Source organism: Oryctolagus cuniculus, chromosome 3 (genome assembly GCF_964237555.1).
Source record: "Oryctolagus cuniculus chromosome 3, mOryCun1.1, whole genome shotgun sequence".
Taxonomy (NCBI): Eukaryota; Metazoa; Chordata; class Mammalia; order Lagomorpha; family Leporidae; genus Oryctolagus; species Oryctolagus cuniculus.
Genome location: NC_091434.1, coordinates 40,452,983 through 41,029,698, shown reverse-complemented (window position 1 = coordinate 41,029,698; position 576,716 = coordinate 40,452,983). Strand labels below are relative to the sequence as shown.

The 576,716-nt window shown below is 41.0% G+C and overlaps 1 protein-coding gene, 2 long non-coding RNA genes and 1 pseudogene across 7 annotated transcripts; 2 read left to right on the top strand and 2 right to left on the bottom strand.

The window, feature by feature from the left end:
* Positions 1-75,564: 75,564 nt before the first annotated feature.
* On the bottom strand, positions 75,565-76,543 carry LOC100342702 (large ribosomal subunit protein uL10 pseudogene; annotated as a pseudogene).
* A 38,908-nt stretch (positions 76,544-115,451) lies between these two features.
* On the bottom strand, positions 115,452-314,856 carry SATB2 (SATB homeobox 2). 4 transcript variants are annotated; one of them, XM_051848330.2, is made up of 12 exons: positions 312,069-312,199; positions 311,722-311,873; positions 310,226-310,453; positions 288,490-288,666; positions 231,718-231,844; positions 230,339-230,462; positions 222,578-222,680; positions 201,933-202,405; positions 180,786-180,998; positions 176,141-176,296; positions 154,366-154,563; positions 115,452-118,636 (listed from the first exon to the last, which is right to left on the bottom strand). In XM_051848330.2, exons 3-12 carry the CDS (start codon positions 310,392-310,394, stop codon positions 118,175-118,177), a joined length of 2,202 nt encoding a protein of 733 aa, XP_051704290.1. In that variant the 5' UTR covers positions 310,395-310,453; positions 311,722-311,873; positions 312,069-312,199; the 3' UTR covers positions 115,452-118,174. The 4 variants fall into 4 exon arrangements, with proteins under 4 accessions (XP_051704290.1, XP_051704288.1, XP_051704289.1 ...); XM_051848328.2 differs by adding an exon at positions 311,100-311,350 and having other exon boundaries at positions 311,722-312,089; XM_051848329.2 differs by lacking the exons at positions 311,722-311,873; positions 312,069-312,199 and adding an exon at positions 314,790-314,856.
* Positions 117,961-131,457, top strand: LOC103348810 (uncharacterized). Its single transcript, XR_517113.4, has 3 exons — positions 117,961-118,051; positions 129,126-129,219; positions 130,366-131,457. It is a non-coding gene; the product is annotated as an uncharacterized lncRNA (long non-coding RNA).
* LOC103348809 (uncharacterized) lies at positions 312,223-346,506 on the top strand. 2 transcript variants are annotated; one of them, XR_011387170.1, is made up of 4 exons: positions 312,223-312,353; positions 339,751-339,853; positions 342,051-342,147; positions 346,008-346,506. It is a non-coding gene; the product is annotated as an uncharacterized lncRNA (long non-coding RNA). The 2 variants fall into 2 exon arrangements; XR_007920324.2 differs by lacking the exon at positions 312,223-312,353 and adding an exon at positions 339,519-339,662.
* The last annotated feature ends 230,210 nt before the right edge of the window (positions 346,507-576,716 follow it).

Here is a 576,716-nt window from a genome sequence, read left to right as displayed (position 1 = left end):
CACAAAAATAGATTCTACCATCTGGTAGTCCCTTGTTTTGAGGTCAGAAAAGACCTCATGAGTTGAACAAAACTATCAGAATTTTGAAATTAGGAGTGAGCTCTTCTGGTGAAAAGGAAGGAGTTTTATATTCCATCCAATAGAGTTTATGTGTTCCTGAGGGAAGAGGATTTGTTTTGTTCAATGTTATATCCCCATACCCAGCAGGTAGAAATCTATGCAACAGAAACAAATCCAGAGATATGGCTTGAACTTTAAACTATCACGTAAGCATATTTAATGGAAGTAATGGTTCTACTTGGAGAGTAATGAAAATGAAGCTAATTTTGTAGGGAATAGAAGTGAAGGGCCCTAAAGTACCTAAGATGGAGCTTATTATATTAAAAACACTAGCAAGAAATAATAAATAAGTCTTCTGATATGTACTAGTGTAAAATTGCCTCCTTTGAATGTCCTTAATCAGAGACACAGAACAGGAAAGCATGGTCCTATCTGAAGAATGGATCACCACTTGCGATCCTTAAACAACTGAGATGTTGAAATTATCCATTCAATCTTTACTTAATTAAGTCCACATTTATTGAATGAATAATTTGTTTAATTAATAGATCCCAAAAAGAAGTCCTGGGTGATTTTTTTTTCTTTACCTCTGGAATGATAATAACATAGCAATGGGCTATTCTGGGCCTTTCCACCCAGTACAAAAGTGATTCATCATTGTGAGCAGAAAGCTCTTAAAAGCAAAACAAACAAATAAACTCTGCTTTCAATTCCTAATCGAAGTTAGTGGGCCCAGATGGAAAGCTTCAAGGACAACTTCTGTCTGCCAGCTTGTCTGAAAATGTGGAGGTTTGAGAATGGCTAAAGGAGTGTCACTTGTAAGTTTCCCTTTTGCAAATAATAAAGTGTGTCTGTCCCTTGAGTTGATGGCTGAAAACATTCCATCCACCAGTGGGTGATTAGACACACATGTAATTAGTGGTCCACATTCCAAAAAGAAGACGAAACTCATTAATAAATCATTAGGCATTGTGAATCTTTATTTTTTCCTCTTCCTCCTACCACCCACATACTGGTGACAAAATAGTCTCTAGCTATTATTTTTAACACACTGAGTTTGGAAGATCCTGAATCTCTTTAATTAAGTAGGCATTGAGATCTCACAACTAAGGAATTATTAATAACATTAATGGTAAGGATTTGTTTTCTCCCCAAAGTGTGAGTTCTGCTAGTTTTTCAAATAACTTCTTTTAGCAGATGTATTTTTAATTTTGGCTTAGAAACTCGTGTTTTGTATGTTAAAATTAAGCAGCTCTGAACTAGAGGTGGAGCACTGTAGTTAAATTCTGTTCCTCCCACCACCCAAGTGCACTCTGGGGTAAGTGGTAAAAGATACCTAGGACATGGCTGTAGCCTTTCCTCAAATTCTCAGTCAGACCCCCAGCTGCCTGATAGTAGACAGCCAAAGGGCAGCGATGGGGTGGGGGCTCCAAGTGAACTGCCAGGTTTCTATCTGTTTCTAGCTGGTCTCCACTTCTCCTCATCTGCAGTGTGTTGGATATCATCTACTTCTTGGAACACAGATACCCCCCCCACACACACTGTTGCATAGAAACCTTTCATGTGACTTTTAACAGCAGATGTTCCTCTACACCTGTCGCATACCCCTCCATCTCTCTGTTGCACTTGAGTGAAGAGGGAAGATGTGCTACTGCCCCTTGCATCAGAACAGTGAAATTCAGAACTATAATGGATTTTACTTCTTAACTACTTACAAGGCCCAAAGTCTTTTGGCCCCTCTTCTCCAACTTTCTAGGACAACGGAATTTTTCATGGATCACTTTGATTTTTACAAGTATACCTTGGTTATCTCACATATAAAAGCATGGTTTAGAACTTACTCATGAAACTTTATTAGAATGATCAAAATTAAATTTTAACTCAATAAATTGCCATGATACATGGTATTGGAGTTCAAGAAAAGAAGTTGCGGGGCTGGTGCTGCAGCAAAGCCGATAAAGCTGCCACCTGCAATGCCGGCATCCCATATGGGTGCCGGCTTGAGTCCCAGCTGCTCCACTTCCAATACAGCTCTCTGCTATGGCCTAGGAAAGCAGTAGAAGATGGCTCAAGTCCTTGGGCCCCTGCACTCACGTGGGAGACCTGGAAGAAGCTCTGGGCTCCTGGTTTCAGATGGGCTCAGCTCCAGCCATTGTGGCCAACTGGGTGTGAACCAGTGGATGGAAGACTTCTCTTTCTTTTTCTCTCTCCATCTCTCTCTCTCTCTCTCTGCAACTCCTACTTTCAAATAAATAAATAAATAAATCTTAAGAAGAAGGTGACGACGACGACGAAGAAGAAGAAGAAGGGAAGTTGGGAGAGAAGAGGTACTACCTACTCTGAGGCTCATAGCCCATTTTTTTTAGAAAGATTTATTTATTTATTTGAAAAGCAGAGTTACAGAAAGGCATAGATAAAGAGAGAAAGAGAAAAGTCTTCCATCTGCTGGCTCACTTCCCAAATGGCCACGATGGCCAATCTGAAGCCAGGAGCCAGGAACTTCTTCCAGGCCTCCCATGTGGATGCAGGGGCCCAAGCACTTGTGCCATCTTCTACTGCTTTCCCAGGCCATAGCAGAGAGCTGGATCTGAAGTGGAGCAGCCAGGATTAAATCCAGCACCCATATGGGATGATGACACTGCAGGCGGTAGCTTTACCTGCTATGCCACAGCATCGGCCCCAGTCCATTTTAAAAGGATACTATTTTCAAAAATGTATCTAGCTCTATGTTTAATTGTTGAGGCAAAAATACACACATAATAACTCGAATGAGATTATAGTAAGGTCTAATGTGCCACCAGCATTCACCCTGGACTTTATGGTCATTGATGCTAAACAGTGCTAGAATGTTCTGGGAACATTTGGATTCATTCCATACAACTTTGCTCTCAATGCTTCCACAGCAGACTTGTGCACACTTGCCTACTAACTGCCCACATAACTGAGTTCATCAGACATCTAGAAGGAGCTTATCCTGTATATTCTTTGCATTCTCTTTTTATTTCAGGGGAACCTAAGTGTGTTTTATTCAATTGTTTCTTTTGCTTCTGAAGTCTGTCCATATCTTTCTACCTAGTATATAACTTCATATACAAAAACAACATACAATAGGTTCTGGCAAATAGAAAATACTCTACACATATTATTTCTTATTGCCTATTTTTTCTTTATCTGGCTTTGTATTACGGTACTAGCCCATGAAGTCCAGCGTTATCAAAGTAAAGATCCTAAGAGATGTCTACAATCTATGACAATGTCTTAATCTTACAACTCCAAAAGCACCATTTAAACACAAAATTCTTCTGAAAACAAAAAGGTTTTCTGTGAAGGCTGGGAAAGTGAACTTAAGAATTTGACCAAATGTGGAGTCAATTCCAAGTTAGCGGATTAACGAATGGCATACTGCACTAGGCTAGGGATGAACAGTAAAAATAGGAAAAAAAAAAGTGTAGGAAGTGCACTCTCAGGGGAGAACTGGAGAGAAAATGACATTGGAAATCCTACAAGAAGAAGAGGAACGCCATGGACCTGTGTGGAAGGTGCGGGCGTGTAGCACGAACAGAATCACAAGCACAACTGCAGCGGCCAAGAGCCAGAGAAGAAGGCAGCTTGAAGGCAGAGGTGAGACCCAATTGCAGCAACCGTAGTTATATAGCCGGAGGGAGAGTGCAGCGTGTGTTCAGACTGGAGCCTGGGGGCCAGCAGTTGTTAGTGGCTGCCTTTGGACCTCAGGGAAGTAGAGGGAGCATGTTTATCCCACCCCAACTTCCCCACAACAGCGCCTGCTGCCTGATTGAGAAAGGGCAGGTGCCAATTTGGGTTTGCACAGGAGCTGCAAAAAACTTTGCATGCATACACAGAAATTGGCTGAGATAGGATGCCATCTTCTCTGCAGTACTGGCAATAGTGGCAAGGAGACAGTAACATTCCGCCAGGGGCTCTGTGTAGGCGTATGAGCCAGAGATTCTAGCAGAGAGAGAAATCTGCAGTCCCCACTAACTTTAAGCCTGGCTGGGAGGTGGCTGGACAACAAGGTAGGATGGTGAGGTGCCCAAAGCCTCCCAGGAGCAAGACGCCTAGGCAGCTCTGTCTCAGGAAACATCTACCTCTCTATTGACTAGACAGGCTGGCAGGAGCCTTCTGTGCTGAGACCATGGGAACTTGGTGGTTCCATGAGGAGGTGCAGAGTGTAGCAGGGTCTCTGGGCAACCACTAGGTGCAGCTCTACACACTCAGAGCTCCTTAGTTGCCTATAGCAGGTCATTGCAGTGGAACTGTGCTCATAGTGAAGACTACACATATCATTTGTGTGGTTCATACTGTGATGCAGAACGCACTGGAGGCTAACCCCCCAGGCATTATGATCTACCACACCTAACTTGGATGTTATCTGAATACCCTTCCCAGCCCTGAGCACTGACCACACCTAACACATAGCTCTTGGCATTCACTGGAAGTTAGACATTCCATTAAGCCACAGAGACATAGCTCAATGATAAATGCCATCAGAAGAAATAAAAACCAACAATCAATTCCAAACCCCTTCTATGAATCCTGAATCACCTTAGTTTCTAAGCCAGAAAAAGATGCAACAGAGAAATAAAACTATAGACCAGCAGCACCCCCTGATGAACACAGATGCAAAAAATCCTCAGCAAAATATTGGTTAATTGAATCCAACAATACATCAGAATTCTCTAGATCAAGAAATATCTGGACCAAGTAGGGTTTATCCCTAGTAGGCAGGGATGTTTCAACATTTGAAAATCAGTATTTGTGATATAGTACATTAACAAACTGAAGGACAAAAGCCACATTGTTATTTCAGTGGATGCAGAGAAAGCATAGGATAAAATACAACATCTTTTCATGATGAAAACCTTAAGCAAATTGGGTATAGAAGAAACATTCCTCAATATAATCAAGGCAATTTATGGCAAACCCACAGCCAGCATCCTATTGAATGGGAAAAAGCTGAAAGCATTCCCCCTAAGATCCAGAACCAGACAAGGATGCCTACTCTCACTATTACTATTTAATATAGTATTGGAAATTTTATCCAGAGCCATTAGGCAAGAAAAATAAATCAAAGGGATACAAATTAAAAAGGAGGAAATCAAACCATTTCTATTTGCAGATGACATGATCCTATATATAGGGGATCCAAAAGACTCCACTAAGAAACTATTGGGACTCATAAAAGTTTGGTAAAGTGGCAGGATATAAAATCAATATGGAAAAATCAATAGCCTTTGTTGTCATGGCTGGGAAAGAAATTTCAAGATCAGTCCCATTCACAATAGCCCCAAAAAGAATTGAACACCTTGGAATAAATGTAACCAAGGATGTCAGAGATCTCTGCAATGAAAATTAAAAAACACTAAAGATATAGAAGATATTAAAAATGGAAAAATCATCCATGTTCATGGATTGGAAGAATCAGCATCATCCAAATGTCTATACTATCAAAAGCAATTTACAGATTCAATGCAAGCCCAATCAAAATACCAGCAACATTCTTCTCAGACTTAGAAAATATGATGCTAAAATTCATATGGAAACACAGGAAATCTTGAATAGATAAAGTCACCTTCTACAACAAAAACAAAGCTGGAGGCATCACAATATCTGATTTCAAGATATACCACAGGGCAGTTATAATCAAAATAGCCTGGTACTGGCACAAAAACTGACTTGTAGACCAATAGAACAGAATAGAAACTCCAGAAATCAATCCATGCATCTACAAGCAGCTTATCTTTGACAAAGGAGCTACAATCCATTTCTGGAGTAAGTAACAAATGGTTCTGGGGAAACCGGATCTCCAAGTGCAAAAGTATAGAACAAGACCCCTATCTTATACTTCGCACAAAAATCCACCCAAAATTGATCAAAGACCTAAATTACAACTTGATACCCTCAAATTACTAGAGAACATTGGGGAAACTCTGCAAAACATTGGCATAGGCAAAGACTTAGAAAAGACCCCAGAAGCACTGGCAATCAAAACCAAAATTGACAAGTTCAATTACATCAAGCTGAGAAGCTTCTGCACTGCAAAAGAACACTCAGGAAAGTGAAGTGACAACCAGCAGAATGGGAGACAATTTTTGCAAACTAAAAACTTTTGCCACTGATAAAGAGTTAACATCCAGAATTTATTAACCATGCAAGAAATTCAACAACAATGAGACAACTAATCCAGTTAAGAAATGGGTAAAAGAGTTGAAAAGGCATTTTTCAAGAGAGGAAATTCAAATGGCCAACAGACACATGAAAAAATATTCAGGGAAATGCAAATCAAAACCACAGAGAAGTTTCACCTCACACAGGTTAAAAGGGCTCACATACAGAAATAAACAAATGACAAATACTGGTGAGGATGTGGGGAAAATGTATCCTGGTCCACTGCTGGTGTGAATGTAAACTGTAGTAGCCACTGTGGAAGATGGTATAGAGATACCTCAGAAATCTGAATATAGACCTACCATATGATCCAGCCATCCCATTCCTGGAAATTACCTAAATCAAAAGAAATTAGCATATGAAAGAGTTATATGTACCCCCCATGTTCACTGAAGAACAATTCACAATAGCTAAGATGTGGAATCTACCCAGAGATCCACCAACTGTTGACTGGATAGAGAAATTACTGTATATATACAATATGGAGTACTACTCAGCTTTGAAAAACTAAATAAAATCTTGTCTTTTTCAATAAGATGGAAGCAACTGGAAACCATTATACCTTGAAAAATAAGCTAGTCCCAAAAAGACAGATATTGTATGTTTTTCCTGATCTGAGGTAACTTACGGAGTACCTGAAATGTAATGTATTGGAGTAAAATAACATTTCAAGATCTGATAATTGTTTACTGCCCTTGTCTCTTCCACTGAGGATCAGTGGGTTTTTTTCTTTGTTTTTTTTTGTTGTTGTTGTTGTTGTTCAAACTATTTGTTGAACTCTTTTATTAAATGTAGAGTTAACTATACAATTGCTAAGTAAAATGAAAATAGATCTTTGTAAATATTGAGTAGGAATGTGGGAGGAAGAAGGGAAGGAGAGTAGATGTGAGGGAGGGTAGGTAGGATGTGTCACTATGTTTCTAAATCTATATGTATGAAATACATGAAATGTATAAATTAACTACAATTCTAAAAAAAGAATTTGACCAAATATGAAGCTACTCACCCCAACTTTTTTCTTTTTCTTTTTGTATTAAAAAGAGTATATCCTTGTAACTTTTATTCATAAATTGTGAACAAACTTTTTTTATACTTTTCCTTTTCCCCTTCCTAGCCACTAGAAACCCAGAGAATGGGGGCTATTTAGGGACTGTCAAGCAAGGTGAGGTAATCAAGTAACTAGTTTCCCCCAAGAGAGATCTCCCAATAGCACAACATAAAGAAATAAGCAAAGTTTCCAAAAATCATATTGTAGATAAGTTACCAGCTCTGTTGTAGATAAGATACCAGCCCTGATATTTATAATTAATTTATAAATAACTTTTTCATGCAAATATATTATCAAAATCATTATGGTGCTATGGCATTCTACACATTTTCACCACACTTTTAATAGGTGTGGAAGAAAATCCACTTTTCTGGGACAGACCTGTGGCACAGCACTGAAGTCACCATTTGGGATGGATTCCCACATTCTATATTAAGTGCTTGATCGAGTCCCAGCTGTTAGGCTCCCAATTCAGCTTCCTGTTAGTGTGCATCCTGGGAAACAACAGATGATTGCTCGGTACTTGGGTCCTTGCCACCCTTTGGGGAGACCTGGATTAAGTTTCAGGCTCTTGACTGGTCTGGCTCAATCCTTGCAGTTGTGTGCATTTGAGGAGTGAATCAGTGGCTCGATGATCCTTCTCCATCTCTCTCTCGTCCTCTCCCTCCTCTTTCTCTCTCTGTCTCTCTCTCTCTCTCCATCTATCTATCTCTTTCCATGTGTTTTGGCCTTCCAAATAAACAACTGGAAAGAGAGGAGGAAGAAGTGTGGGAGTGCGGTAGGAAGAAGGGTAGGGTGAGAAGAATCACTATGTTCCTTAAGTTGTATTTATGTAATGAATGAAATTTGTATACCTTAAATAAAATATTACTGGAGAAAAAATAAAAATAAAATAAATAATAAAAATAACTAAATAAATAGATGAAAATCCATTTTATCTGAATAAAGAATCATTAAATCATCCCAAACTCTTGGTAGTAAATTGTCCAGTCTGTCTTTATAATCCATTTTAATATTCAGTATCTCTTACTGTCAGAATTTTTCCAAATATTGCATAGACCATTTGTGTTAACATAGAAACTCATTTGTAAACCTGTTGTCTGTGGGAATAAAAAAAAAATTGCCTAAAACCCTTTTGTATTTTTATTCCTTTATTGAATCATTAGTTATCTTTTTAAATTCATTATTTTCCTAGAAGTCATTACCTTTCTAATTGATCAGTTTTTAATTAATATCCCTTAGATTTTCTTCTAAGTTACTCTAAATTTTCTAATTTTTTGCTTCTCAAAGTTCAGTCTTTGGATTTTCCATAACAATTCATCTGGAACCCTGTTAGTAATGCAAACTCTCAGGCCAGCAGATAGATGAAAAACTGCACATTCACAAAGTGCTCAATGATTGTTTACATACTAAAGTTTGGAAAATTCTGCTCTAGATATTTACACAATTAGAATTAACAACTATAGCAGATTCATTGCAGAATAAAGTAGAAACCATGAAATTTCTATTGTTGCTTCTATTTTCATTGTTATCAGAGTGTGTTTGTGATATCATAAATTAAACACAGAATTTAATTTTGAGGCAAAATTTACTCCATTCTCTGTGTCCTTACCTTTATCATCCTGTATAAAAGTATAGATATGTTTTCTTAATTAGCTAGTTTTCTGCAGTTATAATTCACTCACAATTAAATGATCACATTTACCTTCATTATCACTTTTTAAATGAATTTTCTAGTACATTTGTTGGCCTATAATGAAAAAATAGAAAATTATTCATCTTTTTTTAGAGGCTTTTATTTGAGGAATGGAAGTCCAGCTTTTTGTTTTCCAGACTTTTCTCTAAGTGGGAAAGCTCTGGTGTGATGTTCAAAGCTTTTTTAAAGCCAGAATATATTGCCTTAGATATTGAGTCAAGAGCCATTTCCCTGCTTTGACCACCCACTTGTAGGTAACAGGGCCATATACAAAGCTTTTCTTTCCTAAGGCTGAGTGCCTCTTTACTTCTTGCTATCCATTTCTTCCACCCTAAATTTTTACCCCTACATATCTTTCCTACTTGTCTACACTGATAATTAACGGCATAGCCTTCATTTTTTGAGAGAATAAGGTTGTCCTCCTGATTCATACAAAAACTAACATGAATTGTTCCACATGAATTTTTTTTCTCTTTTTTTATATAGTGCCTCTGTTTGTGCCAGAATCTTAGAACCAAGACATTCCATTTGTCAACATTGCCATATTTACCTTTCAGCTTTTTGGGTCTTGAATTCACAGATTCAAAATGGTTAATCATTTTGTCAGAATGGACAAATTGTGCATAATAATCCACCAAAATGGTACATTTAGGACCCCAGGGTCTGTGTTCACTCATTTGCCTACACAAACATTAGGGTGTGTTTCCTTTAAGCTTCACTTAGCAGTAACCATTTTTCCCTTCTTTCAGCAGTGCATGTTGCTGATTTCTCCTGATGTGTGAAAATTTTCACAGCTGTATGCAAGACACATTCATCGAACTGAAGAGCTCTTGAGTCCCTAAAGGACTAATGTAAGAATAAAAAGAGAGAAACACCAGTCTTCTCTGCTCTGTTGAATAAGTCCAATCCTATTATCTTAGCTTCTGTAGCCAAAATGACCAGGTAATTTAGATGTGTGTGAGGGGCCTGCCAAAGCCAAAAGTTAAAGTTGGGAAACATTATAACACTCATAATTTGTAATTCTGATTTGTAAAATTACTAAGTTGTCCATTATGATGCCAATCAGTTGTCCTGTAAGAAGAGTAAAATATATAAAATAATATTAAAATCCCCTGATATCATTGGAGGAAAACACCCGGTAAAACCATACATTTTTACAAAATTTGATAATCATTTTTAGTAGCACTGTGTTGTAAAACATGTGACCTGTTGGGCTTTTTCATATTGAATAATTAAGTAGCCCTTAATTTCTCATAGAGGATTACTCAAACCTTCCAGAAAAATAATCACTCTCACATTTATACCATGAATAAGGGATCATGAGAAGCTAATAACAATTTCCATTTCCAAACAAAACCACAACACAAAAGAACTCTTGACATGCTCACTTGTAATTTCTCATGACCATTGCTTAGTTGTAGGTTTATGACTTTCTGTGCACTTCTAGAATGAGTCCTCTTATGATTGCTAGGTTTACTATTGCTATTTCTCAAGATCATGCAAGTAATTTATGCTTTATTGAATGGATAATCTTAATATAACAAAATGTCACTTATTTTCTACCAGGGTTAGGATGCATCACTTTTCTGGTAAGTGATAGCTTCAAACTCCTTCCTTCTTTATGAAATAAGGACGACAAAATAAAAATCCCACTACTGAAAACTGGCTTGGACAATAAGAGGAGCTTGGCCTAAATAGAACAGTGGGAAACTCTTGGCTGAGATAGAGAAAAGGAGGGTAGGAGGGAAGACACTAAAAAGAACATGTCAGTATCAATGTGATTACCACCAATGATATGTGCAGAATGATATTAGAAACTGAGAACTCACAAGTACGAGGCCTATCACTGGAACAATAAAGTTCTGCAGCAGGTTACTCTATAGATAGTTCATGAAGCTGTTAGGGGGAGCCAGAGTGTTTGCATTCTCATAAGTCAATGTATACCAATGTCATTTCATGTTTCAGCATAGATTCTACATAGGAAGAATGGAGAAATGGCAGACATACTCCTTATTCCCCCTAAGGAATTTGGCCTCCAAATTTACAGATTTAAGCCTTTTGTGATATCTTTGAGTATAAGGTAGATTGGGTGAGTGATGCTTGATTTATAGCTGGTTAATTCACAAAAGATATTAATATTCTGGTAAAGCCATTGTAATCCATAAGCTGTACTTTGGAAATTTATATTCATTAAATAAAAGTTTGAAAGCAAAAAAAAATAATAATAATAATAAGCAAGATCTCTACTTGGGCGAAAAAAATTCAAAAATGTTTATAATGAATGCTGTATGCACCCTCCAGAGACCACACTTCGAGATCAAAGTTCTCATTACCACAGCTACATGCTCCAGGTCTGCTCCCTCCCTAAGGAAAGCCTGTAGCACATCACTGGTGACGACCATGAAGGGCCACCTCAGCTCTAGAAACCTATGGGCTTAACTAAAGCATCTGTTATTAAGCATTTCAGTTTATCTTCTCTTCTGCCCTGCCTTGCCTCCCTCCCTCTCTTATAAATATGGTTCTTACAAGTACTCTCCAGTGACCCATCTATGTGCAAACCAGTGTTTGCTTCCTAAAGAGTCCAGCCTACAAAAAATTGCCTCTAAGAATGGTTCTAGAAAGCAGATTCTAACATGAAATTTGGAACTGGTTTACTTATCAATCAGTCAAACATTAAGAACCATCACTGGAGATAGGCAGAAAACTGAAAGCATACAATTGAAGCAATGCAGATAAATTTCAAAATATTTACTTGTGAATAAGAAGCAAGATGGGAAATGATATATATGGAATTATTTATTTACATAAAATTCTAGATAACAAACACTTATGTGACAGAATTCAGATCAGTGAGTGGTTAGAGGACAAGGAGTGGGTAGAACAGGAAGGAATACAAAGTATCCCAAAGAAACTTTAGGATGTGATTATCTTAATTATTTTCTTTATTTATGATTATCTTTATTGTGATGGTTTTTTCATTGTTAGGTATATGTACATGTTTAAATCTACAAAATGATACACTTTTAACAAGCACGGTTTATTCTATGTCAATTATACCTTATTAAGACTGTTAAAAATAAAGGCTGTTCCATGGCACTGATAGTAAGTGGCTTACTGATGATGCGGTTTATCACAAGAAACATGGATCCCATACTCATATACCCAACACTGCACATTCTTTATTGTAAAGTGAGTCCCTTGTTGTAATTGGACATTAGGCAGAATCTTGTGTTTTTTGTTATAATGCCAAAAGCCATTAGGTAGTGGCACTGGTTGAAGCCAGCAAGAAAGGCAAATGCATAACTGCAATATATGCCATTTTGGTTAAGATAAATCACTCTCCCTTCTAGGATGTGAGAGCTTAATTTAATCAAATTGCCACCAAGTTTCTAATTGGTCTCCTAGAGAACTGATTGCATATCGGAGACTTAGCATCACATCTGGACTCTTGGCTTCATTACTTCAACTCAAGGGTTTTTTTCATGTCTTGGGCCACGACCTGGAAACTCTCAGGCAGGAAGTTGGGAGCATCAGATGATTCATTATGTTTGTTTCATGTCTCTCAGGGATCATATTTTCCTTTGTTTTTTGACAACAGTGTTTCAAAAATGTTATTAGCCATACTTCAGTATTTTTTCATCTATGGATAGAAAGTAAACATGGTTCTCATTTCATGGTGACCAGAAGCGTAAGCTAAAATAACTTTTTTAATACATGACAGATCCTCAATCTTGGAGACAATATCCCATAAATTTGAGACACCATCCTACTGTATATACGAGATAAACCAATAGCCATGATACCTCCAATATGTAAAATAAATGGGAAATGTGTCTGTGAGTCAAAAGCAAGGTACATTATAAAAATATTAAGAAATCTTGAGTCCTGGCTTCCACCTTGTTGTTTTGAGCTCCTTATATGAACAGAGCAGCACTGAAGGAAGGTCTACATTATCCTGGTGGTGATAATTGGCTAAGATCATCAAGAGACAAGATTGTGCTTCCTATAATATAGGCAGGGAAAAACATTGCTTGGCCAACCACATAACTCACAGGGGCCACTCTTGGTATTCCTCTCCCCTGTTTTCATAGGAAAAGAATAAAGACAGTAGCCATGGCCTTTGTAGAGAAAGGTAAACCAGGACGTAAGATCCTCTGGGATGAGGACATGGGTCAGATGATTTGGTGAAAAGTTGGATACAAGGTGTGAAAAGAGAAAATTCACAAATTCCGGCAAGATTTGTGGCCTAAGCATCTATAAAAACAGAGCTGTCATTTCATGGGTTAAGAAAGGCATGGAGAGAAGAAAGTTTCAGAGAGGATCAGAAGTTCACTCTTGAACATGAAAGCTTTCAGACACCTAGTAGATATCAGATTGTATCTTTCAAACTGTAGGGAAGTGGAGATTAGCAGTGGAGTTCAGAAGATGTTTGGATGCTTCTCAAAATGTCATTACACAAAAGAAAGGGAGACTTTTCAGAGTGCTGCTGGGGCTCAGGGAGGGTGTGTCTCCCTCAAGCAGTGTGGGACATGCCAAATTTGGGAAGCCAGAGCTCATCTTCCTGGGGCATCTGCCCCTGATTTGCTACATCTGCATTCATATGTTCCCCCTCAAAACCTCTCCCTTTTCTTTCACCTCCTACCACCCTTGACTTTTCAAGGGAAATATTACAAATATTCTTTCAAGCAAGTATTCTTTGCCCATTTTGGGTGTCTAAGAAGGCCTGTGGTGATGGCTCTGGGCCAAGGAATTTTTCTAAGAAACAGAACATAGGCTTCCTTGGGCATGGTGTCATTCAGCACAGAAAGATGCTTGTTCAGAAACAAGACAGAACAAAAGAAACTGCTCAACTCCTTTCTTAGTCTGGAATACCTGGAAACTTCATTGTCATTATCACCCACTACCCTAGAGATTTAGTGGACCACTCAGAAAGTACATTGAACTACACAGAAGTTTCTGTATGAATCTGTGGTCATCAGAATACTCAGAGCCTGAGCAGGATTTTGCATCCCTGAGCCTTCTGTTTTTTCATATCTGAAAAATGAGTTTGAACTAGAATCATTTCCAAAGACCTTTCCAACTCTACAATTCTATTAACTATAAAATAATTTAAATGGGTCAAGAAATTTCAATGTTAATTTGAACCAAATGCAAAACTAGGCATAGTTTATATCAAGTTCTAATTATAATCATCTAAGAACTGGATTAGCAACCAGAAGATTCTTGGCACTGTCGGCATACGCAAACAATGACCTTTTAGCTTTGGCAAGTAACCTGAACTGTGGTCTCTAAAGAAATAAGGAAGAAAACATTTACCTTCCTCATGAGAGTCTTTTGAAGATTTTATTTGTTAATTCTTTTTAAGTGCTTTGACTCAGCAAAGCATAATAGAGCATCAGTACTAGAAGTTGTTATTTAGGTTTATGAGATGGCATTTCCATTTGATGAGCAGAATGATTTTTGCATTCTTATTGTGAAGGGCAGGGAAGAATTCCAAAGGCTTTCTGACTCCACACAGAGTTGCCTTTTTTGAAAAAGATTAGTGTTCTATAAATATCAGTCATTGAACCCATTTTTAAAAATAAACTAATTTATTCCAGTAGTGAATGGAAATTATTTGTATTAATATTAAAAGTATTCTTCTCCCATGATAATAACTGCTAATACTCTAAGAATAACATCATGTTCACTTGGTACATGGGAATGTTTGAGATTTATTAGGAGGAGTCACTGAGAAGGGCTAGAGACACCCAAGAGTAGAGTGAGAAGAGACTATTTTGAAAGGGTTATTTTCCCTTGTAGAGTGAAACTATAAATCTAAATTATGTCAGTGAAATTGGAAAATTTGGGAAAAGAAAACAAAAGCTCAAATAGATACCTTGATCATTTATCTAAGTGAACAAACTCTGGTCATTCAGTCTAACAGATCTTGTGAAAATTTATTAATTAGATAAATTTATAATCTCATACATTTAAATACGTTTTCAAATTACCACACAAACAGAAGTCACAAGTTCAAGTAGTTGCCTCAAATGAAAATTAAGAAGTTACTAGTGCCAATCATTTTGACAGTAATATGCTTACTACCTGTAAAACAATGGCAAAAGTTTTAGTCCAATGAAGGAAGGCTTGCTTTCCAGCTGGATAAACTTTTCACAAGCGTTTTTTCATACAACTCATTGATGTAGGTTAGTCTTTCTGGGGATTTTAAATACCTGGGCAGGAAGTAGAAGAGGGTAAAATAACGTGAGATAAACTACTTTTTTAAAAAAGTAATCATTGATATTTCCTGCTTGTGAGTTAGCCAAAAAAAATCAATTTAATTACATTTCTTTACAAATAAATTAAAAAGCTAGGTTCCTAACAAGAAACAGTGCTTTAAACCAAATGAGAAACTCTCTTTTGATCACATGGCTAGCCATTTATCTGTCATCTTTTGAATTTCCATTAAATAAATAGGGTGTCATTTTATTAAGAATACATGCATAGATTATTTTTATGTAGTAAGGTGTATATTTGACTGTGAAAATCAAAACAGAAGTAGCAGATGGTTCTGCTTCAACCCAAGAGACCACTCACTGAGCTAGCTCAGAATGAAAACCTCCTTTATCCAGCATAAAGATATGATATTTAGAATTCTTGCCCCAATGCTTATTTAAATACTAAAACAGAAGAAGATGAGCAAGAAGGGTTGGTGCAAATTAATATCCAATCATCAACATCCCAACCCATTGTCCATTGATTTATTCTTGCTCTAGGCCAGGAGCAATAAGATGGTTTTATATATATATACACACACACACACACATATGTGTATATATATATATATAAAACATATATATTATATATAACTGTTTCTCTGGAATATGAGTGTGTATATCTCATATTCCAGAGAAACAGTGGTGTATATTATATTATGCCAATGTATATTCACTATAATGATTCATATACACCCAAAATGCTCATTCACACTAACAAGCTGAAATCTCTTCCTTTCACACTTTCATAAAAACAGTGATGTGCCCTTTTAAGAAATATTCTACTTAAACCTTAATATGTAAGAGATATTATTTTCATATTAGAAACACAATTTTCATATAACAAAAGTGATCATTTGCATAATGTATTTGCAACATTACAATTTATCATCCCAAGTAGAAAGGCTATACCTCAGCTATCAAACTGCTTACAAAAAACCAACTTATGACAAGAGAAGTTGACTCGAAGATGTACACCTAACCGTTCCCTCCTAGCCTTATTGAAGCATTATTCTCACTCAGCAATTCACCGAGGGTTGGATGAGAGTTAGATTTTTTCTGAATAAATCCACATAGACTAGGACCATAGTTCCATGTAGCATACTCATTGAAACAAAATTTTATTACATGAGTTAACTGTAACAACAATGTAAATGGTATACAGAAAAATACATGACAAGCTTATAAATATACTCTCTCTCCTCTATAGGAGTGGTATCAATGTACACGACTCTTGTAATAAATGCTTATAAAGATGACAGTGGCAGATACTCTCCATGCTCCACCAATATCCCCCCTGATCTCTTTAGAATGTTCACACACAGCAGCTTCCAATGTGTCTTTACTGGTCACAACCAGAACCATATTGGGAGGCTTCCCTGGATGTCAGAATTCTCTTTCTATGCACAGAAAGCCAGAAGTGCCAGGATTCATGTCACCTTGGGTGCAGCTCTTAAAAATTGATGATTACAGCAGGTTAATATTCCAACTCCCTTGTTCCTAGTCAGGACACTTTAATCTGTGATCTATCCTGCTATCTGAGGTCCTCTGGGGGAACGAGTTAGTTACCCTCTTAAATATTTTGTTTGATATCATACCCTCTCTTAGCCTCTCTCCCTTCTTGGCCACATGTCTTCACTTCCTAGTTTTTCTTAGAAGCATTTCCTAATAAATCACTTTCATACACTGGCTTCAGGTTCTTACCTCTAGGAAATCCAATCTAAGACAACTGGTACTAGATGTGCTCTTGGGAAGCAGACTCTCAGGATGGGATTCTGGAGTTTTGCTATTTGGTGATCAGATGACCAAAAGAATCCCGCTGTTGGAAATAAATCCATAACAATAACCATTTGTGTGCTATAACACAACAATTGATAAGAATTTCATGTGTGAATTGGAACTGGATATTTGCTCCCCTAAGATCCACTCCCATTTCCTGGCTGTCTAATAAACCCCTGACAAGAGTTGTGTATTAGTGTGGAACAACTGGAAAAGTGCAGGAGTTGCTATAGCCCAAATGTAACTGTTCCAAATTCATTTATTGAAACCTAATCACTAGTGTGTTAGTATTAGGATGTGAAAATTAATGAAGTGGGTACATCATGATGAGGAATGGGATTAATGCTCTTATAAAAGACATCCAGAGAGCTGTCTTGTTGTCCCACTATGTCAGCATCCAGTGTGAATACGCCATTTTTTTTTTGTAAGATTTATTTATTTTGTTTGAAAGTTACAGAATTACACAGAGAGAGAAGAGAGGCAGAGAGTGAGAGGTCTTCCATCCACTGGTTCACTCCCCAGCTGGCTGCAACACTGGAGCTGCACTGATCTGAAGCCAGGAGCCAGGAGCTTCCTCCAGGTCTCCCATGCAGGAAGCACCATCTTTGAACAGAAAATGGCCCTTCACTAGACATTTAGTTGGCATCTTGATCTTGAAGTTCTTGGCCTCCAGAACTGTGCCAAGTCAACTTCTTTGCTCTATAAGCCACCCAGTCTATGGTGTTTAGTTATACAAACCCAAATAAAAGCAGAAGGGAATGAATTATTCACCAAGAGTTCAACTATATCTGTTATTGGTAGGAACAAGGAAAACATAGTCCAAGGAGGATCCTGAGGATAGTAAACTGAACAGATATGCAAAACACAAGGTCATTGCAGGAAAATTTGCTGATATGTATGCACTCTTCTCTGACTCAGGATTCAATATCTTGGAGAAGGCACCTTATGCCAATCATAACACAATGATACAATGGCTCCTAGAAGGCTGGAAAAGATATTCCATGCCAAATGAGTTGAAAATGTTAGAATTGGCATTAATATAGCTATAGAGATGGAGATCTACATGAACCCAATAGCATGGACTCTTTCTGCACAACACTGATCTTGCTACAGTTGTTGCTGAATGTCTACCTTGTCTGCAATAGAGACAAAATCTGACCCTTTAGCTATGGTGCCATCCCTTGAGGAGACCAATCAGCCTCTTGGTGGCAAACCACTACAACAGATCCCTTCTACTATGGACAAAAGTAATACAATAACTTGTCCTGCCCAGGATAGGGACTTCTTCTGGGAATACATTTGCATTTCCTACCAGAAGTTTGGCCAGCACCACTGCCTGAAGGATCTCAAAGTGTCTGATGTACACACCTGGTGTCCCATATGATATCATTTCCGATTAAGAACCCCACTTGATAGCAAGGAAGATGTTAAGAGTGAGCACTGGACCACAGGATGCAATGTTACTACCATCCACTCTCATCTTGTGGGGTATTTTTGTTTTCTAGAAACAATGGCCAGTCCTGTGTGGAAGAATCAGGGTAAATTTAATATGGCACATGAGTAGGTCTCTGTGGCAGAGGGACAGACTGAGCAGATGCCGTCTGCTATCCAGTCACATCCTTTAGAATCCCTTCACCATTTTCACGTACAATGACTTTCATGGTACTTTTACCCTAAATGCCACTGCCCATGTCTCTTGGTCTGATCACTGCCTATATGCTGTGAGAACCAAGTTAGCCTTCTAGAAAATAGAGCCGGAAGGACCTAGGAAATTGTGTCTCCCCTGGGTGGCAGCCTTATACCAACAACTGCTGGAAATGAGAATATAAAACACATCAGCTCCTCTGCTCCCATTATTTGGATGACCTGGCAAACTTCTAACCAGGGTTCCTCATATGAGCAGCAGAACTTGATTTGACATGATTTTCTAGACTCTCCCACGGATGATAGAAAATGGATACTATTCTAGGTCCACAGGAGAGAAATCTTTGTAGTATACAATGGATTCCTTTAGGAACTATGGCTGAATTCCCCCTTGAAGTTGTTGAAAAGGTTGTCTGAGGTGTGGCCTATACTGTCTCCAAACCTTATGTTAGTGGTGGAGCCAAAGCTGCTCTGTTAGGGGCTTTCTGGGATGTCATACCCTCCTTCATCCTCCTTGCCTTCCTAGATCTTCCCCACTCTTCTACCAGGTTTCCCTGGGTCACTCCTCAGTAAATCACTTCTGCACATGTGCTCACGCCAGGGTCTGCATCTGAGGAACCTAAGTTGAGATGTTAACTTGCTGAGCCTCCATCTGTTGCAAGAACAAGTGTGTACATATGGAACCCAGGAAGCAGCTTCCACGCTTAGAGATGATACAAAATTTCAGGGTGGCAGCTTAGTGGGTAGCAGGCAATGGTGAGTCAACTGATGAGTACAAAAATTAAGGTACAGGAAGGAGAAGGATGAGTGAATATTGTTTAGCATTAACAAAATCTAAATTTGCCCCAAATAAGAGTTTTCCCAAACTAGCCCCTCAATACAAATGAATCAGAAGTAAATTGGATAAAAATAAAGCAGCTAATACAACATCTGCTTTAGTTGCAGTCCAGTTAATGATTCCAATTAAAAAAATTTTCCACAAGTTGTGTAAATGCTGTTTTCAACGTTTTTGTTTCTTTTCCCATTAATACATTGAATTGTTAATTTTGCAAGTTAACACTTAATAAGAACAGATTAATAAATAACAGTGAAGTGGTACAAGAAAGAAACTTTGCTTTCTTTTAACAACTTCTATTAACTTCTGGTTTTCTCCCAGAAGACTAAAAAAATGCTAAAGGTTTACCCTTAAAGTATGTGAGTCTAAACAGCAAGGTAATGGTGATCTCTTTGTACAATGTTTTTCTTTGTAGTGCTCATACTAAAATCTGATTCTCAAAATGTCTCACATACAATATTGTGTTTTCACATACGACTTATGCCAGAGCCTGGCATCCAGACATCCTTGCTAAGCTATTGTTCAACCAATAGATAGCTAACCTAATAAGAATCAAGAGAAAAAATCTGTAGCAAATAGAAATAGAAGTTGGCTGTACAAGAAATGAGCTGTCTGTGTCTTAGTTTCTGACTCAAGCCCTCCATTCCACTAAGTTTCTGGAAATTGAATACCATTTTAATTTAGTGTTTTTCCCTCTTTGTGAGGTTATGCTAAGTCCCAAGAGTCCAAAATAGTGCCAATGTATTGATGAGAAGCAGGGAGAGAGGTGGTGCTCTGTGCCACCTGTCCACCCAGCATTTGCTGAGACAGTCATCAATGCCCATGGATTGTGTTCAATCCTTATGTCTACTCCAATGGTGGGCTCATTCCTGTCCTGCCATCTTCTCCCATGGTGAGGCACCCTTTCAATCCCAGGCCTTTCTCAGGAGATGGGGAATGGCAGCACTCTTCCAGTGCTACACTGACATCAGGACACGCTCTTGATGAAGTTGTGTTAGGCCCCATTTACCACACACCTGACAGATATTTTCCCTTGAGCCGTTTGCCACCAAGGAGTCTGAGCCAGAGAACAGAATAGGAATTGCTTGGATCCCCAGGGCTCAGTCCAGGAGCAGGCCACATTTCTCCCTACCCCTTCCCAGCTTTCTCTCTCTTCCTGTCTGTCCCCTACCCCTTCATACACACACCTCAACAAGGTTCATGGAACTTTTGTTCTGAGTATAGTTAAGCTGGCAGTGGGGCATTAGGGTTAGGGAGGGTACAATTTAGGAGACCTCTCATTGCAAGAGGTTTTTTTATATATATATTTTTTCAGATCTTTGTTTGCAAGATCTAAGGCTCTACCAGAAAATGAGACTGCTTTGTTCCTCTCTGTTAATCCATCCTTTCATTGAAACATAAGGGTAGTGTGACCTAGGTTAAGGACTGGGATGAGGAACTAGAGTAAGAAACATCAGTAATAAAGATTTGTTTATATTGTGCAAATATCACTCTTTATGTTTAAAAATTAAGCACATACAGGGCCATATCTGAAGTTTCCTTTCCTCATCCCTTCCAATCAAAGTTAACCTTGTCTCTTCATGCTACCTCTTTTGTGGCACCTACTTGTCATGTATTATGTTAAATTCTTATAGTCTTTTTCCCTCTATTATGAACTCAGAAGGCAAGCCCAAGTTTTATTCAACTTCAAGAGCCTAACACCACCTAAGATGAATGGAGCGATAAATGTATGTTGGCTAAATGAAGAAAATAATTTGTCCTTTAACTAAACCATATTGCTTATGAGAACACAGTTATTATTGCCCAAAGTATTTGAAGATAGTTAATTGTGCCTATGCTAAATGAAATGCTGGTTCTCATTCTTGATTTGTCCCTTCCTGTGTAAACTTGGCCGATTTGTTTTACTTCTTTCTGTCTCAATTTCCTTGTCTTCAATAGCAGACTTTGGAGCCAAACCACTAACTTTGAATAATGCTTCTCCCACTTTTGATCTCTGTGACCTTGATAAATTATCCATTCTTTCTGTACCTCTGATTTCTCTTCTGTACAACAGGGATGAAATTAGGACCCATCTTATAAAGTCATGATGACAATTACACTAGATTTACTAGTTTTAAAGTGTTTCAAACAGTGCCTGTTGCATAGAAAGCACTCTTTAAAATGATCGATAGATGAGTAAAATAAATAACCCATGCTATTATTGCATCTTCAATGTACACATTTGGAAATTGATTAGTTCACCAATTTGTGAGGGTAATGGGACAAGGGATACTTGCACCAATTTGGAATCTATTGTAAAAAGGAAAACAAATTTTTTAATAGATATTCCAGATGTTAAAGAATATATGTGCCAGCAACATAAACTAATGGATGGGAATATATTTTCTATCTTAGCACACTCGGCATGTATATATTTCCAACAATGGCAATTGTCTAAAATGTTTATATTACTGACAAGAAATAGCCATCAAGTATTACCTGAGCTTCACACTATTATTAAATGATAAACTCATCCACAGTCTTATACTCTGTTTTGGACCTTTTGTCATTAAGCATTCATGATGGACAATTTCCAAACTTAAAGAGCTAGCTGGAGTCTTTCAGGATTTAATCCCAGGCTATATGCATAAATCTGTATGTACAATTATGCTGGAACATTAAAAACTGGAAGAAAAATGTCAATTTTATTTTCCTTGTAGTTGGGGGAAACCACTTGGTTGCTCCCAGGGAACATGAGTAGAGTGGCATACCTCTAGAAAATGTTAACAAACCATCCAACACATAGAAAAAACATATCTACTTTCATAGAAGATAATTAGTTGTGATTAGACAGCGTCTGTTGGTAGTGATTTGGACATTTCCATAAAATCAATTAATTACCTTCATAAATAGCTGTTTAAGTCAGCCTGGCTCTATTATGGGTTCCCCTGTGTTTGGGGCCCCACAAGTCAGTACCCCTTTGACCTTTCATCTAATCTATCCCTATCTCTCAGATCCTTTGCAGTGTTCTGCACGTACTGATTTACTGATTTAAAATCTTTTCCATTGTGTAGAGGTTCCTTGAGGTTGAGTCTGTTTGACATGTCCCCAGTGGAGGAGGAAGGATTCCACCAGTGCTTGCTGACCTCAAAAGTGGTACATGACATTGATCTCTGGGAATGCTAGAAGATGATGTTAAAAGAGAAAAATAAATAGTTTCAAGAATTATTATTCTCTGGTTATGTGTGTCACTGTTGCTAGAAGTATAGTTTTGTCAAACTCTGTTTTATATCTTTGTCAAACCAATGTTATACTACTATAGTTTTAATGGTCTGTGATTACTTTAAAATTTACTGTAGATGGGTGAAATTATTATCTTTCCATTTGATTATGTTTTTATAGCCCTTGCCTATATTCTCACCGAACTAGAGTATTTCACTTGATCTTAGCCAAAAGTCCAAAAAGCAATGAACTACAGTATTTCTACTTTTTACTTGTTGAGCACTTTATTTAGTGGAACATTAAGCCCTTGACTATAATGTCAATTAAAAATATGTTCCATCAAAAATTAAAAAAGAAAGAGAAAGAAAACATCATTATGGTCTTAGAATTGTATCTGTGAACAATATTGAATGTGTTTTTGTATTAATATCACATGAACATGAAAAAATAAGTATCAAATGGTAAAAAATTAATTAACTTGTAAAAATTAATTATTTTTTTACCAGAGAGCTAACAAATTTCAACCTGAGACCACCAAAGAGAGAAATATGTGGTGAATCAGTCATCAGCCAATCAATTCATCAGTCAGTAATGGAAAGGCAGTGATTTGGACCATGTGTTAAGGAGGTCAAGGCCAAGGTCAGAGGCATGCACGGCCTAGAGTCAGAGTCTATGTTTCTAACGTACTCAGCCACCATTTCAAAATGGTGTAGAATGTCGGTTACATGGTCTTTACCTTCCAGCATTCTGATAATCTAACTGGAGGTCAATGGTGCCCACAAAAGGCCTAAAGTCAAACAAGTAGTGGGTCCCACACAAACTGTATCAAGATGACTCACACAGGTTATAGGGCATGTTTGAAGTGCTTTTATACAACAAAGAGCAGTTACAGCTGAAAAAACAAGGTAGTATGGCCCTTTAGGTGCTGATGACACCCAAGTACAATGAGCTAAGTATACCAGGTATTAAGGGAGACAAAAGAAGTTATAAGGCAAAAATTTTTTCTCTTTCTGTTAGCCTTGAATATACAAAAGGTTCAAGAGTAAACATGTAAATGTAGGAAATTTTTTTTTCATTCACTGGGCTTGTAATTCTTTCCTGCATCTCTTCCCAGAATTAGCATGGATTGTGTAATAGTTTTATTAACAATGTTCTTATTAGATTTTTGGGGTGCCCCACCCAGAATGTGTAACTGGAGTCTGTGTATCTAAACCAATGAACACAAAGAGTCAAAAAATTATGAATTTTTTAATGTAATTAATCAATATTTGAAAATGGCAAGACATTCATTAGAGAACAATTAAGCTATGATGCAAGAAGATAATTAGTAAATTGGGGACAACATGGGTTCACTCATTACTTTAAAACTTAAATAATACCATTTATCTGTTTTTTTATAACAGTGACATTTTTTAAAATTGACATTGAGATTTAAATAATTCTATGTTCTGTTTCTGTGTATGTTACGAACATGCATATGCTATGAACATGCATATGCTATATGATTCTCATTTTTTCTAGGAATTAATGTGTTTACTTTCATTTCTCCTAACCATCGAGTTTCTCCCTACACTGTTCATCAAAGGACAGAATGTTTTTCTCAGAAAACAGCACAATGCCTCACACTGGGTGGGTACAGATTAAACTGTAGTTTCTACCAATTTATTAGTATCACTACTGTTGTTGTATTTTACTTCACCAGTTTTCCTTTGCTTCAGAGAACTACATCTCATCCAGGTGGATTGTTTTCTGCTATTTTTTGACACATTTTATTTAGCTATAAAAACTATGCCCTAATTAGAAAAGGCTGGAATTTTAGAATTTCAAAGTCTAGGCCCAGTGAGAGGCATTTAGCCTGGTGGTTAAGATGCCTATGCCCCACACTTTTAGTACCTGAGTTAGATTATATTCTCTGGCTCTTGACTATAGCTTCCTATCAAAGCAGATTCTGGCAGGCATCAGTGATGGTTCAGGTAATTGGGTTCTTACCACCATGTAGGAGACTTGGTCAGAGTGTTCAGCTCTTAGTTTCAGTGAGGTCCTGACCCAGGGCCATCCCTGGTGTTGCAGGAATCAGAGGAATGAACCAGCAGATGGGGGATGCACGCACTTTCTCTTTCTCTCCCTTTCTGTCTACTTCTCAAATGGTAAAATAAAACCTTTTAGAAAGTTTTGGCCATATAGGAAAAAAAAAAAGAGAGACAATCTTGTAGATCAGTTGGCAAAATATTATGATCAGGCACTTAAAGAAGATACCCAAATGGCCATTAAAAGCAGGCAAAGGTGATCAACTTCACAAGTCAACAAAGCAATGCAATGTTACAACACACTAACCAGTAAGACTATTTAAGAAAAATAGTTCAAAGTGCTGGTGAGGATACATAGAAACTAGAATTGCTATATTGTGTGTACAGTTGTATAAATTGGTGTTACTACTTGAAAAATTGATAGGGTCTACTAAGCTGAGTATATACATTACCCTATGACCCAGAATCCCAGGGACATATGCCCCTAGAATATGAACAAATATTTTCCAAAAGGCAAAGTGTAAGAATATTAATAGCAGCAATATCTGTAATAGCCCCAGGCTGGAAACCACTCAGACATCCATTCATAATAGAACAAATACAGTAGTATAATGTAGAAAAAGGCATGCTACACAATAAGGAAAATAAACAAACTAAAACCATACACAACATGATTGTTTTAACCAACATGATTACAACAGAGAATATTCTATGTTTCCACTCATGTAAATCAACAGGCAAAACTAATCCATGGTATCAGAAGTCATTGAATTGGTTCCCTCTGAGAACAAGGGGAATGAAGGTGGCTTCTAGATATGCTAGCAAGATTCTGCCTCTTGGTTTGGGTGCTACTTACAGTGATGTGTTTACTTCATAAAAGTGACTCTCTTGTAAACTTTTGATTTATATTTCATGTGTGGACATAATTCAAGAAAATTAGATAAAAGAGTCCAAGCTTCTGTAAATAAAATTTTTACTTGTGAAAATAAAGAACATTTCCAATTCTAAAGGTATTTTCTTGGCTAATCTGCCATTTTCATCTCCTGGAATATGATGACACAGATGCTGCTGGTGTGGAGACCGCAATTTGAGAGCCACATTTGCAGATTCATCTATACTGTCTCTCACAGCCTTCCCCTTTTTCTTAACCCATATATACCACTTTAAATTCCCAATAAACCATTAAAACTATGCTCCCAAGGGTATCCATGAACCAATTTCAAAGATCTTTTTTGGTTCCTCCCCCATTGACTTCTCTGTAGAATCTGAACATAGTGAAATCTCTTTGAAACCTTCCCCCAGTCTCTGTATCGTTTTTCCTTGTTTTGTTCATACTTCTGAACCCTTGTTTGCAGATGTTTCTTTATCTATCACCCATATCACCTCCCCAGTGATCTCAGCCTTTTCCTTGATATCAATTTGTATTTGTGTGTTGATGACTCCCAAACCTTAACCTCCAACCCACAGTCGGCTGGAAGTTATGGCCCTTTATACACGATGTTTTTTGCATGTTTCTTTTTATTACCACTCACATATCTCAAACTAGTCATCTTGTTCCACAAAATCTGTTCCTCTTACATTCCCTTTTCTCACAGTTACCTGCCTACTCAGACAGATTCTTGCATATCATTCTGTTCTCTTCAATCTTTCTCACCCTCAAACCCACATGTTCTGCAATTCTCTTTGCTAAGTAGAGTTCTCACTCTCCATCCCATAGCCATAATTCAGCCTCTCTTCTCGCACTTAGACCATATCAGTAGCCTTCTCAAGTCAGCCTACCCTCCTGCAGTTCACTTCACATGGCTGCTACCCAACTCTTCCAAAAGCTAAATATAACCATCTTTATCCTTTGCTTGCAATACAATGAATCCTCCTCACCTATAGAGTAATACTTAAATTCTACTGTTTGACTCCAGCCCACTATTGCACTCTCATATTCAGGATCCTCAAAGCTTCTCCAGCATCAGACTTAATGTGAATGAAGGGGAGAGGAAAGTATTAAGATGCAGTTTCTGACTCAGTAAGTCTAGAGTAGAAGCTGAAATTCTGCACTCAAGCTCAGGATGGTACTGATGTTACTTACTGGTGAGCTCTTTTAGATCATACTAGAAATTACAAGTCTTTATGTTACCTCTTCACTCCAGCTACAATGATCTACCTACTGCTTCCCAGATACAACTTGGGGTTTCACAGCCTTTGTACTTCTCCTGTGGTCCTTTTTGCTTATCGTATCCCTCCATCCTCCAGCTTCCTAATAAAACATCAACCTTCAAGACACAGCTAAAATAAGGTCTTTTCATGAAGTCTACTTGGTATCATTTTTCCTCCAGGAAAGTACCTATCACACTTACATCCAGGCAAGCAGGTCTCATCCCAGGATCCAAGACTCAGAAGTCCTGAACTTCGCAGCGACTTATCTGAAATTTTCCAAATCACCTTCTGACACTTGGAAAGAACCAGGGCCAGCAACACCTGTTGTGTATGATGTCTTGGCCCTGAACTTGGATGAGTGTGGACTCTAGTCCTCATTGTCTTTCTTTTAGGGCAGTTTCCATCCTCTATCCGATAGGTAGGGTTGATCACATGCCCTATGAAACTCTGAGGGACCCCATGGCTGGGTTTGAGTTTTCATTGCAGGAAAGTGAACAATTGAGAAAATTGCTCTTATTGACCACTGCAATATTTCTTTCACAGCATAGCATGTGATGTGTTGTCAAGAATGCTGCTGACAAGTTGATCCAGGATGACTGTCACTCACAGAAGACCTAGGATAAAATCAGGGCTCTGAGATTCTGCCATGCCACTACCAACCCACACGCTTGAGTCCTCGCTCTGGACTCCCATGTCTTCTCTTTCTCATCGGTGGACTAACCAGAGTGCTGCCTCTGGCCTATAGCTTCTGAGTGTGAAGGAGGTGAAAGCAAGAATCTTTTAGGCCCTGCAAATTCTTCTTTCCCCAAATCTGGACCTAAGGAGGTCACTCTGCTCCCAGAGATTCATACTGCCTGTCAGATGGTCCTCCAAGAGAGGCTGACCTAGCTCCTCTGAGGGCTTTCTTCACTTTGGAGAGTAAACAGGTCTTTATTGAATATCCTTTCCTGCCACCTGCTCAAAATGTTGGCAACATGGTCTTTTGCATCCTTTTCATCTGGCTAAATAAAAAACATGCAGAATAGACAATCTCTGCACTAAGTGAATCAGTCTTCTCAGTTTGTCAATGGACCCTTCCTCCTCTTTTCCCCACTGGTGAAGGTGTACAGAAGGCATGAGTATAACCAACACTGAAAGAGGTCATATTCTGAGAATGCATGGACAGTAGCCTAAAGAGAAGTTACACCCAAAAGATGTGATATTCACTATATACACTGTACAATTCTGAACAACAAATTCCACGTGATCCGAAAGTAAGTTATCATTCACATTTACCTGCAAGCTGTGGGTAAGGCATCATGAATAAATCACGGTAACAGCCTTCGGGAAGTCAATATTCATAGGTAACAGTTGATACATCAACACAACCACTGTTGTAACTGGTATTAAGGAATGGGTGTTAGGAGACTGCCGAGGACGGTACAAGCACATCTCTGAGTCATGACATTGGGAGTAATAACAATGTAGCTGTCTTTTCCTCTTGGTGGGAATGTCAAATCGGCCAGATATGGCACCTTCGACAACAAAGAACAATATGGTGCCTGGATATTACTCAGAATCCTCAAATGCCCTACTTGGACAAAAACAAATACCAAAGTCATTCTTCTCTGCCTGTTATTCTAAGTCTTCATCAAAAAGTCAGTGTGCCTCATACATGTCCAGCTTTTTTAACTATTTCTTAAGTTGTCTGTACTGACAGGACCCCTGAAGAAGCATGCGCCTGGGCCCTGCACATGTGGAGTGGTCCTACCCAGTAGATGTGGTGCGTGATCTCCATCATCATAGACACAGCTCATCTGTCCATCCCTATCTACCAGTGACTGTGAGAGCCTTGAGAGAAGAGGCTGCCCTTTCACTTCTGTGTCTGCGGTACCTAGCACAGTGTCTGGAGCATGAGAGGTTTGCAAAGTAAAACTTGCATTTTACTGAAAAAACAAGGACTTCGGCCCCCTTTTTAAAACTGCTGATCCAGTGCTGGCGCCGCAGCTCACTAGGCTAATCCTCCGCCTACAGCGCCGGCACACCAGGTTCTAGTCCTGGTCGGGGCGCCGCCGGATTCTGTCCTGGTTGCCCCTCTTCCAGGCCAGCTCTCTGCTGTGGCCCAGGAGTGCAGTGGAGGATGGCCCAAGTGCTTGGGCCCTGCACCCCATGGGAGACCAGGAGAAGCACCTGGCTCCTGCCTTCAGATCAGCGCGGTGCGCCGGCTGCGGCAGCCATTGCAGGGTGAACCAACAGCAAAGGAAGACCTCTCTCTCTCTGTCTCTCTCTCTCACTGTCCACTCTTCCTGTCAAAAAAAAAAAAAAAAAAGTCTAAAACTGCTGATCCACAGCCACTCAATTAGATCAACATTTGCATCTTAAGCAGGGGACGCAGTAGCAAGCCTTGTGTAATTTGTACCTGGGCTGTTAGAAAGTAGAGCTAAAAAGCAGAAGAGAGAAGTCATCTGTTCTTTTTTGCATTGACTTTTTAAATGGTTCATTTTATTTATTTATTTGAAAAGCAAGACAACAAGGAGAGAGGAGTGACAGAGAGAGAAGTCTTCCATCTGCTGGTTCACTCCCCCAAATATTTGCAATGCCATGTTTGGGACCAGCTGAAGCCTGTAGCAAAGAACTCCATTCTGGTCTTCCACATGGGTGGCAGGAGTCCAAGTACTTGGGCCATCTTCCATTGCTGTCCCAGGTACATTAGCAAGAAGCAAGGTCAAAAGCAAAGAAGCTGAGACTTGAACCCATACTCCGATATGGGATGCCAGCCTCAAAAGCAGAGACTTAACTCATTGCATGACAAAGCTGTATCCCTTTTTTGTTGATTTTTACAAACACATTCATTCATCTACACATGGAATTCTGTGCAGTGAAATTTCGGACCACTACAAAAAGGTAAAAAGAGAGGTCGAGGTAAGAAATTAGAGATGAAGAGAACACATCACAATTTGTCAATATGTGGCTACTGACATCCTCCTTTTAACAGAACAAAATACTGTAAGAGGTAAAAAGTACTAGTTAGAGCAAGCTACACAAAAAGACACAAGTCCATTGATCACTTTTATCGTAAAACACACTTTGATTTCCTCATACCTTTTTTAAAGATAGGCTTCTAATACTTTTTTTCTATAAAATTCACTCTGACCACTCCAGTGCATAAAGAAACAACAACTAAAAATGAGAGATGATTCCAATGGAAACCTCACTGCCATACTTAGAGCAAAAAGAATTCGTCACATTGCACATACTCAAGAAGAGAAAATATATGGGCGACTGCTGGCCTTTAGTCCTTGGTGACTGTCCACATGTTTAATTTTCTGAGTTGATGTTCATGGCAAATTTGATTTAGTGATTTTATGTACTCTTACCCACTAAAGTAATACATATTTTAAATCAACTGTCAGTAACCTTTACAGAGTGAAGTGCATAAATGAAAAGGATTTAATGAAATGCTACAATATGTATATTACTGCCCCAAAACAACACCATTTTACAAGGTATCTGCTTTGTTTTGAATGCAGAATACAAAATTATCCTCAGTAATCAGTTTATGCATTTGCCGCTTAAGTGCTTTTGACCAAGGAGATATAAAACAAGAGCAGGCAAGAGGAAAGAGGTCTTCTCTGTTGACTTTTAAGTAAACATTTCATGTATTAAAAAGCCAAGATAGAAATATGCCTGAGAATAGTAACTGCCCTCACTTTGATTAATGTGTAAAAAGCTTCCTGAATTCACTATTGGATCAACAGGAATGTATCACACACCCCACCCTATTTTAAAAATCATTGCCTTCAGGGGCCCGCGCCATAATGCAGTAGGTTAATCCTCTGCCTGCAGCACCGACATCCCGTTTGGGCACCGGTTCTAGTCCCAGCTGCTCCTCTTCCAATCCATCTCTCTGCTATAGCCTGGGAAAGCAGTAGAAGATGGCCCAAGTGCTTGGGTTCCTGCACTGGGAGGAAGCACCTGGCTCCTGGTTTGGGTTCAGTGCAGTTCCAGCCATTGCAGCCAGGTGGGGAATGAACCAGTGGAAGGAAAATCTTTCTCTCTGTCTTTCCCTCTCACTGTCCATAACTCTACCTCTCAAATAAATAAATAAAATCTTTAAAAAAAATAATTGTCCTCAGCAGAGGGGTTCCAGCTGCACTCCACAGACTCTGCTGATTCGTCCAAGCTGCCTTCTTTAAGGTCAAAGAGAGGAATCCTTGGAGTTTAACCAAGGACTCAACAGGCATATTGAGCTCTAAGCTTCCTGTGGGCATTCCCACTCCCTACCAGTACACTCCTTGTAAGCTGTAACTAGATCATTATGCTTTGTCTTCCTTAGATACTGGGATTCCAAGTAAGATTTTCTTGATAAAGATGTTTTTGGTCCTACATATAAAATTTAGTAACTCTTCCAGTTTGGAAAGTTATACATTAAGTGATTCAACAAATAGGTACTAAATATCAACTTTGCACAAAGAACTCTGCTAATTGCTCAGAATTTAGTAAGGGAACATGTAGGCATAGTAGACAATATAGGTTAATATCCTATGGCAGGAGCCGGAGCTGTGGCATAGCAGGTAAAGCTGCCACTAGCAGCACCAACATGCCCTGCCCATTTGGGAGACCTGGAGGAAGCTCTTGGTTTCTGGCTTTGGTCTGTCCCAGCCCTGGCCGAGCGGCCATTTGGAGAGTGAAACAGCAGATGAAAGATTCTCCCTCTTGCGCGCTCTCTCTCTCTCTCTCTATTTCTCTTTCTCTTTCCTCTGCGTAACTCTGCCTTTCAAATAAATAAATAAATAAATAAATCTTCACATAAAAAAAGATCCAAAGGCAGGAGGACAATCGACTATGTGTTCAAGAGGTGCAAAGAGAGTCACACATAGAAAGCCACGTAATAATATAAGACATTAAAGAAGCAAAAGCGACAAATCAATAGTTAACAAACAAGAATATGGTAAGTCCAAGTTCAATGAAACGATCATTTATTGAGCACACAAACTGATACTCAATATGTGAAGAAGTATGTTAGATACCAGATGAAGAAATTTATTCTTTCTTCTGTAGGCAACAAGAGCCGTCTAAAGTTTTTAAGCAGGATTACTGTGGATGAGGTAGAACTGGGAGTTGAGCTGTCTCGGTGAAAAGTCTTAATCCCGTGATTACATCTGTAGACCACAGGGAACACCTTTGGTTTTGGAATGGAACACAATCAAATATAGTAGAATTTATTTAGAAAAATATCTATAGTAAAAATGTAGAAAACATAGTGGACATATGGGAGGACCTCAGTTAAGAAGCCACAACCAGTAAAAGAGAAATGCTGTTTTCAAATTTTCCTTTCATAGTAATACCAAAACTCTGATGAGGGAGCAGAGATCTAGTAAACTCAATCATTGATGGCTGATAAATTATCACAATCCTTTTGGAGGGCACATTGTAATTTATATAAAAAATCATTTTAAACTAACAATACACTTCCTGGAATTTATTCTAAGAAAATAACCTAAAAAGAATAAAAAACAGTAATGATAGCACTATTTTGTGATCTCAGTTTTTTTTTCAAAATCAGAAGATTGAATTCATGGTAAATAATTTTCATACAATGTTATTAAACGTTTTCAGTGCTTATTATAAAGAATAATCTTAAAGGCTGACAAATGTTTAAACAATATGGATGTTGAGAACCATAGATCTGGAAGTGGAAAAACTCTGGTGACCTTATCTTTAATACAGCATCTTTAGTAGGTATGAATAATATTCCAAACAAGAAAAGATTCATTAAGGACTGAGACAATGGTTGTATAGGAAGATTCAAAGGAAATTTAAAAGATAGAATGGCCATGATAAGAGACATGAGTGCAGAAATGATAATGATAAAAAAGAATCTAACAATATGAGTGGATTGATGGTACGTGCAGAAAGTTAGGGAAAAAATGAATTTCAAGTGGAGATCTGTAGCAACTGCTAGGAAATACAAGTTCAAGAAACACAGTAGGGCTGAAAGAGTTGGCATTTCAAAGCATTGGACTTCATTAAGTTATCTAGAGACATACTAGACATTTCAAATTTAAAGATTTTTTTTAAAAAAGATTTATTTATTTATTTGAAAGTCAGAGTTACACAGAGAGGAGAGGCAGAGGCAGAGAGCGAGAGCAAGAGAGGTCTTCCTTCCGATGGTTCACTTCCCAATTGGCCGCAATGGCTGGAGCTGTGCCGATCCGAAGCCAGGGGGCAGGACCTTCTTCTGAGTCTCTCACATGGGTGCAGGGACCCAAGGACCTGGGCCATTTTCTACTGCTTTTCCAGACCATAACAGAGAGCTGGATCAGAAGAGGAGCGGCCAAGACTAGAACCGGTGCTTATATAAGATACTGGCACTGCAGGCCAGTGCATTAATCTGCTGAGCCACAGCACTGGCCCCTAAAGATACTTTTAATTAAACCTGGAAATGGAAATTTAAATATCTACTGAAGAAATCCTATTAAGTTCTCTTGCTAACTCACTAATATAAATTCCTTCCTCTCTGTAGGAGGGCCAAAAAGTATAAGGAAAAATAAAAACAGGAGAGGGATCATGTAAAGCAAATTTAAAAAGAATAATGACAAAGGCATAGCTCAAAAAAGAAGAGCTGCTGGTATTAAGAAAAACTACATAGATGAAAGCCAAGACAGACAGTTGGTGGGGTAAGAAATGCAAAAAAATAAATAAATAAATAAATAATGAAAAAGAATCAAAGGGAAAAATAAGAGGGGAAATGGAAATAATTTGAGAAAATATGAAAACTTGAAAGTTCTATGGCCCTAAAGGCATGTTCTTTTCATTACAAAATACCTAAAAAGCAGACTGGTGAGTAGGACATATAGCTGCCATTTAGGATGTAGAAAGCTGAAAAGAATGTCACTCCTATTCTAACAATAGGAAAAGTTGGATAATCTTTAAAAAGCAAAATTTTTCTTAAACCCACATGAGAGCTAAGGTCTCAAAGTAACAAGTCAGCCTCATAATTAAAGAAAGACAAGTGCCTCTGAGAAGAGCCAAAGAAACAAGTGCTGGCCACCTTGAGTAGAGAATTGGAGGAAGATTGCGTGCTACATAAGGGAATAAGAAAAGCTCAGCTTATAGTTGTTGGTGGGTTACTAAAGGCTCAGTGTGAACTAACACGGAGGAATAGAAGCCCCTGGGAGTCACAGGCTTACACATGGGAGTATTTGCTCATTTATAATTTACTAATCCTTCCCTTCAACCACCGCCATGAACTAAAGAGAAAGAATAGGACAGGGTGGGAGACCCTTGGTTTGTGTTCTTGGGAGAAGGGATCAGTCTCTACTGTAGGAAAGGGGAAAAAAAAAATCAAGATCCCTTCCACTGCCTCCTTTATGGAATAAAAGCTGTAAGACCCAAAGATAAAGGGGGAATCCCTATGATTCCCATGACATGGGTGGAAAGCTCTGCTGCAAATAGAAGAAAAGCACTGAGCAAGGGGCCAGTGCTGTGGTGCAACAGGTTAAAGCCCTGGCACCATGTAGGACCTCTGTCCTTCATGTGTTGTACTGTGCAAATTAACGGTAAAACTACTACTGAAACAGTACTGTATACATTGTGTGTCTGTGTGGGTGCAGTCTGGTGAAATCTTTACTTAGTATATACTAAGCTGATCTTCTGTATATAAAGATAATGGAAAATGAATCATGATGAAGAATGGGATGGGAGAGGGAGTGGGAGATGGGATGGTTATGGGTAGAAGGGAGGTTATAAGGGGAAAAGCCACTATAATTCAAAAGCTGTACTTTGGAAATTTATATTTATTAAATAAAAGTTGAAAAAAATAAACAATATGCATCCAACTTTAAAAAAAAAAGCCCTGGCATGAAGCACTGGCATCCATATGCGTGCTGATTCTAGTCCCAGCTGCTCCTCTTCTGATCCAGCTCTCTGATATGGCCTGGGAAAGGAGTAGAAGATGGCCCACGTCGTTGGGCCTGCAGCCATGTGGGAGATCTGGAAGAAGCTCCTGTCTCCTGGCTTCAGATGGGCTCAGCTCCGGCCGTTGTGACCATCTGGGGAGTGAACCAGCAGTTGGAAGACCCTTCTCTCTGTCTCTACCTCTCTCTGTAACTCTGTCTTGCAAATAAATAAAATAAATCTTTGAAAAAAGAAAAGAAAGGCATTGAGAAAAAAGTCTCTATCCTTAGGAAGGAGGAGATAACCATGCTGCACACAGACTATTACAGATTCCCTGCTGCTGGGAAAGGGGCAGGAAATTTTCTCCCCACAAGAGTGGCTGAGTGGATACTCCATGAAGGAGGAGCAGACTCGTTTGAAAAGCTCCACTCAGGAGGATCTAGGGATGCAAGGGCTACCTAAGACTGGAACTGAAAAGAGTCAATGGAAAATACACCTTTACCTCAGCTAGCTCTGGACTAGCAAGCATCAAGTATCAAGTAAAGGCAATCTCCCACTCAAGGTGGGGCAAAAGCATATGCAAAGACCTCCTTGAAAGTAGAAGCCCACAGAGAAAGCCACAAGTTGAAGTAGAACATGATAATTCAGCAAAAGCCCTTATGATCCAGTCACCACCTTAGCTACAAGATAGCCTTGGAAGAAAACCAATCGAATCCAGCTCAAATCATCTACCCCAACAATAGAGATCTACCAAACAGGAGCCATGCCTATTTCCCAGGCAAAAAAAAAAAAAAAAAAAAAAAAAAAAACACTTACCACAGACTGCACAGTTTCATACACAATGCCAGGTATCAGTCAGCCAAATAGAATAAGACAATGACCAAAAAAGCCCACTCTTATGAAGCAAAATAATAATAATTGAACAAAATTCAGATATAAGCCAGTTGTTGGAATAACCAAAGAGTTTAAAATAACTATAATTAATGCGCTAAAGGCTCTAGTAGAAAATGAGAACAACATGCATGAACAAATGAGAAGTTTTAGCAAAAAGATAAAAACTGAAATACTCAAGTGGAAGTGCTACAAAAAAAAAATAATGGTAAGAGACCAAAAAATAAGCATCTAGAAGGATGAGAAATGGAGCCAGAATCTTCAGCTGCTCCCCAGCACTGAGGAGATACAGAGTTTTCAGAGGCCAGAAGCCAAGTCTCCACATTCAAAGTGACCTTCAAATAGTTTAGCTGTTTACTAGACCATAACATAAAGCTCTTAAGGTGAAAATCCAGACTTTCATCAACCAATCACCAAGAACACACAGAAAACAAAACAAAACAAAAAAATCACTTGATAGAGAAATATGACGTATAGTCAAGGAAAAGGTCAGTCAAAGAAGTTGTCCAACAAACAAACAAGAAAGTTCAAGTAACTATGACTAGTAGGTTAAGGAGTACATATGATATGTACACTGGATGAAATGTGAAATTGTAGAGGCTATTTGGAGAGTAAATACATATAACTGAAATAAAACGTTATTTGAGGAGACTAATAACTGAAGAGAAAAAAAGAATTCATCAATGAACTTGAAGTCAAAATAAAGCACAAAGAGAAAAAATGTAAGATGTTGAACACTGCAGCAGAAATCTAGACAAAAGTTTCAGAAAGTTCAATACATGTGACTGGAGCCAGTAAAAGAGAGGCAAGTGAGAGGTTGGGGCAGAAAAAAATGAAGAAATAATTGATGGGAATTATCCCAAATGTGATTCATGAAAAAATATTGGCATGCAGATCCCAAAAACTTAAGAAATTAAAGCAAGATAAATCTCTTAGATTGATTAATCATGAAAAAAGGCATAAAATAATGATATCAGCAATAAAAAATCCAACAAATAATAAAAGGTGAAAGATGAATATTATAAACAACTTCATGCTACTAAATTCAACAATCCAGATAAAATAGATTATTTCCTTTAAAAATAAGAAGTACAAAAACTTCTACAAGAAAACTGCAAAATTTGAAGATTTTATGACTAAGCACTTTTTTACAAAGAAAACTAGAGGCACCCACTGGTAACCTTTCTCAATGAGTTGAAGAAGCAATAATGTCAATCTTAAAATGAGAGGAAGAGGGATCAGCTTTTAAGTTATTTTTTGGAGCCACCATAATCCTCATGCTTTAACATGAAGTAGGCAAGGCGGATAGGTACCCAGCCCATCAGTGAAGGTGCCCACTTCCCATATTGGGGCACCTTGCTTCAGTACCCACCTCTGACTGTTGACTCAAGCTTCTTGCTAATGCAGACTCCGGAAATAGCAGGGATGGCTCAAGCCAATGGATCCTTGTCCTCCATAGTGGAGACTTGGATTGAGTTCCCAGGTCTTGGCTTTAGTTCCAGCCCAGTCCTAGCACTTGCAGACATTTGGGGAGTGAACCAGCGTCTCGCTCTCCCTCTCTCTCTCTCTCTCTCTCTGGCCTTTTTTTTTAAAGATTTATTTTATTGATTTCAAAGACAGAGTTACAGAGAAAGGTAGAGACAGAGAGAGAGAGGTCTTCCATCTGCTGGTTCACTCCCCAGATGGCCAGAACTGCACTGATCTGAAGCCAGGAGCCAGGAGCTTCTTCCGGGTCTCCCACATAGATGCAGGGGCCCAAGGACTTGGGCCATCTTCTACCGCTTTCCCAGGCCATAGCAGAGAGCTGGATTGGAAGAGGAGCAGCTGGGACTAGAGCCGGTGCCCATATGGGATACCGGCACTACAGGCCAGGGCATTAACCTGCTGCGCCACAGTGCAGGCCCCTCTCTGCCTTTCTAATAAATTAAAAGAAGAAAAAACAGGAAAGAGCATTAAAAGAAGTTATAAAACATTTATCAAGAAAATTGATGCAGATATCATTTTAAAATGTTAGCAAGTAAAATATCAAATAAAATATAATATATATAATATATAATATAATAAAATAAAATATCAAAAAAGTTCATGGAAAACAATAGTAACTTTTTATGTACTGTTTTCAAGGTTTATGTAAGAAAAACTATTAACCTCTTCCTTTGTAAGTTCTCTATACTAAACCACTAAATATTAACTTTTAAAAGACTACTTAAGATAAACTTTATAACTCAGCATAAGCTCCATCAAGTTCAAGACTCCTTGTTACATAGCGATATTTAGTCCATCCATAAAGAAGTGAAGGTCCTAGGAATTTCATTATGTCAATGTAGTCTATGTTGCATTATTAACTGAAGAAAAATAGGTGCCCTTTAGAGAATGCTTAAGAAATGACATCAGAAGGAGACAAATTAGGACAGTAAGATGAATACCTATTGATTTCACAGTGAAACATGGGCAGAATTGCCCTTATTTGAAGAGAGATGAGCCAGGGGCATTTCCTGGTGAAGGAGTCTGTCGTAGAGGTTTCCTCTAAAACTGTGGACAACTTTCTCACCGCATTCTTCTAATAAACAGGTATCATTCTCCGGCCCTCCAGAAACTCAATAAGCAAAATGAATTGAGCATCAAAAACAAAACTGTCCCTATGACCTTTGCTCCTGACTGGTTTATTTTCTCCTGAACCACTTCCACCTCTTAATAGCCATTACTTTGACTATGCTTTGTCTTCAGGATTATACTGGTAAAGTAGTATTTCATCACCCATTACAATTCTTAAAAAAAAAAAAAAAAAAAAAAAGGATCCCCATCTCACTTGTTGAAAATTTCCATTGAAATCTCTGCTCTTGCCTGAAGCTGATCTGGGTATAACCGTTTTGGCACCCACCAAGAGAAAATTTGCTCAACATTAGTTTTCCAGTCAGAATTGTGTAAGCTGAACCAACTGAAATGTCCATGGCATTAGCCATTGTTTCTGCTATTAATTATTGATCCTTTTCAGGTTGGACAAAAGCAGAATTAATTTTTCCTCACAAATTGATGTGATGTTCTGGCACTGCCAACTTCATCTTCAACATGATCTCATTCCTTCTTAAAAGGAGTTAGTCACTTTTCAGCTGCCGATTTCTTTGGGGCATTGCCCCCATAAACTTTTTGCAAAGCAACACTGATTTCATCATTTTTCAACCAAGTTTCACCATCAATTTAACCTTTGTTTTTCCTTCATTTTAACAGAATTGTTGTTACTCTGATATGGATTGTTTCGTAGTGATGTTTATCCTTCTTGTTTCAAACAGGGTCCTGCTCAGACATGTTATTAAAAATTATCACAAAGGGTGGGTGCTGTGGCGTAGCACGCGGTGCCGACATCCCACATGCTTGCCAATTCAAGTCCTGGCTGCTCCACTTCTGATCCTGCTCTCAGCTGTGGCATGGGAAAGCAGTGGAAGACGACCCAAGTCCTTGGACCCCTGCGCCTGTATGGGAGACCTGGAAGAAGAACCTGGCTCCTGTCTTCAAATTGGTGCAACTCTGGCCATTGCGGCCATCTGGGGAGTGAACCAGCAGGTGGAAGACCTCTCTCTCTCTGCCTCTGCCTTTCAAATCAATAAATAAATCTTAAAAAAATCTTTTTAAAAAGATTATCAGAAGTTTATTTCAAAAAGCTTTTGGAATTCATACATATATATTTTCATAATATGTATTTTCCATGAAATTTTTTCAAACATTTATTTGTTTATTGAAAGGCAGAGTTACAGAAAGAGTGAAAGAGAAAGAGAGAGATATCTTTTTTTTTTTTTTTTGGACAGGCATAGTGGACAGTGAGAGAGAAAGACAGAGAGAAAAGTCTTCCTTTTCCGTTGGTTCACCCCCTCAATGGCCGCTGCGGCCTGTGTGCTGCAGCTGGCGTATCGTGCTGATCCGAAGGCAGGAGCCAGGTGCTTCTCCTGGTCTCCCATGAGGGCGCAGGGCCCAAGGACTTGGGCCATCCTCCACTGCACTCCCGGGCCACAGCAGAGAGCTGGACTGGAAGAGAAGCAACCGGGACAGAATCCGACGCTCCAACTAGAACCCTGGGGTGCCGGAGCCTCAGGCAGATGATTAGCCTATTGAGCCGCAGCGCTGGCCAGAGATATCTTCTATCTACTGGTTCTTCCCCCAGATGGCTGTAACAGCTGAGGCGGGGTTGGGCTGGAGCCTGGAGCCAGGAGTTTCTTCTAGGTCTCCCATGTGGATACAGGGGCCCAAACACTTGGGCCATTCTGCTGCTTTTTCCAGACCATTAGCAAGGAGCTGTATGGGAAGTGAGACAAGCCAGGACATGAACCGGCATGCATATGGGATGCTAGCATTACAGGTGGCAACTTTACCCACTATGCCACAACATGAAATTTTTAAAAATCTCTCATGAAGGCTGGCGCCGCGGCTCACTAGGCTAATCCTCCGCCTTGCGGCGCCGGCACACCAGGTTCTAGTCCCGGTCGGGGCTCTGGATTCTGTCCCGGTTGCCCCTCTTCCAGGCCAGCCCTCTGCTGTGGCCAGGGAGTGCAGTGGAGGATGGCCCAAGTCCTTGGGCCCTACACCCCATGGGAGACCAGGAGAAGCACCTGGCTCCTGCCATCAGATCAGCGCGGTGCGCCGGCCGCAGCACGCTGGCCATGGCGGCCAATGGAGGGTGAACCAACATCAAAGGAAAAGACCTTTCTCTCTGTCTCTCTCTCTCACTGTCCACTCTGCCTGTCAAAAAAAAAAAAATCTCTCATGAAATTATATGGTATCTCTCAAATATGTTAAAAATAATATATCTGATTAACGAATACAAATAGTAAACTTCAGAAGCAAAATTATTATAAGAAAGTACTTCCAAGAAGTAACTTCAGTAGAAACAGATGATGCAGATATATTCAGAAAAAGAAGAAATGCGAGGATCAGTGAAACAATGACATTTCTGATCTTTCTGCAAATACTATAATTTGCTTACATTTGTCTTACACTTACATTTTTTGTGTCTATTTCATGGTTTTGGTAGTAAACATTTGTGATGCTTAATTTTGTCAGCTTGATTGTGTCAAGGGATACCTAGAGACCTGGAAAAGCATTTTTTCGGGGTTCCTGTGAAAGTATTTCCAGAGGAGGTTGGCAGGCCCGTCAGTGGACTGAGTGATCTGTCTTCAGTGTGAGCAATAGGCCCGGTTAGAATAAAAAGGCAAAGGGTAGTTTCCTTTCTCTTTTTCCTGGAGCTGGGACACTTGGACATCAAGACTCCAGGGTCTCCTACGTTTGACTCTGAGGCTCTCAACAGTGGACTCCTGGTTCCCAGGCCTTTAGCATTTGACTGAAAATTACATCCGCTTCCTTGATTATGCAGCTTTCACACTTGTACTGAGCCATACTACAGGCACTATAGGGTCTCCAGCTTTCAGATGGCTTGCTGTGGGACCTCTCAGCCTTCATAATTGTGTGAGCCATCCTCTAATACGTCTCCTATCTATCTGTCTATCTGTCTATCCATCTATCTATCATCTATCATCTATCAATCTAGCTCCTATTGGTTCACTGTCTCTGGAGAACCCTGAAACAATACTGTAAGAAATCTCACGAAAGGATATGACGCAATGATTTTAAATTTCCAGAAGAGCAGTCTGAACTCTAAATGATTTGACCAAGAGCTTACTCTTCCTGGAGTAAATTTGCTCATTCCAAAGAATTAATTAAAACCTATATTCTTGGGTGTGCATGAAGCTTGGTTTATTTGCAAATCCCCTCCCCCCCTTCAGGGAGGTAAAGGACAGGAAATGAAAAGGTTATTTTCTGCTTGGAAGGTCTTGTAAGAAGAACTTGGTAGTTTCACACAGAGGTGCCCCATTCATAATCACAACACCTAACAATGAACTGGCTGTTCAGAGTCGCTTTAAATTCAAATGAGAAGACTAATGAATATCTCCAAAGTATTCCTAACCCCCAATCTCTTTGAAAAATTAATTGTTTTCAAAACCCTTCCTTATGTTTCACTAGCAAACAGCTGTACAAGATAAACAAAGTGAACAATCATACAATATACATGCTCTATGCAGAGCCTAGATAAAGGAAGCTACAAAATTAAAGAATTCTCACAATTTCTATTACAGAATACAGGAGGTTTATAGCACAAGCTTTCCAAGCTTTGCACATCATTAGCCTCTGACTGGGATCCCAGAGTGTTCTGACTCTTGTGATACGGGCATTCCACCATGACTCAAACTATCCTTGTATTGTATGCGTCTTCTCTGTGTCTTCTTTGACTACTAATACCAGGCAAAGCACAGGAAATTGGAAAAATCTGATGGCAATTGGGCATCATTGATATATAATTTCCTAATAAACTTGAATGAAGAAATAATTCCCTGAAATATCTTTTCTTTTTAAAGCAGCAGTAACAGAAGTATAGTCCTAATACATTCTAAATGAGGCATGCTATTACAGCTTAGTTATTACCAAACGCTTCTTCTCATGTAGTCAGGCTGGTCTGAAAGAACAAGAAATCTGTGGCTTACTAATAAGTGCATGGTAATCTCATGTTTTCTGATTTTCTAGATGACTTTATGGATTATTTAATTTTAAATGTCCTCTGTAATAAAGGTGATCAAAAAGCAAATGCTGCAACAATCTTGGAATAATGCATTCTCTGGCTAACACCCTGTGGTTACTTAAAGTGGGTGTTTTGAAATAGCCAAGAAATTTAGAATACAAGAAACTTTATTGAAATGGTAACTCCTTTTGACCAAAAACAATCAGGGCACAAAACACAATGCCATCCCTGCTTTCCAGCAAAAATGTCCCATTCCGTCACCAGTCACATACCTCTTAACTTTCTTTTTGACAAGCTTTATTGCCCCATCTTCTACTTTATTTGTTTAGCCTTTGAATTTTCTCCTTATTCATTTATGCTTCAAGATTGCCTGTTAGAAAATTCTCAAGCTTCACATTCACCCTTGAGGCCATCTCGGCCAGAGAAGAGGATAAATTGGAAATGTTTTGATCTTCTGCATCTTGATTCAGTCATCCTTCCATTCAAAACCACAGCACAGGGGCTAGAGCTGGGGTTCAGTGGGTTAGAGCTGCACCCTGCAGCCTGTGCGGGCATACCATATGGGCTCCGGTTCAAGTCCCAGCTGCTCCACTTCTGATCCAGCTCCCTGCTAATGCACCTGGAAAAGCAGCAGAACATAGCCCAAGTGTTTGCTTACCTACACCCATGTAGGAGACCCAGAAGAAGCTCCTGGCTCCTGGCTCCTGGCTCCTGGCTTCAGCGTGGCCCATTTCTAGGCTATTGTAACTATTCAGAGGGTGAACTAGCAGATGGAAGATCTGTCTCTCCTGTATCTCTCTGTAATTCTGCCTTTGAAATAAATAAATCTTAAAACATACACATGCAGCACATAACAATTACATAAAATCTAATTACTTTCAGGTAAACAAAATTAGCCCTATGATGTTACCTGACTGGCAGACTCCAAGGTCCAAAATCTACCTGCTGAATTAAAATTTTCTAGACCTGGCTGTAGTTTGGCACTTCTTCTGTTGCTTAAGTCTTACTGAGGGCAATTCTCTGTTCTTTTGCTTACTGAGCCTTCTGAGACAGTAACAATGATTGCAGGGATGATCCAGTTAGTTCCTGTTTCCTCAGCCAAGTCCTGGACATGTGGACAGGAATCCATTAGGAAACAATCCCTATTTGAGTGCAGGGGCTGGTTGGGAATCAGCTTTATGCTACATTCAAATTCATTTTTGTAGGGCCTGATATCATAGAGACTTTAATGAACAGACTGAGCAACATGAGCCAATTGCTTTTCAAGACACTAGATAGAGTCTTGAGCAGCACTGGCAGCATTCACATTCTCATGGAGCTTATGTTTGAACGGAAGAGTGGAGGCAGACAATAAGTCATGAATAAGCAAGATATTGTCTTCCTAAGTGGAATCATTATTTGAATATTAAAAATAGATGATGAGGGACGGGGATTGTGGGTACTCACATTATAGATGAGGATAAGCTGCCCCTTGGGATGCCTGCATCTCATATCAGAGTGCTTGGCTTGAGTCCTGGCTCCTCTGCTTCCAATCCAGCTTCCTGTCAATGTGCCTGGGAGGCAGCAGATAACAGACAAGCATTTGAGTTCCTGGATGGAATCCCTGGTTCCTGGCTTTGGCCTGACCTAGCCCTGGCTGTTGCAGGCATTTGGGAAGTAAACTAGCAGAAGGAAAATCTCTCTGTCACTGTCTCTTCCTGTCTCTCTGCTGCTCTACTTTTGAAATAAATAAACCTTTTTTAAAAAGGAAGGGGGATCAGGCTGTGATTATAGATGGAGGTTGAAGTAGGAGGTAGAAGTAGGGGGTGCAAAGTTACTTTTGACTGATAGGCCAGGAAAGACATTTCTGGAAGAAAAAAATGTGATTTGAGAGCTGTACAAGGGTAAGTCACACGGAGATCAGGGGTGAAAACCTCCTAGGGAGTTGGAATAACTAATGCAAGAGGCCATAGGACAGGGATGTCCTTGGTGTGTGGAAGGAACAAGTAGAGGCTCTGTGTGTCAGAGCATATCCCCTGCACTGTACAGCATAAGAGCTATTTGCATAGCATCCACATTGCATTAGATACTATAAGTCATCTAGAAATGGTTTAAATGTACATGAGGATGTACCGAGGCCATACAAGGATACTACACCATTTTATAGATGGGATTTGAAGGCTTGGGTATCCTCAGAGGTCCTGGGAACAATCTCCTGCAGCTACCAAGGGCTGAGGGTGTTAGTTTTCTAGGACTGCTAGGACCAAGGATCTCAGGCTGTGTCCCTTAAACAACAGATACTTCTTTTCTCAAAAATCTGGCAACCAGACATCAGATCAAGGCATCGGTAGAGTTGGTTTGTTCTGAGACCTCCGTCTCTGACTTAGAAATAGCTGTCCACTCCCTGCGTCTTCACAGGGTCTTCCCTCTCTGCATGTGAGTCCTTATCTCTTCCTCTTATAACAACACAGTCTTGGGAACGATGCTGTGCACAGAGGTCAAATCGCTGCTTGAGACACTGACATTAGATTGCTGATTTCAGTCTTGGCTTCTCTGCTTCTGAACTAGCTTCTAGCTTCCTGCTAATGTGCTTGGGAAGGCAGCAGAAGATGGCCCAAGTGCTTAGATACCTGCCAACCATGTGGGAGACTAGGATGGAACCCCTAGCTGATGGCATTGGCCTGTCCCAGACTTGGCTGTTGCAGGTATTTAAGGTAATGAACCAGCTGATGGAAGATCTCTCTCTCTTTCGGTCTCTTTTCTCTCTGTTGTGCTGCCATTTAAATAAATAAGTAAATCTTTTTAAAAAGGAACACAATCTTATCAGACGAGGTCCCACTTTTATGACCTCATTTTAGCCTAACCACCATTTTAAAGACCATTTCTCCAAATATAGCAGGCCCCTCTTACCCATGGTTTTACTTTGCTCAGTTTAGTTACTGGCAGTCAACCATGGCTCAAAAGAATATCAAATGGAAAATTTCAGAAATAGGGAAATCATTCCATGTAACTTTTATTATGGTGTATTATTATAGTTCTCATATCTTAATATTAGCTGCTGTTGATCTCTTACTGTGCAAACAAAGGTCTGTATGTATAGGGGGAGAAAAGCGTGTATATAAGGTCCAGTGCCAACCACAGGTTCAAGCATCCATTGGAGCAATCTTGGAATGTAAGCCCCAGTGGAAGGAAGTCACCATCTGAAGTACTCGGAACAAGGACTTCAACATATGAGCTCTTAGGGTACACAATTCAGCACACAGCACCCCCTAATTTCTCCTGTCCTACGACTGCAAACCCAGAAAATTCCACTGCATTATAGCGTCCCATGCTTCCAACTCTTGATGGCTGTGCTGCTCAGGTAGGACCTCTGCTAGCAGGGATTAAAAGAGCTCCTGGCCCTCATTTTAGTCCTCTTTTCTACGTATCCTAGAAGACTGTCCCAGCATGCTTAAAATCTGCAAAATAAACAAGGTAAAACCATAGACTTTGAGAATTCATTAAGTAACTCTGTATACATTTACTCTTATTCTATGGTTTCTGAACCAGATGTTACAGGAAAAAACCAATTTTATAATTAACCATACTGTACCAAAGAAAGAGGCAATAGCTCATGCCATTCTATGCCCAGTACAGCACAGGCTTGTGCCATGATGTGGGTGTCAGTTTTAAGCAATAATATAAACAACCAAGACTACATCTAGGAAGAGTCATAAAGGATAATGGAGTAACACCAGGATGTGTGCTTGGGTGGCAGAGACTACCAGCTCCCTCCAATATCCATTCTCTTCTCCAGGAATAAAATTAACACTTTCTTCAGTGCACATGTGACTGCTCAAAGAACGACTAAACTTCAATTGTTCCTTGTGACAATCAAAGGCTCCATTGACTATAAAGCCATTATATAAAACAAAACATTGGCTAACATACCTAGTTCAACCACTACTTGTGCGGTACTATTTTAAGTGTTTTTACAGGTACTCTGTGTGTGTGTCTGTGTGTGTGTGTGTGTGTGTGAGTGTGTGTGACTTAAATACGATAGAAATGGACTTATGTCCTAACAGTATGGTGGGAGGTGACTGGAAGCTCTTGTGTAGGATTGTGCAAGGGCCTAGCCTCTTTTCATCTCATTATGCCACCTGGATGTTATTATCCCCATGCACGTATCTGCCTTTAATCATGACAGCAACCCTGGCTGAGCCCTGTTACTGTTCCATCTAGCAGGAGATAAGGTACAGAAAAGTTAAGTACATGACCCCAGTGGTAGACCCATTTCCAAACCCACATTTCCTTGCCACAGCTGCTGCCCACTCACCCCACTGCCTGGTCATCTCAAGGTTGCCTCTGCGGAACTGAATCTCACTGAAATTTATGGCTCCTTTCACTTTGGAATTAACATTTTTTAACATAACATTTGGCGATATTTTTAATAAAATGGGCTGACAGCTTCCTCAAGTCAGGCTATATGTGTGATTCATCTTTGCAATCCCACATACCTCATGTAGTGCTTAGCATACAGTGGGGACAAATATGCGTATTTAAATAAGTGGATTTACACTTGTCCTTAAGGTTTTTCATGTGACAAGCTTAGTGAAGTTTAGTGAAACGTACTAATTATTGCATTTTCTTCTTTAAGCTGTTTTATTTTTTAATTGAAAAATTTCAATTTCACCATATTGTTCCGTTGTAATTGTTTGCACTCCTTCTTTCACATCCTCTATTGACAAATTACTGCCAATATCTTGCAAAGTCTGTTGACTTTTTTTGAAAAGTCTTTTTTTTTCTTTTCACATACAAATTGAGTCTTCTGGGGTTTTTCCTTGATGCCTCTCTATTGTTCTATTTTAGTGGAGATTATATTGTTATGAGTTTTGTATATACACGTGTGTTTTTGAAGATTAGAAGCAATATGTAAATTCTTCTTTCTGGCATATATTGTAAATATTTGGAAAACTATATCCCAATTGAAATCCTCACATGAATTCAATACCACTGACCATTATAAACCCAAGAAAATCATATTGTTTCATGTGGCTGGTTGCTAGAAAGGATCTAAGAGAGCTTTAACTAAGGGGCCAGGGACATTACTATGCATTTGTCTATTTAACCTTGATTCAAGCAATAAGAGCATTGTGAGCATTTCTATGGAAGCTCAACTACCCAACATAAAGCCTAGTAAGATAATAATAAAATCCTCATCCACCTCTACAGGCCTCTTAACACCTGCCACCAGTGAAGATTCCTGTGGTACCCAACTCCCGGCTCCCTCCTCACATGCTCATTGTTGCTTATGACGAGGTCCATGAACCGTTCTAGAGATGCTGTCCACCCTTTAATATCCTGTACAACCCTAAATTGTGCACAGCTGAGCCATCGGCGGCTAAGAAAAAGGTTCAAAGAATAGCTATTCATGGTATAGCTACAAGATGCAACCATGAAGACCAAAGGGCATCAAAAGAATGAGGACTCAAAGAGCAGAATGTTAGAGCGAGGCAGAGAGGCTCTCAAGAGTAAAGGAAACTTTGCGAAGGCACTTTTACAAGGGATTGAGACAAGTGACCCTGTTTACCTACAAGGAGGATGGCTTCCTTTAATTAGTGGTCTCAGCAGGAGGAATTTGTGATGTTGAGGATATAACAAAGAGCAGGTAGTATTCTGATACATTTCTTAAGTATTTGACAACCTTGGAAGATCTAACCAGGGAAGCAACTTTCACAAAATAAAAGAAAAAAGAAAGAGAAACCTGACAGCTTTATCAGACACTGACTTTGTGAACTCCCCTGGCACGGGCACAGCTTCAGCGTATGTACGGGATACTTCATCACATCGAGTCTGTGTCTACTTCTAATTGCACATAAGACTGTATATTTGAAGAACAGCAAGTTGGTGTTTAATTATAATAGTATTGGAATCACACTCTCCTTCAAAAAATAGAGAGCAAAAACAGAAATCTTAATGAAAGACAAGAATAAATCTAAATTTTATAACTTTACATGTAGTCCATTAAAGACATAATTGATAATTCTAATGACAATAGTAGAAATCCCTTTTATTCTTATTACATTTTATAATTTCACTTTGAGGTGAGCTTTATTTATGAAATAATATTTGCAGGACTTTCACAAAATCTTACAATTATTACATCTGACCAGAGAAATATGTTTCTTATAAAAATAACATGAATAAACTTTAAGAAGATCATTAAAAGCACTTTACTATACATAAACACATATGAAGAAACCAATTTCTTTTCAGCCATTTCTTATTTTATTTATACTTTGCCTTGTTCCAGACAAGATTTAAAATGTTTTACATAAAACACAATTACAGCAAGATAAATAAGATCTGCTGAGAGTAAAGAAATGAAAATATAAGTAAAAAGGAGATTGAAATGAAACTAAATTTTAAAAAGAAAGCAGCTAGTGATGATGTTAATATCTGCCTGTCACATTTTCAGCAACTTCTTAGCAACTAATACAAGGCAATAAGATTGTTCAAATGCACAATTTACTTAGGTAGCCATGGGGAGAAAAACAAATTTATGAGCAAAGCACGTATCTTCCATATACAAGGGAACCTTGAAAAGTTTGTGGAAAACTGGAATTAAAAGATCTGTTTATCTTTTTCAAAAGATTTTGAAATTCAGCCAAAGTTTTTTCAGAATACACATTTCTATGAACTTTTTGAAGACCTTTCATATCCTTTATATGTGTAAGAGGATCCTTGGGGCCGGCACTGTGACGTAGCAGGTAAAGCCACCACCTGCAGTGCTGGCATCCCATATGGGCACCAGTTCAAGTCCCAGCTGCTCCACTTCTGATCCAGCACTCTGCTATGGTCTGGGATAGCAGTGGAGGATGACCCAAGTTCTTGGGCCCCTACACCCACGTGGGAGACCTGAAAGAAGCTCCTGGTTCCTGGCTTTGGATCGGCACAGCTCTGGCCATTGCAGCCATCTGGGAAGTGAACCAGCAAATGGAAGACTTCTCTTTCTCTCTCTCTCTCTCTCTCCTCTCTCTGCCTCTCTGTAACTCTGCCTTTCAAATAAATAAATAAATCTTTAAAAAAAGAAGATCTTTATAAAGATAGTGAAGTGACACTTACGGCATATATGACTTGAGTTTCCAAAAGCAACATTTTGGGGCTGGCGTTGTGGTGCAGAGGGTTAATGCCCTGGCCTGAAGCGCCGGCATCCCATATGGGTTCGAGACTTGGCTGCTCCACTTCCAATCCAGCTCTCAGCTGTGCCCTGGAAAAGCAGTAGAATATGGCCCAAGTCCTTGGGCCCCTGCACCCACGTGGGAGACCTGGAAGAAGCTCCTGGCTCCTGGCTTTGGATCTGCGTAGCTCCAGCCATTGCTGCCAATTGGGGAGTGAACCAATGGATGGAAGATCTCTCTCTCTCCCTCGGTCTCACCTCTCTCTGTGTAACTCTGACTTTCAAATAAATAAATCTTAAAAAAAAAATAAAAGCAATATTTTTTCATTATGCCTATGCTACAAACACATGTAAAACATGCATATATAGATATACACATACTCAAATAAATACATACATACATACACATTTAGATCACTTAATTTCACACATATGTACTTACATATATATGTATTATATATCTTAATTATACATATATGATTACTTAATGTTCCATGATATTGGGCATTTAGACACCAGTTTTTCACTATTTTAAAGAAAACTGAGATTAATATCTTTAGATATAACTATGCCTATCTACCATTATTTCTTCAGGAGTAATTTTTAGAAGAGAAAGTGAGAAGTAAAAGGCATGAATATGCTTAATTCTCTTCTACCAAATTGCCAAAATAGTTGCTAAGAAATACTGATACAGAGTTCAAAGACGGCTGAATAGGGTATAGCCCACTGACAGCTGCTCTGGGCAGCTTTGAAAAGAGCAAAAGAAGGACCAAGTGCCCAGGGGTCTGATGGTCAGAAATAGAAACCTCCTTTATTTTTGATAGAGGAGTGATAAAACCACCAAGATTCCAGGAGACAAGAGGAGCAAAGAGACCCTGCTGCAGCCTGCCATGCAGAGTCAGCTGTCAGCTGCTATCTTACCAAGTCAAGGTAGGAAGAACTTCCCATGTGTTCCATAGTGCCCTCAGTTTTAGCTGAGAGGGAATTCTACAGTCACCCATTGACTTACTCCAGCCTGGGAAGCTGATTGGGATTGAGTAACTGCTGGGCTTAGAGAAGGGAAACAGCCTTGCCACCCTCCCCTCCCTTGCCACAGCAGAGCTCCAGACGTGGCACTGAAAAGTCAAGCAATGGCCTCTTTGTGCTCCTACCAGAATCAATCAGAGTCAGAGTCAGGGCAACTTCGGTGGCAAAGCACAGATTCCTGCATCCTGCAGCTGTGGAGGTTCTTGAGTATTAGCCCCAGATGCTCACTCATTCCATATGAACCAGGGGGATTACCCTTAGCTGCCTATAAAAAAAGCCACTGCCACTCTGGGGGATCTGAGTAATGACCCCCTGTACCCTGCAATATCAGGACTGTAACAATTAGTTCTGAATTTCTTAGTCCAACTGAAATCTACCTAATGGACCTGGGGAAGAACCTACCTGCATTCCACTTCTCTGAACTCATACACACCAGAGCAGTCTCCTGTATACCTTGTAGTCACACTGCAAGATTGGAGCAGTGTTCAGTTCACATCCCCATGTCCCAGAACTTGGGCTGTTCATGTTATAAGCCACATAAGCAGTTGGACTCTCCTGGCAGGACAAGAAGAAAGGCACATCAGTATCACACAATCCTAGAACTACAACAGTTGATGTCGCAAGCCCTAGCATCACTCAGGCTTGCCAGTGGGACAAGGGGACAGCCACCTTTGTCTCCCTGAGCACCAAGAACAAGGTCTCGGCTAACACATTCTCCAGGGAAACTGATACCAAACTCTTTGTATACCAAAGATACACACCCTAGGAAACCCATATTCATCGCACTTCTATCCCTACAAATTGAAGCATATTAGACTACTGTGTCACTTATAGACACAACAGATTAAGACAAAAGAAATCACTAAGGGACTACATTCCTGGGTTCACCTAAAACTAAAGCCAAAGCAATAATCCAAGTGATACCCTGCATTCCAGCTAAACTATAAATTCTTTTCTGATAAAACCCACTCAGTAAGGAAGAAGGGATAATTAAACCAGATGCAGAGACATCTGGAGACACGAAGCAAGTTAGTATGATGCCTCTAGAAGAACACAAATATTCTCAAGAATTAGATCCAGAACTGAAAGCAATCAGTGAAATGCCAGATATAAAATTCAAAATAATGATTCTAAAGAAACTCAATATGATGCAAGAGAATGCAGATAGACAGATTTAAAAAATGAGGAAATCAATGAGTGACATGAATGAAAATACTACTAAGGAGATAGAAAGCATTAAGAAGAACCAAATAGAAATTTTGGAGATAAAATCTTCAACCAGTGAAATAAAAAAAAAAGGATTGAGAGCTTTAACAGCAGAATAGACCAAGTGGAAGAAAGAATTTCTGACCTCGAGGGCAAAATTTTTGAACTAATCGAATCAAATGAAAATAAAGAAAAAATAATTTAAAAGAATGAAGAAAATATACATGAAATATGAGATACCATTAAATGGACAAATATTAATATTATAGGTATTCCTGAAGGAGAAGAAAAGGGGAAAAAGCATTGAGAATCTGCTAACTGAAATAATAGTTGAAGAATTCCCAATTCTTGAGATATGCACATACAGATACAAGAAGCTCAAAAGACCCCAAATGGACTCAAAAAAAAAAAAGAAAAGAAAAGAAAATATATTCTCCAAGGCATGTTGTAGTCAAATTGTCAAAAGTTAAGGAGTCAAGTCGTCAAAAGTTAAGGACAAGGGGAGAATACTAAAGACAATAAGAGGAAAGTGTGAAGTCACATATATTCAAAGTCTTAAAAGAAAAAACTTCCAACCAAGAATGTGATATCTGGTAAAGCTACCCTTTAAAAGTGAAGGGGAAATAAGGTGTTTTCCAGATAAACAAAATTGAAAGAATTCACTACAACCAGACCAGCCTTACAAGAAATGTTGAAGGAGGTCATTCATTAGAAGTAAACATTATGAATCCAATTCACTATCAGAGCAGATATCATCTGTATCCAATCAACAAAATGGCGGGTGTTAGTTCTTATCTACCAATACTAATTTTGAGTATAAATTGATTAAATCCTCCAGCCAAAAGACATAGATTGGCTGAATGGATAAAAACCAAGACCCCTACAAACAAAGGTACATATAAACTGAAAGTGAAGGGCTGAAAGAAAATATATTAGGCAAATGGAAACCAAAAGCTAGCAAGTGTAGCTATCCTAATATCAAACAATATAGACTTTAAATCAAAAATTGTAAAAATATTATGTAATACACTGTAAAATTACCTTTATGAAGGATATTATATTCTGATAAAAGTAAGATTTTGCAAGAAAACATAACAATCATAAATATACATGCACCCAACGAAAGACCACCCAGAAATACATGACAAATATGAACAGACCTAAAGGGAGATTACACACTTATACAGTAATAGTGGGTGACTTCAACACCCCACTATCATCAATGGACAGATTATTCAGACAGAAAATCAATAGATACATCAAAGTTGAAACATACTTTCCAGCAAATGGGCCTAACAGACCTTTACAGGACACTTCACTCAACAGCTACAGAACACACATTCTTCTCATCAGCACACGGACCAATTTTTAAAAATCTGAATATAGACCTACCATGTGATCTAGCCCTCACACCTGGGAATTTACCCAAACCAAAAGAAAATAGCATATGAAAGAGGTATCTGTACCCCTATGTTTACATCAGCTCAGTTCACAACAGCTAAGAAATGGAATCAACCCAGATCTCCACCAACTAATGACTGCCTAAAGAAATTATCATATATATACACTATGGAGTACTACTCAGCTGTAAAAAAAAAAAATGAAATCCTGTCTTTTGCAACAAAATGAATGCAACAGGAAATCATTATACATGGTGAAATAAGCCAGTCCCAAAAAGACAGATATCATGTTTTCCCTGATCTGGAGTAACTAATAGATTACCTAAATTGTAATGTCTTGGAGAGAAATGGACATTTTGAGACTCAATGATTTTCTACAGCCCTGTCTCAACTGTTGAGGAACAGTGCTTTTTCATTCATACTATTTGTTGGACTCTCTACTTAGTGTAGGGTTAATCTTGTGAATATAAAGTGAACTAAAATAGAGCTTTGTAAAAATTAAGAGTATAAATAAGACAGAGTGGAGGACAAAAGTTTGGAGAATGGGTGGGATGGAGGGAAGGGTGGGAAGCATCACTCTGGTCCTAAATCTGTATATATGATTTAAATATATGAAATCGGTATACCTTAAATAAAATTTTAAAAATAAAGAGTAATGTTTTATATGGTAATAATGAACTTATTGAAAGAGAAATCAAGAAAGAAATCTGATTCACCATAGCCACATGAAAATTGCATACTTAGGAATAAATTTAAGGAAGTAAAAGATCTCTATGATGAAAGTTATCAAACATTGTTGAAAGAAACTGTCGACACAAAAAACGGAAAGATATTGGCAGAATCAATATCTGTAAAATGTCTGTACTGCCTAAAGCAATTTACAGATTCAATGCAATCCCTATCAAAATACCAGTGGCATTCATTACAGAGTTAGAAAAAAATCCTAAAATTAATATAGAATTACAAAAGACCCAGAATAGCTAAGGGAATCCTGAGCAAGAAAAATCAAGCTGGAGCCATCACAATACCTGACATCAAAGCATACTACAAAGCTAAAGCAATTAAAACAGCATGATACTAGCATAAAACTGACACACAGAACAGAGAGACCCAAAATTAATCCATGCACATACAAACAACTGATTTTGAGAAAAGTGCGCAGACCATACAATGGAGTAAGGATAATCTCTTCAATAAATGGTGCTGGCAAAACTGGATGGATAAATGTAGAAGAATGAAATTAGATCCATACTCTTCACCAAATATAAAAATCAACTCTAAATTTAAGACCTGAGACTATGAAGCTGCTGGAAGAAAATGTAGGGGATATACTCTTACATTGGTATATGGGATGACTTCTTGGACAAAACTCCAGACTACAGGCAACAAAAGCAAAACTAAACAAATGAGCCTATAACAAACTCAGAAGCTTTTGCACAGTGAAAGAAATGATCAACAGAACGAAGAGACATTGAACAGAATGGGGAAAAAATGTTTTCAAACCACCTATCTGGAAAAAGATTAATATTCTGAATTTATCAGCAATTTTAAAAAGTCAACAATAACAAAAAACCATCCAGTTGAAAAATGGACAAAGGAACTCAATAGACAGTTCTCAAAAGATAAAATACAAATGGATAACAAATATATGAAAAAGTGCTCACCATCACCAGCCACCATGGAAACTCATATCAAAACCACAATGACATATCACCTCACCCTTGTCAGAATGGCTAAAATCCAAAACACAAAGAGTAACAAATGCTGGCAAGGATGTGGACAAAGGGGAATACTTATACACTGTTGATGGGAATGTAAATTAATGCAGCCACTGTGGAAAACAGTATGGAGATTTCTCTAAAAATAAGAAATAGGGGCCAGGATTGTGGCATTGCAAATAAGACCACCATTATGGTGCCAGCATCCCTTTTGGGGCCACCAGTTTATGTTCTGGCTGCTCCACTTCCAATCCAGCTCCTTGCTGGTTGCCAGAAAAGCAGCAGAAGATGGTTCAAGTGTCTGGGCCTCTGCTACACACATGGAATACCAGGATTAAGCTTTGGCCTGGCTCTGCCCCAGCTGTTGTGCTCAATTTGGAGTGGGTCAGCTGATAGAAGATCTCTCTCTCTCTCTCTCTCTCTCTCTCTCTCTATCGGTGATTCTGACTTTCAAACAAACAAATAAATCTTTAAAAAAAAAAAAAAAGCTACAGATAGACTTACCATATGATCCAGCAATCCCACTACTTGGTATATACCTAAAAGACATGAACACATTCTATCAAAGAGATTCTTGCACAGTCAATGTTTACAGAAGCACTGCTCCCAAGAGCCAAAATTTGGAATCAATCAAGGTGTCCATCATCGAACGAATAGATAAATAAAATATGGTATATATACACAATGAGATATTACTGAGTTATAAAAAAGAATGAAATTCTACCTTTTGCAACAAAATGAATGCAACTTGCAGACATTATATTGAGTGAAACAAGCCAGACATGGAAAGACAAAAACCATGTGCTATCCCTTATGTGTGGGAGCTAAAATAAAAAAAGAAAGAAATGCCTGTGTGTATCAGTATTACTGCAAACATAGTTTTAAAAAATTTCATTTTATACCTTTGTTAAATCAGTGGTTAAGTATGTCATGCTACTATAGTTTTAATGATTTGTGATTACTTTGAAATTTACTGTATATGAGAGAAAAAAAGATGAAATACTATACAATGTATAATTCCATCAGTAGATAATGTGAGTATTCAACTAAATAATCTCCTCACTCTTGGCAGTTTTTAAAAATTCTGCCAAGGTAAAAATCAAAAAGAAAAGAAAAATGAATCATGGTAAATGATATAGCTTGGCATATCTTTAAAGACTTTCACAAATGTAAAGAGTAAGTTGTATTAATACTTAATTTGTGGTGTGGTTTGTGTGTTTATTTGTTTGTAGTCTGTCTTGCCCTCTTGACCTTAGCCTCTATGCGGGCAGGCAACATGCTCCTGAGAGCCAGGCCCAGGGCCAACACCCAATCAGTGGTTAAAATTATTCACTGGATGAACAAATGACTGTATTTTTACTCACACCAATTTTGGGGTATTAGCACATTTGCTTTACTTATAGTGACAGTTTGTTCTTCTTCTTGATCAAATTCCAGCCAGATTCCTGTGATCCCACTTCCTAACTAGACCTTAACTTTGAACCTATAAGAACTACAAACTCTCAACACAAATGGCTTTATGGATTGTCCTCCCCCAACATCAAAAGATTTGAACAAACACTAACATAGTTCCTAAGAGTTGAAGCTTGCATCCTAGAATGAACCATGCCTGCTTGGGGAAGTTCAAGGATGCCAAAACTATTTGCTGTTTGTTCTACCCGACACTTGGCTGTGGGTCCCTTGCCAGCCTTCCCTAAAGAGTTTATTCAAGAGGGCTTACTACATCTTTCTTTTTTTTTTTTTTTTTGATGAGTAGCATATTTTTTTTTAACATTTATTTAATGAATATAAATTTCCAAAGTACGGCTTATGGATTACAATAGCTTCCCCCCCATAACGTGCCTCCCACCCGCAACCCTCCCCTTTTCCACTCCCTCTCCCCTTCCAATCACATCAAGATTCATTTTCGATTCTCTTTATATACAGAAGATCAGTTTAGCATGCATTAAGTAAAGATTTCAACAGTTTGCTCCCACACAGAAACATAAAGTGAAAAATAATAGATGATTTTTTAAATGATGATGAAATCAGATCAGACCTATTGTCATGTTTAATCCCAGTGAGAGTCAAGTTGGGAATTGATAATTTCTTCTTCTTTTTTTTTTTTTTTTTACAGAAGATCAGTTTAGTATACATTAAGTAAAGATTTCAACAGTTTGCACCCACATAGAAACACAAAGTGAAATATACTGTTTGAGTATTCATTATAGCATTAAGTCTCAATGTACAGCACATTAAGGACAGAGATCCTACATGAGGAGTAAGTGCACAGTGACTCCTGTTGTTGACTTTACAAATTGACACTCCTGTTTATGGCATCAGTAATTTCCCTATGCTCCAGTCATGAGTTTCCAAGGCTATGGAAGCCCCTTGAGTTCTCCGACTCTTATCTTGTTTAGACAAGGTCATAGTCAAAGTGGAGGTTCTCTCCTCCCTTCAGAGAAAGGTACCTCCTTCTTTGAAGACCTGTTCTTTCCACTGGAATCTCACTCACGGAGATCTTTCATTTAGGTTTTGTTTTTTTTTGTTTTTGTTTTTTTTTGTTTTTGCCAGAGTGTCTTGGCTTTCCATGCCTGAAATACTCTCATGGGCTTTTCAGCCAGATCCGAATGCCTTTAGGGCTGATTCTGAGGCCAGAGTGCTATTTAGGACATCTGCCATTCTATGAGTCTGCTGAGTATCTTGCTTCCCATGTTGGATCACTCTCCCCTTTATTTATTCTATCGGTTAGTATTAGCAGGTACTAGACTTGTTTATGTGCTCCCTTTGACTCTTAGTCCTTTCATTATGATCAATTGTGAACTGAAATTGATCACTTGGAATAGTGGGATGGCATTGGTACATGCCACCTTGATGGGATTGAATTGGAGTCCCCTGGTATGTTTCTAACTCTACCATTTGGGGCAAGTCAGCTTGAGCATGTCCCAAATTGTACATCTCTTCCCTCTCTTATTCCCACTCTTATGTTTAACAGGGATCACATTTCAGTTAAATTTCAACACTTAAGAATAACTGTGTATTAATTACAGAATTAAACCAGTCATATTAAGTAGACCAGACAAAAAAACTACTAAGAGGGATAATGAATTAAGTTGTTCATTAACAGTCAGGGCTATGCTGATCAAGTCACCGTTTCTCATAGTGTCCATTTCACTTCAACAGGTTTCCTTTTTGGTGTTCAGTCAGTTGTCACCGATCAGGGAGAACATATGGTATTTGTCTCTTTGGGACTGGCTTATTTCACTCAGCATGATGTGTTCCAGATTCCTCCATTTTGTTGCAAATGACTGGATTTCGTTGTTCCTTACTGCGGTATAGTATTCTAAAGAGTACATATCCCATAATTTCTTTATCCAGTCTACCGTTGATGGGCATTTAGGTTGGTTCCAGGTCTTGGCTATTGTGAATTGTGCTGCAATAAACATTAGGGTGCAGACTACATCTTTCTTAAAACATCTTTCTTAAACACCAAAAAGCAATTTCTTTAAAATGTTATCATTAGGAAAGATAGGACCTTTCTCCCACAGTCTTTGTGGCAGGCTAGAATCCTACTGTGGATCAATTACCAGCTAATAGACACAGCTAGTCTAACTACATTTACGTGAACCAACCTTGTGTGATTTTTCACCTCCCTATTTCTACTGAGTTACCCCTCAACCTCCTTCTTACCCCTACATTCTCCCTTTGCCCAGTCAACCCTCTACAAGTTGAAATTGAGTTGGGCTCACTCTACACTTCCTTCCCTAATACAGTAGGATAATATTCATTAAAATCTATCTTTACTACCATATGTTTTCTCTGATCTGGAAACTAATAGAGTACTTAAAATGTATTGGAGAAAAATTGACATTTTGAGATTTGATGATTGTTTATAGCCCTTGTCTCTACTGTTGAGAAACAGTGTTTTTTTTATTTCATACTATTTGTTGAACTCTTTACTTGTGTAGGGTTAATCTTAGGAGTATAAAGTAAACTAAAAATAGCTCTTCGTAAAAATTAAGAATGGGAATAGGAAAGGGTGGAGAAAGAAGGGTTGGAGCTTGGGTGAGAAGGGAGGTGGGGTGAGAAGTATCACTATGTTCCTAAATCTGTACATATGAAATACATGAAATTTGTACACCTTATATAAATTCTTTTAAAGAAAATCTATCTTTACCACTTTACCACTTTATTGTCCTGCTTTGTTTATTTCTGACAGAAACTCACTCTTTTCCTCTTGATCTTTTCAGATAATATTGGTGAACCAAATGTTCTAACAAAACTAATTATAACTTGTTTCTCCAGATAGTTTTATGACAGTGTTACCAACCAACTGGTGTTTTCTATGAGGTTCGATACATTTTTGTTGTTGTTACTTATATCTCACTGGAAGCACTGGGCTTAGATGGTTATAATTTGAATAACACTTTGTCTAAAGTGACAACTACTTCCAAATATAAAATCCCACAGGCCATTACAAGCTATAAAATATTTTAGCATGTACCTAAAACTTTACTATCAATCTCTCAGTTTTTGCCAAAATGTAGATGGTGTATTCAGATGAAAAGTTACCTAGTTTCACAATCACCTTTTTGATGGTTTCCCATAATGTGTTCATTGTTTTCAACACCTGCATCTGTGTTTTAGTAATCTACAGGTACATAGTAATAACGACAGCTGCCAACAATGGATGTCAAAGGAGTATCAGACTCCATGTAAAGACACCCCATGCCCTTCTCCTGCAACCTTAATGATAACACATGAAATTGAGTGCCAAAGAAATTAAACAGATTTCCAAAGATCACAGAGCCCATCAATAGTGGAGTCATGAGCTGAACCATGAACTTGGATTTCAAAGTCTGTGTCCCTCCTACTACCCTTTACAACCTAGTTAGACATAGTCACACACAGAGTTTTGGCTCGTTCATGTATCTCATCCTTGATAACTAAGATGCAGTCAAAACAAAAGTGAATGTGGGGGCAATTATACTCAGAATAAATATTGTAATTATAAGAGAAAAGGGGGAAAGAAGAAAACAGTCAAATGGCAAAGCAAACTCCAAAGCAATCAAGAGGCTTCTAAAACCTCTAGTTTTCTTTAAAGGAGCTATATTTCATCCCTTTTTAAAAAAAAAAAAAAAAAAACTCTGGCTTTGGAATGAAGGTGACATACTGTGGGAAGACCAAGGAAATTAAACTTTTTTCATCTTATTGATTCCTATTTCTTTCATTCCATCTGCTTCCTTGGCATGGGGAAGAGGGTGACGATCAACGCAGAGTAAGCCGGCTCTGTCAGTCAGGAGATCGGAGCTGACAAACCAGACACAGGCTTGGGAAGGCCTTCCATGAGGGAAGGAATCGGTGCCAGATGACAGGACTCACAGAGAGTCTGACAAAATGTTGCAGACAATCAGGAAGCGTCTGATCCAGATTTCATAGATAATAAGCAGTCTCTTTCTCCTGTGCATGCACATAGATTTGAATATTTCTGATCAAGTGCCTCATTTATGCACAGAACAGGAAGTACATCACAGTAAAATATAAAATGAACCAGGACAAGGAGGACAATAAAATGAAAGGAAACAACTAAATTTAGTGGTTCAGAAAATGAGTATTTTGAGTCCATAGAATATATAACATGATGACGTGAAGGGAAATGCACTAGTAATTGATATTTCTAATAGCCCTACCGAGATACAAACACATCAGAAATACATTTCACAAAGGAGTTTGCTATAGATTTGAACATTCTTAAAAACTGTACAGCCTTCAGTTGCTATTGTACTAAAAGGAGCACATTTATAATCTCTGTAAGGTCATCTCCAACATAAACTGTAGAACAGGCATAAAATACACTTTTGCATATAAAGAATATGAAGCAGATTTTTAGACAGTTGTATGATTAAATTCTATTAGGAGATCTAAACTCTATGTGTCCTTATTAAGAGCTTCCTGCCAGGGAGGCTTCTACTCTGGCAGAGAAAAGACTAAAATGAAAAAGCAGTTGATCAAAGGAAGCTCATTTTGTTGGGAGCCAAGAGACCCATATATGGTGAGGCTGGAAAATGAATCCGTTTTACCATTTCATTGCCCCCATCACCACATTAAGCTACTATCATCAGCAAAAGGCATAATATTATCTCTTTGCTTGCTCTCTCCTGGACTTTAAAGCTCTCTCCAAAACAGACAAGAAACAAACAAAAAAATGTAATCATCTGAAAGCACAGGCTGATTTATAAAATCCACATGTGAATAATTTCATTTTAAAACACTCCTGAACATTATGGGTTGATTTGTGTACCAAAAAAGAAGAGACTTTAGAATCCTAACCCTTAGTTTCTTCCGAATGTGACCTGATTTGGAGATAGGGTTTTCTCAGAGATAATCAAGTTAAAATGAGATCATTAGGGTGAATCCTAATGCAATATGACTGGTATCATTGTTAAAAGGGGAAATTTGGCCACAGAGGGGGGTATGCGTGTAGAGAGAATGCTGTGTACAAAGACACAGGGAGAAGACAGCCATCTGTAAGCCAAGGAGAGAGGCCTGGAATGGAGACTTTCCTCATAGCCCTCAGAGGGAACCAACCTTGCCAACACCTTGACTTCACATTTCCAGCCTCCATCACTGTGAGACAATACATTTCTGTTGGTCACCCAGTCTGTGGTACTTAAATTATGGCAGCCATAGAAAATTAACAAAGATTTTGGTAACAGGGAGTGAGATGTTACTGTAATGAATATCCGGAACTGTAGAAGCAATTTTAGAATTGGGTAACGGGAAGAAAATGGAGGAATTTTGAAGTACGTGATACAGAGTGCTGATACTGCCCTGAAGAGAATGTTGCTGAAAATACGAAAGTTAGGGATGCTTTTGGTGAGATCTCAGACGGAAAACTAGGAACGCAGAACTAAAAACTAAAGCAAAGGCAGTCTTTGCCATAAAGTAATAATAAAAACTTGGCTGAATTGTATTGTGTTGGAGGGAAAGTAGAACTTAGAAGTGATGAACTTCAATATTTAGTTGAAGGGATTTCTAAGCAATGTGTTGAAGGTACACCCTTTTTTGTTCTTGCTACTTATGGTAAAATGCAAGAAAAAAAGAATAAGAAGGAACCAAAACTTGCAGATTTGGAAAATACTCAGCCTATCCATATTACAGAGAGAGAGAGAGAAAGAGAGAGAGAGAGAGAGAGAGCATGCTGTGGAGAAAACTCCAAGAGGGTGGCCGAACAATACTTAGTTTGCTAATGAGATTAGGCCATGACTCATGGATCCAATCAAGCACCTCAGCAGAAACAGTTCAGCTTAGACTGAAGGGTAGAGAAATGGATCAAGTGAAGGAAGTTGAGGCTCTACAGGCAGGAAACAAGCCAATCGAGTTTTGGCTTTGAACTGGTTTTAATCTGGAAGAAAGGGAGAAGATGATCCAGAAGGCAGTTCAAAGACTGGTAAAGCTGCCGCCCCTGCCTTTCCTGGTTCTATGGTTTCACTTCCTGTAACCCAAGTTCAAAACCTGCCATCCATGTCTCCTCTCCTTTCATTCATATTCACTTTGGCCACCTACGCTTGTTTGCTCTTCCACCCCTACAATCAGAACTGTTGCTGAGGATTGTCCTTTTAGTATTATAAAGCACTTTTCTGGGGCCGACACTGTGGCACAGCGGGTTAAAGCTCTGGCCTGAAGCGCCAGCATCCCTTATGGGCGCAGGTTCTAGTCCCAGCTGTTCCTCTTCCAATCCAGCTCTCTGCTATGGTCTGGGAAAGCAGTAAAAGATGGCCCAAGTCCTTGGGCCCCTGCACCCGTGTGAGAGACCTGGAAGAAGCTCCTGGCTCCTGACTTCAGATTGGCTCAATTCTGGCTGTTGTGGCCATCTAGGGAGTGAACCAGCGGATGGAAGACCTCTCTCTCTGTCTCTACCTATCTCTGTAACTCTGTCTTTCAAATAAATAAAATAAATCTTTAAAAAAAAAGCATTTTTCTAAATAGCTTTGTGATAGTGTGGTAAGAACTTTATGTGGTTTATCATTTTTTGATCCTTATAACAACGCAATGAGATCAATGTGCTATTCACATTCATTTTAAAGGGAAAATGAGCATGGAAGAGGTACAAACTGACTGCATTTGCACAGATCTCACGGTGATGAAGTGTCAGAGCAGAGACTCGGACCAGACTTTCCTTAGCCCTGGCCCTGTACCCCACTCGTAAGTGGCATACTACTGTCTTCTTAAAAATTTCTTTCATATGTGCGTCTTCCTATTCCACCACTGTTACAAACCTGAATATTATAATCCATTACCCTTTCATTACTTCAAAAACTCCCCTGTATTTCTCTTTAATCTCTCCTCCTCCAACCTATATTTTTTTGTCTCATCTAAAATAAATCTGTCTGTTTCTTTAGCTCAAAATCTCTCTGTGACTCCTCATTGCATATAGGATAAAGCTAAACTACCTTAGCTTGACATTTCACAAAATCCTTACTCATCACGCCACCTGTTAAAAGCATGTCCATCCGAAGCCCAGAGTGTGTTTGTGAAAACTTGTTCATCAAACTTTTACCTGAGTGCTTCACTAACAAAATGTTCTCCCTCCTTGAAATTCTGTGATCTGTAGTTTTTATCCAAGCTGGCCTCACACTCAATATGTTAACCACTAAGACTGAAATCCTTATCCTCCCTCTGAACTCCCTCTCTCAGAGTTTTGTCCATGTGCCAATCCTTCACCTAAGCTTAAAATCCTGATGCTGTTTTTGATGACTCCTCCTCTACATATGTTATCTAAATCTTATTGATCTGCTGCTAAAAGTTTCACAATGCATTCCTTCTCCACTGACATTCCTGTTCCCCTGACTGGAGAACATAAGCGAGCATTAAGAAAACACCGTTAGATTGCTTCCACTCCCAAATAAGAAAAGATTAAGAGGACAGAGGGGCCAAAGAAGGAGGGAACAAATTCAGGAGAGAGATCACCACGGCCTGCATGGGAAAACTTAAGCCTGAAAGGGAGTGAAGAAGAGACGGACTAGACTGCACATTAAATGAGGCAGAGGGATAAGACAGGGGATTGGTGATCAGAGATCCTGAACATTTGAAAATGTGGAAAACAAGGAAAGAAAAGGACAAAGGTGGCTGGGTTTGTGAACTGAACTATTTTAATTTACCTTTGGAAGACAAGCAAAATAAGGTATTCTTTTAAAAAATTGTACTCTGGCTGATGTAGCTGTCTTCTGAACCAAGGTGAGTAGTCTTCCCTAGCGATGCATTCTCTGCAACTCAACACTCAGTCATCTACTAAAATCACTGGTGTTTGGCATCAGAAGTTCTAAATCCATGGCTCCAAGCCCCACTCCTCAGCCACTCTCTCCTTCCCATCACAGTGGACCGCGGACAGCTTCCTCCCCTGTGTGCGTCTTTAGCTGGACTCTCTTCCCTCTGACTCTTCCTGTCTCCAACCCTGCCTCTCAAAATCCTCTCCATCGCTCAGGATCTACCACCTCCCTGTGTCTCTTATCTGGAAATGCTCCTGCTCCCTCCTGTGAACACAAAGAGATTTGTTTGTTTGTTAAATCTCTTTAGCCCCGTTTCTTTTCTAAACATGCTTGTCTGAAACTGAGTCACCTGTCTTGGCTTCCCCATAGTGTAGACACAAGCCTGAGGGTAAGGACTAGGGCATCTTTGTCTTGATGCACCTAACTGAATATCTAGCACAAGGCAAACACCCTGCACATAAAGCTGCTGAGCTGAGTGACATTTACCCCTATGAAGGAATGAGGTGAGTTGCCTACAAGGTTTTCTGCATGGGAAAGCATCTCATGGAAAATTTTAGCCTCTTTGTTACAGATGAAACATCAGTTAAAAAGCACAAAGTGACACAGTCTGAACCTAGAATATATCCTGGGGCCCAGACCAAAGAAAGAGACAAATTTAAAGTTGTACAAACCAACAGTGGGAGGACCATCTATACTTAGTGACTAGTCTGTCAGAGTAAAAAACCTCAAGTGGGTTGTAAATATAGGGTTGATTCTTTGGGGAATTTTTCTTCTATTTGCTGATTCAGCTCCTACAATCAAGAGATTTTGTTGTTGTTCAATTTTACTGAAGGCAGACTAAATCAACTGATTTCGTGTTTATTCCTGAGTTTTGTTTTTCTTACCTTGGCTAAACTCTATGTTTTACAAAGCCCTCTCAGTGTCAGTGATCGAGAAATACACTGTGAGTCTTTTTAAAAATGCGTCAACTTCTATGCTTGTCTTCTCAAGGAAATCCAACGAATTTGTTATAAAGTGTGGTATTTTAGAATTTTCAGGAATACCCAGGAGTCTTGCCTGTTACCATCCCGGCTGATGATGTATTTTCTTCCCAGAATTCAGGAAGACCCACTGTGAATCCATGTCTACACATGCAGCTGATTCTCTCGTTGGTACAAAACGGTTATTCTGATATCTTATATTCCCAATGTAACTCCTTTCATAAGCCTCATTTTCTAGAAACTGAAGGCTTATCTTTCAAGGACTTCTCCTTTCTTACAATCCAGTTTATTCAGTATTTACTTACTTATGATGATCTGAGGAAACTAGCAAAAACAACACTGTTCAAAGTTTCCCAAGAACTGACTGGGCAGAGGTTTTAAAAGGCTTTCTCCCATAGCTACATGTTGTAGTCATTGGGCGCTTAGATGAATAACCAGAGGATTAGACTACACAGACCAGCACCACTTCCCCAATCTACCCCTAAAGTTGTAGGCCCATAAGAGAAAAAAGAATGGAAGGAGAAGACTCCTTTTGGGCTCATGACATACTAATTGCCAGCAATATATGTTCTTCTTGAACAATGGCTGATTTTTCCCACCTACATCCTCCAGATATCCCTCCAAATAATAATCTTCCAAACCTAAGACTCTGGTTTCAACACTTCATCCCCATTGCAGAAGCTTACATATGCACACACACACACACACACACACACACTTTCATTCATATTTGGATTTACAGAGGGGTCAGAGAAAAAGGAAAGACTAAAAAAAAAAAACCTCTAGTAAGTTTGATCTAAACAAAATGGTTATTCAAATGGGTTCCCTACTAATTTCACCAAGATGCGTGATAATATCCAACATATGGCTTTAACTATGTTTTTTAATATTAGAAATTGAATGCACATTTTAAGACACAAGTTTTGCTGATATGCTGTTGATAATATAGGCGAACTAGTTTCCATTTGTTTCTCATTATCTTAAAGACAGCCTGGGGATCATTTGCTCATGGTTTAAGAGCACTCAGATAAGTCCACAGATGCGACAGGCAGGCATGTGTGTCAGCTACTGCAGAGGGGCTGCATGAGGGTGGCGTAGCCAAGACTATCCTCTTATGTCTAAAACCACCAGACACAGTTCTTAAGGTTAAACAGTGCTAAAAAATAAAACCCTTCCTTTGTCAAGACTCTTAGGATGTGGGCTCTTGGAGCCAGACTGCCTGGCACCACCATTTAACTAACTAAGTGACCTTGAGCAAGTGGTTAGCCTCTCTTTGCCTCAATGTTCTCATCTGGAAAATGGGGATGTGCCTACATCATGTGGTGATTACAAGGATTAAAGCACTTGGAATAACACCCAAAACATAAGAGCAGTTTATAACTGATATGGTCCGGCTCAACTCTGCTTTGTCTCTGCCATTCCACCCCCAGCACCTGTCCCTGAATCTTGCCAGCAAGAATTCTTCCAGTTCTTCCATCATGCTATCCCTAACCTCTCTGGCAGGTCTTCCCTCTCCTCCTCACTAACTCACAGGCCTCCTCCAGGTCTGAGTGCAGATGCAGCTCCTCCCAGTTCTTAGCCATATGCCCTCAGTTTATCAGATTTTTTTTCTATAATTGTGTTATAACATGTCATTTTAGTACTTATTGGTCTCCCCAACTGGACTCTAAGTTCTGAGTCATCGACTGGATCTGTCTTGCTTGCTATTGCAATCCCATATCGTGAAAAACTGCTTTGTACTGGAGCTAACTATGTTTTTCCTTCCAAAGCAGAAAATAATCTTTCTCCTTTAGGCTCTCCATGTAAAATATACAATAATGAGGGGAGGTAAGAAAGAATAGTTGTTTTGGGGGAAGATTTGAATTATTCCTGTGGTTTGTTGAATGCTTTCAACCTGAAAAGCCAAGTGTTCTCCAGGCTGAGTTATTCATAAACCTGTACGTACACATTCAAGTGTGCACACATATGCACACGCTTCGTTATTCGTATTTCTATTTCTTCTTTTTTCCTTCTTCAGAATTGTTATTGTTTTCTTGTAAGATCTCCTGGATTTGTCTTACTCATCTCTTATCCCATCTCTTCGCTTATGATTTTCATTTCTTTCCTTTTATATGCTTGAAATTGTTTCTTCATTTCATCTTACAGATTGCTAATTTTGTTTTTGGTGGTATGAATTCTCTTTCCTTTCTACTAATGAACCGTCATTGTCATTTTGCTGTTCTCATCATTTCCTAATGCATTGCTAAGGCATTCTCCATTCTTTCTTGGGTTTTGTTTGTTTTTCAAATTCTCTTCCATTTCTTTATATCTTCCTCCATAGATGACAGCTCAATCACTCTTATTCAAATAATTGAGACACTTTTGCTTGTTCATGTTAATTTGCATCATGAAATGGATCCCCAGTACCATGCAGCTCAGGTGACTGGGGTTTGAGGCAGTGGTGGACTGGTCAGTCATGAGAGAGAAGGTGTAAGGTTTCCTTCTTCTGGGACCAATCGCGAACTGCCAGCCAGCAGGCAGCCTACGCCTCTCTGCTGAGAGCTGAGGCCTCATCCCCCAGCTGCAGGCTCTGCTGTGTCCTCTCCAGGGTTCAAGCATCAGGCATATCTTCCCATGTCACGTGGTGCTAGACACTGGTGCTCTGCACCCGCAAAGCCTTCCTCAGGGTCCTGCACTTCTTCTTACAGAACCCACACTGCTGCGGATTGAGTGTCCCACAACCTGAGTTGGGCCTCCAGGCTTCCCTGTGGTAGAAGGCAGACAAGGGTGTTGTGTTCAGGCTGCCATTCTCCTTTTAAAAATTATTTTATAATTAGCTGAAGGGATGAGGGTAGATGAAGAATATGACAAACCCTTTTATATTAAGCAAAAGTTTTCTACTTTTAAAAAACTTGAAATGCTCAAAGTTAGAACAACCAATTAGGGGCAATTTCCAATTTTTAGGAGAAAACCATAAAATTAAAAGTTCTCTGAAGTTTAGAAGGACACCCTGTACGACACCCAAATTCATATGGGAAAAATTAGCCTCAAAGCTTGATGTATTTCTTGAAATATGTCATGACTGTCCTTGGAACAGTGACTCTAGAAGCAACATAATGATTAAGAACATACATTCTAGTCTGTATTACATAGCCTTTCCTTGCCTCGGTTTCCTTATCTGAGAAGAGCATTAATTGCAGTGCCTGCCTCAAACAGTTGTGTGAAGTTTAAATGAGTCAGTATCTGAAAACTGGGGGGAATAGTCCCTGATATATAATAAGTGCCTCCAAAACGTGCGTTAAATAAAATAAGTACAAGGCCGGCACCGTGGCTCACTAGGCTAATCCTCCACCTTGTGGCGCTGGCACACTGGGTTCTAGTCCCAGTCGGGGCACCGGATTCTGTCCCGGTTGCCCCTCTTCCAGGCCAGCTCTCTGCTGTGGCCAGGGAATGCAGTGGAGGATGGCCCAAGTGCTTGGGCCCTGCACCCCATGGGAGACCAGGAGAAGCACCTGGCTCCTGGCTTCGGATCAGCGCGGTGCGCCGGCCGCAGCAGCCATTGGAGGGTGAACCAACGGCAAAGGAAGACCTTTCTCTCTGTGTCTCTCTCTCACTGTCCACTCTGCCTGTCAAGTAAATAAATAAATAAATAAATAAATAAATAAAATAAGTACAAGACCAGTATTTAAAGCTCTGAACACTACAGGGAATTTTTGATATCCAGGATGTCATTGAATTCTTTGATTCTTTAAAAATATCTTTGCCATCAAAATGGGCTCCCTGCTGCCTTCTTGAAAGTGACTCCCTAACAGATGCTGCAACGGGACTGGAGCATAGATAGCTCTGGAATGCTAAGGATTTCCAGCAAGAGGGAAGGCAGCAATGAAGTGAGAGTGCTTACTTTAAAATATTTACTCGAGGCATATGTTTTCATTATAATCCATTTTCAACTTTATGCTGAGACAACAAAGTATTTCTATCGGTTAGATAATGTTCAAAAAATAGCCTCAAGTGTCCTGTGTTTTCAAGAACAGGACACAGCAGAGGTGTCTCCCAGTGCGCCCGTTGAGAGTCATACCGCACACTGTCTCACGCTTGCTCCTGTTACCTTCCAACAGAAATGTGTACACAAATGCACCAGCTCACTCCCCTTCTCCTACTGTGCAGTCACAAGTATGAAAGAAAGGGACAATATTAGCAGCCTCTGAACAATGACAGAAATACACAAACTTCGAGTCATTTCTTAATTGTAAACTGACAAATCACAAAAGCAAACATTCATGGAAGCCTCTGGAGAAGCACTTCATTGTGAACTATTTCGATTGGCTTGTCTGGCTCAGAAGGGTTTCCTATCTTACTTTCCTGATGAACGCCTAATTCTTCATGGTCTCTCAACTTACGGGTACCTTTTGCTTTCCTAAAGTCTAGGTAGATTTAATTTAGTTTTAATAATTTTGAGGCATCAATGACAGAGCTTTGAGATCTATACAAGAGAGGGACATTAAGCTACCCCTGCAAAATGATTGACTGTGAACCTCTGAGTGAATAAGCTTCAATCAGCTGTGTAATTCACACAAAACACTCCACTTGATCCAGGCAGGCACGGACAATGTGGGGCTTTATCCTACTTGATCCAGAATGGAAGCATTGACTCATTACACTCCTTGTCAACCTGCTATGTTACTTAATGTCGTGTAGGATTCAGCTCAAAGATAATCCTTTGGTAACCTTTTTATTCATATTTTCCCTAAGAGCAGCAGAAGCTCATGCACTGGAGAGGAAGCCAGTTTGTGTGCCACACAGGGCCGGGGAGGAGGTTGAGTCAAGCGCGAATCTGGATTTTCAAATCTACACCATTGCCCAGGTCCCGACCCTAACCTTCTGTCTCCCACTGGCAAAGAGAACTGGGATGTTTTGCCTCGCATTACACGAGAAGCCACTCTGCTGTGTGAAATCCCCCATCAATTTTGCAGAGGTTTTCTGCCATTATCACACTCCAGGTAGGCAGTTGTCAGGCAGCATTAGAGCTGAAAGAGGCTGACAGCATAACTGCGGGCGAGCTCCGGGCTCAGCCCAGCCCCGCACCTGCCGCCTGCTCAGGCAGGAGTGTCCTCTGTCAAGACACAGCCTGGCAAGAGCCTTCAGGAATCACTTTGTACCCATGCCCTTCACTGACAGCACGCTGGAGGGCAGCCTGTCTAGCAAAAGCAGGACAGAAACCTTTGCCAGCCACCTGCCTGCCCCCATATGGTGGCCATTTAAAAACCCGTCACTTTACAAAGAAATTCGCAAATTATTCATTCATCAAGTGCAGTTTTGACTGGGCCAACTGCCTCAATGCACAGTCATCTGACTCTGATTGGGAGAGCTTTGTTTTCACAGGACTTCATCTGAGTATCACTAAGGGAGAAATTGCTGAAATACAGCTGCGTGAGCAAATCCTGTGCGTTCGGACTCTCGCTGCTCCTAGGCGGGCATTCCTGGGGAGCAGGGGCACTTCCCACACAAAAGGGTTCCCTCAGCACACGAACCCTGAGCTTCTCCCACAGAACAATGGGGGTGGGGAGCATGTCTCTGGGACTTGTGATGTGACGCTTGGTTTCCCCATGTTGGAAATCCAGAGATAGGAGGTCAACAGGGGAGCGGTGGGAGAGTCTGTACAGAAACCATAACCAAAAAGAGAAAGGCACCTAAGTGTTCACCAGAGCCATCAACGGACTCCAGAAAATGTAACAAAGGCAATACACGTTTCAGAGAAATTCATTACTACTTGCACACATGTCAACATCCTATTTATAATTTTCACATTGCATTCATGAGGACAATGTAAATTTAAGGCAAGATTTGGACAGACATGCTGAAATTGTCTCTTGTTTGTTTCCATGTTTTCCATCTCCTTCCATTATCACATAAACTCTGTGAGAATGTGAGCCTTGTCACCATCCCTGTGCTCCATAAACAGTGAGTAGACAAACTGAACAAATCAGTGTAAAAAAAAAAAATGAATGAATGAATGAATGAATGAAGCTTGTGACATGGCTTCTCAAACTTGGTTCAGGGATTGTAATAGGATTCACCCCCCAAATGGCCACTACGGCTGGCGCTGCGCTGATCCGAAGCCAGGAGCCAGGTGCTTCCTCCTGGTCTCCCATGCGGGTGCAGGCCTCAAGCACTTGGGCCATCCTCCACTGCCTTCCCGGGCCACAGCAGAGAGCTGGACTGGAAGAGAAGCAACTGGGACAGAATACGGGGCCCAACCAGGACTAGAACCTGGAGTGCTGGCGCCCCAGGCAGAGGATTAGCCTAGTGAGCCGCATCACCGGCCACTGCTCCTCTTCTGATCCAGCTCTCTGGAAGATGACCCAAGTGCTTGGACCCCTGCACCCTCATGGGAGATATGGAAGAAGTTCCTGGCTCCTGGCTTTGGAGAGGCCCAGCTCCTGCCATTATGACCATTAGGGGAGTGAACCAGTGGATGGAAGACCTCTTTCTCTCTCTCTTTCTGTCTCTCCCTCTCCTGGTCTGTAGCTCTGCCTGTTGAATAAATAGATAAAATCTTTTTTAAAAAATTTAAATTTTTAAAAATTAGTTTTGGTACATTATTGTTAAAACTTTAGATTTCAAAAAAGTTGCAGTGATAAAGAAAAAAATAACCAGGCATTTGAAAGTTGGATCAAGTTTTCTACAGTGAGAACACAAGACTCATTGCATAAGCCGCAACACCCAAGAGAGTGGCATTAAGAGTGCAGGCAGGGGCCAGTATTGTAGCACAGCGGGTAAAGCTGGTGTCTCATATGCATAGGTGCTGGTTCCTGTTCCAGCTGCCCCACTTCCAATCCAGCTCCCTGCTAATGGCCTGGGAAAAGCAGCAGAAGATGGCCCAAGTGCTTGGGCCCTTGCCACCCAAGTGAGAGACCCCAATGCAGCTCCTGCCTCCTGGCTTCAGCCTAACTCAGCCCCTGGACATTGTAGCCATCTGGGGAGTGAGAGTGGATGGAAGACCTCTCTCTCTCTGTCCTTCTCTCTCTGTGGCTCTGACTTGCAAATAATAAATAAATCTTTTTTAAAAATGCATGCAAATGAGAACTTAAATCCTTCTCCTAAAACCAGCTGCTAATCACAAGGTTCTTTTTCTTTAGTCTTTTCCTGCCAATCTTGCCATCAGTTCTTTCTTCAGTTGAAACTATACTCAGATGATCTCCACCTTGAGGCTTTCTCATGAGAATGAGCTTCTTGTACCTGTCTGCTTCCAATACTTTAACTTCTTTGGATATTTGATTCATTCCCAAATGCAAGAGTCCAAAATCATGTTCCTGACCATTGTCCCACCCTAGCTGCTCATCTAATCCCCTCCAACTCAATGAAGGGCACACTATGCTTTTCATCACTTGATCCAGAAATCAGGAGACATCACAGCCTTCTTCTCAGACTCCACTGCCACATCACCTTCAGTCATGCATCAAGCCCAGGGAATTCCAAGCGCTCAGGGCCTCTCACTCCCATCCTCTCTTTCCCTTGCAGAGATTATTGCAATAATGTCTCACTTGTTGCCCTGTCTCCAGTTTTGCCTATTTGATCTTTATAAAAATGAAACATACCTGTGTCAGCCCGCCTCTCAACCAGCTTGGCTCAAAACCTATTGGTGGCTTCCTATTATCTCAAAGGATGTTGCTGGGCCTCTGCAGTGTGCCCTACAGGAGTCTTCATCATCTGCTAGTTTTCTGACATCTCAGCAAGCCCCTTCCCTGTTTGCCTTGGCTTTCACCATTTGCACTACACAGAGTTTCTCAGTGGATGATGTTGTTTCAACGGTAAGGCTTCAGTTCTCACTGATGCATCTTCCAGGACCTCAACATGCATTTCTTCCCTGACACCAGATAAGTTAGACCTTGAAAAGGAAATATACTACCCTAGAGATGAACAATTTCTTGCCATACAGTGTAGGAGTGGAAAAGGAAGTAAAGGAAAGAAATTTGGCGAATAACCAAGACAGCTTATTAAGAAACACTGCTTGGCACACTAACTCACAGAAGGGTTAATATAAGATACAACCCTTTAATTTTGATTCAAAAAAGTCTCAGTCAGATCCTCATGATTTCTTACTTGACCAGAAAATGCTTTCTGATCCATCTTAAATTCAGTCCTTTCCCTAATACACTCATCTCCCTATTGACAAATATTTTCCTGAACCTCAATTAGGCTCACATCACACCCTTTCTTAAAAGTATTCAGTTGTTCCCAGTCTTCTACCTGGCTCCTGAAAATGTCTTCAATACATCAGTGCAATGCATAGCACACTCAACAACTCCTGTGGAATGAAATTATACTAACATCTTATAGACTGATTCAACTAAATGTTTATTTGTCAAATGAGGATAGAAGGGTTTAAAACAACAGTAACATCAGCCTATCAGAGTCAGTCACTCTGGTGAAACAGGTTGGTGGCCTGTGGCTAAAGTGGAAAACCGCTTCTTCACTTCTCCTAAATTTAAGCAACAGAAAGCAACTGGAAAACTGGCTTTGAATGACACAGACCTTGATTCCACTACATAGCATCATGTACCAGTGGTTTGCTCTCTTAGTCCTCACTGTAAGTGGAGATCATAATTCTCTATCACATGAGGATTAAGTGGTAGGTGTGTCCATTTCAAAAAGACCTGGCTGGTCTTTTCTAGTAACACAATATGCCCAATCATTCTGATCAACTGCCTTGAATTTAAAATGCATAATGGGTTCCTTCTGGCTAAACCTTTTATTAAAGTGAAACAAATACACAAAAATAATAACAATGAAAAAATGTGTTGAGCCCATGACTAGAGGTAGAATTTGGAGACACTGAAGGATAGGCTGGGTCTTACTGTGCCTTTCCATCTCTTGCACAGATGTTGGATTGTGAGAGATTGCCCCAAATGAATGCTATAAAGAGATCATGTGACAGAAGGAATGAACTCTCAGGGAAGGAAAACCCTGTTTTTAATTTTTTAAAAAATCCTTAAGGTCAGCTTCAAACAGGGAGTTGGGATAACCTCGCCAAATTGGCAGTGACTAGGAAATGACCCAAGCCAAGTAGCAAATTGCTCACTAATAGACCCAAGTCACCTTTATTGCAGCCCCCAGCCGAGTTCCAGGTTTGTCTGCCTGCTACCGAGAGTATGGGAGGGAGTCTGTGCTCAGAAGGACCACCTCCTACAAAGACCCACTCCAGTTGAGGGCTTGGATGGAAGGTATTTAGATAAACTAATAATTGCACAGGGATGTGGTTTGTTCGGGAGAAGTCAAGACTGTGTTTAAATGTCTGAAATTCCTGGTGTCGCTAATAATTGTAACCTCTGCTTCAATAAAACACACAAATAATGTTACTGAAACATTTCCAATCACAAGGTATTATTTTTGGTCTAAAACAGATGCAGCCCTTGGAGCTTAAAAGGAGGATGTCTGGATGGATTTACCTCTACTTGAAGAGAAACAAAACTCCTGGAACTGGCCAAGACTCCATTTCTGGGAAGCATCTATTAGAATGACAGCAGCTTAGAAGCATGAATATGATGCTGTTCCCAGTGCTAGGGCCACACTGGGAGACTGATTCAAGATACTAGAATGAAATATAAGCCAGGAACTCAAAGGGAAATGAATTAGCATTTCTGAATACTCATTAGTTGTCAGGCTGGGCATAATATACATTATCTCATTTAAACCTCACAGTGACTCCATTTTACAGATGAAGAAAATGAAGCCTAAAAAGGTTCGATGATGGATTCAAAGGCATCCAGGCACTAAGTGTGGAATAGGAATTTGAACCCAGAGCTGTCTGGACATAAAGTCCATGCCCTCTGGATTATATCATATAGCTTTCCTAAGGAAGCATAAAGAGCTAATCCCAAAAACAAAAAGGTACCTAGAGTTAAACTGTCAGATTTTAAATCCTTGCTGCCTCATTTGCTACCTTTGTGACCAAGTACAAGGCATTTAACTACTCTGTCCTTCAGTGTTCTCATAATAACAAGCAACAGAGCCTTAGCACCTACCTAATAATGCTATTCAGTTGATTTTTGTGTCTGATGTAAGATAAAAGTCCAGTTTAATTCTCATGCAGGTAAGTATCCAATTTTCCCGACTTTATTTATTGAAGAAACTACCCTTTTCCATTGTGCATTCTTGGCACTCTTGTCAAAGAAAATTGATCTTATATGCCTGGTGTATTTCTGGGCCCTGTATTCTGTCCCATTGGTCTGTATGCCTGTTTTCATGCAGTATTATATTGTTTTGATTATTGTAACTCTGTAATTTTTTTGATAGGCAGAGTGGATAGTGAGAGAGAGACAGAGACAGAGAGAAAGGTCTTCCTTTACCATTGGTTCACCCTCCAATGGCCGCTGCAGCCAGCGCACCACACTGACCTTAAGTCCAGAGCCAGGTGCTTCTCCTGGTCTCCCATGGGGTTCAGGGCCCAAGCACTTGGGCCATCCTCCACTGCACTCCCTGGCCACAGCAGAGAGCTGGCCTGGAAGAGGGGCAACCGGGACAGAATCCGGCGCCCCAACCGGGACTAGAACCCGGTGTGCTGGCGCCACAAGGCGGAGGATTAGCCTAGTGAGCCACAGCGCCGGCCATAACTTTGTAATTTTTAAGAGAAGTAAACCTTCATTTCCTTGCTTTACAAATCAAGCTGGCTGAGGTGGGGTTTTAGTTTGGTTTGTTGGTTGGTTGGGTTTTGGGGGGTGATTGATAGAAGAGTTAAAAATCCCTTATCCCTGTCCAGCTCCTCTGACTCTTCCTTCATCTCAGTTTTGGCTGGGACTTCAAAAGCAACAGGAGCAGCAGTAGTGGCAGCACCCCAGATAGAGATGGGTCAGCCAGCAAGACCTTGACCTTTTCAGCAAATGCAAAGGCACACTCCGTTTCCACAGACAAAGCCAGAATCCGCTAGTAACCACTGATGCGAGAATGGGGTACAGATGCAACCGTTGGACAACCAATCTGCAGACTAACACTGGCAACACTGAACAGCCTGCAGAAAGTGAGAGTGCAGCATTTCCTCTGATGTCCAGCATTTCAGAGTGGTAGATGCTGCCATTGTCTAACACCGGCTGGATGATCGACCCGGAGAAGGGGGAGATGTGCAGCATGTTCCGCTTTTCCCTCCAGCCCTTATCAGCTGCACAAGCTCAGGTTTTCAGTGGTGCCTCTCTGGAGACTGTAGTGGTGATGCCCAAAAAGCCTGCAAAAAGGAGATCTTCTTGGACCCCAGACCTGTGTCCTCTCTTGGCACAGTGACATCACAAGATGAAATGGCAAGAACATGGGCAACAACTGGTACCTTGTTGACCAGTAGCACATCCTGATCTCAGTGAGGTCCTCCTTGGTAAACGCAAGGCCAACATTCTCCAGGATAGGAGGCAGGGTCTCCTCCAGGGCCGCTTTGGTTTCCATGTGCCCTCAGATGGCCTTGGGCACCATGGTGTTCTTGCCCGGCAGTACCACAGCCTTGGCATGGAGGGTCAGGTAGACCCGCTGCATCTGCTTGCCCCCACAGCGTCTGCTCCCATCATGAAGCATTTTACATAACCATTTAGAGGCTGGATGATCTTAAGGAAGTAGCTGGACTTCCAGGTTGCCCTGCCTTCCCTTGGCATCATGACAGTGCATCAGGGCTTGCCCACAGGGCTTAACAGATGATATCACTGTAAAGAAAATCTACAATGTGCTTTGAATCAGGAAGTATGGTGTTTTCCAGGTTTGTGCTTCTTGTTCAAAATGTTTTTGACTATTAAAGATCTTTTATCTTTCTATATGAATTTTAGAATTTTTTTAATAAAAATGCCTTTGAGATTTTGCTAGGAATTTCACTGAATCTGTATGGAGTTTTAACAACATTAATTCTTCTAATCCATAAACAAGAGACATTTTGCCATTTATTTGTGTGGTTTAACAAATTGTGTCACTGTCATGATTTTCAGCATATAAGTCTTTTACTATCATGCTTAAGTTTATTCCTAAATATTTTATTCTTTTTAATGCTATTGTAAATGAGATTGTTTTCATAACTTTCTTTTAGTAGTTCATCGTTAGTATACAGAAATGCAATTGACTTTTGTACATTGATTTTGCATCAAGAAACTTTACTGAATTATTTTTTACATTATTTATTTATTTGACAAGCAGAGGAGAGAGAGGGATGTAGACCATCTACTGGTTCACTCCCCAGATGCCTGCAACAGGCAGGGCAGGGCCTAAGTCAGAACCAGAAGCAGAGAACTCAATCCATTGCTCCTGTGTGGATAACAGAAACCCAATTAATCAAGCATCATCAGAAAACCAGAGTCAGGGGCCAGAAGAGGGACTTGTATCCAGTTACTCCAATATAGGATGCATGCATCTTAACTCCTAGGCTGAAGGTCTGTCCTCTAAAGTCTTTAATTAGTTTTACCAGGTATTTTTTTTAGCACAGGTGTGTGCATGTGTATGTGTATAAAATGTTTGGAGTTTTCCAAATACATGGTCATGTGTTCTGCACACAGATAATTTAACTTTTTTCCTGCTAATTTTGATTCATTTTATTCCTTATTCTTCCCCAGTTGCTTTGACTAGGACTTCCAATACTAAGTTGAATACAAATGAGGAGAGTGGATAACCTTGCCTTGTTCCAGATCTTAGAGGAAAAATTTCAATTTCTCAGCACTGAGTATGATGTTAGCTATGAGATTTTCATTCATGAACTGTGTTGGGTTGCAATGAGTTCCTTTTGTAACTAATTTGTTGAATTTTATCATGAATGGATGTTGAATTCTGTCAAGTGGTTTTTCTGAATCTTTTGAGATTATTATGTGAATTTTACCCTTCATTCTGTTGATGGCTTGCATTGTGTTAATTTGGATAGGCCCAACCTTTCTTGCATCCCAAGGTAAATCTCACTTCATCAGAGCATATAGTCCTTTTAATTTTCTGTTGAATTTGTTTACTCATACTTCACTGAGAATTTTTGTACCCAGTTTTCATCAAGGATATTTGTTTTCTTTTCTCGTGATTTCTTTGTCTGGCTTTAGCACAAGCTTTATAAAATGTTTCCCCTCTTCAGTTTTTGCAAAAAAATTTAAGGATTTGTATTATTTCATCTTGAACTTTTTGATGGAATTCATTAGTGAAGCCATTTTGTCCTAGGCTTTTGGTTGTTGGAAAGATTTGGTTACAGATTCAGTATCCTCATTCATTGTTGGTGTGTTCTGGCTTTTTGTCTCTTCTTAATTCCGTAGTTTGGTAGAATACATGCTTCTTTAATGACTTACTCTAGGTTTAGTAATTTTAATGACTTACTCTAGGTCGTTCAATTTTTTCCATATAATTGTTCACAATAATCCCTTATGACCACTATATTTCTGTGGCATCAGTTGTGTTATCTCCTCTTCCATTTCTGATTTATTTGAGTCTTCTCTCTTTTTTCCTTTAATAGAGTTAAAGGCTTACCAATTTTGTTTATCCTTCTGATTTCTTTGCTACGACGCCAAAAACACAAGCAACAAAAGCAAAAAAATAGACAAATGTGATTACATCAAACTCAGAGGCTGCTGCACAGCAAAGGAAACAATCAACAAACCAAAAAGTAATCTACACAATGAGAGAAAGCATCTGTAACTACATATTTTCAAACAAACAGAAAAATATTATCAAGTGAGGGTGAGAAAAGGAAGAATGTTTATAGGCTGGCTGTAACCAAAAAATTTTAAAACAACTAATGTGGCTGATTATATGGGAAAAAAAGAACCCTTATACATTCTTGGTGCAAATGTGAATTGGTTCAATTGCTGTGGAAAACAGTAAGGAGATTCCTCAGAAATGATTCACAATAGAATTACCATATGTTTCAGCAATCATGCTTCTGGTTATATATCCAAAGGAATTGAAGTCAGGATTTCAAGAGATATCTGCACTCCTATATTCATTGCAGCACAATTCAAAAAGCCAAGACACAGAAGCCACTGTAGAAAGATGAATGCGTAAAGAAAAATGGTGTCTGTATATGCAATGGAATACTATTCAGCCTTTAAAAGGGACGTTCTACATTTGCCACAACAAGAAGAACCTGCAGAATATGATGCCAAGAGAAATCAGGCAGTCACAAAAGAACAAATACTACATGGTCACTTACGTGGTCAATGTAAAGATAAAATAGACTCACATGGAATGGGATTTCCAAGGGGCTGGGCATAGCAGTAAATGGGGAGGTTTAGATCAAATAGTACAAAATGCCAGGGCCAGCAGTGTGGTGTAGCGGGTAAAGCGGCCACCTGCAGTGCTGGCATCCCATATGCACACCAGTTCAAGTCCCAAATGCTCCACTTTTGATCCAGCTTCCTGCTAATGTGCCTGAGAAAGCAGTGGAAGATGGCCTTCTGTACCCACATAGGAGACCCATAAGAAGCTCTGACTCCTGGCTTAAGATCAGCCAGCTCCGACTGTTGTGGCCATCTGGGGAACAAACCAGCAGATGGAAGATCTCTCTTCTTCTGCCTCTGCCTCTGCCTCTGCCTCTCTGTAACTCTGCCTTTCAAATAAATAAATCTTTTTTTAAAAAGTACAAAATTTCACTTACACAGATGAATATGTCCTAGAGACAGGTTGTCCAGCATCATTTTGTAATTAACAATAGTGTATTGCATAGTTAATAATTTACTAAAGAATGGATCTAATGTTTAATGCTCTCAGCACAAAATAATGATGATGATAACAATAATAAAGAGGGAAGTTGAAACTTCTAGAGGTAATAGATACGTTTATGGCATGGATTGTGGTAATGATCTCACAGGTACACACTTAATCTCCAAACCAATTAAGTTGTATACATTAAATATATACAGATTTTTATATGTCAATCACATTACAGTCAAACGGCTTATATAAAAACAGTGCCTTTGGGGCAAATTAAACTAGGGTATATAGAAAAAGGGCTTAGTGTTGTGCCTCGAGGTTTGTGCCCAATCCAGATGCTCAGACACCAAGCCATCAGACAAGCCAACTGGTTTCTCTCTTCAGCCCAGCCTATTGGGAGAAGTCTAGGGTTAGGCCGGAAGCCATTCTCTGAAGTTCAACCAAAGACTCAGTCTCCCATTCACAAACCAAATACCAAGCAGACAGCCATGGATCACAGCCAAATGCTTCACCCACCACAAAGCAGTAGGTCATCCCTGAATTTCACATGAAGTTGCTCACGTAAGCCTGTCCTGAGAGAACAGTCCTCAGAAGCTGCTAACTTTCAATCACTCACATTTCTTTAGTATTTTACATTGTGCTAGAGTGCACCAATAAAGATTTGCTGGGCACATATGGAAAACGTTAGTTATTATGTGGATTCAGGCAAAAGGTAGTTAGTATCCAAATAAATCACATCAATGCTTTATCTAACAACCATTAAAGCAAGATCTGAATTCAACATTTTCTGGCTGCAGATGAGGCTTAATATATAAAAACAATCATCCCAACTGGAAAGAACTAACATCTTTAGCTATGGTAGTCTTTTCTCCTTAGCCAAAAATACATGTACATCAGTGTTATAGAAGTTAATATCTTGCATGGGATATATTAAACAAAGATAAGGTACACAGCAATTGTAGGGAATTATGAAAAATTAGGCAATGGGGTAAAAGAAGTTCTTCCTTTTTCAAGTTAATCATTAACATTTCTTCAGGAAACAAACAACTGAGACTATTGTCTTATTTCCAAAGGTTGCCCAGGGGTGAGCAAAAAAGCTGATTTCATTAGATGCAATGCATAATCCAAGGGTGGTCATACAATCATTGCATGCACATGTGCCTGACCATAAAAAATACCTCAAAGTATAGGAAGCTTCAAAGTCAATGCAAAAATAGGAGACATGAGGACATTTTCACACAATGTTGAAATGTGCTTCAATAAAATGCACAAATAATGCATTCATTATTTTAAATATGGCTAATTGGCCATAATTCAATGTAGGCCAGGTGTCAGGAGAGCAGAAAGTGACTTCCCCTTCAATCCTGTTGGTGGATGCTTAGAAGAAGGAAAGAGAAATGGTGAAAACAATATATCATACAAAGCCACCCAGTGAAGCACCAAAGAAGCAAAAGTGTCAGAATATCACATTTTTAAGTAACCAAGAATTCCGAAAGAGATCTTGTTATGTTGATGCTGAAAATTAAGTAAGGCTTTTACCACTAACAGTAACTAAATTCCATTAAATTTAGCAAGTGTCAGTGTGGGGCTCTGTAATGGGAGGAAAACACTTAGTATGTATAAGAACTTGTGATTATTACTAACAATTGTCCCCATTTGCTGAAATTGATCTTAATCATGGAGTCAGTCATGTATTTTTCTATTCTCTGTGTGTTCCTTCATGGACAGTGATTGCTAAAGGAAGGCAGCTGCCCCCTTGGAACAAGGACTATAAAAAGAGGCTCAGATTGTATTAAGTCCTGAAGACAAATTTGACTCATGCATGAGGCCTTGGCCAGTTTCATTTGTTGAGTCTTCCAATATGTTGGTGGCTAGGGGGGAAGGGAGAAGGAGAAGGCAAGAAATGCCAAACAGAATTATAGAACTTACAGTGAATTACAAATGTTTACCCTTTACAAATCCACATTTATAACACAAAATTACCATGCAGCATGCCGCTCACAAAATGACAAGATTTACTTTTAAAAAACTGAAATGTTTAGTCCTGTAGTGGGAAAGACACATTTTTTTCTGATGCCTCTTACCCTGCGTCGAGTGTGAAAACTGCGTGCAGAGTCTCCGAGCCACATCCATTGTCCCCGTGTGGACCCGCGGGGCTGTGGGTTGAATGGTTCTTCCCCGAAACAGAAGGCACGTTGAAGCCCTGCCCCTCAATACCTCAAACTGATCAGATTTGGGAACAGGCATCAGAGAAGTATTTCGGTTAAATGAAGTCACCAGTGTGAGCTCTAATTTGTTAGGGTCCCCACGTGGAGAAGACACATGAAGGAACACAGAGGGAACACCTCAGTTGGCTACTCAATTAGCGCCAGAGACAGGGTGGCCAGCCAACACCTTGGCTTCACACTTCCCAGCTGGCAGAAAGCGAATGTCCACTGTTTTAAGTCACCTCGTTCGTTCATGATACTTTCTTCTAGCAGCCTTGGGAAATTAATTCATGCAGGTAGCACCATCTCCTACTCTTGTCTCCTTACTGACCCTGGGATCATCCCCTTACACGTGGGAGGCAGCATGTAAGAATTTCAGTCAGCAACCAAGCCTGGCTTCAGCAGCTAGACTGGGATTAGCAGGTTTATAATAGTTTCATTGGGTGTGCTATGCACATGAGGAAAAACAGACATCTAGTGAATGTATTTTCGTTTATTATAAAGTTCCAACAGGAAGGCAAGGAAAGGAAGCAACAATCTTCTATATTCATTTTAGTTACAGGGTTATACATTATCATTAAGTAGATCTTTGATCTCTCCATGACTATGAAACGATATAATTTTCTAAGATGACAGCACTTCTTGGTTTTAAAAAATGGCACATGCAAAATGTAATCAACATCTTTAAAGACACATGCCCACATCCCAGCCTTTGTTGTTAATTAATAAATTCCTTTGGACCTCCCCTGGCCTGCCTGGAAAGAGTCCCTGAATCTGATAATGATGATGATGGTGGTGCAGGTGGGGGTGATAACAGTGATAATGGTAAGATGTAATGGAGGCCACCTACTGTGTCAAATTTTTATATGCTTCATTTCATTTAAGTCTCTCAATTGTCTTTTGAAATTGGTATGAAGAAAAACAAAATCAGGAGTTATAAGCTATCAGCTCAAGATAAGAAGGTGAGAAAGTAGCAGGAACAGAAGCTGAGCTCCAGTTCACTTCTCAAATGCCTGCAACAGCCACAATTGGGCCAGGCTGAAACAAGAACCAGGCACTCAATCCCGTTTCCCACGTAGGTGGCAGAAACCCAAGTACTTTGGCCATCCTCCACTGCTTCCTGGGCGCATTAGCAGGAAGCTGGATCAGAAGTGTGGAGCAGCCAGGATTTGAACCAGCACTCCCATATGGAATGCAGGTGTCACAAGCAGAAGCTTAACCCACTGTGCTACAGCACAAACCCCAGAGTGCCACACTCTTAAGGGCTGGCTAACTCCCCTTCCTGCCCCTACTAGATGTTTCCATCTGACATGATGTAGATAAGAGTAGTGTTATGACAAAGATGTGTGGATGCTTCCTGCTTAGACAGCTCTCAATCTCAATGAGTCAGCTTTGAGATCTCTACAGTGACTGACCAGCCCACACAAATATAAATATGAAGGAATTTCAAAAAGTTCATGAAAATTAAAGTAAAAGATAAGTAAGCCCAGGGGCTGGCGCCGTGGCTCACTTGGTTAATCCTCAGCCTGCAGTGCTGGCATCCCATATGGGCACCAGGTTCTAGTCCCGGTTGCTTCTCTTCTAGTCCAGCTCTCTGCTGTGTCCCAGGAGGGCAGTGGAGGATGGCCCAAGTGCTTGGGTCCCTGCACCTGCATGGGAGACCTGGAAGAAGCACCTGGCTCCTGGCTTCAGATCGGCGCAGCACTGGCCGTGGTGGCCATTTGGGGAGTGAACCAACGGAAGGAAGATCTTTCTGACTCTTTCCCTCTCACTGTCTATAACTCCACCTGTCAAATAAAAAAGAGAGAGATAAGTAAGCCCAAATAAATAAACATTGTTATAGTTATTGGGTGGCTTTCATATTTTTTTCCATTGATTTGAGGTACCTCATTTTCAAACTCTCAGTGAGCCAGCAGGGGTTATTTTCAACATCATTTGATAAATCACGTATACTTAAAAGCACCCAGAGATTTGAATTTGACTTCAGGCCAGCTAGTGATATTAATCAGACTACCATTTCCTATATGATAAAAGGCCCAACATCAAACACACAACAAATGCATAGCTATACAGTGAACGTCTTACATTTTCAGGTCTCCAGTGATTCAAGACATCATGCCAAACCTGGGTGTGTGAAAGACTGTTGCACAGAAATAGTAAATCAATCGTCAGTGCAATTTCATGGGAGTCTTTACATAGGGGCAGACAATAGCACAAAAAACAGGAATTCCTGCCATTGGCTGAGTGCCTTCTCAACTAATGGGCTAGGTCCAGCACTGGGCACTCTTTACAGAACCCATCATCAACTCTTCATTTTACAGATAAAGGGATGGTCAGAGGATGATTGAACTTGCTGGTGGCCTCACAACTAGTCAAAGACGCTGTTTAGATTCCAACCAAGTCTAACTCTTAACCGCTTTTATGACCCCGACTCTTCGGCCACATTGACGGGGTATTGACCTGGAGGAGATCCATCAGCGCAGGCACAGCCAGGGTGGAGTGCCACCTCCAGCAAATCCTTCACACCATCCTCTCTGCCTTGAGATATTTTTGTCTGAAGACAAAATCAAGAGAAAATTTACCATCAGTGATGCTTATAATTCTCATTGAATAAATTTGCCCTGGAGAATCTCTAACAAACCCAGATTATCCAGAAAAAAATCACCCAATTCTCCCGACCCATCATCTTTTCCTAGCACAAAATAGAACTATCACTTGCAGGGAGCCAGCGAGGAGGGTATCTATTAACAATGACACTCCTATCAGACAAAAAGACAAGTGGGTCTCAGTGCTGTAATCACATAGTAGGTGCTCACCAGTTACTCTCAGTCAGTCTCACTTATCCCCCTACTATGCACACTACCCTGGCAAAGGTTCTAAATGTCCCTGTGCCTCAATTGGCAAGGTTACCAATTGGCAGTATTGGGAATACCAAGTGTTCCACAAATCCAAGCCCTATCACATCCTTTTCCTTTCGTAATGATTCATGATTTGTTTCCTGTGCACCATCAACTATTAGGGAATTTATTATTGTTTACTCAAACATTGCTCTCGTGTACTCTGTTCGCCCTTCAATTAAAAGAGTTCGGCACTTGTTTTGTTTTGTTCCTGAATGTATACCCTGAACTTGTCAGCAGTCAGCATGGAACCACCTATTAGGATGCCCTTTTGCTCCCCAGTCTACCTTGCTTACCTGGAGATAAATCAAGCCCATCATGGGTACATGATGTTCCAATTCCATCACTCTTGCCTTGGTAAATAACGTTACAAGGTTGGATTTTAATTTTCCATTTCTACAGTCTCTCAATTTCTTCTGCTTAACATAACTAGTAACCCGGAATTCTTTTTTTAAAAGATTTTATTTATTTATTGGAGATGTAGAGTTACAGACAGAGAGAGGGAGAAACAGAAAGGTCTTCCATCCACTGGTTCACTCCTCAGATGGCCACAACGGACAGAGCTGGGCTGATCCAAAGCCAGGAGCCAGGCGCTTCTTCTGGGTCTCCCACATGGGTGCAGGGACCCAAGCATTTGGGCCATCTTTTATCGCTTTCCCAGGCCACAAGCAGAGAGCTGGATTTGAAGAGGATTAGCCAGGACACGAAATCAGCACCCATATGGGATGCTGGCACCACTAGGCCACAGCATCAGCCTAGTATTCTTACCAAGAAGAAAAACCGATTAGTTAATGTTCTGCATTTCATTAAGTACATTTGTTTGGGTTTTTCCCAACTTTTAAAATTTTATTTTCATTTATTTGAAAGGCAGCGAGAGAGAGAGAGAGAGAGAGAGACAGAGACAGACACACAGAGACAGATCTTCCATCTTCCAGTTCACTCCCCAAATACCCTCAACAGCCAGGGCTGGGCCAGCCTGAAATCAGGGGCCAATCAGAAGTCACAAGCCAGGGCTGGGGCTGTGACCTAGCAGGTTAAGCCAAAGCAGGCATCCCATATTGGTGCTGGTTTGAGTCCTGGCTTCTCCACTTTAATCCAGCTCTCTGCTAATGAGCCTGGGAAAGCAGTAGAAGATGGCCCAATCCTTGGGCCCCTGCACCCACATGGGAGACCCGGAAGAGGTCCCTGGCTCCTGGCTTCAGATCAGCACAGTTCCAGCCATTGCAGCCATTTGGGTAATAAACCAGAGAATACAAGATCGATCTCTCTCTCTCTCTTTCTCTCTCCATAACTCTGCCTTTCAAATAAAATAAATAAATCTTAAAAAAAAAAAAAAAAAAAAGCCATAAGCCAGGAACTCAATCTGAGTTCCCTTGTGGCTGGCAGGGTCTTCACCAGCTACTTCCGAGGATGAGCACTGTTAGCAGGAAGCAAAGTCTTCATTGGGACTTGAACTACTGCTCTAACATGGGATGTGGTATTGCCAGCAGTGTCTTAACCACTGCATTAGATGCCCTCCCCTGAGCTGGTTGTTTTTAATTGATAGTGTCAAGTCTTCCAGGCCTTCTTTAACCTGTCTTCTCAGACAGAAGGGTAAGAAAAGCTATAGATCAGTTACATCCACTCATTCATCTTTTAACCAAGCAACTTAATTTGGTATTGGCAAACGGCTGCCTCCTAAGATACTCACTAAAGAGCTATTTAAAAACCTGGTTCTCAATGTTGGCTGTCCATTAGCATCAATGAGGCTTTTTATAAACTCTGCTGCTTACACCCATTCCTGAAGATTCTGATACAAATGATCATGAGTGTGGCTCCCCACAGAATTCTAAAATTTTTGAAAGCCACTGATTTCAAGCTTTTGGAAAACTAGTCTTAAGAAGATTTAGCAAGTCAAGGTAGAAAATTATAACAGCAGGGATGAAGATACCTTGATTTCTCTTTGGAAGAACACAGACTTGCCATTGCAAATCCCTGATATGCCCCAGCTCATGCTGATGCAGAGTTCAGGGGCTTATATTCTCTCTATAATCCCCCTAGTATCTCCCTTTGTTTTGAAGTTTTATTCCTTGATTTTAACTTTTATTTAGAAGTGGAGATATTTTTAAACATTATTTTTAAAGATTTATTTGTATTTATTTGAAAGGTAGAGTTACAGAAAGAAGGAGGAAAAAACAGGGAGTGAGATCCTCCATCCATTGGTTGACTCGAGATGGTTGTAATTACCTGGGCTGGACCAGACTGAAGCCAGGACGTTGGGGCTCCATCCAGGTTTCCCAAATGGGTGGCAGCTACTTTCCCAGACACATTAGCAAGGAGCTGCATCAGAATTGGAGCAGCTGGGACTCCCGACCCAGTGCTCCAATATGGGATGCCAGCATTGCAGGTGGTGGCTTAACCCTCTGCTGCCACAATGCCTGCCCCTTTTTAAAACATTCTTGAAATCCACTTCGATTTTTGTAACGCCACAACTTTTAATAGGGAAGAAGATAAACTTCCTAGCATAGTTGAAACAATCTCTTCTTTTTGAAGTGCTTGGTTAAAAAAAAAAAAAAAAAAACTTTTAAATAGCAACTTCAGCAATGAAAACAGAGTGTAACTTGAACAAGCAGGGCTGCTGTCTTCCTGAGCAGTGACTAAGTTGCTGAGTGTCAAAATGACAAGCCATGCAAACGCCAGGTGAAGAAAGAACCCTGATTGCTAACAGGCCACAGAAGTGTGGCCGAGAAGGCGAGGCAGCACGCTCCTGAATATTTGGCTTTATTCTGGAATTTCCTTCTTTGGGCACATTTCAGTCCCTACTACTAACGTCAGGCAGTTACATTTTTTGGTACGGTTATTTTCTTTTCCCTTCTGTCATTCTGTATTCAGAACTACGTGAAATGGACACCCTTCTTCACGTGGAGAATGAATTCAGCAACAACTCAAGCACATAATTCTTCTCTGCATGGAAGGAGATGCTGGGCATCTGCTCACCCCAGATCTGCAGCTCGGCGCTGTGCGTTTACATGGAGTCACTGGGGGAGGGCCACCGTGAAGACGCTCGATCTGGCGCCTCCAGAAAGACACAAACATGCAAGCTTTATCAGAGGCAAGAAGTCTATGTTATTACTTCTCTGTCTGTCCCCTAGGAAATGCAGCATCCATGAAACCACTGTATTCTGTTCACACGATTGCCTCTGAACCTAAACAATGGCTATCATATAGTAGACTTTCAATAAATATGTAATAAGTGAACAAAGGATTCCTATTGAAAATATCTGATCACGAATATGAATATAAATACAGTGCCCCCATATCTCACTGTCCCTTCAAGAGGAAAGGATTTTTTGTTGTGGTTGTTTAATGCTGGCCTCACAGGCAGTGGCTGAACCCACTGTGCTAGGAAGCCAGCCCTAAGTCCACCACTTTTTTTTTTCTCAGATTTATTTATTTGAAAGGCAGAGGTACAGAGAGAGGGGGAGAGACAGAGAACACAGAGAGAAAGATGTTCCACCTTCTGGTTCACATCCCAAATGGCCACAACTGCTGGAGCTGGGCTGGTCCAAAGCCAGGAGCTTCTTCCAGGTCTCTCACTTGGATGCAGGGGCCAAGCACTGGAGCCATCCTCCGCTGCCCTCCCAGGCATGTTAGCAGGGAGCTGGATTGGAAGTGGAACAGCTAGACTCCAGCAGGACTCGAACCAGCACCCACATGAGAAGCCAGCCTGGCAGGCAGCAGCTCCACCCACTATACCGCAGCGCCAGTCCTAAGAGAATAGGATTAAAATGAGGGTTTGTTTTTTCCCTTCTAAATGCCATAAGCGAGATTTGACATGTAGGACACATCTGATTCTGTGAATAGCTTCTGTGGTGTTCTCTCAAGCCCAGGGAAGAGGTTTCTTGGTGCAGGTGGGCTTCCATGTAGAGGCCCCAGTTTGTTCCCCTACCACTCCCAAGCCAGCCTGCTTCCAGCTATGGGTTCATTCCTGACCTCCCTTCACTGCCCAGGACAGCGGTTCTCAAGTATGCGCGTGCACCAAGGCCACCAGGGTGGGGCAGGTATTTGGCCTAGCGGTTAAGACCTCTGCATCCCATGTCAAAGTGCCTGAGTTACAGTTCTGGTTCCACTCCCAGTCCCAGGTTCCTGCAAATGCAAACCCTGGAAAGCAGCAGGTGATGGCTCAAGTATGTGGCTCCCTGTCGATCAAGTGGGAGACCTGGATGGAGTTCTAGTCTCTGCTTGAGCCTGGCCCAGTTCTGGCCATTGCACACATTTGAGGAATGATCCAATGGATGGGAATTCTCTCTCTCTCTCTCTCTCTCTCTCTGCCTCTCACAAACAATCATCTGGAGGGAATGTTAACCCAGACAACAGGATCCCAATTCCCACCACTACTGAACAAATTGAAGATTGAAGATTACTACCTAATTTCTGTAAACCTTGACTATGCACCTAGATTATAAAACCAGCTGCTGTTTTGAGCCTATGTCCTGAATCCTCACCTCAGTGATCTTTCAAGGGTCATTCTTTTGGTGGTGTATCTAAAAACCCACCAACAAACCACTGCCATCTAGATTTTCTCCTCTTATCTTTTAGCTTCATGATTTTTTTTACCCTATATTTGAGTCTATAATCCTTTTATGAGTCAATTTTTGTGAAGACATAGGGTTTGTGCCTAGATTGACTTTTTTCACATGAGATGTCCAGTTGTTCCACCATCGTTCATTGAAAATACTAGCTTTTCTCCAGTTCTTTGACTTTGGTCCTTTGTCAATGATCAGTGAGCTGTTTTGTATGGGTCTATTTTGGTTTATTTAGTTTTTTTCTTTTTTGGTTTATTTAGTTTTTTTTTTCTTTTTTGTTTTGTTTTTCCCATTGTCACACTGTCTAGAGTACTGTGGGCTTGCAGTAAGTTTGGAAGCTGAATAGTGCCATTCTCGCATGTTCTCCTCATTGATTACTGTGGTCCGTTTGTGCTCCACACTTACCATCACTTTTCTGATATCTTGAAAATAAACTGCTGGATTTTGATTTGAATTATACTTAATCTATAAACCAACTCGGAAAGACTGACATCTTAAAAATTCCAAGTCTTCCAAAAACATAAAATAGATATGAAATATCTCTCCATTTATTTGTTATTCTTTGGTTTCTTTTCTCAGAGTTTGTGATTTTTCTCATATACGTTCTACAAATGTTTTGTTAGATTTTACCCAAGAATTTTATTTTCAGGGAGCACAAATGTGAGTAGTACTTTGTTTTAATTTCCAAGTCCAATTATTTATTGATAGTATATAGCAAAACAATTAATTTTTAAACATTAACTTTGTATCCTACATCCTTATTATAATGGCTTGTTAATTCCAGGAATTGTATGCCATTTCTTTTCTACATAGACACTTGAGTCATCTGTGAACAAAGGGAGTTGTATTTCTTTATTCTCACTCTGTATACCTTTTCTCCTCTTATTGCCAGGAATTCCCTTAGGAGTTTACGTAAGAGTACTGAGAAGAGACATTTAGGCGTTCTTGCTCTTAGGACGAAAGCATCTGTATTCTTCTCATTAAATATATTAGTTATAGGTGTGGTATAGACATACCTCAAGTTGAAGAAGTTCCTGTCTAGTCCTTGTTCATTGAGAGTTTTTATTATGAATGGGCCTTGAATTTTATCAACCATTTTTTCTACAACTATTAACATGATTATATGATTTTTCTTGGATAGCCTTTCAATATGATGAATTACACTTATTGATTTCCAATAGGTAAACCAGCCTTGCATAACTAAAATGAACCTCACTTGCAAGTGGTTTACGATTCTCTCCATACACTGCTATATTTGATTTTGGTAACATTTTTTGAGTAGTTTCGCATCTATGTTCATGAGAAATATTAGTTTGTAGTTTTCCTTTCTTGCTATATCTCTATCTGGTTTTTTGTATAAGGGCAATGGCTGACTCATAGAGAACGTTAGGAAGCATTTCCTCTGTTTCTTTTCTTGAAGAGATTGCAGAAAATTCACATTATTTTCAGAAGAATTTGGGTGAAACCATCTGGACATGGTGATTTCTGCATGTTATTAGGTATGGACTCAATTTCTTTGATGGGTATAGGCTTTTCAAATTATCTATTTCTTTAAAAAAAAGATTTATTTATTTATTTGAAAGTCAGGGTTACAGAGAGGCAGAGGCAGAGACAGAGAGGTCTTTTCATCTGCTGGTTCACTCCCCAGATGGCTGCAATGGCTGGAGCTGAGTCAATCCATATCCAGGAACCAGGAGCTTCTTCTGGGTCTCCCACGCAGCTGCAGGTGCCCAAGGACTTGGGCCATCTTCTACTGCTTTCCCAGGACATAACAGAGAGCTGAATCGGAAGTGGAGCAGCCAGGACTCAAACTGGCGCCCAGATGGGATGCCAGCACTGCAGGCAGTGGCTTTACTAGCTATGCCACAGTGCCAGCACCTCTATTTCTTTTGTGTGATTTTTGTAGTTTACATGTATCAGGGAATTGGTCTATTTCATCTAATTTATCAAATTTGTGGATGTGCATAATATTCCCTTATTATACCTTTATGTCCATGGCTCAGTGATGATTGAGTCATACATTTCATCTCGGTACTAGGCACTTGCATCTTCTCTCTTTTGTCATTGTTATCAGGGCTGGAAGTTTATCAATTTTATTGATCTTTTCAAAAAACTAGCTTTTGGTTTTGTTGATTTTCTCTGTGGATTTTCAATTTCATTGCTTTCTATTCTAATTTTTGTTATTTCTCTTTTATTTTGCTTTTTTTCTGTTTATAATGTTCTTTGTCTAGTTTCCTAAAGTGGGAGCTTAGATTATTGACTAGATTTCTCTTCTTTTCCAAAATATGCACTCAATGCTATAAATTTCCCTCTAAGCACTGCTTTCTCTGCATTACACCCATTTTGATAAGTTGTATTTTCATTTCTATTTAGTTCAAATTTTAATATTTACCCTGAGACTTTGCTTTTGACCCTTTTGTTATTAGGCATATGTTGTTTAATCTCCAAATATTTTGGGAGTTCCCAACTATCTTTCTGTTGTTAATTTCTGTTGTTATGTGAGAACATATTTTGTAGGGTTTCTCTTCTTTGAATTTGTTCATGTATGTTTCATAGTCAAAAGTGTGATTTGTCTTGGTGAATGTTCCACGTAAATTTGAGAAAAATGTGTTCTGTTGCTATATGAGGTCTATAGATGCCCATTATAGCCAGTTAATTTATGGTGCTATGGAGTCTTAACTATGTCTTTCCTGATTTTTTTTTTTACCTTCTGAAGCTATCATTTGCTAACAGAGGGGTGCTGAAATCTCCAACTGTAACAGTGAATCTGTCTATTGCTCCTTGCTCTTCTGTTCATCTTTTGCCTTATCTATTTTGATGAGTTTTGCTATTCTATCAATTTTTGACTTCCAAACTGGTTTTGGTCTATTGTTACATATATATGAGATGTAAAGGAAAAATTATCTAGGAAGACATAGCAACTTTAGGTAGGTAGGTAGATAGATAGATAGATAGATAGAGAATTGTTATGTCTTCCTAGATAATTGCACCCTTTCATTGTTATGACCCTCCTTATTACTGAATATTTTCCTTGTTCTGAAGTCTGCTTTGTCTAAAATTAATACAGCTACTGTAGCTTCCTTATGATTGGTGTCAGCATGGTATATCAATCCCCATCCCACTGAATCACCTATGTCTTTATATTTAAAATAGGTTGCTTGTAGCCAACATATAATTGGATCTTATTTTTTCCTATTCACTTTGATATTGTGTCTTTTTGTTGGTGAATTTAGATCATTCATATTTAAATGAATTATCGATATATTTGGAATAATAACTACCACATTTATAACTGTTTTCTGTTTTTCTGCCCGTTTGTTTCTTTTTATATCTTCTTTTCCTATCTCATTTGTTTTTAATTGAGATTTTTATGTGATTTCACTTTCTCTCTTTTCTTAGCAGATCAATTATGCTTAATTTTTTTACATTAATGGCCTCCCTAGTGTTTGCAACTAATCTAAATCCACTTTGAAGTAATAATATATCACATCCCAGACAGTGCAGGCACCTCATCACAGAATGTTCTGGGTGCTTCCCCTTCATCCTGGGAAACAGCCTTACTGTTGTTTCCCTTAACTGTAGGCTATACTCACCCAACACATTGTAACTTATTATTTAGAGCTATAAATTAGCTATAAGTATTACAGTAATTAAGAATAACAATATTAAGAGATTTTATTTCTTCTCTAACACTATTCCATTCTTTTTGTAGCACTGAATTTCTGCTTCAAACCATTTCCTTTCTCTCTGAGGGGCTTCTTATATACAGGGTCTACAGGTGACAAATTTCTTTAGCTTTGGACTGAGAAACTCTTCACTTCCCCTTATTTTTGAATGATAATTTTACTAGATACAGAATTCTAAGCTGGTGTGTTGTGGCTTCTTTCAGCACACTATATATCTCACTTCATACTCTTTTAGTTTGCATGTTTTCTGTGAGAAGCCTGATATGATTTTTGTTATTGCTCTATAGATTTTTCTTATTCTCTAGCTTAAGAATTTCTCTTCATCTTTAGTTTTCTGCAATTTAAGTGCAACATCCTAGATGGGAGCTTTTGAGTATTTATACTTCCTGGTGTTTTCTAATTCCATGGGTCTGTAATTTATCTGTAAATATCTGTAAACTCTCAGGCATTATTACTTCAAATCGTTCCTCAGTTCTTTTCTCTATTTCTTCTCCTTTTGGTATTCCATTGTGCACAGTTATACGTTGTGTAATTATCTCACAGTGCTTGGATATTCTGCTCCTTTTTATTTTACACTATCTTTTCTCCCTGCATTTACTTTTTAAAGTTTCTGTTGACATGTTTTCAGTCTTCCTGATTTTTCCCCACCTACAGCATGTAAATCTACAAATCAGCCCAGCAAATATATTTTCCAATTCTGTTATAATTTTTTTTTATTTCTAGCATTTCTTTTTTTTTTTATACTTTTCATCTCCTTGCTCATAGATCTTATCTGCTTTTGCATGCTGTCTACTTTTTTCACAAGAACTCTTAATATAATAATTATTGGTATTTTAAAGTTCCTATCTGATCATTCTAAAATCTGTGTCATATCTGAGTCTGGTTATGAAATTTGTGTTTTTCTGAAGCCTTATGGCATGTCTTGTAATTTTTTTGTTGCAAGCTAGACATGATGTATCTGATTATAGGAATCAAGGCAAATAGGCTTTCAGTGTGGATGTTTTATGTTAATCTGGCTAGCAGGTGAGTTGTGTGTACTGTCATTTGTAGCTGCAGGTGCAAGAAACTTGGATTTCTTCTAGTTCTCTATTGTTTCCCACCCCCCCTCCTTTGTCCCTTGGGTTTCCCTTAGAACTCCTTCTTAAATAGAGTCTGTATCTTACAGCTCTCTTACTGCAGAACACTGTTATTACACTTGGGCCTCCTTGATATGGGGATGAGTTTTTAGGGAGAGAAAAAGGTCTACAATCCTGTGATTCAATCTCAGATTTTTTACTGGGCCCACATTTCTGAGCTATGATATTCAAAAGACTCTCTCAGCTTTATTTGTTTCAGAAATTATATGAGACTGGAAGGTTAGGATGGTCTGGAGTTGTCTGCCCTTCCTCAGGTCAGACGAGTCTCCAGTTGTTTTCCTTGAGTAGCAGGTCCTTGTTTCAGACATTTCTCCCAACATGTTCCAAAATGGCTACGGTCCTCTCTTGGCTGTAAGCATGAGCGCATTTTTCTACCTTCTTCACCATGAAGACCTGGTGGAGCACTTAACGGTAAAACTCACAAAAATGAGTCCCCTCGTGGACTCAAAAGGCTTCCATAGCCTTGGCAGCTCATGACAAGGGCCTTGGGTGATCAATGACATCATAAATAAGAGTGTCAATTCTTAAATCAACAATAAGAGTCTCTGTGCACTTGTTGCCCATGTAAGACCTGGGTCCTTAATGAGTTGTACTATGAGAATTAAGAGTAAAACTAGCCTTCAAACAGAATTTTAATGAAACATAAAATGGGAGAAGGAATAAGAAGTGGGAAGGGAGTAGAGGTGGGAGGGCAGGTATGAGGGGAAGAACTGCTGTATTCCAAAAGCTGTACCTATAAAATTTCTATTTATTAAATAGAAGCTTTCAAAATGAAAAAAAAAAAAAGAACCTAATGTTGAGCAGTAAGAAGGAAATCACACACACAAAAAAATGAGTCTCCTCATCCTCCAAGCTTTGTAACTCCAGCTCCATCTAAATCACCGTCTCCAGCAATTTGTCATTTACTATTGGCATGTTCCTCCCAGGGACTGGCTCCATGGCTTCCACTCCTGCTGTGATCCTCTGAATTCTCCTCTTTTTTCAGGGTTTGGGGGATGACAGTTTGCTCTATAACCTCAGTTCTCTGAAAGATCTTTTGAAAAGTCATTGATTTTTAGTTTATTTAGCTCTTGTGAGGATTGTCTGATGATTTTCAAATTTAACATTTGGAACTGAATACATCTCCTAATTCATTTGACTGTTGAGAAAATTAGATGTTTTAGCATGAGTGAAACATCCAGCATGGTGCCCATCAAGTACCAGGTAACTGTACTGGCCAATCCCTTCCACAAGTATCACATATATTAACCCAATTATTTCTCACAAAACCCTGTAGAGCATGCAGAAGTTATTATTCCCATCTTACACATGTGGAAACTGGCCTACAGAGAGCTTTTATGTTCAATAAAGGATTCTAACCTGATGCTGAGGCTGGCAGAATCACCTCTTCAGTCTCATCCCACATTTACCAATCCCTACCTTGTCCTAATCAGTTTTTCCAAGGACTGGAATCCTGTTTCCACACACACGTCAGCCCAAAGTCCTGCTGCTGCCACCAGATCCCCCTGGCACTGCATCTCTTCAATAGATGGCTCTAAAGTCTCTCAAGTACACAAAATCACTAGTCCTCATAGATTTACCAACCAGGTGTGTCAGTTCCCTGGTTTGTTTCAGGCCCCTGATTGCAGTTTAAGGTTCCCCATTCTGACATCACTCAGATTATGGACAGAAAACTTCAAGGCAGACATTTAAAATATGCAGCAAACATAAACACACACACACACACACACACACACACACACATTGACTTTTACGCGTCACTTAATCATCTACGAATGCTTCTCAGAGACAGTTCCCTACCAAGGGTGAATTATCTGAGATTTATCATTTAAAGGCTGCCTCCATGGTCTCCTTTACCAGAAACCAGGAGGAAAAGGAGCAAGCTAGGCAGCAAGAGCAATGAAAAGATAGGTGGCAGGCCAATTAATGGCTGCTTAACACAGTGATCTGCCATCAAGGAGACCCAACAGTCCAGTCCACCACAAATGGCATCGGTCTTCAATGTGGACATCCAGGGCTTCAGATGGACACAGAAGTCAGCTTTTGAAGAACCCTGGCAGCTCTGCCAGCCAAGAGCTGAGGCACTGGAAAGGGAACTGCCCTGTGGGTTGAAGGACTCCTGGGTCAGAGCCTAAGACCCTCTTGGCTCTAAGTTGAAAAAAGCCCTTCACTCAGCCCAGCTTCCAAAGTAACCACCACTGTTGAGGGGATGGCTAATTAGGGTTAGTAACATTGCAGGCAGACATAAATTTCCATTTAGAGATGCCACCTGACTTCTATTCAGGCCCACTCTCCTTCCAGGCCAGCCAGGCAATGCAAGTCAACAGGGTGCCTTCCCTAAGGAGGGTGACACCTCCCTTACACTGTCTATTCCAGCACCCCATGTGAAGAGATAGAGAGGTCTGGGCTTCATATCTGGCCAGGCATTATGGCCCACCTGATTATTATCAGGCCCCTCCTGTCAGTTTCTATTTGCCTCTCAATGGGAAAACTTCCTTGTGGTTTAGACAGCAACTTTCTTAGCTCCTCTAATAATGACTCTGTCCTTTGTTTTAGACCCCATGAATTTAGTCTGCTTGTGTTACCAGTGAACTGCTAGGGTCCTTGTCTTCGTGCAAGAAAGAATTCAGGCATGAGACAGAGAGTAAGTGGAAAGCAAATAGCAAGGTTTATTAGGGCAGGGACATCCGTAAGAACAGATGGGCACCTCTCCAGACAGGATCCGAGAGAGAGTGCCCAGTCGCTCAGACTGGGGGAGAGCAGGGTTACATGGTTGAGTGGAGAGAGTACACCTGGCCAGGCCAGGATGGTGGCTCAGCATAGGGGCAGAGGGTTGAGTGTGCAGTCTGGTTGGGGTGGGGTGGGGCGTTTAAGGGGATGGGCCTTGTCTTCCCACATCTTCTCCTCCCGGAACAAAGGACTTTTAGGATGTAAATATGAAAAATTCCTGAGAGGAAGCCTGGCTGGCTTAGAGGAAGGATGGGCAGGACCCCCTGGAAGATTGGTTGGTATTTTGAAGTGCAGATACTGGGCTGCACCTGGAAGGTTATCAGGCAGAAGGGGCAGGGACCCCCACCTGGCAGGTTATGGGGTAGAAGGGGCAGGGCAAGATGTTTCAAGATACTGGGCTGCCCCTGGAAGGTTATCAGGATGACTTTGAGATGCATATGCTGGACCTAAATGTCTCCTTAGGCCTTTGTCACACATACATAAGCTCATATCTGACTTCCTACCTAACATTTGCTAGATTCATTTTCTCTAGACTTGAAACAGTAAAGTTCTAGATGGCCCTGCACATGAACCCTCAGATGGAAGCAGTCTCTGCAAGCTGGCACTGTGTTCCCCTTGAGAAGTCACCTGCTAGAATCTGGTCTTGACTGTCCTTCCTTACTCCACTCCTACTCAGCTTGAAGAAGCCTGAGCAGTCATTGCCCCATACCCCCTAACAGAAATTAGGGTCCATTCTGTCTGGAGGAGACAGACGGGTTAACAGGCAGTCAGGGTGGTCCTGGTAGAAATTGCTTCCCCCTAAAGTTATGTTTAGCAAGATCAAAAGTGCCTGCCCTACTTCCTTTGGAATCTCCAATCTTATCATGAGAATAGCAAGGGAGTGGTGACTCCACCCTTCTGAGCCCCCAGTTTACTGTAAAACAAACCAGGTATCCCACCCATCTGATGGTTCCTGTTTTATCATGAGCAAGCCAGGCAGGGTAAAAGATTGCAAATCAAGTCTTTTGATGGGTTTTGTTCTTGCCTTGTAACTAAATGCCAACCTGATTGTTAAGTTATTTTTTCTCCAAATTGTGCTTAAAAACTCCACTACCACCAGCCCCTTTGGGTTTTGCCTCTCTTGGAGCCCCTCTTCATGCCACTCTGGCTGGAGGTCTCTGACTCTAATAAATCTTGCTTTTAAATACTTTTAAAAAATAAATATAAATGAGTGTTCAATTACAGCTTGACTGGAAGCAGAAATGATAGAACATGAATAAAAGCTAATAAGATAATGAATTTGATGTGACACTAAATTAAAGGACTCAGCGTTGCTAGTCACTTAAAGCCTGATCACCTCTCCATGATGAACTAATGAATTCAGTAAAAATGGCTTTTTCTTGTTTTCTCACTATGATGGCACATGTTTTCTGCAGAGGTTTCTTTCATGGGGACCACAGGAATGAGTGATGTAGTCAGGCATACGGGATAAAATGGAGCAGATTTGTGAGCTGCAAGACCACGCCCTGTGTGACCTCATGCCCCTACCTGGCCACACCTGTGTGCCCACCAGCCAATCAGTTTAATTAAGCACTCCTCTTTGGAAGTGGATTAAAAGCCTGGGACACGGTGTGCCCAACCCCTTTTTCTTTTCTTTGGCCTTTTGCCATTGTGGGCCCTTGCTGCCCCATGCCTGCAGGGTGCATGGCATTCAGACTGCCCACCCCATGCTTCCTGGCCTACATGCTCCTCCAAGTGGCTGGCTCCTGGTACTCAGCATGAATCCAGATTCCTCTCTCTTCTACATAGGGTCCTCACCCTCCTATGCATTTCTCCCACTGAATAAAAGCTTAAAATGTACCATGCCACCTCGTTCATTTATGCTGGTATTCAGAATTCTTCTCTGAATATTAGGCAAGAACCCACACAGGCTTATTAATATTGGGAATTTATTAATAAGCATGCAGTGATATCATATGGCACCTCATATTCTGATATCAGGAGGACCATGTTAGACTCCATTTATGCTCACTCCAAGTCTTCCTTCTGTGTCACTTCTCTCTGGTACCTGCTATTTTCAACAAGAGCCCTGAAAAAAAAAAAAAAAAAAAAAAAAAAAACAGAAGAAGAAAAAGGGAAAAAAACTTGATTTCCCATCAGTGTCTCACTCATTGATCTAACCAGCCCTTTATGAGGGATCAATTTACATCAAGAGATCAGTATTCTAGCATTGCTGTTCATTAGAATTCATTAGCAGCTAAAATCAATTTCCCATTCTGTGCCTTTTACTGCCCTGAAATCATCTGTCCAGCATAGCTTTCTAACAATTTTTGGTTCAATTTAATATTTAATATCTCACTGTTGCACTAATGAAAAAAAAAAATCAGTGTCTAACTGGTGGTGTATTGGTAAATGTTTCCCAACTGGCTTTCTTAAAAAAAAAAAATGGAGAGGGCAGGCTGATTTGTAGTATTTGGCAATTTCTATGGTATAAATACTGCCACCATGGCCAAGTTTAAGCTACTAACATGATATCACCAAATGTGGAGTGTAAAATTTATTTAATTGTAAATTCATATCATTTAACTTTTAGTAGCAGGTGTCATTTTTAGCAATTAGCTCACAGCATTCTTTAAAATCTAACCATCAGCAAGCTGGTTTGAGTAGGGTCCAGCATGCTCATGAAACGCAGCATGGTGGAGGAAGGGGACAAGCACTGTGTAACACCAGCCCTGGACAAAAGCTACGAGACTCTATCAAAGTGGCTGACTTCTCTTCTTGCTCTAGTGTCTAGAGTAGGTATTCTCATATCCAGCCTGTTCAAGGGATAGGATTCTATGATTTCAGCCTTCTACAACCACCTTAAAGAGTTTTATACTGTTCCCCTTTTCACGTTGCTCTGGTAGATTCCTTTCTAGTCAACCACAAATAAAATAAATTAATAATAATTTTCAATAACAAGAAGAGTCAATGCTTATGGAGCTTGTACCATGTCCCAGGAAGATCCTAATTCATTAAACTCTCACAACTAAATGAGCTTGATGCTATGACCATTTTCAATGATGAGCAGATGAATGTGGAGAGATGAAGGGAATTTCTGCAAGTCTTACACCCTGGCATCTGTGCATTTAGTCATGACATTCTAAATACATACACCACAACACTTCCACTATGAAGAATGAATTTTTAGGACTATTTGGAGTTATGCTTTCTGAAAGAATACTTGATAAAACAACAAGTGGGCAGCTGGGAGCAGATGAGCAAAAGATTTTTTCTTATGTTTCCAGGGTAAATCTTGTTTAATGCCTCACATTTTAAAAGGTTGGTGACCATGCTGCATGGTCCCTTCCTTTTTTTTTTTTTTTTTTTTTTAATCTAATATCTTTAGTAGTTCCTGACAAAAGAAAAAAAATTTTAATAATTTTTTAAAAAATACTCCCTTGCTATACAATGTGAAAGATGGCAGCACTCACTACCACGAACTTCCATAAACAAATTAGATATTCCCTTACCCCCCAATAAAATCTTATAAGAAACCACCAATTACTGTGAGAATTATCTTCATTTTAACCATCTGGTTCTTCTGAATAGAGAGAGTGTATGCACATGAGCCTGAGACATAAGACAGAGAACTGTTGTTATCTTGATATATTGCAACATGTGAAAATAATTGCTTTTAGTGTGGTTAATACTCATATCACACACAATACAACTTTAGGGCAAAATTCTTGTCTGTATTCCATAAAAATAATTTGACTCCAACATTCAATTTTCCTTATATGTACAAAACTGACTAGACCTTCTAGGACTGACTTAATTTTGCATAAAATTTTCCAAACTAACTCAATGCACTAGAAGAATAGGGTAGTAGATTACCATAATGAGCACAAACATGTGAGTTGAGTTTTTAAAAACAGATAAAGCTCCTGTACCCTAAGTGCTGGCTAATCTGTTAGGACTTGATGCTTCTTCCTCACCCTCCGTTGTTCTGCTCTGTGCCCAGGAGGCTCAGAGCTATGGTTTTCACCACCCAGGCCCATTCACACTCTGGCTTCAGGCTGGTTTGGACCAATGGGAGGAACTGATGGGAGCTCAGAATATGAAGAAAAGATGGAACAAAGGTTTTACACCTTTGCCAACATTCTGAGGTCATGAATCCTGTTTTGCACCTCCCTTACCTTCCCTCGCCCTCTCTCCCGGCCTTTTCAGACCTATAGTGCCACCTTCCCATTGGCCCTCATTGCATGACTACACTTCTATAAACAGGTCCTCCCTCCAACTGACTTTGGTTTAACACTTTACACATGTCATTTGTTCCTCGCTGAAATAGTCAATGAAATACCATATTTCAGAAAACTTAAGGGGAACCAGTGTTGTTGTGTAGCCAGTTAGGCTGCTGTTTACAATGCCAGCATCTCACATTAGAGAGCTGGTTCAAGTCTTGGCTGCCCTATTTCTGATCCAGCTTTCTGCTAATGTGCCTGGAAAAGCTGTGGATGAAGGTATAAGTGCTTGATCCCCTGCCACCTATGTGGGAGACCCAGATGGAATTCCTGGTTCCTGGCTTCAACCTGGCCTGTCTTCAGCTGTTGTGGCCATTTGGACAGTGATCCAGTGGATGAAGGTCTCTTTCTCTGTCTCTCTCCCTGTCTTTACTCTACCTTTTGAATAAATAAAATAAATCCTTTTAAAAATAGCTATTTTTTAAAAAAAAATTAGAGATGGGTATTTGACATGCTAGTTAAGATGTCCCTTGGGATGCCCATATCCCATATTGGAGTACTTGGATTTGAGTATCAGTTATAGTCTGAATTCCAGCTTCCTGCTAATGTGTACCTGGGAGACATTGGTGATGGCTGAAGTAGTTGGGGCGCTGGCGTGCATGTCAGAGACCTGCATTGAGTTCCTGACTCCTGGTTTCAGCCTGGGCCAGCAGCATCTATTGTAGGTACCCGATACCAACCAGGGAGGATGGAAGAGCTAGCACTTGCTTGCTCTCTCTCTCTGCTTTCTAATAAATAAAATATTTTTTTAAAAGTTAAATGTTTTATATTATTTATGATAATTTGTCATTTATATATATATATTTGTTTCCATGTATCCATACACATAGCATGTGTATTTATACCCTCTCAATATTTCTTTGATCAGAGAATAATTCCTGAAGTATTTGAGCAAAACTGACTTCTAGCAACTTTCCAGATGACTCACTTATTACATAAATCGAGGTATCCTAGAAATGCAAATTATACTTTGATGCTTAGCCTCTAACCATGATTAAATATTGAAAGCTGACAGTCCCAAAGAAAACAAGAACCATTCTTTTCCCTGTTGTAGGACTCTGATTTCATAGTTTTCCATTATCACTTCAAATTACTGTGTTGCCCTTTCTATAAATTCCTTTCTAGTCAATTTTTGATAATAATAGCAATAATAATACATATACCAAGATACATTTGTTGTCCATCTGAACTTCAAATTTATCTGTGTGACCTGCTTTTAAAATTTTTGTTTTATCTTTGCTAGGTTTGGCAACCTTGCACATGCATGAATGGCCTCCATATCAGACAGCAAAGATATAGAATAGAACATTTCCAATCTTGCAGACAATTCTAGTGAAAATCTCTGCTCTATACCATAATAAACTTATTTCCATTGCATGCTTACTGTTAATAGAAAGCAACAATCTAAAGAGCAACACATTGTGACAAAAACAGATATTTGTGTAGTTGAAGAACTAAAAATTTACATTTGCCTTATTTGTTTTCAGGTTGAAATAAATATGGACTAAGTGTTCTGGCCATTAGCTTTCTTTAATATCTTAGGAATTGTAGATCTTCACTTTGTTAATAATTAACCCTTTGAGATAGTCTTCCTTTTAATACTCCACAATGGCTTTCTTTAAAAAAAGGTATTGCAAAATGCAATTTCCAAACATAAATGTGTTTAACACATTTTTGTACAGTTTCAAAAATAATCATAAGGTTTGGCATTCTTTTGTGATAAATGGTTATTCTCATGGAATCATTCAGATTTCATCCCCGTAACATTATCTTGTTGCATCCAGAAATATCTTTTCTTATATTTTAAACTCCCCTTTTGATCAGCACCTGGTAAATATGTAGCTAGTACATTATTTAGAAACTAAAGCAATAGATTGTATTAAAGGGAGGTATTAAGAAAATTGACCCCTGTCTCTCTAATAAAAGTAGAAGAGACAGGATCCTTCCAACTCAATCAATGCCATTAATTGGTTATTGGAGTAAATGAATGATTCTCTCTACCTGTTCTCCAAGATTAGGAGTAACTAATCTGGTCAATTAACCTTCTGCATTGTGGATTTGAGGCAATTTGGAAAAATGCTATTTTTTATTTCCCTGGGCTATTCTTTTGTCCCATGTACTTTAAGAGGAGATTTTAACCAAGACATCCCAACAAATCTGAAAGGAAAAAATCTTGATTCCCCTAATGCTTGAGAAGTGAGAATCACAAGCAGGCAGTGGGCCTTTATTTCTGGAGGGAGACAGCTGGAGCTTTTTCTGAGGGACTGAGAGCATCTTGCTCTTTATTTGGCTTTTCTGATGAGGCCTTTAGTTGGGCATCAGTTTACCCATTGGTAAGTGGAGTTGAATAATATATATTTACCATTCCATAGTAAATGAATATTGAAGATCTTTGGCTAAAGAGGGCCATGAATATGCAAAAGCACTGTGAATACAAATCAAGAATTCATGACTTAGTAAAAGCTCAATATGTTGATAAATCTTGAATTTTTGCAAATGCTGAGATGTTTCACTTTTATTCAGAATATATAATGGTTGGGGATTGAGGTTTAGCCAGAGAGGCTTTATGCAAAGGACACATATGTAACTATGTACAGTAAAAAGCTGTACATCTGGCACATTGGGGGAAATTGGAGGCACCAATCAGTCAAAAGTTCTGACTAACAATTTCATTGCTTCTGGTAGTTCTCTTGTTTCTCATCTTGGCCTCCTATTGAAGCCCAGAAGGAGGTGGGGGAGGAAGGTTAGTGATTTTACTTGGACAAAGCCCCATTGTTTGCCCAAAACCCTCTGAAATAGCCTCACTGCTATGCATGGTTCAAAATAGGTAAGCAGAACACCATGTTTGCAAATAACGAGATTCACAGGTACAGCACAGTGATATCAGAGGAGAAAAGCATCCACCAGAGCCACTCCTGGTCTACTCTGCACCTTGCTATTTCGCCTAGACGAAAATAGATCCCACATGAGATCACATGATTGAAAACAGCCACATGGCTCTACTTGGACACCTGTGCTACTTGATTATCATAGGAGGTGGCCCTGCATATGAATTTGGGGGAGTTTTGGGGGGAATGTCTCTCCAGAATGATGAATTTTTCTATGTGATAAAATTTTATTGGTTTAAATTTGTTCACAACTTGCTATTAAAAGCCGTGTACTATATAAATTCATTTTTCTGGGTAATTTAAGGTTGTCACCTTTTTCCCAGTTAGAAGTACAGGATTAATTAAGTAGTGATGAATACACATCAGAGTTGACTCTGAGCTTCCTAGTAGCCATGGGAAAAAAAGACAACTCAAGAATTTCAATTGTTCTCATTATCAGACAAAGAAAATATCATTACCATTCCACTGGAGAGACAATTATCTTTTTTACTTCAGCCCTGGAAGTAAATTCCTTATGTGAAATTTGATTTGGAAGCCACCAAGAGACGTCCTATGCATAGCTACATCAATAACTTCACAGCAATTGCAGTAGGACGGTCCATGTGGCAGCACTTTCTTGGAACAAACCTTGATAACAGCATCGTGAATTCTGAAGGGCTGAGCTCATTTTATTTTAAGTGTGGAGCTGCTGGTGCCTGACTTAATCAAAGGACAGAACTTCAAGGAAAGTAAATACCCAGCTTAGTACTCAGACTAGCAGTTTCTTAAAGCCTTATGAAGCCAACTTCTGAGTAGTGCTGAGTTTTCATTGCTCCCCGGGGAAAAATAAGAGTGGGGGTGTGGAGAACAAGACATATATATTTCATAGCAAATTGATTAATTTTTTTCATTTGGACAGGATTATGCTTTATCCTCAGATTATGTTCTCCCAACTTTGGAAGGGATTTGAGGTCTTTTCTTTGATGTAATGATGGTAAAACAAGATTGTATTTTTGTTAGGTGTCTTTTTTTTTTTTTTTTAAACTGGACTTGGGCCCAAGTCTTCTTTTTCCCAAACTCACACACTTTTTTTTTTTTATTTGCCAGGTAGAGTTATAGACAGTGAGAGAGAGAGACAGAGAGAAAGGTCTTCCTTCTGTTGGTTCACTCCCCAGATGGCAGCTATGGCCGGCACTGCGCCAACCGAAGCCAGGAGCCAGGTGCGTCTTCCTGGTCTCTCATGCGGGTGCAGGCACCAAGCACTTGGGCCATCCTCCACTGCCCTTCCAGTCCACAGCAGAGAGCTGGACTGGAAGAGGAGCAACCGGGACTAGAACCCGGCGCTCAGATGGGATGCCGGCACCGCAGGCAGAGGATTAACCAAGTGAGCCACAGTGCCGGCCCCTGTTGCGTGTTTTTTTTTTTTCCAATAGGAACTTGACAAATATTTTGGTTTTTTAAGATTTTATTTTATTGATTTTATTTATTTTATTTAAGAGGCAGAGTTACAGACAGAGACACAGAGAGAAAGGTCTTCCATCTGCTGGTTTACTCCCCAAATGGTCACAATGGCTGGAGCTGAGCCAATTTGAATCCAGGAGTCTCCCAGGCAGGTGCAGGAATCCAACCTCTTGGGCCATCTTCCACTACTTTCTCAGGCCATAAGCAGAGAGCTGGACTAAAAGAGGAGTAGCAGGGATACCAGCTGGTACCCATATAGGATGCCTGTGCCTCAGGCAGAGGCTTAGTCTACTATGCCACAGTGCTGGCCCTTGAACTTGACAATTCTTTGTTGGCCTCCAAATCTAAGGATTAGCTATGGCTGGACCATGAAGTCCCAATGTCTGGCAATGACTGCAATGGACCATCTTCCCAAAATAGCATTTACCGTAACAGCAGATAGTTGGGGTCATACTTGCTGATGGGGCCTTGACATGAGCTTATACACTCTGTGATGGCACTAGAGAGCACAAAACCTCCCTGATATTCCCAGTGCATAAGAACATTGCCACCAGAATGGAGCCTCAGGGTTACATACAGGGAATAATTTTGGGTACGTGCAAGACTATAGGTATAATTGATTTAAACACATTGTTCCACTGTCTGGGTACACAGGTATTCAAAGCAGTGCTACTGGTTAATCTGTGTGATAGAGAACCCGTTCTTATGTTTTAAGGATCCTTCTGTTGTTAAGCAACCCAACTTGATGCTTGCCCACAGTGGAATTAGTTATAGAATGTATTTTCCTAGATAATCTAATGAGTTGGTCTGCCATCTGGAGATATTTAGTAGTGTCCAGCTGAATATAGAGGAATGATTGATGGAGGTGATTTACCCTTGATCAAGTTCACGCTGAGTCACTCTTACAGGACTTACAGATATCAGGACTATTTCTCATTTGAGGCCACTCTTCATTTCTGCTATTAAAGTAGGCATCAGAACTTTGAAGGACATTTGCCTTCCCATGTATAGTGGATCTGTTATTCCCCCTTGGATTTTAGTATATTTCATTCACATATTACCTACCCGCATATATTTTTTTCTCTACACAACAACTTCAAAAAAACATTTCCACATTTTAAAAAAGTGAACACTTTTTACCAAGCACCATCCTTGGTAATGAGGATACAATGACATTGCAAAAAAACCTCTTCTTTATAGTCAAGAACAATGCTTTATAAGCTTAACCACAATTCTCTCTCTCTCTCTCTCTCTCTCTCTCTCTCTCACACACACACACACACACATGCATGCAACCTTGTAAATAAAGTAGGTATTGTTTTCTTTTTTGACCATATGTGGAAACTGAGATACAGGTTAATAATGGCCCGAATTTCAGAAAACTGGAAAATAAAGTAGATTCCGGATCTTTCTGATTTCACACCAAACATTGTGTTGTTTGATAAGACATAGGGTCTTTTCAGAGTTCATGGTCTAGTGCATTTGGTGAGTTTTCGAGCCTGAGTACCTCTGACTATCCCTTCTATGTTTACAGAGTTCCCCACCAGTAAATCCATATTTCCCAAAGACAGAGACAGAAATTCACTTCCCAACCCTCCTTGCATATGACTTAAGCTCCTTCAATGGGTCGCATATGCATGACACTTTGGCTTGGAAGGAAATGGAATGAAGAGACGTGAGTCATGTGGATTCCATTCTGTTAAGGGCAGCAGCACAGCCATCCAGCCTTCGGAAGGAGAAGTTGAGATTCTATGGGTGGCATGTGGTGTCCAGGATCAGGAGCCAAGGTGCAGCAGTACATCTCCCCTGGTGTATTCTTGGACACACTGATCCTTGCCACTGACCCTGATTTTCTGACTTTCCCAGAATTTTTCTGAGTACTCTAATAACTTTTTAGCAAAGTTCTTCTTTTGCTTAACTAGCTAGAGTTAGTTCTGTTGTTGTTAACTGAAGATACTGATTTTATTTCTCCCTCACAGTGACTTCAGTAATAGAAATTTCATGAACTTCATTTGTTGGTGGACAAATGCTAAAATAATCGAATAGAATAAATTAACAGACCCTTTTTGGGACCTTTAGCATTTTTATCACTCTCTGCTGTTGCTTGAATGCCCCCTCAACTCATATTAACATTTACTTGCTATGGTGACAGTATCGAGACCAGACTGACAAGAGGTGATTAGGTCATGGGGAACCACTGTCATGAAAGAATTATGGCCATTTGCAGAGGATGAAGGAATCTAATTCCTTCCCCCAACCCCCACCCCACCCTGTGCTCTTGCGCCTTGTGATAATTTCTGCTGTGTAATGACTCAGCAAGAAAGCCCTCACTAACTATAGCCCCTCAATCTTGGGCGTTCCAGCTTCCAGAACTGTGAACCAGAACTGTTCTTTGTGAATTATCCATTTGATGGGTATTCTGTTATTGCTGAAGAAAACAAACATCCTCTATATTTTGAATATAGCTCAACCTAGCAGTATGTTCTTCCAAACAAAACATGCCATCCCGAACAGAAAACAAGTGGCAATATGGCTGGATGAGATAAGGAGTATAGGATGGTCATTCCCTTTGACATTAAGCTGCATATCTCTATTCCTGTGGTCTTGAATGACATAAACATAAATAAATAAAAGGGACCTAGAAGGCAGGTGAGGGATTAGTTTGAAATTTATTAAAGGAAGTCAGAGTAGTTCCCAGTGAGAAGGTGGGGATTCAGGGAACCCCCACTGTGGCTTTATGGGGGGTGGGGGAAGAGCTTTTGTAATAGACAGAAGGCCCTGGAGAGCCAAAGCCAGAAGGCAAGACTGGGCTGAGTGTATCCCATCACATCAAAGAGGCCAGTGTGCTAGGTACCCAGTACACAAGGTTGGGAGCGTAATAGGAAAACCGGTTGGAGAAGGGTCATGTAGGGCCTCACAGGCCATTATAGGGACTTTAGGTCCATCCTAAAGGGGTACCACAGTAAAGCAGGGGAACAATTAGTGAACCACTGCTCCAGTCCAGGGAAGAGATAAAGGTGCTTTGCCTGAACTGCCGGTAATGAGAGATTGTAAAATTAAGAGTGCATTTAGAAGATAAAACCAAAGGACTTTCCCACCAGAGTGTATGAAGTTTATTAAAGTAAAAGAATAAAAGGTAAATCCAAGGCTTTAGGTACAAGCAACTAGAAAGCTGGGCTTGCCAACAGCTTGGAAGAGCAAATTTTGGGAAGAAGAGGTCATTTGAGGACATGTTAAGTTTTCCATCCAAGTGGCAGTGTTGAATAGGCAGTAGACCTCACTACCTTGGCGATCTGGAAAAGGGCTAAGCTGCAGATAGAAAATGGAGTATTGTTGGGACGTGGATGCATCTGAGGAAGGAACATAAAAGCAGAAGAGGACCAAAGACGGAACCCTGGAAATGTGATTGAAGGTTTGGCAAGAAGAGAAAGAATCAGCAAAACACACTGAACATGAGCAGGAGGGAATTAGGAGAAAAGCAAAAGAGCACGCCATCATGAGTGTTTAAGTATCTAATTTTGAAAATTTCAAAAGGCATTACACATTTTCATTTTGTTTCTAATTAATCAAGAAGATTGTTTTATAGCTCTTGACAAAAAAGGAGGAAAAAGACAAGGGAAGAGAGGGAGAAAAAAGGGCCATGAGAAAACAAAGAGTAGAAGAGAGGAAAGAGAGACAAAAGAATACAGAGGAAGTTCATCTCTACATGACAATTTAAATACTTAATCTTGGCTGAAGTCAGGCACAAATGTTTTAAATCATGTAAAAAAATATTTAAACATCAGATTTAATCCTACCCTAAAAATCATCTGAACTATTTTTAAGTCATCTGTAACACTGGATTATGCCCTGCTTTCTTTCTCTCTGAGAAAGAAGGGAAAGAATTATCCTACAGGCAGTTACATATTCTATTTAATCATGACATAAACTTTGAGATAAACAAATCATTAGCTCTATTTTTTGGAAGAAAAAACTTGGGGTCTGAATAATAACCTAAACAGAGAAAATGTTAAGAGTAACTAACTGCCCCTTCACACAAGCAATTCAACAGGGATTGCACTTTGAAAAATTGCTCCATTACGTTTTCTGTAAAGGTGGGCTTACAGGATGGATCAGCCCAAAGTTGCTCCTGAGTTTTCCAAGACTCCTTAGTCTGTGATGTTTGTGTTTAAAACATCATCCTTCATCATGGATAGTGAATAAATAAATTAATTATTAATTAATCATTGCTCTTTAATAAATCATTCCTCAGTATTTATTACAGTGGTAATGGAATATTTTTATAATTATTTCTCCACATGTGAAGGTAGCATTTTAAACCTTTTAAAATGTCACCAAGAAGCTACTTCTAGGTTCTTCTGGGACAGTTATACTCACAGAGCTATGGTGCTTTTTCGACACAGATTTTTTTTCTTTTAGAACAAAACTTTATCAGAAATATTATACTTGGACAAGATTCTGAGAAAATCTGTGATCACCTCATATAAAGTATTATGGCCAGTATTTTGTACTCGGGTCATACAGTGATGTTGCACTGGGAAGAAAATGCAAGATCGGGAGTCATGTACACTTGGTTTTAGATCCTGGTTATATTATTTCCCAGTTGGAATGAATTTGCAAGATTCTGAATCACCTGTCCCCATTTTATGCCTTTCATTCACTTTTTGTTTCTATCTCTGACTGAATACACCCATCTGGGACATGCTCACCCAGAAGAAACCTTGTCACGTGGGTCTCCTCCACCTGCCCACCTCACTTCATCTGCCTGGCCAAATGCAGACTTCACACCTTCCCATTGCCCTTTGAAGAGTTCCCTCGCTTCCTGCTACCCTCATCCCTGCTGAGCTGTGTTCCCCAAATTGTTCTTAACTGTATCTGAAGCATTCTTCTAAGATTCAGCCTTCTCCCATGTGCTTTGGAATGATGACTGTATTCATGAAGTAAAACAAAACGTGGTCACTTTATATATTTTCACCTTTAAGTAAGACAAATAAATATCTTTAGCTTCACTCTCATGAACTAGCATCCTCTGAGGTTATAACAAAATTCTTTTATACTGTTTAATTTAAATGTATTCAGAGCTGTTTTTATTCTGCATTAAAAATCAAGGCTGGGAACAGACACATGAAAAAATGTTCAGGGTCACTACCTGTTAGGCAATTGCAAGTCAAAACCACAATGAGGTTCTACCTCACCCCAGTTAGAATGACTTTCATATAGAAATCAACAAACAACAAATGCTGGAGAGGATGTGCTGAAAAAGGTACCCTAATCCACTGTTGGTGGGAATGTAAACTGGAAAACCACTATGGAAGTCAGTTTAGAGATACCTCAGGAATCTGAATGTAGACCTATCATATGACCCAGCCATCTCACGCCTGGGAATTTACCCAAGGGAAATGAAATCAGCCTATGAAAGAGATATTTGTATTCCCATGTTTATTGCAGCTCAATTCACAATAGCTAACACATGGAATCATCCCAAATGCCCATCAACTGAAGACTAGATAGTTATTAGATATATACTCTGTGGAATACTACACAGTGGTAAAAAACAAATGAAATTTGGTCACCTGCAACAAAATGGAAGAATCTGGAAAGCATCATACTTAGTGAAATAAGTCAGTTCCAAAGGGACAAACACCATATGTTCTCCCTGATACTGAGCACCCAAAAGGAAATTTGTAGACGTGAAATTGACACTTTGAGGAGCCATGACTTGAACAGCCCTTGTCTTGACTATTGAGGAACTGTTTTGTTTTGTTTTCATAATGGAGAATGGGAATGGGAATAAGAGAGGGAGGAGGAGGTTGGTTGGGAGTGGGGGTGGGAAGGTGGGTATGGTGGAAACAATCACTATATCCCTACAATTGTACCTATGAAATTTGTACTCATTAAAGAAAAAAGAAATCAAGGCTGGGGTTGGCATTGCGGCCCAACAAGTTAAGCTGAAGCTTGGGATACCTGCATCGCATACCACAGTGCCAGTTCACATCCTGGCTACTCTGCTCCTGATTCAGCTTTCTGTGTAAGAAGGCAGTGATGTCAGCCCCAAATTCTTGTGTCCCTGCCACCCATATAGGAGCCCCATTGTAGTTCTGGGAACCCGGTTTCAGCCTGGCCAAGTCCCAGTGGTTTCAGGCTCTTGGGAAGAGAACAAGCAGATGGGAATTTTCTCTCTCTCCCCCTCTCTCCCTCTCTCTGTCACTTTGCCTTCAAAATAAATAAATCCCTTTTTAAAAAATCCAGGCCACTACTGGTGCTCAGTGAATACATTTGTAGAACAGATTATTTGTGTTGATTATGGTATGCCAATTGTCATACCATAAACCTTAATTAATTATATTTGCGATAACTACATGAAAGCTGAGATGTTGTTTCATTTCATCAGTACTCCTGAAAGTTCACCATATGGCAATGTATGATGATGATGATGATGATAATGATCACGACGATGATGAAGAAGGAGGGAGAGGAGAAGGAGAAGGAGGAGGAGGAGGGGAAGAAGAAGATGGAGAGAAAGAAGAAGGGGAAGAAGAAGGGGAAGAAGAAGAAGTCACACTTTGATATGGTTTATGATCGTCCAAGTATCTTCACACCTGTGGGTTCTCACCAGGCCTATGTCACAGAGCAGGCGTTTCTCATGCTTGAGTCTTAGATGAGGAGCATTAGCCTCAAATATGTCATTTGCCCAACCTGACACAACCAGGAAATAGCGAAGCCACTATCAGAACTCAAATATTCTGGCTCCAAATTCTCTTTGAAGCTCAAGGTTTTTCTTAAGTAGCATCATCTTCAAATTTAAGTTGTCAGAATCCTTTACATAAATGCAGGAGCTGTGTGCAATAACTGTCTGCAAACACTGCTCTATTTTTTCAATGGGTGGTAAAGACAAGTCTGAATTTAGAGGAGGAAATAACAGTTACCTGTAAACTAAGATGCTCAGGGAAACTAGATTTTAGTAACAATTTTGGCTTTTTGTGCTTTATTTCATAAGTATATTAAGAACAATCAGAATTTGGAAGAAACTGGAGTGAACACCCTAACTTCTACCTGTTTATCACATTAATTCCATTGTTTCTATCAATTTCCCAATTTTCACTACTTAGAAAGATTGAGAAATCATTAAAGATTAAGTGAACCTAAATGTATGTCGTGAATAATTGAATAGCTACATGACAAAGGAACATAAATCCACTCGGGATCTGAAGTTCAGCAGTCTCCTTTCTCCATGGTTCACTGAGAATGATTGCAAGGAGTGGCTGGGAGGGCATAAAACAACAACGGGCCTGGGAGAGGCACCACAGTATTAACTTCTCTCCTGCTCCTCTGGAGGGGCCGCCAACCTGCTCCTGTCCCACAGCCTTTCTTTTTTTAAATTAAAAAAAAAAATTTTTTTTTTTTGACAGGCAGAGTGGACAGAGAAAGAGAGACAGAGAGAAAGGTCTTCTTTTTGCCGTTGGTTCACTCTCCAATGGCCGCTGAGGCCGGTGCATCGCGCTGATCCAAAGGCAGGAGCCAGGTGCTTCTCCTGGTCTCCCATGGGGTGCAGGGCCCAAGTACTTGGGCCATCCTCCACCGCACTCCCTGGCCACAGCAGAGAGCTGGCCTGGAAGAGGGGCAACCGGGACAGAATCTGGCGCCCCGACTGGGACTAGAACCCAGTGTGCTGGCGCCACAGGCGGAGGATTAGCCTATCGAGCCGCGGCGCCAGCCCCCACAGCCCGTCTTCTTCGGTGACTATCTTTGAATACATTTTTCTCACATATTTAATAAATAACCATTTAATCAGAATATAGATTTTCGAATGCTGACTTCATGTTGGGCACTCTCCTAGTTGCTGGGTAACCCAATGACGGGGATCTATTTGCAGATGGTAAAGGCCCATGGGGAACAGACATTTAACACAGTAAGCTCTGCAATGGCGGGATTACCCTGCGAAGCATGTGAGCATTGAAGGGCCAGTTGGTAACTCACTGGTGGAGGAGACCTATACGGCCTTCTGGAAGAAATGATGCTAATGAACTCAGGCTGGGGAGGAGAAAGGGGTGGCAGAACATAGGGTGTAGCAACAGATTAGATGTGCCTCTCTAGTTCTCCTCTTCTTATCTGTTATTTTCAACACACTTCTCAATACCTTTCTGAAAGAGGCTGTTAGCTGCACATTAATTATAAACTCTCCTCTTTTCTCTGGAATAAACGGAAACAGCAGGAAATATTAACCAGCTCCTTTGCATTCAGATATGGGGCTGGAGGAAGTCTCCATCAAATAAAGGAAATTTGTCCTTATTTACTCCTTTTTCCATCCTGGTGCCTAGAAGGTGAAGGTGGTGGCGAGAGTTCTGGCAATCATCTTGGGCCGTAAGGAAGAGGGCACACAGGAACAAACACAGGGAAAAGTAGGCCTGTGAGCTGTAGGGAGTACAAGTCTCTGACCTTACCAAACAGCAGATCTCTTAAGTAGGAAACAGAATTACCTTGTGCTCTCCACTGCCCCCACCCCATCACAGGCAGCTAAACCTGCTCATCACTGGTCCACCTTCCAAGATCACTGTAGCTCACCGCTACTATTCTCTGCTCTTCAGTCATAGCGCATGCTCATGCCATCCCTTAAACAAATAAATCTCCATTTGCGACTGTGTGGCCACTCCTGGATGTACATGTGGCTTCCCAACCAGTTATGAGCTCCATGAGGGGAGGCGGCTAATTTGTCCATTTTTTGTCATCACCATTTCTAGCAAATTCTTTGGCAGACTGAACATATTTAATCAATGCTCACTGTCTGATAACACCATGACTGCATGTTAGAAAGAATGTGGAGATTTGTTAAATATTTAAATATTCTGAAGAATATTAATATTAAATAGTAAAGGAATTGTAAAGGAAAATAAGTCCTCTAGGGGAGAAAAAGGCAAAACTCATGAAGCCATGGCTCTGAGACACCTTCGAACAGGTTGTGTATAGTGAAGAAGTCTCTTACTTTCCTGGAAACTAGAAGTCAGCAGCACCAGGACCAGCTTCTAGGCAGAAGCCAATCCACCCGTGCCCAGAGCCTCCCACTTTCGAGGTGGTGCCTCTGATGAAGTTCAGCTTCGCGAATGTGGAAGGTGCTTGTGCTAAAAGTCAAATTATCTCACAAATGTTTTCCTTCCTGGTCTTTTTTCTAAATGCAGAATCCACTTCTATGTGCATGAAGCACATTTCACCCTGTGCTGTGCCTCTGGTTGTTTCTGGGAAGACTTCAGTGTGCAGTGCTTTGCAGTCATCTGCTTTTCTGTAAAATCCCAGCTTCAACCCACCAGCCCTATGAACAAATCCACAAAGCCCATGGTCTATGAACTGTCACGGAAAACAGGCAAGTGACACTGAGGAGCAAAACTCAGCCACAAGTGTACGTCAACTAAATGCAGAAAAATGAGAAAAGAGAAGAAAAGAATCAGGAAAAATATTTCCATTATCTAAAAAAAAACCCAAAATCACTTTTTAATTTACTTTCTCTTGGCCAGTCCTGAAAGTAAGCATTTGCTCTTTCCTCATTAACTTGAGTCTTTTGTGTAAATTTTTCCATTGTAAGTGCTCTCTACAAAATCATTTTCACACATTTCTCAGATACATCAATCCTTCCGGCATTCCTCTGTGCACACATTATGGTACCCCGGCTCTAAATATAAAAGACTTTTATTATGTCCATTAACCATGGACATATGTGCTCCAAAAGTTTCCTGACATGCAGTCATTTGTGGTTTTTTAATTATAAACAGAAAATATTCACTAGAAAAATAAAGAAGGGGGCCCATAAATATATCGTTATGCATTTGCGTTGTTTATATACGAACCGATGAGTAAATAAATGACTCTCTCAGTTGTCGGCTTCAGCATGCGAGCATGCATGTGTTTATACACACACATTCACTTGAGCAACGAAGCCCAGGCGTTGTCCAGAACTCAGATACTGGTAACTGTGGCTACTACCTCGGTGGTGTTTCTAAAATAAAGGAATGGATGTTCCTTCAGATCTCCCTCTACACAGACAATTAAACAGGGAAGAAGGTAATGTCCATTAAAATATTTGACAAACAAAGTCATATTTATTGAATGCGTTTTATTTTAACAACCAAAAAATTCTAACAGCCTAACAATGCACATAAGTTAAAAATTAATTATCACTTAGTGATAACAAAGATAGTTGATTTACATGGAAAAAAGAACATTTACAATATGTTAATCCTTATTCACATTGTTGATACTGCAATAAAACACAATTTGTTTTTTTTTTCATTTCACAAAAAAAAAAAAGGCGGGAAATTGTGCTTTGTCAAGAGGCACTACAAGAGAAAGTTTCTTCTTCCAAATAGATATTATATGACAGATATTGAATAAATAGACATATATGCATTGTAATTCGCAAAGATCTGGCAAGACCACAGGCTAAAATGCCCACAGATTCACTTAGAACCACTGCAAACTTGGCAGTGAAATTAAAAAATAAAAGGCAAGACTTAGCATTGAAAAATACCTAATAAATTTTTGGTTGAAGTGTAAAAGATACCAAATGCGGATGCCATCGATAGATGAGCCACCTTGTAAGAGCTTGGCAAATCAGTTTCAATTATGTGTACAGAGTGACCTTCAGCAACAGTGTCAGAAGACAATTTGGAAAGAGTAACTCGGAGATCAGGAAGCAGCAACCACGGACTTTCTGATTAAAGCTGCAGCATACTACAGAAAAAGGAAGGATGGGCCCCGGGCTTCACTGCAAACAGCCATCCTTTTGCAAAGGTATACGACACTCATGTCAAGATAATTTTTTAAACATCATTATTTGAAAAAGTACAGGAAAATGTCCCTTTAAAAACTCCAGAGGTTACTGAGCAGCTAGAATTAGCTTGTATTGCAACATGTCTTCTCCCTGTATATTGTAAGTTCTGAGTTAATATCTACACATAGAGGTTTTTTTTTAACTCCTACCTTTTATACCTTTCAAATATATAAATAGTATTAACAGTTATATTACAATGTTTGTGTAGTAAACAGAAAATAACTTTCAAAGTGATATTGCATGAGGTCTTTTACAAGGTTGCATGAGAGCACAACTCAAAAAAATAAAAATAAAAAATAAAAAAAATCCAACCATGTGGGACTGTTTAATGGCCGTTTAAAGCATGGATTCGGTTCTCTAGCCAGTCCTGAAGGTGAGGTCTCCTCTTGCAATTACTGTAAGTAGAAATGGAAAGTAATGCTACTGGTATTTCTGATAGGAAGCTGAAGGAGATTTGGAGAACTAAAGCAGATTGCAGCTTTAATGCTCATTCCACTGAACAGCCAGTTGGCATTAGTTCTGCTTTATGTAAGGTAATTGCTATGTAGGTAACTGGGGTGCTATTCCCTTTGCCGAAGAGTAGGTGCTTCTACTGCAGTCGCTTCACTTACTCTCTCGCCTGGAGCTGCACAGTGATGCCAAACCAGGTTCTTACTAGGGCTGCCATATACCAGGGGAAGTGACGGGGCTTGGGCGCTCAGGGACTGGAAATGCCTGGTTAGGTGGACGCGAAGTGTGGGCAGAAGAGGAAGTCTAAAGCGGAACAGAAGTAAGAAGCAGCATTTGGAGAGCGGAGAGGATGGAGATCTATTTGAGAGGGAGCCCCTTTAACTGGGCAGCAACTTCTTTCCTAAGTTAACGTTACAATGAACTATTTTCTAGTAAAAAAAAGCAAACAAAACAAAACCCAGCAAGAACAACATTTAAATGAGCAGGCTTATTCATTTTTAAGATTTGAAGCCACAAGCAGGTAAATAAATTTCACAATAAAATGTGGCTCATACTAGGAATTCCGTATGTCCAACATCAAAATGTCATGTTACCAAGACTGTACTAACGGACAAGTGTTCTCTGCACTGAATCTCAGCTTCACTCATTTAGAATTCCATAGAAAAGCATCTGTTCACTACAGTTACGACAAATTGAATAACGGAACGTATCAAGTCATTTTATTGAGTCATTTTAAGTGTGCATTGTGTCTTTAGCAATTTGACTTCTATCATTTTAATATGCCCTGATTTTTTTTTCACTTTACCTTCTTCTTTCTTTTTTTCTTTCTTTTTTTTTTTTGGCAGTGTTGATTTATTTTGTTAAATACATACCTCAAAAATTACCCATTAAGCTGCCAGATAGGAAGCCAGAGAATTAAAAAAAATAATAATAATAAAATCAGGGATAAACACGAAAAATAAATAGGAATTCAAAAATAGTCACCCCACCCTGAGAGCAGGCCACAGTTTATCAAAAAGCCAAAGCGACTCACCGTGAAGTGGTTTTTTTTTTTTAATACATAAACAAGTCTTTTCTTTAAGAACTCATTTCACAGTCTATTCTTTCGGATTGTAAAGTTCTCTGTCCCATGCAATTTTAATATATATATGTAAATATAGAGATATATACATATACATATACACACACTGGTAGCTTCCTTCATTGATTCCGTGGGTCTTTTCGTCCTGGAACTTGCTGATGTCTCTCCCGTAAGCGCAAGGAGAACAAAGGCGGGGTCTCCCGGGGTTCTAAGAACGGCGATCCAGTCCGCTGGGATGGTGTAACACTTCCGTGTCTTTGCCAAGGCTATGTCTGATTCAGAAATACTGAAGTTAGTCTATAGGTGTATCCTGTGCAACGAAGACATGTCAAAAAAGGTAAGAAAAACAAAACAGACATAAAAAGACACAAATAAAATAAAGCAAAAAAAATTTTTTTTAAAGGAACTAAAAGAGAAAATCCTTGGAGCGCTGTATTGCTTCGCCGGCTGGCAGTTCACATTATCTCTGGTCGATCTCGGCGGGCGGCGCCTTGCTCTTGTCGGCCGCCTCCTCCTCGGCCTCCACCTTGTACATCTCCTCCGAGCCTTCCTCGCTGTCGTTCTCCTCCGACTCGGTGAGCAGCTCCTCGTCCTTGTACTCGGCCACGTCCACCGCCGAGCCCAGGTGCTCCTTCAGCTTCCCGTGGTGCTTCACGTGGTACCGCTGGTTCTGGAAGAACTTGATGATGGTATGTTTGGGGAGATCCAGCTGGGCCGACAGAGTGTGGATGGCTTCCTGGTCGGGGTACAGGCCTACGTCGTGAATAAAGCTTTGGAGGATCCCCAGCGCTTCCAAGGAGATCTTTGTGCGAGACCGGGGCTTTTTGGCACAGCTGTCTTCGGCCGCGGGCGGCGGGGGAGGCGCTTCTTCTCTGGGAGGCGAGCTCTCCTTGGCTGGCTGAGACTGCTGTCTGTGGAGAACCTGAGAAACCAACAGAGAAGTCAGCACGTGACCACGCGGGTACCTTCAGCCACCAACCCTCTAACATCTCTCTCTGTCACTGGCAACTCATCAAGCCTGGCTTGGGCACACTTCCTCATTTCTTTTTATTCTTTTTTTTTTTTTAAATATATTTATTTATTTGAAAGGCAGAATTAGGGAGAGGAAAAGACAGAGAGAAAAATCTTCCATCTGCTGGTTCATTTCCCAAGTGGCCACAGAGGAGCCTGGAACTCCATCTGGATGGAGTCCCCTGTGGGTGGCAGGGGCCCAAGCACTTGCGCCATCTTCCACTGCTTTCCCAGGCGCATTTGCAGGGAGCTGGATGGGAAGTGGAGCACTAAGGACTTGAACCAGCACTCATATGGGATGCAGGTGATGCCGACAGGGGCGTACATCACTATGCCACAACGCAGGGCCCTCTTTTTTTATTCTTAATGTCAAGTTTTCTAGTTGGCTGTAATTGAGTAATTTCTCTTTTATCTCTTCCTATTCCCCATTTACTCTTGATCTTCATAACTGCTTTTTCAATATTATCTCTCAGCATGAAATAATTTCCTATTCTAATGTGAATTCGTTGACTCCTTCAGTCTGACTCAAGAGAGGAAGGGGGCATTTGGCTGACTGGTTAAGCCTCAAGAGTACTGGATTCAAGTCCTGGCTCTGCTCCTGCTTCCCCCTTCCTGCTAGTCCAGGTCCTGGGAGGTAGCAGGCGCTGGCTCTGGTCACATTCAACAACTACTTGTCTGTCCTTAGCGTGGGAACCAAACTGAGTTCCTAGTTCCCAGCGTGGTCCACCTCCCCCAAGCCGCTGCAGACATCTGAGGAGTGAACCACTGCATGGGAGCTCCCTCAAATAAATAAATGATGAATAAGATTTTTAAGAAGAAGAAAACAATGAGAGCTGCACTCGGGCTCTTACATTGTCTGCATGAGAAGGACTCCATGGAGAGAAGAGAGGGAGCAAGAGACTGGCCAGGAACCTCAGCCCTAACAGCTTCAGCTGCTGCTGTGAAAAGCCCCACTGAAATGCGCTCTGACGGCAAAAACCACCTCTCCTGCTCTGAGCTCCGAGCAGCACCTCTTAGATTCTCCCAAGACCTTGAAGAATGGTGAGCTCACTTTCTAGAAAAGCATGCATTTCTCCATTTACCATGAGTCCCTATTTCATGCAGTCTTCATCACCCTACAGCAACAAATAAAACACTTTCCGGAGTTCAAAGGGAAGCAGTCCAATCAATGCAGAAGAAAACGTCTAGTTACATTCGAGAACCATTTGTCCACCATCCCCACCACCAGGCACCACTTGTGTGACCCATTTTGTTAAGCTAAGAAACATCAACATCAAATCAAGGATTTAAGGAAAAATACTTCTCTGTCACTCATCCCAATCTTGGTGGCTCATGATTAGAAAAACAAAAATTTTTACCCATGTGCAAATGTTAATGTTTTTTAGACAATGTAATAAATATTATGAAAGATGAAATTGTTACCTAAGTAGGGCAACAATAAACAGAAGGGGTTTCAACTTTTCAAATAATAATCAATAATCAAAAATTAAAATCATAATCAAGAGCAAATGAGACTTTCTGTCATAATAAGCGGATGGCTGGTGGCAGACAGAAATTGAAACACAGGACTATAAAACAGTGGCACTAAAGTCCAAATAATGTTGACCAATTAAAATGAATGTTCTTAGCATTTTCTTTACCACTTTCAACTAAGAGTAAACTCGTGTGGTCTGTTGTGGTAAGCTGGCATCAGCAAAAAAGTGAGCGCTCCGTTCCTCTGGCAGCCTAATTATACCCGGCAGGGAAAGTAAAGCTGCATGGTGGGCTTGCGCTGCTCATGTCAGCTTTGATGGCAGGAAGATATCTGCTCTGAGGCCATAATCTGGGCAGCGTGAGCTCTGATACAAATAAACCCTGGTGTCCGCCGGTGAGGATTTCAGCTGAAATTACGTCCGGAATACTTATTTGAAGAACATCTACTCGAGCACGAGCACTCCTTATTAGAGCAATTGTGTTAATTGGAAAACAAAAGAGAATTAAAATGCCCCATTTTCTAAATTATGCTTGCCTTCTGTAGTAAAAGTCAGCAGAACGGTTCCATTTAATGGAATAATTAGATTGGTTCTTTAGGGGTTTTCCATTGTGCATTGGTTAGATTTAAAGAGATTTTTCCAAAACTATACTTTGAAGTTCCTATAATCTTTCTGCATGATAGCATTTGTTCCTCTCCTTAGGTCCAACCAATTGGCCTACTTCACCTCCTCCTGGTTCTTACAACTGAGCAGTAGTAATACAGATGTGCAGAGAACCAAACATGAAATAGAGAAGGAACAACAGTAACAGCTACCACTCACTGAGTGCTTATAGTCTGTGCCAACTGTTCTGAGAACTCTGCATGGATTAATTAATTGAATCCTGAGTGTCCTTCGTGAAGGTGTTTTTTGGATCGAGAATAAGCTGGAAAGATGTAGCATATCAGGAGAATTCCTCTAAGCAGGAAATCGTAAACACGAGAAGCTGTGAGAATATTTCCAGAGCACAACAACAGTGTCACTGCCCATCGCATACTAGACAGATGTTTCTCAGCGAAGTCGGAATATGAAGAAATATTATCTGCAAAGTGGAATAGCTAGTCTCTGGCCAGACAGCAGAGTGAGGTAAGCAGGGCAACATGACCACAGCTACATGGAGACGACTAAGTGGCATCTCCAGCATCTTCTAGTAGGTGAGAGTAGTCCAAATACACATGACCACTGAGCCTCTCTGAAGTTGCCAAAAGTGCTGAGCCTTTTGTGCTCCATTGCCATTTTTCTTTGTCTCTTACTCTTCTGTGATCACAATATACCTAAGGTCTGGGATGAAAAATCTCCAATGTAGCTGTTCCAACTATCTTCATTCCCCGCAAAGTGTTTTAATTACTCTAGGCAGAGAGATATTCTCTCTAGACAAGCTCTAGCATGAGGACTACATAATTTCCTCTCTAGTGCATCTCTAAGAATTTTTCTTAATATCACATAGCGCTTTTCTTCTAGTGGTGTGTAAGTTCTCTGAGCCAAAACAGAGTAGAGTTAAATATTTATAAGATGATCAGTCCTCAGCAAGACAATTAATTCAAACTCCCCTACCTAAAGGACAGAACTGAGTCAACTTTTACTTTCTCACAAATGGTCTAAATTAATGTGCCTTCTCTCAAAATGGGCTTGGGGAGGAGGAAAATCCCCGCTGTTCACACCTACCCATACCAAACATATACAAACTGCATTAACCCACAAATGAGTGCTTATATCCTCCAAAAGGCAGGTTCAAAACAGTTCTTATTTATTTATTTATTTTCATTTTATATAAAATGGGGGGAGGAAGAGGCAGAGAGAGAGAGAGAGAAAGAGAGAGATGACAGAGAAAAATCTTCCATCCAGCTGTTCAATCCTTAAGTGCCTCCAAAACCTAGGGCTAGGCCAACCTGAAGTTAGCAGCCCAGAATTCATTCCATGTCTATGTGGATGGCAGCAACCAAGTACTTGAGCCATCATCTACTTCCTCCCAGGGTATACATTAATTAGGTATTAATTAGGAAGCCGGATGGAAAGGGAAGGAGCTGAACTCCAACCCAGCACTGTGATATGCGATGTGGGTGTCCCAAGTAATATCTTCACTGCTGCACCAAGCACCTGCTCATCACAGCAGTTTTAGTCATAAAATCCCCAAATTGGAAAGGAATCAAGTGTCTATCAATTGGAGAATGCAGAAATACATTGCATAACAGAGCGGGGGGGCGGGGGGGGATGAACTACTGGTAATGTAGGTAAGCATCACAGTCTTGTTTTTGAGTGAAATAAGCCAGATGTGAAAGATGAAAAACTGCATGTTCCCATTTATGTGAAAGACATGAACAGGAAAGACTAGGAGCTACCCCAAAATAGGGGAGGCCCGCAGTGACACATGTCAGCTCTACAGATCTAAAGCATAAACCTGTGGGGTTTCCTGAGTTTAAGGGAACAGGAGCCAGCCTTGTGGGGTGTTGAAAATATTCTGTGTATTACCCTGGATGTTGGCTAAAAGAATGTGTACATGGGGTGGGCATTTGGCACAAAGGTTTGGGACCCCCACATGCCGTATTGGAGTACCTGGGTTCTAGTCCTTGCTATGCTTCCAATTCCAGCTTCCCGCTAATGTACGCTCTGGGAGACAGCAGGTGATGGCTCAAACAATTGGGTTCCTGCCACCTAGGTGGGAGGCCTAGATTGAGTTCCTGGCTCCTGGCTTTGGCCTCGTCCCATCCTGGCTGTTGTGGGCATTTGTGGAGATCTCTGTCTCTCAACTAAATGAAATTAATTTAAAAATGTGTGTACATGTCTAAAAGATTATCAAATTGTATAATTAAAATCTATACATTTTACTATATGAATATTATACCATATCTCAATTTTAAAAATTAAAAGAAAAAAAACATAGGCCTAATCATTGATCTTTATGCCTATGATACAATAGTTCTCTTGAAAGATAATTTTTCAGTTCTTTTTACTCTTGACCTTAGTGTACACTGAATCCTGCCAATTCATCCTATTATGGTTTGGACTTTTCTCCTTCACAATTGAACTAAATTAATCTGGTTATATTCATTTTTGATAATTTCTATAAAGAAAGTCCTAAAATGGTTATTACAAGCCTCTCTGATTTTTGTCACTTCTGGTTGTTGATTTCTCAATAGGACAGGGTTCATGACAGTAAAACATCAAAGTAGCTTCAATAAAAATAATAACACTAATAATAGTTATCATTCATGTAAAATAACTTTGAGTCAAACATTGACCTCAATGCTATAAATATATTTATGTTACTTAATTTTCACATTAATCCTAGAAAGAGGTATTTTTACTCCAATTTATGATAGGAAAACTGCAGTTCCATGAATATAGATAATTTGTTCAAGGTACACAGCTTGTAAGTAGCAGTACTAGGCTGCTAAAGTATATCTGTCAGGGCTGGTATGTGGGGTAGCAGGTGAAGCCACTGCCTGCAATGCTAGCATGCCATATTGGTGCTGGTTCATGTCCTAGCTGCTCCATTTCCAAGCCAGTTGTCTACTAAAGACCTGGGAAAAGCAGCAGAGGATGGCCCAAGTGATTGGACCCCTGCCACTAATGTGGGAAACCGGGATAAAGCTCCTGACTCCTGGTTTGGGTCTGGCTCAGCCCTGGCTGTTGCAGCCACTTGGGGAATGAACCAGTGGATGGAAGACCTCTCTATCTCTTTCTGTCTTTCCCTCTTTCTCTGTAACTCTTTGAAATAAGTAAATAAATGTTTAAAAATAAGTATATCTGCCTATTTTAAAGTCCTTGCCCTTAGCTTTGTGTTTTCCTGCCTTCCATGAGCAAGGTTATACAGAAAAATTGAACAATATCTCTAGAGCAGGGGTGATAGACCATAAATAAAATATCGGGAAGCAATAAATACTATGCTCAATAACAGAGCAATGTGTAAGGAGGGATATTGGGAGAAGGGAAGTTTTTTTGATACGGTGACTCAGCCAGCTCCCTAAAGAAGCTGCACCAGAGCAGAGGCCTAAAGTAGGGAGGGCTAAGCCATGAATAACTTTCCAGACGGAGAACACAGCAAGCAGAAAGGCCAGGAGGAAGGAGCATAGTTGATGTATTTGGTTGGCTATTACATTTAAATTAATTAAAACTAAAGAAGAAAAAGTTCGGTTTCTCAGTTGCATTAACCACATTTCAAGTGCCCAACGGTACACTGTGCAATGCAATACTGAACAGCACAGCATTTCCTTCATCACAGAAAGTGCACTGGCCTGTTTGATGCTGGAGAAAAACAACTGGGAGGCAGCCAGGGAGGGAGGTGTGGGACTTGGGCATTCTACTACAGGATGACAGAAAACCTTCACAATGAACTGCAGTCACAGCATCAGATCTAGCCAGACACAGAACAGAACAGAACTTGGAAGCTGCTACTATTACTAGACAGAATAGAAAATATTCACAGATCCATACCCAGTAAGGAAGACTCAGCTTGTAATATATTACTGGACTTTCATGAGAGAATCACAAATTGTAACATTATCGTAAAAACAGCCAGAAGCGTGCCCTGGCACTTCTATCCTCAAAAGAATGGCTAATTTACATTTACCTGATGGTTGCCTTCCTTAGCTGAAGTGCTTATCATATCTAAAAGGAATAATGTTTAAAACAATCAGCCTTGGGTTAACACAGCAAAAAAAAAAAAAGGCACCAATTTATCAAATATTCATGGAGTGTCTACAATAACTGAACCTATGAATTTACAAAGTTTTTAAGTAAGGAATCCTAAATCCAACAACGGAGGGTAGATGAATAAATTATGGGTAGAATGTACACAAACAGAAAGCTAAATGTCTAGCAAGTCTCTTCTCATTTATTTGCTGAAATCTCTCTGGGCTGAAATACAACTTGAATGTTTATAGATGGATGTGAGGATGGTGATTAAGAAAGAGAATATATTCAAAAGAGACACCAACTTCAAACTAAAACTCAGAAGTCCCTTACCCACTCACAAAGCACACTTTTAATATGGACACATGTTGTTTCTCTGCCTTCAAAACTGAAAACTTTGAAAACAAAAGGACCTAAGGGGACCATGACAAAATCTGACTAGCAAAGATAAAGCAGCTCTTCTTAAAGCTCTCGGTGTTCAAATAGATTTTGAAGGCCTCAATGAAAACCAGCTGGGAGCCATGTGTAAAATATAATGGTTTTTGCCTGCAGGGAAGGAAGTGAGATCTTGAATGATTAAGTTTAGGAAAGTATATAATTCACTGTATCATTATGGGGTGAACTGGATTACATATAATAAGCCAAGACTTTGTGGTCATTTTATATAGGGAAAATGAGAAATTATTAAGGAGGTGACTGTATGGGGTGGTTGATCCAGTGTGGTAATAAGTTAAAACAGTTTCCCAGGTGGCCACATTGGCTGCTCTCTGACAAGCCTTACACACAGGACTGAGCCTTGTCCAGAGCTTCAGACCCTAAAGGGCAGAAGATGAGCACACAAACAAGTGACTTTCGCCTTAAGTTTTGTTGGGTTAGTATCAGAATTATTTTGTTTAGTTTCACCTCATTGATGATGACAGAATATAAAATAGCTGATACAACAAAGGAAAGCATGCTTCTACTGAAAGTTCTGAGAAAAATATATTTTAACAATACTAGGAACAACTAGTTAAAAGTTTTTGTGTGCCACTCAATCAAAATTTGTTAAAATGATGAATGAGAGCCGGCGCCGCGGCTCACTAGGCTAATCCTCCGCCTAGCGGCGCCGGCACACCGGGTTCTAGTCCCGGTTGGGGTGCCGGATTCTGTCCCGGTTGCCCCTCTTCCAGGCCAGCCCTCTGCTGTGGCCAGGGAGTGCAGTGGAGGATGGCCCAGGTGCTTGGGCCCTGCACCCCATGGGAGACCAGGAAAAGCACCTGGCTCCTGGCTCCTGCCATCGGATCAGCGCGGTGCGCCGGCCGCAGCGCGCCAGCCGCGGCGGCCATTGGAGGGTGAACCAACGGCAAAAGGAAGACCTTTCTCTCTGTCTCTCTCTCTCACTGTCCACTCTGCCTGTCAAAAAAAAAAAAAAAAAAAAAAAAAATGATGAATGAGTATGTGTTATTTCACAAATATACTACATATCAAGTATCTAACTGAAGTTCTAACAGTCTATCTCTACCCCCCCCTTTTTTTCTCAAATCATCATTAGAGGCTAATTTTGACCCAAAAATTCAGCAGGGAAAACAGCATTAGTGATTAGTAATTCATGTAAATATAAATGTAACCATTATATATCTGTTCCACCTACTAACTGCAAGCTGTATGTTGGCACACCATATGGCTGGCACACAGTAAGTACTCAGGACGTCTCGGTTCTGCAGCACTAAATTAATTCCATATTCTCTCTTCTTTACTTTCAGCCCAGTCATTATTCTTGTTCAGCAGAACCGGTTATTATTTCTCTTGCTATTATTCCTTTTTAGCAAAACTATGTTTAAAAAGTAAAGAAACTGTCACTAATTATAGGAATTTACATTTAGTGTGTATCTGAAAGCAAGGATACAATTTTTTCTTTTTTTTAACTATTTTTATATTAAAAAAATTAGGGTATTACCTAACACATAAAATGGCTTCGTAGAACAGTTGTGAGAAATTTTGGGGTCACAAAGTTCTGGTTTCAAATCCAATTCCTATCCCAAACCACAACAGGTGATTCTCAAAGTGGAATCCATGAAAACATTACACTCATCAAAACTATTTCACAGCAAAACTAAAACCTTAATTACCTTTTTGACTTGCTGAAATGTGTACTGATGGTATATAAATAATGGTGGAGAAATCGTTGCCCTGTGACAATAAAGGCAGTAACACCAAACTATACCTATAGTTCTGTGTTCACTGCCACAAGTTCATGACAAAAAGTATACCACTTTTGTTTTTACATTTTTTTAAAGATTTATTTACATATTTGAAAGGCAGAGTTACAGACAGATAGGGAAAGATCTTCCATACATTGGTTCACTCCCCAAATGGCTGCAATGGCCGAGGATGGGCCAGGCAGAAGCCAGAATCCTTGAACTCCATCTGGTTCTCCCATGTGGGTGTAAGGGTCCAAGTACTTGGACCAACTTTTGCTGCCTTCCTGGGTGCATTAGCAGGAAGGTGGATCAGAAATGGAGCAATCAGGACTTGAACAGCTGCACAAATGGGATGCAGGTGTCACATGCAGTGGCTGAACCCACTGCACCACAATGCTGGCCACCTAATGCCACTTTCATTCAGGAATATTTTGATGAAGCAGTAAAAGTTCACTAATTACTTAGATCTCAAAGTATACCTCTTTTTAATATTCCATGAGAGAAAGTGAGACATATGCATAAAGCATTTCTATAACATGCTGAAGTAAGATGGTTATCTTGAGAAAGAGGACTAGTGTGATTGAGTTGAAAGCTGGGCTACCCACTTTTGTGTTAGATTTTTATTTTCACTTGAATGAATGACCAGACAAACCATGGTCCTTCAGATTTAGGGGTCTGGCGGGCATTTCCTTAACAATGAAATGAGTCTGTCACTTCAATAAAAGTATCTTACTAGCTTTGTTGCCAGTGATAAACTCTGACCTTACAAGCAGAAATCACAATTCTGGAAAACTTGCAGCTGTCACCATTGAGCTTAATGGTGTCTCAATACTGAATGACTTCTCTCATGATACTGGTGGTTATTTAACAAATGTTTCTAGGTTTGTTTTTTAAACATGTCATATAATGAAATATGTCAGCTTTTGAAAGAGATGCATCAGTTAGTAACCCAACATTTCCCATATGACCAATGTATGATGTTAAAAGTTATGAATGGGTAAAAGATGGATTCAAAGTGTAAGGCAGACCAATAGGTTATAAGGTGACAAAGTATAAACTATGAAAGATCAACATGGTTTCAGATTCAATTCCATCTGGCAACTAGCCTGTAAGAAGCTTCTACTTGTAAAGTTTTATCATAGGAAGATACTTCAGAAAGTTCACAGAAAGTGGAAATAAAGGATATTTACTTAATGTAAAAAGCACTGGAATCCATACATAGTTTTTTCATAGTATGCATTTCCATATCCTCTTTGAAACAGTCTTATATTATCAAAGCAGAATATCACAATTATCTCAGGAAACCTATTAAGGTACTCTTCCCTTTTCTAGTTACATGTATGAATCCTGATTTTCTTACTGACTTCAAGCAATACCAGGCATTATATGACATTAAACACAGAAGCAATTATGAGAATCCAGTTGTCTTCTATCAAACCATTCTTTTAAAATATTAGCAAAAATTTATAAAACATTGGTACCCTTCCATTATTTGTCTGAAAAAATATAATTATTTTACATTACATATATCATTTATAAATATGCATGTATAACTTTTTAACTAGTAAATATTTTAAAAATTTCCCAGAATTTCTAATATAGTAACATTAATACATATAATATGTTATTGGGTCCACAATATTAAAACTAAAAGGGGATCCTGAAACCAAAATATTTGAAAACTTAGGGACTATATGGATCATACTCTACACCCTAATAATAACTATAAGATTCAAAGTGAACCTACAATTAATGGGGTGAGTATTAAGTGTTAACAGTTAAGACACTGCTCTTGTATCGCATATCTGAGCAGCTAGGGACAAGTCCCAGTTCTAGCTTCCTGATAATGCAGACTCTAGGAGGCAACAAGTAACAGTTCAAGCAGTTCGGTCCCTGTCACCCATAGGAGAGGCCCAGACGGAGTTGTGGGTGCCTGGCTTTAGCCAGTTCTGGCTATTGTGTGTAGTTGGAGAGTGAACCAATGGATGGGAGATCTCTGACTTTCTGTCTCTCTGCCTTTCAAATAATAAAACAAATAATTAAAATTATAAACAGACAATCAAAATCCTTATTTCAGCAAAATAGGAAGACCTTAGAGAATGAGTGTCGGAGAAGCTGAGCAAGTATCATAATTTGCCTCTTGATTTCATCACTCAAAGATATTTTCACGGGTAAGACATTTTCTCTTAGATATATAACTCAGCACTATTTCTAACTTCAATGATGTACTAGAGTTGGCTCTTATGGTTGTAATTTCACATCCTAACATTATAAGACTTATTAAAAACTATGGTTTAGTTTTGTTGCTTTTTTTGGATTATACAGTATCCTAAGGTCAAAACTCAGGAAATCTGTTATTAAAAAAAAAAGTATCCATGAAGTGATGACAAATTGCAGACTACAGGTGTTAGATTACATTTTGACTCCAGGCAGGTTTAATATAAGTTGGTTTCCTTTTACAATTGCTCTTAACACATACAGCTATAGGAAAGGGATTTAAAAAGAGAGAGCGAGAGAGAATAAGGGGGGAAAAAGCAGTGTTCAATAAAAGAAGACCATGTCAAGAGAAATCAATACAAACAAGCAACATGGTAGAAACTCAGACACAGAAATACACGTTCAATTTTATCCAGACTTAGCCTGAGTTTCCTTCAGTATTGCAACTAAGACACTACTGCAACACCGTGTATGTTTTTAATGCAGTTTAATAATCGTTTCTCAAAATAAACACTTTGGTCAAAGATAAAAGCATAACAACACGGTGACATAATAATCTGTTAAAATAAACTTGGTGTTGGAGGAAGCATGGCTCTTAAAACAGCCTTTGGCTTATATCATTTCCTCTTTGGTAATAAATTGAGTATACCAACAATTTCAGTTTAGTTGGAGGTAAAAAGTAATGTGCTGCAATCATTAATCTGATTATTGGGAGTGGCCAGAATCTGCAAAAACTGAAGAAGCAGCTGAGTGAGCTGCTTCTCCAACATAAGGAGATGAGCTGATACACAGGAAATTTACCAAGGTCAGGGTGAGTGACTATCTCAATCAGACAGAGACTGAGACAGCATTGAAACAATCTTCTCCCCAGTTAGAACTTACAAGAGGAAAATCATATATATACATATATATATATACATGTGTATATATATGTATATATATATGTGTGTGTATATATACACACATACTGAGTGTGTGTATATGTGTGTATATGCACACATATATGTATATATACATACACACACACACACACACACACTCAATCTGTGCCTTTCTCTCCATGTGAATCATCTGGTAAATTGGTTTATTTGATCATTTAGGACCTAATGTGACCAAAACCATTCTACGAACACAGAAGAATCCAAGAGACTATTCAGGAAGAACAAATTCTTGAAGACAGTCCAGGCCAAGACCAGGAAGAATCCATTCCCAGCCCCCAAACCCTGTCTCCCTTGCCTAACTCCCGGGAGCATCCACTTTCCCCATTTCTGTACCATCTGCCACCCTTTACAATGTCTTCCCAGAACTCAAAATCTAGCCTACAAATTCATGAAGAGCCTCTTCTGAAGACCAGATTCTAGGCCCGGGGAATATTAAAGTGTCTTTAAAGATCTCATATTTACGTTAACATGAGTAAAGGGTAACACAGAAATCATCAGGGCTCAGGGTTACCTCTGTAATTCTGATTTTGAAATGAATGCACAACTTGTTTTCTTGGTTTAACAAAGAGAAAGAGTGTTTTTTGCACCAGCATGAATGAGAAAGGTTCCTAAGTCAAGTTAAAGATAACCAGAATAACTAAATGAGGAGAGTGAAAGGTTAGGATGATGGGGGTGCCAGGAATTCAAAATGGCATTTGAAAAGTCAACTTGGAAATTCATAATATTTCATAATGGCAAAGGGCCAAAAAAGAAAGCTGTGCAAAGGGTTCGGGTTTAAGAATGAAACATTAGAATTCTTAAACAGCTAATCCAGTTGGCTAAATAATTATCAGATGAAGTGAAAATGTGACTGAAATGAAAATAAGTTCATCAAGACCAGTGACACTTGATTTCTGAAATTTGATTTTTAAAAACAGATTCAAGGTAAGCTTAAAAGAATAGAATGCACAGACTACATCAGATGAACAAATTTCATCTAATTAGCTTAACCAGAGCAAAATTTTACTTCCTTTTAAGTGAAAGCATGTTAAGATAAATGGAGGCAGAGAATAGATTAAATTCATTGTATAAGAACAGACAGCACATAGCTAGCCAAGAATTGTCAATGAGACTTAAATAACGACTCCTAGGGTAAAGCGCCAATAACCAGAATTCAAACCACTTCCAAATCTTTAGTGTTTAGATATCCAGTGACAAAAATGTAGTTCACAAATATCTATTTGGAAAAGAATTATTTAGAAACAAAGATAGTATGAGGAAGAAAGAATTTCTATGAACATTGTCAGTCACAGGATCTCACGAAGTTAGGTAAGTTTCATTGAAGCAAAGAAATAACATTAACGATTTACAAACAGGTAATATAATGTAACTTTGTGCTCATGTGTCAAATTTCTATAATTATTTAAATTCTGTGATTAGAGTATTTTCAAATTTTTTTTGCCATCTTTTGGACTTTTCATTTCTTGAAGAAAACCCAGCAATAATCACACAATGCCAGGACTATTACATGTATTCGTCACAGGGAAAAAAGGACATGTAAAACTGCGCTCTGACCCCAAAATCACAACCCCCATGTCTAACATGTAACAAATACACCCCTTCTGCTGTTCAGCAGGTTATGGAGAAAAATATAAAAATGCATTCTGTTTCAATTTAAGTGTTGAGTTTAGTGCAAATAAGCATCTTCTAATTAAGATCAAAGAATAACGCTAAAAATGAGAGGCTATTATCCGCCATTTCAAGTTTAGGATTAAAAGTGAAGACAAAGAAGACCTGAGGAAAATCACGAATGTATTAAGGAGATGTTTCTTCCAAAATGTCAATCGTGAGTCGGTTGTAAAGGGATTTCCCCTTTTCCATCCTTTAAAGAAACCAAATACCCAATTTCATCAAAATTTGCTAACACAAAAGAGCAAGACCCTTTTCTGAACAAAATGTAGCCAAGAACCAGTTTAAGATGAAACAAAAATCCCATCATTCTGACAGTTCAGCAATATCAGAATGATGTCTTTGAGAGGAGAGGGTTTGAATTATTGAAGGAGCAAGGGTGTTTGCATTACACTCTTTACTTGGGGAGGAAAAGGCAAACGAAGGTGACCCATGTGCTGGAGGCCTCCTATGAGCCTATTTAGAATGCCACAGCAGGCCACATTTTCTGTGTAATTTTTACAGCTGGGGCACTCAGAAGTCAGAACAATCTGACAGTTATGGTTAGTGAAAATATTAGATGTCCACCAATAAAATACTACTTCAGCATATTTTTTTGCTTTCTGGACGTAACCACTTAATAACAGGACTTGAGAAAACTGCACTGTGTGAATCAAACACATAAAAGCACAAATATTCCTTTTATAGAAGGCAAAACCTAAGCAGTGCATTATAATCAACTGTTTTGGTAAAAGACAAAATACCTAGCATTACCACACCACTGACATATTCCAATCTGGGTAAACAAAGTCAAATGATCAAAGAAGGGCTTTCTCCTCAGGCCACGAGGCAGAGCCACTGATCTCTTAGGCGGGGCAGCAAAGATTCCTTGTGGCTTAGAGCTCAAAAGGTGTCAGGTGAGAGCTTAGCAAACACAGCCTGCAGTTTGAACTTCACTTAATTTCATCAGAGACTGGCTGCCTTGGTTAAATTATTTTCCCTGAAGAGAAAAACAACATGGAAAAATTAAATGAAGGGACGTAAAACTTCTCAAAGGTTAATGGGCTCTTCATTCTAGAATATTCTTTTCCATTCTAAATCACTCTTCATTCATTATGGGGAAGTTTGTGTTACCCTCCACTGATCTTACTGACTGAAACCAGGTACTTGGAGATGCTTGCTTCTAAACTTTGTGGTAGGCGCGCCTGGTGAAAGAAAGGCAAGAGGGGCCAGCGCTGTGGTGCAGTAGGTTAATCCTCCACCTGCGGCGCCGGCATCCCATATGGGCACTGGATATAGTCCCGGCTGCTCCACTTCCAATCCAGCTCTCTGCTATGTCCTGGGAAGGCAGTAGAAGATGGCCCAAGTGCTTGGGCCCCCACACCCGCATGGGAGACCAGGAAGAAGCGCCTGGGTCCTGGCTTTGGACTGGTGCAGCTCCGGCCGTTGTGGCCATTTGGGGAGTGAACCAATGGAAGAAAGACGCTTCTCTCTGTCCCTCTCATTGTCTGTAACTCTACCTCTCAAATAAATAAAAAGAAAAAAAAAAAAAAGAAAAGAAAAGAAAGGCCAAGAGCCAGGGACAAGGCCAGGCACTTTCACTGAAACTCAAGAAAACGAGTCTCCTTCTTCCTTCGTGTCAGCAAGGGTCACAGGGAAGAGAGCCCTCCACTCCTAATTCCCTGGGGCAGAATAACTGGACAGGCATTCCTTTTCCCACAGGAGAGGCTTCAGGCCCCCAGCGGCAGATGACCACTATGCTCCCATCAGGCCCGTTGTTCAGCATCCTTCTCTATTCTGATTCACAAAGCAAGTCCAATTCTGTCTCCACGCCACGACACCTTGGCTTTTCGAAGCATATTGGCTTACCCTGTGTAGGTCATCCCCAGAAACTGGAACTGTCAACTCATTATACTTTCAAATGTGAATTTGCTTAGGGATGGATTTAATTTAATAGCTTAGAACTCAGAACAAAACAAACATAGTTACAAACGACATTAGCAGGGAATTAATCATTAATGCACTCCTTGTCTCCTTTGGTATTCCAAGACTCGTCCCACAACATGCCCCAGCCAAGATCTGGGGCTCTCCACAGCTCCTCCCCTTCATCTGAAACCTCCATTCAGCCATTCCCACATGCTGTAATTATTCCTTTGAAACAGTTCTTGGAATAATTTTCCCATTCCATATATACTCCCACTGTCATAATTCAGACCCTTATAATCTCTTGCCTGAATGACTCTGACTTCCTCCCACCAGGATTCCCTGACACAGCCATCACTGCACCTTGCCAACAGCCATCAGTGGCCTGAGGATGGGTCAAGGCCTCCCTGGTATCAAGAGGACTCCATAACATGACTGTAGCTAGTGCCCCTGCCCTGAACTTGCAGGCTGGGCTCCAACAACGTGAGCTGTGGCTCCGCATGCATGCTGTTGGTCTCCTCCCATCTCTGTGCCTTTGCTCTGTTGTCCCCCTTTCTAGAAAATTCATCTGATGATGATTTCTGTGAGGGACTACTTCTGGGAAGTGTTCTGGGTCCTCCAGTTCACCAAGGGTGGGGCACACGCATGTTTTTGGTGGTTCTCATCCCATGCCCTTACAGGCTGTACTATGTGACTTGGTCTTGTACCTGTCTCTTTGCAAAGCTGTGAGCACCTAAGGCTAGATTCTGGGTTATATTCATCTCCATTTACTCAAAATTTGCTTTGGATGAATAATTGAAACTTAAATCTTAACTATAAAATGTCCAGAATACTCTGTGCTGATTGGTAATAGCCACATTAAACAGACTGAAAGACTTAACTTTCAAAACATATCTAATAGCTCTAAGAGAGAAAAAGTGGTAAGTCTATGTAGACAGTCATTAAAAATATATATCCATTACTAAAAACTAAAAAGGCTGAGTTACAATAGTTTATAATAACTTATGGCATGCATGCACACACTGTGTGTAGGCCAACAATAGCATTCAGGGACTTGTGCAGTTTTTTAATTTCCCCCAAATTATCTGATACTCAGGGTGTTCCTGTTCTCAGGAATGAAAACTGACATATTCATTAGTCTGCTTTTCTCGCCCCCTCTTTAATCTGCAGAAATATTTCTACTATCAATAGAACTCAAACGGCCCGCAGCACAGTTTCTATGACAAGAAAAGTTGCTGGAGGCAAAACAGCAAAACAACAAGTAAAATTGAGAGAATCTGTAAGTCAACAAAAGGGAGCCTTTCAGAAAAAGCAGAATTGATAAAAGCTAAAAACATTTGCTTAAAAATAGATCATCTGCCTCACAATCAAATCCAGAGATGGTAATGGCTCTCCACTAACTGAAATGTAAAGGAATATTATCTATTTACAACATGATATAGAAAACACTGGATGTCCTATTCAAAGCAAATATTAAACAGCAAAATGATTTTCTTTGGAACAGATGAAGAAAGTTAATCTATGTGAAGAACCAACAAGGACAAAAAAGAACAAAATCAATTCAAAGCATGTGTGTGTGTGTATTAACTCAAAGTGTGTGTGTGTGTGTGTGTGTGTGTGTAGTCCATACTTTGATTGAACCTCTACAGTTCCAATACCACACATTCCAAAGTGAGCAAAGCAAATGGTTTAAAATTCAACCAACAAACTGTCTTCACTTCATCTTGCCTGTCTTTGCAGCTTATTTATATCTTATCAAAAATTTTAAAAAAATATTCAACTGAAACTAAATAAATCATTTAAGTACAGAAACTCTAGAAACTAAGTATAAGCCATCAAGTATATACTTATAGATAGCAAAAAGAATTTGGCATTAAATAAAGTTTTTGTTTTTAAGGTAGAGTGTTTTTAAAGTTATTATATAATTACCCTTACCAAGTATATAATTTTTAGCTTTGTCAGGGTCTCTGTTGGAATTATAATTCTAGACTGAGCAAAGAATTCTATCAAAACTCTATTATCATATTAAAACACTTGATCATGTGTGCTTTCAAGAATCCCAACTTTCTATTTCTGAGAAGAGAACAGATTTAATGAAATATTTTTAAAGTAGAGTTGGTAAAGAGAATATTTGTGAAAAGCACCGCCAAAAAGACAATTCATATGGCAGACACAGAAAAAGCAGAATTTATCACATATAACTGGAGCAATGGGTATTAAATAATCATCTTTGAATAAACTCTACAAATCAATATGGTCCTCTCTGGTCTAAACTCAGAATGGTATTGCCTAAAGGAAATCTCTAAGGTCAACCAACAATTAACTGAAAGGTTTTGATTGAAAATGCTATTGACTGCTTTCATATCAGACAGCTTCCTGGTTATTATACTTCATGGGCTAAGTAGGTGCCAAGACATTAAACTGTCAATAATCTATTAATACTGGACTGTTACGCTCCCTCTCCCTGAATCTGCAAGCAAATGCATTCAAGCCAAGTACTTGCTTAGAGCTAATGCAAATTCCCCAGCCCTGATATGGAAATCATATCTTTATTACCTCCCAGTTTAAATGCCTAGTAGTGTTGACAGAGGATACAAAAAATATGCAGATAATAAATGTTTATTCAGATGAGTTTCACTAACATTTGTTTTTTAAGAGATTGATGAAGGGATAGAGAACACGTCCTGGAATCCGACTTCACTTCTAAGTCATATTTAACAGTTTCTAAATTGAATGTAATAAACACTTTACAAAGAGAAATGACAAGTTACTTAAAGTGAGGCTTACAGGTCTCTGCCACTCTGCATTTGGAAAGCAGTTATCCATTGGCAGGGTGGGGGAGAACTTTTAATGAATTTAATAGAGAAAAGCACTTTAATTAAATGCTGTCAAAGTGGATTGTATTAATGACTGTACACAGAGGAATTTAAAGCCAGCCAAGTTTATTTAGCAAATAGAAACTGGGCTTTCGAAGCCTGCAAGTATTTATGTTTCTGCAGTTACAGTACATCTAGGAGATGATGGTGCCAAATGAAACCGTTGAGTTATTAGATATGATTTTATTTATTGTGTATTATTAAAGTTTCAAAGGCCACAAGGGAATTAATTTCATTTTCAAAATGAAACACCACATTTGACCAGAAAGGGTTAAGGAAGTAGAATATTGTCCCTCAATTTTTTTTTCCCAAGAATTTTGATGCAAGTGAGCAGCTAGTGGATATGACCTTTTATAGGTTCAACTAGTCAAACTTCATTTCACTGGATAGTGGTGGCAAAGAAATCAATGACAGTATTTCTCCTGTGACTTTTCTCCTTTTTTTCAGTGATTTGCCACTAAATGTAATTCATTTTGTTACACACAGCAATAAGCTGAAAAAATGACCAAAGCTCTTAAAAATCTCCATGAAAATTTGGCTGCCATAACTTTCTTAATCAAAAACATGAGTAGTACAAACTTCTACAAAGGAAAAAGGTATCAAGTGTTTGACTAGGGGCAACAGGAAAAGGGAAGTCTTCCTCAGTATCTTCAATTTAGAGGTTGACCACAGAACAGACCTATTATTAATGATAATATTTTTAAAATAAACAAAGGAAATATGAGCCTTAATGCACAAAATCTGTAACAGCTTGAAGAGCTGATCTGGTTGGAAAATACTGTATGTGTGTCAACATGATTTTCTCTACCGTTTGTAAAAATGTAATTATCCATGATATGCTATTATCCATGATATGCTACAAGGGCGGGGGATTTCAAGTAAATCCACTGGAAGCTGAGGATTCGCCTTTGGTCTTCAGAGTCTGACACCACCACGTCTGTGAGATCACAAACCACTGCCATGACTTACCACATCCTTCTCGCAGTTATATACACACCCTTCCACTCTGCCTTTAGATTTTAATTCAAAACACAAGAAAGGGGAAGAAGGAAATGTGAGGATAAGAGAAAAAAACACAAAACCCAGCACCTATTTCCTTTCAAGAACAGAATAATGATCACAAGTGGAGATTTCCAACTTTCTAAATAAATAATCTCATTTGAACCTTCCCTCTCCATTCAAATTATTTATTAATATCATATGTGTGATCTCATGTCTCTGTAGTTCTGGAACATATAAGTAACTCTGTTTTTCCCATCTGTGCCAAGATGTTTCACATATTTTGAAATGCTGGAAATGCAGATGAATAGGATATAAAATAAGAACTGATTACACAGAAAACATTCTACACAGGGCAACATTCTACACAGGGCAACATAGAACACAGATGATGTTACATGTTCACATAGTGTAATGTGCTACTCAGCCTCACACATGGAAACCCAGAGATCACTGAAGTACAGAGTGCTGTCTCTAGGATATCTGTTGCAGGAACTCAAAATAAATTGGTTGATTTCCTGCAAATTAACTGCTAAGAAAACTCCTCTCCTGGTATATCAGTCATTCTAATATGAAGATACACCAAACAATCACCAAATGACAGACCATCTTGATGAACTGATTCAGTTTTTTATATTTTACAGGCCAAGAATCAATTTGCTTCTTTCTTTTCATTACTAAGGAAGTTACTATATTAGCTTGCTATGCATACTGTTTACTTTAAAGCTTCTCTCTTTGGTAAATTTTTGTTTTATATGAAATACTCACATGAGAATTCCTCTCCAAAGCATACCCCTGGGGGCTGGCGCCGTGGCTCACTTGGTTAATCCTCCACCTACAGTGCTGGCATCCTATATGGGTGCCAGATTCTAGTCCCAGTTGCTCCTCTTCCAGGCCAGCTCTCTGCTGTGGCCTGGGAAGGCAGTGGAGGATGGCCCAAGTGCTTGGGTGTCTGTACCCACATGGGAGACCAGGAAGAAGCACCTGGCTCCTGGCTTTGGATCAGTGTAGCTCCAGCCATAGCGGCCATTTAGGGGGTGAACCAATGGAAGGAAGACCTTTCTCTCTGTCTCTACCTCTCACTATCTGTTAAATAAAAAAATTTTAAAAAAAGCATACCCGTAGTGGTACATGTTGACATGAATTGCCAAAAATAAAATGAGAAAACTAATAATTAGTGAAATAATTTGAATACATAAGTTTTTTGAAAAAATTTGACAGGGAGAGCAAGTGAGCTCCCATTCACTGATTCATACTCCCAAATCCCCAGTGGCCAGGGCCAGTGCAGGGGAACTCAATCCAGGCCTCCGAGTGGTAGCAGGAACCCAACTACGTGAGCATCGCCACTGCCTCCCAGGGGCTGCATCGGCAGGAGGCTAGAATCAGGAGCCAGAGTCAGAATCAGACTCAGGTACCCTGAGGTAGGATGTCTTAACTGCTCGGCTAAATGCCTGCTCCGTTTTTAATTTTTAGAAAGCTTTCAAAAGAATAACTGACTCCTCATTTTGAGGTGTATTGAATTTATCATATCTCAGAAAGTAACTTTGTTACAATCATTTCTTCTGTCTTCCGCCTGAAGCCATCAAATCTGTTGGGTGTTTGGCACTAGGAAATCAGGTTATGGACTTAATGTTATATGATCCTGCAAAATGGATTCAATAAAATACTTAAGTGAGCTTTGTGCATTTGATACAGAAAGAAATGTACAGATAAACTTCCTTGAACATGATGAAAGAAATTAAATTGAATGAAAGTTTGCAGGACAAAGAGTAGAAACAATGCTATTTAAATGAACTATTTTTGATGTTGAGGTGATCAAGTGAGCTGTCATACCAATTAGCCATTCAGTTCTGGAAATACCTGGTTTATACATTTTCCAAAGGTTCGCTCATTAAAAAAAAAAAAAAGAGTCCATTACAGCCATAGAGGCTCAAAAATGTTAAATGAAGGTTACTCAGTGTTAGACTACTGAATATTTAGCAACTGGCTCTCTAGACTAGGAAGCTCTAACTGGACAATTTGCCGGTTTTTGTGTATGTAATCCCACTCCTGTTGGTTGCATGCTACCAAGGTGTAACAATCAGCTTTCAAAATTCTTGAAAATTTAACAACTGGTTCCTATAAGCTGGTGGAAGCTTTACTCCATCACACCACATCTGCTACCCTTGGACAAGCCACACATTGTTTGCCAGACTGACTGACTGGAATTCCTTTACCTGGTTTGACTTACCTGTCATCTTCCCAGTCCCAAAGTCATTAGGATGACCCCAGTGTGATATCTAATTCCATAAAAGATTCTGTATCAAAAGGTTCAGGGTTATATGATTTGCAGTGAACTACATCTAGAAACAACTTGTGAGAAAATTGAACTTGTGACCTTAGAACTGTCAAACCTATCTAGTTTTCTTGATCTCCCATTTCTAGGGTCAAACCGAGTAATAATAAAATAAATTAATTTCAGAACTTTGGCAGTTTTCCTTTAATTGAAAGTGTGCTTTTCTATCATTACAAGGGGAAGTTCCAGACTTCAACTTAATAAAAATCAGCAGTAGTTTTCAGCTACATTAGATTTCCACACTAAACAGAAACAGCTGAGAAGTCACAGTAGGTAGGTTTGGCTATGATAGTTTAAAACTCGGTGGCTGGCTTTCTCTTGCAATTGTCATAACTATCAGTCATAAGAAAACCAACTGGAAATCTCTGAGACCAATATAAGGTGTTCCTAATCTGTTATGCTGTTCCTAATTTGCTTTTCCAAAATGCATGTGAACCTCCCAGGAGCAATGTGTTTTTATTTTTATGCTCTCATTAAAATGCTCAAATGAGAATCAGAAATGAACGAACCAATGCACAGAATGAATGTTTCAGATAAAAAAGCATCTCTGAATTCACCTAACTTGTGGCACCATCATTTACAAAACAGTAGATATAATCGCAAAGACAGAAATGCCTCATCCGAGATCAATCCATGTCATGCACAGGGAAGTTTTTAAAAGCTGTTTTATTTTTTCTCCAAGGGGCCAAAGGTTTATTGAAAATAGGGATAGATTGGCTAGGGCTGTGGCGCAGAGCATAAAGCTGCCACCTGCAATCCCAGCATCCCATTTCAGTACTGGTTCGAGCCCCAGCTGCTCCACTTCCAATCCAGCTCCTTGCTATTGTTCCTGGGACAGAAGTGCAGGGTGGGAGACCCAGATGGAGTTCTAGGCTCCTGGCTTTGGCCTGGCCCAGCACTGGCTGTTGAGGTCATTTGAGAAATGAACCAGTGCATGGAAGATCTCTCTCTCTCTCTTTCCCTCACTCCCTCCCTTTCAAATAAATAAATCTCATAAAAGAAAGACAACAGAGATACAGAGTAATATTTATTCTTTCAAAGATGCCCTGATTCCTGGTCATTGCATAGAAATTCTCAGGGGACCATAAACGTACAGAAAAAAATTAAATATTTGGAAACTTTTTACTTTAAAAGCCATATTATGGAGCCGGCCCTGTGGTATAGTAGGTTAAGCCTCTGCCTACGGTGCCAGCATCCCATATGGGTGCCAGTTTGACCCAGCTGCTCTACTTCCAGTCCAGCTCCCTGATAATGTGACTGGGAAAGCAGTGGGAGATATCCCAAGTGTGTGGGCCCTTGCACCCCCGTGGGAAACCTGGAAGAAGCTCCTGCCTTCAAATCGGCTCAGCTCTGGCCATTTGGGAAGTGAACCAGTGGATGGAAGACCCCTCCCCCAACTTAGCCTCTCAAATAAATAAGTCTTTAAAAATAAAACCATATTACACCCAGACTTAAGCCAATCTCAACCATCAATTTCAAATATACTTAAAAAATTTGTAATCAGAAGACCATGATTTTAAAAGAAGCATTTATTTCTGTCATTACATAAGAAAGACATCAGTTTTTTAAAATGAAAATCAAATTGTTAAAATTTGTTATGAGGTTCTTAACCCTGTGGCTTTCAAACATGGAGTCAGGACTTGCTAATTGCACATCAAATAATTTGCTCCCATTGACAGCTAAAATACAAAACTGGCAAATATTTTATGTTTTGGTTTTTTTTTTTTTTTTTTTTTTTTGGTGCATTACAGCTAACACTGTATTCCTTCCACAATCACCAATTCATAGATATGTAAGTCCACTTCTGAATATATATATATATATATATTATATATGTGTCTCTGTGTGTGTGTGAGAGAGAGAGAGAGAGAGGAGAGAGAGAGAGAGAGAAAGAGAAAGAGGTAGAATTCCAGGTGGTAACATTAGGAATGGAGTAATTCACATGAAAATCACCCATTATTATTCAGTATAGAAAATCTATTCAACAGTGTCCTAAGATGTTAATGAATTCTGTGTCTTCAATCTACCTGCCATTCTATATCCTAATTTGTAAATGTCTATTCTCATTTCCCTGGCAGCATATGAGCAACACAAGACCAGAGAATATCTGTTTTCCCGTGAGTTCATCAGAAGCCCAGAGTTATGGCTGTGGTAGATGGCTAATTAATATTGGACCAAAGAGACTCAAACATAGTCCCTGTGTGGCAGCTTCACAACTTTGTGGATTGTAACGTGCTATGAAGACAGCCGAAATCCCAGAGATTGTCCAGAAGCTGAATGGATTGTTTGTTTGTATTTTTAAGAACATTTAAAACGAACATAAATCAACTTTTGTTATCCCAATGACATTTTATTATGCCCTACAGAGAGATTTTATTCAGAGTTGAGAGAAGAAATTTTCACTTACTTTTAAATAACTTGGAATGACGTTTAAAAGAGCTTATAAAGTAGAGAGGGCATATGAAACCAGACAGCTCTGAGTTCCTCCACCTGTCTTGAAACAACTGTCTAATATGCAAATAATAGAGGCCAGGCATTCTTTCATATCTGTTGGTCATAAAATTATGAATTGACACCATCCTTGATTTGTCTCTGAACTCTTGTTAATAGGAATTGTCCCCTCCCCCCCCCTTTTTTTTTATTAAATACTTGTTCATTTGTTTGAAAGTCAGAGTTACAGACACATACACACACATACACACAGAGGTGGCGGGGGAGAGATCTTCCATCTACTAGTTCACTCCCCAGATTGCTGCAATAGCCAAGACTGGGCCAGGCAGAAACCAGGAGCCAGGAGCTTTTTCCAGGTCTCCCATGTGGGTTGCAGGGCCCCAGATCATCTTCTGCAGCTTTCCCAGGCCACTAGCAGGGGCTAGGTTGGAAGTGGAGCGACCTGGACACAAACTGCTGCCCATATGGGAAGTCGGCACTGCAGTTAGTGGCTTTACCCACTATGCCACAACACCAGATCCTTCCCTTTATCCTTAAGATCAATACTAACAATGCTTAGATTGTTCTAATATTTCTCAGGTACCTTCCATGTAAGTCACAATCTCATTTAGACTGAAAATAACCCTGCAGATTTGGGATCGTTATTACTATTTCCAGAAACTTTAGGTGTCTCTGTAACATGAGAGGTCCAATTGCAGGAGTGGTCCTAGAATTCAAACTCAGAACTTGGAGATGATCCTTACCATGCCCCTCACCATGCTTCCAGCAGAGCTGCTAATTAAGTCTATCTGGGTAAGCTCTTTGACAATTTATACTAGAGAGGTTAAAAGAAATCTAATTTTCTTTTTATTTTTTTAAATGGTCAGGGAGTGATTTCTTTTTCTTTTTTTTTTTTTTTATTTATTTGACAGGTAGAGTTATAGACAGTGAAAGAGAGAGACAGAGAAAAAGGTCTTCCTTCTGTTGGTTCACTCCCCAAATGGCCGCTACGACCGGCACTGCGCTGATCCAAAGCCAGGAGCCAGGTGCTTCCTCCTGGTCTCCCACGCAGGTGCAGTGGGCCATCCTCCACTGCCCTCCAGGGCCACAGCAGAGCTAGACTGGAAGAGGAGCAAACGGGACCAGAACCTGGTGCCCATATGCGATGCCAGCACAACAGGCAGAGGATTAACCAAGTGAGCCACGGCACTGGCCTCCAAGAAATCTAATTTTCATTTGAACATTCTACTTTCTATTTAAATATTTTTAAATTGGCCAATTCAAGGTGTCTTAACCCTGGCTTTATTAGTATTTGTGGACCACATTTGTCAGTTCCAACAGGTTCCCAGCATGTAGTAAAATTTCAGAAAGACGGCTGGGCTTGAGCTTCCCCGACTACCCTCCTGCCCTGTTTCAGCTGCAGCCATCTAGATATGTGGCCTTGTCTAAGTGATTAAACCCAAAACATAGCATGTGAGGAAGCATCCTGCCCCAACCAACCAGAGTAAAACGATAGGCATTTCAACTCCCTGTGTAGGAAAGCCCTGCTCTGCAGATGTGAACTTCTGCTTCTTCTGCAAAGATGATAAATGCCCTCCAAACTGACAACTGCCTATGAATGAGAAGCACTGGCATAGAAAATTCAAAGAGAAAATGTGAAACAGCATGTGCTTTTCTGCCAAAGATAAAATAAAGTAGGAGGTTCTAGTTCACAAAGCTAACTTTGTGAGGTGGTTTGGCTGACATACTAACAATGAACTAGCTCGGATCTCAGTGCCAAGTATAAGGTTGATACTTGGAGAAGTCACTTTGGGTGGAGAGAATTAATATGATCAGGACCAAAAAACAAAACAAAAAAAAGTGTCTCTGTGTGTGATCAAGGGGAAATTAGGGTAGAGTATACATATTTACCATCCATCTATTTTCCATTTAATCTTATTTTTTAAAACATCACTTGTTCATCAGTCAAGACACAATTTTTTGAGAGGCACATAAATCAGTTTAGACTCTATAGAATAGACTCAGAAGATTTCTTTGCTTTGATACCTTAAATAGCCATGTTTTTCTAAAGTAATTTCATCTCACAATGTTTAAGAGACACTATCCAGTTCATTCTAGAAACAGTTAAAAAAAATGAAGCTAAGATATGTCACCCAAGATTAGGATCACAAGAAGAAACAGAATCTGTAGATTTCACTAAATCATAATCTGAATTTTAGATTTATCCAAGGTAGCCAGAAGTTTGTTTAATAAATGAATTTGGAATAAACTGAGGGGAGGGGGAAGCACTGCAGCAGAATGGGTTAAGCTGCCACCTGCAATGCCAGCATCCCATATGACTACCATTTTGTGTCCCAGCTGCTCTACTTCCAATCAACTTCCCTGTTAATGTGCCTGGGAAAGCAGCAGAAGATGGCACAAGTGCATCCATGTGGGAGACCTGTATGGAGTTCCAGGCTTCTATTTTTGGCCTGGTCCAGAGCTGGCCATTGCAGTCCAGAGTGAACCAGAGAATGGAAGAGTCCCCTGTCTCTCTGTAACTCTGCCTTTGAAACAAATAAAATAAATTTTTAAAAATACATTTGGAGTAAGGGGAAAACTGTTTAATATACGTGTAAAATTCTGTTTTATTTATTGTTATATATGTGGTGCCTAGAATAATACCTGGCTCACAAAAGGAGTTCACAGAATATTTGTTGAGTAAATAAGTAAAACTCTAAGAATAAAAATAGCATGGCCAGCATTCTGAACTATTCTGTAATGTGAGACCTGAGAACTGGTTTTTTGGACAGGCAGAGTAGACAGTGAGAGAGAGAGAGACAGAGAGAAAGGTCTTCCTTTTCCATTGGTTCACCCCCCAAATGGCCGCTGTGGCCGGCGCACTGTGCTGATCTGAAGCCAGGAGCCAGGTGCTTCTCCTGGTCTCCCATGCGGGTGCAGGGCCCAAGCACTTGGGCCATCCTCCACTGCACTCCCTGGCCACAGCAGAGAGCTGGCCTGGAAGAGGAGCAACTGGGACAGAATCTGGCGCCCTGACCGGGACTAGAACCCGGTGTGCCAGTGCCACAAGGCAGAGGATTAACCTATTAAGCCACAGCGCCGGCCGAGAACTGGCTTATCAATCAATTTTAATCATTTTTTTTTTCCAAACCCAGGCTAAAGAAATACAAAGGAATGTATTTTCCTCCTCTCAGATGAAATGTGATGAGGTCTTGATTAGAACAATGACACATCAATATCTACAAGAGCCTTAATTTTAGTTGCAATTTATCATTGTTGGTTTTTGTGGGTGAGAAGAGAAGGGAGGATGCATTTTAAGGCACTTTGTATCTCAGTCTCTATTTGCCTCTCTTTTTCTTATTGCTCTATGCTGCTCACATTTAATCCGTTGGCCCCTTCACGAAGTCTATTAGCCATTTACCCCTGTCCTTTCAGTCTGGAAAAGACAGTGTTTCAGATTATTGAAAACACACACACACAGAGGAGAAGGAATAAGAACACTGAGCAGATCAATGGAACAATGGTAAAAACACCTCTACCCGAATGCACCGTAATTTTTTTATAAAATAAATAAGCTTTGTGTTCAAAAGAATAATATTTAGTCTGTTTTCCCATCACAACAACAAAAGGTCAAGTTTTTATATTAAACCCATTTTCATTTAATATCACCAGAAGGGAAAGAATATGAAAACATGTAGAATGAGTATCCTACTGTCCCAAAACTTTAACAAATTAATCTTCTAAGATAGAAAGCCAACGTACAGTGATCTCAGTGGTCTCTGAGCTAATTCTGAGTGTTCCTTTTACCAATAAAGCAGCAGAGGGAAAAGAACCTTCTACTCAGTTTTAGTATCTTAAAAACAGAGTGTATAAGTAACCCAAGAGAGGTATATGAATTGTATTGCGTCTCAAAAATGCAAAATATCAAAATTATTATTTTAAAAAACGAATTACGGAAGAGCAAGCTATTCAAGAAATCAAGGTTCTCCACGTTGCCAGAGTGCAGGAAAGGAGAGGTGAAGAGGAACCTGTTGTTGGAAATTTCACTTCTAATCAATAGCTCACCCTGGATGTTTAATTTGGAAAGGTGGCATGTTAGGAAGTTTCAGCCACTTATACGGGAAGCTCTGTTTGGCAAATCTCATGAAAAAAACATCATGAAGAATGAGAAGCAAAAAACTACTCCAATCATTAAAATGGCAAGCCTAGTGAAATCTTGAACCCATTTTAAAGAAATAAATAAGCAGAACCAGAACAAACTGCTGTAAAATTTCATTTCTATTGGTATCTATAGCATAGCAACTGAATACATGGAGTTACATGAAAAATATTAGAAAAATGGGGCTAAAATAAAAAGGTATAACACTCTCAATAGATATAAAACTTAAAATCATGCTCAAGCATTGGTTTCCTACTAATTACACATCCACAACACTTTACTTTAAAAAAAAAAAAAAAGTCATATGAATCTTCATTGAAATGAGAAGTTTATGCTTCATTTATTAGCCTTACCACAAGCACCAACGCTGATAAATGCGGGGTCCTTCGGCCAGGTTTTGGTAAATAGGCCCTAATTTCCTTGCCTGATGGCAGTACATTCACAGGCTTCCTACAAATGGTCTAGAGCAACTTAGCTTTCTCCTTCCCATTCTTCTTGAGTCTATTCTAATATTTTGCCCTACAGAGCTCTTCCTTAAAATGTAGTGCCTTCCAAAGTAAGCATTCAGATTGCTTATTGTGGGGCATGAAATTTCAAGAAAAACTGCTTCCATGGGGATAAGGTAGACCAGTCCATTTCTCTTGGATGAATTTGAAGTAGTAAATGTGGAATGTCCAACAGAAACTGGGTTCTATAAAGGAGAAAGGTCGTGAGACAGAGCAGGGATCGTGGGCAGGCTAAAGTTTTAGGGGGTAGAATTAATATTCAGAGTAGTGAAGTAAACAGAAGTTACAAGGTAGACAAAGATAGATGGTAAATGCTGACTCATTTTACGGCAGGCAGAAAAGCTTAATGGTGGCAAGGAGTGACTGGGGAGGAGATGTGTTGTGTTAAGGATGGCAAAGAACTATAGTCACTGAATTACAGGTTCCAGATTCAGAGAAATACAACTATACGCTGAATCCTATCCCTAATCTTTCACGAAGTTCTATCACTTCAATTTCTTTTAGCATATCTCCAACAATTATGCAACAATTTCTATGTCCATAAAAAAAGTGGTTAAGACTCCTTAAACTAAAAAAAAAAAAAAAGTAGGCCTACTTTGCTGTAGAAAAAAAAAGCAATGCCACAATTAATATCTAATCTACAGAGACTTGTGATTCCAATGAATTTCTTTAACTTTCTGACATGTTCACTAGAGAAAAGCTCTTTAGTATATTTTAGAAGAAGGGGACCCAAGATGGAAATTTCCACCTCATAGAATAAAAAGCACTGGTTACAAAATACTTTCAAATCTCTCTATATTCCTGAATCACAAATTTAAAAATCTATACATGGTAACAAAACTTATTGGCAACACAGAAACCAAAACTGCTCTTCAACAAATACATACATGAGAACACACTAGTAGGAAAACACTCTGTGGGCCTTCACTGATGTTCCAAGACTCTCAAAGTTTCTCAAGAGAGGGCCTTCTTTTACCCAACCACTGAAACATTTCATTAAAAGTGCATCTCTCCTCACCAGAGCAGGGCTTTTAAACTTGAGAGCCTGATTCAAACAGCAGGCTTTGAACAGGAGCTTGGAATGAATCCAAGATGGAAAACATTCTGGTAACCTGGTTAGACAATATGAAAGCATGTTTAATTGATTAATTATTTGGCTTATTTATTAATTTTCCTAGAAGTTGTTCTTTTGGAACCAAATTCACAAATCAACATTTAGACAGCACATCTGGAATTAGAAAATAGGACTGAATCCTCAGTGCTGAAATGTAGATGTGAAATACCCCTAAACATCAGCAATGAGAGTCACATTCTGAAGCCATCTCAAGAATGCTAAATCAGACTGATAAAAAATGAAAATTTCAATCACACAAGTCCTTTGACATCACACCAACTGTGTTACAGACTTTGCTGCATTAAGTGCTCTATAAAAAATAAAGCTCACAAAACTAGGTCCCTTCAATAAAGTGATGAAAAATTAAACAGTTCTGTGTAATACCAGATACCTAACAATAAGTGTTCAGGGAATGTGGGCTGTTGTGAACTAGAAGTTCTTTCCAGCACACAAGTAAAAGTGAGACTCCAGAGCAGATAGATGTGAATTAAAGCTCTGACTTTGGGCATATCCCTTCTTTAAGCTGTAGTTTCCACTCAGTGAATGTACACAACCTCCTCCCCTTGGTTCTTCACAGTGATTAAAGATAAAATATACTTGCAAAAACTATCAGATTTGGAGAGCCTGGCCTCAACAGTTAAATGCTGCCAGGGGAAAAGAAGAAGAAAGAGAAGAATGGGTGAGGGGAGTAGGAGAAAGGAGGAGGAGGAGAGAGTGAAGAAATAATAATAGTGTCACTGTTATTATTACTAGATTTTGTGTAGGAAAAGCTCAGAATCAGCCCTAGACATACTCATGGTTTTTTATTTTACAGTTAGGCAATTAAGGATATATCTATACAAGGGTTTCCCAAGCTCAGTAATATCAGCATTGTAGCAAATCCATCTCTGGGGAGTTGCTCCATGCATTATGAAATACTTGGTGGCAATATACTTGGTTTCTGTCAGTAGATACCAGTAGCACCCTCAAATTATAACAGTCAAAAATGTCTCCAGACACTTCCAAATTCTCCCATTGAAAAAATGACCCAGGTGAGGAACCATTGATGAATCCCAACAAGAGGACATCTGTGGCTTAGAAGATGCTGCAAATCCCAAGTGAGCAGCCATCCAGACAAGTGAAGGAAAGTGCTGGTGTCTGGCTGTCACCAGCCAGGTCTCCCATTCCTTCTAAATGTATAGTCTGGAATTTTAAAACAAGTACTTGTCAGGAAACCACATAGCAGTAGGCTGAGAATTCCTGAACTTGGAAACACTATGGTAGAAATACAGTAAAGCAATAAAGCACAAACTGCACAGACATGAACAAGTTGGCAAACACTCCCCAGTCAACCCTGCTTGGGGACCTCGTCATAGTCCCTTTCTTTCCTGCTGCATTAAGACGGAAGTGTGGTCAGAGGAAAAGTTGGATGCCAAAAATGCCCGTGTTTTCATGCAGCTGCCAATTCTGGCTTCAGGCAAGGTTTGGCGTCTCTGCTCCAGTTTTTCCAATTGTAAAACAGAGTTTGTAATAATGAATACCCTGACCTAACTAGTTTTTGATTCTAAGCTTGGGATATCCATTCAGAATAGGGCCTCAAGTCATAATAACCACTAGGGGGGAAAATACTACAAACACAAGATATAATTTTGTCTTCAACCATTTTGAGGTAAAAAATAGAATGCATTTCTTCTTTTTCACGATCTACTTTGGTTGGCTTGGTTTGCCTTACCATGCTTCACCTCTGCTGATCTTTGCACTACCTATACACATAGACTAAAAACATCATGTAGATTAGCATTTCTCAAAATTTTCTGAAAATTATTAATCCTCCAAGAAAGCTTTTTAGGCATATTTTTCCCTAATCATCTTCCCTTTCATACAATTTTAATGCCAGAGACATCCTGAAAATCTCTTTATGTACTGTGATCCTTTGAAGGAGCATAAACCAATGTAAATTGTAGAATTTTATGGGTCCCAAGAATGAACTGACACTCCCTTGGGGCAGGAGTGTCCCCATTGGGGCTCAATGGTGTGAATAAATCTGGTTTACAAAGGGTATTTGGGGCCTGGAAAGCCAATTTCTGTCCATTGGAAACTTAGAGGGGATTATTAAAGAGACTTAGACATAGAGATTTAGAATGCTGAAAGGAAACCTGGAGAAACCAGATAGTTCAGTAAGATGTTAAAGATAACCCATTGCCTAGAGAGATCTGAGTTCCCAAGGAAGAACCACCTCACTCTTCCAGGACAGACCGCCGAAGCTGTGGGGCTGACTGCAACTCACAGAGGCCCCAGCTGCAGACTGGTCTTAAACATCACATTGCTTCCTCTCTGAAGTGAAATCCCAGCAAACATGTACTTATTGCTAAGCATGCAAAGGCTGGTGCTAGGTGTTAGAATTCTAACAATAACTGGTATGTGATGGCTACCATCGGTGAAATCAGAGCCAGGAAATGGAATCTTGTGGGTCAGGGGACTGACAGGGTAAGGTGATATGACAGGAGTGAGGCCTAAATGAATAAAATGGAAGGATGTGTGGACATGGTGACCAGAAAGTGCAGGCATGGGGGTTGGCGCAGCAGGATGGGGAGTGGGTGCTCTGTGGGAAGGGTGTTGGCTCCAGCCTTGCGCCACTGTGGACATGGTGGGTCTGGCTTTCTAGATTTTCTGTGAAATCACCTGGGTTTTCCATGTGAGCTTTTTCATTTCTTTTTTTTAAACCTTGGTGGGCTGAAAATAATACAACTGCAGGTAATACAAGACTTCATTTGTTAACTCTGCAAATAAACAGGAAGAAAATATCATCTCTGCTTTAATTTTTAAACAAGATTTATTTATCTCAAAGGCAGAATGATAGAAAAGGTGGGGTAGAGACAGAGAGATTTTTCCATCTGCTGGTTCTTTCCCCCAAATGCCTACAACAGCTAGAGCCAGTCCAGGCTGAAGGCAGGAGCCATCTGAGTTCCCCATGTGGGCAGCAGGGACCCAGGTATTTGGTTGATCTACCACTGCTTTCCCAGGTACATTAACAGGGAGCTGGATTAGAAGCAGGGTAGCTGGGGCCAGCTCTGTGCCGTAGTAGGTTAATCTGCTGATAACACTAGCATCTTTTATGGGTGCCTGTTTGAGTCCTGGCTATTCTACTTCTGATCCAGCATCCCTGCTGATGGAAAGCAGTGGAAGATGGCCCAAGTGCTTGGGCCCCTGTACCCACTTGGGAGATGTGCAAGAGTCTCCCAGTTCCTAGCTTCAGATTGGCCCTGCTCCAGTTATTGAGGCCATTTGGGGGACAGTGAACCAGCAGATGGAAGACCTCTCTCTTTATCTCTCCCTCTCTCTGTCTGTAACTCTACCTTTCAAGTAAATAAATAAAGCTTAAAAAAAAGGCAGGATAGCCAGGGCACAGAGTAGCAGCCGACTCAGATGGGCACTGCATTATGCAATACTGCCCACATGCAAGTGGCAGATTAACTTACTGTGCCACAATGCCAGCCCTAAATATCCTATATTCTGTGAGGAGAGGGGTTGTGACTTTAAGAGACTTCTCAACATTGGAGAAAGCACCAAGTGGAGTGGGGGATGGTGACAAGAGTGAGAAGGAATTAAATAGATCAATCTGGTAGGTAATTATACACAGAGATCACTGCCCAAAGCCTCATAGCCTCATCCCATATCAGAGTGCTGGTTCCTATCCAAATTCCTGCTAATGTGCCTGGGAGACAGTATTGTGTCCCTGTCATCCATGTGAGATTCAGTAAGAGTTCTTGGCTCCTTCAGCCTGGCCCTGACCTGGTTGTTTTTGTCATTTGGGGAGTGAGCCAATGGATGAATGATCTCTTTCTCACTCTTCTCTCTCATTCTGTATTTCAGAGACAGAGACAGACAGAGACAGAGAAAGAGATGGGAAGGAAGGAAGGGAGGAAGGAAGGGAGGGAGGGAGGAAGGGAGGGAGAGAGAGAGACAGAGGAAAGGGAATGGAAGGTAAGGGGAGGGAAAGAGGGGGAGAGAGAGAGAGAGAAAAGACAGGCCAGGAAGGGATGGGCATGGGCATTTATCCTAATGGTTAAGACCACACTAGAGATGTAGGCACTTGACATAGAAAGATCTGAGTTTTATAACTGCCTGGGTCTCCTGACTCCAGTTGCTAATGTACACCGTGGGAAACAGCAGGTGATGACTCAAATACTTAGGTCCCTGCCACCCCCATGTGGGAGGCCTAGATGGAGGTTCTAGCTCCTGGCTTCAGAATGGTTCAGCCCTTATGTACCTTCACAGACACAATATCAGGGAGCTCAACTGAAGCTCCAACATGGCATGCCGGCATTGCAAGCAGAGGGTGGCTTAACCCACTGTACCACAACACCGGCTCTAGGTCTCTACTTCCAAGACTTACTTCACTCAAACTCGTCAAACATAAGATAAAATACCTTGATGAACATTCTTATAGCTGCTCAAACATCGCAGCCCACAGAGATGGTAATTTTCTGTGCAAAGTGTGGAGACAAGTATGGCACAGGTAAGAAGGGCCCTAAGCGAAAAGTCTATACAGTACTGGTTTCCTGAAGTTGGTCCTTAGTCTCATGCCGGTTCATACATCAGTTCAATCAGCCAACACCAAAGTGAGGGAGAGGGGAGGGATTGTAATAGCAAGTTTTGGCTGAGTTCATAAAGGTTATATGTCTGAAGCTACTCATTTCATTAATGCGTTTGATATTCAATAAAATTTTATGAAATGATAATGACAATAAGTGGGAGCTTCTCAGAATTTTTTATAAATTTACTTTATAAAAGGCTAGAAAATCTATACTGGATCCCTATTTAATATTAAATTTCTACTAGATCTCAATGGATGAACACCGCTGCTCTATGTGGCAGTAGATTAATATAATTACCTATAGGAAGGTGTCCTGAGGTTGGGATGAGCCCCAACCACGAAAGCAGAGAACAACTTTTGAAGGCAATCCCAAGAATGAGTCACCCCAAGATCTAGTCCAGATCAGGAGAGCAGGCTCTGCCACATGACTGCAGAGTAGTCTAATCACCCACCCACTGCAGGCCCACTGTGGAGACTGCAAGAGATGTGGAGACTCCACGCACAACTAACGCTGCGGACACTCGGTGACTTTGGCCTTGGAAACCACCTGATGACAGCATGAAAGCAAGGAACGAGGTGTCTACATGTACAAGAAAAGTGACCTAACAGACATGAACTGGAGAAGAGGGGACACAGAAACCCCAGGGGAGGATATTTAGCCACGCCTTACCTTTCCTCCATCCTCATCCTCTCCAGCATTCTTCACACACTCATCCTTTCTTCCACTCTTCACACACACGCACACACACACACACACACACCCATGAGGCACACGCATGCACTCTGCCTCAACTCTTCTTGCCACACCTGAGGAGACTCAGAGAGAAACCTTAAAGGGTTCTCTTTGGTGGCAGCCAGGAGTGATGGTATTGGGCAGCAGAGAAAATCTTACAATCTCCCAAAACAACTGTAGGTAAAGCTCGAGGGGTCTAGCCTTGGAACTCCAGTTAATTTCTCTTCTTGAAGGAAACGGATTTTAGAAAGAGCTGCTAGTTGAACTCAATTACTTTCAGATATGAGTATTATTTGTTCCAATGAGAGCAATAACTAAGCCAACATGTAGCCTAAATGAAGGCAGAAAAAACCAAAGACAGGAAAAATTCATCTTAAAAATTCTAAGAATCTGCCACAATTTTTCTTGAAGATTCAATTAAGTTCAATGGTACTCCTTAGGTCATAAGCTACTTCTCATCACAAACATTCCTTGATGAATTTTGGATCAGAAACTACCTCAGAGTGTTTCTTTAAAAAACAAATGAATGGCAATGATGGGGATTTTTTTGACAGGGAGATTTACTTCTCCATGAATGTCCTGGCTTCATAATGTCACAGGTTGAAGACTTTCGGGAAAGCATCTGCTTGACCTAGAACTTGGTCATTTTTCTCTATGCAGATATACAAACAACACGTGCTCATTCTCTTTCCCTACACACAAACACACACACAGTGGCCACTCTGACAACAGGGTCCTCTGTCCCCAGGAACATGGCACGTGACTCAGTCTAATGACAGGTGGTATAGCGGGCCTCTCTGACCTGCAACTGCTGCTGCTGGCACAGAAACCACTGTGTGGGTTGGGGCGGGGGTTGCTGACCTGCACCGGCTCAGGCGGGAGCTGGACCACATGCTGCATGCGCTCACTGTGGTGATGCCGCGATTCCTCCTCGTAGATCACATCCCTCTCGTGCTGGGGGAGGTTCAGGAAGCGGCGGATGGTGCAGAGGTTCTCCCAGAGGGTGCGGTTTTCTGGGCTTGGGTTCTCCTTCCAGCGGAGCAGTTCACACAGCCAACCCTAGAGAGAGAGGGAGCCCCTTGAGTTGACTTGCAGAGTGCAGAGGAGCTGAGTCCCTTTACACAAGCGTCACCTACTTTATCCTATTTTCCCTTCAAAACTGTTCCCACCAATCTGGGATCTCAAGATACTGCAACAGTCTGACCACATAGGCAGTAACAACAATGCCTAAGAATCTCCACTCACATTAGTTATCGCTTTGCTCCTCTATAGAACATACTCTCCATTACACTTTCCTTATAAAAAAACATAATCAAGGGGCCAAGGTTGTGGCACAGTGGGCTAAGAGGCCATCTGCGATGCCGACATCTCACATGTGAGCCGGTTCAAGTCCTATTTTCAACCCAGCTCCCTGCTAATGTGCCTGGGAAAGCAGCAGCAGATCACCCAAGAACTTGGGCCCCTGCCACCCACATGGGAAACCAGATGGAGTTCCAGGCTCTGTCTTGATCCTGGAACAGCCCAGGCCATTTGGGGAATAAACTGGCAGACAGGAAATCTCTCTCCCTGTCTCTCTGTCTCTTCCTCCCTCCCTCCCTCCATCTAACTCTACCTTTCAAATAAATAAAATCAATTTTTAGAAAAACAACATAATAAAGTGAGATTACAGTTTTGAATCTCAGAAATGGTCATTAGCATTTTGTCAGACAAATGGACAATATTCTGTTATCCAATTGGATAGTATTTCATTCTGAGAAAAGAGTGATGTGAAAAGTATGTATTACAAAAAGGCAAATTCTAAAGAACAAAATTTCAATGGTAAATATCACTACCTAGGAAGGGAATATTATTACAATTGTCAATAACGCCACAAAAAATGGAAATAACTTAAGCAAGAATGAAAATAACCAACATGTGGCAATTTCTGAATGCCTTATGCTCTTGGCCCTCTTAACCATCACTGTCCCATCACAGCCACACCTGCAGGGAGGTAGGCAGTTGGTCGGGTCACACCTGCAAATGCCTACCTCCCAACTCTGGCATCCGGATGTTCTTCCCTTGCAACTGCACAAGAAGAAAATGTAATGCAAATAATGATGGATTATATGAAAATAATACAGAGGATGCTGTCAACATCACTCACTGACTCATGTCAAAATATTTTACCCAGTAGCTTCCTAACCCATCATTTCTAAGCTTCATTGCTGATTTTGAAAACAAGAACTGTCCCACATCATGCCTCTTGCAAAAGAGTAAAAATTTTTCTAAAGAGGTGCATAAACACAAATGACTTTGTGAAAAATAAACCCCAAACCTCAACAAATTCTCTATCATAACTTGCAAGCCAACGAGAGTTCCTGACATGCATTATAAAAACCCCATATAATATCATAAGCCGTTGTTTGTCTAACTCTCCACTGTGTCTTCTGCCTTTACCCAAAAAGAGGCAAGATTTGATTATCTCCGCTGCATCAGCCAAGACAGCAACACCAGCTGTTCTCATTGTGCAGCCTCTTCCTCACGGCCTCCATGTTAATAACCTGATCATTCCATTTTCTCCTTCAACTGCCGGCTGCAGCACCGCGAAGAGACAAAAACCCAGGCCCATCTGCAGCAGCTGTAGGCACTGAACTGTGAAGCCACTGGGGATTTATAAACTAATCTGTAACACAACACTGCCTTGTTTTTACAAGTGAGAGGCCACATTTGCGCAGACCTGATCTTTTCTTGCAATAAACTGGGAGCTTGGGAGAGTTAGAGGGTTAGGAAGAATGAAAACAAGATATCTTAACATTTGCTTGGAAATGTTTTTCCAAGTGTTTTCATGGATTTTTTTTCCAAATCAATTAAAAGACAAGTAATGATCGATTTTTTTCAAGGTGCAATGTATATGAAAAACGAAGACAAATTTTTTGTGCCTACCAGAAAACAAATTATATTTCTAAAAATTTCCTAGTCCCAAAGTGTTTCCTCAAGGGCTTCTTTGCACAAAGGAAAGAATTCTTGAAATGGAAAAGAAACCATCTGTGGAAAAAATAAGCTCCTATTTCTCTGTCTTTTCATAGAGCTGAATAAGTCTCCAACTGAACTCTTTCAAATGTTTCACACAGGTATGTTTAACATCTCCCAGGGGAAGCGATAGCATGGAGACCAATCATTTAACGGAAAATAAAAACAAAACCTACATCTGTTAAAAGATGAAGTCCTGAGGTACTCAGACCTTAAGGAAGACAGCACCTGCTGCTCAGCCTGAAGAGTGAATTGCATTGTGGGAAGCCACAGCTTGAAAGGAGACAGGTGACAGCTGAGTGGTATCTCCACTTACGCCACTTGGAATGTCTCACACAACATTCATTGCTGCATTTGATTTATATGCGCTGTTATAATCTGCACTCATTACAATCGCTTAGAACAACACTACAGGCCTTGTTATGGACTGTGTGCTGTCTGCCATCCGTCTTTAAGAAGTGCAGTGCTCAATTTGCCCACTGACATGCAAGGTCTTGACCTTGAAGCTATTAGGGAGCGGATTAGACACAAGTGTGATCATGTGTGCAGACATAAGCAAACCAAATTAATTTCTGGCACAGGGAGGTAGCCAACAAGACCCTGTGCTTAGGGCACCAGAGAACTTCCTCAAATCCCTCATGGAGCTGAGCTAATAGCATGTTTAAGGGAACCCGGTTTTGAAGATGAAGCACATTCATGGTATTTAGAGGGTTATTAATCTAGTTTCCCCACAAAGTGTTTGCTTGGCTGATCAGATTAAGGGATGGAGCCTTCAACAGCGCACCCCCACCACAGCAGGCCCCAAGAAATCTGTGATACTTCACAGCCTTGGACATATTGCACCATGTGTACCCAGCTGCTTCAATAATTAGCTTATGAATGTATCAGCTGGTTCTGTGATTTTTATAAATAATAACTAACCTACAGAGCAGAAAGATTGTCAGGAGCCTTACAGTAGCACAAAACCATAAGGAGCTCCTAACTCTGATTTGCTGTTCTACTAAATATCGATATTCCCTACTAAAGGAGTTCCTGCGATGCCATTTATAAATATTTATTTTGTCTCAGAAATGGCAATGTATTTTCTCGTCAGTTTTCCTCATGGCAGCCATGCTTTGCTTTCCCCTCACTCTGACTCACTTGCTCAGATTTGCAAGCTTATATCCAGGAGATCCACTCTTCCACCTCACTTCCCATCTACTCACCTTTATTTTATGCACATGATCCTTCCAGCAGCCTATTTGGAATGCTTATCCCTGTTTTCTCAATAGGATCTCTTATTAGCCTGTTAAGTATTTAGTGAATGTGTGAGAAATTATCATGCTTTTACATGAACACACATGTATGTAAATTGTCAGTTAAGCCATCACAGAACAGATAAAGGGTCCCCACATTGGGATTTTTTTCATTTATATAATTTTTGCATGCCATCCAAGAAAGTTTTGCAGTATCAGGCAAAAAAAAAAAAGTGTAAATGTCAAATAAAACAGTGACAGATGACAGTATTCTCTATTGAATAGCACTGTTTCTGTCGTGCATGTTCAATGGGAACTCATGAATTATTAATAAACAAATCTCCTTTTTCTGTTAAAAATCTCAAGTAGGTTTTTTTGTTGTTGTTCCCTATGTGTTATATGGAGCATTCCAGGAGAATTATTTTCATTTCAGAAATGCTGATACAGAAGTTCAGCTGATTTCCAGCCTTGGCTAGCTCTCTGAGTGGGCATCATCAACTGTGGAGTATACACCTCTCTATGATTTCTCCTGAGGTTAGCCGAATATTCATATAGTACATTTTTATTTTATAGTCTGACAAAACTGGGACTAAGTGAATTATAAGTGTTTGAGCACAGCTAGGAAGTACACAGAACATTACACTCAAAGCCCAGGTACTTGATTGTGAAGTTCCTGCCCTGTCATTAAATGACTGGGCAGTGTTAGACCTAAGAGCTTAACTGTAAAAAAGGAGGATTTATAAAAGATGGTCTCTAGGTCCTCTTCTAGTGCCACATTCTGTGAGTTTACTTTGCTATCTTTCAAAAATAGCCATTAGGATCAAAAATGCAAAGAAATCACCTTGAGCATATGATCAAGGTCAACAACACTAGTAAGGATATACAACACCATGAACTGTGATACGATGAACTGCAAATGATACAACTTCATATCTGAGGTACTCGTACCCAAAATGCATAATCTCAGTCAAGTCATGATATAATATTCAGACAAATTTATAGAAAGAGGTGTTTGACAAAATAAACAATCAGTCCCCTTCTAAAGTGATGTGAGCATTGGGGAAGCTTGGTGAGAAATATACAGTACAGAGCAACTATCCCTTCTATACTATCCTGGCAAATTTTCTGTGAGTCTAGAGTTAGTTCAAAACAAAAGTTTTTAAGATACAAAGAATACATGGAACATGTATAGGAAAATCCACATGGAGCCTTCAGTGTAAGGATGCCAAGAAATTCACAGTTAACATTTTCGTTTATGGTCAGTATCAGAACCCAAAGAAGAAATACAACTTCAAAAACTTCTGCCTTGCAATCAATGGTTAAAGAGTTTCCAAGCACACAGCCCATAAGCAAATAATATTTATTAACATCTCATTTTAGCCATCTCATCAGTCTCTTAAGCAAATATATTTCCCTCAGTAAAACAGAACAAAATATAAACAACTCTGACTGTCCTTTCCAACTATGCAGGTGAGGCGACACTCATACCAGTCAAGACATAGTTTGTTTATAATCCACCTGTTCTGAAAAGTTGCATGTCAATCTAAATTTACAAAACAAATCATGTTGTAAATGTATTAGGAATCCTTACTATTTGAGGAAATGTGCCATTGATTCTTTGTGGAAGATGAATAATAATCCCATAGTTTCTAAGTTGACGGTTTCATTATCATGACACAAAGATTGAGCATTAGAAGGGGCAATAATAAGAACCATAATTTGATGTTGTTTTTCCTTCATGATTTCATCCTCTTCTGCCATCATTTCCACTGTCGACCTTGTTTTCTAGCCATTGCAATTGCTCACAGTCCCTGGAGATGCCTGGAACATTCTTACTTCTGCGCTTTTGCTATGCTCCTTCCTTGGCTGGAAGGTCTCATATCCAAATCTCTGTTCCCCATGAGAAGCTGTGCTTCGAGGCTCAGTTACATGGTCTCATCTGATCGCCTGAGATAATCAGTTGCTCACTCCTGAATGACCCTAAAGCATATTGTTTCTACCCTTCAACAATTTGATTTTAACTGTTGTTAGAGCTGAGCCTATCTGTATCTCCATCAGAACAACTGACTGCTTTCAACATCTTCAGAGCAGAGAATGGTTCCTTGCACGTTAGGGGATGCTCTATAAGTGCTCATTAAATTGACCTGAAATTATTAGATTACGTAGAAATTAGCCTACAGGAATGTTTTTATAGCCACATAACCAAAGACTAACTGTTGAGGAGAAGTGCTAATACTCAGAAGCAACCTTTTCACAATGTTCTATGGCTTATTTCCTCCTTCTATTGCATGAACATGATAAGAAGAATAGAGTGATCCAATTTGTCCCATTTTGTAAACTGTGAACAATGACAGAGAGATCTTCAAACACTCAGTGTGTAATAGTCTACTGAACATTCACTTTCTGTGTGCCATGTAATGGTTTTGTACATTTCATGCATCATTTAATGATCACTGCTAATTTTCACTTAAAAGGTGAATTAAGATCACTCACAAGAAAGTGAGGAATTCTGACCATGAATCATATCAGGAAAAGTGCCACCACAGAGAATATGACATAATATGGATCTTGGGTGATATGGATGGATTTCACCAGGTGGGGAGGAGAAGAGATTAAAACCTATCCCAAGCACTGATAATGTTTTCTACAAGTGCAAACACACACAAAAATAATCACACAGAGAATCAGAAGCAACTATATGAAGCCAAAGCATCATCTAGAAAGGAAGCCAAGTGTCCAATTCTGAAGAATGTCATGCAAAGCAATATCATTTCAATCCTTGGGTCCTAGGATTTACTGAAGGCTTTTCAACTAATATGGCAAAGAATATACCTTTCTTTCTTACCCTATCCCCGCCCCTTCCTTGGGGAAAGGACTATGCTAAAGTCAGAACACTGCTTATCTTAGCCTAGATAGTGCTTTTTTTTTTTTTCATAGCAAATCATGTTCCTGGGTATTAACTAGGATCTACAATGGTTTGTTAGTGGTAAAATACATTCTTCATGAGCTCCATCCTTTAGTTGTTTTCATTCTAAAAAGAAATGGTAGGTATTATAAGCACAAAATTCCATCCATCATCTTAAAACCTGTTTTATTTTCTCTGGGTCTGCATATGTATGCATGTATGTTGTTGTTGTTCAAATGGGAGTTCTAAAATTCTCCTGAATTAATAATTAATGAGTAATAGGAATGCCTAAAATTTGTAAAGGTTTAAAAATTTCAAATAGATAATAAGTGAGTGACGTTCTCCAAGTCACATACCAAAAGCTGATGTTGTTCCAGTGGCCAGGGAGGTCATTACAGAATAATAATATGGCCAAGTATTTGAGTTTGGAGCCTATAAGATATGAAGTTGAATCCCAGCTCTTAATTTTACATTATGGCTGTGGACAGCACTTAAGGGTAGAGTTCCTGTCCATGGTACTGAAATGTCCCCATGTACAAAATTACTTGTTTTCCCTAAGCCAGGACACTGGTTAAGACTCCAATTTCTCCAAGCCCTCGTGTTTCTTTTCAAAAAAAAGTCCTATTCTTATGAGAAATCTCCCCAATTTTATAATATTTCACAATAAATACAAATCATGACGTTCTCAACATTAAACACAAGTTCACTGCCTGCTCTGACCTCCAATAAGAGAGTAAGTAACTGTTTCTGTTGAGTAAGGCTGTATATTCCTGGAAGACAGAGCCTTGTCACTGTATTCCCCTTGATGTGCCTACACAGAGGTGATGAGTGAATTCAAGCTACTAAATAGTAAGTACCCCCAACCCTTTGCCCCTCTAAAAACATTAATGAATGAATAAGTCAGCAAATGAACAGTCCTGTAGGAGAATGACTCAAGGCTTCTTGCAGCAGAAATGTAAAAGGCCATTTACTCACCCACATCTTCAATGCAGAAAATGTCAGCATATGTAACCAAAAGGAAATGTTTTCTGAGTGTCTCCAAAGAAAATTCATATTATTAACCACAGACAGTTCGCTTTCTAAATGGAAGCACATAAAGTCCCCAAACAAACTTTTGTAACTGTGAAAGGATTTCTCTTCAGCTGGTTGAGACTCTTCTGAAGTGTGAAATGAGCCAGATAATATTCAGCTCTTGTTTCTTAGTCACTGAATTCTCTTTTCATGAATCCAATAAGTGTCTATTAAAATAAATAAACCCCCTAATGATTCAAGATAACCTAATCAAGAAAACTGAAATGGATAAAAAGCTAACTACGAGGGAGACTTGTCAAGGGCTTCAATGCATTGCTGACGAGGAGGTCATCTAAACCTGAAAGAGATTTGTGCTTAGCATTTGGTTACAGTTCAAGGTTAATTATTTTATACCTTGAATGTGGCGAGTAAAAATGATCTGTTTCTTTTTTTTATTTTTCAAAATTGTATACCAAGTTCTAAACTGTATTTTCATGGGAACCAATTTTCAACTGTCTCTAGGCTACCATACACATGCCTCTCACATTTCTATGGATATGTTTGTAAAGATTAAGTCAGTAATTGGGAGTAATGAAAATTTTATTTCAGAACACCTCTTTAGCTTCTGCTATAGATGGTTTATTGCAAGGAGGGATTACCTACAATTTTGTTGCTCCCCACCTTGCCATGGATACATAGGACATGCAGAACTATACAGAACTGAGGAGGCTCAGAGCATCTTCACACATACAAATAGGAACATACAGGGGCGGGCGCTGTGGCACAGTGGGTTAAAGTCCCAATCAGCAGGGGCGGCATCCCATATGGGCGCCAGTTCATCCCAGCTGCTCCACTTATGATCCAGCTCCCACTATGGCCTGGGAAAGCAGTAGAAGATGGCCCAAGTCCTTGGGTCTACAGAGAGGCAAGCAAGCAACTAAGTGTAAAATTTAAAGAATGTGACTCTGCAAGTGTCTGCCTCCTTATCTCATCACCTGGCTGGCCTCATTCTTGTGGTGGTCCTGTGAAAAGAAGACAATTATACAGTCTCTATGATGATATGGTAGGAACTATTCATGGGCACCAGTGTTCTCCCTTGGTAAAAAACACAGTTTAACTCAATCTCTTTTTAAGAAGGATGGGGAGAGTTAAAAAAAAAATGGCTTTCCTATGGCAACCTGGTTTATATCAAAGCCCCATGCAAGTCTGGAAAAGTGCCATGTCATGAACAGGTGAAGTGATGTAACTCAAGGGTATATTCTGCAGATAAAACTGAGCTAAAATCAATGCAAGAACTTTACTGATGAGTTAAAGATACTTAACATTTTAAGAACTATATATCAACTTGTTATGGATCTTTGCTGATACCTAAATAAGTTACAGGACATGAAATACTAACATAATTAATTGTGAGGGTGGTGAAAATAAGCCAATTCCTCACAATGGAGTTCATAACAAAACTGAGATTCAGGATGGGCATTTGTCCTACTGGTTAAGATGCCTATGTCCCACATTGGAGTGCCTCAGCTTGATGCCCAGTTCCAGATTCTGATTCCAGATTCTAGCTAATGCAGACCATGGAAAGCAGTGGCACTGGCTCAAGTAATTGAGTTCCTGCCACCATATGAGAGACCTGGATTAAGTTCCCAGCTCCTGGGATCAGCCCTCAGCCCAGCCATGGGGCTGTTGTGGGCATTTGGGGAGTGAACCAACAGATAGGATCTCTCTCTCTCTCTCCCCTTCCCCTTCATCCCTCCCTCTCCTTCTCCCTCTCCATCTCCCTTTTTCTCTCTCCCTCCAAATGATTTTTTTTAAAGAACCAAGATTCTGTTACGATTTTGTCAGATAATCTTTCATCAGAGGTTAATCCCTTGAGTTTATACTGAGAGAAAAAGGAGAAACCAGAAGGCTCAACTTGATGCTCAGATATCATTCAGTTGATTGCTCATTTAGTTTAATATTTTGAAGTTTCTTCACTGGGCACAGTAACCTTTTTTGACTGCTAATTTTAGTGCAAATATATTGATTTATTTGAATTAGATTTTGGCAGACAGCCCCTAAATTGTTTTATGCATGTCATAATATCCAGGTCACAAGAATGGAAACTGACCCTAATATAATGATGACTATGCTCCTAAGAGATCAGCCCAATAAAAAGGGAAGCTACTCAGGCAAGGCCACACTCCTCATTCTAACCACCTTCCATGCTGAATGCAAATGGCAAAAGCACAACCATTAGGAGTGAGACTGATATAATCAACTCATTTTACGTGAGGCAACTTAAGGCCAGTACTTTCTGTCAATCTAAATCAGGGAAATCAAGGGGAGCTACACCTCTATTTCCAAAGCCTGAGCCATCCAAGCTCAAATAAAGTCATCCCCACGGTAGGAACTTCATAAAAGAACATCATCATCAAACATTTTTTGTACAAAGTGGCAAAGCTTAAACTTTTGTGCAATGTTCTCTAAAGGCTAAAGGACTACATAATGATACTGTGGTAATATTTTATACTTTTGTAAACTTACTCTCTTACATGAAAAGTTTGTCTTTACAAAAGAATTATCATTGCAAGCATTTGATACAGCAGTTAAGCTACCACTTGGAATACCTACATTCCATATCAGAGGGCCTAGGTTTGAGTCTGGACTCTGCTACTAATTCTAGCTTTTTACTAATATATACATTGAGAAGCAGCAGGTGATGGCTCAAATAGCTGGGTCCCTGCCACCCATATGGGAGGCCTGAATTGAGTTCCTGGCTCCTGGCTTTGGGCTGGCACAGCCCTGGCTGTTGTGAGCATTTGAGGAGTGAACAAGTAAATGAGATATCTTTCCACTTCTCTGTATCTCTGCCTTTCAATTGAATTAAATTAAATTAAATTTTAGAAGGAATTATAATATTGCTAAAATGTTCATACTACTCAAAGCAATATGCAGATTTAAGGTAATCCCCATCAAAATCCCAATGGTATTCTTTCCAGAAAGAGGAAAATAACCCTAAAATTCATATGGAACCCCTCACACACCCCTCCAATCAAAAAAAAGTAATACTGACAGGTGTAATATTGGGTTGGGCTGCTGCCTATGATGTTGACATCAATAAGGGCACTGGTTTGATTCCCAGCTGTTCCACTTCAGACCAAGCTCTCTGCTAATATGCCTGGGAAAGTAATGGAGAACATCCCAAGCACATGGGCCCCTGTACCCACATGGGAGACCCAGATGAAGCTCCTGGCTCCTAGTTTGCCTAGCCCAGCCCTGGCTGTTGCAGCCATTTGGGCAATAAACCAGCAGATGGAACATTTTTCTTTCTCTCTCTCTCTCTGTCTCTCTCTCTCTCCCTCCTTCCTTCCCTCCCTCCCTCTCTTTCTCTGTAACTCTGCCTCTCAAATAAATAAAATAAAAAGTATTGCTTTTTAAAAAAGAAATACTGAGAAAAAAAAGAACAAAGTTGGAGGTCTCACAATTCCTGATTTTACATTACAAAGCTATCTTAATCAAAACAGCACAGTACTGACATAAAACAGTGGAATGGAAAGCCTAGAAATAAACTCAAATATATATGGTCAACGAACTTTCAACAAGGGCACCAAGAGTAAAGCAAAGGGAAAGGATAGTCTCTCTAACAGATGGTGCTGAGAAAGCTTGATTTCCACACGCCTGAAATTGGGCCCTTACTTACTCTTTATACAAAAGTCAGCTCAACATAGACAAAAGACCTAAATGTAAGACCTGAAATTATAATACTAAAAGAAGAGAACAAAGGTAAAAAGCTCCTCAATATTGGCATTGGCAATGACCTTTTTCAGTATTACACCAAAAGCTCAGGACAGAAAAGGAAAAAAAATGAATAAACACGACTATATCAAACCAAAATGCCTTTTTTTTTTTTTTTTGACAGGCAGAGTGGACAGTGAGAGAAAGAGAGACAGAGAGAAAGGTCTTCCTTTGCCGTTGGTTCACCCTCCAATGGCCGCGGCGGTGCTGCACTGCAGCCGGCACATCATGCTGATCCAAAGCCAGGAGACAGGTGCTTCTCCTGGTCTCCCATGGGGTGCAGGGCCCAAGCACTTGGGCCATCCTCCACTGCACTCCTGGGCCACAGCAGAGAGCTGGCCTGGAAGAGGGGCAACCGGGACAGAATCCGGCACCCCGACCGGGACTAGAACCCAGTGTGCCGGCACCACAGGCGGAGGATTAGCCTATTGAGCCATGGCGCCAGCCCTAAACCAAAATGCTTTTGCATAGCAAAGAAAATAATCAACAAAATGAAAAAGCAACCTACACACTGAGAAAATATATTTGTAAGACACATATCTAATAAAAGAGTAATATCCAAAATATATAAAGAACTCTTATAACTCAACAGCAGAGAAAAATAGAACCAGACTTAAAAATAGGCAAAGGACCTGAGCAGACATTTCTTCAAAGAAAACATAAAAATGGCCAACAGATATAGGAAAAGGTGCTCAACTTCACTAATTATCAGGGAAACACAAATTTAAATTTAAGCCATTAAGATAGGCTATTATCAAAAAGAGAAGATAAAAAATGTTTGCAAGCATGTGGAGCCAAAGGTACACTGTTGATAAGAATGTAGATTGGTATGGTCATTATGTGAAACAATATGGAAATTTCCAGAGGAATTAATAATAGATCAACCACACAACCCAGCAATTCTTCTTTTGGGCAATTACCCAATGGAAATGAAATAACAGCCTTATAAAGATATTTGTACTCCCATGTTCACTGCAACATTATTCACAGCAAATAAGATACTGAAACAATTTAAGTGTCTCTCAATGGATGAATGAACAAACAAAATGTGTTACATTTGAGGGGTCTTCAAAAAATTCATGGAAATTACATATCATGAAAATACCATGCAAGGATGCCAATCTTTTTGTACAAAACAAATTTATTTTCTCACAGCTACTTGTAAGGCAAAATGTAAGACAGAGATAAATAGATACAGATCTTATATCCACTAACTCACTCCCTAAATGCCTATAATAACCAGGGCTGTGCCAGGCAAAGCCAGGAGCCTAGAATTCCATCCTTGTCTCTCACATGGGTGGCAAGGTCCCAGGTATTTCGGCCGTCATCTGCTGCCTCCCAGGATGCAGTAGCAGGAAGATGAATTGGAAGCAAACTAGTTGCGATTCAAAATGGCACTTGGATATGGGATGCAGGTGTCTCCACGCCAACAAGAGATGCAGGCATCCCAAGTGGCAGCTTAAACAGCTTAAACACTTGCCCCTAAATATATTTTAATATATTTATATATTTAATTTACACAAATTTTTTGATGTGTTAGTATGTGTGTGGGGGGAATATTATTAAGTCATTTAAAAAAAGGTTGTAGGGGGCTGGCATTGTGGTGTAGTGTGTGAGGCTGCTGCTGGTGATGCTGGCATCCCATATGGATGCCAGTTCATCTCCTGGCTGCTCCACTTCAAATACAGCTCACTGCTAATCTACCTGGGAAAGCAAGAGAGGATAGCTCAAGTGTTTAGGCCTCTGCACCCACATGGGACACCTGGAAGAAGTTTTTGGCTCCTGACTTTGGCTTGGCACAGCCCTCATCATTGCGGCCACTTAGGGGTGAACCAGTGGTTGGAAGCTCACGCTGTGTGTGTGTGTGTGTGTGTGTGTGTGTGTAACTCTGTGTTTCAAATAGATAAATAAATCTTGGGAAAAAGAAAAAAAAAAAGTCATGTCATTTGCGATAGCATAGATGAACATGGAGAGCATTATTGTAAGTGAAACATTCCAGATACACAAAGAAAAATGTTGCATGTTCTTCCTTTGATGTTGAATCTTAAGAAGAAAAAGTTAAGCACACAGGGAGAATAAAACATCACCACGGTTGGTGGTGATGGGAGATGTAGGTCAAAGGCTACCAAGCAGCAGTTGTGTGGGATAAAGAAGTTTCGAGTTCTCATGTACAACATGAGAACTACAGTTAATAAAATGGTGCTATTTTAGGGATTTCTGTTGAATAAGCAGGTTTTAGCTGCTCCTGTCACAAAAGTCACTATGTGAGATGACAGATATATTAATCTGATTCACTATAATAACCATTTTTCTATCTGTGTGGTTCCCATAATGCCATGTTGTAAACTTCAAATACGTACAACATTTATTTTAAAAATAAGAGCAAAGGAATTGCTTCTAAAATAGAATTACAGTTTTGACCTGTATCAGTGAGATCTTAATTAGGACATACACATATTCAGATGTATTCCTGTGCACACACATATACATGGTAAGCAGAGACTCTAAAATGCTCATTGGAACTATTTCTAGGCTGCAGGACTATGGCTGGGTGATCCATTCAATTATCTTCATATTTTTCTTCACTATCTGAATTTCCTAAATCAGGATGCCATTACTTATGTAATCATAAAAGTGATTTCTTTAAAAAAAAAATGTACAACTAAGTTGTGCCTGGGACATTTTTAAGAAGAAGTGAGAAAATAAAAATTAATACAGTAGCCCATGAATGAGTGAAGGGAATGTCAGCACATATAATTAATGTGATATAAACTGTGAGAGCAAAGAACAATGTAAGAAACAAACAAGCGTCTGGAGACAGCAAGATGGCAGAGTATGGAGGGAGCTTACCACTCTAGTCTAGGGGAAGACAGTTACAAAAAAACATGGAGAGAGTGGCACAACCTCAGGGAAGAGCTAGGGAGAAAACAGCAGAGGAAACTCCACGCACATTACAGGGACACTGTCAATCTACATGGAGGATGTGGATGCACAAAACTCAGGACCCCAGCAGCCAAGAGCTTTTGCAAGTGGTGAGACCAGACTACAGCAGCCCAAGCCACAGGTGATAAAGCTTCAGGGAGAGCCTGTCCTGAGTCCGGCTTGGAACCTTGTAGGGGACAGTATAACTGCCAACCTAGAGGAAAAAAAGGTGGGGCACGTTTCTCTCTTCCTGACCAACTGGCACCATTGTCCTCAAACTAGCTAAGAGGAACAGGCGCCATTTTGGACATACATAACAGCTGTGCTGGCTTGTGTCTGCACGCCCAGAAACCAGCCGAGAGGAGACGCCTGAGTCTGGCCGGGAGAACTGACAGGGAGCTGGGTGCTGGTGACTGTGGGAGCCTTGTGTGCTGGGACTGTGAAAACACTGTGGTTGTGTGGGAGGATGCAGGGTGTGGCTCGGTCTTTGGGTAGTCACTACGGGTGGCTCCATATGCTTGGGGCATCCTGATTCGCTGATGAGGGTCATGCTGTGGGATCCATGCTCACACGGAGGGCTGCACAGATCCTTTGTGTGGTTCTTGTGGCAGCCTGAATGAATATTATACCCACTCGGGCTAATGACCAGGCGTTGGTCTCCTTGGAGGAGAGGAAGTGAGTGTGAGACTATGCCAACAGAGCAGATTAAACCTCTACTCTGATTTTAAAAAAAAGAGAGAGAGAGAGAGAGAGATACCAGACCCAATTTGGGAGGAGTCACCTTGGACACTCCTCACTCTGGAGCATGGAACACAGCTCCCTGGACACACCTAGCACACACCTCAGTGTATTCACTGAAAGTGCAGACATTCCACTAATCTGCAGAGGCATAGTCCAAAGATAAAAGCCATCACAAGAAAAAAAAAAAAAGTAGCTCCACAAATGCCTAGAAATAAATGCAGCAATTCAAGAAACAAGAATGAAAGACAACATCAGGTCCCACAAGGAACACAACACTTCAATACTAGAATGTGAAAATGAAGAGACTGAAGAAGGACTGGGAATAGAATTCAAAAAATTGATCATAGGACTACTTAGAAGTAATCATCTCCCTCTCTCTGCTTCTCCTTCTCTCTCTGTGTAACTCTGACTTTCAAAGAAATAAATAAATCTTTAAAAAATAAAGAAGTAATCAGAAGCAAATACACAAATTAAAGAGATCCATACATGAGATGAATGAACATTTTTCCCATGAAATTGAGATTTTAAAGAGAAATCAAAATGAAATATTGGAAACGGCCGGTGCTGTGGCTCAATAGGCTAATCCTCCGCCTGTGTCGCCGGCACATGGTGTTCTAGTCCCAGTCGGGGCGCTGGATTCTGTCCCGGTTGCCCCTCTTCCAGGCCAGCTCTCTGCTGTGGCCCGGGAAGGCAGTGGAGGATGGCCCAAGTGCTTGGGCCCTGCACCCGCATGGGAGACCAGGAGAAGCACCTGGCTACTGGCTTCAGATCAGCGCGGTGCGCTGGTCACAGCGGCCACTGGGGAGTGAACCAACGGCAAAGGAAGACCTTTCTCTCTGTCTCTCTCTCTCTCTCATTGTCCACTCTGCTAGTCAAAAAAAAAAAAAGAAAAGAAAAAAAAAAGAAATATTGGAAATGAAGAATTCAATATATAAAAAATAGAGTGGAAAGCCTTAACAACAGACTTTGTGAAGCAGAAGAAAGAATATCCGAGTCAGAAAACAAATCTCTGGAAATTTTACAGTCAGACCAAAAAAAAAAAAAAAAAAAAAAAGAGGAAGAAGAAGAAATTAGAAGCCTGAAAAACAGTGTTGGACATCATTAGGATATGATCAAATGATCTAATATATGGGTCTTATGAATTCCTGAAGGCGTGGGAAGAGAGAATGGATTAGAAGGACTTTTTAGTGAAATAACTACAGAAAACTTCCCTAATTTGGATAAAGAAATGGATGTCCAAGTACAGGAAGCACACAGAATTCCTAATAGACATGACCAGAAAATATTCTCACCATGACACATTGTAGTCAAATTCTCCACAGTAAGTCATAAAGAAAAGATTCTAAAATGTACACAAGAGAAACACCAGATTACTTTCAGAAAATCTCTAACTAGACTCACAGAGGGCTTCTCATCAGAAACCCTACAGGCTAGGAGAAAATGGCAAGATATATTCCAAGTCTTAAGAGACTTAAGTCTTAAGTCAACCCAGAATACTGTATCCTGAAGAGCTCTCATTTATTAATGAAAGTGAAATGAAGACTTTCTATAAAAAACAGGAATTGAAAGAATTTGTCTCCACTTGTCTAGCCTTATAAAAGATGCTTAAGGATGTGCTACACACAGAAACATGCTTACCACTATGAAAGAAGGTGAAGGCAGAATATCACCTAGTAAAAATACAAAGGAAATCCAAAGTAAACAATAGGAATATTTACGGGAAAACAGCATGGCCAAGTTGTTACTTATCAATAGTACCCTTGGTCTCAACCCTCCAGTCAAAAGATACAGACTGGCTGAATGGATTAAAAATAAAACCCATCTATTTGCTGCTTACAAAAAACACATCTCACCACAAAAACTGTTAAAAGAGACAAAGAAGGGTACTATGCAATGATTAATGGATCACTTCAACAGGAAGATGTGACTATAATAAACATATATGCACCTAATTACAGTGTACCGGCTATTGAAAAGAAATGTTAATGGATCTAAAGGGAGATATAGATTCCAATACAATAGTAATGGGGGACTTCAACACCCCACTTTCAGCAATGGACAGATCAACCAGACAGAAAGTTAGCAAGGAAACAGCAATTAATCGACACTATACATCAAACGAACCCAACAGATATCTACAAAACTTTTCATCCTACAGTTGCAGAATACACATTCTTCTTACCAGTTCATGGAACTTTCTCTAAGACAGACCACAGGCTAGGCCATAAAGAAAGTGTCAGCAAATTCAAAAAAATCAAAATAATACTATGCATCTTCTTTGACCACAATGGAATAAAGCTGAAAAATCAACAATTCAAGAACCTCTAGAATATAAGCAAACATGGAGACTGAACATGCTCCTGAATGAACAGTGGGTCACAAAAAAAGAAGTTGAAGAACAGTTTTTTTTTTTCATACTATTTGCTGAACTCTTTACTTAGTATAGAGTTAATCTTCTGTGTATGAGGTTAATTAGAGTTCAGTAAAAAATAAGAATGGGATTAGGAGAGGGAAGAGGAAGAAGGGTAGGAGAGTTAGTGAGAGGGTGGGTACAGTGGGAACAATCACTATGTTCTTAAAGTTGTATTTATGAAATAAATGAAATTTGTATACCTTAAATAAAAGGTCTCTGAGGAAAATAAAATAAAATAAAAATGAGGGGAAAAAAAAGAAAGAAGCCTCTGGAACTTGATATCAAATCTCTACTCCAGATAATAAGACGAAACAAGCAAGAAATAAAAGTACCCCCTCTGACCATACTATGTGGGTTTTTCCAAGCACCTTTCCCAATTACACATGCTTAGCATAACTGCAATCATATTACACAAGTAAACTCACACTTTCCTCTTCATTTATAACCATAATTTTGATATCCATAATTCCTATAGGAATTACTCTTCTGAACATCTTTCTGTGGTTATTTAACTATTTCTTGATTCTTGGGCATTATGTGGCTTCTGTTTTCTGTGTTAATAAGCAGAAATATAATGTATATCTTTAACAAAAGAGAGAAGCAAACCAAAGTTAAAAAATTCATCATTTTTTTTAAAGTTGTCTTTCTTTATACTTTAAAAACAACCTGAAAGGGAGATCTATGTATTTCTTAATGTTTATTTATTTCATTTTTATCTACCTGAAGAGTGAGATAGAAGAGACAGAGAGGGAAATGTAGTGATCTTCCACCACTGGCTCACTCCCTTTGTTCCTTTCATTTTCAGTTTGGGACCGGCTTAGCTGTTTAGAATAATTCTATGTGAGAGGACTGTTTACTTTTCTTCCTGTAGAGTATTCAGATCACTGGTCATCAAAGAGTAGGATGACACTGCAGCCAGTGACGGTTCTCTGTGAAATGGGAGTGAGGGGTCCTTCACGGGAGTCATAATGCAGAGTGTACAGGACGTTGCGCACCACACTCTGATGCAGGTATTCAAAGGAATACTCAGCACACAGTCTGAGCCGCCACGAGGGCTCCTGTCTCACTCAGCAGCTTCTGGGGATCACTCTATCCCTCCTACTCCCCTTCCTTCCTAGTTGTACCGTCTCACCTGGGATCTGGGAAGGGGAGATTCCGAACAGAGAAAACACAGAGAAAATGCATGTCCGCATACACTGAGAGAGCACCCATGGCCACATTTTGATGGGATCAACTGCCCTTCATCTCAGACACAAGTCTCTCTCACTTCCTTCAGAGGGGTACTGGGCCTGGTTTCTGTTTCAGGAACGTGGGGAGAGGCAGAGCTACTTCATTCTGTTTGAATGGACAAGGGGAAAGAAATGGCCTGGATTACACTTTGGAGCGTGGTAATAAAAGGGCCAGCTCCAGGTGCTGCTGGGACAATAGACACAGGGTCATCTGGAAACAAACAGGGACACAGATTTCTCCAGTGAGATGGCTTTGGTTTGCAAAAGACTCCTGCCAATCCTGTATCTCCCTTCTCTGCCCTTGAGCTGGAGGAGCTATGAGAGTCAAAGATGGGACAGTCCTTTCTGCTCAGTGAGAGGAGAGGAGACACAAATGTGATCCTGATATAGCCAGAGAAGGTGGCTGTCTGGCCTTCAACACACAATCCAGACATCATCTTCCCCACAGAAACTGTGTTCTCCCTGGTTATTGAGTTTCAGTATGTTGTATGTTTCATGTACACTGGGATTGTACAAATGATGTATACTGACCTGTATGCCTTATCACTATGCTTCTACCTCCCAAAAAATGTATTTCAAGTTCTCAACATCAGCTTAACAAACCGTATCCCTAATGGGAGCTGCTTATGCTTTAGATGCAGTTTACAAATTTATATGTCACGAACTTTTTTTTAATCTCTCCTTCTAGGTGGGCCAATTACCTGACAGGCTACATAATTTAAAATATATAGGTGTAGGGCAGGTGTCATAGTGCAGCTGGTTAAGCTGCCACTTGGGACACCGCCATGATCAGAGTACCTGGTTCAAGAGCTAGCTACTCTGTGCTTCCAATATAGCTTCCTGATAATGCACCCAGGAAATGGTGGATGACGGTCCAAGTACTTGGGTCCCTGCCATTTACGTGGCAAACCTGGATTTAGTTCTTAGCTCCTGGCTTCAACCTGGCCCAGCCCCAGGTATTGCTGGCAGCTGGGGAGTTCGTCAGCAGATGGAAGATCTCTCTTTCTCTCTGTCACTCTGCCTTTCAAGTAAATAAAAGTGAATAAATAAACATTAAAAATAAAGAACTCTCTCTCTGCATTTCAAGTAAATAAATAAATATCTTTTCAAAAGATGTGTGCCTCTGGTAAAAAAAAAAAAAAAAAAAAAAAAAAAAAAAAGCAAAAGAATAGGAGGGAAAGGAATGCAGGAGAGGAGGAAAAAAATCGTTCTCCCAGTCTTCACAATCCAATGAAGATGCTGCCTCTCAGGCACCGTAGCTTGGAGAGGTGAAGTCTCACTGTTGATCAAATACAGATATCACTCTGCACCAACTGCAAGTTACTAAATCATGCAATTAACTTAAGTATGCTCTTGATCAAGTGAATGCTGCTACCTATAAAATGGAGTGAATATCTTATGTTAATTTGCCTTTAAAACTCTTAAGTTCTTTTGATTTGGCAGTACCTCTTTTAATTTGCCTGCCCTGTTACCTATTTACATAATGTTTCCTATTCATAAATGAGAATGAGACCATTGTTCCAATGGGAGAAAAAAAAAAAAAGAAATTTCAAAGCATCATTCTCAAACTCAATCCAAAGCTTCAGTATGTTAATTCCCAGAACTGAATTTTCCTCCAGATTCTACAAAATCAGGGCTACTGATTTCTTTGGTAGGTCTCAAAAATATGTGTCTTCCAGTTGGCAAACACAGCTTTCAATCAGCCACCTGAATTATCTTAGGAGGCTGGAGGCATCATTATTCTTCAAAAGCCACAGTGCCAAGTTCACAGAAGATTTTGGGCATATTGAATCAAGACTATGGTCTTCAGTTTTTCTTGAAAGCTGCTTATAAAAGGATTGAGTGAAAGAAACTTTGAAATGTGCATCAAGTCACGACTAAGGGGCAGGTTTGCAAAATCAATTGTGCAGCTTTTATACTCAGTGCACATTTACCACATATGTCCTTTATTACACAGTGGAAAACCATTAAATGCACAGTAGTTTTGCCAAGTGGCATTATGCATTTAACAGCTTTATTCGTTTAACAGCTCCAACTCTCATTATATTTTGCCATGTGGTACATGGGATTTTATGCATTTAACAGTTTAAGAAGGCTCTATGGTATTTTCTTTTCATGTATTTCATACTATGGTTGGACATCATGTCTCAGCAAACTGTATTTCACTGGTTTCATTGATGAGAGAGTCAAGAGAATCTGGAAAAATTACCGTGCTGAAATTGAAAAGGGAAATAAATATTTCAATTCTCTTCAAGGTTCCTTGATATTCTGCTTTCCTCTCTATTAATATCTGAAAATAACCTAAGTTGGGCAAAACTGCAGGATAAAACAATCATCTCAAAGCAACAGAATTAGTTTAAACGTGACACATGACTATCATTTCTTAAATTTCAGTTTTTACTGAAAACCTGATTGCTTAATAGAAATACAGTACTCCGCAACTTCTTTATAACACATGGCTGATCTGTTTGGAGAATGATGGGCCGCTTTACCATTTACATGTGTCGGGATGAAAACATTTGTCACGCAAGGTCACAGAGGAAATCAAGCTCAAAATCAAAGGACCCTCAGAATGTGGTTTAGCTAACTTTGGTTTCTTCCTCCTTACATTAATTGTTCATCCTATGGATAAATAAATAGCCTGTTCAAACTAACCTAGGATTCTAGGACTGGACAGTTATTCATCTGAATCATAGAATAGATCTCATCAACTGTTGCTGCTTTCAGAAATAAAAAAAAAAAAAAAACACCAAGCATCTGTCTGCTCTTTTCCCCAGAGTATTGCATTCCCCACAATCTCAGTACTCTGAAATTTTTACTGGATAAGCTTCCATGTTTTTCTGCTAAAAGATTTTAACACTTACTCTGCACTCCCCCACATGTGTTTTCTCCTGGAAAAACAACTGCATTCAGTACTTAAAAGAAACACCTGACTATCACAAGGTGTCTCTGGGGCTGTGGGAAAGTGGTTATTAGACAAAGTCAGCCTTCCCCTGGTGGGAATAAGAGGTGATGCGACCTGGCTGAAACTTGGTCTCAGGAAGGTGCTGTTATGTACAGTCTAAGTTCTGTTCAAATACCAAAAACAAATAAATAAATAAGACAGGAGGAACTACATAGCAGTGCTTAGAAGGAGAAGTCATTCAAGGCTGGCTTTTTTCGGGGGTGGTGGGGTACAGAATCTTTAAAAGTGAAAAGCTGCGTTTTGGCTTGGTCTCTATTTTGAACTCCAGTGGGAGTGAAGGCGAACCACAGAGCAGAAGGCAGAACATGACAGGTTCCCTGGGGATTATTATTGTTATTATTATTGTAGGAACAGATGTATTTTTATTAGTGGGAGGAGGAGAAAGGTCTGATTCCAGCCCTCGATTTTGCTCTTTTAAAAAGCACTCACCTGACTTTTATTTGCAGCCACTTTGGCAAACAGGGCTTGAGACACCTTGGCCCTTTTCATCTCCTGTTGGATCTCGTCATAAATGGCAGCTGTGATGTTGACGTTGGCGCCGTCCACCTTAATAGGGAGGTCTGCTGTCGGTGTCGAGGTTTTGGCCTACCAAGAGACCATGAAAATAATAATTTAAAAAGTGCTGCATTCAGCCCAGCCATCTGTGCAGAAATTATCAAAGGATTTCAGTCAGCTGATGCCAAACTGCATTAGCTACAGAGGGACACTTCCTGTCCATTATTCTAATCAGGTTAATTGTGATTGGAAATAATTGCAGGCATTCCTATAGGACACGCAGAATCCTGTCAGCCCTGGTCTTTCCCCTCCCAACATCCTGGATGGTTCACAGGTAGGATGGCTACTCTGGGCGTCAAACTGTAAGTCATCACCTAACCGCAAAACAAACGTGCAGAACATACACAGTTACTTTTTTCTTTCTAAAAGTGGCACACCTTGGAGGAAGAGCCAGTTCTTCCAGAAAAAAAAAAAAAAGGAGTAAATGGGTAGAGATCTCTAAATAATAAATTATTACTCAATTTAATGCACTCCCCTGAGTCTCTCTCATTCTTTATTAAACCTTTACGTATGTCATTCGAGTATGTATGGTTTCCCATCATTATCATCATTATGCTACCCAGACAGTCACCTAATTTCACCTAGGAAATCAGTGGAAATGAAACAAAATTTCATTTCATAAAACTAGGCTTCAGAATGCCTTTGATGTGCCGTTTTCATTTTCTTAAACTCATATTGTGGTTTTATGTATTCTGCTGTGCTCGTTTTAATTGAATGATTTCCCATCAGCTTCAGAGACAAATGAAGGACAAAATAGAAGGTTCCGAAGTTCTTGGGTAAGGATAACCCTAAAACATTTGTATCTACTTGATCTAAAAGGCTGTCACATCATCTGCTTTGTCTGGGCCCTAGAACGCTTTGCTGGTGTTTGATGGGAGGAACTAAGCAGCGTGCCTCGTCCCCCTGGCAAAATGATTCCAAGATTCTTGGGCTCGTGAGCTCTGCCGTTTGAACTGGTCTAACCTGGGCTGTTGTTGTTTTCCTTTTTGTCCTACTTCATTCTGGAATTCCAAACCAAGGAAGCTGTCCCCAAACCACAACTTTCCCTCCACCGACGCCCAGCAGGTGAACCAGTGCACAGGTCTGGAGAAAGACAGCAGGCAGCCTGCGTGGGGCACAATCCTCTTCAGTAGTGTCCTGAGGTGGACTTCATGCCCTCTGCTTCCATGGTTTGCTTCCTAAGAGCTCCCGGTGACTTTTGTCATTCCCCTTCAACCTCCCTGTCTCAAGGTGTTTTCTAATTACTGCGAAGGAATAAGTAGAATTTACGGGGTACCTCTATTAACCAGGAACTCCAGAAAGTATTTTACTGTTTGTCATTTAATTCTTTGAATAATCCCATGAGTTAGGCATTGCTATTTTCATTTTACAGATGAGGAGCTGGCTTGACTTGCTGAAAGGATACACAGCCAGTGAAGGGTCCATGACCTTAACCCACGTCCTTCAGGTCCCAAACAATGGGCTTGGGCCCATGTGCTATCTGGGTTACAAAATGCCCACGTGATCCCGGCTGCTCTTGCAAGGTGTCCTCCTCCCTGCTAGTCTGGAACCTTCCCATGATAATCTGATTCTCTCTCTCTCTCTTTTTTTTTTTTTTTTTCAAGAAATTCCTTTATCCTCTCAAAATTTTGACTTGGCTGAATGTTTTAGTAAATCATTCTGCCTTTCTCAGCTGTTTTATTGGCTCCTCTTATCTAACTGGTCAGTTCTCCAGAACTCTGCCAGCCAAAAAACAAAACAAAACAAAAAACTCCCTCAAGGAACTACATAGATGGCTGGGAGCCTAGGTTCTAGAATCAGAATAACTACAGCTGAAATGCTGGCTCTACCCCACAGTCCTGTGATCTTATACAAATTATTTAACTCATTTAAACCTCAGTTTCCTCATCCATAAATGGGGGTAGCACCCTAAGATAGTGAGGATTGACTTCATGCATCATTCTCACCCTAGCCAATACACAGTCAGAGCTGTTGAACAAGGTTATTCTTATCTTTATATTGTGGTTTTGTTGTTATTAAGTACACCAAGGAATTCTGGCCAATTGAAGAGTTACAAGGAGAGACTCTGGAGTCTTCTTAAAGTTCTAAATGCTAAATTTCAAATTCTAAATTTCTTCATTTTGTTTTTAATCAACCAGCAAAGTATGACTGGAGTCTGGAAAACAGTCTCCCCAGACCTGTGGAGGGCCACCTGTGGCTGCGGACCCACTGCCTCTGACACGAAGGCTGTCAGCAAGGTGCCCTCCAACACTGGCTCTCACAGTGAGAGCTTTTCCCTTCCAGGGGGTCCCCAGAATTGAGATATGTCTGCAAAGAACTGTGAGGAGGCAGGTGCTCACGAAGTGCGTAGAAGACCAGGACATCCCTCTTACCAATCTCTATCCAACAGAAAAAGGAAGAAAAGTCCAGAACAAATACAAGTGTATGCTCTCCTACAACTGTACTCTCAAACACACTTGAATATTGCATATTGATTTTCAAAAGAATTGCAAAATTCTGAAATTTGATAGTAACTTCTCTGTTACATTTATCCCTAAAAGGCACTCTTCTTTACCTAGGGTTTTCTAGACAGGATGAAGCTCAACAAAGGCAACACACTGCATGGCCTTGTGCGCTGTGCTGGCTCTTAGGGCTAACAACAGGTCTCTGAGAAGGTCTCAGGATATGATCCTGTAAGCAAGCTCTTGTAAAGGAGCTAGAATCAAGCACACAGAACTGTGCTCTTTCCTCACAAAAAGTGACTGTCTGAGAAGAGCTGCCTGGTTAAAAGGCCATGAAACACGGCTGGACTTTCCTATAATGGATTTAATAGGCTACAAAAGTTACCAAAATACTGATGAATTTAATAGCAGCAAATATTCGTGCAACTTAACAACTCACCCTACTTACTAGCTCAATATGTATGTCCCCAATTTTTAAAAAAATAAATAAAAATACTTGGTTACACTTGTCCAAAATAAGCAGTCAAGAGACTTATTTTGGGTTTAACAGTAACTAAAATTCATAATTTATTAAAGACTAAAGTGTAAGTAACAGAATTTGGCAATGCACGATAGAAAGTGATCTTCAATAAAAAAAAATGTATTGCAGAGTACAAAAATATAAAAAGAGTCAAAACGTGTGAAAAAATGGATGCACTTGAAAAAGCTCAAATATTTCTACTAGAATAAAATTCTAATTCTATGCATAATAAGTTCTCTGGAATTTATCATAAAACAAACTCATAAAAGCAAAACCGTGGTATCTAAGCAATATAATCTCTGGGGTTGAAGCACCCAGTTTTCAGTTTTGCACAAATATGTACCTGTTAAAGGCTGGTTTTGAGAACTATCATTCAGATGGAACTTGCAAACACTTCTATCAACAGTGAATGGAATGGCAAAAATCCATTGATTAATAAAAGGTGAGGGCCGATGGGAAGCAGGCTAGAAATGAAAGGCCTCCGATCTGAATTGGAAATGACCTCTGACTGCCTTGAGCCTTCCGTTGGGAGCTCTGAAGCAGACTGCAGTGCTGGGGACATACAGTTGCAGCAGGGCCCTAAGAACAGAATTCTGTTAAAGCATGTAGAGGGGAGAAACGGATGGCAGGGACTCCCAGGTGGAGATTGCCTTAGGGAGGAAAACAATGAAGGCCTATCCTCCACTATCACTTCTGAAGGACTCACCGAGTGACTTCCCAACTGTTCTGATCTAGCCACTATAATCACATGCTTCCACGGCACCAGGGTTTCCCCCATTTTGTCTTTTTTGAATTGCATAAAACAGAGCTTTCATTACTCTCTGTCCCCTGCCCACAACCACCCGTCCAAATAAACAATTTAAGGAAAAGTACTGTGCTGAGTATGCAAAGTTTCAACACAAATCCCTAGCCCCTTCTTTGGTGACTCAATAGTTGTAGGTGGGCCGGCGCCGTGGCTCACTTGGTTAATCCTCCGCCTGCAGCACCGCCATCCCATATGGGCGCCGGGTTCTGGTCCTGGTTGCTCCTCTTCCATTCCAGCTCTCTGCTGTGGCCCAGGAAGGCAGTGGAGGATGGCCCAAGTGCTTGGGCCCCTGCACCCGCGTGGGAGAGCAGGAGGAAGCACCTGGCTCCTGGCTTCGGATCGGCACAGCGCCGACCATAGCGGCCATTTGGGGGGTGAACCAACAGAAGGAAGACCTTTCTCTCTGTCTCTACCTCTCACTGTCTAACTCTACCTGTCAAATAAGTAAAAAAAAAAAAAAAAAAAAAAAAAAAGTTGTAGGTCGACAGTTCTAGAATTCCCCCTACTCACTCCTTACCTACTCATCACATATGGAAAAAAAATGTGGCTTCCCTAAATGACTAAAATGGTACACAGTGTAGTACACTATTATATTACTATATTGTCAGAGGTTCATATCCTTTGACCAACATATTCAGTGGATTAAGCAATCCTTGAATTATGTCTTTTAGCTTACCAGGTAAAACACAGTATTAGTGAAGGAAGAAGTTAACAGGGCAAAAAAAGGAAATGCCAGAGGAGCAAATGTCTCACCTGAGGGGTGCGGGAGGAGCTGGGACTGCTGGAGGCCGACGAGACCATGCTCACATTGGGGTTCATGCTCCGCTCTCTCTCATCCTGGTATATGCGATCTCGCTCCACTTCTGGCAGGTTGAGGAAATTCTGCATGGCCCTCAGGTTCACTAACAGAGACTGAGAGGCCGTCCGAGGGTCTTCTTCCTTACGCAGAATCTCAGACAACAACCCCTGATGAGATGGGAAGAAAAATAGGCCCAGTCATTTCTGCCCGGGTATGCATGCGGCTTCCGACTTCTGCCCTGCTCCACCCTTTATCTCTGTGGTGCAACCAGCTGACCAGTTCCTTATGGTTTTCCAGCTGAAAGACTTTGTTGGAATGTGCCTGCCTTCCTGGGCCTTGCCTGGTTTGAAGGCCGTTCTGTTCTGACACTGTATCATCGCTGTTAGCAGTCATGGGTGTACAGAGATGCCAGTGAGCAAGGTAGGCGCTAGGGAAGAATTGTGAAACTGCAATTAGCACCAGGTGCCTCCTACAAGTATTTCAGGAACTGTTAGAACTCTCTCTGCTTGAAACTGGGAGCACTTGGCAGTCCTGTTCAGCTTTACAAATCTGCCAAGTTTGGTAAATTTAGTTCCGACATTTAAACAGCATGGGAGATTTACATCTTTTTTTTTTTTTTAAAGATTGGCTGAATTTCTGTGTGACCGGCCACTGTTTTCAATATAGATGTTTCCAATGGAATGGAAAAAATTAAAAATAAAAAGGACATAAAGCAAATGACAATAGCTTGTGTTAAACCTCTGATAACTTCCCAGACCACATACAAAATAATTACCATTGTACATATACTAAAAAGTATCCAAACATTTTCATGAGATGCCCTCATGGGGCAAGCTCGAGCCCACCTCCAAAGCATGAAAAGGCAGCCTCCTCAGTGAGGGGCTGCAGCACACCTTAACTAGAGTGTGTACTGAATGCTATGATAGGCTTAGACATTTGCGGAATGTGTGACTCATCCAAATGGAAAGATTTCAATAGGAAATTAATGTTTTTACTATGTGGTCTAATGACAGAGAATTCACAAAGGGAAATGCTGCTAAGTCTAGGGAAACCCTAGTATAGGCACAAGAAGAGGGTTGGAGATCCAAGAAGGAACACTAATATTTTTGACAGATGCACTTCCATTTCCAGTGTGCACATTTGTTGGATTATCACATAGAGGCATCATTATATATTCCCAGCTAATATCCCTCCTCAGAGCAAGAGGAGATCAGAGTTTAGGATTATTCACTGTGAAGAGCTGAGATATTAATCCTGTGTCTTAGAACAGATGGGGCAACCCCAAATCATGAAAAGTCACTTGTATAGACTGTAGAAATGTGGTACAAATGACAAAGGTATTTCCACTGGAGTGGAAATTAAAGCAACTACTACCCAATTCCTGATACATGGCTTGAATATGAAAAGACACTGGATACAACAAGAATATACCATCTGTGGTTGGTCAGAAATCTGCAGGGTGAGGTAGGCAATGTTTTAAAATAAAGTAATGCATTACAACATAGTGAACCAGAAGCCACTTACTGGAACATGCATCACACAGCAATCAGCACTCCAAGAAAATTATCACCACTCAAAACACCACATAAGACAACTGACTGTAAAGAACCCACAAATAGTGTACATCTGACAGTTTTGCAACTTTGGGGTCATGGTATTTTGGTCAGAGAAATCAAAACTAATACTTGGTAGAAATGTATATATAGGGCTGACATTGTGGCACAGCAGGTTAAGCTGCTGCTTGCAACACTGGCATCTGATATGAGCCTGGGTTCAGGTCCCGCCTGCTTCACTTCTGATCCAGCTCCCTACTAATGCATCCGGGAAAACACGCAAGATGGTCCAAGTACTTGGGCCCCTGCTACCTGTATGGGAGACCCTCCTGGCTCCTGGATTTGGACTGGCCCAGCCCTGTCCGCTTTGGCCACTTAGGGAGTGAACCAAAAGATCGATCTCTCCTCCTCCCACCGCCCCCCATAACTCCACCTTTCAAATAAATTAAATAAATCTTCAAATAAAAGTGTGTATACATAAAGCACTACTGGAGAGCTGTGTGTGTGCCCCTGTGCATGTGTATGGTAAAGGAAAGGGCAAGTGAGGATGTGAAAATACTCTCCCGGTAAAATGATTTAAAGAAAATTCAGATTTCTTGCCATGCTTTTAAAGGTAACAACTGAGAGATTCACCTTCTAGAAAATGTTACACACTATAGATATTGATTTTCTTCCCGAAGTTAAAAAATGTCAGTTCTGCCTTAAGTTATCCTACTTTCCACTTGCACTAAGCAAGTGGATTTGTTTTGAAAAATACAAAAATATCTAAATTAATATGTTGAGAGGAGGAAATGGATTTAAAACCTCTGCCAATTTCCAGTACCAGTAAGACACTAAGACTGATTTTTTTAGGCTTTCTTTAATGATGAACCTTACACATAAAGGATGAGTTTGTCTTCTTTCTCATCTTTCATGTCCCCCCTAAATAACTTCAGTATTTTAATAAATCTCAAATGATTAAAATTTGAAGAAGTTTTAGAATCAACATGGATATATTCTTTATGATAGTTACGATTATATTCAAGAAATCTCAAAGTCAAATTTGAAAGTTTAGAAACTTATCCTTCCTCCAGGAAACTGTTTTCGCAACCTAAGAATAAATTATAGCAAAGATCTTTACACAAAATAGTGATACCACAAAAACTATTGCTCTAAAGGTTTAAAATTATATGCTTGCTCATTCCTAATCAATAAAAAAATCATTCAAAGGTATTTTCATTTGTGTCTTGTTTGGGTTTTCTTTTTTACCCCCACCTTGTACATTTTTTACATTTGGATACCTTATCTGGAAATTAATCCATCCCTAAGGAAAATGAGGACAAAGCATCCTTGAGAATAACTGCTCATCACCATCCTCTCTGAGGCAAAAGACCTGTACTATTTGTATTTAAAGGGGCTTTTAGAATATACTGCTGCCTCTGTTTCTTTGCCAACTTGCAGATAAAGTCCTAAACAAACAAGATGGTCAGTGCAACCTCTCTATATTACCTCCAGAGGATAAGAACCAATCCTGTTCCAACGATTTACTCAAGCTCTCATCTAGGTAGCAAAGGTCCCAGGGAAGACTCTTTTTACCCCAGACATTTTTAGTAACAAGTGGCTACCTAGTTGGTACCAGAAATGAAGTTTTAGTTGTCTTGTTCAGTCTTTCATTTTGGCTATTTGTGTGCTTTTAACTATTTTAAATCGGGGTTTTTAAAGATTAAAGTCTAAATTCTGCAGGCTCAGGTATACTAAGCTCAGATAGTGAGCTGAAAACCATCAGTGGGAAGAAAATATACAGAAAATCTTATGACTACCACAAATCACCCTGTCTAATTAGCAAGGTAAGTAAATGTTTGTCATATTGAAATTGTCTTGAAGAGAACATAAATTAATAATTTATCTCACATAAATATTTCTAAAGCCCTTGCCACTATGTCATCTGGCATTTTAATTATCAACCAGCCAGGCAGGAGGTGTCACTTGGACATTCCCATTATGCAGCCTGAGATATAGAAAATGTGGCATGGCACCTGGGCACCAGGAAGAAAAAAAAAAAAGATGTACTTTTATGAATAGAAAGGTCATGAATATTGACAATGTGCAAATGGAGAGAAATTAATAAATTAACTAGGATATTGCTTATTAAACTTTCATATTAGTAATCATATTAAAACACATTGCAAGTATTGAGTAAAGTGGTCATTAAATATTTTCCTCATGGTAAGCAACAGAGCCTTCTCCAGGGAGATATCATAGCAATTTCCTCCATGCTAGCCAAGGTTATGTAAAACTAGGAAACAAGTTGACTGCAAAGGAGTAGAATGACCATCTACACAAGGTAGAGCAATGCCATCCCAAATAGTTCTTCCATTACAAATCACTGGAACAAGAAGGAGTCAGGCAAAGAGAACCTCAAATTCACCTTACCACTAGCCTACTAATGGAGGATTTCACAAGCTTCATATAATTTCCAGCACCAGCAAAGAACATATGAGTTTGGCAGAAAATTTATTCAAAGCAAAATAAAGTACAAAACGAGAAATAACATAGCTTGCTTGCTAATTTGAGTGTAGACTATCTCCACACATAAAACAAAGAATTGGGCTGATTTTTAAAAAGAGAAATTTTTGTCCTTATTTTTTTCTGGTATTTTAAAATAATATCTCTTTGTAACAAATGACATGACTGTGTTTTCCATTGATGAGCTTTTGATTTCCACACTTCTTCAAGACTTGATACATTTTCTCCCAAATTGTTAGTGTGTATGATACATGCAGTTCGAGAAGTTTGGGAAACATTACCAAGACTCTACAAAATGTACTTCCAAGTAACTGCCTTTGATGGACCTTTAATCCCACAAGACAGCAGCAGTAAGAGAAGGCACACACATAGTGAGGGCAGGTGTTAGTGACATGAAGTCTGAGCCCCTCAGAGACACGTGGGCCCACCGCAGGGCTGACAGCCCCTAATTATCAACCAGATTTCAACAGATATCTTTCCTTCATGCAGCTCAGACCTTTAGAGACTCCCTGAGATAGGATATACCCTCCAAAGATTATCCAGAGAGCCCCTAAATCCAGTATCTACCATTGGTTACCCAGGGAATCCTCAAATTCCACATCCCTGGTTTCAAAGAATGACAAATGTGTCCATTAATTCATTATTACTTATGACTTGACACAAAGCTCACAAAGGCAAAAAACATCAATAACAAATTCTGCTCCCAAGGAGTATACTATATGATGGGAGAAAGGTTACTAGTACAATGTAAAAGATGACCAGTGTCACAAATGCATGTTAGAGCTGGTGCCTGATTCAAAGGAGGGAGAAAGCATTCCCAAATGTAGGACACAGGGAAAACTTTTTCCAAAAAGGTGAGACTTAGCTGGGACTTTAAACCTAAGCATAGGTAGTGTATGGGCATGGTGATAATGGTGAGACCAGGCAAAGAAAGAGGGGATGGAACGGGCACTATTAGAACATTTAAAGAAAAAGGAAGAGCATGCCTACTTCAGAATCCAAGGGGGAGTTTCTGTTTCTTTAAAAGCTAAAAAAAAAAGGGGGGGGGGTAACAACAGACACTGATAAACTGATAGAAGACATTCTGAAGTGAAAATAATACAGTCCACATTAATACAATTCTGAACTACTGGAGTATACACAAGCTAACAAGCAAACATTACCCCCCAAAATGAAGTGATATTAGATAATCTGTTCAGCCTTTTTGTCACCTGCAACAAATTAGGCTTTCAATATGCAAAACATCTTCCTTCCAGAAAAACAAATGATCATGATTCCATTTAATTGTAATTTAATGAGGCATAATTTATTTTTTAAAGTGATATACACCAGGTGTGTACTGAGGAAAGAGGCCCAGCCAAACCCCAGTGCTTTCCTTTGTAAAAAGCCTCAAACTAGCTGGAGACCGCTTTCATTTCTGTAAATTATGTTTCAGTTTGTGGCAGTTGGAGTGGAAGGTAGAAAGGGTAACTTGAAATGTTCACCTATTTATTACAAGCTGTATTATACATACAGCTTGAAAGTCACTCAATCCAAAAACTACTCATTTATCATATAAAGTGCTATGTTCCAATCTAAACAAATGTAGATATTAGAATGTTATATAAACTTCAAATACTTACAATGCTAAAAGTAAAACCATGTAGTTAGCACTTACTTAGAAACATGTAGACTATTTGAGAAAAAACAGCCCTATCCTCATGAGGTATTTTAATTATTAATTCTAAGATGTGTGAATAAATTATATAAGGTAAGTAATGACAATCCCATTCAGAAATCAAGCTATGTCTCTTTAAAGATGTATGATTCAAAAATATATTACATGATGAGCCTGAAAATACATTTACTTCATAACTGCATATTGCTTTAAACAGTGTTATAAGCCAATAAGCAATGTTTAAAATCACATATAATGCCATTTTACAGATTAAAATTACAGAAGGTCAGAAGTAAAAAGGGAGTTGGCACTCACCTGGGCCAACCTCCACTCTGGGCCAAGGGACATGACCTGTCTATCACATACTTCCCATGAAACTCAAAAAGAGAAAGAAAGGAAAGGAAAGACAAGCTCCCTCCAAAGATCTTCCTCACCCTGCACACTTTTATCATCCCTTTGGCCTGATCATTTGTCAGCTTCCATTTTCACACACTTTTGGAATGTCTGTGTCCACACGACATGAGAGCAGAAGACTCATACCCTCTTAAGAAAGTCAGGTAACAGCAAATCCCTCACCCAACCACACAGAGCTAACTATTCCATTTCAGAGGTTAATTCAGAGGTACTTGGCAGCAGAGAAATCAGTGGTTAGGCTGTACAAAGTCCTGGAATCCTCCCATCTGAAAGCTGACCTAACAAAATCATTTCTCTCCTAATCGCTATTCTTGTTTCCTTCTACTTGTTCCTAAGAGACATTTTCCCCCTCTGTTAACAAACATAAGCAGGTTTCCCTGTCCCCATAGTCATAATCTATAACTCCCTACAAATGTGACTGTCACATTCATTTGGGTAAAGCTAAAAATACTCACCCCACCCCCAACCCCCAGAGCACTGCTTAGCCAGGAAACCAGAGTACCCAGTCTGATTTGAATAAAAGGTATACAGGGCACAACAATGACAATTTGATTTTTATTATTAAAAATGATGTGTTAAATCCTCAAAGAAAATGCTGTTATTGCATTAGTTTAATAAAACCTTTTATTACAATATTTCTTTATTAAGAGACAGCCTATGCATGTGGCATTTTTGTAGGATAGGGTGGATAGAATTGAGCATCTAAAGGGAACTGATGTACTCTGCAAATATAAATGCATATATTAAAAAAGGCAGCATTTGCAGACAAACATCACTGCACAGATAGTCTTCAAAGCACTATAAGACTAAATATATATAAGTATATACACTGCAGCTGGAAACATTTTCTCTTTCCTTTGAACCAAAAAGGCACTAGCTCTATCTCACACTTATAACATTTATCAACCTTTTCATTGTGCTACTATAAAAACCCTACTTCCTTCCATCATATAATGTTAAACTCCTTAAGAGCAGAAACCATGTTTTTTCGCCTAGTGATTAGTTCGTGATATACAAGAATCTGGGCTGCATGTTATTCATATTTCTGAGGGTGGGAGTCCTATCTTTGTGGCACAGCCAGTGGCAGCCCTCATAGGCTACATATTGAAAGTCTGAGTCACACTGTATTCAAGAAAACAGGATAACTGAAACTGAACTTTTGGGTCATGCAAACCCCACTTCAGAACAAATACTCCATATACTCAGTTAATTTATTAAATGAAACACTTGTCTCACAAAAGCTTTTCTTTCTAGTGCACACAGTAAAACCTCACTTATATCATGTGTCACAGAAAGCAATAAGCACATGACATGAAGTAAATGGGTACAACAGAACATTTGCGAAGCCAAAACAGTCTGTGCCCTCTTCAAAACCCTGCCCAAGCCACCCTCAATCATATAACAGAGGAACTTAGCCAAAACCCAATTCCTGGCAACTTTACTATTTTTTTCCCTTAATTATCCATTCTATGCAATGATAGGTGTGACTAGACAAGCAGCTCCATCTCATTTTTTCTCCTCATCGTCTTTAGAAAGTCTTAGGTACTGGAATAGGAAGTATACACAATCTAAGTTGAAATTTTCTAAACACACTACTACCACAAAGTGAAAGCAAACAGAGAACTGAACAGGTTCCCTTTGGAAACAGTTCACCAGTGGTGTTCTCAGCTCTGGGCATATTCCTGGTTTCTACTCACACCTCAAGTACCTGGCACCATGACTATTTCATTCACAAAGTTCTGGGCCCTGGATATTCCTGGTTTCCAGGAGTGTTCTGTGAAACAACTGTTGGCAACCTGCCCCCAGAATTTACTAGCTTTGGCTACTTTGTCAAAACATTGGCAAAAATTGTATTTTCCAAAAACAAAACAAAACAAGAAATACATTTATTGGATATTTATATCTCCAATGTATCAGACGCCTTCAGATGTTCAGTAAAGCAGACTAGTAACACGTGAGGTGCTCTCATCCTGAAAGGGTTATAAAACATTGTGCTTTCCTGCGGAAAGATTTCTGCGCTCACTTCAGTCACCTCCAGGGTCAAAAGAATCTATTCCCACCTAGCACATGGGAGACACCACAGAATTTATTACACCACAATAGGATTACTGGTTTGAAAGGCTACTTATTTCTTGTACCTCGTTAAAGAAGGGACTGTGTCTTTCACCTTTCATTCTATGGTGGCAAAAATCATTGAGAATGAAGCAGATATGAGCATGAGTTCTGAAGTCAGAACTCGACGTTGAGCTCTTACTGGACAAGGGTCAGCTAATCTCCTTATGGCACCGTTTCCTGACGTGCAAGGTTGAGATAATTCCCCATCCCTCACAGGGCTCCCTAGAGCCTGGTGACAGGGTATGACACATACTAAGACTTCAGCAAATGTTAGACTTCACGTGACAGCTACCATAGTCTCTAAGGACAAAAAATATTTGTTCAAGTGCTTGGGTCCCTGCCACCAAATGGGGAAACCTAGATTGAGATCCTGGCTCAGGACTTCAGCCTGGCTCAGCCCTGGCTATTGCTGGCATTTGGGGATTCAACAAGTGAATGAAATCTCTCTCTCTTTGTCTTTCTTATCATTCTGCCTTTTGGTTGCATAACAGCAAACTTTAAATACTTTTTTTAAAAAACTGTTGAATGAATACCCAATACATCAGAATATTTCAAAATTATTTTAAATTTGAAACTTCCGATATTCAAAGCACTTAAGTTATATTTTGCTAAATATCTTCCTATACAAAAGCAGAGATATAAACATTAACTTTTAGGAAGTAAGGCAATCAAATTATTTGGGTTATAGGAGAATATAAAGAAAAATCTAATAAATTATATTAAGTGAAATGACTATATAGATATTACTAAATATGACTATATTAAGATGGTCATTTTATTTAAAACAAATTTCCTTCCCTAAATAAACTTTGTAATCATTTAAAAGAAGCCTTAATCTGTATTATTGCTTAAATACAGGTCATAATTATTAGTGGATCAAAAATTCAAACTGCAATTAACTTTTGTATAACTATTTGGCATTAAGAGGTTGGAAACTGCCAGAGTGCTTTATGCATGCTATGAATATTGTTCCATGAGATATTTTTTCTCCCATGAAGGTTTTGCTTCAGAAATACACAGAGATGTATGAGTGGTATCGAGCTACAGATAGACACACAGGCATACACGCATGTATGCATCATCCCGTATGTTAAAATGTATTTGCTATGAGTACTGCAGTCACAGAAGTTTGGCAGTAATTACTGTAGACTGTACCAATGGTTTTAGGCACAAAACTTGTAGGTAGAATGAAAATCACCTAGTAATTTCAAGTTCATATAATTTTCTCACAGAGTTTCTAGCCTTTAAACTTAATTCATTTATTTGAACAAATATGCACTTAACCAGGTCAAATGGTTATCATTTCTAGGAGTGGGGAACTTTTCTTCTCCTGAGGGTTATTTGGATATTTATAACATCATCCATGGGCCATACAAAACTATCAACTCAAAAATTAACCTGCTATACTTCATCAAATTAAAAATAAATAAAAAATACATACACACATACATAATAATATCAAGGGGCTGGCGCTGTAGTGCATGTAGCAGGTAAAGAAACGCCTGTGATGCTGGCATGCCATACAGGCACCAGTTTGAGTTCCAGCTGCTTCACTTCCAATCTAGCTCCCTGCTAATGGCCTGGGAAAAGGAGCAGAAGATGGCCCAAGTGTTGGGGCTCCTACACCCATGTGGGAGACCCGGATGAAATCTTGGCTCCTGGCTTTAGCCTTACACAATGCTGGTCATTGCAGCCATCTAAAGGAGTGAACCAGCAGATAGAAGATCTCTCTCTCTCTCTGCCTCTCCCTTTCTCTGTGTAACTCTGACTGTCAAAATAAATGAATAAATCTTAAAAAAATAAAATAAAATCCACTTTGTTGCTTACAAAAAAAAAAAACAAACAAAAAACCTGCTATAGATTTACTGAGTTTTGAGTCCTGCCTCAGTTTGCCTTGACAGGGTCAGACCAAATGATCTCATGTGCCTTATATGGTGTGAAGCCAGAACATTCCCTACCCCTGAAACCAATGGATATAAGGAACACTACTTCTATGTACATTTTTATTGCTTTAAATAAGCAATAAAGAAAAGCATATAAATAATGGTATTTGAGGCTACTGTTTCCTTGTATTTTTCTTATTAATCTATTTATGTGAAGGGCAAGACAGAGAGAGAGAGAGAGAGAGAGAAAGTGTTCTCATCCACTGATTCATTCACCAAATCCAAGAATGGCTCCAGACTGGGCTGATAACAAAGCCAGGAGCCAGGAACTCAATCTAGGTCATCCATGTGGGTGGAACGAGCCCACTTACTTCAGCCATCACCAGTGCCTCCCAGATTGGCATTGGCAGGAAGCTGGAGTCAGGAGCTGGTGCTAGGTATCAAATCCAGGCACTTTACCAGGGGAACAAAGACATCCTAACTGGAGTCTTAACTACTAGGCCAAGTGCCATACCCTCCTTGTATTTCTTTCATAAAATTTATACTTTGATCATAAAATATCACTCAGGATTTGGGGAGACTAGTTAAATAATACAATCATAAACTTTCATAATAAAACTGCAGGTTTCTGCAGTGATATATACACCAGATGAAAGAACGTACTTACTGAGTATAAAGACCTCCTATATGTGTGAAATGAGTAGATCATTTGTTATTCAAGAAGGATGAAAACAGCTTCTGAAACCACCACAAATGGATGTCTTCTTTTAGTAAAATCGGAGAAACTTGATTTTTCTAATGAGTCCAGTAACATTTATTTATTTATTTATTTGAAAGTCAGATTACAGAGAAAGAGGGATAGACATAGAGAGATAGAGATCTTCCATTCATTGGTTCATTCCTTAGATGGCTGCAATAGTTGGGGCTGGGCCAGACTGAAGCCAGGAGCTTCATCCAGGTTTCCCATGTGGATAGCAGGGGCCAAGAATTTGGGCCATCTTCTGCTGTTTTTCCCAGGCAATTAGCAGGGAGCCAGATGGAAAGCGGAGCAGCCAGGATATGAACCAGTGCTCATATGGGATGCTGGGGCTGCAGGCAGTGGCTTTACCTGCTACACCACAGTGCCACCTCCTCAGTAACCAATTCTTAAGGACTTTGCACACTACCTAGAGATGATAGGAAGAGAAACAGGATGCCAGCATGCCTGTTTCTTCAAAACCTTGGTATGTTTTGTGAATAAGTGATAGAGAAGTCTTCCCATTCTCTTATATATGAAAGTTACGGCTGGCGCCACGGCTCACTAGGCTAATCCTCTGCCTTGCGGCGCCACCACACCGGATTCTAGTCCCGGTCAGGGCGCCGGATTCTGTCCCGGTTGCCCTTCTTCCAGGCCAGCTCTCTGCTGTGGCCAGGGAGTGCAGTGGAGGATGGCCCAAGTGCTTGGGCCCTGCACCCCATGGGAGACCAGGAGAAGCACCTGGCTCCTGCCATCGGATCAGCGTGGTGCACCGGCCGCAGCACACCAGCTAGTGGTGGCCATTGGAGGGTGAACCAATGGCAAAGGAAGACCTTTCTCTCTGTCTCTCTCTCTCTCACTGTCCACTCTGCCTGTCAAAAATAAATAAAGAAAGAAAAAAGAAAGTTACTATTTCAGGTAAATTCAGAAATGGGAGGAAGAATTGTGTATGTTTGACAGCTATGGAATCAACATTCTCTTTACAAAGTCACCATGTCCCTCATATCTGTTAATGTTAGCTCTTGTCCTAATCAATCCATGTGTTTTGGCTGACATTGCCCCATAGATGCTATTCAACTCTAAACAGGAGAAGCGAAAGTAGCTAAAGTGAGACAGCTACCTGGAGGACCACCCTCAAGCCACCACCTAATAACTCAGAGACGCTGCTCTCTTGGGAGATATTAATATTATTACAATCTTTAAATCTATGAATTCAAGTCAGTGATTCTGAAATGAAAGACTGTTTATTTGATGAAGCAAGCAGGACCATCTCTCCCCCACTTTATTAATTTAATGTTCTGAAATCAAAAGAGGGTATATTATTTACTTCAAAACTCAATAACATGTTCATGCCTGATCTGCAGCGTTTCATATTTACAGCCCATCTTCCAGTGGGTGGACTTCCTTTTTCTCACAGGTTTCCTTGTCATTTTATAACCAGTTCACTGGACCATGGAGTCCAGGCCCCCAGATCTCCATTATGTTCTGTTCCTCTACGACCTACAGAGTGCGAGTATCTCTATTGGATACTGAGAAATAATGGTGACTAAGACCAGATGTCGGCTGACAAAGAATTGTGACTATCTTGCAGGTCAAGCTTCCTATGAATATAAACTGCCTGTGTAATTAAATTGTGCCTATCTTTGACTAACTATATATATATATATATATATATATATATATATCAAACAAAGCAGTTTCTTCCCCCCAAAAAAACTGCCTTGCAACACACCACAGCTCAGACTCCAAAATATTTTGGTTGCCAAGATTTTCATTTTGTTGCTGCACATCTTTTCCTGACCATGCCATGTCAAAATACAACATTTAAAAAGTCAGATATTTTAACCTTAATAATCTAGGGCATGCACATACTATAAACACTGTGTCAATAAAGCTAAAAGCAAAATCCATGTCATTTCACACAAAGACGTTTACATTTCTAGCAGCTGACCTTACTGCCAACTTTCCCGATACATCATTCAATCTAATTTTCCAATCCGTTGAAAACATTCTCCAGTTGCTGAGTGACTTCATAAATTGTATTTATGACCCTTGTCTTAAGTTTCCTCAAATGATGTGGCTTTGATGAGTAAACAGTCGTGTGTGTGTGTGTGTGTGTGTGTGCAAAGTCTCATATAAAAAATAAAAAGTAGTCAAATGAGGACAGGCCAAGCAAATTAGTTCCCGAGGGGATTTTTAAAATCCTGTGCTCTGTCAGGTAAGCCCAGTACACATGGATTTCTCAGGCAAGGCCTCTGAAGGAAAGTTACAAAACTCTGTGGCTTGTCTACTGAACAGAAGAAGGAGCAAGGTACCAAACCAGAGACCCTTGGTTACAAAAGAACAGCAAACTGTGCAAACTACATTTGTGCTTCTAATGAAAACATGTTTCTTCAAATTGACTTGGCAGAATTCCCTGAGACATAAAATTAATCTAAACTTTCTGAGTTATGGTATGATCTTCTACAAAAAAAAAAAATAAAACCATAGTACATCATAATGAATGTGGTGGAAACCTTGTTTTCAAATGATACCGATTCTTATTGCAGATTCCTTGAGTGAAGGTGTTTCCCACCTCGAGGACCACATCATACCTAGCTCCCCGCCTCTGGCACTCCAACGCTCCCATTCACACGAGGCAGGGCATCCCTTCCACTGGATTTAGCCCACTTTGGATCAAAGCTTCCTCTACTTCATTTAACAGATTTGCTCAGATGGAAGGTCTCAGAGGAGAAACAATGTTAGTAAATGGGGGATTTCTGAACATGAATATGTAGGTCATTGGATTTTTAAATAAATTAGAGAATAGTTTATCTATTAAGAAAGAGTCACTGTACATATTTTATGAAATCATGATTATTATAGGTCAATGGACATCAGCAATATTAAGTCTTATAAAATAATGTCATAAATCTTTTCATACTAGCCTAAGCCTCTGATTGATTTTTTTGAAGTCCATAAAGTAAGAAGAAGCAAGAGAAAGATTAAGATTCCTGATGAGACTGTCAAAAATGCAAAGATGTAATCATAGTAAATAGTCAAGCAACTTATTCCAGGTCCACAGGCCTACTACATGAAAGTGTGACAACACTAAAGTAAATTCAGGATATAAGTAAGGAAGAACAAATATTAAAAAGAAAAAAGAAAGAAAACTAACAGAACACTGGTCCTAATGTTTCCTGAAATTATTATTGTTACTGAAATTATCTGGAAAATTGCAAGAGTACTTGAGATGGGTAAGGCCAAGGAGCAAAACTACTCTGAAACTTATCTAACCACAAAATTCACCATTCACATTTTGTAAGGATGATTTTAATTCAAGTCACATTTGGTAGAATTTAGAGCTGGCGTACAATGCCAGCATCACATTTGGGCACCAGTTTGAGACCCAGCTGTTCCACTTCTGATTCAGCTCCCTGCTAATGTGCCTGGGAAAGCAGCATAAAATGGTCCAAATCCTTGGGCCTCTGTACCCACATGGGAGACCCACATGTAGCTGCAGGTTCCTGGCTGCAACCTGGCCCAGCCCTAGCAGTTGTGGCCATTTGGGTAATAAACCAGCAGATGATATCTGTCTCTCTCTCTCTCTCTCTCTCTCTCCTCCTCTGTAACTGCCTTTCAAGTAAATAAATAAAACTTTAAAAGACAATTCGTAGAATCTGTTGTCTCAAATCCAATGTCTATCTCATTCTCTTTTATATTTTATATTCATACTCTCTCCCCTCTCCTTCCACATAATTCATCTGTAAAATATCAATACAAATCCATTAAGCTGTAACACTGCAGAAGGCTCAGGCAGGGCCCGGTGCTGTGGTGCAGTGGGTTAACGCCCTGGCCTGAAGCACTGGCATCCCATATGGGCACCAGTTCTAGTCCCGGCTGCTCCTCTTCCAATCCAGCTCTCTGCTATGGCCTGAGAAAGCAATGGAAGATGGCCCAAGTTCTTGGGCCCCTGCATCCACGTGGGAAACCCAGAAGAAGCTTCTGGCTCCTGGCTTCGGATTGGCCCAGTTCCGGCCATTGTGGTCATCTGGAGAGTGAACCATCGAATGGAGGACGCCCCTCTCTCTCTCTCTCTGACTCTCCTCTTTCTGTGTAACTCTGACTTTCAAATAAATAAGTAAATCTTTAAAAAAAAAAAAAAAAAAGACCTTTCCTTATGGGAGAATTAAAAAAAAAAAAAAGAAGGCTCAGATATAAAATAGCAATAGTGATAACATTTTCAAAAGAAACTAGCAGACAAAAAACTCTCAACTAGTCCATAATATATTTTTGACTTGTGAACTAGTAGAGAAAAAGATCTACACTAGTCCCATAATAGTATTTTCATTTGTGAATGGAACAGGCATACAACTGAAGATGTGTTTTATTTAAACTACTACACCATGGTGTGACCTAATTAGGCTAGCAGTGGCATGGATTGGGGATAAAAAGCAGATCATGAAATAAAGATTCGCATGCAAAAGATTTATTAAGGAAGTGCTTGCAAGGGAAATTGTGAAGGAGTAAGAGGCAGGCCAGTGAACAGAAGAAATCCAAACAAAGAGCGAGCCTCAACCCTACCCTGCAGAGAGTTCTGGAGTGCAAGTTAAGCTACAGAGTGGCCTCTTCCAAATGAGAGGAGGAACCTAAGCTCCCAGTCTCTTGTCCCTCGTCAGACAGTGATTAAGCATTTCCAGCTCCTTGACGGTGTGAGCAAATCGGAACTCAGTAGCCCCACGACAGCGTGTTAAAGGAGAGCCCAGTGGCAGATCCAGGGTTTTAGAAATAGCACAGAGGACGGTTGGTGGAACACCGAACACACAGCAGAAAGGTGATCTGTCTCAGACTCCTCTGGCATACTGACCCCAAGACCACAGTAAAAGGGCTTAGAGATGTATCATGGGATTGCCTGGATATTAATGAACAGTTCAAAAAGCAACTTACTACTTTCACCTTGCTGTTCTCATGGGGTTCCACGTGCCATAAAACATCTATAGATGCATAAAAAGCAAGACTAACCTTTTCTTTCAAGACACTAGTAAAGAGGAGTAATGGGGCCTGTGATGTGGCCCAGCTAGCTAAGCTTCTGCCTGTGATGTCAGCATCTCTTAATGAAATGCAAGCTCAAGTTCTGGTTGCTCTGCTCCCGATCCAGCTCCCTGGAAAGGCAGAGAGAGATGGCTCAATTACTCAGCCTCCTGCGTCCCACGTGGGAGACCTGGATGGAGTTACAGGTTCCTGACTTGGGTCTGACCCAGCCCAGGCCACTGGGGCTATCTGAGCTGAAGAGTGAACCAGCAGATGGAGGATTCTCTCTCTGTCTCCTGCTCTCTCTGTCACTCTCTCTCCCATATAAATAATAAATCTTTAAGAAAAAAAAAGAGAATGATGGTACTAGGAATATAAATACAATAAGATATAAAAAGGCACAGTGATCCTCATGGTGGCACAGATAGCATGTGAAACATATACATCCTGTGCCTCAAACTGCACTAGTCTCACACCCATACTGCAGATCCGTAGCCTAGTATTACAAAGACCTCAGGGGTGCTGCTGAATCCCTTTCCTAAAGCATATGGCTCAGGTTTAGACAGTATATGTTTGTTAGCAAATCAAAAGAGATATTTAAAGGGAAATGTAGTATAAAAAATAACCTAAAATTGGCAAAAGGTCATCTATCTTTAACTCCAACCAAAGCCATGCCTTGTCATGAATGATGAGGAAGGGCATCACTTCACCGATGCATTTCATATTTTTTAAAAAATCAAAACATAATGAAAACAAGCTCTTAGAAATATAGCTCTATTCTTTATTATCTCAAATGATACAACCATAATAGATCAGTCATACAAGGTAATTAATAGATTTTTTTTTGGAGTACTGGAATTTTTAAATGCTTCTTATTGTGAATTTGAGTTTTGTATCTGGAAATCTTAAATGTGAAAAACTAGGTAGATACAGTTGGGTTTTGTTTTGGTTTTTGTTTTATACACACACGCACACACACACACACACACACAAACCAGCTTTGTTGGAATAAATCTAGGAGCACAAACTATAGGATGATAAAATGACAAACTATATCTAATTTCTTTTAATTAGATCTAATTGCTTTTAATTAAACTTGATGATAAATGAGTAATAGAGATAATGATCTATTTCTGGAAAACATTCAATGGACTGAGGATATCCTACATATGTACACAGTAAGGCAACTTATTTCATTATTTATTATTTAAATTAAACTTATTTTCTATTCAAAAATTAATCATTCTTCTATATAATTATCTATATTGTTAATTTTTATCTATTCATAATAGCTTGCAAATTATTATATCACCTATAAATATCTGATTCTACTCAAAAAAACCTGAACATTTGGAAAATCCATGGTTGGTTTCATGGGGCATAGTACACCATATTTTCCACTTAGCAATGCTGCTGGTAAAACCAGCTGCCAGTCTTGCTGTTAGTGACTACAGTACATACAGCAAAAACAATCTGCCTGCTGACCTTCTGCTTAAGTTCAAACTATGTCATTCTGTCAATACCATCTACCTTGATTAGGTTGGGCTTTATACACAACAGGTTATGATCCCAGAGGGATGAAAAGCTTTCCCAAATTAAAAGCAGAATTTTAAAAGGAAATACTCATACATTCCTATGCAGTTTCCATTTGATATCCTCAAGGCTGGCCCATGAACTCAAGTGCATGTTGATTGAAAGTGAATGTTTCTTACTGGGTGTAGCCATCTTACAAATTTAATGGCAGGAGGAAAATAATAAAATGTGTTCCATGCTTCAATTAGACTTTTTACAACTTGGCACTTCAAAAATGGCAATGCCAAAGAAAAATCATTAATCCACAAAAAGAGACAACAAAGATTGTGCAGGAGAAGTCAGCCCTCCAGGAGTCCAGGGCCTTGGCAGAGCATACCCTCTCACAATATGATCAGTCTTGTGTCTTGCCTCATTGTCAGTCTTCTCTCATGCCTCATGCTATTTGGATAAAATGTACACTGTGTTTGTTTCTAAAATCTAAAGTAACACAACCATGCTTTCAATTTTATCCTTAGCCAAAGGAGCTGTATATACAACCAGGCAATAAAATGTTGGCTACTCATGAAATGCCTATTCATGCACATGAATGACAGATGAAAGAACACACACACACACACACAAAGCTGCAAAATGCAGTCAAAGAATGCATCTTTTGAGTTTACATTTTACAGTACTATGCAACAGACTTGCTCAAAAGGACCAGAGCTTTTCAGAACCCCAGCCTAGACAACTATAGACATACAAATGCTGCCTGAGTACGTTGAGTGACAAGAGAAAAGTGGGAGATGATATGTGTAATATGTGCAGGTCTCTGAATCTCTGCACTCATTTCGAGTGATGTAAACAGACTCTGTCAATAACAGATTGCACACATCAGCTAGGAGTCAAGGGAGCAAGAGATTTCACTCCTCTTGGTCTCCTGCCATACCTAATATGTCAGCACCAAACCTCAAACAATCCCACTGGGTTTCTTCCCTGCTCCCAATCCTGCAGTCCCAGCATTGCTGAAGACTGTTACCAAACCACAACCGTTGGTTCCACTGTTACCTCATGCTGTTTAAATGCAAATGAAGCCTCAAACTACACAGAGAATCCTCTTATCTCAAAGGGACTCCTGGTTGCATTCAAGCTGTCCACCACCTCTAGCCTCTCTCTCAATATCAAATTGTGTAAAAAGTAGCCTGCTTCTGTATCTGCAACAGTTAACCACAGTTCCTACCACTTGCACAAAAACTTACTCAAAAATTTGCCCAAAGACCTCCCAATCAATTGCCAAATTTCATGAGCTGGGTTCTCCCATGTTCTCATGACATAGGAGACTCCCTCTCCTAGACTTCTTAGCATTCCACACATGAACAAGTAAGTACTGGAAAGTCTCTCGTCAGGTCCTCCGTATGCTCACTCTGTAGTAATGTCCTCAGTAGCTCCCTCTCATTCCATCTCCACCTGCCCCATCTCTCCTGGCCTTTCTCCAGTCTCTATCCCAGTGCTGGTAACGGTGGGGTTGGGGTGGAGATGTTTTCTCCCCTTTCCATCCACTGACTTAAAATCTAAACTCCAGGAACAATTTCTAAAGTCTTATTCTAACCCTGACAACCCTTCTTAGTACCAAGCTCTTATTTTTTCAGGGACCTTCACACATCTTCACTTACGAAGTCTGTCAGCATTTCAATGTAAGAATGACCCAATCTGAGATAATCACTTTCACCTGACTGCCACCATGCTGTCTTCCCTGATTCTATTAATAATTACACCTTTATTCTCAGTCACTAGACTCAAACCTTGGCATTATCGTTACATCATCCCTCTTTACCCACTCACCTACTGCCAAGTTTAATTCCACAATGCTTAATTTTATGCTCCATTGCCATCAGTCTAGTTCAAAACTTCCACAGTTCAGCTGGGTTTTTAACACAGCCTCCTAAATGATATACATAGCCTTTTGCTACCATGAGAGTCAAAAGAAATTTTTTTCCCAAGGTCTAATTCTGATTATTGGCTCATAGCCCATCCCTACAAAAGTTTCAACAGTTTCCAGTGCCTATTAGGGTTCAAAGTTCTTAGCAAGGCTCTCAAGACCTTTATTGATCTGTGCTCCCCCTTCCATCTTTAAGTTGTAGTATCCAACTTTATTATAACTATTCCCACATTTTTGACTCAATGTATTATTTATGAATTCCCCTTGCCTAAGATACCCCTCTTCTCCATCTTTGCCTGTTAAATTGTATCTAACTTCAAGATCTAACTCAATGGAAAACTAATAGTCTAGTTGGGGACTTACATATTGGCTCAGCCATGATCTTTTTCATCTTTGCATCTGCACAGAACTTAAGCACCCCACTCAGCATTTACTAGGGTGGCTAAACTTAAACTTACTGCCCTTTTGAAGACTTACCAGGTTCAGTCTCCTGAAGGCATTCCTCATCTCCAGCTCATCACAAACCACAGCCACACCATTTCTTATAATCTTTTACACTATGCATCATATGTCACATTTTATTGTAATACTCTGGTAACATTCTTTTACTACTAGATTGTTAGTCCCCTGAAGATAGCTTTACATTTCCATATTAGTGATTCTCAAAGGGTGGCCCCCAAACCAATGCTATCAACATCATCTTGGATCTTATTGGAAATGCAAATGTGTGGATCCACCCCAGATTCACTGAGTCAAAAAAACTGTGTTTGTACAACCCTGGGATGATTTTGGTGCACACTCAAGTATTAAAACTTCTGGTAGAAAGATTTCTGGGGAAAAAAAACAAAACAAACAGAAAAGCCTCTGGTAGTCTTACATAGAAGAAGTCCTCAATAAAATTAGATGTACCTGAATAAATGATTGACTTTTTAAAGATTTATTTATTTATTTGAAAGTCAGAGTTACATGGAGAGAGGGAGAGGCAAAGAGAAAGAGATCTTCCATGTGCTGATTCACTCTCCAGATGGCTACAACAGCCGGGGCTGAGCCAGGCCAAAGCCAGGAGCCAATAGCTTCCTCCAGGTCTCCCATCTTTATGTCCGGGGCCCAAACACTTGGGTCATCTTCCACTGCTTTTCCTAAGCTATCAGCATGGAGCTAGATTGGAAGTGGAGCAACCAGGACACGAACTGAAACCCATATGGGATGCCAGCATCTCAGGCAATGGCTTTACCAGCTATGCCATAATATTACATGGGTATTTAATTCTCCCAAAACATTAAAAATATGAGTAAACCACCCATTATTGCATTATCAATATCTTAAATCTACCTTGTACCTTTTAAAGAGCATATAGAAATTATTGTATATAGCTATCCTCCTTTTATAGAGTTCAAAAACGCAGTAAAATAAGGTGGTTAGGTATGCCTAAATAGTTTTACAACCAGTTTTCTAAAAGAAGAGGATGATAATAAAAAAAATCAGGATCATGTCATATCCAGGGAAAAACAGAGAGGGTGAAGGAAGGGCACATATATAGACTCAAGTCATTGGTAACATTTTGGATCCTGAGTTGGGTAGCAAGTCATTGACATTAATTAATTAATGGACTAATAGTGACAGTATTCCATGGACTAACAATTATTAATCAAATTCTGTGTGTTCTGAAACCCACACGATTTTTTAAAGACATTGAGGGAGAGAATGAAGACACATGACAATGCTATCCCTATTATCATTCTTAACCCCCAGCTATGATGTTCAATGTTAACTGTACCTGTGTGCGGTTGAATGCCACTCTTGCAAAGACAGCTTGGGACACACTGGCCCTCTTGAGCTCATCTCTGACTTGCTGGTAGATATCTGGAGAGACTTCCACAGAAGAGTTGGTTGGCTCTGGCTTAACTGCTCTGGGAATGGGCGGATGATTCAAGAACTGCTGGTTGATGGCTTGAGGATGCTGGTGAGCCAGGAGCCGACTAACGGCAATCTGTTGGTTTATCAGGTGGGCCATGGCGATTTGTTGCCTGACAAGTTGTGGGCTGAGCTGAGGAGAAAGAAGACCAGGGCTCATGATGGGCTGTAATGCGGGCACTTGGTTTCGGATTGGAGTACTGTGATGGATTTGGCTATGAGGAGACTGTTCGTTGGTTTTCCCCAGGGATGCCAGCTGGTTCATATTTGGTAAATGCATTGGACGCTGGCCCAGAACACAATAGTCTGAAAGGTTTTCTCGTTCCACTCTTTCCACTGTTAAGAGATAAAAATTATAATTCATCATTATTCTCATTGTTATAATTTATTGCCAATATAGGTAGTCGTGAATGATCATATTTTTGGCATATTAATGATATAAACTTTTTTCATACAAAGCTTGAAGCCCCAGAGTAAACTTGAGTTATTGTTTCCTGCAAAGTGCTACAAGAATAGTTTTTCATAGAAGAAATTAAGGTAAAAAAATTTCCTCTTCAATTTTGCTAAATTCTTAAAAGTAAGCCTTTCACTGACTAGCCAATATGGAAGTCACTAAACATCACAAACTCTAAGCACCATCTCTTAGAAAGGCACAACCATTCTTATGATACTCTGCAGTTGTGGTTGATGGCATCAGTCAGGGTTGACAAGGACAACATCTCCTTCCAAGTGAACTGCTATCTACTATTAAAAGTCCCACAAAACCACCATCAAACCCCTATAGAGAGGTTCATAGAGAATCTCTAACATAGAGCATATACATTTATCTACTTACTAGCTATCTTTTTCTACAGGAATGTTTCTTTAAGAAATTTTGAAATTTTAATGATAGTAAAGTATACTAAGCTAAGAATAAAAGAACTCACAAATTAATATCATCACCTTGACTTGCCATTAAACAAGGGTTTCTTCCTCTCAAGGCTATCTACTGAATATACTTTCTTTTTTTTTTTTTTTTTTTGACAGGCAAAGTGGACAGTGAGAGAGAGAGACAGAGAGAAAGGTCCTCCTTTTTGCCGTTGGTTCACCCTCCAATGGCCACCACGGCTGGTGCACTGTGGCCAGCGCACCTCGCCGATCGGAAGGCAGGAGCCAGGTGCTTCTCCTGGTCTCCCATGGGGTGCAGGGCCCAAGGACTTGGACCATCCTCAACTGCCTTCCCGGGCCACAGCAGAGAGCTGGCCTGGAAGAGGGGCAACTGGGACAAAATCCGGCACCCCGACCAGGACTAGAACCCAGTGTGCCGGCGCCACTAGGTGGAGGATTAGCCTACTGAGCTGCAGCGCCAGCCCTGAATATACTTTTACTGGACTTTACTAAAGATTTTTCCTTATCTGAGTATTATTTTATTATCTGAAACAAAATTGGTTTGGAGAAGACACATTCGGTTGAAATAACTTCATCATTACTAGTTTCAAATTATACTTTAACAAGGACTACAGATATACTTTAACAAGATCTACGTATGAAAGCAAAAATTCCACATATACATAGTAATCATATCTTCCAATTGCAAGTCTCGGGTATGATTATGCAAGAATCGATTAAAGATAACTTTGAAAGTGTTATTTTGGGTGGTTACATACTGGAAATCAAAAGCATTCACCTAGAGAACAAATGTTAAAATGTCCCCTGATTATGCAAACGGTGCTTGTGTTCTAGAGTACAGTTTACACTGACAAAATCATATGTGTACCAAAAAAATATTAAGTCTCAAAAACTTTAGGGAGAAAATCATATGTTTGGGGAAAATGCAAAACAGATTTGGTGACAGAAACAGTAGTACCAAATCATTTGTGAAGAATTTGAATAAAAGCAATTTATAAGTTGTGAGGGTAGAAAGAAATATTTCTAAGTATTTCATGTAACATGTGGTTTAAAAAATACATGAAGAACTAAAATAACACATTTGAATGGACGTAGATATTTGACCATTTTATTCCATGCATCTAGGAAGTGTTATATATATTCAAAACTTCTCCAAGGGAAAATACATGAACATCCCTATCCTGGGGTTATATTGTATTTAAATACAGCATTTTTGCTACTCTTTGAAAAACCTATTTCTGCTTAACTTTCCTACGGACTCCCAAATAAGTCAAAAGTTTACTTCAAACTTCCTTAAGGCTGTATTTACAATTTAATCCATTCAATGTAATTCATTTAGTTTATATGTCACTTTTTCTTCATAAGGTTCAAGGTAAACAAATTATTTTAATCTTATCCTTTAAAGGCTAACATTTTCCCCCTCTCTGTATTAATTAAACTTTAAAGTATACAGTCTTAAAAACAAACCACCCAAATGGTTAAGAGCCTTCAGATAAGGTAATCTAAGACAGTTTCCATAGGGCAGGAATTACTATTGTGATGTCCTGATTAAAAGAACATGTGAGGACACCATGGTCGGCCCTTGGAGGAGACTTGGCCGCTGTGGGTAGAAGTGCTTGGACCTCAGGTAAACACTGGTTCTCTTTTGTTTGTTTGTTTTTAATTTAGCCAAAGGAAAGAATAATTTAAATATTAAGTTATATTTTCAGATACTTATTAAGCAAAAGTTGTCTCCATTTTTTTTTCTATTTAGAAAGCATAGATCCATCCTTTGGCAGCATGCATTCTTTGAGGAATAGCTAATTTTCTAAAATTTCTGTATTTTCATTTTTCAAAGATTTAATGACATTTGAGTGAGTTTGTTTTCCTGGGATTTATCTAAGTTACATCATTAATAAAAAGTCACTTCATTCCTAGTTCTACTCTTACATATGATTGAGTATAAATGTCAGAGCTCCATGAATCTATATGAATTGATGCAATGAGAGTTGGAATAATGTCTGCCCATAACCCTTTAAGGTAATATATAATAATTATTCCCATTCTTATTAATTCCCATTCTTCCCTTAAGAATTCCCATTCTTATGAATTCCAGATCCTCAAAATTCAAATAGTTGGTAACTGTTTGTAGAAGTACCCTTAGAGGGATTCCAATTCAATCCCATCAAGGTGGCTTGTACCAATACCATCTAACTAGTCAAAGTGATCAGTTACAGTTCACAGTTGATCATAATGATAGGACTAAGAGTCAAAGGGATCACATAAACAAGACTAGTGTCTGCTAATACTAACTGAGAATTAAAAAGGAGAGAGTGATCCAACATGGGAAGTGGGATACACAGCAGACTCATAGAATGGCAGATGTCTAAACAGCTCTCTGGCCTCAGAATCAGCCCTTAAGGCATCTAGATCTGGCTGAAGAGCCCATGAGAGTATTTTAGGCATGGAAAGCCAAGACACTCTGGCAAAAAAAAACTAAATGAAGATCTCTGAGAGTGAGATCCCAGCAGAAAGAATGGGCCATCAAAGAAGGCAGTACCTTTCTCTGAAGGGAGGAGAGAACTTCCACTTTGACTATGACCTTGTCTAAATAAGATCAGAGTTGGCGAACTCAAAAATCTTCCATAGCCTTGGAAACTCATGACAAGAGCCTAGGGTGATTACTGATGCCATAAACAAGAGTGTCAATTGTTAAAATCAACAACAGGAGTCACTTACTCCCCATGTAGGATCTCTGTCCTTAATGTGCTGTACTATGTGAATTAATGGTATAACTAGTACTCAAACAGAACTTTATACTTTGTGTTTCGGTGTGGGTGCAAACTGTTGAAATCTTTACTTAGTATATACTAAACTGACCCTCTGTATATAAAGATAACTGAAAATGAATCTTGATGTGAATGGAATGGGAGAGGGAACGGGAGATGGGAGGGTTGCGTGTGGGAGGGAAGTTATGGGGGGCGGGGAGCCATTGTAATCCAAAAACTGTACTTTGAAAATTTATATTTATTAAATAAAAATTTAAAAAAATTTAAGTGAAAGATTTATCTTGTCTTAATGAAATAAAGAAGGAAATTAAGACTAAAAAAAAAAGAGAGAAGTACCCTTAGAGACATGTGGTAATAACATGAAGCACTAACTACCCAGTAAACCTTAATGAATGAATTGCAAGTGTCAATGCCTACCTGTACAGACAGGTAACAGGCAAGGAATCCACCTGCAAGGGTACACAAGAAGTGAGAGGTCCTGCCTGGTCCAAAGGGAGCAGACACTACCTTGGTTCAGCCCATTTTTGTTTTCCTCATCTTGTTATTTCTTCAAAATATTTTTTCAGAAAAATAAAAAATCTGGATTTTTATATACCTCTTAGTTTTTAAGCTGTGGCAGCTAATTCCACTTTCAAAATACAATAAAAGCCAAATAAAGCATTTCTTACAACTAGATCCTGCCCATGGTCTGCCAGTTTCAAAAATTCTGCCTGTAAGAACGAAGAATCTCCTATGTTGTTCAGTCCATGTCTGCTCTACCATAAAAGCCAGGTTCTTTACTCCCAAGAATGAATGACAGGGAAGGTCATCATCCTGACTTTTAGAGTGCCTAGGAGTCAAACCCTCACTAACAGGCTGTGTCTCTGCTGACCAAGGCACTGTATGGTTTCAGAGACGGTTTGCACAGATTCCACATCATTTGAAAATCCACTTCATGTATTTCTGGCTGCCAGTATTACAAAAATAATATCAGAACAATATTTTTAGTCTCTTATGTCACAGCAGGTGAAATACAAATGCTTAAAAAAAAAGTGGGTGGGGGAGCACCAGAATGTGCCAGACTCCACCTGAAATCCAGCCTGGGCATTTGCTGTTTCTTTGCCTCTATCTTCCCTTCATATTTTCCTGCTTTTCTTTCTTTCCACTCCTCCTTTTTTCTTTTTAAATATTTTGAAAGTTATCACTTGAAAGTAAACACAATGGTTGAAAGAGATCTAACAGCCATTGCGTTTCTGCTTTTTCACTCCTTGATGGAAAATTTCATGTTAAGTCTTTGTTAATCTAAACAAAGACAACATGTTCTGAGAGACTATCATCTGCTTCTGATATGCAGCAGATCTGAAATCCTGAAAAAAAGTGAACAGGAGCAAGTGCTACCTCTGATGGTAGAAGCAATGCTCACAACCACAGCAGAAAAGATTCAAGGTTAAGTTAGTATGCTCACACATTAGGAGACATTAAAACACTACTCCTTCCAAGGCTTTAAGTCAGAACTACAACTTAATTTACAATGAACTTGATTCAACACTGGCCAAAGTCCTCAAGGTGAGTGTTGGAGGGGAAAGTGCCTGGGAAGGAATGGCATCCCAGCTTCAAATTCAAGTCCCCAAACAGGACATGGCTTGAGGAAGTGCCAGTGCAAGGTATGTCTAACAGCTCTGAGGCCTTTTGGTAGCTACTCCAGCCTCTGGTTCAACTGCAGGTCTACAGTCTGCTCAAGTTTCAGAGAAACTCAGAGTTCCAAGTGAATCTTGCAGATTCCTTTGACTGTTCCAGTACCACATGAAAACTACAGAGAAAACATCACTGTTATCTAACCACCAACTAAGTCTCTGGGATTCCATTTAACCTCAAAGTAGGTGTGGCCTTTGTAACCTGTATTAGAATCCTGGGATCTCCTAAAACCTCACCAAGTTCTTGGGGTTGGTGTCTAATATGACCATTAGCTATTAAGCTTGGTGTTCATATAATGTTACATTCTTTCTAGGAATTTATCTGCATTACAATCAAAAGATATTTGGTCTAGAAATATTCTTTTACTTCAAGCAATTTTACAGTATACCCAAGGGACCAATAATTTATTTTAATTACAAATCCTGGATATGTGTGTGTGTGTGTGTGTGTGAGTGAGTGTATGTATGTATGTTATGGTGCTTCAAGAACATTTTCAATATTAATATACTTAGTCTTATATTCCTATATTATGGCATTCAATTCTTTCTATTGTGATTTTTTAACTGCAACTTTGGGAAATATCTTATCAGCTGTTTGGAAAGATGTATGGTTTCATGGTTATAGGCAGAGACACAGTCAGACTGCTCAGATATGAATGACAGATTTACAACTTGTTAGATGTGCAGTCCTGAGCAAGTCACTTAACTTCCCTGTGCCTCAGTTTCCTCATATAGAACATGTGGAGTAATAATTGTGCCACCATAAAGGATTATGTAGATTAAATGTCATAATACATGTCAACACTTAAATACACACACACACACACACATTCCAGGTCTGTTTGATGTCAGAGATGCTCAGAGTGTGGTCCTTGGATCAGCAGTATCCATACTTCCTAGAAGATATTTAGAAACACAAATTCTCAGGCCCCAAATCAGAATCATTTAGGGCTCTTAAGCATGTTAAGATTTCAAGTGATCCTTACGCACACTAAAGATTGCGAATCAATGTGCTATATCATCTATGCCTTTATTATTGTTTTTTGAGCTTACTGCACATCCTTATAGCTTCCAGGTGATTTTTATATATTCTGAATTTTATAAACCATGATTCTATATGGCCTTTGTTTTAATGGTGTCTTTTGAGATTATACCAGAAACGTACAATTGCCATATTCTATTTTTTCTCTAGTCTCTAATGACATAAAGGATTTAATCTAAATGAACCATATTATAAATGTATCTATGCATTTTTAAGACTTTCTATCTTCAGTTTCTATTGATGAACATGACATATTGATGGGACCCATATTCAAGAGGGACTCAAGCAAATTGGAGATTTTCAAGACTTAATCCCTGCCACAGGAAATATTATCATCTCAAAACTCTGAGATTAAAATTTATGAGCAGATGAGCAGTTTTATTACGTGAAAGATCTTGTCAAGATGCTATTAGGAATTTCAGAAATTAGCTGTATAATTATGCCTAATAGGTAAGTTTTCCCATTCCAAATTTTTATAGTTAGGACACTGATCAAATTCTGATGTCTCCAAAAAGATCATCAAAAGCATCACAAACATTCTGTTGGTTCAGGGAACTATGCTATGAACAGTTCAAAGAATCTATCATGGGCTGGCGCTGTGGTGTAGTGGGTAAAGCCACCGCTTGCAGTGCCAGCATCCTATATGGGCGCCGGTTCAATTCCCAGCTGCTCCACTTCCAATCCAGCTCTCTGCTATGGCCTGGGAAAGCAGTGGAAGACGGCCCAAGTCTTTGGGCCCCTGCACCCACGTGGGAGACCCAGAGGAAGTTCCTGGCTCCTGGCTTTGGATCATTGCAACTCCAGCTGTTGTGGACAATTGGGAAGTGAACCAGCATATGGAAGATATCTCTCTCTCTCTCTCTCTCTCTCTCTCTCTCTCTCTTTGCCTCTCCTTCTCTCTGTGTGTAACTCTGACTTTCAAATAAATAAATAAATCTTTAAAAAAAAGAATCTATCAAAACAATCATATGCCTCATCATACTTGCAGGAATATGAGGCATTCAGTTTCTCCTCATGAGGCTTAGAAGTTCATGTTCTGACCTTCCAGTTAGAAAGTAGAACAGATGGGAAATGAAGTTACACAATCTCACAATTCTTGAAATTAAACTTATAGAAATGGCACATAAATACTCTTCTATGTTTCAAAAGTAAATACGAGCATGGAGTTTGTATACCTTAAATAAAAGGTTTCTGGAAAAAAGTGAATATGAATAATTTTTTAAGTTTGGGAATAAACTACACTTCAAATGTATACATGTTATATTTATACCAACAGAAAGAAGAAAACCATCTTAGAGTATTTTTAAAGAGTAAATGCTTAATAGCTTTTTTACTACTTTCCAGGGTATCTATAGGCATCAAACATATCCTAACTTAATTTTTTTTTCCTCTTTAGTGTGTCCTTCAGCTAGATTTCATTATTTTTAATAATATCTGTTTTCTATAGATCTATGTAAATGTAACAAAATCCCAATGCGCAAAATAGACTCCATTGACTAAAATGCTCCCAAGGGCAGTCTCAGAGAATTTGTGAACAGAAGAAGCATTGGATTGGTACAGATGCCTACCAGTCACAGCAAGGTGTCACAGGATAGGTAGAAAGAAGGGCACACTGGGATCTCAGACCTGGGTTCTTGCTAACTCAGTGATTTGGGGATTATGTGTAAGATGGGGAGTACCACCTGTACACTGCTCTGAAGGAGTAAGCTTCCAGCTTACTTATCTAATAGCCTCTTCAGGAGTATGACGGCTAGGATTTTCAAAACAATTCCTTCTCAGAATACTTGCTTCTCATGCCTCTTAATTCTCAGCAAAAATTTAAGACTTTCTGAAGACATCTCTATTTGTGAAACAACAGTTTCGAGAGTGGCAACAGCAGTGGTAGTTAAAGTATTACTCTTCCAGGTTTATCGTTATTGCTAAAAAGGCTGATCACATTTGCAGAACTATGATCCCAGTATTTCAATACAAATCTTAACACAGTTGCTTTTGTGAACTCTAAAGTTTGTCCAGTCATATGGGTAGGAAGCAATGAACTGGGTAAAAGACATTGCATTGGGAAATTTCCAGTATCTCTGGCCTATGAATTTTTCTTTAAGCCATACACTTATGCAGATATAAACAGATTAGCATAAATGAGTGCTAATGGATGCTCCAGCATTCCCTAGAACCTTCCCTGGAAACCCTGGGTAGAATATAAGCCAAATATAAAACTTTAAAAAGGATAGCATAATCTCTCTGTGACTCCTTCACCCTGACAAAGTACTCTGGAAATGATTCTACAAAGCTAAGAAAGGCACAGACTTGATTTTGGCATCCTCAGTAGAAAAGCTGTCAACTGAAACAATAATTTTTAATTGGTATCCAAACCTTTGAGCACAGTGAAAAGATATTCTTGAGTATGATACTGCCCTAAATTTGCAAACCTCCACTCCAAGACCCAACACCTTGAAGAACTTTCTTACAGACAAATAGTGCTTCTTATTTGTATGTATGCATGCATGTGTACATGTAGCACGCACCTGCATATGTGGTATAATGGATGGATGGATGATTTGAACGGTAAGGGTTCAAACTGTTACCTCTGCTGTATACCTTGTGAACCCGGGGGACATGACAGAGCTGGCATTTTGGCTTAGTGGGTAAAGCTACTACCTGTGGCACCTATGGGCACTGGTTTGTGTCCTAGCTGCTTTACTTCCAATCCAGCTTCCTGCTAATGGCCTAGGAAAAGCAGCAGAAGATGGATGGCCCCTGCTACCCATGTGGAAGATCCAGATAAAGCTCCTGCTCCCAGCCCTGGCCATTGCAGCCATCTGAGGAGGATGGGAGGAACAAGGGATGGGAGATCTCTTGCGCTCTCTCTTTCTCTCTGTAACTGTGACTTTCAAGATAAATAAATAAATCTTAAAAAAAGAAAGGACCTTGGAGACATGAAACAGACTGAAAAGTTGGTCAGTTCTAAGTGGCCAATTCATGATTCCTCAACAGTTGCATTCATTAATCACTAAAATAAGATTTTGCACATTTATTGTTTTATTCATATGGTAAATATATATTAATAAACTATTATGTGCCAAGAATCATGCCAGGTCCCTAGAGACACAGTACTGAGTAATAGAAGCTTTAACAAAATTCCATCTAAATACAAGATCAATACAAAATCAAAAACTTTGTGGGAAAATTGAATTTAAAATTAGCTGTTTTTTGATGTAAAAACTTTAAAATCTAGGCATAGTTTTTCCATAATATGCATTATTTCATGAACTTTTAAAGACACCCTCATAGTACCAAATTTTCTGGTATGTGAAAAAAGATAGTTCCTTTTAATTTTCCATTTTCTAGCAATGCATTCTAGTAGTCTGCAATACAAATGTACACTGATTATATTTATTTTCATGAATTCTCCCATTCTTTAGTTTTTCTTGTGGTCAAAAAAGTTTTGTCCCCAAATGAGGGTCATCAGCATGGATGCACAGCAGACTGATAAAAAATGCAAATCACACGACCGACAGCTTTGACAAGCACTCTTCTAAATTCTGTAAGGAGAAAGCGGTCCCTTAAAGCAGGTAAGCTACATACGCATATTCACACAACACGGCAATAGCTTGAGAACCCTGGACAATCACAATAAATTCATATGTCATTAAACTATATGAAACTGGTGATGTACAACAATTTTGACCTACAAAAATGACAATTCCATTTAGTTCCGGCTGATATTTATTTTGATTCCTCCCCCTGAACTGCGCTTCATATTAACACTAAACAATACCGCTGTCCACTTAAAGTCTTTCACTGGGTTAAATCCTTTGTGAAATATAAACACAACATTTATTTCCCTGACAAAATAAAACAGCATCACATTGGCCAATATTGAACATGCCCAGTCACTGAAAATATTTCTGATTTATTCCTTCCTAGTCAATAACTGTAGGTACAAAGTCAATTTATTATATGAAAACCACTTTCAGTTAACACAAACACAGAAAGACACAACTACAGGAGCCCAAGCTAATATGCTGTATCTATCAGATATAAATCCCCCACCATTGAAAACAAACAACCCCTGCCAACAGTATTATCAGAAGAGTTCACTAAACATAATTAAAGAAAATATTAGGAGTCTGAAAGAGCTGAAGGGCAAAAAGAAAATAAAAAAAGCTAAGTCTTTTAGGACTACCAAAGCTAAAGATTTTTTTTTCCTCTCTGAATTTGTTAAAGAGAATTGGTCTCTGAGTTGAGAACTTGCTTGCAAAGTCTCTGCCTAGAGCAAGATACTCAGAGCCAACTTGTTAACTCCTAATAAAACAGCCCCATAAGCTGGGTATACCAGCCGGCATTGTGATAATATCATATGACCAGTTTTCTTAGGTGTATTTTTCCCTTATTATCAACTTCCTTTTTCCATCATATTAAACCCCACAGAAACATACATCTCACATAAAGTAACTCAAATCTGGACACCTCTACTTCTTCAGCAATAAAATCCCACAGAATGCATTATGTTTCATGGAAAAAGTGACCTTTACCCACCCCTCTCCTTATTGCAGTCTCAACCCCCTGTATCAGAACTCTACTGTCCCTCTGGTTTCAAACTAAGCTTCATCACAGTTTGATGCCATTGGTCATTTCAAGTATTCCCATAACTTTCTGGATAGCTGAATATTATGTATATCTAATATCTTTATTTTAATTAACTTGAAACTATAATTTCCAAGGTAAATTCTGTGTGTGATGCAAAAATTATTGCAGAAACAATATAATTGTTTAGTAGCATTTTTCCTTTGCCAGTTGGCCTTCTAGGGGCATTAATTCCTTAATTCAAATTCATTGAAGAAAAGTTAATGAAGGAAACAATCAATCCATGAGCCATTCTTTTCCATTGATAAGTCTCTCTGATTTTATAGGACCTAAATATTTTAGGTCATTATTTAAAATAAAACACACAATAAACTTGTTGGGAAAACCTCCAAAGAATGTTTATCTTAGACTACATAATGGTCCCTAATTTGGACTTAATAAAGACTTCACTGCCCCTTTCAGTAGCAGTGGCTATTATTAGATCATTAATTCAATAACTAATTAATAGAAAAGAATGATTCTGATTATTAATTTGATAAGGACATTTGCAATATGAATTAAATAAGTAAAGACTGTTTCTCATTTTTCTCTCAATTAAGAGATCACATAGCAAATAAGATTAGTCACAATATAGTATGTGCAAAAATAAAACTGTTCAAAGTGCATACATTAAATAAGTTATTCTATACTAAATTCAATTCTATTTCTATTTACTGAGCACTGATAATGTTCAAGGTCCCATGCTCACAAGACTCTGAGGAGGACACAAAATGGCTGTATCCCTGTGCATCATGTCCCCTCCCACTCCACCATTTTTTGTTTTTCAAGAAGATTTTGGCCTAGAAGAAGGATTATCCTAGAATCAAAATTACCATTGCAAATGCAAATTTAAAAAGACAATGATTTGGGGCCTGCACTATGGCAAAGTAGGCTAAGCCTCCACTTGCAGCTCCCGCATCCCATATTGGCACTGGTTCCTGTCCCAGCTGCTCCACTTCCTATCCAGCTCTCTGCTAACGCCTGGGAAAGCAGTAGAAGATGGCCCACGTCCTTAGGCCCCTGCATTGTGTGGGAGACCTCTCTGTCTCTCCCTCTCTCTTTCTGTTAACCCTACCTCTCAAAGAAATAAATTTAAGTTTTTTTTTTTTTAATTTTAAAAAATAAATAAATAAACTGTCCCAGACCTAGCTAGTAGGACTCCCTTCAGGCTAGTCTCCTGAAGGAGGTGTGTCCTGTTTAAAAAAAAAAAAAAAAAAAAAAGACAATGGCTTGAAAGGCTCAAAGTTAGCCCCTATCAGAATATTCTAGATTTACATCCATTCCTTTGGAAATTCAGAACTGTAAGGCCAGATAATCTTAAGATCTCCCAAAAGGTAAAATGATGGCCCATCATGGGTCAGGCAAACAGCTACTTTACTGTCTCTCACTGGGAAATGTGATTTTAGTTCTAGCACCTACACAGCACTAAGAGTTAAGAATTTCAAGCCCCTCACCAGCATAGGACGCTTTTCAGCTCTAACTTTGCAGACTATGTGAGGAAGCACAGAAAATAATCCTTACGTAATTGATCAGTTCACTCTCATTCTTCCCCAAACAGGGTCATAGTCCAGATCTATTTCAGGTGTTCTCACCAAGCCCCCATCTCAAACACCCGTCTTTCCGCTACTAGGAAACCACGATACCCCTACACTGGGCCGGGGCTGCTCATCTTACCACCCACTCCATCTCCCTGTGTGTCTCCTTGCCTCGCCCTGCAGCCAGTTTCTGCAGAAGGCCATCACTAACAAAGGCCAAGCACCAACTCTGCCCTCGATCCTCTCCCCTCCTAGGGCCTTCTTCCTCTTCCTCCTGAGGAAGAGCCCCTGTGGTTCTCTTAGACATCGTTATATTCACTTCCTACTAAGTCAGCATCTGCTGCCTTCATTACCTTGCCTCTTCCTGTCTTCTTAAGAGATATGCACCTGCTTTCCCTGTTCTCACACTACATGGAAACAGCTCCTCTGAGCCACTGCCATCTTCCTTAGCCACAGCCAAGATCATCCAGTTCCCTCGCTTCCCCAATGTGGCACCCCTCATAAAACCTCTCCACTAATAACACCTTCCCCAGGCATCCAGGACACTTCACCACTTTCCCTAATGATGTCTTCTTAACCAATGGCCCTTCTCTCAAAGCTTCTAGAGCTCTCCTGTTGTTACTCTCCAAAGAATGTTCCTTTGGTACTATTACAACTATCATGTCCAAAAAAGTGCTTTTAAAACTTATTTTCTTGGGGCCAGCGCTGTGGCACAGCAGGTTAAAGCCCTGGCCTGAAGCGCCAGCATCCCATATGGGCACCAGGTCAAGTCTAGCTGCTCCTCTCCCGATCCAGCTCTCTGCTGTGGCCTGGGAAAGCAGAAGATGGCCCAAGTCCTTGGGCCCCTGTACCCACGTGGGAGACCCAGAAGAAGCTCCTGTCTCCTGACTTTGGATCAACTCAGCTCCAGCCATTGCGGCCATCTGGGGACTGAACCAGTGGAGGCAAGACCTCTCTCTCTCTCTCTCTCTCTCTCTCTCTCTGCCTCTCCTTCTCTCTTTGTGTAACTCTGATTTTCGAATAAATAAATACATCTTTTAAAAAAAAACTTATTCTCTATCCCTATCCTTTAGTAAGCTGGTTGAACATCTTGAATGCCCACATTTCTAACTACTCGCCCAGGTCTCGTCAGAATATCAGCAACTTCCTCTGCATTCCTATCATCCTGTTGCTGTCAAAACCACCAAGAGTCACTTAAGCTCACAGTGTTGGATCTTGGATTCTGCTCTAGTATCTCTTTCTCTTTATCACACCCTTTTTTCCACTGAGCCTCACTGGCTTTCTCTGCTTGAACATCTTGCTTTGGTCACTTCCCGTCTTTCCAAAGCCAAGGTCTCACTTCTCTTATTAAATTCACATCCATAAACTGAAGCCTACTTCATCCAGGGTGAACTTTCCACTCTGCCCACCATCCATATATTCACACACATAGTTTTCAATGGCTTCCAGGGAATCTTTAAAATATACCCATGTATCATTTCCACTGTATCACTCCCAGTGATCCTCAAAATGACTCAACCTAGTGGCTTTCAAAGTCTCCAAAGGTGTGGTCTCTACCTTGTCAACTTTAATTCCATTGTCGCAACACAAATCTCCCCTAGCCATGGCTTAACCATTTCTGCCCATTTACCAACGTTTGGTGCCACAGAATCTCCCTACTCAGGTATGCTCGACCTTTTCTTTCTGATAAAAATCCTAGCCATTCTGGATACCCATAACGTTACAGTATCATCATGGATGGACTGGCATTCTAGACATTCTGAACAATCACTTGTAACTTTCTAAACATGCCACACTCTTTGGCTCCTCTGTGTCTATAGTCATGGGCATGCAATTACCTAAAACATTCTTCCCTACTCTTTCCTCTTCTACTTGTCCTTAAGCTATTAACTCATGAGCTACTTCTCCCCAACCCCTTACCTTCAAACCTGACACCTAGCAGGTAGAATTTACGGGCTTTTCTCCTTGTTACCATTACACTCATTTATAGCAATACTATATGTTTGCCAGATATGTTCATGGGGCTTTTACCCCCACTAGGCTGAAGGCAACACAACTAGAGATAGTAACCTTGTCTAAATGTGTTTCCAGCTGTCTCTCACTGCTTCTAGCACTGAATATAGCCCTGTAGTAGAAGGATTCACTAAACATTTGATTAATTAAAATTATTTAATTATGACTATAATTTTCTTGCAAAAAAGGACTATGTAATGTATCCCACTGTTATATCCAGCCCTTAGAATCTCATCAAGTATATAAAATAGATGGGCAAATTTATTTTTGAATGACAAAAGATACATTGTTTTATTGTTTCACAGAAATTGTAGGCTTTATGAAATTAAGAAATGTTTCTGACACAAGTATCCCTGTTTCTAATAAGAAGGCTGATGAATGGATAGATTGAAGGTAGGGAGGAAGTTAAGAAAATAAATCATTTTTTCCCTTTTAATCCTTGTTTGTGTGGTTTTTTGTTTGTTTTTTGTTTTGTTTTGTTTTGTTTTTTTGGTTCTTCGTTTTGCCTGGTCTGAAAGGCAGAGAGAAAGACAGACAAAAACTAGACAGAGAGCTTCTGTCCTCCAGTTTATTCCCCAAATCCCTCCAACAGTCAGGGCAGAGTAGAGCCAAAGCCAGAGCCAGGAACGCAATGCAAATCTCCCATGTGGGTGGTAGGAACCCAATTACTGAAGCCATCACTGTTTCCTCCCAGGGTCTGCATTTGCAGGAAGCTGGAGTCAGGAGCTGGAGCCAGAAATCAAACCCAGACACCCCAGTGCAGGACGTGGGCATCTTAACCACTAGGCAAAATGTTCACTTCCCTTCCATCCTCTTTAAGTGTGTATTTAAAATGCATTCTATAAATCATAAAATATCACAAATAACAACTTTGTTTCTTTTAATCTAACAGCCATGTTATTAGCAAACAAGGGTTTTCATTTATTTAAATATTTGTGAATAATTACATTTCAGGCCAAAGAAACAGCTAGAATGAGCTTCTTAAGGCGCAAGCAAGGAATCAGTCAATATCTGAGCTCAGTACTTGTGGCATTTCCCACACACCGTTTTTTAGCTTGCTGACATGACCAGTAAGTTTCTAACCAGTTTCTAATCATCAGAGATGATCAATGAATCTGTGTCACTGAAAATGCACAGGGCTCTTCCAAATGTTGGAAAACCAGTGAGAGGGAAAGTGATTCCTTAAGGAAGTGATGTTTTTATTTCCCTGAATCCAGTATTTATACAAAATTCAAAGGATATGAGGTTGGCATTACTTTCAGGAAGGTACAATATAGCAAGGGCAGACAGACTTCCTTCCAGAACACCTTCATTTAGATCTGAAGGTGAAATCAAATTTTCTTCATGACTCAAAAAGATTAGGTAGACAAAAGTTACTTTTACCTCATCAGAGCTACACAACAGCAGAGGCAGAAGTACCAAGAGTTGATTAAAGGCATTGTCCTGACCACTGATACCACCATGGCTAAGCAAGGGCTGCCTTATGAAACCCAGTCAGGAGACATTGATTTCTCTATTCAACTCTGAGGCACCACTTCGTAAATGACACATTCATTTTCGGGTACAAGAGGTGCTTTAAATGTGGTAACATTATATCATTTCAGCTATAATGATCATAATTACTTATTTCTTTTAATCACAACCCACTTAACCACTTTAGTACAGAGGACTAGTTCAAGGAGTTTAATTTTCATTCAACATCTAATCTTTGTGTTTACCCAAACCCTTCTCTGGCTTTGTTTACTGCCTGCTTGCTGGCCTGCACGTTTGATCTTGCAAGACTAGATCAGACAGGGTCAGATAAAATACTGATTACTAGAATAAACCAGGCTTGGGAAGTAACACTGATTTTTAAAATCCTCTTTTTTCCCCAGTTTTTTTTAATATTTTGCAAAATAAGCTCAAATAAGCAAATAAAATTAAGACAACTAGCAATCAAGGGGTTCTTGAGCAATGATTGAGAAAAGGAAAGTGACAGGGAAAATTTTGTACTCTGGCCAAAATATGGGATTTGGTTAGATGCATTCATTCTAGTGGTATTATTTTATGACACAAATAATTTTATGATACCACCAGTATTTGTGTGAACTTTAAATGACCCTTCAGTTATTGAGACATATTAAATAGTTGAGACTGACCTCAGAAAAGATGAAAATTCATTTTGCTTTTGGAATCAGATGAAAAACACATTTTTAGATGTAAAATTATTTTTTAATTTATTAACTGGGATACATTTAGAATATGAGAACTTCTTCATTAAGACACTTCCTTGTTTTTATTATATCCCTTGCTAACATAGATTGCCATAAAAGCATAATTGGTGGTGGTATTGGAAATATAATTGCCATTTAGTTTCATAAAAAATGACAGGACAAGTTCATGTTTAAAGTTCATACAAAAGAATACTTGGGTTTTTAGAAACAGAAGTGATGAGAAAAATCCCTTGTAATTCCTAAACCTTGAATGCAAGCTTATAATAGCATGAATGTTTCTAGGTATCTTTGGATTATCCTGTGTCCAAGAGAAAAACAGCTAAATATTAAACAATTGTTAATATTGGTCTTCCTTTTTCTTTTTTTCTTTTTTTTGCTTTTAAAATAAAACATACATTTTTTTTCATACTTGGGAGCTTCTGAGCTCTACATTGCACAAACTAGGTCAGAAGTGACTATTGCATGAGATGAGCAACAAATTAAAACATGTCATCTAGGGGCATGCATTGTGGCACAGTGGGTTAAGTCACAGCTTGGGATGCTGGCCTCCCACACTGCAGCACCAGTTTGAGTCCCAGCTCTCCCAATTCTGATCCAGCTTCCTGCTAATGCACCTGGGAAAGCAGTGCATGATATACTGGGTCCCAGCCACCCTGTGGAAGACCAGCACGAAGGTCCTGGTTGCAGACTTTGGCCTGTCCCAGTTCTGACTGTTGCAGGCATTTAGGGAGTGTTACCAGTGGATGGAAGAGATTTCTCTCTGTGTGTCTCCCCCCGTCTCTGTCACTCTTTCAAATAAATGAGTCTTTTTTACAAATTAAAAATGCTGTCTAAACCAACCTACTACCTTATCCACTCAGTGACCCACTCCATTGTTTTTCAGTATCAAAAACTCCTGGGAAGTAGGTTCATGGTCGTGGACCTTGAAACCAGAGTATACAAACTCTGTCTCCCCAACTATCCTGAAGTAATGTTAATGCTAACTCAAATATGTCTGTGTCAACCATGATTGTCTTTGAAATTAAAGAAAATAGGTAAACAGAGTGTGCTTTGCTGTGATCACTGGGGAAAATAAAGTTAACATGCTAAGCCAAACCAATTTAGGACTTTTTAAAGCATAAGTGTAAATAGTTTAGCTATAATAACAACAAGTTCAAAAAATGCACATTAAAATGTTTACTTCAAAATTTAGACAAGTCCATTTGTATACAGTTTTTACATCTGTTTTTAATGATATCAAATTATTGATTGTTCATTTTTCTCATATTTATTTAAGCATTAACTATAGAATTTGCAATTTGATCTTTTTTTTAATGCTTCCAGTAGACTTTTATTTTTGCCAGGTTTTTGTCATATTTACTTTGATCTTTCAGAGTATATAATTATTTTACTGTTTATTTATTTCTATGAAAAGGGAAAAAAATTTTGACCTAGGAGATCTATATGTGGCAATTTGTAACAGAATCACATAGCTTATGTTTAGGAAATCATGGTTTTCATTAAGAAGCAACCATTTAGTTCCCACTGTTTTATTAAAACAGACATTAGCAGATAATATGAAACATATTTAACAATGTAGCCTGCATTTGCAACATCAGTAAGTTAACTTGAGAATTTCTTATACACTTGTACATTAAGCTGGTAACTTGTGGGGTGGGAGGCTGGGAGAGACACGGAACTCTGACTTCTGGGTTCCAGGAAGAGCCCCTAAGGTAGAATTCTGGATTTTCTATAAACTCATTTCCAGATTTGAAAATGATTCCTTTTTTTTTTTTCCATTTTGAAAATGGATGGACACAAAAACATTTCACAAACCAAACAATTGCTTTCCCATGAGCAGTGGGTCTGCTTTGGTGAGAACTCTCACAGCAGCATGTATTCACAGTAGGAAGCTTCTCTATGATGGAATGCACCTATCTAGGTCCAACACTTCCTTTTTTTTCTGTGGGTCGAAAGTTAATAAAACGCGCTTCTCTGGGTGTTTATTTTCCGTATACCATTATACCTGTCATGAATTCTTTGTTTTTCCTCCCACTGCCTTGGCTGATGAATCAACACCACTTGAACTGCTTTATGGCAGCTTGTGTTTACTTCACACATACCTTAACCTTCCCTTGTCTCCTCCTCCCAGCACACACACACACACACACACACACACTGCTCCACAGCAGTGACTGCTTCCCTCTCTTTGAATAGCATGTGTACACAGTGTCTGACAGCCTCTTCAGTTGGGGTCCTTGACCTGCTGAGCGAAATCAAGGTCTCTGGCTGCTTTTATAGCACTTAAAGATTTAACTGTGCATTTACTATCTTGAAAAAAAAAAAAAAAGAACTTAAAGAACTGAATCTCTAAGAAAGAGAGAAGAGTGTAAGACGTGAGTGTAAACATGCGCACACACACACACACACACACACACACATGTTCTTCATTGGAAATTCTGAAAACACTACAGAGAAGAGTTTCCAGTCTTTCCGAATCTGGAATTACACTCCAGCCTATTAAAAGAGGACCCTCTCTTCCTTTCTCTTACAGCAGCAAGTAAACGAGATTTAACAAACGACCTTGACACTGAATGATTCTCTGGATTTTTAGCCAAAGAGGATATGTTCAAGTACTTTAACAATCCTGTTTTGGAAGAAAAACTTGGAGGCAACATTTAAAGAAAAGCACCCCTTGTGAACCACAGTTATGTCTCATAATAAGGAGTTATTCATCTTATCCTGTTTAAGGATAAATAATATTCTTTTTAAAAAATATATTCTAAAGCAGGTGTCCAAACCAGAATCTAAAGAAGCCTAAGAATTTTAAAATATGTTGACAAGAAATACATCATCATTCTAACTTCTCCAGGGTAGCTCAACATTTTTTACTTTCCTTATGAACTGCATATGTAGCATGAAAAGCTCTAATGACTCAGTATTTGGAAACATGCTCCCAAGTGCTACAAGGGTCATTTTCTCAAAAGGTAACCATGTAGACAAGCTCCCAAACACCTGAAAGCCACCAAGCATCATTTCACCACTCTGTCTCCCCTGAGGAAACCTACAGGTGGTACAACAAGGAAATTCATCCTTTACTTTTACCTAGCCACTGTAAATTGTCACTGGGCTTCAGCAAGAGGCAGTGAGAAGTCAGCAATATTATGAAAACCTACATAAAGAGTGATGATAATGTCATAACCATGCAAAACATGGTACTTTTATGACTTCCAGTGCTCAAAGGAGATTGAGCTTTGGGTATGTCCAATAATTTGCTCAAGCTCATACAAACCAACAAGAGGAAGACAAAGATTTGAACACAGGATTACCAGACCTGAGAGTCATTCTTTTGACCACCACTCTGTCTCCAAATAAATCTAAGATCAAAATTCCTCTGACCAAGGATTTCCTGACTCTACCACAGTCCTTCTGATTTGTTCGCCAGTACTTAGACTGTAAGTGCTTATATAACCTAAAATGACTGCTTTTACATTTTTCATTCTAAAGGATTTGGGCCTGACACGTATCACTTATGAAAAACAGAAACTTAATAAATTATGCTAAGTCTGCTCCTCCTGACTCTAACACCACCTTAGTTTTAAGGGAGCCAATCTGGGTCTCATAACAGAAATAATAAGAATCTTATCCTTGCTAATATATATATATATATATATATATATATATATATTTAAATTAACATAAATTCCAAACAATCAACAATTTACGGACTGAAGAAGCTGAAAACAGGCTTTAAAAACAAAAGAGTAAGTTTACCTTTAATCTTCTTGTACTTTTTATACCATCTCCCAAACTCCTGGCACTTGGTTGCTGACACATTGGCATAGTATGTGCTATTTACAATGGATGAAATCATACTCTGAAAAGAACAAGAAAGAGTTATTCTTTAAAAATATGACTATTCCTTTTTAGGGACAAGAGAGGACACATTATAACTTAGACCAATCTTTTTTGTCTTTTAAACTTGATTGCTGTATTTACTGTCCCTTAAACTTATATGGTAACAGTGCTTTTCTCCAAAAAGCCAACTCTAGGGTAATGTCAAAGCTGGAAGGAATGCAATATGCAGATTAAATGCAAAGGGGAAGAACAGTTGTGATTTAGGAACCCGAGCAAAAGGTGAGATCAGATGCTCCAGCACCCGTAATCCAAATAATGCCTCTCAGATGTTTCTGTTCTGCTTCCAACTGCAACAAGCTTACACAGCCAAGAATCTGAGAACATCCGTGCTACACACTGCAGAACAACGTTTAGGGAAATAAGTTAAATTAATATAATTTATAGAAACGTGTGATTAACACTTGTGTGAAAATTCACCAAATGAAAAAATTAACAGTGCTATTTTAGAGCAGAGGAAACTAAACATAACACTTGTACTGTGTTTCAACCAAAATCGATTCAAAGTTAAAACTTTCTGGTTCTTACATACATGATTCCTCCTCTCCTTCCTCAGCTCAATCTCTTAGCTGATCTGTTCGTAACTGACATTAAAAGGAAATAAAGGGGGAGCATAATCTGATTTTGTGCTGAAAAACTAAAATTATAATTGCACACCTTGAAGCAAATGCCCCACTGAGAGATGCCTGCAGCCAATATGGCAAGCCTGGGTCAACATCGTGGCAGATGTTAACTTAAACCTGCATTGACTGTGATACAGCATGCGTATTTTTACAGGGAGATTTTCTTTCTGCAAAATTTGTCTAAAAAACAAGACAAGTAGGCCTACATAACTCAAGAGATCCAAATGATCTGCCTCAGATTTTATATCTCGCCTTGAAATCTCATCTTTCTCCAAAAGTTATCCCCAGACATAGAGCAGTTCAGAGAAATCTTAGAACTTCTAATGACATTTCTACAAAGTAGTAGAGATAAAAAGGATAACAATAAATCAAGTCACTGGCAAGTTATTTACCAGGAGGTTCAAACGCCAGCAGACAGTCCTACATAGACTCCCTCCCTTTTTTTTAATCACTATGCAGCACTGGTGGGTGGGGGTAGGGTAGGGGTTCCTAATTCAATTCCCAGAAACCTCTTTGGCTCTTTCTTCGTAGCAGATGGCTAGCCTTCCCCTAGTTGCTGACCTCTATACCATAATTATTTTCTCTATCAAGGGAGAGGTAGGAGAACACTTTTAATTCTGGGGTCTGAACACAACATGGAACTCAAAGAGTGGGTATCACCTCAGTGTTTCACAGAATCTAGGAAGTCTTGGCGGCTGCCTAAGGGGATGCATGGAATCCTAATCTCCCTGAGCCTTGCTCTGCATATTATTAACAAGCAAGTAAAGTAGTTTCCTGCTTAGCTCCCTCTCTGGGCTCAGATTTTCTCTTTGCTCCTAGACTGTGAGACTGTTGAGGACAGCGACTGTGTCTGTTGCATTTTTTTCACTACCTCGTGTCTCACATAGTTCTTATGTGGAGTATTTGCGTCACTGAAATTTAACACATGAAAAGGGACAGAGATAAAATTTAAAAATACCTAACTGAAATGTCATAATAAAAATTTTAACATGTAAGTAGACTAATAATAGGTGCACCAGCTACAGCGCTGTATGTGAATAACTGCAAATGTACCTGTCATTGCTCTACCTTATTTGTATTAATATTATACTCTGCGAAGGCATAGAATATATCAGCCAAGACAACAGTCAAGTCTTAAAACTGCAATTGCAAAATGGTCTAAAAAGGAGACTACCATGGTAAGTGTCTACATACTGCCTGCAGCTGTTACCCAATACTTCTGGCCCATGAAGTGAGACCTCAAACCCAAATTACTCTGACCTTAGATAATTCACATTTCCATCACTCTCTAGCCACCCCCACTTTGTCCTTGAGCCACCTGCATACTGATGGACACTGCATAAGGCCAATGTTAACATATGTGACAAGGAAATGAGTGCTTGTCACATATGTGCTCTAGTGACTCTAGTGACTCCAAACACCAGGCCCTACATTCCATACCACTCAATTGAAAGACAGGCAGGTGAACTCACCCAATAAGATTTTTCTTCCCCAGACTACTATAAAAGTGTTCCTACCTCTATTTGATATGGAGTAAAAAATAAACAGATTGAAGGTGTGAACTGAGCAAAGAAATTAGCTGGCAAATAAAGACTATTTCCTACATACCGAGCAGCTTAAATCACCAGAAAGATCTCTTTCAGTTTGGGCACATTTTACTCATATTAATTTCCTGTGGGTCTTTATACATAGTTGATATCTAAAGTAGCTTTAGGGATATGGATTGTTATGGATTTAAAAACAGAGGAGGTGCATCTTGGGGATGTTTCTGGGGAAAGATCATATTTCATCTGACTATTCCAGTTTCAACATGAACATTCATTCTCTAATCCCAAATCAAACCCTAAATCAAAACTATGCTCTCAGAGCCCGAGTCTGAAACAGAAGGCCATACTAGAATACTCTGGACACATAACACAAGGTTTTCTTAATGTTAGTGCCAATTTTTTTTTTAAATCCAAATTTAAAAAACACACAAAGTAGAAGGCACTTGAAACATAGATCCAGCACATGCTGGCTTGTAGTCCAGAGGAAGTTATGTTCTCCAGACGCCCTGGGACACAAAGACTCTATGTCATCCATTCTAAGGACATTTTGTAAAAAATAACCCAATGTCACTAAAATAGAGAAGCCTGTGACAATCAATAACATCTTCAACCTGATAAGATACAGTTGGTACAGAATAGGATGAGTAATGACTAAAATCTTTCCCACCCACTATGCTGCCAAAAAAGATATAATTCCATTTAGGGGTTTTTTAAAAATATGCATAAATTTCTGTAGTTTATGTTAAACTTATATGTTTCTCAATCATTCTAGAGCAACCACACAGTTAGACTTTCAGGATCCTCACACCTTTTCAGTAAATGAACAAGATCTGAGTCTATCTGGTCAATCAAGAGTGCCATGAACTCTTTGGTATCTATGTTAACATGAAGTCGTATTATAAATAATATAAATTTAAAACATAAAATCCATAATGTTAAGTCTTGTGTCAACAAACAATATATGTGTATTGGTATTTTTGAACACTTGGCAAAGGAACTATGTGTTGCTGAGGCTAATATAAAAATGACTACATTTACCAGGCACATGTCACTTCACATGGTGGGGGATTATGGAAAGGATGAGCACACATGTGCAATTGGCACCTGCGGAGGTCCCTGTTTGGAAAGACACTACCAAAAACATCACACAAACAGGACTTTAAAAAAAAAAAAAAAAAAAAAAAAAAAAAAAAAAAAAAAAAACAGGCAGAGTAGACAGTGAGAGAGAAAATGAGACAGAGAGAAAGGTCTTCCTTTGCCATTGGTTCACCCTCCAATGGCCGCTGCGGCCGGCATACCACGCTGATCTGAAGCCAGGAGCCAGGTCTCCTGGTCTCCCATGGGGTGCAGGGCCCAAGGACTTGGGCCATCCTCCACTGCACTCCTGGGCCACGGCAGAGAGCTGGCCTGGAAGAGGGGCAACCGGGACAGAATCCGGCGTCCCAACCGGGACTAGAACCCGGTGTGCCAGTGCCTCAGGCGGAGGATTAGCCTATTGAGCCGTGGCGCCGGCACAAACAAGGACTTGTAACAAGATTATTTTATGAATAAAGTTCTGTGTTAAGATACATAAGAGGGGCTGGCACTGTGGCGTAGTGTGTAGGGCCACCACCTGCAGTGCCGGCATCCCATATGGGTGCCAGTTCGAGTCCCAGCTCTGCTACACTTCCAATCCAGCTCTCTGCCATGGCCTGGGAAAGTAGTAGAAGATGGCCCAAGTTCTTGACCCCTGCACCCAAATGGGAGACCCAGAAGAAGCTCCAGGATCCTGGCTTCAAATCAGCCCAGTTCTGGCTATTGTGGCCATTTTGAGAGCAAACCTACAGATGGAAGACCTCTCTCTCTCTCTCTCTCTCTCTCTCTCTGTCTATGTAACTCTGCCTTTCGAATAAATAAGTAAATCTTTAAAAAAAAATTAGAATCAGAGAAACCTAAGAAACCCAAAGGCAATTTAAAATTTAATAGGAAAAAGCAAAACAATAAACACAGGGTAAGATGATTTCTACAACATACTTTCAAAGACAAATATCTGAGAATCTCCTTTCCCAGAGAGAGAGAGAGAGAGAGAGAGAGAAATATAAAATAATTGGATAACCTGCACTGCATTCCCCTTGGTGGAACTGATTTGTTTGAACAACAATGTGATACTAGCAGTAGCTAAATGGCAGATACGTAATACATTTGCTATGAAAGACAACATTCTGCAACCAGAGTGAACAGTTCTATGTTCTGTTGTGTCCAGTGAGGATCCCCTGTGTGCAGGGGCGAGGCAGCATCTCTGGGCCCCCCTTGCCACCTCTACATGAGGGAGACAGCGTCAGACAGTCAATGAATAATAAGTGCATTCTTTGCTCATTTTCAGCCTTTTCCAGTTGCTTTGTGATATGCTAAGTAACATATTAAACATGAGGTTATAATGATACTTCAATTAAATATAGTAAAGGGAAAAAACTGATTTGGAGGAATTACGTTGTCATGAAAAATTCATTTAATGTCATTTGGCAGCATTCTAGTATCCCTTTCCCTCCTCTTTCTGAGCTATAATATGAGAACGGAAAACTTTTGCTATTCTGGTGGAAAGAAATGCTTTCTATAGGCTCTGGAGTACGAGGAGGCCACACCTGAGGGCTCTTCTCCTAAGTCGCCGCTGAACAGCTCGTGTGTCTGATGCCAGCCCCCTCATCCGTGACGGGGGATGCTGACACGTGGGCCGCAGGGCTGCAGAGGGAGATTCAGGGAGATGATTCACGTGGAAGGACTAGGACCACACGTGGAGTCCACAAGTGTCCTTTCTGTCCTCAGCATGCCATCATTTCTTAGGGTGTCTGCAACTCTCTAGTGGAGAATTATTTTCAAGCTGCCATTTGTGAACTTCCTTCAACGTGAGTTCATGAGGTTAGGCCACGAACTAAAACAACCTCACATGAAAATAACTAAAACAGACAGTTGGCAACTGGCTAACACAAGACAGGACACATCACTACTACATGCATGGACCTATGATTAAGTCAGACAGCTGACTACTGGTTAGCATGATACTGGTCCATGCACTTGGTCAGCCACTTGTCTGCAGATGTGCACATGCTCAATCTGTTTGCTTCTACTGACCCAACTGGTCGCTTGATTTCACTGCCCAACTATTTTGGCATATTGTACACACAAGTCAGGCCCATTAATGAGTCCCAAGTGGGAAAGGCTGATTTAGAATAACAGACATAAGTACCCTACAGTCGATTTCTAAAGACAGACTGTGTAAATGTTACACCACTGTCCTGAAGTCTCATGACATCTTGACAGTTTAGTAACTCTGAACAGTCATTTTGTTTCTCAAACATTTGGCAACAAAATCTCAGCAGGAGGCAAGGGATAAGGTTGCTTTAAAAACATTAACTAGGGGCTAGCATGTGGCACTTGTAACACCAGGATCCCAAATCAGAGTGCTGCATCAAGTCACAGCTTCTCCACTTCTGATACAACTTCCTTCTGATGAGCCTTAGGAAGACAGCAGATGGCTCTGGTCTATCCATGTGGGAGACCCAGATGGAGTTCCTGGCTTCTGGCTTCAGCTTGGTCCAGACCTGGCTGTTACAGCCATTTGGAGAGTGAACCATCTGTAGAAGATCTGTGTGTGTGTGAGTGTGTATGTGTGTGTGTGTGCTCTCTCTGTCTCTCTACCTTTCAAATAAGCAAATAAATCTTTAATATAAATTAAATAGATATGCTAAGTAAAATAGACCAGTAAAAATGGGCAAATATTCTAGAATTCCACTTATATGGGGTACCTAGTATCTAGAACAGCAAATTCATAAAGACAGAAAATAGAAGTTTTGGGGTTTGCTCTGTGGCTTAGCCAGTTAAACCACCACCTGCAGCACCAGTATCCCATATGGGCACCGGTTCAAGTCCCAGCTGCTCCATTTCCAATCCAGCTCCTTGCTAATGTGCCTGGGAAAGCAGCGGAAGATGGCCCAAGTGCTTGGGCCTCTAAACCCATGTGGTAGGCCTGAAAGAAGTTTCTGGCTCCTGGCTTCAGTCTGGCCCAACTCCAGCTTTTTGACCATTTGGGGAGTGAACCAGCAGATGAAAGATCTTTCTGTCTCTCCCTCTCTCTCTGTAATTCTGCCTTTCTGATAAAATAAATAAATTATAAATCTTAAATATATATATATAAGTTTTACTAGGAGTGAAGGGAAGAGAGAAATAGAGAATTATGACTTAATGGTTACACACTTTCAGTTTGGGATGATGAAAATCTACTTACTAATGTCCACATTAAAACCCTGGGAGCCTGGAGCTTTATGGTCAAAATGGACCTTCCATCTTTCAATACTTCCTTGGGTAAGAATGAATAAGCCACAGAAAGATGTGATCATAATGTGTTCAAATTGGAATGCTTGATAAGGGAGGCCTGTGCCTAAGGTACAGCAAATTAGGTGGTTTGGGGTGGCTCTGTGACTGAAGAGGCTGGAAGTGGTGACTCACGGGAACTTCAGAGGAAAAGGAAGAGGTTGTCAGCATCGGAACATACTTTGAAAGGTGAAATCAAAAATAAATACACAGACACGCAAACACAACCTACACTTTCTAAACATCGGGCTAGACAGAGAATGGCTAAATCATGACTTCCCCCTTTTAAATATATAGGCCCTGAGCTACAATTTTTACCCTTTGTGGATTTCACCATGCTTGTCTCCTTCCTTCAAGGCTGCTTTTATGAATTACAGACCTCTGGGATGTTCAAGAAAATGTGTACTATCTCCTGAACCGTTGCTTTATGCAACTGCCGAGCTCAAGTGGCTCATAACTTATACAGTTTGCTTTGACTTCCTCCATTGATCCCCCAGGGACTCTTACTTGTGTGGCAGGTTAAGGTTATAATCAGCTCACTAAAAATGGAAGATCACTTTGTCTTATGTACTCTCATGGAGTGAATTTGCTACAAAATCTACAAATGTATACAAGGTAAAGATCACCTCTGTCCAACAGACAGGGAAGTGGTTCAGGCAATCATGGAAGCATTCATTTAGCATGGCTGACCCATTCCATGGACCCAGAAAGCAATGACCAGCTCAGATATGGGAAGTCTGGAATGTCTCAATGCTCACAGAACTAGTTGAGTAAGCATTAGCAGCAAATCTATTTCCCTGAGCCTTGATTTCTTTATAAAATGGAGATACTGATTACTACCTCTGATAACACATGTGAGAGAAGTGAATGATTATGTAAAAAAAAAAGTTTTAATACACTCCTCCTCTATCAAAGCTCTCAACAAGTGATAAATTCTACTCTACAACTGAAAACACTATAATCTCTCCCTTTTTTCCACCTCAAATGGAAGGAGATTCTATATGAAAGATGGGGAAGACAGCTGTCTAATCAGGGGTGCTCCTTGTATCAGATGGTCTCAGTGGCATTCTCTGTTCCCCAGAGCCCCCCGTGGAGATACTGACCTGGGAGAGAGGGCATTCTTTGGCTAATGTGCTCTGGTTCATCTCTTTGAGCAGTTCCTTTAAGGCATTGCGCACTGTGGCATGGTTCCACTGCTCTGCAGGCAAGTCTTCCAACTTCGAACAACTGCAAAGCAGGGCGAGAATGAATGACACACAAACTTCAGTAAAGGCCCCCAACTGCAGAGCATGTGGTGTGCTGGTCCCCCCTGGGTCCGGTGCCAGCACTGGGGGAACAGCTGAGGAGCAGCGTCAAAGGTGGCCCTAGATGAGAGAAGCAGAGCCAAACTGTTTCTGCAGGATCAGGAGAGAGCCCAGTGGCATCTCTCTAAGACAATTGTCACCCTACCCTAAGAAGAGTGCACATTTTGAATATGAAAAAAATGCCACTTTTTAAAGAAAAATATGATTTTTCCCATGTGTTGAAATAAATGGTCCAGCCGTATGACTGCAAACTCCCCCAAATTACTAACTGAATTATTGGGAATACCTAAGGATAAAAGTAAACAAGTGTTCCAGGCCTTCACTTTCCTAACAAGAAAAGAAATAATAGTAAATTAAGAGATAAGCTTCTCAAGTATTCCTAGATAAAGACGGGGATATTAGGTCCCTGTAAAGCACAGATTCTCCAAAAAGGGAAAATCGGAGCCTTGCACTAGATGACAACATTCCTTTAATATAGACCAGACAGCACCTGATAATAAAAGATGGTGAACAAACTCCTGATTCTTTAGTGGCACTATTGTTCTGGGTACAATATCTGGAAAAAAGGAAAGGGGGATGGAGGGAGAAAGGAGGAAGAGAAGGAAGGAAGTAGAGAGCCAGGGAAGGACGGGGGTGAGGGAAGCAGGGAGAGAAGGAAGAAGACAAGGAAGAGGAGTACTCTCAGCATCACCATCTCCGCAGGCCACAGAGTCCACGTCTTCAAGGTGGCTACCAGAAAAGGAAGAGAGAGAATGCCAGGGCATTCTTGGTGAAGCTGCAACAAGAACCAGACTCATCCCCCATAACACAAACTTGAAAACAGAAGAGGTGTTTATTCTTCAAATACTATGCCCTAAGCATTTAACCGGGCCTGGAGGACCCATTGAATGAGGCTGCTGTGGACAGTTCCCCTTTAAAGGCTGTGGATTTTTAATGATTTATCAAGTTGCCCCTAGGTTACCACTTGACTGCATCTGAAAACAAAACATAAAACAGTTGGAATGTGGACTATAAAGATGCCTGGTGAAGTCCCTCCTCCCCTCCCCTCTCCTCCCTTTTTCCATTTCACCCAATGTCTAGCAATTAATGAAGGCAGGATGTGCTGATGTCTGCAGTGCATCTATGATCCACGGAGCAGCTCCGAGAGTAAGGCAAGGCAGATGTTCAGAAACACCCACCTTTGTAATTGGATTTTCAACGTCACCACATGATAGACATCTTGTAGCATGTCGGCCACTGTCGCGTCGGGTGCATCTGTCACATAACTGAGGGGGAGAGGGTTCCACCTCCCCAGCTTGATTATTCCTGCAGGGAAGAAAAACAGAATAAACACATAGCTGCTATTTATTAAACCTTCCCATTGTTTGTCCAGTGTGAAGAAGGTCATTCAATAGTCAACATTCAAGGCTCACTCAGATATTTTACAACCTGGTGCAATAAGCTATTTCTTTCTGGCTGACAATAGAGTTAGTTAACTACACAGGAAGACGGGGATGAAAAGGATGAGGTTCAATCATGGACGATGCGATCTTTTATTTCCCTGTTTCTTAAATTACTTAGAAAACCATACAGACACTTCCTTCCCTCAAAGTCTTGCTTCACATTCTAACTTAAGACTGATGCTAAATATACAGGATTGCTGATTTCATAGACAAAAAAAAGTCTTAAGTAAATACAAGATTTGGTTTTGAATTGTACAAGAGAATTCCTGTGTGTGGGCTCGGCGCGCAGTTACATCCTGACTGTGGTGTGACTCCCAGTGCGAATAGCATTTGGAGCTGATGAAGCAGTGAGAGTTCATTTCCAGATCCACGTTTCTCCAGGCAGAGGGGTTGCCTTCCTGGGCCAAATGCAATAGCACAATGATTGACCACAGATCAGAAATAGCAAAAATGCCTTCAAACTTCCTTTCTTTTTTTAATCCCCTAGCTTTTTTTAGAGTGACAATAGTACCCTTTCCCTGTGGGTTTCCTGCTGCATATGGTAAACATGCATGACAAAGAGAAAAGAGGAAAAATCATGGTTAAACTTGGGCGACCCAGAGCAGCGATTTCAGATGTTAGGAATACTCTTTTTGCACAGAGATTCATGCAGGGGAGCGGGACAGCTTCAGGAACATACAGAGAAAATGCTAACTTACTCAGGGATGGGCCCATCTTAGCCGGTGCATAGGGCACACATAACATGAATGAAGAAAAACAGAGGAACCCATTTCACAACAATACAGGGTAACAACAATTTTACTTGTAGGCAATGAAAAATCCAATGATCCCCTGGATGTCAGAAATTGTCATATACACATTATAAAAACAAAAAAAAGTTATGTTTTACAGATGAAAGAAAAACAGCCTGTTTATTTTTGACAATACAGGTGAGCCCAACTACACTATTCATTAAAAAATATTTTTATCATCAAAGAGAGAGAACACCTGTATACCCAAGTGAACTTTAAAAAGCTTGACAAAATGATGCTTTATCGATGCCCTATTGCCACGCGGCAAAATTCCAACAATAGGAAATGAACTTTCTGGTCAGGGCACGTCCTGTCCAAGATGAAATAAATGAATGCGCAATGCTTGACATAATGCTTGAAAACAGGGAATAAACAGAACAAAAATATTAAAATGATGCACTGTTTCAGTATTAAGATTTAACAATCTGGTGCTGAATATGCTGCAGTATAAATAGTGCCTGGACTCAGATCCAATAAAGTAACACAGCTCTCATTCATAGTACCGTATGTCTCCAGTTCTGGCTTCATAAGTCAGATTTCACTTGCCAAGAAAAGCTGTTTTCTTGTGGGGATAGTTTTCTTAACATTTTCCCTCATGACAATGAAAAGTGCACAGCACACAGCATGGAGCAGTCATGAAATGAACATCCAGGCCCGCTGGACAGCCACCCATGAGAGGGTAGGTCTGCTTTCATTCTTTCTGGCAATTGAAAATACCAAAAAGATACTGCGAAATATGTCTAACATATTTCCTTTTTTAAAATCATTATATAATTTTAAATTCCTTTCAAAAATCATTATCACGATCAGCCATAAGCTGAGCACACAATGACCATGTTCTCCGGGAATTGTTCTTCATTATAAGAGAAAAGAGAGGGATAATGGAGTTGGCAAGGGCACACTCTGATAGGCAAGTAGAAGAAGCAGATTTTATGGGTCCTTGTGGTTACTAAGAACATGAAGGGCCTTTGAAGAAACTGAACTCTACACACTTCCATGCAGATTCTACAGGAGATTCACCCATGCTGCTGTGTTTGTCAGTGGTGTGTTCCTTTTATCATGGAGGAGCATTCCATTAGAAGAATATATCACAATGCAGCCAGACACAACAGATTCTGTATGACTTCATCTCCAGGAAATATAAGAAAATATAAGAAAAGGCAAGAAATATAAGAAAAGGCAAGATGGAAATCTAGACGGACAGAAGTCAGACGGCTGGGAAAGGGAATTGGAGAGGGACATAAGCAGATTTTCTTATTTTGGATGGGGTTATGTGGACAAGAAAATGATTAAAATGAATCAAGCACTTAATATACATAAATTTGATTGTATGTAAGTTATACTTCAATTTTAAAAGTGGAGAGGGAAAAACCTCTATAGGAAATAATAGACAAATCACTCTACTGGACATAGTAATCTCCATTTAAGTAAATTCTCTCTCCATCTTCATGAGCTGGAAGAAGATTGTTTGGGCTGGAATTAGACACACACAGGTGTTTGCACAATACTTAATACCTCCAAATACTTTCACATACAGAAGCTGCTCCAGGTTGGTTTCTACATTTTGGAAGAGAGCTGTTGGTGTGTGCTATTTGCTCAGGGAACGGGAGGTGGTAAATGCTTTATTTTTTTTTTTTTTTTTTTTTTGACAGGCAGAGTGGACAGTGAGAGAGAGAGACAGAGAGAGAAAGGTCTTCCTTTTGCCGCTGGTTCACCCTCCAATGGCCGCCGCTGCAGCCGGCGCACCGCGCTGATCCTGGCAGGAGCCAGGAGCCAGGTGCTTTTCCTGGTCTCCCATGGGGTGCAGGGCCCAAGCACCTGGGCCATCCTCCACTGCACTCCCTGGCCATAGCAGAGAGCTGGCCTGGAAGAGGGGCAACCGGGACAGAATCCGGCGCCCCAACCGGGACTAGAACCCGGTGTGCCGGCGCCGCAGGTAAATGCTTTATTTCTCTACAACATAATGAACAGCCCGCGGGGTCCTAGAAGTCATGGACTAGATCCACTATCCACCACAGTCTGCTGGAACAAGATCTGCTAGGGGGACTGTGCACAGCCAGGCAGGGCTTGGAGCAACTCTTTTTTTTTTTTTTTTTTTTTTTTTTTTTTTTTTTTTTGACAGGCAGAGTGGATAGTGAGAGAGAAAGAGAGAAAGGTCTTCCTTTTGCCGTTGGTTCACCCTCCAATGGCCACCACGGCTGGTGCGCTGCACCAAGGGCAGGAGCCAGGTGTTTCTCCTGGTCTCCCGTGGGGTGCAAGGGCCCAAGCACTTGGGCCATCCTCCATCCTCCACTTCCTTCCCGGGCCACAGCAGAGAGCTGGCCTGGAAGAGGGGCAACCGGGAAAGAATCCTGCGCCCCGACCGGGACTAGAACCCGGTATGCCGGCGCCGCTAGGTGGAGGATTAGCCTATTGAGCCGCGGGGCCGGCCAGCAACTCATTTTAATAAGTCTGTCTTCCAATCAAGGTGTCTGTCTAAAATATTAATCCTCCTTGAATAGTGCCTTAGAACAGTCCTCCTTTTTGGATAGAAAACTAACTAAAAGAATAACTTGGAATAGTAGTCAAGTGATAATTAAGGATATCAAATTGGGAAGTGGAATACCATCAGGACTCAGAACAGGAATGCAAGTTTCCTAACCAATTTGCCTCTGTTTGCATTCGGACACCACCACCTAACAGTTATGTAAGGCTTAATTTCTCATCCCTCTCATCTATAAAATGGAACTATAAAAGCATTAATCTTGTAACAATACTGAACAGATTAAATGTAAAACCCTTAGGATAGAGCCAGGATATAATTCACTCTCAACAATTGTTCAGGCATTACTTAGACCTTCTGAATGATTCTTAAGTGGAACATGTAGACAATTTACTTCCACAAACTCTAACTCAAGGATATTTTGATGACTTTGTTACCTTCTGGTCTTTAATTCAGCCATGTGCCTTTAGCAGGCCCCCATTTATTTAAGACACAAAGGGAAGACTTCACATCAATCGTGTTCCACTGTCTATTTCCACCTCCCTTCATTTCTTCTACTCCTGTTCCTCAGTGGCTCCTTTCCTTGTACCTAAAAGTGATCTACTTTAATACAAACAAAAACACTGCAACAATCTCTCGTGCCCTCAGTGTTTTCCCTTGGCTCCACCAAACCTATTGTAAGCACACCAGCAACGTCTCCACTGGTTCTTCGCCCATGCATATCTGATTTCAACTTCTCCCATGAGGCTGCGGAAGTTCACAGGGTTACTCTGAGTAGCCAAGTTAGCACCATTAGCAAGAAGCAGAGTCCAGACTCAGTTCAGAGACCACACTCTCACTCCTGTCATCCTACAAAGTCACGCTGGCTCCAGTGTGAAGAAGACCAGAAGAAAAGACTGGAATGGCTGGCGTTGTGGCACAGTGAATTAATCTGCTCCCCGCAACAGCAGCATCCTGTATTAATTCATGTACCAGCTGTTCCGCTTCCAATCCAACTACCTGCTAATGTGCCTTGGAAAATAGCAGATAATGGCCCATGCACAAGACCAAGAAGGAGCTCTAGGCTCCTGACTTCGGCCTGGATCACCCCAGATGTTGCGGTCATTTGGGGAGTGAACAGAGGGAAGATCTCCCTCCCTCTCTCTCTCTTTTTCTACAACTACCTCTACCTCTACCTCCACCACTGCCTCTACCTCTACCTCTACCTCTACCTCTACCTCTCTATCACTCTGTCTTACAAATAAATAAGTAAACTTCAAAAGGAAGGGAAGGAAAAGGAAAGGGAAAGGAGGGGAGAGGGGAAAAAAGGGAAAAGAAATGAGATATGGGAAAGGAGCTTGGTTCCAAACTTTGTGGGGTTTTTTGTTTTTGCTTTTTAAAGATTTATTTACTCATTTGAGAGTTAGTTACAGAGACAGAGAGAGAGGTCTTCTATCCCCTGGTTCACTCCCCTAATAGCTGCAATGATGGAGCTGGGCTGATCTGAAGCCAGGAGCCAAGAGCTTCTTCTGGGTCTCCCACATGGGTACAGAGGCCCAAGCACTAGATCATCCTCCACTGCTTTCCCAGGCCATAGCAGGGAGCTGGATTGGAAGTGGAGCAGTCAGGACTCAAACCAGCACCCATATAGGATGCCGACACTGCAGGCAGTGGCTTTACCCACTACACCACAGAGCCAGCCCCAGGCTCCAAATTTTGAAAGGTTTTGAATGCCCAACTGAAAAGCACACTGTATGTGTTAGAGATGGTGACCAAAGTCTGAAGTCACGGGCAAGCTCATGTCCAGTCTCTCTGCTTGTCAGCTGTAGACCTTTGGCAAGGTACTTACTACCCCGCATGTCAGTTTCCACATTGGTAAAATGAGGATAATAACACCCCCTGCCCTTTATGATTACCATGAAGCTTTAAGTGTAAATGAAGGTTAGCACTGGGATTGACACAGTCTAAGTGCTCAGGAAAAGTTAGGGTTACAAATTTCTGAGTTTACTAACAACATCAAGACAAATCTTTAAGAGATTAACCTGCTCTAGAATGCAGCTCGTCTGAACTAGGGATGCACTGTTAGGGGACAAAGAAGCAATGAAATAACTCGGATAGGTTTGTCTAACAGCAATCTTAGCCTGCAAGGGGAGACGCAGACCACACCAAAGCTACAGTGCAGGGAAGAACACAAAGAAAAAAGAAATTGTCACCTGCCAATTGGGGATAAAATCTGACTTGCAGCACTGAGAAAAATCTCAATAATAATAGCATAGCTGGATATACAGATGTCACTCCTATTTCCAAAGCTTACAATCTATGAGTAAATTTTGTAATCCCAATCTGAAAAATAAGAAAAACTAGTGATTTTTAAATTACATAATATTTTATACACATATGTGCAGACACATACGCACACACACACAGTCTAGCCAGGCACACAGTGGCAATTCCCATTTCTTCTCTGAACACATATTATACTTTTAGTGTCCAGAGTACTGATTGCTAATATTCACTTCAAAAAAGCTTACATATTGTTCAAATTCTGTTGTAGGAATAATTTCAACCCTGATTAACCCATCTGAAAGAATCCTTTTGCTACATACCTACAAAATAAATTTTCTTGGTTAGTTTAGGTATATAACCAGAAATATACTTTATCACAATAACTCTTCATGTTACTTTTTAAGTTCACAGAGTATTTTTCGCAAACTTAGTTCTTCTTCAGGTAGACAGCAGGGAGTCAGCACTCAGCGAGCTGAAGAGTGACTTTGCAAGGTCCTCAGTGGGTAACAGCCAGGACCAGAACCTTGGGTGTTTCTGAGTGTGTTTCAGCTACTGGATCCGTATCCTTTCTACTCAGCTCTGCTACTGCTGCCCAGAACCAATACACAGTCAAGCCATCCAGAATCACAGGACAAGCAGAGCTTCAGTATTTAACGTGAAACAAAGGAACAAATAAGACCAATGAGCAAACAGGTGACAAGCCAGAAGTTAAAGAGTCAGCTACACTTGGGACTTCTCAGGAAAATGCAGTCTCCCACACAGTACCGTTTCAGACGTAGACACTGCTTCCCAAATCATCGTTAATATTTCCAAGGAATTTATCATCTGCAAATATCTGGAAAATGCCTGGTGCTGAGGACTATTGCAGATGCAGTTTCAAGGTCTTTGAGTCACAGCTACGGGCCTTTATTTTGGGGTTGAAATTCATACAAATGTTAACATGATTGAATTGAACACAATATAAATAAAGCTGTTTCTTTCCAGACAAATCTGTTTCACTCTAAAATATGGAGTGCCAATCCACTCTTTGTGTAATGAGTTCAGACCAAATAACAAAATGCAATTGTAGGTAAATTTCCCATTAGTGACATAAAATTAGGTTGGGAATGGAAGCAATTTTTGTCTAAAATTAAAGAGATAGAATAATGAGAACCAGTTTTTTACTCCCTCAATACATAATTTTGCTGGAGTCAAAGAGTTGACATTTCACAAAAAGAAATCTCAATAGCTGTTTGTGTTCCTATGTTTTTGGTATTTTTGTCAGTTTGTAATCCACCTCAAAGAAACCCAATACTTTTCTGAATAACTGCATAATTCATATCTTCTGTATTATTTGCCACTAATTATATAAAAATAGGATTGGTGATAATACACATTTTAATTTATCAAGGTTTTAGAAATCACTTCTGAAGATAAAATACAATATAATCACGAGAACATTAGACGGGTTTGTATTAAGTACTAATTACTGATTCATTCAAATTGTTCTGTCTCTATTATAAATCAATAAGATGCAAAGATAGGCCAACACATTGTCCCAATGATGTGCAAAATTGAATTAAAAAAACACATTGACGTGCAAAATTGAATAAAGAAGTTTATTGCTGGACACATATATAAGAGAAAACACCTCTAAAATTAAGCAGGATGATAGCTTTACCTCCGTACCTGAAATCCGAGAAATAATAACTTCACAAAGGCCTACACCAGATCACCTGTACATGAGAACAATTCCCACAGTTTGCTGTAGCATGTAAACAGATACTGATAAAATAAATATACACTATCAGGTAGACCTCAGAATAAAGCCCTCAGATCAGTCTGCGAGGCAGAAACATGTAACCCAGCAAGAGATTGGCAGTGTATTCTTATAACACAGCTTGGTGGCTAATTTTCTTTTATTCCAGGTGCATGTTAACATAAATTTTTAAAGCAACATGAAAACTGAGTCTGGGGGGAAAAATGAGACATTAGCTTTAATACCCAAAGGCTAGGGTTTATATATCTCATAACTCCCTGGAAAAGATCTCTGCAAAAGAGTGTCAATTAAACCCCAGCCCCAGAATCACTAAGCCTTGGGGCTTCTGGGTCTTGGTGTTATTTCCACAATAGACCAACTGCTGATGAAGCCCCTTGTAAAAATAGGGGAACTCACGACCTTGATTGCATCTGTATTTCCTCCTCAGGGTGGCTGTGTCCCTACACCACAGCATGTAGTGTTCTGTTGTTAGGCTATGCTTTGTTAAAGAAATTAAAAACTGTCTGTCCTACATAATAAGAACATAGACTTCTTTATCCATCAGTCAATTCACAGGAAATCGCTATCAGCAGTATGTAGTAACTCAGCCTGGGTTTCTAACCTGTGGCCTGACTATGAGACATCATCCAACTGTGGCAGCAACACAGCAGAAAACTCAGAGTTGTGGTGGGAATGGCTTGTCAATGCGGACACAGAGAAAAGGCAACGCAAAACGGCTGTTAAAGTGCACATCTTTGGATTTTTAGCACACAGCTAAGCAGAACCTCAATACCCTTTCTTGGAACAAACTGAACTCTACCACATCTTCTGCTCTGATTTCAGAGGCAGAGTCTGTATCTCCAGTGGCTTGCACTGGGGTGAGAGTGGATGGAAAGTGAACTAACACCCTACATTATTCAGGTGCCTTTATAATTCATACAAATTAACGATACCTCACAACACACTTGCCTGGGAGCCTGAAATGCACTTAATCCTGTATTTATAATAATACAAAAGAAAACAGCAGACAAAAATAAATAATTCAACAATCCAGAATAAGAGTTGAGGCTGTACTGCTATATCAATTTATCTGAAAATGAGCAAACACCAACTACGCTTTTTCTCATCCCCACAGACAACCCCTCTACTTGCACCAAATCGGAGATTACTGCCACACATACACAAGGTAGTTTTTGACTCTAAAAGAATACTAACCTTCATTTTTAAAATCATATCTCTGTTTCAGGGGAAATCACCATCCTGGAGATTATTAGTGTTTAAAAACTGAAATTAATTGTGAAGTGCTTTCTGGATAAACTAGAATGATAGACAGATGTCTACCATCCGTTTTTTGAAAAATTCTACTTACAAAGCATATACAATACCATTTGGTGGCCTGTAATTCTACACATGACTTTTGCGTTTCACTGCATAAAGATTTTGTCTCATGTAATAGATGCTGCTTCACATTTGGGAAAAGTTATGTTACAACTCTGACTTTTATTAGATTATTTAATATAAGCACTAAGTAACTAGACTAAATTAATAAAGACCCTATTGCCAAAAACAAAAAAAAAAATAGGGGGGAGAGAGAGAGAACAAAATTATTCTGCAAATTAAATAAACTTTCTGTAGTTGGTATTTTAGAAACCTTTATTTAATTTTCAAAATTCCAATTCTTCTGAAAAACAGCCAAAATATTGGTCAGGATATGAAAAAAATATGGTTGGTATTTAGTTATTTATTTCATAAGAGTGCCATTTAAAACTATTACTTGGAAGAACAGGACAAATGAGAAAGAAGTGTTGTGAGAAATTATTTGGGATTGGTTCTAAAGTTCCACCACTGGTTAAAAACTATTTCATCTGGTATATATTTTCTTATTATTGTTCCAAGTTTAATCATTATCTAAAAGAGTTTCAAATTAAAGACTAATTTTGGCAGGTAACACAACCAAGCTTCTCTTTTTTTTCTCCTCCTTTCTACTTAGAAATACATTTGCATAAGGAGATCTCCCTAAAATATCTTCAATAATCAAAGACATAGGGGAAAAGTACACTCTTTAAACATACTTCACTGCATTCTCGCAGATGCTATTCATAACTTGGGGTTAGCCAGTGTTTCTGCATCCTCTGGGGTAAGAGGTATCCACTGAAGATCTAAAAATACAGTCGCCTCACATATTTCACATCCTAACTAATTATATGTATTCTTTTCAGATGGGAGCTAAAATGTTGCAAGAAATTTTCCTGAGAGTCTGGCTTTCCAGGTATTCCATCACTGGGCCCAATACCCTTGAAAATTCTATCAATTGCATGTTCCCAATTACATTATTCCAGAATAGTCCTTCAGGCATATTCTGTTTTCTATAACTTAGGGTTATATAATACCTGGTCTTAAGGGCAATGTTACAATGGCATGTAGATTATGAAAGAAAACGTTACCATGTACTATGAAAGCCAAAAGTGTAGCCATTCATGTTGTGCATTTCTATTCATGTTCCAACTAACCTGATTTCATAGTAATTTGTTAAGAAACTACAAGATGTGGAAGCAAATACTGCTGTAATCATTCAATGTGCAACTGTTTTTTGTTGGGAAGTTTTTTTGTTCACTTAAGAATTTTTTTTACTTTCAATGTTCATATATTTGTACCTCTGATTCATCTTCATACATGCTCTACTATTAGACCTACTAATGTATGTAGTTTTTCAAGCTTGAAATATACTTTATACTCAAACATGTTCTGATAGTTCTTTTTCATTTGTTTGGCCATATCATATTTAAGCGCTACAAACCATTTTAATGGCTATGAAGGAAGCCAAGGGCCCAATACACACTCACAGGAGGTGCTCTCCCAGCAAGAAAAACGTTCCTTGAATACAATCAAAGTCACACTTGTCGTTACAACACACATGGTGATGAATAATGACAATGGCCTATCTGAGCCCCTAAGATATTCAGCCATGTCAGAAAAAACATGCATATAAACCAACAGAGATCATTCCTCATGGGATATCTGCTTAGCCCACAACAGTTGAACTGTACAATTAGAGATGAAGGCCGGGCAAGATCAGAAATGGACTCTTTCCCTTCCATTCCCAAGAATTTGCAGTTCAATAAGGATTGTGCTGCTCAGAGTGGTCAGAGCTAAGTGAATGGGTTCCAAGTTCATTCCTAGAGCAGTCATGGGCCCCATCCTGACCTCCAAACTCAAGGGAAAAAATCCCAGGAGATGCTGAAAATGAGCCGGATTTGGAAATCACTGCTCAGGGCCTATAAAATGAGGACCTGTTACACTGAGGCGATGAATCCACTGGTTCTTCTCAAAAGAAGAGCAGAAAACCACAGGATTCCCAAATTCCTTTATTTTCTAACTTTCTAGGAAACATTCTCACTGCCATCAAGCAGGATGCTTGAAGAGAAAGCAGAACATCATGATATGTCAGAAATGAAAATGGTGTTGTGGCACACGGTGACTGCGTTCTAATTCCCCACAGGGCTGAGGACTTGGCATGGGCTGCACTGGCAACGTCCAGCGGAAGTACGTTTCCCGTAGATGCAGACTTCAGAAACTTTTTGCCATGTTTAGACTACAAACCATCAGAAGGCAGAGCATGTCAATTTACGTTGTTTTCATAACCTTAGCAACAGCCCCATGAGCACAAGGATGCCTAAAAGATTGTGGGTGTATAGTGGGCACATGACAAGAAGGTCATTTTCCTCTGCCACTTCTAGGAGTGGCCACAGTTGGAGAGGAGGCATCAGCAGCTTCGTTTCACCCCTGCCAAAAATGATCATCCCAGTAATGGTCTGCACTTGTAACTACGTGGTGTCTCATTACTCCCTAGACTGTGAGGTTCACATACAGCACAGTGCCTGGCAGATGGCTGGGAGGGAGGGAAGGAGGAAAGGAGTTTCCCTTGCCACAGCCCATGGGCAGCACCAGCTCACTGTGCAGGTTGACTTTGTGCTTCTAACCCAGTCTCTACCCAGTATCCTGCCAACCCCTACACCCTTGGCACCTTGGACATCCAGGAAGGTCAGCAGAAGAGATGTTCCAGACAACTGATGAAGGCACAAAGAAAGGCTCAGGGGGCTGACGCCTTCAAATCAAATCTTGTGGAGTCCACCGCATGCCCCAAAGACTTTCTGATGATTTCTATAGTTCTTTAAGCTCTGACATTCTAGACCAAACATTGCTCAAATACTTGGAGGTCTAATGATGAGGGCTTTGACTACTGTCATTTTAAGAACACATTAATCCTTTTTTTTTTTTTTTTTTTTTTTTGACAGGCAGAGTGGACAGTGAAAGAGAGAGAGAGACAGAGAGAAAGGTCTTCTTTTGCCGTTGGTTCATCCTCCAATGGCCGACGCGGCCGGCGCACTGCGGCCGGCGGCTGGTGCACTGCGGCCGGTGCACTGCGCTGATCTGATGGCAGGAGCCTGGTCTCCCATGGGGTGCAGGGCCCAAGCACTTGGGCCATCCTCCACTGCACTCCTTGGCCACAGCAGAGAGCTGGCCTGGAAGAGGGGCAACCGGGACAGAATCCGGCGCCCCAACTGGGACTAGAACCCGGTGTGCCGGCGCCGCAAGGCGGAGGATTAGCCTAGTGAGCCACGGTGCCAGCCAAGAACACATTAATCCTTTAAAACTGCAAAAATAAACTCAATATTGAATTGGTGGGTTGATTTTCTTTCATTAAAATTCTACTTTTCTAAAAAAAATGGCAAGCACCCAGCTTTTTAGCTTTTTGTTTCTCAGGGAGGGCTCATTTTTAAACTTTCAAAGTATAGTAAACAATTTCTAAATTCAAGATAATTGAAGGCCTGCCAGTTGGTGAGCAAAACAACAATGGCTTTCATATCAACCAAAAAAGAAACATGGCTCAATCAGGTTTTTTTAAAAACTGAATATCATCCTGACAACTGCACTTCTTACTAAAATAATGAAAGCTGCTGCCTACAGACTACTAATGGACTACTGCTGGAAAAAATACAATTGTTATTAGTTTTTTATATTAAAATTATTAGCTAAGAATGACTTTCTCAGAGATCCCTTTATATTAATGAAAGACAATAACAAAATTACTAGGATGAATGAGACACTTTAAGATCAATTTTGCATTTCCATGGCACCAAAGAAAAAAGTCTATATTCTCCACAAATAAGTAATTTCATTTCCTTAAAGATATATTTGTATATGGCCAACTAAGGCCCTAGCATAACCCACATGAGTAAGTTCAGGAACTATGATGCTGAAAATGAGGAACAAGGAACTGAAGTCTCAAAATTTTCTAATTATAAATAGTAATAATTCCCTAAAAAAACATTGAATGTAGATAAGACTTACTTTTATTCAGGGCTTTAATAAAAATCAGTAATGAATATGAGAAGAAGACATTATGTGAGGACTAATACCACAGATTTCTATTCTCTAGTATTAGCAAAAAGGCTGCAAAGGGGGCCAAGGACTAATGCGTCACACAGATTATTTTTATAGTTCAACCAGCCTTAAAGTACCATGAGTAGTGTTTCATTTGATTCTCATATCAAACCACTATTAACTTCCCACCTCTAAAAGGAAGGAAAGTCACAAATCCCAAAAATATATTCAGTTATTCAAGTCACTAAGTCAAATGAGGAAAAGAAAAAAAACGAACCTGCTTAATCTCACTTTGCATTTTTGTTTTGTATTTGCATTTGTTGTTGTTCTGACACACAAGAAGGAGAGCATAGAAAATATTAACTATAAGAGAACTGATTTGCTTCATGTGTAATCCTTTTGAATACTGATGTACTTCTCCATAGTAATGGTACTGTAATGGGCCCAAATGTGGCTATATTCACTTTTAGTTGTTCAACAATATTTGTTTTTTTTTCTATCATAATCACTTTACATTGATCTAATAAAGAAACAGGGCATTTACTTTAAGCTTATCATGGTATTGCTATGTTGCTCCATTACCAAAAACTAGTAAACCAAGTTATCCACTGTCAGATCAAAATTAATTTGTACCAGAAACGGAATAAGTCCTGAATTTTTAAGCTCTGATACAACATTTTTTCAGTATGAGTCACAGTAAGTGAAACTTATCTACATTGAAATGCCCATGGACACTTGTTTATAAATTTGTGGTTCTTACACAGGGAGTTGGATACATCTTAAAATCAGTCATAATCAACCAGAGATTCCTTCATTTAGTGCCCTAAGTCTAAGTCTGACCCTTAGTACAGACCAAAAAAAAAAAAAACTTTCACAATAATACTGAAAAAGATGACTATGTTACGAGAGTCCAAAAATAGTTGTAAATTTCCTCCTCAATCATATCTCTGTGACACGTAATTTTAGCATTTAGTTTGTATTTTGCCAAATAAAATAAGAAAATAAGAAGCAAAGGCTTTGCAATTCTTGCCTCTGCTACCAAATTACTTAATGACTAAATAAACACTGACTTGGGCTCATGTATGTAATAGTTCTTATAATAAATTAGAATAAAGTTTTAAAATGCCCAAGTTTTTATTCCTCCACAAACTAGTCCGTGGGAAACAAACCCATGTGAAGGACTTTTACTTGGTATTTGGTGCACAGAAACTTCCCTCTCTGGTCTATGCATGAGGATGTACAGATATATGAACTGTTTGATGTGTTTCTTGCCCCTCCATGGACAAAAAATAAATTGGGTTACAAAGTGACTTCATATGAGCTAGTGCTCATGTTAAATATCTATCATTCTTAAACATAAGCTGGATTTAGATGACTAACACAGCTAACTCTATTTTCTATAGCTTTGTGAACTCAAACCTGCAGAACTGGTCCTAATTTTTTCTCTGAACTTCCAGTCCCTGCTTGGCTCATTCTACAACTTTTATCCTCTTCTCACAAAATATAATCACCAGTTTCAAAATATTTTCTTAAAGTCTTCTTGAACAGAGTCATAAGAGATTGCTTGAAATTTTCATATTTGTCATCTCTATTATCATTTTGATTGATAACTGATGCTTCACCCAGAGGCATTCAAAATGGCTGTTGCAGTAATCCAAAAACTTCAATTGCCCAAAGTGAGTATCCTTATACAAACTTTCACTCTGGGTAATTTAAGATTATTTGCTTTTACAAACATAAGGCCTACATGTGTGCTTTACCAACATGACAACAACATTTTGCACTTGGAATGCAGAGGAACACGACCTCTCAAAGTACCCACAGCACCAAGAGAGGTCAACATCGCACTCTGCTTGGAAACCCCAGTGTCCTCAGGGGAAAGAAAAGCGAAGAGGGAGGAAATGACTGCTGCCTCATCTTACACACTGAGAAGCTGCTCCACTGTGGCCTGGCCCTCGTTTACCAGGAAAAATATCACCCCCTTGTTTTACTCCCAGCAAATACATTTCTGTTGTAATAGAAAAGACTGGGGCTCACACCAATCAGGCCCAATGAAGGCCATATTAGCAACTTGGCAGGTTCCTGAAGGCCATACCTCATCTGCATAAAATGGAGCAGATTGCAACCGCCTTCATCTTTTTTATTTTTAAACTGGTTTTTGAAGCAGGGCAGGCATAAAACCTCAGAGGGAGAGATGGGAGCCGGTAGTGCATACATCTTCCTTCTTGCTTTATTTCCATTCTTTTAGTACAAACCATCTTCCTGAATGGCTATTTACTGAAATAAAGACAACAAAATAAAAGGTGCCAGGAAACACAGTATGCAGTGATCACAAATGTTAAAAAAAGTTATATCTTTTAATGGATCTCCACAATCCCCTGTAGCATAATTTCAAATCAATTTTAATTTGAATTTGGTGTTTCTATATTTTGAAGACAAGCTAAATGGAAATATACCCTGAATTTGAAAAGAAGACTATAGATCGCAGAGATTCTAAGATTAATAATTAATAGTAAACCTATGATTTGTGTCAAATAGAGAAAAACATTATATAAAGTATCACTATTAACCTCTCAACAGTAGCTTCTGTTGCTCAGAGAATACTTCAAAGTGACGGTGTTCTTTACACCCTAGGGGTTTGTAATCAAACTCATTTGGTTCAAGCATCAGTGAATCTGAAAAATAACTCAGCAAGAATGGACAGGGCCTAATGCAAGCCCTAGAAAATCTGAGAAAGAATAAGTGCTGAGAAGTAAGCCTGTTGGGTAATTTTTGTACATGGAGTTTACAGCCCCAAAAGAGTACCATATGGAAAAACTTGGTTTCTGTAGAAAGACATATATAAGGAGCTTAGGAGTTGCTAGGGAGCAAAAGGATGTTACAAGTAAAATGGTTCCATCTTAGGGAAGCCATATCCTAAGTACATTTCATTCCTTGTTGGGATCAAAAACTAGAGAATGCCTAGAGGTCTTCAGAAGGAAGATAAAAGGATCCTGAAATTGCATGCAAGGCAATGAAAAGCCCTGCATGTTTTCTGGGCTCTGGAATCTGAGTCACAGGAAACTGCTAGATAACCTGGGTTGGTACTGAAGACTACTATAGTGTGGAGAAAAGAAGATAAATATTGGCAACCTTGGAAGAAACCACGGAATCCAAAAATAAGCAATACAGAAAGGCAGGTATAATATTAAAGGAGAACATAATATGATCCCCAAAATATGCCACTTAGCCTATTGATTACTTTGAGCTGAAGATAATTGAGAAGAAGCAGGTACAGAGGCACTTGCCAATAAACTTCTGTTTGCTTTTTCTCTTGCTAATCTGTCTTCTGTCAGTCTCACTTACAGGACCCATAGCTGAGGAAGTTAGAAAGGTGGAGAAATAGTACAAAGTGGAAAGCTTTGGAATAGAATCAGAAGACCAAGTCCCCCAGCTTTTGATCAATGCCTCTCAACCTCCTCATCTGTAAACAAGATTACAGTGGTCTCCATCTCCAAGAGTTGCTGGAGGCATTAAATGAGGTAATAGGAATTCAGGTTCTCTGCAAACTCTAAACAGCTAGCCACTCATAAACTGCCATTATTGTTACATTTTAAAAATGATCAGAGTAAGTTAAAATAACTAACTTCTTATTTAGACTCTAACAGGAAGGAAGGCAGTGTTTTCTCTGACAGTGAATAAGAGAATTCCTGAAGAGCCCAGTAAATGCTCTAACAAATTAAACTTGAAGTGGTGATGAATAGTCAATCTTTGAACTTCTAAAGATAATGTAAGATTAACAAAGTAAAAATTTTTTTCAGCTAAAGTCTACAGAATCTTGGGGTAGAAGACATTTAATAATTTCCTGGTGTACAGAAAGGGAACAAAATTCCAGGTGAGTGCAGAGAACCTTGCATTTATGAATGTCTCCTACACATTCTCATTAGATTAGCCTTTACATATATCCTACGACAAAGATGAGTGTCCACACTCTACATTAGGATACTTGTCTGAAGTCACAAGGATATTGGATGGCAGACACTGGAACCCAAGCTTGTTTGACTCCAAAGTCCTAATTCTCTCTGTTACAGCAAAGTAGCACTTACTCTTTAAAGAATGCCTGCTTAGCTTTGGGAGCCAACTCGAACAATACCTCCATAAGGAGCAGCACTTTTCCTGTGCTCCCTGACAGAATTAATGTCTGCATTCTGTACTGATCTAGGAGGGAAACAGCTACACAAGTCACGTGAAATCTTTCTCCATTCACCTGCTGGCTGCTCAGTGGGAGTTCGTGGTCTTCAGCACTGAAGTAAGCACCCACATAAAACAAACATCACATGAGTATCTGGCAAATTCCTAAAGGCAGACTATCACAGTATGGAGAAAAGAAGATGAATATTGGCAACTTAACGATTCCAAATTGCCACCAAATAATTTGGTCAGAATCCTTTTATGCTCCAGTGCTTACTGACTACTCTTACTCATTTATGGAGGGTCAACTATGAGCCCTGCAGAACTGCTCTAGGTGTCATGCTTTAACACACTTACCCAAGAATGACCCCTGTTTTACAGAGGAAAAAGCAGAAGCAGAAAAAAATCCAACAACTGGCCAAAGGTACATGCCTGCTAATAAGAATACTGACAACAAAAACAAAACCTTGAATTAAGTGTGGTGAGCACAGTGCAAGGGTTTCACATCTTTTATCTCCATTAATCTATACAACAAACCAATGAGGTAAGCGTTATCACCACATTTTGCAGAGGGAACACCACGGAGCAAAAAGGTTAAGCAGTGGTCCAAGATTACAGGCTAACAAGCCCCATAACTACTATTTAAACTTGGGTTTTTATGACTCCAAAGCCTACATTCTTTCCACCAAATGAAGATCCCTTCTACTGTGTTCTATTATCTAAATCATTCCATTTCAAATACTTGAGATAAGCTCTTGAGATAAAATAAATCCCTAATTGACTATTTAACCTAAGTTGGTTACATTTAATAAATAGGTTGGTAACAGGTAAAAATAACATGTATAGTAGACAAAAGGAGGTCCAGGGACAGAGTCCTGATTCAATTAACTGAATCAGCTATGTGTTTTGTTGGACCCAAAATACCATATGTTTCTTTAGAAAATAAAAATCTGGGGCCAGCATTGTGGCATAGTGAGTTAAGCCACCACCGACAGTGCCTGTAGCACATATGGGTGCCAGTTCAAGTCCCAGCTGCTCCACTTCCAATCCAGCTCCCTGTTAATGTGCCTGGAAAAACAGTGGAAGATGGTCCAAGTACTTAGGTCTCTGTGCCCACATGGGAAACATGGAAGAAGCTCCTGGCTCCTGGCTTCAGCCTGGCCCAGCCTCAGCCATTGCAGTCATTTGGAGAGAGAAACAATGGATGGAATGTCTCTCTTTCTCTCCCGCTCTTTCTCTAACTCTGCCTTTCAAATAAATAAAATAAATCTTTAAAAAAATAGAAAAAGAAAAAGCTGTACTATACTAATAAATATTCTACTCCTAATATATCACTAAACGTTCTTACTACTTTGTTTTAACATTTATGGAGTGTTCACCCAGGTACTAGAAGTATAGGATACTGAATGAGACAGAGCTGGTGCCTACACTCATGAAAGAGTTTAACAGGTCTAACCAACATGCAAAGATGGAATTAACAATTTAACGAATGCTAGGAATGGAAATAATAGATGTTATGAGAAAGAATAATCGAGAAGTCAAGGAAAATGGCTCATGGGATAAAAAGCCTTGCAAGTAATGAAAAGAGGATTGTAGTCAAAAGTGCAGAAAAGAATGTGTGGTGAATCCAGATGGGAAAGGTGGGCCTGGGCAGAGCAATGGGAACAAGGCTGTGTGAGGAAGAACTCTGCAGGCTGTAGCACGTATGGGGATTGTACTCTAAAGGAGAAAGCCCAGGAGGTTTTCAGGCAGGTTGGATAGCATTACCTCAGGCGACAAGGAGGTGGGATGGGGGGGGGGGGGGGGATGAGGTCTGATTTGATGCAGATCAGGGTAAAAGTCTGGGTGAAAGGTAGAGGTACTAGGTAGTAGGCTGTTGAGGTGAGAGAGGGTGAGAAGAGAACACAGGCTGGGCCAGCAAGAAGCTGTGGCGATAGAAAAAAATAGACATTTGCAAAGCTTCCTCAAGATCTGATCTGTGCTCACTGAGCTGCTTGGCATAGAAATCATTTATAGTAAGGGGAACATGAGGGAGTTCCAAAGGCGGTGGGAAGGTTCTGTTTCCTAAGCAGAATGATAGGCACAGGGTGCTTGTTTTATTCTTTAATAGTGAGAGTATATATTACTTGTATTCTTTGGTCAGCACAGCATATGTCACAATAAAATATTTAAAGATATCAGTGCTATGAGTTTTAAGTAACTTACATCTTAGAATGCTCAGATATAACAACAGCCTTTTATGTCTAGGCAGGTTTCACAAGTTCCTCAGGTTGACCTTCAAATTAGGACACACTAGTTTTTTACAATTCATATTCTAATGAAATAGGTACTTTTTATTTTTTAATTTATTTTGACAGGCAGAGTTAGACAGTGAGAGAGAGACAGAGAGAAAGGCCTTCCTTCCATTGGTTCACTTCCCAAATGGCTTCTGTGGCCGGCGCGCTGCGCCGATCAGAAGCCAGGAACCAGGTGCTTCTTCCTGGTCTCCCATGTGGGTGCAGAGCCCAAGCACTTGGGCCATCCTCCACTGCCTTCCCAGGCCACAGCAGAGAGCTGGACTGGAAGAGAAGCAACCAGGACAGAACCCGGCGCCCCAACCGGGACTAGAACCTGGGATACCGGTGCCGCAGGTGGAGGATTAGCCTAGTGAGCCATGGCGCCGGCCTGAAATAGGCACTTTTAAATCCAAGTTACTATAACAAGAAGTTAAACTTAAAATCTGAAATTTGACAAGGTCAATAACTTAAATTTCAGTGAAAATCAATCACCAATTTGTCAACTGGTAATAGCATCCAGAGTTTTAAAGTTATTGTTTATTACCCTAATTAACTAATCATTAGTGACATCAAGAAACAAGATATTCATTAAAAAGAGTTATCCATAAAAATAAGTAACTCAAAACAACTTAAGTATCTAATACAAATGGGATGGTTAAGTAAATTATGGTATACTGTCACCATCAACCATTAAGAATTCATTAAAAATTAATGCCATGGAAAATGTTTATCATATTAAGTGAAAAATAAGATCTATAATAGTTCATTGTCTATGAGGAAGGAAAGAAAAAGAGACTGCAGTATGAAGAGAACTTTAATCTTATCAGCAAAATTTTTAAGATAAGAAATATCTTGGACCACAGGTGATACCAATGGGGAATTCACTTTATCTTTCACACTATTTTGTATTTTTCAATTTTCCAAAATGAATGTTTATTACTGTTAAATCACCATGCTTTCTTTGCAAATAAAGCAAAGCAACCTACATATAAAAAGGAAGCTATTTGCATTCAGAAATCTCAGTTCTTTTATAAACTCTTGACTATTTCCAGATGAGAAAACATCCAATTTAGAAATTTCTAGATAGAAACATTAACAGCTACAATGTTACCTAAAAGGATATCAACAAGAAAGTCTTTATATTCAAAGCGGCCAGACAGGAACACCAACAAATTAGTCAATCAGGTTAGACAGCAGAAATTAAGTCCCCCCAATTCACCACCATCTATTCAACAAACATCTTTGCAGTGCCTCCTGGGGATGGCAAGAGACTACACAACAAGGTGACAGAGAATCAAGAGGCAATCTGTCAGCAAAGTTTTCTGTTACCTGGCTAGGCAAGCAGCAGTTAACGGAAGGACAGCAGCAACAAATCAGTGGGGAAAGGATCCACACGCAGATGCTGAGAAAGGCAGGAAGGAAGACCCCAAGCAGCAACCAGACACTGTAGGGAAAAACTGTGCTGGTCCAAAATACCAGAGATGATTCTATGTGTATGCTTGGTGGTGGTGGTGGTGGGGGGGGTGATGCCCCCTCCATGAGAGCAATATGAACACCCCTGCAACAACGGAAACAAGAACTTCCGCACAAAAGCTAGCGTGCCTGACTCCTGAGACAGCCCTGCTCTCTCTGATTTAGCTCTGTGCATTACTATGTGAACAGACAGAAAACAAAATATAAGTGGCACATCTAATTGAAACAACCAGTAAGTCTCAGTTAACAGTTACTTACCTTAATTAAGATAGTACACATTATTTAGGAGAAAGTTTCAAGATACCGCAGGAAAGGACAATACAAGAAACAAAATGGCACAATACAATTTGAGGTACAATTACAAAAGGATAATGTATCATTTAAATAGCAGATTATTTACCACACATACTTAACATAAAGAAAGCATATTCATTTAAATATGAACACTCTATTGCTTTACTGATGTTTATCCTTTTAGCTGCCCCAAATAAATAACATTTATAAAAACACTGCTTTAAATTAAATCCTATATTCAATAAACCAACACAAACCACAAGTAAATAATAATTTTTTAAAAGTAATTCAGCGTTCTTTATTTTTGCCTCCAAAATATTAGATCACATCGATTAGAATACTGGACTATCTATTTCTTTCTTTCTGGTTATGTCCTTAAAACAACCATGATGCTCCCATAGCTAAGTGTTTTAAACTTGTAAATAACCCCTCCCAGAAGCCCAAATCTCCATATCTTAATATCATGAAAGCTGGAACTGTAAAATAAAATCTGTTAGCAGCTGAAATCTTAATGAGGTTCTACAAAGAAGAGGCTTTTCTGCAATGATTCAATGCATGGAAACAGTTGAGTAATTATAAATGCATGGGCTGAATGTGAGTTGGCAAATATAATACCACAGAATGTACCCAGAACTAGGGTTGTCCCAGTTCAAATGAGACTATATTCCTTTACCAGTACAGGCAAACAACTAACCTGAAATGTCTTTGGCTGAGAGATAGGTGTGAGCCCATAAAATTATGTCCCTTGACTCCGCATTTACATGGTGACAATCTGTTCTGGCCCACCAGCAGCCTGTTCTTCAACAACAAAGCACTTCAGAAGGAGCGCTGCATAATACTGGTTTCTTCAGATATAACAGAAGCCAAAGACAAATGGACTATGGCAGTGGGTCTCAAAACCTGGGGGCAGGAGACACACACACTCTCTCCCCCTCGCCAGTAAAGAACTCATGCAAAGGAGATTTCTCTGGGTCTGCCACCAGGGGACCAAATCCACCAGGACTCCAAGAGCCAGAAAGGTGCACATAGGCATCTTACAGACAGGAGGGCAGTCAGAGAATAGGGGGTCTCCCCCTGAGGGAGCTGCATCTGGGGAGGGGAGGGAGTCCTCCACCACCATCACTATTTCAGGGAAAAACAAAGCTGTTTCCTCAAAAGTGTTCCCTGAACCTTCACACATATAACTGCAAACTCAGAACATGTCCTAGAAATATTTTAGTACAATTATTCATGGTAAAGAAATCAAACTCCACATGCTTATGTCGAGATAGATACACACACACACACACACACACACACACATATATATATATATATATACACACACATAGACCCTTAAAAAGGAAGAAGGGGAAGAGAACATCTCTCAGGGCCAAACTCTCAGTTCCATTCTTACTTAGGAATTCCAAAAATTTAGGAATGTTTAATTATATGAATATCATAGAGTCCAAAGTAAGTACCATTATTATTCCCTGCCTACTGAAGATTAAAAAAAAATAAGCTGTCTTTACAATTAACACAAGGTATGAAGATTAAATGTAAACAAAATGAACTCTCTAGCTTCATGACTAAGTTCTCAACATTGTCATTTATTTTTTTCCCTAAGCCCATCAAATTCCTGGCTCTATGTACTAATATTTTCACAATGTACAGTCCCGTGTCAGAAAATCCAGAGAAACACCAGCATCTTCAGCTGAGAATCCCACCCCCCTGATGATCAGCTTGCAGAGCCTTCTGAGAGTTCAGCATGCTGAGAGCTGTAGGCTGCTCTAGTGTCTGGCTTAGAGTACTCACCATGGAAGACAGAAAAGCCTTTAGAAGGTGAACTATGCTGGGCTTAAGAGAACAGACTTGTGATGGATTGGAAGCCACAGGAATCTTGGAGATACTAAAGCCCCCTTCTCCTGGAGGTTCCTATAATGACATTCTTAGAGAAGATATGCATCCAATAGTTTAGGAAAACAAACAGCAAAAAGCTGAAAGGAAAGATGAGCATGATTCCTCACATGGATTTGTTTTGGGGACATATTTTAAGAGTTGTGAGTGAGGTGAGCCAGCATTGTGGCATAGAGGGCAAAGCCACTGCCTGCGACACTGACATCCCATGCTGAGTGCCTGTTCACATCCAGGCTGCTCCACTTCCCCTCCAGCTCTCTGCTAATGCACCTGGAAAAGCAGCAGAGGCTGTCCCAAGTCCTTGGGCCCCTGCCACCCATGTGAGAGACCCAGATGAAGCACCAGGCTTAAACTTGGCCCAGTTCCAGCCTTTGAGGCCATCTGGGGAATAAACTAGCAGATGGATGATCTCTGTATCTGTCTCTCCCTCTCTCCCTTTAACTCTCACTTTCAAAATAAATAATTCTTTTAGATTAAAAAAAAAGTAGGAAGCTATAAAAATACTTGTGTGATCACAATTACAGAAAAAGATGAATGGGCACCAGCATGAGAGATAATGGTAATAAGAGTCACAATCATTGAGCAGAATGCCACTTATTGGTCAGCAAAGTAACAGCTCACTTCATCCTTAAAACAGTCCTATAATACAGAGGGTTCTTATCCCACTGTACTGATGAAGTGTACAGAAGTTAGGTAACTCCTCTAAGGTCAGATGCTGTGGTACGAGGTGACTGGCAGGATCTGAGCAGTGCACTGAAAGCCTTCTGTGTAGCCTAAATGCTTAAGGCAACATGAGAATTATGCGAAGTGGAGCACAGAAGCAGGAGTCTTTAAGAATCTTAACAAAAAGAAGTCACAACCCGGAAAGACCTAAAAATGCTTTTAACAAAGTTTCTAAATGAAGTTAAGGACTCTAAACGACAATCTCGAAAATGACAGGGTAAATGCTTGAATATTTGTGGGAGATGATGTCATGTTAAACAAATAAATGAAGGGGCCAGGAATTTGGCCTAGTAGTTAAGATACAGGTTAAGCTACCATGTCCTATATCAGAGTACCTATGTTCCATTTCTGGCTCTGGCTCCTACTAATGAACATCTCAGGAGGCAAGAATTGATAGCCCATGTAGTTGGGTCCCTGCCTCCCACATGGGAGACCTGAACTGAGTTCCCAGATCCTGGCTTCAGCCTAGCTTAGCCTCATCCTTTACAGGGATCTGGGGGGTATGGGGGATGGGGATGTGAACCAGTAGATGAGAGATGGACAAATCTCTCTCATTCTCACTGTTTCTCATTTCATCCTTAGCCTCAAGAAATGGAGAAATTGGGGGCAAAACTATTCTGTTACATACCTATTTCTATTTTATCTATGAGAGCAAAAGAAGCTTCAAACTGGAAATGCTGAAGACCCCACTAAGCCCTTGAAAGCCACCATAAGAAATAAAAGCATTAAAGAATATCTCGCTGTTGTAACTAAGAATCTCAAGCCATGGAATTCACAAGCCAAGGTATGAGCATTTGTGTATGTGGTATTTGATGGTAAAAATAAACAAATAAATAAATGAAATTATGAAGCAGTAGAAAAACTGGAGTAAAAGTCATATTTTAGCTCAACTTTTAAAACTTTAAAAAGTAGGGGCCAGTGCTGTGACGTAGCAGGTAAAGTAAATAAATAAATAAATCTTAAAAAAAAAAAGGAAAACTGTTCAGTTCACAAGTATAATATCAAACTATAATCATGTTCTTTGGCAAGACTTACAAGAAAGGCAGAAATACTGGAGAAAGTCTTACCTGATAACTGAGTAGACCTGACAGTACAGAGAGTGCTCTCAAAGTTAACAGTCTGCAAGACGGTCTTCATTGCCATGAAGACCAGCACTCCGTCTTTCCACCCACCCATTCAACACTGCCCAGTGATGTGTATGAAGATGCAGGTTTCTTTCTTTCTTTTTTAAGATTTATTTATCTTAAAGTCAGAGTTACACAGAGAGAGAAGGAGAGGCACAGAGAGAGAGAGAGATCTTCTATCCATTGGTTCACTCCCCAATTGGCTGCAATGGCCAGAGCTGCACTAATCTGAAGCCAGGAGTCAGAAGCTTCCTCCAGGTCTCCCATGTGGGTGCAGGGGCCCAAGGACTTGAGCCACCTTCCACTGCTTTCCCAGGCTATAGCAGAGAGCTTGATCGGAAGTGGAACAGCCAAAACTCGAACCGGCACCTATATGGGATGCTGACACTGCAGGAGGTGGCTTTACTTGCTATAAGCCACAGTGCTGGCCCCAATACTGCAGGTTTCCCAAAGTCAGAACTTAGATTCAAAATGAGTTCAATGGGCTATAACACTTGCTTAGATGAAATAAAACAATATTTAACAAGAGTAAATACATTATTTTTAAATATATAGATGATAACTTTGATCTTGTGTGAAATCATGTTGGAAAAAAGCAAACTTGAGATGACTTCATATGAGTCACCACAGTGAACATCTGCTAAAAGGATGAACACATTCACAGAAAGTCAAGATCACACCTGAGGTTATGGAATGAGTTAGTGTCAGAAAGGAACCAGATGCAAGGGTGACACAGAACATCAGAGGACAGAAGGAGACCAAATGCACATGGAGAACTCTGCGGTTTTTGAGCCTACAAAAGAAAAGTTTTCAGGAAGGCATGTTCTTATTTTCTAAATAGCTGCATTGAAAGGAAGTAGGATCAGTACACTTTGAAAACTATTTCCTTCACAATTCCTAGGAATGGTGAAACTGTAGCGAACAGTGACAATGATAGACTTACAAAGAGGTGAGCGTCTCATCCCTGTCAGTGGCAACACGAATACAGGATAAAGCTCCACCAGACAAGTCCTGGAAGAAATTCTGGAGTGTGGCGGGGGTAGGAAAAGATGATCTCTAGTTGTTCTGACTCAACTATGGTTCCAATAGCCCATGCAATTTTTCTCTTTTCACAACCAGTTGTATAAACTCCCCAGCTAAATTGTTTTAATGGCGAACTGCACATCATTGGAGGAGAGAACAATTACAGTACATTTATTGATATAAAAGAGGTATCAAAGAGGATAACAGTGACAAAGCTGGATTTAGATCATATGTAAACTTCTGGCACTTTCCAGGGCAGTATTTGACTGTAAGACATCAAATAGCTAATACTACTTCCCAAAGGAATAACTTTTTCCACGGACAAGATGGTGATTTAACACATTTATCATGGCTCAATTACTCTGTGCCCCACCACCCTGCCAACTTCTTATTTTCAAAACCTTACTAAAATCATCAGGACGAGATTTTTCTGTACCACGGTGTCATGACACCTGCAACAAATGTCAGGTCTTCGTGAAGATGGAACCGAAGAGGGAACTGTGGCTTGGAATGTGCAGGCACTGTTTAGCACTGCTTTGTTTTTAAAGATTGGTCACAGTGCGAATGCCGTCTCTGCTGTAGGGGGTAATGTTAAGAAATTTAACTTCAAAAGAGTTTCTAGCTCATCTTCACCATGCAATGACACTGATGCTGAGTCTGGATCTAATTATAAGTCTACAGAGAACCAGGGAAGGAGGAAGTTTGTCAGCATGGCTCCCCTCTCTCCATCTCCACCCTCTCCTTTACTAACTCTGCTTTTTCTTTTGGTTTGTACACACTCTGTAAACCAGAGCCATCCATATCCTACTCAAACAGACTACCCCAGAGATTAAAAACTGTCTTTTTCACTGTTAGTTTAGTAGTTAAGGCTATTTGAGAGATTTTAAAAGCACTACAGAACAAAACCCTTGTTTAATATATATATATATATATATATATATATATAAAATATAATATATGGTGGCTGGGTTGTCCTCTCTGTTCCTGCTTCCAAAAAGTTAACCAAGACTCCTTGAACTGTGACCTGAAAGAACTCTTGATCAGTCAGCTCTAATCCGAGGCGCTGAGATTAGTTTAATGATATTTGAGGCAGTGGGGATCAACGGTGCTGAATTCCAGGGCCTCACTGTAAAAGGAGTCATTGTTCCTCAGTGGAGTATTCTTGTCTCAGGTGGCATTTGTGTTAAACTGATGCTACTGATTATCTACCCTTCAGTGTAGATAAGTCCACAGTTAGAATAGGACTGTATTAGTGCCTCATGGATCGGAATTCAATATTCTCCAGTATCGCCTGTAAAGTTTGCTTCTTCTCAAAGAATTGGGCCAAGAATGCTGGGAATCATCACCTTTATCAATCTCTGACCTTGAGGTGAGCTCACAACTCTGAAAAGCTGCTGTAGGTTTAACTATGGAATATTTTAGGCTGCAGTTCAAGAGGAATGAATGCCCCATTCTTTTAACTGTCTGCTCAGGGTGGTCACTCCATTTTTTAATGCAATGTTCTACACAGGAATGACATCATAAGGCTATCATAAAAGCAAGTGTTAAAACCTATGATGAATTTTCCTACTATAACTACACACTTAATAAGGGTAAAAGTAGATCAAAACATATTTCTTACAGTCTGGTAAAACATTTACATTCACCTTTTCAAATACAAAAATAAAGTTATTTAAAAAGCCATAAAGGCCTTTTGCTGCTTACTTCTAAAACCCATTAGTGATCTTAATTACCTGGAGACTTTTTTTGTTTAATTAAGAAAGCATAAATGGTAATTGCTAATAAACAGCATTTATTAATTTTGGGTAGTTTCTTCTTATGATAAAGATCTAATTTGGACAGCATTACTATATATCAAACTCCAATCACATTGAATCATTTACTCTCCTCTGCCACATACATTCCCTTTCCATTCTCTCACAAAGCTTCCTTTGCCACTGCTGACAAAGCTTATTTACAAGTCACTTTTTATGTCTGGGGAAGAAAATCTGTTTCCACTTGCCCATGCTGTCATCCACTCTCACTTAAAACTAACTCTGTCCTTACTGAGGGAAGGAGAAGGCACCCTCTAGAAGGCTGCCCTGGACGTTCAGGCACAACAACCCCCTTTCATTTTCCTTGCTTATCATTACATTCAAACAGAGATGGAAAAGGAGGGAGACAGTATTGCCGCCAAATGAATAATTTTAAATGAATATTCCTTTAATATGAATACCGACTGTATTGTCCAGGCACTAGCCTAAGGACATTGTCGGATATCATTTTATCCTTACAATATTGAGAGTGGGTATTATTTTTATTTATAAGCTGAGGCTCACAGCAGCTGACAAACCTATCCACTGTCACAAAATAAGTATGTTAGGTAGAATCAAGTTGGGAATTCTTGCAGTGTGAGTCCAAATCCATATATTAGAGTGGTTATAGTGTAGTACAGACAGCATGAGCCAGCCATAGGTGTGGTCTCTAGGCTACTCACAGACCACTAGAGAAAAGAGGCAAGTAAACAATTAACTATAATCTGTTGCAATAACTACTGTTATGAAAATAAGTGCTAAGGGAACATAGGAAATAAAGCAACTAATGTCACCTGGTGCAAAAAACGTTTGGATGTGGGGAATGATCCCGCCTAGGTTGATACACTCAATTGTAATTGGGTCTTAAAAGTCTTACAGATTAGCAGAAGAGGGTCAAGCAGTTCAGGGGATGCACAAGGACAGAGATTCGAGGACAGGTTTGGGGCATCTGAGAATCATGGGAAACAGCTGGGATGGGGGGTAGCAGGTGTGAGGAGTTATGCTCTGGGAAAGGGACAAAAAGGAAGACCTGGGCCAAAAATAAGGCCCCTAAATGTGGTAATAGAAAAACTGGGGGTTGGTGCTGTGGCATAGTGGGCAAAGCTGCTGCCTGCAGTGCCGGCATCCCATATGGACACCAGTTCAAGTGCTGGCTCTTCCTTTTCTGATCCAGCTCTCTTCTGTGGCCTGGGAAAGCAGTAGAAGATGGCCCAAGTGCTTAGGCCCCTGCATCCACATGGGAAGACCTGGAGGAAGCTCCTGGTTCCTGGCTTCAGATTGGCGCAGCTCCAGATGCTGCAGCCAATTGAGGAGCGAACCAGCAGATGGAAGACCTCTCTCTATCGTTCTCTCTTTCTCTCTCTGCTACTCCTTCCTCTCTGTGTAACTCTGACTTTCAAGTAAATAAATATATCTTTAAAAAAAGAAAAACTGTGTTGACCTGGGAGGGATGGAGCTCTTTGAGATCAATGAAGTTACATTAAGCAACAGAGTGATGGCATACTTTGAAAAACGTTTAACAAGGAAGATACAACGGATAGTGGTTGCCTGGGTCAGTAAGTAAATCTTGAGAATTTCTGTTTTAGTTTGGAGTAGTTTCGACTGAGTATTTCAGTGGCCTGAAGAGGAAGTTCCAATGGAGAGGGAGAAACAAGAGCTCTGGGGCCGAAGGGTGAAGCATGATTTCTAAAAGAGAGAGAGCCAACCACCAAGGGAGCAAAGAGCACAATGTGAGCCAGGGAAGAACTGCTCAGAGCTGCACAGCCCCGCAAACAGGGGCAGCACCCAGAGACTGACTGAGCACCCGCTGCGGCACTTCCTGCTCCCTCTCCTGTGCTCTTCCCTGTTTGCTCCTGGTGTCTCTGTCTTCTCTTCCCAACTAGGTAGTTAAGTCCCATGAAGGCAGAGGCCAATTTCTGTATTCCTTTCTCTCTCCCAACATATTGCTTGAAGTGATTTTTTAATTTTTTTTTATGATTTGTGTATTTATTTGAAAGGCAAGGTTAGAGAGCAAGGAGACACACACACACACACACACATGCATGCACACACAGAGAGAGAGAAAGAGGGAGAGAGATAATCGTCCATCCTCTGATTCACTCCCTATATGGCCACCAACAGCCAGGACTGGGCCAGGCTGAAGCCAGGAGCCTGGAACTCCATCTGGGTCTCCCACGTGGGTGCAGGGACCCAAGCATTTGGGCCATCTTCTGCTGCTTTCCCAGGCACATTAGCAAGGAGCTGGGTCAGAAGTGGAGCAGCTGGGATATGAACTGGGATTCACATGGGATGCTGGCATTGTAGAGAGTGGCTTTACCCGCTGTGCCGCAACCCCAGCCCCCTCCCTCTATATTAAGACAACTGTGGACCCTTATGGGCTTGTCCTTTGTCATGGTAGGTTGAGGAGGAAATCAGCAAAGGGGCAAAAGAAACACCCCTCTCCACAAGGGGACAAGTCACAGATGAGGAATAGTAACCCTGGCCAGGACAAGCTGCCCCAGACGAAACTCTATAACACGTGGAGAACATAACCAAGCTAGTTACCAGGAAAAGTCTGTGTCAGAAACTGTCACATTCTACATAACCCTGTCAGAGCATGGACTCAAGAATGAATCTGCTATCTCCTACTTCCCTTACTGTAAATAAACGCAAGTGTGGTTGATAATGCAAAACAACCAGGGCCAAAGAATAGTCCACAGGGTTGTTTTAAATACTATATTTTAAGTTAATACAAGATATACTTTTGCTGGTTCTTCGATTCTCCAAATTAGGAGAAAATATTTTCAGCAAAATGTCTATGTTCTCATAACCTGTAAGTTTCTTTTTATAACTTACTGAGTGTTTAATCTGAAAAAAGTGTTTGAAGGCACATCTGCAATCTTTTCTTAGCATCACAGATTAGGGCTCACTGGCCCTGAAGCCCCCAACATTACAGAGAAGAACGCAGGTCCATGGACCTGGCTTCTCTGGATAAGCACGTGTTTCACAAACAACGCCCGGTTTAAAGTCTCGTGCTCTTGAGGCATTGCCCTACATTCTTTCATTACACCATCGAAAATTCAAAATGCACTCAGATGATTTTCTTTGAATCTAATCAGAACCCCTTGCTGGCACTGTTGGCTTTCTGTTCCTCTTCACTCTGTCTTCCCTGATTCCCATGATAGATTCACAAGCAAGCTGTGGCCAGCATGGCATGGTATCTATCCAGTATCTACTTTCCCCTTCTTTCTTACTAGAGAATCCCAATTTTTTTTTTTTTTTGTCTCCTGAGCAGCCTTGTGTCAATTAAAAAAATAAAATAAAAATTCTGATTTCCCAGGCTCTCCAGGCCTGAAACACTAATAAATGACAAAATCCTAGGAAAGGATGTCCCCCTTCAGGATAATAAAGAAGAAACTTCACAGGGAGAAGCATTTGGCCTTTTCCCCTTCCTTTCATAGCCTTTTTCTGCCTGGAATCTGAACTAGATGTCTGGAGATACAGCAGCCATTTTGCAACCATAAGAGAAGCCAGGAAGAGAGCCAGAGCCCAGTCCCTAGTGGCATGGTGGAGAAACTGTTCACCTTGACTGGTCACCTACACAAGACAAATAAAACCCCTGATTGGTTAAACCACTTTTGTAGAGCTTTGCTACATGTAGACAGATACTTGCAACCTTACATGTTGAATACCTAAGCTAACTCTTAACAAGTACTGACATATTCCTGACATATCACGCGGCTGACTCAAAACCTTCCAATGGCAGTCCCAAGTGGGACACCACTAGACAAAACATTAACTCCTTGGCTTGGCATCCAAGGTTCTTTACAATAGATTCCTGAGACCTGATACATCCTAAGCGTATCCTGCACACCAGCCAAACAGAACTCCCAGCCAAGTGCCGTCTCACCTCATCTCTGCCCATCAAAATCCTGCAGTCTTGGCAAGGCATCTGTCAAACATCACCTCCCTCACCGTTCTAAACGGATCCTGTCAACTGTAGGAGATTTCTTCCTCTTTTGAACTCTCAAAGCAATTTCGCTCGCTCCTCTGTGTTGCCCTTCATGACAGCTACTGGGCTTGTGTGTGCTGCTGAGCAAGAGGGACGCGAAGGTTGGGGACCTTGTCGTAAGAGAATGCCCTGCCCCCAGCAATGTCCACAGACACAGCAGATGATTAATAATCATGTCTTGAACCGAACTGGTAAACACTTTCCACTCTCCTAATGCATCTTTGACTGATCCCGGAAAGAGTCCACGCCAACACTCTAATGACTTACAAGGGAGCATGTGTGACAGCAGGAGTAAGCCGAGCTGCAGTTCAAACTGCTGTATTGTTTTGACACCAGCACAAGTGATAATGGGCTGTGACTCGGTGTGTCAAAGCGCTCACTCAAGACTCCTGTGCCAGCCTCTCCTGCTTGTCACAAGCCCCAGTCTGCAAAAGCCTTTTCTTTTGAAACACCATGTGGCTCTTGCTTAAGAAATGCCTATAGCCGGTCACTCCTCCCCTTGAGGATCACAAACAAAACAGAATGGTTGTGGCAGGAGCAGGGCCTCGCAGGCCCTCACTGTCCTTCCAGGAAGGATCCTTGGCACGCGTGTAAGACTGGGATGGAGGAGGACACTGTGACAGGGAACCAGGCACATGGGCAAGACAGCAGAGTCTTCCACATCACCAGCAATACTGGGAGGCATTAAATTCAGACTGTAAAACACTGGGTGTAATAAGAAGAAAGGAGTGTAATAGAGACTATGCAGTTTGAATATCACCTAAAAAAACAAAATAACTTAATCAAGAATGATAGCCATAAAGATTTACATAATAAAATATAGAGTAGAAAGAGAGAAACAGGGATGGGTATTGCAGCAAAATGAGTTAAACTGCTGTTGGGATGCCTGCATCACATACTGGAGTGCCTGGTTCAAGTATCTGCTACTCCACTTCCAATCCAGCCTCTTGCTAATGCATTCTGGGAGACAGCATGGATGGCTCAAGTAATTGGACCCTTGCCACCCACACGGGAGACCAGACAAAGTTTCAGGCTCCTGGCTTTGGCCTGGCACAGCCCTGGCTGTTGTGGGCATTTGGAGAAGAAAATCAGCAGAAGAAGACCACTTTCTCTCTTTCCCTGTCCTTCTACCTTTCAAGTATAAATACTTTTTTTTTTTTTAAGATTTAGTTATATATTTGAAAGGCAGAGTTACAGAGAGAAACAAGGAGAAAGACAAAGATCTTCCATCCCTTGGTTCACTCCCCAAATGGCTGCAATGGCTGGAGCTGGTCCAGGCTGAAGGCCAGACTGAAATTTCATCCAGGTCTCCCACATGGTGGCAGGGGTGCAAGCACTCCAGCTGTCTTCTGCTGCTTCCCTAGGCACATTAGCAGGGACCTGGATCAAAAATGGAGCAGCCCATGACAAGAGCCTTGGATGATTACTGACATCATAAATAAGAGTGTCAATTGTTAAATCAACAACAGGAGTCACTGTGTACTTACTCCCCATGTAGGATCTCTGTACTTAACGTGTTATACTATGCGAATTAATGGTAAAACTAGGATTCATTCAAACAGAACATTATACTTTGTGTGTCTGTGTGGGTACAAACTGTTGAAATCTTTACTTACTATATACTAAGTTGATCTGTAAATAAAGATAATTAAAAATGAATCTTAATGAAGAATGGGATGGGAGAGGTATAGGAGATGGGATGGTTTGCGGGTGGGAGGGTGGTTATGGGGGGAAAAACTGCTATAATCCCAAAGTTGTATTTTTGAAATTTATATTTATTAAATAAAAGTTTAAAAAAAAACTGATTCATGAGGCAACCAGAAATGTGAGCCCTTGGTAGATATTTGGTGACATACAGAGGAAATACAGAGGGTCCCACATTATTATAGTTCAACTTACAATTTTTGAATTCACAATGGTGTGAAAGCAATACTCATTCAGAAAAATGCATGTTTTGAGTTTTTAATTTGATCCTTTCCCTGGCTTGCGCACCGCGCTGATCCGATGGCAGGAGCCAGGTGCTTATCCTGGTCTCCCATGGGGTGCAGGGCCCAAGCACTTGGGCCATCCTCCACTGCACTCCCTGGCCACAGCAGAGAGCTGGCCTGGAAGAGGGGCAACCGGGACAGAATCCGGCGCCCCGACAGGGACTAGAACCAGGTGTGCCGGTGCCGCAAGGTGGAGGATTAGCCTAGTGAGCCGTGGCGCCGGCCTCAGGATTGTTTTATAAAGTCCTATCTTTAAGAACAATTGGTACAACATTTATGTACAACATGAGATGATGTCTGGGGTTTGGCTCAATGTTCTATAAGGGCAGGAAGGGGTGGTGGCATGGATGTAACAAGAACGGCCACTGTTGAAGCTGTGCACCAGTGGTGAGCACAGGGGAGTACGTTATCCTGCTCTGCCTACTTTTGTATCTGAAATTCTCCATTATATGGGGTGAAATACACAGGATGACGCATTTATATATAGATATATATATGTGTATATATATGTGTGTGTATATGTATGTATATATATGTATATATATATACACACATATATATAATGGAGCAGCCAAGACTCAAACCGATGCTTATATTGATATTGGATGCCAGTGGGCCACATGCTGGCCCTAAATAAACATTAAAAAAAAACAGCATATGCTTTTTTTTTTTTTTTTTTTTTTTTTACAGGCAGAGTGGACAGTGAGAGAGAGAGACAGAAAGGTCTTCCTTTGCCGTTGGTTCACCCTCCAATGGCCACCGCGGCCGGCGCGCTGCGGCCGGCGCACCGCGCTGATCCGATGGCAGGAGCCAGGAGCTAGGTGCTTCTCCTGGTCTCCCATGGGGTGCAGGGCCCAAGCACTTGGGCCATCCTCCACTGCACTCCCTGGCCACAGCAGACAGCTGGCCTGGAAGAGGGGCAACCAGGACAGAATCCGGCGCCCCAACCGACTCGAACCCGGTGTGCCGGCGCCACTAGGCGGAGGATTAGCCTAGTAAGCCGCGGCGCCGGCCAAGCATATGCTTTTAAGCAAGAAACATGCTGTCCTTTAAGCACAGTTACAACACATACCTCATATGAGGGTGCTTCAAAAGGTATGGAAAATGAAATTCAAAGATAATTTTCCATGAACTTTTTGAAGCCCTTGATATATATATATGTATGTATGTATGTACACGTGTATGTATATGTAACTACAAAGCCCCAAAGGAAAATGTTATTCTCAGTACAGGAATAGTTTCAAGTTTGCCATCTGCCCAATGGCCATAGTGTCAAATAACTTTAAAACAACTAACACAATGTAGCTTTCACACAAAATTAATTGAGTGGAGATAGTCAATTGCATTAGAATACTATAGGTAACTAATCTGATTCACTAGGAAAAGAAACACTTGCTTCATCAGAGGTTTAACTCTCACTTCCCCAAAGAGACTGTACTGCACTTGCTGGGTGACCCATAGCCCATCACCTGTCTCACATCTCCCCACCCAGGTCTGCTGTAGTCATGCAAGCCTTTAAGATGAGAAATTGGACCTGTGGTTCCTTCACTGTGCCCCTCCTGGTCCAGCCCTTCCCACTTCCTGGCACAATGCTTCTCCTGTTCCCCAAAACATCTGAGCACAGCCTCAAGGACCAGCACCACTCCCTGTGACCTGTACTCTGTAGGGTTGTCTTCAGCGCCACCATATCTGTGTGCAAACCTGTAGCATCACCATTGTCCCCACAGCTACTGCAAAAGGCCAGAGGCTAGGGAGGTAGTTGTCCAGTACCTAAGCTGGGCAGGCATGAGTACTCGGGAAAGTAAAAATAGAACCACCGGACCCAAAAGGGAGTGTATTCCAGGACTTGGCAGAAGTCACATTATAACATTTGGCAAAAGGAACATTATATTTCTATTTCGGTGTATTTCAGTTATTTCTATACAGGTGTGGTTCTATTATACCAAACTGGGTTATTTTGTCTAAGATGTAGTGGATTATACTTTATGGGAAATTGAATGAATGTTAAAAGTAAACAATTTTTAAAACACTGCTTTGTGTATAAATCTATGAATGGATAATTATCAAACAGAAGACTATCCACTAATAATTATATTTGACTTTGAGGTACACCATGCAATTTTTGATACAGATTTACCTTCATAATTATACTTTTCTTAGAGTATTATTAGCTTTCAGTTGGTAATTCTAATATTAAATAAGTCAAACACAGTGGGACCACACATCTACTAGCTGGCAGGAGAAAGGTCTCTTCAAGTGCTGTTTTCCTACAGTAATTCATGTTTAATTTTTTTTAGCATAGAAGGTTGCTCACAAAAGCATGGAGAGACCTGAGGAACTTAAATACTAAGAAAAGGAAGTGAAGTAGTGAGAATGGAAGAAGACTGGCGAGCTGAGGGGGAAGAAGTCAATAAATCAGAATTAAATTAAAACTACCATTTTTGAATTTACCATTGTCTTATGTCTTACTGCCCTGTTTACTAGCTAATTGCCTTCCACTGAATATAACATAAGGTGACCTAGTGCCTTTATCTATTTGGGCACGTGAGTCGCACAAACATTACCACTTACATCTTTTTAAAGCCACAGTCATTTAGTTCAGGTAAAAGTTTACCAAAATAATGGGATTCATCCATGAAGCTCTCCCCTGTGAGGTGTTCCAAAAACAAGAACAAAAACAAGGAGACAGGGCTGGCACTGTGGTGCAGCGGGTGAAGGCCCTGGACTGAAGCACTGGCATCCCATGAAGGCACCGGTTCTAGTCCCAGCTGCTTCTCTTCCTATCCAGCTCTCTGCTGTGGCCTGGGAAAGCAGTAGAAGATGGTGCAAGTCCTTGGTTCCCTGCACCCATGTGGGAGACCCAGAAAAAGTTCCTGACTCCTGGCTATGGATTGGCGCAGCTCTGGCCATTTCGGCCAATTGGGGAGTGAACCATCGGATAGAAGACCTTTCTCTCTCTCTCTCTGCCTCTTCTCTGTCTGTGTAACTCTGCCTTATCAAATAAATAATAAATCTTTTAAAAAAAAAAAAAGAAAAGAAAACAAGGAGCCATGATTCAAAGGTGACAGGTTCAGTTCTCATGACATTCAAATTTTCCAGGACCCAGACAGCTGCTGACAACATGTGCCCACAGGAAATAATTTACATCATCTTTTCATTGCATCCCTTCTGCCTCACCCAGCCCCAGATGTGCTTTGAGGCAGCTCCACAGTGGAACCACTGAAGAGAATGAGGAAGACGTAAGCCATTTCCAAGAGACTTCACTGTGGTCAACTTCCAGGTGATGGGGGAGGATATCACATTGTCAGCCTACATACAATGCATTGAGTGCTTTGAAAAATAGGGGAAAGAGGCAATGTAATCCACAAAAAAAAAAAAAAAAAGAAAGAAAGAAAGAAGACATCTCTGCCCCAGTGTATGCAGAGCCATGAGAAAGGGCATTGTCAATTTAAAAACATGAATATCAGAAGATCTAATCTTCCTATACCTTAAAAAAAAAAGTTAAAAAGGTCAAGGAAATAATATCGGTAATTTACATACAGCATGTCTGTCAAATTGGAGGGGGAGAGGGCTACATGAATTGAAGATCCAAAAACAAAAGAAATGAACACATTGTATCTGGCTTCTAGATTGTAAAGTAATAACAACAAGAATAATCATAATAGTATCTAACACTATCCAGCCCTCACCCTGTGTCACGGGCAATGTAAAGCACTTTCCATAGATTGCTTTGTTTCATTTTCCTGCCAGCCTACAAGAGGGGAATTATCATCCCTGTTTTGTAGATGAGAAAATGGAGGCAGAGAGTCACAGAGTTGGGAAGTGCCAGCACCAGGATAAAAAGCCCAGCAGTCAGACACCAGCATCCACAGCACCTAATCACTGCACCACTCTACTCCACAGCGCTTGATCAGAACAAGAGCAGAAGACATGGCATTGGAGACCCAAGCCCCTGTTACACTGTGCTAACTCTCAGATGACCTGTTGAATGAGTGAAGCCACCAAGATCACTTGCTCATCAGAAACAACCCCCCTAACAACCTTAGGGAAAAGAAACTAGTACATCAATTTGCTTTTAACCACTTTTATGCCAAATTACTTCTTTAAAAAAAATCTAATATACAACTGTGAAATTTTATTGAGGAATTTATTTTCAAATGCTAACCTAGTTTAATTGTACATCTTTACAACTTGTACAATACTATGTGTTGTTTGACTTAGTTTGCTTAATAAATTCTAAGTTAAATTGGATGACCAGTTCAGCCAACTCTTTGTAACAAACAGAAAATAGGACATAAAGTATCTAGACACAAGTCCCTGCATGTCAGCAATCCTCGGGCTGGAATCTGGTGTAACACAGACAAAGATCTGTCATGTGCAGCTCCTTTTTTTCTTCTTTGACCCAAAGATCTACCCTCCATTCCTACTCCTACTCACTTAGCACAAATCAGATATCATAGATCACAAAGGGGATGTAGGAACCCAGTGAAAAACCTGCCACTGCACGGCAAACCCAAGGTACAACCCAGTGCCTCTGGTCACAGCTCCATCCACCCTGCCCCACACAGAAGACCGGAAGACAGCAGTCTCATTTTCCCAGTCACTAACCCTACAAACAGAACTATTTTGGTTTCATGCATCTCAAAGCCCTTTTTAAATTCAGGCCAAACAAATGACTGTGGCAGTTTGGGGACACAGGTCCTTTGAGAAGTGCTTCAACTCACAACACTCACATTTTGAATTTTCACCTTCCATCACCACAGTGACCTAGAACACACACCATTTTGAGTCCAGCGGGGGAGGCGAAAGAGTTCTTACTCAAGCCTGCTATGAATAAATCACCCTGCAGAAGATGTCAACACACACACCTTCCAGGAAACTATTAAATACACTAAGAGGGATAATTTTCTTTAAAAAAAAAAATGAGAGAGATAATTTTCTAATTGGCACACCTGGTGCCCTGAAAATGGCTCATTCTTGCCACAGAAGAAAACAACTTATTCCTGAGAATTAAGTTTATATGAAAGAAGGTCAATTAGAAAGATGTATCTGCATTCCATGACTTTAGAAGTTGAACCTGGGCTTTGCGTTTAAAAAATCCTTTAGCATGGGTTATAAATCACCTGGGGATGTCCGTGCAGACGCAGCACCGCCGGGGAATGCCAGTGTCACAGTGCGGCACACTCAGCGGCTCCATGCGCAGACAGCACTTGTCATAAAAACACTGCCATATATCTTGATTTGTCAGGGAACAAATCAGTTTTATCTGTTCATTTTCTGGTTTAGTGTCATAGGTATTTTAGAAAATATAATTTATAATTCCTCATGCAATTATATATGAAATTAAATCATCTCACTTTTCCAGAAGCATCAAAATATTTCAGATTAAACAGAACACACTCATAATGTTTCCAAAGTTCTCCCTTCTTCCCAATCTATCCCCTGAAGGAAAGAAATAAATACAAGGAAACAAGGGAGAAATAGTAAGCATTTTCACAAGATAGTCTCGTTGTATTAGGTCAAGCTTTTGAAGCAGCTTTTATGGATATTCCTACTAGCCATCTACTATCACAACAATGCCTTCATCACGCTGTGGAGAGGCAGGGCTGACACTGTAAGCAGAATGCCTGGGTATGAACGTTTGGATCCCGGCCCCATCACTTACTTGCTGTGTGCCCTGGGGTAACTGATTAACCCCTCTGTGCCTCCATTTCCTCAGCTGTAAAATGCAGGTAATTACACGTATGCCATGCAAGGTTTGTGAGCATTAGCAAATGACACAAGGCTAGAGTGGTACAGTGGGTTAAGCCATCCCTTGCGATGTCTGTGTCTTGTGTTGGAGTGCTGGTTGGAGTCCTGGCTGTTCCACTTCTGATCAAGCTTTCTGATAAGGTGCCAGGGAAAGCAGTAGATATGGCCCAAGTGCTTGGGCCCCTGCCACCCATGTGGGAGAGCTGGATGGAGTTCCTGGGTCCGGGCTCCAGCTTGGCCCACTTCTGGCTATTGTGGCCATTTGTGGATTAAACCAGCAGGTGGAAAATCTCTCTCTGTCTCTCTGTCTTTTGAATGAATGAATAAATGAATGAATGAAAACTTAAAAAAAAAATTACAAACATAAGTAACACATTCAGAATAGTACCTAATACCTAGGAAGCTCTGTGTTCACAAGCTTTCCAATTAATACCTACAAACAAACGTAAGAACCTAGTAAGCCTATGTCTTACTGGTTACAACTCAGGCATCTTAATGGAGATAAGAGAAAAATATGTTATTGGTAGATGCCTGTTTGAATGACAAATTGGCTATTTTAGTGAACTTCAGAAAAATGTGGCCAGGATCCTTTATTAAGCACTAGATAACCACTCTGTCTCCTTGGAGAAGCCACCCCATTTTTAATTTCATTTTCCAAGAACTTTCAGAATCCCCCTGATTCACAACAAACTTGGGCTTGTCCTGTTAATTTATCTGGTAAAACTAGTATCTGCTAAGAGATTTGGAAAATTTCAGAGCCTATCAGTAGTTACAGCAAGAAATTCCCCCTTAATAAGTAGGACAGAAAGGCAATTTTTGATCTTAATTGTATTAGTTTAAACTGCAAATGGACACAGTTTAATATCTACTGTGGGTTGCATGTGAAAAAGAAACACAGCAACAAATTATAACTTAATATGTTACTCAGATATCTCTGATTTGCATATTTATGGTAAAACACTGGCTTCATAATTAAAATTGTTATTTCACATAAATTGATATTTACTTCTATTATGAACACCCACCTACATATTTACTGGAAGTAAATACTTCTGCCTTTTCTGGGACCACCAACATACTCACATAGGAAAAAATGCTCCCTGCTTCTGAGGACAGGCCTCCAGGTAAGCTGAATGACTCCAGCAAAGCACATACAAGGGGGACAATCAGAAGAGGATATATGCCCAAATATCTCTGCATTCTACCTGGGCCCATCTACACCAACTAAGCTGCAGGGAAGACTGAAAAGAAGTTGGACCAATTGGAGACCTACAAAATGCAGAGGGGAAACCAGAAAAATGTTTATTGCTTTCCATGCCCAGCAGGACCCAAAGTCCAACAGAAACAAACCAGAAAATGGGGTTAGGACCCATTGCTCCTGCAAGCTTGGGAGCTTTCCTGATTTGTTGGTTAATTCCCTACCTCTAATAACGGGCTGTTCTCGATCCATTTAAACAAATGAAAAATCTTCCCAAAGAGTTTTCCCCAACAACTCTTCATAAAATCTCCATCCTACTGTATATAGCAAAAACCAGAGGCTGACAAGTAGACAAATTGTCATCAGTTCTTAATTCCTGGACCAAGGGACATCTTAACACAGGACTGTCATTGTGAAACTAGTAAGCACTCAGTAACTAACCCACACAATGCTGCATTTGTGTTTTTTAAAGAGGAAAAAGACCAAAATGTGGGTATGAACAAGACTATTATGAAAACAAAATATGAAATCAATTAACTGAAGTTTCCTGAATGGCACAATGTCTTTTTACCCTTTTTCCACTTAAAAAAAAAAAAAAAGCAACTTAACTCTTTATAAGGCAGAGGTAAGAAAGTATGTCAATGCCAAAAACATTTTTTAATAATTAGCCTCTCACCTGCAATGAAACAGATGAAATTTATTTTAAGAGGACGACTGTATTTGCACACAAATAAATGTTGGAGGAAATCACTCTGACTGGCCAGCATGAGCTGAGTAGTCTCTGAACCCTTCCTAACTGACGGATCATTCCCAAATCCTTCCAGACAACCAAAAGAAACTAATGGCTCACATCTAATTTGAAAACCAAAGGCTTCACTACTGTGTAGTATTAGAAATAAAAAAGAATATAAAAAATACGCATTTTGATGTAAAGGGAAAGCCTCAATTGAAAATACTACATTACATATTATCTCAACTATGTAAAAGTATACAAAGAACTATAATCAAAAGGAAATAATCCAAAATGTTACCTTTTTGAGGCATTTTTGTCTCTAATTTTTTATTTTTTTGTTTTCTATAACAAGCATAATTGTTATAATTATAAAGAATAATAATTTATTATTAGAAAAAATAAAGAAAAGCTTTATAAATGTATAACAAATTGGGTCTAATAAAATTTTTTCTTATAAGATGCTATCAATTCAATTTTGTTCAATTTTGATATTGAAATTCAAAGCAAGCTCCCCACTCAGCTTAAAAATATAGAAGGACATTTAAAAAGTTCATGGAAAATAGTGTTTATTTTGGCACAAAAATTTTTAAATCCATGTATACAAGGGGGTCTTCAGAAAGTTCATAGAGAAGGTATGTTATGAAACTATGCATGGATTGTACAATTGTTTTGCACCAAAATAAACCTACCCTTTAATTCCATTTGCATAAACTTTCTGAAATAGCCTCATATATGTTTATTCAGTTACCAATTTCAAATTGTTGATCTTTGGTTTATGCTTGTGAAGTATAATTATTATTAGTTTGAATTCTAGACTCAGCTGACAGACTACAAATACAGTGGTTAAGTATCCATTCTTCTGAGCCAGTTTTTGGTGTCAATCAAGCTATTTACCTCTCTTGACACTAGTAAAATGTGTATAATATTATATTTTCATGGGATTTTTATAAGGATTAAATTGAGTTAAGCACCTAAAACAGCATCTGCTACATAAGAAATATAATAAATTTAACTAATTTTTAAGTATTTCATAACATGTTGATTACATAAAAGTTTTAGTTTCCCTCACAAAAATGAAACCATGGCTTAATATCAGTTAATTCTAAGATTATGTTATATTTACCTTGTTCTAAATATAAATTAGTCCACGCAGGCAAATTTTTCAGAAAATTGAAACTTAACCTTCATTGCCTACATCACTTTATTTTTAACCCTCAACACTCTATTCAAAATCTTTACTTTGGTTCTGGTTCAGCAGCTACTTAAAACCTACACTAACCAAAACCCTAGTTCTAGATAAAGATAGAACAGGGTCAACATAAGAACAATATAATGTTAGGTCATACCTAACATTTTTATTGAATATTGAGTTGTCTATTTTTTAGTCTCCCTATATACAGGACAGGATAATATTGGTTTTTTTTTTTATTATGTATTTATTTATTTGAAAGGCAGGGTTACAGAGAAGTAAAGGCGGAGAGAGAGGTCTTCCATCTGCTGGTCTGCTCCCCAAATAGCCACAAAAGATGGAGCTGGGCCAATCGGAAGCCAGAAGTCAGGAGCTTCTTCCAGGTCTCCCACAGGGGTGTAGGGAACCAAGGACCTGTGCCATCTTCTACTGCTTTCCCAGGCCATAGCAGAGAGCTGGATCAGAAGTGGAGCAGCCGCTAGGTCTCGAACCTGTGTCCACATGGGATGCCAGCACTGCAGGCAGTGTACCCGCTATGCCATGGCGCCAGCCCCAGCAGTACTGTTTCTTTACTGAGTCCTCAACATTAGAGCAATGCTGGCATATAACTAATACACTCATTAAATATTTGGAAATGAGTGAGTGAGGTGACGGTGTGCTAGGGAACCACAGAATCAAGATATGATCTTTAAAAGCTTCTTTGGGGTTTTCCTTTCCATTGCCTTACAATAGTGCTCAAAAAACTGAAGATCTCTGCAAAGCACCTTCTTTCTTAATAATTTTGATATAGCTTTCACTGTAGATTATCTAAAGCAGGCCCCCTTTAAAAGACACCTCTTCCCCATTAAGGAATGAAGACACTTAGAACAGGCATTTATTACCAAGGCTCTGCAGCACATGGTCTCCAGAACCGTCAGGTAAAGTTGGTGAAGTTGCCCAGAGCCCTAGCCTGCCCTCTTACCTCACCTCCCAGGATGATGGGCTTTTATCGGGGAAAATGTTAGGCCAGTGCAGGTAGAAGTTTGAAATATGCTATGAGTTCCCAGCATCCCATTCTCTGATTTGAAAAACGGATAGAAAGAAATATGTGGGAAGCACTTCTGAGCTGAGCTTGAGACGGAGGAGGACCGGGGGCGTTCTGAGTTGTGTGCAGCCTGCAGCCATCTTTCCTGACCTGAGTGCGGAGCTTAGGAAACAGCAGCACCGGTTTGCTGCTCTGTCCTGCGTGGTATTTCTTCAAACCAAAAAGAGACACAGAGAAGGGGGAAAACCTTTGTGTTTTCTCTCATTGACATACGAATAATTTTGCCAGTTACTGCTTTTGAGCAAGCAAATGGCACGTGCTCTGGAGCCTTGACTTAAGACCCTTTAGAGCTCTCAAAGCTGCTGTCAAAAAAGCATTGCATTTTAAAGCACTGGGTTTTAAATGCTCATCAGAGTCTTGTGCACTCTCTCTGGCACCTAGGAAACCAAACCAAGGTGCCCATGTGTGACCAAACCGCCGGCTGAATGCTCACTTTTCACCCCTGCCTGCCACAACAGCACTGAAATATTCCTCTCTCGCACTCCAGAGAGAAGAGGGGTCCCTAACAGCTCAGGGCCTCACTCACACTACAAGTTGCCCAAGTAATAAATAAACTGCCCGCTTACTGATACTATGCAGATGGAGGAATTATTACGAAGCTGAGATCCCATAAGAACATAAAAATACAATCACATTGAATCTGAGAAAATCAGGACAGAGTACAAATGTAAAACACACACTAAAATATGAAGTCAAAGACCCACAATTATGAAATTGAACAGCAATGAATTAACTGAAATTATAAAATTTAGATGATACCTCTTTTTCATATTAAAAAGCTAAAATAGGAAGCAGGGAATTTAAAAGGAATCTTAACATTATAAAATGCCCTATGGCCAAGACATTTTTACTGAACATCATGAAGTATATAGACTTTAGAGTGGGAATATGATGCCATAACATCAGGACTGAGAGTTGTATCAGTGCAGAGCTTTAAGTCAAAGAATCTACCCTAAAAAGCAACAGCACCTTTGAAGCACTTACAAATGTTTTCATGAACGTACTTTTACCAAACCAGTTCCTTGAACGAAATCTACTGCATCTTCCTAAAGCACAAACCTAGGTCTTCAGCAAACAACTCTACCTTGCATTTAAAGTTCACGTTAGTAAGGGACAGTTGTGTTCTAGAAGAGAATAGAACACAAAACACAATGTAAATCACAGCCCAGCATCACTACGCTTACACTATAAGTTTCACACTCATCTCTCCTCAAAAATATGTTTTTACACGAAATACACCTTAAATAAAGACTGTGTATCTCTATGGGTTAGTTTAGTGATTTTACATGAATTCTAGGACACAGACTTAGACAATCAGTCCATTTCAAGCCATGCCCATGAATGCCTAAATGCCTGAGAAAACACACTCTGGGGGCAGGCAGAGTAGCTAAGCCACCACTTTTGACAAGTGTCTGGGTTCGAGTCCAGGCTTCTGTTAATGAACACCCTGGGAAGCAGCAAGTGATGGTTTAAGTGCTTAGGTCCCTGGCCACCCATGCGGGAGACCCAGATAGAGTTCCAGGCTCCTGGCTTCAACCTGGCCCAGTCTTGGCTGTTGGGGACATTTAGGGAGTGAACCAGTAAATGGATGATCTCTCCCTCTCTCACTCACTCACTCCTGCTCTTTCAAATAAATAAAAATTAATTAATTTTAAAAATATTAAAAAACACAAATGCACTGGGGTGAGCACATTAAGCATAAACAGTTAAAATACTGATTCCTACATCACAGTGCCTGGGTTCAAGCCCTGACTCTGGCTCCTGACTCCAGCTTTCGGCAAATGCAGACCCTGGGTGAAAGCAGGTGACAGTGCAAGTAACTTGAGCTCTCGACACCCACATGGGAGACCTGGACTGAGCTCCCGCCTCAAGGCTTTGGCCAAGTACAGTCCCAGCATGGGCATCTGAAGAGTAAACCAATAGATGGATAGACTCTCTCTCCTTCCCTCTCTGTCTCCATCTCAAAACAAAACAAGAAAACAACTACAAGAACACCAATGTGAATTGTTACCATGGCCAGCTGCCTCCAAGAAAACAGACAACTGAAAACATTGCCAAACTTCCCTCATCATGGAGGAAGTAATGAATTAGACTTGTTAAAGAATTATTTCCACTGATAGGATATTTTAAGTGTATATTTTCAAGAAGAAAACCCAGGATCAAAGATAAAATGAGATCACCCTTTCATTCATTTCATCACTCTCAATAGTTTTTATCAAAAACTATGAATTTAAAAATAAAGTTGGGGGGTGGAGTTGGCATTGTGGCCTAGCAGGCTGGGCTAATACCTGCAGTGCTGGAATCCCGTGCAGGTACTGGTTTGAGTCCCAGCTGTTCCACTTATGATCCAGCTCCCTGCACAGCTATTTGGGGGTGGGCCAGCAGATGGAGGATTTCTCCCTTTCTCTCTGTCTCTGTGTCTCTCCCTCTTTCTGTGACTCTCCCTTTCAAATAATAAAGAAAGAAAACCAAACAGGGTCTTCATCCTCTACAAATTTTACATATTGATAATATTCCCTCCAGTTGACCTCCATGTGAGCCATAATTACATATCTATTACATATCTATATTGTTAAAATGACACATATTTATGATAATATAAATATAAGAAATACAGAACTATATATAGAGTTTTATTAGACATTGAATCTTGACCATGTATTACATAAGGAAATAAAATGAGCATTATTTTCCCTTGACACCTAGTTAGAAAATAATGTTTCAGGATTTTCTGTTGCATGTGAACAAACATGTGTACATACACACACACATGGGTATTGAACTTAAGGTAGCAGAGGAGGGGAGAACCCTGAGTGTGTCTGTGTGGGAGGGTGGTCTGTTAAAGAACAGTGTTTTACATTTTGGCTTATCCAGCTCTAATGAGGGCTGCGACATGGTTAATAGCAATTTGGGGTAGCTCTTTCAGTTCCCTTTTGGGAACCACAGAATTTTTAAAAAGCAGCTTGTTTGTTAAAAGTTTGCTCCAAGGTCTGAAATTTCTAAATATGCACCTTTTTTCAACGTTGCCCTTATAAAGAAAAAACTGCTGAAAGTCTCCCAAACATGAGAGTTTAATTAAAGACGGGAAAGTGAAAAAAAAAGAGAGAGAGACAGAAAGAGGGAGTGCCAAAGAAAGAAGTGCAGAAAGCAAGACGAGACGAGAGATCATTTTAAACGTTTTCAATAGGGAAAATGTCAAACTTTCAGAGCATGAAAAAAAACCCTTTGGCTCTAGAAAACATATGTCTTTTAACCACCCTCCCTTCAAAAACAGTGTGAATTTCTGAATTCCTTTCCAAGCCTGTGACTGAGCTTGCTAATTATTCATTTGAAATCATAATATGTGAAGGAAGTTATAGGGTTAAGATTTCCATTAAGTTTAGCAAACAAAAATGGTTCTGATTTAAAGCAGCAAACACAAGTTTATGCAAGAATTTATAACAATCTAGGACTTTGGAAAACCCAAAGATTCAAAGGACTTAACAGATACATTAACCAAGTGCAATTTATATGGCTCCTAATTAGAATAAGTCAACAATTTTTTAAAATGTAGAAAACAATTAGAAAAGTTCAAACTTTACTATTTCATGATATTAAAGAATTATCTTTTCTTTAGTAGCCATTATGGTATTGCAGTTATGTTTTTAAAAGAGTCTTTATTTTTTAGAAACATTTAGGTAGAATATTTGAATAAAACATGAGGTCTATAATGCACTTTAAAAAAATCTGGTGAGGCAGGGGCGACAAGTAGGTGGGGACAGATTTTAGACAGCAGTGGTAATGAATTACTAATTGTTGATCCTAGATGAAGACTTAATGAGTGTTTAAGGCTCAAGTCTCTTGAATCTGTCTGTGATACATGTTTCCATATAAAAAAATTTTAGACAATTAATTTAAGAAATGAAAATTTCAAGCACTGAGCAATTTAAATGGAAAGGGTATTCATTTCTAACAATGAAATTTTCCTTAAAAGTAGCTTCTATGGGGGTTGGCACTGTGAAGTAGTAGGTTAAGCCTTGGCCTTAGGCTCCGGCATCCCACATGGGTACCAGTTCTAGTCACGGTTGCTCCTCTTCTGATCCAGCTCTCTGCTATGGCCTGGGAAAGCAGTAAAAGATGACTCAACTCTTGGTTTGGATAGGCTCAGCTCCAGACATTGTGGCTGGTGGGGGAGTGAACCAGAGGATAGAAGACCTCTCTTTCTATCTCTCTCTGTAACTCTTTCAAGTAAATAAAATATATCTTAAAAAAAAAAAAAAAAGTATACACAGACAATGCCATGGCTGAGGAAGAACTTCTAAGATCAATCCCATTCACAATAGCTACAAAAACAATCAAATACCTTGGAATAAACTTAACCAAAGACGTTAAAGATCTCTACGATGAAAATTACAAAACCTTAAAGAAAGAAATAGAAGAGGATACCAAGAAATGGAAAAATCTTCCATGCTCATGGATTGGAAGAATCAATATCATCAAAATGTCCATTCTCCCAAAAGCAATTTACAGATTCAATGCAATACCAATCAAGATACCGAAGACCTTCTTCTCAGATCTGGAAAAAATGGTGCTGAAATTTATATGGAGGCACAAGAGACCTCGAATAGCTAAAGCAATCTTGTACAACAAAAACAAAGCCGGAGGCATCACAATACCAGATTTCAGGACATACTACAGGGCAGTTGTAATTAAAACAGCATGGTACTGGTACAGAAACAGATGGATAGACCAATGGAACAGAATTGAAACACCAGAAATCAACCCAAACATCTACAGCCAGCTTATATTTGATCAAGGATCTAAAACTAATTCCTGGAGCAAGGACAGTCTATTCAATAAATGGTGCTGGGAAAACTGGATTTCCACGTGCAGAAGCATGAAGCAAGACCCCTACCTTACACCTTACACAAAAATCCACTCAACATGGATTAAAGACCTAAATCTACGACCTGACACCATCAAGTTATTAGAGAACATTGGAGAAACCCTTCAAGATATTGGCACAGGCAAAGAATTTCTGGAAAAGACCCGGGAGGCACAGGCAGTCAAAGCCAAAATCAACTATTGGGATTGCATCAAATTGAGAAGTTTCTGTGCTGCAAAAGAAACAGTCAGGAGAGTGAAGAGACAACCGACAGAATGGGAAAAAATATTTGCAAACTATGCAACAGATAAAGGGTTAATAACCAGAATCTACAAAGAGATCAAGAAACTCCACAAAAACAAAACCAACAACCCACTTAAGAGATGGGCCAAGGACCTCAATAGACATTTTTCAAAAGAGGAAATCCAAATGGCCAACAGGCACATGAAAAAATGTTCAAGGTCATTAGCAATCAGGGAAATGCAAATCAAAACCACAATGAGGTTTCACCTCACCCCGGTTAGAATGGCTCACATGCAGAAATCTACCAACAACAGATGCTGGCGAGGATGTGGGGAAAAAGGGACACTAACCCACTGTTGGTGGGAATGCAAGCTGGTCAAGCCACTATGGAAGTCAGTCTGGAGATTCCTCAGAAACCTGAAGATAACCCTACCGTTCGACCCAGCCATCCCACTCCTTGGAATTTACCCAAAGGAATTTAAATTGGCAAACAAAAAAGCGGTCTGCACCCTAATGTTTATTGCAGCTCAATTCACAATAGCTAAGACCTGGAACCAACCTAAATGCCCATCAACGATAGACTGGATAAAGAAATTATGGGATATGTACTCTTTAGAATACTATACCGCAGTAAGAAACAACGAAATCCAGTCATTTGCAACAAAATGGAGGAATCTGGAACACATCATGCTGAGTGAAATAAGCCAGTCCCAAAGGGACAAATACCATATGTTCTCCCTGATCGGTGACGACTGACTGCACACCAAGAGGGAAACCTGTTGGAGTGAGGTGGACACTATGGGAAATGGTGGCTTGATCAGCATAGCCCTGTTAATGAACAACTTAATACATTATCCCTCTTAGTAGTTTTTTTTATCTGTTCTACTTAATATGACTGGTTTAGATCTGTAATTGATGCACAGTTATTCTTAAGTGTTGAAAATTAACTGAAATGTGATCCCTGTTGAACATGGTGGTGGGAATGGGAGAGGGAAGAGATGTATAATTTGGGACATGCTCAGGCTGACTTGCCCCAAGTGGTGGAGTTGGAAGCATACCAGGGGATTCCAATTCAATCCCATCAAGGTGGCATGTACCAATGCCATCTCACTGTTCCAGGTGATCAGTTTCAGTTCACAGTTGGTCATGGTGAAGGGACTGGGAGTCAAAGGGAACACATAGACAAGTCTAGTACCTGCTAACGCTAACCGATGGAGTAAATAAAGGGGAGAGTGATCCAACATGGGAAGTGAGATACTCAGCAGACTCATAGAATGGCAGATGTCCTAAATAGCACTCTGGCCTCAGAATCAGCCCTAAAGGCATTTGGAGCTGGCTGAAAAGCTCATGAGAGTATTTCAGGCATGGAAAGCCAAGACACTCTGGCAAAAGATCTCTGCGAGTGAGATCCCAGTGGAAAGAACAGGTCATCAAAGAAGGAGGTACCTTTCTCTGAAGGGAGGAGAGAACCTCCACTTTGACTATGACCTTGTCTAAACAAGATAAGAGTCGGAGAACTCAGAGGGCTTCCATAGCCTTGGAAACTCATGACTGGAGCATAGGGAGATTACTGATGCCATAGACAGGAGTGTCAATTGGTAAAGTCAACAACAGGAGTCACTGTGCACTTACTCCTCATGTAGGATCTCTATCCTTAATGTGCTGTACATTGAGATTTAATGCTATAACGAGTACTCAAACAATATATTTCACTTTGTGTTTCTATGGGGGTGCAAACTGTTGAAATCCTTACTTAATGCATACTAAACTGATCCTCTGTAAAAAAAAAAAAAAGAAATTATCAACTCCCAACTTGACTCTCACTGGGATTAAACATGACAATAGGTCTGCTCTGATTTCATCATCATTTAAAAAAATCATCTATTATTTTTCACTTTATGTTTCTGTGTGGGAGCAAACTGTTGAAATCCATACTTAATGTATACTAAGCTGATCTTCTGTATATTAAGATAATTGAAAAAGAATCATGATGTGAATGGAAGGGGAGAGGGAGTGGGAAAGGGGAGGGTTGTGGGTGGGAGGGACGGTATGGGGGGGAAGCCATTGTAATCCATAAGTCGTACTTTGGAAAATTATATGCATTAAATAAAAGTTTAAAAAAAAAAAAAAAAAAAAAAAAAAAAAAAAGATGACCCAAGTGCTTGGGCTCCTGAATCCACGTGGAAGACCCGGAAGAAGATCCTGGCTCCTGGCTTCAGATCGGCCCAGCTCCAATGCAGCCATCTGGGAGGTGAACCAGCTGATGAAAGACCTTTCTCCTTATCTTTCCCTCTCTCTGTAACCCTACCTCTCAAATAAACAAATAAAATCTTTAAAAAAAAAAAAAAAAAAAAGAAAGAAAGAAAAAGTAGCTTCTATGTAAAAGTCTTCCCAATAGGACACCGTACAGAGTTAGGCCACTGGAGAGTATATAATAATAAATGAATAATATATACAGAGATAAGAAACAAATGAAGCTCTTTCTTTTTATAAAAATATCCTCATGGGGCCGGCGCAGTGGCTCACTTGGTTAATCCTCCGCCGGCGGCGCCAGCATCACATATGGGCGCCGGGTTCTAACAAGTTAACAGGTACTTTTTGGGAATGTGTAAGTTTCTCCAAGGCGATAAATAATATCCTCAAGGTCATTTGCTCATTCTTCCAATATTGATGGAATGCCAACCATAAGTGCCACCGTTGTGCATGGAAGAAATGGGCCCCTGAAAGCAGAAGGCCTTTGCCAACGAAAACCAAAGCCAAAGACAGGGCTATTCTGAAAACTGAATAAACAATGCAGACAACTGGCAAACAAATTATGTTCCTTTAATAAAGCAAAAATTTTCTAGAAAATTAACTCATACTTCCCATTTGTTATCTACTCTCAATAGCTGACAAGAGGAAGGAGAATCCCCAAGCACTTTTCAGGAACCGAGTGAATGTTTAGCTCTAAATTAGCACCAGGCTTGTAAACAAATCCTCTATGCACCTATAGTCTCTGAATCCCAGCATTTGACATATCTGAGCTCAGAAGATCAAAAATTAACTTCTAATGTAAACTCCAAGAAAGCAGGATTTTTTTCTCACTTCTTTATCTCCGAAAGCTAGAATGTGACTGACACACGACAGGCATTTCATACTGCTGAATTAATTAATTTTAAGGTCAGAATTGCTAAGGAATATGCATTATTTTCAGATCATGGCTCATTCTGGCCTCATAAGCAAAAATCATATACTTGAGTTACTCAAACTACTATTGACCCTTCACATAGTTTTAGAAGTTGGCTTAAAAAGAAAACAATTCCATGAGGTCTGTTTTTTTTTATTGTTGTTGTTAATGATGTCTATCTTAGTCACCTTGAAGAATCAACTCCATATATTTCATAATGGAAAGCACACATTCAAGGTATTATAATTATCAAATATATAGAACTACCAGGTGGTTAGTAAGCACCTCCTAAAAGCACTGCATTGTAGGGTTTATGTCATAAAGTAAAGAACAAATATTAAGTAAGAATTGGCTCCTACCAAACATCTGAACTGCAGCAGAATTATCAAAGGCCAGCTCTGCGATTAGGGACACTGACTTTGGGAGGTGGTCAGTGGGCTACAGGTCTTAGTTCTTCCACCCACCAGCTGGTGCACCTGGGAAAGTTACTCCCATTCTTTCTTTATCTCAGTTTCTTCTTCCATGAAATGGAAAACACAAAAACTTATTTCAAAAGCATGTTGTGAGAATTAAATGAACGAGTGTACGTAAGTCTCTTAGGAGAGTGCCTGACATACTAACCGCTCTGTTGCTACCTACCACTGTTAAAACTCTAAGAAACTCCTTGGTTTATACATTACAGGGGTTTGTTAATAATGTACTGACTCTTTTTTATCTTCCACGGAAAAACAATGGGAAATACATCTGTTTCACATATAGATTTTCATATTTATGGAAAAAATAGGGACAAAGTGAACAGCTTTTCAAAATCAGGGAATAAGGTAGAAATAACCACTTTCTGCGTATTCAGAGAGTAATTCATGGGGGAAGTAGAATTTCAGACTTATATTTTTCTCTGATTAGAAGGAAAGGAAAACTCCACATAAAACCACCATCTACTCTGTTGACATTTTAATACAATTCCTTTGTCTTTCTATATATGCAGCATTTTATATAACTGAGCCTATATTTGGCACTCTCCTAGACTCACATAACATCTATTAAATATATTTTTCTCAGCTATTTTTTAAAAAAAATCACTTCAAATTGACTTCATAAATATAATTATTCCAACATAAATAAGAAATAATGATGATTAGCACCTCTCTTCCTGAACCCATAATTTTGACCCCAAAAATATCTAGCAAAAGGATTTTTGCTTACTTATTGCTCAGCATGTTTATATTTTTAAATAAAATTATCTGGTCAGATAAGTTTTAAATTTCATTTCAACATTTGCAGAAAGCAGGAGAGGGATAAAACAGCCACTAACGAATTAAGTCAAACGTGCTCAGTGAGATGTCACCTGGCCATCTCAGCTACGTGTCAAAGTCCACCGTCACCAAGGCAAGTATGAACAGCCAAATCTGTGGGCTAAAGAATTCTCTGGACTGTATGGGGAGCTTCATGTCTAGTACCAAAAGCCTATGGGGCAGAAATGAAAGAAGAAAAGGAAAAAGAAGAACAGAAATGTGACTTTAAGATGGAAAATCAGGGAAATTCTGATAGCCTTGAGTACCAGCAGTCTCCCAGGATAATACTCCTCTGCCAAAGCCTCAAAGATGTGGTGCAGAGACAAGGACCACGGTGCACAGTCCGGGGTCAAATGTGTTTGCCATTCACTAGATGTTAGTCTACTTACTCTGAGTAAAGCCAAGAGCAGTCAACTCTTTTTTCATAGGCACAACAGCATGTCTGATGAGTCCTGCATTTCACACCCTGATGAGTTGGTGGCATGTGTGTTGAGAATGGAGGGTGTGGACCGGCTAGACATAGAGCTATCCATGATTTATGACAGCACCATGTGCCCGTATTCTCTCTTGAGTTCTAATATTTGGCCTTGAAATAAAAGTTACTATTAGGGACCGGCACTGTGGCTTATAGCAGGTAAAACCACCTCCTGCAATGCCTGCATCCCATATGGGCACTGGTTCAAGTTCTGGCTGCTCCACTTCCAATCCAGCTCTCTGCTGTGGCCTGGAAAAGCAGTAGAAGATGGCTCAAGTCCTTGGGCCCTGCACCCATGTGGGAGACCCAGAAGAAGCTCCTGGCTCCTGGCTTCAGATCAGCTCAGCTCCAGCCATTGCGGCCATCTGGGAAGTGAAGCAGCGGATGGAAGACCTCTCTCTCTCCCTTTCTCTCTCTCTCTCTCTCTCTCTCTCTCTCTCTCTCTGCCTCTGCCTCTCCAGCTCTGCCTCTCAAATAAATAAATAAATCCTTAAAAAAAAAAAAAAAGTTACTGTTAACATGACCGTAGAGGGACCGTAATCCACAAACTCCATTTCGGCAGTTCTTCAGAATTAAGCATTCTCTCTCGAGAAAATTTCTGCAGCTCACCTGAAGGGCCTGTCTTTGCAGAAAAAAGAAATCGACTGCCCTGTGCTCACAAGGGCACAGGTCCCCCACCTGGTCCTTGGAACTCGAGCACCATTCCAAAACAATGACATTGCTCATGTGCTTTCTATCACTGGCAATCTGAAATACTCTTCCAGTCAATTACTGAAACTCTTTTTCTGGTCATGTCAAATAAAAAATCTTGTTTCAAGAGCCTCAGTCTTTAAATAATGCCCGCCTTTTCCAGCATAGGAAGACAAGATTCAGGAACACTGCAGTTTCTGTGCTGCAGATGGATTTGCTAGGAGGTTTTCAATGACTCCCCCATCCTGGGGGAATAACATAGACGCTAAACAAACAGCAAAACCAGAAAAAAAAACTACAATAAAAGCTCATGCCTTCCACCACCAAAAAGTCATGTTTTCTCCTATCTCCTTTTCTCTCCTCTGCTGTTTGTCCAGCACAACAACCTGTTCTATAATTCATGCTGTGCAAACTGCATACTTTAAATGATCTGAATGATAACAAAGATCTAATACAGTCATTTCAAAATAAATAATTGTTTTTTTTCATTTACCCAAAACAGAGATCAGCCTAAAACAAAACAAATAGGGATTTTTTTCCTCTGTGAGATGACAGTACAGATCCTAGTGATGAGACCTTTGCTTGCTTACAAAATAAGGTTTAACTGAGATCTAGAGCATATTCCGAATGTTGACTCAACTTATAAACATCTAACATTTATTATATTTCAACCTCAATTTTCAAAACATTTGAGGAAACAAATAATCACTGCTGACTTACACCCTGTTTAATCGTCCACCACAGACGATATTTATTGCTTGCGTATCTCACCTTGGTGAGTAGAATTCTCAGTCCACATCACTGAAAGGCTCTCAGTGTGGCTTTCCAGTGCAAATTTCCTGAGAGTCCCTTCCCTCGGCATGTGCCAAGAATCAAATCTTGGCCACTTAGTGCTCTGTGTTCCACATGTGAGCTCACGACGCGTTGAGCAGCCGTGCTAACTGAGATGGATAGCGCTGTCAAACAGGAAGCTGGCACACCAGGATGCAAGCAGTGGGATACAGTGACCTTTACATTCAGAGAAAAATATCCCTAAAATGGCATGAAAAGTTTATGGGGGAATGGGAGGGGGGATTCTTTTATTTCATTTAGGCACATAGCATGAAATAAAAGCAATGGTGCCCAGTATGCAGTTTGCTCGGGATCAAATCCTGAATCTCTCACACAAGAAGGAAAGTCGTCGGAGAAGGGAAATGAATCACCTTTTATCACACTGCTTTGAAAGCATCAGACTCTGTGAAGCAGCTACATCAGTGAACGCAGACTGGCCCGCCACTGCGATGCAGATGCACTCAGACCCACATTAACCCACAAGGCTCACGCTGACCCTGGAAAACCTTCTTAACCCCTCTGGTTTCAAGTGGGCTGTCTTCCTAGTAGAGCTAACACATATTTTAAAAAGCCATGATCTGCTTACAGAAACAGAGCCAGGAGCTTAAGAATTTTAATTTCTTGTCCTGGGTCGTCATACAAGCACTTGTAAGTTTATATAAATGCTTTATCTCTCAGAGCTTCCTTATCAGAATAAATGAAGTTCTACCTGAGAGTTTTTAACAATCGCATGAATAACTCAAAAAATAAACAGTAAAAATATTTGCATGTAGGCAAATGCTAAGTAAAGATGGTAATTTAGAACATTAATCTGTAGAACAAGACCTGGAAGTTATAGGTTTCCTTCCTTTAGTGATAGCCATAATCATAAACTACACAATTCAGTCATTTCAGCTGAAAAACAAGAATAATAACTTCATTGAATAAAAAAAATTATTTTCCAATATTCAAGGTTTGGGGGTCATTTTTGTTATTTGTCAATTCTTTGGCATAAAAGAACAATGGGCTATGCTTCAGAATGAAACAACAGATGCTCAAAATGAGCTCCCCAGCATTGTATAATAGACACTAAAGTAATGATGCAATTTTAATATTTAATTAAATAGGTAAATGGAATTAATCACAAAGACACTGCAATGTTTTTAAATGAATGGACCACATCAAAACTATGCAATAGATTCAAAGATACAAAAGAATAAGATGCATCCCTTTTTCTTCTGTTTAGTTAAAAGCTAATTGTAAAGTACAAAAGCCATCAGCCCAAAGCAATAAATAAATTTAGAAAATTGAATCAGGTAAAGTTAGGAGCTAAACATCTCACCACTGGCCCTGGGAACACCAATTAGCTGACTTGGAAAAAAATGACAGAATTATGAATTCTTTGAAATGCAAGTCGATTTGGGTGGTTCTAGAGGTGCTGATCAGCTGCTTCCCAAAATAGCAAGACTGCAAGAAACATTTTGCTGCTCATGGTCTGAGAAAGATGCTAACTCGAACAATTCTCCTTCAAACCTTGTTTGGAGAACTGTATCAGGGAACGAAGGCGGCCCGGAGCAGGCGGAGGGGGTCTGCGTTATTACCTTGAGCCTGGGCGGCAGAGCTGTGAGAGTAACCCAGGGCCAGGAGCGCAGTCTCCACCAGCTGGCTAAAAAGCACATCTTTTCGCACCAGGACGAACTCGGCGTGTTCTTCTCTGTTGTCATATTCAAGAGAGCCGTCCAACTGCTCCACCACACAAAACACGGGAATCATCAAACCTGGAGGGACAAAATTCAAGAGCAAAGCACAAACATTACCAAGCAAATCGCGATCAGCAGGATGAGAAGGAAAGAGACAGTTATAAAAGTCACTCATCTGTGATCAACAGTAGTTTAGATTAAACAAGCCTCTTAGGCAGAGGGGCCTAATGGAAAGCTCTGGGTTTCCCCTTCTATTGTCATCATCAGACTACAGCAGAACTGCCAGGGGGGTGGCAGTGGCCCTGAGAGTCCTCCTATCTTCAAAAAGGGGAGTGTACCAATCACAGGTGTCCTGGTACACAGGAGGTCGAGGTGATCTTACAGATCTTCCAAACTTTAATGTCTACAGCTTTCCCATTAACTGCTAAATCACCACCAGTATTTTCAGATCTAATCTGCTCTTGCCTAGAAATGTATTTCAAAATTTCCAGTTGTAGGATACCTGGTAGGGAGGCATGTCTGACTCAGGACAGAAGGTGCTAGGTGACTATGTAACAAGACAATCAATAGAAAGTTACAGAGGTTCCGCCTGCCCCAGGTGGGTGCTGTGGCACAGTGGGTTAAGTCACCACTTGCAACACTGGCATCCCATATCAAGGCGCTGGTTCAAGTCCTGGCTACTTGGTACTTCCAATCCAGCTTTCTTCTAATGCATCCTAGGAGGCAGCAGATGAAGGCCCGAGTAGTTGGGTCCCTACCATCACATGAGAGACCTGGCTGGAGTTCCCGGCTTTAGCCTGACCCAGGTACAGCTGCTGTGGGCATTTGGGGCATGAAGCAATGAATGGAAGATATCTCTGTCTCTCCTCTCTCTCTGTCACTCTGCCTTTCAAATAAATAAATCTTAAAAAAAAAAGTCTTTCCTGTGTCTGTTCTTTCCTTTATTTTGATAAATAGATCATCAATTAGCCTGCCCATAAAAGTCTTACCTAACATTTAACTTATATGTCAAAATATATATTCAAATACAAAACTTCATCTTTTTAAAATTATTATTTTATAGCTCTACACCAGTTATGACTGAAAGGGACTATCTTTTCTTGTGTTTTCAGAGAAGAGAAATAAACTACCCTAAAGAATAAAGCAAATTAGTCTAGTTGAAAATCTGTTGAAATCTGTTGTCACTGAAATATTTCTCTGCTTTGTATCAAAGTGTGAAAAGCTAAAAAATGTTTAATTCACCAAAGATTTTTTTAACTGTTTTTTTATTTTTAAGAAAGTCATACAGGCACTTAATCTAAACATAGCCGATGCAGAAGAAGATCAAAGTTTTACCAACACACAAGTAATAAACATGGACTCTGCCCCCACGTAATTCACAGAAATGAGTACATTATGGAGTAAGGGTCTGCTCTGGTCCTCACTTTGTGCAAAAACAACCCACAGCTACGGAGGATGGGGGGGCAGGCAGAGAGGCAGGAGAGGGGGAGAAAACAGTCACTTGACAATAAAAATGAGTGCTGCATGAAACGACCGGACGGGAGAATGCCCCCAACACAGAGGCCACGGCGGTTTCTCCAGAAGACCCTCGCTGCTGCTGCTGCTGTGACCCTGGGAGCCTCCTCACTCACTCTGATGTGGAAAGCAGAGGGTGGGAGCAGATCCACCGAAAACTACTAGGTCACGGACTTAGATTTTTGCTCTAAAGATAATACAATGGTGCAACTAGTTCCCATGTGCTAATTATTATTATTAAATATAATAAGTATTGGGTGTAATTATTAAATATCATTATTAACAATAATAATACTCATTAAGAATTGTTATCATTAAAGATCAGGGTAATTATTATTAAGCCTGCACAACAGTCTAACAAGTCACACCATACCCTACCTGGGACAGCTATTGACTCAATAGCTGAACAGAACAACAAAGCAGCACTATTGTCTACAGCAGATACACTAGCTATGGCACATATTTTTGGAAAAATATGAGATAACGGTGATTTTTTATATATAAAGAGCATTTACCTCTGCCACATGATGCCTTATGAAATATTTTTTAAAACTGTAATCATGGCTGGTATATGAAATGCTTATTTATTTCTTCTGAGTTTATTCCCAAATGTATTTAAAACATGGAATGAATTATCTGTATTAGATTTCTCCCAAATTGTTCCTGCAGTCATTCATTTATCTAGCATTTATTCACTGAATACCTACTATGCAACCTGAGGCTCCACAGAGATAAATGAGAACAAGCCTGATAAAACTCCTGCCCTCAATGAAGCTGAAGGCATTATAAAATCTTCCTAAGCAAGCATAAGGGCATTTTATGGAACCCACTCATGAGAGTCCTTACCAGCAGGGAATAGCCCCCATTTAGACCTTTTACCTCTTACATACTGGGATATAATCTTTGTCCAAGGAAGCAGGTTGATTTCTACTTTTAATCATTTAAGCATATGCACACTTAAGGCCATGTAGTCAGTGGTGCCATAAGCTACTTCACCACTAATACCTGTGTGTACATAAGTTTCGATTCTGAAAATCCATGTGCTGTTCCTAATGTCAACATCTGAGTGTCACACATCTGGGAATCACAGATAAGATCTTTAAGTGAATCCAGTTGCTCCACAATCTATTATGTGTCCATTATTTAGGAACCATAAATCTTTTTCAAGTCTACAGTCAACTGAAAAAAGACTCTATTAATTTTTAAAAATAACATTAACTGTTAAATAAGCAAGAAATATAAAAATGTAACACAAAAAGCACAGGGATCTAAAACACATAGAACTGTCAATGACTAAAATATTCCCTAAGTTTTTTTCAGTTCAGTGATTAAAAGAAGCAATTCCTTGAGATGACAACGGTAACTCCTTACAGTCAGAAGGAAGCACCAACCTCTCTCCCCCACAATACATCTACTTTTAAAAGGGAGAGAGTATTTTGAAATTATTTACAAACTAAAACAATATTAACTGGGACTCCATGATAATAGGATTTCTTCTGGAGCATATACACTTACATATGAGACAATAAAGATAGCCCAAGCAGATTATATTTAACCTATAGAAAAATAGAGCTTCTTACTAGAATTAGGTCGATCTAAACAATTATGGTTTTTAAAATGAAGTACAATTTTTACAAAAGAAGAAGTCAAGACAGATAGATGCAATTATCAGTGATAATGACAATAAACATGAAAAATAGCAAAGCAATTGAGGTCGGTATGGGAAGAACAAAATTAAGACATAGGCTTAAAAGGTCTATAAAAACAGGAAATCCCCAAGGAAAGAATACTATAAAAGGATGAATAGAAAAAATATACCCCAAAATGAGATATTTATCCATTTGGTCCCATCACCTTTCCCAGGCAAAAAGAAAAAAGGAAAAAAAGGGACAGTGGATAGAAAGATAAGGAAGGGCTTTGGAAAGCACTACAAAAATAAATTAAGAACAGGAAAAATTCTGAAGATAATAAAAAGAAGACCAACTTAATAATAAAAAGAATTGTTTCGATGAAAGAAAAGCAACATAAAATAGAATGCACTTTCAACAAAATTTAGAAGTGGTCAAAAAAGAAAAAAGAAAATCTCTTGCTCTAGCCAGGGTGTCTTGAGCTCATGGCATTATTTTTCTTTTATTGTAACACAGACCCATTTCCAGACAATCAAGTACAGAACTTTGAACCTTTTGATCGTAAGCCTTGCTAAGCCTTTTACAATTGCAGGAGGTAAGCAGGTGGTTTAATCTGGAGGACCAGCACTCAGTCCCAGCCACTTCCTAAAAACCAAGAGTTGTTCTGGCAGTTGAGATGAATGGGAAATTCTGTTGTAAATCTGGAGCTCTCTCGACACTAGAAAAATGCATTTTTGCAATTGTCATTAGGTATGATGATGGGACTGTCATCTTCGTGACATTAATTCTGCAGCATGTCTAATTATGAATAGTTCACTGCTGTGAGAGCCATGCTTCACGATGGCCACGTGGGCTGAGGCGTGGGAGAAATGGTGAGACCCGGTGATGACCAGCATGGGGGAGGAGGCAGACTATTCTTGGGTCTAATCCTGGTCCTGTTACTCCTTATCTGTGCCAGTGACCTTGGCTACTTTATCTGACCACTCAAATACCTCCTAGATAATATGCAAGTAATATCTATGTCACAGGTATGAGACTTAAGCAATTTAGTACATTCAAGTTGTCTCACAGCTCTCAAACAACAGAATGTATTTCTCTATTTCGAAATCAGTAAGAGTACCATTTTACAAAGAAAAAAAAAATCAATAAATTTTGCCCAGGTTCTGTAAACAATGTTCATGAGTCTTACTGAAAAGCATTTCTTCGGAATAAAAACACTGGTAATTATCAAATGGCCTAATCATTAAGTTGCCTAAAAAAACTAATACTCATTGAAAGGCCTATTATGAAAATAATAATGGTTTACAATCTTCAATGTGTGCCTTCAGAAAGAGATAAATGTATTAAAAAGCACTGAACTTCATACTCTCACACTGCCTGCCCAACGAGGAAGCACTTCAAGTGGGACTGGTCTCGAATGGAGATGTGCTAGAAAGTGTAAAATACACACTCAATTTCAATGGCTTAAGACCAATAAAGAAATCACCTCAAAAAACAAATTGCATGTGGAAATAATATCTTGGATATACTGTTACATAAAATATAATATTAAAATTAACTTCACCTTTTTTTTTTTTTTTTATGCAGCGACTAGAAAATTTTCACTTCCACATGGGGCTTCTGTTATCTTTCTATCAAAGAGCACTGCTCTAAGCAACCTGCCAATACCAACACATATAATGGTTCTTCTCACACAAGGTTAATTCGTCTCAAACTGATACTGGGGCAACTGTGTGACTGTCATGTACATTTCTCTAGTGCCCCTTGGGAAACCCGAAGATACGTGCACTTTTGATGAAACCCAACATCCAACATAACATGTCCTCATGAAGTGAATTGTAGGCTGCTGTTTCATTCCTTAATATATTAGTTCATCATCTTCAATAAACAAAAAGGTTTTTTGTCCCTTCTAGTGCTTCTAAAGAGCAGTTACTGTCTCCAGAAAATGCCCTAACCACTGGTTATAAAAATGAACCTAAGGAAGAATATTCTCTAATGCTCTGGAATATTTAACCTGGACAATGAAAGATTAAGACAGCTCAGCAGCACAGCGACTACACGGTGGGATTTAATCAACTCCCACCAAAGCAGGGACACAGCACAAATCTCTCCTTTGCTTTTGTTATTTTTTTTTTTTTAATTTATTTGAAAGGCAGAGAGACAGAGGCAGACAGAAAGAGAGAGATTTCCCATCTGCTTGTTCACTTCCCCAAATACCTGCAATGGCCAGGACTGGTACAGGCCGAAGCCAACAGCCTAGAATTCAATGTGGGTGTTAGGGACCCAGCTACGTAAGCCGAGTCCACAGAAGCATAAAGTTAGAATCAAGAGTAGAGCTGTGACTTGGACCCAGGCACTCCAGATACCGGACACAGGCATCCGGGAAGCAGCGTCTTAGCTGCTCAGCCAAACGCTGAACCCTAAACCTCTCCTTTGCAATGAACCTCCTAGCTCAACACGAAGTTCACCTGCCATACGCGCCTTTATTTTCTTCTCACATCTGTCTCTTCACATGTGCCCTGTAAGACGGTTATTACTATTCCTGTCTAATAAAGTAAGAAGAGGAAACAAAGGAAGAATAAGTGACATGCCCCAACAAGCAGAGAGAGGAGACAGTAGCCTAGCTGGGGTTATCTAACTGAATCTCGAGCATGGTGAGTTCTTAGGAGAGGGGTGAGCCATGATCCACAATTCACACCAGCAGCAATCTAAAGGCTTAGCCTCTTAGGAAAGACCTTTTCCCACTTGCCCTGTCCAGTATGTGACCTGTGCAGCCCAAAAGTAAATTCACTTTTTGACTGCCTACCAGGTGTCAGGTGCTGGGTGTGGAGGATCCACAAACAGTTCCTCCCTTCCGTCACTCACAAAGGCTCAACTAAATGGATCAAAGTCTGTGTGAAGGTATGTGGGGTCCTACCTCCTCCCTAGCCCCTTTGCTGGCTCTACCCTGTCTCCAGGAACTGCCCCCTGAATGACAGGAGCCAGTCTGAGAAGAGAGCGGGCGTCTGAGAAGAGAGCGGGCCAGGCTTTCTTCCCCACTCTAAAGGGCTCCTGAAGTCCACCAGTTTCTGCAAGGAAAGCCTATATGGAAGGAGGTTCTGGGGCTAAGGATTACAAAGTTGTAGGGCAGAGCCTCTCTATCAGTTCTTTGTATAAGGCTGACCCTGGAGGAAGCACCCCCCTCAGCACCCACCACAATAAATCAATCACAGGGTGAGTCCCTTGGAACACTGCACCAAATGCCACCACAAACACCCAGGCAGTAGTACAGGGTCTTTTGCACAACTGAAACAGAAAGGAGCCGGGACCAGCTTTTCCTATTGAGAACTTACTAGAAAAGCACAGCAATGTACCGGCTGTGTAACCCCCCCCCCCCACACACACACACAGTCACAGACAGCTGCAGCAATCACTGGCCACTATCAGCCTCCAGCGATTCCTTAGAGCTGGAGCACCAAGAATTGCAGTTATAAACACCAGAAAGGAAGGGCAGAGCATCTCTCACCTCCTTGTTAGGGTCCCTGGCAAAACTTCCCAGCTCAGGAAGGCTTGCTTGCTGCTCTGTTGCACTCCTGGGACTGACTGAAGCAGCCACAGGCTTCCTCCCTGGGGCATGCAACCTTCTAGGCTGAGGCAGCCACAGCTCCACACCCACCCTAGCCTCAGGCTCCCCCCAGGAGCTAACCTCAAACATTTCAAAGAGATTAATAGATAAAAAGATGCTACAAATTGTTTGAATGGTTTAGCAGCCCCTTAATCTCTTCAGATAAATCTTCTTTGCAACAACAAAGGGACACCTTTTTACCCAAAATAAACCTCAAAGGGAGGGAATTTCAGGTAGTGTCATAAATATTGTAGGAACAAGATGGTGCCAACAGTGCTCACGAGGAAGGCGCCCATGGATCGGTAGGCCAACAGAGGGCTCTAGACTTCCTGAACTGCTCCAGTGGCCCTGTTCCCTCCCCTCCCGCCCTTTGCTTGTGAAAGATCTATTCACTTGTTTCTGTTGTTGGTTTAGCTTTTCTCTTAACTCTTCCTGCAGAGGAAGCAGGAGTTAAGACAGAAGCAGAACAGTACCAAGTTCTGGGTAGATCACAGGAGGGGGACTGTGGTCAATGCTACAATTATGAGGAAGGCAAATTTGTGCTTAGGAATTGCTTTAAGGGCACGCAGTAAGCCATACATGCAAATGTTCAGTTTCACATTTACCCATGATTCAGTTGTTTGCAGCTCAGGACCAGAGCCCCAACTGAAGTTTCAACAGTAAAACTCTGTGTGCGGGTCCGTATGGAGGGTAGGAAGGGGTGCTCGGTGCAGGAGTGGGGAATGATAATCAAGAAATATTTGACTCACAGAATTCTCTCTGATAAAACCAGACGTTACTTTGCAGCTTCTGAAGCAGGTCTTAGCTTTGAAAGATTAGAGCAAAAACAGGCCAGAGATTGGGATGGAGAGGATGAATTCCAAAGGCTGACAGAGGGCCTTGTGTGGGGGAAGGGAGGTGGGCTCTGGCCTTCCCTGCCTCTGCCGGAGAGATCACAATTCAACCTGAAAGCCCTCTGAAGGCGGAAGGACCGGTGCTCTCAAGGTCACGAAATTCAGAGGCAGGACCAAGCTGGCATGGTAGTTTGCAAAACAGGATTTCACGGGCGCACAGGAGGCACGCTGTGGCAACTTATCTAAACATAAAAGCCTGAGCTACACCCGGGAACTGTGCCACGGCAAGCCTGACCCACAGGACTAAATTCCCTGATGTCAGGAACACGGGGCACCAAGGAGAGGCCCACCTTCTTAACCCTTCTCATCTCTGCCCTCCCCCACGCCCCTGCCCCCCCAACCCCCAGCTGACTCTCTAGGGCCTAAACGAATGTTGGCTCAGTTCAACAAAACACTAACTGCAGTGAGGCATTAATCACCACCATTAATAGGCAGTGTCGATCCTGGGTTTCTCCCAGAACACCCCAGCTGTCAGACTTGTCGGCATCACGCTGGCCCTCCTGCACCGCATTCAGCGTCAGCAGACACGGAAGCTTTCTAGGAAATGGTCAGCAGGAGTGGATTCAGAAGCCGGCTCCGCGGTGTTGTCCATTTGGCGGGGGAGTGCCAGCCCACAGGGCCGTGGATGACCTCTGCTGCTGGAAACTGCCTGTGCATCACCATGAAGGTGTCCAGCGGACTGGGTCGAGACTCCAAGTGAGGCGCTGTGCTGTGCTCCTCCTGAGCCGTGGGCCCTTATGGGACATCCTGCCTGCATCCACCACTGAAGGCCTGGAGCTTTCTTTAAAAAAAATAAAAAACTTTGGAACTACATCGAAACAAAATGTATACTGATCCTGGAATTAAAAACAAATTAAGTAAAAAATAATATACGAGTTTTTGCGTTACAGAAAAGTTCAAACACAGACCATCTTGTTAAAGGATCCAGCATTCAAAACCAAATTCTTGAGGTTCCTTTCCCAGTATGCTAGAAATGCATACATTAATAATGACTGCGACTCAATGGCATGTTCAAAGTAACTGTGCCATAATTTACGAATACTGGGATCTCTTCTCTGTTAAGTGAGATTTGATTCTGGAGCTTTCTGAAAAGATAATTTTTTAAATAGTATTTCCGTGGAGATGTATTTGTTTCTCACCTCTTTCCTGTCACCCTCTAAGGAAAAGCAATTTGCAAGTTAGAGCCTCACTAGTCAAAACATGGAGTCGACAAAATTGTCCTTATTCTAACACTTGCTTCATGACCCTAGGTTCTGAGCTCTGCCTAAACGTTATTTCATTAAATTCAAACAATTAAAAAAAAAAAAACCTTGATTAATTTCTCCAGTGTAATATTTAAGAAAGGTTAACTGTACTTCGGCTGTCCAGCAAGGAATTAATAAAGGAATCAAGCGCTCAGCTCTCAATAAGACTAGACTACCCAGATTTCTAGTGGGAATATTTCATAGCACCAGCGTGTTTTCTTTGGGGAGCTTAACTCACAAAAATTATTAAGGATTGAGATCAAACATTGGTGCAAAGCCTCAAAGGAAATCATACTAGAGTGGGAAGATTTTTATCAAATAAAAAACTGAAAAGTAAAGTTTTTACAGTGAAAAATAAAAGGTTTTCTCTCTCACAAAAAGAAAACACTACAGTTGATGTTTAGGGTTCAAACAGAAAACATTTACAGACATTGAATAGAGGTGTAGAAATGATCACTGTGAAACAACACAGCAGATTCTACAAAGCCCAGCCTAAGCTGCCAGACAGCCATGGCCACCCTTCCCCAACCACTAACAGCCACCCTCACTCGTGTATCCAACAACTGCCTCCTTAGTCAGGCAATGGCAACCAAGCTTCTGAAAGGGCTAACATCCAGAGGAGGATGAGAGAAGACCAGGAGGAGGGAGAACAAGAAAGTCAGAATCACAATGTGTATTTCCCAGCTCCCTGGGGGATGCTGAGATGTCTGGTTTGCAATATGTAGTATATTATTATTGTGACTCAGATCAAGTTAATAAAACCCAGCCTACAAACTGGGGAAACTAGGATCGGACGGAACACTTCCCAGACAACATATTTTCAGTATATCTGTACCTGTGTAATTTAGAATGATTACTTAAATATGAAAAAGAATAGTGAAAAATTAGTGGATTGTTATTTTTTTCATGTTATAGTTTTAAGAATTCTTCTCATGCTTTATATAATTTTCCAAATAAAATGTTAAGTATAAATCACAAAGAGACTAAACCACTGTTCAGAAATCAACTGGCAAATCCTATTCTCATCTCTAATACACGTATCCCAAGGCTTCCACCCGGCCAAGGGAGGACTGGCATTCCACTTTTTGCTCCCTTTGAGGAGTGCTAGCAAAGCCTGAAGTGGTTTATTTATCTCCTGAGCAAAAACGTGAAAAATCTTTTCTTCAAATAAAATAGACAAGTCTACCTTCCTCAAAACAAAAACCCTGGGAAAGGACCACAGCATTTTAAACGGGACAGCAGAGTAATTCCAGGTTGCAAATATCCCAACCTCAAAAAGGTTTCCCTTCCCCTTAGATTCCTCTGGATTCACAAATTCCTTGTGGAAAATAATTTCTGAGCCACAAAATGAAGTCCATCAGTGTTGTCCCTCCCCACCAGAGGTCACACCTTCAACAGGGTCCTGATCCCATAAGCTCCACACAAAATAACAAAAAGACAAGGCACACTCTTGCTCAAAATCCTGTTAAAGGAGAAAAAGGGTTTCCTGTAGGGTTAACTTAAAGGTATAGGCTTCAGTTCATGGCTGAACCCCGGTGGGGCCCAACAGGTACAAGCAGCTACCTTATCTTAGCATCATCATGGCCAAGAGCTCCATGAAGGTGTTAAAAAAACTACACATAAGTTAGCAGGCAAATAAGTTCCTTTCTGTATTTTGTTAACAGAAGTAGGCTCGACAAACAGATATGTTTTCAAAGAGCAAGGTTGTGTTTATTGTGTATGAGAGCCGGCTTCACTGAGCCACTCACTATCTCAAAGGAAGAGAGCCCGTCTCAGAAGCGGTCCTTGGTTAAAAAGAGCTGTCTCTCTCAAACTCGCTTTCAAGCTATACATCAATCCTCAATATAATTATGTTTGACAGAATATAAGCTCTTGGCAGTTAACTTGTTTACAATAAATGCTTAGTTTGGGTACATGGACTGTATTTCAGTCTTACAAATATCAAACACAAACCTACAACAGTCTCATTATGGGGCCGAGAATTATTTTGCTATAAATCTTTTTATTGGGGGGCCGAGGGAATTACTTTGCAGCTTGTTTTCTACTAACCACTTGGAACAGTGTGAAAAGAGCTACATTTATACTCTGACCCTGGGCTAACAGGAATTCTATCCATTTCCACGGGAGAGTGTTTGGTGTCAGCCCTGAACACACAGGTGAGCCTCCAGTTTCGCCATGCGGCATGAAATGAAATGGCTCTAACTAAAGTCACCGCATTTTCCTACAGTTCCTTTTCTCTGTGAAGTCTCTTGGGAACTAATGATCGTTTGTAACAGCATTGGCAGACTTTCAATGGTAAGCTCCAGTTTTGGGGGGTTTATAAGGTGGTTGTAAAAACGTGCTTAAGGCTCAAACTTGCCATACGAAGGAGCCTGTAAATAGAGTTAGTCTTGCTGAATATCACCTACAGATTCATTTGAGAAGGAGCAAAACAAAATCAGGATCACCTTATTTAGTCTCGTAAAGAGGCGTTACCTGGGTATTAAACATGCAATAACTTCCTATTCAGAGAACAATATGCTCTTCTTATACTCCCTCAATAATAAAGGGTTTTTGATGTTCTAATACCACATTTGCCAAATATAAAGGAGAAAATCTTGCCTGGTTAAAGCCTCATAACCCAAAAGCTAGGCACAACTTCAGGAGTCCCCTTGCCCAGCCCTCTCTGCTGCTGGAAGCTTCTGTCTCTAGAGGGAACCTTCCCCAACATTATGAACACCTTCTGGTTTTCAGACGTGACAGTTCATCACCGCAGGGTTGCCCCGCTTCTTTTCAAATTTTCCCATGACGATGTAATCAGATTCTTACAATGATTCAACCTGAACACAGTATTAACATACATTTAAAAAATTCTCAAGACTCTTATTTTTCCCAAATAACTAATACTGGCAAATTCAATCACATTATTATCTAACAGTGAGATTTCTAATTCTTTCCTTCTAGCCAAAGGTAGACATAGATTTTATGTCACTACACATGACATAAAATAATTTTTTTAAATCTCCCAGTTTCTAATAAAGAAGACAAGTAGCCGATTTATAAATTTCAATGGTCATCAAAAATTATTTTATGAAAAAGATATTACTACATGGCTTTCTTGTATATGGGATAGGAAGACACAGAGAAAGAGGGAGAGAGAAGAAAATATTTTCACTGCATTATCAGCCTTACAGATCTTTTTTGTTAATATCAAAAGCATTAGTTTGCAATGTGAACTAATGGAAAAATTGTTAAATCCACTTAAAATAGTCACTACTTTTTTTAAACTAGAAAAACCTTTAAAAACCTTGACTATTTAATTGCTATTTACTCGGCAGAAGGGGGACATGGAGGTGATTGTATGAAAAAAAAAAAAACACTTTTTTTTTATTGTACAACAAAAATTCCCTCCAAGGCAAAAAAGACAGTATGCCAAGTTCCACCCAGAATTAATGTTTAGGTTTAAATTATAAAGTCCAGAGAAAAAACGGAACCACTAATAGACCCTTAAAGCTCATGGCATTCATCGACGCTGTTAGGTTACGTAAATGTTAAAGCTGAAAAACCCTTTGCTGACAAAAGTATTTTAACGAAGGCACTATTAACTGGACTCTCCAGCCTAAATAAAAAATTTTAAAAAGCTTTTTTGGGCTGTTTGACATAAATTCCACACTGACGGGATGACATTATGCCTGGGACACTTCTGGGATTATGAGAGCTCTCCTGAGAAGATGTACTGCCTTGCTTGTTCCTTTCATTTTGCCACTTTGGGAAGGGTTTTTAAATCTTGAACCCCAGGAAACTCTTAGCAACAGATCAAAGAAATATTCCCCTCTAGGTCTGTCCACAGGGGCTCTGGGCACAGCGGGCCAACACTACCAGAATGTGCAGTTTTAGCATCCCCACCATGCACTGGGTGCCTGGGCTAACTCCACCGCCATCACCCAGGTTTGGGGGAGCTCACAGTTTCTCTGAGCAGAGCAACAAACACACTAGCCACGGTCTTGGCTGCTGCCTGCCAGCGCACTATGAGCTGCTGAAAGCATGGCTCTAGGGACTGAGAACTGGAGGCTCAGCGATGTTAAGGATTATCGATTTAATGGTTCCAACAGTGGTAGATCGAAGCCAGATCCTCTGGCTCTCAAGTGCCAGTCCGTGTCACTTGAGCACACATGGAAACTCGGTGCCCCCCAGCCCGACCCGACGTGCACTGAGAAGCAATAAGGGGGCTGCTGTGCTTCAGTCTCGACTCTCTCGCCAGTAGCCTGGTTAGGACTCTGGGAAGAGGACAGCAGGTCTAGGGACCACACCTAGACAGCACTTGGCAGGAGTTCGTAGCAAGAGAACCATTTGCGACTTCTGGCTTTCTTATCCTCAGGTTGTGGGGGCGGGGGAGGGATAGGGTTAGTTACAACTTGGGTAGAGTTTAATAAAATGCCATTTCCATGGCCAAACTGTCTATGAAACAAAGTCAGTGAGCACTTTCAAGGTCTCCTGGGTGATGTCTTCCCATGGGCTGCTCTCTGAACTTCCCAGGGTGGAGTGAGAGCCAAATGGTCTCTCCCCAGATCAGACTTCAGCTAACAAACACTACAGAATAAGCAAAAAGCACTTCAGTTATTCTGTGTCTTCTCCAAGACTAAAAATTTGTACATTGTGTGACAGGTCCACCTCATTTTTCTTAATGATGTTTTTATTATTCTTTCACTCAATTAAAGCAGAAATGGATATTGCATCTTCTGACTGTATAATTGTTATTGTAATCTGTTTTCGATCACTGCTTGGGAAATGGGTCCAGAACAACATAAACTCTCCACTGGCTTGGCAGACAAGTCATTTTCTTTTACTACGACACTTAAAGAGACATTTATCACACTGCTCTGGGAGCATCTTTGGATTATGACAAAAGAAAGTTCTTGCTCTGTTATCAAAACTATAATAATGATTTTTCAAAACCATTGCTATTGAAAGAGCTTTGATGTGAAATGCATTTTCCTAATAAGCCATTAAAATATATCAATTTTGCCTTTCCTTATATATACAAAAAATTGAAAGGAATGCAATAAAAATGTTCAATTTTAATCCAGATCAGAATTGGGAAATCTGAATATATGGTTATTTTCCCTTTATGCCTCTGGCCATATCCTAGGAGTCTTGGAAATTACATTTAACCAAATTTATTTTCTTTGCAAAGAAAATACTTTCTGGTATAAAAGAAAAAAGTCATAACCAGTCATAAAAAACTGATCCATAATTTCTAACCAAATACAAAAATAAGCAAAGAAATATTTTTGAAAGAAAAATATATTTGTGTTAAATGTGAGGAAATTTATTATTCTATGGAAAATACTTCAGATCACTTCTTCATATCTCAGCATTTTGGAAAACATTTGCTCACACTGGAATCTCTATTTTCCCCCCCATATCTGTACAAGTACTCAAGGAAACAAAGAAAGATACTGGGCTGCTGTGCACATTTCAGTAACTGTGCAAACATCAGTGGGCACCAGTTACGCTAGTGTAAAATGCATCTTTTTTTAATAAATAATAGTTTGCTGTGTTTCTCTTTTTTTTTTTTTGATCTGTATTGTTTGTTATGTTATGCCACAGTTTAATAACCAACTGTGCTAACAGAGAGCACCATTCCAATGATAAAGAAAGCATCTCAGAGCAGAACTGAATTTGCCTAATATACTTGCAAATAGTAATACCAGGAGCAACTAAAATTGAAATATATTTCCCCAGAGGGTTTTATTATCCTAATGTGTTATAACCACAAATAAAGAATATGCTTGCTATAAGAATGACTTAGTTCATTGATAATTTTATCATAAGGTTCAAATGCTTAAAATTTCTATTAACGTGCTTTTTTCTGCAATGTAGGCATTTATCAAACTAGTAACTAGAATACCCACCTTTTCTTTTTTTCTAACCTTTTAAAGGTAGAGATAGCAATCAAAAAAAGGAGGGAAAAAAGGACACACTATAAACTCAATTGCCATAATTATATATCTAAGGCACATTTACTACATATTATGTTCTTTTACCTAGTTTCTTTTTTTAATCTGGAACAAGTAAAATTTTGCAAACAAGAGGCAAAAGACATAAGTCTTAGAAGGCAATTTCTGACACAACCTTTCAATACAACTTAATTACAGATTTTACCACAATTTTTAAATTACTTGCTATTAAACAGGAAAACAACTCTGTTAATTAAGAAATATATATATATATATATATATATATATATATATATACACACACACACAGAGTTCCATGATTCTGAAAACTCTACTCTGGAATATTTTTACAAAAACACTTTATAGTACATCATGCATATGGGGCTTGTTTCTATGTAAAAGGAGAAAACAAATAGCTGGTCTCTAACAAAAGAAATGACAGGACTTCAGAAAATGGAAACTAGGACCCTACAGAGGTAACAACTGTGCTTTTTTGGGAATCTAAGTCCTCCACTGGCTTTTGTTTTAGCCATACCTCATTTCCACTCAGGGTGTCTGCTTTGACATTGAAATATCTATCATATTACCTTTAAGTAGTAGGATGATGAATCCTTTGTATATAAAAATCCATTTTTTTTTAAACACAGGCATTTTCTAAACCTCGACTGCACTTTAAAATAAAAGGAATTCACACCTCTCCTTCCTGGCACCCTCAATTATTGCTGGAGAGCAGTGGTGAAGCTAGACCCATGCAATCTCTGTCCACACAAGGGCATCAGTCATTTTCAAACTAAGCCAGAAAGAAAAGAATGGAAACCAAAAGGCAAACTCTCGTCTTCATTTTTTGAGCTAAGCATAAAGGTCTCCTACTTGAAACCATTTTCAGTTCTTCTCCCCCCCACCCCCCACCCCCAATACTGAGTTAAAATGTATGGGTTAGATCCAACGTTTCACTGCTGTTCTTATTCTCGGGGAGTAGGGGGAAGGGAACTTGCTGCCAGAGCTTCTGAAAAGAGAGTTTGGGCTGCTAATTTTCCGTTCACAAAATCTAAATTCCCCTTATGCATCTCACACAGCTCATGAAATAATATGAAACAGTATTATATCACTGCAAATTGAGACATTTTTATCAAAATAAAGAGTGATGATGCCAACATTTCATTTGTCATTTCCCACTTGTCACTTTTCACTGACAAACTGTTACACATACAACTTTTGTCAAATGCTCCATCTTTAAATATGTTCCAAAATGCCATTGTATCTCAGCACTCACGTAAGGAAGACAGTAAAAATTACTATGCTATCGCACATTAGTTACACAGGTTTTTTAAAAAGGCTGCTTATTAAATAAGAGAACATAAAGGAATCTTTATGGATTTACATGCTATATAGAATGAAATTTGGCTGCCTGAAATAAAACAAACTCTACATATTTTATGCACCTAATTTTGGATTATTAAAGAAACTTTTAAAGGGTGAAAATTTGTGACAATTTTATCTCAGCAGAAACCAAAAAACTCTGAAAAATAAGTGTGACCACAGAAAAATCATACAATTTGGAACCTGTCTAGCCCTGTAAATTAACATGTCTTTTAAAATATATGCAGATACGCTGTTTTATACTGAATTCTTTAAGAAACAAGAATAAAGCTTTTAAGTTATTGAAGCAGAACCACCAAACTTCACTGCTGACCCCTCACCAGCTATACCAAACAATCACCATAGTCTTGCTTGAAATAAAATTGATTTCTGAGTTCTTAAGATGACTCAAATTCATACTGTGGCTATCTAAGAAATGATTAGTCCATTTTCCCTTCCTATAGAAATAAATGGGAAAACGATACTCAAAAGAAAAAAAAAGGAAAGAAGAACTGACACAATAGCTAAGAAAGTCACAATCCCTAGGGAAAGGATGGTATTGCTTATTTTCTGCAGGGGTTAAAAAACAGCTGCCTTAAGGGACATCTATGTAGTTCCAACACACTCACACTCACATTTCACTGCAGATGCTCTTGAATATATAATGGTCAGTGGGTTTCTGTTGATGGAACATAAGGCTTCCAAAATTACATGAAACATCAAATTATGTTCAGGACTTCGAGGGGCGGATACCCTATGTTCTGTTTAATGTGTATGTTCCATTGCATATATTTTTTTAACCAAGTATATCTTTATTTTAATAACAGGCCGAGGGCTAAAAACACTTTAGAGAAGGGCTATTTTTCTACCTCAGCAAAACTACAGAGGACACGCTTGATTGTTGGATGACCCCTACGCCTAAGTTCACTCAATTTAAAAGACCTTCCAACCTTTTGAAAAGAAAATGAGGACAGGAAAGGGAAATGCAAACTTTTCTCTTTGCAGTCTTATTCTAGGTCCTTCTTAGATGGATTATGGTATTCATCCCAGGAAATCGAGTTTCATTCATTCTTTTTCCTCATGTTTTAAGATACATTTCTAAATTTCTAAGTACTTCATACATTTCCATACACAAACATCTTCCATATCTGCACTCCTTTCAAAATGCAAAATGTCTCTCTACTACTGTGAATATGGTGACTACACCTGATCTGAACTATGTTTCTTCTACTCTTAATCTAAAAGTAAACGTCCCACATGTAGACAATTAAACTAACTGTTGTTGTAGACAACCCTCAGCTCTCAGTGAGGCCCTGCCTAATAATCTTCATCACGTTTGCTTCCCTATTTGAATACATCATTGAGTACTCCATAATGTTTTTTTTTTCTCCCCCTTGCAAAAAGATAGTTATGTTCTTGGAAGGACTGCCTGGTAGCAAGAAGAATAGATCTACTTTGGATGGAGCAGTTAGTTATAAGATCATTTCAGTAGACAGTTCCTCGATAAAATTAAATTGCTATTTCTAAAACATAAATAATTTTAAAATAAGAAATTTTTTTTTCAGAAAAAGCAACCAGAGGGTACTTCAAAAAGTTCATGAGAAAAAAAATGGAATTAAAAATAAGTTCATTTGGGTACAAAAATTTTGTGAAATTCATGCACAGATTTTTCATAATATATATTTTCCATGAACTTTTTGAAGCCCCCTTGTAGCTTCTAAAAGATATTCCCAAAGTTTAAACATTTTTCCATAAAATCTAGAATATTTAACACCAAAAAGATCACAAAATAATCCTCGGAAAATGAAAATCTCATAAAAATTTCTGATGTTTAATGCCTCCTATCAGCAAATACACCATCTGGTATACTCAAGCGCTGTTCATTCAGTTTAAATAAAGCTGTCTGAAAGTTCTCCTTTAAGCCAAACACTAAAAAGCGAAAATGCCTGTGTTAACAATGAAGGAAGCACAATAATTTATTGCCATTAAAGCACAACTGGCCCACACCTTTCAGCAGGCCAGGAGGAAAGCAGCACACCCTGCTTCCTCTGGAAACTTGATTGGCATCACTTTCATTTTATGCTGTAGGGTGCATGGCTGAAGCACTCCATACAGCTTGTGCTAATGGTGGCAAAAAGGATCATCTGAGTCTTATTTTCGACATCCTTAATAATCTCTTCTTCTTCTAAATCTTCAAACAGATCTGTAAGTTTTAATCAACAATTTCACAAATATAATTTCCCACCATTAATCATCCTTTTTCCAAATACTTATGGAGTGAATTACTAGCTGAGAGGGGACGCCAATTCTAGTAAGTGAATGTTACCCAGCAGGGATATAAAGCTGTCAACACCACGGTGCTCTTGCTTGCTCTAAGCTCTCTCCCAGCCAGCCTTCATATGTGTTTTAAAGAGATATTAGCCTTTTTTTTTTCTTGAGGACCTTCTATAAAAACTGACTATCATACACATCTGAGCACTTGTATTTTATTACACATAGGCTTTAAAACACAAGTGCTTAAAGACAAGCAAAAACATCCTAGAAAGTGTTAGAAAGACAGAGCAAAACTCATCTAGTTTCCAATAAGTCTTCAAAGCTAATCACATTATAAACAATGCACTAACTTTTAAGTCCCCTATTAAAACACAATGCATGAAAATAGTGATAGTGTATCCACCACCTCACTAGTTAAATCCAGACACTAAAATGATGCCCCTCCATTTATGATACTTAGTCTCACAACAACAACAAAAAACACACCACACTCCTTCCCCTAAAAAAGTCAAAGCATCAGAATTTACTATGCCAATTAATGCATTCAGAACATGTACTTACTTCACAGCTTATCAAAGCAGTAAGATAAATTGCTATTTTATTGGGCAACCAATTTGCTTAATGATTTCCCTTATTTCTGGGTGGAGAGCCTTTAACAAAGAGGAACACTAAAGTTTAAAAAATACATACTTCCAAATTTTAAGCTCTATTTAAAAACACACTCATATTTTATTATACCCATCTTTACAACATTAACAAGACTGCAATATATCAAAAGTGACAATAAATGATGTAGAACTATAAATATCTTTGTAGTTACCTATGCTTATTACATTGCTTTATAAAGAAAATTTAAACAAAAGGACTTAGGGTGGTACAAATATAATTGATTATATATTTATCTTATGTTCCAAAAAATCTTTCATTTTAAACTGCCTCTAACTAGAAATATATTTTAGACATTTTTAAAAATTTAGAATGTACTTTTTTTAAGGGACTTGGCTTTGCTCCAATCTATATGCATGATTAAAAGTTACAAAGAAATGAAATTATTAACATGTACATTTGGAAGCTATATAAGCTTAAACCCACAAAATAATTACTAACATTCAGTAAGAAAGCTCTGTACTAACTGAAATTTTATATGCTAAGTTGTTATATTTTGAAGTTCTCTAAATTAGTCTTTCTGAACAATCCAATATGCTATAGAGAATAAAAGCTTTCTTAAAAAAATGAAAAATCCACCACATATAAGCTGTTTAAACCGCTTCACTATTAAATATTATAAATGGTACATATGAAAATATCATCTTCCTTTTCAGTTTGGGAAACAGCTACAGAGACCTTTGGTATTACTAAATTAAGTTAAACCTCAGAGAAGATGACTAAGGCAGCTTGTTGAAACAAAGCTATTTATCCTTCATGAAAATAGTTTTAGTTTGTATCAAATTTATATTAAGTGGTCACCTTAGAATTATGGTCTCAGAAAATCTGAAAAGCAATCACTATTTTCCACTAAAGGTATCCCTAGCCAACAGAAGGAGGCATCCTCTCTTATAATTCCACATGATACAGATAAAAGCAAAAACAACAAGACGCTCTACAACATTTAGAGATTTCTTGTAACTTAGTGAATCATCTTAGGGCTTCAGAAACAGACTGAAATTTTAGTCCAAGTTTTTTTTTCTTTACTCTTAAAAAATGTGTTTTGAGAACACATTGTCTCCAAGGGTTTCCAGAGATGTTTCAATCAAACATTATCAGCACTTATCATCTCACATGTGGTCCCAACATATTCATGACACTTCTTAAATGCAAAGGATCACTTGAAAAGCTCAAAGTTATTATTCCAGTCTCAGGACAACACATTAATAAACCCTGCTTCTGAAAAGCAGGTCACATAACTATCCAGTTTCCTTTTACTTCATTAACTATATTTTCAAGTCCTCCACAATCTATGGCCAAACATTTTGTTTAAAACTTGAAAAGTTGGCAGGGTGAAAACTTCTCAAGGGAGATGACTACCATAGAGAATTCAGGCCAACCATACCCAACACCACGAAGAAACGAGAAAGCGAAATAAGTAAAAACAAACCAAAGAGTATCATTTTGTAAAATACTTGCTTCTAGCTCTTCAAAAGGGAATGGGCATCTAAAGTTAAGTATTTACTTTAAAGTACACACAGCAGACACTTAGAACACGGGGTTGGGGGCTTATCACCAAGTTTTGCTAAGACTATCTTTTCAGGCAGGCTAGTATGAAGAATTATGTTAAATAAACTACTGTTGGAAATATGAAAGAAAATGCCTTCAGTGTAAAACAGTTTTCAACTTTTGATTTACCACAAGCGCACACACACACATACACATACAACCCTGGCTACCATGTAGAATCGTGCAATTTTATATGTAAAAGACAACGAAGAAAACAACATGCAAACTCCCACATATTTTACTGTTTAAATGTCTATGTTACAAGATTACTTTCCTTAAACACTTAAAAAGGAAATAGTGTAAGCAGCGAAAGCAACAAAAGAAATTCGTAGGAGGGGAAATGGCATGGAGCTAGGCAGGCTACTCTGTTACTTTCACCTCCTGTCCTGTAATTCATAACAAAGTTACAAATGCATGCAGCATTAAGGTTTCTAAGGGCCTGATAAGATTCCTCATGATTCTTTATTTCCCACTGGAAACGTTGCAGGAAGCATTCCCAGTTGTCACTCATCTGTCTTGAAGCATTGTCCTACCAACAAAGTAACACCAAGGGTCTTGTTCCTGCGCTAGGCTGAGCATTAAGGACCATTCCACAAAAACCAGGGCACCTTCACCTCTTCCCCGCCACCGATACGCTAAGGCGAGGCAAAAGAGTTAAATCGCTCAAAAGCTCTCTAGGAAAATCTAGAAACAGTTAGCTGGCTGTGACATAAACCTGCCAACACCTCAGCACACAGTGGCAAAGTGCCCAAAAAATGCCACCCTCTGGGTAAACCACTTTCTTGTTTTAATTCGCGATGAAGCTACCAGTGGCAGATGAGAGGCGACTGGGGGCATTATTTGGCAACCTGGACTGGACTTCCTGTAATCCTACACCGAGACAGCGCCTAATCAACCTGAACCCTGACACCCGCACCATTATCACCGGGCCGCGGGCTGCGCGCGCCTCCCTGCTCCGGGCTGTTACCTCCCACGGCCTTGGCCACGGCGCCGTTGGGCCTCCCGCGGGCTCCCATGGGGCTGCCGTTCTGCTCCAGCCGGGCCACCTTCACCGGGGGAGGCCCCTTGACGTCGGGGCTGCCGCTCCGCCGGTCGGGGCTGTCCCGCAGACACGGGCTTTCGCTCCGCCGCTCCATGCTGCTGCGACTCGGAGACAAAGTTCCCACCGGCAGGTCGCAATAAAACGCGCAGGGACCTAGGGAGGGGGCGGGGGGGGGAGAGCAGGGGGAGGGAGGAGAAAAAAAAGAGGGAAAACCGCTCACACACGTGATAGACGCTCAGGCCAGTGGCAGAGCGCGGCACCGCAGCCACGCAAACTTCCTCCCACGCTGCCCGAGGGGCCCAAACCGGGGAGTTCATCTGCACCTCGACGCCGGGCCGCCCGCAGGAAGCCCGGGGCTCGGGGTGCAGGGGCGCGCCGCCCAGGCGCTGCTCCCACGGGCTGAGCCCTGTGGCTCCCGAGGCCGCCCAGAAGCCGCCCATTCATTGGGACAGCGTCGGCAGAAACCGTTCCGGGATGCGCCCGCATTGCCGTCTGGGGGTCGGGGTTGTGGAAGAGGAGAACCTCCGAAACGGACACTGCGTGCACTCGGGGAGGGAGCCTGGGGTGTGTGCAGTAGTCCGTCACCCAGTCGGCCACCTGAGAAACGCGCCCGAAGACGCCCGGCGGGAGCCAAAGGCCGAGGAGAAGGACCCCTGGATCCCAGCTTGTTACCTTTGCGGAGCAAGTACTGGGACACGCGCGCGCGCACACTTGCACACACACACATTTTGCACAAAATCAACTCTAAGTCCACATTCAGAAGCACCCCAAAACACTCCGAGGTATTGCGCATAACCACCTCCGGAGGACCTTCCATCACTGGGGCGGGGGCTCGCGTCGTTATCACTGGGAGCGTTCTTATCTCCATCGGATCCCAAGGGCCTTTTAAAAGCTCCTCCGTAGAAAACGCACGAGCAAAAGGCAGCTAAATTCCGAGGTGCCCGAGGTAGCCTTCTTCACCCCCAAATTTAGAATCGCCTTGGAAAGTTTTCCTCCAGGTAGCCCGGCTCGGCAGCGCGCTCTGCGCCGAAGCCGCGGGTCTCGGTGGCCCTGAATTTGCAGGGCCGGGTAGGGGGCGCCGAGGAAGGAGGGGAGACACCTGAGGAAGCGGCGCTCGCGTCGTGGCCGCCGCCCGCGGGAGGCAGGAGCGCCGCGCGGCCGTGCGCTGCGAGTCCCCGCGGGCGCTCTCGCCGCGCCGCCCGCGCCTGGGAGACAAGGTGGGGGTGGCAAAGGGGAGGCGAGAGCAAGGATGCGGCGGCGCGGCGACGGCGCGGGAGGGCCGTGGGCGCGGGCGGCCCCCGCACTGCGCTCCTCGCCGTCCCGGAGCGCGAGCGCGGCCGCGGGGGGACCCCCGCAGCCCAGGGGGGGCTTCCCCGAGGACGAGCGAGCGCGGCACGGGAGCCCTCGCCCTGCGTACTTACTGCTCACGGTCTGCCTGAAACTTGGCTGGCTGGGGCTCTGTCCATGGAGCAAAAGTAGAGAATCCAGGATGGAAAGTTTCTGGTGCTGGGCTGTGCAGGCTCCCCTGGTCCTCCTTTCTCTTCCCCGCGGCCCCTCTCCGCCTCCCCAGGTCCTAACGTTTAAGGTCCTGGGTCAGGGTGTCTTCCTCTCGTGCGGAGATGCTTGTTATGATGATGATGGGGGGGCGGGGTAGGGGGGGAGGAGGAGGAGGAGGAGGAGAGGGAAAGGAGGGCTCCTCCGAAGGGGCACCGAGCGAGCGGGGGAGGGGACGCAGAGGGGGAAGGAGGCTGAAAGAGCCTTTTCACACCTTCGGGAAGGAGACCCGTGCTGGAGAGAAAGGGCTGAGGACCGGCCGGCGGCGGCGGCTCCCGGCTCCAGGGCCTCTGGCTCGCGAGGAGGCGCGGCCGGAGCCGAGGCGGCGCGGGGACCCGGGGCCGCGCGCGGGAGCAAGCGCAGCGACCGCCCAAGCTGTCACCTCCAGCGTCTCCCCGCGCGGCCGCCGCTGCCAGCAGCCAGAGCCGGACTCCCTGACAAGCCGCAGAGAGACACTGAGAGGGAGATGATTATTAGTTGCGTTGAGTCATCAGGCAAAGTGAGTCCTTTTGGGTTGTCCTCGGTTTCCGATTTCCCCCCTCCCCCTTCCCGTCCCCAGATCTAGCGCCTTCAAAATAATAATTTGGGGTGGGGGTAGGGGAAGTCTCTGGGTTATTTCGGGATGGGAATAGGGGGGACGGATCTAAGCCCGAGCCAGACTGGTCCACCGCAGGGAAGGAGGGGAGTGGGGGGCGGGGAGGAGGGCTGGGGAGGTTGCGGGGGGAGGGGGGCCCCGCCTGGCAGGAAATTAAACATCAATCAATCAATCGCTGCGAGCGCGGCGACCCAACGGCGGCGGGGCTGCTGAGGAGGCAGAGGGACCGGCGCGGCGGGAGGGAGGCGGCGAGCAGGGCGCGGGAGGCCGGGGAGGGTCGGCGGGCGGGAGCGGGTGGCGAGGACCGAGCGCGCGGGGCGGCGGCGGCGACGGCGGCAGAGCGCGGGCAGGGGACGGAGCGCGGCGCGAGGCGGCGGCCGCGGGTGGGTGCGCCCGGGCGCGGGCGGCGCCGGGGCAGGCTCCGGTCCTCCTCCTGGTGGCGGGTCCAGGGCGCGGCCGCCTCGCCCAACCCCCGGGCGCACGGGTCCCGGCGCGGAGGCGGTGGCTCCCAGGCGGGCGCCTGGTGCCGCGTCTCCCGACAGGCGCAGACCGACGCGCAGGAGGCGGCCGCGGCTCGCCAGGGCTCCGGGCGCTGGTAACTGCACCGAGTACTTTCGACTTTGGAGATAGGAGGGCGACCGCCTCCCCCACCCACCGCCTCCGCCCACCCCCCACCGCCTCCGCCCCTCGGAGCAACTTTTCCCGGTGCCTGTGAGCTCCCCCTCCGCGCGGAGCCGACGGTCGGGGCCCGCGGCGCTCCGCGCCACCGCGCGCGCGGGGCAGGCCGTGCCTCCCTCCGAGCCGGCCCGCGGGCCACCGGTCCGGAACAATAGCCCGGGTGTCCCGGAGGACAGAGGCGCGGCCCTCCGAGCCACGGGTGGCACGGGAGAGGGGGCCGCGCGGGCGGGCGGCGTGGCCGGATGGCACTGCTGGAGCGCTCGCGGCGCCGGCGACATCGCTAGTTGCGCAGCTCAGGCCGCCTGGAGGCCGTGACGCGGTGTGGCGGCCAGGGCGGTAGGGCTGCCTGTCCTCGGGCTGCGGGGCTGCGGCTCCCCGGAGCCCCGCGCCGCTCGGGGCCCTGGGCTCCGGACGCTAGCAGAGCTGTGGCGTGAGGACCCGGCCTCCACGCCCTGGGGGAGGCCGCGCGGGAGCTTCCCCAGCAGGTCCCACGAAGGCGTAACAGAGCCGCAAACTTTTGCCGACTCCCGCGGCCACGGCCGCCCGCAGCCCGGCTCCGGCCGCGGTGCTCATTTAAGGTGGCGCGGACACTAGCCCAGCAGGCCAGGCTCCGGCCGCGCTTTTGTCCCCGTGGTCCCACTTGGGATCGGGGCCTCCTTAAGGAAAAGCACGTGGGCAGGGGCCGCAGCCCCCGCAAGTCGCCTGGGGCACCAGCGGACACTCGCCAGGACCCTAAGCGAGAACCTATGGACTCGTCCCCACCGGCCTCCGGGCCGGATCAGGCCCCTCGGCTGGCTGCGCCTACTGTCGCTCCCACACACTCGGGTTCTCCCTCCTAATCCTTTGGACCCCAAGGACTCTGCCCACAGCTCGCTGCCTAAGCCTCCAGTCCCCCTTAAGAAGCGTTCACTGTACGGCGGCGCCAGAGGGCCAAACTAAGTTCGATTTCGGGAAACGCGCTCCGGGGCAAGTCTGGAAATCCCGGCCCGATACAGGGACAGCGGAAAGCGGCGTCCGCCGATCTTGCCTGGAACTAGGCCGCTGTCCACCAGCCGCGCCCCCCACTCCCTGCTCCAGGGGCTGCGTGCACACTGCATCGGAGGCTCAGCCTCTGGAAGAGCAGGGGTCCCAGAAACCAAAGCTGCCCCCGGCCTAACTCCGGGCGCCCAGATCCCAGCGAACCCCGCACCCAGGCGCCGCCCACCAAGTTCCAAAGGAGCCCGACGCGACTCGGGAGGCGGTCGGAGCCTTGGCGGAGAAAGGACGCCACCGGGACCGTAAACCTCGGTGGGGCGGGGGTGGGGGGACAGCCCCGGGAGTTTTAGGCACCGCTTTCCTTTTTCCTGTTTTTCTTCCCCAAACCCCGTCCTCCCCCATTCCCCCACCCCCGTCCCACCGGTTAGAGCAAACGCGCGGTTCGGGGAGAGCTCAAGTCGGCGAGAGCCCAGTGGCTCGAGCAAAGCAACCTGTGGCGGTAGCTAAAAGGTTTTGGCAGCAAAGAAACAAACTGTAAGTTTGATCCACAAACTTTTTTTTTTTTTAATTTGTAGCGGGGGTGTTGCAAAAACCAAGCACCGCTGTCAAATGTAGCCCGTTTTCAGGATGAGGAAAGGCTACTCCTTGCCAATAGCTTAACGACAACGATTCTGTTCCCTTCCTTACCTTGGTGTGGAAAGGTGGAATCCTCCGGATCAATGTCCACGAACTTAGAATTGATGATATTAGGACTTCTGGAAAAAAAAATGCGAGTGGTTTAGCCAAGATCTTTCCTGTCTGATTCGTCACTATTATTATATCTGATGATGCGAAGGGTTGGAGCGATTCAATCCTGTCATTAATGAGCTATTTTATAAACACCACTGTCTGAAGATCTTCATTTACATTTGGCTAAGGATCATTTCTCTAACCTCGAAGGCTTGTGTCAACAGCATGATTAGGGGACTTCAGTTAGTTACAATCTTTTATAAACAACACCGCCGTATTGTTAATCGGTTAATATTTTATAAAGTGTAAATATTTTATTATGTTTTGAAGGGAACTATTGATTCTAAATTATTAAACCCCTGGGAAGGGCTGTTTAAAGTATATACAATTAAGTACAATTAAATGTGCATTGTGGCTAGTTTGTTTTTAGATTCTGCACCTTTTAAAATTCATTGATTTTCTTCTCCGCTTTCAATAGTGAAAAGCATCTATCATTTTGGGCAAAAAGCCTAAAATGCTTAAAACTGCATTTAACAGAGAGGGAAATGTCAAATACGATGACATTAGCAGAAATGTATGTGGGATGTGTGTAGATTTATGTTTGGTGATACATTTTACACATTTCTTTGATTTAAAAAGCGGGAATTCTAGGAAGTTTTGCGACGTATGCCTGGTGTGGGATTTTCGCCCCCCTTTAGTTTTGGCCCCTTTAAAGGCCTTCTCTGTTTCAAATTACATCTGCTTTTTAATGCACAATTTTTGTATGGACCTTACTCAGCTGAAGTAAGCAATTATTTCCAGCAGGTTTAATTTCAACAAGAAGAGATATTTTAAATAACATCTTTAATCTTCCGCTAACATTTCCTACCTTTTGAAACATTAAATAAATAAATCTGATGATGATTCAAAATTTTTTGTTTGGTTTCGTTTTGTATGCCTCAAATGGTTTATTTCTAAACATTTTTTGAAACAAAATCACATTCAAGAGTTGGGTTAATTACGTTTGTCCTTTTCTTTTTTAATACTTTGATCCAAAACGTATTTTTGCGCGCTGGGAGAAAGTTGTTCAGTGCTCATAACCTAAAGTTCACATTTGAGGGGCGCTTTTACCTCTTAGTTCGCTTCTCACTGATGTTTTTGTCGGAAATCTGCTTCGACTTTCCCCTTCTCCCACTCTCTCTCTCTTTTTATTGTCACTTAGTCAAAGGTCGCCTGTCTCTCATGGTCACATTGAGATTTGTTATTTTCAAGAATCCACGGATGTTTCCACGCGGTGCGGGACCTTGCCGGGGTTTTTTCTCCTTCCCATCTTTGCCCCCCTTTCTCTGTGTGTCTGGTCAGTTCCTTCTCCTCCTTGCTCTTCACGGCCCACACGCTTAATGATAACATTTCTCGATTTCTCTCTCTGCACACGGAGGTTTCTGCTGTGCAGGCTTTCCACCCAGATCAGGACTTGCTTCCCGGAGGCTCGCCCCGCACCGCCTGGGCCCGGCCACCCCGGCCGGTGCAGCACGCGGGCCGCGGAACTCCAGCTCTCGACCGGGGCCGCCCCCATCATCCGTGCCCAGGCTCCCCGGCCTGGAAGCCCGGACACTCAGCCTGCCGCTTAAGAGAGCACCGGGAAAGTTGTGCGGCGTTTTCCCTCCACCCCCGGGCGCGGGGAAAGCTCTGCACTGACGCCCAGCATCCGAGCCTTCGACGGCGTCTGGGAACCACACCGGGCCTGCCTCTTCCCCTGGAGCTGGCCCTGCTGGGGGGAGGGGGGGGCGGGAGGGGAGCAATTCTTTTCAAAGAAGCCCACGCCAGCTCTGAAGCCAATTTCCGTCGCGGGCTGTCCGTGGAGAGCTGGGCAGACCAACTCTTTGGCCGACAGCGAAGCGGAGCTGCTCTCAGACTGGAACTGCGCAGTGCCAGGAGGAGGACGCGGGCCCCGAGGGGTTCCGCTGCGGCGGAGCAGTCGACCAGGGTGGGCCCGAGCCCTCTCCCGGACTGACCAGCGCCTAGGGGCGGGGGGACACTTACTTCGTTATCCGCACGCCTTCCTCGTTGGCATCAGAGCCAGCCGGACAAATCCCAACCCGCGCCAGGCAAAGATGAATTACTCCTGGCTCCTCCAGCGGCTCAAGGGCCTGGCGGGGGCGGAGCGGTTTGGGGGAGGGGGGGAATGCCGTCGGGCCGCCCGAGGCAAGGGCGGCGGACGGCCGCCACCCTTCCGCCAACCGGTCCCTACGGCCGGGGGTGAAGGCGGGCTGGGCGCGCGTGGTGGACGACCAGCCCGCGCTAGGCGGGGAGCCGGCGGGCACTCAAAGCGGTCGGGGGCTGGGGTCTAGGGAGGCCGCCGGTGCAGAGAGAGGCCTGGTGCGTGCAGAGGGAGGCGCGAAGGTGAGCCCTGGCGCAGCCTCCAGCGAGGCCCGGGAGCTTGCTGCGCTTGGCGTCGGGCGTGCGCACCGCCTGCCCTGGGGGTGGAAAGTGAGGAGGCCGGTTCCAAAGCTGGGGGAGTCGTGGTTGGGAGACTCGGCGTGTTTTCCCCGGCCGCAGGCTGCGGGGCCTGGGTGGCAGAGGACCTGCGGGCCGTGAGCGCCAGCCCCGCGATACAGGGCAGCGCCCCCCGGGGGTCCCGGGGCGTTCATCCTTTTTCAGAGTCAAGAGCTTAATAGGTGAATCTCCCGCAGCAGCGCAGCGAGAGAACCACTGTTCTGATCTACTTTAGAAGTCGGCTGTGGACGACGGGAGTACAGAGGCAAAGTGGGAGAGAAAACGCGCAGCCACGGGGGCCGCGGCTGCCTCCCCGCCCCCGCCTCGGGGCCTCTGGAGTGGGAGCCGGGAGCCGCGCTCTCAGCCGGCTGCGGTATTCCTCCGGGAAACACGGAGCGTGGCCCAGGGACTCTGGCCCAGGGCGGCGGCCAAGAGCGCCTTCCTAGGCCTCGGCTGGTCGGCGAGGTCCCGCCAACCCTCGAGCCCCGGTCACCTCCCGGGTCCCGGCCCCAGCCCGGGCGACCTCTCCCGACAGCGCCACCGCGTGGGCTGCGGCCGAAACCTGCGGCGCCGGCTCCGCCGCCCGGTCCCGGAGCCATCCCTTCCGCGTCGCCGCGCGTCCTAGGCCAAGGATGCAGCGGGGGATGGGCAGGTCCCCCGCCCCGGGCACCGCAGGCGCAGGCCACACAGACACTCCCCGGTGCGCGCCAACCACCGGCGCCCGCGGCTTCTCCACCCCTCGTAATGAAAAGTGCACCTGGAAAGTCCGAGCCACGGCACCCCAACTGCACCCCCAAACTCCACGCGGGCCGGCTCTGCCTCGCAGAAGCCTCGCCCACCTCTAGCAGGGACCGGCGAGCTCAGAGGCTGGGTTGAGGCGGAGCAGGTTGCCGAGAGCGTGGCGCCTCTTGGCCGGCGCCGGTCTTGAACCACGCCCGGGAAGGCGAGGAAGCGTGCTTCGGGGGCCCGCGGTCCCGGGCACGTATTGGAACCGAGGGCGCGGCGGGCGGGCGCGTGGCCCTGTGCTCCAAACCCATCGAGAGTAGCGGGGGATTCGGAGGGCTTCCTGCCGGATGCCTCCACGGTCCCCCCGGTATCACGTAGCCCCGTGGGCGCCCACTCAGTCCGTCAAGGCTTGATCCCACCCCCATCGCCGGCTGCAGCCCGGGTGGCTCAGTGGTTCCCCAGCCTCCGGTGCCTGCCCTCCGGCCCTGCGGTCGAGCCAAGGTCCTCGCGCAGTCCGGGAGCCACGTCAGAACTCTAGAGTCCCCACATCGGGCTTAGAGGACTTCACCGGGTAATGTGGGACTTATTTTAAATAAATTCCATACCCCATGCATTCTCTCTAACACACACATTGTAGAACTGTCAGCTATCTGAAAGGGACAGCAATCCAGAAAGGTGCAGACTCACCTGATGCCCACCCAATTCCAAAGCTCCCAACCCCACACAAAGCACAACAAACCCTGGATGCCTGGGCGGTCCCCCACCCCGGCCAGGGTAGCAGGGGCCGGTGCCCAGCAACGAACGAGGTGGCGCAACGCGGTGCGCCCGCAGAGCTCCCGCACTCCGCGGCGGTTTGGCCTGCTCGCCCACACCCTTACCATTGGCTGTGACCTGTTCATTTCTGAAGTCTGCCACCCCAGTCCTACCCGAAACCGTGAGGGGCTGTCTCCCAGCGTGCCAAGCCCCCGCACCCCTGCCCGGTGGCTCACCTCTGCTCGCTGCGCCCGCCTTCGCCCCCGTGCCAGTACTTAGCCAAGGGTGGCGGTGGGTCAGGGCGGGACTCCGGCTGCTCACCTCCAGGAGCCGACAGAAGGTGCCTGCGGCGTCGCTCGTCCAGCCCTGAGGCTGATTTAAATAACTAATAAGCTCAGAGAAATTTTATGAGGGGAACTTTTCCTTTTAGTATCAATAAAGCCTAGTAATTGGGTTTGTTAGTTACCTAAGCTCGTGTTTCTCTCTCTCTCTCTCTCTCTCTCTCTCTCTCTCTCTCTCCCCCCTCTCTTCTCTCTCTCTCCCACCGTTTTCACAAACCGACAACTGTATATGAATATCTGTAGGGTATGCGAATATGAACGTGTGAAAGTTGTTTGTTTCAAAAATCTCTGTTAGACAGAGTTTTGAAAAGTGAACTGTTGTTTTAGGAGAGAAAAACGTTGACAATAATTCAAGCCTCACAGGACAGGTACAATATAGGAGGTAGGGGATGCTAAAGATTTCCTTTGGATTCAGTAGAAAACTGCTGTGCTGCCCTAATAGTTTGCATTTTCATGATCTTTCACTACATTCTGACTTTAATTCATGGATTGTAGTGATATTTGTTGTTTTCAGTAAGGACTTCCATGCTAAATGATGCATTCTAAATTTTTGTTTTGATTTGCTAATTTTTGAAAGTATGTTCTTAATCACAAAGAATTTTTCCACCTGGGACCTTTCATGAACAATAACTGCAAATAGCCCACTCATTCGCATCTGTGGAATTGGTGGAACTTAAACAATGTCTCTGAAAAAGCAATCTGAGTGTATTTCTTTTTGACCCTTACAATATATATGTATATATTATTTTTTTCTGTATGGAACTTAAAATATCGTTAAGAGGACTTGTTAGAAAAGTGCTATACGAAAACTTACCTGGGCGTAACTTTCTTACGAAATACAATATGCATAACTAGTACCTACGAATGTCAGCCTAACGAAACGAAGAGTGTTTCTGGGTCATCTTATTGCTGAGCTCAGATGATAACTAGTGAATGGAAAAAAATTTGGGATTCCAGTTTGCAAACCAGGGTCCGGGGCACTCCTGCAGTCATTAGCAACACATCCAAACTCATATCTCCCACATTTACATGTTGTGGAGAACTTTTCCTCTCCACTTTTAGTTAGGAAATGTTCTGGTTTCAGCTTCCCTTAATTCATCCAGTTTAAGGCAGTGAGATCCAAAGTCTGCTGAGGTTTGCCTCTACAAGGTAAACTGTGGAGACCCAGGGTGATTCAGAGACAGACCCAGCCCTTTGCTCGTGCCAAGAGGAAAAATGCATCTTGCCCACCCTGCCCAGCACTGCCAAGTCCCTAACTTGTCCTTGTACCCTGGGACTGAGGACACACCAAAGTGACCTTTCCTTCCCTTCTTAAGATCACTCCCAGCCCTTGTTGGAGCGTGGCTGCAGCAGGAATGGATCTTGGCTGTGAGTGTTTTCTCCTCATTGATAACTTTCCTTCCCTCAGCTCCCAGTCTGGATCCTATGACCACCCACTGTTCCCAGTTGTTGCCCTCTCCTGGCTTCTAGCACAGGTCACAGTGCTCTGGGCAGCCACCCTTTATCCGTCAAGCTAGCAATGTTGAGGGGGAGAACTCTTGGCGCTGTCCTGAGTCCCAGGAAGTAGCAAGAAAGATGGAAGGATTGGGAAAGAAAGTGCAGGGCCAGGTAGGGTAACTCAGAGCCTCAGCCATGGACACCTAGGACTCCCCCAAACAACCCGGGATTTCCCCGCTCCCTGCCTTTCCACTGCAGGTGCTGCTACCCTGGGAAACCAGGGTGTCCCTCATTACCTCCCTGCTATCCTGTCTTTTAGTTTCAGTTCAGCTGCTTTCTGAAGTCCTGGAAACCATGCTTACTTACATTCTTTTTTCTGCCTTTGCTTCATTTGCACTCTTCCTTTTTTTTTTTTTTTAACAGCATCCCCCAAGCCTAGCTTCTGCCAGACCCTGTGCCGTCTCTCTGAGCTCTGTGTGCAAGAGCAAGAAGTGATTTGTCAGTTTATAGCAGGTTTAATTAAGACAGTTATGTGCCGTAAACTCCTTGGGCCACAGTCAATGCACTTTGATTTGAAAAGTCAAATTAAATCACATCGAACACGTGGGGGCCCCCACTTGCTGCCCAGATTGAAGACAGAGGCTGCTGACCTTCTCTGCTGGCCTCACTGGACCTGGGTAAGTCTCCTGCAGGACCGGCAGACTCACTTGTCCTGGGAGACCTCCCCGCAGGTCTCTCAGCCAAATCGAGGCCTTCTTGGTGAGGGAACCATGAGTTGGACCGCCCAGAGCGCGCTGGGTGGCGAGCGGCTAAAGAGCCAAGCGCTGAACTCTGCAGATCCTCCCTCCCGGCTGCTGGGGCGCTCCCCTACCGAAGACCTTTGCTCCTCTTATTCAGCCCGGCAGTTCCGGAGACAGGAAGGGGGTGGAAGGAGGACAGGTCTCTCCTTTTCTCAAGTTGTGCACCCAGCAGCCTTCCCTCCACTCACTCCATCCCTCCCCCCATCTCTCAGGTGTCGGCTGCGGCGTTTTAAAAATTTGTCATCCTTGAAAACCTCAGACAATTGGAATACAAAACTTGAAAGATTTTCGGGGATGCTGTGACTTCCAGCAATCAATGCAAGAGGGAAGAAGCTGAGGACAAGGGTGGGGGCTGAGCGTGCGGAAAAACGCCCCAGTGTGAGCGCCTGCATGTTGCTCTCCCTGCAGCCCGGCTGCACCGCACACACACGATCATGGCTCCTCTTCCCTTCTCTTTCTCCAGTCTGCAGAAGTACCCCCACCCCACTTTTCTGCCTACAGAAAGGCAAGGGGGTCGTCGGGTCAAGGCTTTTCCGAGTCCCCACCCTCACTCCCGTCCCACATTTCCCAAGGTCTTCCCCACCAGCGGTCATATCCCCTACCAATCCTGGGATTCTGCTCCAGGAATCCGTGGACGGCACCAACTTCATAGCATCATCTATCATTGAATCTCTCGGCTTTCAGAAGATCTGGGATCCAACAAGAGGAACCCCTCTCGCCCCCCCCCCCCTTTAAGGATTCGAGTTTTGGAAATGTTCTGAGGCTCCTGCAGGGTCGGGGGTGGCAGTGCTGAGAGCAGCCGACTTCTCAAGAGCTGCGGTCTTTGGTGGGGTCGGCTCTGGCTCTGGCTCCGGCTCCGGGAACACCGATGGCCTCCTGCAACCAGGGATCGAAGGACTGGGTTGGCTGGGTCAAGTGTTTTTCTTTGTACTTCGTGTTAAAAGTGTTCGTTTTTATTTCTATGGGAAACCAACTAAAGGTGCAGTTGTTGGTCCCAACGTGGTCTGTGGCTCACTCCTCCCCCGTGTGTCAGCCCATAGGTGGGGACAGTCCGGCGTTAGCAAGAGACATTGCCGGGCCTCTGCTTTGGGCCTTGGCGTCTAACAGAGACCCGGCAACCCGGCTCTTGCATGGGGCTGGGAGTGAGGGAGAGAGCGCTAGGCTGGTGCCTTATCCACACTCGCACCGCCTCTCGCAGCCCGGCTTGGCTCGTGAGGACTTTTTAGAAATCTGTGAATCAGCTGCCCCGGGTCGCAGAAACTGCCGCCTCAGTTAAACGAGCTGTGGGCAGACTGCGCCCCCCCCCCACGCCCCCATTATCCCCAGTCCCGCCTCTGGACAGGCGTGAGGTGGCCCGCGAGCCCCGCCAGCAGCCCCAGTCCCTTAGGCCGAGCTCCGGCCCTGGCAATCTCTGCACTTTGTCATCACGCCCGAGTATTTGACATTCGCAATTATCTGCAAATACCCTGATCGGTTTGTATATGAAACACTTTTTTTCCTGCCTTAAGGTTGGAATCTGGTAAGTTTCAGACAAGTGGTGGCGGGGTGGGGGAGGGGAGGGAAGAAGGCGACCCAGGGGACCGCGGGGGTACCGGGCCAGTGAACCCGATGCGGCGAGGTGCTCATCCAGAGTGGACAGGGCTGCGCGTCGCCCCCTGTCCCCCCAGCCCCGCTCCCAGCAAAGGCCGCGCGGAGGCTAGGAAGGTCCTGGGTTAGGAACCTCAGGTCCCTCTTTGAAAGGAATATCCCCTAATCCCGGAGAGAGGGAGGCCCAAGGCAGAAGAGAGACCCTACCACAGGCGACGCCAGAGATTAATGGCCTTGATAACTCGAAAGCGCGTTGCTCAGCTGGGTGGCAGCAAGGGGAGCATCAGTCTCCAGCTCTCACCCCGCCAGAAAAGTACCTGCTCTAAGAGCCACCCGGGGAGCCCTCTGCTCCCGGCTCTCCTCCCTCCTCCTTGCGTTCCCGCGACGTCGGCAGGAAGTCCACCACGTCCTTGCTCAAAATGAGCGGCTGCCCCTTTGACCCGACCCCCTTTCTGCAGTTCCTAAATCCTGGAGAGCCGGCACTAGAGTCGCTCACTACACCTGTGTCGAAGCTTGGGGCTGCCTCCCCGTGGCACACCGTCTACCACAAGGACAGCGCAGAACAGACACGGGGCTCGGGGAGATGCAGGAGCGGATCACTCGTCTGGCTCTTGGCTTGCTCGGGGGGCCGATCCTGGTCCCTGGCAGACCACAGAGGCCTCAAGCCCACCTGAGGGAGTGGGGGGACGGACAGAGCTCGCGCGGGTGCATACAGCCTGGAGCCCCCAAGCCGGGATCTTACTCGCCCACAAGCCCCAGCTCCTTTGCAGCGGGCACATCAGCAACTTCAGAAAGCAACGCTTGAGCGAAACCCCCTGCCCACGCACCGAGTTTGCAGCTCGGCTGCAGACCCGGGCTCTGTGGCCTTTCACACCTATTACTAACGCTTCCGGGAAAGTGGAGGAGGCGGGGTTAGAGAAAGGTGTGTATGTTGGGGGCGGGGGGGGGGGATGGAGGAGAAGCAGTGTGTGCAGCACCTTCAAGGAAAACGGGGGAGGGTAGTTTAAAAAGTCCGTAACAGCCCAGCCGCCCAACATGGGAGGATTCTGAAAAGGCAGGCTGCAGAGGCAGGCGGGCTGGAGTCGAATCTTTCCCTCCTTGTCCCCTGTCCCCGTCGCGCTCCCCGCACCCCCCGACCGGGCCCGCCGCCCCCTGGGCTGGGAAACAGGCGTAGGAGGCCAGGAGGACACCCCCGCTCCGCGCTCGGGCTCAGCCCAATCCGGCAAGTCGGGGCGGGCAGCTCGGCAAGGTCTCTCCAAGTCTCCGTGACGCCCTTGACTCACGAGAGTCCCTTACAGTAAAGGTGACTCACTCGCAGGTCGCCGACCCAACCCGAGGATTCCCCAAGAAACGCCGGCGGCCTTGCCCCTGGGCCCCCAGGAGCCGGTGCGCGCTATGAGCCACTCTGGCCCATAGGTGTGTCTGCTGCTGCTGCTGCTGCGTCGGCCGGGCCGTCGGTGGCGAGCGGCCACGTAGGCCCCAGCTGCACCGAGGGAGGCTGGCGGGTGCAGCCTGGGCCGTAACCTCCGCGGGGTCGGGGGCGGGCGGGTGCCACCCACTGCCCTAGGCCTGCGCAGGAGGCGAGGGCCAGAAGCTGCCGGGCGGCTCAGACCGTCCGCCCTCTATTTCCTATCTCCGTTGTCATGCCTGTATCTTTTGCCAAGTGTGTGACTGCTCTATTCCGACTGCTTTTTCTACAGAAAAAGCCCCGAGGACGGGATTAGACTTCGAGTATCTGGCTCCCTAGTTGATGCTCCTCAGGCCTGTGCGCCGTCATCATGCCCCCGACCCGCAGGTACCCTGGCGGCGCGCACTTCTGCAGCCCCTACGCCGCCCAGGTCCAGTGGCGCTCGCGTGGAGCCAACCTGCGTGGCCCAGTAGCACCTTCACTGGCGCCTGCACCCGTGCACCCTACACCCGCAGGCGCGGGCTCCAAGCCTCCAGCTTGGAAACCGATAACCGCCCCCACCCCGAGCCTTTCACCGCAAACGGCTTTGCCTTGGGCTTCTGCAGGGACCCAGCGCGGGTGGCAAGTCCTGACAGCGAGGGCCAGGGCCCGGGAGACTGCTGCTCACCTCAGTCCGTGATTTCCGAGACCTCAATTAATTATTGGTGGTGTCAGGACCGGCGGGTGCCAAGTTGGCTGCGCTTGGCGGAGGGCTCACTCCTGGTATCCGGGGCTCGGAGGGCGTGCGGGGTTGGGGTCGGTTTGAGGACTGCACAAGACGCGCGCGACTCCGGGACAGGGGACCCAGGCTCGGTGTAACGAGGGTGGTCGGTTCACCTCTCCAGGGACCGGCCGTGACTTTGTTGGTAAGTTAAGACTCGCTTCTGAACTCGGGGAGCGCGTGTTGGGACACCTCCCCGCACCCATTCCCCCTCCCCCACCACCCGGCTCCTACCCGGGCTCCGAGCCTTTCCCACCCCTACCGCACGACCCCGCCCGTTAGAGACAGGCGGCGGGCACTCGGTTTACAGAGCGCCCTTTCTGATGTTTATTTGAAGCTAATTGCTTGTGCTGGAAAATGCTCGTTCCCTGGACCGAGCGCTTCCGCCTGTGCGCGCCGACCCCGCCGACGGCAGCTTGTGGATCCCACCCGCGAAGCCGCGAGGGAGGGGGCGGCTGTGCCACCCGGGACCCGGCGGCCGGCGCCGCCTCCCGGGACCCCCAGCAGGGGGAGCCGGCGCGGGGCGTAGACCGGCTCGGGTCCAGGCCTCGGGTCATCCCTGCCGCGGGCGCCCACTTCGAACCCGGAGCCCGAGAGGCCTCCTCACCTGCCCCCCTCACCTGCCCGTCAGACACCCGCCGCGAGCCGAGGAGGGAACGCAGAGCTCAGCCCGCCCTGAATTCCTGGTTGCTGCAAAGCAAAGAAGATGGGGGAGACCCGAGTACATTCTTCAGGTGCAAATGTAGTTGAGGTCGTTTCAGTGATCTCTCTTGCACATGTGAGTCCGGGAATACATTCGGTTCCGAACTGGCTTCAGTTCTGCAATTTCTGAGTCCTATGTTACACTTTGTAGGCTCTTCAAACCCTTCCTTGGTGTATTTTCCTAGTCATTTATTTCCAGGCATTTAGGTGATCCCAGCCCAAGAATAGCTCAGATGAGATCTGCTCAGATGAGTTGCTGCAGTCATGTCAGCAACAAATTCTCTCTGATTTCATAGGCTTAAGGCGAGGTTTAGAAACTTTCATTTTTAAAGTATGGTCCGTGTTAAAGAGCACCAATAATCCAGGGACGAGGGCAAAGTAGTTAGCCGGACCTGGAACCCACAGGTCGCGACACTGCGCCCAGTGGCTTTGCACCTGAGCGGAGGAGTCAGAGACTTCTTGGTCCGCGCTCGCACTGGCGAGGACCACAAAGTCTCCTTCACAGCCATCTATCCAGTCCTCAGGAACCCTGAACTCTTTTGGGGCTCTCCTAAAGCCACTCCATCAAAGCCTCTTCGAAGAGCTTATCCAACCCAAGAATTTCAGACTTGGAAAGAAACATAAGGACCGTCTAGTTTAACAGTTGTCGGTTCCTGGTGAGGGATTGAGCTCAGGGCAGCCAAGGAACCAGGGCACAGCTGAGAAAGCAGCCGAGCCCCGGGCGAGCGCTCCTGTCTACAGGCCGCTCATTTCCCTTGTTCTTCTTCCCTGGGTTCTTAGGAAGGAATAGTCCTTTGATACTATTGTAACAATAAACCGGCGAGGTCTTTATGAGTCAAAGGGTATTATATCTGGTTGAAAGGGAGCCTGCTTTTTACAAACGAAGTTTGTAATGTAAAATTGAAGTCCTCTTATTTTATCTCAATTTAAGAATATTGGGTAGATGAAAATATATGAATGCATGAACAAAACAGAACAAAAAGGGTGGGATTGTTATATCATAGATAGTTTTCCAAGTTGTGTAATTTCTCTCCAAAAATCAGACCTAACAAATGTTTAAGTATTGAGTTCTGATGTCATTTTTTCTTCTTTTTCTTTTCTTTTTGATGTCATTTTTAAGGACCAAAAGAGATTAGTATAAAAATTTATAAAATCAGATTTGAAATAAATAAAATCTAGTTTCTAAAAACTTGATCTAACAACATTTTTTGAATGAAACATTATAGGATAAACCCAGAAAATTCTACGCACTGGTTTATAGTAAACCCTGGCATATAAATATTTTATCATCCTCTCTATAATTAACCTCTTTTTGTATTTTAATAAGGTCGACACTAAAATTATTATTCACAAGGCCACTTCACTGTTTCTTTTTGTATTCTTGTTCACAACAGCAAAGATACATTATCAAATGGAAATGTCTCAGTCTCTTTCGGTAACTAATGTCCAATCTTTAGCAAATGGTGCTGTGATGTCATTGAAATGGGTATTGGACAAGGTAGCAATTGATTTATTGACTTCTCTTCTTCAAAGTCCTTTGGGAACCGGGTGGAAGAAGGAAAAGCATAGGTTGGCTGAGATGTGCAATACTTATTCTATCACACACAAAAAATTACATTTCGCTGATAAAATTGATAATCTAGGAGTATTGCTTACTGAAATTCATAATGGGTTGACATTGAGCCCACTCTGCTGATCAACCCATACAGAGTTGATCTCTTCCCCCACCCTGTCATTTTATTCGCCCTTCCAATTTCACCTTTTTAAAAGTCAGAAAGCACCAAGTTTCCTGGTAACCTCCAAAAATGGAAGCAGGAGGAAAAGAGGAGGTTCACGGGGAAGGAAACAGAACACCCACAGTTGTGTCCAAACACACAACCCTGTACTCCACGGAGCCCCTGCAGACTGGCACTTGCTGAGCTCTCCTGGGCCAGGGGGGTGTCTTCCCTCCTGCGTTGTCTCTGGGCTTCCTACGGCCTAAACCTCTGATGGTTCACAGCAGACACATGACAACATGGAAAATAAGGCTGCTCTGATTGCCTTCGGCTTTTCAGGAGTGTATTTCAAAACAGGGCTCCGTTCAGCCTCAGTCACTGAACTTGTCTCAAAGGAGAAAGACTTTTAATCCATGTCCTGTCAAAAAATGCCAACTAAACCACCCGGCGAAATTCCACATTGTAACATCTGCCTAGGAATTACCACACACAACAGTGTCTACAGCAAAGCTGAAAATAAATGAATGAAAACAAACCTCAGACTTCCTCTCGCTTGGCACTCTGTATGGGTGAGCTGCGTTGAATAACAGGGAAGATTTACCATGGTGCCTTCTAAATACAACTGCATGTTAGCTACTTCATTTTTCCTGCTTTCTCTCTCTACTCCAAGAAGAATGGAACATTTTGCCGTCCCAACTTTCTATTAATTTATCTCAATCCTCTAGATTTAGCACCATCTTCCAGGAAATCCCAGCTCCTAATGCCACTTGTTTACCCTCTGGCTTGTGTGTGTTGGAGCAGGGGGAATGGTGTGGTGAAGAGACTTCCTCCCCCTCCCCCAGCCTCCTTCCTAAGATGGTTTGTGTTGCCCATGCAAGATCTTCCTTTGAATCCCAGTCATGGACCCAGTCTTGAGGCTAAATTCTGGGCATCCCCTTAGCAGAAACTGGGTAAGAGGTGCCAGGAAGGAAGTATCTGGGCTACTGCCTCCACCTTTCTCCCCACCTGAGGGAAGAGTAGAGGCAAAGCAGGTGTTGATCGGGAAGTGCAGTTAAGGGGGGGAAAGAACTATGTCCACCTTTAGGAAGGTTGTGTCAGTGTGTGTTTGGAGCCAGGGCAGGAAATACCTCTCTTTTAAAAAGAATTCAATTATTTAAACACTACTACCACTCTCCCTGAAATGACTATTAAAAAGCCTTAAAGTTTCTATAAATATTGGAAGAAATAAAGAATTACGCCTTCAGATTTTAACCCTATGGAATAAGTCAGTTCTGTCTTTGCCACATAAAAGCCGTGTAACTTTTGGGGAAGTCAACTTACCCTGAGCTTCATTTGCCAAGTCTGTCAAATGGGGATAATACAAATAGGTGTGCCATTCAGTTGTGAGGATTCAATGAACTACCACATGTAAGTTATTTAGTACAGTTCCTGGGTCATGATAAAAGCTCTGAAAATGTTCATTGTATTATTACAGTGCAGGAATTGCTGCTCCAATGGGCTGTCTTTCTAATATTCACACCACACATTACTGGATTTGAACAAGAGCTGGAGGTTGGCTTACCTTGTTCTCTCAGATCCATTTTCTTTCAGGTAAAATAAACAACCCCATGCCTTCATCAACAATGAATGTTCTCAGATTTTGCCAAGCGTCTTTCAGTCATCTTTCCCTCAGCCTTTTTTGCAGCGTTTTTTCCCCTGTATCAGAGGCTACTCAGTGTGGCAAGGAGGGCATGGGGTTACCAGGATCACACGCTGGGAGGTCATTTCCAACTCAGTCGTACAGACCTTTCCACCATGCTGTCCCGCCTCAGAGGAGAGAAAAGAGCCTTGGACTGTAACCTCTGCTCTTTGATTCTTGCCACAGGGACACACAGCATCACACCAAATGTGTGGGAAGATCCCAGGCTTATTCTGAGACACACCTCTCTCCCTCTTCTGCATTAAACATGCACAGCAGCTATTATTATTATTATTATTATTATTTTGATGTTGACAAAGAAAACATTTTCATTTCTTTGTATATAAAATAATTTGGCTTTAGGCAAGAAAATGGTTATACCTGATTGGGTTGGACAATATTGTCCATCCAGTTTCTAAATTCCATACTGTACTCCTTGTCAGATTTTTCTCAGGCTGTGTTCTTGTGGCTATACTGAGATTACTAGCAGCCCCAGGAGGGGGTAGTGAAAAAGCAGAGAGGCACAGGCTAGCAAGCCAAACCGTTCCCTTCACTGACCTGCAGAACCAAATGGGAAACCCAGGGGCTCTGCAGGAGCTCAAAAGAGCTGCCATTCCAGTCCAGCAAGAGCGGAACAGATTGTAGGAGTTACAGCTAAAGACCCACTTCCTCCCCCCTGTGGCTTTGTGTCTCTTTTCTAAGGATTTCTCAAAGTCCACACATTAAGCCAACTCAGCTGTCGGCAGGCTCTTTATACACCTGGCCTACCATTGCCTTTGACTCCAGGGGTAGGTTATTAAAATGCAGAGTTGTGAGGCCCAGGAAGAGAAGTCAAAAGGGAAACACCCAGGAGGCTGCTGAGTCTGGGTTTCTCTTTGATTCCACATTTTGTCCTTTGTGAGCTATGCCTAGATATTTATGTCTGTTTGAAACATTCAGACAATAAAATGGCAGTGACCTTGGAGACAGTGTTCACTCCCACAAACCAAACACAAATTGATTGCTCTTTACCAATCAATACTCATAGGCAGCTTAAGGGAGGACGCCAGGCTTGGAAGCCTTGTGCCAAGATGAAAATCCTCGAGCTCTTTGGACAACTGAACTACTATAAACTAAAATGGAACTATAGAGCTTCAGGCAGCAACTCTCTTTTTTCCCTCCCCTCCTGCAAAACAGCCATTTGTTTTTATCACTTCTGTGGGTGTTTTTAGTTGGGGTTAGGAAGAAATAAGAGGTAAGATGGGATGGCTCTGGATAGCAGCCACCAAACTGAATTTACTGAAAGGTTGACATCAGGGACCTTAAAACAGGGATCACAGGTCCTGTCCAGTCCAACAAATACATTGAGAAGTCATTGGTTCATCTGCTGTATTGCTCAGCTGCTTTCTATCTTAAGGAATAATGAAAACAACTACAACCATGAATGTTACTAGGCATTCTATGTGTGTTATTTAATCCCACAATAATACTCTGAGACAGGTGCTACTGTCATCCACATTTCACTCTCACAAGCTACTTCAAGGGTGGGTGTTTGTCACAGCTGGGAATGCCTGCATCTCATATTACATGTCTGGTGTGCATCCTGGCTCCTCTGCTTCTGCTGTTGTGCACCCTGGTAGGCAGCAGATGATGCCTCTAGTACTTGGGTCCCTGCCATCCTAATGAGAGACCCAGATTGAATTCCTGACTACTGGTTTCAGCCTAGCTGTTCCAGCCATTTTGGGAGGGAAGGAAAAGATGACAGATCTCTCTGTCTCTTTGTCTTTCAAATACAATGAAAATAAATAAACATTTTAAAAGTGAATTCAGAGAACTCTCACTGTTAATTACAGGTAGGTCTTCGCTAAGATCAGAGCTACTCAGTTTTTCCTTTTAGTGGGTTCCATCATTAGCTTAACAGTACGAAGTCAGAGATGAGTTTTTATGAACATGATCTTGCTTAAAGGCACTATTCAGCAATCATTTTAAGGTGCATTAGAACAACTAGAACCTGCTCTAGGAACATTAAAATAACAACCTTGCACCCACTCAGAGCCTACAATCTAAGATCAGCTATTAATAGAATCATATCTTGCACATGCAGATGAGGGACAAAATATATGATTAAGCAAACAGAAATTGTATTTGAAAGCTTCATACATTCATTTATTATATTAAAGGCAAAGCAAGTCATAGAGAAAGAGAGATAGAGAGAAAGATTTCACTTGCTTGTTCACTTCTCAAATGGCCACAACAGCCAGGAGCCAGGAACTCCATCCCTGTCTCCCCCATGAGTGGAAGGAACCCAGGTACTTGAGTTATTATCTGCTACCTTCCCAGACATTTTAGCAAGAAGCTGGATCAGAAGTGGAACAGCTGGGACTCGCATCAGTGCCAATAAGGAGTCTCAGCCGCTGATACGGGATGCCAGCTTTGCAAGCAGGGGCTTAACCAGCTGCACCACAGCACCAGCCCCCAAACAGTAATTTTATAGCCATATGCACAAGGTAGCAAGTTCATGCTTTATAGTGACATGAATATGCAGAGGAGTTGCCTATTTAGAATTTCAGGGCTTGGAAATGGGTTCTGTATCCCACGGACAGCATTTGGGCCTGCTTCTATGGCAAAAGGAGAGCTTCCAATGCTGATGCAAATGAGAAAAGTGACCAAAGTGTCCACCAAGGTTGGAGGAAGGAACCTGGTATAGACAAAGAAGTTCAGAGACAGAGAAGGACATAAGACGATCTCACCAGGGTAGTCGCCGAATTGCTAGCAGGAGTCACAGGGAGAGTGGTTGGCCAGCAGGTCAGGGCAATGTTGATCTTTTCCAAGGCCACATAACTTATTACTGACATTTCAGAACCCCTTTAGCTTTCAGTTCCTTTGTATTTATGACAACCATCCCTATGAAGTCCTCCTACAAGGATTTGTAGAAAGGATGACATAGAGGTCTGACGTATATGACTTCATATACTTCACTAAGGCGTGAAGTTTCCAAGACATAATTATCAGTCGACTACCTGTGATGTGTTTAAAACTATGCCAGATGGTGTGAAGAAAGCGAGGAATTCACAAGATTTCACCCTTGTCCTGAAGGAACTTGGGATGCATTTAGGAGACAAGATTCACTCGAGGTTTTCAAAACAATTGGCAATGACCGAAAGGACGTCATCAAATTTCCAAGAGATGTGGCACAGGCAAGAATAAAATGTCCTAGAAGTGACAGCTATGCTTAAGAGTTAAAATAGTCCAAGAGGGTAAAATTATAACTGCATCTGGAAGGCTGAGTAAGTCTTAAGTAGGCTGTGAGGATAAGGTTCGACAGGAGCAGACGCTGGTGCTGTGGGCAAGCTGGCTGGGTTTTCCTTCAGAGCCCACGCTGAAGAACTGAGGGAGAGCATATTCAATAGCTAGAAAGATTATTTATAGAGGCCTTAAACATTGCCTGCAGGATATAGACTTAATGACGAAGAAACCGGAGCCACCACAGCTCTCAACCGCCCTCCCCAAACTTTTTTTTTTAAGGTTTATTTATTTGAAAGGCAGAGAGAAAGAGAAAGAAAGAGGTCTTCTATCCACTGGTTCATTCCTCAAATGGCTGTAGTGGCCAGGGCTGGGCCAGGCTGGAGCCAGGAGCCAGGAACTCCATCCAGGTCTCCCACATGGGTGGCAGGGGCCCAAGCACTTGGGTCACCCTCTGCTGCTTTTCCTAGGTGCATTAGCAGGGAGTTGGATCAGAAGTGGAGCAGCCAGGACTTGAACCAGCCCTCATCTAGGATGCCAGCACTACAGGCGGTGGCTTAATCCAGTGCACCACAATGCAGCCCTCTTCCCCCAACTTTTGAGGCATTTCAAAGTGACTTCTTCATTTCATTGTCGCTGCTCATGGTGAGAAGACTTTTGGAGAACTATCATGGCAACAACATGCAGGATGGTTTTGAAGAGCAAAAGCCAATCGCTTACAGGGACAGTGAGATGATAACAAGCTTTTCAGAGAAAGCAGAGGGCCAAGCCCAGAGAAGCAGCAACAGCAGGATTGGGGGAAAGGCCAGCTCTGAGAGACCTTCCTGAGGGAGTCTCCATCAGGCCTTGTTCTGATCATAAAGTGGCACAGAGCAGCCTGCAGGCCCGCCGAGGTCCCACTGTCTGGACACAGCCACTGGAATCCTTGTCTGGATTTTCCTATCAAAATCATTTTCTTCCAGGGCCTGTACTACCTGACATTTCACAAATTGGTCTGATCTCAGTTAGGAATCCCGAAAGGTTAGCACGAGAGTAACGCAGTTCTAAAAATGCACTGTGTGCCCGACAGAGCTCCTGGAAAATGCAGTTCAGTTTTTCCGCAAAAAGCTCAAGGATTCCAACTGAGAACCCCTGAAACCTTTTCCAAACTGAACAGGTATAGGGGTGCCCCTGGGGTTAGCCATGTACTGGGTGGGCCTCTCCCTCAGGGGAAGGAGTGTAACCCCAAAAGCTCACAAAGCGTCCATGCTCCACAATTCAGCCCAGTGCTTCCTTGTTGGCACTTTCCCTCTCCACTGGCAAACCACTTTCTTTAGTTGTTTCATGGTTCTCCTACTCATTTTCCAACTCCTTCACACAGTAATTTTTTGTCTTTATTTATTTGAAAGGCAGAGTTAGAGAGAGAGAGAGAGAGAGAGAAAGAGAGAGAGAGAGATCTATCTGCTGATTTGCTCCCCTAGCCAAGGCTTTGCCAAGCCAAAGACAGGAGCTAGGAGGAGCTTCATCTGGATCTCCCAAGTAGGGGGCAGGGACTCAAATACTTGTGTCATGTTTAGCTACTTTTACTACATCATTAACGGGGAGCTGGATCAGAAGTAGGGCAGTGGGGACTGAAATTGGCACCTATATGGGATGCCAGCATTGCAGGAGAAGGCTTTAACTGATATGCCACAATGCCGGCCCCTCACAATACTCACAATAATTCTTTTTTCTTTTTAAAGATTCATGTATATGTTTGAAAGTCAGAGATACACAGAGAGAGAAGGAGAGGCGGAGAGTGACAGAGAGAGGTCTTCTATCTGCTGGTTTACTTCACAATTGGCCATAATGGCAGGAACTGTGCCAATTTGAAGCCAGGAACCAGAAGCCTCCTCCGGGTCTCCCACATGGGCTCAGGTGCCCAAGGACTTGGGCCATCTTCTACTGCTTTCCCAGGCCATAGCAGAGAGCTGGATCAGAAGTGGACCAGCCAGGACTTGAACCAGTGTCCAAATGGGATGCCAGCACTTTAGGTGGCGGCTTTACCCACTATGCCACAGTGTTGGCCTCACAATAATTCTTTATTATTCTTTGTATAACCCCCAGCAACCTCCAAGTTTGCTTTTGAAGTTTTATTTTATTTATTTATTTATTTGAAAGGCAGAGTGAAAGAGAGAAAGGAAAAGACAGAGAGATTGTCCATCTTCTGGTTCACTTCCCAAATGACCATAACAGCCAGGGCTGACTGGGCCAAAACCAGGAGCCTGGAACTCCAAACAAGCCTCCCATGTGGGTGACAAGGGCCCAAGTACTTGGGCCATCAATTGTTGCCTTCCTAGGCCCATTAGCGCAAAGCTGCATCGAAAGCAGAGCAGCTGGGACTTGAACCAGTGCTCTGATATGGGATGTTGCATTGCAAACAGTGGCTTAACCTACTGTGCTATGAAGTCAGCCCTCTAAATCACTTCAGAATTACAAAACTAGAACCACACTGTTTTGCTAAAAGATACTTTTCTAGGTTATTAATTTTTTCTTTGTGACAAGTAGAGTGGATAGCTATCCAGAAATATCAGCACTTCTGTTAACAGCAACTTTCATTGTTACAACAGTAAGGAGCTTGTGATAGTCTCATCTAATATTATTTTCATGTATTAATCTGGTCACATGACTTCCTAGTGATCACCTACATTTCCTAACTGCCCTTACAGCTAGGTATGCCCGTGTAACTAAGTTTTTTTGTTTATTTGTTTGTTTTTGACAGGCAGAGTTAGACAATGAGAGAGAGAGACAGAGAGAAAGGTCTTCCTTCCGTTGGTTCACTCCCCAGATGGCTGCTACGGCCCGCGCGCTGCGCCGATCCGAAGCCAGGAGCCAGGTGCTTCTTCCTGGTTTGCCATGCGGGTGCAGGCGCCCAAGCACTTGGGCCATCCTCCACTGCACTCCCGGGCCACAGCGGAGAGCTGGCCTGGAAGAGGGGCAACTGGGACAGAATCTAGTGCACCGACCGGGACTAGAACCCGGGATACCGGCGCCGCAGGCGGAGGATTAGCCTAGCGAGCCTCGGCGCCGGCCCATGTGACTAAGTTTTAACAATTAAATCTGAGAAGTTATGGGTACTCCCGCTGGTCTCAATTTTAAAAGGGTCAGCCATGCTTCTTCTGGTCCAGTTTGAGAAAATGCGAGCAGCAGAGATGAGAAGCAACTGTTAAGGTTGGCAGAATGTCCTACCAACCCTGCCTCGTCTACCTCCACACTATCACACGAAGGAGAAGCAAGCTCCTCTCCTGCTTCACCCACTCTGCTTAGGAGTCTTTCTGAAGCCCAGTTCATTTTGTACCATTCTATAGGTAGGGGAATTGTGAAACAATATTCCTTTTGAAAACTATTAGTTTTTAATTTAAAGGCAGGGAGATAGAGAAGGCAAGCCAAGGATAGAAGGAGTTCATCCACCTGCTGGTTCACTCCCCAAATGCCAGCAACAACTGAGGCTGGGCTGAACTGAAGCCAGGAGCAGGGAGCTCTATCTGGGCCTCCCACACAGGTGGCAAGGACCTAGTTAGCTGGGCCATCACTCAGTCCATGCTGCCTCCTGGAGTGTCCATTAGCAGGAATCTGGAACTGCAAGCAGAGCTGGGACTTGAACGCAGGTGCTATGCTATAGGATGCAGGCACACTCTTGCCCCAAAATGATATTCCTTCATATTGATCATGCATTAGTTCACAGCAGAGCTAGTATATAGGGTACTGTCCAGGAATGCAGAGATATGAGCAGGCTTAGGATAAGTCACATTGTATAAATAATGTTGAAATCATACGAAGAAAAATTTAGCTGTAATAATAACAGTGTTTACCATCTGCTGAATATTTCCAAGCAAATGGTTTGTAGATGTTTCAGTTATTTTCCCATTTAATGCTCACAATAACCTTTTGAGGGTCATTTAAAAAAACCTCTATTGTCCAGATGAAGTCACTGGAATCAGAAAAGTTAAATAAGTGACCCAAAGTTATACACAAAATGTTAATTGTCCAAGCCCAGGTATAAAGCCAGACGTGATTCCATAGCCCTTATTTTTGAACATGATATGGACACTTCACTTCCTCTCCTGCTTAGCCCACGTCATTCCTAGCCATGTGATACATGGCAAGTATTTCTCCATCTCTGGATCTCCTTATATATAAAATGAAGACATTGGGCAAGACCATCTCTTGAGTCTCCTTGAATGCAATCACTGTGATGAGTGACTCTAGTTCCAAGTTTGTGCAGTGATTTTCTAGAATCTAGGCAAGCAGCTGAACCTATTTTTTCAACATGTCAGTGATCAGGGTAATCTCCAAACCTATCACAAAAGTGTGGACAAGACCAACAAGATAACGTGTGGCATTGACCTGAATTGTTGACATTTCCCCTCCCCTTCTGATCTCCTAACTCCTCTACCTTATATCTCCTGCTTGCTCTTCACTGTTATCTCAGGACCCACTGCCTTAATTCAAACAAGGGTGGAAACTGAGGCAACCTGGATCCAGTCCCTCTAATGCTTCTAGATCATACCACCCCCACCAGATGAATCTAGGCTCCTATTACTACCACTGTCATTGTCATTAGCATCATCTTCATCCCACCACTCTACTGCTAGGAGAACTCTTACAACCATTATTTCAGCTTTCCCTTGGTCTGGTTTATGCCCCTGCCCTACCCTGAAGTTGGCCCCCATTTCCTCCACGGGGCTCTGTCTGTAACTTATAATAACCTCTCTGACTATGGAAGAACAGGCTAGTTTTTCCCAAAGGCCGCCAGGGAGGTTGCTGGAGGAATTAAACAGAAGCACTGACTTCAAAGCATTCCCGCTGAGTGCAAAGCAGTGCTCCAATTAGTCCCCCTCCCTAGATTCTGACAGAGCAGCTTTCTAATCTTGACAGCCAAGCCCCATTAACTTCTTTCCTGATATTTAAGGGGCCTGACTGGCTTGAATTCAGGAAGCTGTAGACCTCTTTCACCCACCTCACCTTAGTAACCCTCTAGGAACAGCAGAAGTCACCAAAGACTAAAGCCAAGGTAACCAGTCAGATTTTCCATGATCCACCCCCAATTCTGTCACTTAACAGATTTCAAATGCTGGTCAAGGCAACTTTTTCTTTTTGGTTTCTTTGCTATAACATATGGATAAAAATCTATACATGCTTCGCATGCCTCACAAGATGTTGTGACAATAAAAAGTGATAATTTGCTGAAAAGGACATTGAAAACAGTAAACTGCTATGCGGAATCCAGTTATTCCTGCTTTGATATCAATGTCTATGCATTGATCCACAGAGTCAGTTTAGGAAAATGGTACCAAAAACTCCTACACATCAAATATATTATCTGAAATTTGTATTTCAATTCAAATGCGATATTGAGCTTATATGGAACAACTTGGTAATCTAGAACGCAAAGTCCACAGGTAGAACCAGGAATCAGAGGTGCAAGGGTCACCTTGGAAACTAATTTCTAATCAAATCTCTATTCCTCTAGGACAGGAATCCACGTGAAGGAAGTCAGCCTACTGCCAGGCTGGAAATCCCTGTGTGCGTAGCCAGGCTGCCAACCCGACACGTGGGGGAGGCTTTGCTATTTCGCCTGCGCTGGGGCCACCACCCTTCTCTCCCGGTGACATTTCTGCCTTGGCAGTCTCCTTCCTGTCACACCTCTGTCCATTCACTGGGCTTCAGCGCCCTCTAGGGTGGGGTCTATTCTCTTAGCCACTGGAGCAGCACAGACCAATTTAAATGGGATATCATGTATGTTACTTAAATTGTTCTACCAACCACCTTTTAAAAAGAAAAATAAATACGTTGAATTAAATTTAATAATGTATTTGATTTAACCAAATACAGGCAAAATATTTTCACAATATAATCAAGGCCAACAATTATTGAGATATTTTATATTAGCCACCCCCCCCCCCCCAATTCACTGTCTTATCTCAATTTGAACTAGCTGAATTCCAAGGGCTCAAGAGCCACATATGGCTGGTGGCTGCTGGCTTCAACAGTGTAGTACTACAGTGTGTCAGCATCATGCCTGAGAGTCTTCACCCAGTGCCATTCGGTTCCTATATCCTCAAAGCAATGATTGCAGAGCTTCCCAAGCAACAAGGAGATAATCTATAGTAAATGTCTGTGACTCAATAATGAAAAAAGAGGCTTAGAGAAATTGAGTCTCTCTACTCTTCTCCTTGATAACCACTAAACACCACACACCCATATATCCATGCACTTGAAACACACAGCTTTCTTCCTCCCTTCCTACCAACTTATGTACAGATGGTTCCTAGCTCGCAGTGGCTCAGCTAACCACTCTTCAATTCTACAATGGTAGGAAAATGATAGGCATTCTATAGAACTAGTTCAAATTTCCAATTCTGTAAAAAAAAGTGTTTTTTTAAATTTATTTGAAAGGCGAAACAACAAATAGAGAATGTGTCAGAGAGAGAGAGCTAGCTAGCTTCCATCTGCTGATTCACACACCAAATGAGTCAGGAACTCCATATGGCTCTCCCATGTGAATGGCAAGGACTCAGTATGTGACCCATCGTGCACTGCCTCTTACACACCTTAGCAGGAAGCTAGATGGGAAGAGAGGCCAGTCACTCTGACAGGGGTGCCGACATGCACTTGTGCCACAATGTTTATCCCCAGGTATTGAATTTTTCATTTTCCCTGACAAGCAATCAGCGGTAGGATCCACAGTCAGCCCTGCAATCATTGAGGAAAACCATAAATACCCTGCAGTGTGTTGCGCCACCCAACTGTGATGTTCAGCAGGTTAGATGTTTCCAATGCATTTTCAAATTATAATATTTTCAACTTATGATGGGTTTATTTGGACATCGTCCTATTGTAAGAAGAAGAGAATCTTTATTTGAAATGGGAACAGTAGCTTAACCCAAAAAAGGGTTGTTAAGGTGAGAACTTCAGGTCAAGCTATGGGGAGATAGCAGCAGACGTGTGGGAAAAGCTCGCTGGGCTCCTCAGAACAAAAGATGTTGGCAGCTGTTCATCTCCTTCTGAGGAGGGACAGGGCTCTATCCGTAGGGCCAAGACCAGTGAGGACTAAGGGTTCTCACAGCCAATGATGACATCGAATGCAATCACCTCGAGAGGTTCTTGGCTCCGAATTTAATTCCACAAGCATGTGTGGAGTCCTTACCAAGTATCCTGTTAGACTGTGAAAACCCTGGGGACAGAGACCATCTCTTCCTCATCTCCGTATGGCCAGGGTCTCAATTCGTGATGAATTTATACAATTTCAGCCAAAAGCAAGAGACATTTGATGTTTTCATTTTTTTCTGTGCAGTTTTATTTCAGATAAGTAAACATATGGCATCTGAGAAGCTTTCTCAAACCCTGAAATCCGCTGGTGAACCTGGACTTCTACCTTGGAGTTTTCCTGCATGTGGGTAAGTGGGGACTCTCGGCTGATGACCACAATTCAACCTCCACTGCCTAATAATGGGGGAAACTGAGGTCACTAGATCCTGAACACATCTATGAAGAGGATTTTAAAAAATACTTTTGAAGATTTATTTTATTTATTTGAAAGGCAGAGTGACACACAGAGAGAGAGGGTAAGACAAGCTGAGAGAGAGAGAGAGAGAGAGAGAGAGAGAGAGCGAGCTTCTGTCTGCTAGCTTATTCCCCAAATGGTCACAATGACTGGGGCTGGGGCTGGGGCTGGGTCAAAGCCAGGAGCCTGGGACTCCATCTGGCTCTCCCACATGGATGCAGGGGTCCAAGCACTTGGGTTATCTTCCACTGTTTCCAGGTGCATTAGCAGGAAGATGGATAGGAAGTAGAGCAGCCAGGGCTGGAAGTGGCACTCATATGAGATGCTGCTGTTGCAAGTAGCAGCTTAACCCTTTGAGCCACAGCACTGTCCCCAGGAGATTTTTACCATTAGGCAATTTTCATAAGGAGAAGAGTGGGGAGTATTGAGGCAGTGCGTAGAATTTGAATAGAGTTTAATCCATTTTACTTTTAAAGGCCCTAGGCAGGGTACCAGGCTGCAGAAAGATCACTAATAACTCTGAGGCAGTGCGTTGGGGCCGAATTAGCCAAACAGGATGTTTGTATTCTTAGACACACTTCACACTTTCCATCCTTGCAAATTGCCACACTACACGAATCACTTTGTAAAGTACACAATCAATGGCTTAAAAACAACCTAATGTAGCAGGGTCCATCCATACAGCATCCCACATAGCACTTATTACAGAGAAACCCGGAAGGAAAAACTCCCTGGACTGGGATATTTTCTAGAGAATCAGCAACTTTTTTGAAAGACAGCATTGCCTAGTCATCTCCTACGTGGTCCCAGTGAAGAGGGCCCAAAGATTCATCACAAGTCCATTGCTGGAAACCTTGAATACATTTTCCCATATTAACACTGCTGTTGATTGGGTTCCCAGACTATCCCACAAGGACTATTTAACCCAAAGTGCTGCTGAAATATGACACTTTTATTATGAAAAAAGAGTAGGCTGCAATGTCATTGCTAGGAATTAAGCACTAGAGGAGTAGGCTGCACTGTCATTGCTAGGAATTAAGCACTAGAGGAGTAGGCTGCACTGTCATTGCTAGGAATTAAGCACTAGAGGAAAACAAGGACACTGGAAAAGCGCTTGATGCTCAGAATAGAAACTGAAGCCAGTGAGAGATCCAGCGCAGTGTTTGCCACAGCATCCCCACAACAGGGAATTTGTGACCCACAGCCCAGGCCCCATCCATTCACCAGTGGTTTGGGACTGTTCTCCTTCAGATCTTGCTCCCTTTCACACATAGAATCTCCAGGAAGACTGAAGAATTTATCCCTCGCCTTGGCCCTGGAAAGATGCGGTTCTCTCCTCAATACTGCCCCCTCCTGGGAAAGGGAGACACAGCCCCAAACTGCTGTCAGCTAAACTTGTTACTTCCTGAGTTAGCAGCACAAAAGAACCCCCTTTTAGAAAGACTCCAGACTAAGAAAGGGGAAAAGAAGCCTTTAAGGAATTTTCTAGGTTTAGCTCTTCTGTGCGTGTGACAAGGAGCAGCCAAGAGGCCTGGTGTTGCTCGCTCCAGCTGGGGGAATCCGGAGTTCAACATTCATGAATATTAAATTCATTGTTAATGAAGTTGACACAGTGCTCCAATTTATATAGGTTTTATTTCTTTGTAAATGTTAGCTTTTAAAAAAATTAACTGGAACATAAAAGTGATACATATTTGTGGTACCACGTGACATTTTATAGGTATGTAAGAAATCCATATGAACTTCAGTACCTTAGTTTTATTTTCATGTATTAAAAACAAATTTTTACAGATCTCAAGTTTTACAGCAGGTCCCAGGAAAGCTAAGAAGTCCAAAAAATTGCACCTGTGACCAAGTGCTCTTTGCTTTCTGGAATACAGGACAGTCATCAGAAGAAAGGTTGGGCTTGATCCTGGATGGATTTTAGCTTTAGTTTGGATCTAGTTAATAAATAACTGACTACAATTTTGGGAAATTTCTGGGTTTGAGTCCTAACATCTAGAAGCACCAATAAAACAGAATAAAAAAGTCAGCCTCCAGCAAAATTAAAATGGAATGCATTTAGTTCTGTCTACCGGCTGTGCTTCCAGGACCAGCTGCAGAGAAACACTTGCAATATGTACCCAAAAAGATGTACATGGATATTCACTGCAGCAGCATTTACAATATCGAGAACTTGGAAGAAAGGTAAGTGTCTACCATTAGGGAATGACTAAATGACACCTCATCTCTGCTATGGAATACTACTCAGTAGTTTGAAAGGAGACAAGTACAGTTATAGCTTCTGATGAGAAAACTTTTGAAGACAGATTTTTAAAAATGATTTTTTATTTACTTATTTATTGATTTAAAAGGCCAAGTGACAGAGACAGAAAGACATCCAGGAAGATCTCCATCCTGTGGTTCACTCCTCAAATGCCTGCAACAGCTAGAGCTAGGGCAGGCTGCAGTCAGAAATCAGGAACTCCATTCAGATCTCCCATATGGGCAGCGGGAATCTACGTTCTTGGGCCAACGTCTGCTATCTCCCACAAGTATTAGCAGAAAGTTGTATTGGAAGCACACAGTAGCCAGGATTAGAACCAAGCATTCTGATAGGGGATGTGAGCATCTCAAGTGGTAATTTAACCTGCTGTCCCACAATGTCCATAGTTGAAGACAGGTTTTCAAAGTGAAAAACCCATGTATTGTTTCATATATGATACATATTATATAAATAAAATATTATATATATAACCGCATAGAATAAAGGATTGGGAAAAACCCATCTTCCTCTCAAAATAGTGAACATTTTTTTTATTTTTTCTGTCGCTCCCCCTCTTCGTGGAGGAACGACACAGGACCCTGCGCTGTTCTTTCGTCTGCTCGGCCCTCCCCGGGTTTGCTGCTGGTTCTTCCCGGGTTGGCTACTATCCCTTCCACCTCCGTGGAAGGGCGGTTCCCCCTGGCCGCTTTCCCCACTTCCGCAGGGGAGCAGCACACCGCCGGCCGGCTCTCTGGGGGCTGCACAGGTGTTCCCCTTAGATGTTCCCCTTAGATGTTCCTGGTGCATGCCGTCTCTCTCCTCCTTTATAGTCCTCCTCCGCCAATCCCAACTCGGCTGCCCACACGCCGAGTACGCTGCTCTCCAATCAGGAGCAAGTCCTACAGTTTATTGGTTGAACTGGAGGCAGCTGTGCGGAAGCTGTTTACTTCTCTCCCAGCGCCATATTGTGGGAGAGCAGATGCATAGAATAAGTCTTAATTCCAGTAACTCAGTCTAGTCCGGTTTGCTCCCCACATTTTCAAAGAGGAGGCATAAAAAGGAGCCTTTCAAGGCTACTTTTGTATTTCTTTAGTATTTAATTTTTTAATAATGGAAAACTATTAATTAGTTACACAGATTAAAAATCACATATTGGGTGGGCATTGTGATACAATGTGCTAAGCCACTGCTTAGGAGGCCTGCATCCCATATCTGAGTGCCTGGGTTTGTGTCTCACCTCTCCTTCTCCCAGCTTCAGGCTAATGCACATCTGGAAGGTAGTAGATGATGGCTCAAGTGTTTGGGTCTCTTCCACCCACATAGGAGACCCAGATAGAGTTCCCAGATCCTGGCTTTGGAGTGGCCCAGCCCCTGGAGCTGCAGGCATTTGGAGAGTAAACCATTGTATGTAAGATTCTCTCTTTCTTTGTCACTCTGCCTTTCAATTAAAAATAAGTAAATAAATAAGTAAGCTTAAGAAAATTAAAAGTTATATGCAAATGATACCAAAAATGCAAGCATATTATACATTGGAGTAGGCCCCGGGCCTGCATTTAAGTCTTACCTCCCCTGGGACTTGACAAGTCTGAGCGTGTTTGGTGGCGCAGAATAACTAGGAATCTATTTTCGCAGCAGACAAAGGGCCACCTGGGAGAGGTTTTGAACAAGGGAAGAGAGAGGTGGGCACACATGGGTGACCTCCTAGCCAAGGCTCAGAGGGTACAAGGAGGAGCAGGTATGAACTCAGCCCAGTGTGAATTGTCAACTGATGGCTAGACAAAGTAGGAAACCACTACTTAGGGCCACAGAGAAGGACGTTGTGCAGACGTGGAGGGCCACTATTCCTCTTCCTTCTCCTAGACATTATGCCTCCTCTTGCATTCCTAATGACACAGTTTCCATTGTTGTTACCATTTTGCAGAGAGAGCGCTAAGATCCAAAAAGGTGAAAGGAACTTGTCTGCGTGGCAGGTAACAGAGGAAAGCTACAAACAGTGTCTGCAAAAATGAAACCAGGCCTGTGGAGTGCTTAGCACACACTAAGTGTTCAGTCGGTGTTCTTGGTTAGCTTTATGTCATTACTGTTTACTATAAATTATGGTCCACAGCGTAGGGAGCCTGTGTGACTCATCTCCGAGTCTCCTATTCTCAAAAAACTGTATGTGGCCTGATTTTAGAGAAGATGGAGAAGCTGAGACTACAGCTCTCCCCCATTCATTCAGCTAATAAATATTGGAATCAGATACAAGCCTACAAAACAAAATGCACAGAAGAGACCTGGCCCATCACTAGTACTCAGTCGATGTTAACTGGCTTAATTAGTTTTCTTTATTTTTTGAAGTTCCTCCAGGGCAGGGAGAATATCTGGTGAACCCCCATGTCCGCACACCTGAGGCAATGTTTGACACAGAGAAGATGCTTGGTAAAAATTAGCTCAAGGGTTCAGCACTGTGGTGTAGAGGGTAAAGCTGCTGCCTGCAGTGCCAGCAGCACTGCATCTCATATGGGCGCCGGTTCGAGTCCTGGCTGCTCCACTTCCCATCCAGCTCCCTGCTAATGTGTCTGGGAAAACAACAGAAAATGGTCCAAGTCCTTGGGCCCCTGCACCCAAGTGGGAAGCTCAGAAGAAACTCCTGGATCCTAGCTTTGGATCAGCCCAGCTCTGTTTGTTGCAGGGGATAGAAGATTCTCTCTCTCTGTCTCTCTCTCTGCCTCTGTCTCTCTGTAACTCTGCCTTTCAAATAAATGAAAAAAATAAATCTTTAATTGATTTAATCTGCTCAATGAGTGGGAGCAGTGTGCGCCCCTCACCTGCAGGAGCACTTGGCCGAGCCTTCCTGAGGCTGCTGCTGCCCTTGCCCAAACCTGGTGACCCAGCAACAACAGTCTAACATTTTTTAAAAAGATTTATTTATTTATTTGAAAGTCAGAGTTACACAGAGAGGAGAGGCAGAGATAGAGATAGATAGATAGAGAGAGAGAGAGAGAGAGAGAGAGGTCTTCCATCCGCTGGTTCACTCCCCAATTGGCCGCAATGGCCAGAGTGGCGCTGATCCGAAGCCAGGAGCCAGGAGCTTCTTCCGGGTCTCCCATGCGGATGCAGGGACTCAAGCACCTGGGCCATCTGCTACTGCTTTCCCAGGCCACAGCAGAGAGCTGGATCAGAAGTGGAGCAGCCGGGACTAGAACCAGCACCCATATGGGATGCTAGCACTGCAGGCCAGGGAGTTAACCCGCTGTGCCACAGCGCCAGCCCCTGAGGCTAACACTTGAGAGTGCAGCACCCATTGGTCATCACGGGACTGAAGTGGAGGGTCTTGTAGATGCAGGCCATGGTGACCTGAGGCTAAGTATTAGAGCTCTTGCTGCCCAGCACAAGCCCAGATTCCACCCCAGGACATCCGCCGTTCTGTATTCTTATGAGGATAAAGGTAATTAAGTTACCCAAGTTTTAAAAATCTTCAGACCTCTACTATCACAACACCATCCTAAGGTGGGACCACAGTTGTTTCCAAGTTTGCCTCTTAAGATGGGACAGGAACTCTTCCAGGATAGGCTTTCCTTCATTCAGCAAATATTTGTTATGTATTTACTATATGACAGGCTTTGTTCTAGACACCAGGATGGGAGCAATTAACAAGATGGACAAACCACCTGGAATTTATTTTTACTGGGGGAATAAAACAGAAACAAAGATACATATTGAACAAAATGTGGGTTATTAACATGAGCTAGGAGGACAAATTTCTTGAAGAGAAGACAGAGTGAGGAGTTGAAATATCTGCTGTTGTTATATATTTAAGGTCATGTCTGAGGAAAGTGACATTTGAGCAAAACCCCAAATCAAGTGACTATCTGGAAGCAAACGTGAGAACTGGGGAAGGAGGATGAATCCAAGCAGAAGAAAGAGCAGTTGCAGCGGACTTGAGCTGGGCATAAACTCCGTACGTTTCTAATGTACTGAGCAGGTCAGCCTGACTGGAGGAGGGAGCGTACACAGGGGTGGGTGTTTTTGTAGCGGTTAAGGTGCAGAGGCTACAGTGCTGCTTGCTACACCCTTATCTCATATCAGAATGCCTGGAGTTGAGTCGCCTCTGCTTCCCATCCAGCTAACTGTTAACATGCACCCTGGGATGCAGTCGTGATGGTTCATGTAATTGGAACCATGCAACCCACATGGGAGACCTGGATGGAGTTCCTGGCTCCTGGCTCTTGGTTTCAGCCCAGCCCAGCTTCAGCTGTTGCAGGCATTTGGGAAGTAAACCAGCAGATGAGATCTCTTTCTTTGCTTCTCCCCCCCCCCCCCCCCCCCGCTTTTCAGATAAATGAATGAATGCGTGAATAAATACAGTATTTTGAGGAGGAGGAAACTATAAGGAAGTGAGGTAGGAGAGAGAAGCAGGGACCTGAGGGCCGTGGGAAGGACTGGACTTTATTCTCAACGCTGATAAAGAGCTATTGGAGAGGAGCAATCCATTTGAATTTTTGAAAAGGTTGTTCTGGCTGCTGTATGGAGAATAGATGGTATGGAGTGTGGGGTGGGTGAGCCAAAGGGAGAAGCAGTAGGAGGCTCCATGGAAGAGGCGGCACAGAGGAAGTGCTGATGCATATGAGACTAGACATTACTTGGGATGACAAATTCTACAGCAGTTACTGAGGGCTTGGAGGAGAGAAACCCCAACATGCAAGTATTGGATTGGCCCAAGTATCTGGATGGGAGGAAGTGAATGATATATTTCTTTCCTAATTCCTCCTTGGTGCTTAATAGATGGCACATTGTCAAGAAATTTTTGTTGAAATCTGGCCCATGACCATAACGTTTCATGACTTTTGTGTCACTGGTGCTTTTAATTTTTTCAGTTTTGTTTAGTATTTTGGCGAATGTTCTTATCTTGAATGGGATTTAAGTCAAGGATCTGGTGCTGGGACCCACCCTTTAGCAGCAGGGATCACGTGCTGAGTGCCACGTTTGTCTGTGAGCAGGAGCCGGGGTGTGTGCATGCACATGTGTGTGCATGTGTTTTTATTTCCACAGAGAATGTGACTGGAAGAAAACTCAACATCTTTGCTTTGGTTGTACTTGGTATTTGGTTTCCTTACAGTGTTTCTGTTTTTTGAAAGCTACTCCACAAGGGGTGGTGAGGACACAGCAAGGCATGGAAAGAATTCAGCAGAGCTTCTGAATGACAAACCAGTCAGCCAGCCAGACACACACACACACACACACACACACACACACGTATGCATGCATGCACATTCCTCTGGCATCAAGCCAGCTAAAATGCTTTACATGTCTTCAGCTAAGCTTATGCTCAGTCCTATGACATGCCACATATGTAATAAGGCACTACATTAAAAAAAAGGAACACCGATAATCTGAAAAGTCACTTCCCCATTTCATCTCAGAGTCAGCCTCCATCTTAACCACAGATCGATTTTGCAATTGCCACATTCTGGCAGCTTCTGCGCAAGAGTGAGTGTTGTCTGATGCAACAATATGCTTCTGCGGTGGATCAAGGAGTAAAACGGGAGCCTGGGGCTTCTCACCAAGTGCTGGGTTTAGGGGAACTGGCTTTGTGGCATTGTGAGCTAAGCTGCCACGTGCAACCCTGGCATCCCATGCTGGAGCACAAATTCAAGTCCTGGCTTTTCTGCTTCCAATCCAGCTCCCTGTTACTGCTCCTGGGAAGGCAGCAGAGGATGGCTCAATTACTTGGGCACCTGCTTCTCACATGGGAGACCCAGATAAAGTTCTGGGCTCCTGGTTTCAGCCTGGACCAACCCTGCCATGGCTGCCATTTAGAGAGTGAATGGTGGATGGAGTCTTTCTCTCTCTCTCTTTCTGTCACTCTGCATTTCAAATAAATAAATAAGCTTTTTTTTTTTTGACAGGCAGAGTGGACAGTGAGAGAGAGACACAGAGAGACAGAAAGAAAGGTCTTCCTTTGCCGTTGGTTCACTCTCCAATGGCCGCCACGGCCAGCGCTGATCCGATGGCAGGAGCCAGGTACTTCTCCTGGTCTCCCATGGAGTGCAGGGCCCAAGGACTTGGGCCATCCTCCACTGCACTCCTGGGCCACAGCAGAGAGCTGGCCTGGAAGAGGGGCAACCGGGACAGAATCTGGCACCCCGACCAGGACTAGAACCCGGTGTGCCGGCGCCGCAAGGCAGAGGATTAGCCTAGTGAGCCACGGCGCCGGCCTGAAATGTTGCTCTTAAGACCACAGGGTTTGTAGAGAAAATAGAGTTAGGGGCAAATGACTCCAATTCTATGAAATTTGATTATGAGAGCATTACCTAAATTGCTAACAGTACAATGTAAAATGAATATTCTAGGATAACTAAAAGTTACGCAATGTTCCTGCTAAATAAAATTATTATATTAACTAGCATTTAATATTTTAAAAGTCAAGTTAATTATGTGAAAGGGGCTTAGACAAATAAAAGATAGCTGCACATTCTGTGTTATTCCTCTCACTGAAAGACTCTAGAATGCCTTTGTAACTTGCTTGACCAATAAAATGCAACACAAGTCAAGTTCTAGGACTTCTAGAGCTTAGGTCATAGGCAGGCTTGGAGTCACCACAGACTCTGTAAATACTGGTGTTGAGAGAAGCTGGTCCACACAGAAAAAGACCAACGTGCTGTGAAGAAGCCTGAGCTAGGCACATGTGTGGCTGGAGGGAAGAGGGAAACCTGGCTTGCTCCCAGATATTCCAGCCCCCATCCATTGAAGCATCATAGCTGAGCCTCAAAGAGGAGATGTCTCCACCATGTCATCCCAAAATTGCCAATGCATCAGTAAGTTAAATATTTATGTTGTTTTAAGCCACCACATTTTGAGGTGGCTCACTTTGCAGCAATAGATAATGAAACAGGGCTGACAGAAATAATTGCAGGTGCTGACCTATGGAGAAAAATGCGAACTACACAGTGATGGGGAGAAGCAGCTGATCAGGTAAACTGAACTAAGGAAGACCACAGGGCAGCTGGGCAGTATATTCACACCTACGACTCATGGCATGCAGCAGTACTGGGTGCTCTCTCTTAATTACAGGCAAACAGGGAATAGGAGAAAACTTCCTTAACCAAATAAAGACATGTCTGAGAAACCTACAGTTGCCATTGTATCTAATGATGACAGGCTGAATGATTTTTCTCATAGCAATAATAAGGCAAGGATTTTCAGTCTTACTGTTTAATTCAGTAATAAGCTAGAGAGTCTAGCCAGTCTAATAGGGAAAGAAAAAGAAATTCAAAGCATACAGATTAGAAAGAAGTAAAGCTGCCTTCATTTATAATGTGATCCTTCAAGTAGCAAATCTTAGAACATTCACAAAAAACTATCAGCAAATAAGAAAGATTAGCAAAGTCATCACATACAATGTAAATATAAAAATTCAACAATCTGAAAATTAAGGAACATCATAATAGCACCAAAAGATTAAAATATTAGGAACAAATTTAGCAATGTATAAGAAAAACTACAAAACTTCACTGAGAAAAATTAAAGAAGATGTAAATAATTAGAGAGGTATTACATGCCCATGAGATACGATTAAGATGGCAATTCATTGAAGATGGATGCATAGATTCTACACGCTCCCTATAAATGCCCCGCAGGCTTACTTTTGTAGAAACTGCCACGTGAGGGGCTGGCGCTGTGGCGCAGCAGGTTAAAGCCCCAGTCTGCAGTGCCAGCATCCCATATGGGAGCCGAATTAAGTCCCGCTGCTCCTCTTCTGATCAGTTCTCTGCTATGGCCTGGGAAAGCAGTGAAAGATGGCCCATGTCCCTGGGCCCTTGCACCCACATGGTAGACCCAGAAGAAGCTCTTGGTGGCTCCTGGCTTTGGATCAGCTCAGCTCTGGCCATTGTGGTCATTTGGAGAGTGAACCAGTGGAATGGAAGACCTCTCTCTCTCTGTCTGGCTCTACCTATCTGTCTTTCAAATAAATAAAATAATTCTTAAAAAAAAAAAAGAAATTGTCAAGTGAATCCTGTAACTTACATGGAGATAAGAAGGACTTAAAATAACCAAAAACCAAAATAATATTGAAAATGAAGAAGGTTGGAGGACTTACACTACATGACTTCAAAACTCACACAGTTACAATATTCAAGGTACTCTTATGAATAAATATCTAGGTCAATGGAGTTGAAACCCTTAGATTTATGATGCATTGTTTTTCAACAAAAGTGAAACAAGAAAAGGGTAGTCTCCTCAACATCTGGTGCAAAGGCAACTGAAAATCCATGAGCAATCCAAATAACAAAAACCAAGACCCTTATTTCACACTATACATATCAGAATGAAGAGATAACACCCAAACAAGAACATATTTGCAAATCACATGATATAGGTGTGCTCAGAATATATTTTAAAAAAACCTCTTGGCTGACACTGCGGCTCAATAGGCTAATTCTCTGCGTGCGGCGCTGGCACACCGGGTTCTAGTCCCGGTCGGGGCGCCGGATTCTGTTCCGGTTGCTCCTCTTCCTGTCCAGCTCTCTGCTGTGGCCAGGGAGTGCAGTGGAGGATGGCCCAAGTGCTTGGGCCCTCCACCCCATGGGAGACCAGGAGAAGCCCCTGGTTCCTGGCTTCGGATCGGCGCGGTGGGCTGGCCGCAGTGGCCATTGGAGGGTGAACCAACGGCAAAGGAAGACCTTTCTCTCTGTGTCTCTCTCTCACTGTCCACTCTATCTGTCAAAAAAAAAAACCCTCTTAAAATGTGAATATAATTAATTATAATACATTTGTATATTATATAATATATAAAATATATTAAATATTTAAAATTTAAATATATTAAATATATAAATATATAATAATACATAATTAATTATAATGTATAAATAACTAATTATTAATTACAAAAGGGCAAAATATTTTAGAAGACCTTCATCAGGGATGACATATAATTGGCAAATAAGCACATGAAAAGATGATCATTATCATTAATCATTAGAGAAATGTAAATTAAAACCATGAGATACTCAGCTATTAGGATGACTAAATGAACAAAAACAAAACAGAGAGGTAACACCAAGTGCTAAACAGAAAATTGCCATTGATACCATCTACCAGTTTGGCCTGCATTCAATATTTGAGTCTATTTAGTTCTGTGCAATTTTAGCATATGGGCAAATACATGTGATATCCACCATATCAAGAAATAGAACAGTTAGAACTGACAGATCTTTTGTCATCCTTTTATAGTCATAGCCACCTCTCTCCTCTACTTTCTTTTACCCTTTTAATCAATCTATTCTTGTGTCTATTTTTGTCATTTGAGAATATTATATAAATAAAATCATAGAGTCTTTTGAGATTGACTTTTTTCACTTGGAATAATTTGAGATCCATTCAAGTTCTTGATGTATCAATAGTTTGATACTTCACACTACTGAGTAATATTCCATAGGATGAATTTACTACAGTTTAACCATTTACAAATTGAAGAATATTTGAGTTTTGGAGCATTTGTTTTTGAGTTTTTCTGTGAACATAAGTTTTTTCTTCTCTGGGACAAAATCCCAGCCATGCAATTTCTGGCTCATATGATTATCATATTTTATCTTAAGAAAATGTCATACTGTTTTCCAGAGAGGGTATACTCTTTTATATTCCCACCAACAATATATGAGTGAGCCAATTTCTCCACATCTTCTCCTGCTCTTGGTGTTATCATTACATTATTTTTATTTTAGCTATTTTAATTAAGTGTGTAGTGAACTCATTGTGGCTTCAATTTTCCTAATAATGAATGATAATGAACATTTTTTCCTGTCTTTGTTATCTGTACGCGCTTTTTAGTAAAATATGTCTCTTGTCTACTTTTGTCTACTTTCTAATTATAAAGTTTTTAACAAAATCCATAAAATCTGTCAGATTTTGGGAGTACTTTATGTATTTCACATGAAACTTCTCGACCAGCACCCAACACAGTATGCCAGGATATTGGACACAGAACTAGGACGGAATGTTTGCTCTGCTGGGTTTTGGTCTTGCTCTGGGTCGATTAATCCTTTCTATTTTCCTTCTTCACTATTTTGGAATAGAATGCTTACCTTGTGCCTGTCTGGTCACACTATCTGGGAAGTATGTCACTTGTTTTTGATTGTACAGGAGTTCACAGTTAAGGCAGTTTGAACTTCAGATAACATGGACTTTGGACTTTTAAAATAATTTTGGACTGAGTGATGACTGAGACTTTGGGGTCACAATGATTGTATGTGGCAAGGAAGAAGGACATGAGTTTTGAAGAGCCATAGGTAGAATATTGTTTGAACAGGATTTGGCTCATGGAGACATTTAAACCCCAAAGTGTTATGTTAAGGGTTAATGTTAATGGATTAAGGGTGGAAACTTGATCTACTTAAGATGTCTGAGGAGTGGGCCTACTGGGAGGTCTTTAGGTCTTTGGGGGTTAGGCCTTGGAAGGTAGTATTCTCAAGAGACTGAATATAAACTGGGTGTGCCTCTGGCACAGCATGTGACCATACCTCCACCATCCCCTGGCCTCACCAAACACCTGAACCAATTGGGGATGCTGGATCTTGGTCTATGAAGCTTCCAAACTGTGAGCCAAAATAAACTTTCTTCCTTCACAAGAAGCTCCTCTCAGATATTTTAAAATAATAAAATAATAAAAAGCTGACTAGTATGACAGGTATGTGTTTTGAAAATATTTTTTTCTCAGCCTGTGGTTTGTCTTTTCATTATTTTCACAGGATCTTTTAGAGAGCAAAGGAAGTAAGTTTTCAATTTTGATAAGGCATAATTAAATTTTTTCTTTTTATCAATTTTGATTTTGATGTCAAATTTAATAACTTTGAAATATAAGTACTGAAAATTTTCTCCTGTTTATTTTTCTAAAAATGGTGGCTTTTTAAATTATCCTTTTTTATTTTGTTTTTCATTTTTTTCCCCTAAAGCAACCTTCTATTTAAGGAATACAAACTTCATGCATTTCATAAATACAACTTTAGGAACATAAAGATTCTTCCCACTGTACCAGCTGTCCTACCCACACTCCCACCCCCTCTTCCTCCTCCCTTTCCTATTCCCAATTTCAATTAACTTTATATGCAGAAGATAACTCTATATTAAGTGAAGAGTTCAACAAATTGTATGAAAAAAAACACTGTTCCTCACAGTCGAGACAAGGGCTGTTTAAAGCCATTGTATTTCGAAGTTGATTTCACTTTTTTTAAGCATTCTTTTAAAGTGATGACTTTTGAGTTAATTTTTATATAAGGTGTAAAGTTTAGAATGTTTCTTTTATATTTTTTCCCTTTTAAAATTTTTCCCCAGAAATTCTTTAATAGTGTTTTGGAATAATTATTCTATTTTATTTTTAAAATTTAAAATTATCTTATTATAATTATACATATTTATGGGGCACAGTGTGGAATTTTAATACATATGTATAGGGTGTAATGATCAGATCAGGGTAATTGGCTTATCTATCATCTCAGAAATTTATTATTTCCTTGTATTGGAAACATCCCAAATCCTCTCTATTAGCGACTTTGAAATCCTCAGTTGTGGTTGTCAACCCCAGTGTTCTTACTGTGTTAGCGTTAGAAGTTATTCCTCCTATCCAGTCCTATCCCTGTGACTGTTAACTGTTCTGTTTCTATTACCCCTTTCCAAGATTCTGGTAACCACTATTCTAGTCTCAACATCTTTGAGGTCAAATTTAGCTTCTATAAATAATTGAAAACATGTGATATTTGTCTTCCTCCAGTTCCACCTATGTTTTTTGTATTTTTTCTTTTCCTCCTTCTTCCCTTCTTTCCCTCCCTTTCCCCCTCATTTTCTTTTTTTCTTTCTGCCTGTGATGTCCAATTGTTCTGTCACCAAGAATGTTGAAAAGCTATCCTTCCTCCACTGAACTGCTCTTGAAACCTTGTCATATGCCAATGCGGGCAGTGTTTTTGAGGAGTTCTTCAGGAGTTTCCATTTTTGTCCCCTTAAACTATATGTCTACTCCTCCACCAACACCACGCTGTCTTGATTTTCATAGACTTGTAGTACGACTTAACTTACTCTTCTTTTTAAACTTGTTTTAGCTGTTCTAAGTCTTGTGCCTTTCCATACAAATTTAAGAATAAGCTTGTCCAGCTTACAAAATCCTTGACAGAATATTAATAGAAATTTCATAAAACCTATAGAGGAGAGAGTGGGCATTTGTGCTATATTGAGTCTTTGAATTTGTGAACATAGTGCGTCTTTACATTTACTCATGTCTGGTTTTTTTCACCAGAACACATTTTACAGGATAAAATCAAGTGCATTTTTTCAACAGGGGTATGTGAGAAAATTAGATTAATTTGAGGGATTATTTTTTGGAAGTTATTAGGATGTATCCTATGCATCTAAGGATGTTACATAGCTAAATGCCTTATATTTATAGCATAGCATTGTAGGTACACTTATGAGAAGGTAATTCATTGCACACAATACATGATCTAGAGCATTAAAGTTTGACTGTCCTAGGTCACCCTAGTTGAGAAGGACTGGATAAGATCAAATCCAGGCTTTAAACCTTAAATTCCCGAACTACCAAAAATCACTTGATGTCTCTGTGCTTTAATTTCCTATCTATAACAGAGAGGGATGGCCTTGCCATCTTCTTCCTGGAGCTATTATGAAGATCCTATATGTGAGGCATTTGGAATAATGTCTAGCACATCAGAACTGTTGGCTAAATGGAATACTTAGCTATAAAATAATAAACGTCCGCTTTCCTACCATCTAAAATCATCTTGCATTATATTAGCGGTATATGTTCCATTCTATCCTGTACATTATTCCCTTTCCCTGACAGTCACTCCTCTTCACTGAGGTTCTTAAAAAAGCTGTATTAAGTCTCTTAAGTTGCTAGAATACAATTCATTCAAAAGCTGCTTTTGGCCAGGCTCTGTGAACTGGGAGAGCCTCAGTAACTGCTGTTCCCAGGCCTGCGGGCCATGAGAGGGAGGACCATGGATCTGCAGTGAGGGAGGAAGAATGTGAAAGAGCTCAGCTCTGAATTTCTCACTGGGCTCTTGTGCAGAGAAGAAATATAATATGTCTATCCCTTTCTGCTATTATTTCTTTGCACTATTTCTGAACTTTAAATGGAAGGTAAGCACCTAGCTGAACTGATCCTCTTAAGTTCAAGTTTGTAGCACTATTCACTATGGGTTTGAAAGAGACTCTGGCACCTTGTGTAGACTGGACTTCTAAGAGCACCGTGGACACAGGGACAGTGTGCCTCAGGGTCTCACACTATAATGCCTAGTACCTAGTTATCTGAAATGTAAGAAGAATAATCCCATGATTGAAGTGCCAGTAATACTTGGTGGATGAGAGCCATTCTACAACTGTGTTTGAAAAGAATTTTAAACTAACCCTTCTGTGGGCAGGGCTCTTGGTGGGCGCTTGAGTGCCAGTTTGAAGAGGAAAAAAATGTGTGCAAGAAGCATGTGATGTTTTTGCAGTGGTTTGAGGGCTGGGTTTGGTAATTATACTCTCGAATGCGAAAATCCATGTGGCATAATGAAAAACACACCTCTGTTCTGCTTCCAAAACTAATCCTAAACACAGGACAGTCTTTGTACAGGCTGATTGGGTTCCAGAGAGTATGCATTTGCTCCACTTCTGCATCTATACGACCATCAGGACAAAATTAAGTGACATACAAATGTGAGCTGCCTCATCCCTGTTGTTCCTATTAACTCTTTTCCTCTCAATAAACTTGTTGGAATGATGCACAAAACCAGGTTTAATACAAAGAAAAATCAGGCATGTGGGCAGCAAATCAACCCTGTAGTTCAAATCATCATTACAATAAAATATTGTTCAGGAAGTACCCTACAGAGTTTTTTCTGAAGAGTTTTATTTATTTATTTGAGAGGTACAGTTCAGACAGTGGGAGAGAGAGACAGAGAGGACTTCCACCCTCTGATTCACTCCCCACATGACGGCAACGGCCGGAGCTGGGCTGATCCAATGCCAGGAGCCAGGAACTTCTTCCGGGTCTCCCATGCAGGTGCAGGAGCCCAAGAACTTGGGCTATCTTCCACTGCTTTCTCAGGCCATAGCAGAGAGCTGGATTGGAAATGGAGCAGCTGGGACTAAAACCTGCTCCTATATGGGATGCTGGCACTGCAGGCAAAGGATAAACCTACTGTTCCACAGCGCCAGCCCTCCTACAGAGGTTTTTTTTTTTAACTTTTATTTAATAAATACAAATCTCCAAAGTACAATTTTTGGATTATAGAGGCTCCCCCCCCCATAATTTCCCTCCCACCCGCACCCCTCCTATCTTCCGCTCCCTCTCCCATCTTCATCATGATTCATTTTCAATTATCTTTATATGCAGAACATCAACTTAGTATATACTAAGTAAAGATTTCAACAGACTGCACCCACACAAACACACAAAGTATAGAGTACTGATTGAGTAGTAGTTTTACTGTTAATTCACATAGTACAACACATTAAAGACAGAGGTCCTACATGGGGAGTAAGTGCACAGTGACTCCCATTGTTGATTTAACAATTGACACTCTTATTTATGATGTTGGTAATCACCGAGGCTCTTGTCATGAGCTGCCAAGGCTATGGAAGCCTCTTGAGTTTGCCAACTCCGATCTTATTTAGACAAGGCCATAGTCAAAGTGGAAGTTCTTTCCTCCCTTCAGACAAAGGTACTGCCTTCTTTGATGGCCTGTTCTTTCCGCTGGGATCTCACTCACAGAGATCTTTCATTTAGGTCATTTTTTTTTTTTTTGCCACAGTGTCTTGGCTTTCCATGCCTGAATACTCTCATGGGCTTTTTAGCCAGATCCGAATGCCTTAAGGGCTGATTCTGAGGCCAGAGTGCTGTTTAGGGCATTTGCCATTCTATGAGTCTGCTGTGTATCCTGCTTCCCATCCTCCTACAGAGTTTTTAAAAGAATATTTTATATTGGTGATAAACAGCTAGCAAGGAATTACAGACTTCAATATGAAAGTTTTTCTTAAAATTTATTTTATTTATTGGAAAGGTGGAGTTACAGAGAACTGCTGCTTTCCCAGGCACATTAGCAGGGATCAGGATCAGAAGTGGAGCAGCTGGACTTGAACTGGCACCCATATGAAATGGCTTAACATGTCGGCTCTGAAAGCTCTTGTTACACTACAAATTTCCTATCTAAACCCTCCCTGAAACGCCAGGCATTTGGCTACAGAAAACAAATGAACCAAAAATCACCACATGGATTTTGAACTACATATCCTGTATGTTCATGACATGTGTCTTCCATAGCTAATAGAATACAGTGTTTTTTTCTTCACATTATTTTTTGAACTCTTTTACTTAGTGTAGGGTTAACTTTACAATCATTAAGTAAACAAAGTAGATCTCTGTAAAAAATTAAGAGTGGACTAGGAGAGGGAGGAGGAAGAAGGGCTAGAGCATGGGTGGTAGGGAGGGTAGGTTGGGAAGTATCACTCTGTTCCTGTATGTATGAAATACATGAAACTTGTATAACTAATATAAAATTATAAAAATAAAAATAAAAAAAGAATTTGCTAATCAAGAAGGAAGAAGGGGCGGGGGACTGGCGCTGTACCATAGCAGGTAAAGCCACCACCTGTGAGGCTAGCATCCCATATGGGCACTGGTTTGAGACCTGGATGTTCCACTTTTTTTTTTTAAAGATTTGTTTGAAAGGCAGAGAGAGAGAGAGAGAAAGAGAGAGAGATCTTCCCTCTGCTGGTTCACTCCTCAGATGACTGCAACAGATGGAGCTGGGCCGATCCAGAGCCAGGAGCCAGGAGCTTCTTCCAGGTCTCCCATGCAATGCAGGGGCAGGAGAACTTGGGCCATCTTCCACTGCTTTCCCAGACCATAGCAGAGAGCTGGATCGGAACTGGAGCAGCTAGGTCCTGAACTGGTGTACATATGGGGTTTTCAGCACTGCAGGTGGCAGCTTTACCCGCTACACCACAGTGTCAGCCTCTGCTCCACTTCTGATCCAGTGCTCTGCTAATGCACCTGGGAAAGCAGGGAGGATGGCCCAAATCCTTGGGACCCTGAACCCACATGGGAGACTCAGTCGAAGCCCCAGGCTCCTTGCTTCTAACTGGTACAGGCCTAGCTGTTGTAGCCATTTGGGGAGCAAACCAAATGGATGGAAGATTTTTTTTTCTCTCTCTCTAGCCCTGCCTTTCAAATAAATGAAAAATAAATCTTACAAAAAAAGGATAAGGGGTGGGCATCGTGACATAGTGCGTTAGGCTACCATTCGGAATGCCTGCATCACATATTGGAGCTCCTGGTTTGAGTCTTGGTTCTCCTGCTTCTGACTGAACTTTCTGCTAATGTCCCTGGGAGGCAGCAAGTGACAGCCTGGTTGCTTGAATTCCTGCCATGCACATGGGCGTCCTGGATGGAATTCCTGGCTCCTGACTTCAGCCTGGCTCAAATCCAGCTGCAGTGGGCATTTGGAGTAAACCAGCAGGTGAAAACTCTCTGTCACTCTGCAGAAGGAATGAATGAATCAAGAAAGGAAGGAAAGAAGGGAGGGAGGGAAGGAGGGAGAGAAAGATTTTCAGTCCTTTTTGTATTAGAATCAATGGGTATAAGTGTATCAGGTACATACCTTAACTGCCTCCATGGAGGCCTTATATTCAAAGTGCATATTTTGCCAAGAACCTTGTCAACTGCTTGTGTGACACATTACTCCCTTTATGGTTATTCAATGGAGAAATTTTTCTCAGAACTCAGTATCAGGATTGATTGTAATTTTCTTGAACGACTTTCATTCTTTCCACCTTTGATGCTGGGCAGCTTAGTCAAATTCTAGCCCATGTTTCACAACTTGTACTGAACTTCCTGCTATGCATTTTTGTATTTTTATGTTTTATATTTCCTGATATGTATTTTATGTAATAATGTTATCCCTGATTTTTCTTATTTGTCTTATTCTAATTTTTCTTTGCCACAATTCCTTCTCTTACTCTTTTTTTATCTTGTGCTTGTAGCATATAAATGATTTCAAACCCCTTTTGGAATAAGGCATTGTTTAAGTTTCTAAAGTGTTTGGAAGAAGTGACTGTATCTCTTCAGCATTATGTGACCATAGAAGAATTTGCTTTCTTCACAAGGTGACATATTTCAGAAAATGTCAGGGGATCTGAAAGACCCCCCAGTGCCAGGTGGACACATGACTGATAAGCCGCCCCATCTTCTTTCTTGATGATCCATGACAATCCCCCATGAACTTGGCCACAACGGGCAGGAACTGTCCCTGGCTTTAGCTCCTAACAAAGAGGCCATCATGCGGTAATAGATGAGTCCAGGGTAGAAACAGTCAAGACAACATTTTGGATATGTTTTTGCGCATCTTAAATGTGACAGCAGATAGTTTATAAATTACTTTACCCTGAAAAACCAACTTTTACACATATTATCAGCTTGCTAATTCATTTGCGCCATTACCAGCTGCTTATTAACCAGCCTGTTGACACTGAGATGCTTAAGATGATGTAAACATACATCACTTCATTTGCCCCTCACAGAATCCTGCAGGTACAGACTATTAATAGGCTTTGTTTAGGGCTGGAGGAATATGAGGCAAAGACCAGCTAAGGAACATTCCCACGATGGTTTCATGGATTAGTGGAGCTGGGTGCTGAATCCAGCTGTGTGACTCAATCATCTGTGTTTTTACTCAATGCTGAGAGCCTCACACCACACACAGAACAAAAAGTGATTTCCTGGATGGCTGAGGAACAGTCTTTAATTTGATAGGAATAAGGCATGATGAAGATGTCATAGACAAACTGCCTAAATCTGAGACAAATATAATTCCATGGTCAAAACAATAGCCTCTGGCAATTCCTTTGAGTACAAAACAGATTATTTCCATGAATATAGGAGTTAAAATGAGGATCACTTGGGTGGACCTTTGCCACTGCAGTTAAGAAACCACTTGGAATGCCCACATCCATGTCAGAGTGCCTGGATTTGAGTCCCAGCTCCACTCCTGATTTTAGCTTTCTGGTAATGTGTAGCTGGAAGGGAGAGGTGGTGACTGAAGTACTTGAGTGCCTGCCTCCCATGTAGGAGACCCAGACTGAGTTCCTGGCTTCTGGCTTCGCCTGGCCATCCCTAGCTGTCACAGAAATTTGGGAAGTGAATCAATGGGTGGGAACTATCTCTCTGCCTTTGTCTCTCTCTGTCTTTCAAATAACTAAGTCAGTTTGTTAAAATTTATTTAAAAATTTGGAGGACTTAAGAATTTTGTGAAGGAATCCATTGTGAAACTCCTAGGTGAGCCTGAAAGATAATATGATTTGTGGCAAAGGTTATTGTCTGGTCAAGAAAATGAGATGGGTTCTTCTTCCTGGTCATAGGACAAGATCATTTGCCGGCCCCCCTGGCAGTTAGACGTGATCCTGTGACTGTACTCTCACCAACGAAATGTGAGGGAAAGTGGCGCCCTCGACTTCTGGGCCTGGCCCATTAGAATCCCCCATATATGATCTGCCATGTTCTTTTCTGTTCTCTCAGCCAAGGAGAAACCTGTAGAGACAGTGTTATGATATATTTTATGATTCCTGTGAATTTAACTAAATTGGCATTTTAATTATGATTAATATGGATATGCTTTGATAGCTCTAACTTTATTTTCATATTTTTTTTTTTATAACACAAGTTGTAACTGAGCCAAGTGGCTGGAGGATAGCCACCTTGAAGACTGACTGGCTGATAGCCAATTGTCAACCCTGCAACCATATGAAATAGGATAGTGGGTTCTGGGATTTCTCCAAGACTTACATCTGGAAGCTAAGATTATACACCTTTTGGGGCAATAAATACCTGACTTAACACTGCCACTTGAGACACACCTACTTTTTTTTTTTTTTTTTTTTTTTTGACAGGCAGAGTTAGACAGTGAGAGAGAGACAGAGAAAAAGGTCTTCCTTCCATTGGTTCACCCCCCCAAATGGCCGCTACGGCCGGCACTCTGTGCCAATCCGAAGCCAGGAGCCAGGTGCTTCCTCTTGGTCTCCCATGCGGGTGCAGGGCCAAGCACTTGGGCCATCCTCCACTGCCTTCCCAGGCCACAGCAGAGAGCTGGACTGGAAGAGGAGCAACCAGGACAGAATCCGGCGCCCCAACTGGGACTAGAACCTGGGGTGCTGGCACTGCAGGTGGAGGATTAGCCAAGTGAGCCTTGGCGCCGGCCTGTCCTGCTGACTCTTAATAGGAATCTGTATCTCTTTGCATGTCACCTTGAAGAGACTGTCTCCCAGACCATTTAGAAAATTTCTTTTGTGGACATATGATGTTTGGTTCATTATTAGCACTCTGTACTAAAATAATTTTCCTTACTTACTATTGTCTATATTTTCATAAATTTTTCTTATTCTGCTTTTGTGTACATTGTAATAAACTGATTAGTTTGGGCATGATTTTCGCTTCACTTGACTTGTTATTTGATAAGAGAATAAACAAACTGCACCCGTGGAGAAATTATGATCTTTGATATGAAAATCAGGAGCAAGGGAACCAGACTATACTATTGTTGCAGTGACGCAGCTTAGAAACTACATTTTAAAGATGACACTTCTGTCAATTGGTACACTGAGTGACTGTGTAAACAAAGATATCCCTCATCCCCTCACTTCTAAATTCCTCAACAAATAGGAACCATTTGTGGCACTTAAGTGAGCAAAGGATGGACTTATATTTGATCTACATTATGTAATATATAGCTCAGGAACCTAGATTACTCACTATGAAAAATTAAGCAGGCAGGATAGTTTTCAGGGCCTATAGATTTCCAGTCATGCTCATTTCTGTACCACCAGACAGAGCCTGGATGGCTTGTGTTATCACTTCTCAGCCTTCTGGCTTAAGATCAAGTGTGAATAGTCATGTTGACAATTTCTAGAAGTACATTCTGTAATTTAGCCAAGAAAATGCAATAACATTAGTCAAGGGACCCCTTGGGATGCATTGGATGGCATTCACTAGGTCTCAGTTCTTAAGCCTCTCAATTGTTTCCACTTGATCTTGTCCACGTGGGACTCTGAAGTGGTAAGTGCCCATGACTTTAAGACCTGTTTTCAGCTCCACAGGCACAATGATTAGATCCACTCAACTTGGCGCTGAAAACTTGAGTGGCCTCTAACGCAGCTTGCCTCTGTAGCTCTCAGACTCTACATCCCCTCTGCCAGTCACTAAATTTTATTGAGCTACTCCTGTTTACCAGACACTTTGCTAGAATCTGGAGAGTCAGAAGCATCGGTTTCTACCTTATCCAATTTCTTCTTTGCTCTTCCTCCTTCCTATTCTCTAAGATTTATTTATTTATTTGATAGGCAGAATTACAGAGAGAAAAGGACAGAGAGAGAGAGATTGCCCACTGCTGATTCATTCCCCAGACTGCTGCAATGGCCAGGGCTGGGTCAGGGTGAAGTTAAGAGCCAGGGGCTTCTTCTGGGTCTCCTCCATGGGTGCAGTGACCTAAGCACTTGAACCATAATCTGCTGCCTTTCCCAGGCTATTGGCAGGGAGCTGGGTTGGAAGTAGAGCAGCTGGAACTCAAACTGATGTCCATATGGAATGTCAACATTGCAGGTGATGGCTTAACCTGCTATGCCACAATGTCATCCCCTATATCCAATTTCTTTGACTAAGACATTTCTCAGATGTTTAGAAATACCAAATTATAATAAAAGGTACACCATTAGAAACCTGTAATCCATATATAAAATAACTGTTCACAGTCATTTATTTCTAACATTGTGACACTCAGAAAAATAGTGCTAATCACATTACACCCAAAATCATGCTTATCAACTTATATATCTGTCCAGCTAATTACATTTTAAACTGTTTAAGAACAAAAGACTATTTTTTTTTATCTTTGTGTTGTATCTGGCAGCACTGAATCTTGTATCTAATGTATGGTTAATACATGTTGGAATAGATAAATTACAAGTAAAATATGTAATAGAAGCAGAAATGCCCTTCATATATTCCTACTCTCCACTTCACTGATGACTTAAGATGGCAGTGAAAAGTATACTTAAAATGATGACAAATGCTTTGTCAGCATAGACTGTGTGGACCAGATCCTCTGTGCATCAAAGTCTCTAGTTTTCTTACTTTGGGTTAGAATATTTGATTGATTATATTCATATTTCAGAGGGCATAAATAATACATATGATAGGTACCAGAAGAGAATTTGATAGAAATTAACACCAATTCCTTATAATTATCAAAATAATGAAGGGAGTAGTACTTTTTTTTTTTTGAAGTAAATTTCACCTTATTTTGAGAAACTTAATTAACTTTAAATAAGTACCCAAGAATCTTTTGTGAGAACTTACACATAACTATAACTTATGAGACATATGAATATCCTCCATTTAATACAATAAAAGAAAACAGTTCCTTGAGAACAAGTTGCATCATTAGTTAAGGAAACACCTAAGAATATATGCAATGGAGTTGGACACTTAGGAAAAACTAAAAGTCATGAGACGTAAGAATATCCTCCACTTAATACACTAAAATGAAATGTTTTTGAGAACAAGTTTTACTGTTAACTCTCATAATGTGACTCTTTGATGATAGAGATCCTGTATGGGAAGTTAGTGTGTTGTGACTCCTGTTGTTAATTTAACAACTAACACTCTTATGTATGACATCAGTGACCACCCAAGGCTCTTGACATGAGCTACCAAGGCTATGAAAGACTTTGGAATCCACAACCTCTTTCAGTATTTAGACAAGGCCATAAGCAAAATGGAAGTTCTCTCCTTCCTTCAGAGGAAAGTACCTCCTTTTTTGATGACCTCTTCTTTCCACCGGAGTCTTACCCACAGAGGTCCTTCATGTAGGACACTTTTTGCCACAGTATCTTGGCTTTCCATGCCTGAAATGCTCTTGTAGGCTTTTCAGCCAGACTAGAATGACTTGAGGGCTGATTCTGAGGTCAGAGTGCTACTTGAAGCAATTGTCATTCCATGAGTCAGCTTTACTGACTGATTCCCATGTTGGACTATCCACTCCTTTTTAATTCTATTATTATTACCAGACATGTAATCCTATCTAAATAATAAGTTCAACACTTAATCCTATACATATGCTCACTTTAACACTTAAAATGCTATTTTTGGGTGGGCACCATGGCTCACTAGGCTAATCCTCTGCCTTGCGGCGACGGCACACCGGGTTCTAGTCCCGGTCGGGGCACCGGATTCTGTCCCGGTTGTCTCTCTTCCAGGCCAGCTCTCTGCTGTGGCCAGGGAGTGCAGTGGAGGATGGCCCAGGTGCTTGGGCCCTGCACCCCATGGGAGACCAGGATAAGTACCTGGCTCCTGCCATTGGATCAGCGCAATGCGCCGGCCACAGTGCGCCAGCCACGGCGGCCATTGGAGGGTGAACCAGCAGCAAAGGAAGACCTTTCTCTCTGTCTCTCTCTCTCTCACTGTCCACTCTGCCTATCAAAAAAAAAAAAAAAAAAAAGAGAGAGAGAGAGAGAGACAGGTTAAAATGCTATTTTACCACCCAGCTTAAGAAGATTTGGAGTCCCATGGCAAGTTTTTAAATTGTACCCTTAGAAGTAAGTCCATAGGAATGTATGCAGAACTATATAGTTTTACAGTTACAAATTTCATATACTTCATAATTACAACTTTAGGAACATGATTATTCTTCCCACCATGCCTGCCCTCCCATCTACACTCCCAACCACCTACCTCCTCCCTCTTACTCCCACTCTTATTTTTTACTAAGATCCATCTTTAATTGATTTATACACATATGATTAACTCTATGTTAAGTAAAGAGTTCAAAAAATAGTATGAAGGAAAAAAAAACCCGAAACTGTTCCATGACAGTCAAGACAAGGACAGCTCAAATAATTCCTTCTCTAATTGTCAATTTCACTTTTACAGATTTCATTTTAGGTGCTCTATTAGTTCTCACAGATCAGGGAGAACATATGGTATTTGGCCCTTTGGGAATGGCTTATTTCACTAAATATGATGTTTTCCAGATTCATCCATTTTATTGCAAATGACCGGATTTCATTTTTTCTTTTTTACCTCTGAGTAGTATTCCATAGTGTACATATCCCATAATTTCTTTATCCAGTCCTTCATTGATAGACATTTAGGTTGATTCCATGTCTTAGCTATTGTGAATTGAACTGCAATAAACATGGAAGCGCAGATAACTTTTTTGTTTACTGATTTCATTTCCCTTGAGTAAATCCCCAGGTGTCTGATGGCTGGGTCAGATGGTAGGTCTATATTCAGACATCTGAAATATCTCTATACTGTCTTCCACAGTGGCTTTACCAGTTTACATGCCCACCAACAGTGGATTAGGTTACCTTTTTCCCCAAATCCTCGCAGCATTTGTTGTTTGTTGATTTCTGTATGAAATTCATTCTAATGGGGGTGAGGTGAAACCTTATTGTGGCTTTGATTTGCATTTCCCTAATGGCTAGTGGTCCTGAACATTTTTTCATGTGTCTGCTGGCCATTTGGATTTCCTCTTTTGAAAAATGTCTATTGAGGTCCTTGGCCCATCTCTGAAGTGGGCTGTTTGTTTTGTTGTTGTGGAGTTTCTTGATCTATTTATAAAATATTCTGATTATTACTCCTTTATCAGTTGCCTCTTCAGTTTCCTGAGTATTTCTTTTGCCATAAAGAAACTTCTCAATTTGCAGTAATCTCATTTGTTAATTTTGGCTTTGACTGCCTGTGCCTCTGCAATCTTTTCTAAGAACACTCTGCCTGTACCAATGTCTTTCAGGGTTTCCCCAATGTTCTCTATAAATTGATGCTGTTGGGTCATAGATTTAGATCTTTAAACCATGTTGAGTGGATTTTTGTGTAAAGTGTAAGGTAGGGGTCTTGCTTCAGGCTCCTGCATGTGGAAATCCAGTTTTCCCAGCATCATTTGTTGAAGAGACTGTCCTTGTTCCTGGGATTGATTTTAGCTCGTTGGCCAAATATAAATTGATTGTAGATGTTTGGATTGATTTCTGGTATTTCTATTCTGTTCCTTGATCTATCCATCTATTTTTGTACCAGTACCAGGCTGTTTTGATTTATGACTGCCCTGTAGTATGTCTTGAAATCTGGTACTGTGATGCCTCTGGCTTTGTTTTTGTTGTACAAGATTGCTTTAGCTATTTGAGGTTTCCTGTGCCTCCAAATGAATTTAAGCACATTTTTTCTAGATATAAAAAGAATGTCTTTGGTATTTTGACTGATACTGCATTTAATATGTAAATTGCTTTTGGAAGAATTTTGATGATATTGATTCTTCCAATCCATGAACATGGAAGATTTTTCCATTTTTTTGTATCTTCTCCTATTTCTTTATTTAATGTTTTATAATCGTAATCATAGAGATCTTTGACATCCTTGGCTAAATTTATTCAAGGTATTTGTTTTGAAGCTATTGTGAATGGGACTGATCTTAGAAGTTCTTTCTTGGCCAGCACCACAGTTCAATAGGCTAATCCTCTGCCTAGTGGCGCCGGCACACTGGGTTCTAGTCCCAGTTGGGGTGCCGGATTCTGTACCAATTGCCCCTCTTCCAGGCCAGCTCTCTGCTATGGCCCGGGAGTGCAGTGGAGGATGGCCCAAGAGCTTGGGCCCTGCACCCCATGGGAGACCAGGAGAAGCACCTGGCTCCTGCCTTTGCATCAGCGTGGTGCACCAGCCATGGTGGCCATTGGAGGGTGAACCAATGGCAAAAGGAAGACCTTTCTCTCTCTCTCTCTCTCACTGTCCACTCTGCTTGTAAAAAAAAAAAAAGAAATTCTTTCTCAGCCATGGCATTGTCTGTGTATACAAAGGATGTTGATTTTTGTGTATCAATTTTATATCCTGCTATTTTACCAAACTCTTCATGAGTTCCAATAGTACCCTAGTGGAGTTTTTTTGATCCCCTATATATAGAATCATATCATCTGCAAATAGGGATAGTTTGACTTCCTCCTTCCCAATTTGTATCCCTTTGATTTCTTTTTCTTGCCTAACAGCTCTGGATGAAACTTCCAATACTATACCGAATAGTAATGGTGAGAGTGGGCATCCTTGTCTGGTACTGGATCTCAATGGGAATGCTTCCAACTTTTCCCCATTCAAAAGGATGCTGACCATGGGTTTGTCATAAGTTGCCGTGATTGTGTTGAGAAATGTTCCTTCTATACCCAACTTGCTTGGAGTTTTCATCATGAAAGGGTGTTGTATTTTATCAAATGCTTTCTCTGTGTCTTTTGAGATTATAATATGGTTTTTGTTCTGCAGTTTGTTAGTGTGATGTATCACATTGATTGATATGTGAATATTGAAGTGTGCATGTATACAAGAGATAAATCCCACTTGGTATGGGTAGATAATCTCTCTGATGTGTTGTTGGATTTAATAGGCTAGAATTTTGTTGAGGAGTTTTGCATCTATGTTCATCAGAGAAATTTGTCTGTAATTCTCTTTTTCTGTTGCATCTTTTTTCAGGTTTAGGAATTAAGGTGATGTTGGCTTCACAGAAAGAATTTGGGATGATTCCCTCCCTTTCAATTGCTTTGAATAGCTTGAGAAGAATTGGAGTTATTTCTTCTTTAAAAGTCAGCAGTGAAGTCATCCAGTGCTGGGCTTTTCTTTTTTTTGGGGGGGGGGTGTCCTTCATTAGTGATTCAATTTCTGTCTTGATTATGGGTCTGTTTAGGTTTTCTATATCTTCATGGCTCAATTTAGGTAGATTGTATGTGTCCAGGGATCTATCCATTTATTCTATGTTTCCAAGTTTGTTGGCATACAGCTCTTGGTAGTAATTTCTGGTGATTATTTTTATTTCTGTCGTGTTGATTGTTACATTTCCCTTTTCATCTCTAATTTTATTGATTTGGGTCTTCTTTCTCCTTTTTTTGGTTAGTTGGGCCAATGGTGTATCAATTTTGTTTATTTTTTAAAAAAATAATCTCTTCGTTTTGCCGATCTTTTATATTGTTCTTTTTGGATTCAATTTCGTTGATTTCTTCTCTAATTTCAACTATTTCTTTTCTCCTATTAGTTTTGGGTTTAATTTGCTGTTGTTTTTCTAGATCCTTGAGATGCATTGATAGCTAATTTATGTAGTGCCTTTCCAATTTCTTGATGTAGGCACTAATTGCTATAAACTTTCTTCTTAACACTGCTTTTGCTGCATCCCATAAGTTTTGATATGTTGTGTTGTCATCTTCATTTGTTTCAGAAAATTTTTGATTTCTCTTTTGATTTCTTTTACGATTCACTGTTCATTCATGAGCATGCTGTTCAGTCTCCATATGTTTACATATGTTCTAGAGATTCCTAGATTTACAGCCTCTTTCCATTGTGGTCAGAGAAGATGCATGGTATGATTTCAATTTTTTTGAATTTGCTGAGACTTGCTTTATGGTCTAGTATGTGGTAAACCCTAGAGAAAGCTCCATGCACTGGTGAGATGATATGTATTCTGCAACTGTAGGATGAGAAGTTCTGTAGATATTTGCTTGGCCCATTTGGCCTATAATGTCAATTAAATCTGTTCTTTCCTACTGATTTTCTGTCTTTCACTGCTGAAAGTGAGGTATTGAAGTTCCACATTACTATTGTATTGGAGTCTATGTCTCCTTTAGATCCTTTAACATCAAGTGCCTTGTAATTAGGTGCATATATACTTATAATACTTACATCTTATTGTTGAATTGATCCCTTAATCATCACATAGTGCCCTTCTTTTTCTCTTTTAACAGTTTTTGTGTTAAAGTCTATTTTGTCTGATATTAGGATGGGTACAATAGCTATTTTTTGTTTTCTGTTGGCATGGAATAACCTTTTCCATCATTTAACTTTCAGTCTGTGTGCATCTTTGTTGGTAAGATGTGCTTTTCTTGTAGACAGCAAATAGATGGGTTTTATTTTTTAATTCATTCAGCCAGTCTGTGACTTTTACCTGGAGAATTGAGACCATTTACATTCAAAGTGACTATTGATAAGTAATGACTTTGCCCTGCCATTTTCCCAAAAATATTCCCATTTTTTACTTTGAATTTCCTTTGAATTTTTACTGAGAGATTTTATTCTTTTACTTTCTTTCATAGTGATGACCATGTTTCTGTGTTTCTGTGTGCAGCACATCCTTAAGCATCTTTAGTAGGGCTGGACAGGCGGTGACAAATTATTTCAATTTCTGTTTGTTATGGAAGGTCTTTATTACACCTCTGTTCATAAATGAGAGCTTTGCAGGTTGTAGTATTGTGGGCTGACAGTTTTTTCTCTTAAGACTTGGAATATATTTTGCCATTTTTTCCTAGTCTGTAGGGTTTCTGATGAGAAGTCTGCTGTGAGTCTAACTGGAGAGCCTCTGAGAGTAATCTAGTGTTTCTCTCCTGCACATTTTAGAATCTTTTCTTTATATCTTACTGTAGAGAGTTTGACTACAATGTGTCATGGTGAGGATATTTTCTGGTCATGTCTCTTAGGAGTTCTATGTGCTTCCTGTACTTGGATGTCCCTTTCTTTCTCCAAACCCGGGAAGTTTTCTGCTAGTATCTCACTAAAAAGGCCTTCTAATCCTTTCTCTCTTTCCACTCCTTCGGGAACTCCTAAAACCTGTATGTTGGGTCATTCGATAGTATCCTCTAGATTTCCCAACAGTGTTTTTTAGTTTTCTAATTTCCTCTTCCTGTTTTTGGTTTGACTGTATAATTTCCTGTGCTTTGTCCTCTAAGTCGGATGTTCTTTCTTATGCTTCACTGATTCTGTTGTTAAGGCTTCCCATTGCATTTTTTATTTGTTCTATTGAATTCTTCATTTCATTTTGATTTCTCTTTAAGATCTCAGTTTCATTGGAGAAATTTTCTTTCATGTCCTGTATGGATTTCAGTAGTTCATGTGTTTGCTTCTGATTATTTCTATGTAATCTTATGATCAATTTTTTGAATTCTATTTCTTGCATTTATTCTATCTCATCATCTTCACAATCTAGTATTGAAGTGTTGTCTTCTTTTGAGGGCCTCATGTTGTCTTTCTTGAATTGGTGCTTTTGTTGTTTGGCATTTGTGGAGATACTTGTTGTTTTCTTCTTCTTCTTCTTCTTCTTCTTCTTCTTCTTCTTCTTCTTCTTCTTTCTTTTTTTTTTTTTGCTGTGGCAGCTTTTATCTTTGTACTATAACTCTGTAGATAAGTGGAGTGTCTGCTTTCAGTGAATATCTAGAAGTTTGTAGTGTTTTTGTCAGGGAGCTCTCTTAAGTTCTACAGGGTGAAGGGCATGTCTAAGGTGACACATCCATGTTTGGCTGGTTTTTTTTAAGACTCATTTTTATTTATTTGAAAGACAGAATTGGAGAGAGAGAAAGAGAAAGATCTTTCAGCTACTGGTTCACATCCCAAATGGCCTCAATGGCCAGAGCCAGGCCAGGCCAAAACCAGGACCCTGGAATTTCATTCAGGTCTCTCACATAGGTGCCAGGAGCCAAATTTCTCAAGCCATCATCTTCTGGTCTCCCAGGTGCATTAGCAAGGAGCTGCATTGGAAGTGGAACAGCCAGAACCTGAACTGGCATGTATATGGGATGCCAACATCATAAACAGTGCCTTAACCTGCTGCACCACAATGCCTCTCAATTCATTTTTAAGTTTATTATTGTAGCTATTGTGACATAGGGCTCTTAGTCTCAAGTCTGAGGTCTGGACTTAATTCCCTCTCCTTCCCTCAAGCAGGAGGTTTCTCTCTCCACACTGCATTGCTTGAAGTTGGGGGAGGGTGGTATGGGCAAATCTTTTTTTTTTTTTAGTAGATGTTGCTATTTCTTTATTTATGACATAATTGTATAGATAAAATATTTTGAGACCTACAAAAATGTTACTTAGACAAATAATTGAATTTGGATAACATCATTTATAATAGCATCAAGAATCATAAAGTTCATGAGGATAAACACAATACACATACCATTCTGAGATTAGAGGCCTAAAGAGCTATCATTGGAATGTCTACTTGAAAATATAGGAATTGTAAGGTGATAATTTTTTCCTAAGGTGAACTATTGATGGAAGGCAATTCCACAAACACACCAGTGACCTTGGAAAAGCTTAAAACCAAATCTAACACTCATCTGAAAATACAAAGATCAACAAAAGAAAAACATTCTAAAAAGAAACAAAACTATATTTCACTATACACTTTCAAGATTAATTTAAAAATAGTCCCCCAAAGAAATATACACATTGTAATCCCCATAAACAATATATCTATTTTTTTAACTTTTATTTAATGAATATAAATTTCCAAAGTACAGCTTATGGATTACAATGGCTTCCCCCCATAACGTCCCTCCCACCTGCAACCCTCCCCTTTCTCACTCCCTCTCCCCTTCCATTCACATCAAGATTCATTTTTGATTCTCTTTATATACAGAAGATCAGTTTAGCATACATTAAGTAAAGATTTCAACAGTTTGCTCCCACACAGAAACATAAAGTGAAAAATACTGTTTGAGTACTAGTTATAGCATTAAATCTCAATGTAAAGCACACTAAGGACCTAGATCCTACATGAGGAGTAAGTGCACAGTGACTCCTGTTGTTGACTTAACAAATTGACACTCTTGTTTATGGCATCAGTAATCACCCTAGGCTCTTGTCATGAGCTGCCAAGGCTATGGAAGCCCCTCCCATTTCCTTCTGTAGGGCTCTCCTTATTATCATAAAACCAAGCACTGTGGCCTCTCCCTGTCTTCCCTACTCATGTGAGGGTGTCTTGTTGGTGAACACCCATTCAAATTGGTGTTTATGTGGAGAAATGATCTCTGGATTATCTTAGTCTCCACCTTGCTCCCAATCCCCTTAGTGTCATATTCTTGACTGTCAAGGGCTTTTTTTAAGTTTCGTATTAGGTATGAGTCCTGCTATTGTTTTGTTTGTTTGTTTGTTGGTTTTTTTTTTTTTTTACAGGTAGAGTTAGACAATGAGAGAGAGACAGAGAGAAAGGTCTTCCTTTTGTTGGTTCACCCCCTAAATGGCTGCTATGGCCGGTGAGCTGCACCGATCCGAAGCCAGGAGCCAGGTGCTTCTCCTGGTCTCCCATGCAGGTGCAGGGCCCAAGCACTTGGGCCATTCTCCACTGCCTTCCTGGGCCACAAGAGAGAGCTGGACTGGAAGAGGAGCAACTGGGACAGAATCTGGCAGCCCAACCAGGACTAGAACCCAAGGTGCTGGCACCACAGGCAGAGGATTAGCCTAGTGATCTGCGGCGCCAGCCTCCTTCCTGCTATCGGTTATTTGCAATGTTTAGAAGTACCACTTTCTAGGATTAAACTAAGATGGCCTAATAGGCAGAGAGCTTATTGCTCTAGTCTAGGAGATAGTTTAAAAAAAAGTGGAAAGAGTGCAGTCTCAGGAAAGTTAGAAAATGGCAGAAGAAACTTTACACAAATTAGAAGGACATGGTAGACCTATGTGGCATGGACACCTAGAACTCAGGACTACAGTAGCCAAGAGCCTATGCATCAGCATTGGAAAGTGAAGTGAGACCACACTGCAGAAGCCCAAACCACTGTCAATAAAGCTGCAGGAAGAGCTTAGAGGGAACCCAGCTTGGAGCCCTTTGGGGAAAGTGTACCTGCCAAACCAGGGCACTGGGCTAGATAAGGATTTCTTGGATAAGACCATCATAGCACCTTACATTTTTTATTTTATTTTGTTATTAATTTATTTTATTTATTTGACAGAGTTACAGAGAAAGAGAGGGAGAAAGAGAGATCTTACTGTCGCTCCCCCTCTTCGCGGAGGAACGACACACGACCCTGCACTGTTCTTTTGTCTGCTCAGCCCTCCCGGGTTTGCTGCTGGTTCTTCCCGGGTTGGCTGCCGACCCTTCCACCTCCGTGGAAGGGCGGTGCCCCCTGCCACTTTCCCCACTTCCGCGGGGGAGCGGCACACTGCCGGCCGGCTCTCTCGGGGGCTGCTCAGGTGTTCCTTCAGATAGATGTTCCTGGTGCATGTTGTCTCTCTCCTCCTTTATAGTCCTCTTCCACCAATCCCAACTCTGCTACCCACACGCCGAGTACGCTGCTCTCCTCCAATCAGGAGCAGGATCAGCTCCTGCAGGTCATCACTCAAGTTGGTGAGAGACAGCTGCGTAGAAGTTGTTTACTCCCTTCTCAGCACCATATTGTGGGAGAGCAGATGCATAGAATAAGTCTTAATTCCAGTAACTTAGTCTAGTCCGAGTTGCTCCCCACATCTTACATCTGTTGGTTCACTGCCCAAATGGCCACAATGGCCAGAGCTGGGCCAGATTAAAGCCAGGAGCTGAGAGCTTCTTCTAGGTCTCCCACATGGGTGCAGGGACCCAAGCACTTAGGCCATCCTCTACTACTTTCCCAGGCATATACCAGGGAACTGGATGGGAAGAGAAGCAGCTAGGACTTGAACCGGTGCCCATAGGAATGCGTATGTTGCAGTCAGCAGCTTAATCCTTTAGGCCACAATGCTGGCCCCCCAAAATTTTATTTTTAAGGAGATTGAAGCCATAGAACTCATATTGACAGCCAGCTGTCAATATCTGAAGGCAAAACTGAGAGAGCCAAAATTACATTGTTTCCTCCAGTTTGTCAGAAACATGTGGCTGAATCCACAGGGATGTCAACAGCAATGTCGTGGGAGTAAACATGCGACATGAAGAAAGCATGTTTGCAAAATGACCAGTGCAAGGGCCCAACCCTCAGGTTTAAAGAGCCAGGTTGCCCACCCAGTTGGGTTCATTGAGTAGAGGAAAAGAAGGCAATTAGGAAGAAGGAAGAACCCATTGTTCTTCCAAGGAGCAGACCATGGCACTGGGCATGCAATTGTGCTGGGAAAGCCCATGGCATTGTCATGCACTGAGCACGGGGCCTCTGGTCCTCTGAGCCTCATGACTCTGCAGCCTGGTGGCAATGCACTTGGTGGGCACTGACAGAACCATTCAGATACATCAAGTGTCAGTGACAATGAGAAGAAATCGGGTGCATTTTTAGTGATGCTGCTAATCCTTGAATTCTATTCTACAGCACATGAAGAAAATGTTCCAAAAGCCATAAGCCTGAAGATTGGCCCTGTGTGCACACACAACACACAACAAACACAACATGTAACATGCACCAGAAAGGGAATAAGAACTGATGCATAAAACAAGCTCTGTCTTCATCAGGGCCCAAGTGAAAAGCAATTGAGTTCATGAAATCACAGTGGCTGTGAGGGAAGGAAATAATGGTAGAGATCTTTTTCTATCAAAGCTCTTTGATCCAAGTGGGAAACAAAACAAAACAAAACAAAACAAAAAGCTCCAGAACCTGCCATCAGTATTGTGATGTATTCATAAAACAGTGAAGGCACATTTGAGGGCAAGAAAAGTAAAACATGGTAAAAAAAATTAAATGACCCCAGACTGTTCTTAAAATGGAATTTGCAAATTAATATCAGGTTCATCTTTGTGAACATCAATGGTTTCCACAGTCAGCCAGGGTAGAAAGCAGAAATTTCTGATCTACAATGCATGGATTTTTTTGAAGAAAAAAGAAATCACAAAAGCAAACTTTTTAAAATTAAAAAGTAACAAAGTTCTTGTTTGGTAAATAATGTATTTAGCGTGACACATGAATTATTTTCATATAAATATGGAAAATAGAAGAAAAGAAGGCCCTCAGAGCACAAGAAATAAAAGCAAAAATAGACAAAAAAGATCTTATCAAACTAAAAGCTTTCCTCACAACAAATAAGATAATCAGCAGTGAAGGGGGTGGGGGCTGGCGCTGTGGCTCACTTGGTTAATCCTCTGCCTGTGGCGCTGGCATCCCATATGGGCGCCAGGTTCTAGTCCCGGTTGCTCCTCTTCCAGTCTAGCTCTCCGCTGTGGCCCAAAAGGGAAGTGGAGGATGGCCCAAGTGCTTGGGCCCCTGCACCCGCATGGGAAACCAGGAAGAAGCACCTGGCTCCTGGCTTCAGATTGGCGCAGCTCCGGCCATAGTGGCCATTTGGGTAGTGAACCAACGGAAGGAAGACCTTTCTCTGTCTCTCTCTCTCACTGTCTATATCTCTACCTGTCAAATAAAAAAAAAGAAGGGTTGATCTATAGAAATGTAGAAAATAATTGCAAAGTATACATCTGACATGGTGCTAATAGCTAGAGTATATAAGGAACTCAAGCAACTCAACACAAAAACAAAAAATCTAATAAGAAATGGACAGTAGGTCTAAGAAGAAATTTTTCAAATGAAGACATAAAAATGATCAGTAAGCACATGAAAAAATGGGCCACAGCACTAATGATCAGGATAATGCAAATCAAAACCCCAAAGAGATATCACTGCACTCCAATTGTTGCACTGACTATTATAAAAAAGACAAAGGGCAATAAATACTGGCGAAGATGTGAAGAAAAGGAAATTTTTGCACACTGTGGCTGGGAATGTACAATAGTACGGCCATTGTGGAAAACAGAATGAAGTTCTTCAGAAACCTAAATATAGAATTAACATATGATCTAGCAATCCTACTACTAAGTATAAATCCAGAAGAAGTTAAATGAGTCTGTTGAAGAGACATCTGCACTTCCCTGTTTATTGTGGTTCTATTCACAACAGCCAAGAAATGCAAACACCCAGGGTGTCCATTAACTGACGAATGGGCAATGAAAATGTGGTACCTATACACAATGGAATATTAATCAGGCATCAAAAGAATGAAATCCTATCATTTGCAACCATGTGGATGGAACTGGAAGTCATTTATAAGTGAAATAAACCAGCCACAGAAAGATCAATATCACATGATCTCACTAATTTGTGAAATCTAAAAAAGTTGGTTCATAGAAGTTCCAGGGTATAATGGTGGTTATCAGAGCCAGGACAGAATAAAAGAAAGCAAGGTTTGATGAACAGTTGTGAAGTTATAGCTAGTAGAAAGAAGTTTTTGTGTTCTATACCACAGTGCGGTGACTGGAGGTAACAATGTCTGGTATATGAGGTATTCAAAAAGTTCATGGGAAATCTGTGTAATGAAAAATATATGCATGGTTTTCAAAATTGCTTGCACCAAAATAAATTTATCTTTAATTCCATTTTTAATAAAGAAATGATACATGTTTAAGGAGGTAGATATGCTTACCCTAATTTGAGCATTATACATGTATATGTATAAAAACATCACACAGTACACCAAAAATATGAGGGATTTTCAAAAGTTCATGGAAAGTGTGTATTGTGATAAAATAATGCATAAATGGAAAACTTATTTTTGTACCAAATAACTTAATTCCATCAATGAATTTTTTGAAAATACACTGATTTTTACAACTATTATGTAATCTATTAAAAATAACAAAAGAGGGGCCAGCATTGTGGCCTACCAGGTTAAGCCTCCACCTGCGATACTGGCATCCCATATGAGCACTTGATTTCAGTCCCAGCTGCTCTGCTTCCAATACAGCTCCCTGTTAATGGCCTGGGAAAGCAGTGGAAGATAGCTCAAGTGTTTTGGCCCCTGCACCCACATGGGAGACACAGAAGAGGCTCCTGGCTTCAGTCTGGCCCAGCCCTGGCTGTTGTAGCCATTTGAGGAGTGAATCAGCAGAAGGAAGATCTCTCTCTCTCTCTCTCTCTCTGCAACTCTCCTTTCAAATAAATAAATAAATCTTTAAAAAGAGAAAGAGAAAGAAAGGAAGGAAGGAAGGAAGGAAGGAAGGAAGGAAGGAAGGAAGGAAGGAAGGAAGATGATAGATGGAGGAGAAAGCCAACTTAGATGTGTAATTTTGGAGCCGAGGGTTTGAAATGCTTAGAAAAGACTTTGAGAAGAGGGCATGATGTTTAAAAAGAACTTTAAGCAATTTTTACAGCGTGCAGAGCTATATAATGCCTTTATTCATAAAAACACATGATGTTTTGCGATGTTTTTGGAAGGGAACATTTGATAAGTTTCTGTTTATTTGTTGGTTATTCATAACAATGTACTGAAACTAACCAAAAGGTGAAATGGAAGGTCCAGGATGACTTGGTCTAAATAAAGATCTAGTGATTGATAAAGTTGGTCTTTAGTGTAAATGAATGGGAACATGGCTAATGTATAAGTGGTGTTGGTACAGTTAGTAACCATTTACTTCCACTCATGTTGGTAGACACAAGTACCATAATATTTCTGAGACTGTAAATTTGTGTTTTGCTCACTGCCCACATCACAGTATTATATCACAAGCAGAACATTAGTTGGGCTTGGATGTTTTCTTCTATCTGTGGTTTTATGAAGATTTTTAAAAGCATACATACATTTATTTGTTTGAAAAGTAGAGTTACAAAGAGAGGGAGAGACAAAGATCTTCCATCTGCTGGTTCACTTGCCAAGTGGTCATAAAGGCAGGGGCTGGACCAGGGTGAAACCAGGAGCCTGGAACTCCAAGTCTCCCACATGGGTGGCAGGAACCCAAGCACTTGGGCCATCTTCTGCTGCTTTTCCAGGTGCACTAGCAAGGAAGTTGGATCTGAAGTGGAGCAGCTGGGACTCAAACTGGTGCTCATATGGGATGCGTCATAGACTGTGGCACAACCCGCTGCCACACAAAGTTGGCCCCTTTTGAGTTTCTTTTTATTATGAAACAGCATTGAATTTTGTCAAATTAGCTTTCTGTATCTACTGAAATAATTATATAGCTTTTTGTCCTGCTAATATGATGACATTGACTGATTTTTGAATGCTAAATGAGCCTTGAATTCCTAAGGTGTTATCCTATTTCTATTTTGAAATGGTGTATGATATTTTTATTTTGATAGATTCACTTTGTTAGTATTATTTTAAGATGAAGTAACGTGATTTTTTGCTTTGTTTTTTACTCATACCACACCAAAGAAAGAGGACACAATTGACAGGAGGACTCATTTTTCTGAGATGGAATTAACCTTTCATAGTCTCCATAAAATGAAGTATTGCCAAAGTAACACAAAGCAGAGTAAAATCCCATTTTTTCTGAAAGCAAATCTAAAATAGACCATCAGCAAAATATACACTGAAAGTAAAATATTATGTATGCATGTATGCTTAAAGCTGTACTTATTAAGGCCTTGAGCATTTGAAAGAAATTATCACAGTTATTGAAATATCAATCATAATTAACACAGATGTACTAGAAGGCAAAAGAAGAGGATGGTATTACATTACTTTTTAACTAAGTGTAAAAGTTATAAATTTTAAATAACTAAGCCATAAAGTCTTGGAATTTTCCTGGGAAAAGCTCTAAAATTAAAATATGTGTTTTGTCAATATAGTTCTTATTAGTCTTCTTGGTTACTTTCTTGTGTGGAGTATCTTGATAAGAATAGTGGTGTTCTTAACCCCACTTCTCTTACACTTCCCTAAACATGAAATTAAATTAGAACATGCTTTACTCTTCTGAAGCATCACTCTTAAAGCCAAAACCAAAAAGAAGACAGCTGTAAGGGCTAAACTAAATGAAACCAAACAGCAAACAAGCAAAAATCAAAACAATCTACCCTTTCACTACCAGTAGCACCATAATAAACAAAGTTTAAAAAAATACAGTAAAGGAGGGAGATCCAAGATGGCTGAATAGGGTGCAGCCACACTAATTTCAGCTGCCCTGGGATATGAAAAGAACAAATGAAGGACCACATTTCCAGGTGTCTGACTGACAGAAGTTTTCAATGGAGAAGTGAAAAACAAAGATTCTGTGGGATGAGAGAAGGGAGGACACAGACGCTGCTCACTGCTGTGGCCAGCTGTGCTGCGCAACCAGCTGCAGGCTAGGAATCTCCATCTTCTCAAGCCAAGGCAGGAAGAAATTGCCGTGTGCCCCACCACTGGCAGCTTTAGCTGAGAGAGACTTCCACAGTCACCCACTGACTTTCACTTCTGCCTGGGGAGTAGACTGGGCTCTGAATCATGACTTGGTTATGAGAAGGGAAGCTACACTGCCTTGCTCCCCCACTTCTGCAGAGCACCTGATTCTGTTGTAAAAAGTCACACAGTGGGTCTTTGTTCCACTACTACCAGAAGTAACCAGAGGCAGAGTTGCCTACAACTCTGGGAGGTGTTTTTTTTTTTTTTTTTTTTTTTTTTTTTTTTTTTTTTTTTTTTTTGCATTAGCCTTGGAGCTATACTCACTCTATATAAGCTGAGGGAGTTCCCCTTTCTGGGGGCTAGCTCCAACAGCAGCCCATAAAATATGCATTCTCACCATAGATCTAAGAAATGACCCCATTGTACCCTGCAGCACCAGGTTCCATTTTCTTCAATCTCAATGGAAACTAGGGACCTAGGAAAGAACCTGCCTGCATTCCACCTCAATGGACTCTTACCTGCCAGATCAAAATTCCCTGTATACCCTTTAGTCACCCTGTAGGACTACAGCAGGGTTCAGTTCCCAGCCTCCAGTTCCAGTACTAAGGATGTTGGTATAAGCCATAGTATCCGCTGCACTCTTCCAGCAGGACCTGAGGAAGGGTCCATCCACATAATGCAGTCCTAGAACCACAGCGCTTGATGTCACAAGTCCCAGCATCCCTCAGTCTTGCCAGTGGACAAAAAGGACAGCCAGCTTTGTTTCCCTCAGCACCAAGAACAAGGCCCTGGCTACCACAATCCCCAGAGTGACTGACACCAAACTCTCTGTGGACTGAAGATACACACTCTAGAAAATCCACATTCTCCTCAAAGCCACACTTCTGTATCCATGAACTGCACCAGACAAGACTACTATGTCATTTAGAAACACAACACATGTGGATTAAAAAAAAATCTCTTACATGGAAAGCCAAGACACTCTGGGAAAAAAAAAAACCTAAATGAAAGATCTCCACGAGTGCGAGTGAGATCCCAGTGGAAAGAACGGGTCATCAAAGAAGGAGGTACCTTTCTCTGAAGGGAGGAGAGAACTTCCACTTTGACCATGGCCTTGTCTAAAAATGATCAGAGTCAGTGAACTCAGGGGGCTTCCATAGCCTTGGCAGCTCATGACAAGAGCCTAGGGTGATTACTGATGCCATAAACAAGAGTGTCAATTTGTTAAGTCAACAACAGGAGTCACTGTGCATGTAGGATCTTTGTCCTTAGTGTGCTGTACATTGAGATTTAATGCTATAACTAGTACTCAAACAGTATTTTTCACTTTATGCTTCTGTGTGGGAGCAAACTGTTGAAATCTTTACTTAATGTATGCTAAACTGATCTTCTGTATATAAAGAGAATTGAAAATGAATCTTGATGTGAATGGAAGGGGAGAGGGAGTGGGAAAGGGGAGGGTTGTGGGTGGGAGGGACGTTATGGGGGGGAAGCCATTGTAATCCATAATCTGTACTTTGGAAATTTATATTCATTAAATAAAAGTTTAAAAAATAAAATAAAATAAAATAAATTCTTAAAAAAAATCTCTTAGAGATTACACTCTTGGACTCACCTAAAATTAAAGCCAAAGCAACAAGCCGAGTGAAACCCCTACATTCTATCTAAAACATAAGCTCTATTCTAACAAAATGTACTCCATAAAAAAGGGACAATTATACCAAAAGTGTATATGTCAATGTTGGGACATAGGAGACATGAAGAGGAAAGGTGGCATAATATTTTCCAAAGAACACAGTAGTTCTGCAGACTTAGATGCTGAACTAAAGGAAATCTATGAAATGCCAGAAATAGAATTCATGATAATGATTGTAAGGAAATTCAATGAGATTCAAAAGAATACAGATAGATTAAAGAAATGAGGAAATCAATGAGTGAAATGATTGAATATTACTAAGGAGATAGAAATCATTAAGAGGAATCAAATAGAAAATTTTAATCAGGCATGGAAAGCCAAGACACTCTGGCAAAAAGATCTCTGTGAGTGAGATCCCAGTGGAAAGAACAGGTCTTCAAAGAGGGAGGTGCCTTTCTCTGAAGGGAGGAGAGAACCTCCACTTTGACTATGACCGTGTCTAAACAAGATAAGAGTCGGAGAACTCAAGGGGCTTCCATAGCCTTGGAAACTCATAACTGGTGCATAGGGAGATTACTGATGCCATAAACAGGAGTGTCAATTGGTAAAGTCAACAACAGGAGTCACTGTGCACTTACTCCTCATGTAGGATCTCTGTCCTTAACGTGCTGTACACTGAGGCTTAATGCTATAACGAGTACTCAAACAGTATATTTCACTTTGTGTTTCTATGGGGGTGCAAACGACTGAAATCTTTACTTAATGTACACTAAACTGATCTTCTGTAAAAAAAAAAAAAAAAAAAAAAAAAAAAAGAAAGAAAGAAATTATCAATTCCCAACTTGACTCTCACTGGGATTAAACATGACAATAGGTCTGATCTGATTTCATCATCACTTAAAAAAAATCATCTATTATTTTTCACTTTATGTTTCTGTGTGGGAGCAAACTGTTGAAATACTTACTTAAGGTATACTAAGCTGATCTTCTGTATATTAAGATAATCGAAAATGAATCTTGATGTGAATGGAAGGGGAGAGGGAGTGGGAAAGGGGAGGGTTGTGGGTGGGAGGGACGGTATGGGGGGGAAGCCATTGTAACACATGAGTCGTACTTTGGAAATTTATATTCATTAAATAAAAGATAAAAAAAAAAAAGAAAAAAAAAAAAAAGAAAATTTTAATCAGCAGTATAAAAATATGATTGAGAGGCTTAACAGAAGAATAGACCAAGTGGAAGAAAGAATTTCTGACCTTGAGGTAAGACTCTTGAAATAACCCAATCAGACAAAAATAAGGAAAAGGAATGAAGAAAGTCTGCATGAAATGTTGAGAGTCTATTAAATGACCAAATACTCATATTAAAGTATTTCTGAAAGAGAAGAGAAGGAAAAAGTGTTGAGAACCTGCTAACTAAAATAATAGTTGAAAATTTCCCAGGTCTTGAAAGAGACATGGACATCCAGATAAAAAAAGTTAAAAGGATCTCAAGCAGACTCAAATGAAAAAGGTCTTCACCAAGGCTTATGGTAGTCAAATTGTCAAAAGTTAAGGACAAGGAAAGAAGTCTAAAAGACAAAAAGAGAAAAGCATCAAGTTATATATAAATGAAAACAAATTAGATTAACATTAGACTTCTCAGTAGAAACCCTTAAGACCAGAAGGGAGTGGGATGATACATTCAAGGTCTCAAAAAAGAAAACTTTTAACTAATACTATTACATACAGTGAAACCATCCTTTAAAAGTAAAGAAGAAATAAGGCATTTTCCAGATAAGCAAAAACTGAGAGAATTCACTACCACTAGACCAGATTTACAAGAAATTCTGAAGAAAGTCCTGCATTAGAAGTAACACATTGGGGCTGGCATTGTGGTATAGCAGATTAAGACTCTGCCTGTGATGCTGGCATCCCATATGGGCACTGATTTGAGATGCAACTCCCTCTGATGTGCCTGGGAAAGCAATAGAAGATGGCCCAAGGGTTCGAGCTCCTGCACCCATGTAGGAGGTCTGGAAGGAGCTCTGGATTCCTGGCTTCAGCCTGGCTCATCAGCCAGCCCTGGCCATTGTAGCCATTTGAGAGTGAATCAGTAGTTGGAAGATTGCTCTCTCTCCCTCTCCTTGTCTCTCTAAATGGATCAATTTCTCCAACCAAAAGACTTAGATTGGCTGAATAGGTGAAAAGTCCAAGACCCCACTATATACTTCCTACAAGAAATTTACCTCACAAAGATATACATAGACTGAAAGTGAAGGGCTAGAAAAAGATATATAAGGCAAATGGAATTAAAAAACAAGCAGGAGTAGCTATATATATATAGCAGATAAAATAGACTTGAAAACAAAAACTGTAAAAAGAGACAAAGAAGGACATCATATTTTGATAAAAGGTTTGATTTATCAAGAAGAAATATCAATCATAAGTATATACACACCCAATACAAGACCACAGCAAATACAATTCAACCTAAAGGGAGAGATAGGACTCCAATAAAGTTAGAGTGGGTGACTTCAACACCCCACTCTTACTGGTGGACAGATCATCAGAGAGAAAATCAGTAAATATACATCAGAGTTGAAACATACTATCAAACAAATGGACCCAAAAGACATTTACAGGATATTTCACCCAATTGATACAGAATACACATTTTTCTCATGAGCACATGGAACAGTTTCTGGAATGAACCATGTATTAGGCCACAAATCAAGACTCAGTAAATTTTTAAAAATTGAAATCATACCTTCTATCTTCTCAGACCACAAAGGAATAAAATTATGAATCAACAAAAATAATAGAACATTCATAAATATCTGGAAATTAAATAACATGCAATGGAATGATCAAGGGACAATTGAAGAAATTAAAAAGGAAATAAAAACTTTCTTGAAATAAATGAGAATGAAGACACAACATACTAAATCCTGTGGGATATAGCAAAAACAGTGTTAAAAGGAGTTTATAGCATTTAGTGCTTACCTCGAAGAGAGAAATGCCTCAAATAAAAGATCTAATTATGCAGCTTGAAAACTTAGAAAAACAAGAACATACCGAATCCCAAGTCAGCAGGAGGCAAGAAATAATAAGGATCAGAGCAGAAATAAATGAAATTGAAACTAAAAAAATATGAAAGATCAACAAAACAAAATGTTGGCTTTCTAAGATGATAAACAAAATAGATAAACCTTTAGCCAGACTGATAAAGAAAAAAGAGAAAAACTCAAATAAATAAATTAGAGATGAAAAAGGAGACAGTAAAATTGACATCATTTAAATACAAAGGATCATAAGAAACTACTATGAAAAACTATATGGTAATAAACTGGAAAACCCTGAAAAAATGGATAAATTCCTGGGTACATATAACCTACCAAGATTAAATCGAGAAGATAATCTAAACAAATCCATAACATGCAATGAGACTGAAGCAGTAAATGAAAGTATTTCATCAAGGAAAAGTTCAGGACCTGATGGCTTTACTACTAAATTCTACAAAAACATTTAAAGAGGAACTAACTCAAATACTTTTCAAAGTATTCCAAATTACTGATCAGAATGGAACCCTGCCAAACTTTTTATGAGGGCAGCACAACTCTGATACCAAAACAAAACAAAGACAAAACACAAAAATTATAAACCTATATCCTTGATGAACATAGATGCAAAGATTCTCAACAAAATACCAGCAAACTCATTCCAAAACTGCATCAAAATCATCATACATCATGATCAGGTGGGCTGTATCCCAGAAATACAATGGTGATTCAATATATACAAATCAATAAACATCATAAATCACATCAACAGAATGAAAAACAAAAACAATATGGTTATCTCAATAGATGCAGAGAAACATTTGATAAGATTCAATGCCCATTCATAATAAAAAACACCCCACAGGGGCTGGTGCTTTGGCATTGTGGGTAAAGCCACCACTTACAGCGCTGGCATCCCATATGGGTGCCAATTCGAGTCTTGGCTATTCCACTTCCTATTCAGCTCCCTGTTAATGCACCTGGGAAAGGAGCAGAAGATGGCCCAAGTCCTTGAGCCCCTGCACCGGATGAAGCTCCTAGCTCCTGGCTTTGGCATGGCCCAGTCCTGGCCATTGTGGTCATTTGGGAAGTGAACCATCAGATGGAATACTCTTCCTCTCCCTCTCCCTCTCCTTCTCCCTCTCCCTCTCCCTCTCTCTCTCTCTATCCCCCTTTCTTTATCCCCCTCTCTGTAACTCTGAATTTCAAATCAGTCAATCAATCTTTTAAGAAAACACTTCACAAATTAAGTATAGAAGGAACAGACTTCAAAATGATAAATGTTACATATGACAAACCAATGGCCAATTGTCGCTCCCCGTCTTCATGGAGGAACGACACTAAGCCCTGCCTAGGCTTCTTATCCGAGTCACGGCACCATTATGTCGCTCCCCCTCTTCGTGGAGGAACGACACTAAGCCCTGCCTAGGCTTCTTATCCGAGTCACGGCACCATTATGTCGCTCCCCCTCTTCGTGGAGGAACGACACTAAGCCCTGCCTAGGCTTCATATCCGAGTCACGGCACCATTATGTCGCTCCCCCTCTTCGTGGAGGAACGACACAGGACCCTGCGCTGTTCTTTCGTCTGCTCGGCCCTCCCCGGGTTTGCTGCTGGTTCTTCCCGGGTTGGCTACTATCCCTTCCACCTCCGTGGAAGGGCAGTTCCCCCTGGCCACATTCCCCACTTCCGCAGGGGAGCGGCACACCGCCGGCCGGCTTTCTCGGGGGCTGCACAGGCGTTCCCTTAGATGTTCCCCTTAGATGTTCCTCGTGCATGCCGTCTCTCTCCTCCTTTATAGTCCTCTTCCACCAATCCCAACTCTGCTACCCACATGCTGAGTACGCTGCTCTCCTCCAATCAGGAGCAGGTCCTACAGTTTATTGGTTGAACTGGAGGCAGCTGTGTAGAAGCTGTTTCCCTTCTCAGCGCCATCTTGTGGGAAAGCAGATGCATAGAATAAGTCTTAATTCCAGTAACTTAGTCTAGTCCGAGTTGCTCCCAGTTGCTCCCCACAGCCAATATCATATGGAATGGTGAAAAATTAAAGTCATTTCCCTTCAGATCTGGAACAAGACAAGGATGTCCACTTTTGACATTCTTACTCAGTATAGTATTGGAAATATTTTCAAGAGCAATTAGGGTGGAGAAAGAAATTAAGGACATCAGAATTGGAAAAGGGGAAGTAAAATATTCATGTTTGCAGATGACATGAAGTTGTACATGGAAAAACCTAAATACTCCACCAAAAAGCTGTTAGAACCAATCAACCAATTGAATAAATTTGCAGGTTACAAAATAAACATCCAAAATCAGTATATATAAAACTCACTGAAAGAGAAACCAAGAAAGCAATCATTCCTAGTAGCCACAAAAAAATCAAATATTCAGGAATAAATTTAACCAAAGAAATGGAAGATCTCTACAATGAAAATTATAAAACATTTATGAAAGAAATCAGCAAGGACTCACAAAAATGGAAAGATATTCATTGTTCATGTATTGGAAGAATCAATAGCATTAAAATGCCTGTACTACCTAAAGCAATCTATAGATTCAATGCAATCTCTACAAAAATACCAATGACATTATTTAAAGAATTGGAAAGACAGTCCTAAAATTCGTATGGTATCACAAAAGAACCACATAGCCAGAGGGATCTTTTGAAAAATAAAATCAATCTGGAGGCATCATAATACCTGATTCAAAGCATACTACAAAGCTATCATAATTAAAACATCTTGATACTGGCGTAAAAACAAACACATAGATCAATGGTACAGAATTGAGAGCCCAGAAATTAATCCACATACATAAAGCCAACTGATTTTTAAAAATTTTTATTTTTTTAGTTTTTAACAAGCTCAATACAATTCATAGATACTTTTCTGAGAATATATTGATGTTCCCTTCCTTCCTCCCTTTCTCCTCTCCAATTTCCCCTTCCTCTTCCTTTTTGCTTCCCCTTTCAATTTTGAGATAACTATTTTAATTTTCACAGCCAGATGAATTTTGATAAAGGTGCTCAGACCATACATTGGAGTAAAAATAATCTTTTCAACAAATGGTGCTTGCAAAATCGATGTATGTATGCAAAAGAATGAAATTAGGTCCATATCTCTCATTTAAATGGACAAAACTATGTGAAAAAATCTTTAATCATACTAGTTATTTAAAAATGCAAGTTAAGGAGCCAGTGTTGTGGCATAGCAGATTAAGTGGTCCCTACAATGCTGGCATCCAGATAGGCCCTGGTTGGAATCCTAGTTGCTCCATTTCCTATCCAGCACCCTGCTAATGTGTGCATGGAAGATCTCTCTGTCTCTCTTTTTCTCTCTGTAACTTTGCCTTTCAAATAAATTAAAATAAACCTTAAAAAATCCAAAACATTTTTTAAAATGGGAATTAAGACTATATTGAGATTTTTTTTTACTTATCATATTGGGAGAAAAATGGAAAAGAATTATAAAATCTCATGGGAATGTGATCAAATCTTCCTGGAAAGAAAACTGATGATCAAGATGAAAAGCCTTTAATGTATGCTCAATTCTCACAGAACTCCATAAGGAAAAGTACACAGTTTATGGGAGCAAAGAGGGGAGGCAACTTGGAGGTCTGTTATTAGGATTCTGGGTAAGTAAAATGCATGCACACAGTGGAATGCCAGGCAGTTACTGTAATTTAAAAACTGCATTTTCATATAACATGAATAAATCTTATATTTGTTGTGTTTAAGTCTCATACGTGAGAAACAAAAAGAATTTTAGCACAGTGCCATCTATATTTATTAAATGCACAATACACAAATCAGCATCAGTGCTTCAAGGGTATTTGTAGATATTTTGTACATGCTCTTTTTTTTTTTTTTTTTTTTTTTTTTTTGACAGGCAGAGTGGACAGTGAGAGAGAGAGAGAGACAGAGAAAAAGGTCTTCCTTTGCCGTTGGTTCACCCTCCAATGGCCGCCGCGGCCGGCGCGCTGCGGCCGGCACACCGCGCTGATCCGATGACAGGAGCCAGGTACTTCTGGTCTCCCATGGGGTGCAGGGCCCAAGCACTTGGGCCATCCTCCACTGCCTTCCCTGGCCACAGCAGAGAGCTGGCCTGCAAGAGGGGCAACCGGGACAGAATCCGGCGCCCCGACCGGGACTAGAACCCGGTGTGCTGGCGCCACAAGGCAGAGGATTAGCCTAGTGAGCCGCAGCGCCGGCCTGTACATACTCTTACACAGACGAATGGACAGAGGGTGAACGGATAATCTGTTTAATACAGTATGATGGGCTCCTGGGAGGGCAAGAGAAGGGGAATGAGGGAAACAAAAATAACATGAAACAAAATACATGAGAGGTTTGGCCTTTGGAGCTATGAACTGGAGTGTATGAGAAACTCAGCTCGGAAAGCTGAGGGCTTGTTTATGGAAGCAGAAATTGTACTTCTGCTAGAATTATTCTAACATAATAGTCAAAAGATCTTCATTGATTTTTCTACTTTAAAAAGACTTAAAAATCTGAAGTATAATATATTCCAGAAACACAAATCATGCATTTAAGGACTGGCACTCTTGCACATAGTGAACACTTATATATCCATCTTCCAGACCTAGAGAGAGCATTTTCAACTTCTAGACTTTTTTTTTATTGATTTTATTAATTTGAAAGGCAGAGTAGCAAAGGCAAAGGGAGAGACAGAGAGGGACACACAGAGAGAGTGGTCTTCCATCTGTCCAATTCCCAGGTGGCTGCAATGCCCAGGGCTGGGCTAGACTGAAGCCAGGAGCCTGGAGCCCCATCCGGGTCTGCCACAAGGGTGGCAGGGGCCCAAGCACTGAGGCCATCTTCTGCTGCTTTCCCAGGCTTTCAGCAGGGAGCTGGATCGGAAGTGGAGCAGCTGGGACAGGAACTGGCACCCATATGGGAAGCTGGCGTTGCAGGCAGCGGCTTTCCCTGCTATGCCGCAGCGCTGGCCCCTATGTATCTACTCCTGATAAACACTAAGTTTAATCTCAGTATTTTGTTTTTATGGCTAAGGCTGCTATAAACATTCTTGTCTATGTCTTTTAGGACAAAAGTATCCTTTTCCTTTTAGAGAAAAGAAGATCTAGGAGTAGAATAGTTCAGATGATTTGTGAGTGGTAAGCTTTAGTTGATACTGATAAACAATTTTCTAAAGTGATTGTACCAATTTTGCCTTCCACCAGCAATATCTGAGGGCTTTAGTTGCCAAGTGCTCACCCACACTTGGGAATTGTCAGTGCTCTGAATCGTAGCCATTTAGGTGGATATCTTGTTTCAACTATGCTTAAACCAATCTCTCTATTATTTCCTTTTAAATGGAGATTAGATTTCACAGGCTAACACTCCTTCCACTCCATTAGTGCTATCAGCCTCTGTGTCATTTTGCTGTACTTTCTGGTCAACCACGTGCAGATAAATCTTTCTACCTTCTCTGCATTCCACATGACCTGCTTCTTTTTTTATTATTTATTTATTTTTATTTAATAAATGTGAATTTACAAAGTGCAACTTTTGTATTGTTGTGCCCCCCCCCCCAACCTCCCTCCCTCCCGCGGCCCTCCCCTCTCCCACTCTCTCTCCCATCCCGCCCTTCATTGAGTTTCATTTTCAATTACCTTCCTGTACAGAAGATCAACTTAGTATATACTAAGCAAGGATTTCAACAGGCTGCACTCACACAAACGCACAAGGTATAGGGCATTGTTCGACTAGTAGTGTTGTTTTTTTTTTTTTTTTTTTTTATGGTCTTATTTTTTTTTTTTTACTTTTATTTAATGAATATACGTTTCCAAAGTACGAATAATGGATTACTATGGCTTCCCCCCCCATACCGTCCCTCCCACCCACAACCCTCCCCTTTCCCACTCCCTCTCCCCTTCCATTCACATCAAGATTCATTTTCGATTATCTTAATATACAGAAGATCAGCTTAGTATACATTAAGTAAGGATTTCAACAGTTTGCTCCCACACAGAAACATAAAGTGAAAAATAATAGATGATTTTTTTTTAATGATGATGAAATCAGAGCAGACCTATTGTCATGTTTAATCCCAGTGAGAGTCAAGTTGGGAGTTGATAGTTTCTTTTCTTTTCTTTTCTTTTTTTTTTTTTTTTTTTTTTTTTTTTACAGAGGATCAGTTTAGTATGCATTAAGTAAAGATTTCAATAGTTTGCACCCCCATAGAAACACAAAGTGAAATATATTATTTGAGTACTCGTTATAGCATTAAATCTCAATGCACAGCACATTAAGGACAGAGATCCTACATGAGGAGTGAGTGCACAGTGACTCCTGTTGTTGACTTTACCAATTGACACTCCTGTCTATGGCATCAGTAATCTCCCTATGCTCCAGTCATGAGTTTCCAAGGCTATGGAACCTTTCTCTGAAGGGAGGAGAGAACCTCCACTTTGACTATGACCTTGTCTAAACAAGATAAGAATCGGAGAACTCAGAGGGCTTCCATAGCCTTGGAAACTCATGACTGGAGCATAGTAGTGTTGTTTTTAAGTTTCATAGTAAAACACGTTAAGGACAGAGATCCTACGTGGGGAGCCTATACTCAGTGACCCCCGTTGTTGATTTAACAATTGGCACTCTTATTTATGACATCAGCAATCACCCGAGACTCTTCCTATGAGCTGTCTAAGCTATGGAGGCCCCTTGAGTTCACCAGCTCTGAACTTGTTTAGTCAAGGCCATATCACAGTGGAGGTTCCTTCCTCCCTTCAGAGAAAGGCCCCTCCCTCCTTGATGGCCTGTTCCTTCTGCTGGGGTCTTGTTCACCAGGATCTTTCATCTAGATAGTTTTTTGCCACCGTGTCATGGCTTCCCATGCCTGTGAGACTCTCATGGACCTTTTAGCCAGATCTGAATGTCCCAAAGGTTGATTCTTAGGCAGGAGTGCTCTTTTGGGCATTTGCCATTCTATGAGTCTGCTGTGTGTCCTGCTTCCCCCGCAGGATCATTCTCTCCCTTTTAATTCTATCCTTCATTGTTTGCTTACACTGGTCTTATTTGTGAAATCTCTTCGACACTTACCCTATCTTTTTGATTGGTTGTGTATTTATACTTATCACTTTACCAAGTGCTCTGGCATTGGTACCTGCCTCCTTGGTAAGATTGAGCTGAAATCCCCTGGCACATTTCTAGTTCCACCGTTGGAGGTAAGTCCGAGTGAGCATGTGCCGACCTATATATCTCCTCCCTCTCTTATTCCCACTCCTATGTTTAACAGAGATCACTTTTATGTTAACTTTAAACACCTAAGAATGATTGTGCATTGATTACAGAGTTCAACCAGTGGTCTTATATGACCTGCTTCTACTGCTGCAAGGAATTAGGCAATAGTGCCAGTTGGTACCTTTATATATAGATGCCAAACTTTTTTTTTTTTTGAAAGGCAGAGTGGACAGTGAGTGGACAGGGAGAGACAGAGAGAAAGGTCTTCCTTTGCTGTGGTTCACCCTCCAATGGCCGCCGCGGCTGGCGCACCGCGCTGTTCCGATAGCAGGAGCCAGGTACTTCTCCTGATCTCCCATGGGGTGCAGGACCCAAGCACTTGGGCCATCCTCCACTGCACTGCCTGGCCACAGCAGAGAGCTGGCCTGGAAGAGGGGCAACCAGGACAGAATCTGGCGCCCCGACCGGGACTAGAACCCGGTGTGCCAGCGCCGCAAGGCGGAGGATTAGCCTAGTGAGCCGCGGCGCTGGCCAAGATGCCAAACTTAAGTGGGATCACTCTCTTTCCATCTGCATTGTTACTCTCCTCTCAGAGCACCTTGACCTCCTTTGCATGATTGCAATAGCCACCTAAGCAGTCTCCTGTATCTTTTTAAAGATGTATTTATTTATTGGAAAGGCAGAATTACAGAGAGGCAGAGGAAGAGAGAGAGGGGGTCTTCCATCTGCTGTTTCATTCCCCAGATGGCCACAACGGCCAGGCCTGAGTGGGTTTGAAGGCAGGAACCAGGAGCTTCCTCAGGGTCTCCTATGCAAGTGCAGGGGCCCAAGCACCAGGGACATCTTCTACTGCCTTCTCAGCCCATCAGCAAGGAGCTGGATTGTAAGTGGAGCAGCCAGGACTTGAATCGGTGTCCATATGGGATGCCTGCATTGCAGGCGGTGGCTTTTACCCACTATGCCACAGTGCCGGCCCCTCCTGTATCTGTAATCTCTCCAGAAGGATCTTCCCTCCACAAAATTGATCATATTAATCAATGAATTACTCTAATGTCTAACACTGTCTTCAGGATACATTGAAATTCCTTTCAGATATTGCATAATATCTCCATTGTCATTTTTCAGCAAACTGAATGCCAAAGATTGTATCATCCTATCAACATGTGCTTATTAGAAACTATTCTTTTTGATCCACAAAGGTAATTAGATCCATCAGCATGAAGAGTGAAATATTTGGGAGGGATTTTTTTCAGTTTAATTTTGTTTTTAATTTTGGCAGGACCTAAAAGGCTAGTTTTCATAGTTTTATAAATGCAATCTGCAACTGATAGGAAAGCAACATCATTCTGAAAGCATCATAGGAAAATTTATTAATCAACTTTAAAAAATGGTTTCAATTTTGGTTATTATATTATTAAAGAAATATAGTAGGAGTAATTGTAGTTATTTAAAAAGGATACAGTCAAATGCAATGATACAATAATAATGTTTTTTAAGATTTTCTTTATTTATTTGAAAGTCAGAGTTACACAAAGAGAGAAGGAGAGGCAGAGAAAGAGAGGTCTTCCATCTGCTAGTTCACTCCCCAATTGGCTGCAATGACCAGAGCTGAGCTGATCTGAAGGCAGGAACAAGGAGCTTCTTCCAGGTCTTCATACACAGGTGCAGGGGCCCAAAGACTTTGGCCATCTTCTACTGCTTTCCCAGGCCATAGCAGAGAGCTGGATTGGAAGTGGAGCAGCGGGAACTCGAACCAGTGCCCATATGGGATGCCAGCACTGCAGGAGGTGGCTTTACCTGCTGTGCCACAGTGCTGGTTCCTACAATAATAATTTCATCTAAGTAGGTACATGCAATGTAGACTGCCTCTTAGGACATGTTCTCTTGCTACTCATAGTCCAGGTCTTTCGTATTTTAATCTTATTTTTCATCCTCTCTTTGCTCTCATCTCACCTTCTTTGTCTCAATGCTTTCCCCCATTCCTTTATTCCTTGCTTTGTCTTCCTTTACACCTCTTTCCCCCTTCTTCCTTTGGTTATCATTTACTTTCCTCCCTCTCTGTTCTCCCCATCTTCTTTCTTTACCCCTCCCCTACCTCTTGGATTCCTCTTACCTTGGCAAAGTTCTTGTCCTGATTTCTAATGCAACCCCTGCCTAGCCCCGGGATCCTTTCTCCCAGTACTGAGCCCCACGACCCAGAAGTCCTCGTCTCTTGTTAGGATTTAAAGACAGGTCAGGGCCCAGCGTTTCACACGGTGGTTGTTAAGCCACTACTTATCTTGCCTGCATCTCATCTTGGAGTTCCTGTGTTCAAGTCCTGGCTGTTTCCAATTCCAGCTTCCCACTAACGTGCACCTGAGGAGTCAGCATGAGATGGCTCAAGTAGCTGGGTCCTTGGCACCATGTGGGAGACCAAGATTGAGTTTCAGGCTTCTGGCTTCAGCCTAGCCCAGTCCCAGCTGTTGTGGGCATTTGAGGAGTGAATGGAATATTTCTGCCTGTTTTTGTCTCTATCTGTCTGCCCTTCCAAATGAATCAAAGTGTGTAAAAAATAAAATAAAACTTTAAAAATGAAGGAAGGTGACGTGTTCCCTTAGTGAAGAGCAGTTCGGTGAGAGCGTCTTTTCAGTATTCAGTGCTGAGAATGCAAATGGAGGAAGGAAGCAGAGGCTTTGGCTCCCCTGTCTTCCGCCTGTGGCTGAGAAGAGATTGTTCGTTGCACCATTTCCTTCCTGCCCTAATGTTCCTATCTGGAACTCAAGATGGGGCTAACAGGGTGATCTTCTTCATGAAAGAGATGACTATGACTGTATTCATTCAAGGTTTTTACAAAAATGTGTTGTATGCCCACTGTGAACTGAGCACAAGCAGTTAGGGGCACTGCATAGCCTGCTGAGCAGTTCTGTTTAAGAGAATTACCTCGCCTACATTCAGTGTAATTAGCACGGTGGAGAGAATGGAGCCTTCCAAGTAGCAGTGGAAATACAGTCCCCCGGGCTGCTCTCAGATAAGAAAAGGGAGAACGCTGAATTCCAGTAAGGACTGCATCTAGAGGTCTTCAGGGGAACCTCAGGACGGCTTTCAGCACAACATCTTCTTCTTCCCCCAACTCTCAGTTGACCCCCCATTTCCTAGTTTTGGCTTTTAAAGAGTAATACTATTTACTACCTCTTATATGAACTGCCTATGCTTTGATATTTAACTAGGAAGCAGTACAAGAACATGTGTGCCACTAAATATGTGTCAGATTAACATTGTTTATAAATTGCATGTGATTATATCTCTGGACTATATTCTTCTACGCCCAACCATTAGAACTTTTTTTTCTGACTTTTTTTTGTCTTTTTTTTTAACTTTTATTTAATGAATATAAATTTCCAAAGTACGATTTATGGATTACAATGGCTTCCCCCCCCATACCGTCCCTTCCACCCACAACCCTCCCCTTTCCCACTCCCTCTCCCCTTGCATTCACATCAAGATTCATTTTCGATTATCTTAATATACAGAAGATCAGCTTAGTATACATTAAGTAAGGATTTCAACAGTTTGCTCCCACACAGAAACATAAAGTGAAAAATAATAGATGATTTTTTTTAAATGATGATGAAATCAGATCAGACCTATTGTCATGTTTAATCCCAGTGAGAGTCAAGTTGGGAGTTGATAATTTCTTTCTTTTTTTTTTCTTTCTTTCTTTTTTTTTTTTTTTTTTACAGAGGATCAGTTTAGTACGTATTAAGTAAAGATTTCAACAGTTTGCACCCCCATAGAAACACAAAGTGAAATATATTGTTTGAGTACTCGTTATAGCATTAAATCTCAATGCACAGCACATTAAGGACAGAGATCCTACATGAGGAGTAAGTGCACAGTGACTCCTGTTGTTGACTTTACCAATTGACACTCCTGTCTATGGCATCAGTAATCTCCTATGCTCCAGTCATGAGTTTCCAAGGCTATGGAAGCCCTCTGAGTTCTCCGATTCTTATCTTGTTTAGACAAGGTCATAGTCAAAGTGGAGGTTCTCTCCTCCCTTCAGAGAAAGGTACCTCCTTCTTTGAAGACCTGTTCTTTCCACTGGGATCTCACTCACAGAGATCTTTTGCCAGAGTGTCTTGGCTTTCCATGCCTGAAATACTCTCATGGGCTTTTCAGCCAGATCCGAATGCCTTTAGGGCTGATTCTGAGGCCAGAGTGCTATTTAGGACATCTGCCATTCTATGAGTCTGCTGAGTATCTCACTTCCCATGTTGGATCACTCTCCCCTTTATTTATTCTATTGGTTAGTGTTAGCAGGTACTAGACTTGTTTATGTGCTCCCTTTGAATCTTAGTCCTTTCATTATGATCAATTGTGAACTGAAATTGATCACTTGGACTAGTGAGATGGCATTGGTACATGCCACCTTGATGGGATTGAATTGGAATCCCCTTGTATGTTTCTAACTCTACCATTTGGGGCAAGTCAGCTTGAGCATGTTCCAAATTATACATCTCTTCCCTCTCTTATTCCCACTCTTATGTTTAACAGGGATCACATTTCAGTTAATTTTCAACACTTAAGAATAACTGTGTATTAATTACAGAATTAATCCAGTCATATTAAGTAGAACAGACAAAAAAACTACTAAGAGGGATAATGTATTAAGTTGTTCATTAACAGTCAGGGCTATGCTGATCAAGTCACCGTTTCCCATAGTGTCCATTTCACTTCAACAGGTTTCCTTTTTGGTGTTCAGTCAGTTGTCACCGATCAGGGAGAACATATGGTATTTGTCCCTTTGGGACTGGCTTATTTCACTCAGCATGATGTGTTCCAGATTCCTCCATTTTGTTGCAAATGACTGGATTTCGTTGTTTCTTACTGCGGTATAGTAACTTTTTTAAAAAATATTTATTTATTAATTTGAGAGGTACAGTCACAGAGAGAGAGGGAGAGAGAGAGAGAGAGAGGAAGAGACAGAGATCTTTTGTCCACTGGCTCACTCCCCAATTGGCTGCAGCAGCCAGTGCAAGGCCAGGCCCAGACCAGGAGCCTGGAACTCCATCTGGGTCTTTCACATGGGTGCTGGGGCCTAAGCACTTGGGCCATCCTCTGCTGCTTTCCCAGGCACATTAGAAGGGAGCTGGATTGGAAGCAAAGAAGCCAGGACTTGAACTGTTGCCCATATAGACTCAAACTGTGCCACACACTGGACCCTGGAGTTTTTACTTTTGTAGTGTACCCATCTAATCAAGAGTTACAGAGGGTATTGTTCTATTGTGCATTAGATCAGATAGATTTCAGGAATAGTAATAACTAAATAATATATTTTATATTCTTGGTTTGTTTCTCTGAAAATAAGCTCTTCCAGGATATATGTCTAAAGGATAACAATATGCTCTCTCCATTCTGGGTATAGTTAACTTGAGTGGGTGTCTAATAGAATAGCTAGTCTCAGAGATAAAGAATCACTGTATGACTTGAAGATGTATAATTACAAAGCATACATATACAGAAAAGAGAGAAAGGAGTGTAGAAACCAAAATTTAGTTGCTCCCACAACTGTATGTCTAAATTTTCTCTCATTTTGGTTATTTTATTCTCAAAACTATTTTTTATATTTGAATATGTAATTACTTTCATTTCTTTATGGTCTTGGAAGAAGTTAAAATGTATATTTATTCATTGGCATCTATTACACAGAATTTTTAGATATTGTGAAAAAATTCTTCTGTTCCTCCATCTAACAGCCTCAAGATTTTTATTTGCTTGTCATTTACTAAAATGTGGGTTTTGGGGCTGGCATGTGGCGCAGTGGGTTAAAGCCCCAGCCTGCAGTGCCAGCATCCCATATGGGCACTGGTTCGAGTCCCGGCTACTCCTCTTACGATCCAGATCTCTTCTGTGGCCTGGGAAAGTAGTGGACGATGGCCCAAGTCCTTGGGCCCCTGCACCTGTGTGGGAGACCTGGAGGAGGCTCCTGGCTCCTGGCTTCAGATCAGCTCCGCTCTGGCCATTGTGGTCATTTGGGGATTGAACCAGCTCTCTCTCTTGTTCTACTTCTCTCTGTAACTCTGTCTTTCAAATAAATAAAAAATTTTGATCAGTCCTTGTACTGACTGTTGATGAACAACTTAACACTTTATCCCTTTTAGTATTTTTTTTTATCTTGTTAATACTATTGGTTGAACTCTTTAATTAACACACATTCTTAGGTGTTTAAATTTAACTGAAAAGTGATCTCTGTTAAATATAAGAGTGGGAATAAGAGAGGGAGGAGATGTACAGTTTGGGACATGCTCAATTGGACTTGCCTCAAATGGTAGAGTTAGAAATGTGCCAGGGTATTCCAATTCAATCCCATCAAGGTGGCATGTACCAATGCCATCTCACTAGTCCAAGTGATCAGGTTCAGTTCACCACTGATCATAATGATAGGTCTAAGAGTCAAAGGGATCACACAAACAAGACTAGTGTCTGCTAATACTAACTGATAGAAGTAAAAAGGAGAGAACGATCCAACATGGGAAGTGGGATACACAGCAGACTCACAGAATCGCAGATTTCCTAAACAGCACTCTGGCCTCAGAATCAGCCCTTAAGGCATTTGGATCTGGCTGAAGAACCCATGAGAGTATTTTAGGTATGGAAAGCCAAGACACTCTGGTAAAAAAAAAAAAAAAAAAAAAAACAAAACAAAACAAAACAACACCACCTAAATGAAAGATCTCTGTGAGTGAATGGGCCATAAAAGAAGGAGATGCCTTTCTCTGAAGGGAGGAGAAAACTTCCACTTTGACTATGCCCTTGTCTAAATAAGATCGGAGTTGGTGAACTCAAGAGGCTTCCATAGCCTTGGCAACTCATGACAAGAGCCTAGGGAGATTACTGACGCCATAAACAAGAGGGTCAATTGTTAAATCAACAACAGGAGTCACTGTGCACTTATTCCCCATGTAGGATCTCTGTCCTTAATGTGTTGTCCAATGTGAATTGATGTTATAACTAGTACTCAAACCGTACTTTCACTTTGTGTTTCTGTGTGGGTGTAAACTGTTGAAATCTTTCCTTAGTATATACTAAATTGATCTTCTGTATATAAAGATAATTGAAAATGAATCTTGATGTGAATGGAATGGGAGAGGGAGTGGGAGATGGGAGGGTTGTAGGTGGGAGGGAAGTTATGCAGGGGAAAAAGCCACTGTAATCCAAAAACTGTACTTTGGAAATTTATATTTATTAAAGTTAAAAAAACAAATAAATAAAAAATTCTTTAAAAAAATGTGGGTTTAGTGCTGAGTCTGTGTTTAAGACCTACTGTGTTCTCTGCTGTAAAGCACTAACTAATGCACTATTTTGGAATATTTATAATATTTGGCTATACAGTTTCCATGGTGAGGCACTGGATCCTCAAAACATGGATAACCATTGGACCTGACGAACAGTAGTGGTTCAGTAATTATTTGTTGGATGAGTGACTCTAAGGTGCCACAGAACTGATTGACTTATTTAAGAAACCTATCAAATTGGTTGACTATTGATTTCATTGATTTTGAGGGCTTATTTTGATATCATCTTTAGAGTGGAGTCCTAAGAAGGGAAGGGACAGAAAAGTTCTGATTCTTGTGTCATAGTAAAAAGATGGTACAAACTATTTCAGTGGGTTGGATTCCATTTAAAAGGAAGATAAAAAACCTCCAGAACTATATAAGCTTAAAAAAATTTGAAATTTTGAATCTGTGAATAGTAATGGGATGTGGGTAGAAACTCTAAAGACAATAATTTTCAAACAAAAACAAACTAGTCCTTTAATTATAGCATAATTATCTAGATTTCAAACTGTGAATTCATTTTTGCTTTGGTCTTTTAAATAAATTATACATGCTTTCCATATGGGGCCCCACACCAAAACTTCTTTTTAATCTGGGAAAACATTTCCAAAATCCAAGTTTGTAACAAAGCTCTGGAATATTAATTTGACTTTGGATTCTTCCATAAACTTTCCATGTTTAGAAATCTTTTTGAACTGTCCCTTGGGATACATATGTTTGTATTACACATATTCTCTGTCTTTTAATAGCAACGTTTAGGAATTCAGTAGGAAAAAAATAATGCCCTTGTAAATGTGATCTCTTTTGCAAACATAAGAACATAAAATGCTCTTTGGCTTACCCCCCACCAGGTTTGCATTAATAAACCATCAATGGTAAGCCCAGCCATCCAATACCAAAGAAACTTCCAACTTCAATATTAAATGCCATTTTATTCTGTTGTGCATTTAACAAAGGATTAAGGCATAATGCATTTTTAATTAACTGAAATATTAATGGCAAAAGGCTTTTAAGAGAAAATTTTTAAAGAATTACTCATCATAAACATGGTTTCAATAGAATTTATTTATAAAGCTGGGTAGGGAACTAGGAATGGACAATTAAAACCTTAAAACAAAACTTTTTCCTGTCCTACAAAACAGTTAAGTTGAAGAACCTCATAGATAATAGCAAAAAAAGGTGAAAACATCCTTAGGGACTGTGAATTATTTAACAAATCCTAATATTTTCTAGTTTTTGGCTAAATTTGGTGAAACTGCTTAGATTAAATGTGTAGACCTGGAGCAGAATTGTGTTCAGCCAATCAGATTCCCCAATGAGCCACGCTCCACCATCATAAAAGCGTTTCTCAGTAGCCAGTCAGGCATCCTTGAACTTCAGCTATTGAGACTTAAACCAGAGCATTGGCCAATCCAGATCTGCTTTGCTTTTAACTTTACTGTATACATGACACAAAGCAAAGTCAAGATTGTATCCTTTGTCCTTGATAGCATTTTGATATTGTAAATGGGCTAATTTTCATGACTCTGAAAATTGTGAAATGAGTGTATTCAATTAGGAATGTGTTTGGCTTTATTTAACAGAAACCCATGAACTATGGCTTAAGCAGTACAATTTTAAATTTGTCAAATAAATTAACCAAGAGAAAGCAGTGAAGTCATTAAGAAAACTTCCAGAATTGTGGTTTCTCCTGATTTTCTGCTCCATCTTCCACAGCATTTAATTTTCATGATTACAAGATGACTATTCCATTTCTAGTCATACCTGTGTTTTTAGCTGGAAGAAGGGGGAAGTGCATTCAACAATGTGTGTGGCAGATGAATCTGTCCCTTTTTAACAAAGAAAACTAGTTTTCCTCCTAGTAGGCTTCTCTTATATCTCACTGGCCAGAGGTGTTTCACTTGGATCACTTGTAATTCAACGGGTATCCAGAGACATTGAATTATTTATTTATTATTTATTTACTTGAAGATGGAGAGAGGAGAGGGAGAGGAAGAGGGAAAGAGAGGGGGAGGGACAGAGAGATCTTCCATCTACTGATTTACTCCCCAAATGGCCACAACAGCCAGGTCTGGGCTAGGTCAAAGCCTGGAACCAAGAGCTCCATCCAGGTTTCCCATATGATGGTGGGGTCCAAGTACTTGGACTAACCCCTGTTGCCTTCCCGGGCACATTAGCAGGAAGCTGCACTGGAAACAGAGTAACCAGGAGTGGAATGTGCACTCTGATTTAGGGTGCTGGCATTGCAAGTGGTGACAGCTAGCTGCATCTCAATGCTGTCCCCAAGAAATAGAATTCTTATCCTGAGCAACTGTATTCATTTTTTTTGGTCATTTTACTTTCCCCATTAAATCAGGTATCTATTGGAAAGGAAGAAACAGACAAGAAGGGCATATGGGTCTATAAGTAGGAGCAGTTGTCACATCTTACCAGCTGCTGGTTGATTATGGGGATGAGATAAACTATCTTTATTCTATTGCACTAAATGTTGTACAGATTGAGTTATTTATTTATTTATTTTTGACAGGCAGAGTGGACAGTGAGAGAGACAGAGAGAAAGGTCTTCCTTTTACCGTTGGTTCACCCTCCAATGGCCACTGCGGCTGGCGCATCGCGCTGATCCGAAGCCAGGAGCCAGGTGCTTCTGGTCTCCCATGCAGGCGCAGGGCCCAAGCACTTGGGCCATCCTCCACTGCACTCCCTGGCCATAGCAGAGGGCTGGCCTGGAAGAGGGGCAACTGGGACAGAATCCGGCACCCCAACCGGGACTAGAACCTGGTGTGCTGGCACCGTAAGGTGGAGGATTAGCATATTGAGCTGCGGCGCTGGCCCAGATTGAGTTTTGATTATGCCTTTCTATAATCAAAAAAATCTAAAACCATTTTATATCACAGCAAACCTCAGCTGTCAAATCCCCAACCCTTCCCAAAGGCTAGCTAAGTCTCCCGGACTTCCCAGATGTGCCATGGCATTTGCAAGGAAGACAGAGTGCAGGAGGAGTGAGTCAAAAGGTCTTTTTGGGTACATTTGTCTTGGTCATTCTTTTCACTCACATGTCTCCAGTCTCATCTTATTTTGGCACAATGATTTGAAAGCTGATGACTGTACACTCTCAATTTCTGGACTAATGATGTTTCCACAATAAGTTAGAAACTACTTCTTTTTGTTAAAGGTCTAAAAGCAAGTTTAATTAGAGTCAAAGACTTCCAACTAGAGTGGCATGGAGCAGGGCTGCAAGAGAAGCAAAACTTGAAGTAGTCTGTGGCAGTTGTGTTTTTAAGTACAGTTTTGATTGACACTCAGTTACAAGGCAAAAGACCTGATTTACAATCCTTTATCCTACCTGCCTTGCTCATGATAAAACAAACAAACAAAAAAACCATCCAGAAGAGTGGGGTAGGTAACTTGTTTTCACAATAAACTGTGAACTCAGGAGGAACCACCACTCCCTTGCTATTCTCAGTGTAAGTTTGGAAGCTATCAAGGAGTGGGCAGGCAGGCACTTCTGACCTTGCTAAAAGACAACCTTTGGGAGAAAGCAAGCACTCTACATCCCAAGTTCCACTGGGACCACCCTGACTGCCTATTAACCCATCTGAGTCCTCATATTCCTCCCTCGAGAAATAGACCCTAACATCTGTTAGGGGGACTGGGCAATGATCACTCTAGCTGCTTCATGTTGAAAAGGGGCATCATTGGGAAGGGCAGTCAAGGCAGGGTTCCGGCAGGAGGTGGCTTCAGGGAAACTCAGTGCCAGCTTGTAGAAACGGCTTCCATCCAAGGTTTCATGTGTATGGCCACCTGGAATTTTATTGTTTCAAGTCTGGAGAAAATGGATCTAACAAGCAGTTTAAACTCACAGAGTCTAAAACTAAGGACAGAGTCATTAGTAGAGGACTCAAGAAAGCTGCTGTCTAAACCACAAGCAAGTTTTCCCATTGAGAAGCAAATAGAAACTGACAGAAGGGTATTGATAATAATCAGGTGGGCTTTAAGGCCTGGCCAGGTATATATGAGGTCCAGACTTATCTATATGAATCTCCTTAGGGAAGGCACCCTGTTCTTCATATTTCAATAATTTTATATCACATTAAGTCCACAATACTGACATGAGAATGAATGACCTAAATTAGGAGTCTGCAAAGTAGAGTAGATGGTTAGATCTGGCCAGCTGTCATTTGTTGAGGCTATTTTCTTAGAAAATAGCGACGCCCATTCCTTCATGTAGTGCACATGGCTGCTTCCAAACTACTAGGACAGAGGTGAGTAGTTGGGACAGAGACCATCTAGTCTACAAGACCTAAAATATTTACTATTGGGTCCTTTACAGAAAGAGTTTGTAGATTCCTGATCTAGATAATCAATATATTAAAATGAGCAAGTATTGGTACTGCAAAACACTTCTTCCCAAACATGTAACAAATACTAAAAAATACTAGCTCTATTTTATCCCGAACTCACTACCAAGCAACAGAAGCAAGGGAATCAGCAAAAGTAATGGGAAAGTAGATTGGATGAATAAATATCATCAAAATATCCATATTACTGAAAGAACTTTAAAGATTCAATGCAATACCATACAAAATACCAAGAACATTTTTCTCAGATATAGAAAAAATGATGCTGAATTTCATTTGGAAACACAGGAGACCTCGAATAGCTAAAGCAATCATATACAACAAAATAAAACTGTAGGCATCACAATACCAGATTTCAAGACATACTACAGGGCGGTAATAATCAAAACAGCCAGGTACCAGTACAAAAACAGATGGATAGACCAATGGAACAGAATAGAAATGCCAGAAATCAATCCATGCATCAACAACCAATTTATATTTGACAAATGAGCTAAAATCAATCCCTGGAGCAAGGTCAGTCTCTTCAACAAATGGTGCTGGGAAAACTGGATCTCCAAATGCAGAAGTATGAAGCAAGAGACCCTTACTTTACAACTTACACAAAAATCCACCCAAAATTAATTAAAGACCTAAATCTAATGACCCGATACCATCACATTTTTAGAGAACATTGGGGGAAAATTTGCAAGACATTGGCACAGGCAAAGAGTTTTTGGAAAAGACCACAGAGGCACAAGCAATCAAAGCCAAAATTGACAAATGGGATTATATCAGATTGAGAAGCTTCTGTAATGCAAAAGAAACACTCAGCAAAGTGAAGAAGCAAGTGACAGAATGGGAGAAATTATTTGCAAACTATCCAACTGACAGAGGATTCATAACCAGAATATATAAAGAGATCAAGAAGCTCCACAACAACAAAACAAACTACCCAGTTATTAAATGGGCAAAGGACTTAAATAGACATTGTTCTTGAGAGGAAATCCAAGTGGCCAATAGACACATGAAAAAATGCTTAGGATCACTAGTGGTCAGGGAAATGCAAATCAAAACCACAATGAGGTTTCACCTCACCCCCATTAGAATGGATTCATACAGAAATCAACAAACAACAAATGCTGGCAATGATGTGGGGGAAAAGGTAACCTAATCTACTGTTGGTGGGCCAACTAATAAAGTCCTTTGGAAGACAGTATGGAGATACCTCAGAAATCTGAATATAGACCTACAATCTGACCCAGCCACCCACTCCTAGAAATTTACACAAGGGAAATGAAATCAGCATATGAAAGAGTTATCTGTACCTCCATGTTTATTGCAGTGCAATTCTCAATAGCTAGGATATGGAATCATTTCAAATGCCTGTCAACTGAAGACTGGATAAAGAAATTATGGGATATGTATACAATGGAATACTACATAGTGGTAAAAAAAATGAAATTCAGTCACTTGTAGTAAAATGGATGAATCTGGAAACATCATACTTAGTGAAGTAAGCCAGTACCAAAGGAACAAATACCAAATGTTCTTCCTGACCTGTGATAATTAATAGAGCACCTAAAAGGCAATCTGTAGAAGTGAAATTAACAGTTTGAGAAACAATAACTTGAACAGCCCCTGTTTTGACTGCTGAGGAACAGGTTTTTTTTTTTTTTCTTTATACTATTTGTTGAACTCTTTATTTAACATAGAATTAGTCATATGTGTATAAAGTTAATTGAAAATAGATAGTAGTAAAAAATAAGAGTTGGAATAAGAGAGGGACAAGGAAGGGGGTTAGGAGTGTGGGGGGGAGGGTGGGCATGGTGTGGAAGAATCACCATGTTCCTAAAGTTGTAATTATGAAATGTGTGAAGTTTGTAACTGTAAAGCTGTATATTTCTGCATATACTCCTATGGACTTACTTCTAAGGGTACAATTTTTTAACTTTTATTTAATAAATATAAATTTCCAAAGTACAACGTTTGGATTATAGAGGCTTTTTCCCCCCATAACCACCCTCCCACCCACAACCCTCTCATCTCCCACTCCCTCTCCCATCCATTCACATCAAGATTCATTTTCAGTTATCTTTATATACAGAAGATCAATTTAGTATATACTAAGTAAAGATTTCAACAGCTTGCACCCACACAGAAACACAAAGTATAAAGTACTGTTTGAGTACTAGTAATCCCGTTAATTCACATAGTACAACACATTAAAGACAGAGATCCTACATGGGGAGTAAGTGCACAGTGATGCCTGTTGTTGATTTACTCTTATTTATGACGTAAGTAATCACCTAAGGCTCTTGTCATGAGCTGCCAAGGCTATGGAAGCCTCTTGAGTTTGCCAACTCTGATCTTATTTAGGCCATAGTCAAAGTGGAAGTTCTCTCCTCCTAAGGGTACAATTTAAAAACTTGACATGGGATCCCAAATCCCCTTAAGCTGGGTGGTAAAAACAGAATATTAAATGTTAAAGTGAGCATATATATATATATATATATATAGGATTAAGTGTTAAAGTGATCACATAGTTATGAGTACATGTTAAGTGATCATATAAATAGGATTAAGTGTTTGGTAATAATAATAGATAGAATTAAAAAGGAGTAGATGCTCCAACATGGGAAGCAGTTCATACAGCTGACTCATAGAATGACAATCACTTTAAGTAGCACTCTGACCTCGGAATCAGCTCTTAAGGCATTCTGGTTTGGCTAAAAAGCCCACAAGAGCTTTTCAGGCCTGAAGAGCCAAGACACTGTGGCAAAAAGTGTCCTACATGAAGGACCTCTGTGGTTAAGACTCCACTGGAAAGAAGTGGTCATCAAAGAAGGAGGTATTTCCTTCTGAAGGGAGAAGAGAACTTCCACTTTGCTTATGGCCTTTTCTAAACACAGAAGGAGTTTGTGGATGCAAAAGGCTTCCAAAGCCTAGGCAGCTCATGTCAAGAGCCTCGGGTGATCACTGGCATCATACATAAGAGTGTTAATTGTTAAATTATCAACAGGATTCACTGTGCACTAACTCCCCATATAGGACCTCTGTCCTCAAAGGGTTGTATTATGAATTAACAGTAAAACTTGTTCTCAAAGATTTACTTCATTTTAGTGTATTAAGTGGAGGATATTCTTATGACTCATAACTTATAGTTATGTCTAAGTGCTCACAAAATATGTATCATTCTTGGGTTCTTCCTTAAAGTTAATTTAGTTTCTCAAAAAAAGAATGCTTTAAAAAGAAGAAGCAAAATTTGAAAAAGTAACTGGAAGGAAGCACAGGGATTAGTTAGCCATGTGGCCTTGAATGGGTAGCACAACATAGCAAGAAGTTTGGAAAAGTTGGGACTATGCTATCTATCACTAGGATATTTTCATCACTCTTTATATACACATTAGGAATGTAAATTGGAATTAAGTAATATTTCAAAATAGAAGAATCAAATTTTTAGGACATCAAAATAAAATCATTCCTAAAAAATTAATCTGGTTTTTCCCCACAATTGCAAGCAAATTTTTTGTGTGTGTGTTTTTCTTTTTTTCCCCCCAGAAACCTTTTATTTAAGAAATACTAACTTCATGCATTTCATAAGTATAACTTTAGGAATATAGTGATTCTTCCCACCATGCCCACCCTCCAACCCACACTCTCACCCCTCTTCCTCCTCCCTCTCTTATTCCCACTCTTATTTTTTTTTTACTAAGATCTATTTTCAATTAGCTTTACATACATATGATTAACTCTATACTAAGTAAAGAGTTCAACAAATTGTATGGAAAAAAACCAAAAACTGTTCCTCAACAGTCAAGACAAGGGCTGTTGAAAGTCACTGCATATTGAAGTGTTAATTTCACTTCTATAGATTACCTTTTAGGTGCTCTATTAGTTATCACAGATCAGGGAGAATATATGGTATTTGTCCTTTTGGGACTGGCTTACTTCACTAAGTATGATGTTTTCCAGTTTCATCCGTTTTGTTGCAATGCAAGCAAAATTAAATGCTTCCTCCAGTGGGCTCCTAAAATATTATGGTGGATAATATCATAATTATTTATCTAAACATTTGTTTCTTCCCCTGGTTCATTGTGGGAAGCCCTGGTATACTGAACTTTAAATTGCTATTTTTCAGCAGGGTACATGGGTCATAGAAAGTGTTGAAAACATGATTTGTTAAGGTTTATAAAATTTCGCTTTGGTTCTAAAGGGAGAGGCATGTAGGACAGGATCCAGGAGGGTTCCAGGTGAAATTCCCAGTATCTTCTCCCAATGGAATCATGCAATAGTGCCTTGTTTCCTCCAGCAGTTACGTGTAGTTATACACACAGTAATGCCAACTCACCTGAGGATTGTTGTCCTGTTTTCAGTGAGGCTCAGTCCCATGGCCATGCTTGACTGTTTGATAGACATGGCATGCAGTGTGATAAATCAATGCATGTATACATTGTGCAAAGATCAAGTCAGGGTAATTAGATTTTCCCATCTCCTTATCATGTTTTGCAAAGCATCATTTCTTTTTTTTATTATTTTTTTAACTTTTATTTAATGAATATACATTTCCAAAATACAGCTTATGGATTACAATGGCTCCCCCCCCCATAACTTCCCTCCCACCCGCAACCCTCCCCTTTCCCACTCTCTCCCCCCTTCCATTCACATAAAGATTCATTTTCAATTCTCTTTATATACAGAGCATCATTTCTAACAGAATTAATTAATTGCTAATAATATTTTAAAGATTTATTTATTTATTTGAAAGAGTTACACACAGAGAGAAGGAAAGGCAGAGAGAAAGACAGGTCTTCCATCTGCTGGTCCACTCCCCAAATGGCCACTATTGCCGGAGCTGTGCCAATCCAAAGCCAGGAGCCAGGAGCCTCCTCTGGGTCTCTCACATGGATGCAGGGACCCAGGTACATGGCTCATCCTCTACCGCTTTCCCAGGCCATAGCAGAGAGCTGGATCAGAACTGGAGCAGCTGGGACTAGCACTCTAATGTGATGCCAGCACTGCTGGTTGTGGCTTTACTCACTATGCCACAGTGCTGCCAGCCCCAATTGTTAATAATTAATTTGGGCCTTTAAATCCTATTTGTCTATAATACACAGTAAAGGATTAACCTTGTCCTAAGCAAGGTTTGGCCTTTGTCCTTGGCTTAGGAAAGTGACCTCTAAACCTTTGGAATGTATTTGCCTGATAACTGTGTTCTTGTCTGCCTGGGACCTTGGACCTTGCCAGAGAGTCTTTGCTAACAGAGCAATGTATGGTGGGGCCTTTTTGCCAAAAATTGTCAACCTGACCTTCAGCAGAACTGGAGGTTAAAGTTAGTGACGCACCAGTCAAGCATGTCTATGAGACTGACCCTACTGAAACACTGGACAACAAAGTTCAGGTGAGTTGGTAGTACTGTGTGTATTATCACACATAATTGCTGGAAGAAACAGGCACTGTTGCATGTCTCCTTTAGGAGAAGACTACTGGAGATTTTGCCTGGAACTCTCCTGGATCCTGTTCTATGTGCCTCTCCCTTTGGAGTCTGCATCCTTTTGCTGTAACACATTGTAACTGAAAATAACAGCTTTTCTGAGTTCTGTGAATCCTTATGAATTATTGAATCTGCAGTGGTCTTGGGGGTGCCTGAACTTGCGGTTCATGTCAAAAGTGAGGGTGATCTTGGACAGATATCCAAACTTTGTAAATAACAGCTAAGGCTTTATAAGTGCCTTCTGTATGTACGGGGTGGACATATGGATGGCTTCAATACTTTCTTAGAGTTAATCCATGAGTTTGGTTCTATTTTCATCACCATTTTAAAGCAGAAGAAATTGAGCTTTTAAGACTAAATACCTAATCTAAAATTCAAGGGAGTACAAATGGCTATCAGTTCAAGTTCCCTAAATCCAAAGTCCATTATCCATTCACCATGATAAGACTACTTCCTCCTCCCTGCTGTAGAGGAGGGTCACTAGGAGAGACCTCCAGTCTAGGTCACCATACTTTCTAGGCAGCTACTGGATTCGGAACCAGGTGAGATCTTCAGCTTTTGAGAGCTCTATCCCTGTCTTTGTCTCTAAGAGCCTCTATAATCGGTTAATAACCTCCTCTAATTCAATGTCTCTGTTTCCTCCTTTGCAGAAATAGACTGGTCATTTGGCAAGCTCATCTCATTCTCACCAAATAAACATCCCAAAAAAGTGAAGTGAAGGACTGGCCTATCCAGGCTGGGAATCTGGGAAACAGTTGATTGTTCTCTGCTCCTTTTGGTAACTTCAAAGTCACAGGGTGTGAAGAAGAAGTGAGAGGCAACTGGTATCCCCGGTCCAGCCCTCAGGGAAGCATTGGAGAGGCAGTGATGACCTAGAGCAGGCTGGCCAAGGAAGCCAAAACTCTGCTCTGCAGGACTGCCAGCTCAGGCTCACAGCACATGAATGACACAGGCCTGGGCTGCTGTATGTGTGCTGTTAGGAGAGGCCTGAAACTAACCTTCCTTTTCCCATCCTGGGCAGTCAGTGAGGTCTGACCTCAGTACCTTTACTTAGAGTCAAGCCCACATGGCCCAGTCCAAGGAGATCAGACACATGCTAAAACAACCCTTCAGAGAGTGAATATCAACAACACTCAGATTCTAAAAATAATTACTCTACAAATATTTAGGTTGAAATACTAAGATTCATCTCAATTTTTTTCCTTTCTTATGTCAAGCACCATGAATCTTATACTGTTCAGGATCAAAAGACAAATTGAAAACAAGAGGACACAGTAACCACATTTAGGTAGACTCAAAGACAAAAGTTGGAGGCCTCGATTTTTATCTCCAGCTATAGACATAATTCACACTTGGTCGAATAGTTTTCTCCTCTGTCTCCACATTGCAACCCAAATGTTGGACATTCAGAGTATAAACCCATATGGCTAATCTCCAATATTAACATGCCTGAGCTGAAATTTGATCTTTCTCTGCTTTTTCCTGAATGGATCTTTTCTAACTATCCAGGAATAAAGGTCTTTGATTTATTAGAATTGGGCCAGCCAAAAAGCCCAGCAGTCACCACAGATACAGGCCCAATGAAGGCACACTGGAGATGTCTCCAAGAGCTGAAGAGTTCACAAGGTCGCCTCAAATTACCTTCCTGGGAACAAACTTTACCTTGAGTCCTCTTTTTAGGATGCTAGGGTTTCTTCAGCCTTGTCTTTGAGAGGTGCTTTGCCTCCAAGAGCTGCTTTGTTCAATTCCATTTGCCCAGAGCTGTGGAGTTGTCACCACACCACAATGAGTGATGTTTGATTTTGCTTGTATCTCAGAAACCTGAAGTTATAGAAACATCATTCTACTGATTCTTCCAAGTGTCCATAGGGTGTTCTTATTCTAAGTTCTTGATTTTCAAGGATAAAATATCTGATTTATTAATATTATTTTTTAAAGATACACAGAGAAAGAAGGTGAGAGAGCGAGAGAGCGAGAGAGCGAGAGAGCGAGAGAGCGAGAGCGAGAGCGAGAGAGAGAGGTCTTCCATGCACTGGTTCACTCCCCAGTTGGCTGCAACGGCCAGAGCTGTGCTGATCTGAAGCCAGGAGCTTCTTCTGGGTCTCCCACATGGGTGCAGGGGCTCAATGACCTGGGTCATCCTCCACTGCTTTCACAGGCCACTGCAGAGAGCTGGATTGGAAGTGGAGCAGCTGGGACTGGAACTGGCGTCCATATGGGATGCCAGCACTGCAGGCGGTGGCTTTTCCTGCTCAGCCACAGTGCTGACTCCAATATTATGGATTTATAATTTAAACTTATGTGCATCTTTTAAAGCAATATAATTTCATCAAGGACAATTTAAATTACAGTAGTTATTTGGGATAACTTTTTAAAAAATATTTATTTATTTGAAAGCCAGAGTTACAGAGGGAGAGGGAGACACACAGAGAGATCTTTCATCTTCTGGTTCACTCCCCAGATGGTCACAATGGCTGAAGCCAAGATCCAAGAGCCAGGTCTCCCTCGTGGGTAGCCGGGGCCCAAGCACTTGGGCCATCTTAGGTTGCTTTTCCCAGGCATTTAGCAGGGAACTGGGTTGGAAGTGGAGCAACCAGGACTCAAACTAGTGCCCACATGGGATGCTGGCATCGTAAGTGGTAGCTCTGTTGTTCCACAATGCTGGCCCCCATTTTGGAGAACTTTTGACATAAGAAGAAAAATAAGATCTTACCTATTTATTGATCTTCATTTTTTAATTGACATCAGAGAACTTCCACATGCAATTTGGATTCTAAGCTTGCCTTCTTAAAATCTTTGCTAATAACTACAAATTTAAAAGGAAATTTTATTAAAAAAAAAAAGTCAGACTCATCATGGGCAAATATACTTCAAGCCTCCCTGAACTCTGTCAAAATTAACAGGAACTCTGAAGGACAATAAAAGGAATTCAACAAGTCAACAGACCCCAATTTCCAATGAGCTGCTTCAGCCAGCAAGGTAAATTATCTCTAGAAATAAAAGAACAGAAACAAATCATTGTAGTAGATATAGAAGCTACAGTTTTCTTTTGGAATGCTACCACAATGTGTATACTTGTACCTTAGAGTTATAAGATTACTTAAGGAATAGGGGTTTTTAACACTGTCTCAGACTGTCCCTCTTACCCAATATATCAAAATAACTTATTTTATATTTACATATGGCTGGCTTTCTCATTTCATTGTATATAATATATATACATATATATATATATTTGTCCTGTTAATCTTGGAAAATTTATCAATTGGTAAAAGTTATCATTATGTACCACTCTAGCAATATTTAGTTCAAATAGACAGATTTAACCAAAAGGGGGACATACCAGAAATTAAGCACAATGGAACAAGCTCTTGTTCTAATTAGTCTTCAAAACCAGCGTTGGGGCAGGCCTTGGTGCAGTGGTTAAGATTCTACTGTGCTTTTATTTAATACATTGAAAAGCTATGCAATTGCCTTTGGTTTACCTAATATATGTGCTCCTTTAAGAATTATGAAAAAGTTTTTGAGTATGTAATTGTGAGGATGTTTTCCAGAATGCTGGATATGTTTTGGTTTAGCAAATACACAAAAAGATAACATTGTTCCAAAGTAAAAAGTATATGATTGTGTCAGAATAAAAAAAGATAATAAAAACAAATTTTAACATATTTTGGCAGTGTAGAAAATCTTTTTTGAAAAGTGACCTTTATATGCTTGAAATTATAATATCTATAAATAACTGGGTGCAAAAAATTATAAAATGTTACATTTTTTTGATCTAGTTGTTTAAATCTGATGTTTGTTCAGAACAGAAAAATGTCTTATAAAGTTTTACCTGCAAATTTGAAAGCATGAACTAGAATAAGTTTTCTTACTAGTAAACATGTCTTTTTGGTGCTCAGATAATTCAATTATTCTTAAATTTTGTGCTATTGACATACTTTGAAATAATTTTTGAAACATTTTTAGTTTTGAAAAAGTAGAAGTTATAAATGATGACCTCTGTGTGTTTCCATGTTTTAAAAATATTCCCTGGGTGCTGGCAGGATGTCACTTTGGATGCCTGCATTCCATATTGGAGCGCCTGGTTTGAGTCCTGGCTTCTCTGCTTCTGATCCAGCTTCCTCTAATGCATACCCCGGGAGGCAGCAGCTGATGGTTCAGGTACTCGGGTTCCTGCCACTGACATGGGACACTCAAATTGAGTTCTGGGTTCCTGACTGTAACTTGGTCCAGCCAGGGTTGCTTTGGTCATTTGAAGAGTGAACCAAGGAATCAAAGATCTCTGACTCTGTGTTTCTGTGTTTTGGCTTTTCAAAAAAGTGAAAAATTAATCAGATTTTCAAAAATGTGCCTGTAATTAATTCTTGCCTTAAGCATCCTATGAAAGCACTTCTTGATTTTCTCTCTCTCAAATTTAGATACTAAATTTAAAATAATAAAAATATTTACAGTAGCTTTTACGTCTGAAAAACATTCAGGTTTTCTAAATGTAAACAGGTAACAAAAAGTTTTGCTCCTGTGCTTTATCAAAGAAAAAATAATGGAATACGTAGATTCATTTGCAATTCTCTATGCTCTAATTAATTCAAGACTATTATGAGAGCTTCTTTCTTCACTCAAGTCAGGATGGATTTTTTTTTAAAAAACTGACAACTTAGAAGCATTCCTACATCAATTATATATACATAAAATGTGTTACTATAATATGTTCCCATTATTGTATGTTAAAGAAAACATACACATGTAGGTATAATAATTATTTTCACAAAGATTTTTGTCTCCAACTGTAAATATGAAAAATCAATTGGTGACTTTCTAGTACAAATTTTTTGATAAACTAAAGGCCTGGAAGTTTATCACTGCCCTCACTATCCATGATATGTTCTCCTTTGTAGGCTAATCATTGACTAAATACTTACAGGTTAATTTTGTTTGTTACTCCAGTAGAGAATTCTACTCTCCACCAATTTAATGTCTAGCTTAATATAATAAACTAGCATTTTCTCACCCAAATATATGAACAGACTTCCTTGCCTGCCTCCCAGTCAGCTTCCATATGGTATCAGACCAAGTAATTAGATGTTTTAGGAAGAATATCAGATAGATTTCACTTAAGCCTCATCATAGAAGATCTTTTCATGTAGTGTTAACAATTCACATAGTACGTGTCCAACTATACATGTTTCTGAGATAGGACAATACCCACCCAGTTTCCAACATTAAAAACAACACTTAGTGAAAACATTGAGGGTCTCTATAGAATCTCTAGAGGCAAACAGCCCACGGGAATAGCAACCTAGTTCAAGATCCTTGGAACAAGTAGTTGACTGCACACATGTGGTTCAATACCTTCCCTCCCTGACACTACTGAGGCCAGAAACCACAGGTCCTGCACTTATTTAACCTATGTTTGTTCTTTATTCCCAAAACCATCTTAGTTTTCCTTGCCCCTCATTCAAGTCAAGACCCTTATCCTTGACAATTTTCAAATATTGGACCACTGCTTCAAATGCTGGCAATGTGAAACAACTCATACACAAATCAGAAACAAAAAATGGTTGGTCATTTAGGGAATATCCAAAGAGTTTGTGAGACATGTGGGACATGTTTCAACCATTAATAATAATCCTTTTATCTGTGTTTGTCTCTCTGATAGCTGCCAAATGCATACACTCCAGAGTTTTCAATGCTTTCTACAAAGCCTCTGTCATACCAGGTAACAGCAAATAACCACCATCAAAAACTATTAGAAGATACAATGCTTATAGTTATCAGAATGACTGCCATTACAAATGTGCAAGCCGTTTTGACAGATTTGTGTACTGTACTTTCAACAGAGGTACAGGACTAACTTGATCATGTTACCATTTGAAAATGGTCTATTACCAAAAAAGTAAAAAACCACTATACTAGAAGTTAGGCTGAAATAGAAAAGGTGGAGCTACTGGGAACAATGGGAGCCATGAATTTCAAAACTGCAAAACTATCCTATGCAACAGAGTAGGCTCAAACTAAACAAGATCCATTCAGATGTATCTGTTTTAAGACAAGAGCACAAACTCATCTAACAGTGATACACGTGGCTGAATCGTGCTATTCCAGCAACTTGTCCTGTCAAGGGTATCCTTTAACTAATCTAACTCTCTTAAGTTCTCTAAGTAAATATCCTACATTTACTCCTCACCCTTGAAATGCTTCCCCCTGTACACCAAGTTCCTGGAGGTCTTTGCTTAGTAGGTTTTTATGTAAAAAATCTTACAAAATGTGTATTCTTATAGATAAGATTTTATTATAAATTTTATCTGATATCAGTACTGTCTAATAGATAACCATGCACATTGTTTATAATTACTAATGTTTATCACAGTAACTACTGGCCATATTTGACAGAGAGAGAGAGAGAGAGAGAGAGAGAGAGAGAGAAAGAGAGATATCTTCCATCTGCTGGTTCACTCTCCAGATGGCCACACAATGGCCAGGGATGGACCAGGCTCAAGCCAGGAGCCAAGAGCTTCATCCAAGTCTCCTGCATGGATGACAGGGACACAGACACTTGGGCCATCTTTTCCCAGGCCATTAGCAGGGAGCTGGACTGGAAGTGGAGCAGCGGAGACACAAACCAGTAGCCATATGAGATGCTGGTACCCCAGGTGGTGGCTTAACCCACCATGCCACAACACTGGCTCCACCATATGTGTGACCTTTGAATATCTGCTATACAACTAGTAGGACTAAAGAAATTAAGCTTTCATGTGTTTTGTTTACTTACAGTGAATCTAAGTCTAAATAGGTACAGAGGCCATCATACTGGACAGTGCAATCTCAGAGCGTGTGTCATTCTTGACTCTGTTGGGGTGCTTTACCGCAGGGGACATTCTTCTCCAGGAGTAATGGGTTTCTCCTCTTTACAAAGCCTTGCAGCAGTCTCTGAATGAAGGCAGAATGACAGCAGCTGATAGAGTAGTGAAGGAAAAACTTAGTTCTGGCTTTAAGGAAGCAGTTTGGCTGTAAGGAAGTAGTTTCTGCCTTATTTTCTGATTGGACGAGCCTCCCACATCACGGTATGGAGGCTTCTTCCATCTGTCGGCTGAAGGCATTGTACTGATTACAGTGCGACAACATGAGAATGCCACTTTGTGAATTCAGCCTTGTAGCACTCTTACTCTTGGACATTCTGTGGAGATTCTGCCAGATGGCAAACTTTTGCCTTTATTTTACTTTGTACTGTGTGTATATGACATTTTAGGTGTCTCACTGTGTATTTTAAACAGAGTTAGCAGACTGGGAACCAGAGGCTCCTTTGGTGGCCACCATGTTAAACCAGAAGTCCCAATGTCACTAGAATATTGATTGCAGTGCTTGATGAAGTAGCGAGAATGCCTATCGCTAAGTTGAGTTATTTTAGAGCATTGATTATCAATTTTGATTGTACATTAGAATCACCCGAGGGTCGTTAAAAAATCCCAAATGCCATGCTACACAATCAGAATTTCTAAGGGTGAGACCCTGACATTAAAGTTTCTCAGATGCAACTGACAGAATGGGAGAAATTATTTGCAAACAATGCAACTGATAAAGGATTAATAACTAGAATATCTAAAGAGATCAAGAAACTCCACAACAACAAAACAAATAACCCAGCTAAGAAATGGGACAAGGACTTAAACAGACATTTTTTCAAAAGAGGAAATCCAAATGGCCAGCAGACACATGAAAAAAATGTTCAGGATCACTAGCCATTAAGGAAATGCAAAATCAAAACCACAATGAGGTTTTACCTCATCCTAGTTAGAATAGCTTTCATACAGAAATCAACAAACAACAAATGCTGGCAAGGATATGGGGAAAAAGGTACCCTAATGTACTATTGGTGGGAATGTAAACTGGTGCAGCCACTATGGAAGGCAGGATGGAGATACTTCAAAAATCTGAATGTAGATCTAGCATCTGACCCAGCCATCCCACTCCTGGGAATTTACCCAAGGAAAATGAAATCAGCATATGAAAGTGTTATCTGTGTTTATTAGGGCTCAATTCACAATAACTAAGACATGGAATCAACCTAAATGCTTGTCAACTGAAGACTAGAAAAAGAAATTATGGGATATGGATTCTTTTTTTTTTTTTTTTTTTTTTTTGACAGGCAGAGTGGACAGTGAGAGAGAGAGACAGAGAGAAAGGTCTTCCTTTGCCGTTGGTTCACCCTCCAATGGCCGCTGCGGCCGGCGCACCGCGCTGATCCGATGGCAGGAGCCAGGAGCCAGGTGCTTTTCCTGGTCTCCCATGCGGGTGCAGGGCCCAAGCACCTGGGCCATCCTCCACTGCACTCCCGGGCCACAGCAAAGAGCTGGCCTGGAAGAGGGGCAACCGGGACAGAATCCGGCGCCCCGACCGGGACTAGAACTCGGTGTGCCGGCGCCGCTAGGCGGAGGATTAGCCTAGTGAGCCGCGGCGCCGGCCGGGATATGGATTCTATGGAATATTACACAGCAGTAAAAAAAAAATATGTTCATTTGCAACTAAATGGATGAATCTGGAAAACATTATACTTAGTGAAATAAGCCAGTCCCAAAGGGTCAAATACCATATGTTCTCCCTGATCTGTGATAACTAACAGAGCACCTAAAAGGAAATATGTAGAAGTGAAATCGACACTTTGAGAAGCAATGACTTGAACAGCTCTTGTTTTGACTGTTGAGGAACATTTTTTTTTTCCTTAGTGGAGAATGGGACTGGGAATGGGTAAGAGAGGAGGAGGTGGGGTGCGAGTGGTGGTGGAAGGGCAGGTATCTTGGGAAGAATCACTATATTCCTACAGTTGTACTTATGAAATTTGTACTCATTAAATAAACAATTTCTTTGGGGAAAAAAGCTGATGTATTAGAGATATTCCTGGAAGGCAATGTACTTGAATGGTCCATAGTGGTGTGATACTAGGAACATTTAATTTTGGCAAGGCCCCAGAGTGGCATTTGTTAGAAAATCTGTTGTAATGGGTGTACTTTGTCCTCCTCAATAAAATATGAAGTGATCTGTTGTTTAAATCTTTAAAAAAAAGTTACTCAGATGATCCCAATGGGTAGGCAAAGACAGAATACTCATTGTTAGTGAATGGCTTACCAATGATTTTATATTTAAAATAGAATCAAATTCCTCTCAGATAAGGCAAAAGAATAACAGTAGTGATAAGCTCTACTTTGTGACTTCCTAGAACATTGCATTGGTTTTAGTCCCACAGTATTTCTATGATGTGGATATTATTATGTTTATTGGTCACATAAAAAATGGGTACTTGATTAGGGCTCTGCACTAATTTGATTTTTCACTATGTTTTACTGCTTTCACAAAGTCCGCTCAGTTGTTGATTAAGTTTTCCTGCCATTAAGAAATGTTATGAGCATTTATACTATCTCATTTAAGATTTCTCTCTGAAGAAAATATTTTCATTTTGACATATATTAGAGGGGATTATTTTTTATCAATGCCAAATTCAAATTTAATTTGTTCTCACTTTAAGTAGTATTTTACTTTTCACTAATAAGAGCTAATTAATGCAGATATTCATTGAACATTAACTGGCTGTTTTGTCTAACACTTATTTTTAATTAATTTGCCAGCTTTGTTTTTGGGTCTCTGAAACAAGTTAAGATAGTAAACTCTGATTAGAACTGTAAAAATGGGAAAAAATTGTAAAATTGGGTATATAAAGTTCAAGATACTATATAAATAAGAAAAATGGGTGCTGGCTTTTGGGGGGAAAATTAAAGCAAATAATTACATTGAGAGTGCCGATGAGTTTCTATGTGCCATAATAGAATGCTCTGTAAGCCAGGCTAACCCTTGCTCTAGGCTGAGACTGCCTCCTCTATTTTCTGACTACAAATTAAATCTAACAAATACTTACTCAACCAAGGCATAGCAGAAAGGGGACTATCCATTATGCTTCAGCCCGTTATCTGTTGCTACAACTGCATACCACAGACTTTAGAGTTCCATATACTTATCTATAAGTACTTTATGAAGAAGGGAGACTGATTTGCTCAAAGTTCTGGTGGCTGGAAAGTCCATGATCAGAGCTGCATCATAACATGGAGAGCATCAGGTGGCGAGACAGAGCAAGCAAGCACGAGAGAGCTCACTTTTATGACAGAACCACTCCTGTGATAATTGTTTAATTCACTAATCCATGAGCCCTCACAGAGAGCTGGATCAGAAGTGGAGCAGCCAGGTCTCGAACCGGCACCCACATGGGATGCTGGCGCTTCAGGCCAGGGCGTTAACCCACTGGGCCACAGCGCCGGTCCCCACAATGATCTTTTTCTTTTTAAAAATATATGTTGAGACATTTACTGCAAGGAATTGACTTGTGTGAGTGACTGAGGGACGGGCTGGGCAATTCCCAAGGGCAAGCCATCAGGAGGGGCGAGCTGGAGCTCTTGGGCAGGAGCTGAAGCTGCTCTGCACGTGTGCAATTTCTGCTTCTTTTGTAAAGATTTGTTAATTTATTTGAAAGGCAGAGTTGCAGAGAGAGAGAGAGAGAGCGAGAGAGCGAGAGAGCGAGAGAGCGAGAGAGCCAGGTCTTCCATCCATTGGTTTACTCCCCAGATGGCCGCAATGGCTGGAGCTGGGCCCATCTGAAGCCAGGTGCCAGGAGCTTCTTCCGGTCTCCCATGCAGGTGCAGGGGCCCAAGGACTTGAACCATTTTCTACTGCTTTCCCAGCAGAGAGTTGGATCAGAAGAGAAGCAGCCAGGCGTCCATATGGGATGCTGGCATGGCAGGTGGTGGCTTTACCCACTAAGCCATAGCGCTGGCCCCAACAATGATCTTTAACATTTTAAGAACTTCTTGTAATTTCCCATTGTCCAAATATAGCAATGCCAGTTATATTTGAAGGGCATTGTTTAACCTTGTATGTGTGGGAAACTCGACTTTGGCATCTTTGCTTTATAAGACAGAGAGCGTATGCACACAAATTGTCTCCGGATAAACCAAAATGCAGAGATTTTAATCCATGATGGGAGTCTGTGCTTGTGTATCATCAATATCCTTGAATATTTAAGCAGGTACATCTATATAGCACAAAGGGAAATATAGTGGTTCAGAGTGAAGACTTAGGTGCCAAGCTACATGGAATCCAAAAGCAACTCTCTCAGCTGTGAGACTGGTAAAATTACTTAAAAAGCCTTGTACCTCAGTTTTCTCATTTGCTAAATGGGGTTGATGATAACCATCTGATAGGGTGGCTGTGAAGTTTAAATAATTAATACGTGAATATTACTTGGGTCAGTGCCTGGTACAAAGTGACCATGTTCTATGCTTATGCTGTAGCTTTCAAATTTCAAGAACCTCATGTAACTGATTTGCACACAAAAATTTAGAAAAGAATGTAGTTAGTAATTTGCAACATATCCTGTTGGTCGTCATGTCAGTCAAGGACTGTTGATCTAAGACCTATTTAGTTATAAAAGGATCCAAGTCTTTACTATATTATTTACAGAATACATAGGGTGCTGATAAAGTCTGAATGATCTTAGAAAGTATCTGCTTCGGGGCTGGCGCCGTGGCTCACTAGGCTAATCCTCTGCCTGCAGCACCAGCATCTCATATGGGCGCTGGGTGCTAGTCCTGGTTGTTCCTCTTCCAGTCCAGCTCTCTGCTATGGCCTGGGAAGGCAGTGGAAGATGGCCCAAGTGCTTAGGCCCCTGCACCCGCATGGGAGACCAGGAGGAAGCACCTGGCTCCTGGCTTTGGATCGGCTCAGTGCCTGACGTAGCGGCCATTTGGGAAGTGAACCAACAGAAGGAAGACCTTTCTCTCTGTCTCTCTATCATTGTCTAATTCTGCCTGTCAAAAAAAAAGTATCTGCTTATTTACTCAGAGCAGCTGTGTGTTCTATGACCTCATTCATCCAAGGTGGATCAATGCACCTGTACAGAAGACAAACAACTTTAACTCATCTCTCTGTGTACTGGACTACTAGTTCTGCAGGAACCTTAAGAGGCAAATTACAGACTATGAAAAGGACAAAAAGTTTTGTCAATATGGAAATGTAGGCATTTCTGAGCAGCTTTATTTGATGAAGAATTTATTAGAATATAAACAAAAGTGATTTGAAGACTTTTTATTTATTACAAGAAAGACCTTTAGCAATCTGTTTTTTTCTAACTCTACAACTGTATATGTGTGTAAAAATTCACATTTTTCAAAGTAGGCAATCCATTGGCCTCATAATATTTTCTAGCTCTTTCTGAATTTTGTTTGCCCTCTGCCCTGCTCTGGAGAGGACCAGATAAAAGGACATAGGAAGAGAATGGTAGCATGACAACTCCATGTAAAGATAAGTACGTGGAACTCTAAAGGAGCAAAGCTTCATCTAGAGGTATAAGTGAATGTGAACAGAGTTCTCAGGGATTTAAATACAATTACTCATGGCCTTAAGAGTTTCCCAGGTGAACATAATTCTGGTCTTTAAATGAGTGTTAATTGAAGGAGTATATATGCCTTTGCTGAAAGGAAACCTAGAAAAAGGATAAGGTGTGTGCTTCGCATCTTCTCAACTTTCCTTTGAAACTGGATAAACTTGATCTAAAGGGCTAGAGCATGGTACACTGTGCACTACGAACTGATAGGATCAGGACTGCGGGGCTGCCTGGAGTTCAGCTAGTAAGGTGATGCCTAATCCTTGCTGCTCAGTACCAAATCGCAAAGGTTGGGATTCTTTACTGTGGTGCCCTGGGCAAGGGTTTTCTCTCTCCCTCTCCCCTCTCCCCTCTCCCCTCTCCCTTCTTCCCTTTCTCTTTGTATCAACATTTAAAATACATTAACAAATTCTTTCATTGTGTTTGAAGTCTAATCTCTCTTTTTGGGAAATGCTTTAATAGTTCAAAATGGGATCCTGGCTTTCTTTGGGTCACACGCAGGAAATCATAGTCTCATCTCGGGTTTCTCTGGGCTGTGGCGATGCCTCCTGACTTGTTTCCTTGCCCTGGACTCCTCCTTCCATGTCACCTTCCACTCTACCGCCGGAGTTGAAAGGGCAGATTTCATAACACCCCTTTCCTAGCACTGTTTGCTGAGTACAGGTTCGGGCTGTAGGAGGAAGACAAGATTCCATAGGAAGATACGAAAGGCTCTTTTTGATGCCAACTTTCCTTTCAATCTGAGTCCCTTCCACTTTTCCCCAGGAATCATGGCTATTTTGTTTCCCATTCTAACCCACTGACCAACAGTGTCCAAAGTGGCAAGGGGCACAACACAAAGGCAAGCGGGCAGCAGGGTGGAGTCTGGGTGAGCTGGTAAGTACAGGCTTCCTTCAAAGAGGGAGCAGGCAGGGGGGCTGCTTCTCAGCTCCAGTCACTTGTTGCCATGTGGGAATGTGGGCCCAGTATTGCCAGATCTTCAGATTTTTTTTTTTCAAGAGAAGCCAGAAATCTGGAATTTTATGAGAAATCTTCCAATTTTTCAATCTTGGCAACTAATTCAAAATATTTTTAAAACACTGTGTGGGCCAAAAAAAGAAAAAAGTTTGCCAACCGAATCAACTGGGACACCAGGCTCTGACCTCTCTGGTGTACGAGCCAGGAAATGTTTTCTACCTAGCTTTGTGCTCCACCCACTGTAGAATTCCCACCACTCCCCAAACACGCTATGTGCTTTGTGCACCTCTTCAGCATGGGCCTTGCTGCCAGCAGTGCAGTCCTCAAGTTCCAATTGGAAACTCCTACTCATCCGTCAGGACCCAGCCCAAATGCCGCCTTCCCCAGAGAGGTCCCCCCTTGCCCCGAGGGATGAGGTCAGGGCATTGTCCAGACTGCCATCACATGCACTGTGTACATGGCTGTCCTTAAGGACCGGGAGGGGCTTCCTTGTGAACCTTCCCTGGCACCCAAGACAGGGTCTGGCACATAGTAGGCTCTCACTAAATGTTTGTTAAATGGATGAGTTCCCATCAGAATGAATATATGAGATTTCCTGAGGAAATAAACACTTTTCAATTCCTCCCATCTTTGCCATGTTGATTTCAATGTGGTAGGCAAACCCATCTGTGGATGCTGGTGTCCTTTTTCAGTTCTACACTGCGTGCAAACTGTACTCTTTTTGGAGCTCTCCACCGTTACCACACTCATTGGCTTAGGGTTAAGCGTATCTAGGCAGATGGCTATATAACTATTCGTCTTAAATAGGCTAAATTATTCAGACTTGTTTTCAAGAACTTAAGGTGTAGACGAGTCGTTTCTTCAATGACCTGCAAGTCAGTTTTACAGAAAAAAAATTATTATATGCTGTGTCAGGTATTTCCAATTTAAAAAATGTGCCCACTAATTTTATAGAATTTGTTAAAACTGTCTTGGATTCATGTTTGATGTATATTATGAGAATAATGCCAGTTTAAGTGATTTCATATGAAAAATGAAAGCCACTCCAATCCATCCTTACCTCTATTAAAATAAAACCATAAGGGCTCCTAATTCCTAATTTCCTGTATACACACCATACTTCCCTACAAATAAGCCCATCCCCATAATTTGACCACATAGCCACCCACACAAAAAAGCCCACAGATTCCATACACAAACATGCATATAAACAGAGAAGTATACTAGGCAATTTGCATAATCATTCTGTATACAGCAATAACCAATAATATTCAAAGTACATTTTCCACTCTGGAATGTGATGCACTCATATGTTAATTAAGAAATTACATTTTTCTGTCTTCATAAATCCATATATTGCATACTCCAAATATTTTAATTTTTTTGAAAATTTCTACCTTTTCTAGAGTTTAGACAAAAACTTGCCTGAAAATGTGAAAGGATTTTGAACAAAGGGCAAAATGTTTCCCAAGGTTATCACCAGAAATTTACTCTTATTCAGGAGCTGAGTAATTAAATCTAGTAAGGTCTGAAAGATGATCTCATCTATACATTACCATTGTCATTTCCACAAAATTTCAGAGAAAAAGTATTTCTTGAAAAGGGCAATTCAAGTTTGACCTGACCTAAAGGATGACTAAAATTTATAAAATAGTAAATTCTAAATAGTCAAAATGGAAACAATAAATCAAATTATTTGTTTTCCATGTCAATAAGGTATGTTCTCTTTTTTGCATGATGATTGACAGTAGATTATTATAATATGAAATTTACTCTTCATGATTGTGGAACCATTTTTGTTCTTTCTCCTACAATATTTTCTCTTAAAATATACCACTAGTAAGCTTATTCAATAAGGGCTTTGAAAACTCCAGAAAAAGGTCAGGGTAATACACAATACCACAATGCCATGCTTGGCAAAGGTATTGAACCACAGTCCCAGACTCCTGCCTCTGCCCTCACATAAAGGCTCCAGAGGCTAAAAATTTGCCACGTCATCAAAGTCTTACTAATGAACTTACGTGGGCGTCTCAACAGTGGAAATGAATGAAGAACTGGCAGGACCAGGCAATGAACTTACGGGTCAACATACAGCATTGAGGGAGTTCGAGACATGCTATCCCAAAACATGGCACCTGTCGCTCCCCCTCTTCGTGGAGGAGCAACACTGAACCCTGCGCTGTTCTTTCTGTCTGCTCGGCCCTCCCCGGGTTTGCTGCTGGTTCTTCCCGGGTTGGCTACTATCCCTTCCACCTCCGTGGAAGGGCAGTTCCCCCTGGCCGCATTCCCCACTTCCGCAGGGGAGCGGCACACCGCCGGCCGGCTCGTCTCGGGGGCTGCACAGGTGTTCCTTCAGCTAGATGTTCCCCATAGATGTTCCTGGTGCATGCCGTCTCTCTCCTCCTTTATAGTCCTCCTCTGCCAATCCCAACTCGGCTGCCCACACGCCGAGTACGCTGCTCTCCTCCAATCAGGAGCAAGTCCTGCTGTTTATTGGTTGAACTGGAGGCAGCTGTGTAGAAGCTGTTTTCTCCTCTCCCAGCGCCATATTGTGGGAGAGCAGATGCATAGAATAAGTCTTAATTCCAGTAACTTAGTCTAGTCCAGGTTGCTCCCCACAGAGGGAGAGCAGATGCATAGAATAAGTCTTAATTCCAGTAACAGTATAGTCCGAGTTGCTCCCCACAGCACCCTGACATCTGAGAAACCCACAGAAACAAGAGGGTCACTCTCTGATATTCTCCCGCCCTTCGAGCCAGAATAGTTAGGCAGGATTTTCTGACCTTCCCCTAAAGCAAGTGATAAGATTCTAATTTGAGAGGTGTTCTCCCTGTACCCAGAGGGAAGTTACATCCTTGACTCTGAAGATAGTCATGGAGAAGAATATGAACAACCAGTCTTTGCTAAGCTTTTCCCCAGTTTATTGCCAATAGATCTACCTTTTTCAAATCTATTCTATCTATTATCTATCTATTATCTATTCTTCAATACAGCTAGAATAAAAACATACAAGATTGTATCCTTGGATCTCCATTTTTGTTATGAAGTCTCCCATGTCACAGAAGACTTGTTAAATAAATAAGTGCCTGTGAATTTCCCTTGATAATCTGTCTTCTGTCATGGGGACCTCAGCCATTCACCTAGTGATGAGTGAGAAGAAGATATTTCTTCTCTCCAGTGTCAAGCCTGCTCCTTATTTGCTTCTGTTCACTCCCTGTCACTAGGCATGCAAACGTGATTAAAATATAACCTTTCAGAGGGCAGGGTACCTCATCTAACAGCAAGGATATCAGGCCTCATGGCTTGGGTTTCACAGATTCTAGGTTGCCCTGCACTGTTCTGTCCAGACCCCAACGTGCTGTCCACTATTGGTCATCTTGGCTGCATCTCTGTCCTTTCTGACCATTTTCCTTTCTGACTCTTCTTTGTTCATTATAAAGCATTCTGGGGGGAATTGGTTGTGATGGCAAAAACATTGCAAATGCCTAAGATACCTTAGTCTACTAGGGCTACTGTAACAAAAATATCATCAACTAGATTTTCTATAAACAGCAAACATTTCTTTTTCACTGTTCCAGAGCCTGGAAAATCTACGATCAAGGAGCTGGTAGATTCGAGGTCTGGTGAGATTCTGAGTCCTAGAGGATGTCTTTTCACCATGTACCCATCAGACAGAAGGAACAAGCAAGGTCCATTTGACCTCTTTTTTAGGGACATGCATACCGTTCATGATTCTACTGTCACAGTTTAATCACCGTCCAAAGTCTCTGTCTCTTAACTTTGGGGGTTAGCATTTCTGCATGCAGATTGTGTGGAGACACAAGCATGCAGGCCATAACAGATGTCCACTAGCAAGAAAAATATTGTATCTGCCAGCCAGGTGAGAGCAGGGACAAGGAGCAGTGGTTTTAGCATACATTTAGCTATTGGTGAAGAAAGGTCTTCAACTGGGAATTTCTTACTCTCATTCAGTGGAGCTTGTCCACAATTTCAGTTTTCAGAAGCTATAGTAGGGAAACACTACACAATGAAAGTAGTTAGAATCTCCAGATGTAAAACTACAGAAGAGCATTTTTAGACCAAAAAGTCCCGCATCTTTCCTTTTAAGGAAAATAAAAAATCCTAAAGTACGATGCAGTGGTAGACATAGCTCATTATTAGGTTATAAATTTTAAAAATCTTATTAGGATCTCCAGACCAGGAATATAAAAGGTAGTTTCCCTTCCCTTCCCCCCCTCCAAAGACATATTTATTGGCATCTACAGTGAAAAAAAAAGGCTTCTCAGAGTCCCAAATGGATCCAAATAAGCAGTTAAGAATACACAATGTGCATATGCCACATCAAAAGAAGTATTGTAATTTAAGGACTGTGGGGGTAAAAATAAAATCCAAATCTGCCACAGTTGCATAGAAATGTATTTAATCCTCTGTCTGAGTTATTTGGTATGGAACATTACCCCACCCCCACAAACCTGGACACAAACAGCAGTGGAAAGTTAGCCAGGCACTGGGCTCCTGCAGGCTCTCTGGTGCCCTTGGCCAGCCTTCCTTCTCCTCCCAAGTCTACCATGCCTGAAATAAACTCATCTGACTTGAAAGGAATGCTTGCAGACAGATTGTTTGTTTGCGCTTGAATTTCTCATGTGGAGACTCTCCTGCTCCAGTGAAAGTTGCAGCAGACAGCTTCGCTGCGAGTGACACTGCCAGGGAAATACCTTGTGCACCTGGTGAGGGGACTCAGGAGGCATAATACATCCCCTTTCCTTGGGCATACAGCTGTGCTTCAGGCCAACCAGCAACTCTGGGCTCATGAGGCCTCCACATGGTGCTTAGAGAAACTAGAGGCGTTTTCCCAAAAATTATATTTGTCATGCTTTGGTGCCAAATGAGTGATTTTTTTTTAGTTCCTATTGCACATGCATATAATGATCATAATGCTAAGTAAAAATTATTGACATAGCAATAGAGCTAAAATTGGTCTTCTCTACACTCTCACATGTTTATTAAACATCTATTTCGTGCCAGACCTTGTACTGACTCAAACAGAAACGTGAAAAGAGCTTGCACGTGGAACACCAGAAGTAGTCACAAAGGCGAGGTGGCAGGCACCAGAGGAGATCAGCAGGACACAGGCCGGAACTCAGCAGTGCTGCCATGGGACCTCGACCTTGCCAAGTGGTTAAGGCTGAAAGTCAGCAAGACAAGAATCACAGGAAAGTTTTATCCCCCTGGGGAATCTTTTAGGAAGGTGTTGTGTTGGTGCCAAGTGCTGCCTCTCAATAAGTTCACTCCAGAAAGGCTTGCCTCCCACCTTTGGGGAAAAGGTTGACAATCCAGCTGAGAGCCAAATGAAAAACACTGGCTTCTATTTGAATTCACGTCATGCAAGAACACTGTGGTAGGCATCCTATGCAGTGCGGGGAGCTGTCCACCCCATGAAAGGCTCAGAGAAAGGCCAGAGTGAAGGGAGAGTGGCTTATGCCTCCCACCTCCTGCTCACTCCAGGAAATGGAATGCAAGTGTTTTCTGAAGTACTCATATTTCAGCATTTTTAAACATTTTAAAATTTATTATTTATTATTTGAAGGGAGGGAGAGAGGGGGGAGAGAGGGAAAGAGGGGGGAGAGAGAGAGAGGGAAAGAGAGAGAGAGATCTGCCATCTGCTGATTCACACCCCAAATGCCCACCAGCAGGTATTGGACCAAACAGAAGCCAGGACAGAGCCCAGTCCAAATCTCCCATGTGGGACAGGGACCCGAGGACTCGACTGTCACCATTAGCAGGAAGGTGAAAGGGACAGCAGATCTGGGACTCAAACGCAGGCATTTCCAGCATCAGCTTAACCACTGCACCAAACTCCCACCCCTGGGTTTCAGTCTTCAGAAGTCTGTTGCTCTTGACACTTCCATCGGGCACTAACAATTGACTTTTGGAAAATTAAAAGTGAGCGTGTGGTGGCAAAAACAACCTAAATGAAAGATCCTGATGAACAATACCCCAGCAGAAGGAACAGGCCATCAAGGAGGGAGGCGCCTTTCTCGGAAGGGAGGAAGGAACCTCCACTGTGATATGGCCTTGACTAAACAAGTTCAGAGCTGGTGAAGTCAAGGGGCTTCCATAGCCTAGGCAGCTCATACCAAGAGCCTCTGGTGATTGCTGACATCATGATTAAAAGTGCCAATTGTTAAATCAACAATGGGAGTCACTGGGTACATGCTCCCCATGTAAGATCTCTGTCCTTAATGTGTTTTACTATGAAACTTAAAAACAACACTACTAGTCGAACAATACCCTATACCTTGTGCGGTTGTGTGAGTGCAGCCTGTTGAAATCCTTGCTTAGTATATACTAATTTGATCTTCTGTATGAAGGTAATTGAAAATGAAACTCGATGAAGGGCAAGATGGGAGAGGGAGTGGGGGGGGCCGCGGGAGGGAGGGAGGTTGGGGGGGAAGCCACAACAATACAAAAGTTGCACTTTGTAAATTCACATTTATTAATAATAAAAAAAAGTGAGCATGTGAACATTGTTGGGCCAAGGGGGTTTAAAGGGAGTTAATTGTGGCCAGGTGAGTGGTCTGGAAGGGTGAGCTGTAGCTCAGAAGAGCTGTACCAGGAAAAGCTAGAGAGGATAGGTCTGGAAGCTGTCATTACAGCTGGTAATAAAACAGGTAGTAAAGGTAGAATGGCGTGGTTTCAGAGAGAAACCATAGGTGATTATTGGGATAAAACGGATGAAGTTGGGAAGTGTGGGGATTCAATATTATTTATTTATTCATTTATTTAAGTGGGGAGAGAGAGCACTCTCACTCACTGATTCACTCTCCAAATGCTGGCAATGGCTAGGACTGAGCTGGACCAAAGCCAGGATCTCAGAACTCAATCCAAGTCTTCACATGGGTGGAAGAGACTCAAATATTTGAGCCATCATTTGCTGCCACCCAAGGTATGTATTTAGCAGAAAGTTGGAATCAGGAATGAAATCAGAACCCAAACCCAAGGTCTTCATTCTGGGATGCAGGTGTCCCAAGAGGTATGTCCACCACTATACCAAAAGGCTGCCTCAGGAATTATACAGTGAGACTGGTTTCTGACAGAGCATATGAAATTTGCTGTCATTCTTGAAAGCAGTCTGAAACTTGAGCCAAACTCCTGAGGCATATATAAAAATCTGGTGTTTATGGTGTGAACTGGACAATAGTATTTCCCCAATGTCTCTACTGTGAAGAACATGCAACTTAGGATTTATGACTATTTCTGGTCAAATTTTTTATGCTGTTATCATCTGAAACTGGGACATGATTTCTTAAAAAGCCAGGTGAATTTTGATAGCTAGATTCTTGAATGGGTACATGGAGGTGGTGTGCTGGGGGATGACTGCCCGGTGACAACATATTTCTCACCAGAGCCTGTCATTCATGAATCAGTCACCCATAGACTCTACTAGACACAATAGAATATGTTATTAATAAGAAGTGATTAGGCTAAAAGGTTTTAGGTGGTTATGGAGTATACTAAAGCACTTTCATAAAGACAAAAAAAAATGTCAGCCCTTCCTCAAATTAAGGAGACATGACATACAGGAGATTCTCTCACTGTGGTTTATTTCTAGCTGATATTGAGTAATTTAAGATTAGGATCTAGTATTTGTACTTGTGGTTGCAATGCATGGAAAATAAAAAAATCAATAAAATTCTATGTCAATATTCTGGCTAAACATAATAATATCTGTATTATATATGTTGAGAACTATATCTACATTCCTCTTATATTCCAACCCATCTTGGAAAGAGTATACATGAATATAACTGTGACATTGTACATTATAGCCAAAATGAAATTAATTATGTTTGTTTAACCTATTTCTAGCTCTTCAGCTAAGAATACATGAATGATTGATTCTATCTTCTAAAGGAATGTGGCAATGCTGAAGTATTAAGGCTCATGTAAGATTTCTCAGTCTGAGGGCTGAAATATTACATAATTTCCCTAAGCTAAAGTTTGTCATGTTTTATTCCTCTAATTATTATAATACTAGGTACAACCTTATCTTTAAATTCCAAGATACATATCTTTTTAAAAAACTTTTATTTAATAAATATAAATTTCCAAAGTACAGTTTTTGGATTACAGTGGCTTTTCCCCTCCATAACCTCCCTCCCACCTGCAACCCTCCCATCTCCCGCTCCCTCTCCCATTCCATTCGCATCAAGATTCATTTTCAATTATCTTTATATACAGAACATCAACTTAGTATGTACTAAGGAAAGATTTCAACAGACTACACCCACAAAGACACACAAAGTATAGAGTACTGTTTGAGTACTAGTTATACCGTTAATTCACATTGTACAACACATTAAGGACAGAGATCCTACATGAGGAGTAAGTGCACAGTGACTCCTGTTGTTGATTTAACAATTGACACTCTTGTTTATGGCATCAGTAATCTCCCTAGGCTCTTGTCATGAGTTGCCAAGGCTATGGAAGCCTTTTGAGTTCGCCGACTTTGATCTTATTTAGACAAGGTCATAGTCAAAGTGGAAGTTCTCTCCTCCCTTCAGAGAAAGGTACCTCCTTCTTTGATGACCCGTTTTTTCCACTGGGATCTCACTCACGGAGATCTTTCATTTAGGTGTTGTGTGTTTTTTTTTTTTTTTTGCCAGAGTGTCTTGGCTTTCCATGCCTAAAATACTCTCATGGGCTTTTTAGCAGGATCTGAATGCCTTAAGGGCTGATTCTGAGGCCAGAGTGCTGTTTAGGACATCTGCCATAATATGAGTCTGCTGTGAAGATACTTATCTTTTTAGAACTGAGTAATATTTACTATCATATGTTATAACAACTTTTTATAAGTAGACAATTCAGCTGGAAAATGGTTATAATAATACATAATGTTACTTTCTAATAAAAGACAGCTGAATTTAGGAACAAAGAGTTTTTTTTTTTACTTTTGAGGAATATTAAAAGCTGAAATAGGGGCCAGTGCTCTGTCATAGTGGGTAAATCTGCCACTGCCTGCAGGGCTGGCATCATATATAGGCATCGGTTCAAGTCCCGGCTACTCCTCTTCTGATCCAGCTCTCTGCTATGGCTTGGGAAAGCAGCAGAAGATGGCCCAAGACCTTGGGCCCCTGAACCCATGTGGGAGACCTGGAAGAAGCTCCTGGATCCTGGCTTCAGATGGGCTCAGTTGCGGCCATTTAGGGAGTGAGCCAGCAGATGGAAGACCTGTTTCTCTGTCTCTGTCTCTATCTCTCTCTGTAACTCTGTCTTTCAAATAAATAAAGTAAATCTTTTTAAAAAAAGAAAATGACATTCTCTTAACTCCATAATGAGTGGTAAATTGAAGTATTATATACATTTTGTGTTCAACAATTCTCAGATATAGACTATTTTGATTTCCATAATTTTACTTTAGTTAATTAATTGTTTATTTTATTTGAAAGGCAGAGAGAGAGAGAGAGTGAGCTTCCATCTACTGGTTTACTCCCCAAATGCCTGCAACAGCCATAGCTGAAGCCAGCAGCCAGGAATTTCATTTGGGTCTCTCACATGGGTGGCAAGAACCCAAGTACTTGGGCCATCACCTGTTGCCTCCAATGGTGTGCATTAGTGGGAAGCTGGAATCAGGAGTAGAGCTTGGTCTTGAACCCTGGCACTCCAGGTATGGGATGCAGGCATCCCCAACAAGTGTCTTAAGTACTTTGCCAAACACGTGTCTCTGATTTCCTTTATAGAAAAGAATGCAACCCAGGTCTGAAGTAAAGCCTTTTCAGGGTAACATGCATTTCTGGAATGTTCAAGTTCATTGAGACAGCTGGATAAATGTCTAAGATCTGCTCAATAATTATACATTAAAAAGGAAACATCATTTGGCCAACTCCATACTAAGAAATAACTCCATATATATGTGAGAAAAGACACAAGCTTTAAACAGTATGACCACGGAGGCCGTGGGGAAGAGGGCAGGGAAGCTGCCCAAGGACAGGATACAAGATTTTAATTCTTCTGAACTCAGGCAAGTCATCTTTTTTGGGCCCAACTCTCAGTTTGCTCTTTGGAGGACTATATATCCTAAACTTTCTGTGTAATGCTAGAAGTTGGCCTACATTCCTAACATTTCAACATTCCTAATTAAAGGAGGATTGTCTTTATCAAGCTGGCAGATGGTGCTGCTGCAGAGTCTGCTTCAAGCTGAACTGTGTTTGTGGGGCCTTCTCTGTCAGAGATTTAACAGAAGCAAATGTATGAGGCATAGAAAGAAGCAGAGGGAGAGTGATAGCACAGGACGGAGACATACAGGTGGAGACAGATATAGAGCTAATATTAGTTTTGAGGCTACCAGAAGGAAGCTCTCCTGTAGGTTTTCTGTAGGAGCCATAAGAGAGGTGTTCATTTCAGGGGCCTGAAGTGCAGCAGATTTTACAGTGAACGTCTGTTTTGCTACTTATACACGGGAACTTCAAAAAATTCATAACACAGTGGGCATTTGGGGCAGTGGTTAAGATGCCACTCTGGATCCCTTATTGGAGTAGCTGGGTTAGAGTCCTTGCCCTGCTTCCCATTCTAGTCCCACTAATGCTCTGGGAGGCAGCAGGTGTCAGCTTAAGAAGCTGGGTCCCTGCCACACATATGGAAAATGTGGATTGGGACCGAGTTTCCTGTTCCTGGTTCCAGCCTGGCACAGCCCTGGCTGTTGCAGGCATTTGGTGAGTGAACTAGTAGATGTGATATTTTTCTGTCTCTTTGCCTTTCAAACAAATAAAAATAAATTTTAAAAAAGCCATGCATTTTTTTCCATGATACACATTTTCCACAGATTATGAAAAAACTTTATTTTGCTCCAAAATAAACACATGCTTTTTAAAAATGAAGTATTTATTTATTTGACAGGAAGCGACAGAGAGAAAGGAAGAGAGGGAGATGGGGGGAAGACAGAGACCCACAGAGATCTTCCATGCACTGGTTCACTCCCTAAATGGCTGCAATAGCCAGGGGTAGACCAGCCTGAAGCCAGCAACCAGGAATTCCACCCAGGTCTCCCATGCTTTCCCAGGTGGATTATCAAGGAGGTGGATCAGAAGCAGAACAATGGGGACTTGAACTGCCACTCTGATATAGGATGCTGGCCTTGCAAATTGCAGCTTAACCTGCTGTGCCACCAAGCTTGAGTAACTCATACTTTAAATTCCATTTTTCCATGAACATTTGGAAGCATGTTCACAAAAGGGTTAAACAAGCTTTCTAACTTTTTGACACTTCAGACTCCTGATGCATCAAATACATAATGTATCAACCCCAGAGGGATACTATCAGGATCATATAAAAATATTATATTTGAAGAGATTATTATACAACTGAGTTGACACTATATATAGCATACAGTCTCCATAAATAATATTATATATTACTAAATGTAAATGAATTTATACCTATTCCAGTTATTTGAGATAAAAATTACATTATTTTCATAGAGTGCTAGTCCCAATATTACTAATTTTGGTGGCTGCAGAGATAGCTCACAAGACTGCTGTTGATAGAGAATGAAAACACTGATTGGGTTGATTATTTGGACTGAACTATGGATTTAGTGATAGCTAAAGGTCTTATTTTATTTAAAATAAAAAAATCTTTACTCTGCATTTTAAATGTCACTATTGGGGCTGGTGCTGTGACGTGGTGGGTGAGGGCCACTGCCTGCAGTGCCAGCATCCCATATGGGCGCCAGTTTGAGTCCTGGCTGCTCCACTTCTGATCTAGCTCTCTGCTGTGGCCTGGGAAAGTAGTAGAAGATGGCCCAAGTTCTTGGGCCCCTGCACCGGCGTGGGAGACCCAGAGGAGGCTCCTGGCTCCTGGCTTCAGATTGGCACTGCTCCAGCCATTGCGGCCAATTAGGGAGTGAACCATCGGATGGAAGACCTCTCTCTCTCTGCTTCTCCTTCTCTCTCTGTGTAGCTCTGACTTTCAAATAAATAAATAAATCTTCAAAAAAAGTCACTATTAAGGTCAAATTTTCCAACAATTCACCTATTTTTTGGTTTTTCTCATATCTCTATAGGCCAAATAAACATTTGGAGAAGAAATAAACTACTAAATCTCATGGTTGTAGGCTAGATTTGATCCAAGGGTGACGTGAAGAAATATTCCCTCACCCCTATTGATTTCATCTTTGTAGTTCTCTTAGAATTACAGTTTTAAACCATAATGTCACAGAACCATAAAATCTTTTTTTTTTTCTGAATAAAGCATACATAAAAGCATAGTTCTTTATGAGGCAATGGGGTCCATCTTTTTCTTTTTAAAGATTTATTTATTTGAAAGTCAGAGAGACAGAGAGAGATCTTTCATATACTTGTTCACTCCTCTAATGGCTGCAATGATCAGGACTGGACTAGGCTGAAGCCAGGAGCTTGGAGCTCCATCCAGGTCTCCCATACTGGTGGCAGGGTTCCAAGTACCTGGGCCATCCTCTGTTGCCTTCCCAGGTACATTGACAAGTAGCGGGGTCAGAAGTGGAGCAGCCAGGACTCGAACTGAAGCTCCTTTAAGGGATGTTGGAATTGTATGTGACAGCTTAGCTCACAGCACCATAGTACCACACCACTGTACCAGTCCCTGGAATCCACCTTTAATTGCAATATTCTAGCTAAGTGTGACCACAGAGTTTTCCAGGAATAGCCTTTTTTACAACTCTGTTATGGACTGAACAGGACTTGCCTTCCAAAGCCATGAAGACATTTAAATTCTGAAATCTGGGGCCAGCGCTCTGGTGCACTGTTAATCCTCGGCCTGCGGCACCAGCATCCCATATGGGCGCCGGTTCTAGTCCTGGCTGTTCCTCTTCCAATCCAGCTCTCTGCTATGGCCTGGGAAAGCAGTAGACAAGTCCTTGGGCCTCTACACCTGCATGGGAGACCTGGAAGAAGCTGCTGGCTCCTGGCTTCGGATCAGCGCAGCTCCGACTGTTGCAGCCATTTGGGGAGTGAACCAACCGAAGGAAGACCTTTCTCTCTGTCTCTGCCGCTCACTGTCTGTAACTTTACCTGTCAAATAAATAAATAAAAATCTTTAAAAAATAAATTCTGAAATCTAATGTTAATGGTTGAATTTTTTTTATCTTAATTATAAGCTCTCACAATAGCATCTGGTGGGAGGTTGTTAGGTCACTGGGAGTTTGCTCTCAAGTTCTTTCTTTTTCCTTAAGTATTTATTTACATTTTTATTTGAAAGAGTGATAGAAAGAGGGGGAAACACAGAGAAAGGGAGAGATCTTCCATTCACTGGGCCACTCCCCAAATACAATAGCCTAGACCAGACCAGGCTGAATCCAGGAGCAAGGAATTCCATCTGGGACTCCTACCATGGGTGGCAGGAACTTCAGCACCTGGGCCATCACCTTGGTCTCCTAGGCACATTAGCAGGAAGCTGGATTAGAAGCGGTGGTAGAACAGTGTCCAGGAGCTGTGAGATGCAGATGTAGTATTAACCCACTGCACCACAACACCTGCCCCCAGAAGGTAGCTCTTCTCTCTCTCTCTCTCTCTCTCTCTCTCTGACAGGCAGAGTGGACAGTGAAGAGAGAGAGAGAGACAGAGAGAAAGGTCTCCCTTTTCTGTTGGTTCACTCCCCAAATGGCCGCTGCGGTCGGCACTCTGTGGCCGGTGCACCGCGCTGGTCTGAAGCTAGGAGCCAGGTGCTTCTCCTGGTCTCCCATGTGGGTGCAGGGCCCAAGGACTTGGGCTATCCTCCACTGCACTCCTGGGCCACAGCAGAGAGCTGGACTGGAAGAGTAGCAACCAGGACAGAATCCGGTGCCCTGACTAGGACTAGAACCCGATGTGCCGGCGCTGCAGGCGGAAGATTAGCCTACTGAGCTGTGGCACCGGCCATCTCCTGTGTCTCTCCCTGCTTCCTGGCTCACCATGTGATCATTCTTTTATACAGACCCTACCATTGCCAGCCACCCCCAGATACCAGACCCAATCTTACTGTGGAAATCCAAATTTTAAGCCAAAAAATCTTTTACTTCCACAGAAATTCCTCTCAGATATTTTAATTAAAGTAATAAGAAGCTAACTAATGCAAACCATAAATTAAACTACTGTAGTAACCTACTTAAGGCTGGCAATAATGAGGCAAATGGAAAATACATATACTGAGAAATATATATACTGAAAAATATACATTGAGGCCTAAGACATCTCAGAAGCAGATAAAAATTTAAAAGATATTTGGAACAAAATCCCCCTCTCTCTTCATCTTTCAACTTGTCTACAAATGGAAAAAATAAATTCCTTTCTTAAGAAAGGTATTATTAGTGGCAAGTTTTACAAAGAATATGGAGCAACTAGAACTTGCATACACTTGTGGAGGAGATAAAAACTGGCAGAAACACTTTGGAAAACTGTTGGGTGATTTCTGCTAAAGCTAAATTACACATATACATAGTGTATGAGTCAGTGATTCTACTCCACTAGTAATGCATACATATGCCCCAAAAAACATAGACAAAAATGTTTCCCTTATGTATAATAAACAAAAAAAAGAAAGTAACCCAAATGTCTGTCAACAGAATGGAAAAACTGTTGTATTCATATCTGATGATATACTACATATCAGTAAAATGTAGTAAAATATTCTCACAGCACAACAGATAGATTTCATAACATTGAGTGCAAGAAGAGACACCCATATGGTCCAAAGATCAAAACCAGGCAGAATGGAAGTCAGCACAGTGGCCATCCTGAGTGGGATTGTGACTGCAAAGAGACCAAGGATGGGTTGGATTTGGTGACGTTTAGTTTCTTAACCTGGGTTGTTGGTTATGTAAGTGTGCCCCCTTTATAAAAATGCATCCAAATTGTGCACTTAGGATTTGTACTTCTCAGCATCTATGTCATACTTCAATATAATCTATACAACAAAACATTCTCTCATATTAAAAAAAAAAAAAACTAGAAAAAGTAGACTACAGTTTGGAGAGAGCCCTTGCTAGTCCTGCCACTTTTCTGAGAAAGAGCCTGGGAAGCAAGGTCAGACGACCTGGGCTCCTCCCTGAGCATTTGCTCACAAAAACAGCCTCGTTTCCTCTTCTATAAGAGAAGGACCTCATTAGAGGGACCCTGAGATTCTTCTGGTCTCTAACACAGGCGTAGTGACCTCAGAACCAGCACACTGAACCCCCAAACATGTTACTTCCTAAACTGGGCAAGAGGAGGCAGATTGTATTTTCCAAAGTTTTCCCAGAAGTGAAGCCCACTCTCTCCTCAGGAAGATGCTCGGGCCGTGTGATGTAAAACAGCATTAGGTCAGATTTCTCCAGAAACAGTTTTTCTCTGGTTGCTTGTTTCCCGCCTATGTTGGGTATCATTATGCAAAACCCCCCTGGAGAGAGTTTACCCTTACTCCTAATAGAAGAGAGAGGGGTGTAGCCAAGAGTTAGAGTTGAAGTAATCAACCTAAATACATGGTAGTTCCCAAGTAAACTGTTTAAAGGGGTTTATGCTCTTGAAGCTGCCAAAGGCAGCATTTGGAATTTTGACTCCTTCTGCTTCTGACCTCCTAATAAACTGGGCCTACCAACATCCTCATGGCCAAGTAAATTCTGATGAAGAGATCTAAACCAAAGCTAAGTGCAGATAGCTTAAACGAAGCTTTCTTTATTACACTTACCATGCCCTTCACTGGACCAAAGGCTTCCTTAAATTGGGAACCTTGTTTGCGTGCAGCATTGTCCCTGCCTGGGGAGGGTGGGAGAGCTCTGCTTCCCCAGGCCTCCCTCTCCTGACCCCTCTCTTCTTACCTTGGGACAATCTAGAGAACTCATTAGGCTGGAAAATGTTTTGCTGAAACTTCTGTGCATATCATTTCCGAGAATTTTCCAAAATAGCACAGGGATGCTGACTTCCCACCAGGGCTCAACACAGTGTAGCAAATCAAACAATTTTCCAAAAGGCATTTTCCTACCACTCATCTGACCACATTTCCCACCCCACAGAGAACTATTGTGGCTGCAAGCGGAATTGTGTTGCCGATTCTCTGATTGAAATAGGTAAGTTTTCAAACCTTGGAGGGAGAAAAGAGCAGAGAAGAATCCCAGTGTGGTAGCTTTGTGAGTGGGTCGGGGAGGGGGTGGGAGATGATGGAGAAGGGGTGGACTTGTGACCAGGAAAACAATGAATTCACTTACTTTGTCCACGGAGGGGAGGTGGGGTTGACAACGGCTCTCTGATGAGCGCGGAGGGTGACTTCTTGAGTAACGGAACGGTTTCAGATTCTACTCCCAGTGATCTGCGGGTCTTGTCTAATCAGGGAAACTTTATTTTTCATCATTCCTCGCTGGGCTGTGACACATGAAAATAATTACTGAGGTTAGAGATGGAAAATATTTATTAGGTCAGCACCACCATCCTCTCCACTGTGGGGGGGGGGGGGCGGCGCTCCACTGGGCTTGGAAGCCAGAGATGTGGCAACAACCTGGCATGTCCCTGTCTCCCAGCACCTGAAAAGCAACGGATGAATCCTCACCTGATCTCAGCAGGTCTAGCGACGCCAAGGAGAAAGACAAAGACAGGAAGACGTAATCTAGCCACAGGAACTCATGGCTCTGAGCCACTGACCAGCTGTGGAAGTGGTGGATGTTGGATCTGGTTTCAGAAGGTTGAGACCTGGCTTCTCCTTGGGAAGCTGCTATGACCAGTCGCTTCTGAGAGACGCAGGAGGTGAGGTGTAAGGTAGAGAAACCGTCTTCTGATGGACTGCACCCCGTGCTCATCCATTTTCCTTGGGGAAGGCCTTGCTCCTTAGAGCTCATGCTCAGTAGATACCTGCGGGCTGCCTGCATGCCCCACTGGCTGTCACTCAGCCACGGAGGAGACACCTGGGTCCCTGTCAGCCTGCCCAGCGCAGCCACTCCCCCAGAGCCTTCTTCCTCTGGGCTGTTTTTCTTCTGCGTGACTTCCAGCCTGCTGACCCCAAGCCCTTGCTAAAGAGACGGAGGCAGCACTCAACAGTCTAAAGGTGGTCTCTTCTGAGCCGTAGAGACAGGGCTACCCGCTGTGCAAGGCCTCCCAGATAAACAGCCCTCCCCCAGCTCCAGTCCATGTGTCCTTGTTTCACACGGAAGTCTGGGGCTGCTTCTCTCCGGGACTCGCACACAGAGGCACTCACTCGGTACGTGGGTATGTGTAAACAGTGCCCTCTGCCACTACCCCTCTCCCCGCGGGCCCCGGGAATGGGAGGCTAAGGGGGCTTCCAAAACTCCTCAGAACTGCCTCTCACAGCCACAGGTCGTTTTAGGACCGCACACAGAATCGGTCTCAAATACTAGCCCACCGCGTCAATTCGAATTCCTGTTTAATCTCCAGAACATCTAAGGGTTTGACGGAGCCAAAGTTGCTATAAAGTGAAGGCAGTGGCTGGGAAAAGGTTATAATGGCTGCAGATACTCACTCTGAGGGCTGGGCTTGCTTGTACAGGTGGTGCAGAATGGCAACGCGCACTCACGGAAAGACAAATGATCCATACAGTCTGCTTGTCCGCGCACGAGAAGGGCCTACACGGGATGTTTGGAAGGAAACTGGAAACCGTTCACAAATCTCCCGGGTCTGTGGAGAGGGAGTGCTTTTCCTGCTGCTCCACAGGGCCCTCATATTACCACAGGCTGCTGACCCTTCAGGTCGGCCCACCAGGGGCAGCAGGGCCCTGGGGTCAGCGTCGAGTGGGGTCTTACACAGCACATCTCGTCACAGAACATCGAATATGCTGCATTGCATTTAGGCTGTGTTACTGGCCTCCGCACCCCCTGGCCCTGCCCCTGCCTGTAGGAGGCACGCCCAGGGGCCTCTAATTCCTCCCCCACCCCAGAGAGGCATATCCTGATGGGGAACTGAGGCCTTGATCATCTTTAAGGCTGTGTCAACATTTCCCTAAAATAACTGATCCATTTCGTCTTCAAAAGCAAGGGAAGTCATCTTAACCACTTAGAAAAAAATTCCAGTGCATTATTTTTGATACTCTAGTCAGTTGACTGTACTGTGTGTAGGCTTCTCTCCTAAACAGCTTATTAGCAGTTAAGATTTTGCAGTGAGAAATTCCTGGGAAAAACTTAAATATTCAAAACACACCCTACATGCTTGGACAAGTGTGATTAGAATAAACTTTTAAGATTTATTTATTTAAGAGTTACAGAGAGAGGGAGACACACACAGAGTGATCTTCCATCTGCTGGTTCATTTCCCAAATAGCTGCCAACAGCCAAGCCTGAGCCATGCTGAAGCCAGGAGCCAGGAGCTTCATCTGGGTCTCCTACAGCCATATTCTGCAGTTTTTCCCAGGCCATCAGCAGGGAGTTGGATGGGAAGTGGAGCAGCACCCAGATGGGATGCTGGCATTGCAGGCAGCGGCTTTACCTGCTATGCTACGATGTCGGCCCCAAGGTAACAGAAAACAAGAGTTTTCTTTTTTTTAAAAGATTTATTTGAAAGTCAGAGTTACACACCCACCCACCCACCCACACACACAGAGAGAGAGAGAGAGAGAGAGGTCTTCCATCCATTGGTTCACTCCCCAGTTGGCCGCAATGGCTGGAGCTGCACTGAACCGAAGCCAGGAGCCAGGAGCCAGGAGCTTCTCCCAGTCTCCCACACAGGTGCAGGGGCCCAAGGACTTGGGCCATCTTCTACTGCTTTCCCAGGCCACAGCAGAGAGCTGGATAGGAAATGGAGCAGCTGTGTTTCCAACCGGTGCCCATTTGGGATGCCGGCGCTTCAGGCCAGGGCGGTAACTTGCTGTGCCACAGCACTGGCCCGTAAAACAAGAGTTTTCAGACTCAAATACTAATTAAGAAGTGGGTGTTTGGTGCAGCGTCCCATATTGGAGTGTCTGGGCTTGAGTCCAAGTTCTGCTTACATTTTCAGCTTCCTGCGAATGCATACCCTGGGAGGCAGCAAGTGATGGTTCCAGTACTTGGGTTTTATTGCCCATGTAGCGGACCTAGATGGAGTTCCTGGCTCCTGCAGACATTTGGGGAGTGAACCAGTGGACAGATGTGCATTCTGTGTGTGTGTGTGTGTGTGTGTGTGTGTGTGTCTGCCAACTCCCCCCCCCCAAAAAAAGGAATTAAAATTATAACATTATTTTAACACTCTTCTATACTAAACTTGAATAATATTTCCTTTGGTTTTTATCTTTAGTATCTTTAAATTTTTTTTTTACTTGCTCCCTATTCACTGAAGGAAATGTGGTTGGAGACTGGCTAGCCTCAGTTCAATGTATTTTTCTTATTCATTTTAATATCCATAAACACTTCAATTTTCTTCCCTGTTCTACTGGAAAAAAATCATGCTTTTCACTTTTCTTTTTTGGAAAATAAATTAACCAAAATGTAATATGATATTTAAGTGAAGAGTGCCACTGACATTAAATGGTCCACATGGCATTACATTATGTTTTCCATTTTATTCTATGCATCTTTCTAATCCAGGCTAAAGCTAGTGTTCATGCAAATTGCTCTGGTTTTACAGAGCAGGATGCTGCATTCTTTTTGAAACCCAGGGTTCTGGTGCAGTAATAGAAAAAAAGACAGCAACAAAATAATGGGCACTGGCAATCAAACCATCATTATAGGTACATTATGTGTGGGGTGCTAAATTGGTAGAAGGCCTTTATTTTTAATTTCTGCTCATCTGTTCACCATTATTAAGCGAGCTTAGACACCAAAGGAGATTTAAGAGTGACAGAGGGTAATTATACACTTTAGGAAAAGATATTTTTCATCGTAGGGTTAGAATTGCACCAAGAGAAAAGCCCATTCAGAATTTTACACAGAGCCTCTACGTGTGTTCTTGTTTGGACATGTACATAATTTTCATTTTATATTCCAGCTTGAGTTTCACATAGTGCTATTCCTATTAGATTTGTACAGTTTGGCTGGATATCATTTCAAAGTTTTTTTTTTTAAGAGCATTAATTTAATAAATAATTGCTCCTTTTGTACTCTGTACTCAAAAATTATTCATACTACAGTTAATGAATTTTTAATTTTCCAATTATGGTTTATGTCATTTCAGATGAAATGGTGAGCATTTTAAAGGTAATTGGAGACTCTGAGTAATTTTTTTTTTTTTTTTGCAGGGAGGTGGGGACCCGGTGGGGACCCAGCAAGGGCCCTGGGTTCCTGGGTTGGTTTCAGCTTTCCCTCTTCTGAGGCCGTCTCCTCCCATCTCTCGGTTTTCCATATCTGGCGAGGTGGACAGGGTTGGCTCTCAAGATTAATTGCACTGTTTTGGAAGAGGCCAGGGCTAAGGACTGGCCGACACAGCAGGAGAGGCAGGCAGTGGGCGGGGTCATTGCTTGGTCTTGGCGTCTTCTCAGATCTTCCAGATCAGCAGGTGCAAGCAGGCGCTGGCGATGAGGGGACAGCATGGGAGTGTCTTCCACCGTGCCGTGGATGGCCTTCAAGGCCAGCAGGTCACTCTGGAGGCTGTGTCCGATGAGGATGCTGTCTGCCAGGTCGGCCTCAGTCACCCCCGAGACTTGGTGTTGTAGTCCACGATCTGTTGTCAGACTTCACAAAGGTGTCCTAGACCACCTGCACGCTGGTGTCCACCACCGTGACATGGGTCAGCTCCAGGCTACAGGCGGTGTAGGATATCTCACAGTCGAGGGCGTAGGTACTGGAGGGAGCATCTGACTCTGCTTAATTCTTGACTGATGGGCTGGCGTTGTGGCATAACGGGTTAAAGCCCCAGCCTGCAGTGCCAGCATCCCATATGAGAGCCAGTTCAAATCCTGGCTGTTCCACTTCCGATCCAGCTCTCTGTTATGGCCTGGGAAAGCAGTAGAAGATGGCCCAGGTCCTTGGGCCCCTGCACCCGTGTGGGAGACTTGGAAGAAGCTCCTGGCTCCTGGCTTCGAATTAGCGCAGCTTTAGCCATTGCAGCCAATTTGGGAGTGAACCAGTGGATGAAAGACCCTACCCCCTGCCGCCCGCCTCTCCTTCTCTTTGTGTAATTGACTTTCAAATAAATAAATAAAGCTTTAAAAAAAACAAAACAACAAAAAAATTCTTGACTGACTAAAGGCACTAATTCAGAGTTTATCAGTTTTATTGATGTTGATTGACATGTGATAAACTGCATGTATTTCAATTGTACACATGTATCAATTTTCATATGCTTATATATATGATATCTATGCACACACAACACATTTGTGAAACCATCCTCACAATCAAGGTAGTGACAATCCCCCAAAGTTTTCTTATGTGTCTTCCTTTGTAATTTCTCACACCCCTCCTACCTTCTGCCTTAGTCAACAATTGATCACCTGTCACTACAGATTGGTTGGCATTTTCTACAGTTTTACTGAAATGGAATCATACAGTATATAGTCTCATTTTCTGGCTTCATTCATTCATTCAACCTAGTTATTCTGAGATACACACATTAATACATGTTGTTACATGTATTAATCATTTATTTTTGTTGCAAAGTATTATGTTATTATATGGATATATTAAATTCCTCTCATTACTTGGTTAATGCCACTCTTAGGATCATTGGTTGCTATTCTCACTCTGACTTTTTTTTTAAATATTTATTTTATTTATTTCAAAGACAGAATTACAGAGAGAGGTAGAAACAGAGAGAGAGGCCTTCCATCTGCTGGTTCACTCCCCAGATGGCCTCAACTGCCGGAGCTGCGCTGATCTGAAGCCAGGAGCTTCTTCCTGGTCTCCCACATGGGTGCAGGGGCCCAAGGACTTGGGCCATCTTCCACTGGTATCCCAGGCCATAGCAGAGATCTGGGTCGGAAGTGGAGCAGCCGGGACTAGAACCGGCGCCCATATGGGATGCCAGCATTTCAGGCCAGGGCTTTAACCTGCTGCGCCACAATGCTGGCCCCAATCTCACCTTGTCTTTATACTTCCATGTCTGTTTAAGTGTTTACAGGAGTTGATAATGGAAGGAATCAAGGCCTTCACCAACCAGGCAGGCAACCAAATGTTTCTACAGGGATGTACTCGGCTCCCCAGCCAGGAGACAGCAGCTTGAGACATTGCCCCATGCCAGCATAGAGTACCTCGTTGCCCCATGTCAGCAAGAAGTAGCTGTAAAGACAGATCATCATCCCTCTACCCCTCCTGGACTTTTGGGGCTAATGTAATACCTTGTAACTCTTGCTTTATAAAAAACAAAAGGGGGAATGTTAGTAAAATGGTGAAGTCTTATCTATGGCACAATCTATACCCGGGACACCATCCTAGGCTCTAGTCCCAGCTGCCATGTTGGAAGCCAGGTGACCACATGGCCCAACCACCAGTGTCAGCTCCACTCCCATCCTAATGGGATTCGCTGCTCTTGATTCCCTGCCCGCTCCCCGGGAAAGTTTTAAGAGGACCTGTTCCTGAACATGTGGTGCTTTCTCCCTCTCTCTTTTTTTCTCTCCCTCTCTCTTTTTTTATCTCTCTTTTCCTTCTTTGCCCCTTCCCTCTGGTTCTGTTGGGTTTCCCCGCCAATAAACTTATGATTGGGTTTTGTACGCTGAATAAACTCGCTTACGGTGACTGTCGATTCTAGCAGATTTTCTTCATAGGTGATCATGTTGTCTGTGAATAAAGACAGTTTTATTTCTACCTTTCCAATATGGCTTTTTTTTTTTTTCTTGATTGCATTGGCTAGAATCTCCAGTGAAATGCTCAACTGGCAGAAGATATGCTTGCTTTTTTCCCGATCTTAAGGAGAAGGCATTCTTTCTTTTACCAGCAAGTATGATGTTAGTTATAAGGCTGAGATAGTTACATTCTATTTTAGTTTTCTGAGAACTTTTTCAGGAATGGATGTTGCATTTTACCAGATCTCTGTATGCATTTATTATGATGATCATATGGTTTTTCTATTTTAGATTATATGATTTTGTAATATCCAGCTATCCTTGCATTCTGGAGATCACATGATCCTGCATTAACTATTTTATGTATTATTGGATTTTATTTACTCATTATTAAAAATATAGTGTTACTTTAGATAATGTGACATTATTTTGTTAAAATACAGTGAGCATACTAAACAAAATTCAGACCCTGGTTATCTCTTGAATGGTTTAGAACTTGAGATCTTTAGAGACTACAGAATTTTGGGGAAAAATTGTCTTTTAAAATAAAGGATAGGGGCCGGCGCCGCGGCTCACTGGGCTAATCCTCCGCCTTGCGGCGCCGGCACACCGGGTTCTAGTCCCGGTCAGGGTGCCGGATTCTGTCCCGGTTGCCCCTCTTCCAGGCCAGCTCTCTGCTGTGGCCCGGGAGTGCAGTGGAGGATGGCCCAGGTGCTTGGGCCCTGCACCCCATGGGAGACCAGGAGAAGCACCTGGCTCCTGGCTCCTGCCATTGGATCAGCACGGTGCGCCGGCCGCAGCGCGCTGGCCGCGGTAGCCATTGGAGAGTGAACCAACGGCAAAGGAAGACCTTTCTCTCTGTCTCTCTCTCTCACTGTCCACTCTGCCTGTCCAAAAAAAAAAAAAAAAAAAAAATAAAGGATAGGGGCTGGCACTGTGATGTAGTAGGTTAAGCCTGTGCCTGTGGCAACAGCATCCTTTATGGGCTCCTGTTCTGATCCCAGATGCTCCTCTTTGTATCCAGCTCTCTGCTAATGGCCTGGGAATGCAATGGAGGATAGCCCAAGTGCTTAGACCCCTGCACCCACATGGGAGGCCCAGAAGAAGCTTCTGGCTCCTGGATTCAGATTGGCTCAGCTCTGGCCATTGTGGCCATTTGGGGGAGTGAACAAGCAGTTGAAAGGTCTCTCTCTCTCTTTCTCTCTGTAGCTCTGCCTCTCAAATAAATAAATAAATCTTTTAAAAATTAAAGGATGATGTTGAATTGTACAGCATTATGTCTCTACTGCATGCTTCAAGTAATTTTGCACTGCATTTGTATAATTTTTAAAACATTTTATTTCAGAATAGTTTTAAATTTATAAATCAGAAATTGTGCAGTAGTAATACAATGAATTCCCAAATGCCCTTTATGCCATTTTACTATTAATAGCTCATATTTGTATCTTTGGCTCACTTAATGAATCACACCTAATCTCACCTATTCTTTTCTATCTAAACTCTTTTTATCCCTCCCTTCCCTCTCAGTCTGTAGTAATCAACATTCTGTGCTCCTTTTATCCTAAGTTTAGCTCACACATATAAGGGAGAACATGTGGTATTTGTCTCTCTGTGTAGCTGATTTCACTCAGCATGATGTCCTCTAGTTCCAAACATTTTGCTACAAATGACAGGATTCTTTTTATAGCTAAATAGTATTCCATTGTACGTATATACAATATATATACAGGTATACATATGCACCACATTTTCTTTATCCATTCACCTGATGATAGATACCTTGGTTCATTCCATATTTTAGCTATAGTGAGCAGTGCTGCTATAAACATGGTGGAGCAGGTATCTCCTTGATGCAATAAGTTCATATGTTTTGGGTATACCCAGTAGTAGAATTGCTGTACCATACGGCAGTTATATTTCTGGTTTTTAAAGAAATCACACTGTTTTCCACAATGGCTGCACTAATGTATATTCCTTACCTACATTGTACTTTCTCCATAACCTTCTTAGCATTTGTTACTGCATTTTTGATAATAAATATTATGGCAGAAGTGATGTGATATCTCATTGTGGTTTTGATTTGCATTTCCCCAATGGCTAGTAATATTGAGAATTTCTTCATATACTAGTTGATCATTTGTATTTCTTCTTTTGAGAGATGTCTATTCAGGAAAATTTGCCCATTTCTTGATTTTCTTGTGAAGTTTTTTTCAGTTGCTGATATGTTCTAGATATTAATCTTTGGTTGGGTAAGTAGCTTGCAAATATTTCTCCTATTCTGTTGGATGTATCTTCACTCTATTGATTGTTTCCTCTGTTGTGCAGATGCTTCTGACTTAGATATAATCTTATTTGTCTAGTTTTTGTTGTTATTGCTTGCACTTTTGGGATCTTGTACAAGTAATTATCATCTACACAAAAGTCTTGAAGTGTTTTCCCTATTTTTTCTTCTATCAATTTCACAATTTCAGTCATTCATTTAGGTCTTTGATCTATCTTGAGTGGGTTTTTGTATACGTTGAGAGGTAAGGATCTAATTTCATTCTTCTACATACATGCATATGGTTTTGCCAGCACCATTTATTTCAAAGACTTTCCTTTCTCCAATGTGTGTTCTTGGCACCTTTGTCAAGAATCAGTTGGCTACTAGTGATTCCAGCCATGCCAATAATCACGTCCTTTGCTAGCCTACCCAAGACAGATAAGAACTTTTCATCTGATATTGCTCAATTTGCTTCTTAGAAATTGCCAATTAGTGACAGAATTTTGCCCCGTCTGTAGATGGAGTACAGTCCTAGTTTGGAGTACACAGTAGACTTTACCAAATGCCATTTTCAGTGAAAAGTAAGGATCCATGAAAAAGGTTGGTCCACTGCCAAAATGGATTTACTGCCAATGAATATAGAAACTCAAAAGCAGAAAAACAAATGAAAGAAACCTCCACAACAACCAGCATCTCTGGAGTACTTGGAAAATCAGTGGGGCAGGGGCATTCCCTCTCGTCAGAAGACCACCCTTCAAATCCAGAGTGACAGCCCGAGTGGCCAGGGTTGATGCCACACATCAGTTGCTATGACATCTCAGCTAACCTTTAGAAATAGTTAGCTTTGTCTTTCTTCAGAATAAGTGTCACAAGGAAAACAGCATTGATTGTCCTTCCTAAAGGTGGCAAAAATTCTGGTATTTCTCAGAAAATGTTGTATACAGTGCAGTGAGGAATGATAATTGATGGTGATTCACATTGATCTGTGTGTAGTCACCATATTATAGTGGTAAGGGATTTTTAAGGAGCATGAATACCAGAAAGTATTCTCAACTGTGCTGTATTAAGACATGAATTAATTATTCTTTCACAATTCAAAAAAATCTGTTAGGTCTTATAATGTCAAAAAAGTTATTAGAGTATAGTAATTCTAGTTAGGAAAGGGCTAGTTAAAAGGAGGCTAGGTTCAAACTGTACTGCAACTCAATTTACAAAGAAAATATTTCCTTGCATTTGTGTCACATTATTTTTCTTATGATATGTAATTAGAAAATATCACACACACATATGAATGGTTAAAATAAAAATAAACAAAAATACACATGTGTATCCATTATGAATACTTCAAAGTCCCTTGTATATGACTTTTTCTTTCCCTCAGAGGTCACTCAACTGTGAATTTTGTGTCTAGGACTCCCTCAAGTTTTATCATAGACTTATGTCCCTAAACATTATATTATTTTGTCTACATACATTTAAACTTTAAATTATTTAATTCACCATGTATTTGGGTTTTTCTTAAAACTCCATCTTAAGTTTGTGAAACTCACACTGACATGGGTACATTTAACCATAGTACATTCCTTGTTTACTGCTGTAGAGTACTCCATTATTGATCCACTACGCTAGGCATCCTAGAAATAAAGACATTTTTTAAAAAAATGATTAATTTTCTAATGCCTCAGAAGAAACCCAATAATTTCCATCTTGAGAAGCAATGTATGGAATGTGGCCAAGAGCCACTCCCAGCACCTGAATCTTGGCTTTACCAGTGTGATTTTGGAGAGTTACTGAACCTCCCTGACCCAGAGCGTCCTTATCACATGGGATTGTTATGATGACTACATAAGATGATACATGAGAAGTATTTGAAACCCTTCCTGGATCATAGTAATGTGTTAAATAATCATTATCCACTCTAAGAGACAGGTTTGGAACAGAATCTAGATGTTTCTGCACCTTTAGATATATACAGTAAGGAACTTTGAGAATTTTCAGCTCAGAAGGAGAAAAGCATTTTTCCTGATATTTCTGCAGAAAAAGTGATGAATCTTAACTCATTTTTGTGCTATCTGTGGCATTAAACATAACATTAAGTGGATCAAGAAATTTTAAAAAGCATAGGTTTTAAGAAAGGTTATTCACTGGGGTCTAGCCCTTAGAAGAGATGAGTTTCTCTTAGCTATTTTATAATTGTAGACTTCATGTAGCAAGTCCATTAGGATATAAATTTATGCTTTTCTTTAAAGAAAATTTATTGTCATGAAGGTCTCTAAGTGAATTGAAAGCCCAATGAGTAACCAGAGAGATAAAATCATCACCTTTTTATGAAATGGAACCGATTTACTACCAAACAATTGCAGCCATCTTCACCTTTACTCCAGAGAAGGGCAAATGGGGAGGGGAAAGAGGCTAGCGTTCCTGTCTAAAGTACTCTAGGAGTCTGAAGGTCAGGTGAAAACCAACACCTTACCTTCTGACTGTAAGAAGTATTCAGGTGACAATTGTGCAGGTAAAATGAATATTCTGGAGCCATTCCACAAATGGGGAATCAAATTTAGGATTTTGGAAGGAGATGCCATTATTCATTACTGATTACAATCTCAGGGTGAACGTAGAAATAAGCCTTAGGGGTAAACACTCATCCATTTTTCCCTTTCAAAACCTGTTTTGCCTTGCTATGAAGTCAAAGATAATAAAAATAGAGGAACTGAAGTGATTTCAAATGCTAGGCATGAATTGCTGTGTTCTACCAGCCATTAAGAGACTGTGAGTGACAGGATTCCAGGGACCCAATTATAGCCCCAGGTTAGCATGGTGCATGGAGCCTTGACACCTGGTGCTCAGTGAATACCTGTGGAATCAATAAACAAACTCCTATGTTACTTTGAAATAATAATGGTCTCAATTATTTCAATCAGTCTAGAAACGTATGTATCAATGCTAGTCAGTTGTAGGTTCTTATTGGTATAGGAAGTTAATTTTTTTGCTCAGATCCAAAGGCTATATCAGTGGTCCGGAATCTCTTAAAAAAACACTTTTTAAAAAAGATTTATTTTATTTATTTGAAAGACAGAGTTACAGAGAGAGGTTGAGACAGAGAGAGAGGTCTTCCATCGCTGGTTCACTCCCCAGATGGCCACAACAGCCAGAGATGCACCAATCCAAAACCAGGAGCCAAGAGATTCTTCTGGGTCTCCCACATGGGTGCAGGGGCCCAAGGACTTGCGCCATCTTCCACTGCTATCCCAGACCATAGCAGAGAGCTGGATCAGAAGCAGAGCAGCTGGGACTAGAACTGGTGCCCAAATGGGATGCTAGTACTTCAGGCCAGGGCTTTAACCCACGGTGCCACAGCGCTGGCCCTGACACTTCTTTTTAATAGCCAACATTTCACACCAAACAAAAAGCTCACCGTAATACTTCTTGTATTTAGTGCTTAATCAAAGCAAATGAATGTGAAGATCCTTTGGAAGAATTCAGCGACAACCCCCCTTATTGCCTTCTTCTTTGGTTAGGGAGCCCACAAAACTGGAAATCAAAGTTCTAAATTCTCGTCTTGCATGCTCCTTTCAGATAAAAAGAGGAAACAGTGGCTCTGCATGCTCTTTATGAAAACCTTTAACGTGATCGCCCGTCACTGCATCAGTCACTTTCAAGAACTTTTAAACCCTAGCAAAAATAACCCTTTAATCTTGCATTAAGCCTTTATTTTTCTAGTACTTTGATTTTGCATCTTTTCTGAACCTTCTCCAATGTTTTCACGTTTTCAAGTTGCAGAAGCCACAAGTGGTCAAGGCACTCCAGTAGCAGTCATTTCATAAATGTAACAGGGTGACAGGCTTCTTACAGATAGTCACTTTTACATGCAGGAAGCAGTGAATAAAAGTTCAAGCAAGGAGAATCAATGTCACGAAACAATGTTGGCCTATAATGTTGGGTGAAAAGAGTATCACGATCCAATCCACCATGTGACTGTATTTCTTGGACCTTATCTCTCTCATACTAGTGTTATTCTGCTGCGTAACGGGATACATAGTTCACGTCTCTAACCCATAAAAATGCAGGAATGAGTCCCATATGTACCTTTGCCTAGTCTTTATGATGGAGACTCTGATTAGCCTCTGGGCCACACAAGTTGAGTTAACATGTCTTTCCAAACAATTCTGTTCTATTTCATCGCTCGGACTCCCGTTGGCAGGCTGCTGAAATGAACAGTTGTTCCCTCTACTTCTTCAATCCAACTACAATATCTTGGAGTGTGTTCCTGGGAGCTAAACCATCACTTCTTGCTCAGTCTTTGAAAGCACTAATAAAGCATGGATCACATAATTTTTGATCAGTGTAGGTGGGAATGATGAGCTAAATAGAGAGTTTCCAAAATTCTGAGCAGGCTGCAAACTGACGTGGTAATGCACCTGAAGTTTGGGGCCAGTGCACTGTGAAAGCGGGGAAGGCATGTTCTTGGGTTAAAGTGATTTGAGTTAAAGCTTGGGGTCTGTCAGGACAGACACGTTGTTCACATGCCTGCAGCTTTCTCTCTCTCTGGTTTTTCTCTCTACCAACACTTTCTCTGATTCCATCTGAGTATAACAGAAAGAGCAACAAACTTGAATCACAAGATGCATTCCTTCCTGGCTTCCCCCCTTATCATCTGTGCAGTTTTGGGCAAGTCCCTACCTCTCTGAGCTTGTTTTCTATGCTCTAATATAGGAATAATGATGTTTGCCATAAGTGTTCTTTTGAGGCTCAAATGGAACAGTGTTCAAAGATGTTCTGGGTGAACTCTCAAGCAGAATTGACATGTAAGGCAGTATTGTAACCTATGGGCAGCAGCCCGTAGTCTGAGGATTTGGGTAATGACTTTATCTCCCAAGGATCACACAGAAGGGTTGGCAAACTAAGCCAGTGGCCCAGTCCAACCCACACTCTGTTTTTGAACAGTCTAAGAATGGTTTTTGAACAGAGCTAAGAATGGTTTTTACATTTTTAAAGAGTTGTAAAAACAAAAGCAAAACAAACAAACAAAAGGATGAAGAAGACTATGTGACAGAGGCCATATGTGAACTGGAAAACCTAACATGATTTACAAGCCAGCCGTTTACAGAAAGCTTGCTGACCCCTGGAGTAGCAGAAGCAAGTCACATGGTTGTTATGTAATATCGGTCCCAACTTCGGCTGCCTGCTCTGCATCTCTTTCTGTTTCACACAGAAGGGCTATCGTTGTGAGTAGTCCAGTAGTTTGGGATCGACTGGGAGGCATAAAGATTCTCCAGTCACATATGAAAGATTAAAACCATTCTCTCATCACATGATTTGGGAGACAAACAAATCCATGTACTCAAATTGAGCTGTGGGCACAAATTATTTTCAAGAAGACCAAGAGATTTCACATTTTATATTTATGTTCCCCCCCTAATAATCTGCTGCAAATAGAATTATCTCATTTCTCCTTTTCTCCAATCACCACGGTCTTCAAAACCCCTTAATCCAAACTGATACTGGTGGCAAAGAGCCCCTAGCATAATTAAATTGAACCATATGAATTCTGGATCAAGATTAAGAAAAAAATTAAAGCATTTATTGTGTTGAAATTTCTTATGCCAATTTTCTGCTAAAAGGGAGGATTCAAAAGGTCAGGGATTTTGCAGTAGAGTCTTAGTGGTATATTAGTTACAGTAATTCAGCCTGAAAACTCCAGCAGAAATAAATACAATGGAATGCCATGAATTACAAGAGACCACAACTTTAATCAGCTCATGGGAAAAGAAAAACATGCATTTGCCTATTGACAGTTGATTAACTGAATCCTGAAGCTTGTCTGGAGGCCGGGGAACGCCCGTGCCTCAGCGTCACTGCTGTTCTGTTCAGGAAGACACGTTGTGCCCCACCCCCGGCCCCTCATTGCGATATAAAGACACAGAGAATCCTATCTGCATTCTTCTTGAACACACTCATTATGTTCATTTAGTGGGTGTTCTCTGAGAAAGGAAATACACCAAACCATGAGAGCCAACAGGGTGGATGATAAGTAACAGGATGACAGAGACTGTATGAATTGTTCTACTCTAATTTCAGATGCAACATCGAAGACCTTAACACGATCTTGAACGTTCTTATGTTGCAAAATCACATTTACGACAATATATGACAGAAAATATGTAATTAAATACTATGCCAGAGACAAAAAAAAAATGGTTGATTAAGTTTTACCTCAAAGATCTTACAAAATTCCTGGACTTTTATGGAAACCCAGTATCCAGATTTCATGTAAGTTTTGACCCATACAAAAAATGCCTGATTTGACAAATCCTTAAACTTCTCAAGGTGGGAAATATTATCATGCTTTTAAAGCTGTACATATGAAATATATGAAATTTGTTCCCTTTATATAAATAAAAAAGAAAAAGAAAGAAATCTGAGGCAATGAATTTGGTTAGTTGTTTCATCATGAATGATGAATTTGGTTAGTTGTGACATCATCACAAGTTGCACGATTGTGAATGGTCTGACTTTCTTCTTCTTTAGCTGAATTTTCAATCCTTACATAATGATCATGTAGAATTTTTGTAATGCTTTAATCTTTTTTTTTTTTTTTTTTTTTTTGACAGGCAGAGTGGACAGTGAGAGAGAGAGACAGAGAGAAAGGTCTTCCTTTTCCACTGGTTCACCCCCCAATGGCCACTGTGGCCAGCGCACCGCGCTGATCCAAAGCCAGGAGCTAGGTGCTTCTCCTGGTCTCCCATGCGGGTGCAGGGCCCAAGGACTTGGGCCATCCTCCACTGCCCTCCCTGGCCACAGCAGAGAGCTGGCCTGGAAGAGGGGCAACCGGGGCAGAATCCAGCGCCCCGACTGGGACTAGAACCCAGTGTGCTGGCACCGCAGGTGGAGGATTAGTCTATTGAACTGCGGCGCCGGCTGCTTTAATCTTTTTGGAGCTAAAATGTTCAGAAAAATGTATTAAATAATAAATTCATAAAATTATAGAATAAAAAAGATTACCTAGTTAAAATGCCAAAGGAATTTTGCAAGGAGGTAATAAATGGATCTTAAAATCTATATGGAAGACAAATGCATGGGAATATTTAAGAAATTTTTTTGAAAACAATTCTCCTGGACAAACTAAAATATACTCTTAAGGGGGCCGATGCTGTGGTGTAGTGGGTAAAGCTACCACCTGCAGTATTGGCATCCCATATGGGTGCTGGTTCTAGTCCTGGCTGCTCCACTTCTGATCCAGCTCTCTGCTATGACCTGGGAAAGCAGTAGAAGGTGGTTCAAGTTCTTGGGTCCCTACGTCCGGGTGGGAGACCTGGAAGAAGCTCCTGGCTCCTGGCTTCAGATGGGCACAGCTCCAGCCATTGCAGCCAACTGGGAAGTGAACCATTAACTGGAAGACTCTCTCTCTCAGCCTCTCCTTCTTCTGTGTAACTCTGACTTTCAAATAAATAAATCTTTAAAAAAATATATACTCTTAAGCTGTGGTGATGAACATGCCAAGGCACCAATATAGGAATAGGCAGATAGGGCAGTGAAACAAAATAGTCTAGAAAAACACCACAGAATTCGTGGGAATTTACACTATGAAAAAGTGGTATTTCAGGGGCTGGTGCTGTGGTGCAGTAGGTTAATCCTCCTCCTGCAGCGCTGATTCCATATGGGCACCAGTTCTAGTCCCAGCTGCCCCTCTTCTGATCCAGCTCTCTGCTATGGCATAGGAAAGTAGTAGAAGATGGCCCAAGTCCTTGGGCCCCTGCACTCGCGTGGGAGACCTGGAAGAAGTTCCTGTCTCCTGGCCTCAGATTGGCACAGCTTGGGCCAATTTGGGGAGTTTGCAGCCATTTGGGGAGTGACTCCACAGATAGAAGACCTTTCTCTATGTCTCTCTCTCTCTCCCTGTCTGTAACTCTACCTCTCAAATAAATAAATAAAATCTAAAAAAAAGTGTCGGGGTTGGGGGAGAGAATTGGCAGGAGGGAGAGAGAGAATATATATTGAATTGGAAGCTGGCATTGTGACACAGCAAGTTAAGCTGCTACCTGTGATGCCAGCATCCCATATGGGTGCAGGGATGTGTTCTGGTTGCTCGACTTCTAATATGGCTCCCTGTTAAAGTGCCTGGGAAAGCAGCAGAAGATGGTCCAAGTACTTGGACCCCTGCACCCACATGGAAGACCTTAGAATTATGTTAATTTAATATTAACTCCAGTTATATATATGGTGTAATTTTTTGAAACTTTCTTCTTTGTGATCACCTGATTACCTGATCAAAACAATGATGCACACGAATAATTTAACAGCAAAGAAAAGTCAATTTTTTCTTTCATGGACACGTATTGAGGAGTTTTTATGTGAGAAAAGCAGATTGAAGAACAGGATATGTATTGTGAATCTCATTCAAGTAAAAGTGTGGTTGTACAACAAAAAGAAAAGGTGAGAAAAGAAAGAGTCCCCAGACATATATGCCTAAAAGTTTACTAAGACTAAAACAATAAAGGACATTAAATCCCACTTTTTTATTCATAAAATGATTGATGATTTTGACTACCTAGATGCTGGCATAGAGTGGATCCTCATTAATTACCTTCATATGTTTATTTGCAAGACAGATACTTTAAGGCAAACATTAAATTGTTTCAAACACTAAATTTATTTGACTCTGGTTTACTGCCCAATTGTGAATGAAGAATGGTATTACTGGCCAATCTGTGATATAGCAAAAAAATGAGAAAATGTTCTGAAAGTAGAAATTTTACCTCATTTCTTCTTTAAATGAAGAACAATTGTAGAAACAATACATGACAAACTTTCTGATTGTACACTGCTGTTCTCCAGGTCCTTCCTGTAACTCGGGCCAAATTTCCATTAGTGTAAATGGGAAACATCTTCAGAGAAGACTGAAATTTTGGCCTAAGCATCATTTTTTTAACATGTTCCTTCCTGGGTCAATTACTTTGTGAAGGAATTAGTAACTGGCTCCATGTCTGGAGTGCTGAGAGAAGGAAATGAGTGAAATCTATGATGCGAATGCTCACTCAGGCCATTAGTAGACCGTCCATGCTTATCAAGCCACGACCCACTAGAGCTCCTTCCGTGACACCACTATTGCTCTTAGAAGCCTCTGCTGTAAATGCTGGTGCTTCCTTATAGAACAGAGTGAGTTTAAACTCTTACAGAGCATATTTAAATGTTTGCTCAGGCTATTTTAAAATGATAACTGGCTCACAAGAGAACAACAGTTTCTCTATTCTACTGTGTGAAGACTGATGTGGCACTTCCCCGACATGGCAAAGGTAAGCCAAGCTTCGCAGTAAAATGGCCTCCCAGAGGTGATCGTGTGCACATGAGTCCAGGTGTTGGCTCGCCACAGCTAGGAAAATCCAAACTGTGCAAACTTCACTGTCAAACAGGAAGCGCATTCTGGTCCATGTCAGAGTGGAGCTGCCCTTATCATGATATTGATAAGCAAGTAACTCCTTGTATGAAACATCCTTTTTCAAAGCCCTCTATCCCCTCACACTGGAGAGCACGATCACGCACCAGGCAGTTCATTCTTAGAGCAGGCTCTGTGTTTTATTCACTAAAGTAAGTACAGCCAGCCCTCTGTATCTACAGGTCCCACATCTATGGATTCAACCAAAGATTGAAATATAAATATGTGTGTGTATGTGTGTGTGTGTGTGTAGTCTTACTGAATGTGCAGACATTGTTTTCTTGTCGTTAGTCCCTGAAAAAAACTGTATAACAATTGTTTTCACAGTATTTACATTGTATTAGGTATTATGAGTGATCTATAGATGATTTAAAAATTGATTTATTTATTTGAAAGGGAGAGAGACAGCAAGACAGAAGCAGACAGGGAGAGGTCTTCCATGTACTGGTTTGCTTCCCTAAGGTCCACAAGAGCCAGGGTTGGGCCAAGCTGAAGCCAGGAGCCAGGACTCAATCTGGGTCTCTCAAATGGGTGGCAGGGAACCAATTATCTGAGCCATCACCACTGCCTCCCAGAGTGCATGTTAACAGGAAGCTGGAATGGAGAGAGAAGCCAGGACTCAAAACTAGGCCATCTGATATGGGATGCAGGCGTTCCAGAAGGCTTATTCACTACTGTGCCAAACACCCGCCTATAGATGATGTCAAGTATATAGGGGGTATGGCTATATACAAACACTACATAGTTTTATACAAGGAACTTCAGCATCCTTGGGGGTTTTGGTATTTGAAGGGTTCTGGAACCATACCCCAAAGATACTAAGGGCAGAACATTAGCAGTACAATTCCCTGGGCATTTATTGGTGCTACTCATGGAAGAAAATAACAGGGAAAAACAAAGGGACTCAGCTCCATCATCTTAAGGAATGTAAGGCGTGTACATGGGTAGATTCCAATAGAAAATGAGCATGTAAGCTGAGGAGATTCCAGAAGTACCTATTGGAACAGAGAATTAAAAAAAAAATGGGCTAAGGTTGCAAGAAAATCTCCAACAAATTAAGAAAGCAAAGAAGGAAGTGGAGTGTTAGGGAGGAGATGAGATTGGAGAAGATCCTTTTTCTCCTTCCCAGCAGAAATATCCAACAAACTACAGAATTTTCTTTTAAATGGCACGTACTGGGGCTGGCATTGTTGCGTAGTGGGATAAGATGCTGTCTGCAATGCCGGCATCACATACAAGCACTGGCTCGAGTCCCAGCTGCTCCACTTTTGAACCAGCTTCTAACTTGCCTGGGAAAGCAGCATAAGATGGCCCAAATACTTGGGCTCCTGCCACTCACATGGGAGACTGGGATGGAGTCATATTAGAGTTTCTCCCAAGTTATTCTTCTTTATCTTGTCTGTTAAAGATTGGGAGACTGTAATCTCATGTTTTAAAAACATGCTTTTTAAAATTAGCTAATTCCTTCGTTCTCCTGTTATGTAATAGCCTTATGGTTGCGTTCTAGGAAGATAGATGGTTGATAAGACAAAAGTGCTTCCCTTAAGGGGCTCACATTTTGATGGGTAAAATGAACTCACTAATAGATCATTTCAATCTTTGCAACCATTAACGTCGTGGTATAGAAGCTCTCTCTCTTTTCACCACCTAGCCTTCCAGATCCCAGCTGAAAAGTAACTAGTGCTCGGAAGCTTTCAGTTTTCCTGACACAGGTAGAATAACCCATCTCCACACCTTTTTTCTTTCCATACAGGTTTGTTTCTGGCTGAACACAGATTTAATATTAGGCATTATGATTAATCCTGTAGTACATGAATTCTGGGTAGACTGTGAGCAAACTGTAACCACACATGGGCCAGGCATTCTTGATTCTGTAGGAAGAGCACAGTATTTGTCTTAGGTTTCATTTTCAAGTTTTTTTTTAAATCATTTATCTAGAAAGGAGTTATTATTTTTAAATGAATTTTTAAAAGGTAGAAATGTTAATTTTTATAAAGGCAAATTATTAGAAATATATATTTATTGATTTTATTGATTTTCTTTTTTTGAGAACAATGTTTACTATTAACTCTCATAATACAACTCTTTGAAGACAGAGATCCTACATGGGAAGTTAGTTCACAGTGACTCCTGTTGTTAATTTAACAATTAACACTCTTATGTATAACGTCAGTGATCACCTCAGGCTCTTGACATGAGCTGCCTAGGCTGTGGAAGCCTTTTGAATACATGAGCTTTGTCAGTATTTAGATAAGGCCATAGTCAAAATGGAAGTTCTCTCCTCCCTTCTGAGAAAAGTACATCGTTCTTTGATGACCACTTCATTCCACTGGGGTTTCACCCATCAAGGTCCTTCATGAAGGATATTTTTTGCCACAATGTCTTGGCTTTCCACACCTGAAATGCTCTCACGAGATTTACAGCCAGACCAGAATGCCTTAGGGCTGATTCTGAGATCAGTGTGCTACTTAAAGTGATTGTCATTGTATGAGTCTGCTATGTGGACTGCTGCCCATATTAGAGCATTCACTCCTTTTTAATTATATTATTATTCTCAGACACTTAATCCTATCCATATGATAACTTTAACACTTAAAATGCTATTTTTACCATGCAACTTAAGTGGATTTTGGGTCTCATGGCAAGTTTTTAAACTGTACCCTTAGAAGTAAGTCCATAGGAATGTATGCAGAATTATACAGCTTTATAGTTACAAACTTCATCCACTTCATAATTACAACTTTAGGAACATGGTGATGATGATTATTTTTATATACTTAAAATATGTATTACACATAAATCCATTGATAGAAAATAGCCTAATAAAAGCTAACCAAGGGGCCAGCACTGTGATGTAGTGGGTTAAGCTGCTGCCTGCAGTGCCGTCATCCCATATGGGTGTCGGTTCGAGAACTTGTTGCTCTACTTCTGATCCAGCCCTCTGCTATGGCCTGGGAAAGCAGAAGATGGCCCAAGTCCTTGGGTCCCTGCACCCGCATGGGTTGACCCAGAGGAAGCTCCTGGCTCCTGGTTTTGTATCAGCGCAGCTCTGGCCATTGTGGCCAATTGGGAATGAACTAGCAGATGGAAGAACTCTCTCTCTCTGCCTCTCCTTCTCTGACTTTCAAATAAATATATAAATCCCCCCAAAAACCCTAACCAATTGACAGAAAATCTTTTTTCTCACATTTTATTTTATTTTATTTTATTTTATTTTATTTTATTTTATTTTATTTTATTTTGATTTACCTACAACCCTGACTTCTCAGGGTGTATATTTCACAGACTGATAAAATTGGAAGCCTGTGGGGAGCAACCCGGACTGGACTAAGTTACTGGAATTAAGACTTATTCTATGCATCTGCTCTCCCACAATATGGCGCTGGGAGAGGAGCGTACAGCTTCTACCCAGCTGCCTCTTACCAACTTGATAAGCTGCAAGAGCCGCTCCTGATTGGAGGAGAGCAGCGTACTCGGCGTGTGGGCAGCCGAGTTAGGATTGGCGGAGGAGGACTATAAAGGAGGAGAGAGAGAACATGCACCAGGAACATCTAAGGGGAACACCTGTGCAGCCCCCGAGAGAGCCGGCCGGCGGTGTGCCGCTCCCCCGCGGAAGTGGGGAATGTGGCAGGGGGAACCGCCCTTCCACGGAGGTGGAAGGGACGGTAGCCAACCCGGGAAGAACCAGCAGCAAACCCGGGGAGGGCCGAGCAGACAAAAGAACAGCGCAGGGTCCTGTGTCGTTCCTCCACAAAGACGGGGAGCGACAGAAGCCCAGCATAAATTTTGTTGAACTTTCATTTTCTCAAAAAGAGCTTTCAAAATAAAAATGGGCAACCATATTTGTTGTTATGGCATTTCATAAAAGAGATGACTTATTTTGTATGTATTTTATTACCTATAAAAATAGATGGTCCTACAAAGAAAGACACTAAAACAAACTTAGCCTTTAAAAATCCCACTTCGTGTCTTTACTATTTTCATTTTGCTGTGAACCAATGAAAGCTTTGGCATGGACTTGCAGTGTTCATAGTTTAGCTTTTGCAGTTTCAGTGTCTCCTTCTTCCACTCATTCCTGCATCATTCAACCACTCAACAAAACCAAAGGGCCCCAACTATGTCCCAGGTACTTTGTAAGAACCTTGTGTGTTACATTATCCCTCTTAGTAGTTTTTTTGTCTGTTCTACTTAATATGACTGATTCAATTCTGTAATTAATACACAGTTATTCTTAAGTGTTGAAATTTAACTGAAAAGTGATCCCTGTTAAACATAAGAGTAGGAATAAGAGAGGGAAGAGATATATAATTTGGGACATGCTCAAGCTGACTTGCCCCAAATGGTAGAGTTAGAAACATACCAGGGGACTCCAATTTAATCCCATCAAGGTGGCATGTACCAATGCCATCTCACTAGTCCAAGTGATCAATTTCAGTTCGCAATTGATCATAATGAAAGGACTAAGAGTCAAAGGGAGCACATAAGCAAGTCTAGTACCTGCTAACACTAACTGATAGAATAAATAAAGGGGAGAGTGGTCCAACATGGGAAGTGAGATACTCAGCAGACTCATAGAATGGCAGATGCCCTAAATAGCACTCTGGCCTCAGAATCAGCCCTAAAGGCATTCATATCTGGCTGAAAAGCCCATGAGAGTATTTCAGGCATGGAAAGCCAAGACACTCTGGCAAAAGATCTCTGTGAGTGAGATCTCAGTGGAAAGAACAGGTCTTCAAAGAAGGAGGTACCTTTCTCTGAAGGGAGGAGAGAACCTCCACTTTGACTATGACCTTGTCTAAACAAGATAAGAGTCGGAGAACTCAAGGGGCTTCCATAGCCTTGGAAACTCATGACTGGAGCATAGGGAGATTACTGATGCCATAGACAGGAGTGTCAATTGGTAAAGTCAACAACAGGAGTCACTGTGCACTTACTCCTCATGTAGGATCTCTGTCCTTAATGTGCTGTGCATTGAGATTTAATGCTATAACGAGTACTCAAATAATATATTTCACTTTGTGTTTCTATGGGGGTGCAAACTGTTGAAATCTTTACTTAATGCATACTAAACTGATCCTCTGTAAAAAAAAAAAAAAAAAAAAAAAAAGAAAAGAAAAGAAAAGAAACTATCAACTCCCAACTTGACTCTCACTGGGATTAAACATGACAATAGGTCTGATCTGATTTCATCATCATTAAAAAAAATCATCTATTATTTTTCACTTTATGTTTCTGTGTGGGAGCAAACTGTTGAAATCCTTACTTAATGTATACTAAGCTGATCTTCTGTATATTAAGATAATCGAAAATGAATCTTGATGTGAATGGAAAGGGAGAGGGAGTGGGAAAGGGGAGGGTTGTGGGTGGGAGGGACGGTATGGGGGGGAAGCCATAGTAATCCATTATTCGTACTTTGGAAACGTATATTCATTAAATAAAAGTTAAAAAAAAAAAAAAAAAGAACCTTGTGTGTTCTGATCACATTATAGAAATAATCTACTCCTCACAGGAACTCAATGAGCAATAGTTCCATTGTAGTAAGTCAAACTAAATGAAAATTACTAATGTTGATCATTTTAACAGATTTCACAAAGAAATAATTAAGCACATAGTATTATCAGTATAAAAAATGACAGAAGACAATTTTAAGGTATAACATAGGATGCAACTGTACACATATATTTTCAGTATAGCATTCTAGAAGAATTAAACTAATAGTATCTATCTTACTAAAGAGATTTAACTTTTAAAATCAATTAATGTTAGAGCCAATATCTTTACCCTGCACATTTGAAGAAGAATTCAACAGCATATGGTAGAAAGTCTCCCTCCTTCTGAATCCCAGTTGCTCAATCCTCTTCCCAGAGATAACGACAGCAACTATGGTTACCAGATTTTAATGTATCTTTCCATAGATAGTCTATGATTATGCAAACACATATATCCCCACTTCTTCTTTTTTACAAAAATGATAGTACATCACATATTCTGTTCTGTCTCTTGCTTTTTAAAGTTAATAATTTATCTTACGGGAGGTCTACCTTAGTATCTACAGATCTACCTCATGTTTTTTAACATTTGTGTAGTAGTATTTCATGGCAACATTTCATGGTGTCTATGTAATTTACTTAATTACTTGTTTCTTGAGGTTTATATAGTTTCTTCCCTATTTCAAACAATCTTGCCACCAGTACCACATAGTTACAACTATAGAGTACCTTCCTGGAAGCAGACTCACTGGAGTCAAGGATGTGTACATTTCTGCTACTCCTGCTTTCAATAAAAACTGGGAGATTTTAAAAGATCCATTATGCTCACTGCCTTGCCATTTGGCTCTTCTCTAGATTGGGTGAGCCTAATTCCTTTATCTCCATGGTTCTTAAGCTTTCTGCACAATACAATTACCATGGGGTTTATAAAAATATTAATGTCATCGTCTCAGTGATTCTGCTTTGGTTGGCAACACTGATATGTAGCTGGTCAGGTCTACATCTCAGCCCTATCGCTCTTCTGTTGGGCATCCTTCAGTTGGTTCTAGGCAGAGAAAAAACTGCAAATAGTAAAGGAAACGGAACAGATTGCCCTTGAAATCTGATTGAAGAAGTGCTGAATCATCTGTAAGACAGCCAATTATTTATATCCTAAAGGAATCTGCAGGGCAGATGGGACTCTGCCTCTTTCCCTTCTTAACTGGTTCACCTTCCTGAGTCCCTGAGGTGTTCCTGGCTCTTCTGACGTTTTATTAAGTATGGGCTGAAAAGTTAGTAGAAGTCAAGAGCAAAATCAGGAATGAGCTGCAAGAGTCCATTACGGGCCGAGAACTGCACTTGATAGTCATACTTGCTTTCTCTCCTTTTTTAACATATTTTTTCTTTCATTCTCTTTTGCCCTCCTTTTCTTTTTCTCCTTTTCTTTTTGGTGCTTCTTTTTAAAGACATAAACATATAGAAACAAAAAAAAAGTTTGTCACTTCTTCAACCTACAAAGCTACTCATTGCTATGGATCAGATTATGGCTGACCATATCCAATCTGAACAATTCCTTAATTTTAGTGTCTAGTAGGGTGAAGTAGGTCATTATGTCAATTTTCCTGTGCTCAGGGTTGCAAAGCACCTCTCGTTATGCCTGTTAACCATTCATAGCACCCCAGCAGCTGAAGAGGAAAACTGATGAAATATGTAACCTTTTGCCTTAGCTGTCATTTACAGATGCTGGAAGCTCCAGTTGGGGCGTCTTTATAAGACTGTTTTATAACAATTAAGCTAGCTGTGGTAGGAAATTAGTTCCAGCATGTTTTATGGGCAGCTACAATTTTGGTTCAAAGGATGAAGCACATAATCTCAGCAGTTCTATATTATGGACAAATTCTAACATATTTCCATCTCATGGCTATTTCAGAAACTACTGACAACTCACATCTGTATGCTTCTTCCTATGTATTAAATTAACAATGCAACCATTGTGGATGAACTGGGAAGGGGTGGGGGTAGATGCTGTTCTCTACTGGGAGCATGATGATGCACCCTTAGCATGATAAGCCGATCCCATTCCATTAAATCACAAAGCTGTCTTCTTTCTGTGCATCCCATATGAACGGCTGAAGAAAAATCGTGGAATTGCTAACACTCACTGCAGCTGTCAGGAAATGATACTAATTAGTTTAATTTGCAATAACACAAGCACTTAACTCTTCAAATAATCTAAGTTAGTAAGTCAGTTTTTATGTTATGACAATGACATGTTTAAGAGACTCGGAGCACTGCTTTTTTGACCTTTGACACACATTTCTGATAAAGGAACACATCAAAGATGTTTTTGTTTTTATCCTCCATTATTCTTTCATCTGTTTCAGTGGAAATTATTTGATGAATGAGATGGTTTGGTGGCTTTACATAACAGAAAAGAAGCTAAGATTGATGCCTTAAAAAGCACACATTAGCCAAGGGATTGCATTTGTAAAAATTATTACTGTACCAAAAGGAGGACGCCCCTTAGATCCCTGAACTCCTAGGGATTCACATTTACATTTCGTTCTATCCATTTTCTTCCTCCCTCACCCTTGTTGGGATCGGCAGTTCAGGAGAAAGGAGTTCAGATGTTGTTTCCCTTTCTCCTCTTACTCCCTCCACTTCCCTTCTCAGTTCTCAGGCACAGCAGGCGGCTACTGTTTCTGTTACTTCTCCCGACAGTTGAGTGTTTAATGTCTCTCTTTCCTTTCGTTTTTCCATACATTTGATCTCAACATCTCTTCATGATGCCAAGAGGAAAAAGCTTTCAAAGGCTTTCAAAGGCTCCATGTTAAGGGATCTTCCTCTGGCATCTCCCAGGTTCCTTCTGACTTGAGAGTTTGCAACAGTATGTGCTTTCTTGTTCCTTTCAAGTCCCGCCTTCCTCTGTGTCACATTCATTTCTTCTGTGTCACATTCATTTTTATTTCACAAGAGGCCAGGGGTTTGCAGCTGCCACAGAGCACATGAACAATTCCAGAGCCTACTGGAATCCTCGTCTGATTAACCACTGAGATCAGAGGAGGTGAGCCGGGAGTGAAGATTCCTGCTATCATGTCCTGGGCTATCAAAGCCTTTGTACAGTGGTTGATTATTTTCATCAGTGTCTCCATTTTTGTCACCTTTTCAAAAATTTCATTATAAAGCTTAACCGAGGTCTGTGGAGCCTGTTAAGCTTTGGAAAGGGAAGTACAGTGTTAGTAATTTCTGCTGTTATTCAAGTGGTCAAAAAGTTGCCTGGCTTCTTGGAGAAATTGTATTCATAGCAACCCATGTTTGAACTCGGTGATTTTTAAAAATAGGGCTGGATTTGCATTTCCCTTTCCACTCCAAATTGTGGTTCAGAGGTAAAGGCAAACTGTTCTTTTCTTCTGGAAGATTTACTAATAACCAATGTGAGTTAAATTTAAGAACAAACATCAAATGGCTGAGTTGCTCTGCCCATATCTTCCTTTCAAAAACAATGATTGTGGAAACTAGAATGAGTTTTGTAGTTAAAAAAAATCTGCACCAATTTAAAAAATTTATTTGAGAAATACAGAAAGAGAGACAGAGAGAGGGAGAGAGAGAGAGAGAGAGAGAAAGAGTGAGTCTATTCATGGGTTTACTTTCCAAATGTAAGAGACAGAGAGAGAATGAGAGAGAGAGAGAGAGAGAGAGAGAGAGAGAGAGAGTCTATTCATGGGTTTACTTTCCAAATGCTTGCAACAGCTAGAACTGGGTCAGGGTTGGAGCCAGGAGCCAGGAACATAATCCAGGTCTCCCATGTGGGTGGCAGAAACCCAATTACTTGAGCCATAAGCTTTCCCTCCCAAGATCTGCATTGGCAGGAAGTTGGAGTTAGGAGCCAGAACCCTGAATTGAACCGAGGCACTACAAAGCAGAACAAGGGTGTCTTAACCACTAAGGTAAACATCCACTCCCCAAATCTGAATCATTAAGATCCTTTTATTCAAGTGATGTATTCTGTTGATGTCAAATCTAAAAAAAATGAATTGCAAAAATGGATAAGATATTCTTGAAATGAAGGGATGGTGTGCAATGTTAAAGGAAAGGCATTAAAACAGATGCTAAATAATTTTAGCATCTGCCCCCTTTGGAAATTCTACCTCACTGGAGCATGCAGCATTGCAAGCCACTACAGTTAACATTCTGTCAGCGTTTCCGTCATAAATAAGCCTCAGTGTTGAAAGATTTATAATTTGGTTATAAAAATTTGCTTTCTACTAAAATTTGACAGGATACACAATACTCAATTGTCCCAGAGAGAGATTGTTTTAAAAACATTTGGGAGGAATAAAGAAAGATTAACATATTGTGAAATAAAAATCAGAAGTTTTATACCATATTTTTTAGTGGTCTGAACAGTGACATACTTAGATAAATCTTGGCCCCCAAGTGAAATTTTTGAAAGAATTCATGTATCCACCAGCAACTGCTGAATAAACATCTCTCCAGTGTTTCCTCACCACCCTGCTCGACGCTCAGGCGCGTCCCAGGCGATACCTAGTGAAGTAGACAACATGGAAAGATGCTAAAGCTTTTTATCCCTCTTGCTTACACCTTATTTTGTGTTGAAGTGCCCATTTCATTTCTTTTCTCAAATGTTTTAGGTAATCAATACCAAGGATCTGGGATACTAATTGTCACTCAGCCTAAGGGTAACTACCATAAATGTATTAAATTTAACTAAAATAACATTAGTGGGTAAAACCCTCTCTCTCTCTCTCTTTCTGTGTGTGTGTGTATGTGTGTGTCTGTTTCTCTCTGTGTGTGTGTGTGTGTGTGTGTAAAATGGTTGAACCATAGAAGCCCAGGAATCTAAACTGGGACTTCATCTGGTTGCTTGGCTTTGGACATGTCATTTAATCTCTGTGAGGACTTTGATTTTCTCAACTGCAAAACGTGGCTGTCGAATTCCACTTCTTTGTTTCTAGGAGCATAGATTTGTATCTCAGGTGGGAAGAACTTGGTTTACAAAGGCTCAGGTTTCCTTCAGAACATTTTTCAAATGTTTCTTGTTGAATTCACGGAGGCTGTGCCTTCCCAAATGATTTGGGGAGAGCTCTTCTCTATTTGGACCTCCAAGCATTTGCATGACATACTTTGGGTTTATTGATAAGTATGACTGTAAAGGATGACAATAATACCCATTTAAACCATGTATCTTATGGAGTACTTCCAAATCCAAAGTCTTGTTTCATTCTAGGACACCTAAGACACAGGTACTATCTCTTAGACTGAGATTACATATGTAATGTATAGAATTTTTAGATAATATATATAGGTTGTGTAGGTAATATATGTATAGTTTAGATAATATGGAGATTTTACGTACATTGCATAGATAATATGTGTAGATTATGTAGATAATATAGAGATTGTATAAGCATTGTATAGATGATGTCTCCATTGTATAGAGTGATATCAGCCAGATTCAATGACACGGCTAAAATGGGTGCTAGAGCATTTTGGAACTGAATGTGGTTCTTCTACATACTCTTCCACAATGTCAGTTTCTCTGAGATTGCTTCTTTAAAATTAACAGGCTGTAAGATTTATGGGCATAAAAGGGCACATCTCTGTGTGTGCTTGCACACCTGTGAACAGGTACTATTTTCATCCTGTGGCTTTGATATGCTCAACAGAGTCAGAAAAATGTCCCCATGCTCCACCTTGGCACCTCATCCTGTCAATGTTCAGATGTGTGGATTAATGCTCAGCTAAAGGCCTGTTCAATTCCAGTAGCCAGGAGGTTCAGTCTCTCTGGCTTTTATAGTCTCTTCAAAGCAGCCAAGAAATACAGAAGTTCAAGATTCTTAAAGCTGAGTGAGCACTTCTGACATTTTTTAGGCCCAGACTCTCAGTTTTCAGTGGAAGAAACAAAAGCCCCCAAAGACTTGAGGGTTCACCCAGCTGGCGGGTAGAAGCATTGGAGCCAGAGCCCGGCCTCCACTGTGGGACTCCATGTGGTTCCCAGGACCCCACTGCAGTCTCCTCATCTCTGCTTCACAAGCCAAGCAGATCTTTGCAGAAAAAAACCCCAGAGGCCTATTCCAGTGAGTGAACTCAGCTACTCGTTGATGCCTTAGCCAGGAGCTGAAGACTGGCAGGTGTGGCGATGGTTTTTGAAACTGTCTCTGCTCAGACAGAACATGCAGTCACTGTCATAAACATCCCTCTGTGTTCCTCAGTGTCATTCTCCTTCACCCCCAAGTTCCACCTTTTCCCCTGCTTCCTTTTGTCCTATGTTCCAAACATAAGAGGGTACTTCAAAAATTTCATAAATTTAAATGGAATTTAAAACTAAGCTTATTTGGCTGCAAAATTAAAATATATGCATAGTTTTCTCCATAATACATACTTTCCATAAAGTTTTCGAAGACCTTTCCTATGCCTATCTTTCAAATTTTTTTGTACCAAATGAACTTATCTTTCAATTTGTTCACCACAAACTTTGTAAACTTGTACACAAATGTGACATAGTAGCCACTTACCAACATTTGCAAATCTTACTTAGTTCTTTAAGCTTATACACACATAATTCTCAATACTCTGATCTTTAAAACATGAAAGAAATTCAACCCTTAATTCAAAACAGCTGATTAAGTGTTCTTTGTGTTCAAGAACAGATGAAAAAAGCCTTCCTTTTTCATCTAGGGTTCCCAAACTGACTGAAAAAGATGAGTTACATGTCTTGTTCAGATTACAGTAGGCTGGAGAAGGGACTAGCATAGGAAATGCTGTTGAGAGAATGGGGGCAGAACAGCCATCTGCTGTTTTTTATAGGGCATGAAGCAGCAATGCCACCTCAAATGCAAGATGGACTTCAATATTTCTGGTCCAATAGCCAAGGTCTTGACTTTAGAGAGAAGCAAAAAAGAACAATGCATTCTCTTACCAGAAATATTCAGCAGTTTTGCATCACAAATCAGTTGTTTGAAACCAAAAAAACCTAGCTATTATCCTCTCCTATTACAACAGCAACCACAATAGTGTAGCGAAGCTGACATTTTGGTCTTCTCCAGGGGGCAAGGCCAGACCTGCTGGGAATGGTACCCACAGTGGATAACATTCTGGTTTTGCTTCTTAAATCCATTATTATTCAGAACCTGCTGTAATCCAGATAACATCCCTTGTTTCCAAGAGGTATCACTCGCCTCTGTGATTTTATCTACACTTCAATGAACAGAATTCAAAGATTCTGAGCCATTCAAGAAGGTCTTGGAACAAGCCAAGTAAATTGAAGAAAATAAGTGATGTGGTGATTACATCCAGTCATCTGAAATACAAGGCTATTAGGCAGCACGCGTATAACATACAAAATATCCACTGGAAGGAAGAATTTCAATGCCACCTTAACATGTTTGAGTCCCTTAGTTGTGTCACATTGACCAAGTTGTCTCTGGGAAGACAAAATGAAGAATAAGTTGACTGTTTGAAAGGAGAGTTTCTTTATGCCTTTACTTTGGATTATAGATCACTCCTAAGAAATTCACCCAAATGGAGACCGTGGTGACTGGTTCCACACAGTGTGCACCCCTTGGGTCAGGAGAACACAATGGAGAAATGAAGAACGGCTTCTTTTATTTTTTATTTTATTTATTTATTTATTTATTTTTGACAGGCAGAATGGACAGAGAGACAGAGAGAAAGATCTTCCTTTGCCGCTGGTTCACCCTCCAATGGCCGCCGCGGCCGGCACGCTGCGGCCGGCGCACCGCGCTGAACTGATGGCAGGAGCCAGGTACTTATCCTGGTCTCCCATGGGGTGCAGGGCCCAAGCACTTGGGCCATCCTCCACTGCACTCCTGGGCCACAGCAGAGAGCTGGCCTGGAAGGGGGCAACCAGGACAGAATCCGGCGCCCCAACCAGGACTAGAATCCAGTGTGCCAGTGCCGCTAGGCAGAGGATTAGCCTAGTGAGCCGTGGCGCCAGCCAAGAACGGCTTCTGTGGGCTTGTGAGACCGTGACAAGAGCTCATTGCCTCGGGGAGGATCGTGTTATTCTTCCCCACTTCTACCCTGGGTGCTGTTGGATTGCAATTTAGTAACTTCACAGGTCCACTTTCAAGTAGAAGTCATATTGAAGTGCACAGCTGATTCCCCGTCACTCTCCCTTTTACAGAGAGCAGCTCCAAGCCTAAATGTTTTTGTTCAAAATGCCTCGCCTCCCCAAGTTGCCAGGGCTGCTCACTATATAACCAGTAATTTAGAAACAATAAGAACACTTTTCAGTAGAATTATAATGTGGTTGCCTGATACCCAGAATGGCCCCTTGTCAGAGCTTTACTTACAATCAACATGAGAAAGGTAGGGTGAACTGGCAGTGGCCTTGGAGAAACGGTGGGTAAAAGGGGAGTTTGCTCCACATCAGTGCTGTCTGATGGAACTTTATTTTTTCCCATTTGAGCATTTTATCCCAATCTACATTCCCTCCTTCCCCAACTCGGATTGCTGTTACCTTTGCTGGCACAAGAAATCAGAAACAGATGTGCCAGGCCTTGAATAAGAAAACAGAGATCATGGAGGACTTTGTAATGTGCTCAAAGCTTATCCTAGAACTTACATGCAATTAAATTAAATGGCATCGGGATTCATGCTTCAGCAGAGTCTAACACTTTGGAAAATTCCACCTCTCAGTCTTAATAAGCAAAATTTTAAAATATCCCTTGAAGTTATTTACAATTAGACTTACTCTACATCTCATATTACTGATTAAAACACAGAGTATCTGGTTATGCCTATGGAGTATATAAAATAGGAGGACAAATGGGCACTCAAATACTTATCTGTAGAGGTGTGAAGGGTGTTGGTTTTTCAAAAGAGGTCTTTCACTTGGAAACATGAAAGATAACCTGATTTCATTTATAGGACTCCAAGGGCTGGAAGACACTAGAAGCTAGAAGCTGTGAGCAAGTGTTAGGTTACTCTTGTACAACAGGGTTTATTCCTACCTGTATTGAGACATGTAGTATTGGTCACTATATCTTAAGATCTATGGAGAGAATAGTTTTAGATCAAGTAAAAAGAAGTTCATGTTTCATAGTGAACTTAAAAACCTTGTTACCTTTACAAATATTTGAGAAGCCAGTTTCTTCAGAGTTTAGATGGAATCTTTTTTTTAAAGATTTATTTATTTATTTTAGAGGCATAGTTATAGAGAGAGGAAGAGACAAAGAAGTCTTCTATCACTGTTGCACTCCCCAAATGGCCACAATGGCCGGAGCTGGGCAGATCTGAAGCCAGGAGCCAAGAGCTTCTTCCAGCTCTCGCACGTGGGTGCAGGGGCCCAAGCACTTGGACCATCTTCTACTGCTTTCTCAGGTGCATTAGCAGGGAGCTGGATTGGAAGTGGAGAAGCCAGGGCTTGAACCAGAAGCCATATGGATATGGGATGCACAGGCAGAGGTTTAACCTACCACATCACAGTGCCGGTCCCTAGATGGAATCTTGTATGTTCAGTTCTAACTGGTTGTGAAGGGAAGATGGGGCTACCTGGGAAGTATCCGTAGTTTTTTTTTTTTTTTTTTTCTTTAGATTTATTTATATATTTGAAGGAGAGAAACCGAGAGATCTTCAAACTGCTGGTTTACTCCCCAAATGCCCACAAGAGCCAGGACTGGGCCAGGCCAAGGCCAAGAGCCCCAGAACTCAATCTCCATCTCCTACATGGGTGGCAGGAGCCCAACTACTTAGACCATCACCTACTTCTTTCTCAGGTGCATCATCAGGGGGCAGGATCAGAAGCAGAACAGTCAGGATGCAAACGGGCACTCCACAACAGGATGCTGGCATAGCAGGCTTGGCTTGCTGCCCCCAAATGCTTGCTCTGCTTTTAGTTTCCTTGATGTGATAGAGCAATAGCCCTTGCCACTCTCATCAACCAGCGATACAGCCAGGGCCTGAGCCAGGAAGGATTTCCTTTGCTCCCATGACTTAAGGAGGAGACAGGATGAGTCATTTGATTTTGCTGAGCTCTTCGGGCACCATAGCCTGGAAACTATAGTCAGGGGACTCACCTTTTCCAGCAGAAATCGAAGCAGTCACAATGCATCATTTATCCCAGAATTGTTATGATGGCCATTATTACTTTCCTTACAAAAGAGGAATGAGGAGCAGGTCTGAAAAATCTCACTCACTCTAGGAAATTGTGTATAAATGCAAGAATTGTTGGGCGATGCATTTTGTTTAATGCACACATGAAAGCTGAGATAAAGTAAAAGCTCTGGTGTCATTTCCTTTGTCAAAGTCACTGGAAGTCTGTAGGCTATTAATGCAAATTAAAAGCAACAAATGTTAAAAGTACACAGTAAGGCATATTCCAGAAAAACATGAGCCTGTCTTTGGGATGCCTTTCAGGGTGTTTTGTCAAATTGGACGTCAGGCAGTTCTAGGAAGACCCAAAGACAGAAATTCCCAATGTCTCCCCAGGGACTGCTTTGATTGACAGCTACTCCTGCTGGCGAGGAGCGCGGCAGTGCTGTTCTGGTGTTCACCTGGCGCTGGATTCAGGGCTCCTGGGGAGCTGGAGAGATGAACACAAAGTTTTGCTGCGGCTTCGCTTTCCTGGAGTCCTAAGAAGCAACCCAGGACTGTTCATCACCACTGTAGCACCTCAAATGTAGCCATTCTGGCTCACAGGCTGGGGAGAGCAAGGGGGCTGGGGACCAGGAGAGGGGAAAAACCCAGAAGAGCCTGGTGTCTCCTACTTCCCAGGAGGGAAGATGCTGTTTGTAACAGGCAGACTGAGCAAATGAGAAGGGAAGCAGCCAAGTGGTGGGAGAGCAGGAAGCCGAGGAACACGTTCCCTCTGCCCATCCTTCCGGGAGGATACACAGGACCCAAAACGGCGAAGCCGAAACACTGCTGAGTTTTCACTTTGGCTTCCAGAGGTGATCATCTGGAGCATGAGCGCTGCTACCCCGGACTCCCTGGAGGTTGTTTTAAGGATTTGAATTTGTGAAGATGTTTTTAACAGCTTGAAATGTCTTATTTTACAAAAATTATACGAATTGATTGGCGCAGGATTAGGATCCTGGGGTCCCCCAGCTCACATCCACCACTCCAGTAGCTGCCTTTTCCTGATAGGCAGTATATGAAATCTAGCCCCCTCGTTTTTTTTTTTTTTTTTTTGACAATTGCTAGCAGAGAAGGGGGAAATAGGGAAATAGTCCACAAAGAGTTTTTTTTTTTCTTCCCTAAATGTTATCTAAAAGTATCTTATCTCTGCTGCTGCCCTAACTCCCTCACTAATTCTGGTAGCAAAGTCCCGCTGTTAAGGAAATGGCTGATTTAAACAAAGCAGGAGTATTTTTAGAACAATACAAAACCCTATTCATGATATCTAATTATGCAAACTGTGAACAAGAAGATGCCAGTCTTGCATTAGCGGAGACTTGACTCTTGTTCTAATTTGCTCTTTTTTTCCCAGCAGAAAGCCGTTCTTTTCTGTTGCCTTGCTGCCTTAGCGTGGCTTGGCGCTTCTGCCAGCCTCCGCACAGGTCACCGCAAAGTGTCTCTGTTGCTGCGGTAGACTGCAGTTAGGAGCGTGGCAGGATAATGCATTGTAATGCAGATTACGGTGGTTTGCTGCTGCGTGATTCACAGATATGATTGCATCCAATTTCAGAAATAAGTGGAACCGTCTGCTCTTTTGTGTTAGCTGAAAAGCCCTTCGACGGCATTCAAATGACTGCTGCTTTTGCCCCAAGGAAGAAAGAAAAGGAGCCCACCCAGTATCACAGCAGTAACTTCCCCGTGTACCCCCCAAAAGTCAGCACCGAACCAGCGTGGATGAGGATGGGAGTTCTTTTATCCCTGCCTCCAAAGAGCAGTCCGCCCCGATGTTTGGGGGGAGTGGGTATATTTTGTTTTATTGAATTTTCTCGTCTCTTCCTCTCGGAGAAGGACCGTGCTGCACGTTCCTTTCCCTGGCTCTCTCCTGTGGTGCTGGAACAATGCTCTTGGAAGCAAACACCTCGAGGTAGCCCTGCGTGTGAAGCTCCCAAGGAGTGACTTAGCATCTCCGGATTTTGGTAACTTGATGAGGCCTAGGGATAAGCAGAGCCTTTGCAACCAAGGAAGAATGAGCATTTTAATGATCAATCAGCTCCGTGTAGGTTGTGGACTTGTGTCGGTTGGTAGGGTTTTGATTAACCTTCCAGGTGCTGGGACTGCACTTCCAGGGGAGACACCCCCACCCCCACCCCAGCGCAGAGCCGGCACACGCGCCTCTGTGACCACACACAGTCCTATCCCCTCTATGAAATCAGCCTCCCCCAGTTTGCGTTCGCATCTCCTAATTACGGGCTTTCTGAAATGTTTGTTTTCCATTGCTCTAACTTTGGTTTTACATCTTTCTCTTAAAAAGCCCACAGAAACAAGTTAACTATACTTTTCATTCCAAACAGAAATTAAACCTAGGTAACAAACTGTTTGGCAGGACAACAGTGGGATTTCCCAACGAGCCACATGAACGCAGAGGAGGCTGGAAGCCAGCGGAGTCCCTTGGGACACACGGAGCAAAGAGGCTGACAGGAGGGGACAGGGACGCAAGTCTGTGAGGAGGCAATCTGCAATTTCACAGCAACGCGTCATTTTCTTCAGAGCCGTCAGGAGACAAAGCCAAGCAGAGGCCTGGTTCCGGTTTTTACTTCAGACTTAGGAAAACGCAGAGCTGCGAAGAAGCATAAGACGAAGGATGTGGAACCAGAGGGGAAAACTGTACACAGAGCCATGGAAGCTGACTCGCACTTCTGCAGGCTAACCCCAGGGCCCCAGGCTCGAGGTTTGATGACATCAGGCCCTTCTCTGACCCACAATAAATAAGAATCTCTGTAACAACGAGCTCTCAGAGCCCGAGCTATTGTGTGACTCCACTTTCTGGTATGAACTTGAGAAATGATCTTGTATCCGGTCTTCAAGGCTTATTGCAGTGGTCTTTCATTTGGGTGGATTACAGGACACAGTACTCTGACTCACGTCAAATCCCACTGGTTCATAAATGCAATTGTTCATGCTGTAAACACTGACAGTGTCTGATGACTGGGTCATTTGTGCACCCATCTTCACTGATCTTCATGGCCAAGGGCAAAAGGAGGAAAACTGCCGAGCTGTGGCCAGCAAGATTTCTTCCCCAGGATGATGAGTCACCAGCACCCTGAATGTTCAAGGTGGAAGCCCCAGGCCCACTTCCATTGATGCGAAACTCCAGCTAGGAGAAAAAGCTCATTAGGAAACAGACTTTTTTTTAAATTAATTAATTAATTAATTAATTTTTTGACAGGCAGAGTGGACAATGAGAGAGAGACAGAGAGGAAGATCGTCCTTTTTCTGTTGGTTCACCCCACAATGGCCGCTGTGGCCAGCGCACCGCGCTGATCCAAAGCCAGGTGCCAGGTGCTTCTCCTGGTCTCCCATGCGGGTGCAGGGCCCAAGGACCGTCCTCCACTGCACTCCCGGGCCACAGCAGAGAGCCGGACAGGAAGAGGAGCGACCGGGACAGAATCTGGTGCCCCAACCGGGACTAGAACCTGGTGTACCGGCACCGCAAGCGGAGGATTAGCCTAGTGAGCCATGGCGCCAGCCAGGAAACAGAGCTTTCAAACAACCAAAGATTTAGTTTCTTTTGCATTTTTAGAGCTAATTTTAATATTTAAGTATCTCTTCCTCTAATTCCAAGCATTAGACTTAGACCATTTAGCGCACTTTGTAGACCTTCCTAGTTCCAGGAGTAAAGCCAGGAGGAGAAAGGTGATATGATGGGGAGCCAGGGTGGCAGGAGAGAGAAGTCACTTCCTCCATTTCTAATATTTGAATCCATTTTCAGAATCATAAGCTAAACCCTTTCTGTGCACATGGAAAAGAAAAAGTGTATTCTATCAAGCATTGAGTTACTTTACTATAATGCAGATGTAGAATCAAAGGGGAAAAATGGGACAAAAAGCCAAAAGCACAGCCCCAATAGGACTCAGAACTGGGAATGAAGAACTCCTAGCTTCCTCTTAAAACTGTTATCTGGGGAAAGATTTAGTTGCTCCATACATTGAATTAGGATTAGCCTGCTGTCCTTCCCAGAGATATGAAAATTAAGAAATCTCTCTAAAAGTGTTTAAAAATATATACAATTAGGGTCAGCATTGTGGTGTAGGAAGCTAAGCCTCCTCCTGCAGTGGGCACCGGTTTGAATCCAGGCTGCTCCAGTTCTGATCCCATTCCCTGCTAATGCACCTGGGAAAGCAACTGAAGATGGCCCAAGTGCTTAGGCCCCTGCATCCACGTGAGAGACTCAGATGAAGCTCCAGTCTCCTGGCTTCATCTTGGCCCAGCCCCAGCCATTGCAGTCATCTGGGGAGTGCAACAGTGGATGGAAGATCTCTGTCTCTCTTTTCCTTGCCCTGTAACTCTGCCTTTCAAATAAATAACAAATAAATTTCAATCTATTGTGTGCAGTGGACATAGTGCATACAGCAGAACTTTAAAAGCATAAAGGACACCATCAAGGTGATGCTCGTGGGACAGGGGCCTGCAAGCTTCACAGCCACGCTCAGAGGTAAGAAAATCAAGTTATTCGTCAGGGCTGGGCTAGGGCACAGTGCTAGGTCTCTGACCAACTGCTAACAAAACTGTCCAGGTATAGAGGATGCTCTCCGGGGAAAACTCAGAATGGGAGGATGCACAGGGGTGTCATTGTTGCTCTCCTTGCTTCGGGGGTGGGGTGCGGGGCTTCTTATGAGCTCATCCAGGCCTGGGCCTGCATGTGTGAGAGCACAGTAGCATGGAGCATTTCCCTTCCACACACAGAAGAGTACCAGGTTGATGCTTGGGGAAGACTGAAGTTCATGCCCAGTGTTACCAACTGGGCTGCAGATGCCTTTGAGTGGATACTTTCCTGCCTCGTCCTGTGCCTGGCAATGACCATGTGCCAGTGATACTTAGGAAAAAAGACAAGGATTCCCTGTCATTGTTTTTGAGTAATGAATGGGTCATTACCAAGCTCTTCTGGAAACTCCTGTCTTCCCAGAGCCTTAATGGAGCATTTGATTCTGAGTATTGGGAACATAAATAGCAGTGAGGGTGCCCACATATTTCAAAGGCTGTAGAAATTACATTGCACAACCTAAACCACCAGAAGTTAAATGGCTTTCTGAAAGGATACTGCTGGGATATTTTTCATCACTTTTACAATATTTTTTCCCTTTGCTGTCATTTAAATAGATCTTTGGAAACTTGAAACTTAAATCTGTTTCTTTACCCAAAGTTTTCCTTTCAGTATGCACACACACACACACATAACTGCTTTGTTATTTTAGGATCACTCATGGACTGGTGGCACTGATTTTTTTTTAATAAAAAAAACATAAAAGCCTTCTCCCCACATATTTTCTCCCCCACACACTGCATCTCACAATGTTAAATTAAAGCCACGTAGGCAAAAAGAGACATACTCATTGACCATATAGAAGTAAGGATGATAGGCACAGAACTCTTTCCAAGTAAGTCTCCATGACCATCATTTCATTTTTGATGTCTTTAAATATTTATGTAAATTAAATATCTCAAAAATAATTTTATTAGGTGCAAGGTGTATGTAGTGTTTACAGCTCATAAAAAAACGATCTTTACACTCTGCAAAAGGAACCCAGTGAGGAAATCTGATTTTCATAATAGCTTGTATTCACATTCATTGTTGGTGAAAGACTATGCAAATATGCTTTGTATTAGCTCTGCTAACTTTATATTCAATTTTTCTTTTAAAAGTGTAATTGCATTTCCCATTGTTTCTATTGCATTCTTATAACACAATTTGTGTTCCCTCTGGTAGCTAAAATTACACCTGTAACTGTCCAAAACTATTAGTAAAGTCAGCTTAGCCTGTGGGATAAAGTATCTGTCTTGTATTTCAGACAGATTGTGTTCCAACACCATTGTGGTCAGATTTTTATTAAAAATTCTTCATATTTCTTTTCTCTCAGTGCCAAACAGATCTTTACATTTTCAACACTTAATCATCTTCATCATCTAAAAATATTTCCACATTAAATGAAAATATTTAGACTTCTTTTTGATGCAGCAAGGCTTAGAACACTGTAGAAAGTCTGGTTTTCATAAAGTTCTGTACAGGGTATAGCAGCAACTCTATTGTACATAATTGTCAAGGTCAACCCTGGGGAGAAATGCAATGGTTGGCAACGAACTGGTTCTTTCTCTGAGATTTTGGATGGGTTACTTCAGCAGGGAAGTCTGATCCCCTTTTTTGAGAAACAGCTTTAGAAAGCTACTATGGATGACGTAAAACGGAGCTGCTTCCCCCAGTGTCACAGAACCTTTTCAGTTCCGACAGGAGGGAAGTGCACCAAGGTTTGATGTCTTTCCCAAATGGCCCTAAGCAAAAATCCTTCATTACTTGTAACCCTAACAGTTAGGATCTAATCAAGAAAATATTAAAGTTTTCTGATTGTTTGAAATAAATGGAGTTTGGGATGGGTGTGTAGCACAGCAGTTATGCCAGTGATTGGGACAACTGATTCCATATTGGAGTGCCTGGTTCCGGACTTGGCTGTGCTTCTGCTCTGGCTTCTTGCTAACGCACACCTGAGAAGGAAGAGGCGATGGCTCAAGTCCTTAGGTCCCTGCCAGCCATGTGGGAGATCCAGATTGAGTTCCAGGTTCCTGGCTCCCAGCCTGGCCCGACTCAGGCTGCTGCAGGCCAGAGTGAACCAGTGGACAAGAGATCTCTTTGTCTGCCTCTGTCTCTCTGGATTTTAAATAAAACAAAAACAAATAAAAATTTCAAAAAACAACAACAAAGGGAGTTTAACACAGGGAGTTGGTTATGCTAGTGCTGTCAGAGAGCAAGAAACCAATAGGGGACACCCAGGCCACCATGGGAAACCATGGGTTCCTTAGGCTGGAGGGACAGGACAGGAGGTAAAGCTAGAGTATGAGGAGACATCTGTGCCTGAGATGTCACCTGGAGCAGAAACAGAGGCCCTGGATCCTGTGTCTACTTGACCACTGTAGAGCCTTCCATGGCCATCTTCCACCCTAGAGGAGTGCTCAGAGCTCCACGGAGGTGTGTGTGGCCTCAGGACCTTTATTCCTTCTTCACGCCTGCACAGAGACTCTGCTTCAGTGGCCTCAGCCCACTCCCAAAGGGCTATGCTGGACTCTGTTGAAGCGGGCCGTACTTCCAGTGTGTGTTCTGAGAGGCTCTAGAGGCAGGGGCGGCCAAGGCAGCTGTGTGCCAGGAGGGTGCCAGTGCTTGGACACGTGGACAGGGTGTTTATATGCGCACGTAAAAGGTCACAAGAAGCAAGGGGTGGCAGGGCAGAGACCAGGCCTGGGGTCAGAGGCTGCAGAAAGAGCAGAGCTCTGCTGACATCTTCATTTTCAGACTTCAGATTAAGCAAATAAAACCGTTGATTTTAGCCAGTAAGAGTGTGATAATTCATTACAGCAGCAAGAGGAAATGAATACAGACGATTATCCCAAATGGTCTGAATATAGATGAATAGAGGATTTAGAAATATGTCCAGGAAAGGGGAGACTTCTGTTTACTTTAAACTTCTAAAGCTGGGAACAAATTCAGGATGGCAAAGAGAGAGAAACTTGTTCAGTATAAGACCTGGTGTCACAAGAAATCATGTACTTAGGTGTTTAAGAAACTTGGATGGTCTCTGATAGCAGCACTCAAGTGTGGGAGATGTAGTATGCAATCCAGCCTCATTTTCTCTGCGGATACTTTTGGGTAAAGAGGAGCAGAAGCCTGGCAGTCAAGGAGGCAGAGGTCCAGCCTAGGACACCACAGCGCTGGCCCGGCCCCAAACTTCTTATCTTTAATTCACTGTTCATTCACCAATCACTTGTTACTTGGGACTGAATTGGGTCCCTACGGATTCCTATGTTGCAATCCTGTCCCACAGTGTAAGGGTATTGGAAGGTGAGGCCCTAGGGAGGAGATTCAGTCACCAGGGTAGAGCCCTCCTGATGAGATCAGTGCCCTCATAAGATCAGGATGGAGGGGATTCTCCCCTTCTCCAGTCGAGGACTCCCCTTCTCCAGAGTGAAGACTGCAAGCCTTCACTGGGAGCCGAGTTAGCTGCACTTTGGTCTTTCATACGCCAGTCTCCAGAACTGTGAGAAATAATGTTCTGCTGTTTAAGCCACAGGGTCTATGGTATTTTATGGTGGCAGCCCCAGCTATGACTCTCTGGGCTCCATGCTGGGCAAAGCACAAGGAAGCAACGTGAATACCAAAGGGAACAGCAGGAGGAGAGTTCCAGTCCTAGGGAAATGCACCAGAGCCACAGGTCAACACCACTAAATGGGAAGTCAACTGCAATATGCAAATGAGCAGAGTGCTCAGGTTGCACTCTGAGTGGAAGCACAGACTATCCAGGGTTTGAGGGTTTGAAGTTTATCAAGTGGAAAATGCTGATCAGAAAACATATGCAAAACGACTGAATCAGAATTCGAAGTGAGTTATGGAGGAAGGAAAGATAACAATGGACAGATGGTTAAGGGTCAGGTTATGGAAGGCTTTATGTGCCATAGCATAGAGATAACAGAGTGGAGTGTAGTAGATGGATTTATGTCTGTCCTAAGCATCTGATTTTGCGACTTATTAGTTGTGTGATACCAGGCAAATTATTTAACCTTTGTTTCCTTATTTATAAAATACAAAGGGCCAACAAGCATCCAGAGAGATTTCTCCTTCTGAGTAGTTGTGGAAACACGATTAGAACAATGACCTTTCTCCATCTTTTCCCCAGTCGATTCAGTTGGCAAAAATTCAAATGATTGAAAATATTTGATGGTGGCAAATATATGAGAAAATGAACACTTGTCAACATTATTAGGGAGACTGTGAATCAATGCAGATTACTGAGAAAATGGTTTGGAGCTACTCATATTCTTTTAAGTATTGCCCTCGTCTTATTCCTTGCCCGGCTACTGCACTATCTCCCTTGCAATGTTCCTCCTGTATACCTCTGAAACAACTTCACAAATAACATCTCCTTCATTTATACTTTCTTTTTAAAGATTTATTTATTTGAAAGGCAGAGATACAGAGGCAGAGGCAGAGAGAGAAAGAGAAAGGGGTTCACTCCCTAGATGGCCGCAATGGCCTGAACTGTGCCGATCTAAAGCCAGGAGCCAGGAGCTTCTTCCAGGTCTCCCATGAGGGTGCAGAGGCCCAAGGACTTGGGTCATTTTCTCCTGTTTTCCCAGGCCACAGCAAAGAGCTGGATCGGAAGTGGAGCAGCTGGGACTTGAACTGGCACCCATTTGGGATGCCAGAACTACACACTGCAGCTTTACCCGCTACAGCGCTGGCCCCTTCCTCATTCATCCTAACTTGAGTGTCATCTCTTTCGTGGTGGGACACTGGCTGAAACAGTCCACAAAGCAGTTGGCTCCTTGATGGGCTCTCAGCACATTTAGACTCCTTCTCCCTTTTGTACTGATCTTGAGCTGCCTGTTGAACATTTCTGGGAACTTCTGAACTTCTTCAAGCAAGAGAATAGATTGAGTTGCTCCTTAGAAGATGGATGTGATGGCAAGGAGAAAGGACTTGAGGTGGGAGAAGGGAGAATGACTTAGTGATGGGGCCGGTCTGCAGCTCCTCCTGGGGCTCTCCTAGGACATGTTGGCTGATTGGCTGTGGTGAGGAGGAGCCATGGGTGTCAGCCGGTTCTATGGCTTTAAAGCATGATACACACACACAGATGAAAATGGGACTCAAGAGGAGGAGAGAGCACAAGGTTAGAGACCAGAAAGAGCAGGTAAGGGCTTTCTTCCCATCTCGCACCTCCCATTCCCTTGTGAGAAGAAGATAATGAGTGGAGAATAGGGGAAGACAACAAGCAGACAACAGCAAAAAAAGAACTGTTACACCGGAGTGCAGAGAGAAGGAACGGGCAGCTTGCTATCCTCACCGGGGGCCATCTCCTCCTTTGTCTATGTGTTGAGGATGAGAAAGTACCCAGCCAGACCAGTTCTCTACCTTGAGGTGCCTTTGCACCATCAACATTTCCACTTGGATGTATCAAAGAAATCTTAAACTCAAAATGCCCTGCTCTGATCACATATCCTCTATACCTTGTCTACTGTCTGTGTTCCCAACTTGGCCCACAGCAACAATGGCCATCTGGTTGCCCAAGTCAAAAGCATAGGAACTCTTTTTAACACCTCAGCCACCAATGACTAAGTCATCTTGTTTCTACCTCTTAAATGTTTTTTGAAACATTCCTTTCTCTCTAACCCTCCTTCTATAGCCAAGTTATGGCCTCTGGAATCTCTCCACTGATCCCTTGCAGGAGCCCCTACTCAGTGTCTCCACTTTGCTTCTTTCCAATCCATTTGCCACTTTGCTGCCAGAATGACTCCTCTAATGACAAATGGAAGCATTTCATTCCCTAGTGATGGTTTTCCTTTGTCATTAGCCTAAAGCCCACACTCCTTAGGGCCAAGACCACATTGTTGGTCTCAGGCTTCATAGTGCAATTGAAAGTGGAAGTTCAGGGTCAGGATCAGCACTGTGGGGTAGTAGGTTAAGCATCCCATATAGGCATTTGTTCGAGTCCTGGCTGCTCTACTTCCCACCCAGCTCCTTGCTGATGGCCTGGAAAAGCAATAGAAAATGAACCAAGTGCTTAGGTCCCTGCACCTACTTGGGAGACCCGGAAGAAGCTCCTGGATCCAATCTTGGCTTCAGATTGGCCCAGCTCTAGCTGTTGCAGCCATTTGTCAATGAACCAGTGGACAGAAGACACCTCCCTTTCTCTCTCTCCCTCTCTCTCTCCCCAACCCCTGTCTGTAACTCTGCCTCTCAAATAAAGATATAAATCTTTAAAAAAAAAAAAAAAAAAGGAAGTAGAGGCTCTATTGCCAGAGGCCTGGGTTCAAATCCTGGTTGGGAATTTCTTAGATGTGGAAACTTCCTAGATTGACTTTCTCATCTCTAAAAGGGGAATAGTAATGGAGCCTCTCTCAAAGAGTTGTGATGAGATGCCTGGCCCATATTATGTGCACTGTCAGCTGTTGCTATCTTTCCAGATTCATCTCACACCAGTTTCCTTCCTTCTTAGTATCTATGCCAAACTCTTTTATGCTTTCTCAATTGATCCCTTGCATTTATGTGTTCTTCAACCTCCAAACCCATTGCTTCTTCCTCTTATTCTTCATTAGGATCTTGCATGGTTCCTAACCCACTTCAGACTAAGAGCTCTGTAGATGGTTCCCCTTTTTCCTCCTCATACATATGAAGCCCTTATTAAATAAGTAATGGTAGAATAGAATGGCCAATGTTTATCACTTTCTATGGAAATTTAGATTCCCAAAAGGGCACAATGTATATGAACATTATCTTGTTCACTGTTGAATCCTGGCATAGAGTAGAGAGATGGAACACCTGGTAGGAGTTAGGATAGATATGTGTTGAAAAAAATGTACTTGCCATTCTAGACAAGTTCTGACTTTTAAGATCTATATGAATACTCAATGGATCACAAATCTTAAAGTACTGCAAATTTTGCCAATTTACAATAGAGTATTTTAAATTTCATGTTCTCTTCCAGTTTCCTACTCCTCTAATAATCATCTTTAATTATCACATGTGTTGGATAACTTTGAACTCTGGGATTTTATTTATCCTATATCACATGGCGAAATATTTTTGGTGAACGTTCAATCTCCTGATTCTGTCAGTTGCGTCAACTATAAGGATATTTGAAAAGATGCAAAAAGTTACAATTTGAAAGCAAGCCATTGGTTGACCATTTTAATATATAGTTTCAAGTAAAGAAAACTATGTCAATTATTCATTTGTCATTCAATAAATTTCTCATTATATTTAGCAAAACAACTTGTGAATAAAGACCACCTTCCCTCTTGCAGGCAGTATGCTGTTATTAAATTATATTCAAACACTGTTGGATTGTAATCCAAACCCTCCATTATCTAGTGTTTACTTTTGCTCTATACTCTGGAGTCAAAAACAAAGAAACAGATCAGTGTTGGTTAAAACAACAGCTAACAAATCATTTGCAACATAAATTCTGGATAAATTTATCTTAAGTGCAGTAAAATAAACAATAATGTTTTAAAGAGAATGATGATTTAGCAACATATTGGGTCACCAAGATTCAACTCTTTTTCTCCATTCTATCTAAAAGGGAAAAGAATGGAATTGCTTATTTAAATTTTTCAATAAGAACTCAAAAAGTATTGCTGTCTTGATCCTCAGTTAAACATAAAACTTGGTCTTACTTTAACTCCATGTTTCTTGGTGAACTGTACTTTTGTTATATTTTTTCTGTTATTCTGAGTGACAAATGAATGATCAAATGCTCTTGATGTACTTTGAGACACCTCTCAATGAAGAAACGTTTGCTATACGCTGAACAAATGAATGAATGTACAAATATTCATAAATGGATTATTTAACTGGATTTGGTCCCTTTTTGAAAAACATTTGTTTGACTCCATCCAATGCTGCCAATTTCATAAATGATAGCAAAGGTGACATTAGGTGACACTGAAACAAGACGTTTAGATGACTGATGGAGAGGGAAATAACTCAAAACCCTGAAAATAAAGCTGTTAAATATTACAAGCACAGCCATGCCTTGCTAAACTCATTTTTCAGGACAGAAAAGCAGATTGTGGAATTATTCACGCCAAAGTAATCCTTGCTTAATTTAATCATCGAACTAGGTTTCCTAATATGGATATTTTCTTAGACTTCAATTTGTTACATAGCTAACTTATTTTCTAATAGACTATGTTGGTAATAAGAAAATGAATTACATGCTCTTGGCAGAGAGATGACAAGTTAGATCTGAATTTATCCCACACAAACTTGGTACCCCCTTTTAAATTCAATAAGCTTGGGATACCTCTATGATGGATCGGATCTGGATGGCAATTATAAACAGATGGCAAACCCCCACACCCCCTGCACTGCACACAGCCAAGGTCACACTGTGCTTTATCAATCAGGCACTGTCCACAGCATCATCAGGAAGAACACATGGTCCAGTTAATTTTGAACAAAGGCCACTCAGCTTCCTATTTTAGGACCTCCTCAAGGCACAAATCCATTTGGCTGCATAAATCCATTTGGCTTAGCAGAGGCAGAACCTAAAACCCCAATAAATGTAACTCTCCACCCAGGAAAGGGCAGTGCCACTCCTGACCAGCCAAGGTATTGCAATCCAGTGATGAAATCAAAAAACAAGGCAGTGAGATGCCTGCTATCTACCAGCTCCAAACACCAACCAGCAGGAATGTAGATGCCAGGAGAGCAAGAGTCACAGTTTCACTGGCTCTCCCTTCACAGCAGGGAGTTGTTAAAAAAATACCAATGCCTGTCTATGATAAGAAACATAATTATTAAGGGCACTGAACACGAAAAGATTGCCACCCTTTGCACTGGCTGCAGGTCGCTTGTGTCACTTGTCAAACACAAGTTCCTTTTTGACACTGATTTCTTAAATTTCCGCTGACTGGGCACTCCACAGCCACTTCTCCCAAGCTCTGTAATATCTTAAAGACTTCACAGCTAAGCAGTTAGAAAGGATTTGGGGTTTAATTCAGCTCACTGACCTGTTTAAGAGAATAACGGAAATAAAACAATTTTCAGCTAGCGGCCTGAGAAGGCCTCTCTCCTTCTGAAAGACTCTTTGTATCAATGCCATGAATCAAATGGTTTGTCTAAGTGGTTATCCTGCACCACCAGTGAAGGCCGAGCAATGTGGCAGTGAATCACATTTAATAACTTGTGGTTAGCTGTCATGAACACTTAATTTGATGTTGAACACAAACCCTGCAGGGCCAGTGCAGGCTGAGGAGGGAGAGGTGGACTCGCTGCAGAGGGCCCGGAAAGTTAAGATCGGTGGCAGCCCCGGGCTCCCTGCTCCCCGCTGCTCCACGCGGGGTCTTGTCTGCCGTCCTAGCTGCTGCTGCCGCTGCTGCTGCTTTGCAGCCAGGGCAGGAAACTTTGTCTTTGCGGCCTTCAGCGGCCCCCTCAAGGTTTCCTGGGGTCCTGTTCAGCCCCACCAGGAGGGCTCGCCCAGCCCCGCGCGCCACTGGAGGGCTGTCAGGCAGCCGAGAAGCATTCAAAGCGTCCAGGGAACCCACAAAAGATTTCTTGCAGCTTTGGAGCTGTCTGGCAGGCAGGAGCAACCCCTCCTGTGTCAACTGCTGAACACTGCTGCCCCTGTGTCCTGGATGGAATGCTTCAAGGCCCGGGGATACCGCAGCGTCACATGTCGGCCATGTGTGCTGGCGGCAGCGGCTCCGGCCGCTTCAGACGCTTTAATTTGTCACTCGGGAAAGCAGATGTGTCGGGGAGTTGGAGAACTGGGGAGGTGGCCACTGCGAACTCCCTGAGGGGTCCTGCGGGGAGCCTCTTCCCCCAGGGGCGGGGCCCAGGGAGAGAGCCGAGCTGGGGACACATGGACCACAGACAGAAGGTGTCGCCTAGCCCTGGGAAGCGCAGGGAATGGGAGACGTCACTCTGCCTTCCCTGCACCTCGCTGCACTGTCGCTATCCCGAAGGCACTTTGCAAACATCATCTCAGTAACCCTGGTCCTGGCTCAAAGATTGAGTCCCACCGACACAAGGAGAGTTCGCAATTGACCGAGGACCTTTCAAGTCTTTCCCATCCTACTCCGCAGTGACACGAGCCTCAGATGTGGACAGTGTCCAGTGCCCGTGCCAATTTGATCAGGACATCTGCTGCTGAGGAAAATGGAGTTTGACGTAAAACAAATAAGCAAGCAAGCAAGCAAACAAACAAATCCCCCCAGGAGTCCTGTTTTCAAAGTGTAAAGAAGCAGTAAGTGTGTTTGCAGGAAGTGTCCAAGAATGTTCAAGCAAAGCCAACTGTAATATATTCAAATAAACACTAATTAAGCTGTAACACCTCTGAAAGCATTAAGCACTGCCCTGGGTATGCCAAGAACGTTGGGTAGAGACCTCTTCTTCACCACAAACACCTCCCCCACCCCTCCCCACCAATAGCCGCCATCTGTGCTCTACCTGCCTAGGGCAAATCACCAGCAAATGCCTGGACTCAAACTTCTGCAACCTCAGCTGAGAAGATGACTGTAGAGGGGGAAAATCTGTATTTTACGTGCTTTGATTTTAATTCATTTATAGCAATAAAAGAAAAAAGGTTGATTTCAAAAGCTCCAGATCTGTGGGATAAAAGGAACAAACCTTCAGCTACCCAAAGAAATATACCTACAAAATGTACCTACCCATGAAAACACTCTCACACACACTTGAAAGTTCTGTACTCTAAAATGGTAACAGGTACATTCAAATCAGAATTATGGCACTAAGTTCCATGGAGCAAACTGGTTCCCACGGTAAAATGGTAAAAATGAACTTGAACATGAAAAATTCATATTGAAAGACACAATTGTCAATGTTTACCTTAGAAAGTGAACTGGAATACTAATAAGAATTAACAGATTGTAAAACTGGAAAAGCCTTTCGTGATCATTTCAGTTAACTTCCTTTCAGGTATTTAATAGTAAATTATGGGGAAACTGAGGCACAGGGTGTTTTTCCAACTTCCTTGGCACCCTACAGGTGCTGGCTAACGATAGGCCAAAGAAAGCAATTTAACTGTATATCCCCCAAATCTTTCTTTATGGCCTTTCTCCAGCAACATTGATTAGAGTGGTAATCGTTTCTGACAACTTTACAGGGTAGAAATTGAGGGAAACACAGGTAAAAATCACTAAGCAAATGATAGCATAACAAGTCAGAGGATTCAGAATGGCTAAACTGTTCCACAAAAAACAATATTTCTTATTTTAAGAAGTGATTTTCTTAAACCATTTAAATTCTCAGAACATTACGGGTAGACCGAAAATATGCAGATAAACACATTAAAATATTTTAAAACTATTTCCTTCTTTACTTTCCAAGACCTGAACTCAGATTTGTTCTTCTCTGGAAAGAATTCCCAAGCTTTCTCTTCCAAGCTGTAGGATTAGGCCTCTATCAGGGCCTGGTGATTTCCAATCGAAGACCCAACAGAGAGCACGGAGATCCTGAAATTGAAGGAAGCGGGGGAAACATCTTCTCATGCTCCACTTACAGGCTTTGGGACTTGGCCTCAGCAGGAAGGGAGCAGCAGGTCCAGGTTCGTCCTTCACAAGCACAATTTCTCCATGAACATAGTAAGTTGATTAGTTTCCGAGCTGTTAATTTGACATGTGCCTTCTTAAAGATAGAGTATGGGGGAGGGGCAGGAAGACAAAACCAAAAACCAACATGTAAAGGAGTCTAGCAGGATGGCAAAAAAAAAAAAAAAAAAATCATGTCATTTATAACATTTCAGTCAACAGGCTCACTGCATGCCACATCTTCATAGAAATCCTATTATCAAAGCCACCAGACACTATATTTGCTTCCTAATTATATACCCTCAGCTAACAGTTACTTTTTCTTCCCTATAATAACAACAACACTTTGTATTTATCTAGCGCCTTTCTTCCAACAAGCTTAAAATGCCTTGCAGACGTTAACTCATGAATCCCTGGTCGCTGCTGAGTGGGATCAGTGGTATCTTTTAGTCTCCACATCATGCAGTTGAAGAAAACAAGGCGCACACAACGCAAAGTCTTAAGGGGAGGCATGGTGAAGGAGCTGGATTCTTGGACTTGGAAGATAACAGCAAAGTAAAGGCCACCATTTCCTCCATGGAGTTTTCAAGCAAGGGGCATAATCTGACTCGGTGTTTTACTAGGAGATAAGCAGCAGCTGGGATGACGGTAAAAGAAGAAGAACATTGGAGTCAGATAGGCCAGTTGGGAGACTATTGATATATCTCAGGTGAGAGTTAATACAGCTTCAGCTGTCTCCACTAAAATCTATCGGGCTGCCTCTTCAGCTGAAACTGGCTTTGGAAAAAGAAAAGCAGGTTTGGCAGAAAGTCTAGAAAGGCCAGAGCATAGGAGATTGTGTTGGCCATCTAGGTCATTGAAGAGAACGTTGAATTGAAGTTCCCAGTGGCACAGTCTCAAAAACTTTTTTTCTGGCTTGACTTCAACATATTAGTTAATACCAGCTCTGAATACACTTTGTAATCACCCAGATGACACTTTCTCATCTTGTCCCCAGGAAAATCATGTCATCCTTTCTCGGGCATCTTACTGATAACTATTCATTCCGTCAATAATATCTTACCCAGTATCCCAATAAAAGTGAAAGGCTGTCTGTCTGAGGGTCCTTATTAAACCTGTGTCAGTACCTAGGACTCACGGCGTTCTTTCCTAAGTATATCTGTGTCTTTGCCTGTACTTAAACCTTGGAAGCAAAGAACAATCTAATTTATCATCTTAAAATTTTTCCTCTTCTGAAAATCAAAGTATCTTTTTTCCTCTCAGTTTTCATATGTTCTCAGAGATACACAAGTGTTTATGAGATCACATCACAAAATACTATTTAAAGTTCTGGATTACGACTTGCCTGGTGCTGGATGTGTGGATATATTGAAAGTTGGGCATTCTAGTCTAGGGAATAGCACTCCCTCTGCCTTCTTAACCATTCTTGCTCTTTCCAGTTAGAAGAGATTCTTTTCCTTCACAGATAAGGTTGAGTCAACACAGGAGTTGAACAATCAAAGTCACTGTGTGTCACTTCTTATATTATAAAATTTGTTTTTCTCCCATTTGGAAACAGCTCGAGTAGTTGTTGGGAGCCTCAACTCCTTAAGAATCTTAGCTTTCCTAGATTTATGATTCTAATTCTTGCTACTCTATTGTAGATGTCATTGGAGAATGTATTAGAAGAGTTTTCTCAGAATCAAATCTTGAGACAAGTGGATCCAAGAGATTAATTAAGAAAGTGAAACCAGAAAAACCCAGGAAGGAAGTGACAAAAGTAATACGGCAAAGAGAAAGAAGTCAAGCAAGGATGCAAGGCCAGCAAAGGCCCCCTGGAGCCTTATGTTGCAGAACTTGAGTGTGAATCATGCCTCCGTGCTTGCTCCCAGTAGAAGCGAGAGAACTGGGCTTTCGCTAGTTAGTCATATCACTGGCTAGGAACTATGGGCAGGGAGAGGGAATGGAAGAGGCATATTTGTGGCACTGGAAACTGGTTCTCAGTGTGAGGTGTGCATGTGAAGTGCCATTCATCCAAAGGCAGTCTTCAGAAGGGAGTTGCAGGCCTGGCTGGTAGAAGCAAGTGCCCAAAGAAACTGAAAAAAGGAAGCTGGGAGATTTGTGTGAATATTATCTTGAATAGTGAAGGTGTGCCTATACTGCCAATCAATGCTCACATTATTGTAGTCACTTGGCAAATATTCTATTTTTATAATTCTGTTTGAAATCTGAGCCAATCAACGTCTTCTTTGTATGATTGTTGATTTCCAAAATACCTCTGTATTTTCCCTGTGACAGTATCACGTGTGTCTGCCACTGAAATCTGTTTTAAAACCCCACCATTTTATGTTACCTACTCCTATACAACCTAGATTCTCTTCACCAGCACCAGTTTCTTACACTGGAAACCAAGGACTATTCTTATATTCTCTCCTCTCGCAGTAACCACTCCCCATGTTCACATTCATTTGAAAATCACCCATTCCTGTCTTTACCTCCCAAACAATCTCAAATCCATCTACTTCTTCCCATATTGACTGCCTCACATGAATCACCACATCTTGCTTATATTGTCACAAAATCTAATTCTTCTCCAAACTTTCAGATTTGCTCCTCTAACCCATCTTGTACACGGTAGCTGGAATGATCTTCTTGAAACACTAGGGAAGCCACCTCACCCCATGGTTAAACATTCCAAAGCCTTATAATGAAAGTCTACTCACTCCCAAACTCACAAAGCTGCTGCCTGCAACACCAGCCGCGCCTCAAGCCTCTTATCCCACGGTTCCTTCACTTCTGCTACGCATTGCTCTAGTTCTGTTTCTCTTTCTGATCTTAGTAACTTCCTCCATGGTCCTCCTTTGTGTGGACTTTTCTCCCTCCCATTCCATTTGGCTACCACCTATCAGTCCTTCAGACCTCAATGTCTCGCCCTGGCCCAGGTAAAGTCAGTCTCCTCATTGTGTTATTTTCTCTTCTCAAATGTCAGCACAATGGGAATAGAAGCTATGGCAAGGCTGGTGGTTTCCTGGGTAGTATTCATCACTGCTTAATTAAACATTCATTGATGTCTTAATTCCTTGGTACCTATCTCCCCTATGAGACTGTAAGATCATAAGGGAATGTATACCCAGTAATAGCTGTTCTATAAGTTCCTATTTTAAAATTGTCTTGAAACCTGCCACCCTGTGTCAGGGCCTCAGACCTAAGTAAAGCTGTGTGGAGAAAAGCAACTGCTCATGAACAGCTGGACCGGGCCTTCTCACTTGGCAATGTTCCATCCTGTTGCCAGAGTTCTCATACTTTCGCCAATGAGCACCTGCATAGAACACAGGTTAACTCACTTCTATCACAAAGGCCCAGGTAGTAAATACTTTGCACTTTGCTGGCCTTAAAATATCTGTCATAACTATTGAGTTCTGTTGGACTATGTATACTAATGAGTATGCATATGTTCCAACAAGACTGTTTATACAGTCAGTGGCCAGTTTTTCAACCCTGACATAGAAGACAAATAAAAAACAAAGAACAAGGCTGGCGCCACGGCTCACTAGGCTAATCCTCCACCTTGCAGCGTCAGCACACCGGGTTCTAGTCCCGGTCAGGGCGCCGGATTCTGTCCTGGTTGCCACTCTTCCAGGCCAGCTCTCTGCTGTGGCCTGGGAGTGCAGAGGAGGATGGCCCAAGTCCTTGGGCCCTGCACCCCATGGGAGACCAGGATAAGTACCTGGCTCCTGCCATCGGATCGGCCGCAGTGCGCCGGCCGCGGTGGCCATTGGAGGGTGAAACCAACAGCAAAGGAAGACCTTTCTCTCTCTCTCTCTCTCTCACTGTCCACTCTGCCTGTCAAAAAAAAAAAAAAAAAAACCTAAAAAACAAAAACACACACACTCACTCATAATGGGCAAACTTTGGCTGCCAGCGAAGGACCCCTGAGAATGACCAAATACATGAAGACATCTGCTTTGTTCAAGTAGGCTGCAGTGTCCATTAGTTAAGATGGCAGAAGCCCAGGCATTTTTGCCTGTTTTGTCCTCTGATGTATCTATTCTGAACACCTACATGAGTTCCTGATTCTTTTCAGGAGCTCAGAAATTATCTGTGAAAGGACATCACTGTCACTTCAAGGTAGAGGTGACTTTTTGCTGTCTGCATCACCAACCATTCTGCAAGGATATACCGTGTGCCCTCTGTGATGCTGACACCGTGCTGAGCATGGGGTCTGGTAGTGAACAAGAAGGACATGAGCCCTGTCCTCAATAGGCTTACAGTGGGAGGGGAGCCAAACAGTGTGTGGTCAGTGCTCTGAGGACGTAAAGATCTGCTACTGGGCAGTGCAGGGAAGAGCCGGCCCGAGTTTTAGGCCCAGGCAACTTTCCTTTGCTCTGTGGTCTAAATACTTCTGTCCCCACAGATCCACATACCGAAATCCCAACACCAGTGTGATGGTGTTAGGAGGTGACGTCTCTGGGGGGAGTCAGGTCATGAGGGAGGAGCCCTCATGCATGGGATCAGTGCCTCTATGACAGGGACCCCAGAGAACTCTTTTGCTCTTTGTTTCCCATATGGGACCACAAAGCCGGCAGCCTATAGAAACTGGAGGAGGGCCCTCCGTAGAATTTGACTGTGCTGCCACCATGATCTCAGACTGCCAGCCTCCAAAACTGTGAGAAGAAAAGTTCTAGTGTTTACAAGTCATCCGGCCAATGGTACTTGCTATAGCAACCCAAACTGACCAAGACACTTGGGGAAGAAACATCTAGGTTGGAACAATCAATCCATTTTTCTTTATAAAACTGAGGGCTTCACAGTCTGGGTTGACTCCTTACTGGAGCAGACCAAAAGCTCCAGGATTTGTTTTAAGTTTGGGGTCAAGGTGGAGTCACAGCCTAAAGGAATTCTCTTGTCTATGCCACGGAGAAAGTGGGTGTGGGTCTGAGGATTCATTGCAGGCCCACCGAGCAGCAGCTGTTACCATGCCTCACAATGATTAAGGCAATGCAACCCTATTGAGAGCCCTAATTTGGATGATGAAGTGTATTTCATTTTCTCACCCGCTTCAGTTTCTTCTCACAATGCTCACTCAAATAAGTTCATTTGTAAGCAACAATCACCATGGGTGAGAGTCGCCATTCAACAGTTTATAGGAGGTTTACCAAGTTTTCACTCATTTGAGTATATGTGCAATAAACAAGGGAATGGACATGGCCACAAAACTGGCCTCAAAAGTTTTTCCAAACCTGGATCCCCAGGGACCTCTTCTACCTTAAACTCTGGCTCAACCTATTACTTCACTGCTTAAAGGTGTGGTACTTTGTGGGACAGGTTTTTTTGGCCTAGCAGTTGAGATCCCCGCATCCCATATCAGTGTGTCAGGTTCAAGTCCTGGCTCCATTCTTGACTCCAGCTTCCTGCTAACATGTATGCTGGGAGACAGCAGGTGAGGGCTCAAGGGGTTGGGTCCTTGTAGCCTATGTGTGAGAACCTGCTCAGCTCTTGGCTTCTGACTGTCCCAACCTAGGCATTTGGGGGCTTTTGGGAAGTTAATCTGTAGATGGGAGCCCCCCACCTCTCAGTTAATTAATTAAAGATAATTGTATAAACAATAACAAAGGTATGCATCACTTTGAATTAATACATTTTGTGCTTTTAAATAATGAAACTCCTAGGACAGCGTGTGTGTGTGTGTGTGTGTGTGTGTATGTGTATCTTTATATTTGGTCAAAATTTTTTTTAACATTTACATTGTCATTTTAGGATAAAAACCATTTTTAAAGATTTATTTATTTATTTGAAAGTCAGAGTTACACAGAGAGAGAAGGAGAGGCAGAGAGAGAGAGGTCCACCATCTGATGGTTCACTCCCCAATTGGCCGCAATGGCCAGATGGAGCTGTGCCGATCCAAAGCCAGGAGCCAGGAGCTTCCTCTGGATCTCCTACATGGGTGCAGGGGTCCAAGGACTTGGGCCATCTTGTACTTCTTTCCCAGGCCTTAGCAGAGAGCCAGATCAGAAGTGGAGCAGCTGGGTCTCGGACTGGCACCCATATGAGATGCCAGCACTTAAGGCCAGGGCATTAACCCACTGAGCCAGAGTGCCGGCCCCCCTAAAAAGTAATTTTTAATCTTTGCAACATACATACATGATTAAGCAAACTTAATATTTCATAGATTTTTGACTGCAAATAAAGAAAACTGTGTTGGTATTTCTTTAGCTCAGATCTTGGGGTTTTTTCCAGCACATTCTAATCATTCATTAAATGGTAGGAAGGCTTTAGAGGAAAATCAACTGAACATAAAAAGAAGTTAAATGCAATTAAGCAAAAGAAAATACGGAGTTTGTGTAGGGTGAAAATCTGCTAAAAATAAAAAGCAGTATCCCAATGACCATGAGGTAGGAAGAGTATTTGAGAGCCTCACTTACTCAAACAGATAATGGATTTAAATTTTTTGCCTGTTTTAGGAAGCATGCTGTATTCTTAAAGGGTTAGAGAATGTGGGACACCAATGAAAATGTGCATTTTATGTTTATTCTCATTATAGCTTTTTATATTTAATCTTACTGTAGTTTTCCCTAGTAAAGTATATTGTGTGCTTATAAATTATTAAAAGTTATACATGAAAAACTTGACCTTGTACACACATTGTATTTGTAAATGGACTAAGAAGACTCCTCTTTCTTGTGCTTCTAAGGGTGCTAGATCTGCAAAAATATCAACTTTCATCTGATGTGTGCAGAAACCAAAAAACACTATCATGAGAGATAAATCCCACATTAAAATTTTTCTCTGAGAAAAATTGTATGTACATTGCCATATCATTACCAGCACTGTACAGTTAGTGTAATCTGCTGTAAATCTGTATCCCTGTCTGTGAGCTGATTCACCCCGGGCTGGAAACAGGCTTGGGCATTTCTCAGTGAAGGCCCAGGAGAGCTAGCAAGGGACCTCAGCTGTGTGCTGCACATGAGTGTCCTGGGGGGGGGCGTGTCCCACAGAGCTCAGTTCAAGGCTGCTTTTCCAGCATCTAGTCAGTACCTGCTCACCCCGGGGAGCTCTGCCAGCATTGGAGGTGTTGACAAGTGGGGTGGGAGCAGTGGGTTCGGGGAAACCTGAGAGGGGAGCAGGAGAAAAAAGCAAGATGTACTGGACTTAGATTCGAGGTGCTGTTGTTGTTTCTGTCCCTTGCTAACTATATAACCTTTGGTGATTCTAGAATCTCTCTAGCCACATGTTCCCACAGCTCCAGAATGGGGAAGGGTACAGTTACCACTGCTCTGGGACTGGGGTTCCCAAAGAAACAGACTCTGACATCTGTGGGTCAGCAGTTCTCTGGGAATGGATTGCTTTCAGGAACAACTCCCCCAAGAGAATGATGGAAGCAGGACTGGGCAGAGGAAGAGGTTAGACTATGGCGTCTCAGCTGAGCACCACGGTCATCTCTCCATGAACAAAGCTCTTTTGAATTGTCCTGTGTGGGGACAGAGGAGGGGCTCAGTCCTGGAGAGAGGACTTGTACTGTAAGTCCATTGCATCCTCTTGCATCACTCAGGTACACCTACCTCCCAAGGAAGTACATGCAATCTGGATACCGCTCTTCTAGTCTGGCTCCTTTCCTGTGGAAACTTACCATGGCAGGGTAAATGGGAAGAACTCTAGCCCCTGGCCAACCCCAGCTGTCCTGAGGCTGCAATGGGTATTCAGCTCCCTCCTCTACTACACAGTCTAGATTTCCTCACCTGTAGCATCTCTGCTGGTCTCAGTGGCTTAACTGGTGGAGTGACCCAGACACTCCTCCCTGAGTAGGTTTGAACCCCAATCCCTCTGACATTCGTAGACTATGGGTGTTACACTTCTCACTCAAAATTGCGTGACTGAGTAGGCATTTGGGACAATGGTTAAACACTGCTTGGGATGCCCATATCTCATTGTGGAGTGCAGGGGTTCGAATCCCAGTTCCACTCTTCATTCCAGCTTCCTGCTGATGCACAGTCTGGGAGGCAGAAGGTGGTGGCTGAAGTGGTTGGGTCCCTGCCACTCACACAGGAGATCCAGACTGAGATACTGGTTTTTGTCTTCAATTTAGCCCAGTTCCTGTTGTTGCAGGCATTTGGGGAATGAACCAATGGATGGGAGTACAAGTTTCTTGTTCTCTCTCTTGCTCTTCCCTCCCTTCAAAATAATAAAAAAAACCCCACAACTTTAAAAAATTGAGCAACTGAATTCCAAGAGATGAGGCAATCTATTACCTGGTACTAAATGAACTCTGCACACCAATTGAGCAGGTTGCAGCTATAGCTTAGAGTTTAAGGGAATTCTTGCTTTCATTTCCACTGGAACATTTCTTCCCTGGAAAACAGGGCCTCTGGATCCTCAGAGCTTAGAATTGTAGAGTTGGGAAATATAAATGCCACTGGGAGTGGTGGCAGATAGAGCCACTATTTCCATTGCTTAGTCTCCAGACTTGTGTATTCTACTGTTATGATCATGGCACCATATAATGAATGGTCCTTGATTTAATGTGTATACAGCATTCTGTAGAATGAGGCTCTATCCCCTTAGGGAATTATTTCCAAGCCTACACTTTGAATGCACTTTTAAAAGACTGCAACAGTAGCTTCTAGGTGATATGATATGGGATAGGACCAGAGGGTCTCATGGGTAAAAGCTTACTGCCCTCCTTTGCTATAAGATGGGAGCTTTTCACTGAAGGTGCTCTTACCGTTATTCTGTGTTAGTGGAGCAAGCACTCTGTAAGCCTTTGGATAGCAGTGCTGACTGGCATCATAAAGGCAGGAAGGGCAAATTCATATCTGAGAAACTGTTGTTTCCAATCAAGACAAGTCACAGCCCCACGTAACGGGAAAACAGTCTAATGCAACCAACTTGCTTTCAAATGACTGGTTGTGTTTTCGAGAGGATGCTGGTCAGGGCCTAGAATTGCTGTTTGCTGCTGAAAGGTTAACTATTAAGTAACGAGAGTGGCTATACCTGTCTTGAAAATAAGGGAGGTCTCTTTAATGACAAGCCAGACTGTACCATGTTTTAATCAAGTCATTGACTCTCCAGGAGCTCATTATCTTACTCTAAGACTCGGAGTTCTTGATCGATTTAAGAAAAATTCACAACTTATCATCATGTAAAAGTGAAGGGCTTACATCTAACTTCATTTTTTTTTTTCTTTTTTGGCCAAGATTTTCTTTGGTGAGCAGTTTGGAATATTTGAAGGGTTAGATGTTAGTATCATTGCAATGTTGAAACAAAACCATAAGTTTAATATTATTTTAAAGCCCAAGTGATTTAACATGACACCAAGCTTGAGTTAACATTCTACATGGTTGTGGAGATATTAGGGTTTAAACAGATGTCAGCAATTTTTTTTTTTTTTTTTACAAAACGGAAATTGAGTTCTACAGATGGCAAAGACTACGGAGTTCAAAGTGGTTGTGTGTTGTATAAAAAATGTACACTCAAGTAAAAAGTAATCATCTTTATATTTCGAGTTTGAAGATGTCTTTGGTGATGAGGATAATTTTCAAACGATCACATGGAAACCTATTTACCTTTTACTTCCATATCATACTTTTGTTTCATGCTACATTTTCTAATTCTGTGAGGTATTTGTGGAGTATTATAAGATTTTACTGTTTATCAACTCCCACCTATGCTCTACTTACTTTTTCTATTGACACAGTGTCACACCATCTGCTTCATCATATCTTCTATAGGAACAGGCCATGATCTCATAAAAATAATTTCTCTACAGATTTTTATTATTTTCTAAGTATAGTTGGACTTATAACTTGCACGTATTTATTTAATGAAGATGCTTATTCCAATTAAGAAAATGTTTTTAACATTGTGAGAAAACATTTAGGTGTGTGAGTTTCACCATTATCACCAGTTCTTTTAGTTATGTCATTTGGACTCAAAAGTATATTTTATGTATCATATTTTAAAATTCCACATTTTAAAATGAGATAATGTAAAAATGCTCTATTTACAAAATGTCACTTCTTGTTTTCTGCCAAACATACAGATTTATTTTTCCAGTGTACAGTCAGCCTTATCCACTTGAAACCTGGACTGATGGAGAAGTTTGGGAAAGTACACCTGTTGTGTTTGTTTATACTAGTCCATAGATTCAAAGGGCTGCTTCACAAGAGATACAGCTCTCACAGGAATCTCTCTCTCTCTCTCTCTCTCTCTCTCTCTCTCTCTCTCTCGATAATCAAGATCTTTATTGATTTAACTGTAACAGCAACCATTGGAGAGAATTTCATTTTCCCCCTAATTTCCAAACAAGTGCTGGTTTAGAAGGTCAATTAAAAACATACTGGACATGGAGTCACACAGGACCGCCTCAGGGACTGCACAGTGCCCTCTGCTCTCCATCCACGACAGTGAAGGGGACGGGAGGGGGTGAGGGGGCCACACACCAGGGAAGATGGGGGCGGGGGGGCGGGGAAGACCAGGGCAGCGCTGGCAGTCTCCGCTTTCCCTTCACAATGGATGAACTGGGCCATTGGTGGCACTAAGAGAGAGATTTTCTTTTTTTAAAATAAAATATTTTAAAGATGCTTAAAATGGACACCTCAAAATGTGAGTGTCCTCTGGGCTCTTCAAGACACCTGCCTCAAGGTTCACCCCTGGGTGGCAGAAGGTCTCAGCACCCAGGCGGCAAGAGATGGGCTCCACACGCAGGTGGAGGCAAGGCACTGGCGCGGACACCAGGAAGGAACTGCAGCGCCATGTGAACGGCCCTCCCCACTCCCCTGGTTCCCGGACAAGTGCCCAAGGCCTGGGCTTGAATCCTTAAGTTGAAGATGGAGAGGATCGGGTACTCTGGGGCAAGAACTGATATTCTCCGCTCGATTCACGGACTTCTCTAAGTGAAGTGTGCAGGGGTTTTGGTTTTAAGCACCGACAGGAGCTCCCTGTGGGTGGCCACGTGATTACCAAGCATGGCAGCTTCTCTGCCGGCTCCCCGTCCGCGGAAAGGTGGCAGGGCGGGAGTTAGGTGCCCTGGGAGTGTCTTTTATCTCAGTCTCATAGGAATTTCGTTTCAACTCAGAGCTGAGTTTCAAGCCTGGGAAGAGGCGTCGGAATCTTCTATGTTGCGCTGCAGGCAGTGTGTGGGACAGAAGGCAGCTCTGTTCAGATGGGTGCTGGTTCTTGTCACCTCAGACCTCCGAGAACGACAGCCCACAGACCCTCCAGGAGGGTATCTGCTCTGTTTCCAGCAAGAGGAATTCAGGGTGCGGAAGACCCACGCATAAAGGACTCCCACTGACTTCTCAACCATTCTCCTAGGAAGATGCAACAGTTCTCATTGGCAACCCCCACTGATACGCCCAGCATCCTCTTTTGAGTACACCCAGGAATGGCTTATCAGAGTTGTGAAGGCATTGAAAACCCTCTTCCAGCAATGAACGCACACCCATCTCTCTCCAATGGTGTCTATCTAGAGAGTCCCACCGTTTGAGTTTTCTCCTCTTGTCTAGGTGCCCTCTCATCCCTTAAGAGAACATTGTTGTTCCTTATTACCAACTGTCTTCATTGAGGCTTGGAAAGTGGGTGGCCTTGTTTCCCTCCCCAGTGTGGCATGATTGGGCCAGTGTGAACTCCCTAGGAGGTGCGGCCTACTGGGAGGTCCTTAGGTGATTGTTTGTGTGCCCTACCTAGGAAGGTATTTCTCAGAAAAGGGTTGTTGTAAGAGCCTGAGACTGTGCCCAAATTCTCCTGATTCCTTGCTGCAGATGGGACCACTCATTCTTGTTTCAACACTTGCTCCCACCATCCCATCCACTGCCCTCACCACAGTCCAAACCAGTGGTGCCACCTCATCTTGGAACTGAACCTCCAAAATAGTGAGCCAAATAAAGCTCTCTTGCTTTCCTAGGTATGTTATCTCAGGCATTTTGTTGTAGTAATGAAAAGTTGACCAAGATACCCTCCTTCCATCCCCTTTGAACATTACCCACAATGGGACCTATTTTTTTAAGAAGAGCGCTAGACTGTCACTACCGATTCTCCTTTCCCGTTGCCACTTCCACAACCACACTGGTCACATTTAGTTACCTCACTCTGATTTCTCTATTCTTATGATGGCCCTATAAGGTTGAGCTTTAGCTAAACTTTCTGATGACAAAACTGAGATTTAGAAAGATAATTTGCTCAGTGCCACAAAGCCAATAAATGGTAGCCCTTAGATTACCCATTACAGAACACTACCCACTACAGTATCTTGCCTTCTGACGTCAAAACGGGGTTCTTGTCCATTAGAAGGATGGGTAAGGGGGCCAGTAATCACTCTACAGTTTCTGTATGATAGCGAGGGCAGCATCGGGCAGAGAGAAAGGGAGGACAACGTGGCACAGACCAATGAAACCTGACATTTAGGCATAGCTGTGGGGAGAATAGGATTTGTCAAGCTGTGTTGTTGCCATCAATGCCTCCCAAACCTAGGCTGTGACTTACTGCACCAGTTTACTTGAGAATAGCCTAGGTTCTCCTGAATGTTTACAATGTGTCTCTGGACAACTGGCAGTCACTTTGGCCTGAAAGGTTGAATGAGATTCCAGCACTACCAATACTAAAAATGTAACTCTGATCCTAATTTCTCATGGCAAAGATCTCCAGACTTCCCATTCAGACTCCATCAGGTCAGAATTTGCTATTAGGATGCAGGGCCATTATCTTCTTCAAGTCCATTGTTACTAGGATCCATAGTGCCTGAACACTGAGGGATTCTGGAACCTTATTCCGCTCAGCTTGCTAAGTGGCAGATATCTGTTTTATATATGAATATCTTATTGCTGTTTTAGCCTTCATATTAAGCCCATTTTTGAAAGCATAGCCTGAAGCCATTCCTGCCACTGGCTTCTTTCTCTTTGCTGTCTCTTTCTTTGAGCTATGAACTGAGTACTTCAATAGCTGCTCTGAAAGCTTTGATGCCTCTTTGGCAATGACTTCAGTCCTGCTGCACTTACCACAGGACTGCAGTTACTGTCTTATGTGGAGAAACATATTTGTGGTTGATAAAATGCTGCTTCAATAGGGGGGAAAGTGAATTGATTATATTGAGCATTTTCATAACTGTCACTATTCTAAAAGACAAAAGAGAATAATTTTGGTTTCTTCATCTATTCCACATTTGCACTGATTTTTAATTACAATCAAACATTATTAAAGGAAATCCAAGTGAAACCAGGGGGAAAATTATAACTATGGTTTTGTACATAGGATTCCGTTGGTGCAGGGTGGGAAGAGGTTGGCAGACTCTTTCTAGCTTTTAGATTTGTGCAATATCTGATTATGTATACAATTACTCTAAAGGTATTTTACTCAGTATAATTACAAGGGGAATAATACATGGTATGCAAGGTACTGTAACCTTCTTTTGTGGTCTGAATTCTGAGAAATGAAATCCTACTGCCCTCTGCCTACAAGTAGTTGGTTTAATCTTATGGTATTCTTTCTTTTTATCCCAAAGATCTTTCAGCTGGATAACTCTGTCTTTGTAACTCCCCAGCCTTCTAGGTAGAGAGGCACAGTGGTAGTAGAGTTATGAGCAGAGACAACAAGACAAATTGTACCTGTTTCAAATCACAGCTTAATCACTTACCAGCCTGTTTAATCTGTGTTTAACCTCAGTTTCCCCCTCTGTGTAATGGGTATAGAGTTTTTTACCTCATAAGATTATTGGGAAGATAAAATGCAATACTGACAGCCAAGTGATTGCAACATAGTGAATACTACATGTTGTCATTCTTGCCAAAGTCATGAAAGTCCTTAGCGAAACAATGTTGACAGGCTGTTGTGTTCTAGGAGGTTCACTTGCCACAAGAGGAGCCACCTGATGGATGTTAAAATAAAATAAAATAAAGAGAAAATACTAAAATGGATAGAGTATTACATTGTATATCAACAGTCAGGACAAGAGCTGATCAAGTCACTGTTTCTCATAGTGTCCACTTCACTTCAACAGGTTTCCCCTTTGGTGCTCAGTTAGTTGTCGCTGATCAGGGAGAACATATGATATTTGTCCCTTTGGGACTGGTTTAATTCACTCAGCATAATGTTTTCCAGATTCCTCCATCTTGTTGCAAATGACCGGATTTCATTGTTTTTGACTGCTGTATAGTATTCTATAGAGTACATGTCCCATAATTTCTTTATCCAGTCTACTGTTGATGGGCATTTGGGTTGGTTCCAGGTCTTAGCTATTGTGAATTGAGCTGCAATAAACATTAATGTGCAGACAGCTTGTTTGTTTGCCAATTTCATTTCCTTTGGTAAATTCCAAGGAGTGGGATGGCTGGGTTGAATGGTAGGGTTATATTCAGGTTTCTGAGGAATCTCCAGACTGACTTCCATAGTGGCTTAACCAGTTTGCATGCCCACCAACAGTGGGTTAGTGTCCCTTTTTCCCCACATCCTCTCCAGCATCTATTGTTGGTAGATTTCTGAATGTGAGCCATTCTAACCGGGGTGAGGTGAAACCTCATTGTGGTTTTGATTTGCATTTCCCTGATTGCTAGTGATCTTGAACATTTTTTCATGTGTCTGTTGGCCATTTGGATTTCCTCTTTTGAAAAATGTCTATTGAGGTCCTTGGCCCATCTCTTAAGTGGGTTGTTTATTTTGATGTTGTGGAGTTTCTTGATTTCTTTGTAGATTCTTGTTATCAACCCTTTATCTGTTGCATAGTTTGCGAATATTTTTTCCCATTCTGTTGGTTGCCTCTTCACTTTCCTGACTGTTTCTTTTGCAGTACAGAAACTTCTCAATTTGATGCAATCCCAAATGTTAATTTTGGCTTTGACTGCCTGTGCTTCTGGGGTATTTTCCAAAAAGTCTTTGCCAGTACCTATATCTTGCAGAGTTTCTGCAATGCTCTCTAATAATTTGATGGTGTCAGGTCATAGATTTAAGTCTTTAATCCATGTAATACTTTATCCATTTTAGTATTTTCTCTTTGTTTTGTTCTAGTACTATTGGTTGAACTCTGTGATTAACACACAATTATTCTTAGGTGTTTAAATTTTAACTGAAAAGTGATCCCTGTTAAATATAAGAGTGGGAATAAGAGAGAGAGGAGATGTACAATTTGGGACATGCTCAATCTGACTTGCCCCAAATGGTGGAGTTAGAATCATGGGGAATCAGGGGATCCCAATACAATCCCATCAAGGTGGCATGTACCAATGCCATCTTACTAGTCCAAGTGATCAATTTCAGTTCACAGTTGATCACACTGATAGGTCTAAGAGTCAAAGGGATCACACAAACAAGTCTAGTGTCTGCTAATACTAGCTGATAGAATCAAAAAGGGAGAGAACGATCCATCACAGGAAGTGGGATACACAGTAGACTCATAGAATGGCAGATGTCCTAAATAGCACTCTGGCCTCAGAATCAGCCCTTAAGGCATTCGGATATGGCTGAAGAGCCCATGAGAGTATTTCAGGCATGGAAAGCCAAGACACTCTGGCAAAAAAAAAAAAAAACCACCTAAATGAAAGATCTCTGCGAGTGAGATCCCAGTGGAAAGAACGGGGCCATCAAAGAAGGAGGTACCTTTCTCTGAAGGGAGTAGAGAACTTCCACTTTGACTATGTCCCTCTCTGAATAAGATCGAAGTTGGTGAAATCAAAAGGCTTCCATAGCCTTGGCAACTCATGACTAGAGCCTAGGGAGATTACTGACGCCATAAACAAGAGTGTCAAATTGTTAAGTCAACAACAGGAGTCACTGTGTACTTACTTCTCATGTGGGATCTGTCCTTAGTGTGTTGTCCAATGTGAAGTAATGCTATAACTAGTACTGAAACAGTATTTTACCCTTTGTGTTTCTGTGTGGGTGCAAACTGATGAAATCTTTACTTAATATATACTGAATTGATCTTCTGTATATAAAGATAATTGAAAATGAATCTTGATGTGAATGGAATGGGAGAGGGAGCGGGAGATGGGAGGGGTGTGAGTGGGAGGGAAATTAAGGGGGGGGAGTCATTGTAATCCATTAACTGTCTTTGAAAATTTATATTTACTAAATAAAAAATTTAAAAAGCTAGCAAAAGTTGACAAACACACAAATAAAATAAAATACCTGGAAATGTGGATTGTCCCTGGAAATAGCTTCTGCTTAATCTGAGTCATTGTTAAGGGTCTACACTCTCCAAGTCCTGACAGGACAAATTGAGACCCTGAACTTGTCAGCCTCTACTATCTCGATTTACTATGCTCATAAGATTAGATGCAAGTTTTAATTTCTTACTTTTTAAAATTTTTATTAATATAAAAACAGATTTCATGTATTGCATAGATACAATTCTCTTCTTCCCACTCTCAAATCATCTTTCTTTCTTTTTTTTCCAACAATTTTTGCAAAAATATATTTTTTGTATTTCATATGTACAGTTTTTAGAGCATAATGATACTTCCCACCACACTTTCTTTTGAGATGAGTTATCCTTCTGGGAACTGCTAAACAATGGTGATGATGACAGCTGTTTTCAAGAAATGCTTTCTAGGGGCAGGCTGTGGGCCCTGTGGTTAAGTAGCTACCTGGGGCACCTGCATCCCCTATAAGAGTGCCTGGTTTGAGCTTTGCTTACTGCACTTCTGATCCAGCTTCCTGCTAAGTTGCACCCTGGGAGGCAACAGTGGTGGCTCAAACACTGGGATTCCTGCCACATACCTGGCAGATGTGGATTGAATTCTGGGTTCCTGGCTTTGGCCTGGCCCAGCCTTGGCTGTTACAAGATGTAGCATTCTCTCTCTCTCTCCTCTCTCTCTCTCTCTGCCTTTCAAATAAAATGAAAAATCAGAAAATCAAGTCAAATAAAAATAGGTACTTTTCAGGGGCCAGCTTTTGGTGCCATGGTTAAGATGCTGCTTGAATTGCCCACGGAATTCTATATCAGAGTGTTTAGGTTTGAGTCTCACCTGTACTTCTGATCCAGCTTCCTGCTAATACACACCCTGGAAGGCAGCAGGCACTGGATCAAGCACTTGGGTTCCTGTCACGCATGTGGGAGGCCCAGATGGAGATCTTGATTCCTAATTTCAGTGTGGCCCAGCCCAGGCTCCTGCATGCATTTGGGGAGTGACCCAATGGACAAAAGATCTCTTTGTGTCTGTCTCTGTCTCTCTGCCTTTCAGATAAATGAAAGTAAATAATTTTTAAAAAGTTTTAAAAAGAAATAGTTTCCAAAAATGGGAAGACCTGTGAGGTGGGAGTGGCTGGGAAAGAAGGGGGAGCCTTCTTGAGAGAAGGACACGTGGGCTTCTGAGAGCTGTGCTTTCATTTCTCCGTGACCTTAGAACTTGATTATTTCATCCAGACCCATGTTCTTCAACATGTGGTCCCTGGAAGCACTTCCGGGGAGCCCTGTCCAGACTTTCTGTGTCAGAGTTGCTGTGGGTGGAGACAGGTAGTCTGTCCTAACTAGACTTCTAGCTGATCCTCACGCATAACCAACCAGGGGAAGCTCTGACATCAAACACAGTTGAACATATGAGGGTATTTGGAAAGTTCACAGAAAAGTGGAATTAAAATTTGCAAAGAACTTTATTTCAGTGCAAACATTTTCCACGATATGCCTTTTCCATGACCTCTTTGAAGACCCCTTGTGTTGATGCCACTCAATGTTATTTCAGTTTCAAGTACTTCTCGTCTTGTTTTAAGAAGGAAAAAGAGATTATTAACACTTACAATCGAGCAATCCTGCAAGGTCTAGGGGCTTTCCACCTTGACTTTGCTCTGAAGTGGAAGCTATGAAAGCTACCAAACTCTTTTTAATGTAAGAATGAAGAACAAACATTTACTAAGTGTTTGGAGCTCTTGACTGAGAGGTAGTATGAATGTGCCAAGCATTATAACGGGAGAAATATGTAGGTGGAGTTGACATATGTATACCCCAAACCCCCATTTGCCATCATTTAAGAAAATAGATACCGAAGTGGTGCCAGTGAATCTTATAGCTAAGCTACTGTTTTGGCTCTATTAAGGGAGGGCTTGCTTAACCCCAGGGAGCTGTAAAACATCAGCTGAGCATTGATGGAGTTTGGAGTCAAATAGAAACCTGTTCTCCTGTGAAAACATGCACATCTGTGGAATTGCATTGCTATAATCAGGACACAACCAAATTCACAGATGTGCCCAATTTTCTGTTTCCTCTGTATTTTCCCAGTTTCACGGCACAATGACAAATGAGGAAAGTATTAAACGGATTTTGCATAGCATCTCATGGAAGCCGTTCACAAATCTCACTGGTGGGAATGCACTTCACAAATGTTAATAGTTAAGTGCTACATCTGTCTAATCCATCTCTGGGATACACTAAGCTCTCTGTTACTTTGCATATAGCAAATTGAAGAAATCCCATTATTCTAAGTCAAGCTTAAAAAAAAAGATTTTCTTTAAAAAAATTCTCCTCTTCCCATGATTTTCCTTCTTTTACTTTCACATTTGCAAGCACACATGACTGCCAACTATAAAGTAGAATCAGAAAGTAATATCTGGGGCAGGCGTTTGGCCTAGTGGATGAAATACCCACATCCCATATTTGATGCCTGGGTTTGATCCTGACTCCACTCCTGACTCCAGATCCCTGCTAATGCAGACACTAGGAGGCAGCAGTGATGGCTCAAGTACTTGGATTTCCCATGTGATAGACCCAAACTGAGTTTCTGGCTCCTGGCTTTGTCCTTGGCCCAGGTCCAGTGATTGGGGGTACTTTTTTTAAAATTTATTTATTTATTTGAGAGGCAGAGTTAAAGAGAGAAAGAAGTAGAGAGAGGTCTGTCTTCTATCCACTGTTTCACTCCCCGAATGGCCACAATAGCCAGAGCTGGGCCTATCCGAAGCCAGGAGCCAGGATCTTCTTCTGGGTCTCCCACATGGGTGCAGGGGCCCAAGGACTTGGGCCATCTTCTACTGCTTTCCTAGGCCATAGCAGAGAGCTGGATTGGAAGTGGAGAAGCCGGATTCAAACCAGCATGCATATGGGATGCCAGCACCACAGACAGAGGCTTAACCTACTAGACCACAGTGCTGGCCCCTTTGTAGGTATTTAGGAAGTGAACCAGAGGTGGGAGCACTCCCTCTCTGCCTATTTGTCTCTCCTTCTGCCTCTCAAATAAGCAAAATTTTTCAAAAAGAAAAGATTATCTAACTGAGGAAAGCCAAAATGGAGATATGTAAGCCCTAAAGTCTTCTCTCTTCCACTGTATGTGTTTTTCATCATTTTTAAACTACTAAAATCCTAGGAATCACAAAATTTCTCTCCTAACACCCTCCTATATTTTCATAGTTTATAAAAGAGAAAACCTACTGTAATGGACAATAGTATTTTCCTGACCATTAGCACAACCTGCCACACACACAAATCTTTAGTTAACAGGATTTGAGTTTCTTGTTCAGAATATCACCATGTTGCCTTTCTCCAGTAAGCAGTCTTGAGAGATCTGCCAACCAAATGACCCCTGCCCTCCAGACAGTGAATGGCTTACCCAAACTAGGCCAACCAGGCAGGCTTTGCTGGACAGAGTCTTGAGCACATTGTGACAAGGCCAGGGGCAGTGTCTTGCCAATGCTGTCTTTAGTTCCAGTGCCCCAGAGCTGCCCTGGGTCCTGAATGTCTCCAGTGTGGTTCTCTAGTCTTTGCTGCTTTTGCTTCTCCAATCTTTCCCAGAGACTACTCTTTTTTCTTAGCCTCGCAAAAGTTCTGTATTGTTGCTTACCATCAGAGATGCCAATGAAAATCTTTACGTATTGGCTATTACTTATGGGAGAAGGCAGTGAGCAGTGGGAACATGCTCCTTACTGAAAAGGATGTTTGTGGTCAGGATGCCTGCCAGTGGGCTACTCGCAGACACAGCACTTTTACTAAGGCCTTCAGTTCCACCATTGTGCTCATTTTAGGAACAACAGTGTTGTCACTTAAGCTAGGTTTTACCTATGGCCATTAAAACAAAAAAGAAAATGACACTAATAAGAGAGAGGAAGAGATTCTAACCAAGTGAGGCTGGGTGAAGTCTGGTGTGGTGATGGCAACAACGCTGAATAAGAGGAGTAGAAAGAGCTGCACTTTGAAGACATTGTCCTGAGTGGCTCCCAGAGATGGAGAATCCTAGAGGTTCTTTTGTGATTCCCACCACACACCAGATCCACGACTTGAGAAAGATTGTCTTACAGAGGAAGAAGAGAACCAGGGGTACATGACTGGAGGAGTTTCCTTTACTGAGTTAAGTGGTATTGATAAATCCCACACTGATTTTTATATATGCCACAGGAAATTAGGATGAAGCTGTAACATCCCCACTCAGAACAATGAGTAGATTAAACTATGAAGGATCAACATCTGGTTTACTTGTGAGAGAAGGCAAATCTATATGATGTTAGTGTGAGGCTGAACACTAACATTAGGCCTAGGGAGGAGACTGAGATCAGCCCTGTGTCTACTTCTGCGCCTCCTTCCTTCTGCAGCACCTGAGCTTAGTGTCCTGTGATCCAGTCATCTACAGGACTAGTTACAACTGCTACAGTGCACTATGCATGCTCATGCCTTACACAATTGTTCCCTTACCTGGGACACCCTTCTTCCTCTTGTCTACTCTATTTATTTATTTATTTTTAAAGATTTATATATTTATTTGAAAGGCAGAGTTACAGAGAGGCAGAGGCAGAGAGAGAGAGAGAGAGAGAGAGAGAGAGAGAGAGGTCTTCCATCTACTGGTTCACTCCCCATATGGTCGCAATGGCTGGACCTGAGCTGATCCAAAGCCAGAGGCCAGAAGTCAGGAGCTTCTTCTGGGTCTCCCACGCAGGTACAGGGGCCCAAGGACTCGGGCCATTTTCTACTGCTTTCCCAGGCCATAGCAGAGAGCTGGATCGGAAGTGGAACAGCCAGGTCTCAAACTGGTGCCCACATGGGATGTCGGCACTGCAGGTGGTAGCTTCACCAGCTATGCCACAGCACCAGCCCCAGTTACTGCTATTTATTTGTCCATGCATTCCAGGTCAGATGACTTCTCTGTGCACTCTAGAAAAGGCATCCCTTTTTCAAGATACTTCATTTGCCTCTGTAAGAAAATTGCTGAACTATTCTGATTTTGTTAAAACAAAACTACTTTAAAATTGTTTAAAATTTACTAATTGGAGTTAGTGTTTTGGCACAGCTAATTAAGCCACTACTTACGACAGGAACATTCCATATGGAAGTGCTGGTTTGCATTCTGGATGCTACACTTCCAACTGAGCTTCCTGTGAATGCACCTAAGAGCGCATCAGAAGATGGTTCAAGTGCTTGGAACCCTGGTATCCATGTAATGGACTGAGATGGAGTTCCTGGCTCCATCCCTAACTGTTGTAGCCATTTGGGAAGTGAACCCGCAGAAGAAGATACAATTCCTCTCTCTCTCTCTCTCCCTCTATCTCTGTTACTCTGGCTTTCAAATAAACAAAGAAATACATTTAACATATGCTAATCACTAATGTTTGTCATATAAACAGTGCCCCTACTGCTGGGACAGCACATGATCTGCGGGGGGCGGGGGGGCCTCTGGAGGGCCAAATATCTTACAAAGCTTATCTGGAAAGTTTTTCCTGCGTTCCCACTCTCTCTGGAATGCTGGCACCATTGTGGGACCACTCCTATGGTTCAGTGAGTGTTTATGTGTCTACTGCCCCCGGAAAAAAGGGGAAACTTTGAGATCAGGCACTGTTTCTTATTTATGCCTGCATCTCCAAATGACCAGCAAAGTATTGGCAAATGTTTGATGCTCAATGAATTATTCTTGAAGAAAATCATGGAGAAATATTCATACTTAATTCAGGGCCTACCTTGCACATAAACAGTATTTGTTAAATTGAATTCCTATAAACAAAACTTTGTGACTTTGGCACTTTCCTAATGTCCAGTTTGGATATTGTTCCTGTGTGTGTGTTTGGAGATATTGGTGATAAAATGCCAAAATACACTTTTGTCTTTTAATACATGCCTCACTAGTATTGACTGCAGAGGAGAGGCTCAATAAGCATTACTCTTTTTTGCAGACCAGAAATACTGAGACTCCTTTTCTTAATGAAGTGTGCAGCTCAGAGCAATTGAAAAGTCTCTCAACATCATGATGATAAATGATTGAGAAAATGTGTTTCTTGCTAATAAAAAACTGTCTCTTCTATTAAGATGTTTCAAGGGAAACAGAGAGGAGTAAAAGCCCATAATGTTAGGCAAGGATAAAACATTACTTGTGAAGTTAGAGGATTTTTTCCTCAATTTTTGAATGAGATAACATTATGAAGAAGACAATTTGTAAACTATTATACTGATTGAATGTTTCGTTTGGCTGGTAGAATGTCACATTAGCTGAAACAGATGAGAAGAGGTAACTCAGAAATTTTAATGTGCTCCACTTTCACCAGAAAAAAAATCCAAAGCCATCAAAAATAGTTGAAAGGAGAGTCCTCAAAAATCAGAGTGCAGAAACTATTGCTGGGGCATCCCAAATGGATACACTATCAGAGCTCCTCCAACGACGACTAATGTCAGCCATGCTAACCCTCTTGAGGAATGATCTCACTTGGTTCCATGTGTGCTGTTCCCTGGGGCGAGGAGTGAGCTGAAATAGGAAATAATAGGTGGCAGTGTTGTGGCACAGTGGGTAAAGCTACTGCCTATGAAACTAGCATCCTATATGGGCACCCATTTTTGTCCCAGCTGCTCTGTATCCCACCCGGATCCCTGCTAATGGCCTACAAAAAACAGCAGAAGGTGATCCAATAAGCCCTGGCCGTTGTGGCCATCTGGGGAGTGAACCAGCAGATGGAAGATCTCTTTGTCTCTCCCTCTCTCTCTGTAACTCTTTGATATAAATAAATTCATATAAATAAATCTTTTAAAAAAACAATAAGAAGAAGTATTAGGAGTACAGTTTCTGGTTAATTTTGAGATACCGCAAATTCCTTTCATCAGAAGACTCAACATTCCAGTTTTTCAGGGTTTTTTGGCTTAAATGGTAGGATCAGCATTCTTTAGAACAACATGTTTGTTAGTAGCTTCAGGGAGTTTCCGCAGTAACAAGAACCTTTCAAAGCATCCACACCAGTTCTGAAGGGGAAGGCCATGTCCTCCACCACCCAGGTTGCACACAACTTGGGTAAAGAATGAATGGTCAGTGCTGGTGCTGTGTCACAGCTAGTTAGGCTGCCACTTGTGAGGATGGCTGCCCATATCAGAGCCGTGGTTGGGATCCTGACTGCTCCGATTTTGATCCAGTTTCCTGCTGATGTGCCTGGGAAGGCAGTGGACCATGGCCGTAGGACTTGGGCTCCTACACCCAGTTGGAGGCCAGTATGGTGTTCCAGGCTCCTGGCTTCAGCCTGGCCCAGGCCTGGCTCTTGTGGCAATTTGGGAAGAAAAGCAGTGGATGAAAGATATTTCTCTAGCTCTCCCTCCCTCTCTGTCACTCTACCTGTTGAGTAAACTAATAATTTTTTTAAAAGACGCATGAATTCTCATACTCCCTGGGACCAGTGGGCTTTGCCAGTTTTTATACACTGGACATGAAAATCATAATTCCTGGGGCTTATGAGATTTCTGAGGACCTAAAAAAAGGCTTAAAAGGTGATATTTTTTAAAAAGCAGTTATTGCAAAATACAAAATGGTAAAAATTGAAATTAAAAACTATTTAACCCAATGTCTCCAACATGCAATACTATGCCCCAAATCATTTAGTGTTAAATTTACAATTAATGGAATTGTCATAATATTTGAAAACAACTAAGTCTAGATTTTATCATTTTGTAAGTGATCAAGAAATTGATATAGGCAGGCAGGATAAAATCGATTAGATTTGTAAGCTGGAAGACCATGCCCCTTGTGTGATCTCATGCCCCCACCTGATCCCACCTGCATATCCACCTGTCAATCAGACTACATAGCCACACCCCCTTTTGGAGTAAATAAAAGGCCTGATACATGGTGAGCCCTCCCTTGTTGCCCTGCACCTTTGGGGCACCTGGTCCATTGGCCTGCTATCTGCCTCCACTTTGCTGACGTGGTAAGTGGTTGCTCATAACCACATGCCTGCTCCACATCGTTCGCTCCTGGCCTGCTCTCTGCTTGGCATGGACCACACTTAGCTTCTATACCACTCTTTCTCCCCCAAATAAAGCCCTCACTTCCCTGTGCATTTCTCTCACTAAATAAAATCCTTAAAAACTCAGACCATGTTGTCTGGTCTATTTGAGCCAGTAACAGAATTTTTCTCTGAATAAGTGGCAAGAACCCACAGGGTTATTAATATTGAAAATTATTAATAAGCAGTCCAATATCAAATCACTGTCAATTGTAAATTGCTACTCATAGTCAAGTAATTTCAAACACAAATCTATACTCATCAATTCACTTATTTATTTATTTCCTTATAAATAAATGAGAGAGGGAACCTATCTGCTGGTTCATTCCCCAACTACACAGACTGTTCAGCACTGGGCCAGGCTGAAGCTTGGAGAACTTGAGCCATTGCCTGCTGCCTCTCTGGGTCCACAATAGCAGGAAACTGGAATGGAGAGCTAGTGCTGGGACCCAAACCCAGGTATTCTTATACAAATATTGATCTCTTGACTGCTTGATCAAATAGAGGCCTCAGATTTTAAAGTATATGGGGATTATCATTAAGGTAAAATGTGAATGCATTCTCATATATTTGATGTCTTACAGAGCGCTGTAGGAAAGACTGCCTGGACTCTACAAAGGTGCTTCAAACCCACAATGGTGCTATTAATTGTGCTTGAAGACAATCCCCAGAAGCTACATACATCTCCCTTCTCACTCCTCTCTTCCAGGCATAGCCCAGGGAGCAGGAGGCAGTAATGAAGGGTGCAAAAAGCGTTGGAACCAGAGTTAAACATCCAGGTTTTAGTTCTAGGTTGATGCCTCTTTTGTTATATGACCTTAGGAACTGAGTCTCATGATTAACAGGTGGCTCTATCTGCAAAACATGGTAATGAAGTGATACAACAAGGGAATATATTAGATTGTACTAATACCCATCTGTAGGACACAAGAGGCCACTATCAATTTCACGTGTTTCAATCTAACACATGAAAGCATTTTGAAAACTGCAAATGTTTGCAGGGGTCGAGATTCAGAGGAAATTAGCAAGCAAGGAAAGAGAGGAAGAGAGGAGATGCTGGTGCTGCCAGGTGAGGGTTAAAGAACCACATCGGAGCAGCCTTTAAGCTTCCTACAGCCAGAGGCAACTCTTTGATCCCTGGTCTGGCACCCTCTGTGTCAATAATCATGTGCCCTTCCTTGATCCTGAAAACTGCTGTTACTGAGAGACCTGTCTCGAACCTTTCTGTCTCCCCAAAGCACAGATACCACTCAGAACTCCCCTTCCCCTCATAGCCATCCCCCTCCTCTTTCCCAGCAAATGGAGCAATTGGAGTAGATAAGGCAGGAGTATGAATCCCTCCCCCAGCAATTTCCAGCCTGGTGAGCTTGGGGATTATTTTGAGGGACTAACATCCAGAATTTCCAATAGCCTGTAAAATCATTTTCTCATCCATCAGTTTCAAATACCACAAGGAGGCAAATGATTGTGATACAGATTCTGCATCTGTTTTTTTTTTTTTTCTTAGTCTTTCTTTTTCTTCTCTTCTAAATTTGCTGCTGTAGAGAATATCACCTTCCTGGCTTGATTTTACTCACAGAAGAGAAAATACATATCAGATACACCAGATAGACCCCAGGACAGAGCAGTGGCTTCTTCACCCAAGAGGAGGAGGGTGTGGCCCTTCTCACTTTATCAATGGGAAACCACGATGATCAGGTAAAGGGTTAGACATTTTTAGATAAAAGGCCAGCAGGGTATCACAGAAAGGTTTTCTTTTTTTTTTAATATTTTTTTTTTTAACAGGCAGAGTGGACAGTGAGAGAGAAAGAGACAGAGAGAAAGGTCTTCCTTTGCCGTTGGTTCACCCTCCAACGGCCGCCGCGGCTGGAGTGCTGCGGCCGGTGCACCGCGCTGATCTGAAGCTAGGAGCCAGGTGCTTCTCCTGGTCTCCCATGCAGGTGCAGGGCCCAAGCACTTGGGCCATCCTCCACTGCCTTCCTGGGTCACAGCAGAGAGCTGGACTGGAAGAGGAGCAACCAGGACAGAATCTGGCGCCCCGAGCAGGACTAGAACCTGGTGTGCTGGCGCCGCAGGCGGAGGATTAGCCTATTGAGCTACGGCAGCACCAGCCAGAAAGGTTTTCAATGAGCAGTTTTCCTGGGAGAGGAAGACTTTGTTTCTTCAAAGTTTCCTGATGTTGATAGCTTCGTGGCTCTGGGTCAGGGAACATTCCAGGGAGCTCCAGACATTCTCAGAGTCTTTGGACTCTGCATTTGCTGGGTTTTGGGAGAGGAAAAGGGAAACTGAGGAAAAAAGAGGAAGAATCATGGGGAACCAGCTCTCCATGCTCCTAACACACACTCAGTTGTGGCTCCTGGTTGGTAAGGGTCGTTGTGAGGGGTCCCCAAGACGTGGACTCTGACCGCCTGCCCTGCTATAGATGAATCCTTTCCTCTTGCAAAGTCGGTCTCCAGTGTGCTTAATGAGGGAGAAATGGGATGGGGTTTTTTCCCCTTCAGAATCATTCCAGCGTGAGTTGCAGGATGATTAGTGTGGATCAGCCTCAGTTGGGATATTATGGCTTAAATTATTCCTATTAGTTTCCAGCTGACCTTGGAACACAAACATTACATCTGATTTCAATGAAACTTTAGACTTTGTTGTTCTCAGTCAACTAATGAAACAGTTGAACCTTCCCAAGACTTGCGGTCATTATAATAAAGAGTAAGCATTATCACAAATAATGCAAACCGATTTACAAGATGGCAAAAGTGATATTCTGGAAGTTCTGTGCAAAGACTAAAAATGTGAACCAAACGCTGAGAAAAGACGGGGTGTCGTCCAAAAGGTTGATGCATTACTGCCAAAAGGCAACCCCACCTGGCAGCCTCACTTTTAGCCAGTGAGGTTGGCACAAGGGACAAGTTACAAGAAACTGTTAATAGCAAAAGCCACTTTAAAAGTCTGATGCCTAAAGCTCTCCAATACACTCTAAATGTTTAAACCAGTACTCAAAACTGATTAAAGCATTTATGGAAAATAAAAGTGTTTTGCCAATGGAAAAAAAATTGAGGGATCTTGGTTGTTGCTATTTGTTTGTTTGTTTTTATCGAGGTGTAGAACAGAAACCCCAAATTTGGCAGATTTCCCAGCTTGGGAAATCTAATTTGGTTTTAAAAGTTGAAGAGTTTATGCCACCCTCAAGCAATTTATCAAAACTCAATGGATTTTTAAATCCAATATAATGACCCTCCTGTCCTCGGAGTGAGTGCTATCCTCTTCACAGTTTTATTCCTAATGTTGAGTACGGCTCCTGGTTCATAGCAGACAGTAAATGAGCAATGATAACTAAGTCTCTACCAGGTGGGGACGGGGTCTCATAGCTCACTCTGGAGCACATCTTGTTGAAGTGGACTCTTCAGGGATGTCTCAGATGAGCTGTCTTTGGGACTAGAATGTCACATCTCAGCTTCCTGCCCCTACTCCTCCACATGCCTGAGGAATACTTTATCATCCTTCAAGCCACTTTCTTCGGTGATTCCCAAACCGGTGCTGTCTAAGGTTTGGGGACCTGAGACACCAGATTTGACTCCTGCTTCTGCCACTTAGAGGCTTTGGAATCTTGATAGATGACTTGACTGTTTTGTGCCTCAGTTTTTCCCTATGTAAAGTCAGCTTTTGTGAGGATTAAGTGGGTTAATATATTTATATAATGACCACTAAACAAATTTCAGCTGTTAGTGTCTTGAGTTACTTGCCACAGTGTACTGCAGTTATTTATTTATTTTCCCTTCCTTCAGTAACAACTCATGGAGGTTAAGACTTCTGTCTTTCTATCTTTGTACTTTCTGGGTTTACAAAGCACAGACTCTACACTTGGCAAGTAAGCAAGCAATGTTTACTTATTGAATAAGGCTAAACCCAGCCCACTCTCCGAGAAGGCACTGAGACCAATCTCTCTTTTATTCCTCATGGAGATCCTTCTAGATGCAGAAGACTTTTAGCTGATAAACCTGTAAATTCCATATTCTTCACAATTCACCTGGTTAGGACCAAATTAGAGTGATCTAATTGTCACCAAGAATCCTGACATAGCCCCATGGTTTCACTCTGGGCAAGCTTGCTTTTAGTGACTTATAAATCGACTTGCAGTGTGATTTCGCCTTTAAGAAATGTCTTCCTCTCCTTATTATTTTAAGCAACTTCACATCATTCTTACTGTATTTCATTTTCTGAGTGAAAGTCAGCTCCTTTCCCGCTTGCACAACCAGAGTTGGGGGAGAGGAGAGGTTTCTCCTGTGCCACATTCTTCCAAAACTATCATTGATTGGAAGGATCTGTCTTTTCCCCATCTTTTAACCACATTTAAAAAAATTGCACAAAGTGTTTCCCCAGTTTCTGTTCTAACTGATGTCATTCCCCAAGAACCTAAGACTTCAAATAAAATTCATAATAAAAAAAATGCACTTGTAGGCCACAAAACAGTATAAAATTGAAGCTACTTTGTCGTTTCTATGAAAATAATTGCGTATCTACCAAATGATTGGTGTTTAAGTTCCAGCATTGGGTTAGAAATGGAGATGAAAAAACAAATACAGGTAGTACTTGGATGGCACAACGATTGTGATGGTAACAAATACATTAATAAGGTTAGGAAGCCCTGGGTTAGAGGAGGTCCCTGTTCTGTGAGAAATACAGCAGTGTTAAATCCTGGAGGTAGGATTTCCCCACTTGTCTTTCTCTCTCTCTCTCTTTTAAAGATTTATTTATTTATTTGAAAGGCCGGGTTACAGAGGCAGAGAGAGAGTTTTCAATTCCTAAACAACCAGGGCTGGGCCAGGTGGAAGCCAGGAGCCAGGAACTCATTCTGGGGTTCCTACTTAGGTAGCAGGGATCAGGTAATTTCTCAAGTAATTGGAAACATTAATTACTTATGACACATAGGCAATGGTCTCTTGTCTCAGCCAAGGGATTCAAAATTCTAGCTGATGGTCGCTTATTTCCTGTTATAAAAATGAGCCACTAATTGTCCTTATGAAAAGCAGTTTACCATTTAACCACAGGGGAATTACAAACAAAAGAGGTCTTTTGGGTCATTAGTTCATGTCCTACCAGTATTTACCCTCCCACTTCCTACAGGGTTATTTCTAGTTTTTTTGTCCACTCCAGTTTTCTGGGCCCCAAGTAGTTTCTTCTCACCACTGCTCTACAGTGTGATAGTGTTCCTTGCAGAAAAGTCATTCTTGACAGTCCAGTCTTTCCTGTATATGTTATTAATCTTGATTATCCATGGTGAAATACACCTTTTGTGTCTTCTTCAATTAGCATAAAAACTCCTGAATGCCTACCTTGTGCTAAGCTCTAGGTTCAGGCCAGGAGACAAGAAACTAAGGAAGATCTAATTCTTGAAGTCTGGGCTTCTACAAAATGAGTGATGTTTACTTTCTCTTCTCTTGCCACCCTCTTGCTCTTTGTTCTCAGAGCTAGCCCTAGGTCAAACTGGAAAGGAGGAGGAGCCCAAGGACTGTGTTTGGGGAAACTTTCATCTCCCTCTTTTCTGGCATCCAGTGCCATAGGTGAGCTTCATACACCCAGCAAACAGGACACTTCATAGCCTACTTCCATCCTTCATCCTCGAATAACTGATATCAAATATTCCTGGTGATAATAAATTTGTGTTTGAGTCCTCCATCTGCTGTGAGTTGAAAGTCCTTGTGTCTAGTTCAAAATTGTAGTTTATTTTTGTAGTTTACGTTTTTCCTACACCGAAGGCTAGCCTGGTTGGGGGGGGGTAGAAAAATTATTTGATTACGGTAAAAAAATCTAAGTCCCAACCCTGTCACTGACTGATTTCATGACCCTGGGCCAATCATTTAACCTTTCATCCTAATGCCCCACCTTATAAACTGGGACCACTGCTATTGCTACTAGCCCTGTGGCTTCAGTGCTTTTCCTGATTCTAATGAGACAGTGTTTATGAAGGGCTTTGTGACGTACCACATGATTTACAAAAACCAGTAGAAAAGTAGGTAGTGGATACTCTGGTTTCTCTTCAGACCGTATAAATCTTTCGCCTTTTACTAAAGAAAAGTAGGTAGTGGAAACTTCAGGAGGTTGGACCTATTGGGAAGTTATTTTGGTGTAAAATTTTGAAATCCATGCACGTGAGAGATCTTCAAAAAGTTCATGGAAAATGCATAGTATGAAAAAAATTGTGTATGGGTGTGTCTCTTTGGGGGAGGAGGACTGTCTTCCTTTACCTTTCCCTCTTGCTCTTGATTGCTATTTATTTCTGTTATTTATATTAATTTTTGTATGTTCTCTAGCATCATACAGTCCTGAATAAGGCAAAGCTAATATTTGGTTACTTATTTTTGTAGACACCTGCACATTATTGGGCACTTTCTCAAATATTTTGTTGCAATAACACTATCACAGCGTGCTGATGGTGAAAATTCTATTGTCCATCTGATTCTTATTCTTTTGCAGGTAATAGAGTAATCATGAATGCTGTTCACCCAATATTTCGGGTTCACCCAATATTTCGGATGCTTTCTGTGGGGAGCAATCCGGACTGGACTGAGTTACTGGAATTAAGACTTATTCTATGCATCTGCTCTCCCACAATATGGCGCTGGGAGAGAAGAAAACAGCTTCTACCCAGCTGCCTCCAGTTCAGTCAATAAACTGTAGGACTTGCTCCTGATTGGTGGAGAGCAGCGTACTCGGCATGTGGGCAGCCGAGTTAGGATTGGTGGAGGAGGACTATAAAGGAGGAGAGAGACGGCATGCACCAGGAACATCTAAGGGGAACATCTAGTTGAAGGAACACCTGTGCAGCCCCCGAGAGAACCGGCCGGCGGTGTGCCGCTCCCCTGCGGAAGTGGGGAAAGCGGCCAGGGGGAACCGCCCTTCCACGGAAGTGGAAGGGATAGTAGCCAACCCGGGAAGAACCAGCAGCAAACCCGGGGAGGGCCGAGCAGACGAAAGAACAGCGCAGGGTCCTGTGTCGTTCCTCCACGAAGACGGGGAGCGACACTTTCCATTTGAAGCACTTGGTAAGGTTGTACTTCTTGGTCCCCTTGAACTTAGTTAAGGTCATGTGAGTCTTTTGGGCCAATGGCATGTGAGGAGAGGGTTGTGTGTCCCTCACAGGCCGGAGCATTCATTCTGAGGCCCTCTAGAGCTCTCCCTTTCCCCTGTGCCAAGGCAAATGACAGAGTTGCATGCAGTGGCGCCTCTGTCAGCCTGGGCCCAGAGTGGGACTGGAAATGACACAGCAGCTGAGGCTTTCTGTGTCTGTTGTGCACTGTGGGCCAGCTCAGCTTCCACTCTGATCCATTTTCTGCTCCCAAAACCTTCACTCCAAAGCTTTGGGGACAGATCTCCTACAGGATTTAGAATGTAACTTCTGGCTTTAGGTAAAGGGAAAAAATTCACACCTCCAACTACTTTATGGTGGAAGTGGGATAGGGATGCTTGTTTAAAGGGTTAACCTGGTACCTGGCCCACCCTAACCTTTGCATTTAATGACTGGGGCTCCTGAGGACATCCCAGCTTAACTTTGGAACTTTGGGTTGTCTTTCTCTATCTGGTTGCTTATGTTTCCTGTATTCTAGGAGTTCTTCAAAACTTTTGACCACATATATTTTCCAACATTATTCTACTTTCATTATAAACCTCTTTGCCATCATTTTGAAGAGATTTTGGGGTAAAAAGGAGGTAGATTTCCATGCTTAGTCTGCCATATTGAACTGACAGTTAATACCCAATTTTAAACAAGGATTGTTTCAAGAAAAAATCACTGATGGAAAGAAAAAGTCAGATTGCTTCTGAGTTGTCTAAGTAAAAGGGTAACATATGAAAGTCTTAAGAATATAAACCATCTCCTCCTCCTGGGCATTGCATGATCCCTTAATAAATAATTCCACTTAGACATAACTTAGAAGGACATGGAAATGTTAAAGAGGCCTAAAAGGATATAATAAAGATGATTCGAGGCTTGGGTAATAGGGTATTTGAGGAGAAGTAAACAGAATTAGGACTATTTATCTAAGCCAAATAAAATTTCAGATTGTCCTAATATAGTAAGGTTTTAGATGCATAAAGTGCTAATGTGCAGATCAAATTTTCTGTATCTCCATTAAGGCCAAAATAAGTAGAAACTGACTTTGACTGCAGAAAAAAACTTAACGTAAAAAGAAAAATACCAAAAGAGCTTTCTGAATGCTAGGGTTTTTAACATTGGCAATGGAATATCTAAGGAAGTTACATAAAATAGTCGTCCAATTCATAGGAAAATGCTGGGAATGATGATGAGTTGTACCTCTCCTTGAAGACAGGCATCTGCATCAGACGCTGTCCCCTTGACATTATAGTTATCTGAGATTAAGTTGTGGGAAGTCTTTGGCAAGTCTGTCAGTAAAGCTGTAAATAAGCACCTCTTTCATCATCCTTTTAACATGACATAATTCATGAGAAGCCTGAAATAGTCATGTGTTGTGTTAGGGTATTTTTGCCAACTATTAAAAAGGATCGTATTTAACTTTTCCATTATGAAGTTGGGCCTTCTTTGGAAATTGTCTTCTTCCCATAAAATCTGCCCAGACAATGTTTTCCCAGCAACACTTGACAGGACAGTGCAACACACGCCCTTGTTCATTATAAACACTAAGCTGCTTATTATTCTCTATTCAATTATCTCAGTGGCACAGGCTTTCCCCCCCCCCCTATTCATTACTTGTATAGAATTGCCAATATGAATAAAGCAGAAGAGAAAAATCATATTTGGTAAGGACTATCTATCTTAGCCAAATAAAATTTCAGATTGTCCTAATATAGTAAGATTTTTAGATATATAAAATGCTAATGTGCAATCAACTTTTTCTTATCTCCATTAAGGCCAAGATATGTAGAAATTGGCTTTAATTTCAGGGAAAAAAGATCTTTCTAAAAGAGTTTTATTTATTTACTTATTTATTTTAAAGGTAGGGTAGAGGGGCATGGAGAAAGAGAGAAAGAGAGAGAGAGATAGAGAGAGAGAATGAATGAGATTTTCATTCTGCTGGTTCACTCCCCCAAATGGCCACAATGGCTGGGCCTGGGTCAGGATGAAATCAGGAGCCAGGAGCTCCATACGGATCTCCCACATGGCTAGCAGGATCCTAAATACTTGGGTCATCTTTTGCTGCCTTCCAGGTGCATTGATGGGGAGCTGGATCAGAAGTGGGGCATCTGTAACTTGAACCAGCGCTCATCATATGGGATGCCAGCATCACAGAAAGCAGCTTAGCCTGGTGCACTACAACATTGGCCCCAGGAAATAAAAGATTTTTAGGTGAACAAGAACATTGTATGATTTTTAATATTGGAAATGAATTACCCGAGGAAGGTACAGAAAACAGCTCAATGCTTTCAACAAATAATTGGAAGGGATAGTTTAGTCATAAAATCTGTTAGTATTTCAATGACAGATTTTCAAACTTTTTGGAGGCAGGGCTCTGTCTTTGTGCCCTAGGAATGTTATGAGGATCTTACCCACGAGAGGTAACTTCCAGAGTTGATTTGCTGGCTCAGAGCCTGAAGTTCGCATGGGGAATTGCACATCAATTTTTCAGCCTGGATATGAGAGAAGGTACAGAACATAGAACACAGTTTTATCCAATTGCTCACAACTTGGTTAGAGAATACAGGCACTGGGTTTTTCTTGGAAGCATAGAAACCAAGAGGTCACTGAGGGTTTCATTCATTCACTCACTCATTTTATTCACCTATTTAAGCATTAGCCAACTACACAACACTGGGTTGGAGTTGAAGGAAAGCAAAAGAATTCCATATAGACCTTGACAGTTGTCACAAGGGCCCACTGGTAAGACACCAGAGGGTGCAAAGAACAAAATGCCCCTAATATCAGTAAAGGACACAAGAATTTACCTATATTAGGAAAACTACTGACTGCCAATGAAACCATCTGAAAAGCTAAAAACTCGTTACCATTCTGCAAGGAGTCCCCTTTGCCATTTCAGGAAGGTCCTAACCTGTAGCCTCCAACTGGTCCGGAGTCTCTGGCTCTAGGCCCATCTGACTGTGCAGTGAAAGCGTCTGATGAGCTTTCGAGCACCTTGCCACTCAAGGTCTGCCTTAAAGACCACCAGCAGCAGCAGCCCTTAGGACCAGAGCAAGAACTGCGGGATCTCTGGCCTTATCCCAGACCTATTGAGTCAGAATCTGCATTTTTTTTGTGGGTTGGTTCATATTTTTTTAAACTTTTATTTAATGAATATAAATTTCCAAAGTACAGCTTATGGATTACAATGGCTTCCCCCCCCATAATGTCCCTCCCACCCACAACCCTCCCCTTTCCCACTCCCTCTCCCCTTCCATTCACATCAAGATTCATTTTCGAGAATCTGCATTTTAACAATATCCCCAAGAAATTTATTTGCACATTAAAGTTTGAGAAGCCTTGCCCTGAAGCATTTCTTATTTCTGGGAAATAAGGGAATTTAAGGTCATTTCCTTGGAGTCCACCAGCAGAGCACCTTTTCCTAGAGTAGGACCAGGCTGTAAAATTCACTATGCCAATGTTCATGTCAGTTGTCCTTGTTTTTTTTTTTGTTTGTTTGTTTTTGTTTTGACAGGCAGAGTGGACAGTGAGAGAGAGAGAGACAGAGAGAAAGGTCTTCCTTTGCCGTTGGTTCACCCTCCAATGGCTGCTGCGGCCGGTGCACCACGCCAGTCTGAAGCCAGGAGCCAGGTGCTTCTTCCTGGTTTCCCATGCGGGTGCAGGGCCCAAGTACTTGGGCCATCCTCCACTGCACTCCTGGGCCACAGCAGAGAGCTGGACTGGAATAGGAGCAACCGGGACAGAACCGGCGCCCCGACCGGGACTAGAACCTGGGGTGCCAGCGCCGCAGGTGGAGGATTAGCCTATTGAGCTGCTGCACCGGCCGTCCTTGTTCTTGAAGAATAGTCTTGTTAAGGAGAAGAGACCAGCCTCAAATAACCCAGAGATGGGGTTACTGATCAGCAGACAAGTAATTGAGTTCCCTAGAAATTCAAAGAAATGGTATAAACTTACAGGTATATGCTGACACAGGTAAGAACAAGAAATTCTTTCTGAAGAATTCAAACTTAACTCAGACTCTAAGGCAATGGTGCTGAGTTGAGCATGCACCAGAAGTCCCTGGCGCCCCACCCCTACTGCCAAAATTTTTATTCCTTAAGTCTGGGATGGGGGCTGAGGATTTGCATTTCCAACAGCTGCTTGCTCCTATTTCCACTTGTTATGATGCGGTTGCCGGTCCAGGGACCACACTTTGAGACTTTTCGCTCCCGAACAGATGTTTTCAAACAGGATAGCGGTCAGAGATACTGCTAAACATCCCACAGTGCATGGAACAGTCCTCTTCATCGAAGAACTCCTGCATCTGGTTGTCAAAGCTGAAGAGATGAGAAACCCTACTCTACAGCTCAGCCTTGGCCACCCACTGGAAACACTTGGGAAGTCTGCAAACATCCTGATGCCCAGACTGTAGCTCAGGTCAATCGCATCAGAATCGCTGGGACTGGGACAAAGCTGACAATGGTTTTTCAAGCTCTACAGGTGATTCCTGTGTTTACAATGCACAGCCAAGGTTATAACTAACTTTCCATCTTCTAAAGATGGAAAATGTGTAAACAGGCCAAGAATTAACAATTGTGCAGATTAATATGTATGCTCCTAGATTCATTCTCCACTTTGCTTTATTATAATTAGATTTCCAGGAGACTGTCTGTGAACCACATTACCCAAGGTCCATTGCTCTCTGGCACCTGGTTGGATTCAACCAATAGTGGGATCACCTAGACACTGGAGGTAGGAAGAGATAGCAAGTCATTTTCCATTTCCTCCATGTGTTGTCACAACTGTGGCAGTACTTTTGGTCTTCTATGGCCACAGCTGTTTTGAGGTGGCTGTTTTTCCATGACTTAAGCTCTTAACAAGGTTCTAACCCCCCTTATCTCCATGTGTCCCTAAAGACTTAGGTCCACAGAAGTTTATTGCTGTTGGTAACTGATGTCTGGGAGCATTAATTTTCATTATAGGTTCCCTCAACTCTGCATATATCTCTGCAAATGATCCCTTAAATTTGTCGCTCCTCCGCCCGCGGATGAACGACACCGGACGCTGTTGATCCCCCTTCAGTAGGGTTTTTATTACAGTGAACCAACCGTGCCGTCTCTATCCCCCCTTTATAGTCCTCTCCCACCGATCTGTGCCCTGCTGGCGTTCCTGCAGTCATCACACCAATCAGGTGTTCTTCATTAAAACAACTCTCTGTCCACGTGCTGAGCACGCTGTTCTCTTCCAATTAGAGGTTGGATCAGCTCCTGCAACTTCTAGCAGTCATGTTCTGCAACTTTCAATTCTGCATTCTTGTACTTCCTCTCGGCGCCATGTTGTGGGAGACAGGCCCTGCCTCCCACAAAATTAAATTTAAAAATCCCTTCAAAATTCCAGGTGAATGTGCTGTCTTCTGCTAGGGAGGGTGGGCTTCACTTGTGTAGGCACAGGGGCTCCATGCTCAGGCCATGCACTAGGTGCAATGTTCTGCTGCAACTGCCTTGGAAGTCTTATTATACTTGAACAAGAGGTCCTGCGTGTTCTTTCACTTTTCACTTCTTTGGAAACTCATAGTTTCCAAAAACTATGCAGCACCCCTGCTGCCAGGACATGACGGCTAGGAGGCTATCCCTGGTGGGAAGAAAATAGCACAAGCAATACTTGAAGTTAAAAATCAACTTTCTGGGCCTGGCATTGTAGTGTAGTGGATAAAGCTGCCACCTGCAGCACTGGCATCCCATAAGGGTGCTGATTTGTGTCTCATCTGCTCCACTTCTGATCCAGCTCCCTGCTAATGCACCTGGGAAAGCAGCGGAAGACGGCCCAAGTATTTGGGCCACTGCACCCACATGCAAGACCCAGATGAAGCTCCAGGCTCCTGATTTCAGCCTGGTTCAGCACTGGCCATTGTAGCCATCTGGGGAGTCTCTCTCTCTCTCTCTGTCCCCCCCTCCCCCGCCTTTATAACTCTAACTTTCAAAATAAATTTAAAAAACTTAAAAAAATCAACTTGCTGTATTTGGGAAATAGTGAAATGTGGCTTTTTCTGACAGGGCTGGAAAGGATCATTTATTATCACATCTATCAGCAATCCCAAGACATCTGGAAAATGCTGACTCAGTCTACTGCCAGAGAGCATCACTTGGATGTAGAATGCACCTTCTTCATCCCTGCTTAGGCATGGTGAATGCTGCTTTAGGGGTTTCCAGTTTTTTAGGTTTTCCTCCCAGTTTTATTGAGGTATAATTGACAAATAAAATTATATATATGTAAGGTGTATAATATGATGATCTGATAAATGTACACACTGTGAAGTGATTGCCACAATCAAGGTAGTTAACACATTCAACATCTCCACTTTGTGTGTTGGGGGGTGTTTGTGTGGGTGTGGTGAGAGCACTTAACATCTACTCTGTTAGCTATTTTCAGTTATAAAATACAGTATTATTCACTATAGTCACCATGCTATATATTAGATCTCTAAAACTTACCATCTTATAACTAAAAATTTATACTCTTTGGCCAATATCTCCCCATTTCACCATCCTTTGGCAACCACCTAAACTCTCCGGCCCTGTGTTTGACCTTTTTTTTTTTTTTTTTTTTTTGACAGGCAGAGTGGACAGTGAGAGAGAGAGACAGAGCAAAAGGTCTTCTTTGCCGTTGGTTCACCCTCCAATGGCCACCGCGGCTGGCACGCTGCGGCCGGCGCACCATGCTGACCCAATGGCAGGAGCCAGGTGCTTATCCTGGTTTCCCATGGGGTGCAGGGCCCAAGGACTTGGGCCATCCTCCACTGCACTCCTGGGGCACAGCAGAGAGCTGGCCTGGAAGAAGGGCAACCGGGATAGAATCCATTGCCCCGACCGGGACTAGAACCTGGTGTGCCAGCACCGCAAGGCGGAGGATTAGCCTATTGAGCTACAGCGCCGGCCTCCTGTGTTTGACTTTTTAAAAATATTGGGGTTGGCACTGTGGCATAGCAGGTAAAGCTGCTGCCTGCAGTGCTGGCATCCCATATGGGTGCCAGTACGAGATCTGGGTGCTCCACTTCCGATCCAGCTCTCTGCTGTGGGCTGGGAAAACAGTGGAAGATGGCCCAAGTCCTTGGGGCCCTGCACCCACATGCAAGACCCAGAAGAAGCTCCTGGCTTTGGATTGGCATGGCTCCGGCCATTGCGGCCATTTGGGGAGTGAACCAGTGGATTGAAGACTTTTCTTTCTGTCTTTCCCTCTCACTGTCTGTAACTCTACCTTTCAAATAAATAAATAAAAAATCTTTAAAAAATATTTAACTTGAGAGACACACAAATGCACACGTGTGTGCGCATGCACACATGCACGCACACACGCACCCACCCACCCACAAAACCAGAGAGAGATGGGATGGTGCAGAGGGAGAGGGAGAGGGAGAGAGCACTCCCAACTGGTGGTTCACTCCCCAAATGCCCACCATGGCAGGAGTGGGCCAGGTGAAAGCTAGAAGCCAGAAATTTGACCCAAGTCTCCCACATGGGTGACAGGGACCCAACTACTTTAGCCATCAGCATCACCTGGCAACAGAAAAATTTTATTTCTGGTTTAAGTGCCTTTTATTTATTTTTCATGCCACATTGCTCTATTAGAACTTCCAGTACTATGATGAATAGAAGTGGTGAAAACAGGCACTCTTGTAGTGTTCCTAATCTTAAAGGAAAGTTCTTAGCTTTTCACTATTGAGTATAATGTTTGCTGTGGGTTTGTCATATGTGGCTTTTATTGTGTTAAGGCACAGTTTTACAAACTTGATTTGTTGAGAGTTTTTTTTTTTTATCCTGAAAGGATGTTGAAATTGTCAAATTTTGTCAAATGATTTTACCTGCATTTATTGAGAGACTCATATAATTTTTTAAAATATTTATTTAATTTTTTTATTTGAAAGACAGAGTTACAGAGAGAGGTAGAGACAGAGAAAGAAGTCTTCCATCTGCTGGTTCACTCCCTAGATGGCTAAATGCCTGGAGCTGGGCCGATCTGAAGCCAGGAGCCAAGAATTTCTTTGAGTTTCCCACGTGGGTACAGGGGCCCAAGGACTTGAGCCATCTTCTACTGCTATCCCAGGCCATAGCAAAGTGGAAGTTCTCTCCTCCCTTCAGAGAAAGGTACTTGCTTCTTTGATGGCTTGTTCTTCCTGCTGGGATCTCACTCACAGAGATCTTTCATTTGTCTTTTAATTCATTTCCCAGCAATATTTTGAAGTACTTCAGCGGTTTCTTCATTCTCTTTCCTATATAGTAATTCATTACAGACTATTTCACAATATATTTATTTTACTATTTATGAATACTTGGATCAAGTTTGGGCTATTATGAATAACAATGCTATGAAAATTTATGCCCATATCTTTTGGTACATAAATGTACCTTGATTTGGGGACTATATCAAAAAGTGCGTTTGATAAGTTGTAGGGTATGAGATTTTTTTTGGCTTTAGTAGATACTGTCAAACAACTTTCCAAAGTGGTTGTGTCAGTTTATCTTGCTACCACCAGTAGATGAAAGTTCTAATTATTTCACATTTTCAACAAAATTTAGCATTATCTTTTTTCCATTTTTTAAAAAAGATTTATATATATATTTGAAATATATAATATGTTATATATTAAAAATATATTATGCACTAATATATCAATTAATTAATATATTAAATATATTTATATTTTAACATTTATAAATTTGAAATATATTTCAAATATATATTTATACATTAGAACTTCCAGTACTATGATTTGAAATATGTATTTCAAATATATATATTTGAAAAAATATATATTTACAGATGGAGAGAGAGAGAGAGAGAGGGAGAAAGCTATCTTCTATCTGCTGATTCACACCACAAATGGCTGCAACAGCCAGGGTTGGGTCAGGCCAAAGCCAGGAGCCAGGAATTTCATCCAAATCTCCAACATGGGTGGCAGGGGTCCAAACAATTGGGATATCTTCTGCTACTTTTCCCAGGTCATTAGCAGGAAGCTGAATGGGAAGTAAAGCAGCTGGGACATGAACTGGTGCCCATATGGGATGCCAGCATTGCAGACGGTGGCTTAACCTACTATGCCACAATGCTCATCTCTCTTTATTGATTTTGATCATTCTAATAAATTCATAGTGATTTCTCACTGTGACTTATGCCTTTCCCTGATGTGGTCAAGTATGTTTTCCTTTTTGTAATGCTTGTTGAAGTTCATGCCTATTTTCTCCTAGGCTGATAGTTTTTTTTAAAAAGGTTGTTTATTTTCCTTTGTGAATTTTGGAATGAAAATTCTTTGTTGTTTACATGCATACAAATATCTTTCCACTGTGGATGCCTCACTCCTTCATTGGTGTCTTTCAATGAATGAAAATCTTAATTTTAACATAGCTCAATTTGAAATCTTTTACTTTATGGGTAATACATTTTGTCCCACTTAAGAAATTTTTGTCTACCTCAATACATGAAGATATCACTTATTTTCCTACATTGATTTCTAGAAGATTCATAATTTCACCTTTCACAAATAGACAAACAATAAACAAATTATGTGACTAGTAAATGATCACATCAAGGTTCTTCAAACATGAATAAACTAATGATCTGTAACCATTTACTGAGAAGACTATCCTTGCCTTATTATTACCAGTGAAGATTTTATTAAAATCAAGAATCTAACATGATTAGTTTAAGTATTATTTTAATTTTGGACTCATAGAATGAGCTGAAAATGGAAGAAAGGACAATCCAGGCAGGGAAAACTGTATATACAGAAATCCAGAGTAGGGTGAGTACCTGGAGATTGCTGGGAAGTGCTGAAAAGCTGCAAGGGCTGGAGCATATGGAACAGGGAAGTGTGGTTTTTAAGATGGTCGATGGAGCCAGAATATGCAGACCATGTTATCCCAAGAGCAACAGGAAACCACAGAAGTGTTTATGGATAACTTAATCAAGTCTTCATGTCCAAAATATTATTGTGGCTGAAATACAAATAAGAGATTAAAGGAGATCAGAGCAGCTGCAAGTAGTCTGTCATGAGGCAACTCTAATCATTGACAAGAGTTGTAGATGGGTTGTAGTAGAGGTGAGCGTTGGAGAGAAATGGGATGAATAGAGAGATATTTGGGAAGAAAGTTAAACAAGATTTTGTGTTAATTTGGGTCCTCAAGGATGACTACCATGTTTCTGGCTAGGAATCACCAGAAATCAATAGAAAGAGCTGTATGCAGACAAACTAGGAAACCTAGAAGAAATGAATAGATTCCTGGACACATACAACCTACTGAAATTGAACCATGAAGACACAGAAACCCTAAACAGACCCATAACCAAGATGGAAACTGAATCAATAATAAAGACTCTCCCAACAAAGAAAAGCCCAGGACCAGATGGCTTCACTGTCAAATTCTACCAGATGTTTAAAGAATTGACTCCAATTCTCAAGCCATTCAAAACAATTGAAAGGGAGGGAATTCTCCCAAATTCTTTCTATGAATCCAACATCATCATAATTCCTAAACCTGAAAAAGATGTAATAGAGAACTACAGAGCAATTACCCTGATGAACATAGATGCAAAAATCCTCAACAAAATTCTAGTCAATCAAATCCAAAAATACATCAGAAGGATCATTTACCTGGACCAGGTGTGATTTACCTCTGGTATGCAGGGATGTTTCAACTTTCACAAATCGATCAATGTGATACATCACATTAATAAATGGAAGAACACAAACCATATGATTATCTCAGTAGATGCACAGAAAGCATTTGATAAAATACAACAGCCTTTCATGATGAAAATTCTATGCAAATTGGTTATAGAAGGAACATTCCTCAGCACAATCAAGGCAATCTATAACAAATCCATGGCCAGTATCCCATTAAAAGGAGAAAATTTGGAAGCATTTTCAATGAAATCTGGAGCCAGAAAAGGATGCCCACTCTCACCATTGATAGTCAAGATAGTCCTGGAAGTTTTAGCTAGAGCCATTAGGCAAGGAAAAGAAATCAAAGGAATACAAATTGGGAAGAAGGAAGTCAAACTATCCCTATTTGCAGATGGCATGATTCTATATACAGGGGATCCAAAAGACACCACTAAAAGACTATTGGAAATCATGGAAGAGTTTGGTAATGTGTCAGGATATAAAGTCAATACACAAAAATTAATAGCCTTTTTATACACTGACAATGCCATGGCTGAGAAAGGACTTATAAGATCATTCCCTTTCACAAAAGCTACCCAAAAAAATCAAATACCTTGGAAAAAATTTTTAAAAAGAAGTCAAAGATCTATATGATTATAATTACAAAACATTAGGGGAAGAAATAGAAAAATATACAAAAAATGGAAAAATCTTTCATTTTCATGGATTTGAAGAATCAATATCATAAAAATGTCCATACTTCCAAAAGGAATTTGTAAATTCAATGTGATATCAATCAAAATACCAAGGACATTCCTCTCAGATATAGAAAAAAAATCACATTGAAATTCATATGGAAACGCAGGAGACCCCAAATAGTTAAAGTAATCTTATACAACAAAAACAAAGCTGGAGGCATCACAATACCAGATTTCAAGACACACTACAGGGCAGTTATAATCAAAACAGCCTGGTACTGGTACAAAATAGATGGATAGACCAATTAAATAGAATAGAAACACCAGAAATAAAACCAAGCATCTACAACCAATTTTTTTTTTTTGACAAAGTAGCTAAAACCAGTCCCTGGAACCAGGACAGTCTCTTCACAAATAGTGCCGGGAAAACTGGGTCTCCACATGCAGAAGTATAAACAAGAGCCCTACCTTACACCTTACACAAAAATCCACTCAAAATGGATTGAAGATGTAAATCTATGATGTGATACCATCAAATTAGACAATATTGTGGAAATATTGTAAGACATTGGCACAGGAAAAGAGTTTTTGGAAAAGATCCAGAGGCACAAGCAATCAAAGCCAAAATTGACAAATGGGACATCAGATTCAGAAGCTTCTGCACTGCAAAAGCAATACTCAGCAAAGTGAAGAGGCAACCAACAGAATGGGAGAAATTATTTGCAAACTATCCAACCGATAGAGGATTTATAACCAGAATATATAGAGATCAAGAAACTTGACAGCAACAAACCAGACTACCCAGTTATTAATTGGGCAAAGGACTTAAACAGACATTTTTCAAAAGAGGAAGTCCAAATGACCAACAGACACATAAAAAATTCTCAGGATCACTGGCCTTCAGGGAAATGCAAATCAAAAACACAATGAAGTTTTACCTCACCCTCATTAGAATGGCTTTAAAACAGAAATAAACAAACAACAAATGCTGGCAAGGATGTGGGGGGAAAAAGTTACCCTAATCTACTGTTGGTAGCTATGTAAACTAGTAAGGCCACTATGGAATACAGTATGGAGATACCTCAAAAATCTGAATATAGACTTACCATCTGTCCCAGTCATCCCACTCCTGGGAATTTACACAAGGGAAATAAAATCAGCATGCAAAAGAGCTGTCTGCACCCCCATGTTTATTGCAGCTCAATTCACAATCACTAAGACACAGAATCAACCCAAATGCTCATCAACTGAAGACTGAATAAAGAAATTATGGGATATGTACACCATGGAATAATACACAGTGATAAAAATAAATGAAATCCAGTCATTTACAATTAAACGGATGAATATTGAAAACATATTTAGTGAAATAAGCCAGTCCAAAAGGGACAAATAACATATGTTCTCCCTGACCTGTGATAACTAATAGAGCACCTAAAAGGCAATCTGTAGAAGTGAAATTGACACTTTGACAAGCAATGACTTTGAATAGACCTTGTCTTAACTGTTGAGGAACATTTTTTTTCATACTGTGTGTTAAAGTCTTTACAAGATCGATTTAATCATATGTGTATAAAGTCAATTGAAAATAGATCTCAGTAAAAAACAAGAGTGAGAATTAGAGAGAAGGGAGGAAGCAGGGTAGGAGTATGGGTGGGAGGGCAGACATAGTGGAAAGAATCACCATGTTCCTAAAGTTGTAATTATGAAATGGATGAAGTTTGTTACTGTAAAGCTGTATAGTTCTGCATATATTCCTACAGACTTACTTCTAAAGGTACAGCTTAAAAACTTGCCATGGGACCCCAAGTCCCCTTATGCTGGATGGTAAAAATTCCATCTTAAGTGTTAAAGTGATCATATGGATAGGATTAAGTGTCTGGTAATAATAATAGAATTAAAAGGAAGTGAATGCTCCAACATGGGAAGTAGTCCATACAACAGACTCATAGAATGACAATCACTTTAAGTAGCACTCTGACCTCATAATCAGACTTTATGGCATTCTGGTCTGGCTCAAAAGTCCACAAGAGCATTTTAGCCATGGAAAGCTAAGACACTGTGACAAAAAGTGTCCTATATAAAGGACCTCAGTGGGTGTGACCCCAGTGGAAAGGGGTGGTCATCAAAGAAGGAAGTACTTTCCTCTGAAGAGAGGCTTATGGCCTTATCTAAATAGTGACAGAGTTTGTGGATTCAAAAGGCTTCCATAGCCTAGGCAGCTCGTGTCAAGAGCCTTGGGTGGTCACTGATGTCACATATAAGAGTGTTATTTGTTAAATTAATAGCAGTAGTCACTGTGCACTAACTTCCCATGCAGGACCTCTGTCCTCAAAGAGTTGTATTATAATTATGTCTATGTGCTTCCAAAAGGTGTGTCATTATTGGGTGCTTCTTTAAAGTGAATTAAGTTTCTAAAAAAAGAAAAGAAGTGAAATTAACTTTAAAATGCAATGACTTTGAACAGCCCTTGTCTGGACTCTTGAGGAACAGGCTTTCTTTTTGTGCAAATTGTTGAACTCTTAGTATAGAGTTAGTCTTCTGTGTATAAAGTTAATTGAAAATGGATCTTAGTGGAGAATGAGAGTGGAATGGGAGAGGGAGGAGGAGGTTGAGAAGGGTGGATCAGATGGTGGGTATGGTGGGAAGAATCACTATATTCCTAAAGTTGTACTTATAAAATGCATGAAGCTTGTAGTCCTTGAATAAAAAGTTTCTTTGGAAAAAAAAACCAAAATAGTTTGGATAGGGACTAAGAACCAGGAGCCCACACCAGCCACAGACTTTTGGTAACTTGACCACCTATGGACCTGACCAGAATCTGCAAGATCTCTCCCTAGAACTCACCAGCTCAGTGATGGTTCAACAGCATGTGCAAAGTTTGTAAGAAAATTCCAAGGTAAAGATTATTTTATTTTAGCTGTTTAAGGTAATAATTTTGTGATTTGGCCCAATATATTATTTGTGTTCTTTTTAGATATATTCATGTGACTGTCTCAAGGCACAGGACTTAGCACATGTGGGGCCCTGGAGGGCTGGCCCTAGACTTGCTTCAAAGTATCTCCAAGCCTCTTGAAACCATAGACAAATTATGAACATTTTCCTAAAGAGAGGATCTATCCCTTCTCTTCTGAGGGTTGCACACAAGGAACAAGTGATTCATTTACAGTGCATTTCATCTATGAATGGCAGAGGCCCCCTGAGGGAACCATGAGAATTAGGGAATTTGGCTGGGGCATGCAGAATTACTGTCTGTATCTGAGAGGGAAATATATGAGCAGAAAAAGGAGTAGATCTCAATTGGCTATTTCTAATGTACACAGAGTAAGACGCTGCAAAATTCCATTCATAGGATGTGGCTACAGAACGAGTGGGTGTTGCTGAGTAAGGACTGTGGAGGAGTCTGTTGAATTAATGAATGACTAAAAATAACCTTAGGAGGAAAACATCACAAGTTCAGACATAATGAGCAGAACTCTAGAGTGACCAAAAAATTTTTAAAGTGTACAATAAATTCTAGTATTCTAGTATTTTCAGGTATAGAAAACAACAGAGATAGGCATGCAGCTGACACCTTGAAAGTTGCCTGAGTCTTCTCTGAGAGTAATGAGAAAGAAGCTTTCTTTTTTTATTCATTTGCTATTATATTTTATTATCTATTCATATTTATACACTGTCATCAAAACGTAAGATTTTTCTGCAGTATTGATGTCCGCCGCATGAATTCATTTTTCCGTTCTCTTATCAATAGACATTTCGATTCTTCCCATTTTCCTGACTTAAATAAAGATGCACTAAACATGTGTATGTGTCTGTAGCAGCGATGACCTGTCTGTGATATATAAAGAAGTAAGAATTGCTAGGTCTTTAGGGATGGAGATCTCCATTTTCATTAGATGTGACCAAATTGCTTTCAATCCCAGCAGAGTGGGACGATGTGGGGAGGCGTTTAAAGGGAAAGGAAAATACCGCGTGAGATTTGCTTGAAGCATTCCTTGAGTCTGCAGGAACTGGCTTAGGTGATGCTGCTGCTTTTTAGAAGTAGCTGTGGGGTGTGGGTGATTTTCCCCCTCCCAGTGTTAACCCCTCCGTACCCCTCTGTGGTCCTCGTATATCCCACAGTGGATAATATAACGTTCCTGGAGAAAACCAGTCACTCGGCTTGGGTCAAAAGGTGAGGAAACAAACAGTCTCCTCTAAGTCCTTAAAAACCCTCCTTCCTGCAGAGCCCCACTCAATGTGAAGCTCCTCAAAGTAAAACAGCCATGCTGCAATGGTTCCGTAAAGAATCTCAGGACTCTGAATTTCTCTGCTTTTACAACAAGGCATGCACACAGAAGGGAATGGAGTGGAGAGGCCTGGATGGACCCCACCGCATCCTGGCTTTGGCCTCTCGGCTCCAGTCAGGGCCGAGCTTATTATCGTGCTATCAGAGACCTGAAGGGTTTGGTTGGGATTTAAAAAATACTTAAATAATTTTAGCCAAATACTAGCCCAGAAAATATTTTACCTAGTTATACTGGTAAGGAAGCAAGAATCTCATTTTTAGTTCTGTGTAAAGTGAATCACAGGAATCAACGGTTAACAATGACAACAGTTCTTCATTCTTTCAGGAGAGTAAATGATAAAATGACAACTGTAAACGTCCAAGCACACTTCAAAATGTTTGTGGGAAAATGGAATTAAAAGACAAGTTTATTTTGGTGGAAAGAAAGTTTTGAGATCCATGTACAGTTTTTTCATAATACCCATTTCCATAAGCTTTTTGAAAATTCCCTACATGCATGGATTACAAAATGTTTTGCACCAACATAAACATCTTATTAATCCATTTTTCCATAAACTTTTTGTAACTTTTATTTAGCAAATATAAATTTTCAAAGTACAGCTTATGGATTACAATGGCTTTTTCGCCCCTATAACTTCCCTCCTGCCTGAAACCCTCCGAACTCCCACACCCTCTGAGGAAGAAGCTTTCTAAGGAAGCTACCTGGGAGTTGGAACAAAGCCATACTCCCTTCTTCCATATATGCTATTTGTCCCCTGTTCACTCCCACCCAGTGGGAATGGTCTCCTTTATCCTCCATGGTGTACCATTCTTCTTATACATTGTTGGATTCAGTTTGCTAATTGCAGGTTTTTGCATCCATGTTCACAAGTCATATTTGTTTTCCTTTATTGTAATGTCCATCTGGTTTTGGAATTAGAGTAATGCCAGACTCATAGAACGAGTTGGAAAATATTCCCTTTGTATCTACCCTCTAAAAGAGATTGTAGACAATTGGTGTAATTTTTCCCTAAATATTTGGTAGAATTCACCACTGAACATGTCTGATCTTGGTTGCTTCTGACTACTAATGGTTGATTTAATTTCTACAGCAGATATATGGATTATTCAGATTGTCTATCTGTTCTTGCATGAGTTCTGATAGAACAGTGTCTCAGGAATTTGTTCCATTTCATCTAGGTTATCAAATTTATGGATATAGAATTGTTCATAATAATCCTTTATTATCCTTTTATCTCCATGGAGCCTTAGAGATATCTCCCCTTTCATTTCAGATAGTAGAAATTTGTGCCTTACCTTTAAAAATTTTTATTACTCAATTAAGAGGAAGGGAGATGGAGAGGAGGGGAGAGAGAGAGCAAGAGCGAGAGAGAGTGAGAGAGAGAGAGAGAGAGAGAGAGAGAAAATGAGCATTTCCAGCTGCTGGTTTACTCCCCAAATGCTTGCAGTGGCTGGGCCTGGGCCAGGCCAAAGCTGGTAGCTCAAAACTCAATCTGGGTCTTTCACATGGGTGGCATCATTGCTAGCTCCCAGGGTTTGTATCAGCAGATGGCTACCATCAGAAGATGTAACCAGGACTTGAACCCAGGTACTTTGATGTGAGAAATGGGTACCTAAACTGGCATCTTAACCTCCAGGTTAAATGCCTCTCTCTGGCTTCTTTCTTTTTTTCGTAGTTTGTGTAGAATATTATAAATGTTACTGATTTAAAAAAAAAAAAAACAGCTTTTGGTTTTGTTCATTCTTTGTTAATTTCCTGTTTTCAAATTTCATTGATTTCTACTCTAATTTTATTTCTTTTCTCTGCTTACTTTATTTTATTAGATTATTTTTTATTGACAAATAATAATTGTACATATTTAAGGGGTACAACATAATATTTTGATACATGCATAGATTTAATGATCAAATTAGGATTGTCGCTCCCCGTCTTCGTGGAGGAACGACACAGGACCCTGCGCTGTTCTTTTGTCTGCTCGGCCCTCCCCGGGTTTGCTGCTGGTTCTTCCCGGATTGGCTGCCGTCCCTTCCACCTCCGTGGAAGGGGCAGTTCCCCCTGCCACATTCCCCACTTCCGCGGGGGAGCGGCACACCGCCGGCCGGCTCTCTCGGGGGCTGCACAGGTGTTCCTTCAGGTGTTCCTTCAGGTGTTCCCCTTAGATGTTCCTGGTGCATGTTGTCTCTCTCCTCCTTTATAGCCCTCTTTCACCAATCCCAACTCGGCTGCCCACACGCCGAGTACGCTGCTCTCCTCCAATCAGGAGCAGGATCAGCTCCTGGAGGTCATCACTCAAGTTGGCAAGAGGCAGCTGCGTAGAAGCTGTTTTCTCCTCTCCCAGCGCCATATTGTGGGAGAGCAGATGCATAGAATAAGTCTTAATTCCAGTAACTTAGTCTAGTCCGAGTTGCTCCCAGTTGCTCCCCACAAGGATAATTAGCATCCATTGCTTCATATATTCAAGATTTCTTTATAGTGTGAGCATTCAATACTCTTTCTTCTAGCTATTTAGAAAAATATAATATGCTATTATTAACTATTGTTACTCTACTGTACAATAGAACACCAGAAGGATTATTTTTACAATAAGGAAAAAATACTTTTTAACTCAATAAAAGTAAATATTTCTGAGGTTTAATTTATATATATATATATATTGAGAGAGAGAGAGAGAAACTTAATTAACTTTGAAGAGAAACTCAAGAATGATATGTCTTTGCAAGCAATGAGACATAACTATAGCTTATGAGACATAAGAATATCCTCCACTTAATACATTAAAATATAGTAAAATCTTTGAGAACAGGTTTTACTATTAACTCTCATAATCCAACTCTTTGAGGACAGAGGTCTTACATGAGAAGTTAGTGCACAGTGACACCTATTGATAATTTAACAATTAACATTCTTATGTATGACATTAGTGATCACCCAAGGCTCTTGACATGAGCTGCCCAGGCTATGGAAGACTTTTGAAACCACAAACTCCGTCAGTATTTAAACAAGGCCATAAACAAAGTGGAAGTCCTCTCCTCTCTTCAGAGGAAAGTACCTCCTCTCTTTCCAATGGAGTCTTACACACAGAGGCCCTTCATGTAAGATACTTTTTGCCACAATGTCTTGGCCTTCCATGCCTGAAATGCTCTTGTGGGCTTTTGAGCCAGACCAGAATGCCTTAAGGGCTGATTCTGAGGTCAGAGTGCTACTTAAAGTGATTGTCATTCTATGAGTCTGTTGTATGGACTACTTCCCATGTTGGAGCACTCACTCCTTTTTAATTCTATCTATTATTATTACCAAAGACTTAATCCTATTTATATGATCACTTTAACACTTAATACTATCTATATAATCACTTTAACACTTCAAATGCTATTTTTACTACCCAGCTTTATACATTTATAGTAGTCACTTCTTCCTGTTTAATTAATCCCTTAATCATTTGCATGGTGCCCTTGTCTCTTTTAACTGTTTTTATGTCAAAATCTATTTTGTCTGATACTAAGCTGGCTACGCCAGATCTTTTTTGGTTTCTGTCTCTTTCAGTCTGCCTGATCCTATTTTTTTTACTTCAGATTTCCTTTGTAATTTTATTGGTTGATTTTATACCTTATATTTCTTTTTGTAGTGATGACCATGTTTCTATGTTTCTGTATAACACATCCTTAATCATCTTTTATAAGGCTGGATGGGTGGTGATAAATTATTTTAATTTCTGTTTGTAATGGAAGGTCTTGATTTCACCTTCATTCATAAATGAGAACTTTGCAGGGCACTATTCTGCGTTGACAATTCTTTCTCTCTTAAGATTCGGAATATATGTCACCATTCTCTCCTTACCTGTAGGGTTTATAATGAGAAGTTGCTCTGAATCTAATTGGATATCCTCTGAAAGTAATCTTGCATTTCTCTCATGCACATTTTAGAATCTTTTCTGTTATGTTTTATTGTGGAGAGTTTGACTACAATGTGTTGTGGTGAAGATCTTTTCTAGTCATGTCTATTTGGAGTTCTATGTGCTTCCTGTACTTGAATGTACCTTTCTTTCTCCAAATTAGGGAAGTTTTCTGTTATTATTTCGCTAAAAGGCTTTCTCATTCTTTCTCTCTTTCCACACATTCAGAAACTCCTAAGACCCATATGTTGAGTTGTTTGATAGTATTCTGTAGATTCCCAACAGTGATTTTAGGTTTCTAATTTCTCCTTTTTGGTCTGACTGAGAAATTTCCAGATTTGTCTTCTAGCTAGGATAGTCTTTCTTCTGTCTCACCAACTCTATTGTTAAAACTTTTTACTACATTTTTTATTTGGTCTATTGAACTTTTCATTTCTAGTGTTTCATTTTGATTTCTCTTTAAGATCTCAATTTTATGGGAATAATTTACATTCATATCACATATAGATTTCTTTAATTTGTGAATTTCTTCTGATTGCTTCTGAGTAATCTAATGATTAACTTCTTGAATTTCATTTCTGATATTTCCTCAATCTCTTCATCTTCACATTCTAATGTTGAAATGTTGTAATGTTCCTTTAGGGGGCTCATAGTGTCTTCCTTACACTTATTTTTTGAAGTTATGCCTTGTTTTTTGGTGTGTTTTTTTTTTTAAAGATTTATTTATTTATTTATTGAAAGACAAAGTTACAGAGAGAGGTAGAAACAGAAAGGTCTTCCATCTGCTGGTTCACTCCCCAGATGGCCGCAATGCCTGGAGCTGTACTGATCCGAAGCCAGGAGCTTCTTCTGGGTCTCCCACATGGGTGCAGGAGCCCAAGGACTGGCCATCTTCTACTGCTTTCCCAGGCCATAGCAGAGAGCTGGGTTGGAAGAGGAGCAGCCGAAACTAGAACATAGGTGCCCATATGGGCAGCACTTCAGGCCAGGGCTTTAACCTGCTGCACCATAAAGCCAGCCCCAATTTTTGGTGTTTGTAGAATTTTTTTTCTCTCTGGTTAGATCTGTGGTTTGCAGGCATATAAAATACTCGCTCATTGCAGCCCCAGTTGCTTCTCAATTGTGCTGGGGATGGTGGTGGGGGGGGAGGTTGGTGAGTCCCAAAAGTGGGATTCCCCTTCACTCCCATTGCTGGGCAACCAGTGCAGTCTGCACAGAGGAGCTGGGGCAGTTTCACCCTGCCTGTGTCTAAAAATAGTGTCAGCTCTGTCCCCACTGGCTGGAGGCCTCTGCTATAGAGGGGAGTGGGGTAAAGGATAGAGAAACACTGTCCCTTTTTTTTTCTTTTTCTTTTCTTTCTTTTTTTTTTTTTTTTGTGGCCTGTGGGCAATTGGTCACTTGCTGTCAGGGGAATCCTTGTAGAACTCCAAAAGCAGTTCACTAAGCTCTCCCTCCCATTATATCAGTGGTGCTGTAGGCCTGTGATGTCCCCTTCTCACCTGGCTTGCTGAGGTGGACATCCTCCTCCCCAGATCCAAGTTGGCAGGTCCTCTGTTGTGCTTTTTGCTCTCTTAGTGTGAGTCCAGACTGCCTCCACTTTTCTGGCAGGGTCTCCAACTGCAGCTGTCCTGCAGCCTTACCCTGAGAATATATGCCCTCTCCTTTTCTAAATATTAATTTTGTCCCATGTAAGTCAGACCATCCTGTCACTATTCCACCATCCTGGAACCACACCTCTTCTGCTTACTTTAGATTTAATTTCCTCTAGTTCTAGTTTCCTAAGGCGAAAACTCACATTATTGATTTTAGGTTTTTCTTTTCATCTAATATATGCTTCCAAGACTTTAAATTTCCCTCTAAGCACTGTTTTCACTTCACTCTCCAAATTTTGATAGCTTGCTTTTTAATTTAATTCAAACTATTTTAAAATTTATTTTAAGGTTTCTGCTTTGGCTCCTGTTATTTAGAAGTATGTTGTTTAATCTCCAAGTATTCATGATTTCCCAACTATATTTCTGTTATCAACTTCCAGTTTAATTCTACTGTGATCTGAGAGCAAATATCATATGATTTCTATTCTTTTAAATTTCTCAAACTATATTTTCAATAGCCCAAATGTGGTCTGTCTAGGTGAAATAGTCCATGAAAGCTGAAGAAGAATGTGTGTAGGTAGCTGTTGTTGAGTGAAAAAGTCCATTTTTGTCAATTATAGAAAGTTGAATTAAACTGTATTCCTACTGATATCTGACTACTGGACCTGTCCATTTCTGAAAAAGAAGTGTTAAAGCTTCTAAGAGTGGATTAATGCGTTTTTCCTTGATTTACTACCAGTCTTTGTCTCACATATTTTGACAATCTGTTTTTAGGGCATATGTATTAGGATTACTAATCTCCTGGGACTGTTGGACTCTTTATCGAATTATAATACCCCTATTTGTACTTGATGACTTTCTTTTCTCTGAATCATTCTCTGCTTGAAATTAATCAGCTACTTCTGCTTTGCTTTGATTAGTATTCACATAGTATATCTGTCTCTATCCATTTACTTTTACCAGGGAAGAGAGATTTTATTCATTGGTTTACTCTCCAAATGCCCACAACTTCCAGAGCTGGCTCAGAATGAGGCCAGAAGCCAGGAACTCAGTCCAGGTCTCCAATATGAATGGCAGGGACCCAGCTACTTCAGTCATCATGGCCACTAGCCAAGGTGTGCATTACCAGGAAGCCGAAGTCAAGAGCTGGAGCCAGGACTCAAACCAGGAACTTCAATATGGGTTGCAGGCATCCAAAGCAGCATCTTAACCACTTATCCAAATGCCTGCCCAACTTGACTTTTAATCTAATGTGTCTTTACATTTAAAATGGATTTCTAGCTGACAGCATGTGCTGAGTCTGTGTTTTATCCACTCTGATAATGTCTGTCTTTTAACTGATTTATTTAGACTATTGATGTTTAAAGTGATTATTGATGTAGTTGAATTAATATCTACTATATTTGTAGCTTTTTTGATTTGTTGCTTCTGTGTTTTTCTCCTATTTTTGTCCTCTACACTTTTTCTACCTGTGTATGTTTTAACTGAGCATTTTATATAATTCCATTTTGTCTTCTTTATTGGCATATCAGTTTTGTTTCTTTTTTTTTTTTACTTTTTGATAGTTGCCATAAAGTTATCAATATACATTTGTAAGAAATCCAACTCCACCTTCAAATAATATTATACTACTTGATGGTAATGTAAGTTCATTTTTAAGATTTGTTTTATTTATTTGAAAGACAGTTACAGAAAGGTAACTTGATCAGCCAGTGCCCTGACTGTTGATGAACAACTTAATACGTTATCCCTCTTAGTATTTTTTTTGTTTGTTCTACTTAATACTTTTGGTTGAATACTGTAATCAATACACAGTTATTCTTAAGTGCTGAAACTTAACCGAAAAGTAATTGCTGTTAAATATAAGAGTGGGAATAAAAGAGGGAAGAGATATGCAATTCGGGACATGCTCAAGCTGACTTACCCCAAACGGTAGAGTTAGAAACATACCAAAGGATTCCAATTCAATCCCATCAAGGTGGCATGTACCAATGCCATCTCACTAGTCCAAGTGATCAATTTCTGTTCACAATTGATCATAATGATAGGACTAAGAGCCAAAGGAAGCACATAAACAAGACTAGTGTCTGCAAATACTAGCTGATAGAATCAAAAAGGGAGAGAACGATCCAACATGGGAAGTGAGATACACAGCAGACCCATAGAATGGCAGATGTCCTAAATAGCACTCTGGCCTCAGAATCAGCCCTTAAGGCACACGGATCTGGCTGAAAAGCCCATGAGAGTATTTCAGGCATGGAAAGCCAAGACAATCTGAAAAAAAAAAAAAAACACACCTAAATGAAAGATCTCTGCAAGTGAGATCCCAGTGGAAAGAACAGGTCATCAAAGAAGGAGGTACCTTTCTCTGAAGGGAGGAGAGAACTTCCACTCTGACTACAACCTTGTCTAAATATGATCAGAGTCAGTGAACTCAAAAGGCTTCCATAGCCTTGGCAACTCATGACAAGAGCCTAGGGTGATTACTGATGCCATAAACCAGAGTGTCAATTTGTTAAGTCAACAACAGGAGTCACTGTGCACTTACTCCTCATGTAGGATCTCTGTCCTTAATGTGCTGTACATTGTGATTTAATGCTATAACTAGTACTCAAACAGTATTTTTCACTTTGTGTTTCTATGTGGGTGCAAACTGTTGAAATCTTTACTTAATATATGCTAAACTGATCTTCTGTATATAAAGAGAATTGAACATGAATCTTGATGTGAATGGAAGGGGGGAGGCAGAGGGAAAGGGGAGGGTTGCGGGTGGGAGGGAAGTTATGGGGGGGGGAGCCATTGTAATCCATAAGCTGTACTTTGGAAATTTATATTCATTAAATAAAAGTTAAAAAAAGATTTGTTTTATTTATTTGAAAGACAGTTACAGAAAGGTAGAGACAGAGAAAGAGAGGTCTTTCATCTGCTGGTTCACTCCACATATGGCTGCAACAGCCAGAGCTGGGCTAATCCAAAGCCAGGAGTCAGGACCTTCTTCAGAGTCTCCCACATGTACAGGGCCCAAGCATTTGGTCCATCTTCTACTGCTTTCCCAGGCCATAGGCAGAGAGCTGTATCAGAAGTGGAGCAGCCAGGACTTGAATGTTACCAATACAGGATGCCAGTGTCACAACCGGAGGCTTGGCCTACAGCGCCAGCCCCAGCCCCCATAAATTCTTTACCACAAAATATTTCTAATTCCTCTCTTCTCTTCTTTGCCTCATTGCTGTCATTCATTTAACCATACATAAGTATACATATATACATATATATATGCATACATCATCAATACATTATTATATTATTACTATTTTGAATAAATCATTATGTTAGAACAATTAAGAATAAGTAAAATAGGAGTCTTTGTTGTCATTTATTCATTCTCTTATACTTTTCCTTTCTTTATGTAAATTTGAATTTCTGACCTGTGTAATTTTCCTTCTCGCTAAAGAATTTCTAACATTTTTAACAAGGCAAGCTTATTTGCAATAAATTCCATCAATTTTTGTTTGCCTGAGAAATTCTATATTTCCCCTTAACATTTTTAAAAGATTTATTTATTTATTTAAAAGACAGACAAGGCCATAATCAAAATGGAAGTTCTCTCCTCCAGAGAAAGGTACCTCCTTCTTTGATGGCTCATACTTTCTGCTGGGATCTCACTCACAGAGATCTTTCATTTAGGTAATTTTTTTTTGCCACAGTGTCTTGGCTTTCCATGCCTGAGAAACTCCCATGGGCTTTTTAGCCAGATCTGAATGCCTTAAGGGCTGACTCGGAGGCCAGAGTACTGTTTTGGACATTTGCCATTCTATGAGTCTGCTGTCTACCCTGCTTCCCATGTTGGATTGTTCTCTCCTTTCTAATTCTATCAGTTAGTATCAGCAGACACTAGTCTTATTTATGTGATCCCTTTGACTCTTAATCCTGTCATTGTGATCAATTGTGAACAGAAATTGATCACTTGGACTAGTGAGATGGCATTGGTACATGCCACCTTGGTGGGATTGAATTGGAATCCCCTGGCATGTTTCTAACTCTACCGTTAGGGGTAAGTCTGATTGAGCATGTGCCGAACTGTACATCTCCTCCCTCTCTTATTCCCACTCTTATATTTATCAAGGATCACTTTTCAGTTAAATTTCAACACCTAAGCATAATTGTATGTTAATTAAAGAGTTCAACCAATGGTATTAAGTAGAACAAAAAAATACTAAAAGGAATAAAGTAGTACAGAGAGAGATGTCTTCTATCTGCTGATTCACTCTCCAAATGGCTGCAACAACTGGGGATAGGCCATGCCAAAGCCAGGACCAGGAGCTTCATCCCAGTTTCCCATGTGGATGCTAGCACCCAAGTATTTATATCACCTTATGTTGCTTTCCCAGATGCATTAGCAGGGAGCTGGCTCAGAAGTGGAGCAATCTGGACTCAAACTGGTACCCATGTGGTATGCAAATGTTGTAGGCAGTGGCTTAACCTACTGTACCAGAACATCAGCACCTCTCCTTAACTTTATTTATTTAGCTAACATATTTTAAATTTACAGTCAAGAGCTTAATGCTTCACCAAATAAAAAGTTTAACAAGTAAAAAGCAAAAAGACCCTAATGGGAATATAGGCACGGGATGTAAAAAAATAATAGAATGGAAAGATGACCATTTCACTCATATACAGTAAATCTTAAAGTAACAACAGATAATTAAAATTATAGTAAGATAACATTCTTTACCATTGGTTTGATAAATGTATAAAACAATTATTGGCAAAAACTATATTTGCAGCAATACTGGTATACATAGACATTTCTTTTTAAATTTTTCATTTTTAAAATTTTAGCTGCCACTTAAAAGGGAGAACATGTGGTATCTGTCTTTCTGTATCCAGCTAATTTCACTCAACATGAATTGCATCCATTTTGTTGCAAACAGTCCAATTTTATGTTTTATAGCTGAATAATATTCTATTGCGTATACATATTACATTTTCTTTATTCATCTGATGATGGACACCTTGGTTGATTCCATATTTTGGCTACTGTGAGAAGTGCCGCTATAAACACAGTGGTGCAGGTATCTCTCTGATACATGTTCATGTACTTTGGGTATATACCCAGCATTGGAATTGCTAGATCATATGACAAGTCTATTCTAGTTTTCTGAGAAATTTCTATATTGTTTCTCAGTGGCTGCACTAATTTATATTGCCATCAACAATGTGTAAGTGTTCCCTTTCTCCACATCCCCACCAGCATTTGCTACTCTCTGTGTTTTGGATTTTAGTCAGTCTTGCAATTGTGTGGTGCTATCTTATCATGGTTTCAATTTTCATTTCCCTGATGGCTAATGATGTTGAGCATTTTTTAATATATGTTTTGGCCATTTGCATTTCTTCTTTTGAGATCTATTGAGTTTCTTTGCCCATTTCTTAACTGGATTTGTCATTTTTATATTGTTGACTTTTAAAAGTCGCTGATATATTCTGGGTATCAATCCTTTGTCAGATAGTTAGCTTGTAACTATTTTTCCCATTATGTTGCATGTCTCCTCACTTTATTGATCATTTCTTTTGCTGTGAAAAAGCATCTGAGTTTCATATAATCCTATTTGTTTAGTTTTGGTTTTGTTGCCTGTGCTTTAGGGGTCTCATGCAAGAAAGCATTCTCTACACCAAAGTCTTAGATTGTTTCCCTTACATTTTCTTCCAGCAATATCAGGTCTTAAATTTAGGTCTTTGATCCACCTTGAGTTAACTTTTTTATATGTTGAGACAGGGATCTAATTCCATTCTTCTACAGACATACATCCAGTTTTCTCAGCACCATTTGTTGAAGAGGTTATCCTTACTCCAATGTGTGATTCGAGCACTTTTGTCAAAAATTAGTAGGCTGTATGTGCATGGATTAATTTGAGGGCTCACTATTCTGTTCCATTGATTTATATGTCAGTTTTTATGCCAGTACCATGCTGTTTTAATTACTATATCTTTGTAGTATGCTTTGAATTCATGTATTGTGATGCCTCCAGCTTAATTTTTCTTGCTGGGATCACCTTGGCTATTCTGTGTCTTTTGTGATTTTATATGAATTTTAAGTTTTTTTCTAATTCTGTATATACTCTTATAGATATGTTGATAGGGATTGTATTGAATCTATAGATTACTTCCATGAATAGACATTTTAATGATATTTGATTCTTCCCATCCATGAGCAAGGAATATCTTTCAATTTTTTTGTGTTCTTGCTGATTTCTTTCATCAATGTTTTCATTGTAGAGATCTTTCACTTCTTTAAGTTTATTCCTAAGTATTTGATTTTTCTGATGCTATTGTGAATGTGATTTCTCTCTTCATTTCTCTTTCAATGAGTTCATCATTGGCAAATTTAAAAAGCTACTTTTTTATATGTTTATTTTGTAACCTGAAACTTTACTGAATTGGTTTATTAGTTCTAACAGAGCTTTTTTGTTGGAATATTTAGGTTTTTGCCTATACAACATTCATATCTTCTGCAAGCATAGATATTTTAGCTTCCTCTTTTCCAATTTTGATGGCCTTTATTTTTTTCTCCTCCCTAATTTTTCTTGCTAAAAATTCCTGTACTACATTGAATAAGTGGTAAAACTGGACATAATCTTGTCTTATTCCAGATCTGAGGGAAATGCTTTCAGCTATTCCCCATTCAGTATGATACTGACTGTTGGCTTGTCAACATATAGCCTTTATAATTTTGAAGTACGTTCTTATACCTAATTTGTGGAGTTTTTTTTTTATCATGAGAGGATGTTCAATCTTATCAAATGCTATCTCAGCATCTATTGAAATGAGCATGTGCTTTCTGTTCTTCATTCTGTTGATATGATTTATGATGTTTACTGATTTGCAAATGTTAAGCCACCCGTGCAACTCTGGGATGAATGCCACTTGAGTGTCATGTATGATCTTTATGATGTGGTTCTGGATTCAGTTTGCTACTAAGTTGTTGAAAATCTTTGCATCTGTGTTCTGTGACTGCATGACAGAGTGTGGGGTATAGCTGGGTCTGCAAGTGATCACTGTGTCTGGTACCAGATACTCAGAGCTCCCTGATTGCCTGGGGTCAGTCATTGCAAAGGGATTCATGCTCACAATGAAGACTGAAGAGATTCTTTGTGTGGTTCATATGGAAGTACGGAGGAGTGCTGCACCCATGGTGGGCTAACCTGGGGCATTGATCACCTTGGAAGAGAGGAGGTGAGAATGTGATTATGTCAACAGAGGTGACCATACCCTCCCAACTGCTGACAATAGAGGAGATCTCCCATACTTAACTTAGGTGTCACCCTGGATGGTTGCCCCACCCTAGAGCACTGACTAGAGCTCCCTGGCTACACCTAGCACATGCCTCTGGGTATTCACTGAAACAGCAGACACTCCACTAAGCCATAGAAGCATCATTCAAAGATAAAATCCACCAGAGGAGAAAACCAACAAGTATTTCCACAAATGCTTAAAAATAAATGCAGAAATTCAAGAAACAAGAATAAGGAAGACAACATGACTCCCTTAAAGGAACACAAAGACACTTCAGTATTAGAATGTGAAATGAAGAGATTGATGAAATCCCTGGAAAGGAATTCAAAAGAATGCTCATAGAATTACTCAGAGGTAATGAGAAGCAAATTCATGAATTAAAAAGTCTATACATGACACAGATGAAAAATTTTCTCATGAGAGTTAGATTTTGAAGTGAAATCAAGCTGAAATATAAGAAAGGAAGAATTCAATGTGACAAATAAAAAATACAGTGGGAAGCCTTAACAATGACTTAGTGAGCTAGAAGACAAATATGGAAATTTTTCAGTCAGGCAAAAAAAAAAAGGAATAAATTATAAAAATTTAAGGTGTACTTATCAAACTACCCAAAATATAAGTCTTGGGAGTTCCTGAAGGCATGGGAAGATGGAAAGGATTAGAAGGCCATTTTAGTGAAATAACAACAGAAAACTTCCCTAATTTGGAGTAAGAAAGGGACATCCAAGTACAGGATGCACTTAGAACTCCTAATAGACATGATCAGGAAAGATTTTCACCACGACACATTGTCATCAAACTTTCAACAGTAAAATATAAAGAAAAGATTCTAAAATGTGCATGAGAGAAATGCCAGATTACTTTCAGAGTATCTTCAATTGGCCTCACAGCTGACATCTCATCAGAAACCATACAGGCCAGGAGAGAATGGTGAGATATATTCCAAATCTCAAGAGAAAAAAAAAACTATCAATCCAGAATACTGTAACCTGAAAAGCTCTCATTTATGACAGTGAAATAAAGACCTTCCATAACAAACAGAAATTGAAAGAATTTGTCACCACTCATCCAACCTTACAAATGATGCTTAAGGATGTGCTATACACAGAAACACAGAAAAATAGTCATTACTATGAAAGAAGTTGAAGGCAGAAAGTCTCCTGGTAAAAGTACAAAGGGAATCCAAAGCAAACAATAGAAATATTTATGGGGAAATGGCAGGACCAAGTCTTTACTTATCAATAGTAACCTTGAATGTAAATGGCCAAAATTATCCAACTAAAAGATCCAGGCTGGCTGAATGAATTTTAAAAACAATATCCATCTATTTGCTGCCTACAAGAAACACTTCATGAATAAAGATACACACATAATGTAAGTAAATGATGGAAAAAAGTTATTCCATGCTAATGGAAAGCAAAAATGAGCAGGTTTAGCCATCCTGATTCAGACAAAATTGACTTTAACATAAAAACTGTTAAAAGGGACAAAGAAGGGCACGATATAATGATGATTAATGACTTAATTCAACAGGAAAATGTGACTATAGTAAATGTATATGCACCCAATGCCAGGGTCATGGCTATTTAAAACAAATGTTAATGGATCTAAAGGGAGACATAGACTCTAAACTCCAAAACAATAGTAATTGGGGACTCCAATACCCCCACTTTCAGCAATGGACAGATCAATTAGACAGAAAATCAACAAAGAAACAACAGAGTTAATGTACACTACGGACCAAATGGACCTAACTGATATCTACAGAACCTTTCATTCCACAGTTGCAAGATACACATTCTTTTCATCAGTATATGGAATTTTTTCTAAAATAGATCATATGCTATGCCATATATTGAGTCTGAGTAATTTAAAAAATTTAAAATATTGAAATCATACTATGATGAAAATCAACAACTCAAGAAGTTCTAGGAAGTATACAAACACATGGAGAGTGAACAACATGCACCTGAATGAACAGTGGGCTATAGAAGACATTAAAAGGAAATCAAAAATTTCCTGGAAATGAATGAAAATGACAATAAAGTACATCAAAACTTATGGTATACAGCAAAAGCATTGTTAAGAGGGAAGTTGATATCAATTGGTGCCTACATCAAGAAATTGGAAAGGCTTCAAATGAGCTATCAGTGCATCCCAGGGACTTAGAAAAACAATAACAAACTAAACCCAAAACTAGTAGGAGGAAATAAATAATTAAAATTAGAGAAGAAATAAGCAAAATTTAACTAAAAAAGTACAAAAGATCAGGAAAAGAAGAGAAGAGATGGATTTTGGAAAAAATAAGCAGAATTGATACACCATTGATTCACCATTGGCTGAACTAAAAAAAATAGGGAGAAGACCCAAATTAATAAAATCAGAGATGAAAAGGGAAATTTAAGAATGATGTCACAGTAATAGAATTATCAGGAGTTACTGCAAACAGCATTATGCCGACAAACTGGAAAATCCAGAAGAGTGTATGCATTCCTGGACACATACAATCTATCAAAATTGACTCATGAAGACAGAAAACATAAACAGACCCATGACCAAGATGTTGATTGAATCAGTAATAAAGACCCTCCAAATGAAGAAAAGTCCAAGACTTAATAGCTTCACTACTGAATTCTGCAAGACTTTTAAAGAACTAATTACAATTATTCTCAAGCTGTTCAAAACAATTGAAAGAGAGGGAATCCTCCCAAACTCCTTCTGTAAGACCAGCATCACCTTAATTCCTAAACCAGAAAGTGATACAACAGAGAAAGGGGACTATAGACCAATATCCCTGATGAACATAGATGTGAAAGTCCTCAACAAAATACTAGTTAATTGAATCAAACAACACATCAGAAGGATCATCCACTTGGACCAAGTGGGATTTACCCCTAGTATGCAGGGATAGTACAACATATGCAAATCAATAAATGTGATAAATCACATTAACAAATTGAAGAATAAACTATGATTAGCTAAATAGAGGCAGAGAAAGCATCTGATAAAATAAAACATCTTTCATGATTAAAAAACTTAAGCAAATAGGGTATAGAAGGAACATTCCTCAACACAATCAAGGCAATTTATGACAAACACACAGATTTCATTGTATTGAATGGGGATCAATTGGAAGCATTCCCACTAAGATCCAGTCCACTGTCACCACTGCTATTTAATATAGTCTTTGGAGTTTTAGCCAGAGCCATTAGACAGGAAAAAGAAATCAAAGGTACACAAATTGGAAAGAAGGAAGTCAAACTATCCCTATTTGCAGATAAAATGATTCTATATATAGGGGACCAAAAGACTCCATTGAGAGACTATTGGCACTCATGAGTTTGGTAAAATGGCAAAAATATAAACTTTTTTAAAAATTATTTATTTATTTATTTGAGATGTAGAGTTACAAACAGAGAAGGGGGGAAGACAGAGAGAAAGGTCTTCCATCTGCTGGCTCACTCCCCAAATGGCTGCAATAGCAGGAGCTGGGCTGATCTAAAGCTAGGTGCCAGAAGCCTCCTCTGGGTATTCCATTCAGATGCAGGGGCCCAAGCACTTGGGCCATCTTCTACTGCCTTCTCAGGCCATATCAGGGAGCTGGATTGGAAGTGGAACAGCCAGAACTCAAACCAGCACCCATGTGGTATGCCGGCACTGCAGGTAGAGGCTTAGCCTACTATGCTACACCACTGGTGCCAGGACATAAAATTAACACATAAAAATTAATAGCCTTTGTATGCACAGAAAATGCTATGGCTGAGAAAGAAATTCTAAGATCAATTCCACTCACAATAGCTACAAAAAATTTAAATACCTTGGAATAAATTCACCCAAGGAGGTGAAAATCTCTATGATGAAAATTATAAAACAGTAAAGAAAGAAATAGAAGAAGACGCAAAAATGGAAAAATTTTCCATGTTTGTAGATTGAAGAATTAATATCACCAAAATGTTCATATTACAGAAAGCAATTTACAGATTCAATGTGATCCCAATCAAAATACCAACAACATTCTTCTCAGATCTAGAAAAAGCAATCTTAAAATTCATATAGAAACACAAGAGACCCCAAATAGCTAAAGCAATCTTATACAATAAAAAACAAAACTTGGAGACATCAAAATACCAGATTTCAAGACATACTACAGGGAAGTTATGATCAAAACAGCCTGGTGCTGGCAAAAAAAAAAAAAAAAAAAAAAAGACATTCTCACCAATGGGATAGAAAACAATCTCCAAAAATCAATCCACACATTTACAACAAATTCCTGTTTGACAAAGGAACTAAAATCAATCCCTGGAGAAAGGACAGTCTCTTCAACAAATGGTGCTGGGAAAATTGGATCTCTGCATGCAGAAGTATGAAACAAGTCTCTTACCTTACACGTTATACAAAAATCAACACAAAATGGACCAAACATTTAAATCTATGATCTGATACTAGAGGACAACATTTGTGGAACTCCAGAAGACATTGGTATAGGCAAAGAGTTCTTGGAAAAGACAACAGAAACACAGGCAATCAATGCAAAAATAGAGAACTGGGATTACATCAAGCTAAGAAGTTTCTGTGCAGCCAGCACCTCAACTCACTTGGCTAATCCTCTGCCTGCGGCGCCGGTACCCCGGGTCCTAGTCCCGGTTGGGGCACCGGATTATGTCCCGGTTGCTCCTCTTCCAGTCCAGCTCTCTGCTGTGGCCTGGGAAGGCAGTGGAGGATGGTCCAAGTGTTTGGGCCCTGCACCCACATGGGAGACCAGGAGGAAGCACCTGGCTCCTGGCTTTGGATCAGCACAGTGCACCAGCCGCAGTGGCCATTTGGGGGCTGAACCAACGGAAGGAAGACCTTTCTCTCTGTCTTTCTCTCTCTCACTGTCTAACACCTATCAAAAAAAAAAAAAATAGAAGTTTCTGCACTGCAACAGAAACACTCAGCAAAGTGAAGAGGCAACCAAGAGAACGGGAGAAAACATTTGCAACCTGTGTGACTGATAAAGGATTAATATCCAGAATCTATAAAGAGCTCAAGAAACTCAACAACGACAAAACAAACAATCCAGTTAAGAAATGGGCAAAGGACTTGAACAAGCATTTTTCGAAAGAGGAAAGTCAAATGACCAACAGACACAAGAAAAAATGCTCAAGATCAATAGCCATCAGGGAAATGCAACTCAAAACCACAAGATGTCACCTCATCCAGTTAAAATGGTTCTCATATGGAAATTAACAAACAATAAATTCTGGCAAGGATGTGGGGGAAAAGGTACCCTAACCAGTGTTGGTGGGAATGTAAATTAGTACAGTCATTGTGGAAGACAGTTTGGAAATACCTAAGACAGCACAAAATAGATATACCATATGAGCCAGCAATCTCACTCCTGGGAATTTGCCCAAGGGAAATGAAATCACCATATGAAACAGTTATCTGTGCCCTCATGTTTATTGCAGCTCAATTCACAATAGTTAAAATATGTTTCCAACCCAGATGTCCATCAACTGATAACTAGATAAAGGAATTGTGGTGTGTGTGTAGATAAATAGATAGGGAGATAGTATGGAACTCTATTCAGCCATTAAAAAATGAAATCCTATCTTTTGTAAACAAAATGGATGTAACTGGAAACCATTATACTTAGTAAGATAAGCCAGTCCCCCAAAAAAGACAAATACCATATGTTTTCCCTGATGTATAGTAACTAATAGAGTGCCAAAAATGTAATATATATGAGTGAAATTGACATTTTGAGATTTGATGATTGTTTGTAGCCTTTGTCTCTACTGTTGAGGAACAGTGTTTTTTTTTTTCTTCATACTGTTTGTTGAACTCTTTACTTAGTGTAGCTTAATCTTATGAGTATAAAATAAACTGAAAGGAGTTTACTGTGAAAACTAAGACTAGGAATAAGAGGAAGGAGAAGAAAGGGCAGGTGCATGAGTGGGAGGAGGGTAGGGTAAGAAGTATCACTGTGGTCCTAAATCTGTATATATGTGTGGGGAGCAATCCGGACTGGACTGAGTTACTGGAATTAAGACTTATTCTGTGCATCTGCTCTCCCACAATATGGCGCTGGGAGAGAAGTAAACAGCTTCCTCACAGCTGCCTCCAGTTCAATCAATAAACTGTAGGACTTGCTCCTGATTGGAGGAGAGCAGCGTACTCGGCGTGTGGGCAGCCGAGTTGGGATTGGCAGAGGAGGACTATAAAGGAGGAGAGAGACGGCATGCACCAGGAACATCTAAGGGGACCATCTAGCTGAAGGAACACCTGTGCAGCCCCCCGAGAAGAGCCGGCCGGCGGTGTGCCGCTCCCCTGCGGAAGTGGGGAAAGCGGCCAGGGGGAACCGCCCTTCCACGGAGGTGGAAGGGATAGTAGCCAACCCGGGAAGAACCAGCAGCAAACCCGGGGAGGGCCGAGCAGACGAAAGAACAGCGCAGGGTCCTGTGTCGTTCCTCCACGAAGACGGGGAGCGACAATATGAAATACATGAAATTTGTTTACCTTAAAAAAGCAATGAAAAAGTATTTAAGCAGATAAGTCACAAAAATATATTCAAATGTTCAAGAAATACATGAAAAAAGCTTAATACCATTAATCATCAGGAAAATGCAGTTAAATCACAATGAGATATCATTACACACACAGTAGAATGGCTGACTTTACAAAGAACAATAATATTTAGTGTTAGCAAGATATAGAGCAACTAGATCCCACATACACTTATACTAGGTATATAAAATAGAGTTACCATTTTGGAAAGCTTCTTATAAACTTATCATACAACACATCAGATTCATTTCTAGGTACGAAAGAGAAGTGAAACATATATCCTCAGAGAGACCCATACATAAACATTCTTGGTAGTTTTATTCATAAAAGCCAAAGATGAGAACAACCAAAATGTACACTACCATGCATGCAACATGAATGAATTTCAGAAATATGCTACTATACAAACGAAGTCAGATGCAAAACAGTACATACAATGTAATTCAATTCATATCAAATTCTAAAGTGGGATAAACTAACTTCTTGTGGCATAAAGTAAGTCAGTGTTTGCCTACTATCTGTAGGGGAGAGTACTGACTGCAAAGTGACAGGTAGGTAATTTGTAGGTGACATGAATGTCCTAGATTTTGATTGTGGTAATGGTAGTCCCACAGATCTATACATTTGTCAGAATTCATCTGAAATGTATAATTAAAATGAGCACATTGTATTGTATGTATACAGGATCTTCAAAAAGTCCATGGAAATTGCATATCATGAAAAAACTATGCATAGATTTCAAAAATTTTTTGTACCAAAATAAACTTATCTTTTAATTCCATTTCCACAAACTTTTTAAAGATCCTTAAAATTATGTCCTAAGGAAGCTTATTTTTTTAAAAATGTAAATTCTCTTAGTAACTAAGAAACTGTGATAATAATCTAATTCTCCAAATCAGCATAATATACTTAGCTCTGACTTAAGTATGACAAGCCCTTATCCCAAGGAAAGAAGGCATTTTAGAACTTAATTTTATTCATGATCTGAAATAATTTCCCTTAATGCCATCAGTAAAGAGATTACATTCACTCCTTCTCTCTCAGACTTTATGAATATACTACTATATTTCAAGTAGCCTGAAAGATAGAATAATGTATATTTTAAAATATAATAATGTATAATATAATAATGTATATTTTAAAAGTTTTTAGCATTATTTATGATCCTCCTTAAGTAAATGGAATAAAGCACTTCAGAATCACCTCCTTTATGTTTCCAATGCACACTGTTGTGTTAATAGCTCTTTAAACATAAAACTAAGCACATATGAAGTCTCAAGGTGTTATGTAGGTCTTCACTTCAATCTGCTGCTGAGTTGTTACAGAAAATTGCCTACACTATTTTTCATTTCAGAGCTCATGAAATTATAAACATTTTCTTTGCAATTTTGTGCACATGAAATATATGAGCCCAATGAAGAATTCTCTTGAACTCATAAAAAGTTCATTGAAAATTATTATTTTAAATTTTAAAAATTTATATAAGGTGAACAAATTTCATGTATTTTATATACACAGGTCTAGGCGCATAGTGATACTCTCCTCCCTACATTCCCTCCTCCTCATGCTCCCACCCCACCTCCTCCTCCCTTTCTTATTTTTCTTTTAATTTTTACAATGACATACTTTTCAGTTTATTTGAAAATCATAAGCTTAACCCCCACTAACTAAAGAATTCAACAAATAGTAAGAAGAAAAAACCACTGTCCCTCAACAGTATTGAAACTATAGAATAAAAAAGGCAGGGCCAGCACTGTGGTAGAAAAGGAAAAGCTGCCACCCATATGATGCTGGCATCCCATATGAGCAACAGTTAGGGTCTTGGCTGCTCCACTTCTGATCCAGTTCCCTGATGATGAGCCTAGCAAAGCAGCAAAGATGATGGCCCAAGTGCTTGGTCCCCTGCACCCATATGGGAGACCCAGAAGAAGCTACCGGCTCTTGACTTCAGACTGGTCTGGTCCCGGCTATTGTGGCCATTTGGGGAGTAAACCAGCAGATGGAAGATCTCTCTGTCTGTCTCTCTCTCAGTAAATCTTTTTTTAAAAAAAGAATAAAAAGGCAATCCACAATTTTAAAAAGGAGTCTTATGCTATAAAGCTTAGCCTTGCTGACACTGTGACGCACTAGGTTAAGCTGCTACTTGTGTTGCTGACATCCCCTATTGCTAGAAGCCCATATCCGAGGACAGGTTGAGTCCTGACTGTTCCACTTTCAATCCAGCTTCCTGCTAATGTGCCTGGGGAAGCAGTGAACAATGGTCCAAGTTCTTGTGTCCCTGCTACTCATATGAGAGACCTGGATGGAGTTCCAGGCTCCTGAATTTGGCCTGGCCCAGCCCTGGCTGTTGTGGGCATTTGGGGAACGAACCAGCTGAGGGAAGAGCTCTTTTGCTCTCACTCTCGCTCTTGCTCTCCTTCCCCCACTGGGAAATAAATAATTAAATCTTTGAAAAAGAAATGTTAAAGAAGAAAGATTAAGCTCAAAAGGTAAGATACTGTTAGTATCTCATAGAAACAAATCTCATCATGGACATGTATGGGATAGAATGCTAAATCTAATGGTATCCTCTCCTCGGCTTTCAGATTTTTTTTTTTTTTTTTTACAGGCAGAGTGGACAGTGAGAGAGAGATAGAGAGAGACAGAGAGAAAGGTCTTCCTTTTGCTATTGGTTCACCACCCCAATGGCCACTGCAGCCGGCGCTCTGCGGCCGGTGCACTACACTGATCCGAAGCCAGAAGCCAGGTGCTGGTCTCCCATGCGGGTGCTTGGGCCATCCTCCACTGCACTCCCGGCCCACAGCAGAGAGCTGGACTGGAAGAGGAGAACCGGGACAGAATCCGGTGCCCCAACCGGGACTAGGACCCGGGGTGCTGGCGCCGCAGGTGGAGGATTAGCCAAGTGAGGCCTGGCTTTCAGATTTTAACAACAGGGAGACATTCTTCTTTCATTGTATTTTTTACATTCTTTTCATCAGCATTCTTCCCAAAGGACTACATAATAAAAGGAAAGGGGACCAAAGACTGGAGAACACCGCACCCAGAAGTTCATGCCTAGAGATCTGCATGTGCACATTCATCTGCAGAGTGTGACTGCCACCATTTGCTGCAGACAGCTCTAAATAATTACACAAGTCGCACTGAGCCATTTCCAGATGAATCCAATGTATAGAACTAGGAAGTCCTGCCAGTTTCATTACAAATCTTTGATTCTTGAGATTTTGAGAAAATTTTTTTTTCCTTTTTTAAGTTGTATAAAGGGACCCACTGGCAAACCAAAACTCTCCCACCCATAAAGCAGAACACTATGTCTAACTTAAGTCTTTTGATTGCCTATTTTTTAATTACATAGATGGATACATGGAAAGGAAGAAAAAGAAGAGAAGAGGGGGGAGCAAAAGAAACCAAATATGTCATTGGGAAACTGAGGCTTATCTTCCCGAAAGCTCCTCTCCTACCATCGTATGATTTGTTGGAAAGTTATTTATCATATCCACCAATTCAAAGACCAGACCCAAAGTGCTCCTGAGACTTGCTCTTGATAGCAATATGAATTAATGCCAGTTACCACTTCAGGAGAGCTCAAACTTCTGCTTCCAGAAGTCCAAGGAAGGGAGGGTCACACAGGAAATGTGGGCACTGTGGGTGATGTCCTCTGTTTGAAGAAAAAATTATTGCACCAAAACTGAACAAGTCCCCAGGACAAAAACAAATATAAGGAGTGCAACTAACAAATTAAAAAATATATATAATCAATAAGGATGGGTGAATATGGCAGTATTTTGAGATAAAACTGCATTTTCAACTATTTTTAAAATGTTTCCCATTTGGCAGAACCCCAAATGAGCTTTGCCAAGCACTTTTTCTTCTTAATTTTTAAGTGCGTATGTATTTCAAGGAAAATTTAATCCATATGTTCCTCTCTCATTTACACAATTTATCAAAATGTTGCTTTGAATGAGCCATTTAATGTCTAAGAAAACCGAAGAGCACTTATTTTCCCCCTAATACAAGATTTTAGCTTTTTTTCCTTCCTCAGTTAAATGTGTTCAGTACCACACAGAAAGCTAATTGAAAAATAATCAATTTTATTTTAATATTCAGAACCAAAGTCTGATAAAATTTAAAATAACTGAAGAGCAAAAATTCCCTGTAGTCCGATATTTCCAATTATCTACTGCCTCCTTCATTAAAATATACCTTTTAAATGACAAGATTTTCTTCTCACTTTAAAAACTAGGAAACTGAGTCTGAAAGAAGTCGAAACTATGCCAAAATCACAAGCCTAGTTAGTGGCACAGCCAAGACACGTGTCTTCTGGTTAGAGTGACTTCTTTGGCTTTTCTGCTTTTAATTAGGATTTTATTCTATAACATACAGAAGTGCTGGCATAATAATAGATCATAAAAAGCATCAAAGTGCATTGCTGTGTGAAATGTGCCTGCCTGCTTCCAACAGACCAATGCCTGGGCAACTGGTAGGCTGTACTCCAACGTTCAGTAGCTGGTGTTGTGAAAATTTCAGTGGCCCACTTCCCCATGTGATCCTATTCATGTCAGTCCTTTCCCTCAAGGGTAAGTGATAGATCCTGTCTAAAAGGAAAATTAGGTCCCGGGAAGCTCTCAGCCCTTGCCAAGAAGATGCTACAAGAAAAGCTAATTGTTCCTTAAGTAATAGAGGTGTTTTTCCCTCCCGTCCTCCACTTCCTTCTTCTTTCTCCAGAGTGGACCTTTCTGGGCTACCCAGAAAGCTGGTGATGGGCATTCTATGAAGTGTGGAGGGGCTGGGGTCACAGTGCACCTTATGTTCAGCCTCTGACACTTGCTTCATCAGGCAGGGAAAAAAAACCTCAGGGGAGTATGGGACTGCTATCCGCAGGAGTATGAAAGAAAAGACCAGAAAATGATTTGAGTTTCCTTTTGTCATGCCTGGAGGCATTCGTAAACCATAGACTACAAGTCATAATCAAAAAAATTTTGGAGCTGGTGTTTGGCCTAGCAGTTAGCCAGTTGAATACCTGCCCCTGTTTCCTGACTCCAGCTTCCTGCTAATGCAGACGGAAGGAGGCAGCAGCAATGACTCAAGTAGTTTGGTTCCTTGCACCGTGTGAGAGATGAGGATTGAGTTCCAGCTCCCAGCTTTGGCGTGGCCCCCTTGCAGGCATTTGGGGAGTGAACCAGTGGAAGGGGGTTCTCTCTGCCTGTCTCTCTCTCTTTCTGTTTCTGTCTTTCTGCCTCTCAAATGAATAAAATAAATAAATATTTTTTAAAAGAACACCATAAGCTTCTGTAACTTTTTAACTCAGCAACGTTTAGACCATTTTACTCTATTGTGTTAACAGCAGTTATAACCAAAACTCTGCTTTTAAAAGCAAGACGGGAGAGGGCATATAATATGTACTTATCTTTTAGAAATAACCAAAGAGAGAACCGGAAGACCTGTCTGGAGGGAGAAACCAAAACAATCCAGTGCAGAGCAGTTCAACTACTTACTAATTTGGGAAAATTACTTAACCTTTCTGTCTGTTTCCTCATATGTAAATTTGGGATTATTAAAAGGACCTCCCCAGTGAAATAATGCATACAAAACACTAAAGAGAGTGCTGGCATATGATAAGACCTCCATAAAATTGTGGCTGAACTACCATTTTTTCAACTGAAACAGGGAAATGGGCTCAATTCCAAGGGCTTGTGGCAAACAAAGAAAAAGAAAACACAAGAAGATCATTTAGAATGGATAAGGAGTCTAAGCAATCAAAAAGCTATTGTGGATTTATTGAGCTTGATTTAAAACTCAACTGTACACTCAAAGTGAAAATGAAGGACTAGATTAATGTGATAGCACATGGCCATACCACTCATAGATAATGCCACCTCTTTTTATCTTTGACATCCTGCTGTGAAAATCAGCTCATTGCATTGACTGGATCACTACACGGTGTATACACAGATTAAAACATCATACTGTACCTCACAAACATGTACAACTATTAGTTATCAATTAAAATGATATTTTAAAAGAAGTGAAATTTAAAAACAAAAACTTCATGTATGCAAAGGTTGAACGGCCATTGGAAACCAATGCAAAATTCCCACAAATTTCTCAGAACTCAAGGTTTGAGAAGTGGCTCCCTGGCAGTGACCCTAAAGAGATGACAGCATTGGGTTCAGGTGTGATGGGCATCTCAGTTGCTCCTTCTTACTTTTCTGGTTTGTCTATACTTTGATCTGACAAATTCTAAGTGGATTAGAAGCACATGGGCTCAAGGGCCAGGAGTACTGTGATTATAGTCTAAGTGTCACTCTGAGGACAACATTCTAATTTTAGGGGGTTCTGGCCTATAAAAAAAATGAGGTTGGATTTGGTGATCTTAAATGACCCTCCTACTCTAACAATTTATAGGTCCGTAATGATATAGTTTTAAAATAGCGAGAAGAGCTTTCCCGGCCATCCCTACCCTATCATCAAAATTGATTTATATAGCACTTTTCTTTGAAAGTTCTAGGCATTGTATATAGACATTTGGGTAAAGGAATAGAAATGTTGTGACTAAAATCTGCTTTTATGTTGGATTTGGTTCTTCAGAAGCTCTTCCACAGTATCCACAGCTTAATGTGGAGACTATTAATTAGTGAGTATAAATTCAGCCAATCATGACATATGGATCATTTTACCTATTTCATAGGACCAACCAAGGGTTAAATGAGAGGGCATAAGTCACATGCCAGCCTCCTAACAGACACTCAAGAGACCTATTATAGCAGCAGAAAAGGAAACAGTGGATCCAAGCATCTGAAAGAAAGCCTTAGGTCACAAAGGAATGTCACCTGGCACATAAATAATGTCCCAAACCCAAAAGATTGCTTTTCATGATTTTATTATTTGTTGAACATTTTGCCACATCTGATTCAATTATACACATTGTAGACATACCATATATATTTTTTTCTTGAAAATAAGTTATTAATATCACAGAATAAGGGATTCATGATAAAGATCATAACATGGGAAAAGAAGAGTATATTGACATTTACATGGTATGATTCAGTGAAGCAATGTCTACAACTTATCTCAAATTACGTGACAGCCACACGGTTTTTATACTCTCGCTATGAACTTCCACAAATAAGAGAAAATGTGATTTTGTCTTTCTGTGTCTAGTTTATTTCACTTCAATGATCTCCAGTTCCATCCATTTTTTGTAAATGTCAGGATTTCATTCTTTTTTATGGCTGAGTAATATTCTATCATGCATTCACACAACATCTTCTTTACCCATCATCAGTTGATAGACATCAAGTTTGATTCCATATCTTTGCTATTGTAAATTTAGCTTCTATAAACATGGGAGTGTGGGTATCTCTTTCATGTACTGATTTCATCTCCTTTGGATATATTCCCTAGAGTAGGATAGCTGGCTCACATGGTAGATTAATTGCTTTGAATTTTTGTCATGCGTTAAAATATCAGTAGAGACTGCCAAGGGAGTAATGTGGATGATGTTTGCTGACTGAAATTTTGAAGTTGCTCTCCTGAGTCAGTACTCTCACACTTCCACAACTGTTACATTCAAATAATATCATATGCTTGATCACTTATTGCAAAGCACTGGACAGTTGGGGGCTAGGGGAGACAAATACATAGTATATTGATGAGTAAGTGGGATGTTCCATATTTAAATTATAAAAACATTATTTTAAATTTGCTCCCAATTAAGAGTTTCTCCGGGCCAATGCTGTGGCATAGCAGGTAAGGCCGCCGCTGCAGTGCCAGCATCCCATATGGGCTCCAGTTCATGTCCTTGCTGCTCCACTTCTGAGCCAGCTCTCTGCTATGGCCTGGGAAAGCAATGGAAAATAGCCCAGGTGCTTGGGCCCCTGCACCTGCGTGGGAGACCTAGAAGAAGCTCCTGGCTCCTGGCTTCGAATTGGCACAGTTCCAGCTGTTGTGGCCATCTAGGGAGTGAACCAGAACATGGAAGTGCTCTCCCCCTCTCTCTCTCTGCTTCTTCTCTCTCTGTGTAACTCTGACTTTCAAGTAAATAAATAAATCTTTCTTAAAAAAAAAAAAAGAGTTTCTCATAAATGGGAGAAGGTACACAAGAATATATCCCAAGAGGGTCTTTTTTTTTTTTAAGACTTATTTATTTACTTGAAAGACAGTTTCAGAGAGGGACAGAAAGAGAGAGAGGGAGAGAATCTTCCATCCTCTGGCTCACTCCCAAAAGGGCCGCATTGGCCATGGCTGGGCTAAGACAAAGCCAGGAATCTGGATTCCATCCAGTGGGGCCCAAGTACTCAGGCCATTTTTGCTGCTGCTGTTTTTCCAAGCTCATTAGTAGGAAGCTGGATTAGACGTGAAGTAGCCAGGACTTTAACGGTGCTTATATGAAATGCTGGTGTAGGAGGCAGCAGCTTAACCCACTGTACCACGATGCTGGCCTCAAGACGAAGGGTTGATGGGGCTGGTGCTGTGGCATAGCGGGTAAAGCCACCACCTGCAGTGCCAGCAACCCATATGTGTGCCAGTTTGAGTCCCAGTTGCTCTACTTACGATCCAGCTCTCCACTATGGCCTGGGAGAGCAGTGGATGATGAACCAAGTCCTTGGGCCCTTGCACCCGCATGGGAGACTTGGAAGAAGCTCCTGGTTCCTGGCTTTGGATCAGCACAGCTCCAGCCATTGTGGCTAACTGGGGAGTGAACTGGCAGATGGAAGACTCTCTCTCTCTCTCTCTCTCTGCCTCTCCTCTCTCTGTGTAACTCTGACTTTCAAATAAAATAAATAAATCTTAAAAAAAAAAAGAAGAAGAGTTGGAGCATGGAGCAATGGCAGGAGGGAGAGAAGGGCAGGAAGTATCACTATGTTCCTAAATCTGTATATATGAAATACATGAAACTTATATACCTTCAATAAGATTTTTTAAAAGAGGCTATTTCTATGTGCATGCAGTGTTAATGAACAAGCGTCCTGCAATCATAGATCTTCAGAGATGGAAACTTGGCCTTCGACAGAACTAGACAGTAATGATGCAATCCAAGCACTGCTTCCAAGCTTTGGCCTGGGACCACCTTGGAAGGAAGGATCCCCGGAACCTTCTGGAGAGGAGTGTGGTTCTCAGGTCTACCCTCAGAGCTAAGTAGAAAAGCAGGACTCTCATATTCAAGCTTTCAGTTGACAGAGGAAGTCAGGAATCAAGGGACCAGTGGTCACCCTGCCAGCTTTGAGATGCCTCCTTGGTTATTGTTTTTGTTATATTGTCAGTTTCCTATGATTATTACCAAGGAAACATCTAAAATAACCCTTAAAAATAATGTCTATACTGGTGTAGAGGAGAGGCACTGCTTTATACCCTGAAGCCAGCCTTGAATGTGGAGAGAAAAGTTGCCACAAACAGTGGGAAGCAATTGTGGAAAAATTGAGGAAATTGACTGAGTTCCCAGAGGAGTCCAGGAGGAAATGAGGAGGAGGAATCAGGTTCGGTCCAGAGAGGGAGTTCTGGGAATCCCAGGTACAGTGTAGAACCAGGAGAGGGGACTCCTGTCTGTCAGTTCAATCCAAGCTTTCTTTGTTTCCTTTGGGCTTGCAATCTATTGTATGGAATAATTCTTTCTAAAACTTTTTCACAGTGCTTTCTGAAAGAATTTATCTTCTGAATTTTGGGAATAGTGAGAAGTCTAGCTCACTAGGATATAAATTCCACCTGATTACTTAACCAAACTTCCTGAATGGCCAATATATGAATTTATCTTCAATTCAAAAATGAACAAAGCATTGTCTTAGCAAATTGTCATCATTTCCTGCCTTCAAGAAGGCACTAGAAAGATGAGCTGAACCAATTTAGGGTATTTTAAATGGATTTCAATTGAAACCTAGAAATCAAAACAAAAAGAAAGGAAAAATAAATAAATAAAAACAAAGTTTGTGAGCTTTGAGAAACAAATAGTTCAGGGGAAGAGCTAATTTCACAAGATCTCCATCCACTCCATGACCATTCTCTTCCGTTCTAGGACCCATCCGCCTCTCCTCATTTCAGTTTTCAGCCAGGAATACTGGAACTGATCACTTTTCAGCCTCAATAAGTCCTTGTTAATTATTTTAACATTTCAGGTTCAGGAAACCCAAGCCCAGTGTTTGTTAAGTGCTCTTTTCCTTGATTTGTATGCCCTCTTATATTACAAGGGAAGTTGATTCCATGTGTTTCTGATTCATTTTTACTTAACTCATCAAGACATTGGTTCATAAAGGCTATTTGATGTCCAAAGATTCTGCTGAGACTTTTGTTCATTAAACATAAAGCCAGTGAAATAATATGCAGTTTATACAAAAGAACAGAACCGGGAGACCCAGGAACTTGTCTTACCTTTGTCTCTGACTTGCTTTCATACAAGGGTGAGTCACTTCTCCAGATGTTATCTGGGAAGAGATAGCAGTATCTTATATATGGTTTGGAGACTTTTCTAATAAAATATAATTTTGAAGGATCTTTCTTAAGAATGAGGTATTTTATCAATCAATATTTAAGTAGCTCTCAAATTGAAGAAATATTTTTACCTGGTTTTGAGCTTGTAGAATATTTTGCCTTTTTTTTTTTTTGAACTTGTAGAGTGGTTTTCCTGATCAAGCTCAAAATTAAAATTTCAGAAGGTTATTATATAAAACATAATGTTTCCACTGGAAAGCATAATCCTTACATGGATTTAGACCCACCAAGTACTGTAGTTCTCACTGGTTTCCTTTTTGAGCTAACAATCACCTATGAATTTTTTGAGAGATAGAGAAAGAAAGAGAGAGAGAGTGTGTGTGTGTGTGTGTGTCCATCCACTGATTCACTCTCCAAATGTCCACAATGGCTGATGCTAGACTAGGCTGAAGGCAGGAGCCAGGAACTCAATTCAGGTCTCCCACATTGATGGCAGGAACCAAATCACTTGGGCCATCACCATTGTCTCCCAGGGCTTGCAGTAGCAGGAAGCTAGAGTCAGGAACCAGAACCAGAGGTGGGTATTAAACTCAGGCAATTCAAATGGGACACAGGTCCCTTAACTGCTAGGCCAAATGCCCACCCCTACACTAGCACTCTTTTTGACAATTTGCAGAAAGACAGTGGGTAGATATTTGCAATAGAGAGAATTTCTGATTCTGACTCAAAGGCAGAGATTCTTCCAATATTTTGGAACACCAAATACTAGAAGTCTAGGTTGCTCTAAATGGTGTGACAACAAATTTGGTATGTATCAAGAATGAAATCTTTCTTATTTATCATCTCTTTCTTTCCACTATGTTCATTAACCTGCTGTCATTTGCTGGTCTCTGGTAGTTTACCAAGTGACCAGAACACTGAGTAGGATGCAACCATCAGTTTTGACTAGAACCAACAGCAGAAATTAAGGAATTTCATGATCAAAATTATAAGGAAGAAAAGAGGTTCAGGAGAAAGAATAATACCAATTTGATTTTTACCTCAAGAGCGCATGAAAGAGAGTGATCATGTGGCTGATGGAGACAACTGAACATTAACTTTTCCACAAACTACTTGTTTCCCAAAGCTTACAAACTTTGTATGTGTGTATGTGGGTGTGTGCATTGTCTTGATCATTTGATCTCCAGGTAGTGGCCTAGTGTTAGGCAAAGGGATAAGTCAGCACAACACACAAGCAACAAGAGATGTACAAGCAATCAGGAGAGGCATATCCCCTTCCCTCATCATCCTGATAAGAAGTGTGGTTGGACTGAGCTGGATGCACTGCGGGTGTGGTGTAGGACCTGGGCTCCTCTTGTGTTCTGTGTTTCTATAAAGTTCTTATGAAAGTTGCCTTGGGAAAGGGAGTTTTGTTACCAGCTGCTCAAAGTGCACTTAAGTGCTAGGTAGACCAGATGTCAAACACCAATATGCCTAAGAAATCCTGTATCAAGTTGAGATTGGCTGTTTCCTTCTTTTGCTGAGAAACATAATGAATTTCTGCTGGCTCTTGCCAGACAACTTCGATTTGGTACACAACTCTACTTGTGTCTCCATAAATGGCAAGTTACTGAGACCAATTAAGCAGGTAGCTTCTGCTTGCCCAGGGAGTGGGATGAAGAAACCAGCAAATAATATCTTTATTTGATGCAGGACAAAAAAATCCCAAAAGATAAGGGCTAGCCCTCCAGGAGTTCAGTCTAGGAAATGAGATCATGAAGTAAATAATGAACAGACAACAGGGAAAATGATCTCATAAAGATAGAAGCATCATCAGTGATATCACAGAGAAGCTAATGATCCTCCCTTGCGGTGGGTGAGAGGGTTTTTAGAAGCTATCCCAAGAATGGCTTGCTTATCATGGGAAGGCAGCCTATGGGTTGCAGAGAGAGAAGGGCATTCCAGGCAGAGGGAACCACATGTAGGCTGGATCTCTGATTACAAATTATCCAAAAAAGAAAAAGACCACAGCATGTCAAATATTCTGTAAGAATCTTAAGAACCTAAAGTCCAAAGGTACATAACAGTTTCTAAAAGTCCACAATTAACAGATGCAATGTCTATCTCACTAATGAAGATACTTTCAGAACTGTGTGTAGTCAGGAACTGCCTCTCATATTTCTGCTATCTCCGTGGCCTAGCTGAGTGGCTTGATCAATGTCTTCATCCACTGGATCACTGAGCTGGGGCAATATTAGCTAAGTTGCCCTACATAGTAGTTGGTTTTCTTTTTAAAAAAAATTTATTTATTTTACTTGAAAGTCAAAGTTACAGAGAGAGAAGGAGAGGCAGAGAGAGAGGTCTTCCATCCACTGGTTCACTCCCCAATTGGAGCTATGCTGATCTGAAGCCACGAGCCAGGAGCTTCTTTTGGGTCTCCCACACAGATGCAGGGATCCAAGAACTTGAGCCATCTTCTTTTTTTTTTAACTTTTATTTAGTAAATATAAATTTCCAAAGTACAGTTTATGGATTACAATGCCCCCCCCATAATTTCCCTCCCACTCACACCCCTCCCATCTCCTGCTCCCTCTCCCATTCCATTCACATCAAGATTCATTTTCAATTATCTTTATATACAGAAGATCGATTTAGTATATATTAAGTAAAGATTTCATCAGTTTGCACCCACACAGAAACACAAAGCATAAAATACTGTTTCAGTACTAGTTATAGCATTACTTCACATTGGACAACACATTAAGGACAGATCCCACGTGAGAAGTAAGTACACAGTGACTCCTGTTGTTGACTTAACAATTCGACACTCTTGTTTATGGCGTCAGTAATCTCCCTAGGCTCTAGTCATGAGTTGCCAAGGCTATGGAAGCCTTTTGAGTTCGCCGACTTCGATCTTATTCAGACAGGGTCATAGTCAAAGTGGAAGTTCTCTCCTCCCTTCAGAGAAAGTTACCTCCTTCTTTGTTGAGCCATCTTCTACTGCTTTCCCAGACCATAGCAAAGTGCTGGATAGGAAGTGGAGCAGCATGACACAAACCGGCGCCCATATGGGATGCTGGCACTGCAGGCAGTGGCTTTACCAGCTAAGCCACAGCACCGGCCCCAGTAGTTGGTTTTCCTGACAGTCTTTTGGCCGGGAGTTATTTCTGTCCCACACAGGGACCCAAAGACCCACGCACCTTTTGCATCTTAAGAGGAACATAGGATTCCTTTCCGGTTAGATCAAAGAACACATCCCTTCTAATAAAACCTGAAGCTCTGAAAATAAGAATTTCCCTCTTTCTTAAGAGTTAGTTTAGCCATTTATAATTATTCCTACTTGATAATCTCAGAGGCTTAACATGGGTAGGATCATAGTGCTAGTCTCCAGATTGACATGTTGCTATGTTCTGGATGACAGAAAAGCTCACAGACTGTCTTCCTTAAAGGGTTACGTGCCTGTGCTCTAAGGCACCACAAGGATATCCGTGCACTCCAGTCACCTGCTCATCAACTTCCATACCTACTAGGTATCCTCTCTCTCTTTTTTGCTTTCTCCCCAGCCAGGTATAAATGAGGCTACTACATTCTTGGTTGCTCTAAGAGGCTGCATGTTCTGAAGGTCCATATTGATAACTCTCAAACTGGCATGAAAGGGCTCTTACTTAGCTAATCAAGGATATAATGAGAAATGGAAATAAAATATAGAAGCATATAAATAGATTTACTACATGTAAAGCTTATGTCTTGCATAAGTACTTAGATGAATCTGGATGGTTTTAGAGAAGATAATTTAGTGAAAGTATTGTATCTATTGCCATAGAACCAATCAACCAAAAATTAGTGATGAAAAATAATAAAAAAAAAAAAACCTGTGTTATCTTTCAAATTTCTGTGGTTCAGGGATTTGAGAGTGGCTCAGCTCAGCAACTTGGGGTGAAAGGAGTTGATAGGCAGGTCATTGCTGGGACTGGGGACATTGTGAACGCTTCTTCACTTCATGCACGGTACACCGGTACTTTGACATGTGGCCGAAACCACTGGGGCTCCTCTCAGTGACTTCTTTGTGTTTTCTGTACCATGATATTGTTAGGGTATCTGGGCTGCTTATACAGTAGCTCAGGCCTCCAAATGTACATTTCCCAAAGTACAATTTCAGTCAGATGCTCTATCACGGATCCTAATCTAATCTCAGATGTGTCGAATGGCTGCTTCCCCTCATCGTATTTGGTAGACTGTGTCGCCAAGTCTGATCCTTGTTCAAGGGGAGAATAGGCAGGCTCTGCCTTTCCATTGCATCTGTCTAGACCAGCACAGAGAAAGTCAGGAAGAGGTGAAGGTCAGCTGGAAATTATAGACAAACAGCAGCATCTAAAAGCTAATCATCACAATTTTCATTGATTTTTCTTTAAAATTAGTCATGAATCAAATTCAGACCTTCAAAATTGCCTCATATGACTTTTTTTTAATCTAGTTTTTAATTTTGTTACAAATTGTACTTTTCTTAATGACAATTTTTCATTTTAATTGATCAAATTTTGTTTTTCACTTATATGTTAGGCATGTGCTAAATAATGGGGATACAGAAGCAAATTTACACATTTCATGCTTTCAAGGAATTCATAGTCAAATTTACAATTCCATGTGACAACTGCAACATTAGAAGCATAAACAAGATAAAGAGATGTAATAGATATGGGAAAGAAAAATAATCTGGTGAAAACATACTGTAGACTCATTCTACTTAACAGACTCACAAAATCAGACTTTCCATTACATTAATTTAAAATGTGTCATAAACTGGCCGGCACCGCGGCTCAGTAGGCTAATCCTCTACCTTGCGGCACCGGCACACCAGGTTCTAGTCCCGGTCGGGGCGCCGGATTCTGTCCCGGTTTCTCCTCTTCCACGCCAGCTCTCTGCTGTGGCCCAGGAGTGCAGTGGAGGATGGCCCAAGTTCTTGGGCCCTGCACCCCATGGGAGGCCAGAAGAAGCACCTGGCTCCTGCCTTCAGATCAGTGCGGTGTGCCGGCCACAGCGCACTGGCCGCAGTGGCCATTGGAGGGTGAACCAACGGCGAAGGAAGACCTTTCTCTCTGTCTCTCTCTCTCTCTCTCTCTCTCTCTCTTCACTGTCCACTCTGCCACATTGCTAACATTAATTTGGAAGGTATTCCCTGTGTAGTTTTTAAGGGCTAATGCCAAAGATTTTCCAAGTTGAGACAAAAAAACATAAGCATAGGGTCCTACTATAGCAATAAATGATTGTGATGTCACCTGGCCCACTCCATACATCTATACAGATCTCAGTTCAGCTCAGATCTGTGAAAATCTATCCTTCTATTTTTAAGCAAGTGCCAAGAGGAACAGTGCTTACATTTTAGATGGCAAACACATTTGCTATGACGCAGAAGGTCCTGCTAAACCATCAGGTGTAAAAATCCCAACATGATGCACATTTAGAAAAAGCAGAGTGCAAGGCAGGGCTTTGGGAAGTCTGCACTCAGAGGCTAGAAGATAAATCATGATAAGACAAAATTATGATAATCAGAGATCTGGGTAAGTAAAAAGGAAAAGAAGAATCAAGACAGGGCAACTTGGTGATAGCCCAAGCAGAGACTTGTTGTAAGGAGAGAGAATACCCTGTGAATGAACCGTGCAGATCAGGAAGAATGCAGGCTGACTTCAGAGCTGCACACGTCACAAGGGAATGCAAGGTGGGCCTTAGGGATCTTCACTTCCATCAAGTGCTGGAGAAACAGCTCAGAGGGTCCTGGGCCACTCAGCACAGTCTCCAGACAAGCAGCACTGTGGTACTTTCTGGATTGCCTCAAATGCAAGAGTGCAATTCTCCAACCATGCATTTGAGAATCCGCTGTTTCTGGTCACCTTTAGTGGCTCCACACTCTCCACCAAAGAGATGAAATTAATATATATATGCATATTTATTTATATTTTTAGCCCAGTATTCGCTGTTTTCTAGTATAATTTAATTATAATTTGTCAACCCACTATACCCTCACATACATCCTTTATTTATGAAAATACAATTATACTTAAAACAAATCCTTTTTTGTTGAATTTACTTATAAGTACATCTCTAAGTTATTCTTCCTCTAGCTGCCAGGAAAGAAGCTCAAAGAGGCTAAGTTAGAGGTTCCTTCTTAGTCGAGACATGTTATAACAACAAAGAATGTTTAGATAGCAATTTTAGACAGAAATCAGGACAAACAATACAGTTAAGGGACGTCAGTGGAGGAGGTGGAGAGCTAATTTCTCAGAGGAGCTCTTAATTGCATTAATGTTTATCAGAAACTGCTTAAGCATTTATCAGAAATGCTAATTTTTCTTTCCAGAAGAAATTTGTTGTGAACTGTCTTAAACAAAAATGTTTTATTCCAGACCAACTTTAGCACATTTTTCTTTCCCATCTTTGTGTACACTTCTGTATGTATTCCTTCTTTACACATCCTTCATGTTTTGCAATGTCAGAATGTTTCTGTGCATGTATGTGTATGTGTATTTGTGTGTGTGAGAGAGAGAGAGAGAGACTATTCAACCTAATTCCTCCTGCTTCTCATTGCTTCAGACCAAGACCAAATGTTCTCTACTCCTAATAATATTTGCTTTCTACTCTAGACTACACTTTTTTATTGTTCCACTCTTGATTTTAATTGTTGCTTATGCTCATATTCCCTATTTTAACCATAAGTAATTATATCTTTTTGTCTGTATAAATTCACCAGTATTCAACAAATGAAATGGTAAGTGTGTGTTACTAAATCGACAGTAGATGAGATACCTTACAATGTAATATTTTAAATGTTGGATTTCAGGGAAAGAGTTCACATTCTAAATAAATTCCTGAATTAGTCAAGTTAAATTCAGTGGTGAATAATTGAAAGCTCAAAATTATAGTACTTTAAGCAAAAGAGAAATTACTTTTTTTCTTTATAAAGCCAACCTGGATTCAGCAGTCTGGAGCTGGTACAATGACTCCGTCTTTGGTGTTCCCATCATCCTCAGTGTGTGGCATCTTTAAGCATCACATTCCCATTGCTGTCAGAGGAAGGAAGAAGAGAAAGAGGAAGACAAAGGGAAAAAGACATGTCATTTCTTTTTAAGAACACATCTCAGAAGCTGCACATAGCACGTCTGATTACAATCCATGAGCCACAACTTAGTCACACATAGCACCCCCTAGCTAGGGAAACTCAGAAATATGCACAGTTTAGAAGCCATAGGCCCTGTTACTAAGAAGGAAGGGCAATGAAACTATTAAAGAACAGCTAGAAATCTCCCCTTCTATGGTCTACTCCAACATTAGCAAAACTTGCTTGTCAGGAAATTCCCATTTTTATTTATACTGGTTTTTCATGCTCTAGCAGAAAGTTGGTAGACTACATTTTTTAATGTAATGAAACCAATTCCAAATTCTGGGAGATCCAAATTCTGGGTACTACTCCTATAAGATATCATGATGATTTCTAATTTTTTTGATCATGTACCACAAGCAATAAACTTTAATTTCAGTATATGCACATTATTTATTAATATGCTATATTTATTTTCTATAAGAGTCCTATATTAATATATCATATATCTTATAAAAACATGTAAAAATTATAATCAAGGAGATAAAAATAAAATACTCAAAGTTCTAATATTCTCTTCCTTCATTCCAATGCATTTTCTTAGGCAAACACCAATATAACTGTTAAATATCATAGTTTATATCTTCAGTTATCACACTATCATTATTTCAATTGAGAATTCAACCAAACCTAATAAGGAAAGCTAGGACAAAATGCTAACAATACCAGTTGTTGTATTGTTATGTCCTACATGGGAAAGAAATAACAATTGTTGAAATCCCACATTTGGGGTCTGACAAACAAATTAAGTGTCTCGACAAAATGTCTGCATTGAAAAACCCATTTGGGTTTTTTTCACAGCATAGTTGAATTTGCTAAAGAGTTCAATATCTTTTTGTTTATGAAGTTTTAATTTTGCTAGTATTGGGTTACACAGATGGAATAAACAAGGCACACCGCTGCTCTGCCCATTGTGGTCATGAATTATAGGGCCTGGGAGAAGTGTGTGGAGGTACTTGGGAGTCTATTTCAATGTGCTGTGTGCGTACTATGTGTGCTTCAATAGAACGTGCGTTAGACCTTAAAGCTTTCAAACTAATCTATGGCTAAAGTTGCTGGACCAGTCATGTTGCATTTCCCTAAGGGCAAAACCCGAAATTGACAGCTCTCACTATGTGTTATAGAATAAAGCGGAGCAATCAGGACCAAGCAGGCCCTGCCACAGAGCTATCACTGATATCAATTACTTAGCCTAATTACCTTGACAAAGTATGCAATTCGTCTAAATCTTTCATTTTCTGGGGCCATACAGCAACAAGGACTGTAGGAAAAAGTGACCATGCCATCTTAGAATTGACAAGACATAAAATGTAGACATTTGATCAGAGTTAGGCATATACCCAAGGCTTGAAGAATAAAAAGCTTTGAAAAGCAACTTAGAGAAAGTTCAAATATGGCTTTATGATGAGAGAATCTGAGAGAGACGGGGATTTAATAGAGATGGCAGACTCTACAAATGAAATTCTGACCACATCGTGATGAATAAATGTGGAGCTAAAGACATTGGTAAGACTGCCCAGAAGTTCTCTGAAGAGTTTAGATTTTGAAAGAATACATTTATAAAGGCAAGGGGGACATAAAACCAAGGGCACAAATTGTGAAATGTATAAGAAAATTGTCAGAATCGTTAATGCATTGGTAGGCGAAGGCTTACAAAAGTGACAAAGGCAATAAAGTCTATCATTTCAACTCTGTTTAGATCACCAATGTGAATGAGACAGCAAAAGGAACAGTGCTGAAGATGACAGTAGATGAGAGAAGCATTCCAATCAAGGAAAACTATCGTCAAAACTGAACCCAAGCATGGGTTACAGGGGACAGAAATTTCCAGAAAAGAATGGGTTGTCTAAATAAATTAAATTTCTTTGTATAGTATTTATTTCCAGAGGGCCTCATCCCAGAATCCCTAAGGAATTTGTAGGCATGGTTGTGAGGGAACTGCTGGACCCAGGAGAGCAAGAGACATGTCCAGAGACTGGAACAAAACAGAGTGACTCTGGATTGTCAGAGTTTGGGAGACAGAGTTTGGGAAACACATTCTAGAAACAATAAAGAAGTAGATGTGACATTCTCTTGCAAAATTCTGGAGAGGACTATTCAATAGGTGGGCTGTGGATCTCATAAAACAGAACACTGGTCAGCAGGATTTGTGGTGTGTTCGTAATGAAACTCCATCCAAATGGTCTTTTCTCTAAGGAAAATAGATAAGTAGGTAATAGGCACGTGCAATACACGGGGCATAGAGGACCTCGTTCTGTCCGATAGTCTCTCTACAAACTTGAGATACAACCTGTAAAAGCAGGCTATGGAGGACTTTCTTTTCCTTTCAAAAATTTATTTTCTAATTATATAAGTAATACATTTTAAAACATTTTAAATACATTTGACACAATATTTCTTCAACTCCAAGATATAATTCATCAAATTAAATATAGGTTGAGAAAGGAAAATTAGTTATACTATTTGTCCTAATTTCAGGAGCACACATGAAAAATTCATCTTTGAACTGAGGAAATGCAGACATGTGCATTCACACATATGTATAGTATTGCAATCATACGCATTATTCCCTTGACATTCGATTGTAAGCTTTGCCTGCCATATCATTAAACTCTAAAAATACAATTTCTAGTTAGTTATTAATATAATTCATTTATTACTTTATTATTTTGAATTTCTAAAATTTTTCTAATAAATAAATTTGCAAGTTATTGCTCAGAAATATTTATCTGCATGCCTCATTGTTTTCTTGGGATACATTCCCAGAAGTGGAATTATTAAATAAAAAGGTGTGTGTTTTAAAGATTCTTAAATCACAGTACAACTTACTGCTGAGGAAGTTTGTAGCAGTTCATGTTAACTCCACCAGCTGAGTGAGCACACATCTTACCACTATTCAAAAGCATCTCTTCTTTCAAATTCTTTGTTGATTTAGTAAGGCAAAAAAATCAAGTTCCTTTTAATTTGGTTTGTATTCAATTAACTACAGTGACAATGAACATTTTCCAGATGAATATTACCACTTGCGTTTCTTCTATGAATTGTTCTTTCCTTTTACTCATTTTTCAAATGGGAAGTTATTATTAGTATTATTTTCCTTGTCCCTAATATCCCTGTGTAATCTTTACATATTAAAGATACTTGATATCCCTGCACTATTTGCTGGAAACGTTTTTGTATTAAACATTTGCACTGTTTTATTTTAAATCTGTCTATTCTTTATATTTTTAAAAAGTCATCATAAAAATTGTATGCCTTTTCAGTGGACAGTTTACAAAATTTACTTCAATTGTTGTATCTGATATCTGACCTTACCACTAGCATTGTGTTTATTACTTTTGTTTTGGGATAGTGTCTTGATGTTTATCTTGGGTATGTCTGTATTTTGCTCTGTGATTGGTGTTGTGATTGCTTCTATCTTCCATAGTGATTGGAAACATAGACATCCTGCTCGCTCTTTTTATTTTGCTGGTGGCTGCTCCTAAGTTTTTCAAATCATATGTGAGCCTATATATTGCAAAATATCAAAATCATGAATGAAGCAAATTTTTGATTCTCACTATGTAAGATCAGGACTGTGGTATGGTTTTACTCCCCGTATCCCTTCTCACTTTCACTTTCCATTCTTCATTGACATCACCTGTGATTTAAATCGACTGCATAACAACTCAATTATTACACTTCCATTTTAAAACTTTTAGAATGATTTTTATACTCATTTTCAAAGAAATTATCCCATATTTGTATTGGTTTCATGGGACTGTAACACCAATTACTTTTATTTGAATATGTTTATTTTATTACTCACACCTACTAGCTGCCTTTTATACCAGAATGTTTCTGTTTCTGAATCCTTGAATTCTTATATGATTCTCACGCAGCTAGATTTCTTGGAAGGTTAGGACAACAGATTGGTCCAGATTAAATTCAGTAACAAAGATGAAAAAGTAATGCACTTAGGTTAAAAGGTTAGACTAAGTTAATACAGAATGGAGGCATTTGGAGCAGGCATTTTGGAGGAGTCTGTGGTTGACAATGATTGGAATGAAGACAACTAGGAGAATTGAGTGTTATAACTCAATAGGGGCAAACCATTGTAATATGGCGGCTAACAAAGCTAATGCAAATACAGTTATCACACTAACCAGTACAAATTGCAAAACAAAAAGGTAATAATTTAGCTTTACCAAGTATAAGCCAGGTAGCCTTTGGTTAGCGTATTCAGGTCAGTTCAACTACATTAATGTTGACTATCTCACATGCATCCAAAAAGTCAATTAACAGAAAATTCTGAAAATCATGTCATTTAGATATTGAAAGGATAGGGGGCTTGAAAGCAGGAAAAATGAGATTTAGGAGCTGTCCATGTATTGAAGGGTCATAGTAGAGAAAATTTAGACTCTGTGCTCCTGGAGGTGGTTGTAAGAGAATGAGTCAAGTTTCAAAGGGAAAGATTTTGATGCCCTAGGAGGGAATTTCTTGCGGTCAGAGCAGTTCAAAGTTGACATGGGCTGCTCAGGCACTCCCAGGCTTCTCATCCCCTAGCGAGTGGCTGGTATTTCCCCGGGAGACTGTATAACCCACGGGATAATGGCAAAGAAATGGTTAATTAGAAACGGGCATGGGACAAATCTGTAAAAAAGGAAATTAAAAATAAGTTAATTTGGGTGCAAAAATATTTTGAAATTCATGCATTGTTTTTCCATAACATACATTTTCTATGTATTTTTTAAATACCCTCAGCTACTACTGTGCGTGATTTCCCAGATTTCTCTTCCTTGCTCCAAACCTTCCATCCTGCCTGCATTTGGAAAGCCTCTGCTAAAGAGAACTTTGCTTTCCCCTGAAAATCGGTAACAGAAATGACGAACGAAGGGGATAGGACATAATGCATGTGGAAGGCCCTGGACATGCTGCTTCCACATGCTAGCCAGTCCATAAACACTGGAGTCTATTCTGGCTAACCAGATAATCATTTTTCCAAACAAATCCAATTCCAAACCAGTGTATCACTTAGAGGTACATTAACATTTAAATTCTCTGCAGCTTTAGTAGGCTTTTTTTTTTTTTTAACACCGTCAGTGATAATCCCAGATGACTGAGATTTCCAGATAAGTGGGAAATTAGCTAAATGGTCTGAAAATCTCAGCCACGTCTGCCATTCTTGAGCTTTCTTCTATGTGCCCACAGTTGCCTACTGCATGATGGAGCAGCCAGCTCACGTTCTTGACAGCGTTCTTTTGATCCTGAAGTATCCAGATAGTACCTGAATGAGGTATTAAGACTTGATTCTCAGGGGCCAGCGCTGTGGCGCAGTAGGTTAATCCTCCTCCTGCAGCGCCGGCATCCCATATAGGAGCCAGTTCTAGTCCGGGATGCTCCACTTCCAATCCAGCTCTCTGCTGTGGCCCAGGAAAGCAGTAGAAGATGGTCCAAGTCCTTGGGCCCCTACATCCTCGTGGGAGACCTGGAAGGAGCTCCAGGCTCCTGGCTTCAGATCGGCTGAGCTCCAACCGTTGCGGCTAATTGGGGAGCTAACC

What these genes read in the sequence shown, in the direction of transcription:
- SATB2 (XM_051848329.2), bottom strand. Translation starts at nt 310,394, where the DNA reads ATGGAGCGGCGGAGCGAAAGCCCGTGTCTGCGGGACAGCCCCGACCGG. An exon ending in AAGAATGCCCTCTCTCCCAG is followed by an intron (nt 222,681 to 230,338) that starts GTCAGTATCTCC and finishes TGTTCTTTTCAG; the next exon opens with AGTATGATTTCATCCATTGT. An exon ending in TGGCATTCAACCGCACACAG is followed by an intron (nt 180,999 to 201,932) that starts GTACAGTTAACA and finishes CCATCTCATCAG; the next exon opens with GGGTTGTTGTCTGAGATTCT.